The sequence below is a fragment of the Bos grunniens genome, chromosome 7, assembly GCF_055505025.1.
Source record: "Bos grunniens cultivar Pamir isolate PY7600 chromosome 7, Bosgru_T2T1.0, whole genome shotgun sequence".
Classification (NCBI taxonomy): Eukaryota; Metazoa; Chordata; class Mammalia; order Artiodactyla; family Bovidae; genus Bos; species Bos grunniens.
This window is the reverse complement of record NC_141171.1, coordinates 107,829,779-108,406,494: the sequence shown is the minus strand read 5'-3', so window position 1 is coordinate 108,406,494 and position 576,716 is coordinate 107,829,779. Positions and strand designations below refer to the sequence as shown.

Genomic DNA, 576,716 nt, shown 5'->3' with positions numbered 1-576,716 from the left:
CCGCAGCTGTGCCTTTCGTGTTTCAGGAGCTTCTGCACTGCACTCCACAGCGGCTGTACCAGCTTACGTTCCTACAAACAGCGTAAGAGGGTCACCTTGCTTCCTCTTCTCCACACCATCTCCAGCATTTGTCGTTCTTAAACTTTTTGATGATGGCCATTCCGACTGGTGTGAGGTGATATCTCTTTGTGGTTTTGATTTCATTTCACTTTCTTTTCATTTCTCTAAATGATTAGCGATGCTGAGCATCTTTTCATGTGCCTCCTGGCCATATGTCTCCTCTTTGGAGACATGTCTATTTAAGTCTTCTGCCCATTTTTTGATTGTTTGTTTATTTGATACTGAGTCACATGAGTTGTTTGTTACTTTGGAGATTAATCCTTTGTTGCTGGTATTATTTTCAAATATTTCCTCCCATTCTGTGTGTTGTCTTTTCATTCTGTTTATGGTTTCCTTTCCTGTGCAAAAGCTTTTGAGTTTATTGGGTCTCATTTGTTTATTTTTGCTTTTATTTCCATTACTCTAGGAGACGGGTGTTGTTTCAGAGGTTGATTGGGGGCTGTTACGGGACATGGTCAGAAAGGACTTTTGGACATTTCTGTTGAGACTAAGAAAAGAAACTTGTTTGTGAGGACTTGTGGGGCAAGGATTCTAGACAGAGGGAACGTTTGGAACAGCAGCCATGGTGGGGATTGCATAAGTGACTCAAAGACCAGAAGGAATGCTGCCGTGGCTGGAGCAGGGCGAGGAAAGGGCGGCTGGTCAGAGGCCCACGCAGCCGCGGGAGAGCTCAGCGCATGGCGTGAGCTCCAAGCACAGAGACGCGGCACCAGAGGGCTTTCACCAGGCGCCGCACAGACAGCACCTCCGCGTGCGAGTGCAAGAGACGCAGGCAGCTCATACTGTTCTCCAAGTCAAGCAGCTTCTTAAAACAGGGGAGCGGTTCTAGCTGCTAGTCATCTGAGAACACCCGGGGGTGTTATCAAGAGAAATGTTTAAACCCAGGTCAGACACCATTGCCAAATCCTTTTCTGTCATGAGTATTTAGGGTTAGCAGCTTAGAGTCTGATGTCAGAAACACTTGGCTTTGAATCCCAGCTTCTCTGGCATCGGATGTGTTATCTTAGGACATGCTACCTCTTGGAGTTTCATTTATCATCATCCATCAAGTGTGGAAAATAACATCCATCTCAGCAATGCCATCATAAGGCTTCAATGAGATATTATATGTAAAATGCCTGACCCAGTACAAGTACCCAATGAGCAGTATATGGATTTAGTTTTACATAGTCCTGGGACTCACTGAGACGCTACTCCCAAGGTGCTGAAGTGGAGACTGAGGGCTTCAGGACTACCCTTCCCCTGCCCAGCCCAAGTCCTGGTGTTGTTCAGTCACTTAGTCGTGTCCGACTCTGCGGCCCCATGGACTGCAGCCCAGCAGGTTCCTCTGTCCCTCACTATATCCCAGAGCTTGCTCAAACCTATGTCCATTGAGTCAGTGATGCCATCCAACCATCTCATCCTGTCATCCCCTTCTCCTCCCACCTTCAGTCTTTCCCAGCATCAGGGTCTTTTCCAGGGAGTCAGCTCTTCACATCAGGTGGCCAAAGTATTGGAGTTTTAGCTTCAGGATTAGTCCTTCCAATGAACACCCAGGACTGATCTCCTTTAGGATAGACTGGTTGGATCTCCTTGCAGTCCAAGGGACTCTCAAGAGTTTTCTCCAACACCACAATTCCAGAGCATCAGTTCTTCAGCACTCAGCCTTCTTTTTGGTCCAACTCTCACATCTGTACGTGACTACTGGAGAAGGCCTATTAAAACCCTCTTATCCTCCCACCCACGCCCTTCCCTCAGGGCCCATGCTGACCATCCCTCCTCTAACTCTTTTCAGTGTTACTGCTTGGAGCTGAGCTCCCTGAGAGAAGGAAGTATTTATCACTCTTCACCAGTGTTGCCGGGTGCTCGGGAATCTACAGAAGGTGCTTAACAATGCGTGCCTGATGAACGAGAGAGTGAACAGAGAGAAACCAGAGCCTTTGGTTGGTCACCTCTGCCTCTCTGATCCCCATTTCCTGCATTTCTTTCTTTTGCCCTGGAATCTCTTGTCCATCTTTCTCCAGCTTGAGATGTAGGAGGCTAAACCAACCGGGTCCCTTGTCATCTGGCTTCTGATGAGTTTAGCGGATGGGAGCCACTGGAGGAAAGGCAGTGAGGTCTGGACTAGGAAGTTCTTCCTGTACAGCTGCTCCTTCTGGGGCCCTGTGACTGCTGCATCCATCTAAGGCCTAGGAGTGCCTCCCTGCTCTTGCTGGTCCTGCAAATGTCTCTACTAGCTCCCATCACCCTGCCCACACCGTTGGGAGCAGTCCATTAAAAAAAAAAATACAAAAAAAAAAAAACCAAAAAACGCTCAAAGTATCCGCTCTGTATCTGCCATTTCTTCCCCAAGGACACTGATACCCTGCCAGATAGATCCAAATGTATCCTATTCTAGAGCAGGACTTGGGCCTTTTTGGTTTTGGGAATGCAGATCCTGTCACTCCCCTTGGTGAACCTCCGCTGTTTCACAATCACACCAAATGGCTCTGCGCCTGCTATAACTTGGGCAAACAAGTTACGATAAAGCTGTCCATTGTCTTGAAGAACTAAGCAGGTTGTTTAGAGAAGTTGCAGAGTTTAGCAGACATGAGCCATTGCTGACAGTTAAATGTTTTTAAGAAGAATAAAATAAAATGTCAATTCACGGAAGAAACTAAAAATACTTTTAAAGCATATATTGTACATGATTTCTTTCCTATTCCGAGTTGCCAGGCTGTGGGTGTTGAAAACTCTTCAGAAGATGTGGTGTGTCATGTTTAGGTGGTGGGTGGCAAAAGAAATTCTAGGTTAAAAAATTATAAGACATCCACCCCATTGTTTCTTGCTTAAGTGTGAATTGCTAACTGTCGGATCCAGATGCTATGAGCTGGTGGGGTCAAGGCCAGTTGGCAGCTCCCCAGGAGGCCACGTTACCTGCGGAACAGCCTGTCCAAACCACCCCCCTCCTGGCTTTCAGGAACCACCTTGCACTAACTCTCGTGAAGACAGGGTTTTCCCTATCGAATACAGCCCTAGAAATGGCCACGGTAGGCTTAATCAATCAGAACTCCTATAGGAAGGAGCAGGAAAATATTTTTCACTGATGTGTCCAAAGAGGAGAATGTTACCGATAAAAGAAAAGCAAAATGCGGAGATGAAAAGATCTCTTACTGGTTGCCCTGGGAAATGGTTTTCCACTGGCCCTAGCTCAGTGAACCCTTCCCTGATTCACAGCGTGGAGCCTCTCGGACACTCTGTGCAGAACCCAGGTATTTTTCATAGTGAACAGCCCTTCCTCACTTTGCACACGGCTCACGTTTCCCTGCCACCTTCCTGGCTTCCTGCAGGATGGTATCCAGTGTCCTTTGGCTAATGACCTCCACCAAGTGACCTCCCCCCAAGCAAGTACAGCTCACAGACCCCAGCTCTAAGGTGCTCCTCGCTCTGGGAGCGTCAGGGTCCCAGGGGGTCACTCCCCAGAGGGGAGGGGACCTTGCATTTGGCCAGGCCAACCTAGTGCAAGCCGAGTCTGTGCGGGTAAGTAAGAAGCACCCGTAAGTTGGCCGCTGATCTCCCAGCTTTCAAATGAATCATTTTGCTGATTTGCTCATTCAGCCAAGGTTCTAGGCATCGATGATAAGATCCTTGACCAATCAAACAAATTTAATTCTCTCATCATGAAAAAGAAAGTTAAGATAATAAATGAATAAACAAAGCAATTACAGAAGTCCAACACCTTCTTGTGCCCTGGTTTCAAAGAGAAACGTGCAAGTAAAGCTTGTGAAAATTAGAACCAGGCCCTGGGCCCTGCCACTGGTCACAGCCCCCCTCAGATGCAGACTCCCTTCTCCCGGAGAGACTCTGAAGCTATACCTGAGAAAGCAGCCAAAGCTGCAGGTGCATTGGGGGCTTAAAGGTAACACATGGCTTAGGGCTGCAAGAGCCTCTGACTGGTAAAGAAAACGCAGTCCTCTCGGGCACATAGGAACCCACATGTTTTCCAGAAATTCCTGCAAGGAATGTGTGTGCTCTCAGAAACATATTCCAGGTGTGAGGCCCTTCAGTGAAAAGGTGCTTGCCTTCATGTCTAAGGCAAACTTGTTCATCTTGCACTACTCTCAGGAGGAACTGAAGCCAGCTGTTTACCTTCATTAAGAAAATAAATTTTCAGATGACTGTAGGTTAACAGCACACAATTCCCTAAAAATACCTTCCTGCTTCATTTCATGCCTTTATTCATGTTATGGAAAATACAAGATTTTTTGGCAAATATTACTTCTGAGCATTTCTGGCAGGTATGGGATTTGATTCTAAATGCAATTTTGCCCCTCTTACCCTGATGCTGGGAGGGATTGGGGGCAGGAGGAGAAGGGGACGACAGAGGATGAGATGGTTGGATGGCATCACTGACTCGATGGACATGGGTTTGAGTGAACTCCGGGAGTTGGTGATGGACAGGGAGGCCTGGCGTGCTGCAGTTCGTGGGGTTGTGGAGAGTCGGACACGGCTGAGCGACTGCACTGAAGTCTTGCTTGGACGGGGCTTTGTGCACACTGTCAGTCTGCCTCCCCTTGGAGAGATCCTGAGTGGCCCAAGACCAAGGACAGCAAGGTTTAGGCAGGGAAGGAGATGCGGGTGCCCGATGACAAAGCCCTCCTTCTCATCGCTGCTGCCCTAGTGTTGTGGGTATTTGAGTAGAGGTTGGTTTGGAGTGGCGTCTTAGTGTCGTTACAAGTAGCTCCCAATGTTGGTTGCACATCTGACCCACCCGGGGAGTTTGTAAAAGAAATATTTAGGGCGTAGCCCTTGGGTATTCTGATCAGTAGGTCTCGTTTAGGACCCAGGAATCTTTGGTTTGAAAAAATGTCTTTAAATGACTCTAAAGTAGGGTCAGCACCAAGAACTGCTAAGCAGCAGAGAAGAGCATCTGGGGATCCCCTTGGAAATGTCAGTGCCGGGGAGCCCCCTCCGGAGGACAGGTCCAGGCCCAGGTTGCGTCCTAACGTCTGACAGCGAGCCTCAGCCCCGCCTGCCTCTCCCACTCTGATCCTGAGTCTGTTCCGGGGGCAGCACGAGACCAGTTTCCTTCCTCCTGTCCCACTGGCCATTGTGATGGGGCGGGGGGGCAGAGAGGGCCCCTCAGCACCTCCGTTAGTGTCACGTGCCAGGGTTTCTAGACTCTTCGGACACGGCCTGGGGTGGTGAGGGTGTTCAGAACGTGGTCCCCTGGGGGCCACGCTTGTGGGGCTGCAGTTTTCTTCTGTGATACTCCCGGTGACACGCACACCTCCGATGGCCTATGCTCCTTCACTCCTTCTCCTCTCCTGGAACGCGGTGCCTCCCTCTCCTCCAGGACACAGCGTTGGTTGGATTCATCATGCCGCAGGAACGGCTGTTCAAGACCCGCAGCACAAAGGGATTCAGCAAACGCGTAAAAGGTCAGACAAGGTGGAAGAGAAGCCGGGAGCGTCAGCCTTCACTGCAGGATGCACTACAGCTCATCAGCGGTGTTTATACTGAAAGGAAAATAAAAGTATGATTGCACATGAACAGAGAACCCTCGGCGTAAAAGCTAATGAGAGCTTTGGTGCTGCACGACGAGCCTGAATCCCGTAGCACATCGTAAGATGTTTCCTCTACAGTGTGCAGAGGCAAAGTTGTCAAACCAGGCCCGCGGACCTTCAGCAGTAGACATGCCCTGTGCTTCTGCCTGGGAGTGGTATTGAAGCAATTCAGCTTTTTAGCTTTGCTTCTCAACTAATTGAAAACACGCCAAGGACGTACTGTAAAAAGACAAAGATGTGTGTGAGTGCGGTTGAGCGGAGTTATGAAACAAGTGTGGAGACTGATTGAAGGCACACTGAAACGATTTCGCCTCCGGCCCTGGGACGGGTCTGGGAGCTTTGGCTACATATCTTTAGGAAAACGCAGTCTTAGCCACCTCCTGTGTGTTTGGGTACGATTAAGAATGAGGCATTTCTGCACATTCAAATTGGATTTTTGCCTCAAGTATTCGGTTCTGTGAATTTTAGGTATAAATCTTTAAGGAAAAGGCAATCTCAACATCCATGTGTGTGTGTGTCTGTGTGTCTGTGTGTGTGTGTGTGTGTGCACGCCTGAGCATGCCAACATGCACAGACACACAATTTTATTTTTAATTAAGAATGAAGGTATTTCTGCACATGTTTGTTAATCAAAATCTATAGACATTTAAAAAACAAAGATGCTCTTCAAGGCCAGACTGGTTTTCAGAGAAGACGGAACAAAAAAGTTAAGGAGGCCAAGCAAAGCTCCCATGCCTTTTCTATAGGCGAACTGGCTGTATCTCCCCAGACTCACATGTTGAAACCTCGTCCTCGCCTTGGTACCTGGAGATGGGGGCTTTGGGAGGTGCGGAGGCCAGGAGGTGGGGCCCTTGCAAGTGGAGTTGGTGCCCTTATAAAAGAAATCTCAACGAGCTCTCTTCCCTGCTTCCACTCCTTGAGGACACGGCGATACGAGGCTGTTTATGAGCCAGGAAATGGGATCCCTCCAGACTCAAATCTGCCAGAGGCCTGACCTCAGGCTTTCCAGCCTCCAGGAATGGTGAGAAGGACATTCCTCCTGTTTACACGCCACTGGCCTGTGGCATCCTGTTATAGCACCTGAAGTGATGAAGACAACCTTCCTGGCTTTACACCCAGCTGCACGGCGGGTGCCCTCAGGCGGTGTAGAAAGTCATCGTTGGCACTGTGCTCCGGCTCCTCCGAGAGCAGCCTCGGTCTACGGTGGTTGCTCAACAGGAGACAGTATAATCACAGAACAGCTAGATCCAATCTGTTAAATTTTTCCAGAAGCAGCAGAAACAGGAGCATCTGTCACACTGTCTGTTATTAATACCTGACGTACGTCGAGGCGTGGAGGTGCGTACAAACGGATGGGCATACCAACACGCGGCAGAAGACAGACGGCACGCTCCTTTCAGCCTGTTTTCTTGTCAACACGGGGAACAAATGCTTCTGCTATACTTTAATTTGTAAAGTATATATTTATCTTTAAAGTGAGAATGTCTACCACATTAAAAAAAAATTTAATAGTAGCTCAGTATTCCTTAGAAATGATTTATCTCTTGTGCAGTGCTTTCTGAGCCCAGTAACCAGTTTTATTTGGAAATTGAAAAATGACAACGAGTTATTTTTAAGCAGTTTTTCTACTCGTGCCCTGTAACCCCTGAAGAAGTCGGGCCCATGATGACATACACAGAGAGCCACAAAACCATCATCATCTAGATTTATTTCTTAAAGAGGACAGTCTAATCAGACACTCGATGATGCCTCTGTGACCAGGATTCTGAAATGGATGTGACTATTCCATCTTACTGCCTTTAGAAATATGATTTACAGCTCCCTTCTGCTTATTTTTCACTCTGTGTGTCTATTATGTTTCCTTTTAAAGGTTGTATTTAAAAAAAAAATCAACAATTTGACTTAATGTAAAGCCAGAAAAAGAAATTGGCAGGCTGGCAGAAACAACTTGAAGTAGAAAATCTATTTAGGGAAGATAAATTTCAGATCCATGAGGGCCATTTCTCCAGGACCTAGAGGTACTTCCTGCATCCTTGTGACCTGTGGCCTCCTGCCGCAGGGAGAGCGGGAGAAAGGCCCGGGCTTTGTGACCATGGGGCAGGGGGTGGTCTCCTGGGCTTCTGTGATGTTCCCTCCTGCCTTCTGATCTCTGTCATCTGTCCTGGTAGCTGGAGCCGGGAACAGTGCAGAATGGTGCAGCCTCCTTCCCAGCGGGTTCCCTTCCGTCTTCCTTCTCAGGATCTAAGGGAGGATGGCCTCTGTCCACTTAAACCCCTGCTAAGAAACAGCCTGTGACTTGTCATCGCTGCCGGAATAAAGCTCAGCCCTGAGACTGGACTCCGGATCTTCCCCAGTTTACACGTGACTTTCCTCCCTGCCCTGATTTCCCTGTTTTGTTCCTGAAGGATGCCACGTATTTTGCTGTGTGGAAAGTCTGCCTTAGTTTCCCTTGCCAGTGTCTCCTCTGCGGGAAGGGACTCCCCGGTGCCCGCTCCTGCCTCCTCTCCTGCTCTGGTAGTCCTTTCTCCCAGCTGGAGGCAGGCTCTGGGCGCTCAACCCGAGCCCTCCATCCCGTGTGGTGGACACCCCGCTGCTCCGCACACTCCTGTCCTCTCCCTCGGGGAGAAACACATGGAGGCAATTGCTGCGTCTCCTGTTTCCCACGACCCGACGCGGGCCTGGCACGGACGAGCCGCGGCGGGAAGGTTGGCCCACTCCCCGGCCCAGTGCGTTTGCTGCCCTCAGCCCCGGGCAGCTGAGACTGGGGCTCCAGCCCAGAGCACCGAGGGCCGAGCGCAGCCCTTGGATGAGCGCTTGTCGATACCGCAGCGCAGGCTCGCTTCCGTGGGGCGTGCCCTTCCCCGGACTGAGGGCGTTTACAAGGTCTCCTGGCCTTCCTGCTCACTCCGCGAGCGGGACTGAAGCCCACCGCAGCTCAAGGGAAACGCTGCAGCCCCAGAAAACGTCCCCGAGGGGGCCTTTCCAACAGGAAACCAAGGGTCCGTTTTGAACGGGTCACCTCCTGTGCGGGCCCTGCACCGTCTCCTGGCCCCCTACCCTCCCACTCCTCCTTCCCAAACCCACCACCACCCGCTCCTTTGTCAGCATTATGGCTTCTGGGTATCAAACCTCTTAAATCTCTTTTCTTTTTTTTTTAAGCCTGTTCTATACATCAGTGTCTCTTTTGCTGTCTCGTATACAGGGTTATCGTTACCATCTTTCTAAATTCCATATATATGCGTTAGTATACTGTATTGGTGTTTGTCCTTCTGGCTTACTTCACTCTGTATAATAGGCTCCAGTTTCATCCACCTCATTAGAACTGATTCAAATGTATTCTTTTTAATGGCTGAGTAGTACTCCATTGTGTATATGTACCACAGCTTTCTTATCCATTCATCTGCTGATGGACATCTAGGTTGCTTCCATGTCCTGGCTATTATAAACAGTGCTGCGATGAACATTGGGGTACACGTGTCTCTTTCCCTTCTGGTTTCCTCAGTGTGTATGCCCAGCAGTGGGATTGCTGGATCATAAGGCAGTTCTATTTCCAGTTTTTTAAGGAATCTCCACACTGTTCTCCATAGTGGCTGTACTAGTTTACATTCCCACCAACAGTGTAAGAGGGTTCCCTTTTCTCCACACCCTCTCCAGCATTTATTATTTGTAGACTTTTGGATCGCAGCCATTCTAAATTAAATCTCTTTTCTAAGGGCTAAGAAAAGCATGAAGATAGTAAATAGAGCTGTAGACATTTTCTCTGAAAAAGCAAAGACAACCAGCTGAAGCTTGCTGATGATTAATACATTTTTACTTCCTTATAATCACCTCACTTTCATTAATTTATTCATCCATATAATCAAGCTATGGTTTTTCCAGTGGTCATGTATGGATGTGAGAGTTGGACTATAAAGAAAGCTGAGCACCAAAGAATTGATGCTTTTGAACTGTGGTGTTGGAGGTGACTCTTAAGAGTCCCTTGGACTGCAGGGAGATCCAACCAGTCCATCCTAAAGGAGATCAGTCCTGGGTGTTCATTGGAAGGACTGATGTTGAAGCTGAAACTCCAATACTCTGGCCACTTCATGCGAAGAGTTGACTCACTGGAAAAGATTCTGATGCTGGGAGGGATTGGGGGCAGGAGGAGAAGGGGATGACAGAGGATGACATGGCCGGATGGCATCACTGACTCGTTGGATGTGAGTCTGAGTGAAGTCCGGGAGTTGGTGATGGACAGGGAGGCCTGGCATGCTGCGGTCCATGGGGTCGCAGAGTCGGACACGACTGAGCAACTAAACAACGACGTGCTTGGCATTTTCTCAGTAGTTGGAAGAGACATGAAGAGGGAAACACCCCTGCCCTCGTGGTGAGGCATGGGGGTTGATGGACAATAAGCCGTGAACTTAGTAAATAAGTAAATTACGCTGTTTGTGATGGACCAAAGGCTGGAGCAAGAATCCAGGGCATCAAGAGCCTGTGCCACCGTGTATGAGCAGTGTGGGCTCAGGCAGCGTCTGAGCAGATTGGCGGAGGTGATGGGGGCCCCGGGGGACACGGGGGGGGAATAGCGGTACAGGCGGGGGGGGGGGGGGGGGGAGGGGCGGGGGGGGGCGGTGAGATCAGAGGCGCCGGCGTCTTCGAGTGTCTGCGGAGCAGCAGGGGGGCGGTGAGCAGCGTGAAGAGCTGCAGGTCTGCACGGCGACAGCACTGTTGTAAAGACTTCGGGGTTTTTATTTTGATCAGAGTAAAAGCCATTTTCCTTTACTGTGAGAGAAGAGACTGGTGCTTTGAGGTGCCTGCCCGCACTGAAGGCAGGACATGTCTTCACTCACTGCAACAACCATCAAGGGGAACAATCAGCTCTGTAAACACGCCCTGCTCTAGCCCAGTCCGCAAATGTTCTCAGGTCAGCCCAGAGATAAGACACAGGAAAGAAGAAGGAACGTTACTGGAGGCGGAGAGAGACTGCAGCTCTAGCAAAGCACATCTTGAGCGCCACGATGTGCACAAGGGCTTTCTAGCAGAGAGAGCCGTTCAACAGGAGACGCTGCACAAAAAAGGCCGTCGCGAGATGGCTTAGGAGGGGATCGAAGGAGGCCGTGAAGGCCGACATTTATGGCCTCGTGTGTCCATGTGCTGTATAGGACATTAAACAACAAAAGCAAACTGTAAAGAAAACAAATTCATGACTGTCATTCCAGGTACTGCAGAAAGCTCCCTGGATAGAAGTCACGGCCACAGAGTCATGTGCAGACGATACATTGCAAGAGTGATGGTGTGGTTTGTAAATGAAGAAGTTGTGACTGTAGAAATTCATGAGGCCGACAGGGGGGTGAGTACAGGAAGGCCATGTGACGAAAGGTAAAAGGAGGGGCAAACACAGATGGCCGCTAACCTGCCCGGTTCCATCCGTTAAAAAGCAACAGTGGTTGGTCACACTCCAGCAGATTACGCTTGATAAACTAACCAGAAACTCAGAGAAAAGGCTGAGTTTTTGCATGTTGCTGGGAAACTGTCATCCTTACTCCAGTGGGTGAGTTTTAAGGAGGAAAGTGCTGCAAAGCCAGTCTCGCTTCTTCCACCTGCAGCAGGTAGCACGGGGCGCTGGGCCATTTCCAGCATCAGTGTGGGCAGAACCTGCAGCAGACAGCACAGGGTGCTGGGCCATTTCCAGCATCAGTGCGGGCGGAACCTGCAGCAGACAGCACAGGGTGCTGGGCCATTTCCAGCATCAGTGCGGGCGGAACCTGCAGCAGACAGCACAGGGTGCCAGGCCATTTCCAGCATCAGTGCGGGCGGAACCTGCAGCAGACAGCACAGGGTGCTGGGCCATTTCTAGCATCAGTGCGGGCGGAACTGTGAGGGGGCGATGCGTGTCCCGGACTCTGAACCCTGACGCTCCTAGTTCCCACTTCCCTCGCCCTCCCACCTCCTGTGATCCCACTTGGCATCGCAGGGTGCTGCCTCCTCGGTATGCCAGCCTCTGCTCCATCCTGGTGGAATCCCTGGGAGGACAACAGCAGGAGAAGTTGACGGAGGTCAAGGGAAACGTGGACTGAAAGGTGTCCACTGGACTCAATGATGAAGGGGCCATTCCTGATCTGGCAAGAGCAGTGTTCATAGAACTCATGTCTAGCTGCGTGTGGGTTGCAGAATGAGTGAGCGGTAAGGATCACAGCCGGTAGGTATAAGAAACCCGATTGTGCAAAGCAAGTGTAAGAGGAGGCATTTAAATTTTAAGATGAGGACAAATGGAACACGTTTCAGTGTCAGATGTTAATGGAAAGGAGCCAGTCGCAAGGACCAGTTGATGGCACAGGAGAGGAAGGGAACAGTCAGTAGCACAGGCCCTGAGCCCTGCTGGGGTGTTAAGACCATATGGTAAATGGTTCTGGCCTGTTGCTGAGGTCCAGCAAACAAGTGCAAGGAAAGGTTTCCGACTGCTCCATCTCATTCAAGAAGCTCAAGCATCACCTTTAAGTAGGACCTTGAACGCTGGAGCCATTAAACAAATCTGGGAGAAATGGCCCATGATCTGACATCATATGCGAGAAAAGATTCCCTCTGCTCTAACACATGTGTAACATTTTCTTAATGTTCTCAGAGGTTCTGTGAGTAATATTATGATAAACCACTCTAACCATTTCTGAAAGCCATTTCCACATTAGCATTATCCAATTGATTTTAATTATCCTGGGTACTTTTTATTTCTTCTAAAGATCTATTGCATCCACTCCGCCTTTAATCGTTTTAAAAACAAACCATCTCCAAGCAAGACATTTACAGAAACATAAATTAGTTTGACCCAATCTCAGAGCTCTGTGATTTCAGGAGAGCTCACTGCTGACCAATGAAGTCCTGAGCCTGAGCAAAATACAGGTCAGCATTGCTGTTAGTTACATCAGGGTTAACAGCTTAATTTTCAAAGAGAAGTGCAGAAAATACAGGTGGGACAGGATCTCCTGGAACCATCCACATCAGGGCTCTACTTAGTCCTGGGATTCATATTCCCGCGTGTTGTTTAAGTCTTGTGAGCTCTGGATGCTCCTTGCATGTGCGCATGTTAAGTCGCTTCAGTCGTGTCCAAACCTTTGCGGCCCCATGGACTGCAGCCCGCCAGGCTCCTCTGTCCATGGGACGTTCCAGGCAGGAATACTGGAGTGGGCGGCCATGCCCTCCTCCAGGGGGTCTTCCCCACCCAGGGATGGGCCTGCATGTCTTGCATCTGCTGCATTGACAAGCAGGTTCTTTACCACTAGCACCACGTTGGACGTGCCTCACCTCCCCACTAAGAGTAAGCGTGTGCAGTAAATAGCCTCCCTCCAAGCAGCCTGGGCCCTGCCCCACGTGTCAGCACGGTTCTCGCCACGCCGTGGGTGCGGCCGCCCTAGCTCTCCTGTCAGGGACTGGCTTCACGGATCGCATGCACAAGCTTCTGTCACTCGCATAGAACCTGCCTGCCTTCTCAGAGTGTCGTGTGTTCCACCAGACATTGATTTCCATTTTCCAAGAGCAGACTTTCCTCCTGAAGCTCAGCGAGGCTTTCCTAATTCTTTTAAGAACACTGTGTTTTTGTACCTACAACTAATGTCAGAGCTGGGTCCTGTTGCTTCATGGATTCAAACGTGACATAGGCCAGTAGAGAGGGCAGTTTCTCTGTATTGAAAGTGCCCTGAGCTCCTAAAGTGGATCCTTCAGAGTAAGTTTGGTCTGATACTAGACTGACTCTCATTGCAAGACTTCTAATTTTCTTAAGCATTCTGCCAGTCCGGTAGGTAAAATGCTCCCAGCGACTGGGTTTAGGAAGGTGCTTGGGTGAATTTGTGTAAACTGTTGCTTTGGTTTGCGCTGTGGTGAAGGTCGCTGATGGTTGGATCTAAATGTGGTCCGTCTGTAGCCTCTCAGGTTGGAGACTCAGAAGCTACCTGGCTTGGTGTGAACACGTCATACCAGACCCAGCGAATGCTCTCAAGTGCAATTATATTTAGCACTGAATTTTAGAAATAACTAGACCTGGAGTCTCCTGGAAATGTGGTGGATGAGAGAGTCCAGAGGGCTCGGAGTGGATGACTCGGAGGATCCTAATGCCGGGCTGCCAGAGTCTGTCTCATTGGTGTCAGCTGGGGCTTCCTCTGAGAAGGACTTGGCTTGCCCTCTAGACATACGGGCAGGGCTGTCCCAAAGAATGCAAAAAGAAAAGCTGTCTTCATTTGGGTTCCTCCTGTAGCTGACCCTGAGACAAACTTAAATGCAAGGAGGCTATCTGATGGCTGAGACAGGAGGCAGCAGGAAGTGGGGACATGCAAGGGAGGAGAAAGAGGCCTGAAGGGAGTGCAGCATGCCTGTTATCAGCGGGGGCCAAGGCTCAGCCCTGCCGGGTCCTGGGGACAGCGTGGCACACCCGTCAGCCGTTCGCCTCGGTGGAGGGCAGCGAGGGCGCCATGATGCCAGCCCATCAGCTCCCCATCTTTCCTGGTTGTGGCCGCTTCCTGCTGTTCAGGCACTGGCGGCAAGGAGAGGAAGTGCTCAGGCTGACAGAGGACAGCCGTGGTGTGCAGGGGAGATGCCAGCGGTGTGGACGGAGTGTGTCTGCATCTTGGGCCCCCAGAGTGATGGGAACCAGCTCCCCAAATGGAGAGAAAAGAGCCTGTCTTAGTCCATTCAGGCTGCTGTGACAAAATCACCGTACTCTGGGCAGCTTATGGGGCCTCCCTGGGGGCTCAGACAGTAAAGAATCTGCCTATGATGCGGGAGACCCGGGTTCAGTCTCTGGGTTGGGAAGGTCCCCTGGAGAAGAGAAAGGCAACCCACTCCAGTCTTCTTAGCTGGAGAATCCCATGGACACAGGAGCCTGATGGGCTACTGTCCATGGGGTCACAAAGCGTTGGGCATGAACCAGGTGGTTTATAAACACAAGCATTTATTTCCTGCAGTTTTGGAGGTCGGGGTTCCGAGATCGTGGCACCGACACACGGAGGTTCCGCTCACAGGCTGCAGATGGCCAACTTCTCACTGGGTCTCCAGGGCAGGGGGACGGCAGAGCTGTGTGGGGTCTCTTTTTTACAAGCACGATTTCCATTCCTGGGGGCTCTACCTGTCAATACCGCCTCCTAATACCACCAAACGGGGCACTAAGATTTCAGTATGTAGCCTGTGGGAGGACACAAACATGCAGCCCAGGGCACAGAGCCCCCGAGGAGGCTGCCTCAGCCGGAGGAAGCTAAGGAGGTGGTGTCTGTCCTCCCCACTTCTCTGTGCCACAGGACACACACTTACATGTCTAGACCTGTTTAAATGAACATACCTCGCTCTGGCAGCCATGTGACGTGACCAGGGCTCTTACGTTGCTGACAGGAACGCGAACTGGTCCAGCCGCTTCAGAAGCCAGTGAGCAAGTTTTTGCAAAATTAACGTACACTTAGCACATGACCCAGCAACTCTACTCCTGAGTTATTACCCAAGAGAAAGAGCTAAACACATGTGTCCCCCGAAAGACCGGCAAGGCAGCTTTAGTCACAATGGCCCCACGCTGGGAAGAACCAAACTGTTCATCAGCTGGAAACTCATAAACTGTGGAACGTCCACTCGGTGAAACTCGTCTCTGCAATCAGAAGACACAGAATGCTGACAAGCAGGACAGCATGGACGAGTCTTCCCAGCGTCCTTCAAGTGAAAGGACTCAGATACTAAGCAGCATTCTGAAAAAGGCAAAACCGTAGGAGCAGAAGACAGATCAGAACCTTGCAGGTGCTGGGGGTGGGCGTGGCGTGGGCTTTCCTGTGTGCAGATGAGACCTCGGTAACCTCGCCTTAACACACACTGAGGACTTAAGGGTGGTGCGAGGCGCAGACGGGGCGGGAGACTCATCAGGTCGGGTCCCGCCTCAGGGGAATCTGAGAGACGGTAAAGGGGCCCCTTTTCTAGAGTGGGTGTGGGGTCCTCTCTCCTCTGTCTCTGTCTGGACAGTCCCCACCTTACAGAGCCAGGACAGGAGTGCCCGCCGCTCGTGAGTGTCCTGAGGCCGTGTGTCCACAGAGCCTACGATGGGCAGCGGAACTGGTCTGCCCACCAGGGGCCCAGCGCCAGCTCTGCCCTCCCAACTGCCTCTCTGCTCACCCCTCGCCCTGGGAGCCCGCGTCCTTGTGGAGACACGCTCATTCAGTAATAGATGACATCTGTCAGGGTGATTCCAGATTGGCTGTGAGCAATGCGGAAACCAGCTTCCTTCAGGCTCTTTGCAGTGATTTCCACTCAAGGTCATTCATGGCATAGACTGAAAACTTTGGGAAAACAAGATGAATGGAAAGGGAGGTCTCTCGTCAAGAGTCCAGGGTCATTTTTTAGGGTCACGGATCATCTTAGGTTGCTGTGAGCCAGGAAACTCTGCTAGAAATTTCTGTCTTGACTGTGTCACTTGTCTGCAGCCTGCTTCTGACCTGGGCTTGAGTTGGGGGAGGAAATCGTGATGTTCTGTGACAGTGATTGCCAACAGGAAGCATCAGGGAGAGAAGGAGCTCGTGTAAACAGCAAGGCAATTTTCTTAGACAGGAGCCACTTTGGGAGAACTTGGTGGAATCCCCAAAGGCTGATGGGTGGGAGCCTGAGCGCAGCTCTGGGCGTCGCGTTTTTACCCGCACCTTCGTGTTGTCCCCTCACAACAAGCAGAGAATACAGCTGTGACCTCCTGATGAACGCGCGCTCCTCACGCACTGTGACCCCAGTTAGATGCTGCTTCTTATCCCTGGAACCTAAGTTCAGTTTTGCTGGTTATATGTGTAGGGGGCATGATTTTGAATGCAAAGAGGCCTTTCCAAATATATAACCCTGTACACTAGCTTTCTTTTGCTGCTTGAGTTAACAGAAAGGAGATCAGTCCTGGGTGTTCACTGGAAAGACTGATGCTGAAGCTGAAGCGCCAATATTTTGGCAACCTGATGCAAAGAGCTGACTCATTGGGAAAGACCCTGATGCTGGGAAAGACTGAAGGCAGGAGAAGGGGACAACAGAGGGTGAGATGGTTGGATGCCATCACCGACTCAATGGACACGAGTTTGGGTAAACTCTGGGAGCTGGTGATGGACAGTGAGGCCTGGCGTGCTGCAGTTCATGCGGTCACAGAGAGTCGGACACGACTGAGCACCTGAACTGAACTGCTTTGGCTTTCTGTCGGATTTGGGGTTTGCCCTGCTTTGCCTTCCTTTCTTCCAGGCCTTCGGAAGGCGAGGAAGAGCAGGTGTTTGAGGCGGTGTGCACTGAAGATCCAGGACCCTGGACTGACCGCTGCTCAGCCCACTGTGCTCTGTTCACGTGTTTGCAACCGTCTCCTTTTATGGATGCGAAGGGGGGGCTCATCCTTCTTAGCAAGCACCCCGTGAAACGTGGTCGGCAGAGGGGGTGCATCATCACCGGAGATGGGCAGGAGGCTTCTTGCAGAGGGGAGAGGAAAGACTTCCCACAGTGTGACAGAGGCTTGCTTTACAGGGAGTGGGGGAGGGGGAGAGAGAAGAGAGAGGAGACGGAAGAGCAGCCTTTGAGGGCGGCGAGGCCCGGACATCGGAGGTGCGTCCGCAAGTACAGCTGTGTGGGTTTCAGCTGCAGGAGCAGCCTTCTTGCCTTAGTCATCTGTGCTTGAGCGGTGAGGGCGTGCCGTCGTCTCTGACTCTTGGTGGCCCCATTCTGCAGGCAGGAACACTAGGGTGGGCTGCCATTCCCTTCTCCAGTGCCTGAGTATAATTACATAAAAATCTCCCTCTACGTATGTGTTAATTAAAAAACAAACAAAAAATCTCCCGATCTTACTCCTCATGGAACAGAGTGAACACGGTCTGTGTTCAGACCCACTGTGGCCAGTTCCTGCGGAGCAGAGAAGCACTGCCTTCAGGATCGGGGGCCAGAAATCGTCCCGGGAATAACGAGGCTGAGAGTGTAGCAGTGGGTGGAGCAGTGACAGCTGAGGGACTGGGGGAGACGAGCGCTCTGTCAGAAGGAGGAGGGTAAAGAAGACGGGGTTGTTCGCTTGCATTTTCTCTCCCTTCATAATGACAATCAACAGAGTCACTCCCAAGATAATGAGTCACTTCAAAGAAAGAAACAGATATCTGAGTTTGCAGCTGAATCACCAAAGACGGCAAAGAATCCTCAAAGAAGATGAAACAGTGCTGTATTCTCTGGAGAAGAAGGCCTCCTATTCTGGGGCATCGAGGTTGTCAGACTTTAAGGAAATGCTGCAATGTATGCAAAGAGTACACGGAGCAGACTTGTCTCAGCTGAGTGTCTCACTGTATTAAAAACACAAACACACTTTATCTTTGTTTCCATTTAAGTTTATTCGGTAGGGCCAGTTCCTTCCCTGGAGCAGGGCGTCACGTGACTTTCCTGGGCACGCTCATGTCAGACAACTCCCCCACATGGTCTGTTTCTGCACAGGAATTATGTAGAGACTATGGGCCCAGACCCTGAACAATTGAAACTATGACCTTGGTCTAAAATCGAGGCAGCCCCCCGAGAGGACTCTGCGAGCAGAGAGCAGCCAGGGTCGTGACCGGCCCCTCCCCGCTGAAGGTGCTCTTCTCTGCATTCCCCTCTCAGTAAGGAGAGGTCTCCCCTGTGGCTCTGTGATGAGGGCCACCGTCTCACAAGTGGCCCGGCGCGTATTACTGCTGACTCATGCAGGGGCTAGAGGCCTCCCTCCCGGACCCCTGCGTCTGAAACTGGCCCGCGCAGTCCCGGGAAGGTGGGTGACTTACTCTCATGATGTGTCTTGAACGTCAGTGGTTCCTGTGGTTTGCGTATCCCGAGGGAGCTCTGCCCCTCCAGTCCAGTTCAGTCAGTTCAGTCAGTCGTGTCCAACTCTCTGCGACCCCACGGACTGCAGCACGCCAGGCCTCCCGGAGTTTACTCACACTCGTGTCCATTGAGTGGGTGATGCCATCCAGCCATCTCATCCTCTGTCATCCCCTGCCTCTCCAGGTGGCCCTCTTGGGCAGGGCTGAAGGTGCCTCTGCCCATGAATCGCAGCTGGCCCCTGGGAGGTCGGGGGGCAGGCACCTTGGGGTTAGACCTTTCCTTTGCAGCTGCTCCTCCCTGCTCCTGCCCCCAGTGGAGAAGTCATATTTTGCCCTTTAAATGCAACAGGCAGACTTAGATGCCAGTCCACTGTGACTTCCTCCAGCCCCACACTGCAGGGGAAAGCATGACCCTCTCGGATGGAAGCCCAGTACCCTTGCTTTCAGTTGAGCAGGGAGTGAGAAGGAACCACCACCCCAGGCTCCTAGGGCTGAGCTGGGACTCAGAAGCTTCTTTCAAATCTTACCTCCAACAAAACGCTTCACATGTGCAGCTGCAAAAGCCTTTGCTTTTAAACCCATCCAGCTTTTCCAAGACAGTCTCCTTTACCAAAGTCAACTGATTGCAGAATTTAATTAAATCTCCAAATGTCTTCATAGCAGCACCTAGATTAGCGTTTGATTGTCTAATGCTTGACTGCAGCCTAGTCAGGTTCACACAGCACAAGTCCTTCCTTCACAGGTCATCGTGAAGCTGAAGTGGTGGCTGTAAATCACTGGAGAGTGTCTGGTGTGCGGGAGTCAAGCACTGACTATCATAAATGTTGCTTACCAGCTCTGTGGCTTTGGGCAAATCGTGTAATTTGTCTGAGCCTTGATTTCCTCATGGTAAAATGAAATCCCTGGAATAGAAAATCACAGATGTTTCTCTCTTTTTTTAAAAAACAAAAAGTTAATTGTTTTTAGTTGGAGGACATTTGCTGTACAGTGTTTGTTGGTTTCTGCCGCACATCGGATGAATCCGCCTTAGGTGTACGTGTCCCCTCGCTGGCGCCCCCTCCCACCCCGGGTTGTCACAGAGCGCTGCCGCGAGCTCCCACGTCGCACGGCAGCCCCGCAGGCTCTCTGTTGTGCGTATGTTAGTGTGTGAGCTTCCGTGCCACTGTCTCCTTTCACCCCGCCTTCTCCTTCCTGCCCCTCCCACGCCCACAAGTCTGATCTCTGTGTCTGCATCTCCACCGCTGCCCTGCACATAGGGTCATCAGAACCATCTTTCTAGATTCTGTATATATACGTGTTAATATGCAATATTTGTGTTTCTTTTTCTGGCTTACTTTACTATGTATAATAAGCCCCAGGTTCAAGCACCTCATTAGCACTGACTCAAATGCGTTCCTTTTTTATGGCTGAGTAATGTTCCACTGCGTACGTGTACCACAGCCTCTCTATGCATTCATCTGTCGATGGACATCTAGGTTGCTTCTCTGTCCTGGCTATTGTGGTAGTGCTGCACTGAACACTGGGGTACCTGTGTCTTTTTAAATTGTGCTTTTCTCAGAGTATATGTCCCATAGTGGGGTTGCTGGGTCGTATGGTCGTTTGTGGCTTCCCGGGTGGCTCTAGTGGTAAAGAACCCGCCCGCCAGTGCAGGAGACGTGAGACGCAGGTTCGATCCCCAGGTCAGGAAGATCCCCTGGAGGAGGGCGTGGCAACCCACTCCAGTATTCCTGCCTGGAGAATCTCATGGACAGAGGAGCCTGGCGGGCTACAGTCCATGGGGTCGCAAACAGTCGGACACGACTGAACTGACTTAGCACACACACAAGGTATTTTTTTAAGGAATCTCTGGACTGTTTCCCACAGTGGAGAGGCTGCCCTGGAGGCCTTGGGTCTGCCCCGGGGAGGACGGGGGTGGAGGCGGCACAGCTGTGTGGATTGCGTAGCTTTCCTCTTTCACCTTCATTAAGAGACTCTTTAATTCCTCTTCTCTTTCTGCCACATGGTCGGTGTCATCTGCATATCTGAGGTTATTGACATTTTGCGGGGAGCCGGCGGGAGGCACTCCACCCATGGCAAAGGTCATGAGGAAGGAGGCTCAACATACGCAAAGGCGGGATCGAGCCTCAGGAGTCCCCCTGGAAATCCTCAAGCATCTACCCCCATAACCAGAGCCTGCCTACTTTACTACTTTGTGCTCTCACCTACACCTCTGACTTTACGGGGGGCTGTCCCCCACCACCTCTTTCAGAGAAGGAGTTAACTTAGAGCTCTAGTTAATAATAATTCCTGGGTGTGATAGGAATGTTTCAACCTACAAACTCCTCTGAAGGTTCTCTAGCCTGCCTGACAGGCTTGTCCAGCCACATGTGATTGCTCACAGCCTTCCAACCTCATGGTTGGCATGAGATGCTTTAAACCTTCTAAAAACAGGTTCCTTAGAAAAGTTAGAAAACCATTAGTATAAGTATAGTGGGCTGATTAGAAATTGTATTGGTGAAGGGTTTTTCATTTGTTGAGCCAATGTTTGTTGCTAAGACTCCACATCCCCTGCCCTTACACACATTAATGAATATATAGAAGAAATAAGTAATAACCTTTGATATAAATCACATTAGACCTTAGGCTAAGTAAATTCTTTCCTTAACTAAAACCCACTACACCCTCACCCTATAGGAATGTAACTTTATTTGGGTGGCATCTGTTTTAAGAATAATCAGCCCTGGAGAAATAAGTGTTGACTGACCGCTGTCACAAGGAGAGGGTCGTAAATTGTCAGCAGGCCCCCCTGGCCAGAAGATGATGTAACACCCTAAGACCTCTGTATACATTTGTGTGAAGCACCTGACTTTAATAAAAGCCAGGACTGCTGTCCCCGCGTGACTTTTGTATAACATCTCAGTGTATAAAAACAGACTCTGGAAAATAAAGAATTGGGATCATTTCCTCGAAATACTGGTCTCCCCATGTCTCTCTCTCTCTCAAACTCTGGCTGAGTCTCCATCTGGAGCGCAGAGCCCGCCATGCTTATTAATTATGTCTGGGCTTCTAAGATCCGACTGGGGAGGCCTCAGTGTCTCCTCTCCTTCGGGGGAATGGAAGGACGCCTGCGGCCTACGTAAGTGGTGCAAGCTTCTTGTCTTGAAGTTTTATTGGTTTCCCGCGTAAACCAAGCTACTCAGCCTCTTTTCTCCACTGAATTTTCCTACTGAGCTATCCTCATTCTATTACTCTTTATATCTCTAATTAATATCTAATTGAAGCTATTGTATCCTGATCCTCGCTGACGCCGTCCCCGCTTCGAATACCCTGGATCAGCCGGGGCTGGACCCCGGCATGGCGCCATCCGAGGATATTCTTCATACCACGTCCAAGCAAGCCAGGGTGGATTTCTGATATTTGAAGAGTAGCTGCAAAAGTGTGTCAGTTCCAAGGTCTATTGTTTCAGGGTGGTTTATCTCAGAGCAGCATGACTGACTTAGGAAGGTAAAATCTAGAAATTCCACAATTTAGTTTCTCAGATATTCTTTTTATCTGTTGCCTTTATGGACTTCCTGGTGTCTCAGCTGGTAAAGAATCCACCTGCAATGCAGGAGACCTGGGTTCAGTCCCTGGGTTGAGGAGATTCCCTGGAGGAGGGCAAGGCAACCCACTCCGGTTTCCTGGGCTGGAGAAGCCCGTGGACAGAGGAGCCTGGCGGGCTGCAGCCAGGGGTCGCACGGAGTGGGCCACGGCGGGTGACTGAGCACACGGCCATTACACCTGCCTCTACTGTGCTGTGTGGTGCTGACTCGCAGAAAGAAAACTGTAATTGTTACTCAGTGTTTTGTAAAGAATATTGTAATAGTGTGATTTCATGAATATTCACTGTGTGTTGTTATTTGTGGTTTCAGATAAGGAAGTGCAGGCATTTCATCTGATTCCAACTCAGACGTTGCTTGAGAAGGACTGAAAGCGTGATTCCACAACAGTGGGCCTGATTCTCTGCTCTGGAGTAAGAGAGCAGACTTTAAGCGTGATTCCACAACAGTGGGCCTGATTCTCTGCTCTGGAGTAAGAGAGCAGACTGAAAGCGTGATTCCACAACAGTGAGCCTGATTCTCTGCTCTGGAGTAAGAGAGCAGACTTTAAGACATCTTGTTATATGTTTTACTATTTTGTATGTCAACGTTTTCAAGCACATATTTTGTATCTGAGCTCCCTTTGCACAGCTTCCTAGGTGGTTTATGTGGAGTCAAGGCGGAAATCCTGACACCAGCTCTCCCCCTTGGCTTCTAAAACGCCTCACGCTCAGTTATCTCCTTCCTTCTTTGCGTGGTCCTGGACGAGGAGCTCAGTGTTCCTCATTGCAAGTACAATGCAATCCATTTATAAATAATTCATATTTACATTGTACATCACTTACACACTATAAAATATTGGATATATTTTTGGCTTTCTACTTACAATTTCAGGATTCTTATTGCAAATGAATTAATTGCATTTTCTCCTTTTGCAAGGTTGAGGTGAAAACTAATGACAGAGATAACAGATTTTTTTTCCCTCTTGATAATTAGAAAGCCTTTAGCGTCATCATTTAATCCCCAAGGACAGGGAAAGTGATTACTCTCAATGAATGAATTGCAGTCTACAGTTCCATTTTAATTAAACATTTATTTTTTTTACAATATGAGAGATTCATTAAGTAAATTTTAGGAACATAAATGCTTGAAGACATAGGAATTGTTTTAAAGGTTCCTATAAAATTATTATGGAATCACATTGTGATTCCTAAGAAATTTACCGTTTATGAAGTCGATTTACAAAGGGAACTCAGGATTTTCCCACTGTTATTTTTTGGTGATATTTATATTCTAATTTTTGTTGTTGTTGTCCTGCAATCGACAAATCGTCAGATGTGTAAGGGACTACCCTTTTCACCTGAGAAGTGCACTTCTAGAAACGTTTCTCAAGGAGAGGAGGACCAGGAATTTGGTGTTTCTAGGACACATTTGTCCCGTCGTACATGTGGGCGTCTCTGAAGACTGGAGAGGACTTGTAGCGTCCGTTTCACCACGCAGGGCCTTGCTGCCGGCGTGCTGCGAGGGCCCTGAGGGCCTGTGCGCGGCTACGGCCCACCTGGCACAGCTTTGGCTGGGGCTGTCAATCACGGCAGGCCAGATTAAATCTGTTCTGCAAGAGCCCACAGGCCATCTTAATAGCTGCCACCTGATCAATGAAGCAAGCTGAATTGTTACAGAACGTGGAGGCTGTGATTAGAAGGCAGGTAATTGGGTAACTGTCCATTTTCAGGATAAGCTAGATCTGTATTGATCATGAAAGGAAAAAGTCTGACTTGATTAACAAATCTTCTCAGCATCCATAAGCTAATGGTAGGTTTTAAAATGTAATTTTGCTTCTGGTCCTCAGCAAGTGGCCAAAAGCAGCTAAGGGAGGGGCTACGGAGAAAGAGACAGTGTTTATAAATCCGGAGCTTCAGCCGTCATTTGGGGAAAGAGGCAGAATTTCTGCTTCGGGCAAAGGGTGCCTCTACCCTCTGAACTTTGTATGGCAGAATTCAACACCGTGTTACACTGAAGCCTTGGCGTCAGATACGTGGCTCCGTGTTCAGTTCTGAAGTGAGTCCTGCTGGAGGCAAGCGACTCAGGAAGAGGAAAACTTCCTTCTATGGAGAAACCTCTCGCTCCAATACATCACGTCCCACAGTCCCTCCCCGGGGACCTGAGGCGCCTCTTATGCTGCCAGGATTGACGCCCTGAGAACTGTCTCCTTCTTCTTGAAGCAAAGGAAACCCAGGCCTGTGCACCTCTTCCCTGGGGCAATGTTACTAGGTTGTTTCTCTGTGGGTTTCATTGCAACCACAACCAAACATATTGCACACAGTGTCCTTGGTTCAAAGGACCTCCTTATTTGAATGTAGCCAGAAGACAGGCTTGAAAATTCCTGGGCCAGAAAGTTCCGCATCTTCCTGAGTTCTGAGTCTGCAGTTACCTTCCCCCTCCCCCCAGCACCACTTGTCCTGTCTTCGCTGACCCCAGACATGCGGGGACCTCGCCTGAGCTTGGGGGGCATCCTCAGGCACCTACTGCATTTGCAGCTTTGCCCAGCACAGCCTGTGGGCACGTTTCTCTCTGAGGCCAGGACACAGCAGCCATGCCCCCTCCTCTGCTCTCCATGGCCACCACCCGAAAAGCTGCAGAGAGGGGTGAGACGCAGAAGAGCTAAGCGGTCACCTCCCAGATGCTGCTGTCTTCCAGCCTCCTTCAGCAATAAGCAGGAACCCTGAGGCATCTCCGCTGACCCCGAGGAGCCTGATGTGAGTCCCTGAGCCTTGTCAACTGTTTTTGGTGCCTCATGAAGGAGGCTCTGCCTTCTACAGGGTTAGCCTTCCCAGCCCATGACAACGAGCATATTGAATGAGCGTGTCCCAGCATGGAGTGTTAGCAGCAGCAAATGTGTGTCTGTCCCTTGTTTGGGTTGCTGCTGTTTTGCTTTTGGCATATTCAGGATTCTTGTAGTATGAGACAAAATTTTGTTGAAAGAATGTGTATAAAAAACAGGAAGATAAAAAAAAAACAAAAACAAAAACAGGGAGATGCAAGTTCTAAGTACAGATGGGTATTTTCACTCCAGCTCCCAATACCGGCATCGCCTCTGCTAAAACCTGGGACATCTCTATTGACGTGACTGTCCTTCCCCCCCGTAACAAGAGCCCCATGTGCTTCCTCCAGCTGTTGTCAGTAGGCAGGCAGCTGCGTTAGTACCTCTGCCGTGGGCTTGTGGAGACTGATGAGCTCTGTCACTCAGGAGACAGGCGTGAAAGGAAATGGACGGCTGGGCGCAGCAGAGGGGAGCCAGGGGCAGGAGCCAGCTCCGTGGACCGCTGGTGTTGAGCACACTCAGGCAGGCACGCCCTTGAAGAGAGGCTTCGACCTCCTAGAGGACTGAGGAAGCCCACCGGACCCGGGGCTGGGGTAGGGACGGGGTGACATCAGTCAGGACGCAGAACCAGAGGTGCTGACCCCAGAGAGCCCTCGGGAAGCTAGTCTGGCCGTCGGAGAACTAGAACTCTGTCTGCGAGAGGATGGAGAGGAAGGGAGGCAGCGATGGGGGCCTGGGGCACGTGTGGTGGGGCAGACTGGGCTGTCTGTCCAGACAAGGCTGGGAGTCAATTCCTAGGCAGGTTGATAGGGAGTCCGGGGTGCCCGAGGAGGAGAGAGAGGTCTGGGGCTCTCAAAGCGGAGGTAGGGGTCTGGAATTCTCAAGGGGGCGGAAAGCACAAACATCTTTTTCTTTCTCTACATTCCTTAGTCTTAGTCACATAAAATGTTTTTTTCTTTAGGCCCAGAACTGATGATTACACAATAAACAACTCAGTTTAAACTCTGTACTAAGGATTATATAACAACAATGTATCCTGCTTGAGGACAGTTTCTCCTTCCTGAAAACCTTCTGGCTAATCCTGTTTTCTAAAAATGTAAATTATGGGAGTGGGTCTGGTAGGATCTTTACAACCTTGAGACATTCTTTCAATTTATTACAATAGCTAATTTAAAAAGTATATAACTCCCTTGCTAACACTAGCAAGGGGGCACTCTCCTTCCCTCTTGTGATGTCTGCGTCAGAAGCTTCCTCTGTCCCTTTCCTTACTTTAAGAAAACTCTGCTACACAAAAGCTCCTGAGTGATCAAGTCGGGCCCCTGGTCCCGAAGGTCCATCCTCTTCAGGAATCACGCATCCGACACCGTTCACTGTAAGCTGTCAAGGCGACACTCGGGAGCTGGGAGCAGACCCCCCAGCGGTGGAGCGGGCCTGGAGCCTCGTGTCCGGTGGGCCTTGCTCAGCAGCTCCCCCATGGGAGACCCGCCTGGGCTCACCCTGCGCCCAGCTCTGGCAGAGCGGAAGGCGGAAGTCACACCCTCTCCCACGCTGACCGTGGAGCCGTGCAGCCAGCCCGCCGTGGGAAGGGGAGGGCTCTTAACATCCTCAGCTTTGCGTATCACCAGCTGCCTGGGGACGACTTGCAGCTCACCGACGGCCACCTTTCCCGGGGCGCACCTGCTCCCAGGTAGCCCAGGAGAGCCCACAGGAATGGCAGTGGTGGCCCTTGGGACCCTGACCCTCCCTCTGCCCCCGCCCCCATTCCCCTGGTGAGTGTTGGCAGCAGCCTTTGGAAGCCGTGTTGTTGGAGACGCCCCCTGGGAGAACTCGTCAGGGTGTGAGTGCTCTATTCTGCCCACAAGGAGGAGATGGTGCACAGAGGGGGTGGTCAAATCATACTGGCAGGGGTGAACGCTGCAAGCTTTCTTACAACTGCAGTAAGTGAGGAAAAGAGCCTTCTAAACGCTGGTAAAGCGTCTGCCTACAATGTGGGAGACCTGGGTTCGATCCCTGGGTCGGGAAGATCCCCTGGAGAAGGAAATGGCACCCCACTCCAGTACTCTTGCCTGGAAAATCCCATGGACTGAGGAGCTTGGTGGGCTACAGTCCATGGGGTCACAAAGAGTCAGACACGACTGAGCAACTTCACTTCACTTGAAACGCTATAGATCCACAGAAGTGAGGGAGAAAGAGCACAGGGCTTGGAGCTGGGACATACTTGCCGACATCAGGGCTATGAGTTAGTCACTTAACATCTTTACAGTTTTGAGGCTCAATTTATCCATCTAGAAACTGAGTGGAATAATGCTTATTCTCCTCTCATGTACTGAAAGTGAAAGTCACTAAGTTGTGTCCGACTCTTTGTAACCGCATGGACTCTATAGTCCATGGGATTCTCCAGGCCAGAATACTGAGTCGGTAGCCATTCCCTTCTCCAGGGGATCTTCCCAACCCAGGGATTGAACCCAGGTCTCCAACCCAGGTCTCCGAGTTGTGGGCAGATTCTTTACCAGCTGAGCCACCAGGGAAGCCCTTCTCCCACAGGATTATTCGAGTACTGAAGAACTTAGTGATGATGATGGTGTAGATGATGGTGGTGAAAATAAGTAATAGGTGTCACTTACAAGGGGCTTCGCTGGTGACTTAAATGGTAAAGAGTCCACGGGCGGTGCAGGAGGCCCGGCTTCGATCTCGTGTCGGGAAGGTGCCCTGGAGAAGGGAGTGGCTACGCACTCTAGCATTCTTCCCTGGAGAAGCCCAGGGACAGAGGAGCCTGGCGGGCACTTACGGGAGCACCTGCCACGCTCCAGGCAGCGCTGCGAGACAGCTATCAGTTCCTTTAGTCCTCACATCACGCCTATGAGGACGGCACCCAGGTTGTCCTCCTTTTACAGAAATAACGGGTCAAGGGACCGGCTTGCCCACAGCTGGCCAGTGACAGCAGCCAGTCAGAGCTGACGCCTGGGCAGACGGCCTCAGGGCCTCTGCCCATAACCTTAGGCGGTAACTTTTCTGAGACAATCGATGCGAAACTGGTTTAGAAATATCTTGGCTCCATAAGGCAGGCCTTAAGCATGGGTTTCCTGAAGGAAGATTTAAGGAATACATGAAGTGCTAACCACAGAAAAGCAGATACTGTCTCTATGAGGACTACAGGTCCGGCAGTTCTGATCCCTTAGAGGCAGAGATCTGAATTCTGCGAAGCCCCACACCCGTCAGGTGGGAGATGCGTGCCTGGAGGTGGGGGGCTGCAGCGCAGGCAGGGGTGTGGGAGAGGGGGTGGGGCCCGCCGCCCCCTGCGTGGTGGCCGCGGGGAGCCAGGAGGGCTCTCCCTTTAGCTCGGCTGGCTGGGAGGGGGATTGTTCATGCCAACGGGCCACTGTTCCTGACCGATGGAGAGCAGCTCCCGCTCGGAGAAGCCGACAAAGGCGACCTGCAAAGGCGCGAGAGGAGGAGGTGGGCGGTGCCGCCCGGCAGACCCATCTCAGCGTTTACTCTCGGGGGAGCCGCGGGGGTCATCCACCACCCCGGAAAGGCTCTGAGTTCGCAGGTCCAAATCCCGGCCCCGGCTCCACCGACGCCCCTGCCTTGCAGAGCCCCGATGGGCACGGGGTGCCCTGGGGAGGGGATGGGGTCCAGTCCCAGGTTGGGGACCTCGGCCAAAGGCTAGCGGCACCAATGCCTTCCCTGAACCGCAGGAATGGCTGCAGGGGAGCCAGCTCACTCTGCCAGGAGGCCTCTTTGGGGAGCTCGGTGCCTCCCAAGGACCCTCATCCCCACAGAGTTTGCAGCCTGTATGAGTCCACCCATCTCCTCACCCAGAAGCGGGCATCCCCACCTCGGTGCCTGAAAACGGGGAGTCAGCCTCGCCTCCCGCCCCCCGCCTCCCCCCCCCCCACCCGCCTCAGTCATCCCATCCCATCAGTCAGCAGATTCCGCAGGTCTTGCTCGTGCCCTGTGGTTTCAAACCCTCCTTGTAGCCGGAAAGAAGAAATACGTTGTGTGCGGCAGCTCAGCGCCCCAGGTAACGCAGTCTCACGCACGCGCACCAGAAGCAGCCATCTGAGGGAGTGGTACTGACCCTTCCTAGATGCAAAGTCCTCCGGTAGCTTTTGTTCGTATTTGTTTATCTGTTTGTTTACAGAGGCAAAAAACAAGTTTATTAAGATTTACTCCTCCTGGTTACATAGGAACTACCCAGGAACACGGAATAGACCTCCCCTCTGATAGACTTCAGAGAAGGCAACAGCACCCCACTCCAGTACTCTTGCCTGGAAAATCCCATGGACGGAGGATCCTGGTGGGCTGCAGTCCATGGGGTTGCTGAGGGTCGGACACGACTTAAGTGACTCAGCAGCAGCAGCAGCTGGTAGCCTTTACTTAGTTCTATTTCATGAAAACAATTCTAGTCGTGACTCACTATCACGACTTCCCTGGGTTGGGAAGTAAATTTATGCTCATTAATCAGTCAAGACCCACAGTTTGAAAAATGCCCTGCTAACAGTCTCTTGAGTCTATTTCTCTCCCCATGGCCAACACTAACTCCCAAGTCCAGTGTCCCATCATCTGTTGCACGAATGACCACAGCGTCCAGACTGTCTGACCCTTGACCATTCTTGCTCCTCTTCAGTCCACTCCCCATTTTGACACATAAACCAGAAAGAAATGTTCTGAATACAGAGAGTGATCGTGCTGTTTGCACGCTCAGCGCCCTTGCTGCTGTATAAAGCCCAGCTCCTCAACCACGCCCCCAGCCCCCAGCTCCCAGACGGCCTCACCTATGTCTCTAGCTTGCCTTAGCTCTTCCTCCTGCACTGTCTTCACACGAGTCACCAGAACTTCTTCCACCTCCTTGAACTTGCCATGCGCTCTGCTGGGCCTGAGTCCTTTCTACAGTCCTTTCCTCCCTCCCTTCCGGCCATTTAGTGTGGTGATCTAGGTCTACGGTAAGCAAAGGGGTGATGCCAGCAAATCTCGGGGTCGTGCAGAAGAAGGATTTCAAAGACCCGGGGAAGCGGGAGGAACTATTACAGTAACTCAAGCACATGGCACTGGTTTCCAGCAATTCTCGGGGTCGTGCAGAAGAAGGATTTCAAAGACTCGGGGAAGCGGGAGGAACTATTACAGTAACTCAAGCGTGTGGCACTGGTTTCCAGGAATTCTCGGGGTCGTGCAGAAGAAGGATTTCAAAGACTCGGGGAAGCGGGAGGAACTATTACAGTAACTCAAGCACGTGGCACTGGTTCCCTTGCCCCTGTGTTCCCTGAAGGATACAGAGGACACCTCCTTCACCACGGTGTTGAGCGAAATATGGGGAAAGGAATGATTGCGTGGTGGGTCCTGCTGGTGCCACATCCCCTCTGTCGCCAGCTGCTCTGAGCGCTGGCTACTGCCTTCTCCATAGAACCCCTTCCACAAAATGGAAGCCTCCTGTGGCTCAACTGGTAAAGAATCCGCCCAGTGCGGGAGAGCTGGGTTTGAGTCCTGGGTTGGGAAGGTCCCCTGGAGGAGGGAATGATCCCCACTCCAGTCTTCTGGCCTGGAGAATCCCATGGACTGTATAGACTCACAAAGAGTCAGACCCAACTGAGCGACTCTCACCCACTTGAAACAGAAGCCATTCAACTGAGAGACTACACCACTCCTGTTGCTCTCGTAAGCAGTCAGAGGCCAGAGGCTGACAGACACAAAAGATGGAAGCGGTCGCCTTGCCTCCGGCTCTGTGGTGCTGTCTGTGCTTTAGCCCTGGGCACCGGGCTGGACCCAGTGCCCATCAGGACCTCCTTGCTTAGCTTCCTTCCCAGCTCTGTCCTGCTTTTCTCACTTGCCTTCTCCTGAGGGCACTCACCAGTAGATTATTTTCATGGGTAAATGCCGGCCAGGCTCTGATTCTAGGTGACCTGAGCTGTGATGGCTCACGTCTCTGAAGAGTGCAGCAGTGGCTCTCCTCTGGGCTGGGACGAGGGTGGGGGATGCTGAAACCCCCTTGGTCTCGGTGTGGGGCAGCAGGTATCTGCCAGGGGCAAGCCTCCCGTGGTTTCTGTCATGGGCAAACGGCCAGGGGGCACGGCAGAACGGTTTGACTCTCAAGGAACTTCGTTGGTGACTGGTGGGTTACAGAGTCCCTGGAACGAGGCTGGGTGGGTGGCCCACTGAGGCACTCCTGGAGCTGTGTGTCTGAAGAGACTCTGTCCCTCAGAGTGAAGGCAGTGAGAATCACCACAGAGGGTCAGAGCCCCAGACTAGGCCACACGCCTGAGAGGGTCAATCACCACAGAGGGTCGGAGCCCTGGCCTAGAATCACTGCAGAGGGTTGGAGCCCCGGCCTAGTCCCCACACCTGAGAGAGTCAATCACCGCAGAGGATCAGAGCCCCAGCCTAGGCCCCACGCCTGAGAGGGTCTGCAGAGCTGAAGCTCTCTGAGGGAAATGTCGTGGTGTAACCTGGAGGAGGGGCCTGTGGTGGAACCACAGAAGCGTCCCTAACCCCCCCTTAGTCTGCGCTAAGGGACCTGCAGACTCCCACCAGAGGAGGAGAGTGCTCAGCCCTTTAGGGGACGGTGGGTGTTGGCTTTCAGGTGCCACTGTGGTCTTGTTGTTGTTTAGTCACTCAGTCGTGTCCGACTCTTTGTGACCCCATGGACTGTGGCACACCAGGCCTCCCTGTCCATCACCAGCTCCCGGAGTTTACTCAGACTCACGTCCATGGAGTCAGTGATGCCATCCAACCATCTCGTCCTCTGTCACGCCCTTCTCCTCCTGCCCTCAATCTTTCCCAGCATCAGGGTCTTTTCAAATGAGTCAGTACTTCGAATCAGGTGACCAAAGTATTGGAGTTTCAGCTTCATCATCAGTCTTTCCAATGAATATTCAGGACTGATATCCTTTAGGATGGACTGGTAGGATCTCCTTGCTGTCCAAGGGACTCTCAAGAGTCTTCTCCAACACCACAGTTCAAAAGCATCAATTCTTCAGCACTCAGCTTTCTTTATAGTCCAACTCTCACACCCTTACATGACCACTGGAAAAACCACAGCTTTGACTAGACAGACCTTTGTTGGCAAAGTAATGTGTCTGCTTTGTAATACACTGTCTAGGTTTTTTGTAACTTTTTTTTCTGAGAAGTGTCTTTTAATTTTATGGCTGCAGTCACCATCTGCAGTGATTTTGGAGCCCCCCAAAATGGTCTGTCTCTGTTTCCATTGTTTCCCCTCTTATTTGCCATGAAGTGATGGGACCAGATGCCATGATCTTTGTTTTTTGAATGTTGAGTTTTAAGCCAGCTTTTTCATGAACTTTCCTCTTTCACCTTCATTAAGAGACTCTTTAATTCCTCTTCTCTTTCTGCCACATGGTCGGTGTCATCTGCATATCTGAGGTTATTGACATTTTGCGGGGAGCAGGCGGGAGGCACTCCGCCCATGGCAAAGGTCATGAGGAAGGAGGCTCAACATACGCAAAGGCGGGATCGAGCCTCAGGAGTCCCCCTGGAAATCCTCGAGCATCTACCCCCATAACCAGAGCCTGCCTACTTTACTACTTTGTGCTCACCTACACCTCTGACTTTACGGGGGGCTGTCCCCCACCACCTCTTTCAGAGAAGGAGTTAACTTAGAGCTCCAGTTAATAAAAATTCCTGGGCGTGACAAGAGTGTTTCAACCTACAAACTCCTCTGAAGGTTCTCTAGCCTGCCTGACAGGCTTGTCTGGCCACATGTGATTGCTCACAGCCTCCCAACTGTGAGAGGCACGAGATGCTTTAAACCTTCTAAAAACAGGTTCCTTAGAAAAGTTAGAAAACCATTAGTATAAGTATAGTGGGCTGATTAGAAATTGTATTGGTGAAGGGTTTTTCATTTGTTGAGCCAATGTTTGTTGCTAAGACTCCACATGCCCTGCCCTTACACACATTAATGAATATATAGAAGAAATAAGTATTAACCTTGGATATTAATCATGTTAGACCTTAGGCTAAGTAAATTCTATCCTTAATTAAAACCCACTATACCCTCACCCTATAGGAATGTAACTTTATCTGGTACCTTCGGAAGGTGGAGTCTGTTTTGAGAATAATCACCCCTGGAGAAATAAGTGTCCTGGTTGACTGACTGCTGTCACAAGGAGAGGGTCGTAAATTGTCAGCAGGCCCCCCTGGCCAGAAGATGATGTAACACCCCTAAGACCTCTGTATACATTTGTGTGAAGCACCTGACTTTGATAAAAGTCAGGACTGCTGATCCCGCATGACTTTTGCATAACATCTCAGTGTATAAAAGTAGACCACGGAAAATAAAGAATTGGGATCAGTTCCTCGAAATACTGGTCTCCCCATGTCTCTCTCTCTCAAATTCTGACTGAGTCTCCATCTGGAGCGCAGAACCCGCCATGCTTACTAATTATGCCTGGGCTTCTAATATCTGACCGGGGAGGCCTCAGTGTCTCCTCTCCTTCGGGAGAATGGAAGGACGCCTGCGGCCTCTGTAAGTGGTGCAAACTTTTTGTCTTGAAGTTTTATTGGTCTCCCGCGTAAACCAAGCTACTCAGCCTCTTTTCTCCACTAAATTTTCCTACTGAGCTATCCTAATTCTATTACTCTTTATACCTCTAATTCATATCTAATTGAAGCTATTGTATCCTGATCCTCACCGACGCCGTCCCCACTTCAAACTCCCTGGATCAGCCAGGGCTGGACCCCGGCAACATTTCTCCGGGCAATCTTGATTCTAGCTTGTGCTTCATCCATCCTGGCATTCTGCATGATGTACTCTGCATATAATTTGAATAAACAGTCACAATATACAGCCTTGATGCACTCCCTTCCCAAGTTTAAGCCAGTCTGTTCCATGTTTGCTTCTGTTGCTTCCTGACCTGCATACAGGTTTCTTAAGAGGCAGGTAACGGGGTCTGCTATTCCCATCTCTTTAAGAATTTTCCACAGTTTGCTGTGATCCACACAATCAAAGGCTTTAGTGTAGTCAATGAAACAGAAGTAGATGTTTTTCTGGAACTCTCTGCTTCTTCTATCATCCAGTAGAGGTAGTAGTTTAGTTGCTAAGTTGTGTCTAACTCTTGCAACCCCATGGGCTGCAGCCTGCCAGCCTCCTCTGTCCATAGGACTTTCCAGGCAAGAGTACTGGAGTGGGTTGCCATTCCCTTCTCCAGGGGATCTTTCCCACCCAGGTATTGAACCCAGGTCTCCTGCATTGAGGCAGATTCCTTATTGAATAAGCTATGAGGGAAGCCCTATGATTTGATGGATGTTGGCAATTTGATCTGTGGTTCCTCTGCCTTTTCTAAATCCAGCTTGAACATCTGGAAGTTCACAGTTCACATACTGCTGAAGCCTGGCTTGGGGGATTTTGAGCATGACCTTGCTAGCATGTGAAATGAGTGCAATTGTGCAGTAGTTTGAATATTCTTTGGCATTGCCTTCTTTGGGTTTGGAATGAAAACTGGCCTTTCCAGTGTGGTCTACCAGTCAGAACGTGAGGTCAGGTGAAGTGGTGTTGGTACAAGTTCACGTTTTGGCACATGTCCACCTCCCAATGTATGTGATGGCTCCATCGTACTTCCAAAGTCCTTGGCGGGTATGATTAGAAAAGATGAAATTAGCAACTGGCAGTGTCTATCGGTTCTCTGTCCTGTGGAGCAAGGAGAGTAGGAGCCATTGAAATAGTTCCCATTGAACCAAAACAGAAAACCAGAAGCAAGAATTCTCAAAGGCCAGCTTAGGTACCTGCATCATCTTACCTATGTGCTGAGCACCCTGTGAGACTGGCATCATTAGATCATCTTCTGGGTGAGAGGTGAGCCACAGAGAAATTGAAGATCGTGTTCCTGGAAAAGTCTTCGGTTCTCAGTTCCAGGCCTTTGCTACCCTGGGTTGTGGTCTGGCCAACTGTGGCCCCCTTCCCCACTCCCTCCATATTATAAATGTTCGAGGTTCTGCATCTGCCTTTTGGAAGTGGTGGTGGCTTCGGGGCATGTGCTGGCCGCCTCTGCTCTCTGTTTCTGGAAAAAGACTAGCAAGGGGGCCTTGAAGCAAGATGGGATGCCTGGGTACCGTATCAACTACAGCCACGTGGGCTCTCACCTTCTGCTTCAGCTCAAGTAATCTCAGAAATGACACAGCCTCCAGAGAAAACTGCTTGTTTGCGTGTGGCAGGCTTCCTGCTATAGATGGAATCATGTCCCCAGCAAAATTCATAATTTGGAGCATTAACCCCAATGTAACGTAACAAAAGTAAGTCCTCTACGTACACACCTTCAAGTTGCCGACGTTCAAAGGTGTGAGCGTGTGATCCATCAGCGTCAGGAGTGGGTGAAACCCCAGCTCCCTCAGTCTTCTGGCGTTGATGATCCTTCGGCTCTTCTGTCGCTAGTCAGTAAGGCTTCTTGCCTCTTAGCTGGATGCCAGCCCTTCTGCACCAGCTCTTGTGCTGTGCTAACTGGACATTTCAGTCTTACTATACTGCAAGATTAAAAATATTTTTTGTGCTTGTTTTTTGTATTATGTGTATGAAAAGTATTATAAACCTATTACAGTATAGTACTATAAGATCTTCATGACCCAAATAATCACTATGATGTGATCACTCACCTAGAGCCAGACATCCTGGAATGTGAAATCAAGTGAGCCTTAGAAAGTATCACTACAAACAAAGCTAGTGGAGGTGATGGAATTCCAGTTGAGCTATTTCAAATCCTGAAAGATGATGCTGTGAAAGTGCTGCACTCAATATGTCAGCAAATTTGGAAAACTCAGCAGTGGCAACTGGACTGGAAAAGGTCAGTTTTCATTCCAATCCCAAAGAAACACAATGCCAAAGAATGTTCAAACTACCACACAACTGCACTCATCTCACACGCTAGTAAAGTAATGCTCAAAAATCTCCAAGCCAGGCTTCAGCAATATGTGAACCATGAACTTCCAGATGTTCAAGCTGGTTTTAGGAAAGGCAGAGGAACCAGAGATCAAATTGCCAACATCCGCTGGATCATCAAAAAAGCAAAAGAGTTCCAGAAAAACATCTATTTCTGCTTTATTGACTATGCCAAAGCCTTTGACTATGTGGATCACAATAAACTGTGGAAAATTCTGAAAGAGATGGGAATACGAAACCACCTGACCTGCCTCTTGAGAATCTTATATGCGGGTGAGGAAGCAACAGTTAGAACTGGACACGGAACAACAGACTGGTTCCAAATAGGAAAAGGAGTACGTCAAGGCTGTATATTGTCACCCTGCTTATTTAACTTCTATGCCGAGTACATCATGAGAAACACTGGGCTAGAAGATTGGAATCAAGATTGCTGGGAGAAATATCAATAACCTCAGATATGCAGAGGATACCACCCTTATGGCAGAAAGTGAAGAGGAACTAAAAAGTCTCTTGATGAAAGTGAAAGAGGAGAGTGAAAAAGTTGGCCTAAAGCGCAACATTCAGAAAATGAAGATCATGGCATCCAGTCCCATCACTTCATGGGAAATAGATGGGGAAACAATGGAAACAGTGTCAGACTTTATTTTTTTTGGCTCCAAAATCACTGCAGATGGTGATTGCAGCCATGAAATTAAAAGATGCTTACATCTTGGAAAGAAAGTTATGACCAATCTAAATAGCGTATTAAAAAGCAGAGACATTACTTTGCCAACAAAGGTCCGTCTAGTCAAAGCTATGGTTTTTCCAGTGGTCATGTATAGATGTGAGAGTTGGATAGTGAAGAAAGCTGAGCACTGAAGAATTGATGCTTTTGAACTGTGGTGTTGGAGAAGACTCTTGAGGGTCCCTTGGACTGCAAGGAGATCCAACCAGTCCATCCTTAAAGGAAATCAGTCCTGAATATTCATTGGAAGGACTGATGCTGAGGCTGAAACTCCAATACTTTGGCCACCTCATGCGAAGAGTTGACTCATTTGAAAAGACCCTGATGCTTGGAGGGATTGGGGGCAGGAGGTGAAGGGGACGACAGAGGATGAGATGGTTGGATGGCATCACTGACTCAATGCACATGAGTTTGGGTGAACTCCGAGAGTTGGTGATGGACAGGGAGGCCTGGCGTGCTGCGATTCATGGGGTCACAATGAGTGGGACATGACTGAGCGACTGAACTGAACTATACAGCTGATTGCATTAGTTGGATATCAAGGCTAACTTGGTTGGCAGGCATGCGTGCTAAGTGGCTTCAGTCGTGTCCGACTCTTTTCAACCCTGTAGACTGCAGGCCACCAGGCTCTTCTGTCCAAGGGATTCTCCAGGCAAGAATACTGGAATGGGTTACCATTTCCTCTTCTGGGGGATCTTCCCAACCCAGGGATTGAACCTGAGTCACTTACATGTCCTGCGCTGAACTTGGTTGGCCATTTCCTCCTCCAGGGGATCTTCCCAACTCAGGATTGAACCCAGGTCTCCCACATTGCAGGTGGATTCTTTACCAGCTGAGAGAAGCCCAAGAACACTGGAGTGGGTAGCCATTCCCTTCTCCAGTGGATCTTCCCAGCCCAGGAATCTAACTGGGGTCTCCTGCATCACAGGTGGATTCTTCACCAGCTGAGCTACTGGGGAAGTTCGAACTTGGTTGGACTCACAGACAAACTGTGAGCTGAGCTCCAGGGTGGGCCACAGGGCTCAGAGTGTGCTGGGGATGCAGAAACAAAGTCACAGAGGCCACCTGTTTTCCAAGCCCCCGGCCGACGGTGCATCAAGTACTTACTTCACTCTGGATTAGATTCCTAGCAAGAGCTGAGCTGAGGACTTTTCTTTAATATTATTATTATCATGAAAGATTATATTCTACACTTGCCTTCTGCTCGAAGATGGATTGTGGGGACCGCAATGCATTGTGGAATTATCTTCACTGCTTTTGAACTGTGGTGTTGGAGAAGACTCTTGAGAGTCCCTTGGACTGCAAGGAGATCCAACCAGTCCATTCTGAAGGAGATCAGCCCTGGGATTTCTTTGGAAGGAATGATGCTAAAGCTGAAACTCCAGTACTTTGGCCACCTCATGTGAAGAGTTGACTCATTGGAAAAGACTCTGATGCTGGGAGGGATTGGGGGCAGGAGGAGAAGGGGACGACAGAGGATGAGATGGCTGGATGGCATCACTGACTCGATGGACTTGAGTCTCAGTGAACTCCGGGAGTTGGTGATGGACAGGGAGGCCTGGCGTGCTGCGATTCATTGGGTTGCAAAGAGTCGACAGGACTGAGTGACTGAACTGAACTGAATGCATAATTAATACGCAGCGATTCAAATTGGTCAACTCCCCTCTCCCGTTTTTCTTGCTAAAATAGTTTACATTTATCTTAGAAAGGCAGGGCGTGTGCGAAAGGGAACAAAAATGCCCCCAATACTTTGGAGGTCCTTTCCTCTTTGTTTCATCAGATATGGTTTTTCTCGGGCCCCTGGCGTTTTTCAGCTCCGAAACAGCCCAGGGAGCAAGGAGAGGTCCGACCGCGGTGACTTCGCTAAGGGGTGCCTGTTCACAAGTCGGACGCCGGCCGTGCGCCTCCGTGCGCCCGCATCACGCGCACACGCCCGCGGCCCTCACCTCCTCTGCCTGAACGTCTGCGCTGTGACCTCGCTCCTCCGGCCCACCGCCGTCACCGGCCGGCCTGGGCGTGACGCGGCCCCTCGGGCCCTCTCTCCAGGTGCCGCCCCTCTGCGCGGTTGCCCGCTGCCGGCGCTCTGAAAGCCGGGCAGGCGTGCCCGGGAGAGGAGAGACGCCCTTCGCCTCTCCGCAGCGCCCACGTCCAGCCTCAGGGGCGGGCACAGCACCCGGGCCCACCCAGGAGGCCCCTCCCTGCTGGCCGCCTCCTGGGCGCCCCGCCAACCTCAGCAGGGCTGGTCCAGCCTCCTTCCCCTTCTCCCGCCCTGGCAACTTGGGACGCAGCGTCCCGAGGAGCCGGTCCCCTCCTCCCCGGCCTCCGCCTCTCTCTCCCCCATCTCATCCGAGCCCGCGGCTCTGCTTCAGGTGTTTCCCGGGCGCAGGGCTGGATTCCAGGCCTCCACGTGTTTGCGCTGCCGAAATTATGTAAAGCTAATTACTGGGCTTCCTGGTGGCTCAGACGGTAAAGCGTCGGGAGGCCTGGGTTCGATCCCTGGGCCAGGAAGATCCCCTTGAGGAGGGCATGTCAACCTACTCCAGTGTTCTGGCCTGGAGAATCCCACGGACAGAGGAGCCTAGTGGGCTGCCGTCTATGGGGTCGAAAAGTCGGACACGACTGAGAGACGGCACTTTCTCTCATTGTTCACCCTGCCAGGAGCACGGTCTCCCAGCCTCGGCCTGGCTTACCGCTCTGTCTTCTTTCAGACCCGGTTCAAGTACTACCCGAGCTCCCTGACCTCCTGCTGCCACTGCGGATGCAGCCCTCATCTGTGCTCCAACCCCATGCCTGGTTCTCCCATCACACTCATTCAGCGGGTCGAGGGCAGGGACGCTGTTAAACATCCCACAAAGTGTAGGGCAGCCCCACCACTTAGCATTATCGGACCCAAGATGTCAGCAGTGCTGAGGCTGAGAACTCCAGCTGAAAAGTGCGTTCCCAGGACCAAAGGGAAGAGTCTGAGTGTCATCCGAGTTTTCAGCACAATTGTGAGATCTGCCCTTCGGACTAGCTTCAGAGGGGTAGGGATCTAAAAGGAATTTAGTGCTAGAGCTCAGTTTCCAGCTAGACTGTCTGTCAGGGGTGTGTGTGTGTGGGGGGGGGGGGGGGTTGGAGTGCATTTTTTAACCTGAAGGCACTCGTAAAGTTTGCCTGCTCTCCCCCATACATTCATTTGAGAAAGTTATTTGAGGTAGCATTCCAGAAAAACGCAAGTCAGGAGTCCAGAAGATGAATGGCAAGACAAGAGACAGAGCTGAGTGTGAGCCAGAGGACGTGAAGAAAGCCAGAGAAAGTAAATAAAAATGAATCTGTTAGACCCTGATGCACACAGAAGCCTCGCTCAAGAGGACAAAAAAATTCAGGAGTCACCAGCTCCTAGGTATAAATATTTAAAGCCACATAAATATGGTTTAAAGTTGCGTTGGAAGGTCACCAGAAGAAAAACAACAGAAGCGCTGCCCTGGGGGCTGGACGAGTGCCCGGCAAGGGGAGAGACTGTTTAATGCCCAGCTCTCTGGTTAGCTTTTTTTTTTTTTTAATGCGGATTTGTTTTCTTTGTGTAATAAAACCTCACTAGTTTAAAAATATCTATTAAAAAATAAGATTCTGAATCCCCGTGACTCTGAATAGGGAATGAATCTTTTTAAGAGGTCTTACCATTTATTAGCTCATGGAAAGGAAGAGAGTTGTGTGCAACCTACATGCCCATGACAGGGAGAGGCTACATAAGTCATCTATCTATCTATCTATCTACTCTGTTATGTAGTTATTGAAATAATGGGCTTATTGGAAACTAAGGTAGAGACATGAAAAAGGTTAGGGAATAATGTCAAATAAAGATATATGTGTGTATTTTATAAAATTAGGCCCATTTGAAAAAAGGCTGGAAGGAAATGGCCCTGGCGACAGCAGAGCCTGTCCAGACTAATGAGGTTATAGATGATACATAGTGTTTCTTTTACTCGATTCCCCGTGTTCTATCTATAATGTTACTGCTATGATTAAAAGCAGCTCCCCCTGAAAGAGGATGAAAGTGTTGTTAGATGGTCTGAAGATATCAAGGCCATGGCTCTGGTGACTCCTGTTTGAAGGGAGACCCTCTGTCTCTTCTTAAGCAAGAGGTTAGAAAATCACCACCGTTTGGTTGCAAAAGAAAGCCACAGGAGTTCTATCAACACACAACATCTGTGGTTATAATGTCTTCCTGGATGAATGGAAAAATAAGAATTTAGGATCCTCTGCGTGTGTGCGTTTCTGCGGTGGGAATCAAAGTGTTAAGGCCGAGGATGCTAGTAGGATTGTCTGATTAAGGAAGGCCAGTGGGTTTTCAGTAGGAAATGCAAAGTAGCTGCTGGAGGACGTTTCAAGAGATTTTGATCCAAATTAGTTTAATGTTTTGGAGTCTGTTGGCAACCTCTGGGGTGGATTTGAGCGCAGAGTAAGACCAAAGAAGGGTTTCCTGGGTGGCTCAGTGGTCAAGAATCCGCCTGCAACGCAGGACATGCGGGAGATGTGAGTTTGCTCCCGGGTCGGGAAGATCCCCTGGAGAAGGAAATGGCAACCCACTCCAGGATTCTTGCCTGAGAAATCCCACGGACAGAGGAGCCTGGCCAGCTGTAGACCATGGGGCCACAAAGAGTCAGACTCAACTGAGCACGCACAGCAAGATTACAAATAATTTAATGTGGTAATGTAAAAATACGTGTGCTGAGGGGAACGGGACAGAGGCTGTGTGGCAGACCCTGCTGGCTGCTCTCAGAGTATCCATTCCTTTCTTCTATAATAATAGAAGCCTCATTTTGTAGCGAGGGAGGCATGGGGTTTCCAGAAACAATCCAAAAAGGACTGTGTGCCCTACCCTCTTGAAGGTGGTGTGAGACTGGGACAGCTGAAGTGGATGAGATGGGAGCAGAAACGGCATGTGGCACTTCTGAGAGGCACCTTTACAGGAAGAGTCTGCCCTCGTCCTCGCTTCCCTTCCTTCTCTCTGGCTGGAGGGTGACTGTGACAGCTGGAGCTAGGGCAGCCACCTCAGCCAGGAGGCGGCCTTGGGACAGGAGCTCCATGCAGCTGAGCCCTGTGATGCCCTCCCCCCCGCTGAGGCCTCATGCTGTCCACCTAGTTCTGGACGTACGTGCGGGAGAGAAATGGACTTCTGTCTTGCTGAAACCACTGCATCTGGGGCTTTTGAAGCTATATCTTAATCGTAATAAAGGAGATGACAGCATGAGACAGTACTGCTTTGGGGTGGTCATGGTCTGCCCGCTGCCAGGTACCTCTTTTACCAACAAAATCAGGAAGTTGCTTAAAAAAAAAAAGTAAAGGTCCCACCAAATCAAAAACCGAATACTCACATACAGTGTCAGGGCCACAGAGGGAGACACGGCACGGAGGCACAGGGTGTCTGGTCTCGCCTGTGTCCCTGGCAGGGCTCTTAGGGTTATGGAAACCTAAGAGTGTGTGGGGGCGGTGCAGAGCCTGCCTTGAAGTTGGCACTCGGGGGACTCACATGCATTCGGAGTCAGCGTGCATTTCGTGTTCGGCGGGGCGGGGGGCACCTGATGCAAAACCACATTGTTCTGGTAAATCTCAGTCCCAAGTCTGGGTGTAGGCCGTGTCTGCCTTCACGAAGCCTTGGATTATCACAGGTGCTCAGTGAGCCAGGCTAGCCAAAACGACTTGCCTTAGCAAATGCCAAATGCTTTACAAAATAAAGCTACTGATTATAAAGGCTCCCTAAATTCTCCTACTAAATCGAGGTGGTCAGAGCTTCTCCACAACTAAGGGGAAAATCAGTGCCAGACTTAGTGACGACCGCAGCATCCAGTCACCAGAGAAAATGCACCACGTTGCGGCATTCGTTTGTTCTTTTGATATCTTAACTCCTCAGAGAGTTAGCCTGACCCGAGCCTGGAAGAAGAGATGACAAGTGTTGAGAGAGAACAATCCCAGTGCCTAGAAGAGGCTCAGTCCATCCAGTGCAGACGCGTCACAGAAACCGAGGAAAGCTGTGGAGTCCAGCACAGCACCGCTGGGCCCCGAGGCCCCTTATTTTCCCTGACAAGTCCGCCTGGAGCAAGGGGGCTGGGTCTCCAAAGCCGATGGAAGGGAAAGGGCTGCTGGGGAAGAGGAGGAAGCGACAAAGAAGGTTCTAGCCCCTTCTGGAAGCTTCTAAGTGTGTCCTTTAGCCCCGTCTTCTAGGGGCTAAAGGAACCCAGAAAGTCTGGAATGAGACTGCAGGACTTACCAAGTAATTAGCAAGACTTAGGTAGGTTGGGCTCAGTTCCGTTAGCAACTGTAATTTTTATTTGAGTGAGAGGAACGAGTGTCCTCTCAGAATTGCCCGGCCCCTAGCTGACACGTGGTTCGTGGCTGTGGTTCCTCAAGGTGCTGGATCAGCTCCTGATCCAGGCCAGAGGCTGAGAGTAGGAGCAGACCCTCTGAGGGCTGTCTGCCCCCCGATCCTGCCCGCTGAGCATCCTACCCTGTCAACAGGAGCACCACAAGGGAGAGGGTGGTGGAGCAGGGAAGAAAAGGAGGCATGAAGCGACAAAATCCACGAGCGGGACCCTTAACCCCAGCAGAACGCTGGAGGCCTGGCTGGCCGCCATGGCTCCCAAGGAGGCTTGCTCACAGAAACCTTACGGCAGGCCTGGGGGGAATCTCCTTCATCCGACTGTCAGAGGAGACTTTGGGGTCCGAACTGAATGGGTGGAGTCTCCCGAGCTTCAGGATTGGCAGGCGTTCAGAAAAGTCAGGCCTTCGCTCCCTGAAGGTTCACCTGCCATCTCATCGCTCAACCGGTCAGAACCTTTCCTGAGCATTCTGAGAACCAGTTCCCTGAGTCCTGGTCTCCCCTCAATTAATTCCCAAGATCTAGTATCCTCAGTGGAAGGACTGATGTTGAAGCTGAAACTCCAATACTTTGGCCACCTGATGCGAAGATCTGACTCATTTGAAAAGACCCTGATGCTGGTAAAGACTGAGGGCAGGAAGAGAAGGGGACGACAGAGGATGAGATGGCTGGATGGCATCACTGACTCAATGGACGTGAGTTTGGGTGGACTCCGGGAGTTGGTGATGGACAGGGAGGCCTGGTGTGCTGTGATTCATGGGGTCTCGGAGAGTCAGACACGACTGAGCGACTGAACTGAACTGACTGAGTATCCTCAGTGCTCTTACACTTCATGGCCCCTGTCCTCCCCTGGTTCTTCAGTGTTTGTAAAACCCAGGGCAGGAGAAACGCTCGAAACCACTGGTTTACATGGGAGGCTTGGATAATTTGTGCCTTTCCCGAACCTCGTTTGGCTCTTGGAAATGGAAACCCCCTTCCCATTTGCAGCTTGTTTCTTCCCTGCTGGCTGTGCATTCACGGTCTCAGGCCAGGCACCCTGGCAGCTGGGGAAAGAAGCCTCAGCCTCCGCCTGCAGGACGGACGAGGACGCAGGGTCTCAGAGCACCTTTCGCCTCCATCCCCCTGAAACCTCGGGTGTATTTCCAGCTCCTCTCCTCCCGGCAGTTCTTGGGATGCCCACGCCCCTGCAAAGGGATGCAAGTGACTCTCCCTTTCCTGGCAGAGTGACTTGACTTTGGAAAAGAAAGCCTACATGTTGCTGGCTGCTGAGGTGAGGTGGCATTCCACAGCCATGCGAGTCCCCTGACACCTTTCTGGGCTGAGATTGTATTACCATTTCCCAAAGGACAAGGAGAATGGACTCCCATGAATGCTGTTGAGATCGCCTTGGGCAAGGCCACCCCAGTTAAGGCAGCTCAGCATTTCCAGAAGAGGCCTCCACAGTGGCGATCCAGCGCAAACTGTTAGTATAGGCCAGAGAACCTTTGAAGGCAGAGTGAGCGTGAGACCCTCCAAATCCTGGCCTGACTTGGAGCTGTCAGAGGAGAAATCCTACCCAGAGAGCTGACTGTGCGTGCATTCAACTAAGGTCGGTGGAGCACCTTCAGTTCAGTTCAGCTCAATTCAGTCACTCAGTCATGTCCAACTCTTTGCGACCCCATGGACTGCAGCACGCGGCCTCCCTGTCCATCACCAACTCCTGGAGTTCACTCAAACTCATGTCCATTGTGTCAGTGATGCCATCCAACCGTCTCATCCTCTGTCGTCCGCTTCTCCTCCTGCCTTCAATCTTTCCCAGCATCAGGGTATTTTCTAATGAGTCAGTTCTTCGAATCAGGTGGCCAAAGTATTAGAGTTTCAGCTTCAGCATCCTAGAGCAATCTGATCCACTGAGAGAAATCAAACTGTCTTTAAAAAGGTTAGTGTCTAAAAGGAGGCGGCAGCCTCAGACTCAAAGCCAATAAACTGGGCAAGGGGAGGAAGGGAGAGCCGCTGTGGTCAGCGCTTGTCTTATGTGTCCTGGGAGACTTCTGAGAGCCCGCGAAAGGGCTTCAAAATGCAGAAGGAAAACGGCCAGGCTGAGCTGAGCTGGAGGGAGACCCCTGTCCCGGGCGTGGCTGACACTGGATAACCCAGCGTACCTCTGGAGTCCTGACGCCTTCGAGGTCTGCAAGGCAAGGCCCAGGGCGGGGGCGCTCCTGGGTCAGGTGTGCGGATGGGCCGCTGGGTCCCCGAGCGATCCTCCCAGAGCTGTTTGCTGATGGGCAGGGTGTGAGTGGGCCCCTGCATCTAGCAAGCCCAGAATTTCAGGGCTTTCAGCATTCCTGAAAGCTGCCCTGGAGAAGGCGGCTGCTGCTGGATGCGGGCACGTGTTCCGGGGCCCAGCCTGACCGGCTGCATGTCCGTGACTCCCTTGGTGAGTGCCTGCTCGGGCCCCCTGCTCCCGGGCGCCTTCCCTGGTCCAGGGTCCGAGCCAGTGTGCTTGCGCTGGTGAACCCCCTGCAGGTGTTGGGAAGGACCCTGCTTGCCTCCCGGCCCCTCGTCTTCTCACTCACGGGCGCCCAGGGTGAGCGGAGGCGGGTGGCAGGGTCACCATCGTGTGGGCTCCAGGCAGCCCGGAAGGAAGGCCTGCTCCGCATGGGCTCCTGTCCACACGCTTGGGCTGTGGGTATGGATTTTTGTTTTTTTTTTTAATTGAAGGACAATTGCTTTACAATGTTGGTTTCTGTCATAGAGCCATTATCAGTTGTGTCCGTACGTTCATCCCCTCGCTCTTCAGCCTCCCTCCCACCCCACACTGGGGCTTTGGGCAAGGGAGGTGAAGTGAACATGCAAGGCGCTCAGTCCTGTCTGACTCTTTGCGACCCCGTGGGCTGCACAGGCCATGGGATTCTCCAGGCCGGAATACTGGAGTGGGCTGCCTTTCCCTCCTCCAGGGGATCTTCCCAACCCAGGGATCGAACCCAGGTCTCCCTCATTGTAGGCAGATTCTCTACCATCTGAGCCACCAGGGAAGCCCAGGCTGTTGGCTGACTGGTCTCAAGGCCACAGCGGGGGGAGTCAGGGGCTGACCTGACTAGCTCACCCTCTCGCAGCCTCGTGGGGGGTCGGGTCATCGCCGTCGGTGGGGTCAGGGTCAGGAGCCCAGCTCTGCACTCTGGGTAGTGGCTGCGCTAATAGCAGGACCTTGGCTTTGCCCCCAGCTCGGCACCAGAGCTCTGAACTAACGCCACAGACTAAAGCCACAAGACCAGTGCCACGGCGTAAGGGCGAGCCCTTCAGAAACTATAAAGCCGTGTGTAAACCTCGGGCTCCCTTCCTTCTCTCTCACTGTGGCCGCGTCTGCGGTGGCATCCTGTGCTCTCCAAGGCGGAGACAAATGCTCAGACTTTTCTCCCCTCCTGCTCCCACTTCCTGGGCACCTGGCTATTTCATCAGCTGGAAAATCATTCTCAGCTTAAAGGCCAGCTTGAACGAAGAGCTGAATATAGAGCAATCTTTGAATAATAATCTCCAAATAGATTAGACTCCAAATTTCAAACCTGTGCTGTATACCAACCTCAAGTCTCAGCATTTCAGAAAGGATGGAGAATTCTAAAGAGGAGGTATTGGACTCACGAATGAAGTGTTGGAGAAGTGGTTCTCTAGACGGAGCGGCCCGTGGCTTCTCACCGGGCAGGACCCGGACTGCCCTCCAGCTCCTGATTGAATTGTGGCCGGGATCCTTTATTCCTTAAGAAGTCAAATGACGTTAGGAGGCTGACACAGTCAGCAAAAGCAGTCATGTTTGATTCATCTTGAGATCAGTGTTTTCCCTCGGGGCATTGTTCAGATTTATTCAGGGGAGCCACATAAGAACTTGAGCCCCGAACTGAGTGATAATTACACCAGACGGATGGCCAAGCCAGAAACACCAGTGGCGGCAGCCGGCCCCATGGGGAGAAGCGTTTCCCGGCTGCTGTGTGTGTCTGTAAGCCCCTGTGCAGAACCCCCCGGGACCCCAGGGAGGGCAAGGCGGCAAAGAGGCACCTGGGGTAGGAGGCACACAGATGTGGGGAAGCAGGGAATGTCAGATCTGGAGAGCGAGTCACGGGCGCAGAGGCTGGGGCGCAGGGCTCCCGCGTCGCCGCGGCATCGTGCTCCGTGGGCTGGATGCTGTGGGGTACTGAGTGAAGTCATACAGTGAAGTGTCGCAAGGTCCTTCTCCCTCTCCTGTATTTCCTGTATCCCCCGTGTCCCCGTCCAGATGGCCGCTGGACCACTTGGGCGCCTTCTCCTCAGAGAAGGGGTTTTAACTGCAGAAGCACAGAAAAAGAAACTTCTTCATTTCAAAGAACTGGGCCCTGCAGGTAATCAAGAAATCTGCGACACGTGTGAGACTCTAGAACCCTCCTCTGGACTCTGAGCCACGTGGAGAGGCAGAGTCGGAAGTAGGGTGATTAGTGGGCAGATGCCGGCAGGAGCCCCGCCGTGTGTCCACTCCTCACGAGACCCGCGAGGACAGGAACCCGAACCGAGCAGAGGTGTTTGGGAGCCCAGGCCCCTTGCCCTCAGCAGCAGTAGTGGCCTCGTGTGTCTGAGCGGGCCAGTGAGGTGTGCAGAACAGCAGGCTGCGAGGGACACAGGCCTAGCATGGAGCATCACTAGGTCGGCAGGGTTACTGTGGACGAGGCGAGAGGAACCCAGGGCTTATCTCAGCATGCACCCCACATGAGTGGAGAGGAATTTCCAGGAAATTAGCCTACAAGGACTTATTGAAGCCTCAAATGAGAGCACTTTTGAGCAATAAAGTATTTTTTAATTAAGACTATGCCTTTCTTAGACATAATGGTGAAAGTGAAAGTGGCTCAGTTGTGTCTGAACCTTTGTGACCCCATGGACAGTCCACGGCATTCTCCAGGCCAGAATACTGGAGTGGGTAGCTGTTCCCTTCTCCAGGGGATCTTCCCAACCCAGGGATCGAATCCGCATGGAGCAGATTCTTTACCAGCTGAGCCACCAGGGAAGCCCGTCTCTTGCATTACAGGTTAATAAAGGTGGAGGCATTCCCCACCTCTCCTCAGAGCAGACTTGCTCACGTTCCAGGGTGATAGCCCTCTCAGGAAAGGTAGGGTGGGCAGGTATTCCAGAAGCACTTAGACGAGACTGGATGGTGCCCTACCCTGTGCAGCCCTTGGTCTGCCATGATGCTCTGTGGGAATCAGGATCTGGGAGCAGGCACGAGAGATCACTCTGCCCACTACTGCTGCTGTGAGCAGCAGGGAGGCACTGTTTGCTCTTGCATCTGAATCGAGCTGTAGCTGACCTGTCGCATCATATGAGTTTCGGGTGCACAGCATAACGTGTTGATATTTGCCCGAATCGCAAAATGACCACAGAAGTGTCGTGAGCAGCTGACGGTGCACACAGTTACAGGTGTTTGTTTCTTGGGAGAACTTTTAAGATTTACTCTCAGCAGCTTTCAAATACCCAAGCAGTGTAACCAGCTGGAGTCCCGCTGCTGCGCATGACACCCCTAGGACTTACGTGGGAGTTTGTTCCCTTTGACACCCATCCCCTGTTTCACCAAGACCCCCTCCCAAGCCCAGCTCAGCCTCTGGCGACCTCCTGTCTGTTTTACATAAGTTCAGTCTTTTGGCTCCTTCTGGCATTCCTTTCCACTTATGAGTGAGATCACGTAATATTTCTATCAGACTTACTTTACTGAGAATAGTGTCCTCGGATTCCATCCATGTTGTCACACATGCCAAGACTTCATTCTTTTTTATGGCTGACTAATTTTCCACTGTATTTAAACGCCACATTTTCTTTATCCACTCAGCTATAGTTTGGATACTTAGACTACCGCCCTGTCTTGTCAATTGTAAATAATGCTGCAGTGAACGTGGGGGTGCATACATCTTTTTGAGTTAATATTTTTTGTATTCTTTGGATAAATACACAGACGTGGAATTTCTGGTAGTTCTAGTTTTAATTTTTTGAGGAACCCCCATGCTTTTTTCCCCATAGTGGCTGAAGCAATTTACATTGCCAGCAGCAGTGCACACGTGTTTCCTTTTCTGCACATCCTTACCACCAGTTCTTTCTTTCTGATAACAGCGCTTCTGACAGATGCGAGGTGACAGCTCACTGTGGACTTCATTTGCGTTTCCCTGATGATTCGCAACGTCGAGCCCTTTTTCACACAGATGTTCGCCCTGTCTATGTCATCCTTGGAAAAATGTCTATTCAGATTCTCTGCCATTACTATTTGCTATTGAGTTGCATGAGCCCTGTCTATATTTTGGATATTATCCCCTTATCAGGTACATGATTTGCAAATATTTTCTACCATTCAGTATGTTGCCTTTTCATTTTCTTGATGGTTTCTTCTGCTTTGTAGAAGCTTTTCAGTTTGATATAACCTGTTTATTTTTGCTTTTGTTACTTGGCTTTGGTGTCAAATCCAAAAAATCATCACCATGACTTGTATCAAGGAGCTGACTGCCTGCGTTGTTTCCCAGGAGTTTTATGGCTTCATGTCTTCATGTAAGTCATTAGCCCATTTTGAATTCATTTTTGCACGCACATGTGGCTGTCCAGTTTTCCCACCAGCGTTTACTGAGGAGACTGTTCTTTCCTCATTGTATATTCTTGGCTCTGTTGTCATAAATTAATCTGGCATACACATGTGGGTTTATTTCCAGGCCCTCTATTCTGTCCCATTGATCTCTGTGTCTGTATTTATGCCAATACCATGCCCTTTTGATTACTGTAGCTTTGCAGTGAGTTTCAAATCTGAGAGCATGATGACTCTAGCTTTGTTCTTTCTCAAGATTGCTATGGATTCTTGGGATTTTTGTAGCTCCATACACATTTTAGGCTTGTTTGTGCTTCTGTGAAAAAATCTATTAGAATTTTGATAAAGATTGTATTGAATTTCTAGATTTCTTTGGGTAATAGGGACATTTTAATACTATCAATTCTTAAAATCCATGAGCATGGTTATCTTTCCATTTATTTGTGTCTGCTTCAGTTTTTTTCATCAATGTTTAATAGTTTTAGTGTACAAATCTTTGACCTCCTTGGTTAAATTTATTCCTAGATATTCTTTTTGATGTAACTGTAAATAGTATTGTTTTCTCCAGTTCTCTTTTGGATACTTTGTTAATTGGTATATAGAAGTGAAACAGATTTTTATATATTAATTTTGTATCCTGCAACTTTACTGACTTTTTTGATTAGTTCTAATTTTTCTTTTTTTGAGTCTTTAGGGTTTTCTATGTAAAATGTCATGTCATCTGCAAATATTGACAGTTTTACTTCTTTGTCTCTGATTTTAACGTCTTTGTTTTTCTTGTCTAATTGGTCTGGCAAGATTTCTAATATGTGGTAAGAGTGGGCATCCTTGTCTCATTTCTGATCTTAGAGGAAAAGGCTTTCAGCTTACAGTCACTGAGTATGTAGTTAGCTGTGGGTTTGTCATATCTGGCCTTTATTATGTTGAAGTACATTTCCTCTGTACCCACTTTGTTGAGAGTTTTTATCATAAAGTGTTAAATTTGGTCAAATGCTTTTTCTGCATCTGTTGAAATCATCACACGGTTTTTATCCTTCATTTTGTTAACACGATGAATCACATTGATTGGTTTGTAAATGTCAAACTATCTTTTTATCCCGGGAATAAATTCCACCTGATTATGATGTATGGTTCTTTTATAAGTGTCCTTTTTGACAGTCCTGCTGAATTTGGTTTGCTAATATTTTGCTGAGGATTTTTGCATCTCTTTTCATCAGCAATATTGGCCTATAATTTTGTGGTATCCTTGTCTGTTTTGGTATCAAAGTAATGCTGGCCTTGGGGTTGGCATTCTTTCTTTGCATTTTTCAGAGTTGTGTTTTATTTGGTGGGTAAGTTTTATGACTTCAAGCATGCAAGACAGTGTCTCAAGTAACCCTGAGAGTACTTCTCCAAGGAGGCAAGGAGAAGAGCTAGGTTATATAGACATTTGTTTGTTTGTTATTTTTTTCCAATTGCAGAGTAATTTCTTTGCATATTGTGTTGGTTTCTGCCATACAACCACGTGACTCGGCCATAAGCAAACATACATTCCCTCCCTCTCAACCATCCCACCCTATCCCACCCCTCTAAGTGGCTGTCTTAAAAAGAGACAAAGGCATATAAACTGTCCTCTCTGAATGGACTTTATCCGTTGGGAATCATTTGACTAACAGACGTCTGTGTGTCTGAAATGTCTCCAGTCTCCCATGCTGATCGTGACTCCTTGATCATCTGTCTAGCCACAGGCCCTCGAAGGTTGCAGTCTTCTGATTATCCCCAGGTAACAGAGGCCTGAGTCCTCCAGCAACATGGTTCCAACTGGAGCCTGTGTCTGCATCCTACACGTGTTTTAGACTGGAGCCGCCGCCCACCGCCCCCCCCTCCTTGCCACATGCAGATTAGGTGACTGAAATTTGGAGGGAAGTTTCAAGCATGCACGCATGCCTCGCTTACTCCTGGCCCCACAGCTGGACATGCTTTGTTTTCTCACGTGCCAGGTCAGCCTTCACCTGCTTTACTCCCCCCAGTGCCCATCAGCCAGCTCCACTGGGTCCTTTGAGAGGCCACTGCCTTTGTAATCAGCTGGGCACAGTAGCCCAAGATGGGTGAATCTGGGCTGATGAGATAATGAAAGGGAAGCAGTTTATAGCGAAGTGATTCTGTATTGGAGCAGAGTCAAATTTCTGGCCCAGAATTATATTCCCAATACCTTTCCATAGAGTTCAGTTCCAGTGAGCAATGATTTTCCTTTTCCCTGTCTTCCCTTTCAGATGCATCTTCTGGAAATCTACCCTTCTTCATCTCCAGGTCATCTATGCAGCCTAAATCTCAGTTTGTGCAAGTTCAACATCACAGAGTTAATAAGTTGCCAAAAGGGGGCCCAGAATGTGCCAGGGAGGGAGGCAGTGCCGGCCGGGTCCCTTCATTCAGCGACTGAACTTCTCAGCTTGCCTAGGACTGTCCTGTGGTCCCACTTGTTAAGAGAACCCCCTTTCACTGTCAGGATAATCTCAGACTTCATGGCTCCCAACCTCCGACCCTTCCGTCCCCCGCTTTGGCGTCTGTGGGTCAGTGATCTGAAGGCGTTGCTTTACCCTGTGGGCATGAGGGCCAGGGAATTCCTGTGAATTCTCTCCGTCCACACCCATCCTGGTAGATGCTCAAACACGAGAAATCCTTGAGAGTGTCCTGAACTAGAACTGTTTGATGAATGAGGCGGTCATAGGATAAGTCCTTGAAATTGAACTCGAGTTTTACTCATGTGAGAGATTCCAGTGGCTGTTATTGTCATACCTGACATAAAAGAGCTTTCATAAGGTGAATGAGTGAGTGAGTGAGTGAGTGAGAGTTGCTCAGTCGTGTCCGACTCTTTGCAACCCCATGGACTATACAGTCCATGGACTTCTCCAGGCCAGAATACCGGAGTGGGTAGCCTTTCCCTTCTCCAGGGGATCTTCCCAACCCAGGGATCAGACCCAGGTCTCCCACATTGAAGGCAGGTGAGCCAATAGGGAAGTCCAAGAATATTGGACTGGGTAGCCTATCCCTGCTCCAGCAGATCTTCCCGACCCAGGAATCGAACCAGGGTCTCCCACACTGCAGGTGGATTCTTGACCAACTGACCTATGAGGGAAGCCTTCATAATTTGGATGAATATATTCCCCCAAATTGCAACAGTAATATAAATTAACAGGCTCCCAAGGGGGGAGAAGGAAGGACATGGCAACCCACTCCAGTATTCTTGTCTAGAGAATCCTGTGGACAGAGGAGCGTGGTGTGCTGCTGTCCATAGGGCCATACAGAGTTGAACACGACTGAAGCGACTTAGCATGCATGCATGCATTGGAGAAGGAAATGGCAACCCACTCCAGTGTTCTTGCCTGGAGAATCCCAGGGACCGAGGAGCCTGGTGGGCTGCCGTCTATGGGGTTGCGCAGTCGGACACGACTGAAGCAACTTAGCAGCAGCAGCAGCAAGTGGCGGGGGGAAGTGTGTTAACATTTTCTCATCCACCTCCTCTCAGCTCTTGTAGAACAGTCCCTCTGTGAGCTGCGGTGGGCTTTCCTGGGCTTCTGGGCACCCGAGAGATACAGAGACCATTGCAAAGAAAGGATAGAGAGCCCAAGCACTGAGTCACATTAGGAGACAGGTAACGGAATCCAGGGCTGCTGCAGGGAGCTAAGAACTGGGTAACAGAGCTTAGAACGGCCGATGCTAGGGCAGAAGAGGACGGGTCGCTGCCCGCATGCACCCTCCGCCGGAAGAGGCAAAAGCCTTTAAACTCTCTCAGAAGGCTGAGCCAGAAGCTCTCCTGGCGCCGACCCTGTTTCCCTCAAACCAGAAGCCTGTGTTGCTCTGTACCGAGGGCGCGGGTGTGGAGTACAACCATCCCAAGCACCTTTCTCGGTGCTGGCTTTCGAGCACTGCAGACCTGCGCCCGCGCCCACTCCCGCCCGGGAGCAGGGCGGGGCCGGCTGTGGGCACGCGGCTCTTCTAGGCTCAGGGAAGGCTGCTGCTCCGCGCGCCCTGCTGTCGGGCCCGCTTCATTCTTCTTCTCTCGGGGAACTCTGAGGCCAGAAGGAAGGTTTCCTTCTTACCTCATCATCTGGGTTTCTTAAAAGCGTTTCCAAACCATTATAGATAGGGAGGAGGTATCCCATAAGAGATATAAAAATGCCAATTTCCTCCTTTTAAAAAATGTGCTCCCGAGAAACATAGGGAGCACAGATAAATCAAGAGTCTGCTCCTGGCTCTCTGCCCACAGTGCCGAGCTGATGGGGAGGGGGCCTGTGGACGACCCGAGACAGACCGACAGAGACCTCATTTAGCCTCCTGGTAATCTCCAGCGTCGGGCTCCAGCCTTAGCTGGCACTTTTTCACTGTCAGCTTCTTGCCAGGAAAAATGCTGGGGAGAAGAAAGAAGAAAGAAAAAGACTTTCAAAGCCGGCATCCTAACATGTCTCGCAGAGGAGGTCGGGGGAAGCATCAAGGCAACCCCGTTCTTGACGTGCTTCTGAGCGCAACAGCCTTGCGTTTGATCTTTAGTGAGAACTGCATCATTATTTTTTAAAGTCTCAGGACAAAAACATCCCTGACCATTGTCATGTTTTGCTTTTGCAGTCTGATATTTGACAGCAAATTATAGGGATGAAAAACGCAGGGCTCTTGTAAGAAAGCTGATGAGCGATTCAAAACACAGAAATCAAAGAGGTGGTTAGCTGGTCTGGCTATTCCGAGCCCTGCTTTCCTAGGGTGGCTAAAGGCCCAGTTCTTGTAGAACCGAAGAGCACCTGGGCGATCCTTCTGGGACGGCCGAAGGAAGGGGGAGGTGAGGCGTCCTTGGGGTGAGGGAAGCCACGGTTTCCCAGACGCCAGTCATCTGCACGCGACCCTCAGTGTTTCTGAGCCTTATTTACTCGGGACAGTTTTCACCCAGCTTATTTAAAATGGCTATTATCTCACTGGTTTGATGGACTAGTTTGAAGTTTTATTATTGCATATTAAAATAAATAGGTACCTATAAATATGACATACCACCTAAATCATCTGCAGGGTTAGCCAGTGGCTCACATACGTCTTGAGAAAATATCCAGACGGCTGGGCCCCTGCACGCACAGAGGCCACGTCGGCGGTACTGGGGGCCATGAGCATCTTTCACTTTCTAACGTCTTGCACCCGGTCGCATGCCCCGTGGCCACTGGGGTGGGCCAAAGCAGTCGCTTCTCAGTGTTTGGAGTGATAGCGACTCAAGTACAACACTGCTGATTTCATGGGAAAAATCGGTTGACTATGTTTTACTTGTGTAGCTGATTTGGGTAGACACAGCTTTTCAAAATGTCTATGCGGGGAGGATGAGGACAATGGGTTTTCAGTGTAGGAAGTCCAGCAGCCACCGGCTCAGATCACCCCCTCCTCTGTGGAGGAGCCGAGCTCCCAGGAACTCCTGCAATGAGCTCCTAGAGGCCGGAGTCAGACCCTGAGCCGGCCATGGTCTCCTCCCTCTGCGCCTCTCACGTCTCCACTTCTCTCTGTTCCTCGCCAGGGCCGGTAGCTTCTGACCAAGTCTGTGTCAAACGCATGACCACAGCTCTGACCAAGGAGTGGCAGCTCCCTGACCCCAGAGGCGTCACGAGGCTGGGAAAGGCGCTCAAGGTCAAGTTTGAGTGAATGTAAATGGTGTGGTCTGTGTCCAGGGTGGGTGGGGGGCCAGTGGTGGAGGAGACTGTGAGGCTCTCCCTTCATCCTCGTTCACACTTGGGGCCAAAGCAGGGCCTCCATCACAGACATGGTTCCCCCGAAACGGCTGAGTCAGTTAGTGGAAGCTGGGTGAGCTGAATGGGAACGGATGCGCCCCCACGTGTCACGCCTTCCGGTCCTCATGGGGCCCAGCCTGCTGCACAGCAAAGCCACGCTGCACCCCCGGCCCCCGTCTCCACCCGAGGCAGATGTCTGCTGCTGTCAGCAAGGGGGAAGAGGCTCAGGGGCCACCGCTGGCGCCCCTGCACATGTTTAGCCTGGAGAAGAGAGGAGGGCTGGACGCTGCTCCCAGGCCTGTGGCAGACTTAACCTAGGGAGGCCCGGTGAGTCCTGCCCTTCCGCAGTGACCGTCTGTGAGCCGGGGTGCAGCCTGGGGTGTCTTCTGCTGAGCGGAATGTGTGAGGCGAAGGTGAGGTCACTCCACACGGCAAACGCCACTCCCAAGGTTGGCTTTCATTATACAAGACTCTGAGGACGGGAAAGAGAGATGCTCCCACCGGCCTGGAACAAGCGAGCTGCTGCCATGTAGACTGCCTGCGAGGGGGCTTACATGACAGGAAGCTGAGGCAAGCCATAAAAAGGTAAAAGCGGTTCCTGACCAACGGCCAGTGATAAAACAGAGACGGGAATTCTGCCACCAGCCTGAGGGGGCTCGGAAGGGACTCTTTTCCCATTCGAGTCTCTGGTGATCCTGTGCCCTGGCCAACACCTGACTGCAGCCCGGTAGTCCCCTGGTACGAAGGGCCGAGCTCAGCCACGTCCCCTGATGGAAAACACGAGATGATGAATGTGTGTCGCTTAAAGCCTCTATGTTTACATAGTCATTTGTTATGTAGGAATAGAAGCCGAACACAGAAGACTTCTCTTTATCAAATCCTGCACTGGACATTTTAAATGTGTCACCTCGTTTGTTTACTTACTGCATGGGGTCTTAGTTGCAGCAGGCGGGGTCTTCGTGGGGTCACGGGCACCTTTTGTCGCGGTGCCTGGACTCTCGAGTCGTGACTCGTGGGCTCGGTTGTCGGGGCGTGCAGGCTTAGTCAGTCTGCTGCTTGTGGGATCTTAGTTCCCTGACCAGGGATTGAACCCACGTCCCCTGCATTGCAAGGTGAATTCTTAACCGCTGAACCACCAAGGAAGTCCCCTATCATCTCGTTTAATTTTCACAAGACCCAGAGGAAGTGGGCAGCATGCTTTTACAAATTTTATAGATGTGTAAACCGACAAGATTTGAACCCAGGTAGATTTCCAATAACTAGTTCCCAGCCAGGGTTCCCCCAGTGTGCACTGAAGCACTGCAAAGTACCATAGAAATGCGCAGGCATCCCACAGGATATGTTAAAAATTTGAAGGAACATCTGTTTACTCTCATGTAAATTACTAGCTCCATGTAGCTTGCATTTTCAACATTGGATCAGATTCGTCTATTTGATGATATCGTATCTTTGTGAAGCTGGACCTTCAGTTGCTCTTACTCAGTTGCTGAGTCGTGTCCGACCCCATGCCTTTGCGACCCGATGAACTGCAGCATGCCAGGCTTCCCTGTCCAGTGGAGTCCAGTGGATTTTCAGTGGTTGCTGCAGTGAAAAGCGAGTGCTAAATAAAAATCGGTTTGGAACAGGAAATGAGGGGTGGTTAAGTCCAGTCTAAGGTCTGAGAAGCTGTGCAATGCCCAACAGATGCAAATCCTATTAAAAAGTGATTGTGATTATTTAAGAACAAAGTCAAAATATTTTCACTTTCAGTATATGTGAGGTATTTTAAGCTGTTAGGGTATATTTATTAAGCCGTTTGGGAGTAACTCCTTATTTAATGGAACTTCTAGTATTTCTTTTGGCCTATGTGTGATGACTAAAGTCTCTGTGCCACCAAGGACACTGAAAATTGAGACCTTTGGGAAGCCTTCTATTCAACAATCCAGTCTTCTAGACACTTGGAACGTTAGTTTTATTTCACCTAGAGGTGAAGCAGAGTGCATAGTTATAGGAGGCTAATTTCAGACCACACAAGGATGGACTATCTGACCACAGGCGTGGTCTACACACACTTGGACCACACCTGTGTTAAAGGTGACCTCCTGAGGTGGGAGATCTGTCTTGGGTCATATCAATAGAAGCTGGATAAGAACTTGCAGGCCACACAGATGAGATTTCTGTACCTGCCTTCGGTGGGAAGGGAAGCCAGACTGTCTCTGAGGTCCCTCCCAAATCCTGGGCCTCCATCCACCTGATCGCTGACAATCTCTACTTTGAGCACAGCTCTAGCAGTCTCTGCTCTTCCCACAGCCAGGTATTTCTAGGGAACCTGGGAACTAGAGCATCTGGGGTGTGGAGGGAGAACAGTCAATTAGCCCAAAGGCAGGCTAAGCTGCCGTAATCAAGAAGCCCAAAATACCCAAAAGAGGCTTAGATAAGGGAGCAGTGTTTTTCTCCGTCAACTCCTGGGTACAGACGAGGGTGGTCTAGTGTTGCAGGAGAGGTTAGCTAACGCCTTCCAAGGAAGCTGCTCTGCTTGTGGCCATCTCCCCACCAGCAGAAAGAAAACAAAAGTGGAGGGCAAGCAGCTTTCACTCCAAAGTCAGGACCTGGAGGTTGCCACATCACTTCTCCTCACACCCCATTGGCTCAGTCTTAGTCACATGGCTCAGACTTGCTGCATGGGAGGCTGGGATGCATGGTCTCCAGCTGGTCAGCTACACGTTTAGCTAAAACTAAAGAAACTCTGTTTTTAAAATGAAGGAGGGGAGAATAGATATTGTATTAGTCTGCTAGGGCTGTCATGACAAAGCATCACAGATTGAGTGGCTTAAACGACAGAAATACAACAGATATGTATTTTCTCACAGTTCTGGAGGCTAGAAGCCCAAGATTTAAATGTTGACAGCCTGGGCTTCTTCTGAGTTCCGTTCATGTTCACAAGCATTCTCCCTCCAAGCATAGTTACATCAAGTTTTCCTCTTTCTATAAGGACACCAGTTCAGTTGGATTAGGGGTCACCCGAATAATCTCAGTTTAATTGCCTCTTTAAAAACACTTTCTCCAAATACAGTCATGTTTGGAGGGCCTGGGGGTTGGAAATTTGACATATGAGTTTGGGGGCTGGAATTCAGCCCATAACATATGTTGAAGGACAGTTCTCAGCCTTCCACAAAGGCCAAGGCACCCTGGCTATCTTGTTTCAAGCAAGATTTAAGATGAAGAAATGAGAGGCCGAGAATGTTCTGAGACCCCTTTGTGGGTGCCCTCTGCTCAGGGTAGTTAGATAAAGGAGCTTAAGAAAACGAGCTGCAGGAGACTTAAGGAGCACAGAGTCCACCAGAACTCATCCTGACGGAAGACGTTTTAAGATCTAGTTACAAAGCATCGGGTTTTTGCCTGAAAGTTTTTGTTATGTTTATGAGCATTTTGAAGTGCGGGTCTCTGGAGAACGCTGAGGAAAGGTGAAGAGAACACTTTAGGGAGCACTTCTCGGTAGTAAGCGCTACTTCAGACGCCTTTACACACACTGCTCCTAACTCAAGTGCACACTGATGGGGTGGGCACTGTCTTGATTTTGCAGGTGGATGACCCAGGGATCAAAGGGACTGTGTCACAGCATTGGTTTAGGGCATCACAGTGTGTGCTCGCATCGGGGATTGAACTCAGATCAACTGATGCCAAAGCTCGCGCACTTCTTAATAGACCCCACTGTCTCATTCACGTTGCGGTGAAAATAATTGAGAGCAGAACTTCCCTTAGTGAAGAGGCTGCCAAGATGAAGAAAGAGTCAGAGTGCCGGGCTTCTAGAGCCCAGGGCCAGGGTTCAGGGGAGCTAAAGACCGAGCGCCCTGCCGCCTCAGTCTTCCCCGTGATAATTTTCCCCAGAGCTGGCCGGCTAGGGAGGTGGGAAAGGAGGCTTCCCCAAGCAAGGCGAGGAGGGTTCTTCTGGCCTCTTCCACTCCTTTGTGTGATGTGCTGGCTATGTCACGGAGGTCCTGCGGCCACTTCCAAGGACAGCCTACAGCCTTGTCCTTGCCCAGAGCCGGATAAGGAATCACCCTCTGGGGCTGTCCCACTGCTGAGCCCCTCCGAACAGCGTCTCGCCAGTAGAGGCAAGGATGGATGTGTCTTCTCTTCTGGAGCACGTGGGCTCATTCCTGGTTCCCTAATGTAGGCGGAGGAGGGCCCCGCCGAGACCTTTTTGTGCTCCTTGAGAGCCAGGGCCTTGCCAGCCCCACCCAGGACAGGACTGTGGACCTTGCACAGAGAAGACCCAAATTGGGAGGGCGCGCTCTGCAGGGTGCGGGACGGGGTGGGGCACGTGCAGCCTGGCACTGCTCTGGGCAGCTTGTCCACAGAGCCCGAGGCCACCTTCTTTGTGTGCAAAGGGACTGCTTCCTTTGTTTGCCTTCTTTAATTCCTTCCTTCCCAGTGATTTCTCATCCCCAGGTTTACCCCTCAGGGTTCAGGCTCAGCTCCAGGAAGGGGACGCAGAAGCCCGGGTGGTTCCCGCAGGCCCACTGATTAATTTTGAACACCTCGTCTCCCCAGGACACACGGTTCCGTAGCCAGCCTCCTCTTGACGTGCCTTCTGTTTCTGTACTATCCTCCCAGCTTTCCGCCGAGACGCGGATTTCATTAGCGAAGGGAGCTGACAAAGACAGACAGCCCATGATTTAAAACTCGCTGCTCTAATTTGATCTCTCCTTTGATGTGTCTCCTTTCGAGCCACTATAATCAGTGGGGTTTTCTTGGCTGCTGTTCGTAGCTCTAATTTTTAGCTATGGGGTCAATGTATTTGCCCTTCCCTGGCCTTTCCTGAGAGTAATCAGTCTTAACAAGCATTTCACCTACCTGAGGAAAATGTTTTCTGTCTCATCTCTCCAAATATTCGACCCTCTCCTAAGTTCCTTACCCCTCCGGTTCAGTCGGCTGCCGGCATCTGGTAGACCAGGGCTCTGAGTGTGAGGCTGCCTGCGCAGGGGGTGTTTGCCCCTGAGTTGCTTGTCCTGCTGGTGGGTGCTCTGTCTTCTCTGTCTCTTTGGAACCAGCTGGGTAAGGCAGTTACATTTGGGGGTGGAGAGTGTGTGGCAGGATTCAGCTGAGCAGTGCCTCAGTTTAAGGGCCCTGTGCCTTAGGAAAGAGCTGGTAGGACCTGCGGATTCTCTTCCTCAGGGTCATGGTATCACGTCAGCTCAGTCACGTTTCTGAGCAAAACATCTCACAGCAGTACCTCTTAGCAGGGATCCCTCTCTAAGATCAAATTGCCAACATCCGCTGGATCATAGAAAAAGCAAGAGAGTTCCAGAAAAACATCTATGTCTGCTTTATTGACTATGCCAAAGCCTTTGACCATGTGGATCACAATAAACTGGAAAATTCTGAAACAGATGGGAATACCAGACCACCTGACCTGCCTCTTGAGAATCCTATATGCAAGTCAGGAAGCAACAGTTAGAACTGGACATGAAACAACAGTCTGGTTCCAAATAGGAAAAGGAGTACGTCAAGGCTGTATATTGTCACCCTGCTTATTTAACTTATTTGGAGTACATCATGAGAAACGCTGGGCTGGAAGAAGCACAAGATGGAATCAAGATTGCCGGGAGAAATATCAGTAACCTCAGATATGCAGATGACACCAACCTTATGGCAGAAAGTGAAGAGGAACTAAAAAGCCTCTTGATGAAAGTGAAAGAGGAGAGTGAAAAAGTTGACTTAAAGCTCAACATTCAGAAAACTAAGATCATGGCATCTGGTCCCATCTGGTCCCATTCATGGCAAATAGATGGGGAAACAGTGGAAACAGTGGCTAACTTTATTTTTATGGCCTCCAAAATCACTGCACATGATGATTGCAGCCATGAAATTAAAAGATGCTTACTCCTTGGAAGGAAAGTTATGATCAATCTGCTGCTGCTGCTAAGCCACTTCAGTCATGTCCGACTCTGTGCCACCCCATAGACAGCAGCCCACTAGGCTCCCCCATCCCTGGGATTCTCCAGGCAAGAACACTGGAGTGGGTTACCATTTCCTTCTCCAATGCATGAAAGTGAAAAGTGAAAGTGAAGTCGCTCAGTGTCCGACTTTTAGCGACCCCATGGACTGCAGCCCACCAGGCTCCTTTGTCCATGGGATTTTCCAGGCAAGGATACTGGAATGGGGTGCCATTGCCTTCTCTGATGACCAACCTAGACAGCATATTAAAAAGCAGAGACATTACTTTGCCAACAAAGGTCCATCTAGTCAAGGCTATGGTTTTTCCAGTAGTCATGTATGGATGTTGGAGTTAGACCATAAAGAAAGCTGAGTGCCGAAGAATTGATGCTTTTGAACTGTAGTGTTGGAGAAGACTCTTGAGAGTCCCTTGGACTGCAAGGAGATCCAACCAGTCCATCCTGAAGGAAATCAGTCGTGGGTGTTCGTTGGAAGGACTGATGCTGAAGCTGAAACTCCAATGCTTTGGCCACCTGACGTGAAGAACTGACCCTGTTGCTGGGAATGATTGCGCGCAGGAGGAGAAGGGGATGACAAGGATGAGATGGTTGGATGGTATCACCCAATGGACATGGGTTTGGGTGGACTCTGGGAGTTGGTGATGGACAGGGAGGCCTGGCGTGCTGCAGTCCATGGGGTCACAAAGAGCTGGACACGACTGAACTGAACTGAACTGCCTGAGAAACTGGATGAGGTGGTTTAGGAGGTGGCTGTTTCTTGAATCTGTGTCTTCCTCACCTTTGCCATCTGTACACTGGGCTGTAAAACTTCGCCCTGAGAAGAGGAGGCTAGTAGGGAAGGAGGAACTAGGGTGAGCAGGGAGGGGCTGCAGGGACACTGGAGATGCCTCCCTGGGGCTGTTGGGGCACACTTCTGTGTGAGCAGGTGAGTGTGCGTGAGTGTGTGTGTAGGGCAGGAGAGCGGGCAAAGGTGTAGCTAAGGCAGAAATCTCACCACTTCAGAGTTTCAAGGTGAACTTCCAGGAAGCTCAGCTGTCTGCCTTTTCTCTTTCAAAGACATCGGAATGAGCAAATTGTAAACATGGGAAGGCAGGAGAAATGAGGAACTGGTCAACCAGGTCCCCTGAGCCTTAATTCCTTCTATGGGCAAAGTGCCTTTTTAAAAATTTAGATAGATTGCAAATAGGTTGCATATTTACATGATTGAAAGAGTGAAACAATGTTTAAGGTATGCAGTGCCATGCTCCCATCAACCTTCTCATTTATCTTCCTTCCTAGAGTTTGTCTAGACAAACATAAGCAAATGAAGAAGATATATTCTTATTCCTTACTATTTCAGAAATAAAAGACCTCGTATTGTATCTAAAGTTATGCATCTTTAAAAAGAAAAGCATTTATTATGACAAACTTCAAACAAACAGCAAAGTTGGAAGATTTTTACCAATTGGAAGACCAACCAGTTCAGTTCAGTCGCTCAGTCGTATCCAACTCTTTGCGACCCCATGAATCGCAGCATGCCAGGCCTCCTTGTCCATCACCAACCCCCGGAGTTTACTCAGGCTCATGTCCATTGAGGTGGTGATGCCATCGGAAGACCAACCATATGCCTGTAAATTTATATTTTACAATTAATGCTTTCCTATACTTGTCTTTCCACATACCTATTCGTTTTCTTCATTACTCTACCCTTCAATTCATTCCTTTTTTTAAAAAACGTATTTCAAAATAAATCACAGACATCATCACTCCTATGTAGTTCAGCCTGAAGATATTAGAGTTCAGTATTTGTGTGCAGAAATCTTAAGTGTACATCTGCCAATTGTGGCAAATGCACGTCCCTGTGACAGCCGGCTCCTTACCGTGATGTAGAACAACGCGATTTCCCAGCGGTGTCCCCTCATGACTCTTAGTCAATCCTATTCCCACCCCAGAGGCAGCCACTGTTCTGATATTTTTTTTTTTTACCACAGAGCAGTTTCATTTAACATCACATAAATGGAATCATATAATTTATACTCCTTTATATAAGGCTTTTTTTCATGTAGTATAATGCTTTTAAGATTCATTATGTTGCATTGACATTGATACATTTTTTTTAATTGCTGAATAGGATGGTTTGTATTGGGATATCTTACCCCATAGACCAGTTTATTCATTCTCCTCTTGATAGACCCTAGTCTCTTTCTAATTTTTTGGCTGCTAACAGTCTATAAATGTTCTATTTTTTGTTACCATGTGATGCATGTTTTCATTTCTCTTGGGTGAATACTTAGGAGTAGAATTAGCAGGTTGTAGATAGGTGTCTTGGAGAAGGAAATGGCAACCCACTCCAGTACTCTTACCTGGAAAATCCCATGCGCAGAGGAGCTGGTGGGCTGCAGTCCATGGGGTCGCTAAGAGTCGGGCACGACTTGAGCAACTTCACTTTCACTTTTCACTTTCATGCATTGGAGAAAGAAATGGCAACCCACTCCAGTGTTCTTGCCTGGAGAATCCCAGGGACGGTGGAGCCTGGTGGGCTGCCATCTATGGGGTCGCACAGAGTCGGACACGACTGAAGTGACTTAGCAGCAATAGCATATACTTTTAGCCACTCTGGTGAATGTGTTCTGGTATTTAATGACGACTTTAGCTTGAGTTTCCCTGGCAGCTAATGATAATGGGTGCCTTCTCAGTGCCTATTCACCATTCACACATCTTTTGTGAATGGTCTTTCTCTCACCCATTTAAAAAAACTAGATGTTTTAAAATTTTAAAACGATCTTTTGTCCATTAAAAAAATTGAGTTGTTTATCTTTTATTATTGAGCTGTAGAAGTTCTCTCTTAGGTACGTGCTTTGTGATTATTTTCCCTTGGTTTGTGGCTTGCCTGTTCATTGTCCCTTTTGATGAGTATAAGTTTTAAAATTTTGAATTAGCTGTTTTTTTTAAGGTTTTTTGTTTTTTTCTGTCCTAGACACTTTTGACTGCCCCCTCACTGAGTCACAGACTCTTGCTCTTTCCTCTAAAATACTTATGACTTTAAATATTATTTGGGGCCCATGACTCATCTCAGGTTTTGAGTATCATCTGAGGTAGGAGTTAAAGTTCTTTTTTCCCCCATATCCCATCCATTATTTCAGGGTGACTTTTTGAGAACACTTTCTCTCTCCCATGGTATTACTTTGGTGCAATTGCGTGTATAATTTGAGTCAATTTACGGGCTCCATTATGTCCCACTTGTCCTTGTCAATCCTGTGCCAGAACTGCCTTCTTAGTATAAGTCCTCCTACTTTGTTTTATAACATTGCTTTGATATTCTGGCCCTTCAAACTTTCATGTATATTTTATAGTCTACCTGTTTGGTTTTTTAAAAAAAATTTTTAAGCTTTGAATTTTGCCAGTCTGAAAGGAAAGCAATGGTATTTCAGTGTTGTCTCTTCATTTTCATTTCTCTTATTGGTTGTGAGCTTGAGTATCACACAGACTTTCTAACAGGAGGAAGTGAGCTGGATCAGACCTACTGGGGACAGAGCACTCCTGGGAGGGCCAGCAGCAGCCCCACGTCCGCTCTCTTGCCTGGCCAGTCCCAGGGTCACGGCAGACATTTTCCTGAGTTTCATTCCTGCTTGCGCTGTCCCAGTCCACACTTGGGAAGCCTCTGATCTCTTCCACGGGGTGGAAGGTGCTATAGCACAGCTCAGCCAAGGAGCGACAGATTCTAGAGAATTCCGGCAGGAGACACAAGCCCAGATTTGGGGGCAGGGGACTTGAAGTGAAAGGAAAGCCCCATGCCGCAAGCTCTCTGCTGGCTGTCCAGGCCGGACGTCTGCTTGGCAGCCCCAGTGCTCTGCCTCCGCTCACGGGCTCCCGTGACCACGCTCATGTGAGTGGACCGGGACAGCCAAACACATTACAGCCTGAGCGCTGGGACTGACCTCAACAAAGTGGCACACTCAGCCCTCTGCATCTAGGTGTCTAAGCAAAGTGCTGGTCGTTACTGAGAGGAAACAAGACAATGGAATTAATTTCAAATTAGAGGACAATATTTTCAAGTGTCCTCTCTGCCCCCAAAACCTGCCAGGTAGAGATCACCTTCTTTAACATGGATGGAAATTTGAAGATTTCCTGATAGACATTTTTGGAACTAGAGCATGCCTTTTCATGGGTCTGCTGTCCTATTTAAGCAGAAAACTGCTATCTGCAGATCTGATACTTTTATTAGAGAAATAAGATATTACAAGCACTGTTTTCCTATAAGAAAAATATTAAACCAATAAATTTTATTATGTTATATACATACAGAAATACATAGGGTATGAGAAATTAAAGATAGTAATACAGATACAATGTAGAGATCACCCACCCTCAGAAACAGAGGATGAAGAAGCCTTTTAAAGACCTTATCTGCCTCCCCTGAGCCTATTCCTCTTCTTTTTCCCCAGTAGAAAGCCGCTGTATGGAATTTTGTGTTTATTATGTTACAGTGTTAACTACATGCTTCAGTGTTTTAAATTTATATAATTTTTTGATCTTTATGTAAATGGGCTCATACTATATGTACTCTATGATTTGCTTCCTTTTAATGTGGAAGCAAATCATAGAAGACATATAATACATTTAAATGCATAGAAATACATAGAGATTTTTAAAAGGTGGGTTCATTGAGGTATAAATTACATACAGTAAAACGCTCTTCTCAAAGTGTGCAGTTGAAATGTTGTGATGACTGCACACAGCTGCATAATAACCCCACGGTCAAGGTAGACAGTATTCCTGCCACTTCCCAAAGTTTCCTCACATCCCTAACGGCACTTCCTCCACCTGGCAACCAGATCTGTTTTCTGTCACTATGATCTTTTTCCTTTTCCAGAATATCAAAGAAATGAAATCTTACAATATGAAGGCTTTTTTCCAGTTTTATCCAGATATAATTGACATACAGCACTTAAGGTGAGCATTATAGTGATTTGACTCACGCTTACTGTGAAGTGACTACCACAATAAGTTTAGGTAAAATCTATCACCTCATAGATATGAAACCGTAAAGCAGATAATGTGTTTTTCCTTGTGGTAAGAACCCTTAGCCTTTATTCTCTTAGTAGTTCTCGTGTCATGTCCATCCGTGTTAGCTGTGGTTGTCGCATCGTACCTTTACATTCCTAGCACTTATTTATCTTACTACTGGAAGTTCGTGCTTTTTGATCGCCTTCATCTAATATCACCTTCCCACAATTCCCAGTTCTAACAATCACAATTCTGATATCTTTTTGTATGATTTTGTCCTTTCTCTATTTTTAAATATTTGAATTATTTGGGTTGTGGTTTTGCTATTGAGTTGCATGAGTTGATTGCATATTTGATACAGTAACTCATGATCAGATATATGATTTGCAGCTACTTTTTGGCATTCTGTAGGTTGTCTTTTGCGTTGATCATTTCTTTTGTGGTACAGAAACTTTTTAGTTTGGCGTAGTCAACTCACTCTTTTTTGTGTGTGTGGCTTGTGATTTAGGGGTTGTATCTCATATCCAAAAAATCATTCCCCAAAACTGTCAAGAAGCTTTTTCCCATGTTTTCTTCTAGGAGTTTTATGGTTTCCAGTCTTATATTTCAGTCTTTAATCCAACTCAAGTTAATTTTTGTGAGGTGTAAGACAGTCTAATTTCATTCTGTCACACGTGAATATTCAGTTTCCTAGCACCATTTATTGAAGAGACTTTTTCTTTTCTCTACTGAGTATTCTTGCCCCTTTGTCAAATATTAGTTGGCCTCGTCTGCACTGGTTTAATTCTGGGCCCTCAGTCTGTCCCGCTGGTCTGCGTGTTTGTTTTTATGCGAGTATCTTACTGTTTTGGTTACTAAGGCTTCATAATGTAGCTGGAAATCAGGAAGCATGGTGCCTCCTGGCTCCTGTTTTTCAAGTGGGGGTCTTTTGCGTCTCCATATGTATTTTAGGATGGTTTTATCTAGTTCTGTGATGCCACTAGGTAGTTCGGACATTTTAACTATTCTTCCTGTACGTGAACACAGGATAACTTTCCACTTATTTGTGTCTTCTTCAATTTCTTGCATCAGTGGCTTGTAGTTTTCAGTGCAGAGATCTTTTATCTTCCAGGTTAAGTTGATTCCTAGGTATTTTATGATTTTCCATGCAATTGTAAAAGGGATCGTTTTCATTATTTTCAGACAGTTCATGTTGATGTACAGAAGTGCTGCTGATTGTTTGAATGCTAACTCTGTATCCTGCAACTTTCCTGCATTCTCTGATTAGATCTAAAAGTTTTGGTGGAGAGTTTGGGTTTTTTATATACAAAACTGTATCATCTGAAAGTAGAGACTATTCTGCGTCTTCCTTTCCGATTCTGATACCTTTTGTTTATCTTTGCCTGGTCTGGTCGTCCTGACTAGGACTTCCAGTATGATGTTGAGGAGGGGTGAGATGGGGCGCCCCTGTTGTGCTCCCAGGCTTAGAGGAAAAGATTCTAACCTCTCACCATTAAATATGATGTTAGCTGTGGGCGTGTCATATGTGGCTTTTATTATGTTGAGGTACATTCCTTTTATGCCTACCTTGTTAAGGATTTATCATAAATGTTGAATTTGGTCAAATGCTTTTTCAGCATCTATTGAGATGATCGTATGTTTTTTCATTCTATTCATGTGATGCAGCACATTGCTTTTGTGAATATGGAACCATCTCTGCATCTGAAGGATAAGTCCCCTAAGATTGTGATGAATGGCCCTTTTAATATGCCACTGAATTCAGTTTGCTAGTACATTACTGAAAATTGTTACATTTATATTCATCAGGAATATTGGCTTGTAGTTTTCTTTTCTGCTGTCTCCTTTTCTGGCTTTGGCACCAGGGTAATGATGACCTTGTAAATTTAGGGAGCATTCCCTCCTCTGTGATTTTTTAAGAAAAGTTTGAAAAGGATTAGTATTAATTCTTTTTTAAATGTTTAGTAAAATTCGCCAGTGGAGCCATCTGGTACTAGGCTTTCCTCTAGTGGAAAATTTTTTATTATTAATCCAATCTCATTACTAGTAATTGGTCTGCTCAAATTTTCTTTCTTCCTGCAATCTTGGTGGGTTAAATATAATTTTTCCTTTTCTTCTGGGTCTTCAGTTTGTTGGTGAGTATTGTTCATGGTGGCTTCTTATGAGCCTGTGTAGCCGTGGTATTGGTTGTAATGTCTTCCTTTTCATAGAAAATAGTGTCAAGTTGGGTTTTCTCACTTTTTCCCCTGGTTTTTCAGTTCTGTCGTATTTTTGAGTTCTAGGGCATCTTTTTTTTTTTTTTTTATGGTTTCTATATTTTTTTTGTTGAACTTGTTTTGACAATTTATTTTCCCAATTCTGTTTAGTTGCCTATAGGAGTGTTCTTGTAGTTCAGTAAACTTCTCTAAGAGGATTATTCTGGTTCTTTGTCTAACAGTTCTGAGATCTCCATTTCCTTTGGGTCAGTTGTTGGAGCTTAATTACTTTCACTTGGTGGCATCATGCATGCCTAGTGTTTTGCGATTCTTTATTCCTTACTTTGGTGTGTTGGCACCGCACATTTGAATAAGCAGTGCCTTCTTCCAGACTTTACAGGCTCACGCTGGCAGAAGATGTCCTCCACCAAGTGCCTTCTCCCAGACTGTACAGGCTCACGCTGGCAGAGAACGTCCTCCACCAGTTGTCTCGGTCTGGGTTTCTGGACCCGTCTGCTAATAAAGTCCTCGGACAGTGGGGCTTGCTCTTAGGGTCTGTTTGAGGGAGAAGCCGCTGGTTGAGCGCTGAGATTGAGTAGGGGTAGGTGCTGCTGGCTGAGAACAGCTGGATAGGACGACTGGCTTGGTTCCCTGCCCTAGCGGGGCTGGAGGATGGGCTCCCCAGAGACCCCAGGTCCCTGGTCAAGCTTCCCAGATGCCTGGGACTGCATACTGTGCTCAGCAGTAGGTGAGGCTCTGGAAGCTTCCCTGCCCTTCAAGGCCAGCACAGCCAGCCCCAGGGCCTGCACAGCTCGTTGTCTGGGGACCCGGATCGCTAGGCTGTGCCCTGAATTCTTTGCGCAGATGGAGTCACTGGTCGTGCCTTGCAGAGGAGGAAAGCCGCGGGCTAGCCTCTCTGTTCAAACGCCTCTTTAAGCCAGCTCGTTGGATGGGTTCGGCAGCTCCTGTATGCTGTAGTTAGCTTCCCTGGTTGAGTGGGGTGAAGCAGTAGGCATGTCTATGAATGAGTTTTCCTACCAGAGTGCAGTGGGAGAACCAGCTCTAGGCACGGAAGGCTCTTTGCAGTCTTGAGTTGAGCCGTGCCCGAGTTCCTTGGCCGAGCAGTGCCAGGGGCTACACTCTGACGATCAGCCCTGTCTGCGGTACTCTCTGCTGGAGTGTTGTGGGCCCTGCACCTCGAGGTGTTCCCAGTCAGGGTTTCTGGCTGGGCGGAGCCGCACTCAGTGAGGGCCAGGCTCTGAATTAAGTCACGTGCCTTCCTGAAGCACAGGACTCTTCGAAGTCCATTAGGGCTCTCTGTGGTTTTGACTCAAGCTGACACACTCTCCAGTTTCCTGGCCCAGCTGAGCCACTGGTTTTGCTCTGCCCAAGGTCTGCTCCCCCACCTGAGTTCCATCCTGTGCCGGAGCGTCACGGGGCGCTGCAGCTTCCAGGTATCCAAGCGAGGCTCTCTGGCCAGTTGGGGCAGGGGCGATCACTCAGCCCTGGTTGTTGCCAGGCCCTTTCCTCTGCTTCAAAATCAGCTTCCTGGGGGTCCAGCCCCACGGCTGCCCCTGAAACCCCCGTGAGGCAAGACCAGATGGCATCGAGGCTCCCAAGAGGAGCTCCAGAGCCCGGGGGGAGCATGTCCACCGTGGGCTCCCTCTTCCCACTGGAGGCCCCCTTGGGCCCAGGGGTTGCATTGGCCCGGGGCAGGGGCAACCCCGCTAAATGCAAGTCTGTCTTGGCCCCCGGGGGGCAGAGGGGCGGCAGCCTCACCTTTGTCCTGGGAGAGTCCCGCGGTGTCTTGTCCGTGAGCGGTTGTTGGCTGTGCCTGTGGGGAGAGAAGGGCCAGGAACAGCCCAAGTCACCGTCTTGCTGACATCCATCCTTCACCGTCGTCTTTTGTGTTAGGCTCTCTCCCTGAGCATAAAGGCTTTTGCAAACAGAGTTTTGCAAGGTCTTTTGCTTTCGTTCTGTTGGGTGAACACCTACAGGTGGGTTTTCTGGACCCTATGATAGGCACATGTTTAAATTTGTAAGAAAAGGCCAGAGTGTTTTCTGTACCCTTTGGCCTCCCTGCCAGTAATATACGAGCTTTTCACACCCTCGCCACTGGTGGTAACGTCCGTCTTTATAGGCTTGGCCTTTCCGCAGCTCTGCAGTCGCATAGGTTTCCATTTGTATTTGCTTGATGGCAACACTGAGCATCTTTTTATGTGCTTATCGGTTATTTTCCACTTTTCTTTGTTCAAATGTTGGTTCAAACACTTTATTTTCACCAGTCTTTCAGCTGTCTTTTCATTTTAGTAAGGGCATCAAAGAACAAATCCTTTTAATTTTGAGGAAGTCCAATTTATCTTTTTTTTAATGGCTTTGCCTTTTATATTCTATTTAAAAATTCTTTGCCTTACTTTAGGTTATAAAACTTTTTTCCTGTGTTTTCTTTCAAAAGTTTTGTGATTTTACTTTTTACATTTAGGATCATGATCCATTTAGAGTTAATTTTTATATGTTGAGAGGAAATGGCAAAGGTTCTTTTCTTTCATGGAGATATTTAATATTCTGGTACTCTGAAAATCAATTGATTGTATATACCATGTATGGGTCTATTTTGGGATCAATTTGGTTTCTTTATTCTGTGTATTTTAATGCAGATACCATCTTGTTTGATTATTGAGTTTTATAGCGAATTAGGTGGTTTGTCTTCTTTCTCTTCCTTTTCAAAATGTTTGGCCTTTACACATAAAATATAGAATCCACTCAGCAGTATCTGAAAGTGGCCTGCTGGAATTTTGATTGGCTTTACTCAAATCTACACGTCATCTGGGGATAATGGAGAACTTAATACTGAGTTGTTCAACCCATGACCGTGTGTCTCTCTCCACTAATTTCTGTCATGTAAACAGTTGTGTGGAATTTCAGTTTTCAGTTGTTTGCTGTTATCAATAGTACATAGAATTGGGCTGATTTTATATGTTGACATTTTATCCTGTGACCTTGCTAAATAAACTCATTATTGAGTTCTAGTAGCTTTTTCTTGTAATTCCTTAGGATTCTTTACATGGAGGGTCATGTTGCTGCAAATGAAGATAATTTTACTTTGTTCTTCTCAGATTTTATTATTGTTTTCTTTTCCTTACATTAGTATACTTCTTGTGACCTCCAGGGCAGTGATGAATAAATATATTGAGAGTAGATATCCTTGACTTACTCTCAATTTTAGGGGAAAATTCATTTTTTTAAATCACTAAATATAATAACATCAATCAGTTCAGTTGCTCAGTCCTGTCCGACTCTTTGTGACCCCATGGACTCCCTGTCCATCACCAACTCCCAGAGTTTACTCAAACTCATGTCCATCAAGTTGGTGATGCCATCCAGCCATCTCATCCTCTGGCGTCCCCTTCTCCTCCTGCCCCCAGTCCCTCCCAGCATCAGGGTCTTTTCCAGTGAGTCAGCTCTTCGCATCTGGTGGCCAAAGTATTGGAGTTTCAGCTTCAGCATCAGTCCTTCCAAAGAACACCCAGGACTGATCTCCTTCAGAATGGACTAGGTGGATCTCCTTGCAGTCCAAGGGACTCTCAAGAGTCTTCTCTAACACCACAGTTCCAAAGCATCAATTCTTTGGTGCTCAGCTTTCTTTATGGTCCAACTCTCACATCCATACATGACCACTGAAGAAACCATAGCTTTGACTAGATGGGCCTTTGTTGGCAACGAACTGGGGTCTCCTGCATTGCAGGTGGATTCTTTACCAGCTGAGCTATGAGGAAACCCCAATAATGACTATAGACCTTTCATTTTTCTTGTAGTGTAGCTAATTTACAATGCGTTAGTTTCAGGTGTACAGAAAAGTTATTCAGTTATATGTGTAACTGAATAAATATTCTTTTTTGGATTCTTTGCCATTATAGGTTATTATAAGATATTGAGTATAATTCCCTGTGCTACACAGTATGCCCTTGTGTTTTATCTAGTCTATATATAATGATGTGTATATGTTAATCCCAAACTCCTAGCTATAGATCTTTTGCATATAACTTTATCATTTGAGGATATTCCTTTCTATTCCTATTGTGTTAGTGTCTATCAGAAGCCATAGATTTTGCCAGATGTTTTTCTGCATCCAATGAGATGATCATAAAGATTTTCTTTATTAGTCTATTGACATGATTCATTATTACTATTATTATTATTTTGATTATTAAACCAATCTTACAGTCCTGGATTAAAACCTATTTGTTCATACTTTATTTTCCTTTTTACATATTAGTAGGTTTGATTTCTTAATACTTTGTTACAGATTTTTAATGCCTATGATCTTGAGTAATATTGGTCTGGAGTTTTACAAGAAATCCTTGTGTAGTTTTGGTATTAGTGTGATGCTGGGCTCGTAAAATGACTTAAGAAGTATTTCCTCCTTTCTACATTCTAGAAGTGTGTGTAATACTGTTATTTCAACGACCACTATTTGGTAGAATTAATCAGTGGAATAATATGTTCCTGCAGTTTTCTTTGTGGTTTAGGTTTTTAACTACAAATTCACTGTATATTTAACAAATGCACAGTTGACCCTTGAACGACAGGTTTTAACGATGCAGGTCCACTTACGTGTGTGCTTAGTCACTCAGTCGTGTCTGACTTTGTGACCCCATGGACTGGAGTTCGCCAGGCTCCTCTGTCTGTGTGAATTCTCCAGGCAAGAACACTGGAGTGGGTTGCCATGCCCTCCTCCAGGGACTTTTCCCAACCCAGGGACTGACCCCAGGGCTCCCACACAGCAGGTGAATTCTTTACCATTTGAGTCACCAGAGAAGCCCAGGTCCACCTATAGCTGGGTTTTTTCATTAGTCCACACAATAGTTCTACGCCGGTTGGTTGAATCTACAGATGCAGAGCCGTGGATACAGAAGAACTGTGGATGGGGAGGAACCTTCTGTACAGAGGAGCAACTACATGTTATATGTAAATTTTCGACTGCAATGAGAGTCACCATCCCAGATCCCTACGTTGTTGCTCGAGGGTCAGCAGTTTTGCTATTCGGGTTATCTGTTTCTTCTTGGCTGAGTTTTTGTACTTTGTGTCTTTTGATTTTAGTAAGTTGGCCAACATACTGGCAAAGTTTTTAGTGGTATTTCCTTATTTTCCTTTTAATATGTGCAGTCAGTAAGATTGTTCCCCTATTTCATTCTTGATATTAGTCATGTGTATCTTCTTTCTTTCTTCTTCCCTTGATCAAGCTGGTAGAATTTTGCTGCTTTTATTGATTTTTTCAAGAAATTAGTATTTCATTTCAGTGACTTTTCTCTTTTGTTTTCCTGTGATCTGTTTCATTGAGTTCTGTTTTTTAATATTTCCTTCTATCTTTGTACCTTGGGTTTAATTTGTTTTTCTTTTTCTAACTTCTCTAGGTTATTAATAGAAACATTTCTTCTTTTTTAGTAAAAGCATTGACTGGATGATATAAATTTCCTTGTAAGCATTGTTTAGCTGTGTTCCAGAAAATTTATTATTTTGTTTTTCCATTTCCATTGAGTTTAGGAATGGGGTTTCTCGGTACTCCTTTCCCCACCCTGATGGCAGACCACAGTCCTCTGAAACAGGATAGGTTCCAGGGTTTAGGGGGTTTCCTGCCGCAGAGGCAGATGGTTTTGTTTCTTTTTTTAAAAGCCTTTTTTAAACATTTATTTTTGCGGTGCTAGGTCCTTGCTGTGTGTGGGCTCCTCTCTAGCTGCAGGACAGGGCTTCTCGGGGCTGTGGCTGCTCCTGCTGCAGAGCATGGGCTCCAGGCACGTGGTCTCAGAAGCTGTGGTGCTCGGACTTAGGCGCCCTGCGGCATGTGGACCTTCCTGAACCAGGACTGAACCCGTGTCCCCTGCATTGGCAGGTGGGTTCTTAACCACTGGACCACCGGGAAGCTCCTGCTTCTGTTTCTTAGCACAGACACGATTAGCCTCTAAGACACGGGCCGGTTTCTTGTTTGTTCTCGAGCAGCAGCCAGTGGTGACCCTGTGCCTCTGCTGGGCTGAGGCTGCAGATGAACTCCCCAGAGCAGTCACTCTCTGCTCTTGAATCTGGGCAGTTTCTTCATGCCTCAGCCACCAAGAATGACATTCTCAGGGGTCCCACCCTCATGAGCTTGTGGTGGAGGCCCACGCAGGAGAGGTGGCAAGTGGGTGCCATGCATCTCTGTTATACCAGCTCCCCCTTAGCCTTTAATCTGTTACAGTTTCGGTTGTTTTCTGTTCGACTGCGTCTGTGAGGCTGACTCTTCTTCCTGCGCTCAGCCCAAGGCGAATCAGTTTGTGTGCCCTGGTCTGCTCAAGGGCCTTGGCACTCCTGGCAGTTACTTCACGTGGATATCTTGTGACATCAGCTCTCTGAAAGTTAAAAGAATAGTGCTGTGTAGTTTTTTCTGTTGTTTCTCATTGTTCCGGGTGGGAGCGACATTTCGTGTGGCTTTCTACATCCTAAGCAGCAGCGTCCCAACTTCTGTGTCTGAGATCCATTCGTGCTGACGCTGGTGAAGGCAGCTCATCTATTTTGGCAGCTGCATGGTATTCACTATAAGCACTGCTCAAAACTCAGTTTCCACTTCCTGTTGATGAATGTTTCAGGTTTTTTTCTCTATTGCAAGCTATTCTACTATAATTGCTTTAAGAAATGTCTCCTGCTACACCTGTATTTCTCTCAGACATTCTAGGAAAGAAATTGCTGAGTCAGTGGGTAGATGCCATGACTCTACAGGTATTACTGTTTACATCTTCACCTATGCTTGGGAGTATCCATGCTTAAAATTTTGCAAATCTTGTAGATAGAAAGTTATATGTAATTGTAGTTTCAGTTTGCATTTCTCTGATTAGTAATGAGATTTTTTTCCCCATATGTTTATGGGTCATTCATCTTTCATCTTTTGTAAAATGATTCTTTTTTGGGGGATTCCATTTTTCTTTTGGGTTGTTCTTTCTTTTTACTCCATAGGAGTCATTTATATATTATTGATTATTGATGGTTGTCTGTTACATATATGATAAATATTGTCTTATATTTATAATTTGCTTTTTTATCTTTTCATGATGATCTTTGATGAATCGAAGTTTCCATTTTTCTTTAATTGGGCTACAGTTGCTTTACAATGTTGTGTTGTGTCTGCTGTACAGCAAAGGGGATCAACTGGATTTACACATGTACCCCCTCCCTCGTGGACTCCCCGCTGCACTGCAGAGCTCCGTCTAGGTCACCAGAGCGCACTGGCTGAGCTCCCTGCACACACCACCCCCGTCTAGGTCACCAGAGTGCACTGGCTGAGCTCCCTGTGCTGCAGAGAAGGTTCCCACCAGGTGTCTGTTTTACACATGGCGGGCACATGTCAAGCCCAGTCTCCTAGTTCATCCCAGGCCCCTCCCCTCCGTGTCCACACATCTGTTCTCTACCATTGCTTCTCTATTCCTGCCCTACAAATAGCTTCATCTATACCATTTTCCTAAATTTCACATATACATGTTCATATACAGTATTTTTCTGTGTGACTTCACTCTGTATGACTCTAGGTCCATTCACATTACTACAAAAGACCTAATATCATTCCTTTTTGTGGCTGAGTAATATTGCATTGTAGTGATGTATCACATCTTCTTTATCCATTCATCTGTTGATGGACACTTAGGTTGCTTCCATGTCTTGGCTATCGTACGTAGTGCTACAGTGAACACTGGGATGTATGTGTCTTTTTGAATTATGGTTTTCTGAAGGTATATGTCTACTACTGGAATTGCTTTCAAGATAGCTCAAATGGTAAGGAATCTACCTGCATGGCAGGTAGACCTGGGTTTGATCCCTGGTTGGGAAGATGGTGATGGCCATTTGGACCAGTGTGATGTGATATCTCATTGTAGTTTTGGTCTGCATTTCTGTAAGAATTAGTGATGGGCATCTTTGCATATTGTTGGCCATGTGTCTTCTTTGGAGACATGTCTATTTAGATCTTTCACCCATTTTTTGATTGTTTTTTTTTTTATATTGAGTTTCATAAGCTGGCTGTATATTTTGGAGTTTAATCCATTGTCAGTTGCTTCATTTACAAATACTTTCTTCCATTCTAAGGATTGTCTCATTTATGGCTTTTTTGCCATGCAAAAGCTTTAGTTAGGTTCTGTTTGTTTATTTTTGTTTTTAATTTTCATTACTTTAGAAGGTGGGTCAAAAAAGATCTTGTAGCAATTTATGTCAGAGTGTTGTGCCTATGTTTTCCTCTCAGAGTTTTATAGTGTCCGCTCTTCCATTCAGATCTTTAATCTATTTTGAGTTTATTGCTGTGTATTATGTTAGGGAGTGTTCTAATTTCATTATTTTACATGTAGCTGTCCTCGGAGAAGGCAATGGCACTGCACTCCAGTACTCTTGCCTGGCAAATCCCATGGATGGAGGAGCCTGGTGGGCTGCAGTCCATGGGGTCGCTAGGAGTCGGACACCACCGAGCGACTTCACTTTCACTTTTCACTTTCATGCATTGGAGAAGGAAATGGCAACCCACTCCAGTGTTCTTGCCTGGAGAATCCCAGGGACAGGGGAGCCTGGTGGGCTGCTGTCTATGGGGTCGCACAGAGTTGGACATGACTGAAGCGACTTAGCAGCAGCAGTAGCAGCAGCAGCAGTCCTGTTTTCCTAGCAGCACTTATTGAAGAGACTGTCTTTTCTCCACTGTATATTCTTGTCTCCTTTGTCATCAGTTAGGTGACCAGAGGAACATGGATTTATCTCTGGCCTTTCTATATTGTCAACTGGCCTGTATTTCTGTTTTTGTGCCAGTACCACACTGTCTTGATGACCATGGCTTTGTAGTATAGTCTGAAGTCAGGGAGCCTGATTCCTCCTGCTCTATTTTTCTTCCTCAAGATTACTTTGATTACTTATAGTCTTTGGACTTCCCTCAGAGCTCAGTTGGTAAAGAATCTGCCTGCAATGCAGGAGTCCCTGGTCTGACTCCTGGGTCAGGAAGATCCGCTGGAGAAGGGATAGGCTACCCACTGCAGTATTCTTGGGCTTCCCTGGTGGCTCAGCTGGTAAAGGATCCGCCTGCAATGTGGGAGACCCTGGTTCTATCCCTGGGTCAGGGAAACCCCTGGAGAAGGGAACGGCTACCCACTCCAGGATTCTGTATTCTGGCCTTGAGAATTCCTTGGACTATACAGTCAACGGGGTCCCAAAGAGTGGGACACAACTGAATGACTTTCACTTTCACTTGAAGTCTTTACTGGTTTCATACAAATTATAAGATTTTCTATTCTAGTTCTGTAAAAAAATGCCATTGGTGGTAATTTTATAAGGATTGCATTGAATCTGCAGATTCCTTTGGGTCATTTTAGTCATTTTGGCAACAATGCTTCTTGCAAACCAAGAACATGCTATATCTTTCCATCTGTTTGGGTCATCTTTGATTTCTTTCATCAGTGTTTCTGAGTAGAGGTCTTTTGCCTCTTTAGGTAGGTTTATTCCAAGATATTTTATTCTTTTTGTTGCAGTGGTAAATGGGATTGTTTCCTTCATTTCTGTTTATGATCTTTTGCTGCCAGTGAATGAGAGTGCAAGGGGCTTCTGTGCATTAACTTTGTATCCTGCAACTTTACCAAATTCATTGATTAGCTCTAATAAGTTTTCTCATAGCATTTTTAGGATTCTCTGTGTTTAGTATCATGTCACCTGCAAACAGAGACAGTTTTACCTCTTTTCCAACCTGAATTCCTTTTATATTTTTTTCTTATTTCTGTGGCTAGGCTTTCCAGCACTATTGAATAGGGATGAGAGCAGGCGCCCTTGTCTTGTTCCTGATTTTAGAGGAAACGCTTTCAGGTTTTCACCACTGAGAATGATGTTTGCTGTGGGCTTTGTCATATATGTCAGTTTTCATTCCAATCCCAAAGAAAGGCAATGCCAAAGAACGCTCAAACTACTGCACAACTGCACTCATCTCACACGCTAGCAAAGTAATGCTCAAAATTCTCCAAGCCAGGCTTCAACACTATGTGAACTGTGAGCTTCCAGATGTTCAAGCTGGATTTAGGAAAGGCAGAGGAACCAGAGATCAAATTGCCAACATCCGTTGGATCATCAAAAAAGCAAAAGAGTTCCAAAGAAACATATGCTGCTGCTGCTAAGTCACTTCAGTCGTGTCCAACTCTGTGCGACCCCATAGACGGCAGCCCACCAGGCTCCACCGTCCCTGGGATTCTCCAGGCAAGAACACTGGAGTGGGTTGCCATTTCCTTCTCCAATGCATGAAAGTGAAAAGTGAAAGTGAAGTTGGTCAGTCATGTCCGACTCTTCGTGATTCCCATGGACTGCAGGCCACCAGGCTCCTCCGTCCATGGGATTTTCCAGGCAAGAGTACTGGAGTGGGGTGCCATTGCCTTCTCCAAAGAAACATCTACTTCTGCTTTATTGACTATGCCAAAGCCTTTGAGTGGATAACAACAAACTGTGGAAAATCCTTAAAGAGATGGGAATACCAGACCACTTGACCTTGCTCCTGAGAAATCTGTATGCAGCTCAGGAAGCAACAGTTAGAACTGGACATAGAACAACAGACTGGTTCCAAATCGGGAAAGGAGTACATCAAGGCTGTATATTGTCACCTTGCTTATTTAACTTATATGCAGAGTACATCATGCAAAATGCTGGGCTGGATGAAGCACAAAATGGTATCAAGATTGCCAGGAGAAATATCAATAACCTCAGATATGCAGATGATATCACCCTTATGGCAGAAAGTGAAAAAGAACAAAAGAGCTTCTTGATGAAAATGAAAAAGGAGAGTGAAAAAGTTGGCTTAAAAACTCAACATTCAGAAAAGTAAGATCATGGCATCCAGTCCCATCACTTCATGGCAAATAGATGAAGAAACAGTGGAAACAGTGTCACACTTTATTTTTCTGGGCTCCAAAATCACTGCAGATAGTGACTGCAGCCATGAAATTAAAAGATGCTTGCTCCTTGGAAGAAAAGCTATGACCAACCTGCTGCTGCTGCTGCTAAGTCGTGTCAGTCGTGTCCGACTCTGTGCGACCCCATAGACGGTAGCCCACCAGGCTCCCCCATCCCTGGGATTCTCCAGGCAAGAACACTGGAGTGGGTTGCCATTTCCTTCTCCAATGCATGAAAGTGAAAAGTGAAAGTCAAGTCGCTCAGTCGTGTCCGACCCTTCGAGACCCCACAGACTGCAGCCTACCAGGCTCCTCTGCCCATGGGATTTTCCAGGCAAGAGTACTGGAGTGGGGTGCCATTGCCTTCTCCATGACCAACCTAGACAGCATATTAAAAAGCAGAGATATTACTTTGCCAAAAAAGGTCCGTCTAGTCAAAGCTATGGTTTTTCCAGTAGTCGTGTATGGATGCAAGAGTTGGACTATAAAGAAAGCTGAATGCCCAAGAATTGATGCTTTTGAACTGTGGTGTTGGAGAAGACTCTTGAGAGTCCTTTGGACTGCAAGGAGATCCAACCAGTCCATCCTAAAGGAGATCAATCCTGGGTGTTCATTGGAAGGACTGATGCTGAAGCTGAAACTCCAATACTTTGGCCACCTGATGTGAAGAACTGACTCATTGGAAAAGACCCTGATGCTGGGAAAGATTGAAGGCAGGAGGAGAAGGGGATGACAGGATGAAACGGTTGGATGGCATAAATGACTCGATGGACATGAGTCTGAGCAAGTTCTAGGAGTTGGTGATGGACAGGGAGGCCTGGTGTGCTGCAGTCCATGGGGTCACAAAGAGTTGGACATGACTGAGTGACTGAACTGAACTGATTGAGGTTCTCCTATGTTATGTGCATAAATATTTATAATTTTTGTCTTCTGGGATTGAGACCTTGATCATTATGTGTTGTCCTTCATTTCTTGTACCAGTCTTTATTTAAAGTCTAGTTAGTCCTATATGAGTATTGCTACTCCAGCTTTCTTTTAATTTCTATTTGCATGGAATGTCTTCCCATTCCCTCACTTTCAGTCGTAAGTGTCCTTGAGTGTGAAGTGGGCTCTTTTGACAGCATAGCTATGGGTCTTGTTTTGGTACCCATTCAGCCAGTCTGTGTCTTTTGGTTGATGCGCTTAATCCATTTAATTTGAGGTAATTATCAATATGTTTGATCTTATTACCATTGTCTTTATTGTTTTGGGTTTGTTTTTGCAGGTTTTCTTCTTCTTGTGTTTCTTGCCTGGAGAAGTTCCTTTAGCATTTGTTGTAAGGGTGGTTTAGTGGTGCTGAATTCTTGTAGCTTTTGCTTGTCCATAAAGTTTTTGATTTCTCTGTTGAATCTAAATGAGATACTTACTGGGTTGATTAATCTTGGTGGAAGGTTTTTCCATTTCATTGCTTTAAATATTTCCTGCCACTCCTTTCTGGTCTGCTGAGTTCCTGCTGAAAAATCAGCTGATAAGTTGTGATATAATTGCATTTAGTATTTTCTTTTTGTATCTTATTTAAGGATCATTTTCCTGCTCCAAACTTGTAACTGCATTTCTGATAAAGTTTTTGATGTTTTGCTTTTTACATTTACATTTTTAATCCACTTATCAGTTTTTAAGCTAAAAAATGTGTACATGGTATGAGAAGTAGGGACTCAAAGTCATTTCCTCCCATGTGGATAACCTAATCTCCATATTAATGAATGGTGTGTCTTTCCTGGACTCATCTGCAGTACCACCTTTGCAAAGTATCAGCTGTCTGTATTTGGGATTATTTTCAGTTTCTCTCTTTTGGTCTATTTTTCTGTTTATTTCTGTGCCAATACCACATTATAGCTTTATGATGCATGCATGCTAAGTCACTTCAGTTGCATCTGACTCTGCAACCTTATAGATTGTAGCCTGCCAGGCTCCTCTGTCCATGGAATTCTCCAGGCAAGAACACCGGAGTGGGTTGCTGTGCCCTCCTCCATGGGATCTTCCTGAGCCAGGGATCGAACCCGAATCTCTCAAGTCCTACACTGGCAATTGGGTTCTTTACCACTAGCACCACCTAGGAAGCCCAGTTTTATGATAAGTCTTGTCTAATGGGAGAAATCTCTATATCTTGTAATGTTTGATTTTAAGAATATCTTTGCTCTTCTTGACCCTTTTTTCATATACATTTAGAATAATTTTGTTAATTTCTATAAGAATCTCTATTGAATATTGAGTAAGAACTGCATTTTGTTTTAGTAAATAATTTAGAAAGTATAGATATTTTCACAATACCGAGTGTCTTGGTCATTAAAAGACATAAGATAAGATCAGATCAGATCAGTCGCTCAGTCGTGTCCGACTGTTTGCAACCCCATGAATTGCAGCACGCCAGGCCTCCCTGTCCATCACCAACTCCCGGAATTCACTGAGACCCACGTCCATGGAGTCAGTGATGCCATCCAGCCATCTCATCCTCTGTTGTCCCCTTCTCCTCCTGCCCCTAATCCCTCCCAGCATCAGAGTCTTTTCCAATGAGTCAACTCTTCGCATGAGGTGGCCAGAGTACTGGAGTTTCAGCTTAAGCATCATTCCTTCCAAAGAAATCTCAGGGCTGATCTCCTTCAGAATGGACTGGTTGGATCTCCTTAAGACATAGCTCTCCGTTTATTTAGTTATCTTCTTTAATGTTTTGAAAACTCCATGAAGGGCATGCATGTCTCTCATTAGTTTACTTCTAGGTATACAGTCAGCAAAAACAAGACTGGGAGCTGACTGTGGCTCAGATCATGAACTCCTTATTGCCAAATTCAGACTTAAATTGAAGAAAGTGGGGAAAACCACTAGCCCATTCAGGTATGACCTAAATAAAATCCCTTATGATTATACAGTGGAAGTGAGAAATAGATTTAAGGGCCTAGATCTGATAGATAGAGTGCCTGATGAACTATGGAATGAGGTTCATGACATTGTACAGGAGACAGGAATCAAGACCATCCCTATGGAAAAGAAATGCAAAAAAGCAAAATGGCTGTCTGGGGAGGCCTTACAAATAGCTGTGAAAAGAAGAGAAGCGAAAAGCAAAGGAGAAAAGGAAAGATATAAGCATCTGAATGCAGAGTTCCAAAGAATAGCAAGAAGAGATAAGAAAGCCTTCCTCAGTGATCAATGCAAAGAAATAGAGGAAAACAACAGAATGGGAAAGACTAGGGATCTCTTCAAGAAAATTAGACATACCAAGGGAACATTTCATGCAAAGATGGGCTCGAGAAAGGACAGAAATGGTATGGACCTAACAGAAGCAGAAGATATTAAGAAGAGATGGCAGGAATACACAGAAGAACTGTACAAAAAAAGAGCTTCATGACCCAGATAATCACGATAGTGTGATCACTCACCTAGAGCCAGACATCCTGGAATGTGAAGTCAAGTGGGTCTTAGAAAGCATCACTATGAACAAAGCTAGTGGAGGTGATGGAATTCCAGTTGAGCTATTTCAAATCCTGGAAGATGATGCTGTGAAAATGCTGCACTCAATATGCAAGCAAATTTGGAAAACTCAGCAGTGGTGACAGGACTGGAAAAGGTCAGTTTTCATTCCAATCCCAAAGAAAGGCAATGCCAAAGAATGCTCAAACTACCGCACAATTGCACTCATCTCACATGCTAGTAAAGTAATGCTCAAAATTCTCCAAGCCAGGCTTCAGCAATACGTGAACCGGGAACTTCCTGATGTTCAAGCTGGTTTTTGAAAAGGCAGAGGAAACCAGAGATCAAATTGCCAACATCCACTGGATCATGGAAAAAGCAAGAGAGTTCCAGAAAAACATCTATTTCTGCTTTATTGACTGTGTGGATCACAACAAACTGTGGAAAATTCTGAAAGAGATGGGAATACCAGACCATCTGACCTGCCTCTTGAGAAACCTATATACAGGTCAGGAAGCAACAGTTAGAATTGGACATGGAATAACAGACTGGTTCCAAATAGGAAAAGGAGGACGTTAAGGCTGTATATCATCACCCTGCTTATTTAACTTCTATGCAGAGTACATCATGAGAAACGCTGGGCTGGAAGAAGCACAAGCTGGAATCAAGATTCCCGGGAGAAATATCAATAACTTCAGATATGCAGCTGACACCACCCTTATGGCAGAAAGTGAAGAGGAACTAAAAAGCCTCTTGATGAAAGTGAAAGAGAAGACTGAAAAGGTTGGCTTAAAGCTCAACATTCAGAAAACGAAGATCATGGCATCCAGTCCCATCGCTTTATGGGAAATAGATGGGGAAACAGTGGAAACAGTGTCAGACTTTATTGTTTTGGGCTCCAAAATCACTGCAGATGGTGATTGCAGCCATGAAATTAAAAGATGCTTATTCCTTGGAAGGAAAGTTGTGACCAACCTATACAGCATATTTAAAAGCAGAGACATTACTTTGCCAAGAAAGGTCCATCTAGTCAAGGCTATGGTTTTTCCTGTGGTCACATATGGATGTGAGAGTTGGACTGTGAAGAAAACTGAGCACCGAAGAATTGATGCTTTTGAACTGTGGTGTTGGAGAAGACTCTTGAGAGTCTCTTGGACTGCAAGGAGGTCCAACCAGTCCATCCTAAAGGAGATCAGTCCTGGGTGTTCGTTGGAAGGACTGATGCTGAAGCTGAAACTCCAATACTTTGGCCACCTCATGTGAAGAACTGACTCATTTGAAAAGACCGTGATGCTGGGAGGAATTGGGGGCAGGAGGAGAAGGGGACGACAGAGGATGAGATGGCTGGATGGCATCACTGACTTGATGGACATGAGTTTGAGTGAACTCTGGGAGTTGGTGATGGACAGGGAGGCTTGGAGTGCTGAGATTCATGAGGTCACAAAGAGTTGGATACAATTGAGCGAGTGAACTGAACTGAACTGAGGTATTTTATAGTTTTTATCGCTACTACAATGGCATTTAAAATATAATTCTTTTTATTTTTTGGTGAATAAATGTAGTTGATTTTTTTCAAGTTTATATTATATCTAGAAATTTAGTTCTTTTATTCACACAAGATTGGTGAATGCTAAACATCATTTTGCTCCTTTATGTTGCTGAGTGGTGGTGTCTGGTGTGGGCATAGCGCAGATATTGCTACTGAAGAACACCTGGGCAGTTTCTAGTTTTAGGCTGTTATGACGAAAGATGCTATCAGATTAATTGTGCATGGTTAAAAGTCATTTTAAATGCTTCTGTGATCTTGCATGGTTAAAGTAAATAGTTTTAAAGATGTAATGATACCCTTTGCTAACATACTTAGGACATCTTTCTCCTAAGCCTAAGAACTTGACCCCTGAGTTTGTAACAGCCATGCAGTGAACCAAACCATATTGAAGGGTGTCATTATTAAATTTCTCCAGCTTCATTTAAAATAATAAAACAAACAGAAGAGGCTGCTATGAACATATGTATAAAAGTTTATGCATGAAATAAGCTTTCTGTTATCTTGGTTAAGAACTATTCTGAATGCTTACTTTTTCTTGAGAAAGCTTTGGCAATTAGTGTTACTAGGAATTCATCAATTTTGTTTAATTTTGGATGTTTTCAAATTTATTATCACAGAGTTCATGGTATTCACGTATTACCTTTTCAATCCCTGCTGCTTCTGTAGATATTTATGTCTACTTTTTCATTCCTAAGAGAGTTCATTCTTTTTCTTGGTGTATCTCATTGAAGAACCAACTCTTGGTTTTGCTTATATGTATGTTTGATATGTGTTGATTATGTCAAACATAACAGTGTAGGTGAAAAAAATTAAAAAGCAGTTTTATTTTCTGTCTTGCATTGTTCCTTTAAATTTTGTCCAGATAAAGAGAGCCGTCCACTTGCCCTGGGTGGAAATTGAGAGGCCGCATAGCTCAGGGCGTCTCACCTGCAGCACTAACGTTTGCAGCCAGGGAGCTCTTTGGTGTGAGGGTCTGTCCCGGGCGTGTAGGAAGGCTAGCAGCACCCTGGCCCCCACCTACGACGTGCTCGTGGCGCTCACAGCGTGAGAAACCCGGAGCACCCGAGGATGCTGTTAAATGTCCCCGGGGACAAAATGCTTCCGGTCGAGAGCCACTGCCGTGGCTTTTGTGTTCAGTCTTAGAAAACATCAAGTTCTAGAATGGCCTCATTTCTAATTTTTTTAAATTTACGTTTAATGGAAGGGTAATTGCTTTACATACCGTGTTGGTTTCCGCCGCATCGACGTGAACCAGCCATCGGCATACACGTGTCCTCTCCCCCTGAACTTCCCTCCGCCTCCCTCCCCATCCCCGTGGGTGTCCCAGAGCCCCGGGTTGAGCTCCCTGAGTCACACAGCAAACCCCACTGGCTGTCTGCTTCACGGATGGCGGTGTGTGTCTCCATGCCCCCCTCTCTGTTTGTCCCACTCTCTCCTCCCCCCACTCCCAGGTCCATAAGGCTGTTCTCTGAGTCTCCAAGGCTGCCCTGCAAATAGTACCATCTTTCTAGGTTCCCTATATACATAGCGTTAATACATGATATTTGTTTTTCTCTTTCTGACTTCACTCTGTATAACCAACTCAACCACCTCATTACACGGACTCAGATGCATTCCTTTCTATGGCGGAGTAATGTCCCATATGTACCACAACCTCCTTATCCATTCATCTGTCAATGGATATGTAGGTCAACTGTGTGTCCTGGCTGTTGTAAACAGCGCTGCAGTGAACACTGGGGTTCATGTGTCTCTTTCGTTATGTCTTTCTCAGGGAATGTGCCCAGTCCTGGGATTGCTGGGTCATATGGTAGTTTTATTCCTAGTTTTTAAAGAATTTTCATACTGTCTTCCATAGTGGCTGTATCAATTTACATTTCCATAGACAGTGCAGGAGTGTTCCCTTTTCTCCACATCCTCTCCAGCATGTGTTGTTTGTAGATTTTCTTGAGGATGACCGTTCTGACTGGTGTGAGTTGATAGCTCATTGTACTTCTGCTTTGCATTTCTCTAATAATGACTGATGTTGAGCATCTTTTCATGTGTTTATTAACCATCTGTATGTCTTCTTTGGAGAAATCTCTGTTTGGGTCTTTTGCCCACTTTTTGATTGGGTTGTTAATTTTTCTGGTATTGAGTTGCATGAGCTGCTTGTATATTTTGGAAATTAATTCTTTGTCAGTTTCACTTGCTATTATTTTCTCTCATTCTGAAGGTTGTCTTTTCACCTTGCTTATAGTTTCCTTGGCTTTGCGAAGTGTTGCACTCAATATGTCAGCAAATTTGGAAAATTCAGCAGTGGCCACAGGACTGGAAAAGGTCAGTTTTCATTCCAATCCCAAAGAAAGGCAATACCAAAGAATGCTCAAACTACCGCACAATTGCACTCATCTCACAGGCTAGTAAAGTAATGCTCAAAATTCTCCAAGCCAGGCTTCAGCAATACGTGAACCGGGAACTTCCTGATGTTCAAGCTGGTTTTTGAAAAGGCAGAGGAAACCAGAGATCAAATTGCCAACATCCACTGGATCATGGAAAAAGCAAGAGAGTTCCAGAAAAACATCTATTTCTGCTTTATTGACTATGCCAAAGCCTTTGACTGTGTGGATCACAATAAACTGTGGAAAATTCTGAAAGAGATGGGAATACCAGACCACCTGACCTGCCTCTTGAGAATCCTATATGCAGGTCAGGAACCAACAGTTAGAACTGGACATGGAACAACAGACTGGTTGCAAATAGGAAAAGGGGTACGTAAAGGCTGTATATTGTCACCCTGCTTATTTAACGTATATGCAGAATACATCATGAGAAAAGCTGGGCTGGATGAAACACAAGCTGGAATTAAGATTGCTGGGAGAAATATCAATAACGTCAGATATGCAGATGACACCACCCTTATGGCAGAAAGTGAAGCAGAACTAATGAAAGTGAAAGAGGAGAGTGAAAAAGTTGGCTTAAAGCTCAACATTCAGAAAACAAAGATCATGGCATCCAGTCCCATCACTTCCTGGGAAATAGATGGGGAAACACTGGAAACAGTGGCTGACTTTATTTTGGGGGGGCTCCAAAATCATTGCAGATGGTGATTGAAACCATGAAATTAAAAGATGCTTACTCCTTGGAAGGAAAGTTATGACCAACCTAGGTAGCATATTGAAAAGCAGAGACATTACTTTGTCAACAAAGGTCTGTCTAGTCAAGGCTATGGTTTTCCAGTAGTCATGTATGGATGTGAGAGTTGGACTATAAAGAAAGCTGAGTGCAGAAGAATTGATGCTTTTGAACTGTGGTATTGGAGAAGACTCTTGAGAGTCCCTTGGACAGCAAGGAGATCCAACCAGCCTATCCTAAAGGAGATCAGTCCTGGGTGTTCATTGGAAAGACTGATGTTGAAGCTGAAACTCCAATACTTTGGCCACCTGATGTGAAGAACTGACTCATTTGAAAAGACCCTGATGCTGGGAGGGATTGGGGGCAGGAGGAGAAGGGGATGATAGAGGATGAGATGGCTGGATGGCATCACCAACTCAATGGACAGGAGTTTGGGTATACTCCAGGAGTTGGTGATGGACAGGGAGGCCTGGTGTGCTGCGGTTCATGGAGTCACAAAGAGTTGGACACGACTGAGTGACTAAACTGAACTTGCTGTGCAAAAGCCTTTAAGTTTAATTTGGTTCCACTTGTTTTTTTTTTTTTAATTTCCATTACTCTAGGATATGGGTCATAGAGGATTTTGCTGTATTTATGTCACAGAGTGGTCTGCCTATGTTTTCCTCTAAGAGTTTTATAGTTTCTGGTCTTACCCTTGGATTTCATGGAGATCAAACCAGTCTATCCTAAAGGAAATCAGTCCTGAATATTCAGTGGAAGGACTGATGCTGAAGCTGAAGCTTCAATACTTTGGCCACTTGATGTGAAGAACTGACTCACTAGAAAAGACACTGATGCTGGGAAAGATTGAAGGTAGGAGGTGAAGGAGACAACAGAGGATGAGATGGTTGAATGGCATCACCAACTTCATGGACACGAGCTTGAGAAAGCTCAGGGAGTTGGTGATGGACAGGAAAGCCTAGCATGCTTCAGTCCATGGGGTTGCAAAGAGTCAGACATGACTGCTGAATTGACTGACTGACTGGTCTTGCGTTAGTGGCTTTATCCACTTTGAGTTTATCTTTGTATATCGTGTTTGAGAGTGCTCTAATTTGATTCTTTTACATGGAGCTGTCCAGTTTTCCCAGGGCCTCCTTTGTCAGAGTGAAGGTGCCTGTAGTTGTGTGAGCTTATCTCTGGGATTCCTGTCTTCTTCTTGGTTTATATTTCTGTTTTTGTGCCAATGCCATACTGTCTTGATGACTGTAGCTTTGTAGTATAGTCTGAAGTCAGGAAGGTTAATTCCTCCAGCTTCATTCTTCTTTCTCAAGACTGCTTTGGCTATTTGGGATCTTTCTTGTTTCCATATGAATTGATGAATTGTGAAATTTTTTGTTCTAATTCTGTGAAATATGCCATTGGTAATTTGATAGGGCTCACACTGAATCTGTAGATTGCATTTGGTAGTATAGTCATTTTCATAGTATTGATTCTTCCAACCCGGGAAACATAGAATATCTCTCCGTCTGTTTATATCATCTTTGATTGCTTTCATCATTTTCTGTATACAGAAAACAACAAGACAAAAACTTCTGTTTTTCTCTCCTTAGATAGGGTTATTCCCAGGTATTTTATTCTTCTTGCTATGGTAAATGGGGTTGATTTCTTAATTTCTCTTTCTGATTTTTTGTTGTTAGTGTATAGAAATGCAAGTGATTTCTGTGTATTGATTTTGTATCCTGTGACTTTACTAAATTCACTGATTAGCTCTAGTAGTTTCCTGATAGTATTTTTAGGTTTTTCTATGTATAGTATCATGTCATCTGCCAACAGTGAGAGTTTTACTTCTTTTCCAGTCTGGATTCCTTTTATTTCATTTTCTTCACTGATTGCCGTCACTAGGACTTCCAAAACTATGTTGAATGATACTTGTGAGAGTGGGCGTCCTTGTCTTGTTCCTGATATTAGAGGGAATGCTTTCAGTTTTTCACCATTGAGAATGATGTTTGCTGTCAGTTTATCATATATGGCCTTTATTATGCTGAGGTAGGTTGCTTCTACACCCATTTTTTGGAGAGTTTTTTTTGTCATAAATGGGTGCTGAATTTTGTTGAAAGCTTTTTCTGCATCTATTGAGATTATCATATGGTATTTATGTTTCCATTCGTTAATATGGTGTATCATATTGATTTGCGTATATGAAGAACCCTTGCATCCCTGGCATAAACCCTACTTGATCATGGAGTGTGAGCTTTTTAATGTGTTGCTGGATTCTGTTTGCTAGAATTTTGTTGAGAATTTTTACATCTATGTTCATTAGTGATATTGGCCTGTAGTTTTCTTTCTGTTGTGATGTATTTGTCTGGTTTTGGTGTCAGGATGATTGTTGCCTCACAGAATGAATTTGGAAGTATTGCTTCCTCTGCAATTTTTTGAAGAGTTTCAGAAGGATAGGCATTAGCTCGTCTCTAAATACTTGATAGAATTCACCTGTGAAGCCATCTGGCTCTGGGCTTTTTTTTTTTTTTGGCAGATTTTAATCACAGTTTCTATTTCAGTGTTTATAATTGGTTTGCTCATAATTTCTAATTCTTCTTGGTACAGTCTTGGAAGGTTGAACTTTTCTAAGCATCTATCCATTTCTTCCAAGTTGTCCATTTTATTGGCATATAGTTGCTCGTCATAGTCTTCTATGATCTTTTGTAATTCTGTGTTGTCTGTTGTGGCCTCTCCTTTTTCATTTCTAATTTTGTTGACTTGATTCTTCTCCCTTTTTTTTTCTTGATGAGCCTGGCTAATAGTTTGTTAATTTTGTTTATCTTCTCCAAGAATCAGCTTGTAGTTTTATTAATCTCTACTGTTGTTTCCTTCATTTCTTTTTCAATTATTTCTGCTTGGATCTTTATGACTTCTTTCCTTCTAGGAAACTTGGGTTTTTTGGTTCTTCTTTTTCCAGTTGTTTTAGGTGCAAAGTTAGGTTGTCTACTTGATGTTTTTCTTTTTCTTACGATAGGATTGTATTGCTAATAAACTTCCCTCTTAGAACTACTTTTGCTGCATCCCAAAAGTTTTGGGTCACCGTGTTTTCATGACAAATGATAAGTGCAAAAAGAAAGAAAGAAAAGGAAGCACAGAAGGATAGAAAATAGAAAAACAAAGTTACATAGAAGTATATAAAAAAGGTTTATATATATGTAAGAATAACTACAGCAGGAAAAGAATAAGAAAAACAAAAGGAAAAATAAAAAAGAAAGAAAAACCCCACAGAACTGCAAAAAGCCAACATAGAAGTATATGAAGGAAATAAAAAGTGTGATTTAAAAAGAAAGAGTTCTCAAAAGCTTAACTGGAAAGATAAAGATCGTGTATTAATGTGTCTGTATATATATGGAATCTAGAAAGATGGTACTGATGAATTTATTTGCAAGGCAGCAATGGAGAAACAGACATAGAGAACAGACTTGTGGACATGGGAGAGGGGAGGAGAGGGTGAGACTATGGGGAGAGTAACATGGAAACTTACATTACCATGTGTAACTGCTGCTGCTGCTAAGCCACTTCAGTTGTGTCCGACTCTGTGCGACCCCATAGACAGCAGCCAACCAGGCTCCCCTGTCCCTGGGATTCTCCAGGCAAGAACACCGGAGTGGGTTGCCATTTTCTTCTCCAATGCATGAAAGTGAAAAGTGAAAGTGAAGTCGCTCAGTCGTGTCCAACTCAGCGACCCCATAGACTGCGGCCCACCAGGGTCCTCCTTCCATGGGATTTTCCAGGCAAGAGTCCTGGATTGGGGTGCCATTGCCTTCTCCATACCTGTGTGAAGTAGATAGCTAATGGGAATTTGCTGTATGACTCAGGAAACTCACACAGGGGCTCTGTAACAACCTAGAGGGGTGGGATGAAGGGAGGTTCTAGAGGGAGCGGACATATGTACATCTGTGGTTGATTCATGTCGATATTTCGCAGAAAACAAAAAAATTCTGTAAAGCAATTATCCTTCAATTAAAAAAAAAAAAAGCTTCAGATCATCAGATCAGATCAGTCACTCAGTCGTGTCCGACTCTTTGCGACCCCATGAATCGCAGCACGCCAGGCCTCCCTGTCCATCACCAACTCCCAGAGTTCACTCATACTCATCTCCATTGAGTCAGTGATGCCATCCAGCCATCTCATCCTCTGTTGTCCCCTTCTCCTCCTGCCCCCAATCCCTCCCAGCATCAGAGTCTTTTCCAATGAGTCAACTCTTCACATGAGGTGGCCAAAGTACGGGAGTTTCAGCTTTAGCATCATTCCTTCCAAAGAAATCCCAGGGCTGATCTCCTTCAGGATGGACTGGTTGGATCTCCTTGCAATCCAAGGGACTCTCAAGAGTCTTCTCCAACACCACAGTTCAAAAGCATCAATTCTTTGGCGCTCGGCCTTCTTCACAGTCCAACTCTCACATCCATACATGACCACAGGAAAAACCATAGCCTTGACTAGACGGATCTTTGTTGGCAAAGTAATGTCTCTGCTTTTGAATATGCTATCTAGGTTGGTCATAACTTTCCTTCCAAGCAGTAAGCGTCTTTTAATTTCATGGCTGCAGTCACCATCTATAGTGATTTTGGAGCCCAGAAAAATAAAGTCTGACACTGTTTCCACTGTTTCCCCGTCTATTTCCCATGAAGTGATGGGACCAGATGCCATGATCTTCGTTTTCTGAATGTTGAACTTTAAGCCAACTTTTTCACTCTCCTCTTTCACCTTCATCAAGAGGCTCTTTAGTTCCTCTTCACTTTCTGCCATGAGTGGTGTCATCTGCATATCTGAAGTGATTGATATTTCTCCCGGCAATCTTGATTCCAGCTTGTGTTTCTTCCAGTCCAGCGTTTCTCATGATGTACTCTGCGTATAAGTTAAATAAACAGGGTGACAATATACAGCCTTGACGTACTCCTTTTCCCATTTGGAACCAGTCTGTTGTTCCATATCTAGTTCTAACTGTTGCTTCCTGACCTACATACAAATTTCTCAAGAGGCAGGTCAGGTGGTTTGGTATTCCCATCTCTTTCAGAATTTTCCACAGTTTATTGTGATCCACACAGTCAAAGGCTTTGGCATAGCCAATAAAGCAGAAATAGATGTTTTTATGGAACTCTCTTGCTTTTTTAATGATCCAGTAGATGTTGCCAATTTGATCTCTGGTTCCTCTGCCTTTTCTAGAACTAGCTTGAACATCTGGAAGTTCACGGTTCACGTATTGCTGAAGCCTGGCTTGGAGAGTTTTGAGCATTACTTTACTAGCGTGTGAGATGAGTGCAATTGTGCGGTGGTTTGAACATTCTTTGGCATTGCCTTTCTTTGGGATTGGAATGAAAACTGACCTTTTCCAGTCCTGTGGCCACTGCTGAGTTTTCCAAATTTGCTGGCATATTGAGTGCAGCACTTTCACAGCATCATCTTTCAGGATTTGAAACAGCTCAACTGGAATTCCATCACCTCCACTAGCTTTGTTCGTAGTGATGCTTTCTAAGGCCCACTTGACTTCACATTCCAGGATGTCTGGCTCTAAGTCAGTGATCACACCATTGTGATTATCTGGGTCGTGAAGCTCTTTTTTGTACAGTTCTTCTGTGTATTCTTGCCATCTCTTCTTAATATCTTCTGCTTCTGTTAGGTCCATACCATTTCTGTCCTTTATCAAGCCCATCTTTGCATAAAATGTTCCTTTGCTATCTCTGATTTTCTTGAAGAGATCTCTAGTCTTTCCCATTCTATTGTTTTCCTCCATTTCTTTGCACTGATCGCTGAAGAAGGCTTTCTTATCTCTTCTTGCTATTCTTTGTAACTCTGCATTCACATGTTTATATCTTTGCTTTTCTCCTTTGCTTTTTGCTTCTCTTCTTTTCACAGCTATTTGTAAGGCCTCCCCAGACAGCCATTTTGCTTTTTTGCATTTCTTTTCCATGCGGAAGGTCTTGATCCCTGTCTCCTGTACAATGTCATGAACCTTATTCCATAGTTCATCAGGCACTCTGTCTATCAGATCTAGGCCCTTAAATCTATTTCTCACTTCCACTGTATAATCATAAGGGATTTGATTTAGGTCATACCTGAATGGTCTCTTGGTTTTCCCTACTTTCTTCAATTTCAGTCTGAATTTGGCACTAAGGAGTTCATGGTCTGAGCCACAGTCAGCTCCTGGTCTTGTTTTTGCTGACTGTATAGAGCTTCTCCATATTTGACTGCAAAGAATATAATCAATCTGATTTCGGTGTGACCATCTGGTGATGTCTCTGTATAGAGTCTTCTCTTGTGTTGTTGGAAGAGGGTGTTTGTTATGACCAATGCATTTTCTTTGCAAAACTCTATTAGTCTTTGCCCTGCTTCATTCTGTACTCCAAGGCAAAATTTGCCTGTTACTCCAGGTGTTTCTTGACTTCCTACTTTTGCATTCCAGTCCCCTATAATGAAAAGGACATCTTTTTTGGGTGTTAGTTCTAAAAGGTCTTGTAGGTCTTCATAGAACCATTCAACTTCAGCTTCTTCAGCATTACTGGTTGGGGCATAGACTTGGATTACTGTGATATTGAATGGTTTGCCTTAGAAAGGAACAGAGATCATTCTGTCGTTTTTGAGATTGCATCCAAGTACTGCATTTGTTGACCATGATGGCTACTCCATTTCTTCTGAGGGATTCCTGCCCGCAGTAGTAGTTATAATGGTCATCTGAGTTAAATTCACCCATTCCAGTCCATTTCAGTTCGCTGATTCCCAGAATGTCGACATTCACTCTTGCCATCTCTTGTTTGACCACTTCCAATTTGCCTTGATTCATGGACCTGACATTCCAGGTTCCTATGCAATATTGCATCGGACCTTGCTTCTATCACCAGTCACATCCACAGCTGGGTATTCTTTTTGCTTTGGCTCTATCCCTTCATTCTTTCTGGAGTTATTTCTCCACTGATCTCCAGTAGCATATTGGGTACCTACTGACCTGGGGAGTTTCTCTTTCAGTATCCTATCATTTTGCCTTTTCATACTGTTCATGGGGTTCTCAAGGCAAGAATACTGAAGTGGTTTGCCATTCCCTTCTCCAGTGGACCACATTCTGTCAAATCTCTCCACCATGACCCGCCCGTCTTGGGTTGCCCCACGGGCATGGCTTAGTTTCTTTGAGTTAGACAAGGCTGTGGTCCTAGTGTGATTAGATTGACTAGTTTTCTGTGAGTATGGTTTCAGTGTGTTTGCCCTCTGATGCCCTCTTGCAACACCTACCGTCTTACTTGGGTTTCTCTTACGTTGGGCATGGGGTATCTCTTCACGGCTGCTCCAGCAAAGCGCAGCCACTGCTCCTTACCTTGGACGAGGGGTATCTCCTCACCGCCGCCCTTCCTGACCTTCAACGTGGGATAGCTCCCCTAGGCCCTCCTGCGCCCATGCAGCCACGGCTCCTTGTTTGTTATGACCAGTGCATTCTCTTGGCAACACTCTATTAGCCTTTGCCCTGCTTCATTCTGTATTCCAAGGCCAAATTTGCCTGTTCCTCCCGGTTTTTCTTGACTTCCTACTTTTGCATTCCAGACCCCTATATAGAGCCCCATATAGGGAACTGGAATGCAAAAAAAAAAAAAAAAAGCTTACACAGAGTTAATATTAATAATAAAATCAATAACCACAGCAAAAGAGGAAAAGAAAGAAAAACATACAGAACCACCTGCAGAACAAATCAGAATTTGAGAATAGTAAAAACATTTGCCTTGACTCCTGGCCGTTGGTGCTCCTCCCCTCACTGAGCGTCACGGTCCACCTCTGTCTCCTTACGACGCCCTCCAGTGCTAGGCTGGCTTCTGGGCCTGCTGCGGGGACAGCTCAGATTCTAATCTGCTCCCATTGCTGCGTATTCTTGCCTCCAGTGTCCGCAGGTGGCAGAGCTAGTGTGCTCTCTTTTATGGGAACTCTCATTGTCCTTTCAAATACCCCAGAGACACAGAGTCTGCCTAGTCGATCGTGTGGATTTAAGCTGCAGCTTGTACATCTGGTGGGGAGTTTTTCCATTGTCTTCCTTAGCCACACTGCCCCTGGATTTCAACTGCGCTTTTATCTCCACCCCTGCATGTGGACTGTCCACAGGAGTTTGCTCCTGAGGCTGCCCTGGGGGCTTTGCGTCTGCCCCCAGGGAGTCCTGGATGTGGAGGGGACACAGCCGCTTGGATCGCAGGGACCCTGGCAGGGCTACGTGTGCAGGGATGCTGGTCGCCTCAGCTGCAGGAGCTCTGCTTCTGGCAGAGTCTTTTTCTAGGCTCTGGCAGCTCGCATTCGAAGACCCTCTTTGGCTGGTCCTTCTCTGTGGCTCGACGCATTCAGGCACTTAGAGGGAGCCCCCCTGGCTGAAGTCCTCTATTTCTCACCGCATCGGTGGTGTAAGGGGTCACCCTCCCTGGGTGGGTCTTTCTCTACTGGCCAGTTGCCCGTGCAGAGAGGCTGCGGTGACGGCTCCACATTCTGGATGCGATTCAGCAGCATCGCTCTGCCTCCATGGCCACCCAGCTTCCCCCCAAAGGCGGATCGCCTCTCTCTTGTTCCCTGGGGCCATCATAGCAGACCTCGCCCTAGGACTGCTCTCCAGTCCCTACACTCCAGCTTCCAGCTGTCGCGTATTCCAGGGGACTTGTGTCCTTGTCCAGAGGACGTCGGGTGGTGGCAAGGATTACCTGTGTGGTTCTCATTCCTTTCAACCTGTCATATATCAGCTACTGTGCCCTCTGACAGCCTCAAATGCTTCCTCTCTGTCCCAAACCACTGCCCCATGTGGGGATCTGACCCCTGCTTCTGTCCCTCCCTCCCAGAGCAGGCCCAGTCCCGCTCACTCTCCTCTTCTTCCCCGCCTTCCTTCATCCCACCGGGTTTCGTGTGGGTCTATATACTCCTTCCCAGTGGTCAGGGACCAGAGCCTGCTCTCAGGTGGTCTTCTGCGAGAACTTCTGCCTCTGAAGATGTATTTCTGGTGCGTCCATGGAGAGATGCACTCCATGAACACCTGCTCCTCCACCATCTAGTCTCCTATTTCTAGTCTTTTATGTTGAATGCTTAGCACATGAAGTTTCAGCTATTTGGGTTTTTTTTGTGTGTTGATAAATTTAGTAAAGCGTGTTGTCTTGTTGTAATTGATGAATTTTAACAGTTTTTATTGGGCTCTAGTTGATTTACAGCGTTGTTAGTGTTAGTGGAAGAGAGTCTGGAGATACCTCTTGCTGTGGCCTTGGTTCCTGGTAAGGATGCAAAGAAGAGTCTGAGGGCTTACCTGTTGCAAGAGAGCTTATTGAAGATAAAGAAAGAAAAGAGACAACACCTCAAGAGAGTGGTGGGCCAGGCCAAGGAGGAAAACAGCCCTGGGGGCCAGGCTGTAGAGTTTTAAGACAAGTTTTTTTGCACAATCCCAGGGGTCATTGATTGATAGTCTTAATTGACAGTTGTAGGTTATATAATAAGAGGCTCTACTGAGCATGACCTTCCCATAATTCAGTCTGTTATAATTAGATGTATATATTCATAGGATACTTATGAACATTTAATGAGCCCAGAATATTTTTGGGCTCCAAAATCACTGCAGATGGTGATCGCAGCCATGAAATTAAAAGATGCTTGCTCGTTGGAAGGAAAGTTATGACCAACCTAGATAGCATATTCAAAAGCAGAGACATTACTTTGCCAACAAAGGTCCATCTAGTCAAGGCTATGGTTTTTCCAGTGGTCATGTATGGATGTGAGAGTTGGACTATAAAGAAAGCTGAGCACCAAAGAATCGATGCTTTTGAACTGTGGTGTTGGAGAAGACTCTTGAGAGTCCCTTGGACTGCAAGGTGATCCAACCAGTCCATCCTAAAGGAGATCAGTCCTGGGTGCTCATTGGAAGGACTGATGCTGAAGCTGAAACTCCAATACTTTGGCCACCTGATGTGAAGAACCAATTCATTTGAAAAGACCCTGATGCTGGGAAAGATTGAAGGTCGGAGGAGAAGGGGACAACAGAGGATGAGATGGCTGGATGGCATCACTGACTCAATAGACATGAGTTTGGGTGAACTCCGGGAGTTGGTGATGGACAGGGAGGCCTGGTGTGCTGCAGTCCATGGGGTTGCAAAGAGTTGGACACGACTGAGCACCTGAACTGAACTGAACTGAAATGAGCCCAGAGGCCACCAAAGTTTATCTGAGGACATGTAGCCCAAGGTGTGTGCATCTGCCAGAATGGGATAAGTCCCCCCAGTCAGCCAGTGAGGGACTTTTCCAGTCCTTTGACCATTTTGGAGTACTGATGGGGTTGGCAAATAGCTTGGTGGGATTAGGCAGCTATTGATCATTCAGCTGACAGGGCTGCCTCTCATTGCTCATGGCTAACTTCCTGCCTAACATTTCCCCCTCAAGGGCATGGACCCCAGTTCGTGGGGGAGATGGGCCTTTCTTCTAACTGCTTCCTGCTGCCCTGGGGGAAAGAGGGGCCTTGAGTGTCCATTACTTGCTAACTGTCAGCGAGAGTGGCTGGAAGTTGCTGTTGATGTCTAAGGGGGAGCAGTATGAGGAGGCTGTCGCAGAGGCTAAAGGCTGGTATCTTTTTTGCATCAGGAGTTGGGCTTGGATCTTATTAACCTGGAAGGAAACAAACTGGGATAGTAAGTTGAGAAAGCAAAGTGTAAACAATGGAATTAAGAAAATACATATAAGGGGGTAATTATGAGCCAAGAACCACTGCTGAAAGGTTTCTTTGACTGATTGGAGCCAGGACATCACTGTGGTTACCCTAGTTAAGATTTGATTTGTTTTGAGTATATTACTGGTGATTTTTCTCTGTTGATGTAGAAGTAGCATTCTTTTTCTAAGAAGGAACAGGAGCCACCTTTGACCTTGGTTTAAAGGTCAAATGCCTGCTGACTTTAGAGTGCCACAGCTTCCAATGAGTTTATTTGGGTGTGAAGTTCTCACAGGATGGTGGACGTTTTGGAGATGGCTGCGGTTAATTCAGTGAATATGAATGAGGTGGGCCTCCCGGTGGCTGGGTGGTAAAGAATCCACCTGCCAATGCAAGAGATGCAGGTTTGATTTCTGGTTCAGGAAGAGCCCCTGGAGAGGAGGAAAGAGCAACCCACTCCACTATTCTCGCCTGAAGAATTCCATGGACAGAGGAGCTTGGAGGGCTACAGTCCACAGGGTCACAAAAAGCCAGATATGACTGGGCACGAACACATGAACTGATCCCCTCTGTTGCCGTTTCGGTGATGCCTGTTAGGATAGCGGTGAGGGGAATGAGGTTAGGTGCCACTGATGTCCGCCGTGATCTAGTTTGGAGACGGACTCCTTTATGGGGCATTGGGGAGGGTCGTTGGCCCAGGTAACACTTGATATGATGTAACCGAACATTTTCCTTCCCACCTTGAGGGCAGGTGCATGGATGCTGAGGTCCCACGGATGAAAAAGAGGCCTTGAGACCAGGAAAAATTGGTTCCATGTGAGTAGGAGTAGAGTGTAGTTGGGGCATCCATGTTACTGCCATTGTGACTCCCAGCTGACCTCTGCAGGGAAACACAGTTGGAATTTGCTCGCGTGGATGCTGGAAGTGGGACAGAATTTTGAAAAGTGGGTTTGTTGCCTCCAGACCAGTAATTGTGTGTGAAGCGAGGGGTGACCAGAGGGATTTAGTGAGACCCATCCTAAGGAGACGAAAGGACTAACGGTGTCTGTGGGCAAGAGGGGCTTATTTGGCACCTGTACTGTGTCTTTTTTTAAAATTTATTTTCTAACTGGAGGAAAATCGCTTTATACTATTTTGTTGGTTTCTGCCATACAACAATGCGGATCAGTCATAATCAAATATATATATATATATATATCTCCCCCGCCCTTCCCCCCGCCCCCCGAGGCGTGACAGGGCGCCGGGCCGAGCCCCGTACTGCACGGCGCCTTCCCGCTAGTGGTCTGTCTCCCACAGGAGGGTCTTGGGCCAGTGCTCCCCTCTCCATCTGTCCCCACTCCTTCCCCCACCGCGTCCGCAGCTCTGCTCTCTGCAACCCCATCTCCATTCCTTCCCTGCACGGAGGTTCACCAGCACCACTTCTCTGAATTCCACATATATGAGCTTCCCCAAGAGCTCAGTTGGTAAAGGATCCGCCTGCAATGCAGGTGACCCTGGTTCGATTTCTGGGTCTGGAAGATCCTCTGGAGAAGGGATAGGCTACCCACTCCAGTGTTCTTGGGCTTCCCTGGAGAGGGGAAAGGCTACCCACACCAGTATTCTAGTCTGGAGAATTCCGTGGACTGTATAGTCTATGGGCTCACAAAGAGTCAAACACGACTGAGCAGCTTTCACTTTCACTTTATATATGTTAATACATAATATTTGTTTTTCTCTTTCTGACTTCACTCTAAGTTCGTTCACCTCATTATCACTGACTCAAATCTCTTCCTTTTCATGGCTGAGTAATATTCCATTGTATATATGTACCATATCTTCTTTATCCATTCATCTGTCGATGGACTTCTAGGCTGCTTCTGTGTCCTGGCTATTGTAAAAAGTGCTACAATGAACACTGGGATAACGTCTTTTAGAACTGTGTTTTTCTCAGGGTATATGCCCAGAAGTGGGATTGCTGGGTTATACGGTAGATTTATTTCTAGTTTTTTTTGTTTTTTTTTTTTAAGGACTCTTCACGCTGTTCTCCATAGTGGCTCTATAAATTTACATTCCCACCAACAGTGCGGGAGGGTTCCCTTTTCTCCACATCCTCTCAAGCATTTATTGTTTGTAGATTTTTGATGATGGCCATTCTGACTGGTTATAAAGTGACACCTTATTGTAATTTTGATTTGCATTTCTCTAATAATGAGCAGGGGAGGCCTAGCATGCTGCAGTCAGTGGGGTCACAAACAGTCTGACTCAGTGACTGAACACCAACAATGAACGATGTTGAGCGTTGCTTCATGTGCTGATTGGCCATCTGTATGGCTTCTTTGGAGAAATGTCTATTTAGGTCTTCTGCCCATTTTTTAATTGGGTTGTTTGTTTTTCTGATATTGAGCTGTATCAGCTGCTTATATATTTTTGGGATTAATCCTTTGTCAATTACTTCATTTGCAATTATCTTCTCCCATTTTGAGGGTTGTCTTTTCATCTTGTTTATAGTTTCCTTTGCTGTGCAAAAGCTTTTAAGTTTAATTAGGTTCCATTTGTTTTGTTTTTATTTCCATTACTGTAGGAGGTAGGGCTTCCCTGGTGGCTCAGACAGTAAAGAGTCCGCCTGCAATGCCGGAGACCTGGGTTTGACCCCTGGGTTGGGAAGATCCCCTTGGAGAAGGGAGTGGAAACCCAGTCCAGTATTCCGGCCTGGAGAATTCCATGGACAGAAGAGCCTGGCAGTTTACAGTCCATGGGGTCACAAAGAGTCAGACACGACTGAGTGGCTTTCACACAGGAGGTAGGTGATAGGGAATCTTGCTGTGACTTGTGCCTAAGAATGTTAAGAGTGTGCTGTGTATGTCTTCCTCTAAGAGCTTTATCGTTTCTGGCCTTACACTTAGGTCTTTATCACGTTTTGAGTTTATTTTTGTGGCACCTGTATTTTAGAGACCAAAGAGCTGTGGTATTCAGAAAGGCTTGTAGTTCTTATATGTTGTTCATCTGCTCCTCGGGTAGTTTGGTTGTGTTTGATGCTGTTCACTTATCGAGGGAGAGTCAGGATGAAAGTGTGGCTGCACTGTGTGGAGAGGTTACTGACAGGGAACCCCTGTGGGTGCCTCCTTTGAAAGCAGAGAGGGTATATGAGAGCCTCGGTTAGGTGTTAGGACACGTCTGGGTTGTGGTGTTGATAGACTGATAGGAATAAGGTTTAGGTGTTCTCATAGGACTTGAAGAAAGATATAGTCTATATGATCTGACCTAAAGCTTGTGGTTCTGGGATCGGGTTGAGCATCTGCGTAAGCTGAGACATTGGGCCAAGTTTCTATTGGCAAAGGTAACACTGTCTGAAGGCTAGAGCCGGAGATGCACAGCCATCAGGAGGATAGGCCGTGGGCGGTGGCTGGAGTCGTTAAATGGTCCTCTGTGTCTAAGACACGTTGAGAGAGTGTAGGTTGGATGATGGGCCAGGGGAGGGGTAAGATGAGTGTGTGAGTGAGTTTGGTGACCCGGAGTCGAGACTGATGCCTGGTGTAGGCCTCGGAAGGAAGGACAGCCCAGTTTGGGCACCAGAGCATGCAGTAGGATCACCCACGGGAGGACACAGGTTCAGGAGAGGAAAGGACAACGGGAGAGCAGGGCCATCATGTGGGGAGTTGGCCACGTGTTTAAAGCGTTGTCACTGAGATGGCTGGATGGCATCCCTGCCTCAAGGGACGTGAGTCTGAGCAAACTCCAGGAGACAGTGGAGGACAGAGGATCCTAGCACGCTGAAGTCCATGGGGCCTCAGAGTTGACACGACTTAGCATCTGAACCACAACAGCGACCACACTGTTTCTTAACTTTGGTCATTTTGAAAAGGAAACGAGGGTCTTCAAGTGCCTCATGGGTGTGGGATATTGCGGTGCCTGAGTCTTCAGAGGGCAGTTTCCAAGGCTTCACCCTGGAATGGTGAATCCAGCTGGAGAGTCTTGGAACCTTGATGGCTGTCGGTGAGGAAAGGAGGTCTGAAAGAGGCCCCTTCCAAATAGGGTCCAGCTGGGACTTGGAGACCCGTCAGTCCAGGTTCTACAAAGGACTTTTCCCCAGGTTGATACAGTATAGGTGACTGAGGGCTAGGAGGGTGAGGTTTTGGGCCAAATTCCCTACAGGTCTGTTGGAATACTGAGTTTGTTTCCATGAGATTGTATCCCTAGCATTTCCCTTCCAGAAGGAGGTTGGTGTTAGGAAAGGACATCTGTATAAGCCTTCATATGGACTCAGTCCGGGGGGATCCTTTGGAGTTATTCTGCTGTGGAGGATGGCAATGGGCCAGAGGGTTACTCAGAGAAGTTTCCTGAGTTAATTTTCTCAGGATGTTTTTAAGGAATTGATTGGCTCTTTCTGCCTTTTCTGAGGATTGGGCCTCCAGGAGCAATGCAGAGCAAGCCAGCCTTATGTTGAAGGCTTTGGCAATGGGTTGGGTTATCGTGGAAATAATGAGGACCCAATATCACTTTGATGGGAGCAAGGAAGGCCAAGCCAGGCAGTGACTTCTTATAGAAGTTTATTGTTAACTTCCAGGGCTTTTTCTCTAGCCCTGTAGGCCTCTAGCCATCCTGTGCATGTGTCTACAAAGACAGTAAATATCTGTAGTCCGGGGAAAGAGGCGCTGGGGTGACCACCTTCCAGTCTTCCCCAGGGTAAGTCCCATGTCATTGGACGGGCTGGACCAAGGAGGGACATTTATTTCCCTGGGGGTTATTGTAGGAACAGTCAGAAAAGAGCTGGATACCTGCTGGATTATGTAAGTCCTTTGTCTTTTAGGGCTCTAGATACTGAGACAGAGAGGGCACCTCTTCCCAGATGTGTGAATTCATGGTGGGTCTTAGTGAGTTTCCACTGGGGGCTTCAGGGACAAGAAGAGTCCCTTAGAGCTGGACCATCCGGATGAGTCCAGAGGGAAACCCTTCTGGGCTGCCATGTGCTTTCTTCCTTCATAGAAATAGGTAGAGGAAGTGACGTGGGGAGGGGTGAGAGCCCCTGTCTTGGGGCTTTAGAGGCAGCCTGCTTAGCTTGGTCCACCAACTGGCTCCCCTCTGTAATGTCAGGTGAGCCTCACCGATGGCCTTTGCAACAAGCAATGGCTACCTCTGTATGCAGGTGGATGGCCCAGAGGAGGTGGCCAACCTGAGGGCCATATTTAATGGGCTTGTTTTCTGGAGGCTGGATATCCTTTCTTTCCAGATGCCTGCATGGGGATGTAGGGTCAAGAAGCAGATTTAGAACCAGTGTAAACTGTGAGCCTTTTTCCTTTAGCCAATTCCAATTCTCGGCGCAGTGAGTTCGGTCAGTCATTTGGATGACCCTGAGGCTGAGCTCAGGCAGCATCAGTGATCCTGTGGGGAACACGATGGTGTATCCATCTGTGTTTTTCCCTCTGCTGTATTTTCCCTCTGCTGTATAACTGCTTTCATTGGCAAACTGACCCTTGTCAGCGTTGGCCAGAGTTTGCTCCCAGAGTTCTGGGGCCAGCAGTTAAGGAAATTGTCAAGACCTCGGAACAACTATGGCTAGGACTTTTCTCCTCTGGTATGGGCAATAGATTTGCTGGATTTAGAGTCTTGCAAACACCCAAGGATTTGATATCTGAGGATCCTGTTGTCTAAAAGCCAGGCCGAGGCCTGGTTGCTAAGTAAATCTGGTCCCTGATGGGCAGTTAGAACCAGAGTGGGTGCTCTCAGGGTGGACTTAAGCCCCTCCTCAGCTGGGAGGAATAGTGTCCCCTGGGCCCTAAGTCAGGGCCAGCCCTTAGCAGTGGAATTGAGCTGTTTGGAAAGATAGGCTACTGGCTGTGGAATTTCTCCTAGCTTTTGGGTGAGGACCCTTACCTCAACAGCCTCTTTTTTGTGGGTATAAATTTGGAATGGCTAGCTCTAGAGCTGGGAGCTCTGCAAAGGAGATTTTTTTAATGTTTCTATGACGCTTACTTCTTGGAAGGAAACTTATGACCAACCTAGATAGCATATTCAAAAGCAGAGACATTACTTTGCCAACAAAGGTTCATCTAGTCAAGGCTATGGTTTTTCCTGTGTTCATGTATGGATGTGAGAGTTGGACTGTGAAGAAAGCTGAGTGCTGAAGAATTGATGCTTTTGAACTGTGGTGTTGGAGAAGACTCTTGAGAGTCCCTTGGACTGCAAGGAGATCCAACCAGTCCATTCTAAAGGAGATCAGCCCTGGGATTTCTTTGGAAGGAATGATGCTAAAGCTGAAACTCCAATGCTTCGGCCACCTCATGCGAAGAGTTGACTCATTGGAAAAGACTCTGATGCTGGGAGGGATTGGGGGCAGGAGGAGAAGGGAACGACAGAAGATGAGATGGCTGGATGGCATCACCGACTCGATGGATGTCAGCGTGAGTGAACTCTGGGAGTTGGTGATGGACAGGGAGGCCTGGTGTGCTGGGATTCATGGGGTCACAAAGAGTCGGACACGACTGAGCGACTGAACTGATTGACTGACTGATGACCTTCTGTAGCCCCAACTCAAGGGGTATTTAATCACCTTGTAGGGCTTCATATAGAAGCTGTGAAATGAGACTGTAGTTGAGTGTCTAAATCCTACAGTACTGGGTTAGGCCCAGGAGTGCATGTAGCTGGGAGTTTGTGGGTTGGATTCAGTCTTTATGTGGTCTGCTAAAAGGCTACTCCTGCCAGGGACCTTATTTTTCTAGTTAGGAAACTTGTTTTATACTAGCTGAGCCTTAGATTTGGACACGATCCAGCAATCCCACTGCTGGGCATACACACTGAGGAAACCAGAAGGGAAAGAAACACGTGTACCCCAATGTTCATCGCAGCACTGTTTATAATAGCCAGGACATGGAAACAACCTAGATGTCCATCAGCAGATGAATGGATAAGAAAGCTGTGGTACATATACACAATGGAGTATTACTCAGCCATTAAAAAGAATACATTTGAATCAGTTCTAATGAGGTGGATGAAACTGGAGCCTGTTATACAGAGTGAAGTAAGCCAGAAGGAAAAACACCAATACAGTATACTAACGCATATATATGGAATTTAGAAAGATGATAACAATAACCCTGTGTACGAGACAGCAAAAGTGACGCTGATGTATGGAACAGTCTTATGGACTCTGTGGGAGAGGGAGAGGGTGGGAAGATTTGGGAGAATGGCATTGAAACATGTAAAATATCATGTATGAAACGAGATGCCAGTCCAGGTTCAATGCACGATACTGGATGCTTGGGGCTAGTGCACTGGGACGACCCAGAGGGATGGTATGGGGAGGGAGGAGGGAGGAGGGTTCAGGATGGGGAGCACATGTATACCTGTGGCGGATTCATTTTGATATTTGGCAAAACTAATACAATTATGTAAAGTTTAAAAATAAAATAAAATTAAAAAAAAAAAAAAGATTTGGACACCCTGTAACCCCATCTGGCCAGGAAATTTGATGACCTGAGTGGCATGTTGAATATGCTGGTGTTGAGTAGAGGAGCAAATCAAGAGGTCATCTGCATACTGTATGAACATTCCCCCTTTAAGTGTTAAATCTTATAAATCTTGGGCTAGCCCCTATCCAAAAAGGTGGGGGTATCCCTAAATCCCAAGGGTAGAATAGTTCATGTCTCTTGTTAAAGGGCCTGTAGTGCAGATTCCCATTCAAAAGTGAACAAGAATTGTGATTCTGGAGCCAGTGGGATGCAGAAGAAAGCATCTTTTAAATCTAGAACTGAGAACCAGCTGCTATCTGGGGGTACTTTTCACAAAAGTATGCACGGATCGGGGACCATCGGGTGTAGGGGAATTATTGCCTCGTTAATGATTTGTAAGTTCTGGCTGAGACAGTAGGTGTCGTCGTTTTTCTTGACTGCTAGTACTGGGGCATTGCAAGCTGCATTTGTGGGAATCCGGAGTTGGCAGGACAGAAGAGGCAGGGACGATGCAGGCCTGCTGAATGGCTTGTCTGAGGCCCCCACGCTGGTACAGGTCTGTTTGGAGAAGGGTTCGGAGAAGGACGTCAAGATGGAATGCGTAGTAGCAGGCAGTAAGAAGACAGACGACTCACCCACCGTGTCCGTTTGTGATGGGTATCCAGCCCAGTGATGTTGATCTGTTGGCTGAGGGCCGACTGGACGGGGCCTCCTGTCTTCAGTCATCTGTAGAGTGGCCCTCAGTCCTCGGTCCCTCTGGATTTTGGGGCAAAGGGCCGCCCAGCATCTTGATTGATGGCCTTTGTTGCAAGCAGTCTTAGGAGGTTTATCCTGATTGGGGCACTTCTGTGCCCAATAGATGTGACATCTGTCTTTTTTGGACTGTGAATCAGGGTACTGGGGGGCACTTGCATTGGACAGCACCCATCATTTGGGCACGGTGGAATTCCTTCCTTCTTCCCTCCTCCAGGGCCTTGGCCTCAGCCTTTTGGTGATAGAAGACCCAGGAGGCTATTCATCTAGGGCGACATTAGGTTCTTGAATTAGTTTTGTAATTTGTGTCCTAACTGGGTCCTCATTTGTGCCAGGGGCTGACTGAGTTAAAGATGTATCTTTAATTTATCACTCGCTCCTCATAAGCATCCGGATCCAGATTGGTGTATCTAATAATGCTTTCCTCAGCCTGTTAAGGAAAGCTCTTGGAATTCCCCAGCCTCCTGGCTGATTGCTGCGACTTGGGAGCCGTTTGTTGCTTTATGCTGGGCTGCCTTAAGGCCACTTTTGATACACATGATGAAATGAGTTCTTTCCCATTGATATTCTTTCTGATTGTAGTCCTACCTAGGATTGGTACTGGGGAATGCTGGTTCCCTGGTGGGGTTATTTAGTATCGGAAAGGTGGAGTCCATCAGCAATTTTATTTTTTGACTGTCTTTTAACTCTGTGTCAGTATCAGAGAGGGTCTGGTTTTGAGTTTTGGTGATATCTCTCTAGGTCATTTCATAAGCCATACAAAAATATTGGAATCCCTTGATATATTTAGTGAGATTATCTGAAAAGCTACCTTTGATCTGTTTTAGTTCTACTAATGAGAAGGGCTTATGGACTTAACTGTGGCCCAAATTCACCTCCTAGCACTTCCACCACGGGACGACTTGCACCGATGTGGGTAGTGGAGGTCCCATGTAAGGTGGTGGGGCAGAGCTAGATGGTGATGTGGCTGGTGAAATCGAGGGGTTTTCCTTAGGTAGCAGGGTGGAAATGGTGGGATGTTTATAGGTTGTGAGAAAGTCCCAGCTGTCCCACAGGAGGAAGGCAAGTTGTGAATGAGATATCAGACCATTTGCCCTGCAGTTTGCAAAACAGATCTAACTGGAGACTGGTGTTATAATTAATGGTCCCATTTAGGGGCCAGGATTCCCCATCCATGGGGTCACAGAGAGTCGGACATGACTAAGCGACTGAACTGAACTAAACTGAACTGAATTCCCCATCCAAAAGGCGCTATTGGGGCCAGACTGTATTACAAAAGAAGTGAGTCTCCTCCTTGGTGGCTCGGTGGGCTTGAATCTTGACCAGTTTTGAAGGATGTATCTCAAGGGTGTCCCCTCGTAGACAGACGGTTGGTTTCCCATCTGGAGAAGAAGTCAAAGAGCCTGGTGTCTCCGGGGCATAACTGGCGTCTGGCCTGTGGGCTGGGACTACCTGGGACTTGGGGAGGACGTCTCCTGCTTGGACCCAACTAAGAATGTCTGGGACACCTGGTGGCCAGGCTGGGCCTGGGCTGTCCCTCATCCTGGTAGGAGAGCAGGGGCTTGTCTCAGGCTCTGACGCTGGTCCCAAGAGGTAGGCTCCGGTGTGGACAGTGGTCAGATGGGCTGGGGTGTGGGAACAGGAGTCTGTTCTGACCCACAGAGAATTGAAAGAGAGAAGAGGAGTTGAGAACCGAGTAGTCTTTTGCGCCTGCACACTGAGAGAGAATGTCTCTTTCTTACAAAGATCTGAGTCATGGCACCAGAACGTTAATGGTATAGAGTATGGAGACCCCTTCTGTGGAACTTGCTTCCTGGTAAGGAGGCAAAGAAGAAACCGAGGGCTTACCCATTGAGAGAGAGTTTATCGAAGACAAGGAAAAAGTGAACAGAGAGAAGACCTCAAGAGAGAGGTGGGCCAGACCAAGGAAGGCAATGGCCCCGGAAGGCTGGGGTGTAGAATTTCTAAGGCAAAGTGTTTTGCATAATCCAGGAGGTCTTTGATTGACAGTCTTCATTGACAGCTGTAGGTTATATAAGGAGAGGCTCTACTGTGCATGTCCTACCCATAACTCAGTGTTATAATTATACATCTGCATTCATAGAATATTTACGAACATTTAATGAGCCAGTGGCCGCCAAAGGTTATCTAAGGACATGGTAGATAGGGGGGCTCATGTGCCAGAGTGGGGAAAATCCTGCCATTCAGCCAGAGGGGATTTGTCCAGTCCCCTGACCATTCTGGTGGAGAAGGCAATGGCACCCCACTCCAGTACTCTTGCTGGAAAATCCCATGGACAGAGGAGCCTGGTGGGCTGCAGTCCATGAGGTTGCTAAGAGTCGGACACGACTGAGTGACTTCACTTTCACTTTTCACTTTCATGCATTGGAGAAGGAAATAGAAACCCACTCCAGTGATCTTGACTGGAGAATCCCAGGGATGGGGGAGCCTGATGGGCTGCCGCCTATGGGGCTGCACAGAGTCAGACGCGACTGAAGTGACTTAGTAGCAGCAGCAGCAGCAGCCAAACTCCCCTCCCATCCAGGCTGCCACGTAACACTGAGCAGAGTTCCCTGTGCTCTACAGGAGGTCCTTGTTGGTTGCCCATTTTAAATGTAGCAGTGTGTACCTGTCTATCCCAAACTCCCCAACTATCCCTTCCCTCCATCAGCTGTAAGTTCGTTTTCAAAGTCTGTGAGTCTCTGTTTTGTAAGTAAGTTCATCTGTATCATTTCTTTGTAGACTCCACATATAAGGGATGCCATAAGGTATTTCTCCTCCTCTGAGTATGACCATCTCTAGGTCCGTCCACATTGCTGTGAATGGAGTTATTTCATTCTTTTTAATGGCTGAGTGATAGTCCATTATATATATACATGCATCACACCTTCTTTATCCACTCCTCTATAGATGGATGTTTAGGCTGCTTCCGTGTCTTGGCTATTGTGAACAGTGCTGCAATGAACACTGGGATGCCTGTACCCATTTGGACCATGTTTTTGTCCAGATATACCCAGGAGTGGGATTGCAGTGCCATTTGGTAGCTCTATTTCTGGTTTTCTAAGGAACCTACATACCACATATATATAGTGTGTGTGTGTGTTTACGTGTGTGTATAGTTTTTTAAGGAACCTATGTATAGACTGAAAAAGATATTGCTGAGATTTATGTCAGAGAGTGTTCTGCCTAGGTTTTCCTCTAGTGGAAAGTTTTATAGTGTCTGGTCTCACAGTTAGGTCTTAATCCATTTTGAGCTTATTTTTGTGTACAGTGTTAACAGATGATCTAATTTCATTTTTCCACATGTAGCTGTTCAGTTTTCCCAGCACCATTTGTTGAAGAGACTCTCCTTCCAAGACTGTGTGCCCTGGCCCCTTGTCGTGGATCAGTCGGCCGTACGTGCGTGGGTCTGTTTCTGCCCCACTGATCTGCGCTTCTTTCTCTGTGCTGGTGCTGCACTGTTTCGCTGACTGTGCTGACATCAGACTGCCTCACTACAGCTTCGATTCGCATTTCTCTGCGCGACGTTGAGCGTCTTTTCATGTGCCGTGTGGCCGTCTCTTATGTCTGTTTTGGATAAATGTCTATCTAGATTTTCTGCCCATTAAAAAAAATTTATTGGCGTATAGTTGATTTGCAGGGTTGTTAGATTCTCTGCCAGTTTTTGATTGGGCTGTTGCTTGTTTGACAACAGCTGCATGAGCTGTTTGTGTATTTTGGAGATTAAGTCCTTGTCGGTTTCTTCTATTAATGAATCTAGATATTTGCCTTCCTTTCTTTCTCTGCTCTTCATAATTGGACTTTTTAAATTTATAATTTTCCTTTTTTATGTTTAACCTTGTAGAGGACTCTGGTCTTCCCTAGTTAGTACTTGAGGAATATACTTTAATATACACCAATGATTGTTTTCCTGGAATGTCTGCTTTGGGGTAAACCGTGAGGGTATCTGATGCAGGACAGATTTCAAACCAAGCGGAAGGATGGGCAGGAGGGGGGAAAGCAGGAAGTCTGGGAGAGAGGTGAAGTGGAAGAGGGTGGATGCTTTTGTGAATTTGCTGGTCTCGCATTTCTAAGCTTCCATACGCATGAGGGCAATATAGGAGAGAGACTGGGATTTGATATAAAGAGAAATTTAGGAGTGAACCTGGCTGGGCAGATGGCTGCCTATCCCCTGATTTGATCGAGGTTAAGAGGCAGTAATTCAGACACAGCCAGTGAGACGCTCTGGTCTCTGATCGGCGTTCCCTGGAAGACTCGCGTGCAGTTCTGGGAGTGAGAACACCCGGATTCTGGGATGCGGCCGCTGCACCAGGCGCTCCAGTGAGGGGCGTGTGGGCAAACCCTCTGCCCTCTCCCACTCTTGCCCTTTCCCAAGGCACACTCACCCTCGCGGTGTTCCTTCGAGTCCCGCTGTGCCATTCACTGTCATACTTTCCCCTGAGGTTTGGCAGGGGACGAGATGGGGACTGCAGACGGGGGAAGGCTTGCAGGGGCTGCCTGGAAAGTTGGGGTTAAAGACCCAACAGGCTTCAATTACTCATTCACTTCCCAGGTCTACAGGGAAGTGTGTGGGGCCTGGATGTGTTTTCAGGAGGGGAAAGACCCTCTGCACCCTGAACAAGACCCAGCCCCAGTGGAAGGTGGGACGAGGCCACGGGAGAATAGCCTCTAAGGTGGTCAGTATCTCAGTTCCTGGTGACATTTATTTTTCTATTAATTCCAGGCATTAATATTGCTGTGATGGATCAATTAGCCTCTCACAACGTTCTAGTCCATTGACCTTATCACTTAACTATCCTATGGTGCCTCTGTCACCGCAGGGAGACTGCAAAAGAAACATTTATAATTTTGAATTACCTATGTCCAGGGCTGGGGAGATGTTAAAAGGCTCAGTTTGCATAATCAGCGCGTTGGATGGCTGAACCTTCAGGGACTCTTCCTTCCTCTCATCACTTCTGGACTCTGACAGCCACTCTATAAAAGCAAGAGAGCAGACTCGGCCTGGGACTCCACAGTGACCCCGTGAAGACTTGGGAGATCACAGGCTCTCAAAGCCAGAAGGGGCGTCCCTGTAGAGGTTCATTCTATCAGCCTGGATCTGGGGCTGCAGGCCACAGAGGTGCCCTCTGGGGAGCTTAGTGAGAGGAATGAGCTAGAAGGCCATCCGGAGGCCCCAAGGTGAACAGGAGGGTAGAGAATGAGCTTGGGAATGGGAGGAAACCGGGGCGCTCTGGGGCGCGTTTCCTAGAAGCAAGGTTTTCCCAGGAGCAGTGCCCTGCGGCAGCGCCTCCTGTCCTTCAAGACTCAGTCTGGGAGAAAGGCTCCAGCTGGGTTAATAGAGAAGGATTACGGATCAGCCCTGGGGCTTCCTTAGTGGAGCCACCAGAGACTGAAGAGGGAATCAGGATGCCTTCAGAGAAGCCAAATTAAAAAAAACAAAGTTTAATATTAGGTAATAATTTAGTCCTACCTGTTTTATAAGTGAGACTGTGGCCTACACAGTGATGCGGTTTGTTCAAGATCGCAGACTAGTGAGGGCCCAGCCAGGGATGAGAACAGGCCTCCCAGGCCCCCTGGTGTCCGCTTTGACTCTAGAAGCCTCTGCAGGAGCAGCAGCAGCCTGGCTGACGTGTATTCGAGTTGAGCCTGAGTGTGTTGGTCAGTCCAATCGCAGAAGATATGGGGAATTAAAAAACACACTTTATGGAGACTCAGCTTCTCACGGAAGGAACCATCACCGATACTTTTAATTAACAGAAACGAATTCTTCCATCCATGTTTTTTCACACATTACCACCATCTGAAGAAATCGTTATCCAGAGAGGGAGGTACGGTGAAGGGTAGGGTGTTAAGAAGTGCAGGGAATTTCAGAGACGCTGTCCATCTGAACTGGGAGTGGGGCTCCCGTCCTACAGCCGACATCCCCTGGTGACGGATGCACCTGGTCCTATTCAACTGAAGTCTAACAGCACAGGGTTGTCGGGTGTTGCGTCAGAAGTCAAACCTGCCGGAGAGGAGAATGCCATCGCAGACAGACGGTCAGGAGCTGCGGTGAAAGGATTCACCAGGGCCACAAACACGCAGAGTGTGGCGGGCGCAGACGGCTCGGAGCGGGCCGCGGGGCCTCTGTCGGCCCAAGAGGCTGGGGCGGCTGCACACCCCCACCTCCCCATCCCCGAGGGAAACATGGGTTTCTGAGAGGGCTGTGCTTGCCCTTCCCAATACAAGAGGAGGGGGCAGGGCCTGGTGTAACGCAGGGGAACCCGTGTAAATACCACAGCCTGCGTTTTAGAAAGATATCGATTTGCTGACTGAACGGGAAACAGAAGTCCAGAATATTGGCTCCGTGACCCGCTCAGCCCCGAACGCGAGCCGTCAAAGGTGCATCCGGGTAACCGCCATGCAGCAGTGGCGTGCACAGTCTCTTTCCAAACATCCCTCTCAGCCACCTTTCTCCCCTGAATCCTCGTTATGTCTAAACAAATCCTGCTACGACGCAACAGCTGCAGAAACCCTGGCAAACAGCCAGTCCGCACAGAGAAATGGGACCTGAACTTCAGTTTCGATTTCTAAACAGAGGAAGCAGTGATCAGACTGGAAGCAACACACGCCCATTGTCATCGGAACGCATAGTCTTCATTTCAGAGAAACTGAAAGCTAATAATTTCTTGAGCACTATTCGTCCCTAGGAGGCCAGTTACCATGGAAACCTCCCCTCCCTTTTCTTCTGCTTAGAGAATATTTATATGGAATAGGAACATAAACACGACGGAAAGATTAAACAAGACAAGGCACAGTTTGCTACAAATATTTTACATTTATTATAAGGATACAGTTTAAAAAAAAGTCCCACCGATCTATGAGCGGTAATTGGTCTATTGGAAAGGAAAAAGGGGCTATTCAAAAATGATCTACGTGTACAAAAACGATGAAATTATGTTTTAAAAAAGTAGAAAACAATTTAAAAACATCCTACAATGTTAGCCAAAGTGTATTTCTTCTGAATGTAAAACTAACAAATAAATAAGTGTTAAATACAGATCCGCATTAAACACGGTAAAAAACAAGACAGCTACCCACCCAGATATCCATCTTTCACTTTCAGACTTGTTTTACAAAGACAGACAAACTCACCAAAGGCCTTGCTTGTGTGTCTTACACTTGAGCTTTTAATGAGAGGCACCCTATTTCCAGTGTTTCTTTAATCTGCTTCACAAATATATTATTTTAAAATAACAACAGAAGATTACAGGTGCTTTAACTTGACAACATTGGCACTGAAAGGAAGCCGTAGCCCAGAGCACCCAGCTCAAAACGATGCTTCCCGGCGGGAGGCCCATCCCGTGGGGGGCCGAGGGCAGGCCCGTCCCCACCGCACCACCCCACCCTCGTCTTCTAACACAAGGGAGCGGAAGCAACCCAGAAAGGCACGTTTCTGCTGCACTCGCTGCAGCCCGCGCCAGGGGCTGTCCAGCTTGGGCCAGAGTGCCACCGCCCAACGGCCCAGAAAACATCTATACATTTTGTCTTTGCTTCCTGTGTGCTTGTGCTCCCTGAAGAAGTCAGGGCTGTTCCCGGGACTGTGACAACTTGACCTGATTCTCCTGTATTTATATGGCTTTTCTTAAACCTATGTGGTTGTATGGCTATGACTTCAGAGAGGTCCAATCTTCCAGGGCACCCACCAGACCAAACCAAGAGAAAACACCAAGAAACCATACTGTAAAGTCAACAGAACTCACACCACCACCAAGCCCTGCTGGATTCATGTTACTTAAGCAGGCTGTCTGCTTTAGTATATTTAGCATAAAGTAAACATAAAATCTATACGCCTCTGACTAGTGAAGCTGTTTCAGTAGGAAACCTCAATGCAGAAGGAAAACGGCCAGTGGTCCATGGTGAGAGTCTGGTTCTGTCGCAGGACGGCATGGGGTAACTGACACTTCATATGGTGAAATGGTCATCAAGCAAGAGGGAGTTTCATGTTTTCTGGCCACTTTGGTCATGAATCTGAAATAACCAAAACCCCTGTCTAGCAGTTCCCCTTTATCTTTGATTTTGATTTGATGCTCAAAACCTATAGCTGGGATTGGATTTAGAATCACAGGGGATTATAAAACATACTTGTTATGGGGAATCAGGTGAGCCTTCTGGAACCAATCTCTTTGACAGGAAAGTCAAAGACAGTGAATTCCATTAAAACATGTATATTTTCTGTGCATTTCAAGCGTGAAAGGCCTAGGATCAAAGGAGAAATCATGGCAAGTAAGTTCATTTCTGTTGGAATTGGTCTTCCACAAAGCAATCAGACCAGCAGGGAATGGGCCGCCATAGCATCTTGTCATCTAAATATAATACCTACTATGCTTTGGATTAGGGGAAAACATTCACAGTAGTAGTAAGCGTGGCTGTGGGCACCATGCCCTCTGCACTTATTTACAATAGTTGGGCATTTCTTAATGGCAGGCAAGGAAGTTTATTTCTACCAAGTCAAACTATTTGCCGAAGGAAAATTTCTAGGTAATAGTATTTTGCCCCCCACCCCCCACCCCACTGTCTTCATGTTTGAAAAAACAAAAACATGGATTAACAAGCTTGCAAAACTGCCAGGATGGTCCTCTTGCCTGGGATCTCAGTAATAACATTCCAGATTCCCTCTTAGCCCTTAAGTTTCTGAATCCAGGGCACTTAGAAATTTAAGTTCCTATCAGGGGTTGGAGGGAGGGGATTTAGTTTTTTGCTTCACAAATATCTTTCAGGTCACCCAAAAGATAACCCCCACCAAGGTTGTACAATTTGACATGAAGAAAATTAGTAAGTTTAGAAACAACTTCGATTTTCACCCTCAGATTTTTGCTGTTTTAATGTGGGAATTGGGATTTAGGGTTTTTAACGGCCATCTTATACTCATCCTGTGTTGCTCAGAACACTGCTATTTCCCACTGACATCCGTCCTATTCTTTCAAAATAAGACACTAACTGCTGCTAAGATGAACTGCCTGGATGGTTCCAGTTTTCTCATGGGTGTTTTAACTGAGAGTACAGAGAGATGAAAATAGTGTTTCTGTTATCACTTTAATTGTTGAAATCTTGTTTCTTAGTGTGTCATTTTAGAATCTGCTTTGGATAGATTCTGGAAGGTGCTCATTCTAAGATGTTATCGACAGCCAGGACAGTGATGTTTGGCTTTGGAGAAGAGTACTGCTCTGGGAGAACCTGGAAGGCAGAGCTTGGTTGCAACACTATGGCGCTTTGGGGTCTGAGTCTCTAGGTGGATGCCTTGTTTTAAACTGGAGTCTTCATACTTGCTACCCTCTTTCCTGAAGTGATGAAAAAACTCTTTGACATTGTACAACCGAAATACTTTCAGACATTTCCTGACAAGAGAGAGTGAAGGAAACAATGAAACTTCCTGGCAGAGAAGAGTGGAGTGGGGAGACTGAAACCCCCAGAGGTTGAAAACAGCCACTAGTGTTTTGAGTGGAGTGGGGAGACTGAAACCCCCAGAGGTTGAAAACAGCCACTAGTGTTTTGACATTTCTCGGGAGGTGTTAGGTCACCTAACGAGCTTCCTCGGCCAAGTCAGCAGGCTGCTTCCCAGGGCGCGTCTGCCTGGGGAAGGTGGTCCTTCTGTCCTGGGACCATCTCCCAAGAGCTGACAGTGGTCACGCACACACCACCCAGTCGTCCTGTGTCCTCCAGAGACCATGACATGGCCTCTCGGTGTTCCCAGCTGCATCTGCCCCGGGGCCTCTCGCAGAGCGTGTGCAGTCGGCCTGGTGGGTGGATGCCTGGGAGCTCCCTGGGAGGGACCCTGAGCACCAGAGCTCTTCGGTCTAAGCCGATGAAGACACTGTCTGATAAAAGCTGATGAGAGAAGGCTCTTCTGTTTCGTTAAAAAGATTAAGAAACTGAGTATGAGAGAAAAAAAATCAGTACCAACCAGAAAGAAAAAAAGAAAAGAAAGAAAACAGACAAACTAGCACCCAGCAGGGTTCCTTGAACCTGACGTGGCAGATACTGAGAAAAAGCTCCCGAATGGGTAAGGCTGCTACCTTATTACAAATTACAAATTGCTGCTGCCGGGGTCATTGCCATTACTGAGAACATTTCATTCCTCCGTAGAACACTCATATCTTCTGACTTCAGCGGTGACGTTTGGGAAGGTAATGTCTGAATTCAAGATGTGAATCTTTTTAGTGACTCCTAAACGTTCTTCTTTGGAAGCTCCTACAAGCCTGCTGGCAAGGAGGGAAGCGGAAATCTGTTTACATTGCAAGCAGGAGCCCCTCAGGAGGGATCTTTTCTTGCATAAAATACAACGTGGGCGCTCTTCTCCAGTGCTGATCCCCTCAGCCACACGTGCACCACCTTCAGCTCCTCGCTGCTTAAGAGGTGGGCTGAACCTCTCGTGTCTGCCGTCTTCCAGAAGAACCATGCAGCGGTTGCTTCCTCTTGAGTACAGGGAATGCAGAGAAAATCAGATCAACGGCTGACTCTGTCCTTTAAGAAATGTCGCAGGGAGTTGAGACCTACATGAGTTTAGTAACATACAGCGGGAAGCAGCTCAAAACTCCCCTTGAGGGCTGCCCTCCCTCACTGATGCTGCATGTATTTGCTGGCGGGTGAGCCCCTGAGTCACCGCGCTGCTTCTCTGTGATGGCTTTCTGCCCTTCGGTCTTCCTTCCCGGTGTCTCTGCTCTGCCTTCCGTGTCTGGCCTTGGCTGGCCAGGCTCTGCAGAGATGGGCTTTAGGACGGTGCCCCAGTTGCTCTCCCTCCCACGCCACCAGTGTAAAGACGAGGACCGCCGCTATTCAGTGGTCATCTTCCCCCTGCCCTGCTGGACCGCACGCTTTCCCAGAGTGGAGCTCACCCCCAGAAGGCGTCTCTGGGGTGCCTCTCGGGGCCCACGAGTTAACATTCGCCACAAGGTGAAGCAGCGTTGATCTCAGCATGCTCTCCCTTCTACCTGACCGGCCCCGCTGCAACCAGATTTCTAGTAAGGTGTTAATAATCAGAGATTGAGTTTACGAAACAAGATAAATAACACACACAGAGAGACTTTGATGAGTCTGAACACACGTGGCCAAATCTGCGAGCCGGCCAGACAGTGAGCGTGTGTCAGCCAGCACGGCATAGGCTCGCAACGAGGGACGGGAGACCGCTCCGGTGGACGGGAGAGGGGCTGGGTCGCCTGCACGAAGGCCCCACGCTGGCGGGTGACCTCTCTGCTTCTGCTAAACTTTGCGTAGGGAAGGCGCTGACCTGCTGGCCCTGCCTTCCTCAGGCCCCCCGGCGACACCGTCAGAGTCTTGGTTCCGCTTTAACTACCCGACAATCTCCGTAGGGGCTGCATCTTCCTGCTGCGGAAGAATCTTTCTCTTCCTCCTTTGCACACGCTCGCCTTGGCGCCTAATTAGCAGAGGCGCTGAAGCCTATGCTCATCACTTCTCCACAATTTAAAGTGATCAGGAATTTAGTACAGTAGGGTTTTCTTCCCAGCTAAGAATCTCAGTCCTTACTAGGCAGCTAAGTGAGTTTTAATGTCTACACTTAACAATTCAGAAGGTAACCTTTGAATCAGCATGAGGCAGTAGGATGGTTTCAAAGGGGTAATAAATATTTCCTTAAATCGAATTATGACTGAGACATATAGTTTACACACCTTCTGTATTATAGCATCGCCTTCTAAAGGAGAATTTTATGGGACTCTGCAACTGTACCAGTATCTCCTTCAAGTAGGTAATCATGGTACGTGAAATCCTGACTTTTAAATCAGTGTATTTTCTTTGGCAGAAATTAAGATGTGGTTTTGGATCCTCCCAAATAATACAGTATTCAGACTTGATATGAAACTCAAAAGAGAGAAAATAAATAAAACTAAAATATTTAATAAAAATTTTTCTGGTATTTATAAGCAAATCAGAGTAATAAAAGAGGTAACACTTTATTTTAATGGTAAACTTTCATGCTAACTTAATAGTATAATGGAAGTGTAATATAAACTCATTTTCATATAAAATCTTTTTCCTTTAATTAACATATGAACACACAAAGAAACCGTGTCTTTTGCAGTTATCTGCCCCTTTGTTGTCTTTTGTATTTTACATTTATTCTGTTTGAGTGAGGGCTGTGACCTTCTAAATACAAAAATTAGTCTCCATGTGACTCAGAACAGTGTTTACAGACAGTCAATTCTGTTGATAAGAAACATCTAAAATACCAATCTTGTGATGGGGGAGTGCGCATATGTAAAAGGAAGGTTAAGGCAAACAACTTAACCTTAAGTTAAGGGCACACTCAGGAAGGCTCTCAGGCCGCCCCGACTCACGGGAATAAACTAGGGGGCGGTGTGACCGAGGAGACTGAAGGACGGCCTCGACGGGACCTTCTGCGCTGCTGTTTCTGTTTACCCCACTGTAAGGTCCTCAGTGTGCGGCATGTAACTAAAACACTTCCTTCGTGACACGCGTCACACCGGAGTTGTGAAGCTATAGCTATGTTAGTGGTATCGGCCGAGCTTTATGTAAGACCATATGGCACAACTGAAACATGAGTTACACATACGCAAGAAAATCGTACTGTGGTTTAAAGGAAATGAAGACTGTTTCAATGACTGAACACTTTCTTTTCTTTGAAAAACGACCCTCAAATGAAAAAAGTTGTGAAATATGAAAACTGGCTGAAACAATCAGACTCATGTTCTACACTGATAATGCTAGTGAGAGGCTTCAATAATAGAGTATTTGTGATAGAATGGTGGATTATGGATGAAGAACTATATTGACTATTAAATTTGGGAGATAAAGAGAAAGTGACAGAATGGACTGAAATGAAACCTCCGGGTTTGAGCATCTAAACTAAGCCTATTCACACCCTTTATTATTATTTCCTAGAAGAGAAAGAGAATATCGGCTTTGGGAAGTAACCTTAGGTTACGTGGAACACAAAATAAGTTTAGGTTTCTAGTGTTGATAATAAATGCCTACCTGACAATAAAAGATTTCTTTCCTTGAAAAATGATGACCTACCTGTCTATTTCTCATACAGGTTCCTTGGTAACTCAAGACAGAAAAATGCAGGGGAGGATCCAGCTGCCCGGGCTCACCTGCCCCCTACTCTGTAGTCATAAATTTAAGGAATGACGACAGAAACGGAACAGGAGAAGAGATGCCACACTTGAAAAACCCATTCACAACACAAAGATTTGTGACCTGGCTGGATTACATTCAGACCAGTGGCAGTTTTGGTTACCACTGTTTTCTTACTAAACAAGTCTATTTTGTATGTTTCTGAAGCTTCTTTCCCTACATCAACTTGCAAATTCAGAGGAGTATTTGCATGTGAGCTTTCTGGGTATGGATTAGCCTCCTAAAGTACATAATTCCAATAATTATCAGTGACAGAAGGGATGAATAAATTATGCTTCAAGCACAACAAAATTAATGGTAAAAAAAAATGGTCTGCATAAGTTTTTCTTAATGCATGTGCCTATATTAAACTGAATAGTCTATACAACTGATATGACCCTGAAAGAAGTTATTAATCCTGAACTATACCACAGCCTGCTTTGGGACACAGAATAAGATAGAATTTAAATGCTGCAGATGTCATGATGTTACGAAAAGCTTCTTTAATTTAAGCATAGAGTTATGATGTGAATTGTAAATTCTAACGGCCTGGATGAGTGAAATATCAAAGCCGTGTTCGTTCTTTCCACCAGAATGCAAAGATTAAGCTTCAGGTCTTGTTCACAAAATTAAAGCCCAAACCTTCATTCTCTTTGCTGAGAGCTAAGCTTTGGGGCTGCTAAGTGATGGGAGGCTGTTTTGTTTTGTTTTGTTTTTAATAAAGAATGCTACAGAAGTGCACTTGGAAGCATTGGCAAAGGGCAGAAAGGTCCCTATTTTATTCTTGCTTTTGAAAGCTGGCAAGTGAGTGTAGAGCAGAGCTCTTAATCTTGAGTCTGTGCTGTGATCTACCGCAGTTTATGCCATCAAAAGAAGGTTTCACTTACTCGTCATATTTGACAGAAGGGAAACAAAGCTGCTTTTAAAAGAAGTTGCCTAGTATACTGCATTATTTTTGAGGGCAAGTTTATTATGCTTTCATTTTAGTCCGGATGTGGTAATCATGAAACATGTATGAAACTCGCACACACAGCCCCTTTTCTCTTCACCATTATTCCGTGTGCAGTGATATTCCCGGGCAGCAAGCGGGTGGATGGGGCAGGAGGCATTTCCATCCCATAAGCGCCTGCACTGAACGCAGACCAAATGATCACTGCTGTGCATCTGGACACAGGCTGGAGCACGCACTAAAAGCTCCCAGGCACATTTACCCCTGAGCGTGACCGTCTCTCACACACACGTGTTTCCTGAGGCAACTATATACAGAACATGGGATGGGGTAAGTTCCCTGGATGCGGCTAAGAGTCAGCTGAAGAGAATCCTAGTTTAAACTCAGCAGTGTTTCCCCATGACGCATCTCCACTGCGCTCACAGCTGTCAGCTAACGGTAAGAGTTCCCAGGTAGCCATGTGAGAGTAAATGAACAGAGAGTGGACAAAGCAGGGCCGCCTCTACAGCTTCCTCCTTGATAATGCTCATTGGACTTCAGAGCTGTTCGCTCCAAATTCACACCTGCCTGACTTCCTGGTATCATCTGTGTGTGTGTTGGGGGGGTGAGTGTGCACACGTGCCCATGGGTGCACACACAGGAATGTGTTTATGAACTAGGACCATTCAGTTCGGACAGCCCTGGAAAGTGGCGTGGATGAAAGGAACTGCATTCCGAGATGTCTCCTCTCAAATCAAGGCGCTTCAAAGGCGCTGTGACTTTTGTGGACTTGTGCTTTGGAGCTTCCCTAAACAATTTCTGGTTGCCGAGAAGGCTGTATCTAAGAGCTCCTGAAAGCATTTCTCAGAACCTTGCTCATGAATTCAGATCATAACGTGTGCATGTCTGTGTGTGTGTGTGTGAGTGTCTGTGTGTGTGTGGAGGCACGACTCTGCCACAGGTCACAGCCGTCCAAAACGGCCTCTAAAAGCCGCGGCCTCAACTGCCAGCTCTGTGAGGGGACTCCAGCCACCATCCCCGACAAAACAGGAGGGAAACCACAGCCTTACTCGGAGGAAGAAACGGGAGGGTTCTTATGCTTATTTCTGGCGAGAAAGGAGAGAAGACCCCGGGGAGGTCTGAACAGTTCTGTGTGAAGTGATATTTACCATCATGCTCCTGCCCTGGCGGCGCAGAAAGCTGACTTTGGTCGGGACGTGCCTCGCGGACACGGCGTGCCAGGCGGCGCACGCACGGACGGAGCGGGGTCCGCAGCCGGGGCGGCAGCGGGGAGCCAGGCCTGGAGGAAAGCGGCCCGTTAGGGCAGGACGGGTGGGCTCCGGCACGCTGGAGCCCGAGCCTGTCCACTCCCGCGGGGCTGAGCTAGGAGCGCCCATGCAAGGACTGCGCTTCAATGCCTTTGCCTTTTTTTTTTCCCCTTAAACAGTACATATTTTAAAAAAGTTAATAAAAAAGTAACCTTAGAAGACGGTTGCACACAACACGGTATACACTCATGGTTAACAAGGAGAACAGTATTACTCTGCGGGAGGAGAGGCCGCGTCCACGCTGCTCCGTCACTACGTGATCTTCTTCTTGATGACCGCGAGCTCTTTCTGAAGTTCACTGAACTTGGGGCGGTTTTCAGGTTTATAATCCCAACACTTCATCATGATTTTAAATATTTCCTCTGGACAGTGCTGAGGGGCTGACATCCGGTATCCTGAAGACACGAGAGAAGGACAGAGAATTTAGGACGGGGATAATCAGACACCACTGTTCACACAGGGCATCGCGCAGTTTGCAGTACCGTACGTTGTCGGTTAACAGAAACAAAAATGCCATTTTAGGGGAGGCTGATTTTTTTTTTTCTGTAAGTAACGCTGGTTTTAATATCATAGAGCAACATCATTACCTTCTAGTGCCACGAACCCATTTTGTGTTTGTGACAAATGAACAAAGCCTGATGTGAGAAACTCACATACAAATGCATGTTTTAGCTGCTCTAAGTGTTAGCTTGTAGATGCTACGGGCGGTTTTTTTTTTAATCACCTTTCAGCTCAGGTTTCTGAAGGTGAAGAGAGGATGAGGATTTAGAAACATTACCTCAAAAGTGAAACAAGCATGAATACAAGTCATATTGCTTTACAGCTGAGAAGAATCTTTAATTCAGAGTCACCAGGCAGTGTCCCAGCAGGCTGCTGGGTGGGATGTGTGTGCCTGTGCGCATGTCCTCAGCGTTAGGAAGGACGCTGGCAAGTCACCCTCCTGCCCCCAACCCTACAACCATGCCCCCGTGGGGGGCCTGAAGCTAGGGCGCTGGCATTTGTCGAAAGCCGTGGACACACAGGTCCACGCGAGGGTGTCAGCATCACATGCTCAGGCCTGCCTTTGGTCTGAGAATACCATGGGGTTCCTTTAGAACTGTTACAAGACTGTCAACTTCTTCCTGAAATCTAACTACCTTTCAATTAGTAGGGACATTAACAGTGTTTATTTGGCATAGAACAGGTACTGTTCCTGAGCCTCTTAACTGTTTCCCTGGAAGAGAGTGAATGGCACAGCCCTGCAGAGGTTGTGCTAGGCAAAGGCAGTGGAAGAAGAGCCTAGAGCCTTCTATTTCCAAGGCGCTGGATGTTTCAAAGGCTTTGTGGTTGGTTTCTGTCGTGTAAGATCCACACCATCCTTCAGGTTCAAAAGTAGATGTACCAACACCTTTTCGATTGGGCTTTGCTGATAGCTCGTGATAAAGAATCCACCTGCCAAGCAGGAGACCTGGCTTCGATGCCTGGAGAAGGAAACAGCAACCCAACCAGTATTCTTGCCTTTGAAATCCCATGCACAGAGGAGCCTGGTGGGCTACAGTCCATGGGGTCGCAGAGTCGGACATGTCTGAGTGACTAAACACGCACACACACTTGTGTCTATCACGCACCCAAACAGCACCACCTTCCTCTGCCCGGGAAATGCAGACGCAGCCTCAGCCTGCCCCGGTGTCGGCCGTGAACACTGCCACCCTGTGTCTTGAGCTCACCTCTTTCCACCTGTTCCCGGGCCTGCTGGTTTGTCATTCCGGGATAGGGGCAGACCCCCAGGCTGAAGGTCTCCCAGAGCAGGATGCCGAAGCTCCACACGTCACTCTCAGAACTGTATCTCCCTGCAGGGCGGACAAATCACAGCCAGCACACTGGGTAAGCAGGTGACAATTTCTGATTGTGTATGTCTGTGTCAGTCACAGGTTTAAACTTAACAGGGACTCAACAATTAGTGATATTATTCTGTTGCCTAGTTTTGCTTTCCAGGAGGAGTAATACACCAATTAAATGAACAGTCTTCAGGTTGTTAGTTTAACCAAACCACCTTCCAAATCACACTTCCCCCACCAAGAGCACATTCTCACTCAGTATGCACGCTTACTCTCTCTGTGGCCTCTAAATGAGCCGGATGGTTTATCTAAAAAAGATATAAATTTGTATACATCAATGCCTAGGAGATTAAATAAGCTGGGAGTTATGTAATTTTGTTTTCTGCCTGCATTCAATTTCTTTCTACTGAAATTACAAAGTTAGAGCAACAAGGAAAGTTTCTTAACTTCAGTTTTTTTACTCATCACTGTTTACAGATATTCTTACATGCCTAAAGGTCTCATTTTCTCCACTGACAGTTTCATTTATGAAAAATTCATTTTTCTGTGTTTTGAATAGAGTAGAAATTAACATAGCTCGCTGATAAAAACAACTTCTTTAAATTACATGGTACCTTGTTTTGTCAAAATATCTTGGTGCACCTGTTTTACTGCATTACATAAGCTAAGCTCTTGGTTTTGTTTTCTCCCCTTGGTAATCTTCTAGACAAACACAGAGATAAAAGCCAAACAAAGATACTTTCTGGAATGAATGTGACATCAAGGAGCGGAAGCAAAAAGGCTATGAATTTCCAAGATTTTCCAAAGTACTTCTGCCATTCCCGGATTTATAAATGCCTGGCCTCTAAAAAGGTCTTGTTAATTTGAGTAGGATGGCCTTTTCTCTTTCTTGCAAACAGTACAAGGAAATAGCACAATACTGCTATGCTAACTGCTCTGACGTCAGAGACTGGAGTGTTCTGGAGGATCATCGTCTCCAGCTGTGTGAATTAGTTTCCTTCTTACTAGACAGTAATTATGGACATTCACTATGCGAGTCAGTACCAAGATTAGTTGCCTTGTCTGTACATCAACTGTTTTCATGCCTGACATCCAATGAATTAAAGCTTTTTATGAAAATCATTCAATGGCCACAAGTTTAGACTAATTAGCTCTTCAAGGACATGTACAGCCAAGAGAACCCAATGCCCTTTTGTGAGATGATACCTGGGAAGAGGTCAAGAATGGCCACTTGTTCTGTAAACCAAGATCACACTCTGGAAGTGAAAGCTTATAACCTAACCCTGTGACCTGACTTTTGAATCTGGTTTTAACTGGATTATTTTAAGGAATTACTTAGTATTTCTTATTGAGGTATAATTGACATATAACATTATATGAGTTTCAGTTGTGAAGCATGATGATTCACTATTTGTATATATTACAGAATAATCACAGTAAGTCTAGTCAACACTATCATCCACTGTCACAAAAATTCTTTTTCTTGTGATGAGAACTCTAAGGATCTACTCTTCTAGCAACTTTCAGATATACAATATAGTATTAATTATAGCAGCCATGCTTTAAATTACATCTCCATGTAGAACAACAAGTAAGACTTTCGTAAGATATATTTTCTCTTGTTAAAAAATGCTAGGATTTAGAGCCAATCTTCAGTAATTTTATTCTGGGAGAACTAAAATGTTTCTCAGGTTTGCCGAGACATGCACACACACTCAGGAACTCCCTCACTGGATTGGGTAATAAATACTCCTGACTTCCTTCTCATCCTGTTAGACATCTCTCCCTCACCTAAACTGTTCTGCATTTAAAATTTTTTTATCAATATTTTTATTGAGGTATAGTTGACTTACAGTATTAATTTCTGCTGTACAGCAAGATGATTCAGTTACACATGTACATACATTTTTTAAAAATGTTCTTTTCCCTTATGGTTGATCATTGGACATTGAATATTCTCTGTATATAAACATATAAAGTGGGGCCCTGCTTCCCCATTCTGTGCATAAAAGCTCACAGCTGCTACCCCAGCCCTCCTGCCTGGCCACTGCCAGCTGCTCCCTACGTCTGCGCTGTTTGACAGACAGGTTCATGTGTGCCATGTTTCAGGTTCCGCATGTGAGGGCATCATACGGTGCCTGCCTGTCTTCCTCTTTCTTACTTCACTTGGCACGACAGTCTCCAGTCGCACCCATGTCATGAAAACAGCGTCATTCCATTCTCTCCCAGCCCACTGTGTGCGTGGGACGTGTCTTCCGTGTCCACCCGCCTGGGATGGGCTTAGGCTGCTTCCCTGTCCTGGCTGCTGTGATCACTGCTGCTGTGAGCGCAGGGGTGCGTGCGTCTTTCTGAGTTAGAGTGTGGTCTGGGTGTGTGCCCAGGAGTCGGCTGGCTAGATCACGTGGTGATGCTGCACTTGGTCTTCTGAGGGGCCCCTGTCTTGTTTTCCATGGTGGCTGCACCCAGCCACGTTCCCACCAACAGTGGCCTCCCCTGTCTCCACACCCTCTCCCACATTTACTTGTAGACTTCTTAATGATGGCCATTCTGACTGCTGTGAGGTGGTACCTCACTGCAGTTTTGATTTGCATTTCTTTGATAATTAGTGATGCTGAGCATCTTTTCATGTGCCTGTTGGTCATTTGTTTTCCTTCTTTGGAGAAGAAGGAAAGGGTTCTTTCCTTTGGGGGAAGAAGGAAGGAAGAAAAAGGTCTATTGGGTTGTTCATTTGTTGTTGAGTTGTATGAACCGCTTGCATACTTTGAAATGAAGCCTTTGTTAGTTGCATCACTTCTGAACATCCCCGCCATTCTGTAGGTTGTGTTCTCATGTCGTTTTTAGTTTCCTTCCCTGTGCAAAAGCCTGGAAGTTTGATTAGGTTTGTTTTTATTTCTATTGCCTTGGGAGACTGGCCTTAGAAAACACTGGTATGCCTTATGTCAGAGAATGTTTTTCCTATGATCTTTTCTAGGAGTTGTATGTTGTCTTAAAGACTTAGGTTTATGTCTTTAAGCCATTTCAGTTTGTGATGAGAGGGTGTGCTGTTCAGTATTTTATAAAAGTAACATGAACAAGCAGTCTGTCACTGCCCAGCAAAGACCTTCACGTGTGCTGCACCTGGTTGCTCGGCCACATCTGCCTCTCTGTGACCCTGTGGACTGCAGCCCACCAGGCTCCTCTGTCCATGGGGTTCTCCAGGCAAGAACACTCGAGTGGGTTGCCACACCCTCCTCCAGGGGATCTTCCCAACCCAGGCATCAAATCCAGGTCTCCAGCATCACACACAGATCTTTACCATCTGAGCCACCAGGGAAACGTGTCTTTATTCTATGACATGCTAAATTTAGATTTGGCTCTTACAGATATTGGAATTAGAATTCTGAATTAAAGTATTTGGTAAATACTTTAGTCAGCTTGAAATTCAACTAAAATACGCCCTGATTAAAAGGCTGAATTTTACTGGCATAATTGCTTAGCAGTAAGAGAGATTTTAAAGGCAATGTAATATAGAGAATCCGGCAGACAGGATTAAGAACACATTGTAGAGAGTGGATTTTACTGATAAGTATTTACGGCTCCCTAGTCCAGCACTGGCTCCCTTATAGGGCTGCTGTAAGAATCAACAAGAAGGTGCTTAGCAGTTTTCATTATCTAAGAAAATGTCTCCATTAAAAAAAAGATTACAGTCCTTTCTTTCGTCTTGTGATTGCTGTCGTTAGGAATATAGCCTCAGAATAATGACCACCCCAGAGAAGAATCAGTGTGGGAAACAGCAGGGCTGCCATGCTCTGTGGGTTTTGAGGAGTGGTGGGATTCCTCAAAGCTCACCAGCACTTCTCTCGCCAGCACACGGGAAGACAGACTAAGGGTGAGGCTTAGTGTCCCTGACGTGTTAGGTTAAAAAACTGCATTGTTGGAAACTAGAACAGCTTAGTCAACTTCTTACAATGACAGCTGCCTGCACATGTCTGTTCCATAGCATTGCTGACGTGCAAAATGCAAAGCTGGTTGTGGTGTCTGGATCCATCCCAACTGACTTCCAAAACAATCATATTCCAAAGCTTGATCTGGAAAACATTCAGTGGTTCCTCAAACACTTAAGCACAGAATTACCAGATTCCCTAGTGTGTACTCAGAATTAGTTGAAAACAGGTACACAAATAAACCCCAGTACACAGGTGTTTAGAGCAGCACTATTCACAACTGCCAAAAGGCAAACACCGCTCGAATACACATCAGTGGGTGAACGGATAAATAAACTGTGGCAGATACATACAACAGAATATTATTGAGCTACAAAAAGGAGTAAAATAATGATACATGCTATAACATGGTTGAACCTTGAAAACCTTACGCTAGATGAAAGAAGTCACATGCCAATGGTCACACATTATATGATTCCATTTATATGAAATAGGCAGAATAGGTATATACATAGCAACCAAAAGCAGGTCTGAGCCTGCCAGCGGTTGGGGGAGTGACTTCTTAATACGGGTGTAAGGCTTTATTCTGGAGTGAGGAAGATGCTTTAGAACCAGAGAGAGGCAGGATTTGTGCAGCGCTGTGAAGGTACTAAACGCCCCTGAACTGGTCACTTTACAACAGTCAGTTTTATGTCACATGAATTTTACCTCAAAGCTTTTTCTAAATTACCTGTCTTTAATTTAGGCATTAAGACTTTTGTAAATACTTTATATTAATTTTTCATGATGAAGTACTTTTCACTTTAACAAAGAATAATTTTATGATATGTTTTAAATTTTATTTTTATTTTACATTGGAGGGTAGTTGAGTCGAAATGTCCTCGCAAAGTGATTTAGATATGTACACACACATATTCCATCTCTCTCTTCCCAAAAGATTTATACAAGTTCCAGAGACTGAGATGCTAAGAAACCATGTCAGTTTTTCAGAGAGAAACTACAGACTCAGTATTTCAGGAACCTAACATCAGATGAGGTTATTGGACCAAATATAAGGCATTCAAAGGAAATGGTCCAGAGCCACACAACACTTTGACTCTGGGTTTAATCTGACTATTAAAATAGAAATAATCTTTTTCTGGGATCACGATAGAAACTTTCAGATGCACACTCACACTTACCAGTGCTTGTAACTCTATCCATCTTTTAAATCTAGCAATCTCACACAGAAATCTGATCAATAAAATCGCTGAATTAAGTCTGTCCTCAAGTGTGCAAAGTCTGAACACACACACCCCGTGTGCTGCCCCTCAGCTGATTCTCGCTTGTGCTCTGCTCTGCTCCGGGACTCTGCCCGTGACTGTTTCATGCTGACGGAGTCCGCTTTGACCACCAGAAAGGAAGGGTCCCTTCTTACCATAATTAAGCGCTTCTGGTGCCGTCCACTTAATGGGGATCTGCTTCAGGCCAGAAGATGAATACACACCACCGTCCTCTTGACGAGACATTCCAAAGTCACTGATTTTCAGCACGTTATTCTCACCAACCAGGCAGTTTCTTGCAGCAAGATCCCTAGGTCACAATAAGACACAGAAAACGCCGTTCACATGGATGGCTTCCACACTTTGCATTTTCACATCTGCAGTGTGCTCGTAATGAGGTTAAGAATGCATGTGAGTTTCCAGTCTTTCTCTCTGTCACAGGTAAAAATTACCATGATAACACATGTACATGTGACGGGCCACATGCTAATCCAGGCGCCACAGGCATCATTTCCACTGAAACAGAAAGCACTGATTCTAGGGTTAAGAGAGAAGCCACAGGAGAGACTAAGCAGGCTCCGTATTACTCCTCTCTTGACTGGCTATCCCAGAGCTGCACTAACAGAACTTTCTGGGACAAGGGTGTATGCGGCCCCGCGGGCCCTGTGTGTGCTGGCTGGTAGGCAGCACGGACCACGTGACTACTCAACACATGCAATGTGACGGGTGCGATGCGGAAACTGAACGTTTAAATTTTCTTTACTTTCAGTTACTTAAATAGCTGCGTGTGCCTTTGGCAGTGTATCCCTGGAATTTCCCAAAGGCTGGAGAATGGCTGAGATGCCAAAGAGGCTGGTGCCTTTCTCTCTCTTTTCCCTTTTTGCATCTGGGATATGCAAAACCCTCCCTGGTGAGCTGCCCTGCCTCTCTCACCTTGTTCTGCGTGTGTACTAAATTGACTAAGTTGTTTCATTCGTGTCTGATTCCTTGCGACCCCATGAACTTTAGCCCGCCAGGCTCCTCTGTCCATGGAATTTCCCAGGCAAGAATACTGGAGTGGGTTGCCATGCCCTCATCCAGGGGATCTTCCTGACCCAGGGATCGAACCTGAGTCTCTTTTGTCTCCTGCATTGGCAGGGGGTTCTTTACCACCAGCCCCACCTGGGAAGCCTCTATCGTGTTCCGGTATCTCCATAATTGCTTATTCCAGCCACACTCAACTTTGTTTTGTCCCCAAACATAGGACAAACCCCTTCTACATGACAAGCTTATTTCCACAGTAGGGCTTTGCACTTCGCTATTCCCTTTGCCTGGAGTGCTCGCCTTCTAGACTTTTGCATAGCTCACTCCTCTTCATTCATTCTTAGCTCAACTGAGACTTCTGTGAGACTTGCCAACCTCCCCTGCAGCTAGCTCCACACATAATCTAAATACTGGCCAATGAGATATAAGCAGAACTCTTTAGTTTCTTTAAAAGAAAAGGGAAGTACCCATTACATTTCTCTGTCAGAGAACTCTATCTTGACCTCCCTTAACTAATAGAAAGATGGTGGTTAACAAAACAGACCACGTCTGCACTCTAGTTCTAGTGGGAAGACGCTCAATAATCAGATTCATATATGTAATATAGATGTTTATATATAGACATATAAATAAAGCATATGAGCATGCACACACACAGAATAGCAGAAGAAAGGTCAGACAGTGTTGAGTGCTAAGAGGAAAAAGAGCTATATAAAGGGAAAAAGATTTCCAAGAGGGAATCCTATTTTAGATAGGCTGTTAGGAAAGATCTCTTTGATAATGTGATATTTGATCAAAGATCTGAAAGAAGCTAAGGAGCAAGCCATGGGGATCTCTAGGTGAAGAGCATTCAGGGTGGAAGGAATAGTATTTATAGATACAAAGGCCCTAAAATTGGCCCATACTTGGTATATTCAAGGAACATCAAGGAAGCCAGCAGAGCTGGAGTGGAATGAGTAAGCGAGAAGACAGATTTAATCAGAGTGAGCCAGGACCAAATGATGCATGGCCCTTTAATACTAAGCCCCTTGGGTTTTATCAGCTAGGAGGTAGGCGGGGTTCTGCACACAGGACTGACACAGTGTGACTTAGGTTTTGAAGGATGATATGCTACTGTGTGGAGAGTGGACTGGCAGAACCAGAGAGCCCAGTAAGCAGCTTATCTGCGAAGTCCAGAAGAGGCGATGACAGCCTGCACTATGCAAGTGAGGAGGTGGTCAGAGCTATCAGATTCAGGATCTATTCTGAAAGCACAATCAGGAGGATCTGCTGGTGGATTGGATGTAGACTGGGAGAGAAAAAGAGCCATGGCTGACCCAAGGCATTTGGCCTAAGCAACTGGGAGAATGTGGCTGACAAGGGAACGGGGAACTGGGGGAGAACCAGATTCAGAGCATGGCAGACACAGCTAGCTGCTCCCTACTGTCCATTTAATACTCTTTTTCACCTTCCCCCCTGCCCACCCCCCCCCCCATTTTTAGCTGAATATATTCTCATTGAGCTAAAAAATGCTATTCATCCCAACCTCCCCTGCAGCGAGATCTGGCCATGATATAAGTTCTGGCCAATGAGCTGCAAGCAGAAGAGTTGTCTAGGATTTCTAGTAAGTTTCTTTTAGAGGGGAAGGACCATTACATTTCTCTCTCCCACCAACGAAAAGAGGAAGCACACTAAAGCTGGAGAAGTAACGAGACAAGGGGCCCAGGTCCCTAATGACAAGTGTGCCCGCCATACACGATCTGGACTTTGTATGTCTAGATTTTTTCTTTTAAATGTGTGAGAGAAATTCCTATGTCATTTAAGCAATTTTTGTTTCTTAGATTTTTCTTTTTTTTGGATATATGTGTGTTTGTGTTCAGTTCAGTTCAGTCACTCAGTTGTGTCCAACTCTTTGCGATCCCATGAATCGCAGCATGCCAGGCCTCCCTGTCCATCACCAACTCCCAGAGTTCACTGAGACTCGCGTCCATTGAGTCAGTGATGCCATCCAGCCATCTCATCCTCTGTCGTCCCCTTCTCCTCCTGCCCCCAATCCCTCCCAGCATCAGAGTCTTTTCCAATGAGTCAACTCTTCGCATGAGGTGGCCAAAGTACTGGAGTTTCAGCTTCAGCATCATTCCCTCCAAAGAAATCCCAGGGCTGATCTCCTTCAGAATGGACTGGTTGGATCTCCTTGCAGTCCCAGGGACTCTCAAGAGTCTTCTCCAACACACAGTTCAAAAGCATCAATTCTTCGGCGCTCAGCTTTCTCCACAGTCCAACTCTCACATCCATACATGACCACTGGATAAACCATAGCCTTGACTAGACGGACCCATGCAGTCAAAACGCACTCAGTACTGTAGGTGGGGAGTCTGCTTTTGGACATACTGAGTCTGAGACGTTGGGTAGGCAGTTGGGTGTGTGAGTCTGGAGGTCAGAAGAGAGGGGATTCAAGGACTGCGCTCCAGAAACTCTGTGACTTAGAGAAGGACTGAAGAAAGAAGGCTGAGGAGGAGCAAGTGAGGCAGGGAGGGAACCAACAGAGGAGCTGGTGTCCTGGAAGCCAAGTGAGGAAGGCTTTTCGAGGAGCAATGAGACAGTAACTGTCAGCTACTACTAAGAGGACAAGCAAGATGAGGACGATGAGCTGGCCATTAGATTCAGCAATGTGGGATTTAATGAGACTGACAAGTGTAGTCTCAGGAGCGGTGGGTACGATGGTGTGACTGGTGCATGTTCAATGAGAATGAAAGAAAGAAGTGGAGACAGGGAGGTTTAGCCACCCTTGAGTAAGTTTTCTATAAAGGCGTATGGAGAAATGAGGAGGCGACTAGAGAGCCTTTCAGGTCAAAGGGTTTTTCCCTCTAACTTGTGCAGACAGTAATACTAGTGTAGAGAGGGTAAACTAATGCGGGAAGGGGGAGGTGGGCATTGCTGGGGTGAAGGCTTTGTGAAGAGGTGGTGTGCTGTTCTGAGCTATACCCCAGTGCCCAGAATAGCACCGGGCACTAGCAGGTGCTCAGCAGGAGCTTGCTGAATGCACACACACAGTTTTATTCTAGGAGTGATCCCTGCTGAAGGTGGGTTGTCTGTTCTGTGCTTTGCTTTGTAATTCTTTTCTCTTGAGGAACTATCAACAACCTGCTTGTCTTTCAGCTGAGATGGTTTTATATATTTATCTTTGGAATGCACTTCTACATATCCAACATGAGTCAAGACTTCTGAAAAACTGTAGTCTAATTTATACAGTTGGTCTTGTAACACAGGAAGTACCCTGAGCACTGACTTTAGCAACAGCTGACTGGCAATATGGCATTTCCTCGGGGAGCTAAATCAGCCTTGTACATCTTTGTAGTAAACTTGGCCAACAGCAGCTAAAGACATCAAGAAAGGAAAGTGACATCCTCTGCCTCACTAACCTGGTAAGACTAGCTTTATTCGTTAGGTCTAGTTTCACATGGAGAAGCTTAGAAGCCCAAGGTTAGAATTAAACCACCAACTCGCTTCCCAGCTCTGTGGAAGAGTGAGGGAGTCTGGTTTGCTGTTAGAGTGAGTGGTGGTGAAGTACTGGCTCATTCTAATGTGTAGGGAGGAACTTTTCTATAAAGGTGCATTCTGTGTGCTCAGGAATGCCACGTCCTACCTGTGGCCTAGATGGCCGGAATGAGTAACAGCTCTGTGACTTATTTGAGTGTCCTTGGGAAAAGAATCTAAAAAAGAGTAGATACATGTATATGTGTAACTGAACCACTTTGCTGTAAACCTGAAACTCACACAACATTATAAATCAACTATACTACAGTACATTTTTTTAAAAAAACTGGATCTGGAATTGCAAAGTTCTAGAATAATCCAAGCAATTTTAAGAAGCATAAAGTTGAAGGACTCACCTAACCTGATTCTAAATATCACTAGAAAGATATCATCATCAATACAGTTAAGTAGAACAGATATATTACAGATCACTGGAGCAGAATAGCAGGTCCTGAAATGTATCACTGACGTGTGGTCACCTGACTGGACAGAGGTACGGTGGACCGCAGGGCGCACCTCCCAGTCCTGGCCAGGGGGCCGGGTGATGCCCCTCAGGCCAAACGCCACTTCTCTTGGTCAGAGTGAGTGTTATTCAGTGTAGCTGTTTAGGCATTTACAGAATTTTGGTGTCAGACCTTTCCTCAGAGTAAGGCCTGTGCTGTGCAACGACTTACACCATCTTCACTGCAGCACCGGTGGGGTTTGTCCTCTGAAATGAGGATTTCAGTTCTATGAGGGATGAAGCTAAAACTAATTTAGAGATACCTTCAACTCAGTGTTGTGGGTTGCATGAAGTTCAAGTGCATGGAAATGGTATCTTTGGGCATACTCTATGAATTAAAATAAAACCTCAGGCCTTCAGGCAATAAGCATGCACTGCATACTCACCCTTTGCCTAATAGTCTAAAAAGTATTAAAGGAGATAGGAACCACAGATGCGGTCTCTGGGCTGAGAAGCTGACAATCTAATTTGGGAGATAAGGCAGACACACACCTCTGTCCCTTCTCCCCTCTCTGTTCATTTATTTAGCTCCCAGCTGCCTCGCCCCAAGTAAGTCACGGCAGGAGACTAATGCTCCCTGCCTCTCCGCACATGAAACTGCCAGAGAACAAGTCAACGTGAGCCAGTGTGCTACCGACTGCAAATCCTACAGGACTTCAGAGATGGGGAATCTCCTAACAGGCTGGCATGGTGTCACAGAAGGTAACTGTGATGCTGGGAAGACTGAAGGTGGGAGGAGAAGGGGACGACAGAGGATGAGATGGCTAGATGGCATCACTGACTCAATGGACATGAGTCTGAGTGAACTCTGGGAGTTGGTGATGGACAGGGAGGCCTGGCGTGCTGCAGTCCATGGGGTCACAAAGAGTCCGACACGACTGAGTGACTGAACTGAACTGATGGGAGATAACTTGATCTTACCAGGTGCAGAGGAACGGCGCAGTGAATGCTGCTGGCTGCCAAAAGGACATGGAGATGCTCCACTTAGGTCTGCTTCGTAATCTTATTTGAAGATTCAAACTTTTAACTGTATACCAAGGGTCTCTTACAAGTTGTACACAGTATGAGACAGGCTAATTAAGGATGAAACAAGCACAGAGAATATTTACGGGAAATCCAATGCCAGCAGGCACTGGAGACAGCACATTTTCTTTGCTCTCTCTGGAAATTACAACAGCGAGCAGCTTGCTCTGGAGCGATGCTGCCTCTCAGAGCAAATACTGTGATGAACCAGGGACAACCAGGAGGCTGGGCCAGTGTTCTCCTTTGCCGGTTGCTTTATCCCAAATGCCATTCACTGCTTGCAGCCAAGATTAATCCCTCAGTAGGAAAGGAGTTAAGAAATATTTGCTTCTTTTCCCACTGGGTCTGGATAATTGTTACTGTTTAGTCGCTAAGTCGTGTCCAGCTCTTTGCGACCGCAGGGACTATAGCCTGCCAGGCTCCTCTGTCCACAGGATTTCCCAGGCAAGAATATTGGAGTAGGTTGCCATTTCCTTCTCCAGAGGATCTTCCTGACCCAGGGACTGAACCCACGTCTCTTGCATTGGCCGGTTGATTCTTTACCACTGAGCCACCAGGGAAGGCCCCAGTCTGGATAAAACTGAGGCACAAATAACTGTCAGCACTTAGGAGAATACCTGAGAGCTCCTCATTCTAACACATGGAAGAAAGCCAATAACCCAGGGGTTGGGGATAAATGAAGCCAACTTCATTTGCCTTATTATGCTCTGCTAAAGAACAGAATTCTATCTTATTACTGCACAGCATATGTGTCAGTGATGGCTGCAAGCACACTCGGGGAGCATCACAGAGGAGTAGTTGAAAGCAGCAATTCTGAAACACTGCATCGATGATTCACTAGCTCTTGGACCTTTAGAAATTTACTTAGGCTTGGCCTCAGTTTTCTCATCTGTAAAGTAGGAAGTATCTGTTAAAGACTGTTGTGACAATTATGTAAACTGTTTAGCACAGCAATTGGAAAACAGCAGTAAAACTTGAATTTTAGTTACAGAAACTGTGTATTGGAGAATAACTGCCTTCTCCTCCCTTCTAATTGGAATAACTGCTTGACCACCTTTCTGTTTATATAAACACAGAAGCCATTCAATTTAGTTCTCCTAACAGCAACAATTTATGTGGCATTTGCTAAATGTCAGGGATTATATTAAGCTCCTTTCATGAAAGCCACTTAATTCTTCTAGTTACGGTACTGATGACCTCCATCTTTATACAGGAGATGAACCTGAAGGCCGGAGGGTGAAGTGACCGGCCTAGGGCTGCACGGTCAGTGGAGGGTACTGAGGTCCGGCCTCAGAGCCTGCCATGCTGGCCCCCTGCCATCATGCCTCTCAACACACCTCGCGCTTCTCTTCCAGAATGCAATCCCATTACACACCCCGTAATCCGCAGCCAGTGGCTACAACTTCCGAATTTTAAACAACCGGAGAGTTAAAAGTTGATTACCTTTAAGAAAGGAAGTGACACTCTACTCTCACCTCTGAAAAGTGGGGGGGACCTGAAAAAACTTTTTTTGGAAGAAGCTGAATGTCAGCAAATGGTTTGAAGTGACACATGTGTGTCCACTGGGAGAGGGAGGCGGGCAGCATGGAGTGGCCCCTCGGGGACCATGTCACGGCCGCCACTACTGAGCCAACAGAGATGGGACCAGAGATGAGGCAAAAAAGAAGTGACCGGCCACACCCTTCTGCAGACCCCACGGTGCGTCCTTCCACCTCTGAATCACCTTCTCTTCCTTTGAATAAAACCTGTGTCAAGGTGCAGATCTCTCTCCGCCTCACTTTCAGGCGCACCTGTGACTTCACTCCCGGGTCTCCACTCCCCACCTCGTTCCTCAGCCTCCCTTCCCCTCACAGCTTCCTGCACCACACTTCCCACTCTGCCTCGGTGAGCTCTGTGCCCCCACCACTAACCGGGCACTTAGTTCTAAAAGAAGAGGCCCCAAAGGAAGGCCCAGCTGCAGAACTGTGGACATTAGGCCCATTATTAAACTGTGCTTTTTCTGTTCCTTTGAGAAACTGTCGCGTGCCACACGCTTTGGGAGGCGGGCAGGAAGGCGCCGGTCCCGTGCGTGCAGACAGGTGAGAGGGAGAGGGTGTGCTGTGTGTCTCTGCTGAGGCCTGCCCCAGTGCCTGGCGGGCTGGTGCGTTGAGAGCCACCGGGCTCCTGAAACCCCTGGCCTGCTGCCTGTGGGACACTTCGAGGCCTAGGGATCTGAGGCGCTTCATTTGCTTAAAGCTGCTGCAGTAATGCAAACATGCTACCTGAGGGGAGGGAGGCACATGAGACTTTTTAATCACATTTTGGCATAAATTACTCCAGTAGATAATCGAACAGACGTCACACAGAATCTGTGTGGACAGAGGAGACTGGCAGGTGCGGTCCACGGGGGCACAGAGTCGGACAGGCCTGAGCACTTGGTGGCATGGCAAACAGAACCTCACGATGACGGCACAGACCTGCTCCAACAGTGGCACAGGCTGAGCACCTAGAGCGGGCCACGCGGAGGGCGGGCCACGGGGAGAGCCGGCCACGGGGAGAGGGCGGGCCACGGGGAGAGCTGGCCACGGGGAGGGCTGGCCACGCGGAGGGCGGGCCACGGGGAGAGCCGGCCACGGGGAGAGCCGGCCACGCGGAGGGCGGGCCACGGGGAGAGCCGGCCACGGGGAGAGGGCGGGCCACGGGGAGAGCCGGCCACGGGGAGGGCGGGCCACGGGGAGAGGGCGGGCCACGGGGAGAGGGCGGGCCACGGGGAGAGCCGGCCACGGGGAGAGCCGGCCACGCGGAGAGGGCGGGCCACGGGGAGAGGGCGGGCCACGCGGAGGGCGGGCCACGGGGAGAGCTGGCCACGGGGAGAGGGCGGGCCACGGGGAGAGGGCGGGCCACGGGGAGAGGGCGGGCCACGGGGAGGGCAGGCCACGCGGAGAGCCGGCCACGCGGAGGGCGGGCCACGGGGAGGGCCACGCGGAGGGCGGGCCACGGGGAGAGCCGGCCACGGAGAGCCGGCCCAGCCCGGGTGCAGTGGGCTCCCGGGGGCGGGCAGGCCTGGTGCTGGTGAGTATGAGTGTGTGGCAAACGTCAGCCTGCTGCTGCTGAGCCGCTCAGTCGTGTCCAACACTGTGCAACCCATGGACCGTAGCCCGCCAGGCTCCTCTGTCCACGGGATTCTCCAGCAGGAGCACTGGAGTGGGTGGCCAGGCCTCCTCCAGGGGACCTTCCCCCCCTGGGGGATGGAGCCCGCGTCTCTTACGTCTCCCGCACTGGCAGGCGGGTTCTTTACATGCACCCCTGGGAGTGCAGGCGCAGCTTCTAAAAAGCTGTCCAGGGCTTGCCCTAGGGAGTTTCTTCTAAACCAGGTGACCTTCTCTCAACAGCACAGCAGGGTCAGCCCTGAAGGCTGAGTTGCCTCCATCCAAGAGTCTGCGTGTGCTGGAGAAATGCGGCCCTGGGCTGTCCGTGGAGAGACAGAGGCTCTGTTGACTCCCCTAACGAGGCCACTGCGGGCGAGCTGGGCCCTGAAACTGCTCCCTGAGAGCTGGCTGCAGGAGAGCCACTCACGCTCACGGAGGCCCCAGAAGCCACCTGCCATCACCAAAATGGACGTGGGGGGCGCACATACCCGCGCTTACTCTGGCTCTTTGATCTCCTTTCCGTCAGCAACTTCCCTGTAAGAGAATCCTAGCTGGATATACGCAAGTATGGACTAGGCATATTCTTTCACTTAGCTTATAGATAGTTCCTAGATAATTAGAAAGGGAACTCATACCACAAATATGGATATTGAAAAAAACCCAGAACCACAAACACGCAGTGATAACACCTGCTTTAGTCCTCAATTTACCGGACAAACCCAAAGGGGAATTCCTTTGTCTTTAAGTACTGTGACTAATCTGGATGGTGTATCGTTATGAACCTCTGTCTATACAGTCAGAACTAAGCATCTCTTATTCACAACTTTCTACTATCACTTGAGGGCCACATGATGATGTTAGATATCAAATCTGTAGAGACTACTACAAATTATAAATCAATACTGATCTAAAGGTGAACCTATTAATAAAGACAGAGTCTGGTCAAGAAGAACTGGGGCATGGTGGGTAGTGGGGAAGACAAATGAAAAAACATTGATGGAAAGTAAATACTGAAATCTCTTTAGTTCACAGAAACATACCAAATCCCAGTGGGGAATTTAATAACAAAACAGAGCAGTCCTAAGCACGAGATACCTGCCCTCCACACTTAGTCTCAGTACTAATGGCAAGAGCCTCTGCTCCTAAGACTTCTGGAAGGGAGATTTTAAAAACACCCACCCACTCCTGTTCTGACAGTGGGAGAAAGAAGCCAGTTGCTTGAGTGACTGATGATAAACCTACAATGCTACACTTGGATGCAGCTAATTCCTCTGAGCAACAGACAGAAGAAAGTGACAGAATCACTCCTTACTGAACAGTCATCAAGACAACAGCAACCATATGTTGAATGTTTTATATCTGTCAGGTACTGTTTTAAATCTTTTTCAAACAGTTCATTTCCTGTCAATACTCAGCTTCATGAGTGCTGATCTGAACACGAAATACACTTCAGATTTTTCCAGGAGCAACAGTGGAGCTCCCCCTCTGCCCGGGGTTCTGGACCAGGAGTTGGAGACCTGGGTTATCACCAGGGTTTTCCTTAACAAGCCGAGTAAACGAGTACCCCAGGCATCATTTTCCTGGGCCTCGGGATGAGAGCACCAGTTCTTGACTGTCTTGAGCATAAGGTTTTCCACGTAATATGCAACCATGTAAACTCTCACTATTTGCAGATGACATGATCCTCTACATAGAAAACCCTAAAGACTCCACCAGAAAATTACTAGAACTAATCAATGATTATAGTAAAGTTGCAGGATATAAAATCAACACACAGAAATCCCTTGCATTCCTATACACTAATAATGAGAAAACAGAAAGAGAAATTAAGGAAACAATTCCATTCACCATTGCAACGAAGAGAATAAAATACTTAGGAATATATCTACCTAAAGAAACTAAAGACCTATATATAGAAAACTATAAAACACTGGTGAAAGAAATCAAAGAGGACACTAATAGATGGAGAAATATACCATGTTCATGGATTGGAAGAATCAATATAGTGAAAATGAGTATACTACCCAAAGCAATTTATAGATTCAATGCAATCCCTATCAAGCTACCAACAGTATTCTTCACAGAGCTAGAACAAATAATTTCACAATTCGTATGGAAATACAAAAAACCTCGAATAGCCAAAGCGATCTTGAGAAAGAAAAATGGAACTGGAGGAATCAACCTACCTGACTTCAGGCTTTACTACAAAGCCACAGTTATCAAGACAGTATGGTACTGGCAGAAAGACAGAAATATAGATCACTGGAACAAAATAGAAAGCCCAGAGATAAATCCACGCACATATGGACACCTTATCTTTGACAAAGGAGGCAAGAATATACAGTGGATTAAAGACAATCTCTTTAACAAGTGGTGCTGGGAAATCTGGTCAACCACTTGTAAAAGAATGAAACTAGAACACTTTCTAACACCATATACAAAAATAAACTCAAAATGGATTAAAGATCTCAACATAAGACCAGAAACTATAAAACTCCTAGAGGAGAACATAGGCAAAACACTCTCTGACATACATCACAGCAGGATCCTCTATGACCCACCTCCCAGAATATTGGAAATAAAAGCAAAAATAAACAAATGGGACCTAATTAAACTTAAAAGCTTCTGCACATCAAAGGAAACTATTAGCAAGGTGAAAAGACAGCCTTCAGAATGGGAGAAAATAATAGCAAATGAAGCAACCGACAAACAACTAATCTCAAAAATATACAAGCAACTCCTACAGCTCAACTCCAGAAAAATAAATGACCCAATCAAAAAATGGGCCAAAGATCTAAATAGACATTTCTCCAAAGAAGACATACAGATGGCTAACAAACACATGAAAAGATGCTCAACATCACTCTTTATCAGAGAAATGCAAATCAAAACCACTATGAGGTACCATTTCACACCAGTCAGAATGGCTGCGATCCAAAAGTCTACAAATAATAAATGCTGGAGAGGGTGTGGAGAAAAGGGAACCCTCTTACACTGTTGGTGGGAATGCAAATTAGTACAGCCACTATGGAGAACAGTGTGGAGATTCCTTAAAAAACTGGAAATAGAACTGCCTTATGATCCAGCAATCCCACTGCTGGGCATACACACTGAGGAAACCAGAAGGGAAAGAGACACGTGTACCCCAATGTTCATCGCAGCACTGTTTATAATAGCCAGGACATGGAAGCAACCTAGATGTCCATCAGCAGATGAATGGATAAGAAAGCTGTGGTACATATACACAATGGAGTATTACTCAGCCATTAAAAAGAATACATTTGAATCAGTTCTAATGAGGTGGATGAAACTGGAGACTATTATACAGAGTGAAGTAAGCCAGAAGGAAAAACATAAATACAGTATACTAACGCATGTATATGGAATTTAGAAAGATGGTAACGATAACCCTGTGTACGAGACAGCAAAAGAGACACTGATGTATAGAACAGTCTTATGGACTCTGTGGGAGAGGGTGGGAAGATTTGGGAGAATGTCATTGAAACATGTGAAATGTCATGTATGAAACGAGATGCCAGTCCAGGTTCAGTGCACGATGCTGGATGCTTGGGGCTGGTGCGCTGGGAAGGCCCAGGGGGATGGTATGGGGAGGTTGGGAGGGAGGAGGGTTCAGGATGGGGAGCATGTGATTTAAAAAAAAAAAAAAAAAATGCAACCATGTCATGGCTTGTTTGTACCACATTTACCCTGATGTGAGAGTTGTATTTTTACAATGGCTGACAAAGAAGATACAATATAATGAAAAAGCTCCTAAGGATTCAACAATGTTTTGAAACAAATTTGTATTCCATTAATCACAACAGTAAAATAGTACTGCATATGGACATATACAGATACATTATTCTGTCTCAAAGGAAGCTTGATGCGCCCTTGGACACTTGCAGTAGCTTGGAGGAGCCGGTGGTCCATGGTCCAGCATGCGGTAGCCAGCATATGACCCTTTCCACTCTAACATTCTGTAAGCTCTGGTTAAAGGCATTGTCCTCCTGTAACCGGCTGGATGAACTTGCCACACACGGATGCTCGATGGTCCTGGTGAAGGGTTTCCTACCTTTCCATCACAAGCGTGAACACCAACATTGATGAATGGAAGTAAAGCTGGGAGGGCTAGTTACAAGTTACATGCTTGAATCAAGAAAACACACTTCCTGACCCAGTAAGAATAATGAGTGACCACTTATTTAATACCTAGTATGTGACAGGCATGATACAAGGAGCTTAACCTATTATCCCTAACTGCTATTTAAATGTAGGTAGTTCAGTCAGTTCCAGAGAGGTCAATGGCACCCCACTCCAGTACTCTTGCCTGGAAAATCCCATGGATGGAGGAGCCTGGTAGGCTGCAGTTCATGGGGTCGCTACGAGTCGGACATGACTGAGCAACTTCACTTTCACTTTTCACTTTCATGCGTTGGAGAAGGAAATGGCAAGCCACTCCAGTGTTCTTGCCCAGAGAGTCCCAGGGACGGGGGAGCCTGGTGGGCTGCCGTCTGTGGGGTTGCACAGAGTCGGACACGACTGAAGTGACTTAGCAGCAGTTCAGTTCAGTTGCTCAGTCATGTCCGACTCTTTGCAATCCCATGAACCGCAGCACGCCAGGCCTCCCTGTCCATCACCAACTCCCAGAGTCCACACAAACCCATGTCCATTGAGTTGGTGATGCCATCCAACCATCTCATCCTCTGTCATCCCCTTTTCCTCTTGCCCTCAATCTTTCCCAGCATCAGGGTCTTTTCAAATGAGTCAGCTCTCCGCATCAGGTGGCCAAAGTATTGGAGTTTCAGCTTCTGCATCAGTCCCTCCAATGAACACCCAGGACTGATCTCCTTTAGGATGGGCTGGTGGGATCTCCTTGTAGGTATCTCTGTCTTAAATGTAGGCATCACCAGGACTTCCTGGTGGCTCAGGTGGTAAAGAATCCCCCTGCAATGTGGGAGACCTGAGTTCGATCCCTGAGCTGGGAAGATCCCCTGGAGAAGGGCATGGACAGAGGAGCCTTGTGGGCTGCAGTCCATGGGGTCGCACAGAGTCGGACACGACCGACACTACTGTACTGATAAAGAAACCGAGGTACACAGATTAAATAGCCTGCTCAAGGAGACACAGTGGGCAAGTAGCTGAGTGTGGAGTCTGTCTTGCTCCAAAGCTTGTGTGCTTCCAGTACTCTACAACGCTGGGCATCCTTTTGGTTCCTTTGAACGACTGTTTTTATAAGCTCAGTGGCCCCTGAGTAGACAGACTTCTGCCACCTTGCTCCTGAGACTTGATGAAATAGAGTCCTGCTCAGGGCTTAGGCTGCGGAATACCGACTATATTGGGAGGACTAAACATGCGCTACCTTGGCTGTTGTACTCTTCTGTCCTATTTAGAGGCACGTGACGATCATAAAGGCACAGGAGATTCCTCCCAAACCATTTGTCGTCGTTCACACTTTCACTGTGCGACACACGGACTCCCATTGGCACCCAAATTCAGACACCAAAGGCACGCAAAGAAGGAGAGCAACTGTCAAGGCCATTTGAATTTTTACAGTCTGCAAAATGTCCAGATACTAATGAACTCGCACACACGAAGCACGGTGGAACGCACCTCGATGCAGATACCGAACCATCCGCAGATGGTTAACGCTTTGCAGGACTATCTTCTCCGTGCAGGGAAGGCCACAGGCTTTGCACTTGGCCGAGACAGTCCATATGGACTGTGTCCCCCCAGTGCCCTGTCCCCACTTCTTCCACCAGACACAGCTGTCAGTCAGACCGCACAGCTGCTGAGGTCCGGTGATGTGTGGGAGCCTCTCAGGCCGCACTCTTGGTCGAGCAGGAGGCCGGCCGCACCTGGCATAGGAACACGGAGAGTCGCCCAACCACAGCCTGAGCCCGTGTGCAGAGGGGAAAGATCCCATCCCGTTCGCTGTGGCACCAGCCCCTTTAACGGAGAACACTTTTCAGTATTTATAGGAACTCAACAGAAGTAATGACTTCCTTTCATGTGTCTCAACAATTCTTTCCTTGCCTCCCATTTACATTCCTTTCAAATGCCGTTTTCATTATTCCCATTTCAATTTCTAATGTTGTTTTCTAGGTTTATGAAGTGATATCCCTGGTGACTTTTATTATAAACTTTCCTTCAGTCCTATCATTGCTTTCAGTATATGAAATCCAAATAAGGAGAGCCAAACTTATGAATAAGGTCTACTTTATAATAATTCATTTTTATCTTGAAACAAAGATCTGAAATTCAATTTCTTTTCTGTCTCTCTGTATTTTCTTTTCATAGTCAGGAGAGCTTGCTTTATCTTCACTCATTTTTAATTCTCTATTATGTTTGATAAGACTTCATTTTTATGGTATTATATTAAGACTTGTTTCATATATGTAACTATTTTTCTCGTATACTTCTACAAGGTAAAAGGTTTTTCAAATAGTCACAAAAATGTCCTCCTATGATTAATTATTATTTGTTCCATGATTCTTTGCAGTAATCCACACAAAATCTTCGTTTTGCATTCATGAAGGATTACTTGTCTGAGCAAATATTAGCGTTGCATACACACGCGTGCTTTTGGTCTCTTAATGAAATCTGCATTTACCAACTTGCACACCGCAGTTAAGCAAGTGTCTGAAAGACCCAAAGTGGACAAAATAATAATGTATATACATGTAAAGCCTGTCATGCCTAAAGGAGGCCACATGTTTTTACAAATTACAGTTCTCCCCAGGCTCTGAGAGGGAAATGTGACAGCTGCTTTGACAACATTCAGGATGGTGCGCAGAAAGGGGGCAAGTCAGGGCGGCTCTTGTTGAATCTTGGTGAAATTACATGGAAAACAGTCACCTATGAGGCAACTGAACTGGGACACAGGACTTATAAATTCCATGAGATACCAAATTGTTCTTTTAGTGCCATCAGTCAAATCTTAGCTGACATTAAGTAATAGTTGAGCCTTTTAGATTATTTAAAGTATTTCTAAAGCAAAGGAATTAGAGGCTGCATTTGCAAACAGACTGCCTTATTAAGATCTTGCTACTTTGGCACAAATGTTCACTAATCTGACACTAAATGCATGCCACAAGACTAATATATATTTTAAGACTATGACGCCCAACCTTTGTGATAACGATGGTACAGAAAAGAGAAGAAATGATCTCTGGTTATTTGATCTGGGAACTGATTAAGGAAACACTACTGAGTCTCTGTTACAGAGATGAGTTTCTAGGTTCTAACAACCCAGGATTCTATAGTTACTGCTTGATACGTACAAAAACTTCTTCTGCTCTATATCAAAAAGACACACTTCTACTTTACTTTGTACTTTTAAAATTACTATTCCACTTATCTTAGAATCTAGCTATAAAATGTACACAAAAGAGAGTATCCATCCATGCACTGTATGTACCTATCAACTAATGAGCTCACCAATGGTTCAGCTTCTCTTTGTTAAGGCATTAATAATTGCCAACATCCACTGGATCATGGAAAAAGCAAGAGAGTTCCAGAAAAACATCTATTTCTGCTTTACGGACTATGCCAAAGCCTTTGACTGTGTGGATCACAATAAACTGTGGAAAATTCTGAAAGACATGGGAATACCGGACCACCTGACCTGCCTCTTGAGAAACCTGTATGCAGGTCAGGAAGCAACAGTTAGAACTGGACATGGAACAACAGACTGGTTCCAAATAGGAAAAGGAGTTTGTTAAGGCTGTATATTGTCACCCTGCTTATTTAACTTATATGCAGAGTACGTCATGAGAAACGCTGGGCTGGAAGAAGCACAAGCTGGAATCAAACAACCTCAGATATGCAGATGACACCACCCTTATGGCAGAAGGTGAAGAAGAACTAAAGAGCCTCTTGATGAAAGTGAAAGAGGAGAGTGAAAATGTTGGCTTAAAGCTCAACATTCAGAAAACTAAGATCATGGCATCTGGTCCCATCACTTCATGGAAAATAGATGGGGAAACAGTGGCTGACTTTATTTTTCTGGGCTCCAAAATCACTGCAGATGGTGACTGCAGCTAAGAAATTAAAAGACGCTTACTCCTTGGAAGGAAAGTTATGACCAACCTATACAGCATATTAAAATGCAGAGATATTACTTTGCCAACAAAGGTTCATCTAGTCAAGGCTATGGTTTTTCCAGTGGTCATGTATGGATGTGAGAGTTGGACTATAAAGAAAGCTGAATGCTGAAGAATTGATGCTTTTGAACTGTGGTGTTGGAGAAGACTCTTGAGAGTCCCTTGGACTGCAAGGAGATCCAACCAGTCCACCCTAAAGGAGATCAGTCCTGGGTGTTCATTGGAAGGACTCATGTTGAAGCTGAAACTCCAATACTTTGGCCACCTGATGCGAAGAGCTAACTCACTGGAAAAGACCCTGATGCTGGGAAAGATTGAGGGCAGGAAGAGAAGGGGATGACAGAGGATGAGATGGTTGGATGGCATCACTGACTCGATGGACATGGGTTTCGGTGGACTCCGGGAGTTGGTGATGGACAGGGAGGCCTGGCGTGTTTCGGTTCATGGGGTTGCAAAGAGTCGGACACGACTGAGCGACTGAATTGAACTAAACTGAATAGGTACTGGGTCTTCTGCTGTGTGCTGCAGGTATAGATAGCCCAATCCCTTCTCTCAGGAAACTCAATGTTACAAGAAATAGCTATGCAAGTACACACATTACAATATTGGAGGTGACAAGTCTGAAAATTAGGAGTGGGCTCTCAGATGTATGAAATCATGGCCATAATATTTTGTTCTCCTCCATCCCTTGTATCTAGGCTAACTTGTGACTGTGACGAGCAGAACGTGCAGAAGTAGTAGTATGAAGTTCTGGAGTGTAAGCCTTAAGAGGCCTTGCAGCTGCCACTCTAGTTTTCCTGGAACACTCCAGACACTGTGGAAAAAAGCCTGGGCAGACGCCATCTAAAGAGAGAGGGGCACAGCCTCCAGTGGGCAAAGAGGCCCAGGCCGTGTGAGTGGGGCTGTGTTAACCCCCCAGTCCCAAACTGTTAGATGTCTGAGGCCACATGAGTGACCCCAGGGGAGAAACGCAGAAAGTCATTCGGCTGAGCCAGCCCAGACTACTGACCCGAACTGGTGAGACAAAAAAGTAAGAAATGCTGTTTTAAGCCACTGTGTTGGGATGGTATTTGATGAAGCATTAGACAATGGGAACAGCAGATTTATTAAGCATTTATTAGCACTGAGAATGAGGAGAGCTCAACAGCAAGGGAAGAGGGGAGGGCAGGGGACCGGAGAACAAGGCTCGCTGTTGAGGGAAGGCCTGCGGCCGCTCCTGCAGCTCCTCATCCACACCTAAAGGAGCACCGCAGGCATCTTCTTACTGGGGCAGCTGTTTCTCCGGGCTTGGCTCCTGATCCTCTGCTTTCAACTTGTTTTCTCATCTAGCTTTTTATGGGCCACAGAGCTTTTATGGGCTGAATTTTTCCCTTTCAAGCTTTCTCTTTGCGCTTATGATCACCAGGCTCTTTGATGAACGTCTCTTCCAGACGCGGCTGCTCTGTGTCCAGAAAATGACACTGCCAGAGGGCTCCACCTGGTCCCATCTCTTTACGACCAGTGACTTCCAACCGGGTATAACAGGAAAAAAATAGAGTATCTGGCAGGTGGAAGCTAGTTCACTTAGAGACACACTTCCCCGAGACACTTTCAGGGAGTTCTGCTCTCAGAATAGAACAAATCACAATGAGTGATATAGGTAATGATGCCCCTGAGTCATCAATAAAGGTGATAACTATGGGGAAAACTTGGTATCAGAAGGTAGGAAAATGTGACAGGCACTTTCTAACTATTTCCATGAAAGATTTAAAATTGACAAGGAGAAGGCCAAGTGATAAAATAAATTGACTTGTTTCCCTGAAAAAGTATGTAATTTGCACTTCCTATTTGCTGAGCACTCTTCTAGGCAAAACAGTGACAAGACACAAATTTATGTTCTTATGACACTTAGGTTCCTTTGGCACAAACTAGATAAATGATGCATTATCAAATAGGATACATCTAAAAGAATTACTCAACGACATATTTGACATAATGTAAAAAAGGGATCCATAAAAGAGGAAGATGCAGTGTGCAAAAAACAGCAGAAGCAAAGACATGAGTGATACAATTATGTCAATATAACTGTTGATCCATTCTGTTAAAAAAGGGTCCTAGACCTCTTCACCATTCTAAGTGGAAGGGAGGAGGTGGGGGTGGCACTGGCCTGCTCCCACGAGAGAAGGGGACTACGGTGTAAAACGCTCAGGGGTAAGAAGTGCAGGTGAACGTGAACTGAAGCGACAGTCGCTCAGTCGAGTCCGACTCTTTACGACCCCACAGACTATGCAGTCCACGGAATTCTCCAGGCCAGAATCCTGGAGCGGGTAACCTTTCCCCTCTCCAGGGGACCTTCCCAACCCAGGGATCAAACCAGGGTCTCCTGCATTGCAGGTGGATTCTTTACCAGCTGAGCCACAGGCAGTTGTGGCAGCACCGCCACCAGAAAGCAGAAAAAGAGCCTCAATAAGAATAAAAAGAACTGCATTTCTAAAAGAGTAGACTTCATCAAAATGACACATTACTGATCCTACAGGGGAAATGCATCAAAGAGTGAAAACAACAGGAAACCCACACGTGTTATGAGCAAAGGTACAAAACAAAAGCAGCACAATTCCACAGGAACGCAGGCCTGGCCTAGAGGGGGCGGCGTCTAAGGCTGCGGCAGGTGGAATGCCCGCGGAATCAGCAGAGAGGAGGAAGGGAGACGCGATCAGAGGCAGCTACCAGACAGCGAGCGGCGGACCTGCTTCCCAGGCAAACAAACAGCCGCTGAAACACGGGCAGAGGAAATGGAGGCCACCTCTGAGTACTTTAATAATTCTCTCACTAATGGGAGAGGGGGTATTCGGATTCAGTCCATGCGGGAACAATCAGAGTAATTACGGAATCCCACAATGTACCAGCGTGTGGTCTGACTATTAACCGGGAGTGATGTCATTCTGTGGAGAAGCTGGGTCTGTCTCACTCTCAGCCTACTGAAGCCGGCTGATCAGGGCCTCTGGGGGCACCTTATCAGGAACAAGTCTGTCTCTGAGAAAGAACTGGCAAACCTTCATGAGGCTTTTACAGCTGGAATCTCAGAACCAATTATCATGATTATTGTCAAAGCTATAATAAATAGCTTAGGTTTTCTGCAGTTTAGTTCTTTTGGTGACTGATTCTATTAATATAATAACAGGCAAATCTTAACTATTATGCAGACGGTTTTATTTTCTTAATGTTTCTGTAATCCATTGCATTAGCTGTAAAATAGACACGTAAATTTCATTAAATTGCCATGTGCTAAACAATAAAATGATTATCTAAAATCATACCAGGCAACCAAGCTATTCTATAAAGGTTTTATTACCCATATTCTTGATTATATTTATGTCAGATTATCAAAGAATATACTAAGTGGCAGCTATGTTTTCAAAAGAATATTTTCTTTAAAACTGAATTTTATATACTAAAAATAATTTTGTTCTTTTTTCTCATGGAAGAGTAGATGTTTATTTTTATACCAATATCCCCAAATTTTTTTCTGCAAAATTTGCCATACCAAAGTTCTCTCCAGCAATAACAAAAAGAATTCCTCTCATGCTGAACTTGGAGAAGGCACTGGCAACCCACTGCAGTACTCTTGCCTGGAGAGTCCCATGGATGGAGGACCCTGGTAGGTTGCAGTCCATGGGGTCGCTAAGAGTTGGGCACGACTGAGCGACTTCACTTTCACTTTTCACTTTCATGCATTGGAGAAGGAAATGGCAACCCACTCCAGTGTTCTTGCCTGGAGAATCCCAGGGATGGGGGAGCCTGATGGGCTGCTGTCTATGGGGTTGCACAAAGTCTGACATGACTGAAGTGAGTTGGCAGCAGCAGCAGCAGCAGCATGCTGAACTAATAATGGTTCAGGAAGATGATTCAAAGATAAAGTCTTCCTGGTCCAAAGGATATGTGGCATAAAGATAAAGGCCACACTCAAAGAAAGGACATTATTTACTAAAAACTCAGAAGTATCTATGTGGTTTAATAAAATGCCAATGGTGTACCAGAGAGTGCCAGTCAGTGGGTAAACATTTTAGTTGACTGTGTTATTGAGAAAACTAAGACAAGACTGGAGAAAGTGGGTCCAAATTATTTAACAGATGAAATAGCAGAATTTCTGTGCATAGGGATTTTTAGGATGTTAGCATAAAGGGAGATGATATGATTTGTTATCTTGGAATGTTAAAGGGGCAGATGACTAATGCAGCAAGCATTTCCTGGCACCAAATATGTGGCAAGTTCTGTGCAGCATCAGGAAGAAATAGGTTCTGTCCTCAAGGAGCTTATCAGTAACAAGCCATGCTGTCGGAGAGACAGCAGAGGGCTAGAGGGCAGGGTGGGTGCAGACAAGAAGACAGGGCACCCTGAAACGCTGTAGCCTTGAAGAGAGCCTCGCTAAGGGACTGCAGACTTGCCAGGGCAATTATCCAGACACAAAAACTATGTGTGACGTAAGCCGGGAAAGAACATCTCTCAATCTTATCCTCACACACAGGGTCAACTGAATCAGTCTCTCAGTGCTATCAAATCAGCATAATCGGGTTTTCTGAACTTTGCACTGAGTTCTAGTCAAGTTAAAATATTTGCTCACTGAAAACTTTAAAGGGTTATTTCAAGCCCTATGTACATCTGAACCTTTGCATTTCACCAGGCAAATAAAAATGTTTTGAGATTTTTTCCTAAAAGATGGCTTGAAAGAGCTATGTATAGGACACCTAAGGAAATATTGTTGGTACTGAAAAGTCACAGGAACGGGAAAAGGCAGACAATTAAAAAGGGATTTCTGTTGTATTTTGACCTCCAGGAAGGGATAGGACTGGAACTGGGAGTCCCCAGAAGATGACAGGATATGTTCTGACCAGGTGTGCAGAGCCAGAAACAGGCAGGTAAGCAGGTAAAGAACCCAAGGAGGAGGGTGAGAAAGCACAGACAAGAGGCAGGAATCGTGTGCGTCTCAGATCTGAAAACAAGAATTAAACCGCAAAATTTTTAAAAAGAAAAACATAGGAGAAAACCTTCACAACTCTGGTTACAAAGGAGTTCTTAGATATGCCACCATAAGCGTGATCCATAAAAGCAGAAATTGATGGACTAGATTTCATTAAAATTAGAAACATCTCTTGAAAAGAAAACCAAGCAAAGAGCAGGCCACACACTGAGAGAAAAAAAATTGTAAAATTTCTGATAAAGGAATTTCTTTCCAAAAAATAACAAACGCTTGTAACTTAAAGACAAAAGCTTGATTAAAGAAAAATGGGCAAAAGATTTGAACAGCCGCTTCACAGAAGACATACGAATGGCAAATAAGCACAAGAAAAGAGACTCAGTATCATTAGTCCTTAGGAAAGTAAAACAAAAATTAAACTCATAATGAGATAGCACTGCATTCCTACCAGAAAAATGATAAAAAGACTAACGGTAACCAGTGCTACTTGCTGTAGGGGTAAAGTGCAGCTGCCTTGCATAGTTGGTGAGCATGCAAAAGTAGAACGGAACTTGGAACAGTTTGACAGTTTCTCAGAATTTTTTCCATGCAACCCAGTCATTTAATTTCTAGATATTTACCCAAGAAAAGCAAAAACATATTCACACAAAGACGTATATGAATATTCATAGCACCTTTGTTTATAACAGCCCCCAAGTGGAAATAATCCATATATCATCAAACTGGAAACTGGAAAAACAAACTGTAACATAAAATGGAATGCTGCTGCTGCTGCTGCTGCTGAGTCGCTTCAGTCGTGTCCGACTCTGTGTGACCCCATAGACGGCAGCCCACCAGGCTCCCCCGTCCCTGGGATTCTCCAGGCAAGAACACCGGAGTGGGTTGCCATTTCCTTCTCCAATGCATGAAAGTGAAGAGTGAAAGTGAAGTCGCTCAGTGGTGTCCGACTCTTAGCGACCCCATGTACTGCAGCCCACCAGGCTCCCCCGTCCCTGGGATTCTCCAGGCAAGAACACTGGAGTGGGTTGCCATCTCCTTCTCCAATGCATGAAAGTGAAAACTGAAAGTGAAGCCGCTCAGTCGTGTCTGACACTTCGCAACCCCATGGACTGTAGCCTACCAGGCTCCTCCATCCATGGGATTTTCCAGGCAAGAGTAACCAAAAGGTCTTTATAATTTGGCAGCAACTGAAAGCTACTACAGGTTTTAGAGAGTAGTTTTTTAAAAGTTGAGAAAATAGAGGCAGGGGTCTCTTGAATAATCTGGATGCAGAATCACTGGAACTATGAAGGTGTGTAAAGATGTGAGGCCCGATTTTAAAAGCAGTAAATCTTGACGACAGGAGGAGGGTTGAAGGAGCTGGATTAACATAAGTTTAAGGTTATTAGCCTTTGGAGGAGCCATATGAAGACAGCAGCTGTCAAGCAAAGGGGAAATTGAGTCAAACTGAGGAGTTCTTGTGAAAATAATGACTTCTGAGAAACTAATTAGAAAAAATTACAACAGGGCTGGTAAGAAGGAACAGATAAGGGGACCAAAATGAATGTGCATATTTGGAGATGCATTGGTAAAAATAAATGCCAGAACTCCTAGGTGGTGTGTACTATGAAGAAGGAACAGGCCATGGGCAACAGGGGAGGAGGCTTCACTGGTGAGAGATGACTCAAGACCATTATCAAGGTTAACACGGATGAGTCCTTAACATGGAAGCCAGAAAGGACGGTATTCCGATGTGCGTCCCCCTGACTGTCAGTCATGGTTCCTCTGAGCTCACCCTGAATCCTCCCAGACTCAAGAGTTACCAAAGGCAGAAAAGATGTGTTCCTCCCATGAGTCCAGCTTTGAACCAATGTCTTCAGAGAGAGGAGAACAGGTTTCAAAATTCTGACCCTGGGAGCTAGAGTCAGATATGTAAATAGTCTCATTTACCTGAAGCTCTAGGAAAGGATGAGCTACAGAGAGAGACAGGATGAGCAGCTGTCAGGCTGGGGCAGGAGGAGGGGGCTGAGCCCAAGGGGCACAGCAGACCTCAGGGTGATGGGCTTGCTCTGCTGGCAGCCGGTCTGCACACACTGGGGGAGACTCGCCAAACTGTACCCTCAAAACTGGTGCTTTTTCTTGTCTTCACATCACCATAAAGATAATTAAAAATATGTAGGGCATCTTAAGATATTTACAGGCTATTTCATCATTTTAAAGTTAATGGCATTATTTTTAATAAAGAACTTGGGATAGCATGTTACTTTGGGATGTCTTTATATGAGATTTCAAAATAATTACGGGATCATACAGTCAAATAATTTATTTTTAAGTTAAACCAAGCAAATAAATGTATTAAAACATTGTCTCTCCTTAATCTGTGAAAATGCTTCTGAGGGTTAAGTGTTCTGCTTTCTTGACTATCTTGGTGAGATTTTGTTCAGTCACTTTCACAGGAACAGCATCAGTGTTTGCCCAGTATTTGTTAGTAAGGAGTAAGGCTTGGAGGAGAGTTTTGTGGCTCTTAAATGACTTTTTCTAATGCTGAGCAGCTAACTGGTCTTTATGTCACTTACAGTTTCTTTTATAAGAAGAAGTTTTCTTACAGGTCTTTTTTTTGGTAAAATAGTCAAATGAAAATTCAATAAACTATCTCTGTATTACTTTAAGGATTGTTGTTTAGTCGCTAAGTCATGTCTGACTGTTTTGCAACCCAATGGACTATAGCCTACCAGGCTCCTCTGTCCCTGGGATTTTTCAGGCAAAATCCTGGAGTGCGTTGCCATTTCCTCTTCCAGGGGATCTTTCCAACTTGGGGACCAAACCTGCATCTCCTGTATTGTGTCTCCTTTACTGTTGAGCAACCGGGGTAGCCTGTTTTAAGGATATTATCTCATAAAAATGGTGTCTACATTAATACCCAAATGAAAACCCTTTATTTTCCTTTAAGAGCTTAAAATGCCAAATTCTTACCAAATAAGCTAAAAACTAGAACTCTTATAGCTTAGATATTGCTATGCTGCTAAGTCACTTCAGTCATGTCTGACTCTGTGCGACCCCATAGATGGCAGCCCACCAGGCTCCCCTGTCCCTGGGATTCTCCAGGCAAGAACACTGGAGTGGGTTGCCATTTCCTTCTCCAATGCATGAAAGTGAAAAGTGAAAGTGACGTCGCTCAGTCGTGTCCGACTCTTAGCAACCCCATGGACTGCAGCTTACTAGGCTCCTCCATCCATGGGATTTTCCAGGCAAGAGTACTGGAGTGGGGTGCCATTGCCTTCTCCAGATATTGCTATACTACTAGGTATAACATAACTCATCATTTATATATTTTTTATTACTTCATATTTTTCAAAAGATACTAACAGTACAAAAACAACTTGAGAGCAAGGCATTTCTGAAAAAGTACAGACTTTTTTTAGACCATTGAAAATATTTAATAAATTCTTTTAATATTGTTATGGCCTCAAAATTAAAAAGTTTTAAAAAAGTATCCTAGAGAAAGTATTAGTAAATGATAATTAAACAAATAATGAACATTTTGCAAACACTGAAGCTGAAAGAGGAGTACATTCACCATATCAGTGTCATACTTTACATTAAGCAATTAGTCCTATTTTTAATCTTTTGCATTTACTTTGCTCCTGACTTCTGCACTTGATGTTTATGGATGACAGTCCCCTGAAAGCCTTTAGTGTACACTGAAGAGAAAGAATTTGAAAAAGGTAATCATGCCAAGAGTGGGGGAAAACAAAATAATACATCAAGGTGTGGTTTCCCCCCAAATTCCCATATGCTGCATCCATCAGCCTATGAGACTCCCAAGAGAGTTAAGGTGCTGAGGTCTACTTTTAGCTTAAATTCAGAATCTAGATAGAAACATTCTCACAGTGTTTTTATCGAGTCACACAACTGGTCTGGTCCCGAAGGTTTGTCTCTCCCTTCATCTGTGAGCCAGAGTCGACATCCTGCTTCCAAAAGGAGACACAGAAAAGCGCGTGGGATGCTGTCAAGGGCTGCCAAGCCGAGCCTACTCTTCATTTTAAAATGAGACAAAATAAAGGCGACAGAGATGAAAACAAAATACCAAGACAGGGAGGAGGAGGCGCTGCGAAATAGGATTCTGGTGAATTAATTTGCTTAGGACAGGGAACTGAAGTCTAACAGCTCTCGGTTATGAAGCAAGGAAGAAGATGTATATGATGGACTAGTGTCTTGCACAGCCAGTTATGACTGGAAGCTTCCACAATAGGACTTTCTTTCTCATGCACCATTTACAAAGACTCTTTGCAGTTATGTCTGTAATATTCCTTCTAGGGAAGTTATTAGAACACCAACGAGGAGAGGAGATGAGGGAAGACTGACTGAACCAGCTCTGCATTCAGAAAGCAGCAGGGCTACCCGGAGGCCAGCATTCTCAGCCCTGCCATCCGATTCTTCGCCACCTCCTCCCAAGAGGTCTGCAGACAGAACCATCAGGATCTCGGAGTCTGGTTTCTGACTGAATCCCTAAGAGACACCCGTCCAGCTCCACAGGCTAACTTTTAACTGTAGGGGGAGAAAGCTATATGAGATGCCGTATTTCTTACTGTATGATATCTGAAAACAGTAAGCATGAATAGCATTCCAACGTATCATCAAATATTTGAGACAGAAAGATGCCTTGAGTTCATTTTCTTTCCTCTTCAGCAGATGCTCTTATAAGATTCAAGTTGGGACCAAAAAAAAAGAAAAAAAGATGCAGTCCTTTTCTTTGTCACTTTAATAACCATTGCTAGCAAAATAGAATTTCAATAGGCAGGTAAATTAAAACTAGTCAATGGCCTGTTATCAGTGCAGATGATCTGCTTTGTAGATTACTGCAGTCACATTCTATTTTTGCTGGGAGCCAGTAGGACAGGCTTGGGGAGGGTGGGCTGGGGCTCTTTACAGACTCCAGTCCGTGACTCTGCATTCATATTTTGACCTTCAAATGTCACCAAAGCATGTTTCCAAATAAAAGTGCTTTCTCCTGGCACCTATCTCAGCTATAATCCCTGAATCTCATTTTGGCAAACAGGATTCTTTTGACACCTTATAAAAATCCCTCCATCACTGACTCCATCCCACATTCCACATTATATGCTTCTTGACAATTATTGCCCTTAGTGTCTTATAAACTAACTTATATTTTTCTTGACTATGTGTATCATCTCCCCAGTAAGATTTCATGTTCTGTATAGAAATTAATGGTCGTTGTTTGAATTCCCATAACCATTTGTTCATTCATTCAGCAAGTAGTCATCTCTGCTCATAATGCCAGTTGGTTACTATGGGACCTGCAGCACATAATTAAAACATAATATAGAATATGGTTTGTTATTATGTAAGAAGGTCAAAATGGTAGTAGAGAGAAGGTAAATATTATTTCTGATTGGTGGACCACAGAAGAATCTAAGATGGAAATAATGAGTTGAAACTCTTGAGGAAAGAGTAGGGTTTAAAAAACACTATTAAAAAAGCTGAAAATACCATCTATCACTTTCTTCCCTACTGTAAAAGCACCACCTATACTCTTATGAAAAAAATGGAAAATACAGACTGGACTGAAAAGGGGGAAAAAGCAGTCATTATCCAACAAGCCAGAGGCAGTGACTGTTCCCATCATGTTGATACACTGAAGTCCCCTGTTTTGCATGTTCATTTCTTAAAACTGTGATGAAACATACTGCAGTGTATCCTGTTTGTTTTATCCATTAATATATTAAATAACCTTTTCATACTATTCGTCCCACAGGATTATTTTTAATGACTTTATACTGCATGGATGTATCATTTTTTGAGATATTTTAACTTTCTAGGATGAAAAGGCTTCTGAAGGGAATGGACAGGGAAGGAAACGAAGGTTATTCTGAGCAGAAGGAACAATCTAAACAAGGACGCAGCCGTGGGAGAGCTCAGTGGCTGCAGGGGGCGGCGAGCCGTAGGAGAGCGCAGTGGCTGCAGGGGGCGGCGAGCCGTGGGAGAGCGCAGTGGCCGCAGGGGCGGCGAGCACTGGGGCTTCTGAAGAGGATCAGGGGGCCCAAAGCCCATGAAGACTAGTTCTCAACTGTGAACGTGATCCAAAGGCAGCGTTGAGACGCTAAAGATTTCCTCAAGGTATCATGGGCAGAGCTGGATTTTATGAGAATACTGAAGCAAGACTAGATGGAGGACTGAAGGAGAGAAGAGAGGCCATACCTCTAGGAGGAGATTAATTCTGAAGTGAAGCCTTCTCCCTGCCACCATTTTCCACTTCATTTATTTCACAGACTCTCAGATTCTTTCCACAAAATAGAGTACTTTTTAAAACAAGATTTTTTTCTTCCCTACTTGCTTCATCTAGCTAAATCCCACTCATTCTTCAAAATGTAATCAAGGACCATTACCTTTGAAAAGTCTTTGCTGATTGTGCACCGCAGCCCAGTTCACCGTGTGTCTCACTGAACGCTAACCACAGGTTTACTTGTCTGACTCTGCCGTAACGTCAGCTCTGTGCAGAGCCTCTGATGAGACCCTGGCACCTCCACACCCAGGTACATGCCACAGAGTTATCCTTGATGCGTGTCTGCTGAACTGATGCATGAAGATTCCCAAATCCCCAGGATTCAGATGGTACTTAAATTCGGAAGCTAAATTTAAACTAGTGGTAGGCAAACTAAAATCTACAACTTTACAAATGACGAACTTTCACAAAAATGGGGAATCACTAAAGAAAGTAAGTTGATTATTTTTGGAGCTTATCCTCATAACAGGAAGTCTATCAAAGATAACAGCACTGGAGTGCAGAGGCTGTCTCCCTAGGGAACCGCTTTTAATGCTCAGTATCAGAAAAAAATGTCAGAACTCATTGCCAGTAATCAAATAAGACCACTAGCAGTGTATACTCCTGCAGAAGAGTCCAACAAGAAGGTAAATGGTTTAAAAAATATATAGTCCAGGCTTGAGAGATGGAGGGGAACAGAATTTAGAACAGTGGAGATTTCACAGCCTTCCCCTGTGGCTGATGACAGCAGTAAACTGCATTTTAAAGCGTTTTCACAGAAAAGTCACTCAGAAAATCGGTTATAACACTGAACCGCCGGCAGACTTAAAAACACAACAGTGTCTCTCGGAAGATAATGAAGACTTGATTCAATCTAATTGTGTATATATTTTCAATTCACTGAAAAATATTAAGTCCACAGGCTCCAGTGGCTTGTAAAGGGAGTAAACAGCTACACCTGGCTTCCAAACAATGTAACCAGCATGAAATCTAGGTAACTTAGCAGTTTTCAACAGACAACATGATATTTTGGGTTAAATGGCCTCTGAGAAATAAGTGGCTGGGTCTGTTTAGTACACTGACATATTACTAGTCTGCCCTGCCTCCTCCTGTCTGACTCTTTCCATTAGCACCTGGATGCAGAGCCGTGCCCCCGCCCCTCAGCCCGCTGCAGTCCCCCTGTCCCCATGACCTCACCCCTCCCTGGGCCCGTGATGACCTGCGTTCGCCCTGTCGCCTTACTGCACACGCGCGAGCCCCGAGCCCTCAGCCCACTGCAGTCACCCCCCACTCCACCCTGCCCTGTCTCCACCACGTCACCCCTCTCTGGGCCCTCAAACCCTTCCGCATCACTGTCCCCAGTGTGGTCCCAGGAGCTTCCCTTCTAGTCCAGAGGCTGCCTCTGGACGGTCTCTACTGTTCCACCTCTGATCACCACCTCCAGACTTGTGACTCCTAAACCTGGGTCTCCACCCCGGAGCCTCCTCTGTTCCAGAGCTTCCCCACAGGCCTGCAGACATCCCCATTTTACTACCCTTCAGAAACCTAAGGTTCATCAGGACGCAAGTGCGTCCCTCCTGTGTCCCTCTGACAAAGAGTGGCGCCCACATCCACGCCACTCCAGTCACACTCGAGACCGCCACGTTCATGTTTCGCTGTGTTTCTGCCCTTACATTCTACTAATGAAAAACCCTGCCCATCCTGCCAACTTAAGGCCTTTAAACTCATCAACTGCTCACTCTCTAATTCCCTTAGTTCAGCTCAGCCCTCTGCCTTCTGCTCCTCTCTAGTATTAGTTCCTTTCAGCCTGTTCTCTACACTGCAGACACTGATACTTCCGTGAGGCAAACCTTACTTCCTGAACCCAAACTGCCCTCAAGAAAAGGTCTGAATCCCTTAAAATAGCTTATAAGGATTTTCATGATTTAGCTCTAGTTTATTTCTTTGGATTACTATTATTATTATTTTTACTTTCTCCTGTTACTTACTTGTTACAAATCTTAACTACATGATCAGTGAGAACTCTTCCTTATCTGCTCCACAGGAATATCATGAGGAACTTTGTCAGACATCTTGATGAGATCCACTTACAATCACAGTGCCCTTAGTCTACTGGCATATGGATACTCTCAAAAAATGAACAAAAAGACACGTTCTTGACGAGTTCATGCTGTTCCTCTTACCATCACTCTCCCTTCTGTGGTCTCACAATCTATTTAAGGGTCCATTTGAGGATTTCAAGAGGGCATCATTGAGCTTACTGGTACAAAATTCAAGTTTTCATTCATGTGAATAATCAAGACAGTCTTTGCAGATTGTATAGTGTTTCAGCTCATTATCTGTTCTCTGTGAGTTTTTATATCACCACCAACAGTTTCAGTTCAGTTCAGTCGCTCAGTTGTGTCCGACTCTTTGTGACCCCATGAACCACAGCACGCCAGGCCTCCCTGTCCATCACCATCTCCCAGAGTTCACTCAAACCCATGTCCATTGAGTCGGTGATGCCATCCAACCATGTCATCCTCTGTTGTTCCCTTTTCCTCCTGCCTTCAACCTTTCCCAGCATCAGGGTCTTTTCAAATGAGTCAGTTCTTCACATCCGGTGGCCAAAGTATTGGAGTTTCAGCTTCACCATCAGTCCTTCCAATTTAGTTATCTTATTGTTGGGTTTTCTTTGTACCCTGGGCTGCGATTCGCCTCAGCCAGAAAACTCATTCTAAGCAGTTATGTTGGTACTTTCTTATCACTGCTGAACTGGGAGGACCTCTTAACAATGTTGGTCCCTTTTCTGTTCTCTCCTAACTTGCCCTGTCACTTGCTAAAACGATCACATCTTACCCAAGAAGAACTGGCTCTATTCTCCCTGGTCTGAGCATTACTCTCCACCAGAAATCCAGGTTTTTATTTTGATTATGTTTCATATTTTCAACAGCTTCAGCTCATTTTAAGTTTTAACCTGCTGATGCTGTTTTTACAGAGTTTCTCACTAGAAAGTATCTTAGGCAGTAACATATCAGTTACTTAAGATATTAACACATCAGTATCTGGTTCTTTCATTCCGAACATGGGGAAGACTGCCTTCTTCGCCACATGACAAAGGAATGTGTGGCACACGTCACCTTTGGGCTCAGGGGGTAAAAAGCTCCCCTCCAGCCACCCAGCTCTCCTCTCGCCCTGGTGACCACGGCACACCCTGCAATGGCGGAGGCATAAGCTGAAACCGCCCTGATCCCCAGGTCACTGCTGGGAAGGGAGCTGCTCTACAGGTACGGGACTTATGACAGATGTCCCATTAGCAAGAAATACTCTTTTAGGCAGTAAGCCCTTGAGATGTAGTATTTCTGTATTACTGCAGCATAGTTTAACTTTTCCTAGCTAATACAGCATTTTTCATTTTTATTTCCAAATTTTAGTTTTGAAGGGCTCCTGATCCAATTGAGTCATTTTTTTCCCTTTAGGATTTTAAGATGCTAAAATAGGTTGAATAATTTAGTCATCTCTTATTCTCAAAGATATCCTTGTCCTAAACCCTGAAACCTGTGAATATGTTACCTTTCGTGGCAAAGGGATTTGAGATTTTGAGCTGGGGACGTAATCCCAGATTATCTGGTCAGGCTCAGTGTAATCGCAGCCTTATGAGAAGGAGGCAGTAAGGCCATTCAGAAAAAGGGAATATGATAAAACACTACAAGCAGAGTTGGAGTGATGCACTTTGAAGACTGAGAGAGGGGCCCTGAACTATTAATGCAGCGGCCTCAGGAGTCTGGCAAAGGCAAGGAGACAGACTCTCCCCTGGAACACCCCAGCAGGAGTGCAGCCCCGCTAACACCTTGCCTGCAGCCCTGCAAGACCCACTTTGAACTTCTAACCTTCAGAACTCTAAGAGAATACATTTGTGTTGCATTACATCAATACGTTTGTGGTGATGTTATAACAGCAACCGGAAAGTAATTCAGATGTTGAATAGTACTTTTCCTTTCTCTGAAAATTGTGGAAATGACTTTCTAAAGTCTGACGTAAACATGTCTAAGTAAGAATGACGTCTTAAACTACTCTTCTTCCCTTTCTTTTCCAAATATGAACAGTGTGTGTGTCAGTTGCTCAGTCGTGTCCGACTCTTTCGACCCCATGGACTGTAGCCCACCAGGTTCCTCTGTCTGTGGGGATGATCCAGGCAAGAATACTGGAGTGGGTTGCCATTTCCTCCTCCAGGGGAATCTTCCTGACCCAGAGATCGAACCTGGATCTCCTGCATTGCAGGCAGATTCTTTACTGTCTGAGGTATCAGGGAACCCTTAAATACGAATAGTAGGTGCTACTGGATATAAGTTTCTACTCCCTGTATTCTTAAACCTACTGATTTTACCATTTTCATCTTATGGACATGGGTTTTGCTTATTTTTTATTTACTATAAAAAGATTTCTCTCCTCCTTTTATTTTTGAATTATTTATTCTATCTTCCCCAGTCATATGGAACACAGAAATCAGTTCACAAGTGCTCACCTTATATACTGTAAAGATCACCTTGCGTGTAATAGTCCCCTCCAGCATGCAAGCATGATGATGCCCTCCAGCAGCAAAACAAATATGGTACAATCTTTGGAGGCTTTTTCCTATTCCTTCAGTTTTCATACCTCTGGTAAACGTTCAGAAATGTTATATAGACATCCCTGACACCTGATGAGAAGATGTATGATGACCAAACATCTGTTACACCTGTTTTCTGATTCCAAGTGGCAGACTTCTAAGAACTAAACTCTTAAGCAGGCTGGACCTACCTAACTTTCCAAGAGTCTGTGATTTTGCCACTTTCCACAAATATAAGTGTCAGTACCCTTGCTAGTTTCTGGAAACCTAGAGACCCTTAAATATAAAACAGTGACTAGAGGAAACATCTGTTGACGTCAGCAAGGAAGATCACTGAGAAGAGACTCATTCACTGCTCCTCTGCTAGCTGATGCTTTCTGCTGCTCCCAGTCAAACTGTACACAATACTTTGGGGCTGAGACCTTAATTTTTGAGGTTCTAATAGCTGAAGAGACTTTTCTAAGGTGAAAGATAGCACATTGGAACTAAACTCATGTGTTTAGCCCCTAGGATAAATGATCTTGACCATCTTCAACTATGGTTACTGCAAAATTTCAGAAAAGCTGTACAAACTGACAATCCTTATATTGATTTTCCCTCAGAACAGGAGATATCACAGTAAACCATACATTGGAAGATACTTTATAAGGAGCTAAAATAATGCAATCATTTGCTTTCTGATTTTAGAAATCAACTTGGGATGAGACCTGGAAAATCTTTCTGAATGTCTGTAAAACATGTCCATAGGACTGTCTCTGAAACATCAGAAATATGAACTCTGTTTTGAGATGATGTCAGATTATGCATTGACCACAGTTATTGTAACTTTTCTGACAGAAGATGACAGCTGTTAAAGTAATGACAACATAAATTTATAAAGGTTTCTTTGCTGGAGAAATTTCTTCCGGGGTCAAGTTCACTAATTTTGGCTACTGAAATGCCTTAATCCATCAATGAAGGAAAGTGTCTCCTATTAGTGAAAGCAAAACAGAAATTACACACCCTTGACATGTTTTATAACTTTGCATATTTTTTCATCTTTTACCTGGGTAAGTGTATGTCTGTAGCTCTGGCATTCTTGCCTCAAGAACCCCATGAACAGTGTGAAAGGCAAAACAACATGACAATAGAAGACGAGGCCCCAGGTCAGTAGGTGTCCAATGTGCTATGGGGAAGAGCAGAGAAATGGCTCTAGAGAGAATGGAGAGGCTGGGACAGAGTGGAAACCATGCCCCGTTGTGGATATGTCTGGTGGTGGAAGTAAAGCCCGATGCTGTGAAGAACAGGATTGCACAGGAACCTAGAATGTCAGGTCCATGAATCAAGGTAAACTGGATGTGGTCAAGCAGGAGATGGCAAGAGTGAACATCAACACCTTAGGAATCGGTGAACTAAAATGAACATGAATGGGTCAATTTAATTCAGATGACCATTACACCTACTACTGTGGGCAAGAATTCCTTAGAAGAAATGGAGTAGCCCTCATAGTCAACAAAAGAGTCCGAAATTCAGTACTTGGGTGCAATCTCAAAAATGACAGAATGATCTCGGTTTGTTTCCAAGGTAAACCGTTCAACATCACAGTAATCCAAGTCTACACCCCCTCACCAGTAATGCTGAAGAAGCTGAAACTGACCGGTTCTGTGAAGACTTACAAGACCTTCTAGAACTAAAACCAAAAAGAGATGTCCTTTTCACCATAGGGAATTGGAATACAATAGACAAGGGACATCCAGAGTAAAAGTAAAGTTTGGCCTTGAAGTACAAAATAAAGCAGGGCAAAGGTTAAGAGAGTTTTGCCAAGAAAACGCACTGGTCATAGCAAACACCCTCTTCCAACAACACAAGAGACGACTCTACACATGGACATCACCTGATGGTCAGTACTAAAATCAGATTGATTATATTATTTGCAGCCAAAGATGGAGAAGCTCTATACAGTCAGCAAAAACAGGACCGGGAGCCGATTGTGGCTCAGATCATGAGCTCCATATGGCAAAATTCAGGCTTAAATTGAAAAAAGCAGGGAAAAGCACTACCCCATTCAGGTGTGACCTAAATGGAGTCCCTCACGATTAAACAGCACAGTTGACAGACCAGGTAGACAAAGTGCCTGAAGAGCTGTGGATGGACGTTCGTAACACTGTACAGGTGACCAAAGCCATCCCAAAGGAAAAAAACACAAGAAGGCAAAATGGCTGTCTGAGGAGGCCTTACAAATAGCTGAGAAAGGAAGAAAAGTCAAAGGCAACGGAGAAAGGGAAAAATACCCAACTGAATGCAGAGTTCCAGAGAACAGCAAGGAGAGATAAGAAAGCCCTCTTCAGTGATCAATGTAAAGAAATAGAGGAAAACAACAGAACGAGAACAACTAGAGATCTCTTCAAGAAAACTGGAGATAACAAGGGAACATTTCATACAATGATGGGCACAATAAAGGACAGCAACAGCAAGGATCTAACAGAAGCAGAACAGATTAAAAAGAGGTGGCAAGGACACAGAAGAACTATACAAATAAGATCTTCAGGACCCAGATAATCATGATGTTGTAATCGCTCACCTACAGCCAGACATCCTGGAGTGGGAAGTCAAGTGGGCCTTAGGAAGCATTACTATGAACAAAGCTAGTGGAGGTGACGGAATTCCAGCTGAGCTATTTCAAATCCTAAAAGATGATGCTATGAAAGTGCTGCACTCAATGTGCCAGCAAATTTGGAAAACTCAGCAGTGACCACAGGACTGGAAAAGGTCATTTTTTTAATCCAATCTCAAAGAAAGGCAGTGTCAGATAATGTTCACACTACCATGCAGTTGCACTTATTTCACATGCTAGCAAGGTAATGTTCCAAATCCTTCAACCTAAGCTTCAACCATACATGAAGCAAGAGATTCCAGATGTACAAGCTGGGTTCAGAAAAGGCAGGGGGACCAGAGATCAGACTGCAAACACTCACTGGATCATGGAGAAAGCAAGGGAACTCCAGAAAAACATCTACTTCTGCTTCATTCACACAAGAAAGCCTTTGACTGTGTGGATCACAACAAACTGTGGAAAATTCTTAAAGAGACGGGAATACCAGACCACCTGACCTACCTCCTGAGAAACCGGTATGCAGGTCAAGAAGCAATAGTTAGAACTGGACACGGAACAATGGACTGGTTCAAAATTGAGAAAGGAGTATGTCAAAGCTGTATATTGTCACTCTGTTTGTTTAACTTCTACACAGAGTATATCATGAAACATGCCGGGCTGGATGAATCACGAGCTGGAATCAAGGTTACGGGAGAAGTATCAGCAACCTCAGTCATGCTGATGATACTTCTCTAATGGCAGAAAACAAAGAGGCCCTAAAGAGCCTCTTCATGAAGGTGAAAGAGGAGAGGGCAAAAGCTGGCTTAAAACTGAACATTCAAAAAACTAAGATCATGGCATCCAGTCCCATCACTTCATGGCAAATAGATGGGGAAAAATGAAAACCATGACAGATTTTATCTTCTTGGGCTCCAAAATCACTGTGGATTTGACTGCAGCCATGAAATTAAAAGATGCTTTCCTTAGAAGAAAAGCTATGAGGAACCTAGACAGTGTGTTGAAAAGCAGAGACATCTCTTTGCCAAAAAAGGTCCATATAGTCAAAGCTATGATTTTTCCAATAGTCATGTATGGATGTGAGAGTTGGACCATAAAGAAGGTTGAGTGCCAAAGAATTGATGCTTTCAAACTGTGGTGTTGGAGAAGACTCTTGAGAGTCCACTGGACTGCAAGGAGATCAAACCAATCAATTCTAAAGGAAATAAACCCTGAATATTCATTGAAATATTCATTGGAACTCTCTCTCTCCTGCATGCATAGGTTCTTTCTCTCTCGCTTTCTCTCTCTACCCACCGCCGCCCCCCATCCCCACCACGCACACAAGCTGGCACGTTCCTCCACTCTCTTCTCTTCTTCAGGGATGGATTCTCCCACTATCTTCTAAATAAAATAGAGCTGTAACACTGATTTGTCTAAGAGCTATGACACGGTTTGTTCAAGACCCAAGAGCTGTGATGCACCAAGGGCTTTAATGTCCGTTGCTCCAAACCGTCGTTGTGACGAGACAAGAACCGAAAACCATACACTCGCCTGACATCTCTGGTGCCCTGACTCGGATTTAACCTGACTGAAACAACCTCCGCACAGCCCCTGCAAGGAGGAAGCCAAGAACAGCAGGAGCCCAACTCAGCGCAGAATGCAAAGAAAACCCAGTGCAAGGGAACTGACAAGAGGCCTATCGTGCTGGAGACCAGGACAGCGAAAAACGAGCTCAGCAGAAAGCTCACACAGCTCTGACCTCCAGTTAAGGTCAACAAGCTACAAGATGTGGTCCCAGTTCAACAAAGATACAAAACTACAGCCTACCATGGAAAATACCACTCACCCTTAAATGGACACCGCTATGAGGACTCTGAGGCCTGAGACTAGCAAAAGGGGGAGGCCCAATACCCCTCGCCATCCCAGTTCAGCAGGAAGTAGTCAGAAAGACCTCAACGCCCCTATTCCCAAAGAATTGGGCCTCCCATCTCTTGAGGGGCGAATGTTAGGTAGTTAGAATAGGGCAACGGAGTTCAAAATGGCAGTGGCTAAAAGATAAGGATGGAGAAGGCAATGGCGCCCCACTCCAGTACTCTTGCCTGGAAAATCCCATGGATGGAGGAGTCTGGTAGTCTGCAGTCCACGGGGTCGCTAAGAGCTGGGCACGACTGAGTGACTTCACTTTCACTTTTCACTTTCATGCATTGGAGAAGGAAATGGCAACCCACTCCAGTGTTCTTGCCTGGAGAATCCCAGGGACAGAGGAGCCTAGTGGGCTGCCGTCTATGGGGTCGCACAGAATCGGACACGACTGAAGTGACTTAGCAGCAGCATTCATTGGAAGGACTGATGCTGAAGCTCCAACTCACTGGAAAAGACCCTGATGATGCGAAAGGCTGAAGGCAGGAGGAGAAGGGGACGACAGAGGATGAGATGGTTATATAGCATCAGTGGCTCAATGGACATGAGTTTGACTCCAGGAAATAGTGGAGGACAGAGGAGCCTGGCGTGCTGCAGCCCATGGGGTTGTAGAGTCAGACACGACTTGGTGACTGAAAACAACAGATAGCTTTTGTACCAGTTTGTAAATTTACCAATCCACATTTTTTTCTTCTGTTAAACAAGAGTCCTTATTATGGTCTTTGAAGTGATAATTCAGTATATTCTATGTAAAACAGACAACCTAATTTTAAAGTTGAACTTAGAAGTCTTACCATATATTCAGTTTGACCGAATTGAAACTTGCAATTCTAGTTCTTATGTCTCAATGTGGTCTTTGAAAAAAATATGACCACTAACGCTGAGATGCTCAGTTGTGTCCCTAAGGACTGCAGCCCACCAGGCTCCTCCCTCTGTCCATGGATCTACTAACATGCAAAAATAGAAAAAACAAATATAGACAATGTTCTTTAAAAAATTTTTGAAACCTCCATCAAAAATGTATAGCATAGCAGGAAAGTATCATTCAATGAATTATAACAATTTTCTGTCCAGCAGGGACATTTTAGACTAGTTTTCCATTTTCAAAGGGAAAAAAAAATAGTTGAAGATACAAGCTTTCCAAATACTTGTCTATAATTCATTATTTTATAGAGTCCATCACTTATTTCCAGTATAATAGCCACTTTGTAAAATGTCATTTTGATTATCTTGAACTATTTTAAACACCCTGTTAGATGATTCAGAGATAAGTATGAGAAATTCGCAGTGGGCTCTACTTCAAGGTGTAATGATTACGATGTCACAAATAGATTACAGATTGTTCTAATAATAACAAAAGAGCAAAGACACCCGAAACATCATTTTTACTAGCTTCTAGGTAAATTTATATGCATGGAGAGTACTAATGATAGTGATTAAAACAAGTATCACTTTAAAGATATATATAAGATATATTGCTGAAAGTAACACAACTATACTCCAACATAAAATACATATATTTTTTAAACTGTTAAAAAGTAAGAAGGTTTCTTCTCACTTGCTATCTGCTGCTTTGAGAATATTGATTCCTTCTTGTTCTATCTTGTCTGTTTTCTCAAAGTACCTGTTTCTTCTCTTCCTGGTCTACACTCTTGCCATGGTCTTTTCTAATTTGCTAATTCAACTTTGTGAGAACTTGAAAAACAAACTTAAGAGGCTTATGTTTGAGGTTAAAAATAAAGATGCTCCAAAGGAAAACTCCCATTTCAAAAGTGTGAGAGTTTCTATGCTGGGGATTTTATGCAATTTATTTAGACTTCAGAGTTCTTTCATGGAGTATTTCCCATTCTTAACTGTGCTGTGGATAGCTGGAGTTGCTGATTAATTGCATGTTAGGTAAATGAGCTATTGCAGATTCCGGCACTCAAGTGTATGTAAGAGGTGCCTCTACTCTGCTTAACCATATAAATGTGTATGACATCAAAAAAGTCTAATGTCAGCATTTGTGTTCCACTAATGAGCGCCGAAGAACTGATGCTTTTGAACTGTGGTGTTGGAGAAGACTCCTGAGAGTCCCTTGGACTGCAAGGAGATCCAACCAGTCCATTCTAAAGGAGATCAGCCCTGGGATTTCTTTGGAGGGAATGATGCTGAAGCTGAAACTCCAGTACTTTGGCCACCTCATGCGAAGAGTTGACTCATTGGAAAAGACTCTGATGCTGGGAGGGATTGGGGGCAAGAGGAGAAGGGGACAACGAAGGATGAGATGGCTGGATGGCATCACTGACTTGATGGACGTGAGTCTGAGTGAACTCCGGGAGTTGGTGATGGACAGGGAGGCCTGGCGTGCTGTGATTCATGGGGTTGCAAAGAGTCAGACACGACTGAACGACTGATCTGATCTGATCTGATCTGAATGGGCATAATTTGTAACTAACACTAAATCATTGGGCATTTTGGTTTATTTTCCCAGATCTTTCCATTCCTTGTTGGGCTATCATGAATAAGGCTGCAAGGAACGTGTGGTCACACACATCCTCTTGCTCTTCTGTAGCTGGTTTCACAGAGTATATTAATGGAAGTGGAATATCTGGGATGAAGCAAACAAACCTGCATGACTTCAGGGCCATATTCTAAAGTTATGGCCCAAAGAGGCTGTGCAATTGCACTCCCACCAGGGCCGTATGCATGTCTGTACATGGATTCACAGCATGCTTTTCAATTCTTTCCAATGTGCAAGAGAAAAATGATATTAATTTTTAACTTGCATTTTTTATGACTATGGGACTTTAACATTTTTTCAAATATGTTACAACTTTAAATATATTCATGTGTTAAATTCTCCTATTTTGGAGGGGCATTTGCATCATCATTTTTCTGTGAATAACCTTTTCGTCATTTTTCAATTGCCTTTTCATTGCTTTACCAATGTTTCCACTGAGTTGTTTACTTTTTATTCATTTATAAATAGTCTTTATGAGTAAAAGATATCATCTGTCTCATATATATTTTCCCAACACTTTGGTCTCAATTATATTCTCACTGTTTAAAACAAAACATCAATTGTCTCTTAATTGCTCCTTTATCACATTACTGAATCCTTTGATACATTTTCAAAGACTTCTCTCTGCTTTTTAAAACAGTCTCCTTTGCACTTCTTCCCAGCCCATCAGTTCTGAGATAATGACGCATGCAACATGGAGAGCTGAGCTGTGCCAATCAATGCCATACTCGCCATATGGAGCATCCTTTAAACGCTGCCGTTCACTCTGTCACTACTTCACCTGTGACATGTGGGTTGGGAAGGACTTTGTGTCTTTTTGAAGCACACATAATTATATATGATGCCTTACAAATCATAGGTACTTTGAACAGGTTGAATGCATGGATGAATGTCACAAAAACATAGTTTAGAAATTCTAACATATAAGTAAATGTTACCGCAGGTAGAAAGGTAAAAAAAAAAAAGCCAGGTAAAACAATTATGAAAATGAAAGAAGAGATATAGATAGATATGCTATAAGCATGAACAGATTAGTAGTCAATAACAGTACTCATGTCAGCAGCCTTGGAATACAGATACTTAATCTCTCTACTGACAGGTGGATGACATCAGGAGTTTTCTACTTTTGTTTCTGAGATGGGAAGGGGCTGGACCTAAGTCTCTACTTCATGGCTGAAAAATATTTTAAAACTCCTAGAAAAGTGCTGAAAACTAAAGATATTTTGGCTGAAAATATAAACCAGACTCCCTCTTTTGTTGTTTATTGTCATATAATTATGATGAAAAAGTGTTCTTAATTTTCCTGAGGAACATACCATACAGTTTGTCATTGCTTTCCTGGTATGTTACCTGTACATATATTAAAAAGTAAATACTGAGATGTAAATCACCTAAGTTTCTCTATCTCTCTGTTATTTATACAAAGTTCTGAGAGACTATTATTGTTTTTCTAAACATAATAATATACAGTTTATAAACTGTAAGGTCTGTTTTGCAGGCAGCCAAATAACTTCAGCCCATTTACTCAAGGCCTTAAAAAAAAGCAGGCAGAAACACATTAACATACATTTCCTGGGAAATGCAGTATCAATGGAACAATAATAAAGTTCCAGTAACAACAGTTTCTATGTATACAGCCTCTCTCGTCTACAAATCTCAAAAAAAACCCCAAAACCCAACCTCAGAATAATCTCAGAAAATGTTCTACCTCACTTGAATAAAGGTCCCCTGGAAAGCACTATTTTGCTTCTGAATGTTAGATGTTGCCAGCCCTCAGGATGGCCCCTGGGTCTGCCTCCATGGAAAGATACCAAGCACTGGCTGATGCCATGTATTGCAAAGCATAAATGAGTGATTTAAGGAGGGGTGAGGACCATCCTCATGGAAAAGAAATGCAAAAAAGCAAAATGGCTGTCTGGGAGGCCTTACAAATAGCTGTGAAAAGAAGAGAAGCAAAAAGCAAAGGAGAAAAGCAAAGATATAAACATCTGAATGCAGAGTTACAAAGAATAGCGAGAAGAGATAAGAAAGCCTTCTTCAGCGATCAATGCAAAGAAATAGAGGAAAACAACAGAATGGGAAAGACTAGAGATCTCTTCAAGAAAATCAGAGATACCAAGGGAACATTTCATGCAAAGATGGGCTCGATAAAGGACAGAAATGGTATGGACCTAACAGAAGCAGAAGATATTAAGAAGAGATGGCAAGAATACACAGAAGAACTGTACAAAAAAGATCTTCACGACCCAGATAATCACGATGGTGTGATCACTGACCTAGAGCCTGACGTCCTGGAATGTGAAGTCAAGTGGGCCTTAGAAAGCATCACTATGAATAAAGCTAGTGTAGGTGATGGAATTCCAGTTGAGCTATTCCAAATCCTGAAAGAGGATGCTGTGAAAGTGCTGCACTCAATATGCCAGCAAATTTGGAAAACTCAGCAGTGGCCAAGGGACTGGAAAAGGTCAGTTTTCATTCCAATCCCAAAGAAAGGCAATGTCAAAGAATGCTCAAACTACCGCACAATTGCACTCATCTCACATGCTAGTAAAGTAATGCTCAAAATTCTCCAAGCCAGGCTTCAGCAATATGTGAACCGTGAACTTCCAGATGTTCAAGCTGGTTTTAGAAAAGGCAGAGGAACCAGAGATCAAATTGCCAACATCTGCTGGATCATGGGAAAAGCAAGAGAGTTCCAGAAAAGCATCTATTTCTGCTTTATTGACTATGCCAAAGCCTTTGACTGTGTGGATCACAATAAACTGTGGAAAATTCTGAAAGAGATGGGAATACCAGACCACCTGATTTGCCTCTTGAGAAATCTGTATGCAGGTGAGGAAGCAACAGTTAGAACTGGACATGGAACAACAGACTGGTTCCAAATAGGAAAAGCAGTTCATCAAGGCTGTATATTGTCACCCTGTTTATTTAACTTATATGCAGAGTACATCATGAGAAACACTGGACTAGAAGAAACACAAGCTGGAATCAAGATTGCTGGGAGAAATCTCAATAACCCCAGATATGCAGATGACACCACCCTTATGGCAGAAAGTGAAGAGGAACTCAAAAGCCTCTTGATGAAACTGAAAGTGGAGAGTGAAAAAGTTGGCTTAAAGCTCAACATTCAGAAAACAAAGATCATGGCATCCGGTCCCATCACTTCATGGGAAATAGATGGGGAAACAGTGGAAACAGTGTCAGACTTTATTTTTCTGGGCTCCAAAATCACTGCAAATGGTGACTGCAGCCATGAAATTAAAAGACGCTTACTCCTTGGAAGGAAAGTTATGACCAACCTAGATAGCATATCTAAAAGCAGAGACATTACTTTGCCAACAAAGGTCCATCTAGTCAAGGCTATGGTTTTTCCTGTGGTCATGTATGGATGTGAGAGTTGGACTGTGAAGAAGGCTGAGCACCGAAGAATTGATGCTTTTGAACTGTGGTGTTGGAGAAGGCTCTTGAGAGTCCCCTGGACTGCAAGGAGATCCAACCAGTCCATTCTGAAGGAGATCAGCCCTGGGATTTCTTTGGAAGGAATGATGCTAAAGCTGAAACTCCAGTACTTTGGCCACCTCATGCGAAGAGTTGACTCACTGGAAAAGAGTCTGATGCTGGGAGGGATTGCGGGCAGGAGGAGAAGGGGACGACAGAGGATGAGATGGCTGGATGGCATCACGGACTCGACGGACGTAAGTCTGGGTGAACTCCGGGAGTTGTTGATGGACAGGGAGGCCTGGCGTGCTGCGATTCATGGGGTCGCAAAGAGTCGGACACGACTGAGTGACTGATCTGATCTGATCTGATCTGAGGAGAATGCTTAGAACTCAGGCAAGAACATATTTGTAAAGCAAACATAAAGCACTGAAGCACATTATTTGAAGGTAAACTTAGCTTCATAAAATCATATGAAAAATAATTTTACACATCTTGTTTCCTTATCAGGATGTTAAAAAAATTTTTTTTTTCATATAGTGACTCAGATAGTAAAAAAATCTTTCCTGCAGTGTGGGAGACATGGGTTCAATCCCTGGGTCGGGAAGATCCCCTGGAGAAGGGAATGGCAACCCACTCCAGTATTCTTGCCTGAAAAATTCCATGGACAGAGGAGTCTGGCGAGCTAAGGTCCATGGGAATGCAGAGCTGGACACGACTGAGCAACACTTTCACTTTTCCTTCTCTATGTCACTGCAGTAAAGCTCTATAAGGAGATGTCTGCTGGAGATTTCAAAGAGAACAATTCCTTTGGGGAGACAGTCCAGTTCCTCTTTTGACTGCGCAGGCTTGTGTGAGGGTCACCTTGTCTCGCTGGGTAGTTAGTGGTATGCGCATGTGCAACCCTGGAGCTATGAGAACGTTTACACTGCAGGGAGAAACCGCCTTTGGCCAGGCAGAGCTTTCTGTAGCTGCTCGCTGCACACTATGAACACAAACGTGCACTCCTGTCTATAAGAAACATGACAACAGAAGTTCAGTTAGGTTTTCAATCAATAAACAATCCTCCTCAGATTATCTGAGCTTCCTGAAAAAATAAACCAGGAAAAGGAGATCTTATGAATAAAAACAACAGACTTGTCTCTCCACAACTTGAAGATTACTCACGGAAGAATTAGAGAGACACTGTTACAAACTCAATATATTTATTCTCCTATTCTCCAGTTTTCTTAATGTGGAATTAGAATGAATACAAAAGGTATTCACATTTGTTTCCGTATTCGTTATACTTCCTCTCTTGATCTCCGGATGCAGTAAGCTCTTGAAACACTGTGTCCTTGTCGGGCCCAAACTACATTTAGCAGCAGCTCTCTGGCCTTTGTGATTCCAGGAATGCAGGGAAATGGACCAGGTCCTTAAAAGGCTTTCCTGGGAAATTCCCTGACAGCCCAGCAGTTAGGACTTGGCACCTACCCTGCTGGGGCCTGGGTTTGAGCCCTGGAAACCAAGATCTTTTAAGCCATGCAGTACTCGTCCCTCCAAAAAAACCCCACCGATAAACAACCTTCCTGTTCTGGCTAGATCAGCAGGAAGAACAAACCAAACTAAAACAAAGCCCCCAAATAATAAACAAATCTCATTTCTCAGATATTCCCACTTTTAGGGATATAACTGAGGTGAGAAAAGATCACCCAGATGGAGGTGATCACATACGATGCTACAGGGCGGAAGGCCCTGAAGAATTCCGTCCGGGTTCCTCACTGCACACAGAAGGCGCGAGTCTCTGACGAGGCCCACGGCTAGTCAGAGGCCCCACCGGCAGAGAAGGAATATTTGCCCATTTTTACAAAGGACCCCCCACAATCTCTGAGACACGGGGAACTATTCTGATGTTTAATTCTAAAATTAGCAATATTTTAATACTACTTACTCTCATAAAAACAATTATCAGTAAAAAATGGTAGAAGGAAAAGTATCGGGGGAAAAAAAAAGGGCAGAGAAGAGACTCAAGGCTTAGACAGCTCTCTACTTCATCTATATGAATCGCCTTCCCCAAGAAAACTATGTTTTCCTGTATCAGGCACTTATGGTGAGTAATGGCTTTGAAAATTCAACAAATATTTATTGAGATACAACAGTAAATAGGATGTATTCCTTTCCTCATGGAGCTTACAGATTAGTTTGACACACGGACAGTAAGCAAGTAATTAAGTAATACAGTTGCTGACAGCTGTGTCTGTTACTAGGGAAAAGGAGCTGGTAGGAATACAGAGTGTAAGGGGAGAGGAGGAGGTGATTTTAACAGGGTTGACAGGAAGGCCTCCAAGGAGGTGATGGCTGAGAAGGTGAGGAGATCTGGGAATTTTGAAGTGTAAGTGGCAGTCAGGCTGGTAGAAGGGTCTGAGATGAGAAATAAGTTAAAGGAAAGGGAAGTTGAAGGAAAGTTAAATAAAATAAGTTAAAGGGAAGTTAAATAAAATATGGTAAAGGAAAATTTATTCACACTGGACCTTAGCTGGGCTCTGATTTTCCCCAAAGGTTTTTGCTGATTCTTTCTTTCATTCAATACTCGGAAGACTGATGAGGCAATCTGTCTTTCAGGTTGGCAAGAAGACAACTTACAGTCAAGCATGTTATCGCACAGAACAAGCTCTTTGCTCTGCACCCCCGGTGGACGTGGTCCGAGCGGGGCGGTTCTCTGATACAGCCCTTCCCGACGTGCCCAGGAGTGCTGCAAATGCGGACGTGAACCGTCCGAGATACTAACCGGATGACAGAGCTGCTGCTGCTTCTCACCAACCCTGAACTCCTTCCTAATGAAACAGGAGCAGGTCACTCAGCGTAGCTGGGCCCTTGCCTAAATCAGAGAGGCCCGAAGTGATGCCCAGGTGCTGCTCTGTCCTCAAGTAACCACAGCCCACCTTTAGTGACAGAACAGCAACAACAACAAACTCCACTTTGGTTCTGTCTGCCCATCAGTCTCTCTAACACTGAAGAGGCAGAACAGCCTGGCTTCCTTAGTACTCACTGCTGGAACACATTCTGCAATTCTAATACGCTATGCTTCCCACATTTTCATACAAAACTCTAGATTTCACAGAAGAGGCCAAAATGAAGTGTAAAAGGTGCTCAGAGCTAATATATACTGAACAGTCTCTTAGAAGTCTGCTCTTAATTTCTCTGTATTCTCTAGTCCATCTTCAGCTGACAACTTTTATTAGCTGAATTTGCCTTCTGAAGCCTTTGAATAAATCTCCCTCCCCAGATCCCCCATTGATACCGTATGCTGGGAAAGGCTTTGAATGCCTTTCATGGGAAGATCATTTCTCACTCTTCTTTGGATCCCCGACACCTTGCACAGTCTGTACTATAGCACTTATTTAATAAATGCTTCACGAAGCCATGCCATTTTTTTTATTTCCCTTAAGTATAGTTCTTGTCATTTAAAAATTCCAAACCACTTTGTAGTCCCTAAAGATCTACCTCTTTTATGAAAACGTCCCGGACTGAAGCCTCCTTGTTTGTCTAATTCCCACACCTGCTCAGTGACTCACCATTAAACAAGATACCCACACTTGCCATGCATATAATCTAAATAATTAAAACGACTGAGAAGGGAGTTGGGGTCAGATTATTACAAGTCGAGCAAACAAAGAAGTGGAACTGAATTTTCAAATGCTCTACTGCGGTTCACTGACAACGCATTTAACGTTTTCAAAAACACAGGTAAAAAGCTGTTCCTAGTGAGAAAGCCCATTAAGTCCCTAACAGAAAGGAAACAGGTTCCTAGAGTAGCCTCTTGTGCCCTCCTTCTATTTTCAGTCTCCTGTCAGAGATGCTTGTTACTGCTTTTATTCCCTCGGCCTAAAGCTACTATGTGAAATCCATGGTCGAAGAGATACTTTTCATGGAAATTTCACTGGTGCTAACAAATTAGGACCAAAATAACCTTGGAAAACATGCTCTAGTAGCCATACTGGAGCGAGCACTCCATGAAGTCCAAGGCCTCGTCCACTTGATGTGTGTCTAGACTCCTAAGCTGGTGGCTTTTAAAACCACAATAAACCAAGCAAACTTTTCAGGCACCTACACTCCACTGGCACAGCAGGCAGAACCGCCAGTGCGCTTGCTGTGCTACTGTGCACGAATACACAGTGTTCCTCCCAGCAGGAGGGTTATACACGCCCACCACGTGGAGCTCACGCACTGCCCTGTGACTTGATGTAGTCAGTACATGTGAGAAGTGAAGACGGTTACGTCTAGGAACAACTTGAAGAGCCAGTCCACGACTTCGCAAGTTCCCTGCCCCTGCGACGGTAGAACCAGAGGCTCTGTCTCTGGGTGACGACTATGAGCAGAGCTCCTTTTCTGATCCGTGATGGACTGCATGAGAAATACATTCAGCTGCTTTAAGTCCCTAAGAGTCTCATGCTGTTTGTTACTGCAGCATAACCAAGCTTGCCCTAACTGATACAGGAGGTAAAACTTTCCTGTCCTTTGTGATGACTGGAGTATGGCTGATATTTGCAGTCAATCTGCAGGACCTCTGATGGCTTTCCGGCTTAGTGAAGCTTCTATCAAGTCCAATGCAGAGGAAAAAAATGTTATCTTTATCTGCAATTATGTTATGACCTGAAACTTCTGTGAATTTTTCTTATTTCTAATAAATACTTTAGATACTCATGATGAAACAGGATATCATCAACATGGCTTGTGTGAAAATGGAGAAAGGAAGTTTAATTTATACTTTCAAAATATGAGAAGTTCTCTTTTCTTTTTAATACTCATGAAATAGGTCCTCTCCAGTGCCACGGAGAACTCATATGCTGGGAACACAAGACAGGAGAGGCCCCTGTGCCCCCTGGGCTGCTGGCCCAGTGAGGCCTCCGTGCAGTCTTAGACTTTGGTGCAGGCCATTACAGGGACCACAGGGAGGCAGCTGCCAGCTCCTACAGACTTCTCCAAGTCTCTAAACACAACATGCTCAAGAGACGTGGAAGAGGAGGAGCTGTCACGGAGCACAGGGCCAGCGGATTCTGACGTGAGCCGAAGCGCAGAAACGAGCTATGAGAACGCTGCGCTCTCAAGTTCTCCACCTGGATGATAAGAAGGTCTATCTCCACCACGTAACACTCCTTTACCCCCAGTCCATCCCTAGGATCAGATGACTCAGATGATGAAAGGCGCTTTCTATGTATTCTTAATGTTTCTAGTTATAAGATAGAAGGCTTTAATCTTTTTCTAACATTAACAGGGGTGTTAAAGGAAAATGCATTTGAGGTATGAAACTTTCATAAGGGGCAGCATCAAACACCAAAATAATTTCAGTGGGTTTAGCATTTAGTCATTTTTCTCCCCTGCTCTCTCAAAAAAAAATCATCAATAGCTTTCTGATGATAATTTTTAAAAAGATGTATTTTCTAGTTCATAACACTGTTTTTCAATATTTCTGTGCCCCAATACCACTGATGATATGCATCTTACAAATGACAGCCAAACTCTTTCCCATGGGATTTATGTGAAAAATTTGGCCAATATGAGCATGAAATGAACCAACCTTATGATTAATGTGTGGTAAGCTGCCAGTTCAAGAAGCCTTTAATATTGCTTCAGAAAGGATATGTTTTGCACTATTTCTTCATTTGTGTCTGTGTAATTATCCAATATAGTGGAAAGGGAAATATAATTTTCTTATAGGTATAATTCTGCTCTACTTTAACCCATTTGTTTTCTATTTAAGGGCTTATATGAATCACTATTAAAAGCCACTAAAATAATGCCTTCCTTTTTTATGTAACGTGAATACAGTTTTTGTATTCACAGGATAAAAATAGTCTTAATCTGCTAACAGCAAAAAAAAAAAAAAAAGAAAACCTAAGCGCTTTCATTGTCTACAGCAATACTTCACATTACATAAGGCAGCACTGCTTTGCTTACTAGGCACTAAAGGTATTTGCAATTTGAGCTTTTCCGGGGAGTCAGAGAAAAAAGTTTTGTCCTTTATTTCTGCTACGATTCAATAACATACTCGAAAGTCAGCTTGGTAACGGATGGCAGTGTTCTCTCTGTGATTCATGCTTTTACTGCGATCCATCTAGCTCTGTGTAGACCCTGTCAGCTACCTGGCTGCCCATCCTTCTAACTGATACTTACCTCGCCACTGTAAAAGTGAGAAGTTTTCCATCAATTCTTGTTCCCGGGTCCATTTATCAAAATACCAAGCTTCAGAACATGTCAGCAAAATGTGTGTTCCCATATCTACACATCCTAGCCAGAAAAAAATGAAGGGAGGAGGGCTTGCTTTCATACCCAGGGCATATGTTACCAGGGCAATTTTTATATTGATTTAACCAGAAAACCTCTAAATCTTACTGGGAAGAAATGGGGAAAAAAGAAAAAAAAACCACTTCTGACATCTGAAGGGATGGTCAAACTTTGTTTCCTTAAAAATGCTCCCTTGGTAAAGTAGCGTTCAATAGGAACGTTCAGTTGTTCAATAGGAACAATTTTCCTGTCCTTTACTAGGTTCCCTAAGTTATGAGAAGACAGTGGCCCTGTCCTTTTGGGTACAGGGTGGGAGAGGGAATCTTTGGCATTGTTGGCAGCAAGACAGAGATTCAAGAAGGTGGCTGTGGGAGATGAGGAAGCTGCTGATTATTACAGAGAAGACCCAAGGCCCATCTATACCTCCCTTGACCCATCCGGGCCCCTTGTACTCTTCTGGAGTCTTTCAATGGCTCCTCTTCCTATGCTCAAACGTGGCTCTGGCCCAGACCTGTCTCTCTTCTCTCCCCTTGGGCTACCGTATTCTCCTTCACGGCTCTGTGTGACTGTGTGATTCCTATTCTCTTTCGTGGCCTTAATGACCACATAGTGGCATTAGTGGAGGCTGATGCCAGCATCCCAGTTTCACATTTCCCACTCCACTACTTCAGCAGAACTCTTCGAGATTCCTCTTCCTGGATGGCTACAGATATTTCAATCTCAAAAAACATCAGTCTTGACCACCCTCCCCCCAATCTTGGTTGATGGATTGCCATGGGCCCCCTACTCACATTAGAAACACATACTTGAAATCTTCTTTGACACTTCCCTTTCCTTCACTCTACACATCAATAATTTATCATTATTCTACATCTGGAAAAAACTCTCGAATTCAACACCCTTGGCAATCACACTACGTGTCATAGGACATGCCCTCATCGCTTGCTGAGACAACCAGCAGAGTCTCCTAACTGTTCAGAGATGGGAAGTGACTTCACAGCCCCCGGTCTGTGAAACATCAGATGGAAACTCAGGGAGAGCTAAGTGTATCCTAGAAGACTGGGAGGAATCGGAGAAACGAGGAGTTTTTGAGGTAGCGGCACTGCTTCAAACAAGAAAAACCGAAGTTCTGGAGACAGTAGCTAAGTCTAGTAAGGCTTTTAGTTAACATGGTCTCACAGAATCTCTCTTCCATTTACTGTCTCTACAAGAAATGCCCAACTACAGGAAACATGCAAGAAAATTCACAATGAATAGTATGAGTGATGAAACCTCTGAGGACCTGCAAGTATCCCATGGGCAATTTAGGGAGACGAAGTATTTCCCTCTTTCCTTAAACCAAGAGCAGGTGCTCTTTTCCCCACCCTCCTTTTCCTGAATATCCTTGCCCCAGCTCTACACGTGACATCCTCTCCTACACCCCCAAGGCAGAAGTCCCTCCGGTTTCAGTGTGAAAGGGAACCTCCTGGCCTGAGGTGGACTGCAGGGACCAGGAGAGGACATCGGTGCCTTGGTCCAGGGCTGGGCTGGGCGGAAGGCCTGTGATGTCTTCAGGATGACATTGCAGGAGGGCAGGACGTCCATCCCAAGTTACACATGTGGGGGCCGAGTTCCCGAGGAGAAGTGGAGGATTGGGCCTGACGGAAACTTTAGGCCCTAAGGACTGGAGTGGAATCGAAAATTGGTTTTGGTGTCCTTATTTGCTTCTTTGCTCACAGGGCTGAAGCCACTAGGGCGCTATAAAGAGCACCTTTCACCAAGCTCAGCCTCTTACCACCTCTGATTTTCCTATCCCTGTCTATGGCTCCTTGCCATCAGGGGTTAGCACTTCTGTTTATAGTACCTCTGGGTGAAAGTCTTGTTAGATCAGTGTGTGACTAACGAGATGGATTTTTGTTGAGATCCATTTAGAGACTAATCAGATGGAACACTGTCTTGGGTTCCCCCACGGCTCTGTTCCCTATCGCTGGAAGCTAGCCTTACCCTCCTCTTCTATTTCCCTGAATTCCTATAGGACAGACCAAGGTTAACGACTTCACAGAGGCTCCAGAGACACTTGAGCAGAGAAACAGAGGCCCGGCATGAGAGCCGGCCAGGTACAAGCATGGCAGAACTACCTGGGCTCGGCTCACCCTCGGGGGTCAGCGACAGTGTGGAGCGGGCAACCCCTGACTGGCCACTGTCAAGGAGAGCCGGGGCCTCTGATGCCACCCCCCACTCTCCTCCCCTGGAAGCCGTGAGCAGAGCTCTGAAGCCCTCAGGACTGGCTCTAGGTTGGAGGCTTCCTTCTCTATGCCCCCCTCTCTCACAGAGCCGACTGAACAGACCAGGTAGTTTATAAAAGCTACTGTTTCAGTTCAGTTCGGTCACTCAGTCGTGTCCAACTCTTTGTGACCTCACGGACTGCAGCATGCCAGGCCTCCCTGTCCATTACCAACTTCCGGAGTCCACCCAAACCCATGTCCACTGAGTCGGTGATGCCATCCAACCATCTCATCCTCTGTCGTCCCCTTCTCCTCCTGCCCTCAATCTTTCCCAGCATCAGGGTCTTTTCCAATGAGTCAGCTCTTTGCATCAGGTGGCCAAAGTATTGGAGCTTCACCATCAGTCCTTCCAATGAACACCCAGGACTGATCTACTTTAGGATGGACTGGTTGGATCTCCTTGCAGTCCAAGGGACTCTCAAGAGTCTTCTCCAATACCACAGCTCAAAAGCATCAATTCTTGAGCACTCAGCTTTCTTATAGTCCAACTCTCACATCCATACATGACCACTGGAAAGACCATAGCCTTGACTAGACAGACCTTTGTTGACAAATGTCTCTGCTTTATAATATGCAGTCTAGGTTGGTCATAACTTTTCTTCCAAGGAGTAAGCCTCTTTTAATTTCATGGCTGCAATCACCATCTGCAGTGATTTTGGAGCCCAGAAAAACCATTTCAATTAAGACACAATTCAAAAATACTTCCTCTCAAGGAAACCAACAGACTTTGGAAATTTTAAGCTACAGCATGAGATTGTACAGATAAATTGCAAAGCCTGTATTACCTGACTGGTATGTAAGGATGAGGCTTCTTCACTTCATATAGACAACATCAAAATTACTTTTATGACCATAAAAATACTACAGGTTGTCTTAGTAATAATCAGAGTTGAGAGGCTGTTTGCTTTATACAAACACAATAAAAGTAAGTTAACGTTCAGACTGGAGACTCAAGAGTTTGAACTATTATTCAGTTTTAATAAAACATTCTTTTGATGTATTAAATTTATCGATGTAAACAGATTTTGCAATGCAGGGATAAAAGGACGGACATGAAGGTTAGGAATCCTAGATGGAAGCTCTGAAAGCATACGAGTCCTCATTAAACCTCTGTTCTTTCACCTATAAAATGGTGATAATTACCTCCCTTGGTTTCTAAGAGGATCAAATGAGACTGTTTATAAGAGTAATTTGGAAGCTATAACAATCTAAATAAATGTAATTGCTATCATTACTCTCAAGATTGTCTTTCAAAAGAGTATGACTTAGAGAATAACTATGAGAAACATTTCAAAATTATTTTGTATGTGGTATGCACGTGCTATTCACACTTGCATGCTCAGTCGCTAAGTCATGTCTGACTCTCTGTGACCCCATGGACTGTGGCCCACCAGGCTCCTCTGTCCATGGGATTCAGGCAAGAATACTGGAGTGGGTTGCCATACACTCCTCCAGGCGATCTTCCCGACCTAGGGATCGAACTCAGGACTCCTCCATCTCCTGAACTGGCAGGCCGATTCTTTACCACTGAGCCACCTCGGAAGCCCATTCATACTTGAGGACACTTCAAAAACACAGAACAGGTCTTCCCTCGTGGGAGAGTGGATAAGAAGCCGCCTGCCAATGCAGGGGACATGGGTTCGACCCCTGGCCCAGGAGGATTCCACAGGCTGCGGGGCAGCCACGTCCAGGCTCCACAACTACTGAGCCCGAGTGCTGTGGCTCCTAAAGCCCACGTGCCTGCAGCCTGTGCTCCGCAACAAGAGAACCACCGCAGCAAGAAGCCGGTGCGCTGCCGTGAAGAGCAGCACCCGCTCGCTGCAAATGCAGAAAGCCCTCACCAACAGGGAAGACCCAGAGCAATCAAACAAAAATTTACAACAACAGAAAACACAGAGCCAAAAGACAGCCAGTGAAAACACCCTTCTAACATATGTATTCATTTTTCATCCCTATGCTTCTTGAGCTAGCTCATACCCAGTCTTGTATCAACATGCTTCATAAGTAAATGTGGGATGGCCCAGGCCAAGCGAAAGAAAGCACGGCTGTGAAGGAGAGCTTTACTGTAGTCTCTTTGCTTTCTTCTCTACTTTGGAGTGTTGGTTATTAGAACTCCAGCCTGCAGGGGCAGAAGTCATCAGAAGCAGCAAGGTGTCAGCAAAAGTCCAGGGGACAGTGAAGGCCCAAAGGGAAGGGATCAGCCCATTTACAAACAGATGGGGGTGAGTCAGGGCTGGAGAGAGTGGGCTGTGGGTAATTCTGGAGAATACTTCTGTTGTGTCCTACCTATAAACGTATGATGAACCAGAGTCTGTAGTTCAGTGTCCCCAATAAATTTCATCTTATTTCCCTGCTAAAAGCCCCTCAAACATTCCATCTATAATTACAATATCCGAATTCTTCTGCATGACAGGTTAGCCATTTGAAATCATGTTTCAATTTCCCAAGAAGACAACTACAGTAAACCTTTATTTTCCAAATGAGAGAAATGAGATACTCACAAGCTAATACACTTTCTTAAAAATAGAAAAGTTATTTATTTACCATAACAACTTAGGAAGGGAAAAATTACTTCTGATGTCTTAGTCTAATCTTTTAGCTATCATTATTAATTAAGGGTTAGCAAACACCCTCTTCTAACAACACAAAAGAAGACTCTACACATGGACATCACCAGATGGTCAACACCGAAATCAGATTGATTATATTCTTTGCAGCCAAAGATGGAGAAGCTCTATACAGTCAACAAAAATAAGACCAGGAGCTGACTGTGGCTCAGACCATGAACTCCTTATTAACAAATTCAGACTGAAATTGAAGAAAGTAGGGAAAACCACTAGACCATTCAGGTATGACCTAAATCAAACCTCTTATGATTATACAGTGGAAGTGAGAAATAGATTTAAGGGCCTAGATCTGATAGATAGAGCGCCTGATGAACTATGTAATAAGGTTCGTGACATTGTACAGGAGACACGGATCAAGACCATCCCCATGGAAAAGAAATGCAAAAAAGCAAAATGGCTGTCTAGGGAGGCCTTACAAATAGCTGTGAAAATAAGAGAAGTGAAAAGCAAAGGAGAAAAGGAAAGATATAAGCATCGGAATGCAGAGTTCCAAAGAATAGCAAGAAGAGATAAGAAAGCCTTCTTCAGCAATCAATGCAAAGAAATAGAGGAAAACAACAGAATGGGAAAGACTAGAGATCTCTTCAAGAAAATCAGAGATACCAAAGGAACATTTCATGCAAAGATGAGCTCGATAAAGGACAGAAATGGTATGGACCTAACAGAAGCAGAAGATATTAAGAAGAGATGGCAAGAATACACGGAAGAACTGTACAAAAGAGCTTCACGACCCAGATAATCACGATGGTGTGATCACTGACCTAGAGCCAGACATCCTGGAATGTGAAGTCAAGTGGGCCTTAGAAAGCATCACTACGAACAAAGCTAGTGGAGGTGATGGAATTCCAGTTGAGCTGTTTCAAATCCTGAAAGAGGATGCTGTGAAAGTGCTGCACTCAATATGCCAGCAAATTTGGAAAACTCAGCAGTGGCCACAGGACTGGAAAAGGTCAGTTTTCATTCCAATCCCAAAGAAAGGCAATGTCAAAGAATGCTCAAACTACTGCACAATTGCACTCATCTCACACGCTAGTAAGGCAATGCTCAAAATTCTCCAAGTCAGGCTTCAGCAATATGTGAACTGTGAACTTCCAGATGTTCAAGCTGGTTTTAGAAAAGGCAGAGGAACCAGAGATCAAATTGCCAACACCCACTGGATCATGGAAAAAGCAAGAGAGTTAAAGAAAAACATCTATTTCTGCTTTATTGACTTGCCAAAGCCTTTGACTGTGTGGATCACAATAAACTGTGGGAAATTCTTCAAGAGATGGGAATACCAGACCACCTGACCTGCCTCTTGAGAAATCTATATTCAGGTCAGGAAGCAACAGTTAGAACTGGACATGGAACAACAGACTGGTTCCAAATAGGAAAAGGAGTTTGGCAAGGCTGTATATTGTCACCCTGCTTCTTTAACTTATATGCAGAGTACATCATGAGAAACACTGGACTGGAAGAAACACAAGCTGGAATCAAGATTGCTGGGAGAAATCTCAATAACCTCAGATATGCAGATGACACCACCCTTATGGCAGAAAGTGAAGAGGAACTCAAAAGCCTCTTGAAACTGAAAGTGGAGAGTGAAAAAGTTGGCTTAAAGCTCAACATTCAGAAAATGAAGATCATGGCATCCGGTCCCATCACTTCATGGGAAATAGAAGGGGAAACAGTGGAAACAGTGTCAGACTTTATTTTTCTGGGCTCCAAAATCACTACAGATGGTGACTGCAGCCATGAAATTAAAGGATGCTTACTCCTTGGAAGGAAAGTTATGACCAACCTAGATAGCAATATTCAAAAGCAGAGACATTACTTTGCCAACAAAGGTTCATCTAGTCAAGGCTACGGTTTTTCCTGTGGTCATGTATGGATGTGAGAGTTGGACTGTGAAGAAGGCTGAGTGCCGAAGAATTGATGCTTTTGAACTGTGGTGTTGGACAAGGCTCTTGAGAGTCCCTTGGACTGCAAGGAGATCCAACCAGTCCATTCTGAAGATCAGCCCTGGGATTTCTTTGGAAGGAATGATGCTGAAGTTGAAACTCCAGTACTTTGGCCACCTCATGCGAAGAGTTGACTCATTGGAAAAGAGTCTGTTGCTGGGAGGGATTGGGGGCAGGAGGAGAAGGGGACAACAGAGGATGAGATGGCTGGATGGCATCACTGACTCGATGGACTTGAGTCTCAGTGAACTCCGGGAGTTGGTGATGGACAGGGAGGCCTGGCGTGCTGTGATTCATGGGGTCGCAAAGAGTCGGACACGACTGAGCAAGTGATCTGATGTGATCTGGGCAAGCCTTCCCCTCAAAACACACTGATCTTTTCTTTTTAATAAAACTTAAATTTCCAGTATGAATGATTTCCAACTCATATACTGTAAACATCTTCTGCAATGACTCATACATCATTTAGAAAACGCACAGGAGCAAACACGCTCTGGCGGCAGCAGCAAGCTTCTCTGCACACAGGCCTCCACTCTGCTCTCCCGGCCCTTCCGGCAGCTGCCGCAGTCAGGCTCCACCTGCTTGTGTTTTCATTTCCGCTAGCTACTCAGAGGAGCCTGGGGTCGATCTGACTTCCGCCAGCTGCGGCTCGGGCCCCAGCAGTCCACCCCTCACACCAGGAGCTGTCCTCTGGGCTTGCCTCTGAGCCGTGAGCGCTCTTTTCCAGGAAGGACAGCCCAGCCCCTCTCCACCTCCCCACTTGCACTGGATTCTCCACAGCCTGGTGCTCCTCATAGACCCACAGGGCTCCCGGGTACCAATTTCAACCTGAACTGGACTTCAGGGCACTAGGGTCCTCAGACACAGGTTCTGGAGTTTGGCCTGATGCCTTCTGTCTTGGGACACTGTAAGAGGCGACCTCCTTTCCTGGGCCACCCTCTTTCCAGCTTTACTCTTCTCTCAATGTGGCCTTATAGCAGAGTCTGTTAGGGTTAAGATTAAAGTATGAACTTCACTGGAAGCACTGGAAGGTGGGCATGTTTGTTTGGTTCTCTGACACTTCCCAAGCTCCTAGAATGGTGCCTGAGACATAATAAAGCACTCAATAGACTAAATGAATGAACAAATGAATGCCTTCCCGAGGTAGCAGTTTATCTGCATAGTACTTATTTTAGTTCTTTCAGGAATTTCCTTAGCTTGTTGCATCTTTTATATGAGGACAGACTGAGAGGTCAAAGTCCATATTCCAAATGTGCCATCTGGCTTAAAACCAGTTGCATATTTTGGTTTTATCTTCAGGTTATTGGTACTTTTTAAGTTTCTAAAGATAAACAGCATTTGTTTTTGAATATTGACAACAGCATGTTTTGTTGATTCTTCAAAGAAAACTTAGTAACAATATTAGTGATAATTATAATAGCAATTGATTATTTTATGTTGATGCTGACACGGCTCCACAATGATTCCCAGGCTCCTACCTAAAATAAAACAATTAGCTAAGAGCATGTCAGAAAAAAAATTTAAATTTTTGTCTTGCACTTAGCAACTAACACGACACTGGCATTTGATGGCTGCTCAGTTATTATTACTGACAAAGTAGAAGTATTCACTAGTGTCACTGTAATGTTAATTATGAGGGGAACGACCTCTCACAGACCCAATAAATAAACATATTATAATCTCATCTTTTATATTAGAAAAATATGCCTTAAAAATTCTATGATGTAAACTTCTAAAAATCAGTGTTTGATAACTGGGAAAAAGCTGAAGGAAAATACAATAAGTAATATTACTAGCGTGAAAGCTCACTATATGGTTAATCTGAGCAACTGCTGTCCATCTCCACTTAGGATCACAGGAGGAAGTCTTATGTTACTGCAAGAGATTATCAGGATTGACAGGGCAGCACCCTGCAGCTATAAAATTTAGTCAAATACAGGACAGAGCTATATCAAGGAAGGTTACTGAAGCTCTAACCGATAGGGATCTTAAAAAAGAAAATCAGCAATCAGCCGTTTTGGTGGCTTAATCATCTAAAGACCCAACAAATGAACAGTTGAGGTTGTTCAGTTTCTAGTGCTAAGTGCTTGGGTTTCCCTGGTGGCTCAGATGGTAGAGAATCCCCCTGCAATGCAGGAGACCTGGGTTCAATCCCTGGCTCAGGAAGATCCCCTGGAGAAGGGAATGGCAACACACTAGTAACAACACAGTACAACAGCAGCCTGGAGAATTCCATGGACAGAGGAGCCTGGCAGGTTGCAGTCCACGGGGCCACAAAGAGTTGGACGCGACTGAGCACCCTCCACTTTACTTTCAGTGCTAAGTGCTATGTAATTCTATCTGACCTTGTGAGATTTAACATATATTTCAAGAGAGTGAATTACTAGGTCTGAGCCACCAGGGAAGCCCCACCACAGAGGCAGGAATAGCAAAAAAAAAAACAAAAAAACACCCCCCAAAAACTCTGCAGAAGCTAGTTCAAATATTAAAAGTGCTTACTAAGTTCTAGACAGTTATTAGGCACTGGAGATACAATAATAAGAGAGACACTTGGTCCTCGGAGAGTCTGACAGTCTAATGAACAGTCTAATGCTGTGCTGGTCAGTAAGGCGGCTGCTAGCCACACGTGACATCTAAAACAGTCCAAACAGAGATGTGCTTTCACCGTAAAATACACACGGGATTCTGAAACTCTGCACAGCAGAAGAATGCAAAATAACTCAATGACAAGTTTCACATTAATTACATGTTAAAATGAAATGTTTTAATATGAGAAGTTAGTAAGCTATACTACTGAAAGCACCTTTTTCTTTTTAAATTTTTAGTGTTGCTACTAGAATATTTTAAATAACATTTTTTTTTAAGTCGCTCAGTAGTGTCTGACTCTTTGCAACCCCATGGACTGTATAGTCCATGGAATTCTCCAGCCCAGAATACTGGAGTGGGTAGCCTTTTCCTTCTCCAGGGGATCTTCCCTACCCAGGAATTAAACTGGGTTCTCCTGCATTGCAGGCAGATTCTTTACCAACTGAGCTATGAGGGAAGCCCTTTAAATAACACAGTGGTTGATATTATGTATTTATTGGACATGCTTAATAGAAGAAACAGATAAGTTAACAGAGGACTAACCAGTCCATTCTGAAGGAGATCAGCCCTGGGATTTCTTTGGAAGGAATGATGCTGAAGCTGAAACTCCAGTACTTTGGCCACCTCATGCGAAGAGCTGACTCATTGGAAAAGACTCTGATGCTGGGAGGGATTGGGGGCAGGAGGAGAAGGGGACAACAGAGGATGAGATGGCTGGATGGCATCACTGACTCGATGGACGTGAGTCTGAGTGAACTCCGGGAGTTGGTGATGGACAGGGAGGCCTGGCATGCTGCAATTCAAGGGGTCGCAAAGAGTCGGACACAACTGAGCGACTGATCTGATCTGATCTGATAGGTTGTCATCTTTGGTAAGTGCTAGGATAGTTCAGTAAAGAGAGGAAGGAGTATAAGAAAGCCTTCTCAGGAGAAAACTGATCTCTCTTAAGCAACAAAGTGTGAAAAAAACAAGAACAAAAACAATTAAAGATCACCAAATATATGTTCATATTAAATATCACATTTTTAAATGAGCAAATATATTTTAACTGTGTTATTTACTAAGGTATAAAGTCTTTAGTCATCTTCTTTATCATCTTTATAATATGAAGATGGCTTCTTTTCTTTTGCTGTAAAGTATGTCCACTCAGTCACTTTGAAAGCAGAGATAAAGCGTAAAAAAGAAAGGCTATCCAGAATCATTAATACATTGCTACACGTCCTAAAGTACTTGTATGTGAATGTGTGTGTGTTGGCATGAGTCCTCAGTCATTGCTGACTCTCTGTGACCCCAAGGATTGTAGCCTGCCAGGCTCCTCTGTCCACGGAATTTTCCAGGCAAGGATATGCAAAAATATGGAAATAAAAATTTATTTTTATAAAATTAAATCATACTTTATTTAGTATTGTGACTGTCTATTAGTAGTAAAAGAAGGGTCCCATTTATGTTGAGATTTAGAATGTTTCCTAAAATTTGCTGTTACATGCAATGACATAATAGCCAACCCAAAACATTATAGTTTTCAAAACTTTTTAAATGTCTTCTTTGATTACTGCTTTGAGGTAAATTCTTAAGAAATAAAAAGCTGTGTCAAAGGGTATGCATTTTTACAGATGTTTACTACATTTTAATAATTTGAATCTAAAAAACTTGCACAAATGTATACCTCTTCCATATGAGGATGTGTTTTTCTCTACTAATTTATAGTAGGAATGAAAGATTTAAAAAATCGTTACTAACTCGATAGCAGAAATGGTATTTCATTGTTTTAAATTTACATTTCATTTTCAAATGTTTATTAGAAATTAATGAACTTGTTCGTATTCTAAATTAACTGCCTGTTCATGCCCTCTCCTCAGTTCTCTATTTGCTTCTTTATTACTTTTTAAGATCTCTTTATACATTATGTAATATTCAGATTTAGTTTACCACATCTATTTCAACCCTTGTCTTCCAGGTTTCCATGTAACAGTGATTGGTTGATTGCTATGTGGAAGTACATAACAGAGGAATGAAGGGCAGAGAGTCTTGAAACTCAAGGAGGTCTTGATAAAATTACTAAATAATACAGGAATTTAATATATCCTTTTTCAGCATTAAACAGAACAAGCAAAAAATAAACAAGTTAGTATATATAGTTATGCACGTATGGATATGCATGTACAAATGTGAGAGTTGGACTGTGAAGAAAGCTGAGCGCTGAAGAATCGATGCTTTGGAACTGTGGTGTTGGAGAAGACTCTTGAGAGTCCCCACAAGGAGATTCAACCAGTCCATTCTAAAGGAGATCAGTCCTGGGTGTTCTTTGGAAGGAATGATGCTGAAGCTGAAACTCCAATACTTTGGCCACCTGATGTGAAGAGTTGACTCATTGGAAAAGACTCTGATGCTGGGAGGGATTGGGGGCAGGAGGAGAAGGGGACGACAGAGGATGAGATGGCTGGATAGCATCACCGACTCAGTGGACGTGAATTTGAGTGAACTCTGGGAGTTGGTGATGGACAGGGAGGCCTGGCGTGCTGTGATTCATGGAGTCGCAAAGAGTCGGACACAACTAAGAGACTGAACTGAACTGAACTGAATGAGAATGTTAAGGTACATATTTGGAGCATTAAATGTTTAAGTTACAAATTTTCTGTATTTCCAATTATAATTATTTAACCTTAGCAGAGTGTTCAGATTCTCCATCTGGAGCTGATTTTGTAATAAAATAAAGTGTAAGTATTCAACCTTAATCCTCATCCTCCGCTGTCATCATAGCCCTATCACTGATGGTTAGCTAATTGGTCCAGGACCATTGATTCAAATAAATGTTTTTCTACTAATTTACAATATCTCTTTTATTGTACTCTAAATCTCTATAGTTTATATTATAGTCTAATTCTTGACATTATATTCTATTTTCACCAATATTTTATATATACTTATGCCCACACTTACTGTTTTAATTATTATAGGTTTATAAAATATTTTAACACACAACTGGGAAACTTCATCCTTTTTGCTTGTACAATGCTTTCTTCATTAATTTTGCATATTTATCTTTCTATATATACTTTAGAGTCATTTTATATAAAGTTTTCAAACCAAAACACTCAATTTTAATATGAAGTACATTAAATGCAAGTTCCAGCTATGAAGATAAAAATTGCAACCCATTTTACTTGCACAATATGTGAATTTATTATTTTAACAGTTTGTTACCCGCATACTTCAGGCCTGTATGCCTGATCCACCTCGGGCACTGCTGGTGCAGTGTGGGCGTCACGGTCCCTGTGGTCAGCACTCTGCGCTGCTCCACTGCGGACCCCACACAGGATGCAGTGTGCACTGTTCAGCAGCGACACCCAGGTGATGGCCCACCACCCTAAACGCACCTGCCTGCTTTTCATCAAGGAACCCCCAAACATGAACTAGAAACATCATCAAATGATTAACTAGGCCAAAGAGAACAGTCCAAAAGCGCCTGTTGATACTAAACGTGCTTTCTGTGAATGCTTTATTAATATGAAGACCTTTATTTTATGCCCACAAAACTGACCACTCAAAGTGGTCACAGATGTTTACAATGTCATAGACATGCCAAAGTTCATAATTACATGTAAAAAAATGAACCTTGAGGATCTAGGAACTGAAAATATGCTACTTCATAATTAAGAAATAGTTTTTATTTCTCTCATGAAAAAACTTGTATATTTCAAAAAAGGTATGACAAGGATGTGTGTGCTCAATAATTGGGTAGAGAAGGAGGGGCTGAGGAAATATATGTCCTGTGTCCATGCTAGAACAAACTTCACCTTCAACACTGCTACCTGCAGCTGGCAAGCCCACTTTTATATTTTAAATATCAATTTAAATGCTAAATCAGAGGCTTATGTAATTTCTGATTTACAGCTTTCAATAAAACTGGCAAAAGCTAAAACCAAACATGGATGAAGCAGTATAGAAAAAAAAGATGAAATGCCTGGTATGCATAAGAACTGTTATTTCTTCCTGCTGGCAATGACCCTTCATAACATAGTGACATATAAGTGATAAAGTGATTAAAAATTTATGGCAACAGTCAATGCATGAACAATCTGCTTGTTTTGCAGTTACCTAATGTGAGTATATATATTCAGTGTACTCAAGGAAGTAACCCCAATACATTGGTATCATGCATGAATTATTTCAGTACCCAGCTGTTCCTCTGGCATGTAGCACAGCTCCTTGTACACAGTAGAGACTTATTTATTCAATGAATAATGAATGACTAACATGACATTTAATAGTTTCTGTATACTATAGGTAAAGAGCAAATGTTGAAAATGAGAGGAGGAGAAAAAAATTATCAAGAACTGAAATTAGCAGTTTAATACTATTATGAAATAATAATTGTTAGAGAATATATGTATTGATTTCAGGGGCCTACTTCTGAAAGTACTTGCTGATTCTGGGTCCCTAGTGAAATGTAAAAATTAACTTTGAACATAAAAACATGAAGGATATTTTCACTTTTATGACTTCCAATATAGTTAATTAGGAATATCTTTCTTAAAACAGCAATCTTTACAAACAAAAACTTTAGCTTTCATTTTTAACAGCATACTTTGTATGGATTAATATTAATACTTTTTGTATTAATAATTTATTATTATTTTAGGTACAATGAACACACATTATATACACAACTTTTCAAAATGTATTGTAATAAAGTAGTATCAGAGATAATCCCCAAAGGCAGATAATCTTAAAATGAAATTTTGTACTGGTACTCAATACAGATGTATGACAGAGCCTTCCTTATTTCCCCAAAGTGACTATATTGAAAGATAAATCAAGATTAGATGGAACCGCATATAATACATGCCAACAAATATTTAAAACACGGTAAAAAATAATCTTGGAATTTTGCCTGTTAACAGGTTCCTATGTGTTGGAAGTATGTGCAAGGGTTAGAGGCTACTGCAGTCTTTTCTGCGTGCTGGTGGACCCCCTAGTGACCTTCCAAGACAGAGCCTGGGAGCCGGTTCCCTGAGTCTTCACACTGCTAACTCCTTCGGTTTTCACCAGAGTGAAGAATTCTCAGTAGTCTTTCCCGATTTCCCATGTGAGAGGATTTTCCCATCCCACTTCTTACAATTCATTCTCATCATTGCCCCCTGTTTGCTTCCATCACAGCTTCTGTCACAACTAGTGAATACCTAATTAAGTGTTTACCTTTTTACTGCAATCCCTACCTGATTATAAAAAGGAGTTATACAGCTGGTACCTAATACAATGCTTTGCACAAAATGAATAGTCCAGTAAGTGTCTGCAAAATGAAAGAAAGTAGAGATTAGGCCCGAGGAGGTTTGCTCTAGTCGCTGTAAGTTCGTAGCTATGAATAGGCAATAAATTCTTATTCATTAATCAATCTTTTTATTGAAAATGAAAATTATCCAATTATGTTGACTTAGAAAATTTTCCTGGACCATGCTTGGGTTTTGATGGGTATACTGTTGAAATTAAGATCTCAACCTCTTTTTTTCAAGCACCTTCTGTGTAGTAGCTCCATATATAAGGAATAAGGTAAGTAAGCAGAGGATAAAAGCAAGGGAGCACCACTGCTGTTGCCCAGCCCTTCCGAGAGGAACAGAGGTTAGGCCTCCTCAAGATCTACCCAGTGGGGGACCTGCATGGCTCTGACCTCAGAGCGCACATGGAGGGGGCCCAGACGACCAGATAACTGGGTGAAGGCAGGGGGACAGCAAGTCCCCTCTGGACTTAATCAGCTATCCGAGGCCACACAGTGAATGTTTAGAGGCATTTTTCTGTGTTTTAAAGGTAACAACAGCAATTATTTCCAGGCACGTAACTGTAGTTGTCCATAGAGAATTCAATAAAGGTCAGGGAGTCTCTCAGACTGAAAGTATGGTTTCTGGAACTGAGTAAATTACTGGCTGCATCAGGATAAAAACAACAGCTGCAGATATGAGTCTTTGAGCACTAAGCAATGAATGAGCCCCCAGGGAGGTAGCAGTCTGAGCCCTCACTGTCTCGTCCTTTCCGGCAAGCCAGAAGAACAAGGAGTCCTGTAGATGCTGCCTAAAAAGAATTTCCAGTTTAGGAACAAGTATATTAAGGACAATGTGTGGGTGCTGCTCCCTAAAACTCCTACCTCTCAAGTGACAAAGCCTCCTAAGAGACAATTTATAATACAAAACAAATGAGAATATCAGATTTTTAGAAGTAGCACATCAAGAGGTAAAAGCAAAATACAGTTCTTCCGGTCTGCTACTGTAACATTTCAAAACTAATACTGTGACTACTAGCACTAACTCACATTGATGGAGTGATTAGAATATTCCAGGCACTGTGCTAAACACAAGTTTCACCCAAATCTTTTAAGTACTACGATCACCCCAATTTTACAGACTATATACAAGTTAAGTACTACGATCACCCCAATTTTACAGACTATATACAAGTTTGGAGCAGGTGTGTTATGCTATTTAAAAGATATGTCTGTGGTAGGAGGAGATAATGAACTTAATTGCAGATTTTTTACAATCTTTGAATATAATTCACCTCTAAGAAAAACTTGGTAAAGTGCTTCCATAAAATAATTTATATAACTTATGTTTAAATCCCTATTTTCACAGTGACTGTTACTTTATGGTTATATATTTATCCAAACAGTGGTTCACAAATCATTTGAATCCACTGTATTATATATATGCTTCTAATGTTTATAAGGGGAAGCATAGTCAATAATTCTAAATATTTATCTCCTGAATTATCAGGATCTTGAGGACAGTAAGTTTACTGAAAGAAAAACAAATTGCTTTAAGACCTTCCCTAGTGAGTGGTAGTCAACTTGTCTTAAAAGGAAAACTCACATTTCTTGTCTTATATTTTCTTTCTATTAAGTGCTTTTCTCTCACAAGTCACAGTTTCGAGATGTCAGCTGAAGGCTGCTGTCCATCAAGGAAGGTAGTAAAGAAAAACTACTAACAAAAATGTCTGTAAGAAAGGACAGACCAAATCTTACAGCTGACAGGTGTTATACTTCTCAGGACAAATGAGGCCTTTCTGAATACAGAGGAAGGGAGAAGAATACAGCACAGTGATTTCTCGGAACTTACACAGGCTTCTAATGAAAAACGTCTTCCATTTCACCAGAGCACAGAGCGCTCACACTCTGTATGAATTACTGGTCTTTGTACAAGCCACTGGGTGGAAAAATACTGCTAATAATTTCCCCCTGCATTTTGTTTCTCAAAGCTTTCAAACTGGTTATTGTAACAAGGATAAAGGAAACCGCCAAGCACCTAGTTTTCTGTTCCTTTGAAATGTTTCTGGCCAGTATCACTGCTAACATAAGCTCGTAAGAGTATTTCATAGACTTAAAGTGATACTGACTGAGATAGTCTGAGATGACTGGAAAATTAAAATATTCTGCAGCTAAAAGAAGCAATGATAAAAATGTAAATTAACCTTCTTCTGCCTAGCATTCACTGACCCAAGTTTTAAAACTTCAATATTTACATATGCTACAAAATGATTACTCAGCTTTTAATTTAAAAAGTAAATGTGAATGCAATGTTATTAAGCAAAGAAAATGAGAAAATATTTAAAAGATATTTCTCATGGGTTTAAGAACTATGTCAGGTATACTTGGGTATATATACTCCACAAGGAATACATAATACTTTTTTTTTTTTCCAACAAAATAGCTTCTAGGTCTGATCCTATGTAATAAAAATAATAATGTTACCTATTTGTATAGTTTACCATCTACAAATAACTTTTATTTACATGATCACATTATCATTCAGTCAGTAAACATTTGGTGACTACGACTTGATGCAAAGTCCCCTGCTAAATGACCGAGGGGCAGAACCATCATTACATTTCACTACTGAGGAAGGACATCAGAAAAATTCGTAGCTAATTACCACAAGAATTCAGGCGTCCTACGCCCGGGAACCCCATCTTCATGTGGTTTACCATCACTGACATTTTAAATTCACAAAATGATCAATGTAAAGTTACCCCTACCTGAGTATGTAACAATATCCATATGATTTATAAGAGCTTGATATTCACTGCTTGGCGTGAACTTATGGCATTATAAGGTATACATTAAAAGCATGCAGAATTTCATACAGTGATCTCACCTGTGTACAGAGAAACGAGCTTAGCATTTAATGGATGACCTTTACCATTCTAGAAGTTATCCTGGAGCGAAAAACTTCTCTGTACTTGTAACATGATAAGCATAATGGAGTTAATGCATTACACCTGAGAAAGAATCAATACTATCAACAAAGTTCCTTAAAACAAAAGTAAAATCCCAGATGGTAGATGAAATGGAAACCTAAACGCTTGGACAAACTGTCTCACAGTAGGTTCTCATCCAAGAGTTCTGACATATACTGGCAAAAGGTAGCTAAATCTTTTATTATAAACCTGAACATTCCATTCATCTTCTGTTATGACATTTTTAAATGCACGACCACATACAGATGTACTTTTTCATTATTTACTTCACTAAGCTCTTCCTCTAAACTGCTAGATAATTTTCATTCATAGAAGAGGAAGACGTGGAACATGATATTATGCTTAAAATGCCATTTATCTTCACTCAAACTATGCGTTTGTCTTTCTTACAGAGTGACATCCCAAAGACAAAATGCAATGCAAATGTTCTGTGTCAGTGAAGACCGGCTGCATCAGAAATAACCATCAGGAAACGCGGTGGCAGCCTACAGTCAAGGACACCAGCACAAGGAGAGCGTGGATATCCGTTTGTTTCTCAGAATAAGGCAGAGCTGCAACATTTTAAACAAGTAACTTGGTCCAGATTTTATCTAATTCATCGGATATGCCATAGAACTGGAAGAGTGATTTAATGTCTTCCCATTTTACCCCAATGAACTGTCAAATTGTCCCTGCAAACAGAAATAAAGTCATTTGTTGTTGACACTGTTGTTTTGCTTCTGATCATCTGACAGAGCATTCTCCTCGCAAATGGAAAAGAGAAAACCTACAAAGGAATGGGGCTCCCCTGGTGGCTCAGCTGGTAAAGAATCTGCCTGCAGGGAGGGAGACCTGGGTTGGATCCCTGGGTTGGGAGATCTCCTGGAGAAGGGAAAGGCTACCCACTCCAGTATTCTGGCCTGGAGAATTCCATGAACCGTAAAGTCAATGGGGTTGCAAAGGGTTGGACACAACTGAGCAACTTTTACAGCAGTGAAGAAACGGGAGCAGTCAGTGCTTCTACCAAAGCTAAAAGTACAGTTCCACTAGAGCCGATATCTATAGTCGGCAGTATTACACTGTTTGTCAACATCTATCAGCAAAGAAAACTGGGTAAAAACCCATATTTCATGGGTATCCATCTCTCTAAGTGTAGGTCAAGCATTTTTGGGAGTGTGGTGACCCACTTCGGGACATCAGTACCATCAGTCTGAGACCAGTAACACACAGGGCCCGCACACATTCTCTCCTGCTCAATCATCTGACCTAACGAAAGTCACATTTCCCCAATTCAGAGTCCTTATCTGACTTTTGTAGCTCATCATTTTCCATGTCATTGTCTGGTTGTGTATGTATGTCTTTTGTGTTCTTTAATGTGAAAAACTCCTTCTAAGAGAGTTTCTTCCTCATTTGAGAATTCCCAACAGAACCAGCAGAGTATGATGTGTGCAGAGTACACCAACAGGGCTTGAAAAAGGGAGGAGAAGAAAGAAAAGGAGAAGAATTGATAGTCATATTTTACATGGTATAGTCTTAGCATTTTGAGGTATAAAGAAAAAGCCTCTAACTACAAAACCTAATAAAAATATCACAAAGTGCAAGAAGTCAGCAGAAGCTGAAAATACTAATCGTTCCAAAAGAACAGTGGAGTCTTTCTTGGCAAAAGCCCCTATAAAATCTGTCTGGTGGAATACTAACAAGCCTTATTTACTGAGGGGTCTAAAAATAACTTGGAGTGTTTTCACAATCTTAGGTGAAAAACCTGAAGATAAGAAAACCATTATTATAAGTGAATCTCACAAAACTCCAAGTTGTAGAGATAGTGAAGTGAAAGTCGCTCAGTTGTGTCTGACTCTTTGCGACCCCATGGACTATAGTCCATGGAATTCTCCAGGCCAGAATATTGGAGTGGGCAGCCTTTCCCTTCTCCAGGGGATCTTCCCAACCCAGGGGTCAAACCCAGGTCTCCCCCACTGCAGGCGGATTCTTTACTGGCTGAGCTACAAGATGTGGAGATGCTGTGCCACTTATTCTCTATGCGTGTGTAAGACGTTTTCCACTCATGACTGCCCAGGTTAGTTAGTATCATGATAGTATTATTTGGAAAACATATGTATTCAATTTGGGAATGAGATCATTGACTCCTGTCAATAAATCATAAATCGTGTTTAATTTTTCATTTTTTCCGTATCTACTACAGTACGAAAGTGAAAGTGTTACTCGCTCAGTCGTGTCTGACTCTGAGACCCCACAGACTATAGCCTGCCTGGTTCCTCTGTCCATGGAATTTTCCAGGCAAGAATACTGGAGTGGGTTGCTATTCCCTTCTGCAGGGGATCTTCCCAACCCAGGGATTGAACCCGGGTCTCCTGCATTGCAGGTGGATTCTTTACCATCTGACCCACCAGGGAGGCCCCAGCAGTTTGGGCCTTTCTAATATTTTGACTAATTAGTCTCCCTAGTCTTATATGTTAAGAGCATAATTTATTGAATCTGTTAGAGAAAAATGTAAGATCTTCATTAGCAACAAACAAGCACCGAGTGGTTATTAGGGCCTGAGACATTAAAATAAAATAATTACTTCTGCAGTGTCTTTTATAATGATAGCTCCGAGTTAAACTCACTTTTCACAACAAATATCTACTGGCTCATCTATTAAGAACTGAAGTGGCAGAAGGAGAAAGGATGGCAAGAAGGGAAGGAGTTGAGAAGGAAGGAAGGGAACAACCAAATAGCTAACAATGTAGCTGGAGAGGCAAGACGCTCCTTTTGGAAGACAACAGCATACAGAATAGCCGCCAGGGACACAGAGAAGCAGGAGAAGCTGACGGGGGAGGAGGGTTTGAGCCTGGTCTCCGAGGGAACAAACAGAAAGGCTGGGAAGAGTGACAAAGCCCTTTTTAAATGTTTCATCCACAAGCCAAAGTTTTACTGAAATCGTCACACCGGTTTGTCTATGTATTTTCCGTAGCTGCTTTTGCGCTCTCACAGCAGAGCTGAGCAGCTGGGGTGGAGATGACCCAGAAAGACTAGAGTACGATCCGGCCTAAAGAAATAGTTCCAGAGCGAGGATTCATACTAGCCTGTCTAATGCTTTTATTATTCCCCAAAATTTCAATTTACAATCCTGTGCACAGTACTACAGACACTTTTATAGGCAATGAGGTCTGGATATCAGCATATATAAAACAAGGAAGGTTAGACCAGTCACAGAAAATCACTTTCACAAAGCTTAGCTTATTTCTGTGGGCTTCCCTGGTGGCTCAGCTGGTAAAGAATCTGCCTGCAATGCAGGAGCCCTGGGTCTCATCCTTGGGTTGGGAACATCCCTTAGTGGAGGGCATGGCCACCCACCCCAGTATTCTTGCCTGGAGAATCCCATGGACACAGGAGCCTGGTGGGCTACAGTCCATGGGGTCGTAAAGAGTAGGACATGACTAAGCGATGTTAAGCACAGTGTTGTACAACTTGAAAGTGGCAAATGAAAAATTAGTAATTGACTGTTACTGGGAACCTTAAAAGAAATTGCTGATATTGAACTTAGTCCTGGGTGAGCCATGGTCACCATCTGTATTCACGGTAAGTTACGAAAGGCATGGTTTATGGAATCTATCCTATCTCAAGGCCTTGTCCTACGAGGGAGGAACATGAAAGCAGTGAGAGGGAGGTGAGCACTCAGCACCACCTCTAAACGCCTGTGTGCACAGTCTTTCATTTGAAGAGTGTCCTTCAGCACGAAATATCACCACCACAGGCACTGAGCGCACACAAGGGCAACACTGCCTTAGTCGCGCCATTCTTACGACTCTGACTATATCCTTTTCTAAGCAGATGTCTCGCTTTACCCATTATTTATTTCCCATGGCTTTTCTCTTGCATATTAAATAATTAGCATAGATAACATTTTGAGTATACTATGAGGGAAATTTACTTTATCATTATAAAATAGTATTTTAAAAAATTGAATAATTTTGTGGTGCAAAAAATTTAAGATTCTTGGCTAATAAGCTACATTAGATTCTTTAATACACACAGTACTCAGCTGTCCTGCGTGCCTGGCACTGTGCTCCTGTTGGAAGTCAGGCCTTAACATGAATGGAGCCCGGCTTCATCCTCAGGACAGTCACAGTCCGCTGTGCATGTGCCTAAGTTTAAAGCAACCATATTTAAACAACTTCGGATGAAGAACTGAGTAATTCCAAGAGAAGAGCTTCAAAATAAAAAATTTAAGTGAACTTCTGATGCCCAATAAGTAAAAAGAGATTTCCTGCGACAGATACTGTTTGAAAGCAGTGGTTCTCAAACCCTCTCATCTTGTAATAGAAGAAGTTTCCTGGGACTTCCCTGGTGGCTCAGTGGTAAAGAATCCACCTGCCAATGCAGGAGTGAAGTCAAAGTCGCTCAGTCGTGTCTGACTCTTTGCGACCCCATGGACTGTAGCCTGCCAGGCTCCTCTGTCCATAGAACTCTCCAGGCCAGTATACTGGAGTGGGTAGAGCCTTTCGCTTCTCCAGGGGATCGTCCTAACCCAGGGATCAAACCCAGGTCTCCTTTCGTTTATCCTGTTTGGGACTCTCTGGGTTTCTTGGACTTGAGTGATTATTTCCTTCCCCATTTTAGGGAAGTTTTCAACTATTATCTCCTCAAGTATTTTCTCATGGTCTTTCTTTTTGTCTTCTTCTTCTGGGACCCCTATGATTCGAATGTTGTAGCGTTTAATATTGTCCTGGAGGTCTCTGAGATTGTCCTCATTTCTTTTAATTCATTTTTCTTTTATCCTCTCTGATTCTTTTATTTCTACCATTCTATCTTCTAATTCACTAATCCTATCTTCTGCCTCTATTATTCTACTATTTGTTGCCTCCAGAGTGTTTTTAATTTCATTTATTGCATTATTCATTTTATATTGACTCTCTTTTATTTCTTCTAGGTCCTTGTTAAACCTTTCTTGCATCTTCTCAATCTTTGTCTCCAAGCTATTTATCTGTGATTCCATTTTGATTTCAAGATTTTGGATCAATTTCACTATCATTATTCGGAATTCTTTATCAGGTAGATTCCCTATCTCTTCCTCTTTGGTTTGGTTTGGTGGGCATTTATCCTGTTCCTTTATCTGCTGGGTATTCCTCTGTCTCTTCATCTTGTTTAAATTGCTGAGTTTGGGGTGTCCTTTCTGTATTCTGGCAGTTTGTGGAGTTCTATTTATTGTGGCGTTTCTTCACTCTGTGTGGGTTTGTACAGGTGGCTTGTCAAGGTTTCTTGGTTAGGGAAGCTTGTGTCGGTGTTCTGGTGAGTGGAGCTGTATTTCTTCTCTCTGGAGTGCAATAAAATGTCCAGTAATGAGTTATGGGATGTCTAAGGTTTTGGGGTGACTTTGGGCTGCCTGTATCTTGGAGCTCAGGGCTAAAACACTCTCCGACATACATCACAGCAGGATCCTCTATGACCCACCTCCCAGAATATTGGAAATAAAAGCAAAAATAAACAAATGGGACCTAATTAAACTTAAAAGCTTCTGCACATCAAAGGAAACTATTAGCAAGGTGAAAAGGCAGCCTTCAGAATGGGAGAAAATAATAGCAAATGAAGCAACTGACAAATAACTAATCTCAAAAATATACAAGCAACTCCTACAGCTCAACTCTGGAAAAATAAATGACCCAATCAAAAAATGGGCCAAAGAACTAAATAGACATTTCTCCAAAGAAGACATACAGATGGCTAACAAACACATGAAAAGATGCTCAACATCACTCATTATCAGAGAAATGCAAATCAAAACCACTATGAGGTACCATTTCACGCCAGTCAGAATGGCTGTGATCCATAAGTCTACAAGCAATAAATGCTGGAGAGGGTGTGGAGAGAAGGGAACTCTCTTGCACTGTTGGTGGGAATGAAAACTAGTACAGCCACTATGGAGAACAGTGTGGAGATTCCTTAAAAAACTGGAAATAGAACTGCCTTATGATCCAGCAATCCCACTGCTGGGCATACACACTGAGGAAACCAGAAGGGAAAGAGACACGTGTACCCCAATGTTCATCACAGCACTGTTTATAATAGCCAGGACATGGAAGCAACCTAGATGCCCATCAGCAGATGAATGGATAAGAAAGCTGTGGTACATATACACAATGGAGTATTACTCAGCCATTAAAAAGAATACATTTGAATCAGTTCTAATGAGATGGATGAAACTGGAACCTATTATACAGAGTGAAGTAAGCCAGAAAGAAAAACACCAATACAGTATACTAACGCATATATATGGAATTTAGAAAGATGGTAACGATAATCCTGTATACGAGACAGCAAAAGAGACACTGATGTATAGAACAGGCTTATGGACTCTGTGGGAGAGGGAGAGGGTGGGAAGATTTGGGAGAATGGCATTGAAACATGTGAAATGTCATGTATGAAACGAGATGCCAGTCCAGGTTCAATGCACGATGCTGGATGCTTGGGGCTGGTGCACTGGGACGACCCAGAGGGATGGTATGGGGAGGGAGGAGGGAGGAGGGAGGAGGGTTCAGAATGGGGAACGCGGGTATACCTGTGGCGGATTCATTTCGATATTTGGCAAAACTAATACAATATTGTAAAGTTTAAAAAAAAAAAAAACCCAGGTCTCCTGCATTGCAGGCGGATTCTTTACCATCTGATATACCAGGGAAGCCCAAGAATACTGGAATGGGTAGGCTTTCCCTTTTCTAGGGAAGCCCAAGAATACTGGAGAGGGTAGCCTATCCCTTCTCCAGCAGATCTTCCAGACTCAGGAATCCAACCAGGATCTCCTGCATTGCAGGCAGATTCTTCACCAGCTGAACTACCAGGGAAGCCCCCTGCGGAAGTCAATGCCGGAGACAGGCGTTCAATCCCTGGTCCAGGAAGATCCCACATGCCTTGAAGCAACTAAACCCCCACACCACACTTACTGAGCCAGTGCTCTAGAGCCTGGGACCGCAGTTACCGAGGGCCTTGCGCCCTAGGGCCTGCGCTCTCCAGCTAGAGAAGGCACTGCAGTGGGAAGCCTACACACCACATCTAGAGCAGCACTCGCTCTCAGCAGCTGGAAAAAGGGCCTGCGCTTTTCCTCTTCAACAATGAAGACCCAGAACGGCTAAAAATAACTAGCTAAATAAAAATTACGTTAGAAGTCTTTAAAAGAAAGCTTCCTGAAATTTCCTGTTTCATGAGAAAAAGATGTAAAATACATTTTTGGGTGGGGCGGGGAGGGGGAGTTCCCTTTCCTCCTGCAGTTGAGGACTTCTGGTATTGGTACGTCTAAGTCAGAGGTACACAGGCAGAAGAAGCTAGATCAGACCGAGCTCCGGCAGGCAAGAGTAAACCACTTTTTCGTCCAGCAATGACAATAAAAGGCCCCGCCCCTGCCCCAGGATTAATCCTGCAACTGTGAACAAGGATCCCGGGAGACGCAATGCGCTCCAGTGCTGCCGGGTTGGCTTTCGGTTCAGCAGCAACAGAAATCTGTTCTTATTTCTTTTCAAAATCTAGTGATTCTAGAGCACGACCACAGTTTCTGGCACTGGAAAAGACAGTTGGACAGGCAGATGGATTGGGAAAGAAAGGCAGATGAATGAAATGGGCACAGATCTCTGCGAAAATGTGCAGGTTTCATGCTGTGGAGGGGAAGCAGCGTATCTGAGACGTTGGATAGGAGAGCTGCCTGTCACTCCCCCGGCCGGGCACAGACGGTGCGGGGACGGACAGGAGGAGCGCGAGCCGGGCCCTGCTGCAGGGACGGTCCTTTTTAAGCAATACCCATATACTGGATATTAGGATTGGAATGGCTTCAATTCAGCTCTAGAACAGGGAGCTATGAAACGTAACGGGGGAAAAGCTAGTTCCTCTCTTTTGTAATGAAAACTAACAGCTATCACATAAAACCTTTTTTTTCCTGTTTTAGTATTTTTCTTCTAAATAAATAAAGCCTTGAAAAAAGTAAATATGAAAATCTGCAGTCAAACACCTCTGACCAGTGACCTCGCTCAGCAGTCAGTTTGGAGCGGCCCATGGGAGACCCACCGAGGAGGCCACTGCCAACAGGAAACTTGACCTCTGAGCACCATGGCTGAGGACTGCATCTTTGTCCTTGACTGCGGCTACACGGAGACCACGCTCCAAACGCAGAATAGGCTCACCGTCTGCTTTCACCTCGCTCAAACCTTTCTGCTGACAATTTTAACCCATCTATTTTGTTCATCCATCTTTGTTTTCTTTCATTTTCTAAAGAGACTTGGTGAACAACTCAGTCTTCCTCTGGAACTGGACAGTCATTTTCCACTATGTATCATTTGAATTGTCACTTAGTTTACTCAAAGGCTTTCTTATCTCTTAATTTAACCTTATGGTGCTGACTGTGAAGTAGGTATTAACCCTCCCTTAACAGAGGGAGGAAATCTAGATATAATACACCTTTTTCAGAAGATAATTTCTCTTTAAATTTATTATTATTTTTTTTAGTCATAGAAAAACTAGGGAAATGTCTTTATTTTAGGTAAACCAATATACATGCCTTCAGATGTGAAAATAACAAGAGACAGTTTCTGTGTTGCCATTGTTAAGTCCCAGTCATTTAAGACTAGTACAAAGCTTCCCTGGTGGCTCAGCTGGTAAAGAATCTGCCTGCAATGCGGGAGACCTGGGTTCGATCCCTGAGTTGGGAAGATCCCCTGGAGAAGGGAAAAGCTGCCCACTCCAGTATTCCGGCCTGGAGAATCCCATGGACTGTAGAGTCCATGGGGTCACAAAGAGTCGGACACAACTGACCGACTTTCACTTTCACAAAGCTGTAATCTGTGTTCACATTGCTCACTGTTGCATTATTTCAAACGTTACAGCGAGCTCTACTGGCCAGATAACTGGACTCCCAAGAAGCAAAGTCAGTTATGCTCCTGGTTTTCTTCCCAGAGGAAAAAACTCTCCAAAGGAAATAAGTTTCTTTCTATGAACGGTGCTTTTATAAAAATCTTTTGACTGATAGTTCGTTTGTATAGCATTAGGGACATTTCTGAACACAATGAAAATATGTTTCCCACTTCACATTTTCCAGTTGTCACTGTTATTTGTGGTACTATGAAGTTATCCAAGATGAAATAAATGCATATTAAGATTTTTAAAGGAAACACTTAACTCTCAAAGTGAATCTTTAAGTAAGCAAATAAGCTAAATAAAGAAACATTATTCTAGAGTTATTTTTATTGTCAAACTAGATTAATAGTACTAGAAATGACAAACATTGGATACTACCATCAAAAGTCAAAAGTAATATTGAAATTGCCTCATTTAATAATAAAAAAGCTAGGGGGACTTTCCTGTCAGTACAACGGATAAGAATCCTCCTGCCAATCCACGTCCCCCCAGGGGACGTGGCTTTGATCCCTGATCGGGGAAGCTTCCACGTGCTGTGGAGCAGCTGAGCACATTCGCCACAGCTAGCGCAGCCCAGAGCCCGCGGCCCACAGTACGAGAGGCCGCCACGGCATTGGAGGGGGGCCCACTCACTGCAACCAGACAGCCCCTGCACAGCAATAAGGACCGCGCATGGCCAAAATAAATAAAATTATCACTGAACTTAAAAAACATACAGGCAAAATGACCTGATAGCTTATATATATATATTACAAATATATAGTTTAAAAAGTCAGGTATATTCTTATACACAAATATTTCTTTCACTCATTCATGAGTAACTCAAAGTTTCACTGATTCTCAAATCCATTTAATTCATTCATTTTGCTTTCATCATTTCCGCATTGTTAGCTCCACATCAGACCTTTCTCTTCAGTTCTACTTTTAAACACTCACCTGCCTTTTCAGCGGCTTCACAAATACCTCACAGGCACACACATGCCTCAAAATAAACTCCCTTTGTCATCCACAATCCCGGCCCTTCCCTCCTCCCCCAAACCCCCAACCAAGCAAACCAAAAAACCCTGCTCATCTTCCAGGATTTTGAGAAGAGAGACCTGTCATCCACCCGGACAAGCAAGAAACATGGAAGACACCCTGATGCTGGCTTCCTTGAAAGCGTCCCTTCCCTCCACTGACTCTCCACACCACAGCCAGAGCACCCTGCGTGGAACATGCGTGGGGTCCCTCCCACTGAACACCCCACGGTGGCTTCCCCTGCTCTCAGACTCTGCACAAGCCTCCCTGTGAGGACCCGCCTCCCAGGGTCAGCCCCTGCCACCGCTCCAGTCTTATCTCAACCTGGAGTTTCACCTACTCACAGTCTGGCTGCCTCTCACTGCCCCGAAAGGCCTTTTTGCTTCCAGCCTCCAAGCCACTCTCCCCCAGTTGCCTATTTCTTCTCTTCTCCCCATCTTCCTTTAGTTATTCACCTTTCAGGCCAAACGTCATTTCTTCCAAGATGCCTTCCTTGGCCCCAGGATAGGATCATATCCCACTTTAAATGCATTCTTACATGACTATCTGTTAATGCATTCTTACATGACTATCTGCATTGTTACATGACTATCTACTCATTCATTAGATTTTAAGCTCCTGGAGGACAAAGACCCTATCTGATTGGCTCAACTTATGTATTCCAAACACCAACAATGTGCTTACACATAGAAAGTACTTAAGTAAACATGTGATGACTTCAGTTGAACGAACATTGTGGAACACTTGCCCCATGCCTGCTTTTCAATACCCAGATACTTACAAAGTAAGTGGATAAAGTATTCTTCAATTAATTTGGGTAGGGGGGAGTGAATCATTTCTAAGTTCTGCTAAATATGGTCAAAATTCAGTTTGCAAATCTCTTTGGAATTAAGCTAATTTTTAATACACCTGGTCACATAAAAGAAATTCAATAATTTACCCCAATATTTATTGGGTGGCTCTTGCAATTTAGACCTCTATATGCTATTTTCTAAATCCTACTATAAAAGGTCTTTAGAAATCCTATTATTGTGTCTTGTCCACTCCCTTCCCCCAATGCACTTTTTCAAATTATCAAATATCTTTAATTTTCTCATTTTCCTTCAGAGTAGGGAGCATGATTAAACAGAAAACTTATACAAAGAAGGTATTCAATACAGGGTTTTTGATTAATTTAGTGTGTGGATATAGAGAGGCTTTAGAAATTATGAATAAATTGAGGAATTTCACCAGGCATGTTTACATGATATCATAAAGCAAAAATATAGGAACCCCAATAATTGTTTCTACTAGGACACACATTTAAGTATAAATAGGATATGAAAATTATAATTTTCTTTCCTTTAGATAATATATATTTGAAAAAACAGTCTTAAATATTTATAATATGGCACAACATAATAAAAAATAAAATTTTAAATTACATACTAATTATGCTTTCATTTGGTTACAAAGAGGTTTACAGATTCTTTGTGTATCATGCCATATGTTTATGTCCTGCCTTGGGTTTTAAAACATCTCAAATAGCAGACATAATTATTTCAATTTTATTCCGTCATTACTTTATGTGTAAATAGACTCCTAATTTTAAAGCAGCATAATGGGAATTTTAAGGATGAAGGGAGAAATACTGGTCCCTGAGAATTAAAGTTACTCATTATAAACAGGCTTAAACGGCAAGGAACTACCTGCTCAGCACTATTTTGGCTGCCCCATTCCCATTCTCCCATGATTTACACAGTGAATGGGCAGAGAGCGCCTAAGGGAGAGAGGCTGAAAGGAACACAGGCCTGACGACCCTCACACATAACAACACATCTGATGTTTGCTGCCCTATTATTCTGAAGCACATTGTTAAAAATTAATACTTTCCAGCATGTTATAAACTACTGCTGCTTTCTTAAGTCCTGATCATTGTCTGCAACAGGACAGAATCAATATAACAAATAATTACTGTTAAGAGGAAAGTGGATTGAAACAGGATAGTAGTCACCTTCTGTGCCTCTTGGAGGATGACAATATCCAGAAAAGAGCACTGACACCGTCTCACTAAATTTCTGAGACAGTCACATTCACACAATTCAAGAAAACGCTCTCAGCATCCTAAAACCTTCATTCTGACTTCACAGCAGAAAAGGAATTTTGGTCTGTTTGCATGACACATACTGGTTCGTATCACAATAATTACTTCTTCATTTATGCCATTTAAAGAAATCAATCAGTGGAAAATAAAAATAGAAGATTAACATTTAAGGGTGAAACAATTCAGGATTATTTTCCCAGAAAATCCTTAGTCATCTAATGGCATTTGATCAGTACTTTGTACAGTTGATTAGAGGCCTATTTCATTTATTCATTAATTTATCCACATATTCATTCATTCATACAGCAGATATTTATCACACTTCTACCATTTGAAAAGCACCCTGTGAAAAATGTGCACAGAAAATTTGCACTATTTCCTTCCCTACAAAAAAAGGAAATCAAACTATGCAATAAAAAATGTCCAGTATTAAAGAGTCAGTTTGAGAACACAGAATAGGCACATGTTTCTATTCTATAGTAATAAGAATATCTATTCATACAAAGTATAAGTAAGTGTATGAGTGTGTCTGTTAAGTCACTTCAGTTCAGTTCAGTTCAGTCGCTCAGTCGTGTCCAACTTTGCGACCCCATGAATTGCAGCATGCCAGGCCTCCCTGTCCATCACCAACTCCCGGAGTTCACTCACACTGACATCCATCGAGTCGGTGATGCCATCCAGCCATCTCATCTTCTGTCGTTCCCTTCTCCTCCTGTCCCCAATCCCTCCCAGCATCAGAGTCTTTTCCAATGAGTCAACTCTTCGCATGAGGTGGCCAAAGTACTGGAGTTTCAGCTTTAGCATTATTCCTTCCAAAGAACACCCAGGACTGATCTCCTTAAGAATGGACTGGTTGGATCTCCTTGCAGTCCAAAGGAGTCTCAAGATTGTCTTCTCCAACACCACAGTTCAAAAGCATCTAAGTCACTTCAGTCATGTCCAATTCTTTGTGACCCTATGGACTGTAGCCCGCTGGGCTTCTCTGTCCATAGGCCACAAATAGATACTACTGTCTCTAAGCTATTTCATGAAAACGTAATATTAATTCCAATAGAAGTCACAACCTTGCATTAGAAGGAATGACCTCTGTTTACTAAAGAAATAGCAAGTGAATGACACCTTTGCCCCATGTCACTGCAGTTCTACAGATGACAACAGACCTCCAAGAATCAGACACAAACCACTGGCATCATTAATGAGCAACATTACCTAGTTATTAGGTTCGGTAAATAACAATTATTTTCATTTACAAGTCATAAAATCAGAAACCTGGGTGAAAATGTAACCCTGTATAAAGTTTGCATACATTTAATTTTAATTATCTCTAAATCAGTGGGTCTGTGACATAGGATACTATCTGACGTAGGATACCCTTCTTAAAGATCTGCATCTTATTTGGAAAACATACGTCCAATTAAATGGAAAAACTGCAGATGAGCTCTTGAGGCTACATTCCTCTATTTTCTTTCATCAGAAGAAATATGAAGTCAGTGTGGGAAAGTGAGGATGCCAGGAGTGGCGCTCTGCATCCTCTCGGCTCCGTCACTGGCACAGCTCTCAGTATTTAGGAAGCTCCCAGTAGAGAAAAAACTACGAACTGTGTGTTTATTTGGCTCATTATAGTTTGAAAGATTCATATTTGAATTTCTGGAATTACAGGAAATAAAGCATTGGAGAGTGTCTTACAGGCACCTGAATTTATGAGGAAGATAATACAGGTGGATCACCGTTTGATGTCTGTAAAGACATGAAGTCATCTGTCACTCTGTTTCACTTACATGTAATGTCTAATATGTGCTGTGTGCTTAGTCGTGTCCGACTCTTTGTGACCCCATGGAGTGTCACATGACAGCTCCTCTGTCCACAGGATTCTCCCGGCAAGAATACTGGAGTGGGTTACCATGCCCTCCTCCAGGGGATCTCCCCCACCCAGGGATCGAACCCAGGTCTCCCACTTTGCAGGCAGACTCTTTACTGTCTGAACCACCAGGAAAGGCCAAGCAAACTGGAGTGGGTAGCCTATCCCCTATTCAGGGGATCTTCCCAACCTAGGAACTGAACTGGGTCTCCTGCATCACAGACAAGTTCTTTCCCAGCTGAGCTACCAGGGAAGCCGATGTCTAATACAAGCAGCAAATCCTGCCGGTTCTGCCTTCACCATTCCCCCAGAAGGGGCCACGCCTCTTGCTCTCCACCACTACCTTCCCCAGTGTCTCTAATTTCCATTACTGCAACAGCTCTCTCATGTGTCTTCTCGTTTCTGCACTTGTTCCCTGAGAGTTTATTTCTGAAACAGAATTCTAACTAATCCTTCCAAAACCTGAGACAGACCAAGTCAGTCCTCAACGGCCCCCATCTCATGCAGACTAAAGGCAAAGCGTTTCAGTGATTTACAAGAGCTGCCTGATGGGGCTGCAGTGCCCTCTAACCTCACTTCCTGTCTCCCTCGTTGGACTTCTTTGGACGCACCTGTGCACGCCTGTCTCAGAGCCGTTTGTACCTGCTTCATCCACAACTAGGGAAGTTCTCCTCGCTGATATTCACAGGGCTCACCCCTCTCTCTCTTCTGGGTCTTCTCTTACAGACTGTGAAACAGTGCCTGCCCCGCCTTCCCATTCCCTTTTATCCTATTTTATGACTCCCTATAACATTTATCAGCTTGTGGAATATTGTGTATTCACTTGCTTATTCTTTTTCAAATGCGTTTATTACCTGCTTCCCCTCACTTTTGTGAGCTCCATAAACGGAGAGTTTTGTTTATTCACCACTGAAGGGAGCAAAATTTGCCACCCCAAAATATGCCTTTTACACTGTAAGATTATTTTGAGCTGATTATTTGAGCAGACACAGAAGAAGCTCTGAAAACTACGTAGTTACCATTTTGTAAGAGGCATTTACATCTAGAAGGAAATTTCCATTTGTAAGGGTTCCTCTCAGTTTTCCTGGTGGCTCACCTGACAAAGAATCTGCCTGCAATGTGGGAGACCTGGGTTTGATCCCTGGGTTGGGAAGATCCCCTGCAGAAGGGAACAGCTACCCACTGCAGTATTCTGGCCTGGAGAACTCCATGGACTGTATAGTTCACGGGGTCGCAAAGAGTCGGACACGACCAAGGAAAGTTCACTTCACTTCACTTCTCCCTGTCTGTACCAGGAAGACAGGAAGAACTAAATCTCTGAAAACTCTTACCAATGGAGAAGACGGATTTTAAAAAGTCTGCATAGCTGCCTTACCCTTGTTGACTGTGCTTTCCCTGGTTACTTTACGTAACTGGTCTCCCTTCATTCCAATATCTTCCTTTTGTCTTTAGCTGGTGATGGTATTTAAGGTGGTGGCTTGGGCTATTTGGGGGAGTTACTCAGTTTTCCTGTGTATCTCCCACACATACAGGAGGTGGACTTGTTATTAAACCTCAGTTATTCTCCTGTTAATGTGTCTTCCATTACAGGGAGCTCTCAGTCAAGAATCTAGGAGAGGAGAGGGAAAACTATCATCCTCGGCTATACTGCACTAGCCATAGCATCCAGACAAGTGTCTGGCACAAACACATCCAGGTTGGAAACACATAGCTAACAGGTAATGAGAGCAAGGCAGCAAATTGTGGAGAAAAGGGCTGGAGACAGAGGCACCTGACTGGAGATACCCAGGCTTTCATTTCGTTTTTTCTTCAGGGTGAGGATGTAGCCTGTTACAACAACAAGAACCAATGGAGCCCAATGTTTAAAACATCACATTAAGCAAAATCACACAGATGTATAAGTATTCCGTGAATGGTGTCATAAGCTCCACACCACGGCATTAGCAAGATGAGCTGCTCAGATTCAGTAAGGCCCTACCCTGTGTAGGCTGTGTCATCATTAGAGACTCTGGAAACCACGGTGAGGTGAACTGAGATATTCTGCATTTCTATGTCGTCTGTGTTCTAATGGACTCCTCAAAGGCCAGAATTTCTACTTGACCAGAATAATTAGGAAAAGCTAGCTGCTGTAGTGTAAACAAGGTTTTACTTTGGAACATTAATTCGACCAATGATTACCCAAATTCCTGGGGTAATCATGAACCCAATTGCATAGTTCTGGGCTTAATCTCCTGTCTGTTGTATGGATGTATTGTGAGCTAGGATTCAAGAAGACTGCATGGACCTTCTGCAGGAAGGAGTGAACCCACCAGCCCTGCACCATGGAACGTGTGGGGATGAACCATTCCAGGAAAAGACGGAGCGAAGACTTATAAAGGAGTCTCTCATCCCTATAGCGAGGCTTTCTCTAAATCCCGTTTATTAAATGGTTTCCTTCTGAGAGGTGCCCGCATGGCTGATCATATTCACAAAAGGGAAGAAACAGGAAATCACAGCTAGCACGGGGCTGAAGTGTTCTGCTTAGTTTCCCAGGCTTTGTCACCTACCTGATCCAGACTCAGACCTTCCACTCATCAGGTGTATGACATTGGACAACATACTTATTATACTTTGATGCCTCAATTTTTTCTACTCTAAAGTAGAGATAAATGGCCATAGAAGTATGAGGACTAAATAAGATAATGAATGTACTTGCCAAATAGGAAGCACTCAATGAATGCATGGCAGCCATTCTTTTTGGAAGCCTGCTTAGTCCAAGCTCCATCCTCTGAGTATTATACCATCCTAAGTGGCTCAGACGGTAAAGAATCTGCCTGCAATGTGGGAGAACCAGGTTCACTTCCTGGGCTGGGAAGATCCCCAGGAGAAGGAAACAGCTACCCACTCCAGAATTCTTGCCTGGAAAATTCCATGGACAGAGAACAACACAGTAATCAGCTCCTGTAAATCTATGTAAACATCATCCTGCCTACTTTTCTCTGTCTAGCCATGTTATTGATTAAAAACAGGATAAACACTAAATATAGGCTTCCCTGGTGGCTCAGGTGGTAATGAATCCACCTGCAATGTGGGAGACCTGGGTTTGATCCCTGGGTGGGAGAGATCCCCTGGAGGAGGGCATGGCAGCCCACTCCAGTGTCCTTGCCTGGAGAATCCCCATGGACATAGGAGCCTGGTGGGCTACAGTCCATGGGGTCGGGAAGAGTCGGACACGACTAAGCGACTAAGCACAGCACAAACACTTAATATAAGCTGGGTCAGTCAATTCTTACTGCCAAGAATCTGAAACCAGACCTCAAAGACTAATTCAGTATCCGCACATGTGGGGCTTGGAAGGTGGTAACCTGGATGTCACCAGAACGACCTCTGAAGATAGGACAGAGGAACATAGTCTTCAGAGCAAGAGGGAAATGAAGCAGCAACACAGCAAGGGCAAACAACGGAAGACCGAGTGAACAGAGAGAGTAGCAGAGAGAGAATGCGCTCCGGCTCCTGACTGCTTCCCAGGTCCTAACTGCAGTGACGCCCAGAGCTGGCTGAATTCCTGTCGTTTCCGTTTCATGGGATTACTATTTTCTTCAAATACACTTCCTATTGTTTAGCTTCAGCAGTTTCTGTTCTTCATAATCAGAAAGGCCATAAGAGAAAATGGTGACCCACCTATTTGCATTTGTTTAAAGTAAAGGACCCTGATGCTGGGAAAGATGAAGGCAGGAGGAGAAGGGGATGACAGAGGACGAGATGGATGGATGGCATCACTGACTCAATGGACATGAGTCTGAGTGAACTCCAGGAGTTGGTGATGGACAGGGAGGCCTGGTGTGCTGCAGTCCATGGGTTCACAAAGAGTCGGACACGACTGAGCGACTGAACTGAAAGTAAAAGATCACTTTAGACATTCTGAACCAGGAATGTACTTAATGCAATTAAGTGAATAAAAATCAGAAATAACAGAGAATGAGGTATAGGCCAATTTCCTTCTACCATTTCTATGTAACACAAGACAAGACTAGCCCTCACTAAACCAGGAAACCACTCACGTACTCCTCTGCTTCCTCTCGAGGACTTTTATTCTGTTCATTGGATTGAGCAGAATTCCTGAATAGTATCCTACATATGGTACATCTTTCCTACTAGTAACCATAAATCAAAACTCATTTTTCCTGTGACCTGCTATCTCAAATCCCCCATTTCTGTTTTTCCAGAAGGCAGATGGATACTCTTGAGTATCCATGAGTACATTAACTCAAGCCAATTTGTTAATTGATTCCAGTATAATAGAAGGTCTTTTTCATTCCTGGAAACATACATGTGACTTAAGGTAAAAAAATCCCTTAATGAAAATGAATGAAACTAGCAATAGGAAATTCTGACATTGAATAAAGTAGCAGGATAAGTAATTTTTAGAAAGGTGTTCTTGTGAATACCAAGCCACACTAGATTAAAAAAAAAGGTTAAAGTAGAGAGGACTATATATTTTTGAGACATTTAAAATTACTGAGCATTCCTTTTTGTACTGTAGCAAAATGGTTTTAGAAGCTAAAAATAAAAGTACAGCTTAATATATTCAAAATTGTAATCAGATGTTAGAACAAGAAAATCAGTCATAAATGCTTAGTCAACTGAGATGATCACATTTCTATGCTAATCTTGTGTTTTTAATTAACAGATAAAGCAGAAGGGGGTATCTAAACAATAGTGTATAAAAATGAAAAAAACAAATTTTCAAGCTCTAATTAAATGGAGAAGCAATAACAAAATACTGCTGCATTTCAGCAACTGTTCATTAAAAAAAACAACAGAAAAATCTTGTTATCTCTTTCTAAAATTACGTTTCACAGGCTTCAGCATCCTCTTCTGTTTTTACTTGTGATCATAAAGAAACCAGATGTTGATCATAAGCTGAGCCATCACACCAAACACCACCTTCTGCCCTGAATTTCCTGATTGGTCAGAAGACGCATGGCTTGTGCAGAGCAGGTGAGTCTAGGGTAGATTCAGAGTTGGGGCTCTCAAACCTGATTCCCAGGGTCCACATCCCGGATCCACCACGTTCTTCTCATATGATCTTAGGCAAGATACTCAACCTTCCCAACCATAATTCTCCTCATGTTACAACGGGCCCAACACAGTACCTACTGTTGCCTTGAGGACTCCCTCATTCTCCTTTAAGTGCCAAGCACTGTACTAGCCTTTTGGAATCCAAGAGCAAATAATATAACTGAAAATTACTGCCCTCCTGAAGTTTATGTTCTATATATTGCATCTAAAGCACCTGATTAGCATAATACCTAGTATTCAGTAATCAGTAAACGTCAGTTGTTAGGATCGTGAATAGCTGATTGAGCAGAACACTGGAATAGCAATGTGTCAGGATGCGGTCACACATTTGCTTCATCTTTCTGAGCCTCAATTACTTAATCTGAAAAGTGATCTTAAGATTGTTCCTATTAAATATATGGCAGATCATGAGACATAGAAGAGATTAAAGAAAATATGAAGATGAATTATACACAAGAATGCTTTTCCAGTACCTTAAAACCTTAGAAAAAACTCAGATTTTAGGTATTCAGTCGCATTTTTAAAAAATAAAGAAAAATTCTCAAGAAAGGGAAAAACATAAATGATCACTATCATACCAAATCTTCATAAAACATGAAATCACAAAACCCAAAAATAAGTGACATCTTACATTTATCTTAAAAAGTATACATGGCTACCCTATCAGAAATCATTAGATGAAATAATCTCCTTCTAGAACATACAAGAGAAATGTAATATGTTCCTTTCTAGCAATCTTAGCTTTCCTTATTTTGTTTTTCCATTGAAACTTAAAAATAAAATTGGTCTCATACCCACACCTTTTCACAAGATTATATGTTTTTCAAGGTTTTGTAAGTTCTTTTGAAATTACTTTCCTTTTTCAGTTAAAAACCGTAGACTTTTAACCATCTTAAAATTATCTGAACACAGGGCTAGACATTCCCAGGTTTAGCCAAATTAAATGGCATCACATGGCCCTGGGTAAGAAAGGCCCTGTTTATCTGGCCCAGCACAATGCTCCCTGGACGTCCCATTTTGATAGTATTGAACTCTCTGTACTTCAGGATTAAATCACGCCTTCTCATGAAATACAAAACTTTGTTTTCAACTTTCCTTCAGCGAGAACATTCTTTCCCCTTGTATTCAGTGATAAACCCATCCATCAAGTATCACTCAACAATAACCTCCACAAAACTTTCCACTTGCTCCCCACCACAGCTCCCATAATGACACATCATATTAGACCTTCTTGATATTATTCCTATGGTGCTTTGTACATGTTGTCACTAAACTGAGTACCTCTTTGCACTATTTTCTGTTACATCCATCTGAAGGCAGGGACCATAATTCTCATGTTGTTATCACCCTGGTACAGAATAGGCTACTGTCCATGTTTATGAAGTACCAGAAACATCACTGTTCTCAATGGACAAGCAAAACCTTTACTAAACAATAAAATATTTTTGTCTTATATACTTTAATTTGTAGAGTTGTTAATCTTACTTCATAACAAAAAAGCATCATTGTGGTAGAGTAATCGAAAATGAAGAGGAATAAGTGTTAAGACTTAAAATAGAAAAAGAAATCACATTCTACAGTAGTCTCCCAAAACACCTTTTCTGGCGTTGACAATGACATACAATACAATGACATACAGGAAATTAAGAAATGCTTCCAACACTTCCAACAGAGTATGGTCTTTTACTCAAATACATGGCATTCAAGAATTTATCCTCCTTTACTTTTCATTGACAAAGAACACAGCTCAAAACCAGTTCTTAAAAATAAACCCAAATAAAAATAAATCTTGCAGTAGAACTCATCAGCAATAAAACCATAAATGCCATTACCATTTAAATCTACTATAAGGTCAACCCTCAACCCACTTAACATTCAGAATACTCAGGTTTAATACTTTTTAGAGTGATACCTAGCAATCTAATGCCATTGTAAGTAACATCCCCTCTCAAAGTTTGTCAGTGTACTTCAAACATTTATATGAAAAAGGAGAAAGAAAAAATTCACATTGGCTTACTGAATAATTATAAAGTAAATGGGGTTGCTTTCACATAAACTGAAACACAAAATATCCAACACTCTAAGCAGAAATGGTTTCAATTAGAAACTTAGTGTATCAAGAGAGTGCTTCTGGAAGTGAAATGGAAATTACAAGAACATTTTCCAAAAGCAGGCCATTTCTTTATGCAATTACTTGTTTCCAGTTTATAGGTCACACGTTTTTATCTATAATGAAACACTGCTCTGCTTTTCTAATGGTAATCAAAACAAAACAAAGCTAAAGTAAAGAAATGCATCCCCCACCAAAGTGAAGATACTTTTTTGGGGAAACACAATTAAAAATATTTTGAGGTTCTGAATTCCAGTGACCTCTAATCAGTGAACAGTTATAAATTTATAACTTCATATAAAATTTAAAGCATATTTAATATTTTGCTTTGATTTGTAGGACAAACACTTTAGAATTCATGGACATGTATTATATATTTTTTGGGATGTCAAGATTGGAGCTTGGTGTCTTTCTTCATTTCTTCAAAAACTGAAAGGAAACTTTCAATTACACTTTAGAAATTTTAATTGAATTTTGAAATACCTCACTAAAATTTCTCCAATGAGGAAAAATACTCTTCACTGTAGTATATACTATATATGTTATTTTTATATATTTATGCTATATTTATACTACATAAATATATATATTTCTTAGAAAAAAATGCATGTCTTGAGTATATCTATTAAATGTAAATCAATTAAAACTCCACTGCAATTACTACTGCTACCACAGAATTAGACAAAGGAAACTATTAGCAAGGTGAAAAGGCAGCCTTCAGAATGGGAGAAAATAATAGCAAATGAAGCAACTGACAAACAACTAATCTCAAAAATATACAAGCAACTCCTACAGCTCAACTCCAGAAAAATAAATGACCCAATCAAAAAATGGGCCAAAGATCTAAATAGACATTTCTCCAAAGAAGACATACAGATGGCTAACAAACACATGAAAAGATGCTCAACATCACTCATTATCAGAGAAATGCAAATCAAAACCACTATGAGATACCATTTCACACCAGTCAGAATGGCTGCGATCCAAAAGTCTACAAATAATAAATGCTGGAGAGGGTGTGGAGAAAAGGGAACCCTCTTACACTGTTGGTGGGAATGCAAACTAGTACAGCCACTATGGAGAACAGTGTGGAGATTCCTTAAAAAACTGGAAATAGAACTGCCTTATGATCCAGCAATCCCACTGCTGGGCATACACACTGAGGAAACCAGAAGGGAAAGAGACACGTGTACCCCAAAGTTCATCGCAGCACTGTTTATAATAGCCAGGACATGGAAGCAACCTAGATGTCCATCAGCAGATGAATGGATAAGAAAGCTGTGGTACATATACACAATGGAGTATTACTCAGCCATTAAAAAGAATACATTTGAATCAGTTCTAATGAGGTGGATGAAACTGGAGCCTATTATACAGAGTGAAGTAAGCCAGAAAGAAAAACACCAATACAGTATACTAACGCATATATATGGAATTTAGAAAGATGGTAACGATAATCCTGTATACGAGACAGCAAAAGAGACACTGATGTATAGAACAGGCTTATGGACTCTGTGGGAGAGGGAGAGGGTGGGAAGATTTGGGAGAATGGCATTGAAACATGTGAAATGTCATGTATGAAACGAGATGCCAGTCCAGGTTCAATGCACGATGCTGGATGCTTGGGGCTGGTGCACTGGGACGACCCAGAGGGATGGTATGGGGAGGGAGGAGGGTTCACGATGGGGAACACATGAGAAATAAAGGAATAAAAAATTAAAAAAAAATAAAAATAAAAAAATAAAAAAGGAACACAGTTCCATATAGCACAAGTCACTTCCATGAAAAATTCAGCAGAAAGAATGATTTACTTTCTCAATATAGCGTCATGTATTGGTGAGATGAACAAAAAAATACTGAATTCATCCAAAAGATCATTTACGTAAGTGTGAAGAGAAACAAAAGACCACTGGCTAGAGATACCATAAAATTTATCCAGTAATCATGATTAACGAGAAAAAAAACAGTAGATAGTTTAGAAGGTTATCAGTGAAAGTGAGTACAGAAAAATACTACATGTTGCTATAATACAGCTAGTAAAATATCATATCCAAAATGTATTTATGAAACTAAAGACAAAGACATTCTATGTGACAGGTGACAAATCTGGGGGTTTTATGTTAATGCTGGTGAGCACCCTCACAGATGTGACTCATCAATCACGGGCTCTGTCACTGGCCCTGGAATCCTTCTCGATGAGCCATGCAGACAGCCGCGACCAGTCGCCGAGGCCTGTCTGTCAAACCTGCTCTCAGCACCGCCGCTCAAGACGTGCAGTCAGGAGCCTTCCTCACAGGCAAGTGGCACAGGACTAGGGACAGTCTTCTAAGCTAGGTGTTCAAGCGTGGGCTGACTTTCAAAAATTTGTAAACGCATGAACATTTTTAAGCAAAAGGAGAAAATAAAAATTATAGCAGATAATGTTGTGATTTTGTAAGTGGGATAAATTTTTAAAAGTTAACTGCCATCAGCAACTTGGAATGGTTTCAATTCTGATGATAGAAGCACTTAAAAAAAAATACAGTCATCCATCTGCAAGAAAAGCCATCACTAAAAAGCAGCAAGAAATTGAATCAGCAGTTCCCTCAACCACAACACACCAGCAATTAAAGAGTGTTATTGGTAACTGACAATACAACAGTTTCAAGAATGGGTATTTATTATGGTTTAAAGTCATTGATAGTCTACCAGTTTTAAAAAAATCTGAGACAGAATAAAAAACTACAGTAGAGCATTTGATACCCAAAGTAACTTTAACACCTGAACAATCAAAATTACAGGTTTTCTCTAAGTAAAGGGCAATCCTTTCCTGTTACTTTTAACATAAAGTAACAAAGTCATTACACAATTCCTGTCCCAAACCAATTTTTTAGAGTCTTTTCAAATATCTATTACATTGTAATTCAATCTACATTTATCGAAAGTAAATACAACAGTCACTATTGATAGAAAGTAAAACAGGAATATGGTAGTGACTTAGTTTTCATTGTCTTAATTTCCAGAAATATAATATCCCTATGAGATGGTTGGATGGCATCACTGACTCAATAGACATGAATTTGAGTAAACTCCGGGAGTTGGTTGGTGATGGATGAGGTCTGGCGTGCTGCAGTCCATGGGGTCGCAAAGAGTCGGACATGACTGAGTGACTGAACTGAATATCCCTACTGAAATGTATTTTAAAACACATGTGATTGTTGAATCATATTTGAAACATAAGCTATAATTTTAGTTTCAGAATAAAACTGAATATTAAGCAAAACTGGGGGGGGCATTAAGCAAAAAATGTTCATTGAGATCAAATAAATGTATATTTCAGGTGAATATAACTTTGTTCTGCTGCAACTCTACATTGTACAACCTCATCAGAATATTAGGTCAAAGGCTACATAGTGAAACACATGAGGAAAAAATGTATCTCAATAACCAACCAGCTTAAAGTACATAATGGTTTCATCTGACAATGAACCCTCCCCACATTAAACAGTATCATGTGCTGCTTCCAGCAGATAAAAACTGTATCAAATCCTAAACCTTATTTCATGTATATACACAGCCATATTTAGGCTCTGACATGAATCCTGCAAGAGATCTTAATTTTTATTCACATTTAGCAAAAAAAAAAAAAAAAAAAAATACTTTCAGCTATGAGCAACTAAAACCACAGTCTATAAGGCAGTAAGACCAAGTTGCTGGTCTTAATATAATTAGAGCAAGTTTGCTAAAATCTCCTTTGAAATAACTAGTATGCTAAAATCTTTTTACCCTTGGCCACATACACAGTCATGAATTATTTTACTATTAAGATTTCCCATAACTTTATAAGTAATTTCTTTAAAAAGGGGGAAGAACACATGAAACAATATTATTCAGTTATAAGATTATAGCTGCTTATATGATTAGCTTGAGGCACATCTTATCACTATGCTATTCATGATTATAATAAATTTTTAATTAGTAAATAATTGTCTACTAAGGAGTTACCTCAGGAAGGCAGACAACAAGTGTTTCTATAAAATGTCAAAGAATGCTTTCACATAAAATATGAAAACCAATAAGAAATACATGTTGTGAGAGAAAATTCATTGCTTTATGATAGCAAATACATCAGTTTTCTAATATCCTATTAACAGAACTGGAAAATGTTTTAAAAATATTCTCCTTACCTGTGTATACAGTTTTTACTCTCGAGATAGGCCATACCAGAAGCAACATCTAATGAAAATTTCACTAATTGTTTGAGTTTTATATCGTCCTTCCTCTTTCTCAGAAACGTGAGGAAATCACCTCCTAGAAGAATCAACAACAAGAGAAGATCACGATGAAAGTCATATTTATCACCTATTAGATACACCTTCCAGAACAAAAAGCATTACACATTTAACCTTACTTTCTGCTCATTTAAGAGGAGGATAAAAGAAAACATGAAAAGAACACATCTTATTAGAAAGCAGACACCATGAATTCTCTTAGATGCAGTGTAAGTACTTCAAGGGCTTCACACTGTATATTACTCAACACATAACAATATTCAGTCATACTTTTTCCTCAGTCATAATTTCTCACCAATCTGCCTGGCTAAAATTTTCTATGAAATCCTTTTGTCTCTAATACCAGATAAAAGATTATAATTATTATGAGTTAAATAAAAAAGTAAGTTATATTGAATTGGTTACCAGATTCAGTGACTGCTTAAAAAACTGAGATTACTAACACCATGATAAATAGAGTAACACCATGAAAAAAAAAGGCTATGAGTTTGATAAGATTTAGCTGCTGAGCCAGATTGCATTTTCATACATCAAATGGATTTCAGTGATATCTGAGAGAAACTCCTCAAACCAGCATGTTCCAAAAGAAGTGTAATGCAAGCCACTTAGAAATTTCAAATATACTGGTAGCCACATTTTTAAAAGTAACAACAATGAAAAGGTGAAAGTGACTGAAGTAATACATTTTTCTTTAGTTCCATTATGTATAAAATATTATTAAATCAACATGCACTATTATAAAATTATGGTGAAAATATTTTACATTTCATCATCTTAACTCTTTAAAACATGTTGTGCATTTTACATTTATGGAACATCTCAATTTAGATGCAAATTTCCATCAGAAATATTTGATCTGTATTTAGATTTCATCAAATTCATGGTTAAAAAACATACCTAGGTTGTTCCAAAAATATTATACTTAAATTTTTCCAATAACTGAATCATAGTACTGGAAATGAAATTTTTAAATTTAAATCATATAAAATTGAGTGAAACTCACACTTCATCTTTTAGAAGCACACATGTCAAAACTCAAGAGCTCAGGAGCTACATATGGCCAGTGACTACCAGACTAAACAGGACAGCCTTAGGCCACAGGCACTAACAGCATGGCGTTAACGGTTAAAGCTCGGTCACTTCTCCTTGCTAACGCACATTATAATGCACTGCATTAGTCAACAAAGTAAAACAAAACCTAGTCAAAATATATTGAATGAACGTTCTCTAAAAACAGTCATTCCTACTTTTTCTATTAGAACCTCAGACATTAAGCCAGAGTTTTGCAAGAGGGATTAGCATTTTAATTGTCATTTCCTGATGTTTTTGATACTCTTCACCAGGGATCCAGCCTCCTTAAATAGAACAACTCTAGAGGTGAAGATTAAATGGCTTTTTCTTTAATGAGAGTCTCAAGAAAACAAACACCAGCCTAACTCTCCTTAGAAAGTTCTTTTTCTAATCTCTTTCCCCTATTCATAAATCAAGCATTATACAAATTTAGGTGGACTATTTACGAAATCAATAAGCTATATGCTTCAAAAGTAATCTTAATGGTGTCTGATTATTTACTTTTTTCTGTTCTTCCAAAGAGAATATCAAACTTATTGCTAAGAACATTACTGAAATAGCTTCTATCAAGCTTGACTTAATTTTCTTTAAAAAAAAAAAAAAAAAAACAAAACCTAAATGCAACAGTAAACAGCAAAATTAACCACTAATTTTTCAACTTTAATAGGCAAAAAATGTCTATTAAAATGGACTTGAAATCAATATTTAGTTCAAGTTATTTCCTGGGCCAATATTCCCATATACTGTTAGATACATTTATTGATACACTGGCCTAGTTTAGAAGAAGTGCACCCTTCTAATTTTGAAACCATACAGCATTTTGGGAATAACTTTCAACTGAAAGAAATCTTTCCTGCAATCTGATTAAAGCAGCATATGACATAACCTCAGTGTTCTGTGGAATCCTAATATTTCTTCTTTCCAAAATTAGCTCACATTCAGCACTTTTCCTCTGCCTCCTGCTCTGTTTAAATTTAGACTTTCACCTACTCCTCCTCAACCCCCAGCCCAGCCTGTAAACCAGTGAGGAGAACTGCACCTCTAGTCAGTAGGCTAATTTCAGCAACCACCACAGGATGTCTAGAATGTCATAATACTTCAATAAGCATTTTTGGATGAATGAGTAAATAATGTAAAAAACAATCTCTTCCATGTAGCTTATAAGCTACCCATGAAGACATCTACATATGAAATTTTTTATTAATTTTAGTCATTTCTTCCTTAGCTCCTCTCCAATGGTTGGAACTATGCTTTTCAAGTACTTGCTCAAAATTAATGTTTAGAAAAGGATAACACTGCATCACTGGCACCTGACAGAGACCATAAAAGTCTTTAGATTCCAAAATAAAACTTAGTACACTTAAAACTCTGAGCTCACCTTGATAAGATGCTTCTGTAACACCGCTGCCTTACAAACTGCATCACTTTAAAAACTAATTTGCAAAGGAGCAATTCTTAATAGACAAGACTGTAGGCCAACAGAGGCTTCCCAGGTGGTGCCAGTGGTAAGGAACCGCCTGCCAGTGCAAGAGCGTACGAGGTGCAGGTTTGACCCCCGGGCTGGGAAGCTTCCTTGGCGGGGAGCATGGCAACCCGCTCCAGCATTCCTGTCTGGAGAATCTTCTGTCATTTTCACTGTGCCACTTTAAAGAACCTCTTTGAACGTGTGATCTACCTAATAATCATATATGCAGCACATGTGCATACATGTTTGCATATGTGTGTATGCATGTAGCCTAGAGTACCCCACCTGACCACTGCAGTAAGATGGTGGTACTCAAAAATGTGTAAAACGAGATAATAACGCCTCATTTGTAACTCTGTCTTACCAAGGCTTATTTCTGTATGGATATACTGCATACTAAGCCAAGACAGGATGGATTACTTTCTAGATTTCTTCAGTGATGAATTTCTAAGACAATTCTTAGAATGTTTTTATAAACAACTTCTACTTTACTAATGATACAGCATCACATGGTGAAAAGAGTATGGATAGTTAGGCCTCAGCAATCTAGGTCTGATCAGCGGTAAACTGTTCAATCTCTCTAACCTTCCCTACAACATAAGGATTAGTGCCTTTTATTTCTCAAGGCGGTTTTGAAGACCAAAACGTATCTAAACCACAAAGCAAATGTCTACCTAGCATGTGGTGCACCCAATAAACAGTAGTGTAACTTACTATTTCTGTTGAAGTTATTTTGCATATAAAACCAGGAACAGCTGCAGCAAGGACTGGTTGTCACACAACAGTAGTTTTTCCTCACTCACCTCACTGCCTTTTTCCCACTTTGGAGAGTATTTATCTCGTCTCAGCACTAAAGGCAATCCTAGGTTTGCTTAACCCAATTATCAATGGAGTCGCATTTTCAAGTGATGGATTCAGGGATGTGCGCTCGGTCGCTCAGTCATGTCCGAAGCTGGGACCTCAAGGACTGTAGGCGGCCAGGCTCCTCTGTCCATGGGATTCTCCAGGTAAGAATACCAGAGTGGGTTGCCATGCCCTTTTCCAGGGGATCTTCCCAACCCAGGGATCGAACTCAGGTCTCCCACACTGCAGGCAGATTCTTTACCATCTGAGCCACCAGGGAAGCCAGACTCAGGGGTAGGTACACTGTTTAATTCAGGCCACTGAGATACAAGAGATAACTTTTAAAGGATGAATGAAAGAAACTTTTTAAGACAAGTACCAGGAAAGGAGCTTCCCTGCAAGTGGAAGTATGCAGGGCAGCATGTGCTCCACAAAGACTGGCAGCCTTGGGATGAAGCTGTCGCCATGGAGAAGCTTCACCAGGAAGAGTGAAGGAAAGAATAGTTTTTGGTGGCATCTCTGAGACACTGGATCAAACGCTGCCTCAAGAATGACTTTCTTCTAGATTTTTGAGTTGAATGAACAAATAAAAGCTCTATAATTTTTTTTATATAACTCCCATACTAGCCACTCAAAGATTCTTTATGGATAAAATAATAACTGCATTAGAAGATACTGAGAATTAAAAAGATACTATATACTGATATATTAAATGTCTAGAACAAGTAGGAAATAATAAATAGAAGTGCTTTATTCTGTTTACAGCCAACATTTAGTAAGAGAATAGAAGACTGTTTTATTCTTAACAGCTCTTTCTCAAAGGTTTCTTAATCTGTGCTATGAAAATCTGATCCTATCTGTTCTTTCTGTATTAATGGGACTCTGAGGAACTGATCATATTAAACAAACTCGTAGAGATTATTATGTAAACAAGAACACGAATTTATCAATTTGTCATTAGGGAAAAGGGATCATCAAGGCTATACCACTAATGACTTTCTGTCACTGAATCATGTAGAGATCTTAATTTATCTTCAAATAAATTTAAAGGTTATTAAATTAAGAGATACCAGTCCCTAGTGATATATAAAATGCATAATTCATTACCCTTGTTTTTTAGGATATCAATTTACTCCAGAGAAGTTTGGTTTAGTTGTGTTCACGTACACATTTAAAATAGGCTCATAATCAAAGCAAGTATTAAATTATAGAGAGCTATTATAGAGGACCCATTTATGTCATTGTTCAGAGTTGTTACTAAAAAATAAAACTTTTCATCTTTTCTTCTCTTTTATTAGACTTCTGGCTGTGGGCCAGCCCATCAAAACTCAGGCGGGTACACATTTATATGACAATCATAACAACGAGTGCTGACTTAATTTGTGCTCTGTGAGACACAGAATAGATTCTGTGTAATAGGAGGTAAGTTAAAACACGTTCCAGAAGAAAAGGATCGATGCAGACACTGACTGCGCCAATACTGACTGCTACACGCAGGGCACACGTAGGAAAGGCAGCTTTCACAGAAAGGGAGATTGGACAGGAGAATGCACTGGCTGTTAACCAAGGTGATGAGGGCTTCTTCCAAGAACCATCACACACACTCACTCACACACACACACACACACACACACACACACACAGACCACAGCACTAGATCTGAAAGACTCGGTAATGAGCTGGACATGGGTCAGTCTGTGAGGAAAGATGAGAAACATGCAACACAGAAAAGCCGAAAATGACTCCAAGGACACACTGGCTTTTCTGATGCCACGCTCTTCTTTCTAAAGCAGTTGCGTGCTGAAGAGCTTGCTCCCTGTGCAGTTCAGCTGAGCCAAAGGCAGCGCTGAGAGGATGGTTTTCCCAGTTTAGATTAATGCACGACATTCGTCTTTTCAGATGAGGCTCCTTAATGACCACGCTCTGCCAGCACTGCACGGTACCGGGGCCTTTGGCATTTCTCCTTTGCAGATGATCTCTAACAACGTAACTCTCTAATGGTCGTAAAACCAGTTCTCTGCAATAAAAGAGTGCCTTTCACAGTACTTTTTAACTTGCCGGTTCAAGGGGCAGCAGCTATAATCTTGCTAGACATTATGTGACCTGCCAGGACAGATGCAGAGTCAGGTTTCACAGACCTTCAGAACACTGGCTTCCAGAAAGCACTCTGGAGATAATCCGCTTTATTACATGGTGGAGGAGAGAGCTGAACTCACCTGATTTTTACTTTTAAGGTGGTAATTTTGGTGATACAACTGAAATTCTAAGGCATATGCCTGCAAACTATGGCCTGAAGAGGCCAAAATCAGCCCCATGCCTGCTTTTGTAAATAAAGTTTTACTGGAAACTTTAAACTCATTCCTTTACATGCTGTTTACAGATGCTTTCGAGCTATGATGGTGGAGCTGAGGATGGCCAGACTGGACAGCCCTCAACACCTAACCATCTTACTACCTGGTCCTTTACAGAAAAAGCTCACTGCCTCTTGCTTTGAGGTATTACTCAGTATTTCATACCGCTACAGTCCCTCTATTTAAAGGTTCTCATGATCGCCTTGGTTACTTTCAACCAAGATCTTACTGTTCACTGTGCTTTCTTTTTTGCATGAGGGCTCAATAGTGCCATTTTTTTAATGTTCAAGGAGGAAGCTAGAAAGGTAAATTCACCAATTAATTTTAAATCCTAAGGCTGACAAACATATTCACACAGAAAAAAACATATGAAGAGTGAGATCATAAACCCCTGGTATCCTCCCCATCCACAACCCACCATCTGCCACCAAGACAAAGAAATTTCACTGTCTCTCCCTGCTCTCATTCCAAACAACCTACTTTTCTATTTTGTGGCCTGTTATGCCCCTGAAAGCTGCCTTTGATATAAAGATAAGAATGGACAGGACGATCAGATGTATAAAGAGGTTCGTTCCTGGAATACCCTTTAAATACTTAGATGCTACAAAGACATTTTTTTCTAAATAAAAAATTCAAAAGAATGCTTATTTTGATGTATCTATCTACTACAGGAAAACCTGCAGAGAAAAAAGAAAGAGGCATCAATTCAAGTTTCCTTAGATTTTTTAAAGAGATGTGGGATCAAAAGACCAACTCAAAAGTACATTTAAATTTCATAAGAGAAAAAATGTTTATAAAAGCTAACAATATTTTTAGAAATTGAATTTATCATAGGCTACATATTTTAGAGACATTAAGTCCCTGAAAGCAATAAAATCAGTGACTACTTTATAAAAACTATTATATAATCTTATTCTCTAAAGTAATTAGAAACATATTTATATCTTCATGTTTACCCATTTCTGTTGGATATGGTCAGAATTTAATTTATGCAAAGGTTTTAATCATAAACACATTTACAAACTATGAAACTTTCTATCAAAATTAATTAAAAAGTATTACTTTATAATTTTAAAGAACACAGTGCAGCAAAGAGCTTGGAATGTCAGTATTGAGGGAAAAAAAAAAAACAGGAGCATGTTTTTTCACTTTTTAAAAAGTTGTGGTAAAAACACTTATAAATTTTTCCTCTTAATTTTAAGTGTAATACTGTTAATTATATTGACAATGTTGTACAAATGATCCAGGTGAGCCACAGAATTGACTTTTTAACTTAGAAACCATTTTCGTTATGGTAAAAAAAAGCATAAATTTTAGCATCTTTACTACTTTTAAGTATATAGTTCAATAGTGTCTCCCTCTGAGATAAAGGTTTGATTCCATTTATACAAAGTCCAAAACCAGCCCAAACGAATCTATTTTATAAGTCCAGAAAATGGTAACCACGGGTGTGTATACTTTTTGATAATCCTGGAGAGTCCCAGGGACGGGGGAGCCTGGTGGGCTGCCGTCTGTGGGGTTGCACAGAGTCGGTCACGACTGAAGCGACGCAGCAGCAGCAGCAGCACACTTATAATTAGTGTACTCTTCTGTATGTGTTGTATTTTGTTTGATCTAGTATTTCACCCTATATATAAACTAATAAGTTAAATTATTTTTTCATGGGTCAGAGATAAATAACTTCAGTAGTCACAGCACAGCAGGGGGCTGTCGTGGGTTAAGCATATACGGATCCTTGAACACAAAGTAGGATGTGTTTTGGGAGAGGAATGACGAGTTTCAAAAAGCTGCTGTTTTTTAGCAGGCAGTAAGCAAGCCAACAGAGTGCATCATGGGAAATGCCAGGCTGGATGAATCACCAGCTGGAACCAAGATTGCCTGGAGAAATATCAACCATCTCAGATATGAACATGATGCCACCCTAATGGCAGAAACCAAAGAGCCTCTTGATGAGGGTGAAAGAGGAGAGTGCAAAAGATGGCTTAAAACTCAACATTCAGAAAACTAAGATCATGGCATCTGGTTCCATCACTTCAAGGCAAACAGATGAGGAAACAATGGAAACAGCAACAGATCTTCTTTTCTTGGGCTCCAAAAAATGACTGTGGATGGTGACTGCAGCCATGCAATTAAAAGATGCTTGTTCTTTGGAAGAAAAGCTATGCAAACCTAGATAGCATATTAAAAAGAAGAGACATTACTTTGCCGACAAAGGTCCGTCTAGTCAAAGCTATGGTTTTCCCAGTAGTCATGTATGGATGTGAGAGTTGGACTATAAAGAAAGCTGAGCACAGAAGAATTGATGCTCTTGAACTGTGGTGTTAGAGGACTCTCAAGAGTCCTTTGGACAGCAAGGAGATCAAACAAGTCAATTCCAATGGAAATCAACTCTGATTATTCATTGTAAGGACTGATGCTGATGCTGAAGCTCCAGTACTCTGACCACCAGATGCAAACAGTCAACTCATTGGCAAAGACCCTGTGGATGGGAAAGACCAGGGGCAGGAGGAAAAGGGGGCGGTAGAGGTGAGATGGTTGGATGGCATCACCGACTCAATGGACATGAGCTTGAGCAAACTCAGAGAGAGTGAAGGACAGGGAAGCCTGGCGTGCTGCAGTTCAAGGGCTCAGAGACAGTCAGACATGACTCAGTGACTGAACAACAACAAATGGTGTTTGGGGGTTCACAGGTGGCGCAAGTGGTAAAGAACCTGCGTGCCGATGCAGGTGACGTGAGAGAGGCAGGTTTGATCCTTGGGTCGGGAGAAACCCCTGAAGTAGGAAATGGCAACTCATTCATCCTTGCCTGGAGAATCCCAAGGACACAGGAGACGGGCAAGCTACAGGCCAAGCGGTCACAGAGTCAGACACAACTGAAATGACTTAGCATGTGCACAGATGGTAAAATGTCAAAGGTGGGAGGAGAAGGGGACAACGGAGGATGAGACAGCTAACAGCATCGCCGATTCAACAGATACGAATTTAAGCAAACTCCGGGAGATAATGAAGGACAGAGGAGCCTGATGTGCTGCAGTCCATGGGGTCATAGAGAGTCGGACATGACTTAGTGATTGAACAGTAACAATAACAAAGCAAGACTGCTCTTTGTCTGAAAGGGAGACATTACCTTGTCCCTAGAAGCTGTTCATTACAAACATACCCCAGAGAAATGGCCCAGATAAAGATCAGTCAGGGCCTTGTATTCTTGGCATACCCAGTAAGGTGAGTAGGAATGCAAGAAATCAATGCAAGAGTATCTTGTAACATACCTTAATAATAAGCTTACTAGATTTCTAATACTATAAAAAAGTAGATCAGAGGAAAGTCATAAACATAATGCAACAATATTTCTGCAAGCCATTTGCATCAAAAAAGTGAAGTGAAAGTCAGTCAGTCGTGTCCGACTCTTTGTGACCCGAGGTGACATCAAAGCTGATTTCAAATATATAAAGAGCTTTTTTTAAAAAAAAAAAAAAAGAAATAAGAACTTTATTTCTCATTTAACTTCAGGTTTCAAGTAAGGGTGATATTTTGTGTGCCAGGATATCCTGTCTAAATTATTTCTTTAAAAATAGTAAGAGAAATGCTTGTGTGTGAGCTAACATTGTCTTTTCCACCTTCAAATATCTGCATCAGGAAAATTTATCTCCCTTTTTGCTTAGAACAGAAAAGCTATGTTGCTTACCATTTAGGATTAAAAAAAAATACAAAGTGAGTAACTGTGATGAGTGTGACATACTTCTACAATGATGAGTAGTCAATGATAAAAAAAGATGATTACTCATATTGGACAAGAGATTTTAGAGGTATCAAAATTTCCTAGGATGGATGACTTTCTAGCAGATTAAGTTGGCTTAACTTGATCTGTCTTAGGTAAACATATAGAATAAGACTGTTGACATTCTAACGTTGTTGTTCAGTAGCTAAGTTGTGTCCGACTCTCTGCAACCCTATGGACTGCAGCACACCAGGCTCCTCGGTCCTCCACTATCTCCCAGAGTTTGCTCAAACTCATGTCCACTGAGATGGTGATGCCATCCAACCATCTCATCCTCTGTCACCCCATTTTTCCTCCTGCCTTCAATTTTTCCAGCATCAGGGTCTTTTCCAGTGAGTTGGCTCTTCGAAGTAGGTGGCCAAAGTATTGGAGCTTCAGCATTAGTCCTTCTAATGCATATTCACGGTTGAGCTCCTTTAGGTTGGACTGGTTGGATCTCCTTGCTGTCTGTCTTCCACAGGTGAAGGGGCAGCAGGGGCTTCCTGGTGGGCCTCTCAGGACACAGACAAAGACTCGTGCAGCCACCCCACAGAAGGTCTCTTGACACATCAGGAAAGGATACAGGGAACAGCAGTATTCAAAGAACTTTAAGGCCTACTAAAGATTAATGGATACTCCTTCTTACAGCCGTTCTCAATCTAATAAGGAAGACCAAAAAATTAGGGGAAAAAAAACTATATTAAAAGACACAGTTGGGACTTCTCTGGCGGTCCAGTGGCTAAGACTCTGTGTTCTCAATACAAGGGGCCTGCGTTTTCTCCCTGGTCTGGGAGCTAGATTCCACATGCCACAATTACCAACCAAGAGTTATCATTCCATAACCAGATCCTACAGGCAAGGAAGATTTAAGATCCTGAGTGTGGCAACTAAGACCCGGAGCAGACCAAGAGGGAAAATAAAAGAGAAGGTGAAATAGCAGTTAAATACATACACAAGTAATATGTAGTGATGGTTCAGAAATGCACAGTGAGATCTGACTTCTGGGACCAGAGAAAGATTCAGAAAGTCAGTAACACTGTGAAAGATGCAGCGGGGTTCCAAGGAGGGGAAAACACAGAAGAACCAGTTGAACTTATGTTAGAAAGGAAAAACAGAAATTGAAACGAAGGGCTCACGAGAAGTAAACAGCCACAGAACCAAGACTCCCATTTCTGTATGAGTTCATTCTATTTTTGTTGCTGAATATTTTGCACTAAACTGGCACGACTGATGATGAATAATTGAAGCTTTCTCCTGGGTAACTGCTGAGGGGGAAAAACTAAATTGGATTCACTCTAATGTCAAAAATATTGATCATCTTTTTTCTTTAAGCTTGATTTTGGATATAAAAATAAACATTAATTCCTTCTTTGGAGTTTTTCTAGTAGAATGTTACTCTGTGCTAGAAATAATTATCATTCTCTAGAAGCACAAGGATGTTTGGCCATAAACCGATATTCCTCCTAATTCAGATCATCATGAAATGGGTTCTCAATTACACTGAATGTTCTCAAATCTAAGTGGGTAAAAAAAAGATATATTAAGGTTATTTGACTTAAATATTTCTCTTACGATAAGTACTTTCAGGAAGGAGAGAAGAACCATGCATGCAGTAAAATTCTAGTCATCTAACGAAAAAGGAAAACAGTTGTTATACATCTTTAAGATTAACTTTAATAGAGTTTTACTCCATAAGTTTGCAGACTGTCTTCTCATTCCAACTTTGTAATTAGTTGTAGGAACTTAGGCAAGCTGCTTGATTTTTTTTGGTTCCATCTATTACATAAAGGGCTTTGGGTTAGATGGACCTCAAAATTCCAATCTAGACCCCAAAGTTCAGTGGAATAGAAAGCGGGGATATGCAGGCACCACCTCTGGGTTCCCTGTCTTAAGCCGCCCTGCTCTGGACACGCTGCCTGCAGTCCTATCTTCCTTGCACGGCAGCCGTCCACTCTCCCCGCTGGGCCAGGGCTGGGGCCCTGTCATCTGTGTGCGTGGCCTTCCGACGAGGTTGGAGCTCTCCAGACGCCCTCCCACTCCTGACACTCCCCATCCCAGGCATCACTGCCATCACTTCTCCGGAATCTAGTCCAAGCATCCAAGAATAACTGCTTCCTTGCCTGCATACTTCACTCAGCACACCCAGTGTATAATCCACTTCCGCACCTCTATCATTTAACCTCTAGTGTTAGTGCTTTACACAAGCACTTAGCTGTTCACTTTGGAATTAGTGAGAACTTTGGTTTTTTTGATATCGAATTCTGGCAAGGAAATGGAATCATCCTGCCTTATTCTTTCCCAGCTAATTCGCTCACATGATTCAGATGTAAAATCCTTAAGCATCTTCCTTATTCAACAAAAGTTGACCTTTACCAGTGTCACTAGTTTAAAATGAATAACACAGCCTCTATTCCTTCGTAATCCATATAACTTCACTTTTACAAACAGCAAATATTTCATTAATTTTAAATAGATCTTTTGTTAAGTTATTATCTATGTGACCTTTTCGCAACTACTCACATGAAGTTTTCCAGGGCTTTTATCATCAACTCCCAGAAGGCACATCCCAGTAGGTAACTCACTTAGTACAACATGGTGTGCAAATAGGCAATTAAAACTATTTTCATTAAAGTGATAGGTTAAATGTCACAGAGAAACCAACAAAAGATTTAGACACATGAGTATTTTCTTCCAGTTACTGCTGGTCATTTCTTATTGGATATTATTTTCATTTATGACATGAATAAAAGCTCAGTGAGCAACATGGCAGAGGGAAAATGCCATGTACAACTTGGGGGTTCTTTTTCACTTTGGTTTATGCTCTTAAAATGTATTTGGGAATAAAAAACAATGGCTATTTATCAAAAAAGACAGGTTTATTAAACTACCAAATGCATAACCATAAACATGACCACAGTGAGATCATAATCCAAACAATGTAGATACACCAACAAAAGGAAACGAGCTCCTTTAAGTTAATTCCCACATTGCCAGAAATGGCTTCAAGAGCACAGGCTGGCATTGAGTCCAGGAATGGGGTCAAGAGGACAGAGGGGGCTGTCCAGCTGCCACTGGCTGAGCTATTGTACAGGAGGCCATGATCACAGCCATCCCAAGAAAAAGAAATGCAAAAAAGCAAAATGGTTGTCTGAGGAGGCCTTAAATAGCTGAAAAAAGAAGAGAAGTGAAAAGCAAAGGAGAAAAGGAAAGATATATGCATCTGAATGCAGAGTTCGAAAGAATAGCAAGGAGAGATAAGAAAGCCTCCTTCAGTGATCAGTGCAAAGAAACAGAGGAAAACAATAGAATGGGAAAGACTAGAGATCTCTTCAAAAAAATTAGAGATACCAAGGGAACTTTTCATGCAAAGATGGGCACAATAAAGGACAGATATGGTACGGACCTAACAGAAGCAGAAGATATTAAGAAGAAGTGGCAAGAATACAAAGAAAGGAGATCAGCCCTGGGATTTCTTTGGAAGGAATGATGCTAAAGCTGAAACTCCAGTACTTTGGCCACCTCATGCGAAGAGTTGACTCATTGGAAAAGACTCTGATGCTGGGAGGGATTGGGGGCAGGAGAAGAAGGGGACAACAGAGGATGAAATGGCTGGATGGCATCATTGACTCAATGGACGTGAGTCTGAGTGAACTCTGGGAGTTGGTGATGGACAGGGAGGCCTGGTGTGCTGTGATTCATGGGGTTGCAAAGAGTCGGACATGACTGAGTGACTGAACTGAACTGATACCAAAAAGATCTTCATGACCCAGATAACCATGATGGTGTGATCACTCACCTAGAGCCAGACATCCTGGAACGCTAAGTCAAGCGGGCTTTACAAAGTATCACTACGAACAAAGCTAGTGGAGGTGATGGAATTCCAGTGGAGCTATTTCAAATCCTAAAAGATGATGTTGTGAAAGTGCTGCACTCAATATGCCAGCAAATTTTTGAAAACTCAGCAGTGGCCACAGGACTGGAAAAAGTCGCTTTTCATTCCAATCCCAAAGAAAGGCAATGCCAAGGCTAATTCATGTCAATGTATGGCAAAAACCACCACATTATTGTAAAGTAATTAGGTTCCAATTAAAATAAATAAAATGATTCAAAAAAGAAAATAAAGGTAATGCCTAAGAACACTCAAACTACTGCACAATTGCACTCATCTCACACACTAGCAAAGTAACGCTCAAAATTCTCTAAGCTAGGCTTCAACAGTACATGAACTGAGAATTTTCAGATGTTCAAGTTGGATTTAGAACAGACAGAGGAACCAGAGATCAAATTGCCGTCATATACTGGATCATAGAAAAGGGAAGGGAAAGAATCTGCTTTCAATGTGGGAGACCTGGGTTCAATCCCTGGGTCAGGAAGATCCCCTGGAGAAGGAAAAGGCTACCCACTCCAGTATTAATGCGTGGAAAATTCCATGGAGAGAGGAGCCTGGAAGGCTACAGTCCATGGGGTCACACAGAGTCAGACACGACTGAGCACGCACGCACAGCATTTCATTTAATCGGTCATGTAATAGGTCTGAAAAATAGTTTGTCAATGAGTGCAATTGACACTCAACAGGAAAGCACACAAACCCCAAGGTTTATTAATATTGTCAATTTTACTGTAAAAAGTTTTGGAAGCATATTCTTGGACTTGTTCAATAGTATATACCTGCCTATGGATTATATAAAATAACTTCAATGTTAATTCAACAATGAAAATTTTAGTTGCCTAAAAAATGAAGTAAAATAGGTCAAATATTTAATTCTTCACAGTAAAAACTTTTTATTTCCTTAGCAACCTAGATTGTTATTCAAATAGAAAAACCCATATGGCTTATCTTTATGAGATGGGTATCATGCATATCTCAACACTGCTTTGGAAATCCAAGAACATTTTGAAAGATCCTTGACACCAATATCATCTTTCCTTTTGGCAAAAACCTTGTCATTTTCCCTGGGATACTGCCAGAACATATCCTAACTTGGACTTAAAGAAACTACTCTTCATAGCTTGATCATTTCCCACCTCAACTATTAAAATTACACTCTTCATAAATCTGTCTTCAGTACACTCAGGGGGTGCAGACAGCTCAGCCAAATTGTCTCATCATCTAACCTTGTCTTATATACTCTGGTCTTCTATACATCCAGCACGTCTGAGAAACTGTTATTCTGTTCACTGCTCCCCACCTCTGACAGGTTTTGAGCTCTCCAAAGGTTACTTGTCCTCCAAGCCACCTCCTGCGTCTCCACTAGTCTTCCAACCCGGATGAGTCTATCTCTCGTTATGAATTTCTGAGTTTGTGAACTGTGACTCTGCTTGAACCGCACTTAAAACTCTTTCCTATGACAAATGCTTCATATTTTATCTCAGAATTCATATTTCCTTCTTTATTTATGGGTGACTTTAGACAAAATGTGTGGTCTACTGCTATTTGAAATTCTGTTTGCATGTTTTCCAAAAATCTAAAGGTTTTATGTGTTAAAAATCAAGAGAGAACTTACTGACCTACACACTGAGAGCACTCTTTTCTATTAAATTAGAACTCAGTTGTCACCCCATCCTGTTCCTGTTTCCAGACCGTCCACATCACAACCAGGAGGTGGTGGTGGTTCAGTCGTTCAGTCACGTCCTACTCTGTGTGACCTCAGGGACTGCAGCCCGCCAGGCTCCTCCGTCCATGGGGTTTCCCAGGCAAGAGTACTGGAGCGGGTCGCCCTTCCTTTCTCCAGGGGATCTTCCTAACCAAAGGATTGAATCCATGTCTCCTGCACTGCAGGCAGATTCTTTACTGCTAAGCTGCCAGGGAACACTCTAGTAGGAAGACAAAGAAACACATGCCTCAGATTAATTTTTAATTAATTAACATTTTGATTGAACAATCTAGGCCAAAATAGATAACTACTCATGCTTTAAAACTACTGACGGTTTTCTAAGGCTGGATATTTTTATTTTGAGTAGCGGGGCCTAATAGTAATCTGATAGCTCACTGAACTGAAAATCTAATCTACACTTCATGTTGCTCCTCAGCTCAGATTACTTTAGTAGCAACTAATATTTATTAGCTTGGACTCCTTGGACTGCAAGGAGATCAAACCAGTCAATCCTAAAGGAAGTCAGTCCTGAATATTCATTGGAAGGACTGATGCTGAAGCTGAAACTCCAATACTTTGGGCACCTGATGTGAAGAACTGACTTGCTAGAAAAAGACCCTGACACTGGGAAAGACTGAAGGCGGGAGGAGAAGGGGATGAAAGAGGACGAGATGCTTGGATGGTATCACCAACTCAATGAACTTGAGTTTGAGTAAACTCCAGGAGTTGGTGATGGGCAGGGAGGCCTGGTGTGTTGCAGTCCATGGGGTCGCAGAGTCAGACATGACTGAGCAACTGCAGTGAACTGAATATTTATTAAACACTCAGAATGTGTTAAGAACGGTACCATGTTCTTTTTTAAAATTAACTTTTATTATAGTTGCTTTATGATGTTGCATTCGTTTCTGCTGTGCAGCAAAGTGAATCAGTGATACACACACACACACACACACCTCTTGTGTGGATTTCCTTCCCATTTAGCTCATCACAGAGCACTGAGTAGACTCCCCTGAGCTGTGCAACAGGCTCTCATTACTCGTCTATGTCATACACAGCAGTGAAATAGACTCTTCCGATTCACTCCATCCTCCTTCCCCTCCTGCTATACGTATGTTTGTTCTCTACGTCTGTGTCATTCATCTGCATTATTTTTCTAGATTCCACATGTAAGAATTCCAAAGGGAAAGGGGAGTCAGGGACAGAAAAATGGTTTTTTATTGCATTTCCGATGTACTTTTTGAAAGTAAAACTTTTTTTAAAAGTCAGATGCCTGAATCATAATTATGTTGGAAATAAAAGCTGATCCCCCTGACCATGAGACCCTTCGTCACTTCGTCTCTCCTGTCTTTCCAACCTCACCTTAGCCCCTCTCCCGGGCTACATGCCCAGGTCACAGCGTGCTTCTTCCCCTTCCTCAGACACAGAAGCCCCGCCCACACACAGCTCTGCATTGGCAGTTCTCTGTGCTTTTATTTTAGCCCTTGGCTAAAGGGAGATGAGTTTCAATCTTTCATCTAGACACAAAAGCCACCTTCCGGAAATGTTTCCTAAGACTCTAAAATAAGTTAGGTGCTACCTGTGACTCTCTCTCTGAGCAACACTCTTAATAGTAAAGTTTGCAATAATAAATTTATTTGAGATTCCTGTTTAAACATATGTCTCTCCCACTACACTGAATTTCATGACAGAAGAGATCATAGTTATATTTTCCACCAATGTATATGGTATATGGAACGCAACTGATGCTAAGTATTAATCAAATAAAGTAATTAACCCAAATCTCACAACAATAAGTTTAAAAAGAATGCAAAGAAAGAAATATACCTCTTTTAAAAAGGGGTGTATTTCTAAGTTTTGAAGTCACTTAAGAACAGGGTGATATGTGCTTCAAAAAAAATAGTTATTTCTGTATTTATTTTTTATCAAAATTGGTTATAATATTTTTGACAGAATAATAAAACTCCTTCAAATTATAGCTTCATTAGCTTATAAATTCAACTCTAAAAAGAACTGAATAATATAAATATGACTCTTAGAAGTAATATCAATTCTTCAACACTTACAAATTTTTAATATATGATTACCTATCCTTATTTTTAAAAAGCACTTTTTAAAAAATGTTTTAAAAAAACGCAAAGATAGATATCCAAGACTTTTATTTTATTCAACAAATGACAGATGTTAAACATAGAAAGGAGTTTTTCCTTAATTTTAGTAGCCAAGATGGGAAATAATGAATACCACCTGCTGGTAGCAAGTAATATCTTAGAAGATAAATTCATTTGAAAGTCTTATCAAAGATCTTCAATATACTAATCTGAATACTAATCCACAGACTAACATATAAGAGAAAGAAAAAAAAGACAAAAACATATCTTAAAAAACAGAAAATATGGAATACATGTACTCCTGTAAGAAACAAAATTATTAAAGATGCTATAAAGTCACTTTCTAAATCTCTCCCGGGTTGCTATATAAAGCCTTTCATTTTGAATGCAGATAATGTCAAATGTGATACTGTTTTGTCAAGTTTGACACAGAATTTAGGCAAATTTTTTTTTCTATTAAGTGCTCAGTCTGAAGCACAGCTGTATCAGGTACTAAATAATATTCTTTCTGGAATTGAAATTCATGCCCATAAACAGGCACCAATGACAATCAACTTCAGTTTTACAGAAAAGGAAAAATGAAGCCAAGTGAAGAGCCAAGAAGTCCCATACACACAAAACCTGATTATAATGACAGCTCCTAATATTACTTTCACATTTTAAATGACAAGAAGCTATGCAACACTTAATATAACGTGCAATCCCTCCAGACGTATCTGTGAAAAAGAGTTATGTTATACAGCAACTGAAAATCTAAAAACAGAAAAAAGAGTGTCTAAGTGAAAAGAGAGACATTAAATATGACCAGCAGACTAGTGAAGAAATGAAAAAATTTTTAAATGCATAACAGATTTTCATAAGTAATTAACATGGCTGGTCATAAAATCAGCATTTAGCAAGTATAAGATTGATTTAAATCCTCAAAAATTTACTCAAATTTATGAAGGAAATGTGAGGAAAAGGCAAAAAGATAATACATTCCTGTCCACTGGAGACAACATCACCCAGACTCTTGGGTCTTGAGAGCCTAAAAGACACTCAGTGTCTCCCAAGGAACTGGCTGTAAAGACGAAGCTCTCTCAAGGGTATTTACCTTGAAAGCTGGGAAGGACAGCAAGAGCACAGAGCATGTCTAGGTGAGGGCAATCGCTGCCAGGTGGCTCCTTAAGATGAAATAATTCATTCTTCTCATCTACGAGGCCTTGCACATCTTGAACTCCGTCCCTTCCCTGACCTCATCTCCTGACACCCCCTCACCCTGACTTCATCCACCCTGCTCTTTCTGCATCTCCATGAAGCCTGGAGGCTCATCTTCCAGGCGTCGACACAGCGTGTTCCCTCACTTCCACCAGGCACTTCACTCATCTTATTCTACTCCTGTTGAGGCTTTCCCTGGCCAAACACTCACCCTGTGCCCGTACCAACAGTTTTATCCCTCTTCCCTCTATGTTTTGTTTTTATATACCATTTAACACACTATATACACTTTACTCATATAACACATTTCTTCCCCCTCCAAAACACAGGGTGCAGGAAAGCTGGAGGTTTTGTTTTTTGTGGGGTCTTTTGTATGTGGCACACATGGGAGGCACTCAGTAACTGTTTAAGCAAATGACTGAATAATCTAACAGAATATCTAGCCTTAAATACTTTTTAAGTAATATTCTACTTAAAATATACTGGTATGTCTGAGTAGCATGGCATACCTTCTCAAGTATTAATGGATAAAGTTTTCATTTCATCCACAAATTTAGGAAGAGTCCAGAGTTTGTGCATAATTTCTGAATACACATGTAATTTACAACTAAAGAGTCGGACACGACTGAGCGACTGATCTGATCTGATCTGAGAAAGGGGTAAACTTTATACATAAAAAAAAGAAGTGAACATTACAGTATCTTTGGCTGATGTTGACAAGAGAAGTTTAGCTTTTACATAAAATAGCTTGAACATTTATGGCACTGCAATACAAAGAAAAATTCCCACATGTTAAGTGTTCAACTTCCATCACAAGTAAAATAAGTATTTTTAAAGAACTTTGATTCAACTGATTTTCAGTTGTCTTTTAATCTTGGAAATATCCTGTGTTCCCCATTGTTTTAATATCTATTCTCCTAATAATTCTGATAATATGAAAATTCCAAGCTCATAGGCACTGTCAGAGTCATAAACCTGGGTAGAAAACTGAGGAAAACCTATTTATCAAAACCCAAAACATTATATGTAAAAATTTTTATTTCAGCTAAATTCACTACAGTTTAACTAGCCCTGTTCATACTTCTAAGATTTGCAACAAATACAGTAAGCTTTCAGCAAAAAAGAAAATTTTATCATGTATAATATTACTTTAAACTTTCTTAGCAAGTTTTTTAAGACTTTCCCATGTACAGTAACAAAAACTTAAAAACAACAACAAAACTAAAACTCATCAGTACTTTATACATGTGGAAGAATGCATATATGTTCGTAGCTCTTGTTTTAATTCATTATGGAACTTTAATTATCATACAGATGTTTTCAAAACAGGATCTAAAAGTGAAAATACGGTTCCGAACATGCTTTGTCCTGCTCACTAAGCTTTTTGCCTCCGTGCAGGAGATACTTTACAGGTATAAGTGCCTTCAGATACTCAGAACATAAAAAAAGTGAGTCATACTGCTCAGATATAGACAATGCATCAGTGGCTCAAATGCACCATGGAAACTTAGTATTTGTTAAAACGCACCAACCTTTGCTCATTGTAGAAAAGACAATCCCTATACACTACTTTACAACCACTCAAGAGGGGCCGCAGTAACAACTGTTATATTTTAGATTTCATTTCTCATAGCTTTCCTTTGGGTTACTGTTTCCAGCGTTCAGCTCAACCTCTGAGAAAGAATATGCACTGTTAGAAGGGCGTGGTCTACCCCCCAAAAAAAGCAAACAGAAAACTGCTAATATCACATATATGGAGTACCACCAGGTTATCCATTTAAGTTGTGCATAAATTATTATTATTTTTTTTGCAAGTATTTATGCAAGTGCATAAATTAAATAAAGTAACTAACTTAAAAATATATTAGTGTCTTTAGTGTCTGGAGAAATGGCCAGTTTAAACTAGCCCATCTGCATTTGCTTTGGGATATTAGGCAGCAAATGAAACATTAGGGCAACCTAATATATCATTTGGCTGAGAAAGAAATATCAATTTAAAGAGGCTATCTTTTTAAAATGTTGTTTTGGAAATATTTTACATTATACCAAAAATATTATCTGTGATAGAAAATGTCAGTTAAATGCATTTATTTTGCTTTTCATTAATGCAAAGGACTTGAATTATAAAGACCAATATTTCAGTTTAGACATTATAATATTGGTTAACATAGAAAAGTTACCCATTCTTCAAAATGGAGACTTACAACATGCTAATTTATAATAACTCATTTAGAATCATACAAAATCTGTTTTAAAATGGTTTTCTATAAACATCTCCAAAAAACAAAGTGATAAAACCCATAAAGTTAGTAATTTATTGGCAACATAAAAGACAGCCACTGAGTTGACGTATCTTATCATCTTTAGCACAAAATATTAATCTGAGAATTATTGTTTGTCCTTTTCCTTGAACTCAAATTTACTGCTATGAAGTGATATTGTTATATAACCAGCAATGGATTGTATGATGGGGGATAGGTTAAATCTATGTAAGGTTAGGTGCCAATTCAGATTTTGAGGGCTCTTTTATACTGCGTGGAAACAGTGGCTGACTTTATTTTTGGGGGCTCCAAAATCACTGCAGATGGTGATTGCAGCCATGAAATTAAAAGACGCTTACTCCTTGGAAGGAAAGTTATGACCAACCTAGATAGCATATTCAAAAGCAGAGACATTACTTTGTCAACAAAGGACCATCTAGTCAAGGCTGTGGTTTTTCCAGTGGTCATGTATGGATGTGAGAATTGGACTATAAAGAAAGCTGAGCGCCGAAGAATTGATGCTTTTGAACTGTGGTGTTGGAGAAGACTCTTGAGAGTCCCTTGGACTGCAAGGAGATCCAACCAGTCCATCCTAAAGGAAATCAGTCCTGGGTGTTCATTGGAAGGACTGATGCTGAAGCTGAAACTCCAGTACTCTGGCCACCTCATGCGAAGAGCTGACTCATTGGAAAAGACCTTGATGCTGGGAGGGATTGGGGCCAGGAGGAGAAGGGGACGACCAACGATGAGATGGTTGGATGGCATCACCAACTCAATGGACATGGGTTTGGGTAAACTCTGGGAGTTGGTGATGGACAGGGAGGCCTGGCATGCTGCGGTCCATGGGATCGCAAAGAGTCGGACACGACTGAGCGACTGAACTGAACTGAACTTACTGTGTGCCAGGAGCCATGTTCCTTAATTTTTTGTTGGCAGAATGTACCCTTTCTATATTTATAATGAGGGAAAGAAACAAATGTCAGACAAAGATCTAGAGCCAAAATATTGGGACTTGTTATCAAAGGAACTGTTGTTTCCAGTGACTACCATAATAACCTTCTATAGTCGTGATGTCATGTATCAAACTGATTCTGTTAGAATCACATAAAAATATTTATAAAACTTCAATACGAATTGGAAGGAAAAATAATTATTTTTTAAAAGAAGTTAACCTTCTGGCTAAAATTAGCAAACTTACCCTAGAAATTACAAATGAAATGAGTAATTAATAGAAAAAAATATGATAATGGAAAGATTTCCACTGAAAGGCTTAAAGACATTTATGAGAACAACGTAAATAATGATGTCCAAATTTCTAAGCTAGAATCTCTAGACAATATAAACTACATGAGCTCAATTTTTTTTCAAACTTGTTATAGAGGTGAGATATTTTGATGATGCATAAAACTCAGTAAAAATCCCTCAGTAACTCTAAAAACTCCAAGCCATAAATCATTTTAAAATACAGATAAGTCTGAGGACTACGAAAGGGCATGGATCTGTATGACCTGAGGAATGGACCAGAAAATATAACATTCAATTAGTCCAGGAACTTCTCAACTCAGAATATCCCGAAAGAAGGAGAAGTTAGCAAGGTCTAGTACAAGCCTGGAGACTGATGCTCAGTTCCGTCCAGTCCAGTCGCTAGTCTTGCTGAAATTAACTACCTCCACCCGGGATATAGACCTAACACTGTAATTAGAGGTTAAGGTGTTTGGTTTCTTATTCATCAAGGTATCTTACAGCAGCCCTAATATAACTACAGATGTGAAAAGAAATGACAGCTGCCTAGACCACAAACATTCCTTAAGTTACGCCTTGTCATTAAAAAAAAAGTCCTCTCATCCTTTTCTTCACTTGGGGCACTAAGTAAAAAACAACTTGTTTGCAAAATAAAGTCGGATCATCTTTTAGCACATTAGTTTGTTTTGTTTTCAGTATTTCCCAGCATCATTTAGAATTGTCTTTTGTTTGATTTTATTTACCCAGCAACCTATAAGCAAGCAAGAAATATTGTGTTTGTAATTCAAGAGATGATTCAAATGAAGACAGGATAATCTTGGAGTATTCACTCTAAACCTGAATTTTCAAATGCTTATAATCTCCTCAAACATTACTTTGGTTGAAATGTATTTCAGATTTATGTTTCCAAAGGGCTCAGTTATCTGACGAGAACAGGAGCATATTAAATCTCTGCATAATACATTTCTGAAATGGCTTGTATCTAAGACACCAAGCAGTTATTAAATCTTGCTTTTAACCTACCAGTCCTCTAAATCTTCTCTCCACAGCTTGATTCCCAGTAGAGAAAAAAGTAACTCAAACAAAAATCTTCCTGTTTACTGTAATAAGCTATTTACTTATCTGTGCACAAGGTTGAGAAATTATGGAATAGGGATTCATGTATTTGCCCAGAGAGTATCTTGCATAGACATTTTGTTTAAATTTTCATTTATATTTTCAATTCATAAAAGGATTATATACTTTGACCCACTTATAAGGAGAGAAAATAGAGCACTATTTTCCCACTTGCTATTTACTGAGGTTGACAAGTCACTCTAAGCCCTCTGAACCTCATTTAGTTTATTTGTAAATGGAGATAACAACACTGCCTGGTAGAGCAAATGATATGATGTTAATTAAAGTGCTTTGACAACTATAAATATTATGTAAATATAAAATACTGTGTATTGTTATGCTACTTTAATAAGAATGAAAACTAGTTGGTTATTTCCCCATTATGCCTTTTGTAAAATAAGGATAGGACAGAAAGACACTATTTTGAATAATCTAATTGTTATGAGAAGTCTCAAATAAAAAATTTCTTAATTAAAATATTATAGATCAGAGCTAAAATTTAGAAGCCATTTAACCCAGCAACTTTAGTTTTAGATATAAGGAAAGAAAGACCCATGAAGGTAAATACTAAAAACATACACACTTACGTTGGGGTGGAAAGTCACGGTGGTGGAAAGGGGAGAATTAAACACAAACGTTACGTTTCCCAATTTGCTGTCATGTCACACTTGACTGAAGAAATCTAGGGTTAGGGTTAGAGGGCAGGGCAGGGCAAGTTCCAAGGCTGAGTTAAAGTTCTGCCAGATTATAGGAGTCATTTTAATTGGTCACTTTATTTTATTGGCCAATTATAAAATAGTAACAATAAAAATTATAACATGATGATGAGAATACACAGAGTAGTTATAATGGTTAAGCAACTCACTCCAATATTCTTGCCAGGAAAATCCCATGGACAGAGGAGCCTGGTGGAGTCCATGGAGTCACAAAGAGTCGGATACGACTGAGCAACTAACACAACCATTCTAAGACTATATAGAGGCAGCGTGAGTTGCTCGGTCGTGTCTGACTCTCTGCAACTCCACAGACTGTAGTCCCCCAGGCTCCCCTGCCCATGGGTTGCCATGGGCTTTTCTAGGGGATCTACCCAATCCAGGGATCAAACCCACATCTCCCACACTGCAGTCAGAGTCTTCGCCGTTTGAGCCGCCAGGGAGTCCTGAATTATGTAGTAATGTCTCAAGATTATATATATAAATATAAATTATGTGTATATATGTATGTATATAAGGGCTTCCTAGGTGGCACAAGTGGTCAAGAATCTGCCTACCAGTGCAGCAGATGCAGCCAGGAGACACAGGTTTAATCCTTGCGTTGGGAAGATACCCTGGAGGAGGAAACGACAACCCACTCCAGTGTTTTTGCCTGGAGAATCCCACAGACAGAGGAACCTGGTGGGCTACAGTTTGTGGGGTTGCAAAGAGTTGGACACGACTGAGTGACTAAGCAAAGTCACTTAATTTCAGCAAATGTTTCTGGAAAAGGAGTACATCAAGGCTGTATACTGTCACCCTACTTATTTAACTTATATGTAGAGTACATCATGAGAAATGCTGGGCTGGAGGAAGCACAAGCTGGAATCAAGATTGCCAGGATAAATATCAATAACCTCAGATATGCAGATAACACAACCTTTCTGGCAGTAAGCAAAGAAGAACTAAAGAGCCTCTTAATGAAAGTGAAAGAGGAGAGTGAAAAAGTTGGCTTAAAGCTCAACATTCAGAAAACGAAGATCATGGCATCCGGTCCCACCACTTCATGGCAAATAGATGAGGAAACTGTGGAAACAGTGACAGACTTTATTTTGGGGGGCTTCGAAATCATTGCAGATGGTGATTACAGCCATGAAAATAAAAGACGCTTACTCCTTGGAAGAAAATCTATGACCAACCGAGACAGCATATTAAAAAGCAGAGACATTAATTTGCCAAGAAAGATCCATCTAGTCAAAGCTTTGGTTTTTCCAGTGGTCATGTATGGATGTGAGAGTTGGACCATAAAGAAAGCTGAGCACCAAAGAATTGATGCTTTTGAACTGTGGTGTTGGAGAAGACTCTTGAGAGTCCCTTGGACTGCAAGGGCATCCAACCAGTGCCTCCTAAAGGAAATCAGTCCTGGATATTCACTGGAAGGACTGATGTTGAAGCTCAAACTCCAATACTTTGGCCACCTGATGTGAGGAACTGACTCATTTGAAAAGACCCTGATGCTGGGAAAGATTGAAGGCAGGAGGAGAAGGGGACGACAGAGGATGAGATGGTTGGATGGCATCACCAACTCAATGGACGTGAGTTTGAGTAAATTCCGTGACTTGGTGATGGACAGGAAGGCCTGGTGCACTGCATTCCACGGGGTCACAAAGAGTTGGACTGACTGAGTGACTGAACTGAACAAGAGAGCGCCTCCTGTATTATCAAATCCCTTGCTATAATTTGTTACAACTGATGAACCTATACTGACATCATTATCACCCAAAGTCCATAATTTACATCAGGATTCATTCTTGGTAATGTATGTTCTTTCTGTTTGGAGAAATATAAAATGACATGTATCTACTATTATGTCATACGTGGTAGCGTAAATAGTCTACAAAAATCCTCAGTGCTATGCCTGTTCATACCTCTCTCTTCTGCAATCCTCAGCTGAAATTTGTTTAAACACTCTCCATAGTTTTCCCTTTCCCAAAATACCACAGAGTTGGAATCATAAAGTATATAGCCTTTTCAGACTGGCTTCCTTTATGTAGTAATGTAAGTTCCCTCTAGGAATTTTCATGGCTTGCTATTTCTTTCATGCTCTGATTTATATTCCAATGTTCGGATGTACCCTAGGTTACCCACTCACCTAGTGCAGAGCATCTTGGCTGCTTCCAAGATTTGACATTATGAATGAAACTACTATAAACATCTTTGTGCATGTTTTTGTGTGGATATAAGTTTTAAACTCCTTTATGTAAATTCTAAAGAATGTGATTGATGGACTGCATGGTAAAAGTATGTTTACTTTTATAAGAAACCACCAAACTGTCTTCTGCAAACAAAGTCTTATTTCTTCCTTCCCCATCGGTATAATTTTCGTTTCCTTTTGTCTTTTTTTCTTTTACTGAAGGATAACTGTTTTACAGAAGTTTGCTGTTTTCTGTCAAACCTCAACATGAATCAGCCATAGGTACACATATATCCCCTCCCTTTTGAACCCCCCTCCCATCTCCCCTCCCCATCCCTCCCCTCTAGGTTGATACAGAGCCCGTTGAGTCCTTTTGTCTTATATTAGCCAGGAGTTTGAGTAAGATGTTGGAAAGGAATGGTCAGAGAGGCATCCATGGGAGAGCTTCAAGTCTCTCACCATTAAGTATAATGTTAGCTGTAGGGTTTTTATAGATTAAAAAAAAAAAAAAACTGAGCAAGATCCTTAAGTTTACTGACTTTTAAAAATCTTTATCATAAATGAGTGTTAAATTTTGTTAAAAGCTTTGTCTGCATCTATCTATATATATGATCACTTGATTTTTCTTCTAGCCTACTGTGATGAATTACTTTAATGAATTCTCAAATGTTGAAACTAGCTTGCATACCTGGGACAAATCTTTCCTAAGCTTTTTATAACCATGTATTTATCAGCTTTTCATCTTATAGTGGAAATATTTTTTACAAGGAATTTTATGGTATTTGCCTTTATATTCTGTATGTAAACGTGTTCACTGATGAGAAAGGAAAAGATGCCTAAAAGACTTAAACAAAATCTATAGAGACAATGCGAAGTTTCTTACCAAGCCTTAACTTGAAGCCTGAAAATGTCAAAATTATGAGCTTATTGTTTTGAACTTGCTATTCTGGCCCAAGTTTCATGACATTATAATGTTAGATTATAACTGGCTCAATACAAGAGATTTCAAAGCAGTGTCTAAAGAGAAAAACCACTAAGATGATTTATATTACTTTTAAAATGTTTAAAATAAAAAAAAAATCATTTATTTTTAAGTGCTGTAGTGGGAGAAGGCAATGGCACCCCACTCCAGTACTCTTGCCTGGAAAATCCCATGGATGGAGGAGCCTGGTAGGCTGCAGTCCATGGGGTCGCTAAGAGTCGGACACGACTGAGTGACTTCACTTTCACTTTCATGCATTGGAGAAGGAAATGGCAACTCACTCCAGTGTTCTTGCCTGGAGAATCCCATGGACAGAGAAGCCTGGTGGGCTGCTGTCTATGGGGTCACAGAGTCGGACACGACTGAAGCGACTTAGCAGTAGCAGCAGTGGTTTTACCATAGAATTCTATAATGTCTTTTATATTAGCATAGTAGGCAGCATTTTAATTTCAAACACTGACAAAGAAATACTGTGGCAGAGGTGAAAAATACCATAAACATATTAAAAGATGATTTTTACTTTTTTTGCTTTATTTTTTGCTGTATTGTCCTGGAAGCTAGAATACTGAGAATACAATGTTTAAGTGGTAAATGTAGGCAAATCTGTCTTATTTCTGATATAAATGAGCAAAGCATTCAGATATTTGCCATTAAGGACAATGTTATCTGTAGGACTTTCTCAGGAGTCACTCATGGTGAAGACATTCTCTTTTATTCCTCATTTTCAGACAATTCTTATCAGGAATGAACGATGGATTTTCTCAAGTGATTTTTCTTCATTTACTGATTGTATAATTTTAAATGATATTAATCTGAATTATATTGATTGCTATTTGAAGGTTAAATCAGCTGCTAGTCCTAGGATAAACTCCACTTGATCATGATGTATTTGTCTATGGCTTAATTTGCTTCATTAAAATTGTGCTCAGAATATAAAATATGTAATAATGACATATAGTCCGTGGTTTTCTTTTCCTGTAATATTTTTGTCTAGTTATAGAATCAGGTAGCAATGACCTCAATGAGTTGAGAAGTAGTTCTCTCCTTTTCATTTCTAAGAATTTGTGTAGACCTGGTGCTTCTTCTTACAACTTTGGTATAATTCACCAGTGACGTGATACAGGCCTGGAGTTTTCTTAGAAGGATGGTTTCTTAGTGACCAATTCTATAAAAGATATGGGGTTATGAAGGTTGAATAAAATTTGGCAGTTTTTTTCTCTCAGAAAATTTTTCCATTTCATCTAAGCCGTTGAATTTCTTTATACAGTGATTAAGAAATTATTATGGATATCTTTTAAATTATGTAGAACCTGTAATGAGGTCACCTCTCTCATTCTTGATATTGATAATTTGTGTCTTTTTTCTGAAGAGTTTATGTAGAGGTTTTATTAATTTTATTAATCTCAAGGGGTTCTACTGATTCCTTTTCCTGTTATATTTTTCCTTCCTTTTATATAAACATTTTGAGTTAGTTTGAATGTAAGGTAGAGGTCATGATGATAACTCTGAGTTCTCCCTTCTTTTCTAGTCCATGTATTCAGTGCTAGATGTACGTCCCCAAGCACTGTCTAATGGGCACCATATACATCATATACATATTGAGGTATTTTTCTCACTTAGTTCAAAGTACTTTCTAAGCTCCCCTCTGACTCACTGGTCACTCAGCTATGCATTGCTTACTTTCCAGATATTTAGACATTTTTCAGAAATTGTTCTGTCCTTGAGTTCCACTTTATTTCTGTTGTGTTCATAGAACTTGTGTGTGTGTGTGTTAGTTGCTCAGTGGTGTCCGACTCTGCACCCCCAGGGACTGTGGCTCACTAGACTCCTCTGTCCATGGAATTCTCTCCAGGAGATACTGGAGTGGGTTGCCCTTCCCTTCTCCAAGGGATCTTCCCAGCCCAGGCATCAAGCCTGCATCTCTTATGTCTCCTACACTGGCAGGTGGGCAACACTAGCACCACCTGGGAAGCCAACAGAGCTTAAACTCATGTAAATTTACTGAGCTTTGTTTCATGGCCCAGGATACGGTCTATCTTGGTAAACATTCTCTATATAGTTGAAAAGAATGTATATCTTGGTGATGTTGTGTAGAGTGTCCTATAAAGGTCAATACATCAAACTGACAGTGTTATTCACATATATATTATGACTTCCATAGTGGATTTATTTATTTTTTAAAAAATCATTTACAACAGCATCTCAGAAAACCAAATACTCAGAAGTCTGACAAAAGATGGAAAGTCCTATATAACTAAACTCTATAGAACCTTTCAGGGGGAAATTAAAGATCTATCTTACTAGAAAGATATACCATGTAGAAGAGTCAGAAGACTCAATATTGTTAAGAGGCCTATTCACCCCAAACTGATCTATAGATTCAATTTAACCCTAAACTAAATCTTAGCAACCCTTTATATAGAAACTGAAAAACTAACCATAAAATTGATAGTGAAATGCAAAGGACCTCTAACAGCCAAAACAATTCTAAAAAAGAACAAAGCTAGACAACTAACATCACCTGTGATATTGGCATTACAACAAACAGAAGGACTGACAGAAATTAGAGTCCAGAAATATGCGTGCATGTTAGTCCCTCAGTCCTATGTCTGACTCTTTGGGATCCCAGGGACTGTAGCCCGCCCAGCTCCTCTGTCCATGGAATTCTCCAGGCAAGAATACTGAAGTGGGCTTGCATTCCCTTCTCCAAGGGATCTTCCTGCCCCAGGGACTAAACCCGTGCTTCCTGCACTGCAGGCAGCTTCTTCACTATCTGAGCCACCAGGGAAGCCCAGAATCCAGAAATATAATTCCACATAAATGTGTTTTAAAAGGAAGGTAAAAAATCAGGAGAGAAAGAAGAATCACGATGCTGGGACAACTGGATATCTATATGCCAAAAATACGAACTTCAAACCATTCCTCATGACCATATGAAACAAACCATAGACTGAACTATACGTTCTAAATTCTAAAACTATGAAAACTGTATAAGTAAACATAGGAGAAAAAGTTTGTAATCTGGGATTCAAAGATTTCTTAGATTTACCATTAAAAACATGACCTGTAAAGAAAAAAAATAATTTAAACTTTGCAATTAAAAAAAAAATCTGCTTTTTAAAAGACACAGTTAAGAGAATGAAGAGACAAGTCAGACTGAAAGGAAATATTTGATAATTATACATCTGACAAAGGACTTGCATCCAGAAGATATAAAGGACCAAGACTCAACGGCAATGTGCTTGTGTGCTGATGGCGTCCGTGTGCTAAACCTGCCCACTCGTGTCTGACTCTCTGCTGCCACTGTTTAGTCGCTAAGCTGTGCCCCACTCTTTTGTGACCCCACAGACTATAGCTCGCCAGGCTCCTCTGTCCTTGGGGATTCTCCAGGCAGGAATACTGGAGTAGGTTGCCACGCCCTCCTCCAGGGGATCTTCCCCACCCAGGGATTGAACCTGCAGCTCCTGTGATGGCAGACAGGTTCTTTACCACTATCGCCACCTGGGAGGCCCCTGTTACAACAACCCATTTTTTTTAAAGTGGGCAAATTATTTAAATAGATACTTCAAAGAAGATTATAAATGGCAAATTAGCACATGACAAGATGCTCATATCATTAGTCAGTTGGGAAAGCAAATTAAAAACACAGTAAGGCACTTCAACATAAAATTATAATGTCTAAAGATTGAGCGTACAAAGTGTTGATGAAAATGTAGAGAAACTGCAGTTAGGAATGTCAACTAGTATAAAGACTTTAGAAAGCAATTTAATAACTTCTTAAAATTTTAAAGTTGTACACTCTAATTCACTTATTCCATTCCTAGGTAGATTTTCAGCAGAAAAATGAAAAATGAAGGCGCGTGTCAGTACAAAAAAAGACTTGTACGTAAGTGTTCATAGCAGCTTACTTTGCAGTAGCCCTAAACAGGAAACAATCCAAAAGTCTGTCAATAATTGATAACAAATGTGACATATTCATATAATGCAGTTCTACTCAGCAATAAAAAGGTGAACTTCTGAAAACCATTACAACATGGACAGATCTAAAAATTATGCTGAATGAAACAAACTAGACCCAAACAAGAAAAGAGAAGTACAGACTGTGTGGTTCCATTTATATTAAATTTTACGAAGTGCCAACTAACATACAGTCACAGAAGGTAGATCAGTGCTGGACTGGGACAGGAGGTGAGAGCGGGAGGAGGAAGGGACGAAAAAGGCATGAGAAAGATCTGAGGATGAGAGGTGTGTTCATTACTTTGTGGTAACTGTTTCACAAGTGTATACATATGTCAGTATTTTATATATACATATATATAGTATACGGCAATTACATGTCAATAAATATGTTTTCAAAAAGATTGAAAAATTATGGCTATTAAATATTAGACATTTGACATTCTCTCAAGACTGAGTGAAGTCTGAGACTTCAAGGCAAAAAAACGGACAGTTTTTGCTGCCAGGGACAACATTCCAGTTTTCCAATGCAAATTAAAATTTTGGAAAACACATACTTGCTGTCAAGAGATTGACACTTGCTATTATTTTTCCAGTGAGATTAGGGATGGCATTAATGAATGTGATCTTTTGATAGTGCATAATGAATTATGTCACTGTTCGGTCACTTGATATTTTCCAAATGAGAAATGACAAAGCATGATGCTACAAAAATCACGCATTCATCTTACAAGATCAACCAACTGAATTAATGTGACAGAGTATGAAAAGTTCAGTGTGGTTTCACATCCCACACGGCAATGAACCTTCAAGAAAATTTAGCTAAGTCTACTGTGGTAGGCAGAATGTGAAGATGGCATCCCAGTCATGTCCCACCCTAATCCCTGGAACATGTTTAGATGTGTGAACATGGTTAGAGGCCACTCCCACGATTATATTTTGTCATGCAGCACAGCTGCCCTAAAGGCAGGCAGCTTGGCCAGGTGAGCCTGTTCTAATCACAGAACCTTTCAAAACAGCAGAGTATTCTCTCAGCTTTTTTGAAAAACAAAATAGAATGAACCAAAAACCTAAGAGCAAGTTAGAGAAATTCAGAGCATCTGAAAGATGTGACACACCAGGTCTGAAGATCAAAGAGTGTGGAAACCTGTGAAGAGCTGGGAGATGCCCTTGGCTCACAGCAAGAAAAGAAAGAGAACCTCGGGCCACTTCTCACCTGCAAGAGATGAGATTCTGCCACCACCCAGGAGGAGTTTGGTAGTGATTCTTCCCCAGTGCCTCCAGACAAGAACTCAGATATACTGATTTTTGGCTTTGTGAGACCCTGAGCAGAGAACTCAGTCAAGCCTGCCTGGACTTCTACCCTACACAACCGCGAGATGATAAACGGATGTTATGGAAAGCTGCTAAGTTATGATCATTTGTTGTGCATAAGCAGAAAGCGAATACACTTTCCATAAATCAAAATGCACATAAACTCAGACCCATGTTGAACATTGTTTAAAAAAGAAAAAAAAAGGAATAAAATTGGAAACAACCAAAGTGTCCATAAACAGAAGGCCAAATTAAATTATATAAAACCAAATAATGGAACATTCTGCAGCCAGTATAAGGAAAGGTAGAACTATATGGATGAATAGGAAACAATGAAACCATGTTATATTAGAGAAAAAAGAAGGTTTTATGATTTTAAATAATTAAAAGATTTGCATAAAATCATGGTATTCTATATTAAATATTTTCTTGGGAGGGGGGAACCACAAAAAACTAAATAGTTCACTTTGGATTAAGATTAGATTGTTGAGTAGGAGGTTTTTATTTTTAATTTTCTGCCTTCATTACAGTTTGAATTTTCTAATGAAATTTATTATTCTTAATCATTAAAAAAATATCAATAAAGGTTACTATTTAATGTCTAGATAAACACTTTCCTGGCTCTCTTTCAAAGCTATCTTTTGTTTTATTCAATTTGGACCTCCATCTGGAATTTGTTATCATGCTCCTTTAGTCAGTTACAGTAACACCAAATTACTTTTCCTCATCAAGTCTGCCCCACCTCTCAAATCTAACTTTTTCAGTGACATCCCTTATTATCTGGGGGCATCATCTGGATTATGTAAATGTTTTATGTATTCATAATACCTAAACATACTATTTTAGGTAAAATCAGAGGCTATTCAACTGTTTTTAAAATTTTAGACTATAGTCTATTTTTCATAACTGTATGAAAGCTACTTTGAGATTTAATCACAAGTAGTGTAAATCATGCAAATATATATTGCCATCTTGAGAACGAAAATGATTATAATCTAGGAATTTTGCAGTTACATGGTGATAAAGAAATATTCCAATAGCAATCAAACCAGCATGGTAAAATTGGACCAACTGTCCTTAAATTATGAAAGGATTATGTGAAAAGTTTTCAGTGGGCAATCAGCAATACCAGGTTTATGTGATACATATTCAAAGTTAGAAATATTTTTCATATTCCTTTAAGTTTCTTCTTTTAAAATGAGTAAACAGTTAAGGTAACAAAGCAAATGCTTATCAGTTATTAAATATTGTATTTGTAAATCTTATAAAGATCATATTTTGCCTCTGATTACATTTTCTGCAACAGAAAGACGCATCAATATAATAAAAATAAAGATATACGCTATCAGTTTGATGTTATCCTTGTTTGTTGGCAAAAGTAGTTAACCAAAATATCTGGCAGTTTTAAAAGTCACCAGAAAAAAATACAAGGATAAATTCCAAGAGAGATTACCTTTTTTTTGTCCACAAGTTAAAGAAGTTCGAAGCATCTGTGACCCAAAGCATTATGGTCTTATTATGTACAACTAACAAGAGGAGGTGTGGTAATGTACTTGTAAAAGGACATGAATGAACTAAATTCTTAGTACTACCATTACTATAAAGTCCAACTAGGCAGACAACTTTTCTAAATAGTTTTTCTCACAGAAACATTATATATAACTAAATTCCATGTGTAACTGCAATGTAATAATATATTTCCTTTTAAAAAGGTTGGTTGACATTTTCTAGAAAACAGCAAGTATTAGAGACTATAAAAACAATGAGTACATGTACAAGCTCTTCATCATGAGGAAAATGTTAAAGAAGTCACTGGAAACTTCACAAGGAGAAATCAAAGAGACAATATATAAAAGCAATAGAAAGACATTAAAATGCCATCGAGGAAACTGCTAAAACGGTATTACCTGGAACCAGTTCCATAATGATGTAGATAGGCTGTCTCTGTGTGCAGACTCCTATAAGTTTGACAATATTGGGGTGATCATACTGCTTGAGAATTCTGGATGAGAGAAATATAAGAATAGTCACCATTTAAGTAGTAAGCATTGATTTATGATCATGTGTAGTGTGCACAAGTAGAATACACAATTTTTAAAACGTAAGTACGAACACAAATTATGATAAATGGGATGCATGTAAGTTTTGATAAATCTTGGAAAAATAAATGAGTCAGCTTTTAATTAAATATTCATATAAAAATTAGTATCCACTCTGAATAACTAACAACCATGCTAAATCTGAATAACTTACTCAGTCCAAAATATGTGGAACTCTTTTCAAAGCATCTGCTTTTCGATGCCCTCACAAAAGCTGAAGAGTATTAGTGGACCAAAAACTGTAAGCTGTTAGGGCAGCATCTTTTTGTTTAGTTTTGTTTTATGTACACAATTCATTTAAAATTTAAGAACAATTCATATTGGTAAATGCTATAGAGTAATCACTTCATATTTAGATTTCATAATACCTACTTGACAATCATGGTCAATTTCAAATAGTATAAACTCAAAAGTTTTGAGAAGCCTGGCAGAAAGTTTAAACAATAAGTAATATTAGATTTAAGTCAAAGCAAGGAAGTTTTGGTTTGGATAAAGGTAGAATTTCAGAGGGCTATAAAAGTAGCAAAGACTCATCTACAGGACTCCAAGCATGAGTTAAAAATAGATTAGATGCCCTCACAGGTCTGTTTGCCCTGATGATTCCTGTTATCAAATGATATTCCATATTATCCTGTTGACACAGTTATAAACTCACTCATATTTGAAAAAACACAGGTTCCTTCCTAGGAGAATGAAAAAAATAACTTCATTTGGAGAAAGATGAAATAGTTTATATATGTGCTGTACATGTACAACTAAAGCAGAGATAGCTCTAAGAAAAATGTCATAAATTGAAAATGTTCAATGTTTATTAACAAATGAAGACAGACTAGGAAGAATTCTAGAGATTAAAAAAAAATACTGTTAATAACAGAGTTTGCAGTTTCTATGATTAATTAGAAAGGGAGTTCTAGAATGATTGACTTTAATCCAAAATGTCATTTCTTAGGTTGAAAACTACTTAATAAAGAAATTCTACAAAACAGCCAGGATGAACCCAAATAACATTAAATATTTAAATATATAGATCTATCTTCTAATTAAAAGATACTTGAGAGCTTGCAAGGATATCACTGTAATTTTTAACAGAAAATTTCATAGTTTCACATTAGAAGAAGAAATTAAACTCTATTTTTCAATAAACATTCACAAATTAGAAAGCAAGATACTTTAAGATATCTATGAATAACTAAAATGATGAGCCTATGAATTTCAGTTCCAATAGGATGCTTTTAAATTCATTATAGAGTATTTTTTCTGATTTGCTGGTGATATATATGAAAAATGCTTGCAATTTTATTCCATAGATATTTAATAAATGTACCCAACTAGCTTAATACATTGCTATAAATATCTATTGTTTACATGGAGAAATGACATCAAGATGCTCCACTCCACAGGATTTAGTTCTCTCATTGCATGTCCTCTGTTATTCCAGGGCACTTTACGGAGCTTTGTTTTCATATACAATGCCGTGAAAGAGGTAACACGCCCCCCACCCCGCTGCCCACACACACACACACATTTTAGGAAAGCTTTGCTTTTATATACAATGCCATGTAGCAGGTAACAGGCCCTCACACACACCTCTTTTCCTTCTTCCCTTTACACCAATCTATGATCTATACACCCTTCTTCTCTCCCTCCCAACCACCCAACCACTCATCTGTACAGCTCCCATTCATATGTCCATTCTCTATCCAAAGCCCCTTTCCATTTGTTTTGTGTTTTGTTGTATATACTAGATTTTACCACTAACTACTTGCAATATAGAGCTGGGAAGTTGCAACATTAAATTTTAGCTAAAACATATAAGGGAAGACAATCATTCTAGGAGATCAATTAGAAAACAAACAATGCAAATTTTGGAACAATGTCAGACACTGAGCTGAAGAGGAACTCTGAGATTCTCAGAAAAGAACAGTGACAGCTGGGAACAAACAATCAAGCCATAACATCTAAGGAGAGTAAAGAAAATGTCATTAAATTCTCAAGGTATATTTACAGTAAGTATTTTATTTGGAGAATACAGACTATTTTTATTATAAGGTCAATCACAACACTACATATATACATATGTGTATATGCATGTGATAGAAGCAAGAAATACTACAATGTTTTTTTTAATGACTTGAAGAATATTCACTGTTCTTAGCATCTGGCTCTTTTGACTGTAACTGCTAATTGACCTAGAGTCTCACTTCAAAAGAGAATCTTTCTGTTTTCAGACTGCCTACTTTTGAAGTGTCTACTTTTGAAGACTCTGAAAGTACCTATTTCTAATTCATCAAATCATAATTTAAGATATATTCAAACTTACATTTTAATGAATCACTTTTAAGTAGTACATATTAACATTATTTTAAAGAACTCACTTGGCTTCTTGTAAGAATTTTATTTTCAGTTCCTGAGGAAGATCTTCTTTACACGTTTTAACAGCAACAGCAGTTTTATCCTTTAATACGCCCTTAAATACTTCACCAAAATTTCCCTGAAAATACAAACATATTTATCATTTGGTGTGTAAGACAGTCACATAAGTCTTTGCAAAATTCCAGGCAAGCATGTAATGATGAGTTTTGAGTTAGAGTACTCTGTTGGCTTTATTCAATTTCAAGTATAGATAAAGACTTGGCATGCTGCTCTTTCCAATTCTCCAACTTTAAATATACTATTCAACACTCCAGCCATTCAGGAGACTGAGGCTTGAGGGGAATGGGAAAGGAAATGGGAAAAAACTGTAGTAGTGTAAAAGGAAAGACTAACACTGTCAGAAGTACCTAAATTTCACTCCGCCTAGTCTTTACCTTCAAGCTCTACATTTTGGTATCAGTGTATTAAAAAAGTCCCCATTAACGCTTACAGGTAAAGCCACGGTGCTGTAAGGTGATTAGGGGCACTGATGCACACGGCCAGGACTGAGTGGAGAAGAGTGAGAGAGGCAGAGCCGTCAGCGGTCTCTGGAAGGCGCCAGGGAAGGGGGGGCTTGCCCAAACGCAAGCACCACGGCGAGTTCATCTCTGCCAGATGTCTGAGCTCCAAGCCTTACTCTATGGCTTGAACATACTCTGATTTAAAATGCCTTATTTCTAGTTTGAAGTTGCTTTTATGATAAGTATGAAAAAAATAAGAGAAGATCTGGAAAGCCAACATGACAGCTGTCTTTAGGTGTTCTAAGTCCTCCGTACGCATGTGCACTCTTAGCTGTAACTGTAATAAGCAACATCATAAATAGCTTTAATGCTACCACTGTTGAGCAAGAAGTAACTCAACGAGGGGTCTGAAAATCCATGAGTATGAGTTCTAAGATCAACATAATTCTTAACAGTCCACGGTATATAAATTTTAACTGTTCTTAATAATTGAAAATTACTAAAATGCTGATTTTAATAAACTCATTATTTATTAGCTAATTGCTCTTTGCTTAAAATAACATTGATTTTACTTATATTAAGCATACTTTGGTATTTAAGTAATGAATAGTATTACTATTAAATCTAATATTCAACTCAAATATTTATTGAAAACGATGACTGATTACATGAAAAGTAAACATCCAATAAATTCAACAGAGTACACATTCATCATTAGCTAGAAACAGAAAAAGTTGAGCTTTATATCCTTCCGTGTTATTCAAGGGTTTTTTCCTTCCCACAATCATCACATCATTTATTATATCAGAAATAGACCCAGTAAAGGTGTTAGTATACATGATTACTGCTAGACCGTTATTTACCTGAATGATTCTGAAGCACTTAAAATTCATTAACATTTAACTCACTGGAAGACACTTGCTGACTAAATTAGCAGGACCATTGTTCTCTCTGCAAGCGTTCAGATCCCCCTCTAGAAACTGCTGTCTTCCTCTTCACATCTCAGACAGCTGCTCTCATTTTTCTCACCTCAGCTGATCTCACCATCAGTTCTTCAGGCCTTCAACCCACACACCACAGCACTGCCAGATTAACTGCTGCAAGAAACACTCCTGCCTTCTTCAACATCTAGCCTTCCACAGCCATTACTCTCTCAGCCTCTGTCTAGCTCCCTCTTGCTACATGTATCCTAAATTCAGACAGGGATTTCAAAATATGTGCTCTGCCTTCTACATACTTCCCCTCTACTTCCAATCAAAGAACAAGCTGACTACTCCGGAAGTGCATTTCTGCCCCTCCTGTATGAAGAGATTCCTGATCTTCCCCAGATTATTTCTGTCCTTCCTGAACACTTGTCATCCCATTGGCCCCTTGGTTCATTTTTACTGGTCTCTGCCCTATACAGACCTATAGGTCCTGGCTCATAGGAAGCATTTTAAAACTTTAAACATTTATTTAACAGTCTTCACTCAGAAGACGTCAACTCTATTAACAGTGATCAAGGGAGGAATCTGAAACACGGAGAAAAAGACTCTGCTTCACAGACCACCTCTTCTTCATCCAAACAGGTCAGGAAAAAGGATAGGCCACCCACTGCTCCCTACCACCTAGCAGGCACAGCTTCATCTCCATTGCTGGCTCCACATCCATGAGGCTAAGCTTAATGGTGTCTCTTGTCTTGTTTATGTCTGTCCCCACAGAAGGTCCTGGCGGTCCATCCCCACTCTTTGGTTCTGATCAGGCAGGGCGGACTCCTGCTGTCTCCAACTATTTCTCTTCTATCCCCAGCCTCCACTGTGTCTTTGGGAACTTCCGGTCTATCATTAAAATTTTATCTTGATCTATTCTTTGGTCATGCTCTTCACCTTCTTGCTCTAATAGAAACCTCACTCTCACTTGAGAACACTCAAATGGTGGGTGAGTTTCTTTTGGCTTCTAAAATTGTGATTTCCTTTCAGTCCCCTATACACATACACCAGGCCTTCTCCCAGTGCCCTGGAGACAGAATAAAGGATTCCACTAGCTGTCTGTCACTGCTTTTAAAATGTTCTCTCTACTGCCTTCCTAAAAACCCCTAGCTTTGAAACTTTATCATTTGATTACATACCCAATACCCTGGCTAGCAGCTACTGCATTTGAAAATATTTTCCCTCATTTGTTGACTATTTGAGCTCCTGAATCACTGCACCAGGTGTTACTCCTGTCTTATACTTGGAAATTTCAAGAGACAATTAAGGATCCTTCCAACACTTCAAACTGTTTTGTGATCATCTCTCCTCCAATGATCTGCATTCCAAGTTATTTTCTAGGTTCAGATCTTAAACTCTGCCATCACCAATAATGCCACTCCTCGATAACATCTATTTCATTTATCTCATCTTCTGGCTGGCTTTCATTTTTCTAGCTTACTTCCTCTAGTACCCAGACTGAAAATTCCTTGACCCTATAAGTTCAGTTCAGTTTAGTCACTCAGTCGTGTCCAACTCTTTGTGACCCCATGAACCACAGCATGCCAGGCCTTCCTGTCCATCACCAACTCCTGGAGTTTATCCAAACTCATGTCCATTAAGTCAATGATGCCATCCAACCATCTCATCCTCTGTCGTCCCCTTCTCCTCCCACCCTCAATCTTTCCCAGCATCAGGGTCTTTTCAAATGAGTCAGCTCTTCGCATCAGGTGGCCAAAGTATTGGAGTTTGAGCTTTAACATCAGTCCTTCCAGTGAATATTCAGGACTGATTTCCTTTAGGATGGACTGGTTGGATCTCCTTGATGTCCAAGAGACTCTCAAGAGTCTTCTCCAACACCACAGTTCAAAAGCATCAATTCTTCGGCGCCCAGCTTTCTTCAGAGTCCAACTCTCACATCCATACACGACCACTGGAAAAACCATAGCCTTGCCTAGACAGACTTTTGGTGACAAAGTAATGTCTTTGCTTTTTAATATACTGTCTAGGTTGGTCATAACTTTCCTTCCAAGGAGTTCAGTTCAGTTCAGTCGCTCAGTCGTGTCCGACTCTTTGCGACCCCATGAATCGCAGCACGGGGCTGTGATTCATCATCACCAGGCCTCCCTGTCCATCACCAACTCCCAGAGTTCACTCAGATTCACACCCATCAAGTCAGTGATGCCATCCAGCCATCTCATCCTCTGTCGTCCCCTTCTCCTCCTGCCCCCAATCCCTCCCAGCATCAGAGTCTTTTCCAATGAGTCAACTCTTCGCATGAGGTGGCCAAAGTACTGGAGTTTCAGCTTTAGCATCATTCCCTCCAAAGAAATCCCAGGACTGATCTCCTTTAGAATGGGTAAGTGTCTTTTAATTTCATGGCTGCAGTCACCATCTGCAGTGATTCTGGAGCCCAGAAAAATAAAGTCAGCCACTGTTTCCACTGTTTCCCCATCTATTTCCCATGAAGTGATGGGACCAGATGCCATGATGTTAGTTTTCTGAATGTTGAGCTTTAAGCCAACTTTTTTACTCTCCTCTTTCACTTTCATCAAGAGGCTCTTTAGTTCTTCTTCACTTTCTGCCAGAAGGGTGGTGTCATCTGTGTATCTGAGGTTATTGATATTTCTCCCAGCAATCTTGATTCCAGCTTGTGCTTCCTCCAGCCCAGTGCTTCTCATGATATGAACCTCCAAATCTTTAGATCCTATTACTTTTTATTGTCCATTACACCCTTAACAGCCTTGGTTTCTTCCTTATTCAGCTTAAACTCCATGGCTCGTAATTACTGTCTACCGAACACGCCCAGCTTCTTTATTCCTCTTAATTTACAGAACCCCCTTGTCAAATCCACAACCCAGACCAAATGCAGCATGGCCTTCTGGGCTGATACAGTTCAGTGTGGATGGAGAAAGTCCACACCAGTGTTGACTAGTTTCACTTTAAGAACACACACCTCTAGGGGGTCCTTAATACTGTTCAGTAATTATTATACAATTCCCTAGAACATGAACACTCTCATTCTAATTAACTTTTCCTCACCCTTCAGCTCCCTTCTTAAAGATCCCGTACCTCCCCTACAACCTCATTCTCAGCTAATAATCTTGCTTCCTGATTTACTGAGAAAACTGAAGCAATTTCCGACTCTCAGGTCCACACTGACCCTCCTACCAATTTTCCTTGCTGTTACAAGATGAACTGTGCTTCTATTAAAGTCAATCCTCCATTGTAAACTAAATTCCATTCCCTCTTGTCTACTCAATGATATTATTTCAGCAATTCTCATCTCCTTTAAAAATCATGAGTTTTCACGACATCATTCCCAGCTTCAAACCAGCATGCTGCTTTTCTCGGGTTAACCAACAGCACACAAATCATTTCTTCTGAAACCGCCACCGTCTGTGCTTCCTTTCACAGCAAAGCTTCAGAGTTGCATCCTTGCCATCCCTATTTCCTCTCCTCCCATTCTCCCTAATATATATTCCAGCTTGGTTTTCACATAAAACATGCTAAAGAAAGTGCTCAGTCAAGTCACCAGGAGTCTCTCCATTGCTAAATTCAGTGATTCTCCGTCATCATCTCATTTGACCTCTCATCAGTGGATGCCACCACCGATCACTCCTTCAAATACTTTTTTCTCTTGGCATCTAAGGCATCCTGTCTCCCAGTTTTCTGCCTTTCTGGAGATTTCTCTTTCTCAGCCTCAATCTTCTTGCTTCTCTTCTCTGCAGCCTCTTGATTTTGAAGTGATCAGAGCTCAAGCTCTCTCTCCTCTTACCTAGACTCACTCCATTGTTGAACTCATCGAAGGAAACCATCAAGTAAGCGACAACTACCGATTCTGTAATTTGATCCACGCCTCTTTTCTAAACTTCAGACTTAATACCCAACTGTTTTCTCAGCATCTCCACTGGGAAGTCTAGCAGACAAACCTTAATATTTACATGCAAAACCCCTAATCTCAGTCCCCAAAACCTGGTATACCTAAGCCGACCTCCTCCATGTCTCACGCCCCAGTTGGGTCAACCATAACAACAAATGCAGAACCCACCACATTCCCCCATCTCCACTGCCACTTCTGTGATCTGACCAGCAACCATCATCATTAGTTAGGTAAAGACAAGAGCTTCCAAACCTTCCCAGCCTATTCTCAACACGGGAGCCCGAGTGAACTCTGTAGAGGGTATGATCATCTCACTCCTCCAGGCAAAGTCATCCCGCAGCTTACCCTTTCACACATATTCAAAGCCAAAGTAACTACATTGACCAGCACGGCTTGACATCGTCTGTGCCACCTCAGCCACTTGTAGTCTGAGTCTGTTCCTTCTTGCCTACTCAACTACAACAAACTGCCTCTCCAGCTCATCAAATGTAATTTGCATTGATACTCCCTCTGCCTAAAATCCTTTTCCTCATTTGACCACGTGGCTAAACCCCTTCTTGCCAGGTTTTTATTGGAAAGTAACAATTTTGATAAGGCTTACCTGGATTCCCCTATTAAAAATCGCAACTCCAACCAACAGCACTCTAAATTCCTCATGTTTTCACAGGATTAGCACCTTTAACATTATGAAGTTTACCTATTTATTGTTTATTGTTTGTCTGTCTTTCCCTGCTAGATAGAATATGAGCTTTACAAGGGCGAGGACATTTGTCTACTTTGGTCATGGATGTATTCCGAGTTCCTTGGGGAGTGCCTGGCATACAGTAGGCATTCAATAAATATTTGAGGAATTAATATTTTTGATTACCAGCTATCAAGCACAGTATGAAGAAATACGGTGCTCAGTAAAAGTTACAGTTACCACATCAACTTTATGTTACTACTAAATCCCAAAGTATGTAAGTATAGGTTAATCCTCTTTTTTTCTCATGCATTTTCAAGCAGTATATGATAAACACTCAGAACAGGTAATGAAAATATTAAATGACAATTTTCAACTCAGAAATATTTGCTGAAACTAAGCTATGTGCTTAGTCACTCAGTCATGTCCAACTCTTTGCAACCCCACAAACTGCAGCCCACCAGGCTCCTCTGTCCATGGGGATTCTCCAGGCAATACTGAGGTGGGTTGCCCTATCCTCCTTCAGAGGATCTTCCCAAACCAGGAATCGAACCCAGGTCTCCAGCATTGCTGGCAGATTCTTTGCCGTCTGAGCTACCAGGAAGCCTGAAATTAAGCCATACATGTCTCTAAAGTTGAAGTGTTTGTTTTATTAAAATGATTAAATTTATTAAAACGGGTATATGCTACTGCCTTGTCATTGAAAATAATTATTCTTTCAAATAACCTTACCAAGTAAGGACCTAATGGGTAAAATTCCTAATATGTGAAGTATCGTGTATCACATATTAAACTAAACATAAAAATAACTGAAATATCTCTCTTTAACTGAAAACTTTTTTTTACTTAGTACTGAAAAATCTGCCCTTCTCAACACACTTTTTCAGTAACTGGTTTAATCTTATAACTTTATATTTAATTGTATTTTCATAGAAATTACTTTATTTCTTTGTAATAATTTTTAGCCCAATAACTGATACCGAGTTACTTAAAGTAATGAAAAAGTATAATATTTCCTTAAGAATTATGGTTACAATAGAGGAAATAAACATAATAGCTACTGTAGCTTGAAATTCTTTAGAATTTACTTACTAAATAAGTATTAGCAATCAATAGAAACTGTTTTCTAATAGCAATTTAATGCTCCTATTTGGAAAAATATTTTTAAAATAATAAGGATTCTGCAAAATAGATTGTTTCAACAGGGATTCACTTTCTTAACACATAGCGAGGCTAAAAAATAGGGGAAATCTGTCAATTCATCAAGTTTACATTTGAATCAAGATAAGTAATGGATAATCATTTATTTCTTTACTTGAAATGCTGAGCCTTAAATTCTAGTACTGATCACTCAGAAGTATACGAGTAACAGTTTTCCCTACCTGGATTTTACACTATTTTTTCCCTTGTATTATGAACCCCAACTCAATTCAAACTTCACTAATTAAGCCATCGATAAAGACGTTAATGCTTATCTATTGGAACTCAATTATAAATCAACATGTCCAAATAACCCATTTGATTATAGATATAATATACTTTCATATTGCCTTTGAGTTGGAAATTTCCAACCAGTTTGAAGGAAAGTGACTTTACCGTATATATAGCTACTTCCTGTGGCCATGAGCAGAGCCAGCTACAGAATGGGTGCATTGAGACATGTGTCCTGCCCACATCGCTTTCAGATTGAAATAACACGGCCCATGTTGCCACAGACTGTGATTCTATGCACGTCCTGAGATCCCTGAGAGCAGGCCTGCATGTTTTCTGACCATGTGAACCAGACACACATGGACTAAGCCCACTGGTGTACACATTCTTATTACCTCACAGCTCCTCTCCAAATCTCAGCTCACTAGTTTTGGTTTTACTACAATGTAATAAAAATTATTGTGGCTTTTAATCCTTTCAGAGGAAAATTTACATTATTTTTTTAAAAGTCAAGGTAATCCTTAAACTTTTAAAAGATTTTCATACTTCTTTTACCACGAACTCCACAGTTTGTAACAGATACGGCACCGTGTTCTTCTAGGTTCACGTGTGAATGTACCCTGCTGTGTGCAGGAATATTAGAAAGGCTTTGAAGAAACAAAGAATCACAGAGTTCAAAATCACTATCAAGACTTCTGGTCATTCAGCTCAGTGGATTACATACCTTGCCCAGTAATTCTCCTAATGTGACATCTTCATGATTGAGAATCCACTTCTTATCCTATGGCAAAAAGAAAGAATGGTTTTTTAGCTTAGGTGAGAAACGCAATTGCTCTAAGATGCATTTGAGGCCGTGGCATATAGACCTAAGGGATATTTCATTCATACCATTCAATCAACAGCACACGAAGAAGCTGTAACCTCAAGAGGTTATAAAACAGATTTAAGAAGTGTTACTACACAACAGAACTTTAAGATCTACATTATAGCAAACTTTTATCAGAGTTCTCAGACTTCAAAATGATGGTATCCCTATAACTAGAACACAGCATACACTTTCCTCCCACCATAAAGCTTAGGCTACGCTGTTATTTGTCATTTCAGAATGTTGTGTCATCAGTACATGAGGAAATTTCATTTTGCAATGTTAAATTTCCAGTCCTCACTTCATCATACAGAATTATTTTTCTATCCAAACCACATTCCTAAGATCTAATTTTTCCACAGCTGGTCATGAGTTATGGCTGCCTATTAGAGTGAATATAGACCCACATCTTTCCCAAGTAATTTCCTATAGCATAATAAAGCAACAAACATCAATTACAGTATCATCAAGGCACACACAACCAATGATGCAAACATGCATTATAAAAGAACACTCCATTATCTGACCTCAGGAACTAATCACTACTTAGGGAATATTTTATCATCTAAAAAGTCTCAGCTATGAGAGTACACAATGCTGTAACAGCAGAAAGACATATAAATTAAAGAAGGAAGAAACGAGGTAGGAGACAGACCGGAGAAAGGAGGGGAGGGAAAATGAGGCGAAGAAAGAAAAATCCTAGAGTGGTATGTTTTATTCTTTATGTAAAAGAATTTGCATTAAAGCATAGTATTCCCCCACTACATAGACTGAAATATAACTGTGATCTGTCGGACCAATTGCGACACATAGTCAAACATCTTGAAGTAAAAACTCACCTCAACCACAGCTTTAAAATGTCCTGGACAGCCATTTTGAATTAGTTTACCTTCTGAAACACTCTGTACCCAGCCACCACCCTCTGATAGGTCAACAAAAGGAACAACAATGATTGTTTTGAAAGAACACTTTACATGTATGATCTGCAGGGGTTCCTAACAGGCCTCCTCAAACGTGCTACGTTGGCATTTGGATTACTCTGGACTAAAGGCAATGGAGACCCTGCGGACTCAAGGGAAATTTTTACCTCCCTCTTAAGAATTGAAATATGGTGATCTGCCCACAGTAACAGTCATTACCAGAAATAACTTTTCATGACCTATCTGAATGACAGGGCAAACATCCAATTACTAACACCTGCTCTTCTTTTCTGAGAATTACCCTCCTCTCTGAAGCCTCTGGCTCCTATACATCCCTTAGCTCAGGAGGGCATATATATCTTTTAGATTCCTAACTCTAAACTTCTCATGTCTATGTACATGTACAAAATTAGATTTGATTTTTTTCTCCTGTTAATCTGTCTTGTGTCAATTTAAATGTTAGACTAGTCAGAGAATCTAGAAGGACAGAGGAAAGTTTTCTGCCTCCATGACAAGTCTTTCAACCCAAGTATAAAAGAAGAACTATAAAGGTCCTGGAAGAAAACACAGGAGAATATCTTCATGACCAAGCGTGTAAGCAAAGATTTCTTAGGAGACAAAAAGCACACACACACACACACACACAAACCTGGAATTCATCAAATTAAAAACATGCATTTCCCCAAAATCTCGTTAAAAAAAACGAAAAGTCCAACTACTATCTGGAAGAATATTTTTGAAACATATATAAATGACAAATCATTTCTATGTAACACAGAGAACACACACCTCAAAAACAAGATGACTAACAACTCAATTTTAAGAATTAGGTAGAATACTTAACAAAAGAGGATGGACAAATAGACAATAAGCACATCGAAACATGTTTAACATCATCAGTCAGTAACATACAAAAACAAACCACAGTAAGATGCCACTTCATATCATCAGAATGAAGCGCCTTCTGTTTACAAAAGCCAAGACACAGAGACAACCCACACGCCATGGGCAGGTGAATGGATAGAGGTGATGTGGTATGTGTACACACACACACACACTCATACACACACACAGACTCACACACACATTCACACAGACTCACACACACAACACACACTCATACAACACACACTCATACACACATTCACACAGACACACACACTCATACTCAATGGGTTATCACTCAGCCATAAGAAAAAATGAAATAAAGCCATTTGCTGCAACACAGATAAGCCTAGAAATTATCATATGAAGTGAAGTAAGTCAGAGAAAGACAAATATATGATATCACCTATATGTGGAATCTTAAAAAATGATGCAAATGAACTCATTTACAAAACAGAAACAGATTCACAGATACAGAAAACAAACTCATGGTTATCAAAGAGGTAGGGAGGGATGAATTAATTAGGAGTATGGAATCAGTAAATATAAATTATTATACACCCGAAACCAACACACCATTGTAAATTTACTATACATCAATCAGAAAAAAGAAATGCCTTGAAGAGCCTCTGTCTGGGAAAGGGTCCCTAAGTCTGAAATTTAAATAATGGCTATGGTGGCTCAGATGGTAAAGAGAAGGAAATGGCAACCCACGCCAGTAATTTTGCCTGGAAAACCCCATGGATGGAAGAGCCAGGCAGGTACAGGCCATGGAGTCACAGAGAGTTGGACATGACTGAGTGACTTCACTTTCACTTTCATGGTGTTACCTGGGGTTAAAGATGAGGGTGCTACTGTCGTCTCTAGGGCTGTAACAGCAGAAAGGGGTATTATGGCCAGAATGGCTGTTATCTAGAGGGTCACTCCTGGTTTGAAGTCATGAAAATCACCTTTCTACTGATGGGCAGAAAAGCACATTAGTTGGGAAGAAGACTAACTGGATAAGCAAATCACTGCAATTGAGGAGGAGTCCGTTAAGAGTAAGATTACTCTTAATCTGTTTTAGCTAAAAACGAAGGTCAGAAGGAAGGAGCCTAGAGCCTCAGAATTTAGATTTTTGAGTCTGTCTGTAAGAGGAAGGGACAAAATACCCAAAGGGAATCCAGTGACAATTTGATAGCTGCAATTTAGCAGAAATATGGACAGAGGGGCAAACTCCAATCTGTCAAACTGGAAAAACGCAGCAGCACTTGACACATCCCTGAAGAGGGGAACGATCCAACTCCTCCCTTACAAAATAAATGAAATACTCCTACCGGGGCTGCTGGTTGAGAAAGGCAAGCAACTTGAGACACACGATGACACTAAAGCTTCACTGAACACTACGCCTCTGACCCAGGTCATGATGAATATGGTAACAAAGGAGGTTTCCTATAACTTTATCCTTGGGGAAAACAGAAAGTAAATAGGCAGAAACTCCTCAGAAGAAAATTCCAAGGTAAGGCAGGGAACAGAGACACTGAGTCACATGGAGTCTGGAGAATGGAGCGCTGCTGAAGGAGACTGGATCCTTGACTTGCCCATCATCTTTACTGACCTCTCTTCTCCCCTTAGCACACAGGAAAGAAAAGCCACACTCAGAAGGACTGCCAGAAACAGCTGCAGCTCACTCATCAACAACTGTCCCAGGCCTGGTATGTTCTACAGAGATTACAGGGCTTCCCTGGTGGTTGAGAGGCAAAGAATCCGCCTGCAATGCGGGGATGTGGGTTCGATCCCTGGGCTGGGATGATTTCCTGGAGAAAGGCATGGCACCCACTCCAGTCTTCTTTCTGGAAAAAGCCATGGACAGAGGAGCCTGGTGGGCTGCAGTCTACGGGATCATAAAGAGCCAGGTGCGACTGAGCGCACATGGAGATTATACCTAATATTCTTATCTTTATCTTTGCTCTGCTCTCTATAGAGGGGAAGTAGACTTGTGCAACCTTCTTGAATGTGGAGAAGAATCAAGAGGAATGGATGCAGACTGCCTGCAAGAAACATGAGTAGCAGTGTCTTCCCTAGTTTTGCAGATTTACTAGTACTGCATGAAAACGAAAGCTGCACCAAAGTATAAGTCAATAGAAATAAAAGACATAAAACTATGAATCAAAATTGTAATGAATAGAGTTAACAGTTTTGTTTCATCTGCTTGCTAGTGATTTATCACCATTATATCTACAAACGGAGAAGGCAATGGCACATCACTCCAGTACTCTTGCCTAGAAAATCCCACGGACAGAGGAGCCTGGTAGGCTGCAGTCCATGGGGTCGACGGGAGTCGGACATGACTGAGTGACTTCACTTTCACTTTCATGCATTGGAGAAGGAAATGGCAACCCACTCCAGTGTTCTTGCCTGGAGAATCCCAGGGACGGGGGAGCCTGGTGGGCTGCCATCTATGGGGTCGCACAGAGTCGGACACGACTGAAGTGACTTAGCAGCAGCAGCAGCAGCATATCTACAAACCTACATTCAAAACTAATGATTAAATTTCCCTGATGCAAAAGCTATAAAATACTTGATTTAGACTATTCAAATATTCTTGACCTTAGGGTTTTATGATTTAATTCATAAGTATTAACATTTCATTACTATGATGAAAGAAACTTATACTTTTTCCATTTATCAGTTACCTGTGAAAATGAAAAAAAAATTTTTTGAAACATCAAATTATTTGGTCTAAATTGGACAACTCATTTTGAAAGGGGGGAATGGAAGGAAACTCTAAGACCTGAATACATTTTCTAAACTATGAATTTCTGGGGAATTCCCTGGTGATCTAGTGGGTAGGACTCGGTGATTTCACTGTCAAGGTCCCAGCTTTGATCCCCTGTCAGAAACTAAGATCCCACAAGCCTTGTGGCACGCCCCCGCCCCCAAAAAAGAATTTCTGGGTTTTGTCAACTGATCAGAATATTCTTTAAAACTGCCTAAGAGCAGACTTAGAGCCAGCCCACAGTACAGGCAAGGGGGCTTCCCAGGTGGCACCAGTGGTGAAGAGCCCACCTACCAACAAGAGACACAGGATCCCTGGGTCAGGAAGATTCCCCTGGAGGAGGAAATAGCAACTCACTCCAGTGTTTCTGCCTGGAGAACCCCGTGGACAGAGGAGCCTGGCAGGCTACAGTCCACGGGGTCGCATAGAGTCACACACGACTGAGCAACTGAGCACGCAGTCACACACAGTACAAGCAAAGCCACGTAAGTATTACCGCTTGTCTGAAAACCAAACTTTTATAAAGAAAAGCTAGGGACACATTTTTAACATGTTCCCAGACACGCTTGCTTGCTGAATCTCAGAAGAACCTCCATTAAATTGAATGTATCATCTCCACTTCACACTGAAAACCGAAGCCTTGAGAAGATAAAATTCTGACTGTGATCACACAGGTACTAAGTTTGAGAGTTAAGAACTTCAGTCTTCTGTCTTTTGGCCTACTGTTCCAACATATTCTGTTTTGATTTCACTAGTCTCTTCAGTGTGGTAAAGAACATTACATTAAAATAAAACTCAGTAGTATAATACTTATCTGACTCTAAATAATACATATATCATATCATGTAATTAAAAAGAGTCAAATGAAGAACATACTATCTATAACACGAATCAGTTCAGCTCAGTCGTGTCCGACTCTCTGAGACCCCATGAATCGCAGCACGCCAGGCCTCCCTGTCCATCACCAACTCCCGGAGTTCACTCAAACTCACGTCCATCGAGTCGGTGATACCATCCAGCCATCTCATCCTCTGCCGTCCCCTTCTCCTCCTGTCCCCAATCCCTCCCAGCATCAGAGTCTTTTCCAATGAGTCAACTCTTCGCATGAGGTGGCCAAAGTGTGCCATTAATTTTTAAAATCTTAAATATTTATCTACTGTATATGATAAATGAATGTTATGTTATCAAAGAGCCAATTCATGCCACATTGTGGAACTACCCTAGAGGTAAAAATTTTCAGAAAGTCTGAGACCTTTAACGGTTATATTTAATATAATCAATTCCAAAAAGTTTTTCATTTGATTTGTAGAACAGGAAGGTCAATGAAGCAGTTTTGACAACTGAATCACTGAGGCAACTGAGCTAAGAGATATGAGAATTCTCCCTAAAGCACACCTTGCATAAAATTTACACACCTCCTCTATGGCAATAAGATTGATTGCAGCTCCCAGAATTTCAACCTAATTTCTAGTTCAATTATAAGTTGTTGTCCAAGTGCCAAATTAGAAGTCTACATTGAGAGTGTAACTCATCATTTATTTTCATGGGTAAACTTAAGTACAGTTTTAAAAGATGATTGTCATAGCAACATTTCTCAAAGTTTTAGGATGTGTCAAGATTATTTGTATTCTGTCCCTTTAATCTTGTGGTCCCCAAAATTGTGTTAGCAAATAATGCCAAGTTCCAATTTACAACTATTTCTTAATGATAAAAAAAAAATAAACCACGGGTAAACTTCATGAACGCAGCTTATCATAATAAAGAGCTTACTCCAGTGTTCTTGCCTGGAGAATCCCAGGCACGGGGGAGCCTGGTGGGCTGCCGTCTATGGGGGCGCACAGAGTCAGACACGACTGAAGTGGCTTAGCAGCAGCAGGACTATTAATATTAAGCATGCGTTGCATAATTATTACTCTAACGATATATCAGTGCTTTGGTGGCATATTAAAAAAAAAATCAGTAAATCACTGCATTACAAGTAGATACAAGACTAGAATGTAAGAAATAAAAGTGTAGAATAATTTTTTCTATCGGTTGCTTATCTTTTAATTATTATTTTCATTTTTGTAGTATCAAATATTTATATCGAAATTCCTCTCTGACACAGGAGAGCAAACATGCTCCTAAACTATACCGGTAAATGAGCCTAGCACTGGATTTTTTTATTGAAATATAGTTATTTGCAATACTGTGTTAGTTGCAGGTATACAGCACAGTGCAGATTATACAGAGAAACACTGGGTATACTCCCTAGTGCTACACAGTAAAGCCTTGCTGCTTATCTGTTAATGCATCCCCTTCCGGCCCCCAAACTTTGGTAATGTAAACTCACTGTCTGTCTGGGAGTCAGTTTCCGTTTTGTGTTCACGTTCATTTGTGTACTTTTTCTAGGTTTCACATGTAAGTGATACCATGTGATATTTATCTTTCTCTGAGCTATTTCACTAAGCATAATATTCTGTGTTCACCAACACTGCAGCAAAGGATAATATTTCTGTCTTTTTATGACTAATATCCTGTTGTGTATATAAACCACTTCTTATGCCAATCATCTGTTGATGAGCACCTGAATTGTTTGCATGTCCTGGCTATTGTAAACAGTGCTGTTATGAACACTGAGGTGCATGTATTTTTTTTGAATTAGAGTTTTTGTTTTTTCAGGATATATGCTTAGGAGTGGAACTTCTGGATCATATGGTAACTCTTAAGTTTTTAAGGTCTTTCATACTGTTGTCCATAATGGCAGCACCAATTTACATTCCAACCAACAATGTACAAGGGTTCCTGTTTTCCACATCGTCTCCAGCATTTGTTATTTGTAGACTTTTTGACAACAGCCATTCTAACTGGGGTGAGATGCCACCTCATTGCTGTTTTGATTTGTATTTTGCTCATAACTGGAGAAGTCAAGGATCTTTTCATGTGCCCGTGTCTTCATTGGAAAAAAAAGTCTATTTAGCTCTTCTGCCCATTTTCTGATTGGCCTGCTTGCATTTTTGATAGTGAGTTTATGAGTGGTCTATATTTTAGATATTAACCCTCTGTGGGTGGAATTATTTACAAATAATGTCTCCCATTCCATAGGCTGTCTTTTGGCTTTGTTAATGATTTCCTTTGTTGAGCAAAAGCTTTTAAGTTTCATTAGGGTCCATTTATTTGGTTTTGCTTTTATTTCTTTTGCCTTGACAGAATGAACTAAATATTCCTACAATTTGTGTCAAAGAGTATTTGGTCCATGTTCTCTTCTGTGAACAGGAGTTCTGTGGTGCCACGTCTTACCTTTAGGTCTTTACTTTTGTGAGTGAATGGTCTAATTTCATTGTTTTGTACGTAACTGTCCAGCTTTCCCAGCACTACATACTGGGATTTTAATATTTCACGAGCTCCCCAGTTTTCATACCCTTGAACAGAAGGCGCCCAAGAGAAAAAGTCCTGCAGTGGATTTCAAGGCTCCATGAACAAGGTTCGCACGAGACAAGCCCTGCACTTCAGCACCACATCACCGCGTGTCCTGCTCTTCCCAGAGGCTCCCATCCTAAAGGACGCCTCTCCTCCAGAGCCTCCTGCCCTCCTATCCGCGCCAAATCCAGCTTTAACAGAGTACAGAGCTGTTACTCTGTCTTTAAATCTCCCCCACATATATATTTGTTCACAAAGTCTAAACTACTCACTGAATGTAAAAACACATTTGTTTACATTTCAAAAGGTAACACCAGTTATACCTACTTTATTAAAGACAAAAAAGAAATGGGCAATTCTAAGTTATCAGCTAAGCTAAACAACTAGATGACTGAGGTAAGCTAGACAAATATTCAATATAGTTAACAGGTTATTAACATTGGGGTTTTACCTTAATACTTAGTTATTACATTAATATAATATTCAGTACCTTTTTAGTGACCTCATTTTGAACCTTTTTGTAACACAGTACACACCTGTGACTCCAAGGTCTCCACTAGGAGACTTCTGACACTAGGAGGTTTTTCCCTGGAGATTTATGACACAACAAGCATCCGGAATTCACCCTCATTACCAAGAGAGGAGGCGTTTCACCACTTGGGAGAAGAAAACATTCCAATGGGCTCTGGCAGTAATACCCGTAGTCTTCATATTGTTTAAGATAGTATAATCAGCATATAATGAATCCCCCCCCCCCAAACCCATTGGAATGCACCTAATACTTCTATATTTCTAAATAGATAATTTAAGTCTATTGCTTCCCTGGTGGCTCAGACAGTAAAGCGTCTGCCTGCAGTGCGGGAGACCTGGGTTCAATCCCTGGGTTGGAAAGATCCCCTGGAGAAGGAAATGGCAACCCACTCCAGTACTTTTGCCTGGAAAATTCCATGGATGGAGGAGCCTGGTGGGCTACAGTCCATGGGGTCGCAAAGAGTCAGACACAACTGAGCGACTTCACTTTTTACTTTAAGTCTTATCAAAGAGACATAGTAATTACAATGACAAATATTGCTAGAAAACACTACTGATATCTAAAAAAAATCTTCCAAGAATAATTTTTAACACTGAATTGTTTAAATACTTAGGACACTTAAAGTTGTCTAAAAATAAACTGAAATTTGAAAAACTATATATTCTAATGTCATATTCTTAGGAATGATGTATCTTGAGGCCAAATTTCTTATCTGTGAATGTGATCAATCCTTGTAAATCACATGCTTCTAGGGAAAATGGTAATTCTGTAAGAAAATGTGAATAATTCATATGTAAAATCAGTTGTAAGAAATGAATTTAACTAACCAGGCTTATTGTCCATGTTTTACACAGTATTTCAAAGTAAATATAAGAATAAAATTTAAGTAAAGCAACAGAGATTAAAAGGTCCATTAAGAGTTAATCCAATTTTAGCACCATATTCTAAAAACAGAATACCATGACCATTCTATTTGGTAATTCAAACCTTATTTCTTATTTCTCGTAAAACCTTTGGCTTTCAGAAATAAATTAGTAAATACAGATAAAAGTAGAAGCAGATGCTGAAACATAAAATAGCAATATTGATTAAAATGCTTCACAGAGTGAATTAAAGGTAAATGTTTTCTCTGAAACAAGGTTAAAATTCATAGCTAAGCCATCAGGTAATTTCTAAATTTATTCCTTATATTAGAGTGAATTTTTATATGTCAATCTTTCTTACAATGAAACATTTCACAATAAATACCAGAGAAAGCATTTAAATCACAGAAATTCGTATAAAAGGAATGTGGAAGTTTATTCAATAGATTCTTTATAGACTAACTTCTACCTTTATCCATTCTAGTCCCAGAATTGCAAAAAGAAAATTAATTGTCTTGAGATTCATTTTTTTTTTTTTTTTTGCTTTCCTTTCCTGAAAGGAATGCAAATAAATGAGGCACAGAAGAGTGAAGAGTAGAATGCACCTGCCACTACCATGGTAAAATAACAACAAAAGGTAATTATACTCTTTTGGAAGAAAGCAGGACTTCTAAATTAGGCAGTCAAAAGGTCTGGTCTATTTCATATAATACATATGAATGGACTCCATACAGTCAAAGAGACTACTAGGAAAGATTTTTCCAGGACTCACTTTGAGACACAATATAATACACAAGAAGATACAGAACAGTCTGGAATACACCAGGCTATGGCAGGTTACTAAAACAAAGCCAAACAGTGAAACAGCATGTTGGGGAAACAATGGAAGCTGAGATACAACTCAGCCTGGCTCTGAATCCATCCTGATTTTATATTTATACACACACACACACACACACACACACACACACACACACACTGAGTTGCACTAGAAATTCCAAGATACGTGGATTCAAAGGTAAGTTAAACACGGTTCCTGTTCTCAAAGGCTTTAATATAAGCATATGAGAATAGAGAGTCAGAAGAGCTAGAACACTGAGATACATGTGGTCTATATAAAGACGCATAAAAAGCCTTCCCAGAAGAGGTAGAAAGGTTTCTCAGATTTCTCAGAGTAACTTTTTGTTAACCTCCCACAAGCTACTAAACTATGAAAACCATAAAGTTCCTGCTTTAGGTGTTCAGAAGTTGCTTACAGTGCTTGCTACTCCCTACGATCCTTAAAAAGATAAAGGTTAAATGGAAGCTATTTGGGGTGAAAAAGAAAAGCACAAGAGGTATGCGTACCTTTGTAGGAGTGAAACACAGGGGTTGGTCAGGGATCCCAAAGTTTCTTTATCTGTAGCTGATGATTGTCATCATTCCACTGATACTAACTTTCTTCTTCTAGAAACTAGATGGTCTGTTTTCTAATTCCATTCCCCAAAAAATTTCTCCTAGTAGACCAGGCAGTAGTCTCTGATATAAGCCATAAAAGTCATCACTTCATGGAACTCAATGTTACAACTACACTGGAGGGGAAAAGATGAAACGCTAGGGAAATACACAGTTCTGGAATTTCAAGACAGACTCAAAACATAAGGGTATATTCTATTAGACACTTATGACAAAGTGGTTACAACCCAAACATTAAATACATGAGCAATAAATTTAAGAATCCAAATGTCATTGCAAGCACTGCCTAAGAAAGTTCATCTCCAAAGAATAAACTTTTAGAGTGCACTCTGTTCAAAATGTTAAAGCGTCACATGAGTGATAGATGTTAAAAGTCAGAAAAAGTAATCCATATTGTATTTGAGAACTTAGGAAAAAAAATTCATGAAAGAAGTAAAAAAGAAAACTCTTGAACAGGGTTATAATTCTGATACACTAAAAGGAGAAAATAACTTCAGTAAATACACAGGAAAAAGTACAGATTGTCTAAAAAGAGTGAATACACCAATCTTGTGTTGTTTAGTCACTAAGTCATGTCCAACCCTTTTGAGACCCCCTGGACTATAGCCCACCAGGCTCCTCTGTCCATGGTATCTTCCAGGAAAGAGTACTGGAATGGGTTGCCATTTCCTTCTCCAGGGAATCTTCCCAACTCGTGTGTCCTGCATTGGCAGGCTGATTCTTTACCACTGAACCACCAGGGAAGCCCTCACACCAATATTGTAGACCCCTAAGTTTTTAAAGGCAGTAGTATTGGGTATGGCAAATAGATGGGGAAACAGTGGAAACAGTGAGAGACTTTACTTTTTTGAGCTCCAAAATCACTGCAGATGCTGACTGCAGCCATGAAATTAAAAGATGCTTACTCCTTGGAAGGAAAATTATGACTAGCCTAGACAGCATATTACAAAGCAGAGACATTACTTTGCCGACAAAGGTCCATCTAGTCAAGGCTATGGTTTTTCCAGTAGTCATGTATGGATGTGAGAGTTGGACCATAAAGAAAGCTGAGCGCTGAAGAATTGATGCTTTTGAACTGTGGTGTTGGAGAAGACTCTTGAGAGTCCCTTGGACTGGAAGGAGACCAAACCAGTCCATTCTAAAGGAAATCAGTCCTGGGTGTTCACTGGAAGGACTGATGTTGAAGTTGAAACTCCAATACTTTGGCCACCTGATGCAAAGAGCTGACTTACTTGAAAAGACCCTGATGCTGGGAAAGATTGAAGGTGGGAGGAAAAGAGGGCAGAGGATGAGATGGTTGGATGGCATCACCAACTCAGTGGGAATGGGTTTGGGTGGACTCCGGAAGTTGGTGATGGACAGGGAGGCCTGGCGTGCTGTAGTTCATGGGGTCACAAAGAGTCGGACATGACTGAGCGTCTGAACTGAACGGGTAGAAAAACTAGAGATATACTTTCTGACCAAAACATGGAGAGCTTTAAGTACCAAGCAATCTAGTATTCACTGAATCTTATACCCAACTGTCTCTAAACTTTTATCACTCATTTTTTTTTAATGTGATGTAGTCCCTGGGCAAATGGTGTAAATACATTTGTCCCTGCTGCTTTTCATTAAGCACAACTATAAACCAGGAAATGATGAAGAGACGATGAAAGAACTCTGAATGGAGATAAGAGGAAGGTGAGCTGCGTGGGACCCCAGGGATGGGGACACGGTTGCAGCAGGATGTCCCCCAAATGACAAAGGAGGCTTAACTCTCAGAGTGGCAACAGAAGACAGCCCGGGGGGCCCATTCCCCTCCAGGATCACACGTCTGTCCTGCCCAGCATCAGATAAACCCAGCACCACCTGCAAGGGGCCGGCGGGGAGCTCGGCAGATACAAGCAGTCAGGGCCAACCTGCTCTTTCCCACCGGGGCTGAGACTCCCTGCCCTGCCAAGAAGTATGGAGACAGCTCCGAAAACAAGGGCAGGAGGGATCCCAGAACAACAGTGGCCAAGACTGGGAAGTCCTTGGTCCCAGAGACCTGATCCAGACCAAGAATTACCAAAGTAGTTAGGCTGCTGGTGAGGGAAATGCTGCCAGACAAAAACAGACTCGCCTGGGAAGCCTCTGTCCCCACAGAGCTAAGACTCCCATCTCCTTCCCAGACAGGGGCAGCTGGCGCTGGAAGGGAACTGACAGAACCCGACCACAGGCAGCCAGCCCGTGAAGGGCTCTCTGTTCTTACGGGCAGCAGAGTTCAGCCAAATAAGCACCAGGCAGCCTACATGCCTGACACTGCGGCCCACCACAGGGAGAGGAGCAGGTGGAAACCAGGTAAACCAGCAAAGCAGAGTCACACCACAAAGGCTCCAAAAAGCAAATGGTCGCTTAAACCACAACCTGCAAAAGCAAGCCAGGTCTTACAAGCCAAACCTAAACCAGGTGACCGCCTGTAAAAACAGAAGATTTAAATAGGACCCAGAGTCTCCCAACAAAATAAAATGTTCAGAGTACAGCACAGAATCATCCATCAAACCCACAGCCAAGGAAATCACAACCTGAATGAGAAAAGACAGTCAACTGACATGAAAACTGGGACAGATCAGATGTCGGGATCATCTTGCAAGAATTTCAAAGCAGCTACAAGAATACTTCTACAATCAAACTCTCTCGAAATAAAAACAGATTAACTCAGCAATGGAAACAGAAGTTATAAACCAGAAAAGTGAAAATCATAATACTAAAAAAATTCAGTAACAAAAATAAATTGACGGAATGAGGAATTCAGTAAAATGAAGATGACAGAAGATAGAATCACTGGACTTGGCCACAGACCAATAGAATCTACTCACTTTAAACAAAGAAAAAAGTTTTTAAAAAGGAACAGAGCCTTGGTGACGCATGGGACAAGAGAAAAGGCCCAACCTTTGTATAAGTCTCAGAAGGAGGGGAGAGACAGAGTGTGTATAATGCTGCAAAAGCACTGAAACAAGTAACGGTTGAAAATTTTCCAAATTTGCTCAAAGACACAAATCTACAAATTCAAGAAGCTGAAACAAATTTACATAGGATAAACCCAAAAAAATCAGTTCAACTGAGACATAAAATTACGCTCTGAAAATTAAGGACAAAGAAAAAGTCTGGATTCAAAGGCAGATTTCTCCCTCTGAAGCTATGGAGTTCAGAAGGAGGTAGCAGTTTTCAAATGTTGACAAATGTTGAAAGAAAAGAACTGTCCATCACCACCACAGGTGACAAAACTGTCTTTTAAGAGCAAAGAAAAACAGACATTCTTGGATGAAGGAAAACCAAAAGGATGTGATCAAGAATAAATATAAACAGAGTTGCAATATTTTCTCTCTACTCCTCGATGAATAGTTTTGTGTACCCCAGATACTACAGACAGCAGAATGTTAGTTAGGATAGGCGAGACATAGAAAAAGTAACTCATGGGACAATTCCCCTTCAAATTTCATTTAATTCCATGCGAGGAAAGAGTTAACATGCATGTTAACTTTAGCATGTTAGTTTTAGCATGTCAGTTTCACCCAGCTCCTGCTTATCTAGATAGCATACTCTTAAAGCTGAGAACTTCTGCAATGTTCAGATGTTAATGAGTAATGTTAGTCTACATGCCTGAAACGGCGGGTCAAGACAAACACGCTGTTGGCTTGTTTAAAATAAACCTGGAGTCGCTCTGTGCATCTGGTGTGGCTTGAGGTCCTCACCATGGCTGGTCATGAAGCAGGTATGTGGTCCATTCCCTTGGAGAATTCTGGACTTCAAGACTCAGAGTATATCTCTGAGTATGTCTCTTCCTGAGTATATCTCTGCAGTTTGTAGGTGGAAAGACATGCCCATAAATAGAGCAAGAAATCCTGAGCTTGACCGCTCCTTTGCCATTCCTGCCGTCTCACTTGTACACTCTGCTATAATAAATCTTGGCCTTGAGTATAACTCCCTATTAAGTCATGTAACACTTTCCAGTGAAAGCATGAACTCGCGGGTGGTAGCCGAGCTATCAAGACACCCTGGGGGCTTGCAGGTTCTGAGAGCTAGATTCCTCAGGTAGCAAGTGGCAGAAACACTGTTTGAACCCACAACTTTCTGACTCTGCAGGCTATGTCCTTTCTAACAAACCATGCTGCCATCCAAGATAGAGTAATATATTGAAAGCAATGCATAGACTCTTTAAACTTCAGAGATTGACTATCATGCAATGTAAGTCACTCAGTTGTGTTCGACTCTTTGTGACCCCATGAACTAACTAGTCCATGGAATTCTCCAGGCCAGAATATTGGAATGGGTAGCTGTTCCCTTCTCCAGGGCATCTTCCCAACCCAGGAATCGAAACCAGGTCTCCCTGAAGGCAGATTCTTTACCAGCTGAGCTACCAGGGAAGCCCATCATGCAATTATCAGTTTTAATTAACTGAAACACAATGGGTTGTATGTTCTATTTCAAATTCTAGTTCTAAAAGATTTCTGACTTATGTTTCATATACTTGTTTTCAGCAAACAATGCCTATGTAATCCAACCATAGATTGCTCTTCATTCATTGAACTGACTACATTATATCTAATTTAAAGCCTTACATTTTGCATATTCACAGTTTGGGGATCAAAAAATAAGGCCACTATAAAAATTTTAAGTTGCAATTAAGTAAAACGACACCACATAGCTGACAAAATTATGAATCAATTTTGTAAAATTTTTGTATAAGCTATAATAATGACTTCAGTCTTCAGACCACTTATTCCGACTAGATGAGATATGACAAAAGTTCCATTTTCTCATGGTAACTCTATCAATTTTTCTATAACGTTTAAAGAAATAAAAAACAAGAAAAAATTAAGTCATACCAATAATATTTTCCACTTTCAGGAAAACTCTAGGCTTTTGTAATCCTTCATCTTTGCACATGAATAGGTATAATAGAAGGCATAAGCTATAAAAATAGCTGCAAATAATAAACAATGACAGCTTGAAAACGTTAAAACCCGAATTGGAGAGAATTACTGTGGCTTCACAAAGTAGCTATTTTAAATGACCTGAGCAAGGTAGGGAATAAGCAACTTCCCCTTTGCTCTCCTGTGGAGGATCACCAGCCGCCGCCTGCCTGGGCCACAGGGGCCTAATTGGGCTTCCTGGTGGCCTGCCACAGGCTGCAGATGGTCCTTACTTGCTATGCCAATTAATCCCCGCCAAACTGCTCTGTGATGGCTGTACATCTCTTCCTACAGTTATCCTTTTAAAGAGCTTTACAGGGATACAGGGACCTATCTGAAATTAGATTAAGCAGATAACTCAGTGATTAAGAGCATGCTTTAAATGAATAGTCAGTTCTCCAGGATGAAAACCCACCTAAAATATAACCAGGGATACCACAAACAATCTTAGCTATTACCATATCCTTCCCATATTCAAAATTCAATAAAAGGAGTTCTTCCATAGGGTGGAGAAGAGATAAATTTTAAAGTTATATTTTCAATTTTTTTTTTAGTAATGACTTCTACCTTAACCAATTACAGGACAACTCACTAATACAGTAATACAACCTATTCCCAAGCAAGAGCCAAGTAATACAGGTCCAACTTAAGAAGTTAGTTACCCAAAACAGTGAAAACATAAGCTTTATCCATCCATGGTCAAGTGGATGGAAATAACCATCCAGGATAATGGATTTTTTTTTAAGGCAAAAAACACAGACTTTAAGAAGAAAACTAACTACAATTTAGATTCACAATTTACAACTGAACACCTAAAGCAGATAAATTTCTGAACATATTGACAACATGAGCTTTTATTTTGAAGCCACAAGCCCAACTATGATCTTTAGGAGGAATAATTAACAGAATGCCACAATACAGGACATAAAATGATTGTCAGAGTCTGTAATTTTTCTGCTGTTCATACTGAGAAGTAATTGTTCTCTCTACTTTTCTCTTCGACACAGCTTTTCAGTCCGTCTGCTTCATTACCTGCTCGGCCTGCTTAGCACATTTGTTCCACTCAAGGTCACAGCCACGGCGTATTTTTAGAGTCTAAGGATTACTCAGAATTTGATCAGCTTTGTCATTAAAGTTATCAGGGTTGCTTTAGAATAAAAATCCTCGTTGACAAGTATGCAAAGAAGTCTGCCACTATGGACTCCGCTTGAATAGCTTTTAGTAATTGAATACCTGTTTAAATACTCTACAAATTAATGCTAAATAATGCAAAAGTTCTTTGCTCCCAATGGTTATTTGGGAAAGACTTCTATTTGTCACCTTAGCAAATATTTCATTATTATATCTGCAGGTTTCATAAAATACTTTCGTGTATGGTATACTTTTGTCTTTCAAAGGGAAACAATTCTTATTTTTAATTCATGTCTACTCAAATCCCCTACTTATAAACTTCTGTTCCTATTAGTATACTATTAATTGAAAAAAGGTTGTATAACTTTCTGTAGACATTAACATCTTCCAATTCATTTTTCATCTGAACCTTAGAACATCTCATTTTTCTTGACGAAAACTCACAGCCAAGTCACCCTCCAAAGGGATACATGCAGCTGGAACAAGTAAAGAAACATGCTGATACAGACCCTTTTCACGTTCTGGAAACTAAACGACCAAAAATAGCCAGCTAGAACAATATGCAGGTTCAACGTGGTCTATCAAATTCCTGCAAGACACACCTTGTTCTTCATCCATTCATACCACCATTATGTCATGGATAATTATCCCTTTTGCTGACGGAACTGAGTTTAGCAAACACACTGTGAAAGGGCAGGGGTGCATTAAAACAACAGCAGAGTATAGATTCTGCTCTTGGAGCTTGTAATCCAGTGAGAACAGGAGAAACAGACTGTGTGGTACCTTTATCCCTAGAGAACGAGAGAGAAAACTTCTAGCTTTTTCTGTCTAGTCTTAGCCCCTACCCGTGCTTCTCCCTACCCCACACCCTGGCCACTGAGCTGAGTCCCTCTCAGGAGAGTTTGGCTCTCTCCCCAGTGCCCCCTGAGCAGGAAGAGGTGTGTCTGAGAGGAGTGGGTCGGAGCCTGCCCTCTGGGCCCCGTGTCCAGTCTGCATGGAGGGCGGCAGCCTCACGGGCAAGACATGCAAGGGGTGCCTCTCGCCCTCTTCTCAGGGTGATGGGGACGGGGGTCAGTGGAGTGACTTCTGATCCAGATACTGGTGAAGGGGGACTGAGTGGGGCTGAGGACAATTCAATGGAATTGATCAGAACTTTCCTCAATGGGTCCAAAGGCTCCAGAAACGCAGTGACCTAAGTCACTGCAGCACGAGCCCCCTGTGCTCTGCAGTGGTGGAGCCAAACTGCGTGGGCTTTACCCAAGGCTGTGCAGTACTACACCAGCGACCTCCCCTCTCGAAGCCCCATCTCCTACCTTACAGTGAAGGCAAGAACAGCAGCTACCGTACAGAGTGGCTCCAAATACTAATGAGATTTTTAAAGAGCTCAGCACAGTGCTTGACACACAGGAAGCGTTTACCGAACACTAAGCATTCTCCTTGCTCAGAATCCCTCAAACATCTGGGAAAAGGGCAGTCCGTCATCTCTCACACTCATCTACCTCCAGCGCCTCGACTACCCTCTGAAGCAAACCATGATCCTGTTTGGACCTTCCTTCCCTCAACGAGCATTTATCAAGTATCTGTTGAGTGACCATCACTGTGCTGGGCATTGGCTAAAGAAGGTGACAGAAGCCAGCCCCTCTTCTTGAGAGCAGGACGAAGTGAAACACATTTGCAAATTACTAAGTAAATTAAAAAGCGCCAACAATACTGAGATAATGAATAAAGTGGAGATAGCTATTTAAATAGACTGGCATTTAAACTGAGTCTGGGACCAGGCAGAGACAAGGAAACGATATTCCAGACAGAAGGCACAGCTGGAACAAAGGCTCTAAGTCATGGGGAGAGCGCGGTATGTCCAAGAAACAGAGTCCATGTTGACCCTTTGGGTTCTCCACGTGGACATACAATTATATATTTGACATCTGTATCTGAACGTGTGATCCTATCTCAAACTAACCATGTTCATAGCAGAACTCTACTCTTCTCTCCAAAAACTGTGTTCTCACAGTGTTCCCCATCTCAGTGTTGATGAGCTAACCAGTTCCTCAAACCAAAAATCTTAAGAGTTGTTCTGGACTCTATTCTCTGCCTCGTCTCCCATAGACAACCCACCAGGACATGTTGAGTCTACTTCCAAAAGGTAACACATCTACCTTCTGTCCGTCTCAAGTCCCACCACTGAAGACCAAGTAAACATCATTTCTCCCCGAGAGCACTGTAAGAGTCCTTTAGCCTGATTTCTTGCTTCTATCCTTACCTCATAAATATTCTGAATGCAGGAGAGAGTTGCAAATAATCTTTTAAAAAATGTAATTAAGAACTGCCTTCCCTTTTATTAAAAATATCCAATAACATTACACTGGTCTTAGAATGAAATGCAGACTCTCTCCCGCAGCACAGCAGGACAAGACCTGGGTCCCACAGTTCTTACACTGATCTTATCCCACTCCCCGTTTTGAGGGCTTTCTTACATTCTTTATACAGACTACGTCTCTGGTTATTGTTGATTTTGAACTCTGTACTGTGAAGTCACTCTACCTAGAACTTACTCATCAATGTAACTTTAACCATAGTTAATGCATTTCATGTTCCAGGTCTTTGAGTCAAACTGTATCTTTTCAAAGAAACTGTATCTGACCATCCAATCTAAAATGGACTCCAAATGACAGTATACTATTTCTCTATTATGTCATTGACATTTGAGGACCCAGTATCACTTATCCAAACATGTAAAAGTTATTTATTTATTCTATTAACAGACTGTTACATAAAACACATTCTATTATATTCCACTGACAAATGTGCCTCCCCCAATATGTGGAACGTGGTAAAAAGATGCCCATTAAAAAGGCTTACTCTAAGGAGAAAACATTCGATGCTGTAAGAATGTTTTATAGTCTTATTCTCTAAGTTTGCTGCGTCTGTTCCCACTAGTGATCCCACTGCACTTCTCAAGGACCTGGCATGTACACACCTGTGGACACCCCCTTCTGAGCATCCAAGCTGCTCCTGTGTGTGCCATCAACAGGCACCTGTCGGTCACTCTTCAGACGGTCTATCCTTGAGAGCGTGGGCCTGGATGGGCCATGGAGGCTGGTTCAGGGGCAGTGGGGTTGGGTATCTGAAGCCCTCCAGGCCCTGAAAGGGAATCGACCAACTCTGTGTGGTCCCACAGTCCACATTCCGGGGACTACGAGTGCCTCGACTGCAGGCAGAGCACAACTGGCGGAGTGCCAGTGCAGAGCCACAGAAGGAGCTGTGTAAAGTCTTCCTGGGTCTAAGGATCTCACCAGTTCACCTGTTTCCTTTTTAGCAACATTAAGCTATAATTCTTTTAACTCATCTGTTTACTTTTATGTATGCATGTGTGCATGCGTGCTAAGTCATTTCAGTCACTCTTTGCGACCCCATGGACTGCGGCCCACCAGGCCTCTCTATTCGAGAGATTCTCCAGGCAGGAAGACTGGAGTGGGCTGCCATGACCTTCTCCAGGGGATCATTCCAACCCAGGGATAGCACTCACGACGTCTCCTGTGTCTCCTGCACTGGTGCCACCTTGGGAAGCCTACTTTTCTATATCTCCTCCCTCTAAAAGGTTAGCTGCCTGCTTACAGGAGCTTTGTCTGGCTGGTAATGTCTGACACATACATCACTGCTATTTCATAACTATTTGCTGGATTATAGTTCTTACAATGATAACAGGAAAATGCAACAACTTTTAGAAAAAATGTTTCAAAAGGTCATGTTTGCAAATAAATACTGACCAAATCTGGACTTCCCTGGTGGCTCAGGGGTAGAGAATCTGCCTGCCAATTCAAGAAATGTGGGTTTGATCCCTGGGCTGGGAAGAAGGAAATAGTAACCCACTCCGGGATTCTTGCTGGGAATCCCATGGACAGAGGAGCCTGTGGGCTACAGCCCATGGGGTTGCAGAGAGTCACACGTAACTTGGTGACTAAACAACGACAAACAACTTACCGAATCTAAGAAAAGCAAGTGCTGCCTTTCAACTAATCTTAACTGTGTAAGATTCACAGTTTAGTAAAAGTTATCTATTACTGTTTTATAAGATGGCATATATGTTATCCTAAAGCCTTAGGAATTTTATAAAAAATTGAGATAAATACCAAGAAATCTCTCATTATAAACTAAAGACTAATGGAAAGGTGGACGACAGAGGATGAGATGGTTGAATGGCATCACCAACTCAACGAACGTAAGTTTGAGCAGACTCTGGGAGATTATGAAGGACAGGGAAGCCTGGCATGTTGCAGTTCATGGGGTCGCAAAGCATCGAACATGCCTTAGCAACTGAACAACATCAATAGGTAGGAAGAAACTGGCCAATAAAAAAGTTTACTTTAATATTCTATTTTACCCTCAGCATATGCAGAATCGTTCTTCCAGTAAATCATTAGAAACTAAAAATGAAAAGCAATTTCTGCTTGTGAGTCAAATTTTCCTTAAATGACTTGTTAATTACTTAAACATACCACTATACTATGCATTTTGTATTAAATTGTATATCTTCACAGAAACTAAGTTACTTGATTTCAAGATGAAAGATTCAAGAAAATTCCACAACAGAGAATCCAATATTAAAGCCCCTGATATTACTGTTATTCACATCAAAGAAAACTTTAAAAAGGCAGATGGTTTGCCAAAATTCAATTTTACAGTGCTCCTGCATACCACCTAAAAACCTAAGTTTGTTAATTATAATGGTAATAAACAGCACTGGGTAGAACAAAAAGTCATTTGTTTCTTTGAATCTAATCATGAGGTGGGTGTGAAATATTTTGGCATGTATGACACAGACATATTAAAGTAGCTACACTACAATCATTTTACTCAATATGTGAAGCAAAATACTGAAAATAATTCGAATTGAAAAAAACTCAACAGATTGGAAGGAAAGAAGCTAATCAATAGAAGCTATCTCTAGGGTTTGAGTAGTAATAATTTTCTTCTTTAAATTTCACTTTGACTATAGACTGCCCATATTATCAGAAAAATCAAGTGATTTCTTATGAAAGAAATAGAGTGAATGAAACTGGTAGTTGGAATTAATGCAGTTCAAATTATGTTAATTTCTTTGAGTAAACTGAATAAATTTATGGTAAAGAAAAAAAGGAAAATAAAGGTAGAATATTCCAGGCTACAGGTATACTGAGACCACGACAGTCTGTATGTTATGAAGGTACTAAAAATGCCATTTGACTCAAGAGTATTCCTACACTGTGGCAGAGACCAGAGACACGACCAAATATGCACTCTATTATTTATGACTGTAAAGCAATATCACTGATTCTAAAAACACAGTTTCTAAGTAAACCTACTCCAAAAACACTGCTCTTGGTGAAAACAACTCTGGCAATCCATTTTAAAAACTGCCTTCAGAACTTAAGAATGTATCCAACGTTAGCAGATACCAACCTATGGAAATGGAATTTGTAAAGACAGTAATTAAGAGCCAAATCTGGTGGATGTGGTAGGTGGTAGGTAGGCCAAACCTGCTAAAAAACAACTTGACTGCCAAGTAGTGAGACCCATTTTGTATTGGTCGAAACGTTACCTTTAAGTCAAACCCCAAAGAAATAATTTTTTAAAATATTTTATTTGGCTGTGCTGAGTCTTAGTTGCAGCATACAGAATCTATTCCCCGACCAGGGATAGAACCCAGGTCCTCTGCGTTGGGAGCACAGAGTCGTAACCACTGGACCACCAGGGAAGTCCCCAAATAAACAAACTTTAAAGCATTTTTAGGAAAGCAGCACAGCGGTTAGAAATTTTTGTTCTCCAAAATTATCTTGATGAAAAGCGTAAATCATTATCAGAATTCTTTACATTGGTCTTAGAAATTTACAGAAGCAGCTTTATAGCTGTATTTATATGTATAGGTATAAGCTAACAGTGGAAACAGTGTCAGACTTTATTTTTCTGGGCTCCAAAATCACTGCAGATGGTGACTGCAGCCATGAAATTAAGACGCTTACTCCTTGGAAGGAAAGTTATGACCAACCTAGATAGCATATTCAAAAGCAGAGACATTACTTTGCCAACAAAGGTCCGTCTAGTCAAGGCTATGGTTTTTCCTGTGGTCATGTATGGATGTGAGAGTTGGACTGTGAAGAAGGCTGAGCACTGAAGAATTGATGCTTTTGAAATGTGGTATTGGAAAAGACTCTTGAGAGTCCCTTGGACTGCAAGGAGATCCAACCAGTCCATTCTAAAGGAGATGAGCCCTGGGATTTCTTTGGAAGGAATGATGCTAAAGCTGAAACTCCAGTACTTTGGCCACCTCGTGCGAAGAGTTGACTCATTGGAAAAGACTCTGATGCTGGGAGGGATTGGGGGCAGGAGGAGAAGGGAACGACAGAGGATGAGATGGCTGGACGGCATCACTGACTCGATGGACGCGAGTCTGACTGAACTCCGGGAGTTGGTGATGGACAGGGAGGCCTGGCGTGCTGCAATTCATGGGGTCACAGAGAGTCGGACACGACTGAGCGACTGATCTGATCTGATCTGAAGCTTGGGAAGGAAAGAGTTATCAGCTTTGTGACTCACATCTTTCCTGGCACTACAGGAAGAATGCCAGGAGGAATGAATGACCTCCACCAGACGTCCTGGTAAAGTTATGGACAGATTGGTCTTCAAACCTCAGCCTGCATCAAAATCATGTGGAGGACTTGGTAAGATTGACAGTTCTCACCCCCAGACTCTCTCGTCAGTAGATCTGGTGAAGGACCCAAGAATTTGTATATCTACTAAGTTTCCAGGTGGATTTGATGCTGCTGGTCTATTATATTATTATATAATAATATTATTATTAATAATAATAATACTTTGGTATAAACCCAGGACGACAGAGGATGAGATGGTTGAACGGCGTCACCGACACAATGGACACGAGTTTGAGTAAACTCCGGGAGTTGGTGATGGACAGGGAGGCCTTGTGTGCTGCGGTCCATGGGGTCACAAAGAGTGGGACACGACTGAGTAAGTGAACTGAACTAAAAGGATAAACCTAGGAGAAAGTTACCAGGGCGGGCTTACCTATAAAGTTAAGGTCTTTACCTGGTCTTCTAGATACATTTATCTACAATAACCAATAATTATGAGTACATGACAAGAGAATAGGAAAATGGCAATCCACTCCAGGACTATTGCCTGGAAAATCCCATGGACAGAGGAGCCTGGTAGGCTACAGCCCATGGGGTCACAAAGAGTCGGACACAACGGAGTGACTTCAGTTTCATGTAAGAATTTTTGTGTGTGGAATTAATGGACTGAAAGACAGAATCCCCAAACCATACACTGCTTGAAACTTTTGATTCTGTTAATCAAAAACTTACCCTCCTGTGATGAAAGGGAAGCTTTTGAAAGCTATACATCACGGACACAAGCCCCAAGGGGAGAAAGAACACTACTTTTGTGCCTGATTTTTGCTTTGGGCTTTCGTGGTGGCTCAGATGGTAAAGAATTCACCTGCAATGCAGGAGACCTGGATTTGATCCCTGTGTTGGGAAGATCCTCTGGAGAAGGGAATGGATACCTACTCTAGTATTCTCGCCTGCAACATTTCGTGGACGGAGGAGCCTGACAGGCTACAGTCCATGGGGTTACAAAAGAGTTTGACATGACCGAGTGTCTAACACTTATCTTTTGAATTATTATAATACTTCGGTGTTGGAAGACAGCTGTGATTTGCATAAACCAGGGATGCCATTTCAGCCTTTTGTGTTAAGACAAGCAGTTTCTCAAAGTCCCATGGTTTAAAGTACATGCCTGTTAAGTTGCTTCAGTCATGTCCGACCCACTCCGACAGTATATACTGTAGCCCTCCAGGTTCCTCTGTCCGTGGGATTCTTCAGGCGAGAACACTGGAGTGGGCTGCCATGCCCTCGTCCAGGGGATCTCCGCACCCAGGGACTGGACCCTCATCTCTTAGTCTCCTGGCACTGGCAGGCAGGTTCTTTACCACTAGCACCACCTGGGAAGCCCATGATTTAACGGTGGTATTACCCAACTGGTTATCAAACTTTCACATTTTTGTTTTGCATTTTTCCTTACAGTTTATCCAGTCAAGGGGTTGGTAAAGATGATCGGAAAACAGTGTGACAGAAACGCAGCTCTGCAACTTGAGCCCTTCGAAAGGCTTGCATTTTGCTAGGAGAACATAGTGAGTCCTTTAAAATGCTGTGGGAATTAGCTGACATTTTAAAAGATTACTTTATGCCAGACACTGTAATTTTTACATGTATATGATTTATATGATAATACACATATGGCATCTATTTAAATCTGTAAAACCTAACAAGCAGTCATAAATTCCGTTTATAGATGAGGAAACTTAAGCTTTCATTGATAAACTGACCCATCCTACATATCTGAAACATTAGGATTCAGGTATTGGATACTCACGTCTATATTCTTCACTGCTGAACTATACTGAAAATTGTAAAAGGGCAAAAAGATAATGGGGAAAGGGGGTATAAAAACCTTGGTTATCTAGAGTTCTCTGTATGTATAATTCCAATGATATGGTATTATTTTAACTGTATCATCATAAAAAATTGATTATCTGGATATAGGTATATGTATGGCTGAGTCCCTTTTCTCTTTACCTGAAACTAGCACAACATTGTTAATAGGCTCAACCCCAAAACAAAATAAAAAGTTAAAACTGATTATCAGTCCTAAATCTTTAGATGCTCAATATGAAGACAAGTATGCTTTTAAATGGGCAGGATAAAGCAGAAGTATTACCTTTAATGATTCTTACTGCCGCTTTCTAGTCAGTACAAATAATTCCTGTGGGTCCTCTGAGTTTTTGGATAAGACAACCAAAAGCACAGGTAGTAAAAGCCAAAACAACAAGTGGGACTACATCAAACTAAAAATTTTCTCCACAACAAAATAAATTTAAGAAAATAAAAAGGCAACCTGTGAAATGGGAAAAAAAATTGCAGACCATATATTAGATAAGGGGTTTAATATCCAAAATATATAAAGAATTACTAAAACTCAGTCACAAAAAATCCAAAGAATTTCAATTTTAAAAAATGGGCAGAGGAGCTAAGAGGACTTTTTTCCAAAGAAGATATCCATGCAGCCCACAGGCGAAACGGATCCTCTGCATCTCACCAGGGAAATGCAAACAAAACCACAACAGATATCCCTTCACACCCATTAGAATGACCATCATAAAGAAGACAAGACGCAACAAGTGTTGGTAGGATGCGGAGACAAGGAAACTCTTATATATTGTTAGTAGAAATGTAAAATGATTCAGTCACTAAGGAGAACAGAATGGAGGTTCCTTAAATTAAAAACAGAATATGATACAACCCAGCAATCCTACTTCTGGGTATAATATCTGCGTGAAGGAAATAAAATCACTATCTCGAGAAGGTACAAGTGACCCACTATTGACAGCAGCATTGTTTACAATGGACAACTCACTAGAACAACTCAGGTGGCCACTGAGGGTGAGGGGAAGAAGCTGTCCAGTCATAAGAAAGGAGGAGATCTTCCCGTTTCCCAACAAGATAAGTGGACTCTGCGGGCATTATACTGAGACAAGTTAGAGAACGACAAACACTAAACAATGACAAATACTGTTTGTTGTCATTTATATGTGAAATCTGAAAAAGCCAAACTCAAAAAGACAGAGAAGGCCAGTGGGTGCCTTGTTTAAGGGTAAATATTGGAACCAGCAGATCAGTCAGTCCTGGGGGCTATGCACAGAACAGTGACTACAGTCAACAATACTCTTTCATACAAACGCCAAAGCTGCTAAGAAACCAGACCTTAATTGTTCCCCCACAAGAAAAGGGAGTTACAATTATGTGATGTGATAGGCATCCACTGCTACAGTGGTGATCATACTGCAATATATAAACGCATCAAAGCAACACACTGCACACCCAAAACTCACACAATGTTATATGTCACTACATTTCAATTAAAAGATCTATTCACTGCAAAAAGGACATATTTTAACTTAGATAAAATACCCATAGAAAAGTTAAGGTTAGTAACATAATATATTCCTCCAGAATTAGTCAACAGAATAAAAGATAAATGAATTTTTTTTGGACCAAGCTAAAAGAATTAAAATGAATATTGTATGGAGATAAGTTTTGTATTTTCATGTGAATTGCTATTGCAGAGGATCCAGAAATGAGTAATATTATGTGTGAATATATAACATTTATTAATACAGCATGAAAATCTTACTATGTCCTTTGTCTCAGCAGTCACAGGAAACTGATTCAGCCCAGTTTTAAAAGGCTTGAATAGCAAAAACTTTAAATGGAAATGATGATTCCACTGTGATGACTGCAAAAGGGGCCAGCAGATGTTGCTTTGATAAAAACGCTGCCTTGCTCTGTGTTAGAACCAGGGAGCTTATGAAATCACACACACACACACGAGTCAAAATTCATGCAACTGTCAAACGCAAGAACAACTTTTTCTGATAACTAGATTGAGTCCGACATTATTTCTGGAAACATAAATATCATACTTTCACGTTAACGCCTACAGAGACATTTAGAACAAAATGTTCTCTAAAAATCAACATTTAGAAAGATTACTTTAAAAACAAGGATAACACTAAAGTCAGAAAATGCACCTAGGACTCCCCGTTTCTAGTAGCAGGTAATCCCACTCTGCACGCCCAGCGACGCGAGCAGTCAGTGAGCTAAGCGCCCAAGGAGCGTCTGTCGCTGCTGTCCTTCGCTTTCATCACCTCACACCTGAAACAAGAGTTGGGCGGTTTTCACTTTTCATTATTTATCATATTCTCCTAGACTTTAGAGCATTTGCCTTTATTTTTTCCCTCTCCATTCTGACAAAAGCAAGGGAAGAAAATAACCCATAATTTAAAGGAAATTGTTGCATTTATTATTATCCACACATTTACATTTAATGTCCCATGAGACATAAATGTATCTCTTTGAACAAATCTTTCCAATTTCAAGCTCTATACAAACTGATAATATGCCATCATAGTAACATCACACAGAAACACCACACAGGTCTCAAAGAAGGCAAATTTTGGAATCCCTTTCTGGAAATCACACTACATGAAGCAAAGTTATTGCTTTAAAAAAAAAGCTCTTTGAAAGAAATGGAAAAAAAAAAAAAGGGTACAAAACTGGAACTAGCAGATAAATCAGTCCTGGGGAGCTAGAACAGTGACTATAGTCAACAATACTGTTTCATATAAATGCCAAAGTTGCTAAGAAACTAGACCTTAATCATTCCCAGGAGTTACAATTATGTGATAGGCATCCAGTGCTACAGTGGTAATCATACTGCAATATATAAATGCATCAAATCCACCTGCCAAGGCAGGAGACTCAGGAGACAAGGCTCGATCTCTGGGTTGAGAAGATCTCCTGGAGAAGGAAATAGCAACCTTTTCCGGTATTCTTGCCTGGGAAATCCCATGGACAGGGAAGCCTGGTGGGCTACAGTTCACAGGGTCACAGGCACGACTTAGCAACTGAACAGCAACATAACGTGACAGGCATATATCAACATACGGTCTCCACGTTCGAGCAGCTCACCATCACAGACATCATCACAATACTAAAGTCAAGAAAGTGTAATATTGACATTACGAACCAAGTGTCAAGGACGTAAGAAAAAGAGAAGTTTCGCATGTCCATCTCTCTCATTTTTCAAAATAAATTCATTTCATTTGTGCCAAAACCCAAATGTTCAAAACTCCAAAACATTGTAAAAATAATAGTCAAGTAAAAGGAATACTTTATATCCTCTTGATACATGAATCTTAATAGCTTGTTGTAAGTAATCAGCTGTTTAAACTTACAGTCAGCAGAACTACATGAGCAGCTCTGTTTGGGAGATAAGGGGAGACAATCCCCAAACCTAGAAAGCTTATCTGCACAGATGGTAACTCTATGGGTCACGGTGACAACATAAAATCAGGAAAAGAGACAAAAGCATAGGATCAGGAGTGAAAATAATGAATTCCCTTTTGTACCGTTTTAATCTGGAACACCCAAATTCAGGTGTTCCTCCTTGGAGACAATTCTAACTACTGGTCAAAAGTTCACGAGACTTGTAAGAGAGGAGAAGCACAGAACATCTCAAGAGGAAAAGAAAAGGACAGTTAAAGAGAAAACAGCAAGATTCAAAAGTCAAGAACTGTAGAAGACTGCTTCATAACCACACACATGTATATATATGCCATTTTGAAGAGTGAGTACTTTTCTTCCCCTCCAGACATGGAGTTTCTTCCTCACCTTGAATCCTGGCCCGCTTTATTACTTACTTAGAACAACAGATTGTGACAGAAGTGGTTCTGGGCAAATTACAATGTCTAGACCTCAAGAAGCCTTAAAGCTTTTGTGTTTACTATCTTCAAACAGTATGCCAAGATCGTGATGATATTATAGGAAGAAGCCTGGCATTAAAGACCAGTCACTGAAGCTGTCAGCTGGGCCCAGCCCTTACCTTGTCAGCCGAGCGCAAACCAACGAGTGCACCCAGCTTAAACCAGCAAAACTGTCCAGAATCATGAGAAATAACAAAACATGATTTAAGATACTAAGTTTTGGGATAGTGTTTTATATAATTAACTGAAATTGAGAACCAACAGAGAGCTGCATCCAGAAAGAAGCAAAAAGCAAAGGCAGAAGACAGTTTCTACTAAAAGAATTTTCACAAAGTAGCAGAGATTTTTAAACAGGCTGGGGGCTAAGAGGAGGTCACTGAAGCAAGTGAAGAGAACTCATCCCAGATACTTGAGAGTTCAGTGTCAGTCAGGTGGAAGGGGTAGAAGGTTTTCTCAGAAGATTCCAAATGAGCAGCTGAGGAGCAAGACTGACGGAAAATTGGATTACTCTTGTAAGTTACTTTATAAGAAAGACAGGAACTATTTTATAAGACTGAAGAGCAAGACTGGTTGAATGGAAGCTGGTGTTCACAATGGTTTAAGATAAGGATGCAGCTGCAAAAGAAATGAAAAATACTTTGTTTTTTGTTTTCTTTTTTAAATAGAGAAAACCAATGTATCAAAGGCCCAAGGGAGGTGCAAAGACTCGGGACGAAGGTGAGCAGTATCTTAGTTGAGGCTGCTCTAACAATATACCGCAGACTAGGTGGTTTAAACAGCAAACAGCTATTTCTTTCTCACCATTTTTGGAGGCTAAGAAGTTGGAAGATCGAGGCACCAGCAGGTACAGAACACCCCTCCTGGTTTGCAGACAAACCTCTTCTCCCAGCTCCTCTCTTTACCAAGACACTGATCCCATGGCAGAGGCTCCACCCTCGTGACTTCATCTAACCCTGCCTCCTCCACAGACACCCTCACCTCTTAATATCCTCCACATGGGGTGACAGGTTTCAACGTGTGAATTGAGGGAGGGGAGGCACGAACATGCAGTCCAGAACAATTGAGTTAACCAGAGGAAAGTGAAAAGAAAAAAAGCTAGGTGAACTGGTAACAGCTGGGATAAGACAGCAAACCAGGTTAGGATGGCTGAAAATAATCCTTGGTAGAGTGTGCAGGATTTTCTTACCCAGGCTCTTAGGAAAAAAGAAGAAAGCAAGATCACTTGCTAAGACTGAAGGAGCAGAAACTGTTTCAAGAGCATGAGAAAAACAGTCAAGTTTGGAAACAGCCATGGGGAATGGGGAGAAGAAACAATTCAACAGGGGAACTATTATGTCAAGTAACAGCTGACATCCTGACAAGCAAGGCGGCAGCCAGCATCTGTGAGGACAGCTGTGGTTAGGAAGAAGAATTACTATGTTGCTATTTAAATAAATAATAAGATAGTATTTTTACTCAATCCCATGTATGAATAAACACAGTAATACAATGTTTAAAGAGGAGCACACTTTATTTCCTCCACGAGTGCAGGATTATCATTTTAATACAAGGGTTTCTGTATTACATGGTTGTCAATTCCCACCAAAGAAGATACATGGATCACAGATAAGCACTTGAAATTACACTTGACATCATTATCATTGTTGTTGTTTAGTTGCTAAGTCACGTCCAACTCTGTGTGACCCCATGGGCTGTATGTAGCCTACCAGGCTCCTCTGTCCCTGAGATTCTCCAGACAAGAATATTGGAATAGGTTGCCATGCCCTCCTCCAGGGGATCTTCCTGATCCAGGGACAGAACCAAAGTCTCCTGCATTGCAGGCAGATTCATTACCACTGAGCCAGTTAAGGAAATGCAAATTAACAACACAATAAGATAACTATATACCTATGAGATTGACCAAAAATAATACTTAATTTTTTTTAAGTGATAAAACCAAGTACTGACAAGAAGGTAGAGTGACCAAAATTCTCCAGGATCATTAGTGGGAATGCAAAATGGCACACTTTGGAAAACAGTTTGGCAGTTTCTTATAAACATACATTTATCAGAAAAACCACCACTCCCATTCACAGGCATACACTCGAGAAATGAAACCTTACGTTCATACAAAAACCTGAATATGAATGCTTACAGCAATTAGGTTAATAATAGTCAAAATACTGGAAATACCTTTCAACTGAAGAATGGAAAAACAGACTGTGGTATGGCCATAGAACAGACTGCTGCTCACTTACAAACAGGAGAACACGTCTGGTCTGTGTGACAATGCGGAGGAAACGCGTTCGCCCTCTGCTCAGTGAAGATCAAACTTAGAGGATATATATTGTATGATTCCTTTCATATGATATTCTTAGTAAATTTTAAAGGGCTAGGTTGACTAGAAAAGAAGACAGGAGAATTCTGGAGGGTGTTGGAATTTGATTGTGGGTGAAGTTATATAACTACACACTTGTCTAAATCATTAGAATGCATACTGCTGCTGCTGCATTGCTTCAGTCGTGTCCGACTCTGTGCGACCCCATAGATGGCAGCCCACCAGGCTCCCCCGTCCCTGGGATTCTCCAGGTATGAACACTGGAGTGGGTTGCCATTTCCTTCTCCAGTGCATGAAAGTGGAAAGTGAAAGTGAAGTCGCTCAGTCGTGTCCAACTCTTAGTGACCCCATGGACTGCAGCCAACCAGGCTCCTCCATCCATGGGATTTTCCAGGCAAGAGTACTGGAGTGGGGTGCCATTGCCTTCTCCGAGAATGCATACTAAAAAGGATTAATTTCTCTGTTTATAAAGTATCTCTCCATAGGAATGATTAAAACAATGTAAAGGGCCTTTGCAAGATGAAATGACACTGCAAAGACTGCCGACTCTTACTATTTTGAATGAAAACACAACAGGATTACTATACTAATATAATGTCAATAACAGCTCAAGCATTTTAGAATGTCAAGTGTTACTTTACAACTCCATTGAACGAATATCAGTAGACCATGTAATTAAAACCACCTTTTAAATGCTAAATAAAAAGAAATTAAATATCATTTCTCAATTTTCCAAATAACCTATTATAGAAAACAAAACTGTTAACTATACCTTTTCCAATAATAATGACATCTGCTAAGCACATCAGAATATACAAAGGATAGATTCCATAGTACTTTAATTTTATGCAGTACCTAAGTTAAGTAAACTTTTAAAACAAATAACTGAAAAAAAATTTTACCAAAGTTTTTTCTGTACAAAGTGACTCTCAGAATTAATACACTGCTTTAATAATCTTAATAAGTAAGGTGAGGTAGGTAAGATTTTGCCACCATATAAAACATAACAATCACTTTCTTTAGGCTATATAATTATTAGAAAATAATATAAAAGTAGATTTATTCAAGAACACAATAGAGTATTACTCAGCCATTAAAAAGAATACATTTGAATCAATTCTAATGAGGTGGATGAAACTGGAGCCTATTACACAGAGTGAAGTAAGCCAGAAAGAAAAACACCAATACAGTATACTAACGCATATATATGGAATTTAGAAAGATGGTAACGATAACCCTGTAAGCAAGACAGCGAAAGAGACACAGATGTATAGAACAGTCTTTTGCACACTGTGGGAGAAGGCGAGGGTGGGATGATTTGGGAGAATGGCATTGAAACATATAATATCATATGTGAAACGAATCGCCAGTTCAGGTTCGATGCATGATACAGGATGCTCGAGGCTGGTGCACTGGGATGACCCAGAGGGATGGTACGGGGAGGGAAGTGGGAGGTGGGTCCAGGATGGGGAACACGTATACACCTGTGGCGATTTCATGTTGATGTATGGCAAAACCAATACAATATTGTAAAGTAATTAGCCTCCAATTAAAATAAATAAATTTATATTTTAAAAAATAGAAAAAAAAGAAGAAACTTAAAATTATAATTTTTTACTCATCTTTACAAAGATGTATCACCTACACATATACAGTGTGATACTTAAACATAAATATACCAACTAACACTAAACTTCACATGAAACTAACCACCTAAAATGACTACAATTACCAACTGCTTCATAAGGCTCAAAACCAGACATATCCCAAACCAACGTACTTTTGATTTTTGAAGTTTTGTAATGATGAAAGTAATACATGAGTGGGCTTGTGTGTCAGATAGAAAATATTACCAAAAATTTGCAACACTACCATGGACTTCTCTGCTGGCTCAGACGGTAAAGTGTCTTGCTTACAATGTGGGAGACCTGGGTTCGACCCCTGGGGTGGGAAGATCCTCTGGAGAAGGAAATGGCAACCCACTCCAGTACTCTTGCCTGGAAAATCCCATGGACAGAGGAGCGTGGTGGGCTACAGTCCACGGGGTCACAAAGAGTCAGACACGACTGAGCGACTTCACTTTCACTTTCACCATGATATTGCTATAAACAATGTCTGTTGCCTATTTGTTCAGTTAACAATATATTACGAGCACATTTCCATGACATTTAACAAATGCAAAAACATAGTTTAACAGGCTTTATAATATCCTCATACATGGATTTATAATCATTTAACTTTTCCTTTTTGCAGACATTTGAATTATTTCCAAAATTTTACTACTGTTTTTCAGTGCTTTGATGACGATCCTTAAACTTCCAATAGTTCTTTAGACTACATCCCTAGAAGTAGGAGTAGGGCTATGGGGGTAAAAGGATGGGAATATTTTGAAAGTTATGGTAAGTGACATTCAATAAAACATCCTGTGATTATGGAGACTCTGTGTCTGCTGTGTGCAGTATGAAGCCACTTGATGTCTGGGCTTCCCTGGTGGCTCACTGGTAAAGAAGCCGCCTGCCAAGGTAGCTGACACCAGTCAATCCTGGTTCAGGAAGATCCTTTGGAGAAGGAAATGGTACCCACTCCAGTATTCTTGTCTGGGAAAGCCTATGGACAGGGAAGTCTGGTGGATGACAGTCCATGGGGTTGCAAGACTTGGACATGACTTATCGACTAAACAACAGTAAGCTGTAAGTCCATTAAGCACTTGAAATGTGGTGAGTTATACTGAAGAAATAAACATTTGACTTAAACAGCCAACGTGGCTACTGGCTGTGTAGTACTGCGCAGCACAGCATTAGATACAGAATGTCCAAATGTCACCTAGAAAAAGCACAATTTACATTTTCATCAGCAGAGAATGAGTGTTCATTTCCTCATACATTCATTAGCTATGACATCTTTTATTTTCTATTATTTGTCAATTTCCTAGGCAATAGAGGGAATTGTTTCTTAATATATATTTCTTTAAATGCATGGGTTAAACATTTTTTCATGTTTTCTTGTGTGAGTGTCTGTGAACTATTCTTTTCCTTTGTCAATTTTTCTACTAGAGGGAGTATTTGCTTTTCTTAGAATAAATGGTCTCTATATATTAAATGAATTCTTGCTCATATCTGTTTCAAATAATTTTCCAATTCTATTATGCTTTTGGATACACAGAAGATTATATTTTAATTTACATTTATTGATCTTAGGCTTGTGTTTTCATCTCAAGCCAATTTAGAGAAAATGTCAACTTATACAGTTTATTCACCACTTTTATGAAAATAAAAAGGGTCAAGATGAAACAGTGAATTCATACTTTAAAACATGACCCCTGCCTTAACACACACAAATGACAGGTAAAATGTAAAAATAGTCAAAAAGGCTGTGCTGGACTCAGAAACAAAATAAATACTTTCAACTTGCACAGACACAAAGCAGTAAGTGGAGTTAATGCTGCACCTGCTGCATTTCTGTGTTTTGTGTCTGGAATTAGTTATACTAAAGTAACTTTCTTCTCCTTAGTGAAAAGAACTAAGAATAGATCCAGGCTCTCAGCTTGAAACAGCAAATGTACAGTTCACAAAAGTGGAAACCAGAACAGACAATACACACAGAAAAAGATTTTCAATCTCTCTAGTGATGGTGGGATATAATTGAGATTATATCTATCAGAATCAGTTCAGTCGCTCAGTCATGTCTGACTCTTTGCAACCCCATGGACTGCAGCAAGCCAGCCTTCCTGGTCCATCACCAACTCCCGGAGAACAGCAAAATATATGTATCAGAATATATCTATCAGAATACCAAAAAATAATAAGCGTGGCAGAGATGCGGGGAAATGAAAACACATTTACTCTATTGATAGGACTATAAATTGGTACAAACACATCAGGAAGCAATTCAGCAACATAAAACAAAATTAGAGACGTGCATACCCTTTCATCTTGCTACTTCACTTTTTAGGTATAAATAATAAGAGAAGAAAAATAGATGCTTTTGAACTGTGGTGTTGGAGAAGACTCTTGAGAGTCCCTTGGACTGCAAGGAGATCCAACCAGTCCATCCTAAAGGAGATCAGTCTTGAATATTCATTGGAAGGACTGATGCTGAAGCTGAAACTCCAATACTTTGGCCACCTCATGCAAAGAACAGACTTATCTGAAAAGATCCTGATGCTGGGAAATATTGAAGGCAGGAGGAGAAGGGGACGACAGAGGATGAGATGGTTGGATGGCATCACTGGCTCAATGGACATGAGTTTGGGTAAACTCCAGGAGTTGGTGATGAACAGGGAGGGAGGCCTGGTGTGCTGCGGTTCATGGGGTCGCAAAGAGTCAGACAGGACTGAGCAACTGAACTAAACTGAACTGAATCAGAGAAACTCACACACATACCTCACGTCTACATAAAGGATGTTCTTTATTCATTATTTGTGTCAGTAATAACTAAAAACAAATTTTAAAAAATAGAATATTTATTAACAAGAAAATACATGAATTGCATTATATCCCTAAAATTTTGAACTGATTAAAAAATTAAAACCAGTTAAAATAAATAAACCTGAGCTAAACTATTAATGGGCTTCCCAGGTGGTTTAGAGGTAAAGAACCCACCTGCCAATGCAGGAAACGTGGATTAGATCCCTGGGTTGGGAAAATCACTTGGAGAAGGAAATGGCAACCCACTTCAGTATTCCTGCCTGCAAAATCTCACGAACAGGGAGCCTGGCACGCTACAGCGCATGGGGTCACAAAAGAGTTGGACGTGGCTTAGTGACTAAACAATAACAGTATTAATATGGCAAATATAACGTTTTAAAATGTTTAGTATAGAAAGCAAGTTGCAGAATGATACAGCTTTATAAATTTTGAAAAACATGCAACAAATGCAAAACAAAAAAAAATATAAGGAAGGATGGATTAAGTAGGGAGCAAGGAGACTAAAAAGTAGCAGAATTAAGGAGGGCTTCACATTTATCCATGTTGTTTCAATTCTTAAAAATTAAGTATGGTAAAATGTCAGAAAAAATTGTAAATGAGTTTGGATATGGGTACATACTATTTTATTCTCTGTAGTTTTTCATGTTTGAAATAATGCATATTACCAAACTAATAAAAAAAAACCTACAAAGAATTCTCTAGAATCTTTTTCAAAAATAAAATGTATATAAATCAATTAAAAAGCAATCTGAGTAGAGACTTCCAATAACAAATAAGATGACGCAATCTCACTCCGATCTATTTCTTCCACCGCTTACAACAAAAACTCTGGACCAAATACGTAAACCAATTATCTGAGGACTGAAAAGTTACCAATGGCAGGCAGACTGGGAAGAGATGCAAAACATAAAAATTCATAGCGAGGATGCATTTCCTGGTTAATTCTGTGTGTGTGTGCCCTGACTTGGACCCACAAGGGAATTCACAGAGAAAATGTGTTAATAGGAAAAGGTATAAAAAAAAAGAGAGAAAGAAACCCTGCCTTTATGGCCAGGGGACCTTTCACTAACTCTGTTGCTTTTTATTTACAGAGACCAGATTCTACTTCTTAAGGATTCTGGTATCTGTTGCAGATCTGTAAGCCTCTTTCTGGGTATAGCTTTACCTCAATTCATATTATTCATCTTATTTGTTATCACTATTGATCAACATTCATCAAGCATCCCCAGCATGCAGGCGGCACAGAATGATGATTAAATGTTAAATACAAGCTCAAAGTTCCTATCCTTTCATTCACCTTCAAAACTGGTCTCAAGTTTGACATTAAGCTTTCAATACAAAGACAGATAAGGATGAACTGGTGGGACAATATATGTCATTCAACTATTCAATATCAGAAGAACATCCTCATCTCGAATTTGAGATACATGGCAGGGAAAAAGAACTAGACGAGCCAAAGGAAGAGAAAACTTTGAGATGATTTAATGTATTTCTGTGGCTGAGCCATATAGCTTGAGGGCTTGAAACTGCTTAAAGAGAGCTTTTCCTCAGTAAAATAGCAAGTGCTAAAAAAAAGAGAAATCAGCACTTAATAAAAATATTGAATAAAAATGAGTAAAGGAGGAGATCTCGAGGTACAAAAAAATTGTTCATCTGTTTGAATGGCAAATTTTGCAAAAATGTGGTATAAATGACAATCCTAAGAACCATATATATCTCTTAAAAAATAAGATATCAAAGTTGGTCCATCTATTTGAAAAGTGTTTTATTTCGATTAAATCTGTATCTTTTCATTAAATTTTATAGTCATATATAGATAACAAAATCAATAATTTTTCAAGTTTTTTGTTTTGTAGGAAACATGATAACTCATTATTTATAATCATTGAGGATTAAAAAATATGCCTATACTTTTTTCATTTACCTTGCTAGTAACTAGAACAATTAAACTATGTAATAATCCAATCAGCTCTTTCAATGATAAACTAGAATCCAGGTGAAATACAGGTGAGTGTGTATGTGTGTGTACACGGGCATGCAACCTGGGTGCTGAGTGTCAACACTGACATTTTCACCAGTACACTGTATTGCTGATAGCACTCCTTCTGTCTCATTATAAATAAGAGTACCACTGTACAAGATATATCTTTTAGTATATATGTATATACCTATGCATGTGTGAAAGTAAAGGAAATGGAACCTTCTCCAGTGTTCTTGCCTGGAGAATCCCAGGGACGGGGGAGCTTGGTGGGCTGCCGTCTACGGGGTCGCACAGAGTCGGACACGACTGAAGCGACTTAGCAGCAGCATGCATGTGTGAATACATTTTCAAACAGCTTTATTTCATGCCACATAAGTTCGGTACTTATTTGGTACATATTTTAATGTTAAGTGTAGCGTACTGAGACTATTTCAGTAGTTATCAGTATGACAAATCATGAATGTCTGTCTAAAATGTCTGCAGTATACTTGGTAAAGGGTTTCTGTATTGCCCGGTTTTATTTAAGCTTTATTTCACAGACGCTAAAGAAAATGACTCAGCTCTCGACTTCACTGAGTAATACCTCTCATCATTTCTCCCTTATTTCTGGCCTTATAAAGATGCATTCTCCATGGCTCTGCTGACTCTAGTACCCACGATGCCTCTTTCAAACACCAAAAATATTGACACCTCTAAAACACTCATAAAGTATTGACTTACTTTCTCTTATCCTCGCCTCCATTTCTTTCATTCTCTCTTCATTTGCAATATTTTTTCAAATCTCCATCCTTTTTTGTTTGTTTCTCTAACTGTAAGTGGACAGGCAGGATGCAGGTACCTATATGTACATACACGCGTACCCTAATACTGTAACAAGCATCACCACGATTTTCTAAGTTGAAATACATTACTATGTATAAATCAAGATGCCATTTAGAACACTTTTTACAGAATTTAATTCTGGCATTTTGAAACTTCATCAAAACATTTATCAACCATGCTTTTTACATTGTGATTATAATATTTATCTATACAAGTGGAATATAAATGAGAAGTACCAGGTTAAAGTAGGCTAGTAAAATCATAAGCTTTTCTTCTAATATTGCTTGACGTGACTAACCACAAAAAGAATCTTATAAGTATTAGTGTGGTTTCAGATTCAGCAATGTTTTATTTCATGACTTAGCTAATTTTTTAAAAAAATATATTTTTTGGCTTTTACTGACATAGATTACTGTTAAGCAGCAGCTTACTTTGTATGTTTTCAGTAGAAAAAAATTAAGTGGATTGTATCTGTGGTGTGGCCCAAATTACCTAATGAATTCTTAAAAGAAACATGTATTGAGCCCTTAGCAAGTACAAGGCACTTTAAGAATACAAAATCATTCCGATATACATCTTGTCCAAGACTGACTACAAAGACAATATGAGTGTTTGCAAATAACTGAAACAAACACTGGCGAATAGAGTACAAATCTTCTTATTCAAACGAACAGAAACGTATTAAATGTCTACCTGTTGCGTGCATGCTAAGTCGCTTCAGTCGTGTGTGACTCTGCAACCCCAGGGACTGCAGCCCACCAGGCTCCGCCGTCCATGGGATTCTCCAGGCAGGAATACTGGAGTGGGTTGCCATTCCCTTTTCCAGGGGATCTTCCTGACCCAGGGGTCAAACCCGCTTCTTTTGTGTCTTCTGCATTGGCAGGCACTGCTAGTACCACCATAGAAGCCCAAATGTCTCCCTATATCATGTTAAACTCCTTCGTATTAATAGTTTTATATTCCCATGCTTATCCCACATACAATTCAATAATGGAAATACTACTGATATAATAATTATATTCACATAATTTTTTCTTGAACATTCTTCAAAGGCTTATACTATTCATCACAGTGAAAGAAACAGTCTTATACAAGAATGAAAAAAAAAATGTAAAAATCCTAATCTGATCAAGTAAAGAAAAATACACACATGCAGCTTAGTTAAGTTTGTGATTTGTTCTTTTATCTGACACTTTTTTTCTTTTAAAATTTAAGATTAGTTTATTGTTAGATAATCAAAATTGGTCACATTATCCTTATTAATTTTCTATACATTTTCTAATCTTTGAAGGTTTCATCTCCATCTCTAGAAGTTTATAAATATTAAATTCTATTTTCTCTTTTATTATGATTTAATTTTTATATGTAATTCTGCCTGCACGTGCATGCTCAGTCTTGTCTGACTCTTTGTGACCCCATGGACAGTAGCCCACCAGGCTCGTCTGTCCACGGAATTTCCCAGGCTAGAATACTGGAGTGGATTGCCAGTTCCTTCTCCGGACGATCTTCCCAAGGCAGGAACTGAACCTGTGTCTCTGTGTCTCCTGTATTGGCAGGCAGGTTCTTTACCACTGGCACTACCTGGGAATGCCTATAGGTAATTCTAACTAATTCTAAATATACAATATTGTAACAAGCAGTGTCTAACTTGTTGCTTTAGTAAACTAACTAGTCTATCACACTACCATTGATTGAGAGAAAATCCCCTTTCCAACTGATTTTAGACACATTCTTTATCATATTTTCCCATATACTTTTATATAAAGAGTAACTGGTTACATCTGTATAAGAAAAGACATGAGCATTATACTCAATGAAATCTAACTATGAAGAATGTAGAGAAATAACTACTGACTGGCATTTATTCACTGCACAGCATAATGTCTTCATTTAAGAACAATTTCAACTTCCAGATTTTTTTTCTATATTTTCAAATATGCTTAGTTAATCCTTCATTTTATACTTTTATACTTTTTTTTATACTTTTTAAGACACTGATGAAAGAAACTGAAGGACTGATGGAAAGATATACCATGTTCTTGGATTGGAACTATTAATATTGCTATAATGACCAAAGGCAATTTACAGATTCAAATGCAATCCTTATCTCTGGAATCTTTAAGTAGTATTTTTCACAGAACTAGAACAAATAATTTTAAAATGTGTCTGAAAACTCAAAAAACCCAACTGCCAAAACAATCTTGAAAGAAAAGGAACAGAGCTAGAAGGCTCATGCTCCTTGGCTTCAGAATACTACAAACCTTCAGTCTTCAAAACAATACAGGGCCGCCAAAATAGTAGAGTGCCGCCAAAACAACAGAGGGCCATCAAAACAATACAGTACTGTCAAAACAACACAGGACTGGCACAAAACACACACACAGATCAATAAAACAGAACAGAGAGCCCAGAAATAAACCAATACACTTCAAGTCAATTAATCTATGACAAAGGAGGGAATAATATACAACAGAGAAAATTCAGTTTCTTCAATAAGTGGTGCTGGGAAAACTGGATAGCTACAGGGAGAAGAATGAAATTAGAACATTGTCTAATACCATATATAAAAAATAACTCAAAATAGATTAAATACCTATATGTAATAAGACTGGAAAACATAAAACTCCTAGATGAAAGCATAGGTAGAACACTCTTTGACATAAATCACAGCAATATTTTTTGAACTGTACCCTAGAGCAAAGAAAATAAAAGCAAGACAAACAAACACATTTAATCAAACTTAAAAGCTTTTGCATACAAACAAAAACCATCAGCAAAATGAAAAGACAACCTACTGTCTATGATAGAAAATGTTTGCAAAAGATATGACTGACAAGGGGTTAATATCCAAAATATATAAACAGCTCATATAAAAAAAAAACAATAAAAAATTGGGCAGAAAACCTGAGTAGATAATTTTCCCAAGAGGACATTCAGATGGCAAACAGGCACTTGAAAATGTGTTCAACATCACTAATCATCAGGGAAACACAAGTCAAAGCCCTGATGAGATAACACCTCACACCTGTCATCGTGTCTGTTATCAAAAGGAACACAAATAACTATGTTGGCAAGGACGTGGGGAAAAGGAAGCCCTGGAGCACTACTGATGGGAATGTCAGCTGGTGCACCCTTTGTAGAAAAGAAAAAGCAGGTTTCCCAAAAACTGAAAACTAAAGGCAGGGACTCTGCTGGTGGTGCAGTGGCTAAGACTCTGAACTCCCAATGCAGGGGGCCTGGGTTCAGTCGCTGGTCAGGGACTATACCCCACATGCCTCAGCTAGAGATCCCACTTGCTGCAACCAAGATCTGGTGCAGACAAACGAACAGAGAGCAGAATGACCACATGACCCCGCAATTCCACTCCTGAGTATACATATATATGAAAGAAAAACAGTAATTCGAAAAGACACATGCACTCTGATGTTCACAGCAGCATGATTTACAGTTCTCAAGATATGGAAGCAACCTAAGTGTCCATTTGCACATAAACAGACAAAGAAGACGTGTGTACACACACAAGGCAACACCACTCAGTCACACACACAAAAAAGAAATTCCACCATTTGCAACAACATGGGTGGGCTTGGAGGGTATTATACTGTGAAATAAATCAAACAGAGAAAAACGATGCTGTAAGATATCACTCCAACGTGGACCCTAAAAGGTACAACAAACTAAAAGAACATAACAAAAAAGAAAGAAACATACATATATTAAGAACAAACTTGTGGTTATCAGTAAGGAGCAGCAAGGGAGAAGGGGCGATATACAGGAGGGGTACTAAGAGGTACAAACTGTTAGAAAAGTAAGTACAAGGTACATAGTCCAACGGTGAATACAGCCAATGTTTTATAGTAACTATAAATGGAGTGTAATGTTTTAAAAGTTGAGTCATACTGAATACCTGTAAGTATTGTATTCAGCAAGTATACCTCAATAAAAATTTTATTTTGACTTTTAATTTTTATTGAAGGATAGTTAATATGCAATGTTGCATTAGTGTTCAGCTACAGCAAAATGGATCGGTTATACATACACCTACTCGTTAAGATTCATTTCGCATCCAGGTCATTACCGAGTATTGAGGAGTAGATCCCTGTGTCATACAGCAGGTCCCTCTTACTTCCCTGGTTTACATGTAGCAGTGTACGTATGTCAGTCCCAACCTCCCAGTTTGTCCCACCCTCCCCGGTGATCATAAGTTTGTTTTCTACGTTTGTGATTCTGTTTCTGCTTCGTAAGTTAGCTCGTTTATACCATTTTCTTCACATACAAGGGGTATCATATGGCATTTGTCTTTCTCTGACTTACTCACTCAGTATGACCGTCTCTAGGTCCATCCACAGTGTTGCAAATGGCATGATAACATTCTTTTACTCTGGAGGATTAATATTCCACTATACATGTGTACACCACATCTTCCTTATCTGTTTCTCTGTCAATGAACACCTAATATTTTTCAGTTTTAAACCCTAAAGATACACCTGTGTATATCATTAGCTGGTTTGGGTGGGACATTTTATTCAATTTTTTTATTTCTACACGTTTGAGCAAATTCCAGGAAAAGGTGAAGGACAGGGAAGCCTGGCATGCTGCAGCCATGGGGATGCAGAGTCAAGACTGGACTTAGCAAGTGAACAACAACAACCAAGTTATTTTTAACTCGACTAAGTGAGTAGTTTCTGGAAACCTGGTGAGTATATTCCCAATCCCTTTTCTCACATGCCTCTAGATCTTTGCCTTCATTAACTTTAATTCTCCACAAAGAGAAGTTTAAGACATAAGAAAGGTAAGATGCAGAGTTCTAGGAAGTCTTTCAGGAGTTTTTCACTTCTGCAACAGTATTCAGAAAGGAAGGCAAGCAACGGAGAAGACAGAAAAGTGCCAGTAGGATTAGGTGGTTAAGGGGATCTTCTTGAGCAATCATGTAACAGACAGCACACACTTCAAGAGAGCAGGCACCACGTCTCTCGCGTTCTCCACTGCAATGCCAGCACCAGCTGCACAGAGGGTGCTCAGTGAATAATGCTGATCGCGTGAAAGAGACGGAGAGAGCAGAGAGAGGAGGAGAAGAGGCGACAGAGAGAGGGATGAAAGAGACCGAGAGAGCAGAGAGAGGAGGAGAAGAGGTGACAGAGAAAGGGGGAGCACACGTGAGTGTGTGTGTGTGCCTGGCTAGCAAGCCTGAGCAGGATTCTCGAACTGTCTCACAGTTCTCTCCTTTCTTGGAAGAAGGACCAGGGTGAGACACTCTACCTGATCTAGGACTTGTAATTTTTTAAAGCACCATTTATCTTCTGACTGTTCTTAAATTCTGCTGATTCTTTTGCTCCTCTGTGACCTCGATGCTACAAATAAAATTCTGAAGTGCCTAAAATCAAATTTTATGGACAGTCTCCTGATGAGTAACACCACTGTTTCCTCTGCTCTGATGGCTTAGAAACACCATTCATCTGCCCCATGTGCCGATAAAACTGCTAACATGACTGCCCTGTCAGAAATTTCACTGTCATGAGAGGCCAAAAGTTAATTTACTACTTTGCATATGTTTCATATTTATGAATAAAGTAGATATGATAAGAATATGATGAAAATATCAAGAATACTATGAATTGGCTGTCCAGATTTCTTCCAAAAACCAACTCAATTTCAAAACATCATTAGATTTCAACTTGGTTTAGACTGAAAGCATCAAGATATTTTAAGCAAGCAGAGAATAAAGTAAGAGAATAGGGGTTTTGAGGAAGCAGAAAAGCAGTAAGACAGGGAGAATGTGCTATGTCATTGCCTACCTATAAGTCTTGGTTAGAGATGCTATCAGTCTTAAAATTTTGTGCCCATGACTCCTTCACCAGAAATGCTAAGCACGAGGCTCAGCGATCTCTGAAACCGTTACTGGTGCTGTACGTCGCCTCACGCTGCCACGGCCTCTCATAGAGTCAGAGTCACTCATTCCATCAACCCACTCAACGAACACTTGATAATTAAAAAGTGCTACAGGACACAGTGGCACATGCCCTCGTGGGGCTTACTGGGTGGTAGTACTACTATACTAGTAGTATTAAACAAATGACTATGAAACAACTACACGTTTTCCAAGCATGTTATCTCATTTGAGATAACAGAACCAGTAAGGTAAGAATATTACCATTTTATGGGTAAGGGAATGAGGCTTAAACAGGGTCACCCTAGTAAATGCATAATTACAAAAAACGGAAAATGTTGAGGAGGAAATTTAAAATGTGTAGCAGGGTATCTGATTTTCCTAGAGGTCAAAGGACATTGCTCTGAAAAAATAATTGTTACAGTTTAGCTTTATTCACCACATTACAATTAACAAAACACAGGGTTAAAAATTATAATTTAAGTAGAGGAACTTTATCATTTTCTGTCTTAGAATCACTTCAGAATTACAGTGAATATATAGCTCATAAAAAGAAGACCAAAAAAATACAGTGTTCATGAAGAATATCATTTTAGATATCTTTCTTGTGAATTCTGATGAGACTGCGAAAATCAATTTTGGAACATCAACTTCTCCAAAAAGTCATAAAATAGGCATTTCTGCTTCACTGATTCTTGATCACTAGGATATTTTAAGATGATTAAAGTTTAAAGAGGTCATTGCTTATACCTCAAATAATTATCAGCCTATTACTTGATTAATGTGATTTCTTCTCTTATTTCCAAAGGCAGAATACACATATCATTATTTCAAATTCCTCCCATATTCTCCCTGTCTAAGTTACAGACATAAGGTAATTAAGAGAACTTCCCGGTTCAGGATAGCTCTTTTTAACTCATCTAAATCAACGGTGCTTATACTTTGGGGAGCATCAGAATCACCTAAAGTGAAAGTGAAAGTGTTGGTTGCTCAGTCATGTCTGACTCTTTGCGACCCCACGGACTGTAGCTCCTCTGTCCATGGGATTCTCCAGGCAAGAATACTGGAGTGGGTTGCCATTCTCTTTGCCAGGGGATCTTCCTGACCCAGAGATCAAATCCAAGTCTCCTGCACTGCAGGCAGATTTTTTACCATCTGAGCAACCTGGGAAGCCCTACAGGACTTGTTAAAGCAGAGCCTGGTCCCACTCCAGACTTCTTGAGTCCGTAGGTCTGGGATGACACCAGGAAATTTGCATTTCTAACAAGTTCCCAGGGAATGTTGATGCTACTGACCCAGAGAATGCACTTTCAAAACCACAGGTGTAGGGGGTAAACTTCAGGGAGCTCTACAACTAAGAGTGGAAAGTCCTGACATTTCTTAAAGTAACTCAGTTTCACTGGTCCGTAATTAGCATCACTGACAGCTGTAATGAGAACAATCACACAAGTCAGTATACTCACTACAAAGATGGCATTACAGGTACTGTCCTCTGCATGCTCTTGGAAAGGCAGTACAGCATAGTGTTTAAGAGCAAATGCTGGGAGGGCAAACTGCTTGCGTTGGAATCCAGGATCTATTTTCCTCTTAACAGCTAAGCATGCTTGAGAAAATTACCTAACTTCTCAGGGCTTCACTTCCCTCATCTACAGAAGTGGGAAAATAATAATACCGCCTCAGAGGGGTTTTCTGATATTTAAATAAGGAAAGCACTTAGACCAACACCGGAGTTAGAGTATACCTAAGTATTAATACAAAGTATATATCAGTATGAAGAGCTAACTCGTTGGAAGAGACCCCGCTGCTGGGAGAGACTGAGGGCAGGAGAAGGGGGAGGCGGAGGGTGAGATGGTGAGACAGCATCTGACACAATGGACATGAGTGTGAGCAGATTCTGGGAGTTGGTGAAGGACAGAGGAGCCTGGCGTGCTGCAGGCCATGGGGTCACAAAGAGTTGGACACAACCAAGCGACTGGACAACAGCACTTCCTCAGTGAAGACTTTCCAGGGGCTTTTTCTCAGATTTCAGAACTATGGGTTTTTGTTCTTATGAGTAGCTTCCTTTTTTCCTACTTTTATTTATTAACTCACAAAGTCTCATAAACATTGCTATATAACAATTATTTCCTGATTAAACATGTTAATTATGCTTTTTTCTCTTCACTCTAGTGTCATCATCAGCTAATTATTAGTCTGTTGTATTAACCGTATATTTGCAAGAGTCTCCAAATGAAGTATGCTATGCATAAATAAGCCAATAAATATTAAAGCTCTTTTTAATGTTTACCATAATTATTAAACAATGAAAGTAAACTAAAACAAATTAAGCTTCATGAACAAAAAAAACTACTTCAGCTACTCTTTAGTGCCTTTGACAAAATGATGAAGTATAACAGGCTATTTTATCCATCTACTTCAAATCATGACCTAAATCCCTTCTAGAAAAACTTCTCTAAAAACCCTACCCAATAGAAACAAATATCCAGTTTTCACTAAAGTGTGAACAAATGGCAAGAGACTTTATTAGGGTACATGTTTCTGCAACAAAATGTGAGGCCAGCATTCACTGGTTTCTTTGCCTCTTCATATCATTCAGGAGGACCCACTGTGGGTATTGAACGACCACCTGAGGACTAAGGGAATCTGATGACAATAATAAGTATGCTCAACTTGGGTGTTTGGAAATTCACATTTTCTTATTAGTCCAAACCCTCAGGCACAGCTTTTTCACTGGACTTCTAGGTATATCCTATGTTCTTGCCAAAATGCCTAAATAATCAACCAATTTGAAAACAACTTCAAATACATTAGTTCTTGACACAGGAATCTGGGATGGAGTTGCACACTTTTATATATTTCAGGTGGAAAAGCATCAGAGAAATAGCATTACAAGTATTTCAGCTTGAATGGCTTCTATCAGACAGAGGAACTGGAACACAGACGTTATCAAAACAGGATATAATAGTTTTCAAGGCCACTTAGTTGACATAGCAAAATTAGCCTGTGGTATGAATTATTTTTTAAAAGTAACGGAGGGAAGTAATATTGCATAATATCCAGTATTAAGAGAATTAGGATTTTTACACCACAGTTAGTGATATATTTAGATAAGAAAGGGATATTACAACATAGATTACTTTTAAAAATAATTTTTAAAAATTATGTCCTCTTCACTCAAGGTAATATTATATAACATTTCTTGACTCTTCAATATTTGACAATATATAGTATTTGACTAAATACATATGTGAAATATACCTTAATACATAAATATGAAATATTCCACCTATAAATTAAACACAGCCTTTATAAATTCATTTTTGAATTATTGTTCCACCTTTCCATTTTAATAACTTTGAATTTCATGTGTTTCTTCACTATTGTCTTTTAGGTTATTAAATGAGAGACCTCCCCATTGAAATATACCTAGTTACCTTTCTCTTTTCAGAATGCATTCAGTATAACTCATTACTTCAATCTATTACCCACACAATAATAGTCTTTCCTGTCTTTTGTCCCAGATTGCAAGGATATCTGTTTAGTATCTAGGTCAAACTTACATTGTAATAGGAACCTAATGAATATTAAGGAAGTGTACATTATAATGAAAATGATTACCAGTAGCCAGATATCCTGATTTTTTAAAAGCTCTGAAAGCTTAAAGGATAGAACATTTTCCCAAGTCTATGGATACTAAACCTTCCAACCTAGCTAGCCATAGTTTCATTGCGTACTATATGAAATGTGGCTTTTAAAGAACCTGAGAACTCACAAAGAGCTCTCACCACTGTGTCTTTACAGCGGCACTGCGCAGCAGGCACAGAACACAGACTGGGCCTCAAAGAGATCAAGTGTGCTGTCTCAACCGTTTGAAGAAAAAGAATCAGTGAACATACATTTGATGGAGCAGGTGTCAACCTGAATCAGCCTCTGAACAGCCTTTCTTGCCTAATCAGCTCCAGGAAATAATCAGGAAAAATCTTAAAGGGACGAGTACTGCTTTATTGCCTCTAACTCCAAACTAGAATTTTTGAGGGGTTAATAAGAAAATACAACTTGCCATCAATTAAATCAGTGGTGTGGGCTTCTGCAAAATACCTAAGAAAATATTTTGATTCACATGACCTGTGGTAGCTGGGAATAATTTGCACACTCTTTGAACAGCCTAGAAATTTACTCCATTATCCATAAGTATGTCCTGAGAGGATGATACACGTAAGAAACCACTGAAACACTTAACAGTAACTCTTTCCTTAATTACTGGTAGTTGTGTAGCACTTCCACCATTGTAGTAATGCCTACAATTCTCCCAGTCTGGGCCCTTTCTAGTTGCATTGCCTCTTTCTTGGAGGTGGCTACTAGTATTATAGTCTAAGTCATCTAGGTACTACTACAGACAATGACAAGGGCCAGACTATCACCCGGTTTATTCATTGTAACACTCCTATTAATACCTAGATATTTTTGGACATCTTGTATACAACAGCATCTATAAGTTCATGCTATCCTATATTCTTTATTCTTTCAATTCATATTTATTTAGGGTCTTTTATACGCCACCATTAAACAAGGCTCAAGGAAGACAAAAAGGAATCAGTATAGTCCGTGACTTCATAGATCCACTACTTGAAGTACGTAAAAATTAAAATAATTGAAATACTACAAAATAAGTGCTATTATCATGGCTTGTGCAGAATTCTGTGGAAGCACAAGGAAAGGAGAACCTAATTTGAACTGGTCGGGTGAAGAAAGGCTTCAAAAGAAAATGACACTCAAAATGTGTGCCAGGTACAAAGATGGAAAGGTGGGGAGCAGCAAATCCCATTCTGAGAAGTGACGGGGATTCCAGACCCATGAAGGACTGGCACCCTTCTCTGTCTGTCTCTGACTCACCTGCTCCCTCTCTCCCTTAGAAGAATCTGTGATTACATCAGGCCCACCTGGATAAAACACAATAATTTCTTCATCTCCAGATGCTGGACATCATCATATCTGCAAAGTCCCTTCTGCTACGTGACAGAACACACCCACAGGTTCTGAGGACCAGGACACAGACACACGTGGGAGGCATTACTTTGCCTACCATATTTATTCTGCCCTCCTCCCTGACTGCTGGGACACTCTCCATTCCAGGTGTATAAAGTGGAGTTCTTCTATCTTCAGCTGTTGCACAGAATCTCTCACTCCAAGATCAGCTGCTTTGTTTCAAACACTATGATCTGCAGGCTCCTCACAGCACACTCTGTCATCCTGCACAACTCTTGGAAGCATTCCCTGGACTGTCAAGGTAAGAGGCCCTTCTTATGTCCTCTAAAAAGACCATAAATTTTCTCTAGAATAAGGTTTAGCACCTCAAGCATAATTCTTACTTACTTGTCTGTCTTCCCAACCAGACTCTAATTTCTTTGGGGATAAACCAGTAGCGAATATAATTTCTATTTTAATATAGATATAATATACATTTACTGAATGCTAATTAAAGAGACATGCTTAAAACCTACAAATTCCTAGAAAAGTTTGACCTATTTACTTTAGATGAACATTGATGACCTTCCAGAAACCCTACTTTCAAGATGGCAAGAGGAATAGAGGAGTTTTTTTTTAGAAGTTATTTCTAGAGAAGACTTTTAAAACTCTATTGACTCTCTCACAGTCCAGTGTTATAGACATTAAAAAATTACTCTTTTAGTCACCATCTGAAATTATTCTAGGGGCAAAAAAAGACACACATTTATTATTTAAAAGAGAACATAGCATTACTAGAAAGCATTAGTAAAATCATACCTCTTGAATTCACCATTACAAAATATTTCTAATAATAAAACAATGAGGTCCATGAATTGAACATGATGGTCTTTTATTAAAAAGAGAGATAGATATTATCACTGATCTTTGTTATAACTTATAAAAGTTATAACTGATCTTTGTATTATATTTTGTATATACTTGTAATATTATATGTATTATATCTTATAAGTTATAACTTATAAATTATAACTGATCTTTGTTGATCTTAAGTCTATTTCTCATGAAATAGTTATCAGTCAAGATTCAAGGATGTCCACTAGATTATTATTTCCAAGCATGGGTATTTCTTTTATAAGACCTTAATTTTTGGTATAGTTTTAATGTATGCCAGTTGTTAATATAAGTAACAGAAAGAAAACCTTACAGTTTCATTTTCTCTAAGGCTTATATATGAACAATCATTTAAAAAATCACTTGAAAACATCTTTTTAACGTCCTTGTCTTTCTAATTTAAATCCTATTATTTTGAAGTCATTAAGATTCTTGGCATGCATACTTAGTCACTGCAAAGTAGGGCGTGGGGCAAGTCTTTTGTGGCGCAATTAAATTGTTCCCCTCAAGGACAACGCAGCAGAAGGGAGCACTAATTTAGCTAATATGGTAAAGAATGATAAGTGGTTCTTTAAAAAAGTGAAAATAAGCAATGTCAATTCTTGTATTTCATCTCCACTTCTGAAATGGGTTAATACAGGACAATAATTTGCAAGCAAGAAATATTAAATATTATACAAGACTGCTTCACTATTTTAAAGTTAATATCAGAGAGAAATCTCATTAAGGTGTCAAATGGATTTTATGGAACCAATCATATACAGTTTACAGTAGTATAAAATACATATAAGCTAAATAAGAGAACATTAAAAATACTTCCTATCTGTACTTAAAAGTACTTATGAAATTTACAAGAGAAAAATAACTACCTAAAAAAGCAACTTCTAATATAAAGCAATATAAGAAGGAAATGAAAAATATAATGAAAAAGCTATTATACAAAAAGAACTGAAATGAAGTGTGTCAATTCCAAAGGAATCTCATTTATAAATCTACTAAACCTATTATACAGAGTGAAGTAAGCCAGAAGGAAAAACATAAATACAGTATACTAACGCATATATATGGAATTTAGAAAGATGGTAACAATAACCCGGTGTACGAGACAGCAAAAGAGACACTGATGTATAGAACAGTCTAATGGACTCTGTGGGAGAGGGAGAGGGTGGGAAGATTTGGGAGAATGACATTGAAACATGTAAAATATCATGTAAGAAACGAGTTGCCAGTCCAGGTTCGATACACGATACTGGATGCTTGGGGCTAGTGCACTGGGACGACCCAGAGGGATGGTATGGGGAGGGAGGAGGGAGGAGGGTTCAGGATGGGGAACACATGTATACCTGTGGCGGATTCATTTTGATATTTGGCAAAACTAATACAAGTATGTAAAGTTTAAAAATAAAATAAAATTTAAAAAAACAAAACACAAAAAAAATAAATCTAAACCATGCTAATATTTTTATATTTACTATAAAAAGAGAATATTATACATGTTTCAGTGCCGTTCCCCCAAATCACCCTCTCCCACAGAGTCATGTATAATATCATATAAGAAACGAATTGCCAGTCCAGGTTCGATACAGGATGCTTGGGGCTGGTGCACTGGGATGACCCGGAGGGATGGTACGGGGAAGGTGGTGGGAGGGGGGTTCAGGATGGGGAACACACGTATGCCCGTGGCGGATTCATGTTGATGTGTGGCAGAACCAATATTGTAAAGTAAAAATAAATAAATAAAAATTAAAAAAAAATAAAAAGAGAGTATTAATATCTTTAAGTTATAAAATTTTTTCAAATATTTATCAAGCATTTATTAACTTGATAATAAATTATCAAGTCCAGAATAAATAATAAATAATAATAAATAATAAATGTTATTTCTCAAAAATAACAACAAATATTTAGTGAATGATGTATCAGGTGGTGTAAGATACATAAAGAACAAGTAAAACCATCCTCCTTGCTCTCATGGAGCTTATTATCGCGTGGGGACATCAGACTACAGATGCGCAGTAACAGCAGAAGGTACGTAAGCATCATGACTACTGCACAGTGAGGGGCGAGCCCGGAGGAGGAGGAGGAGGACATGTTCGTGGACCAGTGAAGGGAAGGGAGAGTCGCTCAGGCGTGTCCGACTCTTTGCGACCCCATGGCCTATCCAGTGCATAGGATTCTCCAGGCCAGAGGACTGGAGTGGGGAGCCCTTCCCTTCTCCAGGGGGATCTTCCTAACCCAGGGATTGAACCCAGGTCTCCCGCATTGCAGGCGGATTCTTTACCAGCTGAGCCACCAAGGATGCCCTCATTTTACTTATAAAGGAGCAGTTATGGATGGAATAGTAAATACATATATTAACTAAAACTGACTAACAGTAAAATGAAAATGACACACCATCATCAGAGGTTTTCTCTCTCAGAAGTTTCTGTGGGCTACAGGCTCCAGAGGCACAGGGCAGAGAGTGTTTATAGGGAAAAGGGAGTATGTGACTCAAGAGACTAATCCGGCTCAGAGGCAGAGTGGGCCCTGCCTGTTCTCTCTGCCACAGTCTCCTTACCAGCTCACCTCCCTCACTCCTGACCACCTCATCCGTCCCACCTACCCTGCTGACAAGTCCCAACGTTAAGAACAGTTCTGCATCGAGACACAGATGTAAAGAACAGACTTTTGGACTCAGTGGGAGAAGGCGAGGGTGGGATGATTTGAGAGAATAGAGCTGAAACATGTATATTACCATATATGAAAGAGACAGCCAGTGCAAGTCCCATGCAAGAAGCAGGGCACCCAAAGCTGGTGCTGGGACAACCCAGCGGGGTGGGGTGCGGAGGGAGGTGGGAAGGGGACAGTGTACACCGGTGGCCGATTCATGCTGACCCATGGCAAAGACCATCACAATACTGCAGAGTAACTGTCCTCCAATTAAAATAAAACCGCATCAGAATGCCTTTGTCTTCTTCTTGGTACAGACCTACCTTGCTTTCCAGATCTCACTAACTTAAATCCATTGTATTCTGAGATTTCAGAACAGTTAAATATATTCTCAGTGTCTAAGTTCAAGATTTGAAAAGTAAGACAGTAAAAGACATAATAATATCCATTAAATTATCCAGAAAAGATAATTTACAAAAATTTGAATGATCAATTATTGACAACATAATCAGGGCTTTTTTTTTTTTTTTTTTCCCCATTAAGGGCAAAGTATGAATGAAAACAACACTTCAACAATACCTCATTCCATGTTAAGATATTTTGCACTCAGTCTGTGGATCTTCTACCAACTTGGCTAAATTTAAATTGTTCAGGTATATAATTAAGAGATTTGTAAATATCATACATGTGATCTTCTGGTATTCTGGTACTTGTTTAAATTTCTACTGTATTTAATGATAAGGTTATTACTATTTTGACTATAAATCTGGATCCTAGAATTCTATTATTCTATTCAGCAAAAATTGGAAACAGACGAAAAATTTCAACACAGAATGTGTTTCATTACATTGTATAAAAAAAACAACTTAATATTATGCCCTTGGCTATTATGAAAGGACATGAAAAGCAACAATCTATGAAATCTGCCCTTAAACTTTTGCAGAAGCGTTTTTAAGGACACTGCTATATCCAAAATCCCAAGGGAGAAATTTCCTTTAGAACTTACTGGTAGTAAAACTTTGCTTTAAATAAATTAATATCCTTCCTCCTCTCTAACCATGACACTAGCTAACTTTTTCTACAATGACTTACAGCTAAATTTCAAGCTCAACACGGAAATTATTATAGGTCTTTAAGAAACTACATTTTGCTTGTTAGTTAAAAACCATATATTTTATTAAAATACCTAAAATATCCTCTTTTCTTAATTCAAGTTATTTTATCTCAAGCATCAACAACTATAACAATTTAAGATTAAACTTCTAGTCAGACAAAACCACATTCAAATCACCTATTATTTACTAGATATTTGATTTGAGCAAGTAGCGTAACACATGTAAATCTTAACTATTTTAAACAAATATAGACAATTAATTGTTGGTATTTTCTAAAATGAAGTTAAAATTTTATTGTACGGTTTAGGTGATACGCTCTGTGTACAATAAAACAGATCAATAAATATGAAGTTAATTCCTTTCATCCTTTCATGTAATAATTTGTGAACAAGTAATTTTCTTCCTCGACTGACCATCCTATTAATAATTTCATTAATCATGTCTGTTTCAAATATTTGTTCTTCCAGAGACTGTAACTGTTGTTTTGCTTATGTATTCTAATTTTGAAAATTTAAATTTGTGGTTACATATGCCAGCTTTCTGTGAGCTGGATACAAGCTAAACTATATGTTCTTTCAAATAAAATGTACAATGATGAGACCAACAACATGCAATTTAATAAGAAATATATTTTTACTGAAAGGAACCTGGAAATCTGACTTTAATGTTTAGTTATTCTGTGACTTTGAGCATGAGCCTCTTGCCTTAGAGATTATTACCTCATTTGTAAAGTAACAGGGAATGAACCGTCTAATCTTGAAATTTCACCTAGTTCTTTTATTCTTTGATTTTAGCGAACTACTCTAACAAGAGTCTCTGGGTTTTTATATTTAATAACAAAACAAAACTGCATTTTGTATTTTATTTACCGCTGTTAAATTTCCACTATTTATTTTTTCCTGGTATTGATATTTTTTCTATATATATTTTGACATTATTCACTGAAATATAATTTGGATATGGCTATACAAGTTCTTTGTGAAGCATAGTAAAATCAAAATTGATTTGTTTTATAAATGTGCCAATAAATAATTTAAAAGGCTGGATGAGTGATAGTTACTCAGACATGCCTGACTGTTCACGATCCCATGGACTATAGCCCACCAGGCTCCTCTGTTCATAGAATTCTCCAGGCAAGAATACTGGAGTGGGTTGCCATTTCCTTCTCCAAAAGGGTGGTCAGGCTTCAGTATTTTCGTAAGGTATCACTAGCTACACTTTAGATGTGTTTAGTTCACATCCCACCCTTGCTTATAAACCTGCAATGGAATGGCATTTCCACAGAGAAATCCTAATTGTGGTATTCAAAGCTCTCAAAACTGAACTTTCAGATTACTCATTTTTTTAAATCATCTGCTTCTGTCAAGGCAACTGATCTTGCCTTCCTTAAAACAAGTCTAGGAATTTCCCATGTTTTAGAGACTTCCCTTACCATGAGTGCATGTGTGCGTGCGTGCTCGGTTGCTTCAGTCGTGTCTGACTCTGTGCGACCCCATGGACCATGGCCCACCAGGCTCCTCTTTCCACGGGGTGCTCCAGACAGGAATCCTGGAATGGGCTGCCACATCCTCCTCCAGTCCCTTACCATAACCCCAAACAACTTCCCTAGTCTTTTGGCCTATCCTTGAGACTTACTTCAAGTCCACATTTCTCTGTGAATTATTCCTAGGCCGTATGTTCTTCTTCTAAATTCACACACTGTTACTTTAAAAATCCTTTATAAAATATTTTTCAAACTGACATTCATAAAATCAACTTTTTGGATGTCGAGTTTTTGGATGCATTCTTAATAGAACACATCACATTAAGAAATATAAAAAGTTCCATAAAATCTCTCTCAATTATGAACACATATCCACACCAACATTTCCAATTCGGTATGTCCTGCGACTCAATATAATATGCAATTTCTATGCATTATGGGAAAAAAGAGTTTTAGAAACACTGCTTCTGTATCTTGGAACTCTCTCCAACCAGAACATAGATGCTTTCTCATTCACGGTATTACACTGGATGGGGTACAATAATTTAACCAGACTCCTATTAAAGAACATTTGAGTTATTTCAATTTCCTGATATTATAAATGCTGCAGTGAATAACCTTATACTGAGATCATTTCATACATACACAGATATAATTAAAGGATAAGTTGCAGAAGTCATATTGCTAAGTCACAGTAAATGTATCTACATTTTATCATTTTTATAGATGGTGCCACATTGCCTTCTACAATGTGTGCGCTGAGTCGTGTCCAACTCTTTGGGACCCCGTGGACTGTAGCCCACCAGGCTCCTCTGTCCAAGAGGGTTCTCCAGGCCAGAATACTGGAGTGGGGAGCCTTTCCCTTCTCCAGGGGTTCTTCCCGACCCAGGGATCAAACCCAGGTCTCCCCCATTGCAGGCAGATTCTTTACCAGCTGAGCCACTAGGGAAGCCCAACAGAGGTTTTTCTAATTTATATCCCCAGCACCAAATTGTCCAAGGGTTTTTATCTGTACATCTTTGCCAAGAAAGTAAATTATCAAACTGAGTTTATGCCAGTCTGCTAGGTAAAAACATGATATCTCATCCTAGTTTTAATACTCCTTTATTCTGAGTGATATAATCATCTGACATATTTTAAAAGCCATTTGTATTTTCATTTTTTGAACTATCCATTCATGCCCATTGCTAATTTTCCTTTTTGATTGTCTTTATCTGACAGACTGCAGCCCACCAGGCTTCTCTGTCCATGGAATTCTCCAGACAAGAATACTAGAGTGGGTTGCCATTTCCTTTTCCAGGGGATCTTCCCAATCCAGGAATCAAACCCAGGTCTCCTGCACTGCAGGCAGATTCTTTTCCGTCTGAGCAACCAGGGCAGCATTAATTTCTAGAGATTCTTTATATATTAGATATTAGCCCTGTGTGGTATGTGTTTTCTTGAATAAATTAGCAAGTATTTTAATTTTCTTTTGATCTTATAAAAAGCAGTTATTATATATATATTTTGTTTTTTATTTTTTATATTTTGTTTTAAGTTATTCCTTTTACTTTTTTTGAAAGGATTAAAATATTTTATTAAATTTTCATACAAGTTAAATTTGATTTTAAGGAAATAAAACATAAAAGCTAATTGCTGTTTTATAGTATATTGATTAAATGTATGCTGGTGTTTAGCAAGCTTCATAGCTCATTTTCAAAATTCAAATCATAGAAATTTCAAGAAACCTTAGACTAGTTTTTTCTTCTTTAGTCACGATGTGCACCTGAATCACTTGGGGATCTTATTAAAAAGTAGATGTCATATCCTTCAATTGAAAATAAACACATTTTTTAAAAAGTAGGATGGCTAATTTAGTGAGTCTGAGGCAGGTCCATGACTGCATTTCAACAACCTCCCAGAAAATATCTTTCTAACAGGCTGCCAAGCGCTGCATTTTTAAAGAAGCATTGCTGCTGCTGCTGCTAAGTCACTTCGGTCGTGCCCGACTCTTGGCGACCCCATGGACTGCAGCCTACCAGGCTCCTCCACCCATGGGATTTTCCAGGCAAGAGTACTGGAGTGGGATGCCATTGCCTTCTCCAGTCCTTTTATCTTTCTTAATTTCTTTCTTTTGCTTTCCTTTTAATTGTGGTGTTTTTTCCTCTTAATTTTTTGAATTAGATGTTTAACTCATTCATTTCATTCTTTTTGTTTAATCAATGTTAAGTTTTTAAGGTACTGAATTTTCCTCCAAGTGCAGTTTTGTCTGTATCACTTAGCTATATGAAAATTTTTATTTTCCCCACACATGTCTTGCATTCTTTGATGCAAGCAAAGAATACAGAAATTTAGAGTTCTTTCCTTTCAACATGTATTTTTGCTAGAGGTTAATAAGACCTAGAGCAACTTGGTTCTTTGATCATCTCTTCTCTTTGTGCTACACAACTTTTGCCAAAGCAAAGGAGCTTTTGGCTACCTAAACATGTACTTTTTAAGTCTGTGGATAATATATAGCTCCTAGTTTCGTGAAAAATGAAGTTTATACTTTTTTATTTTATTGTTATTATTCTATGGTTTCCACAGGTAACAGGGACAAACTGTTGTTACGTAACCATGTTCATACTAGAAATCCTTTTATACATTTTCTGTGTACATTTCTATGTGCTTCTTGGGCTTCTCTAGTGGTTCAGACAATCAAGAATCCATCTGCAATGCAGGAGCCCTGGGGTTGATCTCTGGATCAGGAAGAACCCCTGGAGAAAGGAATGGCTACCCATTCCAGTACTCTTGCCTGGACAATTCCACGGATAAAGGAGTCTGGCGTGCTACAGTCCACAGGGTCGCACATCAGACATGACTGAGCAACTAACACTTTCCCTTTCCCAGGGTCCATATGCACAGACTTTGTAAATATTTTAAAATGATGAAATGATATACTCCGGGCAATGTTTGTGCTGTAAATACCAAATCCTATCCTTTAATCTACATTAAAAAAACTTTAATGATTTTTCCTTTCACCTTTCAGCCCCCATCTGACTATTTTATCACCCTTCCATCTATTTATATGGTAGATAAAAAGAATACTCTTATCTATCAAAAAACCTTGCTCCTCAGACTAAAAATATGATATTTAAGACAGTCTGAGGCAGACATATACATGAAATTCCTTTGAGACATCACATAAGAAATCATTAGTGGCCTCCAAGGTCTATTAATTTTTGAGTCCAACGTTGCTCTTCCTCACAATACCTGCTGGTAAACTTTAAGACAGAAAGCTGAAAGTCAGTCTATGTGTTATATGTTCGATGACTATGTTATGTTATTTCATTAAATGGAACAAACCTAAAATCCAAACTTAATTTGACTTTACAAACTATGCAAAATGAAGGGTAAACATTCAGATATTATCTGTATTTCCCTGAATACAACATGTTATTATAGTTCTTGTTAGACTAATTTTCATATGAGATGGGACTGTAACTGTCAAGTTCACTGGTACATACTACTGGTAGAATACTGAACTACGGAAAGAATTTCTTCTTTAACTATTGACATTACAAAGACTATACATTATAATTTATGCTAGCTAGGGTTGTAGTAAAAAATGATGAATAGAACAGAATCATTTTCATGTTACCACTCTGAAATTTATGAGAAATGTGGTTTTAGATATTTCTGAGTTTCCTCATCTAATAATGGGGATAATACTAACACTCAGTTCACAGTTGTTGAAAATATTTAATAAAATAATAGAACTGGAGTGTTATCAACAGACTATCAGATCAGATTATATCAGTCACTCAGTCGTGTCCAGCTCTTTGCGACCCCATGAATCACAGCACTCCAGGCCTCCCTGTCCATCACCAGCTCCCGGAGTTCACTGAGACTCACATCCATCGAGTCAGTGATGCCATCCAGCCATCTCATCCCCTGTCATCCCCTTCTCCTCCTGCCCCCAATCCCTCCCAGCATCAGAGTCTTTTCCAATGAGTCAACGCTTCGCACGAGGTGGCCAAAGTACTGGAGTTTCAGCTTTAGCATCATTCCCTCCAAAGAAATCCCAGGGATGATCTCCTTCAGAATGGACTGGTTGGATCTCCTTGCAGTCCAAGGGACTCTCAAGAGTCTTCTCCAACACCACAGTTCAAAAGCATCAATTCTTCGGTGCTCAGCCTTCTTCACAGTCCAACTCTCACATCCATACATGACCACAGGAAAAACCATAGCCTTGACTGGACGAACCTTTGTTGGTAAAGTAATGTCTCTGCTTTTGAATACGCTATCTAGGTTGGTCATAACTTTCCTTCCAAGGAGGAAGCGTCTTTTAATTTCATGGCTGCAGTCACCATCTGCAGTGATTTTGGAGCCCAGAAAAATAAAGTCTGACACTGTTTCCACTGTTTCCCCATCTATTTCCCATGAAGTTGTGGGACCAGATGCCATGATCTTTGTTTTCTGAATGTTGAGCTTTAAGCCAACTTTTTCACTCTTCACTTTCACTTTCATCAAGAGGCTTTTGAGTTCCTCTTCACTTTCTGCCATAAGGGTGGTGTCATCTGCATATCTGAGGTTATTGATATTTCTCCCGGCAATCTTAATTCCAGCTTGTGTTTCTTCCAGTCCAGCGTTTCTCATGATGTACTCTGCATATAAGTTAAATAAACAGGGTGACAATATACAGCCTTGACGAACTCCTTTTCCTATTTGCAACCAGTCTGTTGTTCCATGTCCAGTTCTAACTCTTGCTTCCTGACCTGCATAAAAACTTCTCAAGAGGCAGATCAGGTGGTCTGGTATTCCCATCTCTTGAAGAATTTTCCACAGTTTATTGTGATCCACATAGTCAAAGGCTTTGGCATAGTCAATAAAGCAGAAATAGATGTTTTTCTGGAACTCTTTTGCTTTTTCTATGATCCAGCGGATGTTGGCAATTTGATCTCTGGTTCCTCTGCCTTTTCTAAAACCAGCTTGAACATCTGGAAGTTCACGGTTCACATATTGCCAAAGCCTGGCTTGGAGAATTTTGAGCATTACTTTACTAGCGTGTGAGATGAGTGCAATTGTGTGGTAGTTTGAGCATTTTTGGCATTGCCTTTCTTTGGGATTGGAATGAAAACTGACCTTTTCCAGTCCTGTGGCCACTGCTGAGTTTTCCAAATTTGCTGGCATATTGAGTGCAGCACTTTCACAGCATCATCTTTCAGGATTTGGAGTAGCTCAACTGGAATTCCATCACCTCCACTAGCTTTGTTCGTAGTGATGCTTTCTAAGGCCCACTTGACTTCACATTCCAGGATGTCTGGCTCTAGGTCAGTGATCACACCATCGTGATTATCTGGGTCGTGAAGCTCTTTTGTACAGTTCTTCCGTGTATTCTTGCCATCTCTTCTTAATATCTTCTGCTTCTGTTAGGTCCATACCATTTCTGTCCTTTATCGAGCTCATCTTTGCATGAAATGTTCCTTTGGTATCTCTGATTTTCTTGAAGAGATCTCTAGTCTTTCCCATTCTGTTGTTTTCCTCTATTTCTTTGCATTGATCGCCGAAGAAGGCTTTCTTATCTCTTCTTGCTATTCTTTGGAACTCTGCATTCAGATGTTTATATCTTTCCTTTTCTCCTTTGCTTTTCGCTTCTCTTCTTTTCACAGCTATTTGTAAGGCCTCCCCAGACAGCCATTTTGCTTTTTTGCATTTCTTTTCCATGGGGATGGTCTTGATCCTTGTTTCCTGTACAATGTCACGAACCTCATTCCATAGTTCATCAGGCACTCTATCTATCAGATCTAGGCCCTTAAATCTATTTCTCACTTCCACTGTATAATCATAAGGGATTTGATTTAGGTCATACCTGAATGGTCTAGTGGTTTTCCCTACTTTCTTCAATTTCAGTCTGAATTTGGCAAGAAGGAGTTCATGGTCTGAGCCACAGTCAGCTCCTGGTCTTGTTTTTGCTGACTGTAGAGCTTCTCCATCTTTGGCTGCAAAGAATATAATCAATCTGATTTCGGTGTTGACCACCTGGTGATGTCCATGTATAGGGTCTTCTCTTGTGTTGTTGGAAAAGGGTGTTTGTTATGACCAGTGCATTTTCTACAGACTATACACTCTATGAATACATTTTTTCCTTCACAATTTAAAATCTTCCAAATTTTCCTTCTGTTCTATTTGTCCTGTTAAAGAAAGTTTTTGAACAGGAAAGTATATATATTTTATAGTTTTCAAAATCTACAGAGAAAAATTGACTTTTCTTGAGTTGTGTCTTTTTATAATAAATAAGGTATCTGGTAAGTAGTGACTATGTGACTCAAGTATAAGGTAAAGTGAACAGTCTTCAGTGGTCTGAAGCCTCACAGTATGAACAGAGCACCTCAATGAAAAGCAGCGCTCTCCTCTCTGCCCTTCGTGTGCATGTGTCTGTCGAAGAAGCTGTCACCGGAAATTGGCCACCTCAGGACATGTTAATTTCAGCCACAGGTTTACTCTCTCCACAAAAATCTGCTTCTAATATTCTGGCATACTATACAAATTCTGATTAAAAAGCCAGAATTACTCGATTTAAGCTGACAGGCAAGTCATTTACCTAAAGGTTCAACTTAACGGCTCACTGCCTAACTTTCCTGAATTTAAATCATGAACTTTAACTTCCATTCAGAAAGAAAAAAATTTTTTAAGAGCTAAATCTAAAGAAATATTAAGCTTCACAAGCCAGACTTTCAAATGTTAAAGGTGAACTAGATGTCTTCCTTACCTACATCTTACAACATCCTCTACTATACCTTAAATTACAACTCTGTCACCCAATATTACAGTCTAATATTTTTCCTTCTATAGAGACCTATAGTTTTTGCTATGGTAAAGATTTTCTCCATTTACTGTTTTGTGCAATCAAAGGTACTTCCTTTCCATTAAACTCATACACATGTCCCATAAAATAAACATTTTATTCCCTACAGCCTCTAAAATTTAGACTCTACAGTCTAGACAGATAGCAGTTAAGAACATGGGTTGAATATCTCAACTCTGCCAACAGCTGTGTTGTTTTGTGAAAGTAATTTACCACTGTAAACTTCAGTTCCAGGTTCATAATTGTATGGGGTTAGTAACAATATTTATTTCATGGCAATATATACAGTTAAGGCATGTAAGAAGCTTGGAAGTACCTGGCTTCTAGCAATTGCCCAGTGAATTCAATTCTTCAACAGATATTTACTGAACACCTACTAGCTAGCTGGAGGAAGAAATGGCAACCCACTCCAGTACTCCTGCCTGGAGAATCCCATGGACAGAGAAGCTGGGTGGCCTACAGTCCACGGGGTCGTAAAGAGTTGGACACGACTGAAGCAACTGAGCACACAGTAGCTAGCACTGTTTTAGGTACTGGCTGGACTGATTATTAAATGCAATGCTGGCCCTTATAGAACTTACATTTCTCTTGTGGGAGATAGACAACCAAAAATACATCCTATAGTATGATGTCAGGTAAACAGAACTGTAACAAAGAGAAATTGAGGACAAGAGAGAGATATAAGGGGGTAAGGTGTTATTTCACAGGCAGCAGTCAGAAAAGACCTCCCCGATGAAGTGACATTGGAACAGAGTCTGAGCTGAGGAAAGAACAGGCCCTGTGCGTCCCACCGTGCTGCTAGGATGATGAAGATCATGATCAGTAACCTGTGTGGGACACCTCTCTCATTCCCATACCTTCCCACAGGCTCTGGGAGGCAGAGGAGGAAACGTCAGCCAGGGCAGAGGGAGGGATGGGTGGGTGGAACATCAGTTCGCTTCATCATCATGAGAAAGTCAATTTCTCTAACTCAGGCTGTCTAGTTTCATGTGCCTCTGGGAATAAGAGAGAAATTACCCTGGTCGCCACGTCCTCTACTCTGACATATGATATACACGTATATTCTCATGAGTAAGAGGGAAACAAATGCAGAGAGGCGTGAGGTACTATAAACAGAAATTATACTGAGACCAAAATAGCATTCTTTATGTAGGCTAAAAATGAAGTCTGGCAAGATGGAAATTAGATGTTTTATAGCACATTATATGGTCAAAGACATTAACTTCCTACACAAATTAAATCAGGAAAGAGATTCCATTTATAAGACGACAAATAACTTTCCAAGAGAAGACACGTAACAGATAAAACTAGCATAAGAAAATTGTTCCCCACTCATGATTGAAAATTACCTCCTCTCATAACCCTGTTTTGTGATTTTCTTTTAAAAGAGTGATATGATTCTTTAAATCAAGTGCATAATAATATTTACCATAAATTGAGATAATAACTTGCATATTTCAAATATCAGTACTTTAGATCAAGTTAACAGTCAACTAGATTAACTTCAAATTTCTACCTCATAAAACAATCATATGTAGCCACTTAATCTTTTATAGCTTTCAGTGTAGTTATTTTCATAACTAAGGCTATAAAATGCTGGGATAATCGGCTCCACAGCCAGAGTTGGGGGTTTGAGAGGAAAAGAATAACTGGCCATGTTAAAAGTCCAGGGCATCTACTCCATTTCTCTATGATCATTTCACGGAATATTTCATATTATGAGGGATATAGCTTTACTTATATATTCATATCCAAGGCCAGACAAGCACTTTTTTGTGCCTCTTTTAGGGCTCTGATCTCTCAACTTAGACTTGGCTAAGCAAGTAGACAACGCAAACACTAGGTTGGCTTGTGAAATGAGTCAAAATCATTTGACAGTATCTCTGAAAATCCAAGCATCTCTCATTAACCTAACATGGTCAAACTGTGGTACCTTCACCGCATTGAACTTTACTTCATATTGGGATATACTAGAATTGAGTTCATACTTTCACATGTACAACTGAGTATACAAAACTCCTGGCACTTGAAGTGCTTAGGCAGGGCAGTGGTAAAGAGCTGTCAAAGGACCCCTAGATTTATAGTTTGAGCAGCTGGGTATTTGGTGATACCATTTACTATAAAGGAAGAACAAATTTTGTAGTTAAATGTGATGAATTCAGTATTAGGTGAAAAGTAGAAAATTTTTAGATTTGGGAAAGATATATATCTGAGCTGGAAATATAAATTTGCAAGTCACTTATGTTTTAATAGTAAATAAAGTAAACAGAACAGACAGCAGTTATTCCTCGATGAAAGAAGAAACATTAATAGACCTTTTTTTAACTAGAGAAAAAAAAATGACAACCTGTTCCAGACTAAAGGAGAATTTTTATAGGGTTTTCTGCAATTAAAATATAAAACAAAAGTGAATGGAAAAACACTAACAAAGAATGAGCCAAACTCATAATTCTAGAAAATTATGCAAAAAGGACAATTCTTTAGCCACCGAATTAATGTTTAGTAACTGACTGCTGAAATCTTCTGTGGGTGGAATGTAAAAATAAAGAGTGAGTAATAAATACATAATACAAGTACAAACACAGACACCATGCTCCAGGCTAACAAAGGGAAATATAACAACTGCTTTCTAAATTTTTAAAATTTCAGGTGAATTTAGATTATATACTAGCATTCTTGGGAATAATACTTGCTTCATATTATAAGTCATCCCTGGATATGTAAACCTCCAATCAGCAAATATTAACCTCCCAGGTTTTATGACTTCCCTGTTTCTACACTGTTCCTCATGTGAGATGGCGCCCTAAGGAAAGGGGCTCCTGTTGACCCCCACTCAATTCCGGGACCATTAGAAGTGCCCAGAAGCTAGGCCAGCTCCACTGTTCCCCCTAGTCCAGGTGCCACAGGTTTCACCTTAAAAACACAAGCCTTCCTCAACCCACTTACTACCTCACAGACCACTTAAAGCACATAAATGCAGTCTGCGCTGTGATAGATCTTAGAGGTAACACTGACCTAGAACAATCTCTCACCCAGCTGGCTGACTCTACAGTGAAGCTATCATTTACTGCCCTTGAGAAGAGTAGTGCAGTTTTTTAAAATTCCAGTATCTTACAATATATCATACACTTAACACCAAAAAGTAAAATTCTAATGAACTCTTAATTGCTGGACATTTTCTTGAACATCTACATCTCAGAATCTTTTATAAACTAAACCTTTTAAAATCTGAACCTTACAGTGTGAAGGAAAGCCTCAAGTCTTTCAAAACTTGAAAGGAAAAAGAAAAACAACAGGCCATTTGTAACCTAGCAAACACTGAATAAAAAGACAACTCATCTGCCATCTAAGTAAAACCAAGGAAATTTCATGCTTTAACTATATTTGTTTCCAAAATTATAAATTACCTAAGGACTTTATTTAGTGTGTGACATAACTCACGAAGCAGTCCTTTCTTTTTCCTTTTGTTAAAAAAAAGTAAACGTAAGCACGTACCTTAGGAATAGGATTCAGCAGAATTACACCTGACTTCTTCGTGATGACCTGTTTTGTTGTATAGTGATGATCTATAAGTTGAGGAATATTTGAAAACCCAGTGCCTTCAAAACGATACATATTCTGGAGAAAGAACAATAAAGTAGAATAATCATGAAAACATTGCTTAAGCAACACTTCATCCATCAATAAAGTTCCATTTAAGAAAATCTATTGTTGTACAACCATGTGAAGATACTTAACACTACTGAATTATAATATACTTAAAAACGGTTAAGACGGTAAAAATAAAGATAAATGATATTGCAACAAGCTAAAAAATAATCTTTGCATCAAAAAACTAATTTTCATAAATGACTAAAAGTAATTCAGATTGTAAAAAGAAAAAAAAACCCAGAAGAAAAGAATAATTTACAGACCTGGAATGCACTTTGCTAAAATAATAACCAAAGGAAATAAAATACAGGATACATTTAAGCAACAGAAATATGTATACATACGTTACCATATGTGTTTCATTTGAAAAAGCTTTCAAGATCAAAAATAATGTCAAAAGTCTGCAGAAGTATATCCAATATAATAATATTTTAAGAATACCTCTGATGACCATATATTCCCTTTCATCAATACAGTATGAATTGATTTTTCTGTACTTGGGTTCAGTTCAGTTCAGTTTAGTTGCTCAGTCGTGTCCGACTCTTTGCGACCCCATGAATCGCAGCACGCCAGGCCTCCCTGTCCATCACCATCTCCTGGAGTTCACTCAAACTCACATCCATTGAGTCGGTGATGCCATCCAGCCATCTCATCCTCTGTCGTCCCCTTCTCCTCCTGCCCTCAATCCCTCCCAGCATCAGAGTCTTTTCCAACGAGTCAACTCTTCACATGAGGTGGCCAAAGTACTGGAGTTTCAGCTTCAGCATCATTGTTATTCATGTATTATTCTCTCATCAAACCACACAGTCAAAAAAACAAAACAAAACTATACAGTCATTCACATACGCTTGATAGAGAAAATGCAGCAGAGACAAATCTGTGCACATCAGCACAGTCACACCTTCACACTTGTGATTCCAACACATGAAGTTAGTAACATGTTCCCAAACTCTGTCAAAACCGCTTTCCTCTGACTTCAAAAAGGCACATCCGTTGGTAATCTTATGAAAGAACCAATGGCAATAAATTTAGCAATGAAAAACATCTTATTGAGGCTATTTTTCAATGAAAGGAGCATTACGGTACAGTGTTGTGTAACAAAGGCTCCCATCTGATTATTCACAAATAGCTCCATGTACATGTGTATGAATACAGATACAAATGTGTTCCGTTTTAAGAAAATCCTATGGTAAGAAACCAGAGAAGGCAATGGCAACCCACTCCAGTACTCTTGCCTGGAGAATCCCAGGGATAGGGGAGCCTGGTGGGCTGCCGTCTATGGGGTCGCAGAGTCGGACACGACTGAGCGACTTAGCAGCAGCAGCAGCAGCATGGTAAGAAACAAGAAATTTCCGAACTCTCCAAATTTGGATATTACTTACATTACTGGAAGATATTTTCCCAGATAAAGGATAAAAAAACTCAAACTCTATTTGTGCAATATAAAATTCAGGCAGTTCAGTTGCTGAGTCATGTCCAACTCTGCGACCCCATGAACCGCAGCAAGCCAGGCCTCCCTGTCCATCACCAACTCCTGGACTTTACTCAAACTCATGTCCATTGAGTTGGTGATGCCATCCAACCATCTCATCCTCTGTTGTCTCCTTCTACTCCCACTTTCAATCTTTCCCAGCATCAGGGTTTTTTCCAACAAGTCAGTTCTTCGCATCAGGTGACCAAAGAATTGGAGTTTCAGTTCCAGCATCAGTCCTTCCAAAGAATATTCAGGACTGATTTCCTTTAGGATGGATTGGTTGAATCTCCTTGCAGTCCAAGGGAGTCTCAAGAGTCTTCTCCAACACCACAGTTCAAAGGCATCAATTCTTGGGCGCTCAGCTTTCTTTATACTCCAACTCTCACATCCATACATGACTACTGGAAAAACCATAGCCTTGACTAGATGGACCTTTGTTGGCAAAATAATATCTCAGCTTTTTAATATGCTGTCCAAGTTGGTCATAACACTTCTACAAAGGCTCAAGCATCTGTCAATTTCATGGCTGCAGTCACCATCTGCAGTGATTTTAGAGCCCCCAGAATAAAGTCTGACACTGTTTTCCCATCTATCTGCCATGAAGTGATGGGACCAGATGCCATGATCTTAATTTTCTGGATGTTGAGCTTTAAGCCAACTATTTCACTCTCCTCTTTACTTTCATCACGAGGATCTTTAGTTCTTTGCTTTCTGCCATAAACGTGGTGTCAACTACATATCTGAGTATTGATATTTTTCCGGGAAATCTTGATTCCAGCTTATGCTTCATCCAGCCCAGCATTTCTCAAGATGTACTTTGCATATAAGTTACATAAGCAGGGTGACAATACACACAGCCTTGACATACTCTTTTTCCTATTTGGAACCAGTCTGTTGTTCCATGTCCAGTTCTAACTGTTGCTTCCTGATCCGCATACAGGTTTCTCAAGAAGCAGGTCAGGTGGTCTGGTATTCCCATCTCTTTCAGAATTTTCCACAGTTTATTGTGATACACACAGTCAAAGGTTTTGGCATAGTCAATAAAGCAGAAGTAAATGTTTTCCTGGAACTCTCTTGCTTTTTCAATGATCCAACAGATGATGGCAATTTGATCTCTGGTCAATTTGATCTCTGGTCCCTCTGCCTTTTCTAAAACCAGCTTGAACATCAGGAAGTTCACAGTTCACGATTTGCTGAGGCCTGGCTTGGAGAATTTTGAGTACTACTTTGCTAGCGTGTGTGATGAGTGCAATTATGCAGCAGTTTAAGCATTGTTTGGCATTGCCTTTCTTTGGGATTGGAATGAAAACTGACCTTTTCCAGTCCTGTGGCCACTGCTGAGTTTTCCAAATTTGCTGGCATATTGAGCCCAGCATTTTCACAGCATCATCTTTTAGGATTTGAAATAGCTCAATTGGAATTCCATCACCTCCACTAGCTTTGTTCGTAGTGATACTTCCTGAGGCCTACTTGACTTTGCATTCCAGGATGTCTGGCTCTAGGTGAGTGATCAATCACACCATAGTGATTATCTGAGTCATGAAGATCTTTCTTGTTCAGTTCTTCTGTGTATTCTTGCCACCTCTTCTTAATATCTTCTGCTTCTGTTAGGTTCATACCATTTCTATCCTTTATTGAGCCCATCTTTGCATGAAATGTTCCCTTGGTATCTCTAATTTTCTTGAAGAGATCTCTAGTCTTTCCCATTCTATTGTTTTCCTCTATTTCTTTGCACTGATCACTGAGGAAGGCTTTCTTATCTCTCCTTGCTGTTCTTTGAAACTCTGCACTCAAATGGGTATATCTTTCCTTTCCCCCTTTGCCTTTCACTTCTCTTCTTTTCACAGCTATTTGTAAGGCCTCCTCAGACAACCATTTTGCTTTTTGCATTTCTTTTTTTTGAGGATGGTCTTGATCACTGACTCTTGTACAATGTCATGAATCTCCGTCCATAGTTCATCATGCACTCTATCTACCAGATCTAATCCATTGAATCTATTTGTCACTTCCACTGTATAACAGTAAAGGATTTGATTTACGTCATACCTGAATGGTCTACTGGTTTTCCCCACTTTCTTCAATTTAAGTCTGAATTTGGCAATAAGGAGTTCATGATCTGAGCCACAGTTAGGTCCCAGTCTTGTTTTTGCTGACTGTCTAGAGTTTCTCCATCTTTGGCTGCAAAGAATATAATCAATCTGATTCCAGTGTTAACCATCTGGTGATGTCCATGTGTAGAGTCTTCTCTTGTGTTTTGGAAGAGGGTGTTTGCTATGACCACCAGTGCATTTTCTTGGCAGACCTCTATTAGCCTTTGCCCTGCTTCATTCTGTACTCCAAGGCCAAATTTGCCTGTTCCTCCAGGTGTTTCTTGACTTCCAACTTTTGCATTCCAGTCTCCTATAATGAAAAGGACATCTTTTTTTGGGTGTTAGTTCTATAAGGTCTTGTAGGTCTTCTTAGAATCGTTCAGCATCTTCAGCATTACTGGTCGGGGCATAGACTTGAATTACTGTGAGACTGAATGGTTTGCCTTGGAAATGAACAGAGATCATTTTGTCATTTTTGAGACTGCATTCAAGTACTGCATTTTGAACTCTTTTGTTGACTATTAGGGCTACTCCATTTCTTCTAAGGGATTCTTGCCCACAGTAGTAGATATAATGGTCATCTGAGTTAAATTCACTCATTCCAGTCCATCTTAGTTTGCTGATTCCTAACATGTTGACATACACTCTTGCCATCTCCTGTTTGACCACTTCCACTTTGCCTTGATTCATGGATCTAACATTCCAGGTCATGGTGGAGAGTTCGGACAAAACATGGTCCACTGGAGAAAGGAATGGCAAACCACTTCACCATTTTTGCCTTGAGAACCCCATGAACAGTATGGCAAAAAGACAGGACACTGAAAGATGAACTCCCTAGGCTGGTAGGTGCCCAGTACGCTACTGGAGATCAATGGAGAAATAACTCCAGAAAGAATGAAGAGATGCAGCTAAAGCAAAAACAACACCCAGTTGTGGATGTGACTGGTGAGAGAAGCGAAGTCCAATCCAGTAAAGAGCAATATTGCATAAGAACCTGGAATGTTAGGTCCCTGAATCAAGGCAAATTGGTTTGTGAATGTTAAGGTTTAAGTCAGCTTTTCACTTTTCTCTTTCACCCTCATCAAGAGGCTCTTTAGTTCCTCTTCACTATCTGCCATTAGAATGGTATCAACTACGTATCTGAAGTTGTTGATATTTTCCCAGCAATCTTGATTCCAATTTCTGATTCATCGAGCCTGGCACTTCTCATCATGTGCTCTGCACAGAAGTTAAATAAGCAGGGTGACAATATACAGCCTTGAGGTACTCTGTTCCCAGTGGAATCAGTCTGTTGTTCCATGTTCAGTTCTAATTGTTGCTTCTTGACCTGCAAACAGGTTTCGCAGGAGGCAGGTAACGGGGTCTGGTATTCCCATCTCTTTAAGAATTTTCCACAGTTTGTTGTGATCCACATAGTCAAAGGCTTTCTTGTAGTGAATGAAGCAAAAGTAGATGTTTTTCTGGAATTCCTTTGTTTTCTATATGATCCAATGAATTTTAGCAATTTGATCTCTGGTTTCTCTGCCTTTTGTAAATGCAGCTTCTACATCTGAAAGTTCTTGGTTCATGCACTAGTGAAGCCTATCTTGAAGGATCTGGTGCATAACCTTAATACAATGTGAAATGAGCACAATTATATGGTAGTCTGAGCATTCTTTGGCATTCCCCTTCTTTGGGATAGGAATGAAAATTGACTGCTTCCAGGGCTGTGGTCATTGCTAAGCTTTCCAAATTTGATAACATATTAGGTGCAGTACTTTAACATCATCATCTTTTAGGATTTTAAGTCACTCAACCTGAATTCCATCACCTCCACTAGCTTTGTTCATACTAGTGCTTCCTAAGGCCACTTGACTTCATACTCCAGGATGTCTGGCTCTAGGTGAGTGACCACACCATCTTGGTTATCTGGGTCATTAAAGACCTTTCTTCGATAGTTCTTCTGTGTATTTTTGCCACATCTTCTTAATCTCTTCTGCTTCTGTTAGATCCTTACCATTTTTGTTCTTTATCATGTCCATCCTTGCATGAAATGTTCCCTTGATATCTCCAATTTTCTTGAAGAGATGTCCAATCTTTTCCATTCTGTTGTTCTCCTTTCCTTCTTTACACTGTTCATTTAAAAGGTCTTCTTCTTTGTCCTTGCTATCTCTGGAACTCTGCATTCAAATGGGTATATCTTTCCCTTTCTCCCTTGCCTTTCGCTTCTCTTCTCTTCTCAGCTATTTGTAAGGCCTGCTCAGACAACCACTTTGCCCTCTTGCATTTCTTTTTTCTTGGGGATAGTTTTGATCACCACCTCCTGTACAATGTTATGAACTTCCATTCAGAGTTCTTCAGGCACTCTGTCAATCAGATCTAACCCCTTGAATCTATTTGTCACTTCCACTGTATAACCATAAGGGATTAGATTTAGTAATACCTGAATGGCCTATGGTTTCCATACTTTCTTCAATTTAAGTCTGATTGTATAATAAAGAGATCATGATCACAGCCACACTCAGCTCCAGATCTTGTTTTTCCTGCTGTATGGAGCTTCTCCATCTTCGACTGCAAAGAATATAATCATCCTGATTTCCGTATTGACCATCTGGTGATGTCCACGTGTAGAGTTGTCTCTACTGTTTTTGGAGGAGGGTCTTTGCTATGACCAGTGTGTTCTCCTGGCAAAACTCTGTTAACTTTTGCCCTGCTTAATTTTGTTATCCAAGGCCAAACTTGCCTGTTACTCCAGGTGTCTCTTGACTTCCTACTTTTGCATTCCAGTCCCCTATGATGAAAAGGACATCTATTTTTTTTGGCTAGTTCTAGAAGGTCTGTAGGTCTTCTAGGAACCAGTCAACTTCAGCCTCTTCAGCATCAGTGGTCGGGGCCTATGACTACTGTGATGTTGGATGGTTTGCCTTGGAAGCGAACTGAGATCATTCTGTGGTTTCTGAGCCTGCACCTAGACACTGCATGTTGGCCTCCCATTTACTGTGAAGGCTACTCCATTTCTTCTAAGGAACTGTTGCCCACAGTGGCCATCTGAATTAAATTGGCTCATTCCCATCCATTTTAGTTCACTGATTCCTAAGACATCAATGTTCAGTAAAGATGTGACACCAGAAGATGAGCCCCAAGTCGGAAGGTGTCCAATATGCTGGGGAAGAGCAGAGGGCAATGACTAATAGCTCCAGAAAGAACCAAGTGACTGGGCCAGAGCAGAAACGACGCTCAGTTGTGGACGTATCTGGTGGTGAAAGTAAAGTCCAGTGCGGTAAAGAACAATATTTCACAGAAACCTAGAATGTTAGGTCCATGAATCAAGGTGAACTAGATGTAGTCAAACAGGAGAGTGTTTAATAAAATGTAATAATGAGATGAAGCTGACAGAGAAAATGAAATTTCAAATTAGCCACTAGTGTCCTAAGATCTTGTATAAATTTCTAATGTATCTCTTCTAACTAGAGAAATTGTGAATAAAATAATGGGAATTTTCAGTTTCCAATTCTAAAGAACATATCTAGTTTTTAATCTGAAGGTGGCTTTCTGCCACTGACACAGCAATCATGATGGAGTAATACAGAGAGTAACACAAGCAGCGGTACCCCCTTCATGGGCTGAAAGGAGAAACTGACTTCTGGCAATTACTTGTTTAAAGCAATCCTTCTGACATCAGGGACATCCTGAGTCCTAACACAGTGCAAAACCCATCAACTCCCTTTCTTAAAGATGAAGATAAAGAATCTAAAAATAATGCCAAGGCCGGTTGCTCATAAAGTTCATCTAAACAACTACGGTGAAGAACAGCACATTCACAGAACCCTCACGTGCTGTCAGTGGGACTGTAAATTGGTGCAGTCACTACAGAAAACAGTATAACACTTCCTCAAAAGACTGAAACTCGAACTGCAATATGTGTGTGCTCAGGAATGTCTGACTTTGTGCAACCCCATGGACTGCAGCCCGCCAGGCTCCTCTGTCTATGAGATTCTCCAGGCAAGAATACTGGAGTGGGTTGCCATGCCCTCCTCCAGGGGATCTTCCCGACCCAGGGATCAAACCCTTGTCTGTCTCCTGCATTGGTAGGCGCGTTCCTTACCACTAGTGCCACCTAGGAAGAAGTATAATATGATCCAGCAATTCCTCAATGTGGTATTTTTCCAAAGAAAATAAAAACTACTTAGAAAAGATATATGCATCCCTATGTTTATTACAGCATCATTTACAATAGCCAAGATATCAAATCAACCTAATTATCCATCAATAGATGAATGGAAAGGAAATAAGATATATACACACACACACACATTGGAACATTAATTGGACATAAAGAAGAATGAAACCTTACCATCTGTGACAACATGGATGGACCTAGAAGATTCCATGCTAAGTGAAATAAGTCAGAGAAAGACAAATATTATGTATGGAATCTAAAAAACAAAACTAACAAAATAGAAACAGACTCATAGATACAGAGCACAAAGTGGTCTTTGCTAGAGGGGAAGAGGGTAGAGGGATGAAAGAAACAGGTAGGGGAGATTAAGAGGTACAAACTTCTAGCTATACAACACAGACGTCATGGGACATACTGCATAGCACAGGGAACACAGTCAATAGAGGGTAATGACGCTATAGTGACAGATCATCACTAGACTATCACGGTGATCATTGTGCACTGCGTAAAAATATCAAATCACTATGATGTACACCTGAAACAAACGCAACATTGGAAGACGATTTATACTTCTATTTAAAAAAACTAAAAAGTACATTCAAAAAACGTTGAAGACTTGTTTCTTGATACACTCAAAATTCCAAATATTACATTTGACCTTGTACAAATCTGTGCAAATGTATTATAATTCAGCTAAGAGGTTGGGTTCACATATAGATAGGCTCTTTTAAAGTTTCTCTACTTTAATAATAATGTGACTATTAATGTGGCTTTAATGATAATGTGACTGAGAGAATTCATATTCATTTTAAATAAGAGATTTCTTTTTGGAGCTACTAATGATTTCTATGTGAATTTCAAAAGAAGCAATAAAAACAGTAGTAGACAATAAATTTCCACAAATTCTGACAAAATTGTGTTGACTGTCATTTGTATTACATTTTTAAAAATCAAGTAACATATTAAAAAATAAGTATAAATAAAAATATGCTAGGGCTCAATTTTATAAAATAAGAATTACATAGATACATACTATTAGATATTTTTTAAATCTCAAAGAATATTCCCTGAGTCTATAAGGGGGTGTTACTGTGAAGCACACATTCTGTGATACATATTTCTGAATTTTCACTAAGAGTATGCATTACTTTTGTAATGTAATGCTACATTAAAACATTCACAATATCCAGAATTCATTCCTGATTTATCACTGTGCAACTTAAGAATCAATCATGCATACTGATGAAAAACACATAAAAAGCAGAATCAGATTTTGTTGCTACACATATTTCCAGAAGACTATTATTATGCAAGAAAGTCAGACAGAACAGCATAAGCACATAAAAATGAGAAGGGGATTCAATGAATGTTAATTTGAAATATTATGCCTGAGGAGATCTGAAAAAAAAAGAAATTGAGGATAAGCATGCTTCAGAAAAAAATAAAAAGGAAAAAAGGAAAATCATTTCTGAAGGAGGCCAAGATGAATAAGCTGAATAAAAGCAAAATGCTAAAACACTCCTTTCTGGGGTAATACCCAAATCTAAAAATGTAAAACAAATTTTAGCTTTCTCAAATAAAAACAGCACATTGACTAGTTGTAACATATTACCAGTTAAACCAGTAAACAGAAAAGGTTGTTGGGGAACCTGAGGAATAATATTAAAATGATCCTGGCATGGCATCTCCTAGTTAACTTTTATTCATTCCTCAGATGTTGTCTCAAACATTAACTTCCTTAAGTTTTCCAGTTAAAAGCTTTCAGAGCACTGTGTATCTTTATAGCATTTACTATGGTTTATAAATTCATATATTGTATGCGATTTATAAATGACCGCGAATTCTCCCCACCATGTAAGCTCCATCATGATATGTCTGGGCCTCAAAAGCACTCACTCAATTAGTATTTCCTGGAAATTAATTAATCAGCGTTTGGAATGGATTTGTTTTATTGTTAAGAAGGAAGTCTCCTAAGTCCCTGTTTATGTGCCTGGGGCACAGAAAATGATATCTCATGATGGTTTCATTTTGACTTCAAGGTATATATACTGCCTTCTCTTGAATCCTTGAATGGCTGGGTAGTGAAACAGTTAAAAGAATCTTAAGCATACAAGGACAAGGCTACAAACTTGGAATTGACTGTCATACAAACAAACTGTGGATCTGTATATACTTTCACTCAGTCTGTCTGAAGACCCATAGTATGGGTTTAAAAGGTAGTTCAAAGAGCCTAGAGACTGTGGCAACAAAACAAAGCAAACCTGTCTGGTACATTCAGAGATTAATCCATCAGCTCAAAGCGGAACTTAGCACATGACAGACATCCAGTAAGTACCTGCTGAATGAACTGATGATACAACATGCTGAGATACCTAATTTCACATACTTACTACTCATGGCCTCCACTTTTGTGTTATTTTTGATTGGCCCACATCCCAGGGTCCTACAGAATACTTGCTCAACTAGTACTTCTTAATTGAAATGAATGAAGAAATAAAAAATGATGATATGCAATTATACAGAGGACTTTCCCCCAAGTTTTATTTTAAAATATTTACTATGTTGCTATTTTTCAATTCATTATCAGATGTTAATTCAAATGTTTGGTTCAGTCATCTCTAATTCTGCATCTTTAATGTTTCTCTGTTCATAAATTCTACTAATGTCTCACCTACCAGGTATTAAGCTCACCAAGCAGTAGGCCATGCATTTTTAATTTCACCTTCCTACCTTGCCAACATGGATACTTCCTACCCTCCCAACATGAATAAAATGATACTTTACCAAAATGTGTTTTTAGCAAATGTGTCAGATAAATAAATCAGAGAAATATGAATTGGTACTTTCCTATTAATAACAGCATAAAAGTTTCCTCTGAAATACTTTATCACATATTTTTGTTTATCTTATACAAAAGCAAGGATTTGATTATACATTAACATATGAAATCTAAAGATGCTATTTGAATCTATGAAAATCTACCAATATTTATGACACAAGATAAATAGTTTTAGGTACAAACTCTAACTGTGACTTTACAATATGCACCATAAGCAGGTTAATAACTATGGAATAGTCAGTAAGTAACACTAGAATTACACTGAGATTCAGATACTTAGATATGCTTAATACATTAACATCCAATAAAAAGTACAGTTGTCCCTGCTTGAACTAGCTAAAACAACAGACATTCTCTGCTAGCATAGTAAGAAAGGTGAAAACTGAAAGTATCTGCATCCATGCAGGTCAGCCATAATGTTCACAGCACGTGGCCTCATACCATGTTGTAAAATAACTGATAGGCACACAAAAATAAAGCTTCAAACTAGCTGCCAAACTAGACTCTAGCTGGCAGAGACAACGTTACTAAAAACAACATTATTTGTGATCAATGAATGCCTCAAACTTAAATACATGATTTTCAAAATAACATTTCTACCATTATTTAAATTTCACAAATAAATCTCAACAGGAACCAGAAAGAATTTTTAAATTCTCCAATTACATTGATATTCCATACAAAGTACGTTTGTATGTTTTCTCAAATAAAGTGTTCAAACAATGGTAAAAATGCCTAATGATCTGCACAGCACTTAATAAGAATATATTCACTCTCCGACTCTCACAAGCACTGTATTGGCTATTACCCCCATTACATCCCAAACCACAGAGCTTATCAAGTACATATCTGAGCTTGAAACCCAAGTTTCCATTGGTCTACTACTTGACATTTTTTCCATTTTCTAAAATCCTATATGTCTTTATATCTTCCTCTCTGAGGACACCCGTCCCCTCACTTATGTACAGCTTTTATAATCTAGTAATGGATTAAAAAGTCATTGATCGGAATAAAATTTCAATAGGCAACATAACAAATATCTGGTAATGACTTCCCCATTTATAAAACCCTTCCAGACAACAGGTATATGACGAAGGAAATGCAATAAATTTAGATCAAGTAAGAATCACCTACATAAAAAGAAAAAGAATTAAAATTTTTCCCAGTAGTCTATTTCACCTCAAAACTCTTATGATTGAAGAACTCAACATTATATAAGGAGGGCAAATTAAATAAAATTAGGCAGCGGAAAACTGGAGGCATTTACAGAAACATAGGCACTCTCAAAGATCTCTGCAAAATTTCAATGTCAGAGGAAGCCAAATAAAATCTTTAAATGTGAACTTGTAACAATGTCTCATTTTTTGAATATATAATGCTGTTCACTTTAGTTACTTAAAACAAAATGGAAATATAAAGACAGGTGATAATTTCCAAGTGGACCCTTTCCATTTTGTTTCTAAAAAAACTAATTTAAATTCCTGAGGTTACATTTTAAACTATAATAGGTAATAAAAGAAATATTTCAGTCTTACTGTATGAAACATTTCAAAATAGTAACTTTTAGAGCTTAGAAAATAGAAGGAAACATTCATATAAGTTGTAGTTAGTTCATACTTTACCTACCCTCTTTCCTTCTAAATTCTCACACCATTTTACAAATATTGCCAACATGGCTACAGGTTGTAATAAGGAAGGGTATCTATCAATACACCCATAATTTAAAGATAGATGCAAATTATAAAACAGTTTGCCAAGGAAATAAGGAATGATATACTATTAGAAACAGTAAGTTTGATGTATGAGAGTAAACAATTATAATCATCAAGTTGAGATCTGAATACTATACAAAATTAACATAATATACACTTTAAATGGCTTATCTTAACCCATCTGATCAGCATCTATTTTCCTTTAAATATAATTCTTAAATGTGACTACACTAAATGCCACTTTTAAATGGTTATTTTTATGATATGTGAATTTCAGCTCAGAACTATATCTATGTAACACATAGATAAAATGTAATGTATTATCATTAGATGAATTTATATGTTATATGAACTATGTATGAACTGGAACATATATGTTCCTAAAACCTTCTGAAATTCATCTAATGATAATGGTTCAATCTTCTTGTAAGTACTTAGTGTTGCTATAGTGCCTGGACATTTACTGAAATCCTATAGGCAGCCAGCTTGAAAATGCATGCTGTTTGAAATGATGAGGTTAAAAAATGACAAACAGAAGCATTAATTCCTTCCTATGCCAAAAAGTTTAAAATTTCTCAGTGGATAAAATTAAAGAATTTTGAAACACTCTTCATCTGTTTAGTGGTTAATAAAGAATGCAACACAAAAGGAAACAGCTTACAATACTTAAACTTCAATAAATAAATCAGTATAACAAGCAATGTGACTTGATCACTTTTAAAATTCTTCCTAAATTCCTATTTACTGTTCATTAACACCAACAAATAAAAGCTTATACTTAAATGGAAAAAAACCCATTAATCCTCAGTGAATCATAAAACCAATTCAACTATCACCATCTCATTCATTAAGGTACTTCATTATTATTATTTAATAAAATACTTCTTAAAAATCTTGTGGCGACATTTTTGTGCAATTTCAAGGTCCAATTTTAAGAGCATAAAAATCATAATTAAGTTTCTCTAGAAAAAAATTGTAATAATCACATATTTCATTTTTAATTTAAAGGATCATAAACAAAGTTAACTTAAAATATTAAATATTAATGCATTTAAATTTAATGCAAATTGTAACTATTTTTAACTTAATATTTTAAAATGCATATTTCCTTTAAAAGATGAAAATTTCAGTGCATTTTGGAGCACTAAAGTTAAGGAATTTAAAAAAACATTAAGTGCTAAAGTTACTGTTATAGGCATTTACCACAAATCATTCATCATTTTATTACAAGTATACCTCAATTAACTACATCAAAATATACATATAAACTAAAGTGGAAACGTACATCAACATATTGTATGATAAAGTGTCTCCTTTGTCCATCAGAAAATACAGAAAGGACATATTCACCAGGTTTCCCATGACTCTCTCGCACCAAGAAGTCTCCTTGTTGTTTTAACAGGTCTTGCGCTTCTATTCTGGGAATTGCACCGTGGTACCAGTCCTGTTCTGCCAGAGGTTTCTCAAGTACAGGGATCGTATCACAGAACTTAAGCAAATATTGAAAAAAAACACATTAAGTTAGAGAAGATAGCAATTTTTTTCTGGTAGGACTAATAGCAATTATAAATACTTCTTACCTATGTTCCTCCCTTTAATTGACCAATTAAACGTTATCTGAAAAATCTGAAATGTTCATAATCTTTTAATACCTCCTGGAGCACTGATGCTGAAGTGTAATACATACCCTTAAATACTGCAAGATTATTTGTTTTTTCTATCAGACATAGGTACACACAATATTAGCATTTAGAGTTAGCACTGTAGTCTGAGTCACCATATTATAAAATACATATATTTAAAAATCTTCAATCAGAGGCTTATGATGAAATGAGAGTATTATCAGGGACACTTTTCATAAACAACTTCATTTTCAAAGAAGTAAAAGTTGAATTATATGTTTTTATGGCATTAACTCTTGATCACATGGCTGCCCCCGTCATGGGTTCCAGAAGCACTATGGCTTCCTCTTGCTGCGCCTGCTCATCCTTGCTCCTCCGACTTCCTTAACCATTACCTCTGCCACAGGGCTGGTCCTGATCCTACACAGCAACAACAGACAAAGGCTCAGCTGAAACAGCATCCCTGAAACCACCAAGGTGCAATGGCAAACATGCGACAAAAACAAGGCGGGGGGGATACAAGCCATGAGCGCAGCAGGAAGCAAGTCATCCGTTATTTTAGGAGGCCAAATGCTAACAACAAATAGAGGTAACTCAGAGCTGGTTATGTTTCTTTGAAATGTTTCTAATTAATATGTTGATGTATGGCAAAACCAATATAATATTATAAAGTAATTAGCCTCCAATTAAAATAAATAAATTTATATTAAAAAAATAATAGATGAAAGCATACATCTTATGGTTACAAGTAAAAAGTTGTTTGTTTGTTTCTGTTTATCACCCACAGAAACTGAACTGCCCCAGGTCATAGGAACTCTTCATAGGTAAGGCACAGGCACCTTTCTGGTAAATGAGAACTAGCTTGAAGAGAGCCTGCACTGTTTCTGTCACTTAGTGGTTTACTCGCCAAGTCGTGTCTGACTCTTGCAACCCCACGGACTGTAGCCCACCAGGCTCCTTTGTCCATGGGATTTTCCAGGCAAGAATCAGTTCAGTTAAGTTCAGTCGCTCAGTCGTACCCAACTCTTTGTGACCCCATGAATCGCAGCACGCCAGGCCTCCCTGTCCATCACCAACTCCCGGAGTTCACTCAGACTCATGTCCATTGAGTCGGTGATGCCATCCAGCCATCTCATCCTCTGTCGTCCCCTTCTCCTCCCACCTTCAATCTTTCCCAGCATCAGGGTCTTTTCAAATGAGCCAGCTCTTCACATCAGGTGGCCGAAGTACTGGAGTGGACTGCCATTTCCTTCTCCAGGGGATCTTCCCAATCCAGGAATCGAACTCAGGTCTCCTGCATTGCACGCAGATTCCTTACTGACTGAGCTATGAGGGAAGCCCTCAAGTTTTATCACTTGAAGAGGCCTAAAATTTACTGGTCAAAGTTCCATTTTATATTAGCCAAAGCCCATCCTACTGACTTAAAAAACTGAGAAATCCCAAACAGAATTCAAAGAAGAGTACACAGTTTGGTTTCTACTTCTACCACCATGTGAGTGCGAATGTTAGTCGCTCAGTCGTGTCCAACTCTTTGTGACCTCATGGACAGCAGCCCACTAGGCTCCTCTGTCCATGGGGTTCTCCAGGCAAGAATACTGGAGTGGGTTGCTATTTCCTTTTCCAGGGGATCTTCCCAACCCAGGGAATGAACCCAGGTCTTCCGCATTGCGGGCAGAGTCTTTACCATCCAAGCCACCAAGGAAGCCCTGCCACTGTGAGATTAATTCTTTAAATACATATATGATGCATCTGTACATGGAAATTGTTTATAAGCTGAATAAGCCTTTTCTTTTGTTAGAATTATGACAAATACTTTACTTTCAAAACAATTTACATTGTATTCCCAAAATGGGTTTACAATTGAATTATATAAAGAACTAGCCACAACTATGAGAAAAAAAAAATAATTATTTTTTTAAAACAAATGCATAATCCATATGAAATTAATTTTTGTGTATACTGATACTAACAGTTTATAAAGTAGGTGGTCAGAATGATTAAATATTTCTTCTTTAAAATTTTGTCACAATGGATTTCAATATAGAAAACACTAAAATTTTTACTGTTATAGAAATATTTTCAAGTCTCGCCAATGGGGAGTGTTTTATTGATTTTTTTCCTCTGAGAAGAATCAATATAGAAAGAAATTCAGTGTCACTTTTAGGCAAAAAAAAACTTTTTATTATTATCTCTTTTTTAAAAGGTCTACATAATAGAAAAGCATCACAAACAAGGATATCATGTGCTTGATTTCCTCTCCTATCAGCCTATCCTCCAAAAGGTTGATTTATTTAGAAGTGGGACAACAAGGACCCTGGGGAATTCATTAAGTCAGAAGGGCATTGGAAATACAAAAGCTCAGCTAACACAGAAATTCATTTAAGCATCTGAAGGTGAGGAATACATTTTGGGGGAAAAAAATCATTCTGAAACATCTAAGTTTGTTTGTTTGTTTTAAAAAGAGAAATAAACGGGAAGGAACTTACAATGGTATTTCATAGGGATTATACTTCTGTTTTTTTGTTTCATAAGGTCTTTTGGGTAGGAAGGAAAACTTCGCCATCTGCCGTTCCTGGCCCTAGACAATACCGTCATGGAACGCAGGCTAAAGTCACTATGGGTATATGTGTGTGTACATGTGAGACATGCATACACAGGAAAAGGCTGTACACAGCCCCTGACTGCATCTACCAAGGTCTTTCAGGAATTTCCCTGGAAACACTGGAAAAAAACATTTTATTAACGTGCTTTCAACTAAATTCTAATACAGCTTTGCAAGCCTGACAGTAACAGAATGAAGGTCGTGCCAGCAATGGAATCCAGCATTCCAAAGGCTTTCATAATGACATCAAAAATGAAAGGAAGCTTTTTACTTCAAACATCACAACTTTCTCAGCCTAAGTGGGGAAAGATTTTTCCTTGTTATCTAAAATTTTTGTCAAAGACATGGGGAAGATGAAGTTTCCATTTTCATATGTGCAGTAACATAATTAACAAGTTACACAATAATAAGACAAGCTTTCCTGATTGACTAGACTAGCTATCTACCTTTTTCCCCAGACCTTATTCTTAAAGAATATGTCAGAAAAAACATACTGAACTTAGTTTGATAAAAAGATGGTTTAAATGAAGAGGCAATGAGGAATCAGCCCAAGAAAATGAAAATTTTTTTCCAGACTTAAGAATGAGGTTATTTTTTTGTCTTAGTCTAATTAAGACTAATTACCAAGAATTTAATGAATATTTGTATGCTTTTATCTCAAACATTTGAGCACAAGATTAGCTCCTTATGAGAAGCAAAGACAACAATGTTTTTTAAAAAAATCAATGTCTGGATTTTACTCAAATTAAGCACCCAAATAAGGAACCATTAAAAAAAAAAAAACTAAAATATAACAGCATCGAAAATATGCAAGTACACCTCTCAGTGAGTTTGAAACAAGCTAAATAAAATTTCAACACTAACATATGAGTTTTTATGAATTTTTAATAAACATAAAGTGAACATAATTCTCTTCTAAATCCTTATATAAATTTAGTTATTAGTTTAACAATTGAAGTAAAGAATTATTTCAAACCGAGTGTAATAATATACTATAGTGTCTACAAGTAACTCATAGGATTTTAAACATTTCTAAAAAATTCCATAATGACCCCGTTAATTTTAAAGCTATATATCACTGAGAGATTTTAGGGGCGATTAAGAATCAAATGTCATACAAACAGAAGAAAATCACCAAACACTTGCAAAAGGTGGGAAATACTGGCCTACTGAGTAGGAATCTGAGTTACGCAGGAAAGGCGACTTTCTATGAAAGGGCCAGGTAAACACTCTGGATATTTCACCTTCATGACTGTGTGCATTCCTGCTGGACAAACAGGATGTAAAGCAGTGCTTCCATCTTCAACAGGCACAAAGGCCTATCTGTAAATTGACAAATCCTATTTTTTTAGCAATAAAGTAGAATTGATCTTTTTTTCATGCATTGATATCTTATTTTTATCAAAAGCATACTTTACCTAATGTTCACTTTATACTATGAAACTAGAAGCAAAACTCTTATTAACAAATTCCTTAATTAACAATTTTTGTACTTTTTGAGACTTTGAGTTTGTTCAGTCGTTAGGTAATAATACAACTATGATTACCATAATGATTAGGCAGAATTACATGCTGATCAGATTCACATTCTTCTACAATTCTTCCCCAAACAATATTAATGTCACTCTTCCCCAAAGATATACAACTTAATCAAACTTGAACATCACCTGACTTCCATGACTTTCCACTTCCTTGACTGCCTGTTTGTGTACCTTCCAGGATGTCTAATAAGAGACCCTATCTCTAGCAAAATATATTTTTTAAAGGTCATTCATTTTTGGTCTCATACTTCTCCAATACCTTCTGATTTCTCCTGACTTTGCTTTCTTCCCTGCTTCTTTAGTTCCTTTACTCAACTTCTTTTTATGAGTAATCGTTCTTTTTTCTCATTATTTTTATCCATTTACTTTTTCCAGCTGTGCCTGTGACTCTCATTCATTCTCTTTCATCTCATCACATTGCTGCCATTTTTTCTACAGCTTTATTTTTTCCAAATCAAACATCCTGACCTGAAGCTCATACAATGTTGCAGAGAAAATGTACCACTGCATCAATAATAACATTTTAGTCCATTAACTGTCTTCAGTGCAAGTGCTATACTACACATCTCAACTAAAACTATTACCAGATCATTCTGATGAATTAGTATGAAATCACAGCTCGGTACATTTGAAAATTTATCATCAAGTTGGGATTGCCTGTACAGAACACAGTGTCATTCTGACATGATCTGGGTCAAATGCTGTAAGCATCTGAGCAAACACATAAAAGAAGAGGCTTACTCTCTGTGTGGCTTCCTAAGTGGCACTAGCGGTGAAGAATCCACCTGCCGGTACAAGCGACATAAGAGACTTGGGTTCCATCCCTAGTTCAGGAAGCTCCCCTGCAGGAGGGCATGGCAACCCACTCCAGTGTTCTGGCCTGGAGAATCCCATGGACAGAGGAGCCTCGTGGGCTACAGTCCATAGGATCGCAAAGAGTGGGACATGACTGAAGTGACTTAGCACACACACTCTATGTACTGAAATAATAGAAAATAAAGCTTGATAAGAGAGAGTGAAAAAGTTGGCTTAAAGCTCAACATTCAGAAAACTAAGATCATGGTATCTGTTCCCATCACTTCATGGGAAATAGATGGGGAAACAGTGTCAGACTTTATTTTTTTGGGCTCCAATATCACTGCAGATGGTGACTGCAGCCATGAAATTAAAAGACGCTTACTCCTTGGAAGGAAAGTTATGACCAACCTAGATAGCATATTCAAAAGCAGACATTACTTTGCCAACAAAGGTCCGTCTAGTCAAGGCTATGGTTTTTCCAGCGGTCATGTATGGATGTGAGAGTTGGACTGTGAAGAAAGCTGAGCGCCGAAGAATTGATGCTTTGGAACTGTGTTGGAGAAGACTCTTGAGAGTCCCTTGACTGCAAGGAGATCCAACCAGTCCATTTTGAAGGAGATCAGCCCTGGGATTTCTTTGGAGGGAATGATGCTAAAGCTGAAACTCCAGTACTTTGGCCACCTCAAGTTAAGAGTTGACTCATTGGAAAAGACCCTGATGCTGGGAGGGATGGGAGGCAGGAGGAGAAGGGGACGACAGAGGATGAGATGGCTGGATGGCATCACTGACTCGGTGGATGTGAGTCTGAGTGAACTCCGGGAGTTGGTGATGGACAGGGAGGCCTGGCGTGCTGCGATTCATGGGGTCATAAAGAGTCGGACAGGACTGAGTGACTGAACTGACTGAACTGAAAGCTTGATAAGCTCTTCTTAAAAATTATGTATAATACTAGGGATTCAAAACATGTAATTCTGAGAATATTATTTAGTTTTTCTTAGACATGACTAGCTACATGGAGAATTCAATCTATTTATGGCAGTGATATGATGTAAGAAGTTTAATTTTTATTTTTCCTATTTCTCATTTTTCTACATGTTACTGTCTGGGATAAATAAATAACTATTAAATCCTTAAGGATAAAGGAAGACAACCAAGGTTTAAAATACATAATATCTAAGTTGAACTTAACAACATCCCTTGTCAGAGGAAGTACAAGGTTGCTCTGTTGGACTTAAAGAAAGACACTAAAAAACATGAGCAGTTTTTTATGTTATGAATGAAAATAACTATATTCCCTTATGCCAAAGGTGAAAGCCCAGCATTATAATACCAACATGATAATCAATGTACAACAAACACAACTGAACCATAATTTGCTTATTTTCTAAACAGAAGCAAACAAGCAAATCTTACTTAGTATATAATTATTTATTATGGATGCACATCATTATTTTTGAATATTTTTATTTTCAATCAAGTTCAAAGTAATTCAAAAATTTTTAAAAACCTAGATCCAGAAAAATGTTAATTTTAAGGCGACAGAAGAATAATTTAATAATTCTTCTGACATCTAAAGAACAATTATCTGGACCAAAGTGTGCTTTATTTTTATTTTAAATAACGTTTTTCAAAGAGTGCTACTATTATAAATGTGTTCTGTACTCCACTCATCAGTGAACAACAACTAGTACTCAGAAGGGGCTGTAAGACAGAAGAGATTGTTAAGCCACTTATAACAAAAATTCTGCAGTAAAAAAATGGCTCTGGAGAAAGGGCAGTATTCTTGATATGACTAGAACAGATCTCATCGAATATAATGTGGTTTGAAAGACTTTCAATGGAAATGGACCCTCATGATCGCCTGTAGGCTTTCAGATTATACAACGAACCCTGTCTAACACCCCTGGCCTTGATTTCAGAAGCAATCTATGAGAAATAGTCCTCAATGCAAATTCATAACCGCCTGAAGCACGAAAGATGCAGGATATGAAGCAGACCTCAGCGCCTGGAGGGACTCAGGATAGGCTATTTAACTCCTTTAGTGCAGTAGAAAAAAAGAAACACCTGCTTGGAGCTGATACAGCGTATTAAAATACTAATCTCACCATAACAGTAAATATTAAACATCTATCATCAGATATTATAGTCTGTTAAAGTCAAATTCACCTATGAGCTAATTATCTGACATTCTTCCTTCCAGCAACATTTCTGATTAAAGTGCTCCATCAGACTGTCTTCACAGAGAGATCTACATTTTAGCCACAGTGTAAAAAATGGCAAAATAAGTAGCTATGAGAAGTTCAATGGGAATACTATCATGATTAATCCATTTCCTTTTGTATAATGCAATTAACAGTTTTATCTAAAATTATGCTCTAAGCTCCCAATTTTATATGTTTGAGTAAAAAACCAGCGATTTCATAGTTGTTGCTTTTAGATTTTAAATTAAATATGCTTCCACACTTTAAAAAATAATTTGAATATATACCTCATACCATATGCAAATATTAACTTGCAGTGGATCAAAGACCTATATGTAAAACTACAGAACTCTAGAAGGAAACACAGGTGAGGGTTTGCATGACTTTGCACTAGACAATTTTTTTAGATACAGCACCAAAAGTATGTGCAATGAAAGAAAATTAGATAAATGGACTTTCTCAAAATTAAAAACTTTTGTGTGTCAAGACAATTCCAAGAATGACGGAAAAAAATTTTTAAATTATGTATCTGATAAGGGGCTTGTATTCAGAATATATAAAGAACTCATAACTCAACAATGAAGGAAAATCACCAATTAAAACATATACAGTGGATATGAATAGTCATATCTCCAAAGAATACATACAAGTGACAACAAATCACATTAAAAGATACTTAACATCATCAATTGTCAGGAAAATGCAAATAAAACTACAATAAGATATCATTTCATACCCACTGGGATGCCCATAATTTTAAAAAAATGGAAAAATAAAAAGTGTTGAGATTGTAGAGAACTGGAACACTCAAATAATACGCTTTGCTGGTGCGAATGCAAAATGCTGTGAACACTGTGGAAAACAGTTTGGTAGTTCCTCAGAAATTAAACACAGAATTACCACATGACCCAGCAATTCCCTGGTATATAACTGAAAGAACTGAAAACATACATTCACATAAAAACTTGTATTTGAATGTTCCCTGCAGCTTTATTCATAATAGCCCAAAAGTAGAACAACCTAAATGTCAGCTGATGGATAGGTAAACAATGTCAGATAAACCCACACAAGGAAACACTATTCTCTCATAGAGAGCAATGAAGTTCCAATAAATGCTACACCATGGATGAATCAAGAAGACATTACACGAAGTGAAAGAAACCAGGCAGGAGAAGGCCACATAGCGTGTGACTCCATTTATGGGAAATGTCCAGAAAAGGCAAATCCATAGGATCAAGAATAGATGAGTGATTACCAGAAAATTGAAAAGGGGGGAAATTAAGACCAATTGCTAACAGGAGTTTCTAATTAGGGAGACTGAAAGGCTCTGTATGTATATGATGGTGATGGTTCCACAACAATGAATATGCTAAAACCACTGCGTGTATATGCTGAAATGGTCAGTTTCGCATTGTGTGACGTATATCACAAAAAAATAAACTAATTGGCTTAAGTTTGCCATTTTGGCAGGGTTCTTAAAAAGTTTTAAAGAAAAACTCGTTTAGAGTAATTAAAAATTTTCCTTCTTTTACACTACCTTTACCAGACTAGAATACTCAAAAATACTAAACTATGTCAGAAAAAAATTTTAATTATAATTAAATAGCCTCTAAAGTTTATCTTAGACTATCATACTACTTGAAACCTTCACATTCACAGTAAGACAGTAAGACTCAAGACCTCAGTTACCTGTGTAGTTGAGGGGAAAAATCTTCTTCAAGTAAACAGGATATTTAACACCTTACAGAAGTAGTTCTGTACCTTTACTCACAGTGTACCAGTGTCATAAAGTGCACACTATTTCAGTCTTCTTAGTTCATAAGATTTCTGAATAAACCAGGGAATGTCAAAGGGCTCTTAAGTGATGGATATAATGACTGCCTTAATCATGAAGATAAAAACGTGATCAAATGCAAGACAACGTACAGATTCACTAGAATTCTTGATTACAAAGGGAAATTTTCTTAAATGAAACAGGCATTTCATAGCTTCAAGGATGTTGATAAGGTTATTTAAATGTATATATGAATGAGGTACATGCTTTGTGGGAATGGCACTTCATTTCAGATAAAAGCAGTCAGTAAACACCAAATTTAACCTATATCAATCACTGCCAATTTAGTAATTTTACTTAAGAATAAGGTAAATACCACTTTTAAGTGGAGACAAAACATGTAAATATCTTAAGGCATTTAAAAAGTTATGATTTATATCAACTAATTATGAAGATTGTGTACAGTATATCTGACGTACTTTTGGAGTGCTAACCCCATACAACTTCATCTTAATGAACAAACAGGATTTCTCCTTTGTTTCTAGATGTAAATCAATGTGTCTTAAAGGAAAAGAAAAACCTCTTTCATCCTCTGTTTAAAAAATACTTTAAATATTTCCTTGTAAGAACTGTTTCTTTTTCTTCTAATGTGCTGTGCTTAGTCGCTCAGTCATGCCCGACTCTCTGTGACCCCATGGACTGTAGCCCACCAGGCTCCTTTATCCATGGGGTTCTCCAGGCAAGAATCCTGGAGTGGGTTGCCATGCCCTCTTCCAGAGGATCTTCCCAACCCACGGATTGAATCGAGGTCTCCTGCATTACAAGCAGATTCTTTATCATCTGAGCCACCAGGGAAGCCCTTTTCTTCTAATAAAAATTATCAAAAAAACTCTCCTCATAGAGTCTCTGAAACTTCTCATGAATTCTTAATCAAGTCTCCTATGCCTTACTTTGACTGTCAAATCATAATAAACCAAGTCTTATAAACTACTATTTATCTGTAGAGTTGTAAATTTATGAAAATAAGAGCAGGAGATAAGGCTTGAAAGAGAAGTACTCTGTCATGTGGCTCCTGCACACAATTTTAATTTTCATTTGCTACTTAATGCCACATAAGACGGTCTGCATTAGTTTTCTCCTGTGGATACTTCTGAACGCTGAAAGTGACAATGGCAGCATCAAAGGTTAAAAGATAAGTTGAAAATCTTTTACGCAAAATATATTTTTCTTCCTTTTTTTAAATTAAAATACCTGATGCCTTGCCACAGTTGTGTATAAAAGATTGTTGCTTGAGTGGAATAAATATGGGAATATGTCTAACATATTAAAAAGCGTGCATGCTCAATCGTTAGATCATGTCCAACTCTTTGCGGCCCCGTGGAATTCAGCCCACCAGGCTCCTCTGTCCATGGGATTTCCCAGGCAGAAATACTGGAGTGGGTTGTCATTTCCTCCTCCAGGGGATCTTCCCAACCCAGGGATCAAACCTGTGTCTCCTGCTTGGCAGATGGATTCTTCACCACTGAGGCACCAGGAAAGCCACATATTGAAAAGGAACTATAGCAAATATATCCAAAATGAACAGTGAACTAATCTAAGGTTAGGAAGCACTTTTTTTTTAAATATATGAGTAGGTCACATTGTTTTAGCTAAACTTTTAAAGAACAAGAAATAATATTAAGATATTATGTTGTAGAAACTTGGCAAGATGGGGGGGAAGCATGTAATTAGTTTGTACTGAATATTGTTTCAACCATCATTCAATAAAATACTATAAAGCTCTATACTGAGAGTGAGGCATGGCTAGAATAAAAAGCTTGATGACTTAGTATTATAGGTAATGAAGCAAAAAAATACTTTATACTTTTATATATAAATGGAATAAGAATATTTTTTTTATCTTGCTTGGCTATAGCTGCTATTACTAGGAGTAGTGAATATTCTATACATTACCATGTGCCACGCACAAATTTCAAATGGACTTTAATTTTCCAATTAACACATTCTTAAAAATATGAACACATATAAAATGATACATTTTTAAAATACATATATAATAATCCCTATTATAAAAATGTTTCACTGTAAAATAATTATATTTATAGTTTTCCTCAATGTTACAAAGTACATAAAATACTGTAAGTACTTATACGCAGTACAGAAAGTCTACAAATCAAATTTATTTCTTTCTTCCTTATTTCACTGTTACATGGGTCTTACTATACACATATCATTAATATACACACAGATTCACATGCACACATAAAGTTAAATTGTCTACTTACCTTTCCATTGATAAATACAAATTTACATGACATTCACTGATACATCAGAAGAAAGCTAGACAATGACTATTTTCAGTAATGTATAGAGTTCATCGTACTTACTGAAGAGCCCAGTGCAGATTTTGGAGATCTAATGATTCCAGCAATTGAGTGACGAATAGACTCAAATCTGGACAGCCTCTCCTTCCTTTCCTGGAGAGATGCAGAAAGAAGCTGTTAGCAGTAGTAAACTGTCGGGTACATACACAGCTACACTAGGCAATCAGGCATTTATCCGCAGCTTAAGTCCATTCACTCTGTCTTGCAAGTAAATAAAATGCAAGTTTCCTAACATTCCAAGTGATAAGTAATCAAATGCACATGAACTCTGCAGCATTTTATTTGCCTGTTTGCTCAATAAATATCATGATTTGGGAAAAAATAAGAAATAGAAATTCATGAGATAAGAGAAAACAAGGAATGCAAAGAAAACCCACAGAAACATAAGCATTAGCACAAGGCGGGGCAGGAGAGACACAAACTAGAAGGAATCAGTCTAACAGAAAATTTCTGACGGTTGTGAGGGATTTTCAAGGAAAAAACGGGAGTAGAGGGGGCAGGAGGAGAATTGTACGGAATGTATTTCTAAACAGCGAATTTCACTTGAGCAGTGTGGAGGTTTCCCAGAGACTGACGTGATGATGAGAACGATGGCAACGGAAAGGACAAGGCAAACCAAGCAGGCAGGGGCGGCAGCTCTGCCACTAAGGGAGCGCGTCCAGGCTACTATTTGCTACGGGATGCATTTCTGCAGGTCACATACCACAACGGAAGGAAACTCTTCCTTAAAATTTCAAATCCTTAGATCCGTTCTACAGACACAGGTGATGGGAGAGGTAAGAGAGGTTAGGAAAGAAGAGCAGGAAGGAAAGCAACGCTGAGAGCCTGGAGGTGAGAACGACAGCAAAGCGCGTGTGAGGGTAGTAAAAGCACTGACTAATGGTCCCATAGCGACTCCAGTTCCACTGCTGGCAGCAGACAAAGAACAAGGCATCACAGCGCCAAGCTCTGTACTTCCATGTCTCCCAACAGCAGTGATACTCGACTCGACTCGCTGTGGAAAAATAACCAGAGCAGGCCACAAGCAGCATCTTCCGTTTCCTCTCATAGATAAACACTGTTTCCTGCCACGTCAGTAAACACAGGATGTCACGGCATCGCACCATCAGCCTCTGCGGCTGCCTCAGCTGTCCAGCCTGAGAGGATGGAGAAGAAAGTGGACACTGGCCCTCGATACCAGAGGTGCACGTCAAAGGGACGACTTCAGTGAGCCAGGCTCCTGCACCTTCCCACACGCAGAAAAGGACTACACTTATTAACATGAGACGTCTACCTTACTTTAATCAGCAGTAATGTACTGATGTTCCAACTACCTGGCTGGTTGCAAAAATTCCTGTCTGTTATGACTCCTCCCTCACCTCTTCAGTGCAATCTCTCGAGACCTATCTGAGGGGCTGTGTCCTGGGCTTAAGTCCTCAACAAGCCCATCGATAAAACCTAATTCCCAAGCTTTAGGTTGTGTGTTTTTGTTTTTCAATTGACACTGTGTCTCCAATACCTATAGTATGTCTCTTTATATAGTAAATATTTTTCGTCACATGCTACCTGGTAAACATCATGTTTCCTGGAATTTAACCTTTGTCTCTCCACTTGCTTATTGCCAGGTTATTTGCTGTTATTCTACGAGTTGTGGTACTGTTAGTTTTTATTATTCTACAAACATATGCCTACTAATACTTTAAAATAATCTTAGGAGATCAATTGAGTCAATGCTCTTAAAATATTAAAGAGAGTAGAATCCCTATGTAGGAGTAGTATGAGAACAGAACCGAAAATTACAGGGAGGTTATGCAGAAAACTAGAATATTCAATGGAGAGATTTAAGTGTTAGAATGTATTTTACTTGCATATGTTTACAGCAATATTCACTGTCATGGTAAAAATAACTCTCCTCAAGCTACATCTTGGGCATCGAACCCTATGAAAGTAAAGAGAACAATTTCTCCCCAAGCCTCTTACTAATGCTAAAGAGAAACATTTTCTTAAAAACCTATTACTAGAACTGATTCAAATGTATTCTTTTTAATGGCTGAGTAATACTCCATTGTGTATATGTACCACAGCTTTCTTATCTATTCATCTGCTGATGGACATCTAGGTTGCTTCCATGTCCTGGCTATTATAAACAGTGCTGCGATGAACAGTGAGGTACACATGTCTCTTTCAATTCTGGTTTCCTCAGTGTGTATGCCCAGCAGTGGGATTGCTGGGTCATAAGGTAGTTCTAATGAGGTGGATGAAACTGGAGCCTATTATACAGAGCAAAGTAAGCCAGAAAGAAAAGCACCAATACAGTATACTAACGCATATATATGGAATTTAGAAAGATGGTAACAATAACCCTGTATACGAGACAGCAAAAGAGACACTGATGTATAGAACAGTCTTTTGGACTCTATGGGAGAGGGAGAGGGTGGGATGATTTGGGAGAATGGCATTGAAATATGTATAATATCATATATGAAACGAGTCGCCAGTCCAGGTTTGATGCATGATACTGGATGCTTGGGGCTGGTGCACTGGGATGACCCAGAGGGACGGTATGGGGAGGGAGGAGGGCGGAGGGTTCAGGATGGGGAACACGTGTATACCTGTGGCAGATTCATTTTGATATATGGCAAAACCAATACAATAGTGTAAAGTTAAATAAAATAAAATAAAATAAAAAAAAGCTATTACCAACTAGGTAAGACTAGTAGATAGGTCTAGGTGTGGAATAAAAAAATTGCTTCCCTTATATTAAGTTACACAGCATAATATTGTCTGTATTCAAAGGAATATGATCAGTGAAAGAACCTTTCATTTAAAGATACTCTTCAAATAATGTGGTCTTAAAAAAATGTATTATTAGAAGCAATAAATAGACTAAGTTTTACAAGGAATAATCAAACACGATTCAGTTCAGTCGCTCAGTCATGTCTGACTCTTTGTGACCCCATGAATGGCAGCACGCCAGGCCTCCCTGTCCATTACCAACTCCCGGAGTTCACTCAGACTCACATCCATTGAGTCAGTGATGCCATCCAGCCATCTCATCCTCTGTCGTCCCCTTCTCCTCCTGCCCCCAATCCCTCCCAGCATCAGGGTCTTTTCCAATGAGTCAACTCTTCGTATGAGGTGGCCAAATAATTTGGTGTTCCTTCCAAAGAACACCCAGGGCTGATCTCCTTTAGAATGGACTGGTTGGATCTCCTTGCAGTCCAACGGACTCTCAAGAGTCTTCTCCAACACCACAGTTCAAAAGCATCAATTCTTCGGCACTCAACTTTCTTCACAGTCCAACTCTCACATCCATACATGACCACAGGAAAAACCATAGCCTTGACTAGAAGGACCTTTGTTGGCAAAGTAATGTCTCTGCTTTTGAATATGCTATCTAGGTTGGTCATAACTTTCCTTCCAAGGAGTAAGCGTCTTTTAATTTCATGGCTGCAGTCACCATCTGCAGTGATTTTGGAGCTCAGAAAAATAAAGTGTGACACTGTTTCCACTGTTTCCCCATCTATTTCCCATGAAGTGATGGGACTGGATGCCATGATCTTCGTTTTCAAAATGTTGAGCGTTAAGTCAACTTTTTCACTCTCCACTTTCACTTTCATCAAGAGGCTTTAGTTCCTCTTCACTTTCTGCCATAAGGGTGGTGTCATCTGCATATCTGAGGTTATTGAGATTTCTCCCGGCAATCCTGATTCTAGCTTGTGCTTCATCCAGCCCAGCGTTTCTCATGATGTACTCTGCACATAAGTTAAATAAGCAGGGTGACAATATACAACCTTTACGTACTCCTTTTCCTATTTGGAACTAGTCTGTCGTTCCATGTCCAGTTCTAACTGTCGCTTCCTGACCTGCATATAGGTTTCTCAAGAGGCAGATCAGGTGGTCTGGTATTCCCATCTCTTTAAGAATTTTCCACAGTTTATTGTGATCCACATAGTCAAAGGCTTTGGCATAGTCAATAAAGCAGAAATAGATGTTTTTCTGGAACTCTCTTGCTTTTTCCATGATCCAGTGGATGTTGGCAATTTGATCTCTGGTTCCTCTGCCTTTTCTAAAACCAGCTTGAACATCAGGAAGTTCAGGGTTCACATATTGCTGAAGCCTGGCTTGGAGAATTCTGAGTATTACTTTACTAGCATGTGAGATAAGTGCAATTGTGCGGTAGTTTGAGCATTCTTTGGCATTGCTTTTCTTTGGGATTGGAATGAAAACTGATCTTTTCCAGTCCTGTGGCTTAGAGTTTATAAAACATTTTAACCAGTGTCAGCTCACTTGGTGCCCAGATTTCCACAAATTAACGTGAAATTATTTTACCAAAAGAATTTCTGGTCAGTGTAGCATTACATATCAAGTTTAAATAATCCACCTAACAATACATCAAATTATGCTGATTATTGTATTAATGAATTAAATGGCTACTTTAACAATTAAAATTAAAAAGCTTCTCTTCAGTTACCACGGACAAAGCGTCTAATTTTGCCTGTAGGCCTGCTAAGGCTGGTGATGATTTAACAAGGTAAAGAGATTTCTCCAGATAAACAGGGATCAGTTCTAGCTAAAAGTCCCTCAAAGTGGAGACAGCTGTGGGCCAGTGAAGGAGGGAAAGGAGAGGCAATGTGATGAAGTAATATATGATGTTATCAAATAATATTATGATGAGTAGCCTATAAAAATTCCATAAAGGTATCTAGAAAGAACAGATGCAGTATCAGTTTCACATCTCATTTAAGAACAGCTTTTCATTCCATTAAAATTAAAGCAGAGCTTCTCAATATCCCTCTCAATATATATATACATATATATATAATAACTAAGAGACTTCCATAATAATTAAAAGCCTATCTATGATAACTCTTTCAAAATATTCTGAAAGAAATAATATCTTAATTACAGTTCAAGTAAAACCAAACCTATCCAGTTTCCAAATCACTCTTCACTGAAATTCTCAAATTATAGTAAAATAGGCTCTCAAGTTACCTTCATCTCCTGTCCAAAGGCAAAGATATAAAAGGCAAGTATTGAGGTTTTGCTAAAAATGAACCCCTCTTCCAAACGACAGTCTATATAGATGCTGAAGTAAATTACAAACTAACGACTTGAACCAAAAAGCACGTGCTGCTGCTGCTGCTAAGTCACTTCAGTCGTGTCCGACTCTGTGTGATCCCACAGACGGCAGCTACCAGGCTCCTCTGTCCCTGGGATTCTCCAGGCAAGAACACTGGAGTGGGTTGCCATTTCCTTCTCCAATGCATGAAAGTGAAAAGTGAAAGGGAAGTCTCTCAGTCGTGTCCGACTCTTAGCAACCTCATGGACTGCAGCCTACCAGGCTCCTCCGTCCATGGGATTTTCCAGGCAAGAGTACTGGAGTGGGGTGCCATTGCCTTCTCCGAAAAAGCACGTAACAGGTCTCAAAGCAAGGCCCTTAAAGAAGGCACTACTGGGGGCAGGAGGAGAAGGGAAGAACAGAGGATGAGATGGCTGGATGGCATCACCGACTCGATGGACATGAGTTTGAGTGAACTCCGGGAGTTGGTGATGGACAGGGAGGCCTGGCGTGCTGCGACTTATGGGGTTGCAAAGAGTTGGACACTAATGAGCGACTGAACTGAACTGAAGGAAGAAGGAATAAGATTCTTGATGTCAGAAGAGAAATTTGGGCAAACCATTTAACTACTCTGGCTCTTAGGTTTCCATATCAGCAAATAGAAGAACACTGGACTAGACAAAAATATTCATCTTGAAAATTCTGTGACCATTGCTCGACTCCCCAGTCATCTGTACCGCGCTGATCACTAAGGATGCTCTCATGGAAGAGTTGCACTGGATCAGGCTGGCAATCAGAGTTACTCCCCCTGGGGGACTCAGTCACACCTGACAGACGGTGCCCCCAGAACTTGTCCTCAGGAAGAGGGAAAGAACTATGGAGAGAGGTGACACCAGAACACTCTTTGGTTAGTAACTGCACATTCATTGAGGCAGTAACCATGTATTGTTTCCCATAGACGTCTGTAAATAAACTCAATCAAATAACATTCTTAGAAGGAACAATGAAAGGGATTATTCATCCCTGCAGGAACAGTCAGATGTTTATTCAAATCAGCAGGCGGTAAGATTCAAGAAAAAGATAATATTCACAATATTCACTCTCAACCTCCAGGCTGTGTGCCAAATATCTTTGGGACTTCTTATGCAAAGCAGCCATGAAATTTGGAGTGATTTTGTGAGGAATAGCTGCAGGGAAATTACAATGCTAGAGAAGACTGTCTCTCAAAAAAAAATTCTAAACAGTTGATAACTCCATAATGTAAATGAAACACTGCAAATATCAATAAGTCCTTCATAAAAGGAATGGATTTATAAATAAACAAATACCTTAGTCTTTTGCAGATGTTGATCTGCTGGAGAGAATGAAGGACACACAGTTTCTACTCCCATCACAGTACAGAATTTAAGCATTAAAACAGTTTCTAAATGATTTATTCTAGCAATTGGGTTCTTACTGAAGACAAATCATTTTAGAAGTATTTACTGCCTGGGAAACTTGTTCGTCATACTGTTTTTCTTGGATGCTTGCATAATAAGAATATTTATTAAAGTAAAGACAGCAATAGTGAAATTTGCTCAGTTATGTCCGACTTTTTGTGACCTCGTGGACTATACAGTCCATGGAATTCTCCAGACCAGATTACTGGAGTGGGTAGTCTTTCCCTTCTCCAAGGGATCTTCCCAACCCAGGGATCAAACCCAGGACTCCCGTATTGCAGGCGGATTCTTTATCAACTGAGCCATCAGGAAGGCCCAAGAATACTGGAGTGGGTAGCCTTTCCCTTCTCCAGGGGATCTTCCCAACCCAGGGATCCAACTTAGGTCTCCCGCATTGCAGGTGGATTCCTTACCAGCTGAACCACGGTTCAGTTCAGTTCAGTTCAGTCGCTCAGTCATGTCCGACTCTTTGCGACCCCACGAATCGCAGCATGCCAGGCCTCCCTGTCCATCACCAACTCCAGGAGTTCACCCAAACTCATGTGCATCGAGTCGGTGATGCCATCCAGCCATCTCATCCTCTGTTGTCCCCTTCTCCTCCTGCCCCCAATCCCTCCAAGTATCAGGGTCTTTTCCAATGAGTTAACTCTTCACATGAGATGACCAAAGTACTGGAGTTTCAGTCTCAGCATCAGTCCTTCCAATGAACACCCAGGACTGATCTCCTTTAGAATGGACTGGTTGGATCTCCTTGCAGTCCAAGGGACTCGCAAGAGTCTTCTCCAGCACCACAGTTCAAAAGCATCAATTCTTCGGCACTCAACTTTCTTCACAGTCCAACTCTCACATCCATACATGACCACTGGAAAAACCATAGCCTTGACTAGACGAACCTTGTTGGCAAAGTAATGTCTTTGCTTTTGAATATGCTATCTAGGTTGGTTATAACTTTCCTTCCAAGGAGTAAGAGTCTTTTAATTTCATGGCTGCAGTCACCATCTGCAGTGATTTTGGAGCCCAAAAAAATAAAGTCTGATATTGTTTCCACTGTTTCCCCATTTATTTCCCTTGAAGTGATGGGACCAGATGCCATGATCTTTGTTTTCTGAATGTTGAGCTTTAAGCCAACTTTTTCACTCTCCACTTTCACTTTCATCAAGAGGCTTTTTAGTTCCTCTTCACTTTCTGCCATAAGGGTGGTGTCATCTGTGTATCTGAGGTTACTGATATTTCTCCAGGCAATCTACAAGGGTAGCCCAAAAAAAGAGAAAGACAACCCCCTTGCTAAGTGAAGCATTTTCACTTTTTGAAATAATGAAATAGGAAACTAAATGCACAAAAGGAATGCTTGAATGATTAAGATTTTGTCTTAAAATAACAATGCTGAAGAAATCTATGGTATAATAGAATGGGGTTCAGCGAAAACCAGGCTGTAAAGCTCCCCAGCATACTGTCTGCTTTCCTGACTCTGTATCCTCTTAAATAAGGTGATTTCTCCTCTAGGGAAACAAATCCCAAGCGTCAGGCTATAATCAGCTCCCTTCCTGTTCAATATCTAAACATAATTTGTGTTCCATGGAGCTTTCCTCAAGTGTAGGAACAAATATCCATTATAGTTTTTTTATAAAGTACCCAGAAGTGCAAGATGCACACCAACCAGTTTCCTTTTGAGGACCTCACTGACTCAATTTACATACAGATAGATTTTGCTCAGTAAGCAATTGTGCATTTCAGTAACTTAAAAAAGTACACTATTATGAATTAAATTATTAAGACATCTTAACTGAAATTCTGCTATTAAAATAAGGGACATAATAATAAGATCATACATTTATTCCCTTTGCTTAAACTAACAAATTATGAAACATATATGTTACAATGTATAGACTATATAGAGAATGAAAGTGTTACTTCATTTGAGGTCCCTATGTCTAGTAATCAAGGCAGTTTACCAACTTCAGCCTCACCCTCACTAACTCCCAAGCTCATTATTATATTTAACAAACTGCTTTGATCAGGCCAAAACCATCCCTTTGTCACTAACTGTGTAAGCGGCACGTGCCTCTCCCAGCGGCTTCCTTCTCTCTCTTCCTCTTCCCTCTCTGTCTCCCATTTCCCTTCTTTCCTCCCATCTGTCTCCCAGGTCACAGTGAGAGCTTATAAACTTTAGTCATCATTATTTGGGTTTTACTAATACTAACAAGGACATGTGGGCAGTTCCCATCTTTTGGCTGTTGTGAATAGTGCTGTAATGAACATTCATACAAACATACTTGAGTATCTGTTTTCAACTCTTTTAGGGATTTATACAGGAATGGAATTGCTGGGTCATATGGCAGATCCAACCAGTCAATCCTAAAGGAGATCAGTCCTGAATATTCATTGGTCGCTGAAGTCACGTGATGTGAAGAACTGGCTCATTTGAAAAGACCCTGATGCTGGGAAAGATTGAAGGTGGGAGGAGAAGGGGACGACAGAGGATGAGATGGGTGGATGGCATCACCCACTCAATGGCATGAGTTTGAGTGAACTCCGGGAGTTAGTGGTGGACAGGGAGGCCTGGCGTGCTGCAGTCCATGGGGTCGCAAAGAGTCAGACACAACTGAACAACTGAACTGACTGAACTGAATCTGCCTGCAGTGCAGGAGACCTGGGTTCAATCCCTGGGTTAGGAAGATCCCCTGGAGGAAGGAAAGGTTACCCACTCCAGTATTCTGGCTTAGAGAATTCCAAGGATGGTATAGTCCATGGGATCGCAGAGTCGTACATGACTGAGTGACTTTCACTTCCATGTCCTATGCATTGTTCTATCTGTGGAAGTTACAATGGCTAATGGAGCTTATATTTTAATGCTTTTGAGTTGAGAACGTTTACACGTAATATCATCACCACTATAGCCATTCTAAAAACAGATATGCTTATTTTTCTTGAGTAAACTCAAGAAATTGACTCCGTTAATTTTACTCAGTCAACAAAAATTGTAATGTCATTTTGGCCTTTCAGAACACATACTCCTGATTTTAGGTTGGTCATAGGAAAAAATAAAGGGAGACAGCCTGGTGGCAATTCTATATTTTAACTTTCAGAGGAACTGCCAAACTGGTTGACCCATTTTACACTCCCACCAACAATGTATGAGGCTTCTAAATTTTTCACATCCTCGCCAACACTTGTTATTTCTGTTTTTCTGATTATAAACATCCCAGTGATTGTAAAGTGCTGCTTGCCTTCATTTTTTTAAGGACACTTTCACTGAAGATAGAAGTCAAAGCTGAGGCTTTTTTTTCCTTTTGTTCCAGCGCTTTGCGTTCTGGTCTCCATTGTTCCTCGTATGAAGTCAGCAAGAATTCATGTCATTATTCCCCTGTACATAATGCTTATTTTTTATCTGATTGCGTTGTAATCAACTAGGATATAAGTACATGTAAATTTTTCTTTTAACTATTCTTTTTGGGGTCTGTTAAATATCCTGGACTTCTGGATTGAAAGTGTTAGAAAACACAACCATGTCTGTTCAAATACATTTCTACTCCCATCTCTCTCTCCTTTCTTAAATTCTAATTATTAAACATGTATGTTAGTCCTTTTGATATTACCCCATGATCTCAAATACTCAGTTGTCTATTTTTATCTTTTTGCTTCATTCTAAATGCTCTCTATCACCTGTCTTCACAGCTCACTGTAATTGTCCTGTGTCTAGTCTACTGACAAGTCCAGCTAATGAATTTCTCAGTTCTGATAAATTTTTCATTCTAGAATTTCCATGTTTATAGCATCTACACTGCTGCTGAACTGCTCCATACACACTGTATACCTTTTCACACACATTGTATATCTTTTCTTAGACCCCTAAGCATTTTCATAAGCTATCCTAAAAGACACTAACAATACAGTGCCATCCCTAAGTCTGCTTATTTTCTGAGCTGTAGGCCACATTTCTTACTTTTTAGTGGCCATACAATGTTTAACAGATGGTTTCTACTAAAAAAAAAAAAAAAGCAGAATCTGAATTCTATATGTTTACCTCAAGAAAGAGGCACACATACTCTTTTTTCCTTTCAGGATGCTAGAATTGGGGCTGTAGTTAATAAGCTGGGCTTGTCCTCTGCTACTGCTTTGGTTTGAATTAATCCATCACCAGCTTCAAATATTTGGGGCTAGATCAAGTTTTTCTTCCAGAGAAGGCAATGGCACCCCACTCTAGTACTCTTGCCTGGAAACTCCCATGGACGGAGGAGCCTGGTAGGCTGCAGTCCGTGGGGTCGCACAGAGTCGTACACGACTGAGTGACTTCACTTTCACTTTTCACTTCCATACATTGGAGAAGGAAATGGCAACCCACTCCAGTGTTCTTGCCTGGAGAATCCCAAGGACAGGGGAGCCTGGTGGGCTGCCGTCTATGGGGTCACACAGAGTCCGGCATGACTGAAGCGACTTAGCAGGAGCAGCAGCAAGTTTTTCTTCAGCTACGGATGGAATCTGAACTGTGGCCAGATTCCAGCAGGCTCTTTGGCAGGGGTGAGGGGGGCAGAAGGCAGGCTCTGGGGAGCTCTCTTTCCTCCCCAGGCTCACCCGCTACATTACATCTAAGATAACTTTCTACCTTCTCTAGCCTTTAGAAGGCCACTGCTCCCAACTCTGTGAAGACCCACAAGTCCCTGCAGAGAATCCATCTGAGAGAGGGTTCCAACATTCTTTTGTCAGTAAAAACCCAGAGGGCTCGGTCCTCCTGCCTCTAACCTCAAACAGCCACCCCACGCCCCCCAGACAATACTGCAACACTTTTTACATGTGAGGAGGATGTCACTCGGGATATCTTTCTCAAGCGTTCATCTCTGATTCCCTGCTGAACTCAGCGAAGACGTGAGCAGATCAGAAGCGGCCTCATTCTGTGGGGAGGGCTCCCCCAGATTCTAATCTGTCCCGCCAGCCTACGCTGCTATCACCAGTTTGGTTAAAGCTTGTTCAGTTGATTTCTCCTTATTCCTTTCAGTGGAACTTTCTTCTTATCACACAGCTCCACCCAGGATGGAGGAAATCATAGGTCTTTTTTTTTTTTTTCCCCCCTAAGAAAGCTTGTCACTTTCTGGATTTTGGTTCATTTAGGTTTCTTTCTGTCCTCAGATCTCTGATGAGTCTTTTTTTTTTAACTATTCTTTTGTACCGTATTCTCCGATAAGTAACCTACTAGTCATCATTTATCTTTATTCACAAATTAAGAAAATAAAAAGACATACTTTAAGGGTCTTCAGTAAGAAGTCATTAATTTATCAAAAGTTACAGACTTGAATTTAACTACTATTTTCTAAAGCAGTCAATTATCACAGAAGGCCTTTAAAGATTACATTTCTCAGAAAACTATTTAAAGGGTTAACGTCCAGACTTCTCAGAAATTTTGATTGCTATTCTGTTTTGGTTTTCTTTTGTTGATTGCTTTTGGGAGGTAAGGGAGATGAAGTTTATTGGCCTTGTATTTGCTGCAGACCTCACAAGGATACTATAAAGACTACTGTGCAACATATTTCATTTCTTGTAAAAGGCTTTAAGTTTCCAACTTTATCTGAGAAGTTTCATGAATGGAAACATACTGTTTGATAGTCTCATACTGCACATGTATCAATAATCCTCTTATCTGTTCAGAGCTCCTTTTGTAACTAGAACTGAGAACATTTCAAGTTTCAAGGCCTCAGTCAAGACTTTATTAGAATGGAATCAGAAACAGCAGGACTCAAAAGAGAATCCTGACTTAAAAAAGAGAAAATCATAAATTTTAAAGAAAGGAAATGTGGTATGTATAATGTTACCCTTGCATTATCAGCAAATAAAATACAACCAGGAAACCTGTTTTAGAAGGAAGCAAACTAGGTTCTAAGCGTCTGTCTCAGCCTCAGCCCTCCTGAGATAATACCACACTGCAGCATCGTGGCACCACCACGGGGAGTGAAGTCGATACGATAACAGGCACAACTAAGAAACCAGGGCACATGCCTGACGACACAATTCGGAATCTCTGGACATATCCAGAAATCTGAGGAGAAAAATGCTCTATTTTGCCTTAACTAATCTGCCACAGTTGACTGCTATTATGGAATGAATACAGTAGGCTTTCTTAGAATATCCATGAATAATTAAAGATTACTAATCAATAATTACAACTATCACAAATGTCACTAACAAAATAACGCACTAACATTTTTAACGTTTTGGACATATGTTAACTTCTAACAGGAAAATGAATATTTTAGTATTGAAATGCATCAACATAAATGTCAAAATTCTTTGCAAAATAAACATTTACTATGTTGTGGTGCTCCTTCTTACTGATTCCCATTAGTTGAACAGTTTCAGCACATGACACACGAAATACCTGCCCAATGTGTTGGTGAAAACCCCAGTGTAGATGGTTATTAATAGATATTATATTGCAAAAGGTTTAGTAACTGCACAGATTTTAGAACTGCTCAGTTAAACAAATATTTAAGCAGATTTCTTAATGCAACATGTCTCAGAGCCTCAGTAATGTACTTTTTTGGGGGGAAATATTATTCAACAAAATTCACCTCAAGAAATGATGTCATGAGGATTTCATTAAAGGTAGTAGGAGAGAAAACATTCTCTTCCACTTTACATTAGTCACGGCTTTTTTTCCTGGACATTATCCTCACATGTAACAGGTCCAAATTAACGAATTTCAGTTTGTCTCTTTCTGGCCACAAGCACCTACCCCACTGGTGTGCTTTTAACTAGATCCACTAAAACCATGTTTCAACTTCACTGAAGCCCTAAGGCTTTGAGTCTCCGAATTTCTTCCACTCCATCACCTTCTCTTTTGTTCTCTTCCTCACTGAGATGACCATGATGCCTCACTCCACTGACACTCGCCATATTCTCAATTCCCTTGCTCTCCGGTCTCTTAGTTGTCCCCACACAGCAAACCCCAACCATGGACAAATCCAACTTTCTGCTCTCTCTGAGCTAACATTTGGCAACCCACCACTGTTCAGAGAGTCACATGATGATTGCTTCAAATGGGCCCTAAATATCTGACATACGATGGCATTTCGCTGGTCAACTCACTTCTTAACGCTCCCACTTCCACTGTCCACCCTTTTCTACTTTCTGTGTCTAAACCACCTTGATCTACCCTCCCCTGCCTCTTTAGAAAGAAACTAAAAGGCAGAAACCCCTTCAGCATCCCTTTTCACGCCCACAAACGTATCCCTTCCCCTCCCATTCTAATCCCGTCCCCATGTGGACACATGGAGCTGTCTCTCTCCCACCAAGGATGACCACTCTACTTGTACTTCCTGCCTTTCTGCCCTCCCAAGGACTTTACACCTTTAAACACCTAACAGACGTCTCTGTGATGCACTGTCCCACTGACTTTCATATTTAAGTTGCTCTCATAGGGAAACAAGAAGAGTTAGGAGGAGAGAAAGGAGGAAGAGAGCAATGAAGAGAGGAGACGATGAACCTTTCCCTTAACCACATACTCTGCTCCATTTATTGTGTGCTCTTCACAAAAGGGAAAAAAAAAATCCCTAGAAGAGTTACCTATGTCAGCTAGAAATCTTGGGACCAAGTCTCTGTTTCTAAGTAACAGGTATTAATCTGTTTAAATTAATAAAGCACTCATTATATTTACTGGTATTTTCAGAAATTCATTCACTGTTTCACCACCCGGCAACAGGCAGAGAAGAATCAATAAGAAAAAAGAGACACCAAACTACTAGCCTAGAATACTCAATGTGCAGCTCCAAATATCATACTTGTAAATCAGGAAGCACTCTGATTAGGTATCACCATACAAGCCACAGATCTCATTTGAAAAATAAGAGTGGGTATTCACTAACTAACCGTACCAATGGTCTCACAAAGTTATTAAAGTATAATGGTATATATGAACACAATGTACATAATGGTATAATAATTCTAAATAATTAAAATTATATTTTTATTAAGCAAAATTATTACATTGGAGAAAAAGTTTAGAGATACGAGAATCTGAACATCCCGTAATCCCCTTATTCCTACTGAGTTCTCCATGGATTTTATAATTAGCATTGTCTATTTCTGTCTTTATAGAGGATACCTTAATTTATACCTATTGGAAATGCTCATAGACAAGATTATGACAAAGAAAGTATAGTCCAGAACTACTAGCAGCTTGAGGAAAAAACACTATACCGCTGAATACAGAGTTGACTAAGCCCTTAAATAAAAAAGCCTCTCCAAGAAGGTTTCCTGTAGTTACCTCATGCAGAGCAAAACTTCATGAAGATTCTAATAAAAGTACCTGAAAAGTTATGAATGGTCTTTAAATTTTTATTCCTGATGACAACATTCCCCACAGCATTCTTTTGGCTGTGATTACATTCTACCTATCTCAATATACAACTAGAGGCAAAAAGTGATTGGTTCAATTGGAAGTGGCGGCCCTAAAAGTTAAGAGGCTGTATTTTTTTAAATCATAGCCAAAGTGAACATCAACTGTCTTGACTAAACTTCCCTAGGTTTGCATGACCTACATATCTTAGAAAGCACGGCTTTTAAAGGCACCTTGATTGTTCTACACTATCTTCATTTCTTAGTCAAACTGGCATTCCTATTTCAAGATATATATTCAAACCATTTTCTCCTTGCCAAGCATTAACTTCCTACCTTATAAGTAGCTTCAGTGTGTTTTATCTGAGATTCAAAATAGTTTATAGAGAAGAAAATTTTCCTATAAAACGGGAGGAAAGCTGATACAAATACATATAAAGGCTGGTAGTACTTAGATGAATTCACAACTTCTCAGGATGGGTAAGAAAAAGAGGAAGTGGTTTACAGTCTATCTAGGTCTAATTTAACATGAATAGCTATGCTCAAAGGCACATCGGGAGGAAAGCTGATACAAATACATATAAAGGCTGGTAGTACTTAGATGAATTCACAACTTCTCAGGATGGGTAAGAAAAAGAGGAAGTGGTTTACAGTCTATCTAGGTCTAATTTAACATGAATAGCTATGCTCAAAGGCACATATCAAGCTCAGCAGAAATATATATACATATATATATATGTATGTATGTATGTATGTATGTATGTATGTATGCTGCTACTGCTGCTAAGGCAAGAGTACTGGAGTGGGTTGCCATTTCTTTCTCCAATGCATGAAAGTGAAAAGTCAAAGTGAAGTCGCTCAGTCGTGTCCAACTCTTAGCAACCCCATGGACTGTAGCCCACCAGGCTCCTCCGCCCATGGGATTTTCCAGGCAAGAGTACTGGAGTGGGGTGCCACTGCCTTCTATGTGTGTGTGTGTGTGTATATATATATATATATATATGTATGTGTGTGTATATACACTCAAGAGAACAAGAATAATACTGTATAGATGTGTTTAATTCTAATCATATTTTCATGGCCTTAGACACGGCAAAAATTTTTCCAGAGCCTCAAAATGCCATTTAGCCATATTCAAATAAGCTTCTCAGAAGACAAAATTTATCCCTCAGAAAGCATTTTAAACCCGCTTAGTTCATGATAAGCTCACAATTCACATTTAAAATTCAAAGAGCATAAAGAACTTTATCTCTAACAGATATGAACCTGAAAGAAGACAGGTACGGCTTTTTCTAATCTTCAATATAAGATTAAAATATCAATGATTTCCTTGGCCATAGAAGTAACTGAAACTGCACAATTAATTTGCATTATTTCTAATTCAGAATACTTTTGCATAGCTATACTTTATTCCAATCAAAAACCCAATTTTTATCAGTACTACTCAATAATATCTATAGAACTGACTGACAGAAACATAATATTTTCATTTGAAATAATACCAAGAAAAATAACTCAATAAAGGATGAATCTTAATTAAACAATAATCCTCTTTATCAAAGGATAAAGAAAAAAGATTATCTTACTAAAAACTTTTTTTTTTAATTCTAAAATGGAGTTTGGAATTTTCCTCTCATTAAAAAATAAAATACAAGCAATGAAATAACCGACCAGAAGCCATATGAAAGCATTATGAAAAGTACCCTAGCCTATGTTCTTTTTGCTTCATGTGATAAAACAGATGACTTAATGGAGGAAAATTGTATAAGGACAGCAGATAATCAGGAAGCACTCTGTCAATGGAGGAAAGACCAGAAACACCCACAATGATCAACCTCAACACTGGGATAGCGGTACAACTAAAACACTCTTATTCTCCACAGATCACCATGCTATGTTTTCCTTCCTTCTGAAACTTATCCACCTGAGAGTTGGATATAAAAAGGGAAAAAGTCAACCACGTGCCCATGTGCCCCTGTCCCTTGTTGTCTACTTGCCCCGCACATCACTGACCTTTGACCCGCCCCCACACGACCTCAGCGCTGCTAGACTTGCGGGCACTGCGGCACTCCCTTCTGACGACGCCCATCTCTCCCTGCTTCAGTGACATCGTCGCCTCTTGATTTTCTCCATCTGTCAGCTTGATGCACCTCATTCGTGTGTGTGTCTGTGTGTGTGTCTGTCTGACATGTGCTCAGTCACGTCTGACTCCCTGAGACCCCACGGACTGTATAGCCTACCAGGTTACTCTGTCTGGTTGATCCACCTCATTCCCGTGTGTGTGTGTGTGCATGTCTGTGTGTGTCTGTGTGTCTGTCTGTGTGCGTGCTCAATCAACGTCTGACTCCTTGCAACCCCACGGACTGTAGCCTGCCAGGTTACTCTGTCTGGTTGATCCACCTCATTCCTGTGTGTGTGTGTGTGCACGTCTGTGTGTGTCTGTGTGTGTGTGTCTGTGTGTCGTGTGTGTGTTCGGTCACGTCTGACTCCCTGTGACCCACGGACTGTGCCAGGTTACTCTGTCTGGTTGATCCACCTCATTCCTGTGTGTGTGTGTCTGTGTGTGCTCAGTCACGTCTGACTCCTTGCGACCCCATGGATGGTAGCCCGCCAGGCTCCTGGGTTCATGCAGTGTCCCAGGCACATACCCTGGAGTGGCTCGCCGTCCCCTACACAGGGGATCTTCCCAGCCCTCCCTGATGTGTCTCCTGCACGGCAGGCAGCTTCTTCCCCAGTGCGCCACCCGGAAAGCCCTTATTACCCATCCCTTGTCTCCGCCTGGCCCTCAACACCAGTCACTCAACATTCCCCTCTGTGGCCCTCCTCTCCTGCCCCACAGTCAAACACAGTTATCTCCATCACTTCACTTATAAACTGCGTGCTGAGGATTCCCAACAGCCACATTTGCAGCCTGACCACCCACTAGCACTCGCCATCCCTCACCCAGTCCAATCTGTCGTCCTTCTGTCCCGACGACCCTCGTCTTCTGCGGCGAGCACCACCACCGACAGAACTCCCAAGGCGGAACTCTGGAGGGCACTCTTGGTACTGCTGCTCCCTCGTATCCATCTCCGATCAGTTACCAAATTCCGAAGTCTGCATCTATAAAATACCTCCAAAACTGGTCCCAGGAACTCCCTGGCAGTCCAGGGGTTACAATTCCACGCCTCCACTGCAGGGGACACAGGTTCAATCCCCTGGTCGAGAAACTAAGATCCTGCACACGGCGCAGCACAGACAAAAAACAAAGACAGATTTAAACATCAGCCCCTTTCTTTCGGTACTCCCTGATTCGATTTAGTTCAGCACCAGCCTTCCTGGCCTGGATAGTTCTTTGCTCCTGTTCGCTACGAAACCCCGGAGTCCTCTTTGTGAAAAGGTAAGCCAGATCGATTCACTCTGCAGCTTACTGTCTTGAATGGCTCCTGCACTGTGGTCACCATAAAACCCCAGTTCACACACAAAGGTTTTTCCATAGTTTAAGCTCCGACATAATATCCAATATCATTTCTCTCCACTTAACTTTTCATACCCATAATGTGGTCATATATAAATACTGAAGATTTAGAACACACCATATTTTCTCTTACCCGAGTAATACATGATGCCTCTCCCTTTTCCTGAAAAACTATTCCAGTTTTCTGTCTTCTGGCCTGTCCAGCCCCGTGTCTTCTTCAAACACAAAGCAGACCTTCACCTGGAGGACTGAAGCTCTAAATCTAGGACATCGTCTTATGTTCTCTGATGGGACCCAGGCTTAACCCTCATCAAATTCCCCATACTCTTGTCATAATGATCTGCTAACCTGTCTTTTGCTCAACTCTGAGCTCCTTGCAGACAAAGACTTAACCTCACTCAGCTTTGTATTCAAAGGTGAGACAGTGCGTATGGCATATGAACTTCCCCAAATGGCCTCAATAGTACCTCCATCACACGCACCCTTCTTACCATAAAGACTCTGACTCCACTTTCTTGGGAAGTGGGGCATATGTCCTCTCCTCGAGATTCTGGGTGAGTACATGACTATGGTGAAGGAACACGACGTGACGGCTGAGCCCAGGTCCCACAACCAGCTTCCTTCTGGTTTTCTCAGAACACATACTCTGGAACTTAGCCACCTCAAGCTGTAACAAACCTCAAGCAACCCACAGACAGACCCACAGGAGATAAACAGAGCTCAGTTGAGCCTGGAGCCAGCAGTACCCAAACTGTAAATCATGGGACTGAACCACTTAGGAGGTGGAGCTGAAGGCGTCTAGTCTAAGTGTTCCAGTTATGGCACATGGAAGAGAGATAAGCCTTCTGCACTGAATTCTTCCCAAACAGAGATTCATGAACAAATAAAATGACTGGGTGTTTCAAGCCTTTAAGCTTTGCAGTGATCTGTTACATAGGAACAGAAAATCAGAATAGTGCCTGCCAGAGTACACACACACACACACACACACACACACACATATGAGTTTACACATGAACAGCACATAGTCACACACATACATAAAATCTGGTGAATCAGTAAATATGTTCTCTATCAATTTTACTACGTAAGTTAGATTTGGTGGATAGAGGAGAGAATTTCCAAGTATTTTAATTGGACAATTAAACTATCTCAGCTTTTTTTACCATTAAAAAACTGACAATCAAACACAAGGAATATATATGCCCTTGTAACCATCCCCCAAGTCAAGAAATAGAGCCCTGCTAAATACTGCAGGCGGCTTCCATTCGACGCGCCCCAGGCGCAACCACCACCCGCATGCCTCCCTCCGAGGTTACCACTATCCTGCTGTCCATAACAAATCACTCACCTGCATGATTGTTAGTCTTTGGTGTGCATCCCTAGAAAAGATAGTTTTGGCTTGGGGCATTTTTTAAATTTTATTTAAGGTACCTTTAAGCACCTTTTAATCGATAGGTTCCCTCTCTGTCCCTATATTTTACTTACAATTTAGCTGTTTAAAGACCCAGCCATAGGATTCAGGGTTCACAGCATGGGATTGCATGATTCTACACTCCAGGGGCAGTCTGGCATGTCCTCTGTCCTCTTTTCTACAAATTAGCAGCTGGGATCAGAGGCTAAATCAGACTTGGGTTTAACATCTTCAGTGAAAGCATGGTGGTATGTACCAGGAAATAATGTCTGGTTCTCTCTTGCTGTGATGTCAGCAGGGACTGATGCTCAGCGTTTACGTTTACCAGTTCACAGGGTGGTAAATGGTGGTGTTCAAATCCTATCATTCATTTCCCATTTATTAGTTGGAATACGTCTATAAAAAGATGCATCCCCTCATCAAACATTTGGTTAACCATTATTATTATGTGATAACAGTTCATACTTACTTACTCCTTGGAAAGAAAGTTATGACCAACCTAGACAGCATAATAAAAAGCAGAGACATTACTTTGCCAACAAAGGTCCGTCTAGCCAAGGCTACGGTTTTTCCAGTGGTCATGTATGGATGTGAGAGTTGGACTGTGAAGAAGGCTGAGTGCCGAAGAATTGATGCTTTTAACTGTGGTGTTGGAGAAGACTCTTGAGAGTCCCTTGGACTGCAAGGAGATCCAACCAGTCCATCCTAAAGGAAATCAGTCCTGGGTGTTCATTGGAGGGACTGATGTTGAAGCTGAAACTCCAATACTTTGGCCACCTGATACGAAGAACTGACTCACTGGAAAAGACCCTGATGCTAGGAAAGATTGAAGGCAGGAGGAGGAGGGGACGACAGAGGATGAGATGGCTGGATGGCATCACCGACTCAATGGACACGAGTTTGAGTAAACTCCGGGAGTTTGTGATGGACAGGGAGGCCTGGCATGCTGCAGTCCATGGGGTTGCAAAGAGTCGGACACGACTGAGAGACTGAACTAAACTGAACTGAATAACTATACTATTATAAAGATAAACTATAATGATTATTTTGTAAAGGTTAACATGAGAAATTGTCTCTAAAATCTTTCATGGAAATATGTTTTCTAATGGTCTTCTGAGATAGAAAATTCCAAAGCTATTACATAAAGTAATAATCCCTGTACCAGAAGAAGGTGTTTTAACTCGGTCCCTACAATTTAATGTACACAGATATTCGTTCTACCATTTACTTATGTTTACTTGTAAAAATTATTCTTCAGAAGTCCATTCCTTTGAATTACAAAAATACAATAGTCTGAAAAAGCTTGTAAAGAATAATCAAAATACATAAGTTCAAGACTGGCTGGCACATTATACATATTTCTCATTATTTTAAAGCTTTTACACAAGAGTGAACAAGTAGAAAGTATAATAAAAACTACATCAGCCAATGAACACAATACAACCAGCAAAGTACTCAAGCACACTGAATCATCTTATGGGAATAGATTCTTAAAAAACTAAATTTAAATAAAACTGTATTTTGAAAGATTCAAATCTGCTATAAATAACTTTGATTATAGAGTTTATCCTGAAATTCTTATAACTTTAACAAAAAGCAATACTACTCAGATAATATCAGGTGTAAAAAATCAACAAGAACTCATGATTTTGAAATGCATGATGAAGAGAGATTAATGAAACAAAATGGGTTACACAGATGTAACTCTAATCATTTGGCCTAATACTAACCAGAATACTTAAGAGTGTAAAGACAATTCTTTCTTAACCAGTTTTGCTTTTATATAAATAATGCTTATATAAATGCTTATATAAAACTGTTGTTTTATATAAACAATGCTTATATAATCCACGTACAAGTACATGGATTAAATTTCATGTGGCGATCTGGATGACAACTATTACAATTCCATACTTCTGCCTTCAACAGGCAGGTACCAGCTCATGAGGAATCATCTAATAGATACAAACAAGAATGTAATTTCACCAGAATTGCAACATATAGTTCTCTTAAATAAGACATTTGGTATAGATTTAAATAGAAATCTGTATGGGATACCTACTCTTGATGAGCTAACTGGACTATTCAAGTACATTTATTACATTTAAGCAAATAGAAGTTTCACTTGAGATTTAAACACTATTTTCACTTTCTTCATACTAAGCATAAACTAGGTATACCAGTGAAGAATGTGAATCTTCTCAAACTCCTGGAGTGAGATGCCATTCCCTTTTCCAGAGGATCTTCCTGATGCAGGGATCAAACCCAGGTCTCCTGCATTGCAGGCAGATTATTTTCCATCTAAGCCACCAGGGAAGCCCTCTGTGCTAGAGGGGAAGTGCTTCTCAAATATAAATAATTAAATACAAATCATGAAAATAAGAAGGGATATTCTACGACATGCAATTACCTCAGGTATAAAAATATTTACTATAATTTTAGACATTGCATTATGAAGTGGACATAATATTCTATGACGATTTACAAACTATTAGTAATAAGCCTACAAATATATTTTTACATACAATTCCCAATTATATGATTTCCTAAATATTAATCGGGGCTTCCCAGGTGGTGCAAGTGCTAAAGAACCTGCCTGCTAATTCAAGAGACCTAAGAGATGTGGGTTCCATCCCTGGGTCAGCAAGATCCCCTGGAGGAGGACATGGCAATCCACTTCAGTATTCTTGCCTGGAGAAGCCCATGGACAAAGGGGCCTGGCAGGCTACAGTCCATACACCTGCGCACAGACTTGACTGAGGCAACTTAGCATGCAAATATTCACTACCATTGCCCCACTACTGATGAATATTTATTATGGCATATAATATTAAAAATAAATGTCAAAAATCTAAAACTTTACTTAGAAACTGCCTTTTTGAAAAAGAAACCTAAAAAGAAGTTCTTAATATTTTTGCCATAAAAACAATAAAAGGGTAAAAATAATAATTATCAGAGATACTACATTGGCTGGCACGTTTTTCTGTAAAGGGCTAGACAGGAGATATTTTAGGTTCCTGGCCCATATGTATCGGTCATCACTACCCAACAAGGCCAATGTTTGTAGCGCTGTATTATGAAAGCTGCTACAGACAATATGCCAAAAAAATTTAGCAAGCCTGTGTTCAATTAAAACTTTATTTATAGACACTGATACCTGATTTCATATAAATTTTACATATCATGAAGTAGTCCTTCTTTTGAAATTTTTTCAATCATTTTGGAGGAGAAGAGGGAGAAGGTGAGAGGAATGGAGAGAGTGGCATGGAAGCATATACGCTAACATACGTTAACAAGCAGCCAAGGAGGGTGTGCTGTGAGACCAGTAGACTCAAACTCAAACTCTGGAATAACCCAGAGGGGTGGGAATGGGCAGGGGGTGGGAAGGGACATACGTACACCTATGGTTCATTTATGCTGATGTATGACAGAAACCAAACCAATACTGTAAACCAACGATCAATCAATGAAAAATAAATAAAAATATAAAAACAAGGCTTAGCTCACAAGCCACCCAAATAGACATAGCAGGCCAGATATGACCCCATGGGCCATAATGTGCAACTCCTATTACATCACTTAAATTACAGAAGCTACACAACAGAGGTGATATAAGCAGATGTTAAGAGGACAGGTTCCACAGTCTTGAATGGGGTTGACATGTGACCTCCCTACTCCCAATCTACAGGACTTTGGACGAGTTGCCTAACTCTTCATCAGTTTCCTTCTCTATAAGCTGAGAATAATAATAGTACTGCCTATTAGGAATAATAGGAGCTATCCCACATTGAAGGTCAGGGAGGGCGGCAGTGAGGAGATACCCCTCGTTCAAGGTAAGGAGCAATGGCTGCGCTTTGCTGGAGCAGCCGTGAAGAGATGCCCCACGCCCAAGGTAAGAGAAACCCAAGTAAGACGGTAGGTGTTGCATGAGGGCATCAGAGGGCAAACACACTGAAACCATACTCACAGAAAACTAGTCAATCTAATCACACTAGGACCACAGCCTTGTCTAACTCAATGAAACTAAGCCATGCCCATGGGGCAACCCAAGACGGGCGGGTCATGGTGGAGAGATTTGACAGAATGTGGTTCACTGGAGAAGGGAATGGCAAACCACTTCAGTATTCTTGCCTTGAGAACCCCATGAACACTATGAAAAGGCAAAATGATAGGATACTGAAAGAGGAACTCCCCAGGTCAGTAGGTGCCCAATATGCTACTGGAGATCAGTGGAGAAATAACTCCAGAAACAATGAAGGGATGGAGCCAAAACAAAAAGAATACCCAGCTGTGGATGTGACTGGTGATAGAAGCAAGGTCAGATGCTGTAAAGAGCAATATTGCATAGGAACCTGGAATGTCAGGTCCATGAATCAAGGCAAATTGGAAGTGGTCAAACAAGACATGGCAAGAGTGAATGTCGACATTCTAGCAATCAGCGAACTGAAATGGACTGGAATGGGTGAATTTAACTCTGATGACCATTATATCTACTACTGTGAGCAGGAATTCCTCAGAAGAAATGGAGTGGCCATCATGGTCAACAAAAGAGTCCGAAATGCAGCACTTGGACGCAATCTCAAAAATGACAGAATGATCTCTGTTGGTTTCCAAGGAAAACCATTCAATATCACAGTAATACAAGTCTATGCCTCAACCAGTAACGCTGAAGAAGCTGAAGTTGAATGGTTCTATGAAGACCTACAAGACCTTTTAGAACTAACACCCAAAAAAGATGTCCTTTTCATTATAGGGGACTAGAATGCAAAAGTAGGAAGTCAAGAAACACCTGGAGTAACAGGCAAATTTGGCCTTGGAATACGGAATGAAGCAGGGCAAAGACTAATAGAGTTTTGCCAAGAAAATGCACTGGTCATAACAAACACGCTCTTCCAACAACACAAGAGAACACTCTATACATGGACATCACCAGATGGTCAACACCGAAATCAGACTGATTATATTCTTTGCAGCCAAAGATGGAGAAGCTCTATACAGTCAGCAAAAACAAGACCAGGAGCTGACTGTGGCTCAGACCATGAACTCCTTAGTGCCAAATTCAGACTTAAATTGAAGAAAGTAGAGAAAACCACTAGACCATTCAGGTATGACCTAAATCAAATCCCTTATGATTATACAGTGGAAGTGAGAAATGGATTTAAGGGCCTAGATCTGATAGATAACGTGCCTGATGAACTACGGAATGAGGTTCGTGACACTATACAGGAGACAGGGATCAAGACCATTCCCATAGAAAAGAAACGCAAAAAAGCAAAATGGCTGTCTGGGGAGGCCTTACAAATAGCTGTGAAAAGAAGAGAAGCGAAAAGCAAAGAAGAAAAGGAAAGATATAAACATTTGAATGCAGAGTTCCAAAGAATAGCAAGAAGAGATAAGAAAGACGTCCTCAGCGATCAATGCAAAGAAATAGAGGAAAACAACAGAATGGGAAGACTAGGGATCTCTTCAAGAAAATCAGAGATACCAAAGGAACATTTCATGCACAGATGAGCTCGATAAAGGACAGAAATGGTATGGACCTAACAGAAGCAGAAGATATTAAGAAGAGATGGCAAGAATATACAGAAGAACTGCACAAAAAAGATCTTCACGACCCAGATAATCACGATGGTGTGATCACTCACCTAGAGCCAGACATCCTGGAATGTGAAGTCAAGTGGGCCGTAGAAAGCATCACTAAGAACAAAGCTAGTGGAGGTGATGGAATTCCAGTTGAGCTATTCCAAATCCTGAAAGATGATGCTGTGAAAGTGCTGCACTCAATATGCCAGCAAATTTGAAAACTCAGCAGTGGCCACAGGACTGGAAACGGTCAGTTTTCATTCCAATCCCAAAGAAAGGCAATGCCAAAGAATGCTCAAACTACCGCACAATTGCACTCATCTCACACGCTAGTAAAGTAATGCTCAAAACTCTCCAAGCCAGGCTTTGGCAATATGTGAACCGTGAACTTCCTGATGTTCAAGCTGGTTTTAGAAAAGGCAGAGGAACCAGAGATCAAATTGCCAACATCTGCTGGATCATGGAAAAAGCAAGAGAGTTCCATAAAAACATCTATTTCTGCTTTATTGACTATGCCAAAGCCCTTGACTGTGTGGGTCACAATAAACTGTGGAAAATTCTGAAAGAGATGAGAATACCAGACCACCTTGATCTGCCTCTTGAGAAATCTGTATGCAGGTCAGGAAGCAACACTTAGAACTGGACATGGAACAACAGACTGGTTCCAAATAGGAAAAGGAGTTCATCAAGGCTGTATATTGTCACCCCATTTATTTAACTTATATGCAGAGTACATCATGAGAAACGCTGGACTGGAAGAAACACAAGCTAGAATAAAGATTGCCGGGAGAAATATCAATAACCTCAGATATGCAGATGACACCACCCTTATGGCAGAAAGTGAAGAGGAACTCAAAAGCCTCTTGACGAAAGTGAAAGAGGAGAGTGAAAAAGCTGGCTTAAAGCTCAACATTCAGAAAACGAAGATCATGGCATCCAGTCCCACCACTTCATGGGAAATAGATGGGGAAACAGTGGAAACAGTGTCAGACTTTATTTTTCTGGGCTCCAAAATCACTACAGATGGTAACTGCAGCCATGAAATTAAAAGATGCTTCCTCCTTGGGAGGAAAGTTATGACCAATCTAGATAGCATATTCAAAAGCAGAGACATTATTTTGCCAACAAAGGTCCGTCTAATCAAGGCTATGGTTTTTCCTGTGGTCATGTATGGGTGTGAGAGTTGGACTGTGAAGAAGGCTGAGCACTGAAGAATTGATGCTTTTGAACTGTGGTGTTGGAGAAGACTCTTGAGAGTCCCTTGGACTGCAAGGAGATCCAACCAGTCCATTCTGAAGGAGATCAGCCCTGGGATTTCTTTGGAAGGAATGATGCTAAAGCTGAAACTCCAGTACTTTGGCCACCTCATGTGAAGAGTTGACTCATTGGAAAAGACCCTGATGCTGGGAGGGATTGGGGGCAGGAGGAGAAGGGGATGACAGAGGACGAGATGGCTGGATGGCATCATTGACTCGATGGATGTGAGTCTCAGTGAACTCCGGGAGTTGGTGATGGACAGGGGGGCCTGGTGTGCTGCAATTCATGGGGTCGCAAAGAGTCGGATACGACTGAGTGACTGATCTGATCTGATCTGATTAGGAATAATAATAGTTCATGTAACAGCATTACTTTCACAGCATCATCTTTCAGGATTTGGAATAGCTCAACTGGAATTCCATCACCTCCACTAGCTTTGTTCGTAGTGATGTGTTCTAAGACCCACTTGACTTCACATTCCAGGATGTCTGGCTCTAGGTGAGTGATCAGACCATCGTGATTATCTGGGTCGTGAAGCTCTTTTTTGTACAGTTCTCCTGTGTATTCTTGCCACCTGTTCTTAACATCTTCTGCTTCTGTTAGGTCCATACCATTTCTGTCCTTTATCGAGCTCATCTTTGCATGCAATGTTTCCTTGGTATCTCTAATTTTCTTGAAGAGATCTCTAGTTTTTCCCATTCTGTTGTTTTCCTCTACTTCTTTGCATTGATCTCTGAGGAAAGCTTTCTTATCTCTTCTTGCTATTCTTTGGAACTCTGCATTCAGATGCTTATATCTTTCCTTTTCTCCTTTGCTTTTCGCTTCTCTTCCTTTCACAGCTATTTGTAAGGCCTCCTCAGACAGCCATTTTGCTTTTTTGCATTTCTTTTCCATGGAGATGGTCTTGATCCCTTTCTGTATAGTGTCACGAACCTCCATCCATAGTTCATCAGGCACTCTGTCTATCAGATCCAGTCCCTTAAATATATTTCTCATTTCCACTGTATAATCATAAGGGATTTGATTTAGGTCATACCTGAATGGGCTAGTGGTTTTCCCTACTTTCTTCAATTTCAGTCTGAATTTGGCAATAAGGAGTTCATGATCTGACAGTCAGCTCCCAGTCTTGTTTTTGCTGACTATATAGAGCTTCTCCATCTTTGGCTGTGAAGAATATAATCAATCTTATTTTGGTGTTGACCACCTGGTGATGTCCTTGTGTAGAGTGTTCTCTTGTGTTGTTGGAAGAGGGTGTCTGCTATGACCAGTGTGTTCTCTTGGCAACACTCTATTAGCCTTTGCCCTGCTTCATTCCGTACTCCAAGGCCAAATTTGCCTGCTACTCCAGGTGTTTTCTGACTTCCTACATTTGCATTCCAGTCCCCTATAATGAAAAGGACATGTTTTTTGGGTATTAGTTCTAAAAGGTCTTGTAGGTCTTCATAGAACGGTTCAGCTTCTTCAGTATTACTGATTGGGGCATAGGCTTGGATTATTGTGATATTGAATGGTTTTCCTTGGAATCGAACACAAATGATGCTGTGAAAGTGCTGCACTCAATATGCCAGCAAATTTGAAAACTCAGCAGTAGCCACAGGACTGGAAAAGGTCACTTTTCATTCTAATCCCAAAGAAAGGCAATGCCAAAGAATGCTCAAACTACCGCACAATTGCACTTATCTCACACGCTAGTAAAGTAATGCTCAAAATTCTCCAAGCCAGGCTTCAGCAATATGTGAACCGTGAACTTCCTGATGTTCAAGCTGGTTTTAGAAAAAGCAGAGGAACCAGAGACCAAATTGCCAACATCCACTGGATCATGGAAAAAGCAAGAGTGCCAGAAAAACATCTATTTCTGCTTTATTGACTATGCCAAAGCCTTTGACTGTGTGGATCACAAGAAACTGTGGGAAATTCTTTAAGAGATGGGAATACCAGACCACCTGATCTGCCTCTTGAGAAATCTGTATGCAGGTCAGGAAGCAACAGTTAGAACTGGACATGGAACAACAGACTGGCTCCAAATAGAAAAAGGAGTACATCAAGGCTGTATATTATCAATCTGCTTGTTTAACTTATACACAGAGTACATCATGAGGAATGCTGGGCTGGAAGAAGTACAAGCTGGAATCAAGATTGCCGGGAGAAATATCAATAACCTCAGATATGCAGACGACACCACCCTTATGGCAGAAAGTGAAGAGGAACTAAAGAGCCTCTTGATGCAAATGAAAGAGGAGAGTGACAAAGCTGGCTTAAAGCTCAACGTTCAGAAAACGAAGATTATGGCATCTGGTCCCATCACTTCATGGCAAATAGATGGGGAAACAGTGGAAACAGTGTCACACTTTATTTTTGGGGCCTCCAAAGTCACTGCAGATGGTGACTGCAGCCATGAAATAAAAGACGCTTACTCCTTGGAAGGAAAGTTATGACCAATCTAGATAGCATATTCAAAAGCAGAGACACTACTTTGCCAACAAAGGTCCGTCTAGTCAAGGCTATGGTTTTTCCAATGGTCATGTATGGAGGTGAGAGTTGGACTGTGAAGAAGGCTGAGCACTGAAGAATTGATGCTTTTGAACTGTCGTGTTGGAGAAGACTCTTGAGAGTCCCTTGGACTGAAAGGTGATCCAACCAGTCCACTCTAAAGGAAATCAGTCCTGGGTGTTCATTGGAAGGACTGATGCTAAAGCTGAAACTCCAGTACTTTGGCCACCTCATGCGAAGAGTTGACTCATTGGAAAAGACTCTGATGCTGGGAGGGATGGGGGCAGGAAAAGAAGGGGACGACAGAGGATGAGATGGTTGGATGGCATCACCGATTCAATGGACATGAGTTTGAGTGAACTCAGAGAGTTGGTAATGGACAGGGAGGCCTAGTGTGCTGCGATTCATGGGGTCACAAAGAGTCAGACACAACTGAGCGACTGGACTGAACTGAACTGAATAGGGCTACTATAAGGATGAAATGTGGCACAGAAGGGACTAAGCAAAGTTCCTAGCATCCAATAATGAGTCAAATAAATATGCTGTTGCTATCATAATCAAAACACAGGAAAAGTTCTATCTCATAATAATACACATTCTGATATGCAAAGGCATTCTACTTCCGAATGTCTACAGGCATAATTAGAGAAAAATCTTTTTAAAAACAGCCATAACATTTCCCAACTGGGAGATACCATAAAAGTAATTTTGTTTCACCAGAAGCTCAAGGATGTTTCTGGTTCAAGTCTGAGTTAAAGTCAAAACCAGAACTAGAATCAAGTGTCTTCATCTGTATTTTCAGGCCAGAAAATCCTCTGTTTATTCTATCTTTGTAGCAATTTAGTAGACATTTATTGACCAAAATTTAGACAACATTCCTTTTTGAGGGATTTGGAAAAGAGTTCTTGGGAAGCATGAGGTCAGAGGCTGGCAAAGACTACTCCACACAGACATAACAGCACAGTGATTAAGAGCAAAAAATCAGTATCAAAGCGGGATTAACATTTCAGCTACTCGACCACATGACCTTGGGTAATTTATTTAATATTTCTGGGGCTCACAGAATAGGTACTCAAAAAATATTTGAATAAAAGGTCAAAAGAACCAGGTTCTCTCAAAGTTAAAGGTCTTGCTCACAACCAAAGTTTCAACTTTTGAAAAATTTGACAATTAAAGAGAAAACATACACAGCTATAATGGGCTGGATGTGAGCCCCCGCCAAAGGTATATCCACCCAGAACCTATAAATGGGACCCTTCTTGGAAAAGGAGTTTATAATTAAGGAGTTTATAATCAAGGATCTCAAAACGAAATCGACCTGGATTGTCCGTGCGGGTCCCGAATCCAAAGATAAGCTTCCATACAAGAAGACAAACAGGAGAGGAAAACACACAGAAGAAAAGGTGGTGTGAAGAAAGGGGACATAGGCTGGCATGACGTGCCCACAGGTCAAGAAATGCCAGGGTTTGCCAGCAGCTACCTGCCAGAAGCTTGGAGGGAGGCTTTCTCACTCAGAAGGAACCAACTCTGGGGGCACCTTGATTTTTAACTTCTGGCCTCTAGAACTACGAGAGAATAAATCTATGTTGTTTTTAAGCCACCAGGTTTGTGGTCATTTGTGTCAGCAGTCCTAGGAAACTGATGCACAGCTGACAAAGAGTCGCTGAATATTTACCTCGTAACGTGATCATCAGCTGCCCTAAGCGTCAAAAACAAAACAAAAAAAACCAAGCTTACGTGAGTTCTATTAATCAGGAAAACTGGTCCAAAAATTGCATTATTCTCATAAATTGTATACAGTGAGATTAAAATGTACATACATGCATTTTTATTGTTCACTCTTACCACTCCAGGTTTTAGACACTTATCTCAGGCCAAAACAACACCGTGCCCTCAAATGCACTATCAGAAGTATAGCTGCAGTCTCAAAGACAGTTTTTCCCAACAGGAACCCTGATTACTCCAGAAACTATACAGCAATACGCACAGCTCAGCAGCAGCAAGGTCACAGGACCTTTTTATTCATTTACAGTGCAGCAGCTGGAACAGTAGCTAACTTTTTATTTGCTTTGCTAGCATCTATTTTCACAATAATTAGCACACGTGGTTTTCACATTTTTGGATACAGTATTGTTTCCAATTATAAGGCGCCAGCAAAGAAAAGAGGAATTTCAAAGGCAATCAACCACTAATCAAAAACATAAGTTGATATAAGTTTATACATATAGAGCATGTAGTAAAAAGATTAACACTGGAAATAAGTATAAAATTACTGGGCCATAGTCTATTCTATCAGATCTTTTTCATGGTTTATATAGAAATGGTATTAGAAGGACTTTTCCAAGCTAGCTATTTTTCTACTTCAAACTTTTCACTTCACGTAGTTGAGAAAAATGGAGATCAGCAGTGAGATGACTCAACTCATGACACATGTATGATGACAAAGCCAACTCCCTTTTCTACTGTAACCCCTGGCTTAGATTACATCCACAAAGTCAACCAATGCTGGGCACTGGTCACTCATTCAGAAATTTAGTGTGAGGTGAGGAGAAAATGCTCTAATGACATTAAAGTAGAAATGTTACATAGAAACAATGACTGCATTCAAATTTAGAACACTTACTGTAAAAACTGTTGTTCATTTACACCCCCAAAAGATGGACTATTTTGAATACCATATCTCAAAAATGTAATAAAAACATAAAAAGACCAGTAAAAATTTTAAATAATTATAAGACTAAAGAATGCTGCTAATAAGAACATACACTCAAGCACACACACACACACACACACACACACACAGGCACTGGGGACTGGAATGGCAAAATGTTAGACATGACTGAAAACTACGAAACATCAGACAGATAAAATTATTTTTTTCTATTAAAGATAAAAACTAAGATAGGGGAGAGCCCTTTGAATACAGATACAGGAAAGGCTGGATCCACATGTCAGAAATGCTTCATTCAGTACCTATAAATTCCGTTACATTTCAAAGTAGTTCAGTGAGAAGCCATATGATTTTAAGTACTGTCAAATACTTAAATAAAACTGAGAATAACATCACTACTACTAAAACTTTAGGGGCTCTGTTAAAGACGACAGCCACAATACACTGCTTGAGGTCACTGTGGAGAAAATAGGGACATGCTCTGAAAACGGCTCTGACAGTAGCTGACATTTGCTGAGCACGAACTATGTGCCAAGCACCATGCAGCCTGTCCACGCAGTCTTCTGCACATCTAGTCATCTCTAACACTACGTAGCAGGCCCTCTTAGCCTCACCTCATATATTAAAAAGCTGAAGTTTGCAGTGGTTAGGTAACTTTTGCAAGGGCAATAGTAAGTTCTCATCCAGAGTACTAATTCTTACATTCAATCTTGTAATCGCAATCACATCACTTGATCTCTTCCCTACAATGATTGGGTAGGAACAAGATAATCTACAGAACCAAAAGATTAATGTCTAGAATTTTTAAAAAACCAGCTTCAGGGCTCTAAGAATCATACAAAGTTTCAAAAGATTATCCACAAATTGTCTTAAGTCTTAAAAGGTACAAAATAAAATCAAACAGCGAATTACGGTATCTTTAAACTTCAGTAGAAATTAAGAATTTTTAAAAGAATAACTTACTTTAGAACTAAATGGCACTAATGAGATGCCTCATTAGACCATATTTTGAAAAAAAGACTATCTTCACAAAACAAATTTATATTTCTGTGTTACTATCAATAATACATGGTTCAAAATGAACATAATCTTACTTTGCTAAGTCAAAACTACAAGGTAACTGTTTCAGATTTTCTTCCATCTGAATTTCAGGCCTTTCCCCGCCCTCCAGATTCCTCCAGTGATGTTAAAATACGGGTCATCACTTCTTGCCACTGACAATGCCCGATTCTGCTCCTCCCCCAGTCCCTTGCCACTCCACGCCTGCACTCGGTATATTTACCATTTGCTCTTTCTAATCTACAATACTTTGCGAAATCATGAAAATAACTTCTTTACAACTGCTTCTAAACAAGAGTAGAAAGAACATTTGATCTTTATTATGTGAACTTACATTCATCTGTGAAATCCAAATAGAATATTTTTTCTCCTACTTCTTGTTTCAGAGTAGAAGTCACAGAGACAATGATCCACGGAGAAACTGGATGTTTTCCTACTTGCTTTTAAGCGTGAAACTATGTCTGTTAAGTCGCTTCAGTCATGTCTGATTCTGTGACCCTACGGACTGCAGCCAGCCAGGCTCCTCTGTCCATGGGATTCTCTAGGCAAGAATGCTGGAGTGGGCTGCCATTTTCTCCTCCACAGGATCTTCCTGACCGAGGGATCAAACCCGCGTCTCTATGTCTCCAGCATTGACTAGGAAGTTCTTTACCACTAGTGCCACCACCTGGATGCCTTACTTGCATGCCTTAAATTAGGATAGTCTTTCCAGGTTTTCACTACCATCCTGGAAAAAGGTATTGCCATATCTCCTGTTCTCTCTTCAGCTTTCATTTTACTTGAGCTCTGGGGAAGGCAGATTTCTCAAACGGTCTCTACAGTTCCCACCCCTTGGTGTGTTCATCCCGCATGATCACTGGGACAGTGAACGTGGTGGAGTTTCTTCTACGATTAGGTTATGTGCATGTGACACAGTTGCTTTTTAAATAGGGAGAATATTCTGAATGTGCCTGACCCAATCAGGTGAGCTCTTGAAAGAGACTGGCGTCTCCCTGAAGGCAGAGATTTAAAGCTTAACAGAGATTCAGTGTGAAGAACGTCCTCCACTGCCGGAGGGGATCATACAGCAAAGTATCCTGGTGACCTCCAGGTGAAAGCCAGCATGCAAATGAGGGCCTCAATCCTCAAATGCAAGGAACTGACTCTTGCCACAACTTCAGGAGCTTGAGGCAGACCCGCAAGCTGCACGTGAGAAGACAGCCAGCAAACAACCTGACTTTAATTGGGATCCTGAGCAAGGAGTCGGGCCAGGCCTGGACTTCTGACCCACAGGAGCTAAATCCAGGGCTTTTTTTGAAGCCAGTAAAAAAAAATGGTGGTTGGCAACATAGCACAGAAAAGGAAAGTAAGATCGCTCAGCCTCTGCATCTCACTGATGGCTCCTTTCTTGAAATGCTTCTTTGGGTGACTCTCGTTTCCTCTTGTCATTCCTGTCTCCACTGTGAGCCTTATTTTCCCCATCCTCCTCAGGTTCCCCAAGCTTCTGGTCTGAGCCTTTTCCTCAAACTCTACCATCTTCCTGTGTGATTTCTCTCCTTTTTAAGATAATGTTTGTTGACCAACTACAACGTTCCAGATAGTAATGCAAGCTCTAGGGAGCTATCAGTGAGGTGAGGGGGGAAAAAAAAAAAAACAACTTCTGCTCCTGTGGAAGGTTCACTGGTTCTGTTGTAATCAAGGCAAAACTGTCTCCTGTGTTCCAGATTCAAATCGCCAACCTTTTTTAGGAAACTCAGACTCAGGGAGGTAAAGTGGAAGTCGCTCAATCATGTCCGATTCTCTGCAACCCCATGGACTGTGGCCTGCCAGACTGCTTTGTCCATAGGATTCTCCAGACAAGAACACTGGAGTGGGTTGCCATTTGCCTCTCCAGGGGAATCTTCTCAACCCAGGGATCAAACCCAGGTCTCCAGCACTGCAGGTGGATTCTTTACTGTCTGAGCAACCAGGGAAGCCCAAGTAAGTGTCTAAAGTCCCTCAGTCTGAATCCAATCTGGAATACATCTTATCCTTCAATATTCTGAAACCATTTGCTCAGCTGAAACCCCACCTCTTCACCCATTCACTCCTGTGTTACTGCAACCCGACCTTCTCCCTGCGCACTCCACAGCACGTATGTTCCCTCTGAGCTCACTGAGAACCTCTAAAGCTGCCAAAGCCACAGAAAGCTTTTCAGCCTTGTGTCTCTCCACTGAACTGTCTACTCCTTTGTTCTTCTATCTTTCAAATTACCCTACTTTCTTCATTTTTTTTTTCTCTTCCTCTTTAATTACACTGGCCACTTCCAAGTCTTCATCTCCAGCTTCAGAAGGACATCCTAAACTGTGGCTACTCATCTCAACAAGAAGTTCAGGACACCTCAGGCTGTGAATATCCCACACTGAATTCAGTCCTCCCACGGCCTGGTGGTCCCCCTGCTCGGGGCACTAGGTGGATGGAGCCAGTACAACCCCCGTCACCTGTCAGTGGCCATCCTCCACCCCACCTTTCTCTCTCCCTGTCACTCATGCCACAGAGCTGGTCAGTCATCTTCCTGCCCACTGATGCTACTGCTACTGCTGCTAAGTCACTTCAGTCGTGTCCAACTCTGTGCAACCCCATAGACAGCAACCCACCAGCTCCCCCGTCCCTAGGATTCTCCAGGCAAGAGTGCTGGAGTGGGCTGCCACTGCCTTCTCCGTCCTGCCCACTGAGCACCCCCTAAAAATCATACTTGCTTCTCTGCCTTAGACAGAAAAGTCTGTAATAATTGATAAAATATAAACATTAACATCTATTTAAAATCTGTTCGATGTTAATGCTTATATGAACAGTCAACTAAGTGTGGAGCTCAAAATTTTTATGTTTATAATAAGCATTCTATGTTTATTTCAAAGACGAATAATAGCAGAGATTTGTGATTAAGTAGCAAATCATAATTTTAAAATAAGTAGTAGTTTTCCTACCACTTTCTACTGCTATTCTTTACTCTATTGCTGTTCCCCCCATTGATAGAGAGCCAGTAATAAGCAAGTCATAAGAGTCTTCATTTCTCTCTGGCCAGCCATTCTTGGTGACCTTCCCTTTAGTTTTAAAAAAAAAAAAAGCAGCTATAATCTTTACAAGCTCAATTCCATAAGACGCCTGTGTATCTTATTTCTGTTAATATAAATGAAACACAAAAGCTAAACTTCCATTGGTGAATAATGCAGTAGATAAACCACATAACCAAGGATTTCTGGAATTCCAGTAAATAGTAGTTCAAATGATATCTAGATTCTACCTAGAAACTTCTGGTTATGACAAGAATTGACTTATAAGACTTTAGCTTTATTTGATGAAATATGTTCTCTTGGTCCCATCAGCACTTAGATTGATCAGTGCAACATATCCTAGAACAGAGCAATCTACTTTTGTGTGCTTTCTTAATTCAAGATTTGGGCGGGGGGAGTACAGGGAGAGGAAGAGGCTTTAAGGTAGCCAATGCTTCCTTGCTACCACAAACAAAACAACAGATGTGGACTTTACTAATTACTGAAGGATATATACCTTTATAAAATTAGAAATGTAGAAATACTTTACCTGCTGTGATTGAGTAAAAGAAGCTAAAAAACATCTCATGCCATTTCTCTTTCATCTGTAACCTCTGGGTTCCTAGAGTACTTTGGGATGAATTTTCAACATATATCCAATGTTCTCAGATATCTATAGGTATGCTTCTTAATCAGAATAAAGTTTTATATAAATAATGTTTTTAGTACATAGAAAAGCACTGTAAAGAGTAAACTGTAAAGAGTCTAGGGATTATCTGGCTGAATGACTGGCTACAGAGTCTAGAGTATTCGTCTATCATTCTTCCTTTTGGCTTTTTTTACAGTTTTGACCATACCTGCTACCACTGCCACCCTCTCTCATCCTCTTAAGAAACAAGCAAAACTAGTCTTAGTAGATGTATACTTTCAAGGCAGATGCCATAAAAATCACATCATTCATACATGGAATAAATCTTATTCAGAAATTAATTAGAAATTGAGAATATAAAGCAATAACCTAAAACTATAAAATAAGCAAGGACAATCTGAAATATGTACAATGACCCTGTTTTCCCTTAATATATGTAAAAGCCCATAAACTCTTTAAATCTTTGCTTTTGTCCTCATGAAAAAGATTAAGTCCTACAATAAATCTCAAGAACTCACCAAATTAACTACTTTCATTCATATTATCATATCACCAAACACTGAAATACGTATATAACTTTAAAACAGCATGTAATATGCTGTAAAGCTACAGAGGCAATTAAGTCTCCCTAATAATTCAACCAAAAACTAGGGAGGTGGGAGCGAGGTAGATTACCATGCTTTCAAAATAGAGGTATTTATGAAAACAAAACGTGATAGCCAGATTCTTTAATATTAGAATCAATAACACCTATTGATGCATTGAAATTCTTCCACTTTAATAATCTCAGTGCCACAAAAGCTCCCGTGGAAGCTAGCACCTTCTCAAACATACAAATATATAAACAAATAATAACAATAAAAACAGCAGCTTTGTGCTGTGCTACATTTTCTATTTTCACTAAAACTTTACTTAATCTTCCACTCGGAACTGCATTCAAAAACACATCTAAACCTAACCAAATCAGGTTTTGTGTTTCTTATAAAACAAGAAGTCTATAAAGTAAGCAGCCCAGAGTTGATGCCAGAAACTCAAGAGGAACAAGGGTCAAGGAGTCCTCTTCCATCTTTAAGAAAAAGACTCTTGACCTAAACTTGCTTACCAGCTATCAGACCTCAATCAGTACTATTTTTAGATTGATGAATATAGAAACTACAATTTTGGATGGGACTTACACATGAATGCTAAAGTCATCCCAAATGGCTAGAGGTAGAAAAAGAGACAATGAACCACAGAACACTTATTCTTTGATAAATGAATAGGAATAACCAGAAACATAAAAGAACTCATGAAAAAATGAAAAAATTACTTCAGAGAAGAAGTAAATATATAGTACAACCAAACCCCAAAAGCCTTGACAGCATAGAGGCTTTCACATAAAGTGAAAGAATAAAAAAGGTAGTACTTGTGAACATTTCTTAACACTGAGTTATACTGATATGAGAGGATGAATCTCTTGAGAAGGAAGCGCACTTAGCAGAATGAAATTCCAGGGGGTACAGTAAAGAAGTGTCAGAAAGTGCAGAGCTGTCTGGGGATGCTTTGGGGAAGTGAAACTAAGGTAAAGAATGAACGTGCCATATATAACACAGAATGAATATCACACACTAACTGACAGAGGAAGAAGATGGCTAGAGAAAGCAGCATGGCCGCAAAGCTCAGCAAAAGAAGACGAAGCAGGCTTGCATCTGTCACCAGAGCCCGAGCTTCCAGTAAAAAGAATGGCCCCGGCCTAAAATTAGCCCTCATTACTCAGTATATATCTTATGGTGATAAGGATTCACCGAAAACATCATAAAATAATAACAGAGAGTAAAAATGAAAGAGGTCAGAACATCCCTATGAAATGAGGATAAACAGTGACTCCATGGGCCTCCTGGTAGCTCAGCTGGTAAAGATCTACCTGCAATGCAAGAGACCCTGGTTCGATTCCTGGGTTGGAAAGATCCCCTGAATAACAGGCTACCCACTCCAGTTTACTTGGCCCTTCCTGGTGGTTCAGACAGTGAAGAATCCACCTGCAATGTGGGAAACCTGGGTTCTATCCCTGGGTAGGGAAGATCCCCTGGAGGAGGGCATGGCAACCCACTCCAGTATTCTTGCCTGGCAGACAAGGACATGGACAGAGGAGCCTGGCGGGCTACAGTCCATGGGGTCAAAAAGAGTCAGACATGACCGAGTGACTAAGCACAGCACACAGTGACTTCATAAGAATACAGAACCCTCCTTTGATCAATTCAGGTATGGATCATCACATAAGCTAATATAAATGAATCTGAATATGTGTGTTTCTGAGTGGATATAGTAACATCCGACTAAACAAGACTGACAATAAATGTTTAAGCGCTTAAAAGTATATTTACAGATTTATCATAAGCTAAAAAGTCCCATTATATTTAGGCCAGCATTGGCTAATAACCAAAAACAAATAATCATAGTTATAGATGGACATTCACAGGTATGAGAGTTCAATAAATATCTATTTGAAGACAGTGTGCATATCTATACATAATATCTACCTGAGGATGGTGCCTGATAGCCATCAAGACAAAAACTCTTATTCTATGTGCCCTAAGATAATGTAGGAGTAATGCAGAATGATGTAGAAATTTATATAATAGCTAATAATAAAACTTTAATCTTTTCCATTTTATTTTGAAAACATGAAGCAGAGTTGACACAAAAGAAAAAGATAAAAATTAAGAGGATTAAACACAATTTCAAGAACAAGAAATTCAGAGCATGTCTGTTTTGCAAAAACAGTAATGAGATACACAAAAAGTAGAAGTACAGAAAAACATCAAATAAGGATCATAAAATATATCAGGAAGAGAAAAGTGAAAAGGAAGCAAGACTTTATTTTAAAGCTACAGAAAATTACAGTTGTACAAGTCACTAGCTAGCTACATGAGTCACTAATTATCTCGGTCTTCAGAGACATTGTTATATATAAAATGACAGATTAGACAGGATGACACCAATAGATTCTACATCCTCTAACATTTTTATGACTCCTTAAATCAAGGTAACATAAAACTTACAAATATAAGAAATGATTCTTATAAATGGTACTTACCCAATGACTCTACGACACTAGTATTTAGAACACCATAACTACGAATTTTTGTAACATTAAAACAGAAATTATGTCTATTAAATTCTCTTCAAATATAAAATAAAAAATATATGAAGCTACAAAATCATTGAATGTTCCTTTTGGACATTTTCCATTCTTATCTGAAGGCCAGAATTTACTTTTCTTAATGTAGCGAATCTGGAAGAATGACAGCCTAAAATACAGGGTCATTAACTGAGCAACTTACGGGAGGCAGGCAATTAAATTTAAACTGCAAAAGAGCATGTCAACATATGCGTTAACTAACAAACTTAAGATGGAACCCCATTCTTACATAGAAATGACAGGCACTAAAATCCTAAAATACTACTGTGTTCCAGATAACTGAATTAAAACACAAGAACTGATGGTAAAAGTAGTACTGAACTATACAGTTACACATCACAGTGAAAAGCTTCACCAGGCATCATTACTGATTAATTAATACCATCCGAGAAAAATATTATTTCCCTTTGCTGACAGAAATTGAAACTAAGAGGGTCAAACTGGGCTCACCAGCCAATAAAGAAACTGAAATCTGTAGATAAAGAAACCATAACCCCGCCACAGAGGTTAAACCGCGCACTGCTTCTCCTCAGAGGGCTGCAGAGCGGCCCTCCTCTTCCCAGGGCGCCTGCCTCTGCCCTCCCCTCAGTTACTCTCCTCAGACGGCTGCAGAGCGGCCCTCTCCCTCCCAGGGCGCCCGCCTCTGCCCTCCGCGCGGTGATTCTCCTCAGACGGCTGACAGAGCGGCCCTCTCCTTCCCAGGGCGCCTGCCTCTGCCCTCCCCTCAGTTACTCTCCTCAGACGGCTGCAGAGCGGCCCTCTCCCTCCCAGGGCGCCCGCCTCTGCCCTCCGCGCGGTGATTCTCCTCAGACGTGATTCTCAGACGGCCAGAGCGGCCCTCCCCTTCCCCAGGGCGCCTGCCTCTGCCCTCCCCTCAGTTACTCTCCTCAGATGGCTGCAGAGCGGCCCTCTCCCTCCCAGGACGCCTGCCTCTGCCCTCCGCTCGGTGATTCTCCTCAGACGTGATTCTCAGACCGCCAGAGCGGCCTTCCCCTTCCCCAGGGCGCCTGCCTCTGCCCTCCGCGCGGTGACTCTCCTCAGACGTGATTCTCCTCAGAGGGCTGCAGAGCGGTCCTCCCCTTCCCAGGGCGCCTGCCTCTCCGTCCGCACCCCCGGGGTGGGAGGACGCCCCGGGCCGCCTTACCTGCTCCCTCCTGACCTCCGAGGTGGACGGGCAGGAGGCCTCGGAGCTGTCCCCGGGCCCGTAGGACTCAGAGGGCTGTGGGTCACAGGCAGCCTCCGGCGCGCCCTCACCCTGAGAGCCCCGATGGCTCCTCTCCATGGCGGGCCTCCGCCGAGGGCCGGGCGAGGGCTCGCAGGAGGCACCTTCTCTCGGCCTCCCTGGAGCCGGCAGCCAGGGCAGGAACACGGGCTCTGCCGCTGGGCACTGTCTCCCCCTGTCGGCACGAAGTCTGACACTCAGCTCCCGGAGGAGAAGGACTCACACACGCCCCGAAGGGAACGGGTGTACTGGGCCACAGACTGTGAAGACCCACCATTTCAGAAACAAACCCACGCTGCAACTGACCTTTTTAAATAAAAATACCTTGTCTCCTCTCTATACAACCGGTAGAAGTCATCTGCTTTAGAAACTTGGATCTTGAGATCTCCAAGAACAGACCAAACTTTCAAGCACTTCTTGAAACAAAAATCTTGCAAAAAGCCTTCTTAAAAAGCCTTTCTCAACCCAGTATATTTTAATTGATTTCAAGAAGGGATAATTCTCCAATGCTTTATAATTCACCTGATTCAAAGAGAAAGAATCTAAATTATACACAAAAATAATCTTTAAGGTCTAAATAAAAACTAAAGATATCTGTACAGAAATGTGTTGAGCTTAACAATGTACAATGAGGGGAAAGGGCTGGAGAAGCAGTATCATGCTCAGGATACTTAACATCACAAATGTTTAATTTGAAAATAAGGCTCCTGTTTTGTTACTCTGTTTTATACTAATTTGTTCACTGCTACATAAACCCTTGTTCTATTCATTCATTTCTTTAGAAGAAGGCACTGTGCTTCTACTAGATGCCATATACCATATTCAGATACTGTGCTGAACATTCTTTAAAACGGGCCAAACTCCAAGAAACTTTTTTTTTAAAACAAGTAAGAAAAAAAAGGAGAAAAGCAAGAGAAACCAATTACACAAAAGTCTTACTCAATAAAACTTTCCTAGCTCACAATTTTGACATAAAGTCTCTTTCTTTAAATCCTTTGCTTCCTTTTTCAATTCCATGCACTTAAAAAAAAAAAAAAAGAGGTATCTCCTGTATAATTTCCTCTACTTCTCAGTCTAAACACATACACATTTTGATTTTGCTGTTACAACATTCATTTTTATATCATGTCCATTAGGGAAAAGCCTCATTTTATATTTTGAGAATAACTTAATAAAATGTTAGAATTAATGAATAATAATAATAGACAACATAGGATGGGGAGCCTTTTATGAGCCAGACCTTCTTTAAAACATCTAGGTAGATTATCTCAGCACAAGCTGGAATCAAGATTGCCAGGAGAAATATCAATAACCTCAGATACACAGATGACACCACCCTTATGGCAAAAAGCAAAGAGGAACTGAAGAGCATCTTGATGAGAGTAAAACAGGAAGAATGAAAATGCTGGCTTTAATCTCAATATTCAAAAAACTAAGATCATGGCATCCGGTCCCATCACTTCATGGCAAATAGATGGGAAACAGTGGAAAAAGTGACCAAATTTATTTTCTTGGGCTCCAAAATCACTGCAGATGGTGACTGCAGCCAGGAATTTAAAAGACGCTTGCTCCTTGGAAGAAAAGCTATGACTAACCTAGACAGCATATTAAAAAGCAGAGACACTGCTTTGCCAACAAAGGTCCATCTAGTCAGTTCAGTTCAGTCGCTCAGTCATGTCTGACTCTTTGCGACTCCATGAACCGCAGCACGCCAGGCCTCCCTGCGTAGAGTTCACCCAAACTCATGTCCATCAAGTCAGTGATACCATCCAGCCATCTCATCCTCTGTCATCCCCTTCTCCTCCTGCCCCCAATCCCTCCCAGCATCAGGGTCTTTTCCAATGAGTCAACTCTTCGCATGAGGTGGCCAGAGTACTAGAGTTTCAGCTTTAGCATCATTCCTTCCAAAGAACACCCAGGGCTGATCTCCTTTAGAATGGACTGGTTGGATCTCCTTGCAGTCCAAGGGACTCTCAAGAGTCTTCTCCAACACCACAGTTCAAAAGCATCAATTCTTTGGTGCTCAGCTTTCTTCACAGTCCAACTCTCACATACATACATTACCACAGGAAAAACCATAGCCTTGACTAGACGAACCTTTGTTGGCAAAGTAATGTCTCTGCTTTTGAATATGCTATCTAGGTTGGTCATAACTTTCCTTCCAAGGAGTAAGCGTCTTTTAATTTCATGGCTGCTTTCACCATCTGCAGTGATTTTGGAGCCCAAAAAAAGTCTGACACTGTTTCCACTGTTTCCCCATCTATTTCCCATGAAGTGATGGGACCGGATGCCATGATCTTCGTTTTCTGAATGCTGAGCTTTAAGCCAACTTTTTCACTCTCCTCTTTCACTTTCATCAAGAGGCTTTTTAGTTCCTCTTCACTTTCTGCCATAAGGGTGGTGTCATCTGCATATCTGAGGTTATTGAGATTTCTCCCAGCAATCTTGATTCCCAGTTTGTGCTTCTTCCAGCCCAGCATTTCTCATGATGTACTCTGCATATAAGTTAAATAAACAGGGTGACAATATACAGCCTTGACACACTCCTTTTCCTAGTATGGTTTTTCCAGTAGTCATGTATGGATGTGAGAGTTAGATTATAAAGAAAGTTGAGTGCCGAAGAATTGACGCCTTTGAACTGTGGTGTTGGAGTAGACTCTTGAGAGTACCTTGGACTGCAAAGATATCTAATCAGTCCATCCTAAAGGAGATCGGTCCTGGGTGGTCATTGGAAGGACTGATGCTGAAGCTGAAACTCCAATACTTTGGCCACCTGATACGAAGAACTGACTCATTTGAAAAGACCCTGATGCTGGGAAAGATTGAGGGCAGGAAGAGAAGGGGACAACAGAGGATGAGATGGTTGGATGGCATCACAGACTCGATGGACATGAGTTTGGATGGACTCCGGGAGCTGGTGATGGACAGGGAGCCCTGGCGTGCTGCGATTCATGGGGTCGCAAAGAGTCAGACACAACTGAGTGACTGAACTAAACGGAAAGCTCACTTAATACCCCACGATAACGTTATGAGACAGGTTCTATCACAAACTTTAGGTTATAGAAGAGAAAACTGAGGCATAGAAGTCATACAGCCTATATGGCTTGCCCTAAGTCATACAGCCAATATGCGGGTAACTCAGAATTCAAGTCCAAGCAACTCTACTTCAAAAATCTATAGAATTAACTTATACTCCACTTCTCAGGTTAAATCTCTACTCCAGCTCACTGAAAGTATTCTGTTGCCAAAACAGAGCCTCAAAGGGTGTATTAGCAATTTATTAATTTTTTTTCTATATGCTGACACACTCAAGAAACAATGAATTTTGATTCTCAATTTTCTTTCCTTTGCCTCACGTTTTCCCTAGACCATTTTAAAAATATAATTTGTAGTTTTACACCTACAAAGATTTACTTGTATTTTCCTACCTTTCTTTATTTCCTGTAGGTTTTATTTATTGTTTCAATATTCACGGAGCATTTACAAGACGCTTGGCATATAAATTCACAGGCTCATAAAATCACAAAACTTTAAATCTTAAAACAATCTTGGAGATAAAATAAATCAAAATTAATGTTCACAGTCAAGGAATATAAAGTCTAGAGAAGCTAGATTTCTTGCCTCTTGGTCTAGCACAGAAAAAAAGCTAATTCAGTTATTTCTCCTGTGATCATCTGTACCCATTACTTTTCATCTTCACAATTAGAAAAATTTTATGTCATCTAGATACTTCACTGGGCATCCCTGGTAGCTCAGCAGTAAAGAATCCCGCCTATCAATGCAGGAGACACAGGAGATGTGGGTTCAACCCCTGGGTCACGAAGATCCCCTGGAGAAGGAAAAGGCAACCCACTCCAGTACTCTTGCCTGGGAAATCCCATGGACAGAGGAGCCTGGAGGGCTACAGTCCATGGGGTCTCAAAAGAGTCAGACACGACTTAGCTGCCTAAACAACCACAACAAGAAGCCTCACTAGGTAGTCCTTCAGGTCACTTCTAAAGATAACAAGCACAACGGATGCTGTATCAGTGTCCGAGGTCTGCTGTTAACAAAGCACCGCACACCGGGCGGCTTAAAGGGAAAGAAATCTATTTCCTCACAATTCTAGAGGCTGTAAGTCTGAAATCAAGGTTCTGACAAGATCATGCTCCGCAAAACCTCCAAGGAAGTAGCCTTCCTTGCTCTTGCTACGCTCTTGTAGCAGCGTAACTCCTACGTCTGCCCCCATCCTCACGTGACTACATGTCCTGTATGTCAGTCTATCTGCTCTCAAGGGCGCCAGTCATACTGAATCAGAGCCTACTCCAATAACCTCATCTTAACTTGAGTACATCTACAGACACTATCGGAGAAGGCAATGGCACCCCACTCCAGTATTCTTGCTTGGAAAATCCCATTGACGGAGGAGCCCGGTAGGCTGCAGTCCATGGGGTCACTAAGAATCAGACACGACTGAGCGACTTCACTTTCACCTTTTACTTTCATGCACTGGAGAAGGAAATGGCAACCCACTCCCGTGTTCTTGCCTGGAGAATCCCATGGATGGCTGAGCCTGGGGGGCTGCCGTCTATGGGGTCGCACAGAGTCGGACACGACTGAAGCGACTTAGCAGCAGCAGCAACAGACACTATTTCCAATTAAAGCTATATTCACAAGAACCGGGTGTTGGGATTTCAACGTATCTTTTTGAGGAAACAATTCAACCTGTAACAGGTAGGATTCTTAATAGCTATGTACGTTGATACCATTCTAATGGCAGAAAGTGAAGAGGAACTAAAGAGCTTCCTGATGAGGGTGAAAGATGAGAGTGAGAAAGCTGGCTTAAAACTCAACATTCAAAAAACTAAGATCATGACAGCCAGTCCTGGAAGCAATGATAGATTTTATTTCCCTTGGCTCCAAAATCACTGCAGATGGTGACTTCAGCCAGGAAATTATAAGACACTTGCTCCTTGGAAGAAAATCTATGACAAACCTCGACAGCGTATTTAAAAAACAGAGATATCACTTTGCCGACAAAGGTCTGTATGGTCAAAGTCACAGTTTTTCCAGTGGTCATGTATGGATGTGAGAGTTAGACCATAATTCTTCAGTTGAAGCTGGAGAATTCATGCTTTTGAACTGTGGTGCTGGAGAAGATTCTTGACAGTCCCTTGGACTGCAAGGAGATCCAACCAGTTAATCTTAACAGAAATCAACCCTGAATATTCACTGGAAGGCTTGATGCTAAAGCTGAAGCTCTAATGCTTTTGGCTAACTGATGCAAAGAGCTGACTCATTGGAAAAAGACTCTGACACTGAGAAAGACTGAGGGCAGGAGGAAAAGGGGATGGCAGAGGATGAGATGGTTAAACAGCATCACCAACTAAATGGACATGAATTTGAGCAAACCCTGGGAGATAGTGAGGGACACGGAAGCCTGGCATGCTGCAGTCCATAGCGTCACAGAGTTGGACATGACTGAACAACTGAACAACACCTTAATTTTTACATTTTCCAGTTAAAGAAATACCTATTTATTCCTACCTTCTGATTTCTGAGTTTAAACCTTTTGTTGGGCCAATGCTAAAAGTATATTTCCTACCCAGTGGTGACTTAATATGTAGTAATCTTTAGTAAAGAACATTGCCAAGTCTTTCCTAAAACCTAAGTAGATGATTTTCTGTTCTCTATTACTTTCATAAAAAAGAACTCTAAGAATTATCAGTTAGGCATGATTCCTTCCTTAGAAACTATTCCCTTTCCCCTAGAATATTTTTTTACTTAAATATTTGATGATTCTATTTATTATTATGAATTCTAACAACCTGCCCAATATTCAAAAAATATTTACTAAGTCTCCTCTATTTGCCAAGTACTGCTCAAGGCCATGGAATTCACAGTAACAAATTCAGTAACAATTCACAGTAAACAAAACGAAAGTGCCTATCTTTGTGGAGCTACAGTTTGGGGGTCTAGCAGGGACTAGAGGGAAGACAACAGACACCGAAATCAGAGATTCGTATATAATGAAATTCCATGGCTAAATGAATTAGCTATTTAACATATAAATACACATTTTAAAGTATTTAATGCATAGAAAGGCAAAGAAGAAACCTATGCGTGCATGCTAAGTCACTTCAGTCATGCCTGACTCTCTGCGTTACAGCCCTCCAGGCTCCTCTGTCCATGGGATTCTCCAGGCAAGAATACTGGAGTGGATCACCATGCCCTCCTCCAGGGGATCTTCCTGACCCAGGAATCAAACCTGACTCTCTTATGTCTCCTGCACTGGCAGGCGGTCTCTTTACCACTAGTGCCATCTGGGGGCTTCCCTGGTGGCTCAGCTGGTAAAGAATCCGCCTGCAAGGCGGGAGACCTGGGTTCGATCCCTGGGATGCAAAGATCCCCTGGAGAAGGGAAAGGCAACCCATTCCAGCATTCTGACTGGAGGATCCCATGGACTGTAGAGTCCATGGGGTCCCAAAGAGTTGGACACAACTGAATGTCACCTGGAAAGCCCTAGAAAAAACCTACCATATAGTAAACATTAGCCAACACAATAGTAGTAGCAGCAGCAAAGATACTAGAAGTGCCACGTAAGAAATGGAAAAGCATGACAAGATAATCACGGCAAGGTGCAGCGAGGCCGTCAAAGAGCCTATTATACCTAGAGTAGTCAGAGCGCTGTCTCAGAATGACATTTGAGTTGAAATGATGAAAAGAGTTCTTCCTCTAAAGAGGGAGGAAACAGAAAGACCCTGAGATGGGAGGCAGCGTGACCTGATCAAAGGACAAATAAAATCGGGAAGGCCAGACAGCAGGGGGTGAGAAGGCGTGGGCAGCTCTGCTCAGCAGAGGTAGGCAGGGACGTGCTCGGGCAGTTTCAGCTGTGCTGAGAAGCCTTGTTCTAATTACACTAGGGTGCCCCTGGAGCATATACGCAGGAGAGACACAAGACCACAAGGAGGGTGCTCAGCCACACCATGGGAAACAGAAGTGTGGGAGGCAAGGACACGGGAGCAGGCCAGGCTGCAACTTACAGAGTGCTTTCTCAAGGTGACCACAGGGAAGGAGCTGACGAGACGTCAGATCTGGGGTGTATTTTGGAGGCAACACCATGAGAACTTACAGACGGAATGGATATGAGATTTCTGAAAGTGTGAACACAAGGGTGATGCCCACGATTTTTTGCTTTAGCAGCTGATTAAAGGTGACACCATTTACTAAGAAGTGGAATACTGTGAGAGTGGCAGGTTTGAGGGTTTTGACCAATAAAATATGACATTATCAGTCCAAATATGAATGAAATGATCAAATTCTAAGTCAGTCTCTTAAACAAAGTTCACTTTAAGTACGTCTTCTTTAGGCAAATAACTGTCACCCATTATATAATACCAGAAATAACAAAGAATTTTAAATGATATGAATAACCAAAGCACTATTTTCACATATTCAAGAACCAGCTGGCAGGGTGATGACTTTTGGTAGGCATGCTAAAAATAGAAAACCTTCACATATAAATTTCAAAACCGTATGCATTTATATTATTTTTAAAACGTAAGGTTAAAAAATAGCTCAATTTCAGAAATTTGGTTTCTCTGACACTGAGCTCCACCTGCTGGTAACTTATCTTTAGGTATTACACTACAAAAAAAATTTTTTTTAAGTTTATGTAGAATATAGCTTCCAACATGAATAAACTGAAAAATCACATTTAGAATACATCAGTTCAGTTCAGTCGCTCAGTCGTGTCCGACTCTACGACCCTGTGAATCGCAGCACGCCAGGCCTCCCTGTCCATCACCAACTCCTGGAGTTCACTCAGACTCATGTACATGGAGTCAGTGATGCCATCCAGCCATCTCGTCCTCTGTCATCCCCTTTTTCTCCTGCCCCCAATCCCTCCCAGCATCAGGGTCTTTTCCAATGAGTCAACTCTTCGCATGAGGTGGCCAAAGTACTGGAGTTTCAGCTTTAGCATCATTCCTTCCAAAGAAATCCCAGGGCTGAACTTCAGAATGGACTGGTTGGATTTCCTTGCAGTCCAAGGGACTCTCAAGAGTCTTCTCCAACACCACAGTTCAAAAGCATCAATTCTTTGGCGCTCAGCCTTCTTCACAGTCCAACTCTCACATCCATACGTGACCACTGGAAAAACCATAGCCTTGACTAGACAGATGTTTGTTGGCAAAGTAATGTCTCTGCTTTTGAATATGCTATCTAGGTTGGTCATAACTTTCCTTCCAAGGAGTAAGCGTCTTTTAATTTCATGGCTGCAGTCACCATCTGCAGTGATTTTGGAACCCAAAAAATAAAGTCTGACACTGTTTCCACTGTTTCCCCATCTATTTCCCTTAGAATACATCATGGTAACTTTTTCTCTCTTTATAGCTACCTTTTATTAGCTATATGCCATGTACTGTGCTAAACATTTTTTAAAACATTACCTCATTAATTTTCAAAACAATCCTATGAGATTTCTATGACTTGGTACATTTTACAAGTAAGAATATTTACCTCAGAAAGGCTGTGTGACTTCGCATATGGTCATATCTTTAACAGCATAGACAGGATCTGAACTAAATTCTCTCTGACTACAAGTCTGCTGGCTTTGTAAACCGGCGACAATGCTGAGAATTTAGACAGAAAATTCTGAGCTTGAATCTGCCACTTTGATTCTGATCAAATTCCTTAATCTCTCCAAGTTACAATGTTCTCATCTGTAAGGCAGGAATCACTGCTTCCTTGGAGGTTGCTTGCCAGTGACAATATTTTATGTCTAGCATGCAGTTTCTTTTGGTAATTCTACTGAACGAACATATTAGAGCAACCTAATGTACGAGGCTTTAATTGGCCAAATGTCAATGAGTCAAATCCACTGTCTCTAAAAGAATAATCTTTTAGGAAATTTTAAATTTTGAATTGTAATAGACAGTGAAAAAATCTGTTCAGAAAAATCCTCCAAAATGGAACATTTTAAATAACAGCAAGATTTTCAGAATTCTTTACTTATCTTTAAAATCTATAGAGTGATTATACATAAAGCCAATAAAAAAAATCTACCAAGTTAAATTAAGAATGATCACCTTGTAAACAGTGAGATAAACAGTGAGACATCAATTTATCTTGAACATTGCAAGTAAAAATTGAAGTTTAACATTGACAATTTCCTTTTAAATCATTAGTAATAGTTTCTAGCCCTTGAAGGACAAGCTTTAGATAATTTTATGGGAGCTTTGTTTTCACAAACATATCAAAATTATTTTAAACATATAAAATATTTCCAATAACTTTCAAAGAATATATAGGTCTTCAACAATTTTTAAACATAAGCTAATTTACTAGTAAACCCTTCTAACCTTGCAGATCTACCTGCAAACAAGTATAGGATACCTGCAGTTGAAAACTTTTTCCAGGGAAAATAATCACTCACTGCATAAGCTAACTGCAGCTGAGAAAAATGGTACTAAGAATCATCAGAAGTACATACAGCTCATGAATTATTCTAAACCGAGATTATATTCCTGGATAGACTCAATTTACAGACAGCTGTATTTTTAGACATCCATGGACTGATTCTGATGTTATGGCCTCCACTTCCATGAGGGATTCTAGATTCTGAAAGAGATGGCCTTATGAATCTCTTTCCAGTGTGAGCTGCAGTGATATCGTCAAGGGCACTGTCACGGCAGAAGTCAATGTTAAAGCCTCCAGAAGAAATTCTATTACAGCTAAATACAGCAAAAAGCTCTGCTTCTCTTGCAATGTGACATGCTTTCTTTTATGTAACAGTAACTACCAACTTTATCTTCTTTTCCATTTTGGCCTTTGGGAAGCTTAGAGACAAAATAATAGCTCTACTGTAGTAACCAAGCATGTTATAAGCTACATAGTGTTTCCTCCAGTCTTCATACCGCTGTTACAGCCTCCCTTTTTTCTGGTTCTGGTTTTATTTTTTATTTATATTTTTCTGAGTATCATTATCACTAGCTACCTCCGATACTCTGAGGACTAGGCAGGAAGTAAGTGAGAGGTGACACAAGTGTATAAACGAGTAAATCTGAAATGTAGACGAAAAGCCTGGAATGTGAAGATTATAAATTCCCAAAGCTCACAGTCTTTTTGGTAAACAACTTAAAACAAAACCTGGTTATCTAATGTTGGTGACATCACTGTCTCTGCAATTTTCAGACCCCTAGACACGGCCATTCTACCAGGCTGCCGTTTTTAGAAGTGACACAGCTGGAGCTTCCAGCAACGGCTCTTTTTCACTTCCTGTCAATCGGCTGAGGAACTCTGCGGAAACAGGAGAGGACACAGGAAGATTTCCTCGTGTTCTTTGCTTTTCAGCATTCTAATCCCCAGTCACACTGTACAGCCACCGAGCAAGAAGTCAAGCTGTCTCTGACTCTGACGCTGCGAGACAGGAAAGAGGCAACATCCCTAAAAACCATCCAAGAAGTTCTACAAGGAATGGCAAACAAAAGCTAAATTAGGCTTTCAAATTCCTATGGAAAACAACAGACCAGCGTTCTCTTCACAGCATGGCTAGGCCATGCTTGTTTTACTCCTCACATACCAAGTATCTTAAGTATCTACACAAATTATTTCATCACTTTAAAAGCACGGTCTGTATTTCAAAATAGATATAATTTAATTCCTCAGCACAATTTTCAAATTATAACATGCAACCACTAAATTGAGACCTCTAAATTGGATGCTGTCGTGAAACGCTAGGAAGTACAAAGGCACTTTGCCTTGGTGAGTTGAACAGTGGAGACAAGAATCAACGTGCTCGTGCCGACAGCATATCTACATCTCTAGGTACATCAGTAAAAAAACAAGAAACCTCAAGGGTCTTCATTATTACCAAAAGAGCCTGGCAAAGAACCCTTCTAATTAAATACATTTTTAATATACTAAGACAATTATACAAATAAAAGGTGATATAAAATACTCACGGCATCATATCAGAAAACACTGCCTGATCAACATGTAGGGTCCCATGATCAATTTGTTTTTATTAGTTGTAAACTCAGGAATTAAATTATTGAAAGCATGATAAAATGTGATATAAACTATGGCTACAGAAAAAGTCTATGCATTTTCTATTATGCACAAACGGAGGACAACAAAGGATCTCAGTGAGAATTCTCACATTGATTTGAATTTCCTCTTATGTCATCCAACCATGAGTGAACATAAAGACTTATCCCACAGTCTTCTTTGCTAATAATTTACCTGCATTGGAGACTAATACACGCAAAGACTATAACTATTTTATAAATAACAAAAATGAAAAAGGCTCACAATATCAAAAGTATAGGTATCTGTAACAACTACACACTATTAACATAAGCTATCTCAAATACCCATGATATAAGAAATAGCAAATCAAAGCAGCCATAGGTATAATGGAACTCTATTCTCACTCATACCCTGTACCAATAAATTACATATTTCTCTATGGGGGAACTAATTATTTGGAACTAAATTATTTCTGTTTGTGGGTAAACGTTAAAATTTTCCATTTTATTTTTTCTTATTAAATACCATCCAATAAAAACCTTTGGGAATCACTCATTATAATTTGGCTCTTGACGTAAAACTTGAAAATGTAAGAATGAATATTGGAACCACAAATTGTATCCATATATTAGATATTTCTGAACTACAAAGTAAAAATTTTGACACCCTTAGCTTGGTTCAATAAATATTTTTGTTTTATTTTCAATTAGTGCACGGTCCTCTGCCATCTCCTTTTTCCGAGTCCCCTTCTAGTCTTTCCTTTAGTTACCTCTTATTTCTGTATTATTTCCCTCCTGTTCTTTACCTGCCATCTTCTTTGCCCTTCTTGTCTTCTTTCCCTCACCAACCTGATCCTGTTTGACCAACCCTGCTCTTAGTCCTTCGCTCACTGGCCTCTGAACCCGCCGCCGCTCGCCTTTCTGGCCCACCTACCCCACGTGCTCCTTGCTCTCGCTAAGCCCATGTGTTTCCACCTGCAGCCCTCTACCATTTCTGGTTATATCACAGAAAAAGAGGTCAGTTCTCCTTTCCAAAATTTTAAGACCTTTTCCTTTAGCTTTCTCCTCTATCCTAATTTTTTCCCCACCTTTCTCAACCTAAATTACTTCTGAAAAAGGAAAGGGACAGGCCTAAGGACAAAATTATGAAAGAAACTAAATTCATCTCCAGCAATATCTGAGTTTCCTTTCTAACACCAACACCCACTCTCTAGCTTAGCTATCTATATTAGGACTTCATTCAAAGGGTCTTTTTCCATGCTAGCACTGCCCACATTGAGGGTGACTGCCACTCTGTTTAGTCCCCCAAGCCTTGATTTGAGGTACATTTTATTATCTCACAATGCTTAATATGCTACTTTCACAAGGGGCATTCAGAACTTTAAAAGAGCTCTATATGGACTCTGTGGGAGAGGGAGAGGGTGGGAAGATCTGGGAGAATGTCATTGAAACATGTAAAATATCATGTATGAAACGAGATGCCAGTCCAGGTTCGATGCACGATACTGGATGCTTGGGGCTAGTGCACTGGGACGACCCAGAGGGATGGTATGGGGAGGGAGGAGGGAGGAGGGTTCAGGATGGGGAACACATGTATACCTGTGGTGGATTCATTTTGATATTTGGCAAAACTAATACAATTATGTAAAGTTTAAAAATAAAATAAAATTAAAAAAAATTTTTAAAAAAGAGCTCTATAAGACAAAATTCTTTGCCCAATAGTCCTCAAACTTTTTTCAACCCCAAAACACTCTGAAGGATGCAACACTCTCACAGCAAGCACTATAGTTAATTATGGCTTGTTTGCAAAAGAGAAAGGAAGGGAGAAATGTTGTCCATGAAAGAAACACTCAAGTTTCAAAATGAAGGCAGATGAAAGGATCTGAATTTGTTTATCTTCTCCTGTAGCCCCTGTAACATCTGCTGCTGCTGCCAAGTCGCTTCAGTCATGTCCGACTCTGTGCGACCCCATAGACGGCAGCCCACCAGGCTCCTCCATCCCTGGGATTCTCCAGGCAAGAACACTGGAGTGGGTTGCCATTTCCTTCTCCAACGCATGAAAGTGAAAAGTGAAAGTGAAGTTGCTCAGTCGTGTCCGACTCTGTGCGACCCCATGGACTGCAGCCCACCAGGCTCCTCCACCCATGGGATTTTCCAGGCAAGAGTACTGGAGTGGGGTGCCGTTGCCTTCTCCGCCTCTAACATTTACCACACAGTAAATACACAGCAGGAGTATAAATGATTCTTTCTGATAGTTCTCTCTCCTTCCAAGGATTAAATGATTTTTAAGCAATTCTGAGAATGTATCTGCAAGAATTAGACTCTACTCTAAAAGATCTCTAGATATATTCTGACAGAGAAAATCTTCCTTAGTTCAAGATTTTATCATTTGCCTGGAATTTGCAATAAAACAATGATTTTAAAAATGAACACTTGAATCTTAATCTTTTAAATATTAATACTAAGAAATAATTTTCTACAGAATACTATAACAAAAGAGAAAATTTATTAGGATTTAAAATTCTATCATTAGGTACCAAATGAAGCAATCAATCATAATATTCACATGTCGTCTTTATTAAACCTTTCAATTAAATTAATTAATATGTCATAAAATAATTTTCAAAATTTAAGATGTAAGGCTTTGGAGATAAAAATATATGAATTCCTTACCACATGCAAGGTCAACTGTCTGCCTATAATTCAAATCAAAAGATGATATATTCTCAGATGAATTTCAAGACAAATACTATTCAACTTAATACAGGAATTAGCAAATAAGTTGTAGAGACGGAAATAACTTTTTTCAGGTTGAGGAAATTAGATAATTTTTAAAATTTAAAAGAATGTCCTAAACATGACATGTAAAAGTTCATATGCCAAGTAGTTGCTTTTGACTGACCTATTTTTAATGGGTGCAAAAAAACACAAGACCATTAATGTATTATGGAAAAAATACATAATGTATTATGTATTCATATCAATAGAAACTATTAGCAATTTTATTATTCACAATTATTACAACAAATTAGTCATGTACTTAAAAGTCTTTTTTGTTCTTCATATGATGAGATCTCTCCTCTGTCTTTACAATTAATGTATCTGTATTAAACTACCATAAGATAGTTTAGTTTTAATTTTAAATAACAGAGAATGTCAGTTAACACTACTTCTGTAAGTAAACAGTCCAAAAAATACACAAAAATGAAATCTAATTAGTGTATGAATAATGAAATTGTCAATAAATTAAAATCTGTATTAATTTAACCTTTTTGTGTGAATCTGCATATTGCACTTAACTTCTCTGCTTTTATTTTTTATCTTTGTCTTGAGTAATATTTCAGTATTCCTAATTTCCTTGGACAAGTAGATATGGGGGTCATAAGTTAACGTTTAAATCACGACAGAAGGAAAAAAAACCCACAGATAACATAACTACAAAGAACAGAAGGCCTTGGGGTAAAGGCAAAAATCTGAGGAATATTAACGACCAGTTTCATCATAGCCCTTAACTCTGATGTTTTCTTGTTAATCAGTTATTCATTACAACTTTCTGCCTGCTGAATGTAGATTTTTCAGTACGGAGACTTTGTTTTACTTTAGGATGTCTCCATCCATGGCACACAATAAATACTCATGCAAGTTGTTTGACTGTGTTTACTAAGAAGGCAAAGGCAGGAAGAGGAGAAACAGGGACAAAAGTGCAAGACACAGAAGAAAAGAGGAAAACGAGAAAGGGAGGGAAGAAGGAAAAGAAAGGGGACAAAAACCGACTGTGCGCTAAACACCTTCCTTCCTAACTCCATCCAGAGCTCTATAAAGTGCCTTTGCCTTTGCCGACAGTCCTATGAAGGGCATGTTACTAACCGCATTTTACAGATGAAATTGACCTAAGGTGGGGGGAGGCAGAAATCTACTTAAACACAATGAAGATCATGCCAGTTTGACTCAAGTTTCCACATCTTTCTCTGCCCTTTGTGCTACATGGAAAGTCGCTCAGTCGTGCCCGACTCTGTGCAACCCCATGGACTGCAGCCCGCCAGGCTCCTCCATCCATGGGATTTTCCAGGCAAGGATACTGGAGTGGGGTGCCATGCCCTTCTCCAGGGGATCTTCCCAACCCAGGGATTGAGCCTCTGTCTCCTGCAGCAGCAGGCGGATTCTATACCACTCGTGCCACCTGGGAAGCTGCTGGGAAAATGGGGTGCAGACTACCTTTCCAAGTTAGTGTTTTCATGTCCTTTGGAATAAACACACAGAAATGGAATTACTGAATTATGTGGCAGTTCTATTTTTAATTTTTTGAGGAACCTCCATACCGTTATCCACAGGGGCTGAACCAATTAATATTCCCACCCACAGTGCCAAAGCATTCCTGCCCATTCACATCCTTGCCAAACACTGTTATCTACTGTTCTTTTGATAAGGGCCATTCTGATCAGAGTAAGGTAATATATCACTGTGGTATTGATTGGTGGTTCCCCTGTGGTTAGAATGTTAAGGAATCTTGACCTGAATCATTTGGAAAAATCAACAAATTTTTTATAATGTAATCATTATCACCTCCTAACATCTTTGTTTTATAAATTAAAAATCTGTCCATCAATTACATAAAGCATGTATCTCTAAATACTCTTTAAGTATCAGATCCACTGGAGAATCTAATAATTTAATAAACTAGAGAGCTACTAAAAGATGAGCATGATAAAAATCTATGCCAAAGGGAAGCTGAAAGCAAGAATGTATTCACCTATAAGACTGAAACACTAATGTCAATATTAATATAGTAATTAATATCCATAACTTACATTGTTTTCAGATTAAGAAACTTTTAAATTATTTTAAAGTAAAATCTAAACCTATATAAACTGCACAAAACCCTCTAAAATGGATCTTACATATAATCTCCATTTATATACATAGAAAAAGTATAGGATTTCACCAAAACTGTCTTAATAACAAAATATTATAAACCATGTACACATGTCATTCTTTGCTCAGAATCTTATGTCCCTGAGTCAGCATCACAGTGCTCACCATGGTCTGCGCGGCTGTGTGATCTGAACACTGGCCGTTTCCCCGACCCTCCCCTGCTTCATCCGGCTCCAAGCGCACGGCCGTCCTGGGTGCTCCACCAACACAAGAAGCAAACTCCTGCCCCAGAGCCTTCCCGCGGCTTTTCCCACCGCCTGAAATATCCTCACCCCAGGCAATCCCACCGTTTACTCCTTCGTCATGTCAGATCTCTGTGTAAACACCACTTGATCAGTGAAGCCATATTCAACCACCATCCATATAAAACACCTCCCAGCACCCTCTTCTTCCTTCCCGCTTCATTTTTCTCCAAAGAACTTACCACCACCTGACTACATGTGTGTGTGTGTGTGTGTGTGTGTGTGTGTATACACACACATATAGAAATATAAATTTACTGTCTGTCTGCTTCAGTTAAGAGTGCAAGGTCCATGAGAACAAAAAAAAGTTTATTTTGTTCACTACTGCATCCTCAGAACTTAGAGTGGTAACTGATAGCTGACATGAAATAAATACTTATTTGTTGAACAAATAAATGAAAAAAAGAAGTATATATTCACTGTTGTAAATGATACTTAAAATATATTAAGCAGAAAAGTAAACAGTATTGTTATATGCTTTACCATTTATGTCAAAAGAGCAGAAAACATGTGGTATAAATTCATGTTTATATCTGCATACAATGCTTCTGGAAAGTTACCTCTGAGGTAGGGAACTGAGGACTCACAAAAGGACACTTAGACCCCTGTGCGCGCATATGTTCTACATATTCAGAGAAATTAATTACAATGTTTGCCTTCATAAATAAGAAATACAAACGATAATCCAACAGAAATATCTATAATTCATAATTAAGAACTCAGTAAGTATCTAACAAATTAATTTAAATGTGAACTAAGGTACATTATTAGAAAAAGAAATGAAGTAGAAACGTGTTTTAACAGTATTTCATAAAACATAAAATACATAATCTCATTTCAGTGTCACAGAAATCCTGGCAGACAAGTTGGGTACACATTTGCTCCTTCTATGGGAAGAAAAAACCAACTCAGAAAGGTTAAGTAACCTCCCAAGAGCCCCACAGCAGAGGCAAAGCTCAGCTCAGGTCTCCTGGTCTCAGTCTGGCACTTTGCTCAGCACGTTTGACAGTAAAGCTTGGAATTAACATTTAACTTCTATGTTTAACGAAAGAAAATGTACCTGATGATGAAAACAGATAAAGCTTCAATAATGTTGTCAATATGAAATCTCAATTGACAGCATTCCAATTCAGGGACTAACTATAAAAACTGGAAATACATTGAACACTGTGGTAAAACGAATTATCACTGAATCGTAACGGCAGATAATATTTAGTCAACAAACAAGATATTTTGTTGGTTGAAACGTAACAAAACAGGATTTTACTGACAGTGCTGTTCAATTAAGCATAAATCAATAAAATACATAGAGAAGATAAATTTATATTGTGCATTACGCTAGTAAAAGGGCTTAAAGTGTACAACTTCAGAAACATCAAAGTAAAGGCAATTATCTTACAGTATAGCTAAAAACATTTAAAAAGAACTCATTCCATGGTGCGATCAATTCTAGCTATATTTGACATATAAAGGAGATTGAACAAAAATCATTATATTTGGCCTAATGTACACACTGCTATAAAGTAAGATAATTAGATTACTCTGGAATAAAAAGGAAGTGCAATTCCTCAATTCAACAGACACTGGTTGAAAATTTATCATGTTTTACAACTAGAGAGCTAAAAACAATCATGTAATACTTTTTAACAGATTGAGAGAGAGAAAGCAAGAGAGTAAAGTCAGGCAATATTTAGTCAGGGACTAGAAATCTTGGTATTGCCATCATTATCCAAGGGCAGCCAACAAAGAGTTTACCCTTCTACTCTGCCCCAAAAGGCAGATTCTTCTGCCTGCAGAGCTAAAATTGAAGAATAAGATAAAATAATCCTTGGGTCCATAGAACATTGAAACAACACAAAATGCCTTTAGCATTAACAGCACATTTAATCAATCAATAACTCAATTAGATAAGAAAGGATTTGTCTTCTAATTCACTTCTCAAAGTACAGTTTCCATTGCACAGTGGTCCCTTCAGGACACTCTGAAAAAGGATTGAGAAAGGATGGGACCAGTATTTCCAGAGAGAGAGCATTCTGTGCTATAGTTCTCTTGGCCATTTGATACAGAAAGTTCAGCAAAGTCCTGCAGTCAAATCAGGAAGTGCCCTAACCTGGCAGGTCCAAAACCACAGAACTCGTTTCTCCTTGGAGCGTGTTTTGAGGACACCGAACTCTCTCGACTTTCTGCCCCCTCACTGGGCACTCCTCCTCAGTTTATGCCGACTCCTCATTGTCCGGACCTAACGTGCAGCGCCCCAGAGAGCAGCCCTTGCTTCCCTTTTCTTCTCTGCCTCCTTCACTTGGTAACCTTCTATGGTCAAATAGTTTTAAACACCATTTGATGCCTGCAACTCTCAAATGTATATCTCCAGTCCAAAACATGCTCTGGAACTACCAAATTTCCACACTGGTTGGGTGTTTCTTTTATTTTTCTCTCTTTTTTTGGAAAGACAAACAGAACCCTTGCTCTTCCTCATCAAGGCCACTCTGTGCAGTCCTACCCCACACTTGAAACAAACACTGTTCCTCTAGAGCTCCTCCTCAAACCTGAAAACTGTTCTCGAATCTTCTCTCTCATACCCCAGACTAAACCCACAGGAAATCTCATGGGCTTCCCTGGTGGCTCAGCTGGTAAAACTGTCTGCTAGCAATGCAGGAGGCCCGGGTTTGATCCCTGGGTCGGGAAGATCCCCTGGAGAAATGGCAACCCACTCCAGTATTCTTGCCTGGGAAATTCCATGGACAGAGGAGCCTCGTGGGCTATAATATAGTCCATGGGGTCGCAAAGAGTCAGACACGAGTGAGCAACTTCACTTTCACTTTCAGTCATCAAACCACACTCAGAAACGAATCACCTCTCACGGCCTCCCATGACGCCACCCTCAGTGTGTCATCGTCTATCTCCCAGGTGTGGCAAAAGCCCTGTTCTTCCAACCTTATCACCTTTAAGTATATTATCGACACAGCGATCACTGAAATCACAAGTCACAGTATGTCCATCTTCTGTTATAACCTCCTCATCCAGTGGCTTCCCTTTCATTCAGAGAAAACGCATGACCCTTCATTATGCTGGAGAAGGCAATGGCACCCACTCCAGTGCTCTTGCCTGGAGAGTCCCAGGGATAGGGGAGCCTGGTGGGCTGCCATCCATGGGGTCGCACAGAGTCGGACACGACTGAGCGACTTAGCAGCAGCAGCATCTTCATTATGCTCCCGGGACCTGAGACCTGCTCTCATCGCTTCTCACTCTCATTCCCTCTCCTCTTACCTTGCCCCTGCTCAGAGCTCCTCACTATACCCTGGACAGTCCAGATAGGTCCCTGCCTTTGTCTTTGACATAAACACATCCTCTGACTAGAATGTTCTTCTCCTGGAAATTAAGCAGTTTACTAGCTTCCCAGTTCAAGGTTTGGTTCAAATGTCACTTTCTTGTGTAAAAATTGATCACTGGATGCCTTTGAACGCTAAGCAGGACTATGAGGTATTTTATTTTATCTACTATTTTTATTTTATGCAGTAGGAATATATTGTATTTATTTAATAACACTCACACATTTGTAGTTATTAAAGCAGCATATGTTGTTTTCAGAAATCTTGAAAATTAAGAAAAATAATAGAAAAAAATTTCCACCAAGCAGAGATTCTGTGATGACTATTTACCTATTATTTCATTTTTTTCATTAAAAAGAACATTGTTAATATTAAAATGTCACTTTCTCAAAGGTGCTTATCTTTATTTCCATTTAAAATTGTATCCCAAAAAACAAAATTGTATCTCAACCTCTGAGCCACTGGGCCCCCGACCCCCTACCCTGCTTTGTCTTTATACCCTGGCATTTAGCATCTTCCAATATGATATATAGACTTCTCCGGTGGCTCAGACGGTAAAGCGTGTGTCTACAATTCGGAAGACTCGGGTTTAATCCCTGGATAGGGAAGATCCCCTGGAGAAGGAAATGGCAACCCACTCCAGTACTATTGCCTGGAAAATCCCATGGACGGAGGAGCCTGGTACTCCATGGGGTCACAAAGAGTCGGACAGGACTGAGCATTCATTCAATTACAATTACAATATAATATACAGTTTATTTATTAAGTGCCACTCACCACAGAATGTAACTCCTAAGAGTCATTAGTTTTATGCACTGATATATTACAAGCATATAAAAATATCTTTGACACATAGTAGGTGATCAATAAATACTGCTTTAAATGTATAAATGAAACACACGTGTCCACAAATAATAGGTAATTACTGTGCAGTGTTGTTTTTGTTGTCTGTTAGTTGCTCAGTCGTGTAGATTCTTTGTGACTCCATGGACTGCAGCCTGCAAGTCTCCTCTGTCCAAGAAATTCTCTAGGCAAGAATACTGTAGTGGGTAGCTATTTCTTTTTCCAGGAATAGAACTCATGTCTCCTGCTTTGCAGGCAGAGTCTCTACTGTCTGAGCTACTAAAGAAGCCCTTACTTTTCAATACTTAATATTTATCATTTCCTCCTTGGTATTTTGGCCAAAATTAGACTTAGGTGAAAAAGACAACATTAGAGGATCAGCTTCCCTGGTGACTCAGACGGCAAAGAATCTGCCCGCAATGAAGGGGAATCGGGTTCAACCCCTGGCTCGGGAAGATCCCCTAGAAGAGGGAATGGCTACCCACTCCAGTGTTCTTGCCTGGAAAATTACATGGACAGAGGAGCGGGGTCACGAAGAGGTAGACACAACTGAGCGACTTTCATTCTTGCTTTCCTGGCAAAGATGTTTATATTACTTGCCTACACAATTCTTTAGATCTGTTTATTCTCATAAAATTACAAAGTTGAAATAAATGTCAATACATCTAACAGCCTAACGAGACTTCTAACCATGATTATCTGAATCACCTTGGAATTTTTTAAGAATATACAATCCATGGCCCATCTCAGCAGTACAGTTCCTTAAGGACGCTCTTTCACAGAAGCAATCACCACTGAGGAGTCTGTATTTTGGTTAACATTGCCATTAACTAGGAAATGTAGAATAGTTAATAGTTTATTAGCTCAGCTAATAAAGAATCCACCTGCAATGCAGGAGACCCCGGTTCAATTCCTGGGTTGGGAAGATCCTCTGGAGAAGGGACAGGCTATTCACTCCAGTATTCTTGGGCTTCCCTGGTGACTCAGATGGTAAAGAATCAACCTGCAATGCGGGAGACGTGGGTTTGATCCCTGGGTTGAGAAGATTCCCTGGAGGAGGGCATGGCAACCCACTCTGGTTTTCTTGTCTGCAGAATCCCATGGACAGAGGAGCCTGGCAAGTTACAGTCCATGGGGTCACAAACAGTCAGACACAACTGAGAGACTAAGTACAGCACAGAATAGTTAATAACTTGCTCTTAAATAATATTTAGGCCAAGCTTCACTATTTTTCACTATATTATGGTTTAATTTTTAGTTCTTCCAATTCTTCCAATACTCAACTAAATTTCCCTTATTGAAATACAAAGATATCATTTGTAAAGATAGAATTTATAAACAGGAAAAACCAATGGGCCTGCTTACCTGAATTTCAAGCATTTTGGTAAAATTACTCATAATGCTTAAACAGACGTTTGGGGAAAAACGATTTATAGTTTTAATATTTTGGCTTTTTGAATAAAATGAAAAGTTATATTCTAATTATTACTGAAAGGCTGAATTATGCAAAGATTTCATTGGTATATGTGGGAGTATTACTTAGTTGTAAGAACTACTAACTGAAAATAGTTTTTACTTGTTTATAAAACATACTGTAGAATCTCATCAACTGGCATCAATTGGTGGAATGTCCTGTTTGATATATAAAATGTTACTTTATTACCTTAAACTACACACAGCATTTCTTTGTAAATTCCTTAAAGACTTACTAAAGGCATTACTTCAGTGAATAGATAAGATGTGTAGAAACACACAGCATTTCAGCTATTTAAAATAAATTGAATAAAATGAGACACCTGATATCACTTTCTAAACATTCATAAGATATTATCATCATTTAATAAATGGGTACAGGAGAAGGTCTGAAAGTACCAGAAAGCAGTTTAGTCTCTTAAACTGTATTATGTTGTATTTCAGTTGGGTCCAATTCTTTGCGACCCTATGGACCATTGCCAGTCAGGCTCCTCTGTCCAAGGGATTCTCCAGGCAAGGATACTGGAGTGGGTTTCCATGCCCTCTTCTAGGGGACCTTCCCAACCCAGGGATCAAACCAGATCTCTTGTTTCTCCTGTACTGGCAGGAGGGTTTTTACCACTAATGCCACTTGGGATCACAGTATTATATATACTCTTTAAAACACTATTTATTCATTTATTGAAAAACCTCTTCTTCAATGATTATCAAAGATAAAACTCTAAAGGATTATGAGTTCTTAATGAAATACTTAATGAACTATTATATTTTAAATTGCAAACTCTAGATTCTAGTTGTAGTTATAAAATGGGGATACGTTACCATTTAGTGACAATCTACCACTAAATCAGGCTATGAAGGAACCACTCCCACAGCCACATGGGGACAAGGAAATATTATAAACCATACTCAGAGAATAAAAGCTTTACTAAGGTTTGAAAGCCAAGCAAAAGAATGACCTTCAGAAGTTTCTCTGAAAAAAAAAAAAAAAGACATATACCAGATAGTTACCAAAAATCATGAAATAAGAAAATTAACCTAGTAGGGGCCTTGGTCTATATAATAAGATCCTTATTATCTGGCAGGACAATAAGGAGAGCAAAGAATTATACTTCACAATGTATTGCATAGATCACTATGGCTCAATTAATTTAAAAACTGCAATAATCACAATAACTTAAACACTTCATATTCATATCCAGATTTATCTGGAATTGGAAATTTCAAATGCAATCTTTTTTCCTATGGAGACATTTCCTATGAATTCATTTAACAGCTAAATGGTACTATTTAGAATAACATGAACTAAAAATTATTCAAATACATCTATAGCATCATTAACTGTAACAGTTCTACTCATGGACTGCATCCAGTTACTCAGTTACTCACAGAGAAAACCAAGGACACAGCTCAGTCCTTTTCAGCCCTGGCACTGTTAATATGTGAGGCTGAGTATTTTTTTGTTGGGAATAAGAAGAGAGGGGCTGTGATGGGCATTGTGTGATATTTAGCAGCATCACTGGCCTCTATCAACTAGATACCAAAAGCATCCACCAGCTGGGAAAATCAAACATGTCTGAAGATATTTCCAAATGACCAGTGGGTGTCAAAATTGTCTGTTGATAGAAACAATCAACATAAGAGGAAAGAAGGAGGAAAGGAAGGGGAAGAGAGAAAAAGTACTTACACTAAGCATTCTTAAACAGTTAATAAATCTATATAAAATAAAGTTGAATTACTAGTTGCTAGATTTAAATGTGTTTATTGTAGTTAAAAGATATTTATAAGAAAAAATCTTTATAAGCAAAATCAATGTTTTGTATTGTGAAAACAGCAAAAACATCATCAATCTCAGATAAACTTCTACTGTTCTTAATAAGAAAAAATCAATAAATATCTTTTTCTTATTTCTACCTTAAGAATAACACCCTACCTTCCTGCTGTATCCCAGGAATAAAAACAATTGCAGTCTTTGTTTTCAGATTTAAAGGCAAGAGAAGAGCTTTTTCCTCTGACTCTACAGGTGGTTTCTGAAAGTGTTCTCCAGGTGACCTGAGGTGACCGACAAGTTTATTTTGCATTTACACACAAGTTTAATAGGACCTGCATATTAACAAGAGTAATAACTTGTTATAGCAACCAAAAATAATTTTTGTATTCACTTATTACCTGTATACAACTCTTTCAACTTTCTCATCTGTTTATGCTTTGGCTTACCATAGATGTAACTGATCGTGCGTCTTCTTCATAATTGACTACTGGAGGTGGCTCTTTCCCATCATTTTCTTGCACTTTTTGCTCCAGCAATTCTTTCTGTGCTGTAAACTTTGCCTCGGTGCATCTCAGCTGCTGGACTGACTGTTTCAGCTCTTCAAGTGTCTGTTTTTGGCTTAGCAGAAGTACAATACTAAAAGAGAACACATTTAATATAAATTATTTCAACTACTCTAAGAAATAAAGACTGTGAAGGAAATCATATCCTGTATATGTGTAGATTATGTTCCTTTCTTCATTTTCCTCTTTATAAGAGTCTTTCAGAACTATAAGAATTATGAAACTAAACGGATTTTGAGTCATCACAGTAGTTGTTAAACATTAGCATTTACAAAATTAAAGGAAGTTTTTGGAAGCAAAAACCAAATTCAAAATGCTTTCAAATTATTACGATCCATGGCACTCATTTTATTTTACAGTAAACCGTCCACCTCACAAAGTACAGACATGTCGGTCCAGAAATGCAGAGCCTAAAATGAATTAACATGACTGAAGCAGAATCTTAATTTATTTTAAATCTCAAACGGAATATAGCTAAAATCAGATTTCTGCCTAGAGAATAAATCAAATCAAGGTGACAGCTGGAAGCAAGCTGTGTGCCTATTGTGAGGATCGTGTGCTCTAGGGAAAGTTTTCTGACAAGGACTACCGAATACGTGTAAGCCCTCAAATCTTCCAATATACACCATTAGAAAGATAGTAGACCTCTTCATTCCTCCTTTAGAGTTTTACCCTTCAAGGCTGTCCCTAATAGGAATTTCAAATTAATTTGCCCATCTTAAAGCCACAAGAAAACAGGTAGCAGCGGTGAGAAACATCTTGAAGATGCTGTCATATTTAGTATATTAGTATCTGAAAGAACTGTGCCACGCACTGTTGAAAGCAAGTTAATAATAGATTACAGACAGTTTGGAAAAAGACAGTCTCTTTAGCAAATGCTTCTGGGAAAGCTGGACAGTGCATGTAAATCGATGAAGTTACAACACACTCACCACACACAAAATAAACTTAAAATGGCCTAAAGACTTAAATGTAAAACCAGATGCCTAAAAATCATAGAAGCGATCATAGGCAACGTGGTCCTACTGCATAACATAGAGAACTATATTCAGTACTCTGACAAACCACCATGGTTTGTCAGAAGAGAGCATTTTTTAAAAGTATATTCGTGTATAACTAAAGCACTTTGCTGTATAGGAGAAGTTAATACAACACTGTAAATCAATTATACATCAATTTAAAAAAATTGATCAAATACATGAGAAGATAAGCCACAGACTAGGAGAAAAGATATACAAATGACACATCTGATAAAGGACTGTTATCCAACATATACGAAGATCTCTTAAATATCAGTAATAAGAAAATAAGCAAACTTCTTTAAAAATGAGCCAAAGACCTTAACAGATACCTTACAGATATACAGATGACAAATAAGCATATGAGAAAGTGCTTCACATTCTATACTATCAGGAAAATGGAAGCTGAAACAACAATGAGACAGTATTAGACGTTTACGAGGAAGGCCAAACCCCAGAACACTGCCACCCCCACCTGCTGGCGAGGGTGTGGCCTGGAATTACTGACGGGCACGCACAATGGGCAGCCACTCTGGAAGACAGGCTGGCAGTTCCCTGCAAACTAAGCATACTTTTACCATGGGATCCAGCAATCCTATTCCTTGGTATTTACCCAAAGGAGTTGAAAACTTACGCTCACATAAAAGCCCACACATGGATATTTACAGCAGCTTTATTCATAACTGTCAAAACTGGGAAGCAACCAATATGTCAGTCATCAGAAGAAAGGATAACTGTACAAGAGAATACGTTTCAGAACTCAAAACAAGCCACTAGACCACTGAAGACATGGAGGACTCTTAAAAGTACATCATTAATCGAGAGAAGCCAGTCTGAAAGGCTGCATAACGCACGATTCCAACCACGTGACACTCTGTACCAGGCAAAACTATATAAAGAGACAGTAAAAGGACCACGGCCACCAACAGCTGGGGCTGGGGGATGCACTAATGTGTGGAGCACAGAATATCTTAGTAAAAAATGCCATATATGATGCCATAATGATGGGCATAGGTCATTATACACTAATTCAAACCCACAGAATGCACACCACCAAGAGTGAAGCCCAATGCAGACTACGGACTTAGAATGATACTGATGGGTCATTCCAGATTCGTCAGTTGTAACAAATCTGATGCTCTGGTGGGCAGTGCTGATAATGTGGGAGACTATGTATTGTGGGAGAAGTGTATCGGAAATCTCTGTAACTTCCCCTCAGTTTTGCTGTGAAATTTAAACTCCTCAAAAAAAGTCTTAAATTTTAAAAATGATGTATCTGTACAGATTTAATAGAATGGCTCGGATAAAAAGTAATGACAAGATCAAATGCTGGTGAAGATGAGGCGAGATTATCACTAATACATTGCTAGTGGTAATGGCATGTGCATGCATGCTAAGCCGCTAAGCCAATTCAGTCGCATCTGACTCTTTGTGACCCTAGGGACTGTAGCCTGCCAGACTCCTCTGGCCATGGGGTTCTCCAGGCAAGAATACTGGAGTGGGTTGCTCCTTCAGGGGACCTTCCCGACCCATGGATCAAAGCTGTGTCTCTTATGTCTCCTGCATTGGCCTAGGGTTTAATGGGATCTTTCTGCATTAATTATTCCAACTACATGAGTGACAGTTGCTCAGTCATATCCGACTTTCTGCAAACCTATGGACTATAGCCCACCAGGCTTCTCTGTCCGTGGGATTCTCTAGGCAAGAATACTGGAGTAGGTTGCCATTTCCTTCTCCAATGGTAATTATCTCCATTAAAAACTAATTTAAAAATATGTATCGCTGGGAGCTCCCTGCAAGTCTAGTGGTCAGGATTCAGCACTTTCACCGAGGCAGCCCAGGTTCAATCCCCGGCTGGAGAATTGACATGCCACAAGCTACACGATGCGAGCAAACAGAGAAAAGGAAGTTTCACTACTACTGGTGCTTCCTGTTGTACTGTGAGGATTTTATTATCTCATATACCTTGGGTTCTTAAGTAATCTCTTTTAAAACAGGCCTTTGAAAATTTTTCTTCAGGAGTTCTAAATATCTATTGCGTCATATAAGAAATCACTTGTGAACATTTTGAGACACTATCCTAACGCCAAGAATAGGAAATACATAAAATGGAATACTACGCAGCATGAAAAGAATGAAATGCTGCCATTTGCAGCAACACAGTCGGACCTAACGAGGATCATACTAAGGGAAACGAGTCAGAATGTAGACAGATACCACACGATGTCACCTACATATAGAATCTAAACAAGTCAGAATGTAGACAGATACCACACGATGTCACCTACATACAGAATCTAAACAAGTCAGAATGTAGACAGATACCACACGATGTCACCTACATACAGAATCTAAACAAGTCAGAATGTAGACAGATACCACACGATGTCACCTACATACAGAATCTAAACAAGTCAGAATGTAGACAGATACCACACGATGTCACCTACATACAGAATCTAAAAAAGAAATGATAGAAACTAACTTATTTACAAAACAGAAAACGACTCACAGATGTAGAAAACAAACTTAATGATCACCAAAGAAGAAAGGTGGCAGAGAGGGATAAATTAGGAGTTTGGGATTCAAATATATACACACTACTATAAATAAATTACATAATCAGCAAGGACCTACTGTATAGCACAGGGAACTCTACTCAATATTCTGTAATAACATACATAAGAAAATAATATGAAACGGAATGGATATATATACACAGATAAACGAATCATTTTGCTGTACACCTGAGATTAACACATTATAAATCAACTATATTTCAATATAAAATAAAAATTTAATAAATAAGTAAATAGATAAGCATCCTGGCTTTTAATTTAGTTGTTTTTAAGAACAATGAGATTTGGGGGAGGTAGATGCCCTATTATATAGCTCTAGTCCAAATGTTTTCTAGTTAATACATCTGATCAGCAAATTAAGGAGCAATATTACCTTCATCCAATTAAGTTCACTGAGCTCTACGTATAATGACCATTTCAAATACATTATCATCTTATTATTGTTTAATAATTACTTTAAAAAAATATTGCTGTAATCACTATATAATTATTTTACATGCTTACAATACCATTCAGCAAACGAGCTATACATATTTCAATAAGAAGTTAATTATAATAAATGCATGATTGTATAAAACAAGATGCACAGGAAGCTATAAGTAAATCTGAAACATGCAAGGGATCAGGATTTATGCATGTGCTATTTCCTCCCTATTTCTGACTACTCTTTCTACGCACTCTTCACCTGGTGAAAACTGATAGTGTTAGATGCTCAGTGGTGTCCAACTCTTCACGATCCCATGGACTGTAGCCCACAAGGCTCCTCTGTCCATGGGATTGTCCAGGCAAGAATACTGGAGCGCGTAGCCATTTCCTTCTCCAGGGGATATTCCTGAGCCAGAAATCAAACCTAGGTCTCCCACACTGTGGGCAGATTCTTCACCATCTGAGCCACCAGGGAAGCCCTTCTACCCTTAGGTCTCAGCAAAAATGCCATTTCCTAGAAGACCCCTGATCACCCACATTAAGCGAGTGCTCCTCCGTCATTCTTCTACCTGACCTTGTTCCATAGCCACTATCACACCTGTTACTATCTCATTTTGTGTTGGCCAACTCCACAAAAGCACAAGCTTCATGAGCCACGTGCCCACGTGTGTCTTACGTTTCACTGCAGTCATAGCACCTAGTAGATATAACTGAAACATTCTGAGACAAAAATAAAAAACAGATACCTGAATTTGCAAACCAGAACAATACTCCAGATGGTTCAAGCATCACCTTCACTATAAGCTGGATGTGAATCTTCTCAAGTCTCTGAAAATTTCTGGCCCTCAGATACCACATAATTTGCAAGATTAGATGATCAAATTGATTTCTCTAGATTCCACATGGCTCTAAAAGTTATGCTTTTATAATGTGTAAAGTATTTTTAAGTACCAGGTGATAATGGTACATAACTATACAAAACTGAATTATCATTCACTCTCTGGAGTCAAATCAAGCATTAAAATGAGTAGCAACATTACCAGTTCTTTATGCCAATGAGTCATAAGTGACATATGCCTGGTATATTTTCCCATAAACTATTTTCTAATACAGCAGTCAAGGATCATATATCAGGAAAAAATGGATACTACTTCCAGTTGAATAAGCATGTTTTGAAGTAATAAGTAACGATATGTATAACAGAGTGACACTTTGTGTTGTGTTAAATTATACCACTTCAAAAAGTTGGTTTTATTTCTTTCACCTTATTTCTTAAAATAAAAATTTGCAATAGCTATATTTCAACTAAGACCTGCATTATTTATATAAGCCAAAAATCTGTGCTTCTTGGTGTGAATTTCATGTCACATAAAAACCATTCTTTAAGTTCATTTTTCATTTTATATAATTCATTTATAAGAATCAAAGGTATCAGATGATTTTTCATGTAGTTTTATTTTTTCACTGTATTATGTTTTGGAGAAACCTAAGCCAAATCTAAATTCAAAGGTTTTAACATTAGTCTCTCATATGTTATACTTTTCATAAGAACATGAGTGCTATTTATAATAAGTAAAAATTCACATAATTTCATTAATTTAGAGATCATTTAAGAAAGGCAAATATATAGGATATTTTTAGTCTTGGGGGAAATGTAGTTTTGTTTCATTGTTTTATTACTTTTAACTAACATGATATTTAAAGCTAAAAAAGTTCTGGAGTAAAAATAAATCTTTGAAATTAGATGAAAATTGCTTTTAATCATATATTTAAATAAGTATCTGTAGACATATATACAGGGCTTCCCTGGTGGCTCAGTGGTAAAGAATCCGACTGCAATGCAGGAGAGGCAGGTTTGAGCCTTGGGTCTAAAAGATCCCCTGGAGAAGGAAATGGCAACCCACTCCAGTATTCTTGCCTGGAAATTTCCATGGATAGAGGAACCTGGCAGGTACAGTCCATGGGGGTCACAAAAGAGTCGGACACGACTTAGTGGCTAAACAGCAACAGATTTTATATATATATATATATACACACACACACACACACACACATACATATATATATGTGTATATATAGAGAGATGTTTAAGAAATATTCAGAAGATGAAATGCAAACATTTACCCTAGAATTCATTTCAGACTGTTTGTTTTGCAAATTATTTTAACATATAGTTCAAAGACAAACTTAAACCTACCAATGTCTAAATTAATGAGATTTCACAATGACTACTTAGTTATATAAATATACTTAACATTTTCAAAATTATGCCCTGAAGTTAACAATAAAAACTCCATGATAACAGAGTGCAAACAGAATTTGGGTTAAATCAGACTCATTTGCTGAATTGCCAGACACACTTATCCCTTCTAACTTACTCTCCTAAGAACACTACTAAAATCATGAGATCAAGCAATTGCTGTGATCAGACAGAAACTTCGGAGTCAAGAACTCATGAGTTTTCTATCCCTTCCTAGGTGTGATTTTAAGTTATCTAAATTCTCTAAGTCTTAAAGGTAAAATGCTCATAATTACACGGAGAGCATAGTAAAGATAACATTAAAGTGAATTAATATATATAAAATATCCAGCATAATATGTGGAAATGAGTAAGAACTCAAGAGGTGTTGATTCCCATATATCCATCATGTTTTAAGCCTCCTCTCCTCTCATCCCATTCTTATCTCCTGATAAATATAAACAGGTGGAGAAATGTGGATCACCCTGATTATGCAGATGAAGCGAGAACTGAAGATATGAGTCAAGAAAACATACCAAAAAAATCAAAGAACTTACAAATTCTAGGTTAAGATAACCCTTAAAGACTGTCTCCTTCAACAATATATAACCAGACATGCTGGTGAGAGGGTCCTACTGTATTTCTTTATATCTAACAAATTTTAAAACAAAAGTCATTTACAATGTGTACATTTACAAAACTATAAAAAGTAGAACTACTTAGTCATCTGTAAACATGTGCAGAGATTTAGTTGCAAATAAAGAAAAACAAAAGATAATTATATTTTTACTTTTATATGTGCAATGGTTGATAAAATTTATCTTTATAATCCAAAGAAAATCTAATCCTGATTCAATACTGAAAATTTTCAGATTTATTAAAGGAATATCCAGAGTAACTCATATTTTCCTGTTCTCACCTTTAAAAGGCTCAGCAATTTCAATATGACATATAATACCAAGTTGTAATAAGAGCCATAGTATTAAGTGGGAGTGGAGAAGGAAATGGCAACCCACTCTGGTACTCTTGCCTGGAAAATCCCATGGACAGAGGAGCCTGGTGGGCTACAGTCCACGGCATTGCAAAGAGTCAGACACAACTGAGCAACTTCACTTTCACTTTCCTTAAGTGGGAGAGGTAGGCTCCTACTAACCTGAGTTGCATACAAGAATAGATGGTGCTGCCATTCACTGAAACTGAGAGGAAAAAAAAAACTAAAAGTGAACTAGGTTGGGCTGGTTGGATTGTATTTAGGGGGTTTTTAATTCAGTCTTAGATGTGAGAAATGTAGGGTACTACTAAGACATCCAAAGAGGCATGTCAAGTAAGCAACCGACTACATGGGCATGGAGTTCCCAGAGGACATCTGAGCTAGAGTAATAAGCATGAGTCATCTTCAGGGGGTCACCCAAGGACAGAGTGCAGGAAGAAGACTGCACAGCCTAGGACCATGCCATGGGTAACTCCAAAATACACTGGCCAAGCGGGGAAGAATGAGTTTACAAAGAAGGAGTGGTCAGAAAGGGAGAAGCAAGATCTGGTATCTTGGTTCGCAAAGGCCAAGGGAAAGGAAGTCAACAAAGATACTTTGAGGAGGTCAAATAAGATAGTTGCAAAATTTAGAAACATATATATTGTCATTGAGTATTGTGTTCTTGCCTGGAGAATCCCAGGGATGGGGGAGCCTGGTGGGCTGCCATCTATGGGGTCGCACAGAGCCGGACATGACTGAAGCGACTTAGCAGCAGCAGCAGCAGCTTTTACCTTGTACGCTGGAAAGGCTGTATATAGTCACCCTGCTTATTTAACTTCTATGCAGAGTACATCGTGAGAACGCTGGGCTGGAGCAAGCACAAGCTAGAGTCAAGACTGCCGGGAGAAATACCAATACCCTTAGATATGCAGATGACACCATGCTTATGGCCAAAAGAGTAGAGGAACTATGCTTTCCTCTAAAAGAGGACGCTGAAAAAGCTGGCTTAAAAAACAGCATTCAAAAAATAAAGATCATGCCATCTGGTCCCATCACTTCATGGGAAATAGGTGGGGAAACAATGGAAACAGTGACAGACTTTATTTTCTTGGGCTACAAAATCACTGTAGATGGTGTCTGCAGTCATGAAATTAAAAGAGGCTTGCTCCTTGGAAGAAAAGCTATGACCAACCTGGACAGCATTACTTTGGCAACAAAGGTCCGTCTAGTCAAAGCTATGGTTTTTCCAGTAGTGCTGTATGGATGCAAGAGCTGGACCACACAGAGGGCTGGGTTTGGAAGGACTGATACTTTTGAACCATGGTGCTAGAAAAGACTCTTGAGAGTCCCTTGGACAGCAAGGAGACCAAACCAGTCAATTCTAAAGGAAATCAGTCCTGAATATTCATTGGAAACACTGATACTGAACCTGAAACTCTAATACTTTGGCCACCTGATGCGAAGAACTGACTCACTAGAAAAGACTCTGATGCTAGGAAAGATTGAGGGCAGGAGGAGAAGGGGACGACAGATGAGATGGTTGGATGGCATCTCCGACTCAGTGGGCATGAGTTTGAGCAAGCTCTGGAAGTTGGTGATGGACAGGGAAGCCTGGCATGCTGCAGTCCATGGGATCGCAAAGAGTTGGACATCACTGAATGACTAAACAACAAAAAAGTCATTGAGAATCTTACAGATACCTACTTCAGTAATGCTGGGGCAGAAACTAGGGATCCGTGGGTTAAGTACTAAGTAAGAGTCAAGGTACTGAGTGCACATTAGCACTCTTAGAACAAGTCTGACTAAGAAAACAGAAGGCAAAGCCAGTAACTGAGAGAGAATACTGAGATTAAAGAAGGGTTATCTAGGGTGGGCAGAGAGGTAGAGGTTACTTTTAGGAGTCGGGACTTACAAATGTTTAAAAAGTGAGCACAGGACACAGTTGAGAAGAAAAGGTAACCATAACATATAAAACAATGTAAAGTTTCAGGGAAAGTAAGAAATGATGAGATATAAAGCAGGGACAAGAAACAGGACAAGGAACAGACCCTTTATGAAAGTAAGGAAAGAGAATGAGTACAAATGTGGCGAATTTAGACATGTAATGGCAAAAAATGAGGCATTTGCCACCTGGTGATTTTCATTTTTTCTGTAATGTAGGAGACATCCGTTTGTCGACTCTGATTAGGCATATAACACGATCAGAGATTTGAGAGACTTGGGAAATATCTGAAAAGTTGCACAGAAAGTACGAGCAAGTAGTAGAGACCAGAGAAATGTCACACATACAATTTCCTTGGAAGTCTTGACAAATCAAGCCAATTGTAAAAGTACCAGAGCAAGAAATATATATGTTCTAGTCAGGGGTTAGAGAAACCACAGAAAAGTAATCCTCGTTGAAGATGCAAACAGTGACCAAAGTCAGACCAGAAATTTTAAATTTCAGATCAAAATGGAAACCTGAAAACAAGAGAAAACGTAAGTATTGAAATCAGTAAACACAAGAGTACAGCAAAACGAGTCAGAGGATCCATGAGCGTGTTTGCTGATTCAGACACCAAGACGAAAGGCAGTCGTAAGACGACAGCACGGCGAATCTCAGGATGCGTGAGGCAGACTACTCCTTTTTCATGTTCACTTGCTTCCTCCTGACACAGCAGAGGCCAGTTTCCTGATTACACTGGTCTAACACTCTTTTAGGGGCTTCCCTGGTGTCCCAAATGGTAAAAGACAAGGAATTCACAGAGAATATGCTGGACTTTGATTTGTGCTGTGCCAAGGCGCTTCAGTCATATCTGACTCTTTGTGACCCTATGGACAGGAGCCAGCCAGGTTGCTCTGTCCATGGGATTCTCCAGCCCAGAATACTGGAATGGGTCACCATTTAAGGCAGAGTAAAGACAGGTTTTAATGGGGCTTTTCAGAAAATAATTCAAACCACTAAAACACTGAGACAAATGATAGGTAACATTACACGGATAAAAACACAAAATCATTCCTCTATAGTCCTCGAAAGTAACTCAACCATACACAGTTTCATACTTTTATACATGAAATTTCAACTTTTGGAAATTTTATGTCTCTAATTCCATGTAAAATGAAGTATTTCTGTAAAATTACATCAATTAAACTTTCTTTCCTCAAATAACCCCTTTGGTACTCACTCAGACTTCTTTTCACAGGTCTTGGCAGCCTCCTCGATCCTCTTCTCTAGCTCCAGGACGGCTTCCTCCTTGTTCACAAGCATCTGCTGTGTCTGCATTAGTTCCTCTGCCAAAGTCCGCAACCTAGGAGGAGGTTTCCTCATTGTCAGTCAGCACACGAATCACGCTCACTTTACACAGACCAAAAAAGAACCACACACCTAAGGCCGCAAAGGCCAACACAGGAGCCACAGCACTTTAATTCAAATTAAATACGAGTAAAATTTCAACTCCTCAGTTGCATCAGCCACGTTTCAAGCTGAGCAGACACACACGGCTAACGGCTACCACTCTGGACAGAGAAAAGAACATTTCAATAATCACAGTGAGTTCTCTGGGCAGTCTGTTTTAAAGGGTTTTATTCATCAAACAGCAAAAGAGAAAAAGAAACAGGAAATGGAGAAAGAGAAAAGAACCAAAGAACCTGTGGTGGATTCATTTCGATATTTGGCAAAACTAATACGATATTGTAAAGTTTAAAAATAAAATAAAAGTTAAAAAAAATCATAAAATCAAAAAAATAAAAAAGAAAAAAAAAAAAAAGAAAAAAGTACCTGTAGTTCTCCCAGGAAGAGTGTATGGTGAAATAACCATGATTTTTGTTTCAGACTAACATGTATGTATATTCTAGCTTTACCATTTTTTATCTGAGATCCTATGAAACTTGCTTCAGCTCACTGACTCTATTTTCCTACTCATATTTTGGATACTGTAACACCTGCTTCAGTGCATTGTTTTGAAGATGAAATACACTTATGTATAAATAATGAATGGTACTTGATAGGCATTTGAGTAAATAACATCTAGTATTATCTGCATATGTTATCTCATTTAATTCTCACAACAAGCTATGAGATATATATTGTTATCCTCAAAGACAGTAAGGCTCAGTCACACGGTAATTTAAATTAATATAAGCTATTTCTGTTTTCACATGTTGCAGTAATGTTTTGGAGGTACAGTCTATATAGATTTGAAATTAGTATGTATAAAATTAGTCTGTACCCATAGATCAGACATTTTTTGATTACATAAAATGCATCCAGCCCTGAATAGAAATATTTCTATCACAAAAACACACAACTAGAATCTAAAAAATAATACAAATGAACTTATTTTTCAATACAGAAACAGACTGACAGACACAGAAAAGGAATTTATGCTTATCAAACGTGACAGAGAGGGAGAAACAAATTAGGAGAATAGCATTAACAGATACACATCACTGTATGTAAAACAGATAAACAACAAGGATTTCCTGTATGGCACAGACAATTGTATTTAATATCCTATAATAATATACATTGGAAACAAATCTGAAAAAGGATAAATACATATGTCTAACTGAATCACTTTGCTATATACCTGAAACTAACACAGTATCTTGAATCAACTGTAGCTTAATTAAAAAAACAAAAAATAAAATTGCTATAATCATAAAATATACACACACACACCTATCATATCACATTAAAATTTTTATTCTGTTTCAGCCTTTTAAAGCAAGACAGGAAATCCAAACTACACAAAATACTAAATAACCCAAGTATATGAAAATTTAAATTTAACTTAAAGAGATGATAAAATCAAAAGTCAAAAGTCAAACCTCGAAGAAATATTTGCAATGGAAGTTACAAGCAAAAGCTCATGTAGAAAAACTCTTAGAAAAAAGTCAACCTACAATGAAAATGAACAAAAAACACAACTGGAACTCCAAGAAAACTTCAAATGATCAATAAGCACACGGAGATATTTACAACCTGAGCCACAATTTAAAATCTTCAGATTAAATAATCAGTAAATTATTTTTCACCTACTAAAATTGACAAGCATGAAAACAAGTGATAATACACAGTATTCTCAAAACTGTAGCAAGAATGAGAGGGGAAGGAAGGAAGGAAGGAGAGAGGAAACTTGGAACTGTCTCTCAAACCTCAAATTAGAATCTCCTTTGACCATCTAAAAATCTGTCTTATCAATATACTTTACACATGCTCACAATCCGTCCATATGGAGATGTTTGTACTACAGTGTTTATAAAACTAGAAAGTATTTAATTGTTCATCAACAGGGGAATAGCTGAATAAATTTTGGTCTGATTTGAGAGAGTAACGATGATATATACACACTGCTATCTGTAAAACAGCCAGCCAGTGAGAATTTGCCGCATGACACAGAGAAGCCCAGGCTGGGGCTCTGTGACAGCCTAAGAGGGGTGGCTGGAAGGGAGGGGCAGGTGGGAGGGAGGGGCCTGTGCACACTCCAGGCTGATTCGTGCTGACGTCCGGCAGGAATCATCACGACACTGCAATTATCCTCCAATTAAAAGAAAAATAAAAAATTTAAAGAAACAGAATAGTCATTAAAAAGAATGAGGTTCTTCCAAAGCATGGTTCTTCCAACACATAAAAGGTTCTTCCAAGGCATTTACTTAAAAGGCATGAGGCAGAGAAGTACATATAGCCTGGCTCCATTTATAGTGAAATCAATGTATGTGTATACACATACTACTGACTGAACTGTATTCCCTCAAAATTCATATCTTGAAATTCTAACCCCCAAAGTGATGATATTTGGAGAGGGGGACTTTGAGAAGTAACTAGGTTTAGATGAGCTCGTGAAGGTAGAACCTCATGATGGGATTAAGGTCCTCAGAGGAGATACCGAGAGTTTTGCTCTCTCTCCCCAGGCCTAGATGAAGCAGAGGTCATGTGAGTACATGAGAAGGCAGCAGTCTACAAGCAGGAAAAGACTCTCACCAGGACCCAAACTGGCCGTCACCTTGATATGGAACTTGTAACACCCAAAACAATGAGAAATAAATTGCTATTGTTTAATCCACTCATTCATGGTATTTTATCATAGCAGCCATAGCAGAGTAATACACTATTATATATTTATGTGTAGAGAAGAACCAGATTACTAAAAACCAAACTTGCATCATCACTCTGACAGGTATGGGATTAGAGTAGGGGTGATTTAAGGACAAAAGGGTTTCCCTAGTAGCTCAGTTGGTAAAGAATCCGCCTGTAATGCAGGAGCCCCCAGTGTAACTCCTGGGTTGAGTAGATCCGCTGGGGAAGGGATAGGTTACCCACTCCAATTTTCTTGGGCTTCCCTGGTGGCTCAGCTGACAAAGAATCAGCCTGCAATGCAGGAGACCTAGGTTCGATCCCTAGATTGGGAAGATCCCCTGGAGAAGGGAAAGGCTACGCATTCCTGTATTCTGGCCTGGAGAATTCCATGGACTATATAACCATGGGGTCACAGAGAGTCGGACACGACTGAGTGACTTTCACTTTTGGACAAAAAAGTCTCTCATATTTTACTCTGTATTAATCTATATTATATTTAAATCTTATAACAAAAATGAATTTGAATTTAAGCTATTAAATAATAGGTAATGGAGACAGAAAAGGCAGAAAAACCATGAAACATGATAAAACTCAAAATATAGTAATCCAGGTTTTCTCATCCATGTTTAGAGTTAAGCAATATAATAAACCTCAACAGGTTTCTGAGGGCATTATTATACAAAACATAATCAATGATGCTTACAATAATGATCCAGAATTGTAAAAGAAAAATTAAAGTATTTTTCATTAAGAATATACATATATTTATGAGACATACATCAAATCTAGTAAAATTATTTTGTTGAACTCGATAGCAAAACAATGTTGGGTTAAATGCACTTCTGTGGAATAGTTCATACCCAGACTACTAGACACACAAAGTTACTATATTAAAATCTGAGGTCATTCTCAAGAAATCTACACTTCAACTTCTGGCTTCAAGTTACTTATTACCAACTACAAATGATACAAATTAGTAACATGCATAATGCTTCGCTCGTAAAGACATAAAACTCTGCCGTATATGTGGTCTCATCTCACCCTCATGGCAGTCTGGAACACTTGCCCCACCTCTGTGCCTGTCCCCACCCCAGCCTGGGGGGCATAAGGACCAGCTTCTCCCACGCTGCCCTGGCCATGCTGCACCAGAGATGAACTGGAAAGAAAGCTCCCGTCTCTGAGCACTCCCCTCCTCTCTGGTCGTTTACTTCGCTCTCCTACGCCTTTCCCAAAGCTCTTCCTGCTCAGTTTTCCACTCACCCCTCTTTTCAGTTCCTCGCTCATTCACTTAAACCAGGTGTTCACTAAGGCCATTCCCTGTGACAGGCACACTGTTAGACACTCGGGATAAACAGTAAACAAGCTTGGCTTCAGGAAACGTAGATGCTAGCATAAGAAACGGGGTCCGCCTTTTCCCTCCGACCCTCCCTTTTCTTCTCCTCCTTTCCTCTCTCCGTTATGCTTTCTGTCCCAGTTTCTTCTCAGTTCTCGCTGCACCGCATTCTGCTCCACCCTGAAATAAACACATAACCCCACCGACCTGTAAGACGCAGGCAGCACGGCCTCCGCTTCACTGCTCAGCCCTCACACCTAGCTCTGTGTCTTTCGCACGGTAGATGCCCAACTCGGTTCTGCATGTCCTGTTTGTCTCAATAGAACCTCACACATTAAGCTTTTTCTGCAATTTCCTAATAACTCCCAAGGCTCTCCTGATTCCTATAGTTCTGAATTATCTAGAAAGAGAAACCAAAGAGCTACCTCAATATGGGAACAGCACAGTTTACGACTTCCCCCACCACGACAGCTAAACTGATGCATGAACCACACCCCAGTGAAGGAAGCTTTAGTTCTCTACACAGACGTCATTAATACAGGACTGATGCTTTTCAAGTAAACATTTTGACATCAAGCTAATCACCTTACCTTCCACCTCAGAGTAAGAAAATTATTAGTGTTTGCAACTCTACACGTCTCTGCTGCATTTTGTAAAGCTCCTTACCCTGGTGAAAGAGACCAGGTCTAGAAGCAGACACCTTAGGGTTCAATGTTTACTTGGCTTTTCTAGACTTCCATTTTCTCCTCTAACAAAATGGAAACTAATTTAATATCTAACTTAAAGGGTTCATGTAACTATGATACATATTTTTAAAGTTTCTAGAGTACATCATGAGAAATGCTGGGCTGGAAGAAGCACAAGCTGGAATGAAGATTGCCGGGAGAAATATCAATAACCTCAGATATGCAGATGACACCACCCTTATGGCAGAAAGTGAAGAGGAACTAAACAGCCTCTTGATGAAAGTGAAAGTGGAGAGTGAAAAAGTTGGCTTAAAGCTCAACATTCAGAAAACGAATATCATGGCATCTGGTCCCATCACTTCATGGGAATTAGATGGGGAAACAGTGGAAACAGTGTCAGACTTTATTTTTGGGGGGCTCCAAAATCACTGCAGATGGTGACTGCAGCCATGAAATTAAAAGATGCTTTCTCCTTGGAAGAAAATGACCAAGGTTATGACCAACCTAGACAGCATATTGAAAACATATTGAAAAGCAGAGACATTACTTTGCCAACAAATTAGAGGAGAAAACTAGTCAAGGCTATGGTTTTCCCAGTAGTCATGTATGGATGTGAGAGTTGGACTGTGAGCACCAAAGAATTGATGCTTTTGAACTGTGGTGTTGGAGAAGACTCTTGAGAGTCCCTTGGACTGCAAGGAGATCCAACCAGTCCATTCTAAAGGAGATCAGCACTGGGATTTCTTTGGAAGGAATGATGCTAAAGCTGAAACTCCAGTACTTTGGCCATCTCATGCGAAGAGTTGACTCATTGTAAAAGACTCCGATGCTGGGAGGGATTGGGGTCAGGAGGAGAAGGGGACGACAGAGGATGAGATGGCTGGATGGCATCACTGACTCGAAGGACATGAGTCTGAGTGAACTCCGGGAGATGGTGATGGACAGGGAGGCCTGGCGTGCTGCAATTCATGGGGTCACAAAGAGTCGGACACGACTGAGCGACTGAACTGAACTGAGTATGGATTTTTAAGCATAGAATATTCCCTATAAATGTAACTATATATTATTAACCAATTTTACTACTGATATCAAGAAACATTTTTCTGAAAATTAACTAAATTTTGATTTCTACCTTTTTTAAAGACTGTTTTATTAACACTGGATGCAAAAATAAACACTGCCCCCACGGCAGGGTTGGCCTGAAGGTATTTTAAATAAAACTTAAAAGTGGGTTATACTATTTATACATTTTTCCCAGTTAAGGACAAGTAAAGAAATATTGTAAGAATTTTGTATTAAAAGTATATGAGTTACTCATAATTCAAAGTTGTTTTTCCCTTTACAACAATGTCATTTCCAAGAACATTCACGTTTTAGAAATGTGGAAAATTTCAGTTCAAGAGAAATTAATGTAAGCTTGCGTGTCATTGCTATCCTTGACACAAAATAATAAAAAATCTCTACACACACACATACGCCCTGATTTGATGTGACATAATGGTAACAATATCACAACAAGTCAAAAACTGAGGAGATTTGCTACTGATTTCTTCACATATATGATTGAGAAAAATTCAAGGGAAGACATCTGATTGTGTTGGATATCATGTTTACCCTAGCTAATTGGAGTACAGCCCTCTTTTTACTTTGAAACAGGGTAAGAAGGGAGGAATGAGGTGAAAGCCAGAGAGTCCTGATCCACTGTTTATGCCACCTGATACATCCTAATTCTATTTATCAGAGCTCAATGGCACATGTGAATTCTAACAAAGGATATTAAAATCCCATACTTTCACTTCCTTTAGCAAGCATTCAGCCTTCTGAAAAATATCCCTTAGGCTTTCAGTGAGGAATTAGATTTGAAGTTTTGTATATGCTCAACTTTTGGAGTACATGTGTACGCTCATTTGTGAGAACAATGAGGTGGTACTCACGATTATTTCTCTTTCAAACATCTGATCTGTGCTAAAACTTTAACCCAGAAAGAAAAAGAAAACTGCTGTTGCTGTTGTTGTTCAGTCGCCAAGTCTTTGCAACCCCATGGACTGCAGCATGCCAACCTCCCTGTCCCTCACTATCTCCCAGACTCTGCCCAAGTTCATGTCCATTGAGTCAGTAATGCCATCCAACCATCTCATCCTCTGTCATCCCCTTCTCCTCCTGCCCTCAATCCTTCCCAGCATCAGGGTCTTTTCAAATGAGTCAGCTCTTCGCATCAGGTGGAGTTTCAGTATTGGAGTTTCAGTATTGGAGTTTCAGCTTCAGCATCAGTCCTTCCAATGAATATTCAGGACTGATTTCCTTTAGGATGGACTGATTTGAACTCCCTGCTGTCCAAGGGACTCTCAAGAGTCTTCTCCAGCACCACAGTTTGAAAGAGTCCTACCACCAGTGTATTAGATTCTCTAAGGAGTTGGAAACTCTAGAAGTTAAACAAAGGCCTAGAAGAGCTAACAACACTTCTGTTCTCTGGCAGATCTGTTGTGTTACCTACAATTTACTACCTGTTTTGCTAAGCAATGAAGGTTGGAAAAAGAAAGGAGATAAGAATAAGAAAAGGGAGATCAGAGGAAAAGGAATGATAATATTAGCTAACTTTCCTTTTTCTAGCTCTTGATCATATAAAGAAAATAGTGGCGCTTCTTGAGGCCTTAATCTTTTACAGCCTTGGCACGAACAAAACATGCCAAAGCTTTATGCAAAATTGTCTTTAAAAAAAGAATCGAGCAAAGATAACCCTTTGTGTCAAAACTTCTTAATATTTCTCAGTCTCTATAGATCCATGGCTGTAAATCCAAAGTAGAAAAGACAAATGATTTAGAAGAACAGAATTATATAGGGAAAGGATTTTGCCTTTTTCCAACTTGCAGTAGAATGGATTAAGAGAAAAAACATTCTAGTATATACAGGTTATATATAGATGATTTTTAAAGATTTAGTTGTATTTAAAGATTGTTGTTCAGTCGCTAAGATCTATCTGACTCTTTCAATCCCATGGACTGCAGCACGCCAGGCCTCCCTGTCCATCACCAACTCCCGGAGTTCACCCAAACCCATGTCCATCGAGTCGGTGATGCCATCCAACCATCTCATCCTCTGTCGTCCCCTTCTCCTCCTGCCCTCAATCTTTCCCAGCATCAGGGTCTTTTCAAATGAGTCAGCTCTTCGCATCAGGTGGCCAAAGTACTGGAGCTTCAGCTTCAGCATCAGTCCTTCCAATGAACACCCAGGACTGATTTCCTTTAGGATTGACTGGTTTGATCTCCTTGTTGTCCAAGGGACTCTGAAGAGTCTTCTCCAGCACCACAACTCAAAAGCATCAATTCCTCAGTGCTCAGCCTTTTTTATGATCCAACTCTCACACGATTACCAGAAAAATCATAGCATTGACTATATGGACCTTTGTCCACAAAGTGGTATCTCTGCTTTACAATATGCACTCTAGGTTTGTCACAGCTTTCCTTCCAAGGAGCAAGAATTTTTTCATTTCATGGCTGCAGTCACTGTCCTCAGTGATTTTGGAAACCAAGAAAATAAAATCTGCCACTGTTTCTACTTTTTACCCATCTATTTGCCATGAAGTATTGGGACTGGATGTCATTATCTCCATTTTTTGAATGCTGAGTTTTAAGCCAGCTTTTTCACTCTCTGCTTTCACCCTCATCAAGAGGTTCTTTGGTTCCTTTCCACTTTCTGCCATGAGAGTGGTATTATCTGCATATCTGAGGTTTTTGATATTTCTCCCTGCAATTTTGATTCCAGCTTGCAACTCATCCAGCCTGGCACTTCACACAGTGTATTCTACATAGAAGTTAAATAAGCAGGGTGACAATATACAGCCTTGACAAACTCCTTCCCAATTTTGAACTAGTCTGTTGTTCCATGTCTGATTCTAAATGTTGCTTCTTCACCCGCATACAGGTTTCTCAGGACACAGGTAAAGTCTCATCTCTTTAAGAATTTTCAACAGTTTGTTGTGATCCACACAGTCAAGGCTTTAGTGTAATCAATGAAACAGAAGTAGATGTTTTTCTGGAATTCCTTGCTTGTTCTGTGATCCAGTGGAGGCTGGCAATTTGATCTCAGGTTCCTCTGTCTTTTCTAAACCCAGCCTGTACTTCTGGAAGTTCTTGGTCACGCACTGTTGAAGCTAGCTTAAAGCATTTTGAGCATTATCTTGCTAGCATGTGAAATGAGTGCAATTGTATGGTAGTTTGAACATCCTTTCCTTGCAATTAGAATGAAAATTGACCTTCTCCAGGCCTATGGCCACTACTGAGTTTTCCAAATTTTGGAATTTTGCTGACATATTGAGTGTAGCACTTTCACAGCATCATCTTTTAGGATTTGAAATAGCTCAGCTGGAATTCCATCACCTTAACTGGCTTTGTTCTTAGTGATGCTTCCTAAGGCCCACTTGACTTTACACCCCAGGATGTCTGGCTCTAGGTGAATGACCACACCATCGTGGTTGTCTTGGTCATTGAGATCTTTTTTGTATAGTTCTTATGTGTATTCTTGCCACGCTAAGTCGCTTCAGTCATGTCCGACACTTTGCAACCCTTTGGACAGTAGCCCGCCAGACTCCTCTGTCCATGGGATTCTCCAGGCAAGAATATTGGAGCAGATTGCCATTTTCTCCTCCAGGGGATCTTTCCTGGTAGCTCAGATGGTATTCTTCCCACCTCTTCTTAATCTCTTCTGCTTCTGTTAGGTCCTTGCCTTTTCTGTCCTTATTGAGTTCATCTTTGCATGAATATTCCGTTGGTGTCTCCAATTTTCTTGAGGAGATCTCTAGTTTTTCCCATTCTTGTTTTCCTCTATTTCTTTGCACTGTTGACTTAAGAAGGCTTTCTTATATCTCCTTGCTATTCTATGGAACTCTGCATTCAGTTGGGTATATCTTTCCCTTTCTCCTTGCCTTTCACTTCTCTTCTTTTCTTAGCTATTTGTCAGGCCTCCTCATACAACTACTATGTATATTTAAAGATACAAAAGCCTAAAGCAACTATTGTGGATGATAACAAATTTTCAGTACTCATGACAATACTTTTTATATTCTCAAACCATTTTCTACCATTATTTAAATCTCTGAGCACTTCTAAAGAGATCCAACTTCCTAAAAAAATATAAATTAAAAATTCCTAATACTGTCTCATTAATTGTGACATTTGGGTTAATAAAAACCCAAATGCAAAAAAGGTTACAGTTGCCTGATATAACTTTTTTGAGAGTCCTTATTCGCTATTCTTGTTCAGTTGCCCAGTCATGTCCAATTCTTTGTGACCCCATGGACTGCAGCACACCAGGCCTTCCTGTCCCTCACCATCTCCCAAAGTCTGCCCAAGTTCATGTCCACTGTATCGGTGATGCCATCAGCCATCACATCCTCTCATACCCTCTTCTCCTTCTGCCCTCAGTCTTTCCCAGCATCAGGGTCTTATCCAATGAGTCACTGTTTGCATCAGGTGACCAAAACACTGGGGCTTCAGCATCAGTCCTTCCAATGAGTTTTCAGGGTTGACTTCCCTTAAGATTGACTGGATTGATCTCCTTGCTGTCCAAGGGATTCTCAGGAGTCTTCTCCAACACTACAGTTTGAAGGCTTCAGTTTTTTAGTGCTCTGCCTTGTTAACCATCCAGCTTTCACAACCGTGCGTGACCACTGGGAAGACCACAGCCTTGACTACACGGACCTCTGCTGGCAGAGCGACATCTCTGCTTCTCAACACGCTGTCTAGGTTTGTCATTTGCTTTGTGGGAAGCAACTGTCTTCAGACTTCATGGCCGCAGTCACCATCCGCATTGATTTCAGAGCCCAAGACGAGGAAATCTGTCGCTACTTCTCCCGTTTCCCCTTCTATTTGCCGTGAAGAAATGGGGCCAAATGCCATGATCTCCATTTTTTAAATTCAGTTTAAGCCAGCTCTTTCACTCTCCTCCTTCACCCTCAGCAAGAGGATCTTTAGTTCCACGTCACTTCCTGCCGTTAGAGTGGTAACATCCACATATCCACATGTCGATGTTTCTCCAGACTGTCTTGATTCCTGCTTGTAAGTCATCCAGCCCGGCATTTCTCATGATGTGCTCAGGGCACAGGTTAAATAAGCAGGGTGACAGCAGACCGCCGGGTCGAACTTCTTTCTCAATCCTGAACCCGTCAGTTTTTCCGTTCAGGGTTCTAACTGCTGCTTCTTGACCCGCATACAGGTCTTTGTTCAACTAAACCTCTTTTTGATCCACGTATGTTCTTAACACCATCAGTTGTAATACAGCGTAACAGATTCCACTTCAGTCTGTACTGGGTTAGCCTTTTCTCAACTTCATTGAAAATACTAATTGTAGGTGACCCACACACAACATTCACTGAAAGTAATTCTTCAATCGCTTCAAACCTGGTTTGACTTCTCAAGTAAACAACTGAGTAGTTTGGATCATATCTGCTGACTCGTCAAGAGCCAGGGAAAACCACTTTGAATAATTTGTCATGTTTTTTATTAATTAACTAATGACGCAGCTCCCAAAGCTCTCAACCCCTCAAGCAAATGTCCTTCCTGACAATGTAGTGGTCATAAACAAACTTACTTCCTCTGAACATATTTCCTCAGTTATTCTTTAAAACACTATTTAATTAAATTACCACTGATAAATGGGCTTTGCCTGCTTGGCTAACAAATAAGTCACCCAGAAACTTATTTTCATTTGGTTTTATCCTCATTCATATTTTATTTTTCTGAAAAAAGTCTGCTGTGATGAAGCATTTCAGTTTAACTTTAATAATATTTCTTGACTCTTGCTGCCCTGTGTGTCAGTAACACTGAGAAGAGTGTTGAATCTGGTAATGTCAACAGACATTATTTTAGCACAGCTACAGTGCCCATGCATGACAAACACAATGCTGTGCCATCTAACTCAACAACAAAATAATCTGCATCTACTGTGTCTTAAAGTGTGACAACCAAAAGCCATTTTCTCTTCTCTTCTTGACATGACATGCATGCACTGATAATAAAAAGGAAGTAAATGCTGTAGTCCAGTGATGTGTGTGGCATTCAAAACAGTGCTGAGTTACAACCATGGCGCTGCGGTCTGTAGTGCACCAAGCAGCAGTGTGAAGTGATGGGAATGCCACACGTGGTCTCTGCCTCAACGGCTCGCTCTGCCCTGCAGCAGGAACCCACCCACAGACAGCAGGTGAAGGGCGAGCACGGCTGCGTTCCAATGTAACTCATGTCCTCTGACGTTTACGCTGCATGTAACTTTCATATTCACAAAATATACTTCTGCTTTTGACTTTTTTAACCGTTAGAAAATGTAAAAAGCAGTGTTAGCTCATAGACTGCACGAGATAAGGTGGCTAGCAGGATGTGACCTATAAGCTATAGATTGCTCATTCACAGCTCAAAAATCCAAAACAATCACTTTCCCATGTAGAGAATTATCATTCTTCAATTAAGAGATCTTATTTATATTTCACTGTAAAGCTAAACACATTTTGACCCTAAATTTTGTTAAATGATCTGGGAAACATGAGACCTGAGATTGGGTTTTACTTTAGAATATACAACTAGACATTTAACACAGTCTTCTGGAACTCAAATCTATTTCCTACTGCTAGGCAGAAACAACTCATTATTAAGAGACCTCACCTGAAACTGGAAAACTGATCCCACAAAAAGACGGAGGCCCTTTGCTCTCCACCATTCCAGTAAAATTAATAAAAATTCCTCTTTTGGCAGACATGTTACTGTTCATATTTTGGAACAACTTGCTATCTGTAACCTGCCTGGCTTAAACTATGGATTCATAACTCCATTTACTCTGCTTTATGTTTGCACCGGATCACAAATCAATGCCTCATCGATCCAAAATGCAAAAGTCCACACAACAGATACTTAAATATGTTCTTCTAATGTTCAACAGACTTGACTTTTTCAAGTTATTTTGATAAACTAAACCAATCCCAAATTCGTCAATTAAATAGTGATTGGATGAGAGGAAATATTTACATATATAATCTTAAACAAAAAGTTTAGTATTCTCTCTCAGTCTTTGGCCAAGAAAGGAGATCCAAAAATGAGGTAGATGTGAAAGTGGTGATGGAAGGGAAGCAAAGAGGCTGCAGACGACAGAGACAAAGGGATCAGTCTCAGACTCAAGCCTCAAGGTGACGCAACCTGAACACACGTGTGGAGGCGTGTGCGTGATCAGGCGCCAGAATTTATCAGAGGCTGAGAAACAGCTCTTTCCCACACCATAATCTACCATTCAAAAACATTTCCAATATACAAGAGATAAACAATTTACAAATAGCTGACATGAATTCCTCTCTCTGCATATATGCTGGGGTGGGGCGGGCAGCGGTGATATTATACTCAGTCAAATCCAACTCTTCACAACCCTATGTTCTGTGGCCCACCAGGCTCCTCTGTCCATGGGATTTTCCTGACAAGAATACGGCAGTGGTATGACCTTTATAATTACGGTTAATAGACAAATAATGAGAGTACGATAAAAATGTTTTGTGGCACATATTTACATGGATAAATGCAGTAACTTTGTCATTTAGTATTATATCATTAGATTTCTATCAGATCTGAAAAGAGGCAAGGAGTAACATTGTATAATCTTGTTCTGGATGTAAATAGTAATTGTGTAATAATCTCAGAATCCCATACATTTATTTGAGAAACCTCTACATGATACACCAAAGAGCAACCTAAACTATTAAATTTATGAGTGTGGTTAATGAAAACAACAATTTTCAGGTTATATTTAGGAATACAAAATAAGAAAACTTAACGGGTGTCTTTTTATGACTAGCAAAGTGAAAAAGATAACCTCAGGAAAAGAGGATCTCTTTAAATTTCAAATACTTTACCAGTCAAGACTAGACCAGAAGTATGGCAGATCAAAAGAAGAAAAAGAGTCAAAAAGAAATTCCCTGAGTCACATTGTTGTATGAAAGACACCAACACAACACTGTAAAGCTATTATCCTATTAAACTTAAAATTCCAGTTAGACCACTATAAAAAATGCTAATTTTTGCCAATACTACTATAAATTTGAGAAATATAGCTTCACTAGAAAAGTTTAACAAAAAAGACACCTTTAAATATGACAGATATTCAAGTAGAGCAGTCCTCAGGCATTTTGGGTTGAGAAACCCTCTGAAAACCTGCACACACCCTCCCCACAGAAAGTAAAACATGTATTTCTACAAACACTTTTAGTGGGCTTATGGCAGATTTTCAATCCTTTCTACACACTAAAATCATCTGGGAAGTTTACAAAAAATTCCAATGCCTGGATAAAACCCTCAGAAAATCTGATTTAACTGGTTTGGGTCCGATTCCAGACATCAGCATTTTTTGAAGGCTCCCTCAGTGATCCTAATATGAAGCCACAGACGAGACCCACTACTGAGAAACTCCCCAAAATCTCCATAAAATATCTCCATTCACTCACTCATTCAACAAAGATGTTCATAAATCATCTGCAACATCTGACATCTAGCCAAGAATTCTGAAAAATCCAAAAGAAACGCAGCCCAAGTTTTTCTTTGTTTCATAGTCAAGACTAACCAGCAGTCTGACAGATTGCCAGTATGATCCCTATTTATAGAAAAACTCCAGAAGTCAAAAATTAATGATTCTCACTTCCAAACGAATATAACCTTTCACAAAGGATAGGGTCACAGATCATTTAAACATAAAGGAATGCAAAACAAAAGGAAAAATATTTCTGAAGTCTTCTTTAATACCATCCCTTAGTAACGTGTTAAAAGTTCACATGGGACGAGAAAAAAGCAGAACACAAGGAAACACAGGCCATTGGACATTAGCACTTTCTTTCTTTCCAGTGTTACAGCTCCATTTTATTTAGAAGATAGCAGCAGAGAGAGAGGGTGAGAGAGAGAGAGAGAGGAAGAAAAGAGCGCACGCACGCACGCGGGAGAGAGGCGGAGAGAAAGCGCTTTGGCTCCTCCTTTTATGTTTTTTCCTCCACCTGGGCCTGCCCTATGCAAATTGGGCTTAGCCAGGAGTGCTGTTTGTTCTGCCTGAAGTCTGCACCCTGGTCCTCGGACCTTCCTTTGACCTTCCTTGTCTTTTAAAAGAGCTTTGAGAGTGCTCTATTATAAAACTATATAAAGCAATGTTGCGTTGTTATTTAGTCACTAAATCATGTCACGCCCTGTGGACTGTAGCCCACCAGGCTTCTCTGTCCATGGGATTTTCTGGGCAAGAATACTGGAGTGAGTTGCCATTTCCTTCTCCAGGGGGATCCTCCCAAACCAGGGATCAAACCCACATCTCCTGCTTGGCAGGTGGATTATCTACCACTGAGCCTCCAGGGAAGCCCTAAAGCAATCTTACTAATGAACAAATGCTTAGTGAAAGGATAAGAACTGACATAATAGGAAGGAAAATATTTAGCTTATATTCTGGAGAACTAACATAAGCTTTCAAATAATACTGCAAAAAGATGTGAAATAATACTGTATTTATTTTAAATTATCATGAATATGGGCCCCAACATGCTTCCTTATAAAACCCATCAATTCATCTCCATTCCAAAATAGTTTCTATGTATATACAAACCTATATGGATTTTATTTATTAATAGACTCATTACATAAATATTATTCTATAGCTTATCTTTGCTCTCTATCATATTCTCTGGTGATCTTTCCATACAAGCATATATAAAAGCCTATCTTATTCTATTTAAAGCCTGAATAATATGGAAAAACTGTGGGATTAGTATAGACCTACTATAATTCATTTAACCAATTCCTTATTGATGAATATTTATGGTATTCCCAGTATTTTGCCAAAATGAAAGGACTACTTAGAGACCTTTACAATACTTGGCCTCTATCCAAAGTGTGTGTGTGTGTATGTATACACACCATCATTTATACACATATATTAAAAAGTGAGAAAGTTTAACCTACAAATTGTTTGAAATGTTTTGGTGTATACCAAATTTAATAATTAATGACAGTGATATTATGCTTTACAACAGTTTTCTTGTCATATTTTGGAACAAACAAAAATTTTTCAGATGTCAAGTATTTCCAAAAGTCCCTGAAAAACCTAAGAATTGTGCTCAGAGTGCTTATCATTCCAAGCATTAAAAACTAAAAGAAAAACCAATACAGATAAACATATAAGAGCCCCAAATAGACTTAAAAAAAAAAAAACAGAGCTGGAGGAATCAAGCCTTCTGACCTTAGACTACCCTACAAAGCTACAGCAATGAAAACAGAATGGTACTGTTCCAAAAATAGACTCATACATCAATGGAAAGGAACAGACAGCCTAGAAATAAAGCCACACACCTAGGGTCAGTTAATTTGTGACAAAGATGCAAGAATACACATGGTGAAAAGACAAACTGTTCAACTGGTACTGAGTAAACACCAATTTTTTGTGTATAGCCTCTTGATGAAAGTGAAAGAGGACAGTGAAAAAGTTGGCTTAAAATTCAACATTCAGAAAACTAAGATCATGGCATCTGGTCCCATCACTTCATGGCAAATAGATGGGGAGACATTGGAAACAGTGGCTGACTTTATTTTTTTGGGCTCCAAAATCACTGCAGGTGGTGACTGTAGCCATGAAATTAAAAGACGCTTACCCTTGGAAGGAAAGTTATGACCAACCTAGATAGCATATTCAAAAGCAGAGATATTGCTTTGCCAACAAAGGTCCATCTACTCAACGCTATGGCTTTTCCAGTAGTCATGTATGGATATGAGAGTTGGACTGTGAAGAAAGCTGAGCACTGAAGAACTGATGCTTTTGCGGTGCCAGAGAAGACTCTTGCGAGTCCCTTGGACTGCAAGGAGATCCAACCAGTCCATCCTAAACGAGATCAGTCCTGGGTGTTCATTGGAAGGACTGATGCTGAAGCTGAAACTCCAATACTTAGGCCACCTCATGCAAAGAGTTGACTCATTGGAAAAGACCCTGATGCTGGGAGGGTTTGGGGGCAGGAGGAGAAAGGGACGACAGAGGATGAGATGGCTGGATGGCATCACTGACTTGATGGACATGAGTTGAGCGAACTCCAGGAGTTGGTGATGGACAAGGAGGCCTGGCGTGCTGTTATTTATGGGGTCTCAAGGAGTTGGACATGACTGAGCAACTGAACTGAACTAAGATGAGTTCAATTGTATAGTTGTTTGAATATTCTTTGGCACTGCCTTTCTTTGGGACTGAAATGAAAACTGACCTTTTCCAGTCCTGTGGCCATTGCTGAGTTTTCCAAATTTGCTGGCATATTGAGTGTAGCACTTTCACAGCATCATCTTTTAAGATTTGAAATAGCTCAACTGAAATTCCATCACGTCCATTCGCTTTGTTCGTAGTGATGCTTCCTAAGGCCCACTTGACTTCACACTCCAGGATGTCTGGCTCTAGGTGAGTGATCACACCATCATGGCTATCTGGGTCATGATGATCTTTTTTGTACACTTCTTCTGCATATTCTTGCCACCTCTTCTTAGTATCTTCTGCTTTTGGTAGGTCCCTGGTGGACTTCCCTGGTGGCTCTGATGGTAAAGCATCTGCCTACAGTGTAGGAGACCTGGGTTCAATCCCTGGTTCAGGAAGATCTCCTGGAGAAGGAAATGGAAACCCACTCCAGTACTCTTGCCTGGAAAATCCCACGGAGAGAGGAGCCTGGTGGGCAACAGTCCACGGGGTCACAAAGACTCAGACACGACTGAGCGACTTCTTTTTACTTTTACTTTTCTGTTAGGTCCATACCATTTCTGTCCTTTATCGAGCTCATCTTTGCATGAAATGTTCCCTTGGTATCTCTAACTTTCATGAAGAGATCTCTAGTCTTTCCCATTCTATTGTTTTCCTCTAATTCTTTGCATTGATCACTGAGGAAGGCTTTCTTATCTCTCCTTGCTATTCTTTGGAACTCTGCATTTAGATGCTTCTATCTTTCCTTTCTCCTTTGCTTTTTGCTTTTCTTCTTTTCACAGCTATTTGTAAGGCCTCCTCAGACAACCATTTTGCTTTTTTGCATTTCTTTTTCTTGGGGATGGTCTTGATCCCTGCCTCCTGTACAATGTCATGAACTTCCATCCACAGTTCAGCAGGCACTCTATCAGATCTAGTCCCTTAAATCTACTTCTCACTTCCACTGTATAATCGTTAGGAATTTGATTTAGGTCATACCTGAATGGTCTAGTGGTTTTCCCGACTTTCTTCAATTTAAGTCTGAATTTGGCAGTAAGGAATTCATGATCTGAGCCACAGTCAACTCCCGGTTTTGTTTTTGCTGACTGTATAGAGTTCTCCATCTTTGGCTGCAAAGAATATAATCAATCTGATTTCAGTGTTGACTGTCTGGTGATGTCTATGTGTAGAGTCTTCTCTTGTGTGGTTATAAGAGGATGTTTGCTATGACTAGTGTATTCTCTTGGCAAAACTCTATTAGCCTTTGTCCTGCTTCATTCTGTACTCCAAGGTCAAATTTGCCTGTTACTCCAAATGATTCTTGACTTCCTACTTTTGCATTTCAGTCCCCTATAATGAAAAGGACATCTTTTTTGAGTGTTAGTTCTAGAAGGTCTTGTCCGTCTTCAGAGAATCGTTCAACTTCAGCTTATTCAGTATTTCTGTTTAGGGCACAGACTTGGATTACCATGATAGCGAATGGCTTGCCTTGGAAACAAACAGAGATCCTTCTGTCATTTTTGAGATTGCATCCAAGTACTGCATTTCGGACTCTTTTGTTGACCATGATGGCTACTCCATTCCTCCTAAGGGATTCTTGCCCACAGTAGTAGATATAAATGGTCATCTGAGTTAAATTCACCCATTCCAGTCCATTTTAGTTCGCTGAGTCCTAGAGTGTTGATGTTCACTCTTACCAGCTCCTGTTTGACCACTTCCAATTTGCCTTGATTCATGCACCTAACATCCCAGGTTCCTATGCAATACTGCTTTACAGCACTGGACTTTACTCCCATCACCAGTCACATCCACAGCTGGGTGTTGTTTTTGCTTTGGCTCTGTCTCTTCATTCTCTCTGGAGTTATTTCTCCACTGATCTCCAGTAGCAACCGACCTGGCATGCTCATCTTTCAGTGTCCTATCTTTTTGCCTTTTCATACTGTTCATGGGGTTCTCAAGGTAAGAATACTGAAGTAGCTTGCCAGTCCCTTCTCCAGTGGACCACATTTTGTCAGAACTCTCCACACGACCCATCTGTCATGGGTGGCCCTACACGGCATGGTCATAGTTTCATTGAGCTAGACAAGGCTGTGGTCCATGTGAATAGATTGGTTAGTTTTTTGTGATTGTGGTTTTCAGTCTGTCTGCCCTCTGATGAAGAAGGATAAGAGGCTTATGGAAGCTTCCTGATGGGAGAGACTGACTGAGGGGGAAACTGGGTCTTGTTCCAATTGGCAGGGCCATGCTCAGTAAATCCTTAATAATTCTTTCATCTTGTATTACATTACAATATATACATATATACACACATATACATTCATATATATTTTTTAATGGAATTGAATTATTTTAACAGTGCCTAGAGATACACTGAATAACTCATTCTTGGAATAAACTTCTTGAGGATAGTCTAATCCTAAGCTCATAACCTGAATTTAGACACTGTTCATTGAAATGTAGCTAAAGCTTTACCTCAGTAAGATGTAAGCAATTAAATCTTCCATCACATTATCAAAGACTTATTATCTCTAATTTATTGAATTTTTATTCACTGCTTCATCACCATAATTAAGAAATAATGATTTATGAGTATAACTAGCTTTAGCTCTAATTATACCCTAAAAAGCAATAAAACAAATTCTTCTTTGGCCACAAAATCTCTTACCTTATATATGCTTATAACAGTTAGCAATTTTTAGTTTTACCACATAACACTCCAATGTCTATATGCTCATCCTTTCTTGGTGTATTAAAATAAATTGATCAATTATAGCCTAAACTCCTTGAGAGTATTAAACCTTGCAACCTTAGACACACAGTAAATATATCTTGATGGGGCAATATTATGGTTTAAAAAAACAAGAGTAATTTATATCATGTTCCTTCACCAAGCAGCTCAGGAATTAAGGCATGGAATTTATTACTGCACAAGAATTGAAAAACTCTACCATCCATTTCATGACAGGCAGTCAACTCTATTGTCACAAGCACAGTTCCTCAACCTCAGCATTACTGACATTTTTGCCAGAAAACTCCTTGCTGCAGGAGGCTGTCCTGTGAACTGTAGGATGATTAGCAGCATGCATGGTCTTTACCTTACCATCTGATAAATGAAAATGTCTCAGACATTGTCAAATGTCCCTTGAGAAGAACTGCCCAGGTGAGAACCGCTGATTTAGAGATAGCTGGCACCGTAACACAAAGTCAAAGTGAGTCTCCTGTGAAGGGTATCAAACCTGGAAGAACAGATTCTTCAAGAATCATATCACGCCTTCTTGGAAAGACCCACTAGTGCAGGATACACCCAATGCACCATTCCTCTCGTCGATGGTCAGTCCACCATAACTGTTAAGCCTTCAGCTTGAACAAGGTAACTCAACAAGTACTTGGTAGTTTCTTCAACCCCGTGTGAGCAACTTGAAAGACGTTAACCCTTACCTAGAGCTAGTCCCAGGACACTACCACATAGTTAATTATTTGTAAATGCTACATTACTCAACAGTAGAAGAGAGACTCTTTGATTATATTACACAGGGGTTTTTTGCTGAATCTTTTGAGATAAAATTTCATTAAGTCAGATGATATAACATGTGCAAAACTGAAGAGAAACGGAGAAAACGTCCAGCTGTATTTTTCACACAGGGATAGGTACATACAACACTTACCAACAAATTTTAGTTTCTTTCTGTCATTCCTGAAAAAAACCAGGAGACAGCTTCAATATCTTTGTTGTTGCTGTTGTTCAGTCACCAAGTCATGTCTGACTCTTCGCAACCCCATGGATTGAAGCCTGCCAGGCTTCTTTGTCCATGGGATTTTCCAGGTAAGAATAAAGGAGTAGACTGCCATTTCCTTTTCAACGGGATCTTTCTGACCCAGTAACTGAACCCATGTCTCCTGCATTGGCAGGCAGATTCTTTACAAGAAGCCACCAGGGAAGTCCTAAATTTACTTTAAAAGAATGCCTTAATTATGTTTTCTAATGTTTGAAAAGAAAAAAAATTAAGATTTCTCAAAACCCTTTTAAAATTTTATGCAGTAGTAACAAAAAGTGGAAAAGAAACTGATATAATAGTCTGTAAGTTCAGTTCAGTCACTCAGTCACGTCTGACTCTTTGCGACTTTAACCCGATGGATTGCGGCACACCAGGCCTCCCTGTCCATCACCAACTCCCGGAGCCTACTCAAACTCAAGTCCATTGAGTCAGTGATGCCATGCAACCATCTCATCCTCTGTCATCCCCTTTTCTTCACGCCTTCAATCCTTCCCAGCATCAGGGTCTTTTCCAATGAGTCAGCTCTTCACATCAGGTGGCCAAAGTACTGGAGGTTCAGCTTCAACATGAGTCCCTCCAATGAACACCCAGGACTGATCTCCTTTAGGATGGACTGGTTGGATCTCCTTGCAGTCCAAGGGACTCTCAAGAGTCTTCTCCAACACCACAGTTCAAAAGCATCAATTCTTCAGCGCTCAGCTTTCTTCACAGTCCAACTCTCACATCCATACATGACCACAGGAAAAACCATAGCCTTGACTAGACGGACACAGTAATGTCCCTGCTTTTAATATGCTGTCTAGGTCGGTCATAACTTTTCTTCCAAGGAGCAAGCGTCTATTAATTTCATGACTGCAGTCACCATCTGCAGTGATTTTGGAGCCCAGAAAAATAAAGTCAGCCACTGTTTCCATTGTTTCCCCATCTATTTGCCATGAAGTGATGGGACTGGATGCCATGTTCTTAGTTTTCAAAATGTTGAGTTTTAAGCCAATGTTTTCACTCTCCTCTTTCACTTTCATCAAGAGGCTCTTTAGTTCCTCTTCACTTTCTGCCATAAGGGTGGTGTCATCTGCATATCTGAGGTTATTGATATTTCTCCCAGCAATCTTGATTCCAGCTTGTGCTTCATCCAGCCCAGTGCTTCTCATGATGCACTCTGCATAAAAGTTAAATAAGCAGGGTGACAACATACAGCCTTTACGTACTCCTTTCCCAAATTGGAACCAGTCTGTTGTTCCATGTCCAGTTCTAATTGTTGCTTCCTGACCTGCATACAGGTTTCTTAAGAGGCAGGTCAGGTGGTCTGGTATTCCCATCTCTTGAAGAATTTTCCACAATTTATTATGATCCACACAGTCAAAGGCTTTGGCGTAGTCAATAAAGCAGAAATAGATGTTTTTCTGGAACTCTCTTGCTTTTTCCATGACCCAGCAGATGTTGGCAATTTGATCTCTGGTTCCTCTGCCTTTTCTAAAACCAGCTTGAACATCAGGAAGTTCACAGTTCACATATTGCTGAAGCCTGGCTTGGAGAATTTTGAGCATTACTTTACTAGTGTGTGAGATGAGTGCAATTGTGCGGTAGTTTGAGCATTCTTTGGCATTGCCTTTCTTTGGGGTCGGAATGAAAACTGACCTTTTCCAGTCCTGTGGCCACTGCTGAGTCTTCCAAATTTGCTGGCATATTGAGTGCAGCACTTTCACAGCATCATCTTTCAGGATTTGGAATAGCTCAACTGGGATTCCATCACCTCCACTAGCTTTGTTCATCATGATGCTTCCTAAGGCCGACTTGACTTTACATTCCAGGATGTCTGGCTCTAGGTCAGTGATCACATCATTGTGATTATTTGGATCGTGAAGATCTTTTTTGTACAGTTCTTCTGTGTATTATTGCCACCTCTTCTTAATATCTTCTGCTTCTGTTAGGTCCATACCATTTCTTTCGTTTATTGAGCCCATCTTTGCATGAAATGTTCCCTTGGTATCTCTAATTTTCTTGAAGAGATCTCTTGACTTCCCCATTCTATTGTTTTCCTCTATTTCTCTGCACTGGGCACTGAGGAAGGCTTTCTTATCTCTTCTTGCTATTCTTTGGAATTCTGCATTCAAATGGATATATCTTTCCCTTCTGCTTTGCCTTTAGCTTCTCTTCTTTTCACAGCTATTTGTAAGGCCTCCTCAGACAACTATTTTGCCTTTTTGCATTTCTTTTTCTTGGAGATGGTCTTGATCCCTGGCTCCTGTACAAGGTCACGAATCCCCGTCCATAGTTATTCATGCACTCTATCAGATCTAATCCGTTGAATCTATTTGTCACTTCCACTGTTAAATCGTAAGGGATTTGACTTAGGTTATACCTGAATGGTCTCATGGTTTTCCCTACTTTCTTCAATTTAAGTCTGAATTTGGCAATACAGAATTCATGATCTGAGCCACAGTCAGCTTCCAGTCTTGTTTTTGCTGACTGTATAGTTTCTCCATCTTTAGCTGCAAAGGATATAATCAATCTGATTTTGGTGACCATCGGGTAATGTCCATGTATAGAGTCTTCTCTTGTGTTGTTGGAAGAGGGTGTTTGCTATGACCAGTGCGTTCTCTTGGCAAAAGTCTTATTAGCCTTTGCCCCACTTCATTCTGTACTCCAAGGCCAAATGATAGTCTATAACAGTTATAATAGTCTATAAGTGTTATAACAATCTATAACAGAAGACATTTCTGCTTAAAGAGAAAACTGAAAAGTCAAATTTTTATAATAAATGCTTTTGACATCTGCAAGTCTCTTTTTATCTCTAATACTCATTGTCCTCATTTCCAAATATCTCTGCCATTTAAAGCATGAAATGGGGTTAAAAAATTATATAAATTTTGGAAAAAATAAAACGTTATTCTAATATTCTTATGTCATTAATAATTGGGCTAATGAATGTAACATCACACAGAATTTTTATTCTCAGAATTACCAAAATTAGTGATGATAATAGGTAAAGTTAACATATTTCTCACAACATTTTACTTTGACCAAACAAAAAGCAGTTCATTTTTAATTACTTTTCATTACTTTCAAGAAAACAAAAATTGGAATTTTAATCTGATAAAGTTAAACTATAAATAGTAACACTAATATTTAAGCTTCAGATTTTATAAATACTTACATTACTTGCAAACTTTCTGCTGTTAAATTATTCCACATAATCTCATTTGCCTGTAGATTTTCATTTTCTTCTAGTAAGGACGTATCAAACTCAATTTCTTGCTCCTTAGCAGCCGTTGTTCTAGTAAAGCATGCCAAACAATTTTGATCAATATGAATATCCTATCATAATATGTCTTAGTATACACTAAAGGCAGAATATTTGTTCTTATTTAAAATTATGTTAAGAAAGTAGAGCAAAAATAAATAGTATAAATCAAACTAAACCTTAGGCCTCAAAGATCTAGTCAAGTAATTTCAGCTTAGTTTCCTCATTTGTAGAATACAGGTATTAATCTGCTTTATTCCTTCTTTGATGATAATTAATTTAAAATAAGATGATGCATACATGAAAACATAATAAATGTAGTATCACTGTAAAATTTAACACAAACAGAAAACAATAGGTTTATTATTATTACATAATTGTTAAAAAGAAAATATTACTTCATGAATTAAATATGGGTTTAAGCAATGATGTAGTAACAACTGAAAAACTTTTAAAGATCATTATATAAATTAAATATCAAAAGTTATAATCACTGAGAAAGGACTTTGAAAATAATTAAAAACAGACTAATATGAAACAGCCTATGTCCTAACAAAGTTCGTCAATATTTCTTATTTTAATTCATTAAATAACACATGGCAAAAAATAATACTGTCAAAAATACTGAAAGAAGAATGAAAGTATCTATACATACCTATGAACATCTATGAAATTGTTGTATTCTGTGCTAGGGTCTATCTGTTCAACCGACATTTGAATCTCTTTATGAACGTTCACTATTTCCTCTGTAACAAGACTAGTTATCTGGCTGTATTCATCAAATATACCTTTTCTGAAAAGAAGAAAGTTTTACAACATTTTAAAGTTTTATCAGGGAAACACAGGCCCAGAAAGGATTTAGAACAATAGAACGATAAAAATAGAACAATAAAAAAGAAATGTAACGCCAGTTTTTACAGACGGTGGCTCCATGCACCACCTTATTTCCTTTACCTGGATAGTGAAGTAAACGGAGTATAAAAATGTATGCATTAACAATTTACATTTGATAGAACAGAATAATTGCAAATGATCTACAACATTATATTTTTCAACATCTATCTAACATACAAAAATGTAAGCCTGAACTGATCACTTGCTACTTGTAAACAGTACCACAGACAGGCTGATCCCGTCACATGACCTGTGGGTCAGATCCTGTGTCCAGAATGTTACTTTCACTGTGTGCGGCTTCCTCACAAGCCCTACCTCCTGGGTCTTCTCTTGCTCCTCAGCCTCTGTTCTTTTCCATATTATACTCAGAGTTTATCTGGCTTATATCTCCAATGACTTTTCAATCTCTTCTGACCACCAGTCAGTAGCAAAAACGATCGTAACAGTTATTACCCTAATGTAATAAGTGCAAAAAGAAAACTATTCTGTTGCAAAGACCCTAATCCTCAACTTGATAATGCTATGCTATAAAAATACACAACTGCTCATTTAGTAGCCTTAAAAAGTGTGGACAGACATGTTTATCCTGCATGTACCCAAATAAATATAAGACTCTGATTTTCTTTTCCAAAATCTTCAGTCACAAAAAGGAATCCTTACAAAATCTCTCGTATTTTGAAGAATTCTTTTACTTTATTTTGAATAGTGAAATACTATTTGGGTAAAAAAACAAAAAAATTAAATTCAAACTGCTTCAGGCAATGCTAATTTTGAATGATTACAGAAATCACCTGATAGATACAATTGAAAGAAAAGAGCTAGGTAGAAAAATTTAATTCAGATTTAGTAAATATCCTTGGAGCCTCACAGCTGGAAGTACTGGATGATATGAATGCAAAAGAGCCTCTCTAGACAATTCTTATAAAGCAATACAGTAAGTGGTTATAATGCTAACACTCATCTTTAAGACAAATTGGGGGAAAAAAGAAGTCTCCTAATGTTATATGAATGAGTGTGACAAAGGATTTAATTTTAGTGATATTATATTTTTAAATGCTAGATCTAAAAAAATTTACTAGACAGTAAAGATAATACACTTGTAAAATTATTAAATGTCTCTAAAGGATGTTCTCACAATGGTAAAGATACTGTTACTGAACATTCATATGGGGAGTTTGAGAAAACATTGATTCATAAAATGAAAGTAGGAAAGGAAATATAAATTTATAAGTCAATAATATGTAATTTAAAGAAGACATAACTAATTAAATACTTTAAGTAGGCATCTCACTGTTTTATCAATACCCTTAAATGCTGACATATTCAAGTTGACTAAAATCACTTTATCCTTTACTGGAAAAATGGGGACTCACCAGCATTAATAATGAGATGAAGTCTACCAGAGGGTGGTGTACGGAATTGATATGTATGGTACACATGTATGCATGTGAATTACTAACCAACACTGTTAGTTCCCTGAAGGCAAAAACTGTGCCCTACTCATCTCTACATCCCCAAGCACCAGTGTGCTTTGCATACAGACAATTCCAATAAACATGTGTTCACTGTAATCTCATACAACTAGAAGCAGGCAAATAAATGAATAAATAAATAATTTCCTTTGGGCTTATCAGATGCTCGAAATTTAAACATTCAGTGGTCTACAGATAGATATGCCATTTCCTTCTCCATCCACTTCTCAATGCTTATCAAAACAATGATTTTTTTTTTTCATTTAAATTTCCAGCTAACTGGAGCAAAACAAAAATATACAAAAAGAAGAGTGAGTGAGCATAAGATGAAGGGATACCAGACAGGAAAATCAAGAAGGACCGAGGGAGAAAAGGTCTGAAACACCCTCTGAGCTAGTCCAGTGACACAGCTTACAAAACAAAGACAAATTTTATACAAAACTTTTAACTAGGAGGAAAAAGCAATGCTACAATCACTTCAGGAAGGACGTTTATATCAAATGGGAAATGCAGCTTACAGTGCTTTTATCATTTCTTCTTGCATCTTTTGTAAGGAATCGAGAAGCAGAGGAAGCGTAGTGTCATAATACTGATTCTGATGAAGCTGTGCCCCTTTCAGTGCCAAAACATACTGATTATGCAACATATGGAGTTTCATTGTGGCTTTGTCGTAACGTTCCTTAGCCTTTTCAGTTTCTTTCCCTGAAAAAAAAAAAAAGTTGAATAAAGTTAAGAGATAATTTAAAAGTTCTATCTTCACTATATGCAAACTGAGTTACCACTAATTCATGTTATCTCACCCATTTTATGAATAATCAAAAGGCTACTGAACACATATTATGTTTATTTGTCAGTACTTTGTACAAAGGATGCTCTGAAGCCAGTGTACCCTGCAGGAGCTGTTTGATGAATAAAGGTCAATATACAATTTTTTTTGAAAAAGTGTACAGATATACGCTCCTTCTCATCTTCAAGGAGCTTACACCAAATGGAATGACAGTGCACGTGAAACTGCATAGCCAAGAGAACAAGAAAGTTTGTAAAAATGTTAAATTTGAAGGTCTACTTTTGAGATGTAAGTCAAGACCAGGGAAGTCAGAGGAGACTGTGGAGAAAACAGACCTTAAAAGATAAGGCAAGTCTGGAAAGGTATAAGAAAGACAGGAGAGACAATAATAGTTCCTTCACCTCACTCTCTTTCTCCATTTCTTCCTTCGTTTCATTCAATAAATATCATTACCTGCTCATCCCCAGGAACTGTGCTAGACATTGGGAATTCAGCATTTGGCAAAACAGAGTCTTTGACAATAGCCCATGGTCTGGTGATTTGGAATATTGAGTGAAAACATGGAGAGAATAAGCAATGTTACATAGGCAAGCAAATCAATAGCTCAAAGATAGCAAGTTTTGAGGAAACGAAGGAAATAAGCTGCATAGCTCAGATAGTTTTAGGTTGTGAATGACTTGAAGATCAAGCAGAGAAATTTAGACTTGATACAGAACAAGTCTAGAAGATGACAAAGTAATAAGAAATTTCTATGATTCCCTTACTAAAATCATTCAGAAAATATTTACAGGTTGACAATATAAATGAATGATGATACAAACAAATAAAAATTGTAAGCAGATCTTCAATTTTTGAAGCAAACGGAAAAAATATTTCTTGTCAATTATCTAGACTTCATAAAAAGTTTTTGCCCTCTATCCAAGGAGAGCTCACCAAATGAATCCTTCCCCCCAAATAAATCTTATGTTGAGAATTCTTGATGCAAGAGGTTTTTCTCTGCTTCCACTCTGTTTAGACTCAGCACCCATTTGGGTATTCCCTATAGACAGGAGTCTGAAAAGCATCTCCTGTTGGAGACAGCAATCCTACTGCTGGGCATACACACCGAGGAAACCAGAACTGAAAGAGACACGTGTACCCCAATGTTCATCGCAGCACTGTTTATAATAGCCAGGACATGGAAGCAACCTAGATGTCCATCAGCAGATGAATGGATAAGAAAGCTGTGGCACATATACACATTGGAGTATTACTCAGCCATTAAAAAGAATACATTTGAATCAGTTCTAATGAGGTAGATGAAACTGGAGCCGATTATACAGAGTGAAGTAAGCCAGAAAGAAAAACACCAATACAGTATACTAATGCGTATATAGGGAATTTAGAAAAATGGTAACAATAATCCTATATGCGAGACAGCAAAAGAGACACAGATGTATAGAACAGTCTTTTGGACTCTGTGGGAGAGGGAGAGGGTGGGATGATTTGGGAGAATGGCATTGAAACATGTATAATATCATGTAAGAAACGAGTCACCAGTCCAGGTTCGATGCAGGATACAGGATCCTTGGGGCTGGTGCACTTGGATGACCCAGAGGGATGGTATGGAGAGGAAGGTGGGAGGTGGGTTCAGGATGGGGAACACGTGTATACCCATGACGGATTCATGTTTATGTATGGCAAAACCAATCTAATATTGTAAAGTAATTAGCCTCCAGTTAAAATAAATAAATTTATATATTAAAAAAATATTTTCAAGTGAAAATTAAAAAAAAAAAAATCCCCAGCCCAGGGCCAAAAACAGAGAACCCAGAGTTTTTGCAAAGAGAGGAGGCATCAGACTTCCTCAGGCAGACCAACAGAATTGGAACAATTTTGTCTTTCTCATCACTCTGCTAATTCTGAAGAAAAGGAACCACATTCAGCTGGTGAAAAAGTGAACAAATCCTTCCAGCAAACTGGCATGTCTCTATTACCAACAAATTCTAGTGTTTCCAAACACTAGAACCATCACTGACTCCTCCAGGGAAGCTGCAGTGCGGCTTGACTTCTCCAGTTACAGACATTAGCTTGTTCGTGCACATGAGGATATTTTAATAATTATCCAAACTATTCATAAAATATTGCCCTGGATAACCTATTTCACTTTATAACATAAAGAACTCATTGATGAGAAAATAATTTAATCACTAGAGTGTCTTTCCTAAGCCCTTTCATAGCTGACTGGAAAGAAGTCCTAATACTACAGTAGGAGCAAATATATTAATTCAGTTCTGATCTGAAGGGATCAGAAAAAGGTAACACTAGCTATCAAAGAAGTAGGTTTTCTCACTTTCTGATTGCAACACACACAGTCCTGGAGTGGACTGCCATTCCCTTCTCCAGGGGATCTTCCCGACCCAGGGATCAAACCCAGGTCTCCCGCGTTGTAGACAGACGCTTTACCGTCTAAGCCACCAGGGAAGTCCATATTATTATATGCCACGAACTAGTAAATAATCATATAAAATTTTAAATATATAACTGAAATAAATTCATTTAAAACTTCTTATCCTTATTAAGAGAAGGATGCTGTGATTTTTTTAAAAAAAATTCTATCATCTGAATTTTTAATTTTTAAAAATGTTCATTCAGAAACCAATATATTTTTGTCCTCTGTTAATATAAATTCCTAAAGTGGTTGTAACTTACTTTGCATGACATGAAGGCTAATTTTTTAACTTAGCAATTAATAAGACACTTCAATAATAATAATCACAAATGATTTTAAACATTCTTAGGAACACATCTGCTTACAGGTTCAGTTACTTTAATCATTTCTTCATCGAATACTCTGTAAAAATAATTTGCCCATAAACATTGCTACTTAACATCCTTCTTGCAGAAATACATTTCCAAAAAAATCTCCAAAAGGCAGTACAATTGATACATCTATGATCAGTCCCGCAGCCTTCCTCTAAAAGAACAATCCCCTTTTCTACCAACCCACACAACTCAGGCAGAGACTCCCATATGAAGCTGTCACCTGAGATCCAAACTGTATACCCAATCAAACAGGAACAAATCTTTCAGCTGGGAGCTAAGTCACACTAATGCCTGAACACCTGCTGCAGTCAAAGTCCATGAAAATTTGCTGCAGAAATTGCCAGAGCAGCCCTTTCTAAGGTCCTTTTCTTAGAGCTGGTTCTGTTTGGGTTGGGTTTGGTTTCATCATTTTTAAGCAGATTTATGGTGCTCTTGCTTGATATTCAACAAATTCTGACAACAGATATGTCAAAATTTCACATACAATTAGGCAGTTAAATCAACTCCAAGTAATAAAGAAGTCTTTTAGAGTCCACATGGCCATAATCAGAAAACAAGGCAGCACTCTTTGGGGACTGTATTCTAACTGCATTCTAATTGTTTATTTTTATTGTAAGCTTCAAATTATAACTAGCAAATTCAATGAATTCCACATTTTTCCCCCTCCTTAAAAAATATTGCTTTCTTTGTATAAACTCTATTACTCCCAATTAATTACTTAGATATTTTTAGTATAATTTCAGGAGTTAAGCTTTTCACACAAACATTTTCATGGAGACATTTAAACCATTTAAACCACCCATCTGTCTTCCTATTTGTACAGATTTCTAAGCTGTACACGACCCATCTGTCTTTCTAGCTGGTATAGAAATGACTCACGAAATATGCCACACTTGGCTAAAATTTTATAATCCAAAATAATATTAGAAAACTTAAGAACCTCCCAGCTAATTCTTTTTTTTTTATCAGATATCCCTGGAGAAGGAAATGGCAACCCACTCCAGTACTCTTGCCTGGAAAATCCCATGGACGGAGGAGCCTGGTGGACTACAGTCCATGCGGTCATAAAGAGTCGGACACGACTGGGTGACGACACGGTTTATCAGATACAGTGTACGACCAACAATGTGAAGAAGGCTGTCATAGCAAAGTCTATGAACAGCTTACCAGTGGTCGTCTGCAAATGTAGAAAACAATTAAAAGCCTTTAAAAACATCCAAGGCAGAATCCATTATATTAAAATAATAATAATAATACATAAGATGAAAATTTCTTTTAAAATAGCTCTGGGTCTAACACTGAAACACACCAGGGGAACGTCTCGTGCAGCTTGCTGTCCCCCAGGCTCACAGACACCGTGCACTTGGCTATACGTGTGCACGCGCCCGGTACATCCTCCCTTGGAGACATTCACAAACGTTTCAAAAGCATCAAAAACATGCCGTCATTTGAAAAGAGAGTCTAGTGTACTTTTACTTGACTTGTTTTTAAAAATATTTAGGGTTCCAAAGAGACTATTTAAGTAAATTCAAGAAATAGTAATACTGTGTGAAAACCAGTTATAACTAAATTTTTTAAAATTCTATTCACTTAACAAAATATATTACAAAAAAACTATGTACCATGATTCCTGCTGCACAGCATTTTAGTTCAGGATATCTCAGATCAACATTATACTTTCCTAACTTTTAAATAACCATACCTTAGCTTAAAATTAATGTGGACTACACACAGTAAATAAATTCTCATGACAGACACAGAATCACACCTCTGGTGATGTATGCTTTTATTTTTTTTAACGACAACCAGCACTGAAGCAGGGCATGGACTCATTCTACGTGTCAATTATCAGGGAGAAAAACATCCAATTTTTCTTCCTCCACATAACAAAATTCACAAACAGACTAAATCACAATTCTTTTTCCTCCACTTGTTGACAAACCCATTTAATGTTTGTAATAACAGAGTGTGTAGACAACATGTCATGCCACAAACAATATTATGAAGCTAGCAAAACTCAATTATGGATGTTTGACATTTACAGGAGACAGGCTAGACTAGTCATTAAGTTAGTCTAGAAAGTCAAGTATTTTTTATTAAAAACCTCTGAAGCATTTACCATTTGTTAAATATTATGGTGAAAAGCCTCTGGGTAACAAATGAGAAGTGATTATTTTCCAAAAGTAAAGTGCCCGCAAGTAGTCTCTGCTTTGATGTGGATAAATAAATGTTTTATCACCTTACATTTTTCCTTTCTTTCAAAACATTCCTCAACTATACAATACTCATTACTCTGAGTAAGAGGAACATGAACAAGAATTCATCTTAACTTACAAGTCACTCCGCCCAAACGTCTGCACGTGTCTTTTTCTCATGGAAGCTAAAGTGGAAACAAGTATCTATGTGGGAACCATGAATAAGCTATCTATTTTACTCAGTGATGTTCTGACAACAACAAAGTTAAGAAGTCACTTTTCATCTCGGTTTCTCCTTTGATTAGCTGTACAATCCAAGCATGTCATTTAATATAAACTTCAGCTTTTAATTTTTAATCCTGGGAGTTAAATTGTCTGCCCTTCTCAATCCACTGGGTTGTGATGGAAATTAAATGGCAGAAAACTGTCAAACGCACAGTTAATAACAAAGAAGACAGAATTCGGGCAGCGGAAAACAACCTTTTTGATTGTATGTTCCTGTAAGGTATTAAAAAATATGAGATGCATCCATACTAGTACAACAGAACTTTATGTATCAATCAAGAAATATTTATTGAAATGCATTACAGGTTTTAGACTGTTCAAAGAACTAAAATAGTGATATTTTAAAATTCAATATAAAATAGCTTTAAAAAGCAAGCTCCCTAGCTCTGTGCAATGTCATTTCCTTGTACAGAGTGACTGCTAGATTCAATTGACCCTCAGTCTTTTAATAACCTACAAACTGAATGATATTTCATGGTCAAATCTATATTCCTAATAACAACGCTATGAATGGGGGATTCTGAGCAGCTACAATAGGGGCAGCTGCATAATTCTGAATCTCCCACATATTATCTAAGAATATAACAAAGAACAAAGAGAAAAACAAATGAAACCTGCACCCTCAGTACAACAGAGAATGTTCAAAGTTTAAATCTGCAGCGACTAGAAAAATAAACATCAAATCTTTTAAAATGATCTTGCATCCTCCCACTGCAAGCCTTCATGGGCACCAAAGACTGTTCTGGGGGGGAAAAAGGGAAAAGAAAAATGCACGGAAGAGAAAAGAGAGACATACAAGAGCTAGCAGTATGCCTAAGACTCATCTAAAACCACCATCAGAATATGGAGGTCTACCCTACATGTGAAAATACTGAAAAAGTGTAATGGCTGATCACAGAACTGACCTCGAGACAGGGACTTTAAAATGCACGTGAAAGACAAGAGACGTAGTCTTAGAAAGGTGATTCTTTAGAGGGAGGAATGGTAACACGAAGGAACTGTGAAAAGGGAGAAAGGAAAAAATCCTACAGAAAAGCAAACAAAAATGTAAGGAAGCATATTTCTGTCACAAAAGTGAAAGGCATGAGACTGTACCCTACTCAGCAAGCTAAAAAGTTGGGTTGCCTCAATTTCATGGATGCGGGCAAAAGACACAAGACTCGGGACAGAGACAAAGAATAGTTTACTTCTCAGTTTATTTATGAGTAGCTACAATATCACTGGGAGAAGGCAATGGCACCCCATCCAGTACTCTTGCCTGGAAAATCCCATGCATGGAGGAGCCTGGTAGGCTGCAGTCCATGCGGTCGCTAAGAGTCGGACACGACTGAGCAACTTCACTTTCACTTTTCACTTTCATGCACTGGAGGAGGAAATGGCAACCCACTCCCGTGTTCTTGCCTGGAGAATCCCAGGGAATCCCAGAGAATCCCCGTCTATGGGGTCGCACAGAGTCGGACACGACTGAAGTGACTTAGCAGCAGCAGCAGCAGAATATCATCATTTGTGGAAAAAAAGACTATAAACAAAGTCAAACAACAACCAACAGACTCACAGAAAATTTGTGTCCCATGTATAACAGAAAAGGGACTATTCACTGTAATATATCTTTAAATTCTTTAAATTATAGGGAAAAAAATTGAACTTCAATTTTAAAAAATGGGCAAAAGAATTCACTAAAAATTACTTTTAAATGGCCTTTAAAGATATGAAAAGATGTTCAACCTCACTCATAGTAGAAGAAATGTAAATTAAAATTACCTACCAAATTAACAAACACTGTTCTGACAATGATGTGGAGAAATCAATACTCTTATACATAGTTGGTGGGAATGTAAATTGGTATAATTTTTATAGAAGGAAATCTGGCAATATCTAACAAAACTACACACACATTTATATTGTTACCCTACATTCACACTTTTAGAAATTTATACTTAAGGTACTGCTTCATAAATAAAGATATTGCTTCAACAATTAAAGAAAAAACTTTATGTACAAGTTTACTCATGGTAGTAGTGTAAATAATTTAAAAAAACTGAAACATGCCCATGCATAAAAAAGTGCTTGAATAACTTATAATAAAGTGCTACACAGCAGTTAAAAAGAATAACAAAGAAATCTACAAACTGAAATATTGTGATCTTTCGGGACACAATGTCAGGTGGGAAAACAAAATGAAAAAGCATATCATAATATTACGATTTTTATATAAGAAATAAAGAGAAATGATGGAGATATTCTCTAAGAATATAGTTCTATACAGTTCTGACTTTTGGAACCATTAATGTCTAACCATGGAACAACAGACTGGTCCCAAATAGGAAGAGAAGTATGTCAAGGCTGTATATTGTCACCCTGCTGATTTAACTTATATGCAGAGTACATCATGAGAAATGCTGGGCTGGATGAAGCACACACTGGAATCAAGATTGGAGGGGAGAAATATCAATAAACTCAGATATGCAGATGACACCACCCGTATGTATGGCAGAAAGTGAAGAAAAACTAAAGAGCCTCTTGAGGAAAGTGAAAGGGGAAAGTGAAAAAGTTGGCTTAAAGCTCAACATTCAGAAAATGAAGATCATGGCATCTGGTCCCATCACTTCATGGCAAATAGATGGGGAAACAGTGGCTGACTTTTTTTTTTTTTGGCTTCAAAATCACTGCAGATGGTGACTGCAGCCATGAAATTTAAAAGACACTTAGTCCTTGGTAGGAAAGTTATGACCAACCTAGACAGCATATTAAAAAGCAGAGACATTACTTTGCCAACAAGGGTCTGTCTAGTCAAGGCTATGTTTTTCCTGTAGTCATGTACGGATGTGAGAGTTGGACTATAAAGAAAGCTGAGCGCCAAACTGTGGTGTTGGAGAAGACTCTTGAGAGTCCCTTGGACTTCAAGGAGATCCAACCAGTCCACCCTAAAGGAAATCAGTTCTGAATATTCATTTGAAGGACTGATGCTGAAGCTGAAACTCCAGTACTTTGGCCACCTGATGTGAAGAAATGACTCATTTGAAAAAACCCTGATGTTGGGAAAGATTGAGGGCAGGAGGAGAAGGAGACAACAAAGTATGAGATGGTTGGATGGCATCACCAACTCAATGGACATGAGTTTGACTAAACTCTGGGAGTTGGTGATGGACAGGGAAGCCTGGCATGCTGCAGTTCATGGGGTTGCAAAAAGTTGGACACGACTGAGCAACTGAACTGAACTGAACTGAATGTTTAATCATTAACAAAATAAATTAAGTCAACTAGGGTAAGAGAGGAAATGCAACTTAAAATGGGAGACAATAGAAACAAAAGTGGTGCCAGAGAAGACTCCTGAGAGCCCCTTGGCTTTGGTGCCAGAGAAGACTCCTGAGAGCCCCTTGGCTTTGGTGCCAGAGAAGACTCCTGAGAGCCCCTTGGCTTTGGTGCCAGAGAAGACTCCTGAGAGCCCCTTGGCTTTGGTGCCAGAGAAGACTCCTGAGAGCCCCTTGGCTTTGGTGCCAGAGAAGACTCCTGAGAGCCCCTTGGCTTGCAAGATCAAACCAATCAATCCTAAAGGAGATCAACCCTGAGTATTCTTTGGAGGGACAGATCCTGACGCCCTAATACTTCAGCCACCTGATGTGAAGGGCAAACTCATTGGAAAAAGACCCTGATGCTGAGAAAGATTGAGGGCAGGAGGAAAAGGGAGAAGGGGAAGACAGAGGATGAGATGTTGGGTGGCATCACCGATTCAATGGACATGAGTTTGAGCAAGCTCCAGGAGTAGGAAAGCACAGAGAAGCCTGGCGTGCTGCAGCGCACAGAGTTGCAAAGAGTCAGAATGACTGAGCAACTGGACAACAAGAAACAAGAACCAAACTGTTTTCCCCAGTTTGTAATGTAAATAGTGGGGGGAAAAAATTAATCCAAGTAATCTGGCAAACAATATCTGACCACAGTGGAAGACAAAAGGCAAAAAGCTCTAAACAAATACTGAACTACAGTAGGCAGATTTCTTTTTTTCAGAGGCATAAGTTAGCAATTCTGAAATCACCTTTTAGGACTGAACAGGTAAGTAGACTGTAAATAATAGCAGCCAGGTTTCTCACTGTCAAAGAAGGAGATTACAAATATGTAAATTGGAAAAGACAGAATGAACTGTTTGGTGTTTGAGTAGAATTAGAAGTATCAATGTGAATACTTCAGTATCAATATAGACAGAGCAACAGACACAGACACAGGCACAGAGGTATGCGTGTGTGTGTGTGTGCACTTGCTGATTTCCTATCTCCGTCTACTGAAAGGACTGAGAACAAAGACATCCCAGCAGCGATGAGCACACCCAGTGCCAAATACTGGTTTTTAACTATCATCTTCCACTAAGTGAAAGCTACAGATCCTTAGAGAAATGAAGCAAAACCCAGGACAGGAAAAGTATAACATGAGCCAGAAAATAAGTGTTCAATAAATAACAGGAACATGCCAAAAAGACAGAGGAACCAGTTTTCAGCTTCCTTCTCATGTACAGAGAAAACGATAAAGTTGTAAAACATTAATATTTGTAGAACATGGCTGAAGTATATATGAGAATTCTTTGTATTAATCTTCCAAAATTTCTGTTGTTCCAAAATAATGTCAAAATTAAAAATAGAAAGTTGTAAAAACTCATTAAAGCTCATAAGTATCTAAATGTTCATTATATCTAAAAATTCAGTTATTTAGCCTAGAGATAAAAAGTCTCAGTGACAGGAAAAAAACTTGGTTTTAATATGTATGTTTCACAGCAGGTATACTTACACAATAAGAAAAATTAATAAAGACGGCAGAAACACTTTTTTATGATCCTTTTGTTGGTAGTTCTGCTGTTTAAAGCGATCCCCAGCGCTGTGCCGAAGTGCCGCCTGGTGCTTTTGTGCTCAGGAAGCCTGTGATGTCTTACGGAGCAAATGTGTGTCAGACAGCCCTGCTGAGCCATGAATCACAACACTGCTAGCTGTGAGTTTAATATCGATGAGTAAACAATATACATTGAAGAAGGTGTCTTTAAACAGAAGCACACAAAAAATGAAGTGGTGTATTGATCAACTGTCAAAAATGCTGGGACCCTGCTTGCTGTTGCTGCTAAGTCGCTTCAGTCGTGTCCGACTCTGTGTGACCCCACGGACTGCAGCCCACCAGGCTCCCCCGTCCCTGGGATTCTCCAGGTAAGAACAGCGGAGTGGGTTGCCATTTCCTTCTCCAATGCATGAAAGTGAAAAGTGAAGGTGAAGTCGCTCAGTCGTGTCGGACTCTTCGTGACCCCACGGACTGCAGCCCACCAGGCTCCTCCATCCATGGGATTTTCCAGGCAAGAACACTGGAGTGGGGTGCCAGTGACCCTGCTTAAAGAGATCCAATTTCTTATGTTATCCTCACCCAAGGCAATGATTCAGTAATCAGCTAATGCTAATTTAGTATTCACATTGATTTCATAGAATGTAACTACCACAAATAACAAGAATCAATGGTGTATATATACCCAGAATTTGACCACTTCTCATCACCTCTGCTGCTGCCAGCCAGGTCCAAGAAAGCACTGAGCCCTTTCCTGGATCACTCCAGTAGCCTAGAAGTAATCGTACCTCCATCCCTCCCCAACCACTCATATTATTCTCAACAAAGCTGCCAGAATTCTACTCCTAAAACTTAAGTTCATGTCGTTCCTTTGCTCAAACCCTCCAATGGCTTTCCACTAGCAAAGTGAAAGTCCCTCAGTCGTGTCCGACTCTTTGTGACTCCACGGACTATACAGTCCATGGAATTCTCCAGGCCAGAATACTGGAATGGGTAGCCTTTCCCTTCTCCAGGGGATCTTCCCAACCCAGGTCTCCCACATTACAGGTGGATTCTTTACCAGTTGAGCCACCAGGGAAGCCCAAGAACATTGGAGTGGAAGCCTATCCCTTCTCCAGTGGATCTTCCTGACCCAGGAATCGAACCGGGGTCTCCTGCATTGCAGGCAGATTCTTTACCAACTGAGCTACAGGGAAGCCCCAGCAAGACCCCACATAACCTGTGCCTCCCTTCCACCCACCACCGTTCCGCCTCTCCATTCTCATCTCGTACCTCCACACCTTTCCTTTACCAGCCCCTCAGTTCCAGCCACACAGGCATCTATGCTCCTCAGAGGCTCCAGACACGATCCCATCTCAGGGGCTGTGCTTCCACATGTCCCTCTGGAGTACAGATAAGCACATGTTCACTCCCTCACTTGCAACCTTCATTTAAATGTTTTTCTTTGTGACACCTAAGTTGATCATCCTCTACATCCTATCTACCTACCAGGTTTCCTCCATCACATCTTTCATCACCTGACACACTGTATGTTTCATTTCCTTATTTTCTCATTAGCTAGCTTCTGCTCTAAAACACAAGCTCCAAGAGGCAGGGATTTCCTGTGCTCTGTTATCTACAATATCACTTATACAAATAACAGTGCCTGGTAAATAACAAGAAAATGTACAAATTGATATAGTTGTTATTTTCTTTAAGTAAACTTAAATAATTTTTTAAATTAAAAGTTATAGAAAGATTACAGTTTTACCTTCTGCATCTGTTTATATCATCTTTCTAGTAATCAAGTCCAAAACTAATATTGTTAAGGAGCTCACCTACAAAATATAGAGGAAAATCAGCAAAAGAATATAACTTCTCTTAATCTTGTTGTATATGAAACTTAGCTTTATTTACTTAATAAAACTAAGCAAAGTAGGGACAAATCAAATTATTGTTCTTTCATATTATTTTTAGGAAGTTATCTGCAGAATATAAATGAATCACGTAGCATATCCTATCCCACATAATATTTCAGCATCTGATGCAAATATTATAACTGTCATTCCAATTTATACAGCTTTAACCCAATGTAAATTAGATTAATAATTAAGAGTGCCATTATTCCTTATGACTTTGTAAAAGTCCTATCATATTAAGTTCCATACACTGAAAAACATTCATGCCATAAGTTAGCTGTTGATATATATAAATAAGTAGATCCAAAAAAAGAGAAAAACCACCCACTTTCAGTTCATTTCAATAGACCAATAACCAACAAAGATAGCCTGAACTCTATTTTGGTCTTTAGTAAATTCTGTATTCAAAACACATTTCTTCCATATGTTGAACTGAGAGGTAATTTGAATTTCAGAGTATTTTCCTAGAGGACCTCCATACATCATTCATACATGATTCTGAATTTTTTAAATCCCCAATATTTAGAGGTTATCAAATAAGAAAGCCAATTGCCATTCTTAGTAGACTCAAGGAAATCAACTAAAAGAGCTTTTCCTAAGTTTCATTCATTTTTAAGATTTAGATTTGTTTAAACACAAATTCAACCATCTGTCTCAAGTCTGGGCTCATTTCAAACTGGTTTTCATAATTAAAGTACTCCAGAGAGACAACTCAATGGATCTAATCACTTTTAATTGGCTATAATATATCACAGAACCATTCGTAATGCATGAAGAGGCAATTTAAGAAAATCTACTTTCCCATTACAGAAAATTTTACTTTTGAATGAGACTTACAAGTAATCCCCCACAGCTCAAGCAATAGACAGGCTCGTACTCTGTCTGCTTTGGGTAAGTGAGGGCTTGTTGATAATCAGGCATTTTACCAATGCTTTAGTTTTCCTCTCTGTTTCTCATAGAGAAGAAAATAATTTGAAAAAGAGTTTGTTTCCTCTCTCTTGTTATAAAAGCTGATGAAGAATGTTCCTCACAAGCTTCTCCAGACTGACTGGTAAGGGCATGTATAGTGTGGAAGAGTTCGTCCTGTCTTTTCTGAATATGATATGCACAAAGCAGACACACTGAGACTCCCACCCATGTACGAGAAGCCCCACAAATGTCTTTGTGGGTATTCTGAGGCTTAGTAAATATAAAACCATTAGTGTAATTCTAGCTATAAGAATACACAGCTGTGAAGCAGTTGTTCTGAATATCTTTTCCGATATTTCAATATATCTTTGAGCAAACTATAGAACTTCAAAGGAGAATCATATTTAAATTCACTTAATTCAATACTATATAGCATTCCTTATATTTTATAAAACTAGCATGCATTTACTCTTTAGAAGTATTTTTTAACTTTGAAAAAGGTACTAACATGGCGTACAAACAAGGCTGTGCATGTAAGTATGCAGATAAAGATGACACATATTTTCTACAATATTAACAAGATGACAGTGAAACAAACAAAATCTGGGAATGAAGAAACTCATTCAACTTTACCAACATATGAGACAGAATGATAAAGTCCACTAAGACTCTAAAACTTAGGTGAATGTGCCAAGTAGATATATGGAAGATTGAAGAAAAGACCCAAATCATAATTATTCAGGCAAATCTCTAATACCTGAGATGAAAAATACAGTGCATGAAGTTAAAAGCAGGTTAGACACTGCAGAAGACAAGATTAGTAGAACTGTAGACATAACCATACAAGCTAACCAACATGAAAGAGAAATAATACAGAACAAGGGGGAAAGTAAACAGACCATCAGAAGGCTGTAAGCAAATACAAACTGCATAACGCACACGTACTGCAGTCGCTGAAGGAAACGAGACAGAAACGTAGACAGAAAATATACATGAAGAAATAATGGCTGAAAGTGTCCCAAAGTTGATAAAATTTATAAACTTTCAGATATAAGAAGCTCAAAACCCATAAATACAAAAAAATCACATAAAGGAATATCAGAATAAAATTCCTCAAAATCAATAATAAATAAAAGGAAATCCTAAAAGCTGCCAAAGAAATACAAACCATGTACAGCCACAAAGAAAATGATTAGAATAGATTTCTCCTTCAGAGCAACAAAGGGCAACATCCTTAAAGACCTAACAAGAAAAAAAAAAAAACCTGCCAAGAAAAATTCTATACCCAACAAAATATATTTCCAAAAAAAAAGGTGAAATGAAATCTTTTTTAGATGTACAAAAGCTGAATTTACCACTTGTAGACTTTGTTGTTGTTCAGTTGCTAAGTAGTATCCGACTCTCTGCAACCCTATGAACTGCAGCACACCAGGCTTTTCTGTCCTTCACTATCTCCCAGAGTCTGGCTCAGCTCATGCTCATTGAGTCGGTGATGCCATCCAACCACCTCATCCTCTCTCGCCCCCTTCTCCTTCTGTCCTCAATCTTTCCCAACAACAAGGTCTTTTCCAGTGAGTTGGCACTTTGCATCAGGTGGCCAAAGTATCAAAGTTTCAGCTTCACTATCAGTCCTTCCAATGAATATTCACTGTTGATTTCCTTTAGAATGGACTGGTTTGATCTTGCTGCTGTCCAAGGGACTCTCAAAAGTCTTCTCCAACACCACAGTTCAAAAGCATCACTTCTTTGGTGCTCAGCTTTCTTTATGGTCCAACTATCACATCCATACATGACTACTAAAAAACCATAGCTTTGACTATACGGATCTTTGTTGGCAAAGTGTTATCTCTGCTTTTTAATACATTGTCTAGGTTGGTCATAGTTTTTCTGCCAAGATGGAAGTGTCATAATTTCATAAGATCCATATAGTCAAAGCTATGGTTTTTCCAGTAGTCATATATAGATGTGAGAGTTGGACCATAAAGCAAGCTAAGCACCAAATAAGTGATGCTTTTGAACTGTAGTGTTGGAGAAGACCCTTGAGAGTCCTTTGGACAGCAAGAAGATCAAACCATAATTTCAAGGCTTCGGTCACCATCCACAGTGATTTTGGAGCCCAAGAAAATAAAATCTGCCACCGTTTCTACTTTTTCCCCATCTATTTGCCACAAAGTGATGGGACTGGTTGCCATGATCTTCAGCTTTTGAATGTTGAGTTTTAAGCCAGCTTTGTCACTTTCCTCTTTCACCTTCATCAAGAGGCTCTTTAGTTACTCTTTGCTTTCTGCCAATATAGTGGCCTCATCTGCATATCTGAGGTTGACAGTTCTCCCAGTAGTCTTGATTCCAGCTGTGCTTCATCCAGCCCGGCACTTCACATGCTGTACTCTGTGTAGAAGTTAAATGGGCAAGGTGACAATATACAGCCTCGACATACTCTTTTCCCATTTGGAACCAGTCAACTGTTCTAAAACCAGTCAACCAGTTCTAACTGTTGCTTCTTGACCCACATACAGGTTTCTCAAGAGACAGGGAAGACAGTCTGGTACTCCCATCTTTTTAAGAATCTTCCACAGTTTGTCATGATCCACACGGTCAAAAGCTTTAGTGTAGTCAATCAAGCAGATGTTTTTCTGGAATTCCCTTGCTCTCTCTATGATCCAATGAATGTTTGCAATTTGATCTCAGCTTGTACATCTGGAAGTTCTCGGTTCACATACTGCTGAAGCCTAGCTTGAAGGATTTTGAGCATTACCTTGCTAGCATGTGAAAAGAGCACAGTTTGTGGTAGTTTGAGCATTCTTTGGCATTGTCTTTCTTTGAAACTGTAATGAAAACTGACCTTTTCCAACCCTGTGGCCACTGCTGAGTTTTCCAAATTTGATGACATGTTGAGTGCAGCACTTTAACAGCATCATCATTTAGGATTTGAAATAGCTCAGCTGGAATTTTATCACCTCCACTAGCTTTGTTGGTAGTAATGCTTCCTAAGGCCGACTTGACTTCATGTTCTAGGATGTCTGGCTCTAGGTGAGTGACCACACCATCGTGGTTGCCTCAGTCAGTAAGACCTTTTTTGTATAGTTCCGCATAGTCTTGCTACCTCCTCTTAATCTCTCCAGCTTCTGTTAGGTCCTTGCTGTTTCTGTCCTTCCTCATGTCCATCTTTCCATGAAATGTTCCCTTGGTATCTCCAATTTTCTTGAAGGGATCTCTAGTCTTTCCCATTCTACTGTTTTCCTCTACTTCTTTGCAATGTTCATTTAAGAAGGCCTTCTCATCTCTCCTTGCTGTTCTCTGGAGCTCTGCATTCAGTTGGGTATAATCAATTGATTATATATTCTTTGCAGCCGAAGATGGAGAAGCTCTATACAGTCAGCAAAAACAAGACCAGGAGCTGACTGTGGCCCAGATCATGAACTCCTTATTGCCAAATTCAGGCCAAATTGAAGTAGAGAAAACCACTAGCCCATTCAGGCATGACCTGAGTCAAATCTCTTATGATTATAGAAGGGAGGTGATGAATAGATTTAAGGGTTTAGATCTGGTAGACAGACTGTCTGGCAAACTATGGACAGAGATTCGTAACACTGCAGAGGAGGCAATAACCAAAACTATCACGAAGAAAACAAAATGCAAGAAGGAAAACGGGTTTATCTGAGAAGGCTTTACAAATAGCTGAGAAAAGAAGAGAAGTAAAAGGCAAGGGAGTAAGGGAAAGATATACTCAACTGAATGTAGAGTTCCAGAGAAAAGCAAGGAGAGAAAAGAAGGCCTTCTTAAATGAACAAGTAAAATGATACCAGATGGAATAAAGAATTCTATGAAAGATGACTACATGGATAAATATATAAGATGCTTTAATATAATTTTAAAGATATCTGACTAAACAAAAACAGAAATATTAACAATATAGTATAAAGTTAAAAACATATGCAAAAGTAAAATACATCACAACAATAGCACAAACACAGGAATCATACCAGTGTCAGGATTCCTTGTTGTACAAGGTGATACACTGCCACTTGAAGGTATACTATGGTAAAATAAACATAAAATACCAAAACGGTTATAGCTAATGAGACAACAAAGGAGATATGACAACAAAGAGAATCTTAGGAAATTTTTTCAATTAATTCAGAAGAAGGAAGAAAAAAGGAAAAGTACAAGGAAGAACAATGGAACAAGGGGAAAGAAATTGCAAGATGACAAATTTAAACCTAACACTGTCAAAATCAATCCCATTGTAGTCTAACCATCCCAATTAAAAGGTAGAGACTATCAAGATAAAATAGCAAGACCTCATTATATGTGCTTATCAGCAACGTAGGTCAACTATAAAGACTAAAAAATGCTGAAGTGAAAGGATTAAAAAAATACCATGTAAACATTAATCAAAATATCTAATATTAATATCAGAACAAATAACACAGTAAAGAATAATACCAGGGATAATAAAGGTCATTTCATATGAGAGAAAGGTCAGAGCATTAGGAGGGAACAACAATCATGACGGCTGCTTACACTCAATAGCAAGTTTCAAAACTCATTAAGCAAAAAACTGACAAAACTTCGAGAAGAGACAAACACAACCACACTGGGAGATTTCAGTCGCCCTCTCTCAATAATCGAGAGAGCAGGTAAACGAGTATCAGTGAGAACATAGCTTTTAATAATACTGTCAACCACCTGGCCCACGCCAACAGTATAGACCACTGCAAGCAGCAACAGCAGAATACACGTTCTTATAAAGTGCACACGAAGCATTTACCAAGATAAACCAACTGTGGACCTTATAAAATATATTCATAAGTGTAAAAGGAATAAAATCATAAAAAAATTCTCAGAACAAGTGAAATTAAATTATTAATCAAAAATAGAGACTTTTTTAAATGTCAAAACTTAGGAAACAGTACATTTCTAAATAACCTGTGGATGAAAGGGAAAAAAAACAAAAACAAAAGAAATATTTGAAGTATTTTGAACTAAACAAAAATGACGGCATAATACATACAAATTTATGGAATGTTGTTAAAACACTACTTAGGGAAATTCATAGCACTAAATGCCTATATTAGAAAAGAAGACAATTCTCAAATCAATGATCTTTGTTTCCACATTAAAAAAAAAAACAGACAAACTGGTGCAAATAAAGCCTAAAGCAAGCACAAGGAAGGAAAGAAACAAAGATCAGAGTATAAATCAATTAAAAAGAAAGCAGAAAAACAGAAACAAAACAAAGCCTAAAGCCGACCTGTGAGAAGATTAATGAAGCCAATAAACCTCTAGCCAGAATGATTAGGTAAAAAAGACAAGACAGAAAGTGTCAATAACAAAAATGAGAAAGAAAATATCACTGCAGATTCTGTAAAAGGGTGAAAAAGGAAGTATTCTGAACAACTTAGTACCAATAAACTTAACAAACGAACAATTCCTTGAAAGATACAACCTACTAAAACTCAAAGAAAAAGATAAACAAATAGCTGGTATCACCTAAAGAAACTGAATTTATCGTTTAAAAATTTTAGCTGAAAAGAAAAAAATAAAGCAAGCAGACCCACATGGCTTCACAAGTGAATTCTACCAATATTTAAGAAATACTATGAATTGAACACAAGGATCTCTACAAAATTAAAGAGGGGGAAAATCAAGCAGAGGAAAAGTGTTAAAATTATACCAAAATGAGACTAGCTATTAAAAGAAACAAAGACAAATATGAAAATTCATAAAAACTTAGCCAATCATATCAAATAACATCAAAAATAATAATACATCATAGCCAAGAGGAGTTTATCCCCCGGATGTGAGGTTGGTATAATATTTGAAAAATGTGAAAATCAATCAGAACAACTTACTGTATCAAACTAAAAGAAGAAGAAATACACATCTCCACAGATACAGAAAAATCATTTGACAAAACCTAATTTCCATTACTAAGCAGGAATAAAAGTGGACTTACTCAAGCCAACAGAAAGAAAAATCTTTGAGAAACTATAGTTAACTTCATCCTTACGATGAAAGTCTTCCCCGCTAAGATCAGCAGCAAGGCAAACATGCTTGCTCTTTCTTCTTCTATTCAAGACTATATTGGAGATACTAGCTAGGGAAGTTAGGCGAGGAAAAAGAAAAAAAAAAAACCCTCTAGACTAAAAAGGAAAACTGTCTTTATCCGCAGCTAATACGATCCTGTGGGAGTCCTCCTGAGTAGTTATTGACTCTCTATAAGGAAGATGTGACCACCTGAAAATATCATTACATAGTTAACTGGCTCTACTCCAATATAAAAAAGAAATTCAAAATATTAAAAAAGATTAATATAAAAAATATTTTAAAAAGAGAGGATACAACAGCAAATTTTTCCACTTAACAACCATTATGTCAGAACCTTAATTTGGATACAAGCTTTATGGACTCACAAAATTGTTTTATGGCAAACCTAACCATGTATTTAATCAACTAAAAGTATTCAGAATAATATGCAATAGGAAAGGAAAACCTGTGTATTTTGCATTCAAGAACTTACTATTCCATGCTATCAAGAAACATTCTAAATTATTAACTTCAGTTCATAATTTGGTTGTTCTCAGCATACATGTTATAAGTAAAAACCAACAGACTACTGTCCAAATTAGTCCAAGTTAATTTAAGACAAATATTTGTTCCTGCAACACAGACGAGAACAAAATGAGTTTGATATTTAGGATATATTGCAAAATAAAAAAAGTTTAACTAAAATGAAAGTGAAAGGCGCTCAGTCATGTCCGACTCTTTGCAACTCCATGGCCAGAATACTGGAATTCTCTAGGCCAGAATACTGGAGTGGATAGCTTTCCCTTCTCCAGGGGATCTTCCCAACCCAGGGATCAAACCCAGGTCTCCCACATTGCAGGTGGATTCTTTACCAACTGAGCTATCAGGGAAGCCCAGCAAAAATGATGCTCTACTAATATTACAAATGAATGCTATCCTTTACATTCGATAACATAAATCAGTGTTTCTTTGATATAAATTCTAACATTGAAAACTGAAAGTAAATCAGTGTTTCTTTGATATAAATTCTAACATTGAAAACTGAAAGTATTTTGTGTAATCCATACAGCAGGGGTCAGGAGTCTGGAACGTCAGTATGAACCCAGGCTGCCTATTGATCTACTACTGTGGCTGAACCTCCAGTTGCAGTCACTGAACCTGGATTCTAAGCCAGTTCTCCATCAAATCCAGAATTTAACTCTGACTCACTACAGGAACTGCTGCCAGGTGCTATATCCTCCAGAGCCTTGTCTTCTCAGGGTGGATCCCATGTGTTGGACTGAGTTTTCAAATAGCTTTCCCAAGACCTCCCAATTCCTAAAGTAAAGACTCTAAACACCAGACCCATGGTTTGGCTCTCCACCGCCAGTGCCCCAGCAGCTCCTAGAGCCCATTCCAGAAATGGCCTGGTGGGGCCTCCCCAGATAAACTACGGTTCTGACATAAAACCTGTAAATGCTGCAAGAATCTGCCCACACATCATGCTTATAAAGAGTAAACAACTTCACACACACACAAACAACCCCTATTTCCATGATAAATGTAGAAGCAGTTTGAAAACCAGGTTTTCAGAAGTACAGGTTTATACTTTTTCATATAAACAGGAGTATAAGGATAGCTATGATTATAAAAGGGAAATTTCCGTGTGTCTCATGCATTTACATAGTTACATAAGAACTTATTTTACAAGTACATCCTCTACACATTATAAATTGATTTAATGAGAGGAATTAAATTCTTGAAAACAGGAACACACTATCACTAACACCTTTAGAAAGGAAATGCATTAATAAATAAGCTCACATATTTTAACAGGAGACTCAGTCAAATAATATGGTTCTTAAGATCAATTAAAGCTATAGTCTTCAGATTTTCTAGTTTCCTTCTTATTACTAACACAGCAATAAATGGTGTTTTATCTCTGCTGCTGCTGCTAAGTCACTTCAGTCATGTCCGACTCTCTACAACCCCAGAGATGGCAGCCCAACAGGCTCCCTCATCCCTGGGATTCTCCAGACAAGAACACTGGAGTGGGTTGCCATTTCCTTCTCCAATGCATGAAAGTGAAAAGTGAAAGTGAAGTCACTCAGTCCTGTCTGACTCCTAGCGACCCCATGGACTGCAGCCTACCAGGCTCCTCTGTCCATGGGATTTGCCAGGCAAAAGTATTAGAGTGGGTTACCATTGCCTTCTCCAGTTTTATCTCTACCAAAAGTAATAAAGAACAATTATTACCTGTGAATAATCTTTGATAATATAAACATTAGGTACAAGAACTATTTAAAATTTATGATACCAGAATTAGATTTCATGTTTTAATCAAAAATAAACTATCATTAAAAGTAGGTATCAAAGACTTGGGAGTAATAGTGTATTTCTTTTCCTAACTAATCATTCTCCAACAGATGTAGACCTACTGTGAAATACTTCACATAGATGGATTACAATATAAATGAATTAAGTCATCACTTGCTCTGGGTGAATTCAAATATGGATATTTATACTACAGGAAATTTGAGAATGCTAGCCAAGCATTAGGTAATGAACTTTATAAAACTTACTCTTTGACAGACTGAGTAGTAATGCTCAATGTACAAAACTGTTTTTAAATTACTCTTGATGGCTTAGCAAAGGCTAAATTTTGAAACAGGAGACTTGAAGTTTCCAAGTTAGAACATCAACTAGCAATGGGTAAGTTCCTTGAATGTTTGAACCTCAACAACTTAAAGATAGCAAATAATACTCAGTAAATATTTCTTGATTATATAAAGCACTCTTTAAGACAAAAAAGGAATAATACTTAGGTATATGAAATTTGAAAATTACGAAATAATCATACAACATTGGAACTTACATCCAAGACTGACTCCAAAGTCTGACTTTGCACTTTTATTCTTTTCTTCACTTAAATAACTTACATAACTTAACTACAAAGGCATTTTAAAAGATAAATTTGCATTAAAAAGAGATCAGGGTCTCAAAATGTTGGTTGAGGCACAAGAAAAAATAAGTAAAAATAAGCAAACTGTGAATATTAATTCATCTTCCCTAAAAAAGCAGCAGAAACCCTGCAAGAAACAGAAACAGGAATAACAATGTGGGAGGGGTAGAGACAGGGTGAGAGACAGACGCCAAGGACACGCTTTAGGGAGTCCTGGGAGGGAGAGCCGGGGCAGAAGGGAGGGAGGCAGGGGAGGGCGGGGAGGGAAGCAGGGGAGGGGCAGGGAGGGAGCAGAGGGGAAGGCTGGAAAGGGCAGCAGGAGGAGGCAGGGAAGCGGGGCAGAAAGGCCGGGCGGAGAAGAGAGAGCGGAACACAGCTTCCAAATCCCTCTCTTCTAGTCTACTGGGACTAACAAGAACACCGCGTGTTTGGATATGTTGTGCAAAACATATCCAAACACGGGAGCTGTTTATCTACCTCAACAACACAACAGAAGAATATGCAACCAGAAGACAAAGAGAGAATACAGTAATAAAAGAGGAAGGTAAGTTAAATGATACAACTTTTTCAGAGCTGCTCGTTGTTGAGCAGCTCGTTGCACGTGACTGGAGCACACAAGGACTGGGGCCCCAGGCTCCTCCGTCCACAGAATCGTCCAGGCAAGAATGCGGGAGTTGGTTCCATTTCCATCCCCAACAGAGCTGCTAATAATGTTTATATATGACCAAGAAAAAAAAAACTTTTATAATTAACAAAATCTAAATATGAAGACTATTTAGTCACATTTACAACTATAACCAGAAATCTCTGTTAAAAACATAATGTTTCTCTTTCCATTTATTTCCAAAGCGTATTATGAAAATTTTAGGACAATAAAATTGAGCTATAAAAGCAAAACTAAGCTATAAAATGACTTGTGATTTTAATGGTACTTAAATACAGGTAAAAAGAGGATCAATAAAGACTTCTAAACAAATATGATTTTATTTTTCTTATTTAATATTAATTCAATAAGTAAATCTGAAGGCTGAGGGAAAATTTTAAACATTCTTTGCACCCTATCACAAGTACTACATAATTCTATTTAGTGTGAACTACTCAAAAATAGTTTCTACCTCAAAAAGAAAAAATTATTCCGTTTGATAATTTGTCTGTTTAGGCTTATTTTAATAAACCTATATGTTAATCAGTCTAAGTGGATTCACTCCACCACTTATAAAGATACCTTTCAAATGATAAAAATAAAAGTCACTACAATAAACATTATTCCTAATTGTGCCATACCTTTAGCTACAGCTTCTTTATATTTCTCTTTGGCGGAATTCATTTCTTTTATTAATTGTCTATAGCTGGTTTTTAATTTCTCTAATTCTGTCTTTGTAACCTGTCAAAAAAAAGAAATGCAAAAAGATTTTTAAAAGCTTAAATTTACATCTGGCAAGAACTTAAATTTCAAAGCATTAACTGATGCATCTTTTACTGCTTATGAGTCAGAAGTGCTCTTTAATATATAATTATAAACAATAAACTAAAATTAGCTTAGAAACTGGTGATAAATTCAAAGCATATGAAAAAAAGAAAAACATTTCTTAAAAAGAAGAGCAAATCATAAACTAGTGCTGTCATTACCTAAAATTGAAAGGCCAATAATTTATTGCTATTTACAGAAATATTTTCTCTAATAAAAAAACTAATTTAAAATTCTTATTTTAATCATACAGAATAATTCTGAGTGGTCATAATTCACCATTTCTAATATGAATTTTTTTTTTTACACTGTAACATCTCTGAAAAGATGCATCCAATTAATGTTGACCAGGCAGCATTCATGACAGTGGTCACAGCATGCACACATTAACTTGGTTATTATTTCTGCAGAAAGGCTTGACAAATCCAAGTCCTTGACTCTGTAGTCAGCCATAAAAAGCGTTCAAGAAAAAACTGAGAATCTTAGATGGTATCTGAAAAACATCTACTAAGACTTCTGAGAAGAGTTAAGAAATCAGCACCATTAAAAACTTGCTAAAGGGACATAAGCAACTTGGAAGCAAGTCCCAGAGCCTACTTTAAACAAATTCTGCATCACCAAGGCTCTTGACAGCATGGAAGACAGCACTGTGTAAGTGAACAAAAATGTCAACAACTATGATAGATATGTGCTAAGTCGCTTCAGTCGTGTCCACATCCTTGCAACTCTATGAATTGTAGCCCACCAGGCGCCTCTGTCCATGGAATTCTCCAGGCAACAATATTACAGTGGGTTGCCATGCCTCTTCCAGGGGATCTTCGCAACCCAGGGGTCGAACCCACATCTCTTATATCTCCTGCATTGCAGGGAGGTTCTTTACCACTAGCGCCACCTGGGAAGCCCCATGATATATAGATACCGTTCATCATTTAGTCAATAAGTCATGTCCGACTCTTGCAACCCCATGGACTGCAGCCCACGCGGTTTCTCTGGCCATGGGATTCTCCAGGCAAGAATACTGTAGTGGGTCACCATTTCCTTCTCCAGGGGATCTTCCCGACCCAGGGATCGAACCTGCATCTTCTGCATTGCAGGCGGATTCTTTACAGACTGAGCCACCAGGGAAGCCCATGATACAGATATAGATAGAAATGACTTCAAATCATTTCCTTTTAAAAGAAAACCTCAGTGGTTAACATGTTTTAACGGACTTTACCTTTTAGAGCAGTTTTAGTATCACAGCAAAACTGAGCACAAAGTACAGAGATTTCCCATTTGCCCCTCATCCCTACTCGTGCATGGCCTCACTGATCAACATGCTCCACTCGAGTTTGTCTGTACGTTTGTTACAACTGATGAACCTATAAGAACATATCATTCTCGCACAAGTACACAGGTTACATTAAGTTCCACTCGTGGAGTGTATTTTATGGTTTTGAACAAATATACCGTGACATGTATCCCACCACTACAGGACCACACACAGATGTTTCACCGTCTAAGACCCTCCGTGCTCCACTTGTTCACAAACCCCTAGCAACCGATGATCTTTTTACTACCTTCACAGCTCTGACTTCTCGAGAATACCATATAGGTAGAATCATATATATTTTTCAGATTGGCTTCTTTCACTTAGTGGGCCTCCCTGGTGGCTCAGATGGTAAACAATTTGCCTACGTTGTGGGAGGCCTGGGTTCAATCCCTGGGTCGGGAAGATCCCCTGGAGAAGGGAATGGCAATGCACTCCAGCATTCCTGCCTGGAGAATCCCATGGACAGAGGAGCCTGGCGGGCACCAGTCAGTCAGACACAACTGAGCAACGAACACTTTCCCTTCCTTTCACTTGGTAATATACATTTAAGGGTCCTGCATATCTTTCTTGGTAGCTCATTTCCTTTGAGCACTGAATAATATTCCATTGTCTGGATGCACCACAGTTTATCCATTCATTACTAAAAGACATCTTGGTGGTGTCTATGTTTTGACAATTATGAATAAAGCTGTTATAAACTGCTATGTGTGGGCTTTAGTGTAGACATATGTTCTCAACTTCTTTGGATAAATACCAAGGAGCTCAATTTTTGGAACCTACGGTGAAACTATTTTTATTTTTGTAAAACACAACCAAACTGTCTTCAAAGTGGCTGAATTATTATGTAATCCCACCAGCAATGAATGAGAGTTCCTGTTGCTCCATAACCTCACCAGTATTTGATGTCATCAGTGTTCTGGATTTGGGACATTCTAATGTGGGGCAGTGGTATCTCATTGTTCCTTTAGTTTGCATTTCCCTGATGGCATAAAATTTGAGCAAATTTTTATCTGCTTATTTGCCATCGGTGTATCTTCTTTGGTGACGTGTTTATTTTTTCATAAGGTTGCTTCTTGTCTTAACGGACTTAGAGTTCTTTCTGTGTTTTAGATAACAGTCTTTTATCAAATGTCCTTACAAACTTTTTCTCCCAGTTTACAGTTCATCTTCTCATTCCTTTGATATTGTATTTTGTAGAAGTGTGGTTTTTGGTTTTTTTGAGGAGACTGTGTGTGTGTATGTGTGTGTATAAATATATATTTGCAGTAGGCAAGAAATATGGACACTTCCATCTGCATGACTGCCCATCACAGTTTACTGCTCTGGTCTCAGGGAACTGAACATTTTTCAATTGGGCACACCTTTAAACTGATGTATCCCATTCATGTCTGTTGTTGAAACCTGTCTGAAAATTTTCCCAATCTGATTCATTTTATCTTGTGTATCAGGCTGCTTTCAGCTCATTGTTCTTTTAAATTTGTGAAGTCATTATATAGCTTATACTTGCTTACAGACGACCCAGAGTGTGCTTGAGACTCTACTGCATCTGACTTTCAACGCTCTTCAGTTCAGTTCAGTTCAGTTGCTCAGTTGTGTTTGACTCTTTGTGGACTGCAGCACGCCGGGCCTCCCTGCCCATCACCAACTGCCAGAGTTTACTCAAACTCATGTCCAGTGAGTCGGTGATGCCACCCAACCATCTCATCCTCTGTCATCCCCTTCTCCTGCCTTCAATCTTTCCCAGCATGAGGGTCTTTTCTAATAAATCAGTTCTTCACATCAGGTGGCCAAAGGATTGGAGTTTCAGCTTCAGCATCAGTCTTTGCAATGAACACTCAGGACAGATTTCCTTTAGGATGGACTGGTTGGATCTCCTTGCAGTCCAAGGGACTAACAAGAGTCTTCTCCAACACCACAGTTCAAAAGCATCAATTCTTCGGTGCTCAGCTTTCTTCACAGTCCAACTCTCACATCCATACATGACCACTGGAAAAACCATAGCCTTGACTAGATGAACCTTTGTTGACAAAGTAATGTCTCTGCTTTTGAATATGCTATCTAGGTTGGTCATAACTTTCCTTCCAAGCAGTAAGCGTCTTTTAATTTCATTGCTGCAGTCACCTGCAATGATTCTGGACCCCAAAGAAATAAAGTCTGCCACCGTTTCCCCATCTATTTGCCATGAATCTGATGGGACCAGATGCCATGATCTTCGTTTTCTGCATGTTGAGCTTTAAGCCAGCTTTTTCACTCTCCTCTTTCACTTTCATCAAGAGGCTCTTTAGTTCCTCTTCACTTTCTGCCATAAGGGTGGTGTCATCTGCATATCTGAGGTTATTGATATTTCTCCCAGCAATCTTGATTTCAGCTTGTGCTTCTTCCAGCCCAGGGTTTCTCATGATGTACTCTGCATAGAAGTTAAATAAGCAGGGTGACAATATACAGCCTTGATGTACTCCTTTTCCTATTTGGAACCAGTCTGTTGTTCCATGTCCAGTTCTAACTGTTGCTTCTTGACCCGTATACAGGTTTCTCGAGAGGCAGGTCAGGTGGTCTGGTATTCCCATCTCTTGAAGAATTTTCCACAGTTTGTTGTGATCCACACAGTCAATTCCCTTACCTTCCTCTAAATTCTGTAATAAAGATGCCACACCCTTGGAGACTAGAGTCACAGCTTTGTACTTTGACTCACATCCAACGTAAGTAAAATTTCTCGGAATGAAGACTCACGATGTCCTTTGCTGTATGCCACACATGTCACACACATTTCTGCAGAGCTATAATTTTTTAAAAAAGAGAGAAAGGAGGGAATCCCCTGGCAGTCCTGTGGTTAGGACTCTGTGCTTTCACTGCTGAGGGTCTGGGTTCAATCCCTGGTCGGGGAACTAACATTCTACAAGCCGTATGGTACAGCCAAAAATGAACATTTTTTTAAAGAAAGAGAGACAAAAAGGAAGGGCAGAAAAGAGAACAGAAGTCTTACATTTTTATGAATTCCAGCTTATCAATGATTTCTCCATGGATCATTTTGGTGTTCTATCTAAAAAATCATCTCCATATCTAAGGTTATCTAGGTTTTCTATTTATCTTCTAGGTGTTTTACAGTTTTGAATTTTACATTTCAGTCTGTGATCCATTTTGAGTTAATTTTTGTGACTGGTGTAAAATCTGTGTAAGGATTCATTATTTGCACATTTTTTTTGTCCCTGTTCCAGTGCCATTTGTTGAAAATATTAACTGTTCTCCCCTGTGCTGACTTTGCCCCTTTCTTCCAAAGATCAGTCAACTATATCTATATGAATCTACTTCTGGACTCTATATTCCGTTTCACTGATCTATTTGTTTATCTGTTTATTTTCTTTCACAAACGCCAAACTCTCTTGATCAGTGTCTTTATAATAAATCTGAAAGTCACATAATGTTGGTCTTCCAATTTTGTTCTCCAATGTTCTGTCGCCTACTCTGGGTCTTTTGCTACTCCACATGAATTTTAGAATCAGTTCGGCATTTGCTGGGATTGTGATTGGGATCTGTATTAAATCTATAGTGCAAAATGGGAAAAACTGATATCTTGACAATATTGAGGACACAGGATAACAATTATTTCTCCACTGATTTCTCTCATCAGTTCAGCATCAGTTCAGTTCAGTTCAGTTCAGTTGCTCAGTCGTATCCAACTCTTTGCGACCCCATGAACCGCAGCACGCCAGGCCTCCCTGTCCATCACCAACTCCCGAAGTTTACTCAAACCCATGTCCATTGAGTCTGTGATGCCATCCAGCCATCTCATCCTATGTCATCCCCTTTTCCTCCTGCCCCCAATCCCTCCCAGCATCAGAGTCTTTTCAAATGAGTCAGCTCTTTGCATCAGGTGGCCAAAGTATTGGAGCCTCAGCCTCACCATCAGCCCTTCCAATCAACACCCAGGACTGATTTCCTTTAGGATGAACTGTTTGGATCTCCTTGCAGTCCAAGGAACTCTCAAGAGTCTTCTCCAACACCACAGTTCAAAAGCATCAATTCTTCGGCGGTCAGCTTTCTTCACAGTCCAATTCTCACATCCATACATGACCACTGGAAAAACCATAGCCTTGACTAGATGGACCTTTGTTGGCAAAGTAATGTCTCTGCTTTTGAATATGCTATCTAGGTTGGTCATAACTTCCCTTCCAAGGAGTAAGCGTCTTTTAATTTCATGGCTGCAGTCACCATCTGCAGTGATTTTAGAGCCCACAAAAATAAAGTCAGCCACTGTTTCCACTGTTTCCCCATCTATTTGCCATGAAGTGATGGGACCGGATGCCATGATCTTAGTTTTCTGAATGTTGAGCTTTAAGCCAACTTTTTTACTCTCCTCTTTCACTTTCATCAAGAGGCTCTTTAGTTCTTCTTCATTCTGTCATTGTTCTCCTATAGATCTTGTACATACACTTTGTTAGATTTATACCTAAGTATTTCATTTTTTGAGGTTCTAATGTAGATGGTATTGTGCTTTTAATTTCATATTCTACCTGTTCATTGTTAATACATAGGGAAGTGATTGATTTTTGTATGCTAACACTGTATCCTGCAAAGTGAAATCAGTCAGTTGTGTCTGACTCTTTGCAACCTCATGGACTGTGGCCCTCCTGGCTCTGTCCAAGGGATTTTCCAGGCATGAATACTGGAGTGGGTTGCCATTTCCTGCAAACTTGCTATAACTGATTGTTTGTTTCAAGAGTTTTTGGTTTATTCTCTCAGATTATCTACATAAACAACCATGTCATTTGTAAATAATGACATTCCCAATCTGTATACATTTTATTTCTTGTCCTGGTCTTGTTTCATTAGTTAAGATTGACAGGATTTTTTTAACAAGCAGTGGCAAGCGGGGGACATCCATGTCTTGCTCTGATCTTAATGGGAAAGTTACATGTTTCTCACATTTATGTATGATGTTAGCTGGAAGTTTTTTGCAGATATTCTTTATCAAGTTGAGGAAGTTCACCTTTATTCCTAGTTTACTGAGAGTTTTTAATCACGAATTGGTGGTAGATTTTGTCAGATGCTTTCTCTCCATCTATTCATATGCTCATGTAATTTTTCTTTTTAGTTTGTTGATATAATGGACTCCATTAATTGATTTTCAAATATTGAACCAAACTTTCACAACTGAAATAAATTCCACTTGTCAAGGTGCATAAATTCTTTTTCTACACTGTTGGATTTTATTTCTCAATAGTTCAAAGACGTTTGCATCTATGTTCATGAGAGACATTGGTTTATAGCTTCCTAATATCTTTGTCTGCTTTTGGTGTTTGATAATACTAGCATCCTAGAATGGGATTGGTAAGCTTCTCTCTGTTTCTTTTTCTGAGGTAAGTCTGTAGAAAAGTGGTGCAATTTCTTCCTTGAATGTTTGATAGAATTCACCAGTGAAGGCATCTGAGCTTGAAGCCTTCTGAGCCTGGTGCCTTCTGTTTTGGAAGGTTATTAATGATCGATTCAATTACTTTAATAGATATCTGCCTGTTCAGACTGTCCATGTCATCTTATGTGAGTTTCAGCAGATTGTGTCATTCAAGGCATGCTCCCATTTCTCCCAGCTTATCAAATTTATGGACACAGGGTTGATTAAAGAGTATTCCTTCATTATCCTTTTAATAGCCATGGGATACATAGTCATGTCTCCTCTTTCACTTCTGATATTAGTCATTTGTACCCACACTGGTTTTTTTGTTAGCCTGGCTAGAGACTTGTTGATTTCATTTACCTTCTCGAAAATCAGATTTTGGTTTTGCTGACTTTTCTTAATTAGTTTCCTGTTTTCCTTTTCACTGAGTTCTACTCTAATTTTCATTAGTTCTTTTCTTCTGTGTACTTTGGATTCAATCTGTTCTTCTTTTTCTACCATTTCTTCTAAGGTAGAAGCAAAGATGATTGATTTTAGATCTTTCTTTCTTTCTAACAAATGCAGTCCATGCTATAAATTTCCCTCTAAGCACTGCTTTTGCTATATCCCACACATTTTGATAAGTTTTCTTTTCAGTTTCATTTAGTTCAACATATCTTTATATTTTTCTTGAGATTTCTTCCTTGGTCCATGGGTTATTTAGAAGTGTGTTGTTTAATCTCCAAGTATTTGGGGATTTTCTAGCTATCATACTGTATCAATTCCACTCTTTTAAATATATTTTGATGTAGCTTATAACCTGAATGTGGAACATCTTGCTGAATTGTGCAATATAAGCTTGAGAAGAATGTGTATTCCCCTGTTTGTGCATGAAGTAGTCAATAGTGTCCATCACATCTGGCTGACTAATGACATTATTGAGTTCACTCTGTCCTTACTCACTTTCTGTCTGCTGCATCTGTCCATTTCAGATGGGGGTGGGGGAAAGGTACCGAAATCTCCAACTGTAATGGAGGTCCACTCATTTCTCCCTACAATTTTAACAGTTTCGCAGTCCTACCAATATTTTGATGCTATGCTGTTAAGCACATGTACATTAAGGATTGTACTCTCTTCCTGGAGAACAGACCCCTTCAACATTCTGTAACTCTCCTCTTTATCCCTGATAAATGTCCTTGCTTTGAAGTCTGTCTTATCTGAAATTAATATAGCTACTCCCACTTTCTTTGTATTAGGGTCAGTACATCTTTCTCCATCCATTTACTATTAATCTGTATGTGTCTTTATATATAAAGTGGGTTTCTTATAGACAACATATAGTTGTTGCCCTTTCCTCAGATCAGCCAGGCTCCAGCTCAACAGCTTCTTCTGAGGATAGACCTTGGTAGGAACAGAATGCTCTAACCTATGTCAGAATGGTTCCCTTTCTCTTCCACTGCCAAGATCATGAGTTTTTTTTTTTTCCCCCTATATTCACTGTGAGTACCTCACAGAGATTCAGGAGGTAAAAGTCACAAGTGTGAAGACCCCTCAATGAGTGGGTCCTCCTGGAGTTTTCAACCATCAGAGCGTCCAGAATTTGTCAGTTATAGTTCGGGTTTTTCTACACCTAACACTTGTTCTTTCTTATCTCTCCTTGCTATTCTTTGGAACTCTGCATTCAGATGCTTATATCTTTCCTTTTCTCCTTTGCTTTTCGCTTCTTTTCACAGATGGCTGGATGGCATCACTGACTCTATGGACATGAGTTTGGGTGAATTCCGGGAGTTGGTGATGGACAGGGAGGCCTGGCGTGCTGGATTCATGGGGTTGCAAAGAGTTGGACACGACTGAGCGACTGAACTGAGCTGAACACTTGTTCTCAAGTCTGATGCTGCTCTGGTTAGTTGTGATTCTCTATTTTCACTTGTCCAGTTTGGGGGACAGTCATTTTGCTCTGTGACCTATCTTCTCTAATGGATCTAAGAAGAGTTGCTGATTTTTCAATTTGTTCCAATTTTTATTTGCTGTTAGGATGGAGTGACAATTCCAAGCTTCTAACATGCTGGATTGGAAAATGGAAGTCTTAACTTCTGAAGTTGCTAAAGAACCAATTCACTGTTCGTAAACTGGCAAATTAATGTCTAAAAGCAAGTATTTGTCTTACCTTTCTTGCATGATCTATACCTCATGGCAACCAGATAGCTGATACAGGAAAAACTTTTACTGAAAATTCCAGCTAACAATTGCATCAGGAATGACAGAAGTAAAATATTGTCGTTTTACAACCTCCACTGAACTAATGGATCTGAGCAGTGGACATCAAGTGCTTCATTAGGTGAAAGGCTGAAGAGAAAATTTTTAATAGATTGACAAGGCTGGCAGCACTGGTACCTGTTAGCAGATAATATATACCTCTTGTTATGAAACAACAGGAAATCTATACCAGCCCGAAATAAACAGCAAGAGTATTGTCAAGCCTCTAGATCTAACTTCCAGTTTGCTGGAAAACTGAAGGATAAAGGAATACATGAAACTGCATTACAAGATACTAACAGCAAAATCCAAAATGAAAGAATTCAATTCTATTGAGTAAGTTACCCAGTTTCTTTAAATGCACAGCATTTTAAAACTGGGGTGGCAAGGAGAGCCTACAGATTAAAAGAGATTATTAAAAGGCAATGTATAAGCCAGGTTTGGATCATGATTCAAATGAACCAACTGCAAAAATAACATTTAACAATTATTTGACCACAATCAGGATAATTAATAATATTAAGGAATTATCTTTATTTTTAGGTGAGTTCGTAACATAGTTTTCTTGAAGAGTAATTATTTAGCAATAAATAATATTTACAGATAAAAGTAAAAAACTGGAATTTTCTATAAAATTATCCAATGTAGAAGAAAGGTAGGTGAGAGTACAGATGAAAAAAACAAACCAAAATATTGACTAGGTGGATGGACAGGTCAATGGGAGTTCATTTAATTATTCTCTCTTCTTCTGTACACTTGAAAATTTTCACAATTAAAACCACTGTAAAAAGTTAGGCAGAAGGGACAGACACCAGTTGTGAAGAAAATTTAGAAGTATCCCAACTAATTTATTTTGGCAGCATTTCTTTCGTGTGAATATATAATCACATATCTTATAATCAATCATGTTTTATATTCAATAAAAATAAGATACTACTTATTAGAGACATTGAAATCTATTTCTTACCAGAAAATAGTGACTAAACACTTTTTAAAGTCAAACAGGATATAGCATCTCAGTGAATCTAAAACTCACACTAAAGAAAGAATCCCAGAGTGGGAAGACGAACCTTAATCATCTCTGCCTCGATCTGCTGATGGACGCCTATGTAACTCTTCTTCACCTGCTGCTTATCTTTGATCATCATGGTGAGCCTGTGTAAGGGCCCGGAATTCAGGTCCTCCGCATGTGTCTTCATGATCCTGCTGAGCTGTTCCGTCTGCTGAATCATAAGTAGCCAAGACTTTTTAAAAAATAAGAAACAAAATTAGCATTTGTATTAGAGGCTTCCATTTCACTGTGTTCAGGAACCTTAAACATTTAGTTTTACACAAATTATTACACTAATATAAAAATAACAGGTTTCTGGCAATTATGCAATAAGCTATATGAATGTTTTGTATACAACATCTTTAAATTCAAGCACAAACGCTTCAAAATTCAGTAAGCAGAGAGTGTGCATGACAGCAGGACAGGCCTGAGGGCTCATGGAGAGCCCACTCCTGCAGCCTCACTGCACCACTCCTCGTCCGCCTTCCAACACGGATGGATTGCTTCTGCCCACACTCTTCCGTTGTCTCAGTAAGGAGACCACTTCCCAACAGTCACATGCAACAGAAGCTCACCCATCTTCACTGTAACCTGGCTCTCTGCGGCATCTGATCCCACCGACTCACACTTCCCGAAACTCTCGTTGCTGGTTTCTACGGCCTCTTTTCTTCCAACATAATGACCTGCCTTCCTCCCTTTCTACAAATTCCTTCTCAATCTTTATACCTGCTCTCCTTTTGCTGCCTATGTCTTAAATACTTGAATTCTCTAGATTTCTATCTTTTGTCTTCTCTTAATAAATGACTTAGAAACCATTCGTTGTTCTAGCTTAACATGTTGCTTCAACAGCAGACACACATCATGCTGGGTTTGGGACAAGTGGGCACATAGATACAGCTGAATCCTATTCAGAAACAAGTTTAGTTTGGTCAGAGAGGATCCATATTAAAGATATACACACAAAAAATAGACAAGGCATGTTTGGATATTTCTCAAAAGTAATTTTTCTACACTATTACTTTTGATCTGTGAATGAACAGAATTAATTTCATTACTGTTAGTATTCCAAGGTAATCCTAAAACAAAATTTAGTAAGTATCTAAATCATAGGCTAGCCTAAAGGAAGCAAAAAATTCGTGGTCACAGTCAGAACTCTCCAGGGTCTAACTGGGTATTCTTGTGTTTGATACACTGCAGTATATGTTCTTTTTAAAAAAGTAATCTTTGAGGACATTTCTTTAGGGAAAAAGGTCATTTTAGTTGTAAAATTTCAGTTGCTTTTAAAAACACAAGACAGGTAGCCTACGAACTCATCATATTTACTTTCAAATTCAAAACCCTGAGTACTAAGATGCTCTTGATACCATAAAGCCATTTAAAACTGACGTAGCTCTTCCATTAAAATATAAAATTTAAGGAAGACGAAAACAAAAAACTATACAAATGTGGATTTAAAATATAATCTAGACTGCCCTAGTAACTGCCGTAGCTCTGCCTTTTTCATGATATTTTCACTCTAAGAAATAGAGGGTTAGGAAAACATTCTATATAGCATGTGCAGAATGTTAAGGCTACCAAAAATAAAGTGAGAAGAATCAATTTCTTTCTCAAAAAATAAATATCCTCTATCTTCAAAAAACAAATATTCTCCAAGTGCTTTGTAGCAAAAATTTTTTGTGTTTCTATGTAGGAGTCCTTGCAGCCTAGGGAGAAGTCTTCTTAGAAGCTAAGGTTAAAGGTCATACAAGTAGGTCAGATTACCCTCCACCTCGCAGGACAGCACATCTCATCCTCTCTAATAGCCCTGTTCACTGTAGTTACTGTGGAAAAGTCAAAACCTCCCGAGGAATATATTATCACCACGACTGTCAAAGCCAGAGTGACCTCAATATTTCCCATTTTGACCCAGGGCACAATCTATAGAATCCTGTACTGTCAAAAACTCCTGCTCTGTGATTAGAAAACTCCTTATGCTTTTTATCAGAACTTTCCATTTATCTTTAACAAAAATCTGCTCGATCCCACTTCACTCAGTCGTGTCCGACTCTTTTCGACCCCATGGACACCAGGCTCCTCTGTGAGATTTTCTAGGCAAGAGTACTGGAGTGGGTTGCCATTTCCTTCTCCAGGGAACTTCCTGACCCAGGGATCGAACCCAGGTCTCCCACATTGTAGACAGACGCTTTACTGTCTAAGCCACCAGGGAAGTCCTACTAACAACCTAATAAGGCTAATAAATACTCCTTCTCTTCTGAAGCTGAAGCAACCCTTGAACATGAACAATCCATCAGCAAGTCCTTCTGATTCTCCCTCCAAAGGCTACCACAGATCTACCCACTTCTCTTCATAGTCACCGCCACCCCTTTTGGAAGTTTTGATTGTCTCTGATTTAGACCTAATTGGTGTCCTCTCTTCTGCTGATGCTCCTTTCCACACCATTCCCCTTAACGTAGCAAAAGAAACTGCCATCCTCCTGCAAAAAACCATATACAGGCTTTCCTTTACATTTAAAGAAAAATCCAAACTTCCTTCTAAGACCTAAAGTGTCTCAAATTACGTATCCGCTATAAAAGGCCTCTTGATGAAAATGAAAGTGGAGAGTGAAAAAGTTGGCTTAAAGCTCAACATTCAGAAAACTAAGATCATGGCATCCGGTCCCATCACTTCATGGGAAATAGATGGGGAAACAGTGGAAACAGTGTCAGACTTTATTTTTCTGGGCTCCAAAGTCACTACAGATGGTGACTGCAGCCATGAAATTAAAAAACACTTGCTCCTTGGAAGAAAAGTTATGACCAACCTAGATAGCATATTCAAAAGCAGAGACATTACTTTGCCAACAAAGGTCCGTCTAGTCAAGGCTATGGTTTTTCCTGTGGTCATGTATGGATGTGAGAGTTGGACTGTGAAGAAGGCTGAGTGCCGAAGAGTTGATGCTTTTGAACTGTCGTGTTGGAGAAGACTCTTGAGAGTCCCTTGGACTACAAGGAGATCCAACCAGTCCATTCTAAAGGAGATCAGCCCTGGGATTTCTTTGGAAGGAATGATGCTAAAGCTGAAACTCCAGTACTTTGGCCACCTCATGCGAACAGCTGACTCCTTGGAAAAGACCCTGACGCTGGGAGGGATTGGGGGCAGGAGGAGAAGGGGATGACACAGGATGAGATGGCTGGATGGCATCACCAACTCGATGGACAAGAGTTTGAGTGAACTCCAGGAGTTGGTGATGGACAGGGAGGCCTGGCGTGCTGCGATTCATGGGGTCGCAAAGAGTCGGACACGACTGAGCGACTGATCTGAGCTGATCTATCCATTCAGCTTCTGTTTTGCCATCTTCTACCCAGCTGAATAAATTCCAGGAGTGCTGGTCTTTAGTTTCCTGAACATTCTCTCTTCCTGGGGGCTTATCCTCTCTTTCATATGGCAAGATCCGTCTCTTCCATTAGGAACCAGCTAAATCTCATGCAGGTCTCATCCTTGCTATTCTCTATCTGAGCACTTAAAATAATTATTTATTTGTGTGTATATCTGGTTTGTTTTTTTTTTAAGATCTCCCCAACTACAATGGAAGCTCCATGAGGGTTAGTACTGTGTCTCCTTGTTCACTATTTTATGTATTAATGGTGATATAAAACCATGAAGTGAAAATATGCCACTAAAAGATTTTTTTAAATTGTTTCAAACTGGAATTCGACAGCATGAGTGAGTGAGTGAAAGTCGCTCAATCGTGTCCTACTCTGAGACTCCATGGATTATATGGTCCATGGAACTCTCTAGGCCAGAATGCTGGAGTGGGGTGGGAGACCTGGGTCTGATCCCTGGGTTAGACAGCATGAGCAGTGCCAATTACGATGGGGAAGGAAAACTTAACGGGTCTATCTTCAACTGATAAAACAAGCGAGGGATCAGAGCAGCACATAATGCAGTAAGAAGTACTGGCCTAAAAGGAATGAGTTAGTGGGCAAGAAAGTGTTCGGGTGGTGTGTAACGAGAATTAGACACGTGGCTGGAACGTCTGTTATATAGAGATATGAGTAAAATGGTAACAGATGCTTGATAAAGAAACAAACAAAAAAGGATGCGTTTCAACATTTATAGTAAAACTGATACAGCACTTTGCAGATATGGCTCTTTAGTTCTGGCACAGCACTGGTCAAAGCATAAAATATTTGTTGATTATGATAATTTCTGGAAGATAATTCCTTATAACCTAATAAACAAAATAATCATCTCATCTGCAGGCCATCTGCAGACATTCAAATTGCTTTATTATACAGAATCCTGTTTAAATGATTAATAATGTTCCTCATAATGAAATTTTACCAGCAGTCAGAGTCACTGATGCTGAAAGCCACAGATAGAGTAAGAAATAAAAAAAAAAAAAAAAAGTAAAAATAACTGGTTTAATTTTACAAAAATCTAATCACAGGCAAAGAATAATAGAACTTGAAAATAAAACCACTGTGGTTAAGTTTACAGAATAGAATATAAGTATATTAACTTTTCAGAGAAGAGCTACAAAATATGAAAGTAGGAATAACTTAACTATAATAAACTAGACAGAAATCCCAAAGGATACTGACAAAAATCAAGGGTGAGAGACTGATAAGAAGTATATTCATTCCTTAACCTCCATACATAAGTCAATAGGCAGGATTACCTAGAATATTCATTTCTTAACCTCCATACATAAGTCAATAGGCAGCATTACCTAGAATATTCATTCCTTAACCTCCATACATAAGTCAATAGGCAGCATTGACTAGAAAGTTTACAAATAAAGAGATACAGATTTAAGCTTATAATTCTTAAGCTTCAAAAATTAAACAAGTGAATGTTTAAAAAGGCAGACTTTGCAGGCTTCCTCTGTCACAAAAATAATTTTTAAAGAAAGATAACATTGTCCACTAAAAAAGGAAAGAAAATTTAAAAATGTTAAATGATTCAAAATAAAAATAAGCTGCAAAATAAAAATAACAACATCTGTTAAGCAGTACATAAAAATATTACCTGTTAAACATCTACAAGAAGGAAAATTATTATCAAATCAGGGGGGAAAGACTTCATTGTGCACTATAAATAACAAATATCAGTAAAGTAAAAAAACATGTAACATCAACAAAAAATGGTAGGGGACATCACTCCAGAAAAACATGAACAATAAAATTCAACAGTCATTATACGCAAATGACCTAAAACTGAATGTTAGACACAAAATATAAAACAAGGAAGGGCAAAGTATGATGCCAAAGAGTATCACTCACAGTAACACATAACCGTTGTGATTCTTCTCATCCTAGAAATCAATGCATCCAAACAAAAAGCAAAAATGAGGGAACGCGATGGTAAATCAAAAGTGGTGAGAGAATTGAATATACTCGTCTCTACCTATGATAGACTAAATCAAAAAAATTCATAATACAGAGTATCTGAACAAGAAATTTAGTAATTAATATGTTTGATCTATCATCATATATAAGACTCTATATACTATAGATCTAGAAAACATCTATTTTTATAAGAATATTGTTAAAAATTAGATAATAGTGGGCTATAAAAATTTGTATAAATTTTCTGAAAAATAGAAATAGGGCATACTAATTCCAGTATCTAGCTTCTTTCAATTAAAAAAAAAATCAGAATTTTTTAAAGGAAAAAATCAAATCATTTCTACAAAATGCACAGGCCAAAACAAATTTTTAATCTAAAAGAATTCCTGGAAATAACAGTCAGTAAAATACTATCAAGATCCATGATACATAGCTCAATTTGCTCAAAGATTTACTTCTATTTCTAAGTAAAAAAAAGTTTAAAAATGTTTATTAAAATTCAAGTTTAGAAGTTAGAAAACAGAGAACAATGTAAAACTAAGGAAAGTACACAGGAGAAACTGAAAAGAAAAAATTTAAAATATTTATGAATTAGATAAATTAAAAATAGAAAAAATAATGTTGATAGCATTAAAAAGGAGAGCTTAGCAATGACAAAGGAAATAATAAAAGAAATAAAGTACATAAGATCTATAATTAGAAAAGAGAAATCACCATAAGTTAAGATGAAATTGATCTGAAAATAAATGAAGTGGCTCCTTTATTTCTTTTAAAGATAAACTCAAATTAGTAAAACTGACATTTCAATAGATAGCACATAGATCATCCCACTTTCTGCTCACAGGCACATTCTCAGTCCTTTACCAGCTAGAACCTGATCTCTGCAAACTGTATTTCCCAGGCGTCCTCCTGCTAACTGGCTTTTGGTTTTGTTGTGCAACTGGAGGTCCTGGCACAAGACAGAGAGGCGGGAAGAAGGGAGAAACCTGGATGTATACCTCTCTCCGCTCAGATTTCTTCCTCTGTCTGTCTCTCTTGCTGACTGTAATGAGCCTGCCTCAGCCCTTTGGGGCTTCCAGACGGCAGAGGCTCCATGGAGTTACTAATCTCTGAATTGCCTCACCTTCCTCTGTTCGCTCCTAGACCTTCAAAAACCTTTGAACATATTTCCCCCAATTAAACCCTATTTATTGAAGTACCTGGTATAAGTTTTGTTTTCCTGACTGAATCCTAACCTTTACAGATAAAAAATTCAAAGAGGCCAATAACCATGTAATACATGGTTATTATTAGCCAATTATCAATAAAATACCTCTAAAAAAGTATGGGGCTTCCCTCATAGCTCAGCTGGTAAAAAATCCATCTGCAATTTAGGAGACCCTGGTTCGATTCCTGGGTCAGGAAGATCTGCTGGAGAAGGGATAAGCTACCGACTCCAGTATTCTCAGGCTTCCCTTGTGGCTCAGCTGGTAAAGAATCTGCCTGCAATGTGGGAGACCTGGGTTCAATCCCTGAGTTGGAAAGATCCCCTGGAGAAGGGAAAGGCTATCTACTCCAATATTATGGCCGTGCTCATTTAACTTCTATGCAGAGTACATCATGCGAAATGCTGGGCTGGATGAATTATGAGTTGGAATCAAGATGGCCAAGAGAAATATCAATAACCTCAGAGATACAGAGATACCACTCTAATGGCAGAAAGAAAAGAGGAACTAAAGAGACTCTTGATGAGGGTGAAAGAGGAGAGTGAAAGAGCTAGTTTAAAATTCAACATTCAAAAAGTAAGATCATGGCATCTGGTCCCATCACTCCATGGCAAATAGAAGGGGAAAAAGAGGAAGCAGTGACAGATTTTATTTTCTCGGGCTCCAAAAACACGGGCGATGGTGGCTGCAGCCGTGAGATTAAAAGATGCTCGCTTCCTGGAAGGAAAGCCATGACAAACCTAGACGGCGTTATAAAAAGCAGACACATCACTTTGCTGACAAAGGTCCGTCTAGTCAAAGCTATGGTTTTACCACTAGTCATATATGGATGTGAGAAAGAAGAAAGACAGCGCTAAGTCGTGTCCAGCTCTTTGCGATCCCATGGCTCCTCTGTACATGGGATTCTCTGGGCAAGAATCCTGGAACGGGTTGCCATTTCCTTCCCCTGGGGATCTTCCCAACCCAGGAATTGAACCCAGGTCTCTCGCATTACAGGCGTATGCTTTACCGACTGACCTACAAAGGAAGCCCCAAAGAAAGCTGAGCATTGAAGAACTGATGCTTTTGAACTGTGGTGTTAGAGAAGACTCTCAAGAGTCCCTTGGACTGCAAGGAGATCAAACCAGTCAATCCTAAAGGAAATCAGTACTAAATATTCATTGGAAGGACTGATGCTGAAGATGAAGCTCCAATACTTTGGCCACTGATACGAAAAGCTGCCTCATTGGAAGACCCTGATGCTGGGAAAGATTGAAGGCAGGAGGAGAAGGGGACAACAGAGGATGAGATGGTCGGATAGCATCACCGACTCAATGGACATGAGTTTTAGCAAGCTCCAGGTGTTGGTGATGGACAGGGAGGCCTGATGTGCTGTAGTTCATGCAGTCACAGAGTCGGACACGACTGAGCAACTGAACTGACTGATCTTATAATCAGTTTTGGAAATTTCAAAAATGAGTATTTAATAGTGAAATATAGAAGTATTCCCACATAAGTCAAATGCAAACCAGGCTGTTTAATATCAACAATGCTATTTAACACTGTTTCTCAGTTCAGTTCAGTTCAGTCGCTCAGTTGTGTCTGACTCTTTGTGACCCCATGAATCGCAGCACTCCAGGCCTCCCTGTCCATCACCAACTCCCAGAGGTTACTCAAACTCACGTCCATCGAGTCAGTGATACCATCCAGCCATCTCATCCTCTGTCGTCCCCTTCTCCTCCTGCCCCCAATCCCTCCCAGCATCAGGGTCTTTTCCAATGAGTCAAGTCTTCACATGAGGTGGCCAAAGTATTAGAGTTTCAGCTTTAGCATCAGTCCTTCCAAAGAACACCCATGACCAATCTCCTTTAGGATGGACTGGTTGGATCTCCTTGTAGTCCAAGGGACTCTCAAGAGTCTTCTCCAACACCACAGTTCAAAAGCATCAATTCTTCGGCGCTCAGCCTTCTTCACAGTCCAACTCTCACATCCATACATGACCACTGGAAAAAACATAGCCTTAACTAGACAAACCTTTGTTGGCAAAGTAATGTCTCTACTTTTTAATATGCTATCTAGGTTGGTCATAACTTTTCTTCCAAGGAGTAAGTGTCTTTTAATTTCATGGCTGCAATCACCATCTGCAGTGATTTTGGAGCCCAAAAAAATAGTCTGACACTGTTTCCACTGTTTCCCCATCTATTTCCCATGAAGTGATGAGACCAGATGCCATGATCTTAGTTTTCTGAATGTTGAGCTTTAAGCCAACTTTTTCACTCTCCTCTTTTACTTTCATCAAGAGGCTTTTTAGTTCCTCTTCACTTTGTTACAAGGCCTTAAATGAAGCACTGAACAGCGCTAAGCATTTACCTAATGTTAGATGTTAAAATATTAACAACTTTCACCTACAGAATATGTTAAAAAAAAATTTTTTTTAATGGATAACCCAACCAGAAGCTGACTGTGACTCATATCATGAGCAACTTATTGCAAAATCCAGGCTCAAATTGAAAAAAGTAGCGAAAACCACTGGCCATTCAGGTATGACCTAAATCAAATCCCTTATGATGATAAAGTGGATATGACAAATGGATTCAACAGATTAGATCAGGTAGACAGTGCCTGAAGAACTATGGACAGAGGTTCACAACATTGCACAGGGGGCCGTGATCAAAACTCCAAAAGAAAAATAAATGCAAGAAGACAAAGCGGTTGTCTGAGGAGGCCTTACAAATAGCTGAGAAAAGAGGAAACGGGAAAGAGAAACATATATGCAACTGGACACAGAGTTCCAGAGAACAGCAAGGAGAGACGAGAAAGTGTACTTAAGCGAACAACGCAAAGAAAGAGGAATGCAACAGAATGGGAAAGACTAGAGATCTCTTCAAGAAAACTGGGGATACCAAGGACTATCTCATGCAAAGATGGGCACAATAAAGGGCAGAAATGGCAAAGACCTAAGAGAAGTTGAAGATATCAGGAAGAGGTGGCAAGACTACAAAGAAGAACTATACAAAAAAGGACTTAATGCCCCAGATAACGATGATGGTGTACTCACTCACCTGGAGCCATATATCCTGGAATGTGAAGTCAAGTGGGTCTTAGGAAGCATCACTACAAACAAAGCTAGTGTAGCTGATGGAATTCCAGTTGAGCTATTTCAAATCCTGAAAGATGATGCTGTGGAAGTGCTGTACTCAATATGCCAGCAAATTTGAAAAACTCAGCAGTGGCCACAGGACTGGAAAGGTCAGTTTGCACTCCATCCCAAAGAAAGGCAACGCCAAAGAATGTTCAAACTATAGTACAATTGCATTCATTTCACATGCTAGCAAGATTATGCTCAAAATCCTTCAAGCTAGGCTTTAACAGTATGTGAACTGAGAACTAAGCTAGGTGGAGAAAGGTAGAGGAACTGGATATCAAATTGCCAACACCCACTGGATCACAGAAAAAGCAAGGGAATTCCAAAAACATCTACTTCTGCTTAATTAACTACGCTAAAGTCTTTGACTCTGTGGATCAAAATAAACTGTGGAAAATTCTTAAAGAGATGGGAATACCAGGCCACCTTACCTGTCTCCTGAGAAACCTGTATGCAGGTCATGAAGCACCAGTTAGAACTGGACATGGAACAATGGACTGGTTCAAAATAGGGAAAGGAGTACATCAAGGCTGTATATTGTCACCCTGCTGATTTAATTTATATGCAGAGTACATCATGTGAAATGCCAGGCTAGATGAAGCACAAACTGGAATCAAGATTGCCGGGAGAAATATCAACAACCTCAGATATGCAGATGATACCACTCTGATGACAGAAAGTGAAGAGGAATTAAAACGTCTTGATGAGGGTAAAAGAGGAGCATGAAAAGGCTGGCATAAAACATAGCATTCAAAAAACCAAGATCAAGGCAGCCCGTCCCATTATTTCATGGCAAACAGATGGGGAAACAATGGAAACCATGACAGATTTTATTTTCTTGGGCTCAAAAATCACTGCGGATAGTGACTGCAGCGTTGAAATTAAAATATGCTTGCTCCTTGAAGGAAAGCTATGACAAACCTACACAGTGTATTAAAAAGCAGAAACATCACTTTTCCAACAAAGGTCCATATAGTCAAAGCGGGAGGAGAAGGGGACGACAGAGGATGAGATGGTTGGATGGCATCACCGACTCAGTGGACATGAGTTTGGGTGAACTCCGGGAGTTGGTGATGGACAGGGAGGCCTTGTGTGCTGCAGTCCATGGAGTCACAAAGGGTTGGACACGACTGAGCAACTGAACTGAACTGAACTAAACTGATGGTATTTCCAGTAGTCATGTATGGATGTGAGAATAAGACTGTAAAGAAGGCTAAGCACTGAAGAATTGATGCTTTTGAACTGTGGTGTTGGAGAAGATCCTTGTGAGTCCCCTGGCCAGCAAGGAGATCCAATCAGTCCATCATAAAGGAAATCAACCTTGAATATTCACTGGAAGGACTTATGCTGGAGCTGAAGCTCCAATACTTTGGCCACCTGATTTGAAGAACTGACTCACTGGAAAAGACCCTGATGCTGGGAAAGACTGAGGGCAGGAGGAGAAGGAGACGACAGAGGATGAGATGTTTGCATGGTATCACCGACTCAATGGACCTGAGTTTGAGCAAACCGCAGGAGATAGTGAAGGACCCTGTCCAGCCCCGTGTGCTGCAGTCCTTGGGTCACAAAGAATCAAACACGACTTAGTGTAGGAACAACAACAATCAGAACCATATCGGAGTCAGCAGTCTTGGGACATTCAAACGTTTTATAATGACTGCAATAATTTTCATAAACTGATTACACATATGAAACCATCAACTGTGTAATTTATTTTGATGAGTTTCTGGATATCTTTTTTTCTTACAGCATTTAAAGTTTCTTTCCCTGTAAACAGAGCAGGTATTGACTAGTCTCCTTCTCTTCATGGTTTATATCCCAGTATCCAGAAATGTCTACAGATATGATCTCATCTGATGGATATTTTTAAAGAACCAAAGGACTGAGTTTACTTAATGAGTCAGCAAGAAATGGGTCATCTGAGTTAAATACATCCTTTAACATCAGGGGAATTTCAGCTTCTCTCTTTAATAGGTGGTGGTTTAGTCGCTAAGTCATGTCCGACTCTTGAGACCCCATGGACTGTAGCCTGCCAGGTTTCTCTCTCCATGGGACTCTCCAGGAAAGAATCCTGGAGTGGGTTACCGTTTCCTTCTCCAGGGATCTTCCTGACCCAGGGATTGAACCTGGGTCTCCTGCATTGCAGGCAGATTCTTTACTGACTGAGCTACAAAGGGAACCCCACCTTTATAACAACGGAAGGGCTGAAACTTTGAAGACCCTGTTACTCAAGTAGTATAAATTCTAAGATTATCAAACACTTAACATAATAAAAACAAATCCTGAATAAAAACACTAGGTAGGCAAAACAATTATCAAACACTTTAAAATAAAATAGAATCAAAATAATCAACACAATCAAAGTCAGTATCTGGGTTCTAAAGACTGGTCCCAAATATGCTGACCCACGTCAGCTCACTCGTCTCCGCAGTAAGGAAACCACAGCACTACTAGAATACTGCTACTACCACTGAAAAAGAGCAAGTCTAGACATCTAAGCAGGGGCTACCTGAGTCCAGTGATCACGACTCCGAGCTCCCATCGCAGAGGGCAGGGTTCAGGGAACTAGGAACTGATGGAACTAAGACCCCGCCTGCCACTGGCACAGCTTTAAAAAAGTGTGTAAGCACAGATGCAGGCTACAAAGGACACCGCATTACCTTTTCTTTCTAATACTTCGTCCAGTTTCTAGACTCAGCGCCCCTCAATTCCTTTTGTTCTTCTTGGACTTAAAGGTCACTCTCGTTGTTCTTCTGAGGAACAGAGATAACTAGCTGGCCAGAGTCACCTTGTCCTTTAGAAGCAAATTGCATCAGCTCAGCAGTCTGTCCTACCAAAAGTTAGGGGCTGGATTCCAGATCCCCGCAGTCCCTTCCAGCTCCAACACCCAGGGACCGTTCTCTGCTCAGCTACCTCCCTCGTCAACCTTACAAACTCCCTGCGGCTCACACCCACAGGACTCCTTTGCTGACCCAGCTCTAGCGGGTCCTTGTTAACACAGGGATGGCCTGTTGGGAAGTTTTAGAGAAAGCAGTAAGTTACAGTACGGAGATGCGTGCCTACGGCCCTGCAGTTTCTGTGTTAACATTCCTGTCCTCCGCCCTGCTGCACCCCACGCCCATTCCCCGTTCCCCGGCCATGTCCCAGGGGTAGTTCTGTCCTTCCCTAGTTCCTGCATCCTCAAAGTTTCCTCGAATGGCTTTCAGTTCAAAATATTTTATGAAAACAACTCTTTACTTCCTCAGTCCAACCAGTTCTTCCAGCTACTGCTCAATCTAATCTTGTTTAAAACCCCTGAAATAGAGGGGTTAAAGAAAAAATTAAAACTCTGCATTAGTTCCCAGGTGGCATGAATCAGGCTGTATACTTAGGATACTCCCTTTCTCCGAAGCTCTATCGAATAAATGCTGTTTTCTTTTCTTGCATTCTCTGTAATAAAGACCCAAGCGGTGAGTTTTATGTTCTCCATTACTTCTCCCCAACTCCACCCCTATTAAAGCTGACCTTGCTTGTCTAGACAGCCTTTTCCTCCTCCTCTTTAACATTATCTACCTGTGATATATCCATAGATTGTCTCTTACTTACCCCTTGTACCAATAATCTGAAACACATATCTTCATCTTATAAGTGGTATCAGAGAGATTAAGTAATCTTAATTACTTAAGATCATACAGCTAACGAATGGAGGAGTTCAACTTCAACCCAAACCCACCTCTTAGTGAGCTGGACCTAATACAACCTCAGATGTCTGGAGGACACAGAAGGGTTGGACCCTAACGACTCTGGCATCAAAGTAATAAAAATTACTTTGAGAATAACTACCTACGATAAACTGATGAGAGGACCTTACAAACTGGTTACATATTACATTAATCTGTATTTAGCACTTTATCATGAAATTACAAGCTTAAGAGCCAGAGGGAAAAGCCATCGACTCCCTGCAGACCACCTGCCTTGCAGCATGAGTCACAAACAGCTAAAGTGAAGACGTCCTCGCAGGCCAAGATCAGTGAGTCATTCTTGGTGTGACACACTCTGTTAGAAGAAACGAAGATGGAAACGGAAGAGGACTCTCACTTCATTTAAGTTTCTAACGAACCTATTTAAGAGTAACGAGCCACACTTCAAATCTCCCTAAGCAAAATCATTAAGAAATCATTATTTTACCTAACCAACCCCAGTACCACACTGAATAATTAGAAAAGCACCAGTTTAAGATGGACACACTTGTAGTATACATTTCTTTATGCTCCAGGAAAACAAAATGACTGGTTTGGGACTTTCAATTTCTAGAACATTTTTCAGAATATCGATTCATATATTAAAGAACACTAATATTATCTCATAAAATACTGTTTTTTACATGCATGCGTGCTAAGTTGCTTCAGTCGTGTCCAACTTTTTGTGACTCTATCGATCACAGCTCACCAGGCTCCTCTGTCCATGGGATTCTCCAGGCAAGAATCCTGGGGTGGGTTGCCATGCCCTCCTCCAGGGGATCTTCCCAACCCAGGGATTGAACCAGAGTCATAATAGACTATTATGTCTCCTGAACTGACAGGCAGGTTCTTTACCACTAGCACCACTAGGGAAATGCATTATTTCAAAAGATTTTCTGAATTTCTAAATGTTATTATTTTATATTTATATTTCGTCACATTGTTTTGTGATCAAAAATAATTCCTAGAAATATATGCATCTCTTATTTCACAGTAAAAAAGACAAATAATGATTCAATTTACACAAATTTTAATCTCTTGTACATCCCCTCCCCTCCCAAAAGGAGACCAGTTGCATACATTAGATATCATCCCAGCTTTCTAAATCAATGAGCATAACTCCTAAAATGTCCATTTCCCTCTTGGGAAGCCAACAGAGGTAAACATTATTGGTGATACTAGAATGAATGCACAATATAAAAAAGTAAACACTGTGCTCAATGTTTTGAAAACAGAAAACTACGTATAGGGAAATTTTTTCTGTCTTTTAGAAAAGCACCTTTAGAAAAGCATGCTTGAACTAACAGATACGTGGTGAGATAAATGAGTATCTCAAACAGGTAGTAATTCAAGTGTTTTGAGTTTGTTATACCAAAAAACACTTATTCTGGGACATTGAGTCAAAGAACAAACTACTACGAGAGCTATAATTACAGTAAAGCATTGAAAACAATCAACAAAGTGACTCAAGCTTGAAAAATACCTAAATAACGGTTGTCGTAAATAGCTTTTCTCTACAAACTGTATCTTCCAACTACTTGCTTGCCTTCTTCTTGGTTGAACACTTTTAAATACAACATAAAAATACATAAAGAGGAAAGTACAGTTTCTGTGCACAATAATTCAAAACAAATGTTTCTCTGAAACAACACTTTTTGTTCAGAGTTTGCCCATTACAAAATAAGGATGTTTCTGAAATCTCTGAATTCTTGTGTGATACAGAAATTTAGAAGACAAGCCATTAAATTTCCCTAAAACTGAGCTTTTCAAAGACTGAACTGCAAGTGCAAGGGAAACCTTAGGCAGTTTCCATTCTGAAGAGCCTACCTTTCTGCATTTTTAAGTTTCCCAGTTTTCCCAGGCCAGTTCTACAATAAGCTCTACAGTAAGAATCATGCAGCAGCCTTTTAAAAATACCAATTCTTGAATCCCATGACCAGAGACTCTGATTTAATAGGTTTGGAATGGGGTCTCGCGTCAGTATTTTAAAGCTCTCCAAGTAACTCTAATGTGTAAGTTCTGCTATAACAAAACATTTGTGTCTCTAAATCACTGTGACATGCAAAATCACACAGTAAAAACCAAAGACCTTATGGGAAACCAGTGTTAAAGGTACAATGCTCAAAAGCGTCTTCAGGGATATTAATTGACTATAACTTTTTTAAGATTAAAGAAAACAAAGATAGAACAATAAAAACTTTACATGATCTTGCTTGCACTAAATAAGTGAGATGTAAAGTCGGTACTCCATATGGCGGGTTCCACATCCCCAGATTCAATCAACCTCAGATCAAAAATACTCCAAAAAAAAATTCCACAAAGTCCCAAAAAGCAAAACTTCAATGTACTGTACACCAGCAATTGTTTAAACAGCATTTATATTACATTAGGTATTAGAAGTAATCTGGAGATGATTTAAAGTAAACAGGAGGATACACAGTAGGTTATATACAAACACTATACCATTTGATAAAAGAACTCGGGTATCCTTGGATTTTGGTCTCCTCAAGAGTGGCTGTGCTGTGTGCTTAGTCATGTCCCACTCTTTGCAACCCCATGGACTGTAGCCCACCAGGCTTCTCTGTCCACAGGAATTCTCCAGGCCAGAATACTGGAGTGGGTAGCTTATCCCTTCTCCAGGGGATCTTCCCAACCCAGGGATCGAACCCAGGTCTCCCACGTTACAGGCAGATTATTTACCATCTGAGCCACCAGGGAAGCCCAAGAACACTGCAGTGGGTAGCCTATCCCTTCTCCGGGGGATCTTCCCAACCCAGGAATCAAACTGGGGTCTCCAGCATTGCAGACGGATTCTTTACCAGCTGAGCTACCAGGGAAGCTCCAACGTCGAGGGTGACGTGACATTACCTTGAAAAGAAGCTTGTTCATCAAAGCAGGTTTCACAAGGGTTGCAGCTTGTCAGTTATCATAAAGTGATAGAAAGAGCTATCTGATTTGACAGAAAGTTGCAGTATCACATGTAAGTGGATATTCCTCATAACGCAAGGGGTAAACAAGGTAGCCTGTAGATGAGGGAAGCGAGTGTGTGTGTGTGTGTGTGTGTGTGTGTGTGTGCGTGCGTGTGTGCGTGTGCGCGTGCGCACGCACGTGTGTTTTATATATTCCTAAGCAGATCAGTTCAGAGATGCAGTTTGCAGCAGTCTTCCAGGTTTGTGCATAAGCAACTGTAAACCCATTATGCTCTAATTGCTCCCTGATATGTCCACTGCACAGGAACAAATTCATGTTCTTAAATCCAGTGTTACAGCAGAACTGACTCTACACTTAGGCTTAAGACTTACTGCCTTAAGATACAAAGGAAGTTGGAACTCTAGTTATGTAAGTTACTTGAATTCTTGAACAACTTGCAGGTTGAGGGCACCAACCCACCACCTATTTCCACGCAGAAAACGTCCATGTAACTTTACAGTCGGCCCTCACCATGTGAGCTCCAAATCCTCAGATGTAACCGACCTTGGACAGTGCAGCGCTGTAGCAGGCATCTGCTCCTAAGTGTGACTGTGAGTAATAAGGCTGGCTTATTACCAGCCCCTCGAAGAGCATCTTTAATTACTTCTAACGCCCACACAGTACATGGAACATTGTCAATATTTCAAGCCATTTCATGTTTAAAAGGTAAGCTTAATATCTCCCTTCAAATATGTTATGTTATTTGGTAATTAATCTGTATTGCTATACTATTTCACAAGAAAGTTGACTATATTCTACAGATATACTTTGATTTTTACTTATTTTTTCAGCTTTATTGAGACATTAGTAACCTATAACATACGCAACTTTGAGGTAGAAAACATGATAATTAGTCACACACACATATTGTAAATTGATTACCACAATAAGGTCAGTTAAATACTTCTATCCTCTTACGTAATTACTTTTTTTCCTGCAGTGATAATTTAAGATCGACTCTTTCAACAACTTTCAAGCAATACAACACTGTTAATTACAGTCACCACGCTATACATATCCTAGAGCTGGAAGTTTACAGTCTTTGATCAACATCTGCTCATTTCTTCTATACCCACCCCAGCTCGTCGCAACTACTGTTCTGTTCTCTATTTCCATGGGTTTGGGTTTTAGTTTTCACATGTAACTGAGAACATGTATTATTTGTCTTTGACTTATTTCACCTAGTGTAATGACCTCAAGAAATACGTTGTCACAAAAGGCCGGATTTCCCTCTTTTCTGCGACTGAATAGTACTATATCGTGTCCGTACGGGACATATACCGTATTCTCGTCACCCACGCGTCCACTGATGGAGGCTGAGGTTACTCCCGTGTCTTGGCTGTCATAAACAGCGCAGTGAGCCTGAGGGCACACGTCTCTCTCCTAGACAGTGATTTCATTTCTCGCAGACATACACTCAGACGTGGAACTGCTGGATTATACGGTTCTATTTTAATTTTCTGAGGAACCTACACACTGTTCTCCAAAGTAAGAGCACCACTTTACGACTTCTGTACGTCTTCTTTAGAAAAATGTTTATTCAAATACTGTGCCCATTGCTTAGATGGATTGTTTGATTATCTGCTTTTGAGTTTTAAGTTCCTTTTTTTTTTTTTTGCTGGTTTATAACATTATATAAGTTTCATGTATACAATATTCTGGGCTTCCCTTGTGGCTCAGTTGGTAAAGAATCCACCTGCAATGCGGGAGACCTGGGTTCGATTCCCGGGTTAGGAAGATCACCTGGAGAAGGGATGGGCTACCCACTGCAGTATTCTGGCCTGGAGAATTCCATGGACTCTACAGTCCATGGGGTCGCAAGGGGTCGGACACAACTGAGCGACTTTCACTTTCACTTCATACAATATTCTATTTCTATATTCTCTGCAGTGTGCTCACCAACAAAGGTTTGCTTTCCGTCTGTCACCATACAGTCACTGCCCTTCACCCAGGTCAACCTCGTCCCAGCCCCTTCCCTCCGATAACCACTACTCTCTTCTCTGTATTTATGTGTTAGCTTTTGTTACATTTAGTTTCCTCATTTACTTGGGGTTTTTCTTTTTTTTTAAAGTATTCCATTTAAGAGTAAAATCATTTATTTTTCTTCAACTGACTTATTTCACTTGCTGTTGAGTTGTATGAGTACTTCATATATTTTGGATATTAGTCTCTCAACAGATACATGATTTGCAAACATCTTCTCCCAGTTGGTAGCCTCTCTTTTCATTTTGCTGATGGGGACAGAAAGTGTTTAATTTGATATAGTCTCATGTGGGTTTTGTTGTTGATTTGGTTTTTTGAAAGATATTGCTACGACTGATAAAAAGGATACTATGTCTTCTACAAATTTTACAGTTTCAGGTCTTATATTCAAGTCTTTAATAGAGTTTGAGTTGATTCTTTTATACAACATAGGACAGTGACCTAGTTTCATTCTTTTGCATGTGACTATCCATTTTCCCAACACAATTTATTGAGAATATTCTTTCTGCATTGTATGTTCTTTGCTCTTCTGTCATAAATTAATTATATATACATATTTGTGTGGATTTCTGGGCTCACAATTCTTTTCACTGGTCTACGTGTCCAATTTTCTGCCAATACAATGCTGTTTTAATTATAATAGATTTGTGATACAACTTGAAGTCAGGGAGTGTGATGCCTCCAGTTTTGCCCTCTCTTCTCAGGATTATTCTAGTTATTCAGGGTGGTCTTTTTGGTTCCATACAAATTATAAGATTTTTGTTCTATTTCTGTGAAAAACATCCTTGGGATTTTGATTTGTTGTTGTTGTTTAGTTGCTAAGCCAAGTCCAACTCCCTTGTGACCCCATGGAGTGGAGCCCACCAGCCGCCTCTGTTTGTGGGATTTCCAGGCCAGAATCCTGGAGTAGATTGCCATTTCCTTCTCCAAGGGCTCTTCCCAGTCAGGGGTTGAGCCCACATCTCCTGCACCAGCAGGTAGGTTCTCTACCACTGAGCCACCAGGGAAGCCCCGGGATGTTCACAGGTATTACACTGAATCCACACATCATTTTATGTAATAGGAACATTTTAACAGCCTTAATTTTTCCACTCCATGAGCACAGAATATCTTTCCATTTCTCTGTGTCATCTTTAATTTTTTCCCATAACATCTTACAGTTTTCAGTGTACGTGTCTTTCACATCCTAGAATAAATTTACTCCTCAGTATTCTGTTTGTTTCAATTGTAAATGGGACTCTTAACTTCTTATCCTGCGAGTTAGTTGTTAGCATATAGGAACACACACAAAAAATGTGTTTTACATTGACTTTGTACCCAGAAACTTTATTGTATTCATTAATTATTTCTAACAGGTTTTTCTAATGGAGTCTTTAGGGTTTTCTATACATAACACCACGGGATTCACAAATGGTGATGGATTTACTTCTTCCTTTCTAATTTGGATGCTTTTTATTTCTTGTTCTTGACTGATGGCTGTGGTTTGGACTTCCAATACTTTGTTGAATAAAAGTGTGAGAGTGGACATCATCATCTAGTTCCTGATCTTAGAGATCTTTTTCACCTTGGAGTATAAGCTGTGCATTTGTCATGAAAGTGAAAGTCACGCAGTCGTGTCCAACTCTTTGCAACCCCATAGAATTCTCTAGGCCAGAATACTGGAGTAGGTAGCCTTTCCCATCTCCAGGGATGGAACCCAGGTCTCCCATAGTGCAGGCGGATTCTTTACCAGACTTTGTTTTTTGGAATTTTTTTATCACTGTCTCAATCTTCTTCCTGTTGATCTGTTCATGCAGATTTGCTTTTTCTCTGTGATTCACCCTTGGAAGGTTGTATGGTGTGACTGAAAAAACTGTGCACTGCTTCCAGGTGTCCAATCTGTTGGTGGATAGCAGTTCATAAAATCCTCTTACACTCCATTGTATTTCCGTGGCACCCACTGCCATTTCTCTTCTTTCATTTCCAACTTTTACTACCAGAGTTTTCTCTTTTTTCCTACTGAGTCTAGCCAAAGGGTTGTCAATACTGAGTACTGCCATCCTTTGTTTTCTGGTTGTTCTGTATCTCCACTGTTTCTTTTTCCTTGTTTTTCTGTCTGCCATTTTACTTTGGTGATTTTCCATGAGATTTTTGTTTCCTTTTTAAAATAAAAAAAATTCTTTTTCTCATGTCTCTGCTCTAAATTTGTTTTGTGTTTACCACGAGGTTTGCATGAAATATCTCACAGATAAAAGAGTTCTCTTTTCTGCTGGACGGTTTTCATTTGCTTACATGGGTTGCTTCCTTTCCTTCTTCCACTTCTGTATCTGATTGTCTCAAATTATCTGTTTTATATTGTGTTTATCACCAAGTTGAAGTAGCCATAGTTTTATTTTGTTTCTTACTGTTCCCCCCGCCAACCTTTATCCAATAATTAAATGTTTAACAACTTATTTTCATAGGGTTGCAATTTCCTGATTCTTTTCTATCACCTTAGTCATACTTTTGTGCATTCTGCCTTTTTGTTTTAGGAGAAGAGCTCCTTTCAACATTTCTTATAAAGCACGTTTAGTGGTAATGAACTCTAGGAAAGACTTTTTTTCTCCTTCATATCTGAAGAATAACTCTGCTGAATGTAGTATTATTGGCTGACACTTTTCATATTTCAGTATTTTGAGTATGTCACCCCGTTTTCTCCAGGCACATAGAGTTTCTGCTGAGAAATCTGCTGATGGTCGAATGTGGGCTCTTTTGAAGGTTACCATCCTTTTTTTCCCTGGATGCCTTTAACATTGTTGGTGGTGGTGTGGTGTTTTTGTTTTTTGTTTGTTTGTTTGTTTTGCATTTACTTTGGAGAATTTTAATACAATGGGTCTTCTGTTCAGTTCAGTCGTGTCTGACTCTTTGCGACCCCATGGACTGCAGCACGCCAGGCCTCCCTGTCCATCACCAACTCCGGGGGTCTACTCAAACTCATGTCCATTGAGTCGGTGATGCCATCCAACCATCTCATCCTCTGTCGTTCCCATCACCTCCTGCCCCCAACCCCTCCCAGCATCAGGTCTTTTCTAGTGAGTCAGTTCTTTGCATGAAGTGACCAAAGTATTGGAGTTTCAGTTTCAGCATCAGTCCTTCCAACGAATATTCAGGACTGATTTCCTTTAGGATGGACTGGTTGGATCTCCGTGCACTCCAAGGGACTCTCAAGAGTCTTCTCCAACACCACAGTTCAAAAGCATCAATAACGTGTCTTGGAGAAGGTCATTTTACATTGAGGTTATAAGGAGTTCTCTTAGCGTCGTGTAACCAGTTCTTTCCCCAGGTCTGGGGAGTTCTCAGTTGTTATTTCTTTATTTAAAGTCTCTGCTCCCATTCCCCTCTCGTCTCCATGCAGGATATCCACTATTCTAATGTTAACCTTTCTAATAGAAATGGGTATTTCTCACAGAATTTCTTTTAAGATCTTAATGCTCTCTCTTCTAACTGTACCATTTCTAGATTTCTGTCTTTGGACTAGCTAGCTCTCTCTTCCATACAGTCTGCTCAACTTCCAATTCTTTCGAGAGAATTCTTCATCTCCTTTATTGATGTAACTTCAGAACTTGTTTGGTTCTTTTTGAGAGTTTCAATCTCTCTGGTAAAGTATTGCCTCTGTTCTTTCATTTTATTCCTGAGCTCACAGAACTGCCTCTCTGAGTTTCCTTGTAGCTCCCCACCTTTCTTCATGACAGCTGTTTTACAGTAGGGGGCACAAGAGCACAAGTTTCTGGCTTGTCCCACCTGAGCTGCCTCTGGTGAATTTGAGAGTTGACACTTTCACTTGCCACCACCCACTGACAGGTACCACCCAGTCCCCTAGATGTCACTGTGCCTGCAGGGTTACTGATGCCTTACTACTGCTGGAGTCAACAGGGTCATCCCCTGGGAAACCAGGATGTCAGGTGCCTCTGGCACTTTCAGAGTCTCCCGGGTGGCAGGGTCTGCTGCCATTGGTGGGGGTGGGAGTGTGTGGAGGAGGTCAGGGTCACAGGTGTCTCTACTGTGACCGGGCTGTAAGGTGCCCAGGTCCTGCCACTGTGGGCACAGGGCGGAGTGCTGGGCACTTTTGAAGCTGCACAGATACAGCTGCGGGCTCCACGGTCCCTGCTGCTGTCGCTGGGAGCTGGGGACAGCTCTGCGGCCAGGGAGCTGCTGCTGCCTCTGCCGAGCCTGATGCCACCAGGCTCTCTGGGGCTGCAGCTCAGATGGCGGCCAGGGCTCTGGGGTCGCAGCACTGCCTACTGCATTCTCCAGCAGCCTCCTCTGTGTGTTCCCAGACGCCCACCTTCAGATGGACAGACACGAGCGATTCTCCAGCATTGAAGTGCTTTGCACAGAGGCACGTCTGCTGAGTTACAGATTTTACAACTTGTAGATTAAAAGGGAGAGACAAAGGGAGTATCTCATGTGGACATGATGATTTTTTAACTGGATGACTTGATTTTTGCTCTTGAGTAAAATGAGTTATTTATATATTAACTCCTTACCAAATAGACGTTTTGTAAATATTTTCTCCCATTTGGTGGGCAGCCTGTTCATTCTGCTGTTAATTTCTTGCTACACAGAAGCTTTTCATAAATGCTTTTGTTGTTGATTTATTTTTTGCTTTTTGCTGCTTGAGTTTTTGTGTCTTTTTCAAAAACCACTGTGAAGAACAATATCAAGGAGTTTTTTTTTAATTCCTATGTTTTCTTCTAGCAGCTTTACAGTTTCACGTCTTACATTTAAGCTTTTTGTCCATTCCAGTTAAATTTTTATGAGTGGTGTGAGTCATGCTTCATCCTTTTGCAAAAGGCCATTCTTGGCTTCCTTGTCAAGTTTTAGTTGACCATATCATGGGTTTATTTCTGGGCTATCAGTTCTGCTCCATTGACCTAGGCCTCTGGTTCTAAGCCAGGACCATGCTGTTTTGATGATCGCACCTTTGCAAACATGCTAAAATGAGGGAGTGTGACGCATCTAGATTTAGTCCACTTTCTCAGAATTGTTTTGGCCATTTGGGAGTCTTCGTGATTCCATATGAATTTTAGGACTGTTTTTCTGTGTCTGTGAAAATGCCATTGTAATTTTGATAGAAATTGCATTAAATTAATAGATGGCTTTTGGCAGTAAGGACATGTTAAAAATGCTAACTATCCCATTTCATTAGCACAGAATGTCTTTCCATTTTTGTGTCTTCCTGAGTTCCTCTCATTAGTCTTATAATTTTCAGTGTACAGGGCTTTCCCTTTTTGGTCACATTTGTTATTAAGGATTTTAACTTTTATGATATTGTACATAGGATTACTGTCTTTCTTTTTCAAATAGTTCATCATCAGTGTATAGAAACAAAATATGTTTTACTGAATTCGCCTATTAGTTCTATTAGTTTCTTGGTACTACTTTTATTATTCTCTATATATAATATCATATACTCCACAAACAGAGGCAACTTGACTTTCTCCTTCCCCATTTGGATGCCTTTTATTTCTGGCAGGTGTAATTTTATGTAAATAAAGAAACACAAAGTAAAATTCACATTAGCATAGAATAAAACACATATTCAAACTAAAACAGCTGTCAAAATAACAAGAGATGTTCACTTTCGTGCATAATTAGAGAAATAAAAATTTAAGCTATACTAGCTATCATTTCTACCTACCAGATTAATAAAAATTCATAAGTTTGACAACATAATCTCTTGCCTAGATCAAGTAGAAGCTGGCAGTTTCATGTATTCCTGCTAGATACACAAAATGGTGCAATGGCCACAAAGGAAATTTATATTTATAGAGACAATATAGCAACACTACAAAGACATTTACACTTTGACCTAGAAATGACCTAGAAATTTCCAGGAATGTGGGCAGTACCGAAGAATATGCTAACCATCAGACAACTGGACTCATCTCCCATTCTGGTTTACTTCAGTTCAGTTCAGTCATTCAGTCATGTCCGACTCTTTGCCATCCCATGGACTGCAGCACACCAGGCCTCCCTGCCCATCACCAACTCCCAGAGTTTACTCAAACTCATGTCAACTGAGTCAGTGATGCCATTCAACCATCTCATCCTTGGTTCTCCCTTCTCCTCCTGCCCTCAATCTTTCCCAGCATCAGGGTCTTTTCCAGTGAGTCAGTTCTTCACATGAGGTGGCCAAAGTACTGGAGTTTCAGCTTTAGCATCCAATGAATATTCAGGACTGATATCCTTTACGATGGACTGGTTTGATCTCCTTGCTATACAAGGGACTCTCAAGAGTCTTCTCCAACACCAAAAGCTATGGTTTCTTCTAGCAGTCAGATAAAGATGTGAAAGTTGGACCATAAAGAAGGCTGAGTGCTGAAGAATTGATGCTTTTGAATTATGGTGCTGGAGAAGATTCCTGGGAGTCTTTTGGACTTCAAGGAGACCAAACCAGTGAATCTCAAAGGAAATCAATGCTTTGGAAGGACTGATGCTGAAGCTGAAGCTCCAATACTTCTGCCACCTGATGGGAAGAGTCAACTCACTGGAAAAGACCCTGATTCTGGGCAAGATGAAGGCAGGAGGAGAAGCAGGCAGCAGGAGATAAGATGGTTAGATAGCACCATCGACTCAATGGACATGAATCTGTGCAAACTCCAGGAGATAGTGAAGGACAGGGGAGTCTGGTGTGCTACAGTACAGGGGGTCACAAAAGAGTTGGACACAACTTACTGACTGAATAACAACAACAAAATAAATAAATTTTTTTTAAAAAAAGGAATCAGGATCCCTTGGGGAAAGGGTTTACTGAAGGACTGAAAAAGGAACATTCAAAAGATGAGCCTGGAACATTTTAGTATGCCAGGAAATAGAGAGTACTCAAAGAATCTAGGAAAACACTCCAGGTAACTGAAAGAAAATATGCCTACCTAGGCTCCTATCACCCAATATTTTTCCAAAAGCAATACAATGAAAACATAAAAATCAAAAAAAAAAAAAAACACAAAACCATGCCCTCAGGATTAAAGACGGAATGTACACACTTCAAAATAAATTTAAGAAAAAGCACCAAAGCACAGAGTGTGACTTCTCACCGACATGTTCCAGATTACAGGAACTGAGGAACCTAACAACTAAATGCAATGAGTGATTCCCAATTAGATACTGAACCAGGATAAAAAAGAATTCTCTGCCAAAAGCGGACCGTATTGGAAAAGCTGACAGAAGCTAGATATGCAACATAATTTTGATGATAGCATGGTAATAATGCTATACTTCCCAAATCCCAAATCATTACACTGTGAATATGCTCTTAGAAAAAAACACGTTTAAGTATTTAAAAATAAAGAGGCATGATGTCTTCAACCAACCTGCCAATCATTCCGAAAAATGTACATATATATATATATAAAACACAAATTATATACAGAGAGAAAGGGAACTGCAGAGCAAATATGGCAAAATGCTAGCAATTAATAAACAGAGTAGAGTTCATAGGGGAATCTTTGTTCTATTCTTGAAACGTTGTTGCACATTTTAATGTTTTCAAGTAAAGACATAAAAATTACTACCTACAAGATTTCTGCTTCTGTCAAGATAGGGGAACAAGCAAGGGGAACAAGAGGAACTTATCCTCTTGGATAAAACAACTAAAAGTTGGACAAAAGTATAAGAAATAGCATTCAAGTCACTGGACGTCAAGCAAGTAAGGGCAGTGAACTCTGAGAGACTATAAATAAATGAACTGAACTGTAAGGTTATCCTAGTTTACTGAACGCTGAGAATGTCCATGATACAGCTCGAGGAAGAAGAGCCAAGTAGAACTTAGCAATCTCCACGACTTAGATGGTTCCGAGCACAGAGAGGCCAATGCAGTCAGCGTACTGGTGAAGAGACAAGGACAGAGATGAGAGAAAAGAGAGCGGTAGGAAGAGAAAACTCAGATCTGCAGAGACTCACCCATGATTTGTTTTAGCTAAGTAGTGATCAGGTCAGGGCATGAGGAAACGACTCTATGCCAAGGAAATAATCCACCCACAAGGATTATGACAGGAAATGCTACGCAGGGCTCACGTGGAATGGTACCAGGTCCCAACAGCCAGAATTTAAAACCTCATAATATAGGGAGCATCCTTTGCATATTAAGAATGATCCTGCCTCAGTAGAGGAGATAAATCCACCCAAGACTACACACACACTGCTGGTCCACCACACAAATGTAAAAAGCAAGAGCCAAAAACATCACGCTGAGCCCAAGTAACTTCATCATATCTCAAAGCTCAAGAATATTTAAAGGTAAAACTATTCAGTACCTAAAAAGGTAAAATTGATAATGCCCCATATCAAGGGAATGCAGATGCAGGAAAATACAACCCAAAATGAGGAGAGAAATCAGTCAATCAGCTGCTCCAGAAACAACAGCAAATAATAGAAGATAGGGAAAATAAGAGTCACTATGATGGCGTTCCATAGGCTCCTAAAATTAAAAGAAAGAACACATACGTTAAGTAGAGACATGGAAATTTTAAAGGATTCAAACTGAACTAGTACAGATGATTCATGAATGACTTGCTCATTTTCAACATGCAAATCACTCAAGCACTTCCTTTCTCTTTTCTTCTCTCCAAATCTTCCATCTTAAACACAGGTGTGGGGTAAAAGCACGATGTGAGTTTCGAAAGGTATGAAAAGATGAAGGATTGGCATACAGGGGCATATTTAAATTGAAATACTGGTGAGACAAGAAGTGGCACTGCCAGAGGAAGAAGGAAAGAGGCAATGATATTGTTGGAACAGAAGAGGTCTAGGAGGGTGATTTAACTCACTGATACAATTATTACAGAGCCAGAGGGGGAGGCCAGTCCAAAACAGTGGCACAGGAAGACCCTTAACATACCTCCCCGCTTGATATTTCAAATCTACAACCACACATGTGATCCGTTCAGTTCAGTCACTCACTCGTGTCCAGCTCCCTGCGACCCCATGGACTGCAGCACGCCAGTCCTCCCTGTCCATCACCAACTCCCAGAGTCTACTCATACTCATGTCCATTGAGTCGGTGATGCCATCCAGCCATCTCATCCTCTCTTGTCCCCTTCTCCTCCTGCCCCCAATCCCTCCCAGCATCAGGGTCTTTTCCAAGGAGTCAGTTCTTCACATCAGGTGGCCAAAGGATTGGAGTTTCAGTTTCAGCATCAGTCCTTCCAATGAGTATTCAGGACGGATTTCCTTTAGGATGGACTGTTTGGATCTCCTTGCAGTCCAAGGGACTCTCAAGAGTCTTCTCCAACACCACAGTTCAAAAGCATCAATTCTTCGGCACTCAGCCTTCTTTATAGTCCAACTCTCACATCCATACATGACCACTGGAAAAACCATAGCTTTGACTAAATGGAACTTTGTTGGCAAAGTAATGTCTCTGCTCTTTAAGACGCTGTCTAGGTTGGTTATAACTTTTCTTCCAAGGAGCAGGCATCTTTTAATCTCACAGCTGCAGTCACCATCTGCAGTGATTTTGAAGCCCCCAAAAATAACGTCTGACACTGTTTCCACTGTTTTCCCATCTATTTGCCATGAAGTGATGGGACCAGATGCCATGATCTTACTTTTCCCAATGTTGAGTTTTAGGCCAATGTTTTCACTCTCCTCTTTCACTTTCATCAAGAGGCTTTTGAGTTCCTCTTCACTTTCTGCCATAAGGGTGGTGTCATCTGCATATCTGAGGTTACTGATATTGCTCCTAGCAATCTTGATTCCAGCTTGTGCTTCATCCAGCCTAGCATTTCTCATGATGTACTCTGCATATAAGTTAAATAAGCAGGGTGACAATATACAGCCTTGACGTATTCCTTTCCTGATTTGGAACCAGTCTGTTCTTCCAAGTCCAATTCTAACTGTTATTTCTTGACCTGTATACAGATTTCTCAGGAGGCAGGTCAGGTGGTCTGGTATTCCCATCTCTAAGAATTCTCCACAGTTTGTGGTGATCCACACAGTCAAAGGCTTTGGCATAGTCAATAAAGAGAAGTAGATGCTTTTGTGGAACTCTCGTACTTTTTCAATGATCCAATGAAGTTGGCAATTAGATCTCCAATTCCTCTGCCTTTCCTAAATCCAGTTTGAACATCTGGAAGTTCACGGTTCATATACTGTTGAAGACTGGGTTGGAAGATTTTGAGCATTACTTTGCTAGCATGTGAGATGAGTGCAATTGTGTAGTAGTTTGAGCATTCTTTGGCATTGCCTTTCTTTGGGATTGGAATGAAAACCGACCTTTTCCAGTCCTGTGGCCACTGCTGAGTTTTCCAAATTTGCTGGCATACTGAGTGCACTTTCACAGCATCATCTTTTAGGATCTCAAATAGCTCAACTGGAATTCCATCACCTCCACTAACTTTGTTCGTAGTGATGCTTCCTAAGGCCCACTTGACTTCATATTCCAGGATGTCTGGCTCTAGGTGAGTGATCACACCATCGTGATTATCTGGGTCGTGAAGATCTATTCTGTATAGTTCTTCTGTGCATTCTCGTCACTTCTTCTTAATATCTTCTGCTTCTCTTAGGTCCATACCATTTCTGTCCTTTACTGTGCCCATCTTTGCATGAAATGTTCCCTTGGTATCTCTATTTTTCCTGAAGAGATTTCTAGTCTTTCCCATTCTATTCTTTTCCTCTATTTCTTTGCACTGATCACTGAGGAAGGCTTTCTTATCTCTCCTTGCTATTCTTTGGAACTCTGCATTCAGATGCTTATATCTTTCCTTTTCTCCTTTGCCTTTCACTTGTCTTCTTTACACAGCTATTTGTAAGGCCTCCTCAGACAACCTTTTTGTATTTCTTTTTCTTGGGGATGGTCTTGATCACTGCCTTCTGTACAATGTCACAAACCTACATCCATAGTTCATCAGGCATTCTGTCTACCATATCTAGTCTCTTCCATTTTGTCTACCATATCTTGTCACTTCCACTGTATAATCATAAGGGGTTTGATTTTGGTCATGCCTGAGTGGTCTAGTGGTTTTCCCTACTGTCTTCAATTTAAGTCTTAATTTGGCAACATATAACACACGTAATTGTAGCCATGAAATTAAAAGACGCTTACTCCTTAGAAGGAAAGTTATGACCAACGTAGATAGCATATTAAAAAGCAGAGATATTACTTTGCCAACAAAGGTCTGTCTAGTCAAGGCTATGACTTTTCCAGTGGTCGTGTATGGATATGAGAGTTGGACTATAAAGAAAGCTGAGCACCAAAGAATTGATGCTTTTGAACTGTGGTGTTGGAGAAGACTCTTGAGAGTCCCTTGGACTGTAAGGAGATCCAACCAGTCCATCCTAAAGGAGATCAGTCCTGTGTGTTCATTGGAAGGAGTGATGCTGAGACTGAAACTGCAATACTTTGACCACCTCATGCGATGAGTTGACTCACTGGAAAAGACCCTGATGCTGGGAGGGATTGGGGGCAGGAGGAGAAGGGGACGACAGAGGATGAGATGGCTGGATGGCATCACTGACTCGATGGACATGAGTTTGGGTGAACTCCGGGAGTTGGTGATGGACAGGGAGGCCTGGCGTGCTGCGGTTCACGGGTCGCAAAGAGTCGGACATGACTGAGTGACTGAACTGAACTGAACTGAACACATGTAATAGTTCCAAGTAAAAAAGAACTGTAAACTAGTTGAATGGGCTGCTCCACAATAAGGGATAAAGAGACCACAGCAAGATGCACGGTGACTCTGAAACCCGTCCCCCAGTGTAGTGGCACACAGCTGGGAGGCATCTCATGAGCCCAGAGTCTGTCTTTAAGGATCAAAGGGTCTGTGCCCCACGTTGGGCACCCCAACCCTTGGGACCTGCGCCAGAGAGACAAGGCCCGCAGATATCTGGCTTTAGAAACCAACGGGGCTTACAGCCAGGGTGGGCTGTGTGGACCTGAGATCCTCCTATGAAGGGGTTCAGGTGCGGACTCACTGGTTCCAGGAACCAGCACAGAGGCCAGCTTGGAAAGTAACTGGATTGTACCTGAAGGAGATGTGGCTGCTCGTCTGCTGGAGGGACAGATTACCTGGGATTTTTCCTCCTGGGTTTCTGCACTCTGACCCCACCTTGTTGTTGCAAGGGGGAGAGCACACCATCCATCTAGAGCCAAGAGCCTGCCCCACCCACAGTGCTCACCACAGGCATGCCCCATTCCCACCACTCCACCCCCATGATGGGGAACACCACAGGTGTGCCCCTCCCCAGCACTCTCTCTTTCCCTGCGTCCCTATATCAGGGGCAAGCCCCGTCCCAGCACTCCCCCCAACACCCCCCCCCATTATGGGGAACACCGCAGGCGTGCCCCTCCCCAGCACTCTCTGCTTCCCGCCTCCCTAAATCGGGGGCAAGCCCCGTCCCAGCAGTCTCGCACAGCCGCACTAACGCTCTTGAAGAACAGCCTACACAAGGAGCCCTCCTGACTGCCCGGTTCTGGGGGCCAGAGGAGCTTTCGCTCCTGGCCCCACGGGACTCGAACAGTCAGAAAGACAGTTCTGGGCAGAATACCACACCCAGGACACTACATAAAGAGCAAAGGGAAACACCCCTGGTCTGCATATGAAAAAGGCCCCATTAATCGTCCCCATTAATCGTCCCGGACTTCAACCTGAACAGGAGGTTTCATGTCTGCAATACACCTAAAGGCTATAAGGCTTCTCTTTGGGAGCATAAGCAAGGAAACACCATCTGCGCACCATCGCATCCTCGTGACAGAACGCTGGTACCTCCCAGAAAGAAGCACGTGCACTCATCTGAAGCCCCAATTCTTCCAACAGCTACCAAGGGGACACCTCTGGAACTTGACCTGGATGTCAGCAGGGTATACAATCCTTGTGCTGTAAGACTTCATGTATCTATCCAATTATTTCAAAAGTTATTGTCTGAGAAACAGGCTTCCAATCAGCCTGAACCTGGGTGCTGACTGAGATCACTCCCTTTAGAACTCTTGGCACACCCTGGACAAGTGAGAGCTATCAAGAATAAATCAGACTACTTAGAGCACATAGGACCCAGAGACAATCAAGAGCTAAGCATGGCTGAATGAGCACAGCCCTCTCTTACATAAGGCCTGGTTCTTCAAGACTGGGAGAGGGAGCTTTTTTATCAAATACATAGAAACAATTACACGGAGTCAAGCAAAGAAAAAAAAAAAAAACAGGAATATATTCCAACCAAAAGAGTAAGATGAAACCTCAGAGAAAGACCTTAATATAACAGATATAAGTAAAATGCATGACACAGAGGTAAAGAGATGCTTACTGAACTCCAAAGAAGAATGGATGAATACTGTGAGAGCTATAATGGACGGACAGAAAGTATTTTAAAACATTACATGGATGCCACAGAACCAAAGAACACAATAACTGAACTGAAAACTACACTAGAGGGTTCAAGAGCTGACCAGATAAACTAGAGTAACCAAGCAGCAACCTGGAAGGGCAGCTGGACTCACCCAGACAAGCAGCGAAAAGAAGCAAGAGTTGTCAAAAGGGAAGATAACGAGGCCTATGAGACTACATCAAGCAGAGCAACATTCACATTATAGGGCCCAGAAGGAGAAGAGAGAAGGGGGGCAGAAAAAACGGTGACCGTAAACTCCCACAACCTGGGGAAGAAACCATTCAGATCCAGGAAGCAAAGAAAGTGCCAAGTAAGATGAACACAATAAATCAAAACATCAAAAAAGGTAAAGATAAAGAGAGAATCTTAAAAGCTGCAAGAGAAAAACAACTTGTTGTATAAACAGGAACTCCCACAAGACCATCTGCTGATTTTCCAGGAGAAATTCTGCAAGTCAAAAGGGAATAACACAACATACTTAAAGTGACGACGGGGAAAACCCACAACCAAGAGCACTCTATCATTCAGAACCAAAGGGGAGATTTAAAAAAAAGGCTTCTAAATAAGCAAAAGCTAAAGTAGTTCATCAGGCTTCCCCTGTGGGTCAGTGGTAAAGAACGCATCGCCAATGCAGGAGATGCGGGTTCAAAAAGAGTCAGGAAGATCCCCTGAAGGAGGAAATGGAAACCCACTCCAGTATTCTTGCCAGGGAAATCCCATTGACAGAGGAGCCTGACGGGCTGCAGTCCACAGGGCTGCAGAAGAGTCGGACACGACTTAGTGACTAAACAACAATGAAAAAGAGTTCATCACCACTTAACAGCACTCACAGGAAATGTTAATGGGTCTTCTCTAAGCTGAAAGGAACCGGCACTAACCAATGAAAAATATATGAGAGCAAAAACCTCACGGGTAAGAGCAAATATACGGTAAAGGTAGTAGATTAACCACAACTACTGGTAAGAAGGGTAAAAGACAAAGTAGCAAAATTAATTAAAACTACATAATTAGTTACAGGATTAGTTACCTTTAACTACATAATTAGTTAAAGGATACACAAAAAGATGTAAAATATGTCATCAAGAACATAAAACATGACTGAGGGGAATAAAAATGCAAGTTTTCAGAATGTGTTCAAATTTAAGTTGCTACCAACTTAAACTAGACTGCTATATATATAGATCATTATATGTAAACCTCATGGTAACCACAAAAAATATATATATATATACAGTAGATACACAAAAGATGAGAATGGAATCTAAACATAACACTAAAGAAATTCATCAAACCACAAGAGAAACAAGCAAGAGATGAAGAAAGGAACAGACAGAAATTACAAAAAGAGCCAGAAAACAAGCAACAGAATGACATAAGTACACACCTATTAATATTTATTTTCAATGTAATTGGACCAAATTATCTGGTTAAAAGATACAGGTTGGCTGAATGGATAAATTTTTTAAAATTAAAAAATAAAAGACTAACTTATATGTTGCCGAAAAGAGACTTAGTTCAGGTTTAAGGACGCAAAGACTGAAAGCAGAGGGATGGAAAAACATATTCCATGCAAAGAGAAATGGAAAGAAAGCTGGTGTAGCTATACTTAACATTAGACACAACAGACTTTAAAACAAAGACCATAATAGAAGACAAGGAAAAGCATTATATAATGTAAAGGGGTCAATTCAACAAGAGGATGTAACATTTATAAATCTCTACACACCTAACATCAGATCAGATCAGTCGCTCAGTCGTGTCCGACTCTTTGCGACCCCATGAATCGCAGCATGCCAGGCCTCCCTGTCCATCACCAACTCCCAGAGTTCACTTAGACTCACGTCCATCGAGTCAGTGATGCCATCATCCATCTCATCCTCTGTCGTCCCCTTCTCCTCCTGCCCCCAATCCCTCCCAGCATCAGGGTCTTTTCCAATGAGTCAACTCTTCGCATGACATAGGGACACTTAAATATATAAGGCAACTATCAACAGATCTAAATGGAAAATTTGACAGCAATACAGTAATTGTTGGAGACTACCCCATTTACATCAATGGATAAATATCCACACAGAAAATCAACAGGGAAATAACAGCTTGAAATGAATCATTAGACCTGACTGGTTTGAGAGAAATACTGACTGGTTTGAGAGAATATTCTACCGCAAAGCAGCAGAACACACATTCTCTTCAAGGGCGTGTGGAGCATTCTCAAGATTCGGCCACATGCTGGACCACAAAACAAGTCTCAATAAATTGCCTGAAATAATATCACACAATTTCTATCAAAATTCTAATGGCATTTTGCACAGACTAGAGTAACTCTAAAATCTGTATGGTATCAAAGTCCCCAAATAGCTAAAGCAACCTTGAGGAAGAAAAGAAGGGGGGAATGAACAAAGCTGTGGGCATCATGCTCCCTGATTCCAGACCATGCTGATGGAAACAGGGCGATGCTGGCATGAGACACACAGATCAATGGAACAGAAGAGAGAGCTGGGAAACAAACCCACAGGCAAATGGACAACTGATTTACGACAAGATTGCCAGGAAAAACATCAATAGCCTCAGAGATGCAGATGACACCACCCTTATGGGAGAAAGTGAAGAGGAATTAAAGAGCCTCTTGATGAAAGTGAAAGAGAGTGAAAAAGTTGGCTTAAAGCTCAACATTCAGAAAACTAAAATCATGGCATCCAGTCCCATCACTTCATGGGAAATAAATGGGGAAACAGAGGAAAGAGTGACAGACTATTTTTCTGGGCTCCAAAATCACTGCAGATGGTGACTGCAGCCATGAAATTAAAAGACGCTTACTCCTTGGAAGGAAAGTAATGACCAAACTAGACAGCATATTAAAAAGCAGAGACATTATTTTGCCAACAAAGGTCCATTTAGTCAAAGCTATGGTTTTTCCAGTGGTCATGTATGCATGTGAGAGTTGGACTGTGAAGAAAGCTGAGCACTAAAGAATTGATGCTTTTGAACTGTGGTGCTGAAGAAGGCTCTTGAGAGTCCCTTGGACTGCAAGGAGATCCAACCAGTCCATCCTAAAGGAAATCAGTCCTGAATGTTAATTGGAAGGACTGAAGCTAAAGATGAAACTCCAATACTTTGGCCACCTGATGTGAAAAACTGTCTCATTAGAAAAGACCCTGATGCTGGGAAAGATTGAAGGCAGGAGGAGAAGGGGATTGGCAGAGGATCAGATGGTTGGATGGCATCACCAACTCGATGGACATGAGTTTGAGTAAGCTCCAGGAGTTGGCAATGGACAGGGATGCGATGGATAGGGAGGGTTGCAAAGAGTCAGACACAACTGAGCGACTGAACTAAACTGAATTTACAACAAAGGAGGCAAGAATATGCAATGTGAAAGGGCAATCTCTTTGATAAATAGTACTGGGAAAACCGAACAGTCACATGCAAGAGAATAAAACTGGATTACTATCTTACACCATACACAAAAATCCACTCAAAATGGATTGAAAACTTGAATGTAAGATCAGAAACCATAAAACTCCTAGAGGAACACACAGTCACCATGCTCCTTTTCATCACTCAGAGATAGTATTGGGTCTGATTCAAAGGTAACGGCAAGGAAAGCAAAAATAAACAAGGCTACATCAAAGAGCTTCGGTACAGCAAAGGAAACCATCAACCAAACCAAAAGTCAACCTCCAGAATAGAAGATACTGGCGAACCATACAGCCAATAAAGCACGAATATCTAGATCATATAAAGAATTCATACAACTAAACAAGAGCAACAAAACCCAACTCTAAAGTAGGCAAAGGTGCATAAAAAGCTGCTCATCACCACCAACTATCAGGGAAACGCAAATCAAACCACAATGAGATATCATCACTTACGTGTCAGAATGGCTTTTACCAAAAGGACAAGTACTGGAAATTTTTAAGAGAAAAAGGAACCCTTACATACTGTGAGTTAGAATGTAATTTAGTGCAGCCACTGTATAAAACAATATGACAGTTCCTCCAATGATTAATAACATACCTCATACGGTACTAGAACTGTATGATCTAGTTATTCCACTTCTGCATATTTATCTACAGTAAACAAAAACACCAACTGAAGGAGATAGATGCCTCCTTATGTTCACTGTAACACTGTTTAAAACAGTCAGACATGGAAATCACCTAAGTGTCCATCAGGGGACGAAGAGATAAAGATGTGTACATATACACGACAGAGTACTTCTCAGTCAGAGGAAAGAAGGAAATGCTGCCGTTTATGACAGCATGGATGGGCTGTGGGGCTACTATGCAAAGTGAAGTCAGTCAGTCAGAGAAAGACCAACAGCGTACGATTTCACTTAAATGCAGAATCTAAAAAACAAAACAAATGAACAAAGAAAACAAAACCCGCAGGAACAGACTGGTGGTTGTCAAAGGGAAAGCAGGCTCGGGCGTTAGTGAAAGGGTGAAGGGGCCAATTATATGCTGACAGATGATAACGAGACGCTGTAATGAGCACTCTACAGTGTACACCAGTTTTACTGGAATTAAAACAAACAAACCAAAAAACTATCCTAACAAGAAAAAGAGGTAGGAAGGAAGGAAGGGAAAAAGGTTAATTCATTTGTCAAAAAGGGAGAACAAGTCTAAATAACTATGTACTTTGTAACAGAGATTCAAAAGATATGAAATAAAAAATGACCAAACCTCAGGGAGAAACAGACAGAGTCACAATTATAATCAGAGGTTTCAACACCCCTCCCAATGACTGATTGCTAGGGAGACAGAAACGAGTAAAGACGCTACTATCGACCGTCGTGACCCGTCCTGTACAGCAGTGCAAACAACAAGCGCAGAGCACAGCGTGCACGTGAAGAGCCACCTGGACGGAGCACACGCTGCATCATGAGACGAGCTGTGAATTTAAGAGGCTTCAAGTCACGTAAGATTAGATCCTGGAAGACAATGGCACTAAATTTGAAATCAATATCAAAAATATCTCTTAAAAGAAAAAACTTCTTGGAAACTAAATAATAGACTTTAAAAGACTACATGGGTCAAGGGAGAAATCAAAAGTGAAACTAAAATGTATTCTGAACTGAAAAAAATGAAAATAAGCATCAGAGAGTTTTTTGAAATGCAGCAAAAACATTACTCGGAGAAAACTGAGAACACTACAGAAGAAGATGGTCTTAATCTCAATTTCTACTTTATTAATTCAGAGAAGAAAAAGAGTAAATGAAGCCCAGGTTAAATGGGAAAAAATTAACTGATTGCAGAGCAGAAGTCAATGCAACAGAAAACAGAATATCAATAGAGACAGTGAATGAAATAAAAGACTGGTTCCCAGATAACATCAGTAAAGCTGAGAAATCTCTAGCCAATCTGATCAGGGGAAAAAAAAGACATAAATTACCAATGTCAGGCATGAAAGAGATAAGACCACTACAGATTCTCCAAATAGGAAAAAGACAATAAGGCAAAATAATAAACAACACTAAAAATTAATGGACAACTTAGAAAAAAATGAACAAATTCCCAAAAGGCGCCAAAGTTCACTCAAGAAGAAAAAGATAATCTGAATAGCTCTCTATTTTAAAAATTAAATTTATAACTAAAAACCTTCTCCCAAAGAAAACTCTAGACCAAGATTATTTCACTGGTGAATTCTATCAAACATCTAAATCTAAGCAAGAAATAAAACCAATTCTACATAAACTTCTTCAGAAAATTGAAGAAGAGAAAATACTTCCCAACTTGTATAATGAAGCCAGCATAACTCTGATACCAAAACCAGACAATATTAAAACAAAAGGGACTCTAGATCAAAATCCTCCAGCAACACTGATAAAAAAAATTCTCCAAAAACTAATTTTTAGCAAATTGAATCCAGTGATATAAAAAAGGGATAATACAAAAAAAGATGAAGTGGGATTTAATGCAGGAATACAAGTCGCATTTTGTTGTTCTTTTTTTTTTTTTTTTTTTTTAGCAATCATCAAATGTTTCAAACACCTGAAAATCAATGAGCACATTTCAACATATTATTAAACTGAGAAGAAAAACAACATAATCATCTAAGCAGAAGAAGATAGACCAGTTGACAAAATCCAATGTTAATGAACAAAGTCTTAGCTAGGCAGGAATAGAAGGGAATTTTCACAAGCGTATAGAAGACATCTACCAAAGTTAACATCATAACAAATACTGAAAGACAATGCTTTTCCCCTAAAATCAGGAACAAGACATAGATGTCTGCTGTCAATACTTTTATTGAATTTTGCACTGGGGGTTTTAGCTATTGTTAGAAGGCAAGAAAAATAAATAAAAGGCATCCAAATTGGAAAAGAAGAACTAAAATTCTCTTTGTTTACAGATAATATAATCATCTGTGTAGAAAAGTCAATGGAATCTACAAGGAAACGGCAAATAAGTATGTTTTGCCAAGTTTACGTTATGAGATTGACATATATAATAACAATGAACAGTGGAAAATGGAAAATTAGGAAAAATGCTACTTATAAGAACATCCAAAAATATGAAATACACATAAATCTGAAAGGTCTATACACTGACAACTGTAAGATTATTCAGAAAAAGAAGATACACCATGTTTATGGTGTGTATATAAAGTTCCAATATAATATGGTGTATTGTAAAGCTCCAATACTGTTACAATATACATTTTCCTGAAATTTACCTATATATATATATATTTAATGCATTCCAATAAAAATTCAGTAACCTCTTTTAAAAAAATTGATGAGTTGTTCTAAAACACATATGGAAATGCACAGGAATTAAAATAGTCAAAACAATTTTGGGGAAAAAGAGCACAAAGAGAAATTACACTATATAACTTTGAGATTACTAGAAAGTCACAGTAATCAAAATAGTGTTACTGGTGTCATGGTAGATAAAGAAATGAATGGAACAGATCAAGTGTGTAGAAACAGACTTACTCATTATGGTCAACTGATTTTCAACAAAATGAAACAGTAATTCAATAAAGAAAGCTTAATCCTTTCTAAAAATGTTGATGGAATAAATGGATATCCATTAACAACAACAACAAAAAAAACTGACTTTAATCTATAACTTGTCCCATATACAAAAATTAACTAAAAATGGGTCATAGACATAAATATAAAAGTATAAAACTTCCAGATGCAAACACAGGTGAAAACACCTTTGGATCAGGCAGATTTTTTTTTAGATATAACGTGAAAAACCTAATGAGCTAAAGAAAAAATTGATATATTGAACTTTACTTTTAGGTAGAATAAATGATGCATTTTCAGCATTAAGAGGAAAAGCTGACATACTCCTTGTTTTTCTTTGGGTTTCCTACCATTGTTCAACCGTTATCTCTCAAGCATTCCTCTTTGAAAAGCAACACTACCCACTTAGACCACTTCCTCTCAATCTATCACCCTTCCCTAGCCCCCTTTTCCATGCCCCACATTCTACTGCCTTTTTTAATCATCTTAGCATTTGTCTCCATCTATGGACTCTGGGAGTTGGTGATGGACAGGGAGCCCTGGCGTGCTGCGGTTCATGGGTCACAAAGAGTCGGACACAACTGAGTGACTGAACTGAGCTGATTCCTCACCTTAATACCTGACACTTCAATGCACACGTTGATGATTCCTCCTTTGTCCTGACCTCACAAATCCTGTATCTTCTTACCCATTAATCCTATCTCTTGTTCCTTCCAGTACCTTACTTTCCTAAGGAGTATAATTCCAGTTAAACATAGTCAATAAAACAGATGGCTATTTTTCCACTCCTTTCCAAAATCCCACTGAAATACAAGATAAAGTATAAATTTACAATCACAAAGAAGATAGAAAAGGCAACAATCACAGATAAGACATGCCAATAAAAATGTTAGAAAATATTATAAAAGCAGGAAGGGGTAACTGAGTAGCATCAGGAAAAGCTGAAACACAAGTGTTCTACAAAGTCGAGGTCAAGAAGAGAAGGCCTTGTGACAGGAGGGGGAACTGGAGGAAAACGCGTGAAGAGGCCAAGCTTCCAGTAATAGGACAAGTAAGCGCCAGGGATGGCACAGCACGGTGGCCGTGGGTCACACTGACGTATGAGATGGGACAGCTGTTAAGTGAGTCCATTCCGAGAGTTCTTATCCAAAGGAGAAACTTTTTCTACCATTTTTAATGGGGCTTTCCTCGTGGCTCAGCAGGTAAAGAATCTGCCTGCAATGTGGGAGACCTGGGTTCCATCCCTGGCTTGGGAAGATCCCCTGGAGAAGAGGAAGGCTCCCCGCTCCAGTATTCTGGCCTGGGGAATTCTCCATGGAGCTGTATTAGTTCATGGGGTTGCAAAGAGTTACAATCTATTGCAGTAATCATTTCACAACAGACATAAACCATCACGCTATATACCTTAAATCTATACAGCGATGTATGTCAATGATATCTCAATAAGACTCTGGGGGGCAGGGAGAAGAAAAGACCCACCTACAGGGCCAGATAACTCCAGGAAAGCCCGGGAACTGGAGAAAGCTAAATGAAGGAAAAGGAGAGGGCGCTGAAACAGGAGGATCGGTTCAGGCTGCATAAGGAACAGCCAGAATTCTAGGGCCTATTGCTCAGCCCACAGACAGGCAACTATTCCTCCCCCAGAGCAGACAGAAACAAGCAGAAAAAATTAACCAGAGAGACTCTGGATGCAGAGACACCAGGCAGCTTACCAAACCAGGAGGATTAACTAAAACATGACTCTCTGAACACCCAATCTACTTTCTCTACATATTCCCGTAACAGAGTAGTCTAACAAAATACAGGACACCAGGTAAATTTGAATAGCGGACAAAAAATAGTCTTTAGTGTATGCATCCCTGGAGGAGGAAATGGCAGCCCACTCCAGTATTCATGCCTGGAGAATCCCACGGACAGAGGAGCCTGGCGGGCTACAGTCCATGGGGTCACAAAGAGTGGGACACGACTGAGAGACTGAGCACTCCGAGGCTATGCATTTCTCATTGTTGCCTGCAGATTTAACTGGTGATCTATATTTTAATTTGCTACATAAAGCAACCCTACCTTCAGACTAGAACCTAGAGAAATGTTCTTCAGGGAAACTCACTGGCCCAGGAAAGGAAGTTAAAGATATTCACATTAGGAGTTCTCAGCGAAATCAAAGGTCCTTCCCAGATCACACACCACACACACAATCCCCATAAGAAACAGAGCTTCCTCTACAATCTACTCAAATCTTAAGACCCGTGAGTGCAAGAAACACACTAATTCTAACTTTCTGAAGTAAAATAAAATTTTCTTAACTTTGAATACATACAGTGAAATGTGAAGACAATGGAAATAGCAAAAATCCAAGACTATTAAGGTGTGTAATATTTCATCTTTTATGCCTTCAAAGGATAATGAGCAGTACAATATGGACCTTTATTTTTATAGCCCTTAATTTTTAATTTTATATATTTTATAAAATGAATAATAATAATATAATCTTTAAGTTAAAAAACCATATTGTTTATTCAAAGAATTTTACGTGTCATTAAATCATCAGTATATTAGCATTTTAGTAATGAAATGGTAGCAAAAAACACCTACACATTACAATATTCCATGGGACTATACTAATGACTCACAGAAGAATTCAAGGAAGGTGCGTTATAAAGAAAGTTTGTGCCAAAAGGATAAAACAGCAGGGCGCAAGGGACCCAAGGAAGTAGGGTACTTAGGAAAATAAAATTTTAAGAAGGGTTCTCAAAGCTGACTAATCATTAGAATAATCTGGACACCTATTGGGGAAAAAAAAGATTTCAAAGCTCAAAAATTTCAGACCTAATGACCCAGAATATTGGGAGATGGACCCAAATCTCACAGTTTCTGAAACTTTCCCCATGTGATTCTGATGGTCAGCAGGAGTTTAGAACCACTGCTTTAGAATGCTGACTTCGGTGTGCTTATTCAATAGTATGGCACCCCACTCCAGTACTCTTGTCTGGAGAATCCCATGGATGGAGGAGCCTGGTAGGCTGCAGTCCATGGGGCCGCTAAGAGTCGGACACGACTCAGTGACTTCACTTTCACTTTTCACTTTCATGCTTTGGAGAAGGAAATGGCAACCCACTCCAGTATTCTTGCCTGGAGAATCCCAGGGATGGGAGAGCCTGTTGGGCTGCCGTCTATGGGGTCACACAGAGTCAGACACAACTGAAGCAACTTAGCAGCAGCAGTAGCAGCAGGAGCTTTCAATAGTATTATCTATTTGCTTTAAGGACAATTACGAAGCTACAGACGAAAAATGATGAAATTATTCTTCTTACCTTGGATACATTGCTGACATAATTCATTTGGATAGTACTTTCCTTATCAACTTGATTACAAAGGTTCTGTAAAGTAGATGCATATTCTTTATCACTTTTTATTCTCAGGGCCATGAATTTCTTCACTGTTTCCAGTAACCGTAATTCCCAGTCTTGCAATTTTAACACAGCTTCGTGTGAATTCTTCAGGTCACTCCCAAACCCCATCTTTGTAAGGCACTGTCTTATCCTCCACACTGCACAACTGAGCCTTCTAATCAGCACATATCTGTGTATGTAAACAAAAGGAAAAGAATCTTAAATCAAAAGCAAATTAATCTTCAAAGCAAAGTTATGGCCCATTTTTTTAGAGTGAAAAAAAAATCACTATAACTGAATGTTTTCCCCCAAAGATCAGGAACAAGATGAGGATGTCCAGTCTCAGCACTTCAACTCAACCTGTTCTAGTCAGTACAATGAAGGAAATGAAACAATTTCCATTGACACTGGGAAGGAAGAAATGAAACTATATTTATTTACAGATGATATGACACTGTATCTAGAAAATCCTAAGAAGTACAATTTTACGAGTATTAGAACTAATAAATGAGCTCGGTAACATTACAGGGTACAAGATCAATAAACAAATAGCAACTGTATTTCTATATTCTAGCAATGACCAATCTGAAAATAAAATTTAAAAACAATTCCATTTACAACAGCATCAAAAAGAATAAAATATTTAGGAATAAATTTTGCAAAATAAACACAAAACTTTACTCTTAAAATTATAAAACACTGTTGAAAAATGCAAAGAAAACCTAAATAAATGGAAAGACTCATGTTAATGGATCCAAAAGACTTAATATTGTTAAACAGGCAATCCTGTTCAATTTGATCTACCAATTTAACTCAATCCACAATAAAATCTAAGCTAGCTTTTTTCTTTTTTTTTTTTTTGCAGAAATTGATAAACTAATCTTAAAATTTACTTAGATATGCAAGGGAGCCAGAACAGTCGACCAAACAAAAAACCAAAACACCATGAAGAAAAAGAACAGAGTTGAAGGACTCAGAATTCAGTGCCATGTCTATTCAACAAAGGAAAAAAAGTCTTCTCTACTACAGATGCTGGGACGATTGAATTCCACATGCAAAAGACTGTGGAATGCAGTCTGCCTTAGACCATATACAAAAAAATTAACTCGAAAGAAATCACAGATTCAAATAGAGCTAAAACTGTAAAACTCTCAGAAGAAAATAAAGCAGTATTTATTTTCTTGGCTGACCTTGGCTCAGACAATGGCTTCTAGATATGACACCAAAAGTACAAGAAACAAAATAAAAATATATAAATTTGGTTTCATCAAAATTAAAAACTTCTGTACTTCAAAGGCCAACATCAAGTAAGTGATAATGCCACAGAACGGGAGAAAATATTTACAAATTATGTATCTGATAAGCAGCATCTACCTGGATTATACAAAGATTTCTTAACATCAGTAACAACATAACAAACTAATTAACATGGGCAAAAGACAGATATGACTAGATATTTCTCCAAATAAAATTTATAGATGCCCACTGCTGCTGCTGCTGCTAAGTCGCTTCAGTCGTGTCGGACTCTGTACGACCCCAGACGGCAGCCCAGCAGGCTCGCCCGTCCCTGGGACTCTCCAGGCAGGAACACTGGCGTGGGTGCCATTTCCTCCTCCCACATGAGAAGATGTTCAGTCTCACTGGCCATTAGGAAAATGCCGACCAAAACCACAGTGAGACATCATTCCGTATCACTAAGATGTCTATAACAAAAGGATAGATAATAGCAAATGTTGGAGACTGTGAAGAAATCAGAACCATCATATGTTGCTGGTATAAATTTAAAATAGGCAGTTCCTCAAAAATTAAACACAGAGTTATCATATATGACCAAGAAATTTCACTCTTAGGCATATACTCAAGAGAAATAAAAACATATGCCCACACAAAAACTTGTATATGAATATCTGCCAAACAGTCATCAACTGATGAATGGATAAATGAAGTATAACGATACAAGGAAACATGATTCGACAATGAAAAGGGATTGATACAAGGTACGGCACGGATAAACCTCGCTAACATTCTACGTGAAGACGTCGAACACAGAAGACTGACACGCTGTCCTGTCTTCTTACATGGAATGTCCGAAATCTACCTTCAGAGACATAAATCAGACTAGTATTTGACTAAAGCTGGCAAATGCGGGAAGAAATGAAGGGCGACTGCTAACGGGTAATGGATTTCCTTTTGCGGTGAGGAGAGTGCTCCGAAATTGATTGTGGCAATGGCTGCACAACTCTGTGAACACTAAATTGTACAATTTAAATGGGTGAATTATTCAGCATGTGAGTTATATCTCAAAGTTGTTTAAAAAATCACTAGAGCATAACTTATTATCATCTGAAGGTCAGTGGGGCTTCCCTGATGGCTTAAGGACACTCCTTAAGGACGCTCTTCCACAGAAGCAATCACCACTGAGGAGTCTGTGTCTTGGTTAACACCACCATTAATTAGGAAATGCAGAATAGTTAATGGGCTTCCCTGGTGGCTCAGCTAGTAAAGAATCCGCCTGCAATGCAGGAGACCCTGGTTCAATTCCCGGGTCAGGAAGATCCCCTGGAGAAAAGATAGGCTACCCACTCCATTTTCTTGGGCTTTCCTGGTGTCCAGATGGCAAAGAATCCGCCTGCAAGTGGGAGGCTTGGGTTCAATCCCTGGGTTGGGAAGATCCCCTGGAGGAGGGCATGGCAACCCACTCCAGTATTCTTGCCTGGAGAATCCCCATGGACAAAGGGGCCTGGCAGGTTACAGTCCATGGGGTCACAAAGAGTCAGACACAACTGACTGACTAAGCCCAAAGGTCAATTATCAGAAAATTACCCCAAATCTATTCCTACTTGTTTGATATAAATCCCAAGAACTATGATAGAATTTATTTTCCCCTCCAGCCTCCTAGAATTTCAGGCAGTGAATGTTTCAGGGTCAGCTGTAAGAAAGAAACAAAACACATCTTTAATTTTTAGGTCTGGCTCACATCAGAAGTCAATTTAATTGAGCTGAAATCCTCTAGGCTAATCAAAAAAAAAGAGATTTTTCGCTCTCACCTCAGTGAAACACATTTAAAATGATAAAACTGTGACTTTTCCAAATAGGAAGCAAATTTCAATCTTCTCCCAACTGAAAACTGTTCAGTTTTATACTCAAACAAGTCGGCAGGGGTGGGCGGGTAGGAGGGAAAGATGGTGGGAAAATATACTTCATCAAAGTTTCCAAAGTAGCAACCAGGACACTAAATGGACCTTAACATAAATAAGCCAATACAAGTAACTGACTTATCCACTTTAATATCAGGTAGGAGAATTCCAGGGGCTTCCCTGGTAGCTCAGTTGGTAAAGAATCTGCCTGCAATGCAGGAGATCCCAGTTCGATTCCTGGGATGGGAAGATCTCCTGGAGAAGGGATAAGCTACCCAATTCAGTATTCATGGGCTTCCCTGGTGGCTCAGAGAGTAAAGAATCCGTTTGCAATGTGGGAGACATGGGTTCGATCCCTGGGTTTGGAAGATCCCCTGGAGGAGGGCATGGCAACCCACACCAGTATTCTTGCCTGGAGAATCTCATGGACAGAGGAGCCTGGCGGGCTACAGTCCGTGGGGTCACAAAGAGTCGGACACGACTGAGCGACTAAGCACAGCACAGGATAATTCCAGTCTTTTCACTTTGTACGCAGTACTTTGATAAACTGTATCAAAAAATTTTTTTGATAAAAAAGAAAAATTTTCCATTATTTTACGTATAGCTCAACTAAATCTCAGTGAAGACAGTCTATCTCATACCACATTTTCCATGGAAGAATAAGAAACATTTTTTCCAGACAAAGAAAGATGAAACATTTTGCTTTATAAGAAACTATTTCTGAGACTGTGGTTCATTTTATTCTGTAACTTAGAATAAATATCACTTCTGCTTCTAAATGCATCTAGCTGTGGTCTCAGCTTTGACAATAATTTTTTTCTCTCATTATTAGGAATTTCAAAAGAAAGATGAAGAGCTTAGATGAATAAAAACGGAAACAGAATCTGGCAGCTGAGACACACTCCAGCCCACACTGAGGGCTTGCTTATCTACACCAACATTCTAGGTCAGGGCAAATATAAAAGGATTCAAAGTATGGTACCATTCCTTGAAGAATGACAAGTAAAGAATTTTTTAAACAACTCCATAATTAACTGATTATGTCTAATTATTAAATTAGTAGAGATGATAAACGGTTTAGGAATTAAAGGAAATGGTATCCGACAGATAATTATTCCATAGATGTCAAACAATGTATGTAAGACTATTCAGTTCAGTAGTGTTTAGAATTTTTTTAAAAACTGTAAATATTCATTAAAAGGAATTGACTACATAAATTACAATCAAAGCTACTACATTTGACTGTAACTGAGAAACCGTTTGAAGGGAGTACCATTCAAATCTAGTCTATGTGAGTTTGCTCAGGACTCAGTCTTCACAATGTACGCGGTGGACGTGATCGTGGCACACAAACCCAGTGGAGTGCCATTCAGCCCTAACACAAAAACGAGAAAATCCGCGAGTGGATCTGGAGCCATCATCAAGAGCTATTACCAGAAAAAAGTAAGATACAGAACTAGGTTTGTTTACATTGTACAAAAAGAAAGCAGAAAAATAGAAATTAAATGTACTTGTAAGTGCACAAAATATTTCTAGAAGAACACACAGCGGCTGGGACACAGGAATGAGAGGAGACTTTCATCATATGCCCTTCTGAACGTTTGAAGTTTGTTTTAAGTGAACATACTGATACACAAAGATTAATGAATTAAAGAATTTTTGCAAGAATCCTTCAAGCTAGGTGTCAACAGTACAAGAACCAAGAACTTCCAAATGTACAAGGTAGGTTTAGAAAAGGCAAGGGAAACAGAGATCAAACTGCCAACATCCAGTAGATCATAGAAAAGGCAAGAGAATTCCAAAAAAACTTCTGTTTCATTGACTACACTAAAGCCTTTGACAGCGTAGATCACAACAAACTGAAAAATTCATAAAAGTGATGCGATTACCAGACCACCTTACATGCCTCCTGAGAAACCTGTATGCAGGTCAAGAAGCAACAGTTAGAACCGGACATACAACAATGGATTGGTTCCAAATTGGGATAGGAGTGTGTCAAGGCTGTATATTGTCACCCTGCTTATTTAACTTGTATGCAGAGTACATCATGAGAAATGCTGGGCTAGATGAAGTACAAGCTGGAATCAAGACTGCTGTGAGAAATATCAATAACCTCAAATATGCAGATAACACTACCCTAATGACAGAAAGTGAAGACGAATTAAAGAGTATCTTGACAAGGGTGAAAGAGGAGAGCGAAAAAGTTGGCTTAAAACTCAACATTCAAAAAACTAAGATCATGGTAAGTGGTCCCATCACTTCATGGCAAAGATGGGGAAAAAATAAAAACAGTGACAGACTTCATATGTTGGGCTCCAAAATCACTACAGATGGTGACCAGCCACGAAATTAAAAGACGCTTGCTCCTTGGATAAAAAACTATGACAAACCTACACAGCATATTACAAAGCAGAGACATCACTTTGTCAACAAATTTCCATACAATTAAAGCTATGCTTTTTGCAGTAGTTGTGTACAGATGTGAGAATTGGATCATAAAGAAGGCTGAGCACTGAAGAATTGATGCTTTTGAACTGTGGTGTTGGAGAAGACTCTTGAGAGTCCCTTTGACTGCAAGAAGATCCAACCAGTCCATCCTAAAGGAAATCAACCCTGAATAGTCATTGCAAGGACTGATGCCGAAGCTGAAACTCCAATACTTTGGCCACCTGATGCGAAGAACTGACTAATTTGAAAAGACCCTGATGCTGGGAAAGATTGAAGGCGGGAGGAGAGGGGGATGACAGAGGATGAGATGGTTGGGTGGCGTCACCGACTCGATGGACATGGGTTTGAGCTTAATGTGGGAGACAGTAGAGGACAGGGAGGCCTGGTGTGCTGCAGCCATGGGGTGGCAAAGAGCAGGACACAACTGAGTGACTGAACAACAACCCAAAAAGGTTTGATGAGAAAGAGAAAAAAACTAATGAAAGCTGGAGTAACCCAGGAAAGTTTCCTAGAAATGGCAAGATATGAGCTAAGATTTGAATAATCATGATTTAGATTATAAAAGATCAAAAAGGAAATGTATTTCAGGAAGCAATATAGAGAAAATAAGTGAATAAGGGGTAAAGTAAGAAAGAAATGTCTCCAAAATCGAGCTGAATGTTGCAAACAGTGGCATGCCGATTGATCTCTTGCTCTTCTAAAGTTAAGGAGACTAATAAGGCTCCAACCCCTTAGTCACTGGTGTTAAGGCCAAACGACAAAGTCATGAACGTGAGTATTAAATGATTACCTTGCTGGTGCTAGTTATACAAGTGTGTTCGGTTTGAAAAATTTCCTAAAGCTCAGCATCCGTGATTTGTGTACTTTTCTATATGTATGTTACAGTTAATTAAAAGAGAGAAATATAGATTTTAATATGGAAGCTAGGTATAAAATAGGTTGATGAGAGCAAAAATATAAAAAAAGACATAAGAAGGAAAATTAATAAGTCATTATAGCTATACAGCTTGAGAAATGAGGATCTATCATTGACAATGTCAGTGAGAGGTAAAAAGGTACCAGGCTTGACCTGATAAATGGATTTAAGGAAGAGACAGATGATACAGGACAAGTTTAAGACTTTTATAAGAAATGAAGATAATATCAAAAGAAATGGAAGAATGACAATATGGAGCTACTTTAAAGAAAATACCTTCATTTCAGCAGGAAATAAATGCTTAGGTAAAGCATCAAGGCTAGAAGACACAAGTCTGAGAGTCAAGTGCTTAAAAGTGATCAAACTAAGACTGAGTGTTGACAGAAAAGCAGATCATTAAGGACAAAGCCCATGAGAATCTGTCAGTGGAGGAACTGGAGGAAAAAAGCCAAAGGGTAGAAATTAGGTAGGCAGAAGAATAAAAGAGGTTTGACAGTTACAGACACTGAGATTTAAAAAAAGAAGTTGTTAGCAATGTCAAATGTCAGAGAGAGATACGAAAACTGCAGAAAGTCATTATTAGAATATTCAGGTAAAGCCATCATAGTAAAAGAAGTACTTCAGAAGCTCCTACCGCCAATAACAAACAAAAAGAACAAAAGATCGTTAAGGAAAAAAACAAAAATTTAAACACACCATCAGCAAGTAAAGGAGTACAACTTCAGGCCACAAGCTTCACTACACAGTTTCAAAGGGAAAAAAAGGGAAAGTCCTGGCACTCTAGGCAGCATGCAAATGTGCCCCAAAACTACCCAACTTCTAGAAGAAATCCTGAGGAGTCACACTGGATACCCCAACATGAAAAGAGGCAGCAGAGACCAAATAGGCCCACCAAGGGAAAAATCAAGAGAACAAAGAAGCAAGCTTCTCTGGACCAAGACAGGACCTCAGAAAAAATGCGAGGGCAGCCTTGCCTTGCCATTTTCCAGGGCCCCGTGAAGAACTGGTGGATGAGGTGAAACCCAGGAGTGCAGGGTGGTTAGTGGACTCTCAGGAGACAGAGAGTCTCTCAGGGCTCCAGACAAGGCCAAACTCAGTCCCAGCCCATACCACCCCAGCCCTCGGTCACCAGGCTTACATCACAAATAAGCCAAAGTCAAAAGTAAGACCTTTTCATCTCATGGACAGAGGAGTATAGTGCGCTACAGACCACGGGCTGCAAAGAGCTGAACACAACTGAGCGACTGAGCACGCAAAAGGAAAGCCTGGCTTCTGATCCAGGTAACGTGGCAGAGGCCATCTTTCCCAGATCCGCCCCACCGAACACAGCTGTCAACACTGGGAATAGCAAAAGGGACAACCAAAGAAGAACTCTGAAAAGTCGAGGGAAAGGAGGTAGAGTCCTTTGGCCCCAGGCCTGGGAGAACGACAGAGGCAGAGGCAGGGTATCCTGGGCTCCCTCACCCAACAGGAGAAGGTGGTCTGTCCCTGGCTGCCCACCTGCTCGTCTGGGAACAAAAGGCCGTCGGTGAAGGCCAGCTCCCCAGGGATGCTACGGGGGTCCCTCTGGCAACATGGGGCCAGCCAGCACCAGCAAGACAGACAGACGGCGAGCCTCCTCAAAAATGAACAGCCAAGAGAGACAGTCTCCTTCCCATCAGGGCCCAAGAATCCCCCTTTTGGCCAAGAGAAAGGGAACACGGCAGGAAGAACCAGTGATGGGGACCCGGCCACAGCAAGAGCCCACAGCAGTCCTCTCCGCCCCACAGGCCCCAGGTTCTCCTGCCCCCAGAAACTCCGGAGCTGGTGCAGGGAACTGGCCAGAGGGCTGAGCTGCAGTAGGAGGTCCCGTCCAGGAAGCCCCTGCTCCCTGCGAGGCTAGGGTGCTCCTCTCCTGCCCAGAGGTGGCAGGGCAGCAAGGGGCACAGGGAGGAAACCTGATCTCACTCCTTCCCTAACCAACCAACAGCCAGCAGCTCAGCCCAAGAAGAACGTCCTCTACTCCCTCAAGCAGCACCAGCAAGGACCAGCGGGAGCCCTCGTGACACCAGATCAAGCAAACAGAAGTAACAGCATGAAGACCCTGAAAACGAGCTGTCGCTGGAACCACAGCCCACGAGAACAGGCCAACGACTGCACGCTAAATCTAAACACCGATGGACTGCCTGTAAAAATAAAAGATTGAAATAGGCCCCAGAGTCTCCTAACCTAACAGACAAAACATTGAGGCTTCAGTTGAAACTCACGTGTCATATCAAGAACCAAGAAAAAAAAATTACAGTTGAAACAAGATAAACAACTAATACCAACATCAAGATGAATCAGATGTCAGAATTATCAGAAGAGGATTTTTAAATCCAACACCATAAGAAACTCTTCCACAATCAGTTATAAATTCTCTTAAAACAAATGCAAAACAATAGTTATAAATTCCCTTAAAACAACTGTAAAAATAGGAAATCTAAGCAAAAAAATAGAAGAAATTTTTTCAATATATGGACATTATAGAAACTAAAAATGCAATAATGGGAATAAAAAACCTCACTAGATGGGCTCAGGAGTAGACAACAGAGGATACAGTGAATGTAAGAATACAGGAATAGAATTCAATCAATCCAAACAGAAAGAGAAAACAAACAGAAAATAAGAATAGTAATAAAGCCTTGGGGACCTGTGGTACAATAACAAAGACCCAACATTTGGGGACCTTCCCTGGCATTGACATGGCTAAGACTCCACACTTCCACCATAGGGGGTGAGGGTTCAATTTCTGGTGGGAGAATAAGATCCCATATGCCATGCAGCCAAAAAATAAATAATATTCTAAAGTCTTAAAAAAATGACCCAACATTTGTATCATCTTGAGTTCCAAAAGAAGAGGAGGCAGTACGGCTGAAAAGAGTATTCAGAAAAATATGTGATTCTTCACAAGTCAGAAATCAAGACAGTGTTTTATCAGTAGAGGACAGACAACAGATCAAGAGGAGAGAGGAGAGAACCCACAAACCGACCCACACAAACATGTTCAACTGTTCTTAGACAAAGGTCCAGAAGCAAGTCAGCAAAGAAAACAAGCCTTTTAATAACGACACTGAAGTGACTAGGTAACTATAGGCTAAATAAAAGGGAACAAAATGAACCCTGACCTAACACTGTACACAAAAATTAATTCAAAAGAATCATAAACTTAAACATAAAACTGGAAAACTTTCAGAAAAAAGAAAACAGAAGCAAAATCTTCAGGATCTTAACCTAGGCAGAGTTCTTAGACTTCAAACAAAACACACAATCCAAAAAAGGAAAAAATTGATAAACTGGGCTCATCAAAAGTAAAAAGGTTGCCCTGTGAAAGTACATGTGAAGATGAGAAAAAGGCAAGCCATAGACTGGGAGAAAATTGTGCAAACCACGTATCTGACAGAGAACTAGTACCTAGAATTCATAATCTCTCTCAAAATTCAACATTTAAAAACAACAATCCAACCACAAAATGAGAAGATGACAGACATTTCACAGAAGAGGGTATAAAAATGGCAAATGAACACATGAAAGGGTGTTCAACATAAGCCAGCCCCTGGGGAAACGCAGTCAAACCACAGTGGGATACACTTCACACCTATCAGAATGGCTAAATAAAACACGGCAAGACCAAATGCCTGTATGGATATGGAAAAACTGGGTTGCTGATTTGCTACTGGTCAGCAGACAAGAAGTGGTACAGCCACTCCAGTTTCTCATCAAACTTTAATTCAACACCGTATGACCCAGCCATTGCACTCTTGGGCATTTATGCATAGAAATGAAAACACATCCACAAAAAACCTGTACCCAAGTGTTCACAGCAGCTCCATCTGGAAAAGCCAAAAGCTGGAATCGGCACAGAGACCCTTCAACTGGTGAATGCATACAGTGGAATACTACCCACGTTAAAGGAGAGCAATCTCTTGACACAGACAGCAACTTGGATGAATCTCTAGGAATCCTGGTGAACAAAAAAGTCAACCCGACAGTTATATACTCTATGATTCCATTTATATAACATTCTTGAAGTAAAAAATCTTTGGAAAACAACAGATTAGGGGTTTAGAGTTTATGCCATGGTTTAGGGTTTAGAGTAAGCGTGGTTATAGAAGGAGAATACCAAGGATACCAGAAGTAGTGCTGGAACTGTTCAGTATCTTGGTGGTAGTGCCGGATAGGTCAATCTAGACTGGTAATAAAACACTATAGAGCTTAAGAGACACACAGCAAAGGAGTGCAATTACAACTGGAGAAATATATGAATAAGGTCAGTGGATTATGTCAATGTTAATACGCTGGTTGTCATAGTTTTACTAAATTTTACTAAGAGGGGAAATGGGACCAAATATAAAAGGATTATTATTTCATATGATTGCATATTAATCTACAATTACCTTCAAAGTTTTTAAAAAAGTAATGCCGGACCTCAAACTATCGGTTGGGGGAAGAATAATAACGTGGAGAGCATGTCACAAACTTAGGTACTTTCTTCCACAAGTCATAGGGCAGAGATGCCTATGTCAACCACAAAGAAGGCGAAAAAAGAAAAATATAAGGAAATTATACAGTCATGTTGCAGACAAAAATTACGAAGAAAGACATAGCGCAGGTGGGGGGTATAATACAGACTTCTTTGTAATCTAAGTTCCAACTAGGCAAGGAATAACTCTGCTCTCTTCCCTCACTAAGCTCTTCAGTGCTTGAAACTGTGCCTTGCATGCTGCTGCTGCTAAGTCACTTCAGTCATGTCCAACTCTGTGTGACCCCATAGACGGCAGCCCACCAGGCTCCCTCGTCCCTGGGATTCTCCAGGCAAGAACACTGGAGTGGGTTGCCATTTCCTTCTCCAATGCATGAAAGGGAAAAGTGAAAGTGAAGTCGCTCAGTCGTGTCCAACTCTTAGCGGCCCCGTGGACTGCAGCCTACCAGGCTCCTCCACCCATGGGATTTTCCAGGCAAGAGTGCTGGAGTGGGGTGCCAATGCCTTGCATAGTACACAATAAAAATCTGGTACATGAACTAACTGGTTGCATCTCCCCTGCCTTATACACACATCTCCATATGCCCTACAATCCACACTTAGCCCTCTTAATTCTTTAGGATACTCAATGATTCTAGATATTAATTCTATCATTACTTGTAATACTAAGTATTACGTTTACAACCCTGATCTATACTATAGGTTAGAATTCAAATCCCTTTGCCTGGTAATCCAAGATGGTCTCAGATCGCCTTCCACCCTCAAAAGCAGCACCACAACTTACTACCTATGGTCTCTGACTGTCTCACAATCATACCTCTCTGCCTTTGGAGATGTTCTTCCTTCAGTCTAAATGTTTTTGTCCCTTGTCCACCTGGAGAATTACCAACAACTAAATTGTAAAGCCATTTTTCTCTATGAAACCTTCTCTGACCATCCTTACAATCATCACTACCCAGGACAATTTAGGTGTTCCTTTTTCTCAGCTCTCAGGGATCATGTATGCACATGTGATTAATATAACACTTCTCACAGTATAATTATTTATTCAGGTGTATCTCTCCCATCATACTATGATCTACATGAAAATAAGAATATTACATATTTTCATCTTTCTATCACGGGGGCTAATATTACTATTCATATGCAATAGGCATTCAATTTATCAAATAATTGCAAGAGCGAATTCATTTTTTAAAAAGATTTATAAATGAGATTTTAAAACAAAAATTCCTATAATTTAGTGGATACTAAGCACAAATCGGGGCTTCCCTGGTTGTTAAGTCATGAAAGAATCTACCTGCAAAGCAGAAGACTCAAGTTTGATACCTGAGTTGGGAAGATCCCATGAAGAAGGAAATGGCAACCCACTCCAGTATTCATGCCTGGAGAATCCCATGGACAGAGGAGCCTGGTGGGCTGCAGGCAGGGTGTCACAAGAGTTGGACACGACTTAGCAACTACACCACCACCAACTACAAGGCAGGCAGAAAGAGAGTAATATACAAAAGGACATGCATGTTATTAGCAAAGATGTTCATTTTAAAATACCATCTTTTTAAAAGGTAAAACTAATAAAAATCCTAAAAAACTACTGACTTTTAGACTTATTTAAATCTTTCTTATTTAATGGTATTCAGTTTGGTATTTAGGATAGAGTAAGTTATCTCGAATTTTCAATTCACCATAAATAGTGATTAAAGACTTTAAAAGAACCATTAAAAGTTGCCATATTTTCAAAAATTAGAATTTCATTCTGTATAAAATACATCTATAAATATATACTGCTTAGACAAAAACTGACATTATTAAACAGCAAACTATGAAATACCTAGTTTCTTTGGGAGGACAATGGAATTCCAATGGCATATTTTATAAGGATGTGTGTAAGTATCTAAAATGCCTCCTGATTTTCAACTTTTGGATTCACAACTGGCAATGTTTTTTTTTTACATCCTCTAAATACACAGATGAAAATAATGTTTTTATATAGCATAAGGAAATTTTAATCTGTATTTAATACTTCCTTTGAAGTAAGGGGAATTTATTTTAACACAGATGGTATATTGTAGTCAAAAATATTTCCTTAAATATTCCCTTTCTTAACACTGAAAAAAAATCAAATATACCATGGAAGATATGCTTATTTAGAAAAATCAAAAGATAAGTGAATAAAAGCTGTGTAAAGAATCAGGAAGCCTTTCATTCTTCACCCAAGACAGATGTTCACAAGCTAGAAGAAATTTAACAGAGTTTGAATCTATAATCCTTAATCAATAAAACCCATCAAATCAGTTTATGGTTCAAGTTACTTTATCAGAAAATGTTTGCTCATTGATAAAGACTATAAAACCATTAACCAAAGAACAAAAATAATTACTTAACGGTATTTCTTACCTTTCATATGCTTCAATACTGACAGAAGTCAGACTATCTGAGCAGAATTTTAAGCTGCTTGCAGTAAGACAGAAAAAAAGTCACAAAAAGCCACCGAGTGTGCAAGTAAGAACCACAGTCACAAACCAAAAGCTGACCTCACGTGAATACAGAACAGGGTGCTTCTTCAGAAGCAGTTAAGCAGGCAGAAATGAATGATCACCAGAGTTTAACTACAAAGACAACATCATTCATTACCAGTTAATATATACTGACCTTGACTGCCTTTCAGATATGGATCCTAAAACTTCTCCCACACTTTCCTTATTTCAAAGTGTCGCTTTAGATTAATTCAAAATAAACGGTGCTTTTATCTTGCTGGCTTTTAAACTTGTATACCTGTGATGGATTCATTTTGATATTTGGCAAAACTAATACAATTATGTAAAGTTTAAAAATAAAATAAAATTAATTAAAATAAAATAAAATAAAATTTAATTGTTTCCTGGTTTTTTAATTGCAGTATAACTGCTTTACAATGTTGTTAGTTTTTGCTGTACAAGGTGAATCAGCTATGTACAGCCCCTCCCTCTGAGCCTCCTCCCACTCCACCCAACCCTTAGGTCACCACAGAGCAGGCGCTGAGCTCCCCGTGTTACACAGCAGCTTTCCACTAGCCATCTATTTTACACACCGTACTGTACACATGTCAGTGCATCCAACTGAAACTGCAGGAGATTATCAGACCGCCTGCTGGAACAGCGTTAACAGACAAGGATGTTTCATTGAGAGAGAATACTGAATAAATTTCTGTTTATTGATTATGCCAAAGCCTTTGACTGTGTAGATCACAATAAACTGTGGAAAATTCTGTAAGAGACGGGAATACCAGACCACCTGACCTGCCTCTTGAGAAACCTATATGCAGGTCAGGAAGCAACAGTTAGAACTGGACATGGAACAACAGACTGGTTCCAAGTAGAAAAAGGAGTACGTCAAGGCTATACATTATCACCATGCTTATTTAATTTATATGCAGAGTACATCATGAGAAACGCTGGGCTGGAAGCAGCACAAGCTAGAATCAAGATTGCCGGGAGAAATATCAATAACCTCAGATATGCAGATGACGCCACCCTTATGGCAGAAAGTGAAGAGGAACAAAAGAGCCTCTTGATGAAAACGAAAGAGGAAAGTGAAAAAGTTGGCTTAAAGCTCAATATTCAGAAAACGAAGATCATGGCATCCGGTCCCATCACTTCATGGGAAATAGATGGGGAAACAGTGGAAACAGTGTCAGACTTTATTTTTCTGGGCTCCAAAATCACTGCAGATGGTGACTGCAGCCATGAAATTAAAAGACGCCTACTCTTTGGAAGGAAAGTTATGACCAACCTAGATAGCATATTCAAAAGCAGAGACATTACTTTGCCAACAAAGGTCTGTCTAGTCAAGGCTATGGTTTTTCCAGTGGTCATGTATGGATGTGAGAGCTGGACTGTGAAGAAAGCTGAGCGCCGAAGAATTGATGCTTTTGAACTGTGGTGTTGGAGAAGACTCTTGAGAGTCCCTTGGACTGCAAGGAGATCCAACCAGTCCATTCTAAAGGAGACCGGTCCTGGGTGTTGTTTGGAAGGAATGATGCTAAAGCTGAAACTCCAGTACTTTGGCCACCTCATGGGAAAAGTTGACTCACTGGAAAAGACTCTGATGCTGGGAGGGATAGGGGGCAGGAAGAGAAGGGGACGACAAAGGATGAGATGGTTGGACGGCATTACTGACTCGATGGACATGAGTTTGGGTAAACTCTGGGAGTTGGTGATGGACAGGGAGGCCTGGTGTGCTGCGATTCATGGAATCTCAAAGAGTCGGACACGACTGAGCAACTGAACTGAACTGAATAAATTCTGTGTGAGGTTGAACAAAATGTTCGCTTTGAAATTAACTTTTTTTTTTTCATTTTAAAAATGTATTTGAAATACTGATATTTAAAATTATTTGGGCAGAGCAGGATTATTAACAGATTTTTTTGTGTGTTTTAAGCTAACCCAACAAGTATTTATTGAGTAATCATGGGAGTGATACTGTTAGGGATGCAAAGATAAATAAAATCCTGGATTACTGGCCTTCAAACAAGTTACGATGTATTAAGAACAAATGCAAGGAAGCCTGGCTCTGTGGTAAAGAATCCACCCTCCAGGCAGGATGCAGGTTCAATCCCTGGGTTGGGAAGATCCCCTGGAGAAGGAAATGGAAACCCACGCCAGTATTCTTGCCTGGAAAATCCCATGGACAGAGGAGGCTGGAGGGCTACAGTCCAAGGGGTTGAAAAAGAGCTGAACCTATTTGCCAGCATATTCCTCAGTGCCGGGAATACCAAAATGCATAAAATTACAGCCCCTAGTCTCAAGAAGCTCACCACCTACTAGGTGTAACAAACAGGGAAACAAACAAATGCCATACAGGATTAAACCGGTTCACAAACACAGGTCGGTTATAAGCTCAGTGGGGATACATCCAGAGACCATCAGCGAAGCCTTCACAGAATATGAAAGCCTGAGGTACAAAGTACCTGAGGTACAGCTGAGCAGAGCACTCAAAAAAAAACATCATTTCACAATCATAGGTGTGTCATGCTGTACACCTTAAACTCATACAATGCTGCATATCAATTATATCTCATTAAAGCTAGAAAAACTATCGTTAATTTAAAAAAAGAAAATCCCTGGCAAGCCTTGAGGAATAGTCATGAAAGAAGCGCAAGTACACGCACGTCTCTCTGCAAAGGTGTGCGTAGGAGGAGGCTTTGGAAACACTCCTGGGTTGAAATCCTAACTTAACAGGTCATAGCTGAGTAACTGTGCATTTTAATTAACCTCCTAAAAGATCTTATCTTTAAAATAGGGACAGTAATACTGAGTTTGCAGGGTTGTTGTGAAGATCAGAAGAGATGTATTTAATATGCAAGGCTTTGGAGAGATATTAAGAAGCAGTCATTGCTAAGAAATCATGAGAGACAAAGCTACACAAAGAACATGGAAGAGCAGGTGATGGAAGAGGGCTCCTTTCTAAACACAAGTCTGAACACAAGCAAAGACAGCAGGTGGGAAAGTGGAGACCACGTGTGTGAACCACGGCTACTCTGAAGGAAAATGGGAACAAAAGGTTAAAAGGATCAAGTATGGCCCCACAGCATACAAATCAGTATGTCCCAACTTATGAAAATATAAGTTATCTAGGTTCAGTTCAGTTCAGTCGCTCAGTCGTGTCCGACTCTTTGTGACCCCATGGACCGCAGCACGCCAGGCCGCCTTGTCCATCACCAACTCCCAGAGTTTACTCAAACCCATGTCCATTGAGTTGGTGATGCCATCCAACCATCTCATCCTCTGTCGTCCCCTTCTCCTCCTGCCCTCAATCTTTCCCAGCATCAGGGTCTTTTCAAATGTCAGTTCTTCTCATCAGGTGGCCAAAGTATTGGAGTTTCAGCTTCAGCATCAGTCCTTCCAGTGAATATCCAGGACTGATTTGCTTTAGGATGGACTGGCTGGATCTCCTTGCAGTCCAGGGGACTCTCAAGAGTCTTCTCCAACACCACAGTTCAAAAGCATCAATTCTTCGGCACTCAGCTTTCTTTATGGTCCAACTCTCACATCCATACATGACTACTGGAAAAACCATAGCCTTGACTAGTTATCTAGGTACCTCTTGACTTTTAACTCTTCCTATATGATCAACTATTATAAAAGAGTTCAATTTTCAAATTAAGGCCAATTTTTTTTTTCCTTTCAAAGAGAGTTACAATGTAGGGAGAAATAAAAAATAATTTCTCTCACAGAACGTTTCCGGTTTCCACTGAACAATTTAATCCCTGTTCCATATCCCAGACTCTTGAACCAAAAGTCTCACCCTTCTCTGGTCCCTTATTTTTTTCAGGTTTTATCTGAACCAATTCTAGCTCTAATTTCAACACCTCAACAATACACTGGTCTAAACTGCAGGTCGAATCATTACCGTGGTTGCCTAGGGAAGGTATCTGTCTTTTTGCTCAGGGTCTCAATGAAAGACTTTCATCCATTCATTTATTCATCCAATAAGTACTTCTAAAAAATCTACAATACGCCAGACGCTGAGTGAGGTCCTGAGCAGGGAGATAAGAAAAGTTCTGGCCACAGCCTCGGGAAGTTTACAAGAAGAAAGGAAGAGCTCTAACATCAAACAGTGACTGCTCTGAGGAATCCCTGTACCAAGTGCAATAAAAACACAGACGCACCACAGAGTCCTGGCTGAAGTAAAAGGAAGGAAAAGCCTTCACAGACAGCCCCAGGACATTCAGAGCAGTGCTTTCCTCATTGCCACTTTCTTCCTTTCCTCCAACCAAAATATGACTCTCCCCACCTGGAAAATATTGCTAAAATCTTACCTCCTACTTTCTCCCCGCAAATCTCCACTTGTTCCTAAATGCCGTGTAATGCTTAAAGAAAACCAACCAAATCTGTGAAACGCAAAAGCCAGCAAGGAAGGAAGGAAGACAACAGCGACTGCAGGCCAGTCCTACGCAAGCACCAGAGGGAGCAGGTACCGAGGTCTCTTCTCGTGCTTAGCTCTGCTGGCCTCTACGCACTTGCTTGTGTGTCACCAGCATTTCAGTCTACTTCCCCCTTGAAACTGTGCATTTTTCAAAGATGAAAACATAGGCTGCTACAGCCTTATAATGCCCACAGCAATTATATACACCTTCCTAAGGAAAAACAACTGGTTATGAGCTGGGAGTGGGCCATGGTGGATGGGGGAGTAATTCCTGCAGATTTCTGTTGTTTTAAGCAAACTTTAATTGCCAGCTGGTGCCTACCTGCCAATGCAGGAGATGTAAGAGACACAGGTTTGATCCCTGGGTCCAGAAGATCCCCTGGAGGAGGGCATGGCAACCCACTCCAGTATTCTTGTCTGGGAAATCACACAGACAAAGGAGCCTGCCGAGCTACAGTCAATGGGGCCACCATGAGTCAGACACGACTGAAGCTACTTAGCACACACACACGTACACCAGTGGGTTGAATACAGCATAAATCTCCTAGCTCTTTTTTTTTTACCTTTAACTTAATGCAACCAAATGTAAAAACTTCAGCAAATGTGTATTTAAAGCTGGAATGATTAAAAAAATAAAAACTCAGAATAAACAATTTTATCTCCAGCAACTTTAGAGAACTGAAAGGAAAAAGTAAATTGCAAATAAACTTTGAATGAATAATGTTCCATGAAACCAGGGAAGTCTCAAGAAAGGTATTAAACATACATAAACTACATATTGTAAAAGAAAATATAGATAAATCATGAAAAACAAAAAAGGTGGGGACTGTTCAAGATTAAGAGAATAAAGATTTAAGACTCAAATGCAATGTATGAAACCCAATTGAATCTTGAATCCAAAAAACTAAAAAAAAAAAAAATGTTCAGGGACAACTCGGGATATACGTATATGAAACATTACATTAGACATATTCTTAAACTAATGTTAATTTTCTTAAATACTGACATCACAATCATGCAAAAAATTATCCATATTCTTAGGAAATACATGCTTAATTGTACATACTGTAATATAATGTAAGAGATATATGTAATATATTTTCAAGTGGTTTTTAGAATATATAAATGCATAAAGAGAGAACATGTAGCAGCATGCTGGGGTGAGCAGACGCAGATGAATGCAGTGTGGGTGCTCACCGCCCTGCACGGTCACTTTCCTCCGCAGCACTGAGCACTTTCAGAATGAAATCCTGAGGGGGTGACAGCACGCAGGGCTGCCGGCTGAACACACGCGCCAGAGGTAAAGGCAGCGCTAGTATCCGCCAACGGTAAACCCGGCACGGTGATCCTGGGCAGCTCAGGGGCCCGCCGTAGGTCTCAGCTAAGCTAAAAGGGGAGGAAGTGGATGACCTCTAAGGTAACCTTCCAGCTAAAAGCCCCATCACTCCACTACTTCTTCTCAGGTCTAAAATTCAAAAGATAACCAGATATGAAGACACAGGACTGTCAAAAAAAACATTTAAAACAGCTAGCCAAATGCCTAGCACATAGAACACAGACAATAAGTATTAACTCCTCTCTTTTGAAAATATTGTAAAACTTCTTCAGCAAAAAAAAAAAAGATAGATATGACTAATTAACTTATAAAATAAGTAACACAAAATTCGAACGATCTACTTTAATATCTATTCAATTTCTACTGAATTAAAAACTGTCAATGTGAGCCACAAATAAAGCAAAACAAAGTATTAACTAGTACATGTAACAAATTTGTCAGATGCTTTTATTTCCAGCACTAATGCTATTTGTAGCATTATAATTACTTTCCCTTTTGGAAAAACAACCAATCCTTGAGGTAACGGGAAAGATAATAAACTAAAAAGATTCTGTACCTGATGCTAGCATCCACAGTTGTTCAAAACCCAAAAATCATCCTTGAGTGTGTTGTCTCTTTCCACACCAAAAATACCCATAGATTTTTTTTTAAAAGGAATCTCAAATTCATCCATCTCCCTCTTGTTGCCAGCATCTTATTAGGGCACCGCTCTCTCTCACCTTAGCTCCTAAAATTGTCAGCTTTTACCTTCAGCCCACTCAGTCCATTCCTCACATAGTAGCTAGAATGATGATATCGTTTAAGGACAAAACAAACGACATGCCAAACCCTTCAAAACTCTGAATATTTCTGTAACCTCTTCCTACCTATCTTGGTCTCTCCCACTATGTCAGCCACACTGAAGTTTTTTCTGTTCCTCAAATTCACCAAGCTCTTTCTTCCAAAGTTTGTGTACCCTCTATTCCTTTTTTTTCTTTTTTTCCACTCAGCTTTATTGAAATATTATTGGCATCCAACATACGTAAGTGTGACTTCTACACTGTGACGATTAGATGCACGCATACACTGTGAGGACTGTCACAAGGCCGGTTAACACAGAGATACCTTCACATAATAACAGCTGTGTTTGTGTAGCGGGGGTCATATTTCAAAACTACTCTCTTGAAAATTTTCAAGCATACAACATTTTTAATTAAAGTCGCCATGTTCTACATGAGATCTTACTCATACAGAACAATACAGAACTTACTCATCTTATAACTAGCAGTCTGTACTCTGACCAGCATCTCCCTATTTCCCCTACTTCTCAGCCTCTGGCAACTACAATTCCACTCTATTTCTATGCGTCTGGCGTTTTAAAATTCCGCAGAAAAAAGCAAGCGCGCACAGCATCGCTCTGTCTGACTTACTTCACCCTTCTACTCCTTCTAATGAGAACGCTTCCACCACCAAAACCATCACCACCGCCGCCCTCCCACACAGCCTCCAGGAAACAGCTCCTTCTCATACACAGGTTTCCCCTTCAATACCAACTCCTCAGAGGAGCTTTTTGTGACTCTGCTATCTGAAGTGGCTCCTGAGACCATATCTCCAAGTCATTTGCTTCCCTTCAAAAAATATTTACTGCAATTCATAATTATTTTGCCAGTTTATTTTTTTTTACCTGTCCCAATTTCTAGAATACGGGCTTCCCTGGTGTCTCAGCAGCAAAGAATCTGCCTACAATGCAGGAGACCTGGGTTTGATCCCTGGGTTGGGAGGATCCCCTGGAGGAGGGCATGGCAACCCATTCCAGTATCCTTGCCTGGAGAATCCCATGGACAGAAGAGCCTGGCGGGCTGCAGCACATGGGGTCACAAGAGTCTGACACGACTTAGTGACTAAACCACCACCACCACCACCAATAACCTCAAGAATATAAGCTATAAAGACAGGATATCCAATTTATCCATCATTATATCCCCAGAATCAAGAAATTCTCTGATCCTTAAACAGAAGTCTATTACTGTACATTAAATGAATAAATAAAACAGTAAATGAATATAGGACTATGTTAAAATAATGGACTACTAATGCTATTACTAGAAATACAAAAACCAGAAGGAGAAATAAGTGTTTGAGAAGAAAAATAAAATACATGGAGTTTGGTGCCACAGAGTTGAAAATAAGGGACAGATGAGCACCCAGGTCAGGGAAGAGATACAGACTGGGCTTCTGCTGATTGTGTTAGCTGAAAAAAAAAGAGTAATTACATCACAGATATTAATAGAATTCAGGATAAATGCCAAGCAAAAAAATTAGTAACAAATATAAAATGATCGCAGCTTGCCTAGGCAGGAGAACAATCTAACATAAAGAACACTATGAAATTAAGACAAGCCAAAACTGCTTCAGTTTGAGAGAGAAAAAAAAAAAAATATATATACATATATACACACACACATACATGTGTACACATGTATGTGTGTGTGTATATATGTATATATATATTTAGTAATTTACTAAGAAGAGTACAGTAATCCTACCTTACTACTATTCGTTGCTGGTCATATCTTAGCTAAAGTAGCAGATCCATGTTGAAGGACAATGCATTAGGGGTGAGGAAGACACTTGAAAAAACGAGCAGTGAAGTCTCAACGGGGAACCACCATAGGTCTATGCAGAAAACATGAGCTGCAAGAAGAGATTCAACGAGTCAGAACTGTTCCCTACGGACAGAAAGCTAAAAAATGGACACAAGGAGTATGGTGGGCTCCTACAGTTCACCAGGCTCACCACATTGAAAACCAGGATCTTCTGCTTACCTAGCTTGTCCATTCTCTGCTTCCTCTCTTCCCTTTCTTTCCATAACTTTCCCCGTGAGTAAAGCATTTTATCTTCTCCCCAACCTGTATCTTCAGTTTTGAAAAGGTAATTCATGTTTTTCCTCCATTTTCACAGCATGAAACCAATTTCAAGTTTGAAACATATTAGAAGAAGCAAAATTTTAAATATTTATATGTAATATGCTAAGAGATTACATCCTAAGAAATAACTATGTAAGAAAAACTTAGTCAAAGGCTGAGAAGGTTTGGGAAGGATGCTCCTGGCAGGCACCTACTTTCCCTGTCTAATGAGCTCCAGCATGGCTGTTCTCTCAATCCTTGAAGCTAGGAGAATCTCTAAGATGTTCCTTGGCCGCTGACTCTCTTCTCTGTCGCTGATGTTGAAATCTGAGGTTTACACCCCCATCACAGTTTCTGACTTTTTGTCTCATGCCTCCGTATTTCTAACTTTGACTTCTTGGTTTATAACCAACTCTTTTCTTTCAAGCTTCTCTTTTTTGTTTGCCTATTCTATATATCCTGTCATCTCCCCTGCCTCCTTCACCTTCACATGAATCACGTGAAACATACAGATGTTACCAATAAACATCTCCAACTTTGGCTCAGATGGTAAAGAGCCTGACTCAGTAGAGCAGACCCGGGTTCAATCCCTGGGTCGGGAAGATCCCCTGGAGAAGGGAATGGCAACCCACTGCAGAATCCTTGCCTGGAGAATCCCATGGACAGAGGAGCCTGGAAGGCTCATGGAAGTCCATGAGGTGGCAAAGAGTCAGACACAACTGATTGACTAACATACATACTTCAACCGATAAATAACATTACTCCTTTCTTCCTGGTCAGGAAACTAACCAAACACAGTACATCAGGAATATCTTCCAAGTCCCCTACTCATCTAAGCTCTTGACCCGTTTCCAAAAGCATCCCTTCTTTGCCCCTAGATAAGCATTTCACTCCCAGATGTGGCAAGGGTCTCAATGCTCGAATGGGTTGGACATCTACATACAATCAAAGTATTATTATAATTCCTCTTCTTCCACTAAACTGTGACAAAATTAAAGACAGGGATTATTATCAGCATCTCACACATACAGTCAGCACCCTACACACACAGACAGCATCCCACATATACAGTCAGCACCCTACACATACAGTCAGCATCCCACACATAAGTCAGCATCCCAAACATACAGTCAGCACCCTACACACAGACAGCATCCTACACATACAGTCAGCACCCTACACATACAGTCAGCACCCTACACACAGACAGCATCCCACACATACAGTCAGCACCCTACACACACAGACAGCATCCCACACATACAGTCAGCACCCTACACACACAGACAGCATCCCACACATACAGTCAGCACCCTACACATACAGTCAGCACCCTACACACAGACAGCATCCCACACATACAGTCAGCACCCTACACACACAGACAGCATCCCACACATACAGTCCGCACCCTACACATACAGTCAGCATCCCACACATAAGTCAGCGTCCCAAACATACAATCAGCACCCTACACACAGACAGCATCCTACACATAGTCACCATCGCACACAGTCAGCATCCCACACATACAGTCAGCACCCTACACATACAGTCAGCACCCTACACATACAGTCAGCACCCTACACACACAGACATCATCCCACACATACAGTCAGCACCCTACACACACAGACATCATCCCACACATACAGTCAGCACCCTACACATACAGTCAGCACCCTACACACACAGACAGCATCCCACACATACAGTCAGCACCCTACACACACAGACAGCATCCCACACATACAGTCAGCACCCTACACACACAGACAGCATCCCACACATACAGTCAGCACCCTACACATACAGTCAGCACCCTACACACACAGCATCCCACACATACAGTCAGCACCCTACACATACAGTCAGCACCCTACACACACAGACAGCATCCCACACATACAGTCAGCACCCTACACACACAGACAGCATCCCACACATACAGTCAGCACCCTACACACACAGACAGCATCCCACACATACAGTCAGCACCCTACACACACAGACAGCATCCCACATATACAGTCAGCACCCTACACATACAGTCAGCACCCTACACACACAGACAGCATCCCACATATACAGTCAGCACCCTACACATACAGTCAGCATCCCACACGTAAGTCAGCGTCCCAAACATATAGTCAGCACCCTACACACACAGACAGCATCCCACACATACAGTCAGCACCCTACACACACAGACAGCATCCCACACATACAGTCAGCACCCTACACAAACAGCATCCTACACATACAGTCAGCATCGCACACATAGTCATCACCCTACACATACAGTCAGCATCCTACACATACAGTCAGTACCCTACACACACATTCAGCATCCTACACATACAGTCAGTACCCTACATATACAGTCAGCATCCTATACATACAGTCAGCACCCTACATACACAGACAGCATCCTACACATACAGTCAGCATCACACACATACAGTCAGTATCCCACATAAACAGACAGCTTCCTACACATACAGTCAGCACCCTACAGACTATAGTCAGCATCCCATATATACAGTCAGCATCCCACACATACAGTCAGCAAACTACACAGTCAGCACCCTACACATAGAATCAGCATCGCACACTTACAGTCAGCATTCTACACATACAGTCAGCACCCTACACATACAGCACCCTACAGAGTCAGCATCGCACACTTACAGTCAGCATTCTACACATACAGCCAGCAAACTACACATACAGTCAGCACCCTAAACATAGAGTCAGCATCGCACACTTACAGTCAGCATTCTACACACACAGACAGCACCCTACACATAGAGTCAGCGTCGCACACTTACAGTCAGCACCCTACACACACTCAGCAAACTACCCATTCAGTCAGCACCCTACACATACAGTCAGCAAACTACACATACAGTCAGCACCCTACATATACATTCAGCAAACTATACATACAGTCAGCACCCTACATATACAGTCAGCATCCCACACATACAGTCAGCACCCTACACACACAGACAGCACCCTACACATACAGTCAGTAACCTACATATACAGTCAGCGTCGCACACATACAGTCAGCGTCGCACACATACAGTCAGCACCCTACACACACAGACAGCACCCTACACATACAGTCAGCATAGCACACATACAGTCACCATCCCACACATACAGTCAGCATCCCACACAATACCTATAACATTACAGCCACCAAACAAGTGACTACCGAATGGTTAAATTCCAAGGTGAATATGACTTCCTCTGATTTGTACACTTGGTGTAAAGTAAGGCTTTAACAAGATTTGTAACAGTAAATGATAAAATCAATACTTGGTATTGATTAAGATAGTATTTTAGTATGAAAATTTTAATCATGACTTCTCTCTTAAACTGCTTTCAATAGAGTATCTTCAGTCTAGCCTTCAATATTATAGTAAACAGTATTACTTATGGATTTCCAAGAAACAAAACTATAGTGAATGTGTCCCTAAGTGTACACATTACATATATCATCTAATTCCACTCAAACACAGACTTCAAAATTACTGGACAATTCATTTAATTAAAAGTTTTTTCAGCTTCTTGATCAGCAAAGGAACTTGAGAACTGTCTAGAATTCCATATTCTAGTCTCTCACTTTGACAAAGAAACATGACTTTCAAAGACCTAAGAACACAAAAGACAACTATTCAACTGGGACTTCATATCTGACATTGAGAAGTAGCAAACGTCTCACTTAAGGAAGTTAGTGAAAGTACCCATTTGTTACTTATGCGTCACTCTCTTAACTCAAGTCTTTTCTATAATCTTTACTGTTTAATAAAAATTCAATATTATTCAATGAAAAAGTCATATTTTCCACTTGAAATAGTTTGGGTTAAAAATAAGTAACAGCTTTCAGGGTAGTAGCTCTAAATGGAACATTTCCTTGTTCAAACAAACCCATGAATAAAACTTATATTCCTTGTATTACTTCAAAGGTATTATTATCCTTGCCAGAGCCCAGCAAAGGTTTCTACAGGCAAGTGAAAATGTGTAATAATTACTTTCTAGTTCACCTTAATCATCCCCACCAACTTGGTCAACTGCACAGGCTACCATCTCTAACTCACACTCATAACCAAACACAGTTCCTATTCCCTGAAGGTGCTTCCCTTTGTGAGAGGACTAGGCTGACACGGGAGACAGACCCGGGGTGCAAAATAGAGACACACTCATTCTCAGGGCCACGGAAGTGTCTCCCTGCAGCTGCACGACCCTAAAAGTGAGCAGCGACGTAGGCTGTGTGTCCCAGTCTCTCTCTCGCCTCACCCTCGTCCTGGCCCTACTTCTCTTCTAAGCTTTACTTCTCCTGCTTCTCTAATCAGGGATGTCCCAATTCTGATAAACCAAAATCTAATTCTGACAAACCAAACATCTGAAATTAGGCAATGAATTCAGATTTCATTTTATATTCATTTAAAATCATGTTTTCAAAGAAAATTTCTTGTCCATGACGTCAGGTGAAAAATAGATTAGGTAGGAATAATCTATATACAATATATTATTATACAATATAATAATATACAATAAGGGCCTAAGTCTTAAAAAAAAAAAAAAGGAAGTTGCAGACTTCCCTGGTGGCTCAATGGTTAAGAATCCACCTGCCAATGCAGCAGACACAGGTTCAATCCTGGTCCAAGAAGATCCCATGTATCACGCAGCACCTGGCCCGGTGTTTCACAGCTACTGAGCCTGTGCTCCAGAGCCCAGGAGCTGAAGCCACCGGGCCTGTGTGCTGCGAATGCTGAGCCCGTGCACTCCAGGGCCCACGCTGCACAACAGGAGAAGCCACCGCAGTGAGAAGCCCAAGCGACGCAGTGAAGAGTAGTCCCACCGCCCAATGAGAAAAGCCCCGCGGCAACCAAGACCCCACGCAGCCAAAAGCAAATACATGTATTTCTTAAAGACGAAAACTGCATGTGTATGAGATTGACCTGTGTTGTCCTCACTTCCAAGGAAATGGCAACCCACTCCAGTGTTCTTGCCTGGAGAATCCCAGGGACGGGGGAGCCTGGTGGGCTGCCGTCTATGGGGTCGCACAGAGTCGGACACGACTGAAGCGACTTAGCAGCAGCACGGGGCTCGGCTGTGTCCAGCTCTTTGCAGCCCGCCAGGCTCCTCCATCCATGGAATTTCCCAGGGAAGAATACTGGAGCAGACTGTCATCTCCAGGGGATCTTCCCGACCCAGGGGTTGAACCCGCGTCTCTTGCGTTTCCTGCGCTGGCAGGTGTATTCTTTACCACTAGCGCCACCTAGGAAGCCCCCTTTCTTTGGGCAGCAGCGTTTCAGTTTCCTTCTGCTGAACTACCCCTCTCGGTTGTCAATCTCTATAGTATGGGTGGCACCAATCATTTCCCACTCTTAAGTTCCTGGAAGAGGTGCAGGTAGACCAGGCATCCTGGTCTGGACCATCAGCATATTCCCTGCCCCAAGCAGTAGTTCAGGCATGAGCATGTGACCCAACTGAACCAATAAGACTCAATCGAAAAATTCTATAGGAACTAACCGGAAAGACAACTTCCAGCCGAGACTGCTCAACTAAAAGAACACAGTAAGTTCCTACTTGACAGTGAGCCAACCCAAAGAAGCACCAGGAGATGACAAGAAGAAAGAAAACTCTGAAAACATTCTGTCTCTAGCTTTAATCACACCTTTAGTTCAGGGGAGTTCAGATGCAGCTGCCAGAATTCGGAGTTACTGCAGGGAAACGATTCTCTCTGCATTTCTCAAGTCCCTGCCCAGTCAGAGTCTCCTAAGGAAAAGGTCTACAAGGATACCTTTGTACCAGACAGACTCAGAAATGCAAAGAGTAACTCCCTGAAGACAGGGACCTCCAACGAGCTTCAGAGAAATTAAGTCCTTTCCTTCCCTTCCCGGGTAGACATTCACTTACATTCTTTTCTTAATACATTTCTTATGGTACATCATACTTTTTACTCATATTGACCAATATTCTAGGTTAATAAATCTAAAGACACGTTACCTTTCTCCCCTCAGATCCGCTCAGTGAGTAATCTCTCTCCCTCTGCAGGGTGTTCTCAGCCCCATTAGTGTTTTGCACTTAGTAACATGAGGCAATAAACTGCTTCTGGTGGCTCAGTCGCTAAGTCGTGTCTGACTCTTGCGACCCCATGGACAGAGGAGCCTGGCAGCCCAAGGTCCATGGGATTCTCCAGGCAAGAAAACTGGAATGGGTTGCCATTTCCTTCTCCTGCATTTTAGGCAGATTCTTTACCAACTGAGCTACAAGGCTTACTTATTATTTTATGCAACAAACATTTGCTGGGAGGCTCCTAAGCTGTGTGTCACGCATTTTTCCACACACACAAAACAGAGAGGTACACTCTAATATAGGGTAAGAAGTGACTGATCCATAATCAGCAAAACATCTAGTAAACTCACAGCTCTTGAAAATCAGACTGCTTGCCTACTAAGAACGGAACAGGAGGACACTTAGTAAAAATGCCAGGATGTTGGTACATTGCCTACTATGCCACAGTCTTCAGTAAGGCCCTTCAAAAACACGGCACACTTTGAGTCAAGTCTTAATAAATGGAAAACCTTTTCAGTCTTTTACCGCAAATCCAAGATGGCTGATAATCTTGCAAATTACAATGCTGAAAATCAAATATCCCTAAACTAAAATCCGGCTTTTAACCACACAAAATAAAAGGTCAATAAAACACAAGCATCCTAGAGAAAGATGTATCAACACCCTCGGAGCAGGGACAGATGAGTGCGCGCTGTTACTTCCAAGAAGTTGCTCAGAACGGCCCAGAGATGGGGGCCAAGATGAAGGCTGAGAAGCCTAGGACTTGCTTGATTTCAGATCTCATTACTACTGACACACTCAACTGGGAAATTCTTTGTTGTGGGAGACTGTTCTTTGCATGGCAGGATATATATCAGCACCCTGGGGCACTACCTCTCCATGCCAGCAGTACCTGCCTACTCACCCCTCAACCCCCTATTGTGACAATAATAATGTCTGCAGACATCACTAAAGGCCCCTGAAGGGTTAAAAAAAAAAAAAAAAGCCGCCTGTTGGAGACCCACTCACTGGGTTAGGGTGGCAGAGTTGTTTAGAGACATACCAGGCAACAGTTTGATCCAAAGACCAGGATTTGGGCTTTGGGAACCTGGGAGAAGTTAATCAAATACAAATAAATCAAAAACTTACTAAGTTCATAAGAAAGCTGTATTGCCAAAGAAACTCCCAACAAAGCTTTGTTACTGCCCAACCCTCAAAATATCTCCCTGGACTCCAACCTCTCATCAACAGTGAAGCGGCTCCTGAGGCCACGCAGCCCCCAGTAAGGGCATTCTTCTCAACACCCATCTTGGCCGTGACCAGGAGGAAACACGACAACGACCTTCTCAGGGGGAGAAAATGGACAGACGCATTGGCTAACCAAAAATCTGATTCCATTGCCAAGGCGAAGAGTTCGTGCCACCCCTGACCAATGAAATATGTACACAGTGCGAACTGGAAAATCTCCATGGGTTTCTTCCCCTTTCTCTTTTCCGATTCAGAGTTTCTATTGTCCTTAGATTCTTCTTCTTCTATCACTGAGCGCTGGCTTTATTATAATCAGTTATATTTATGACTGAACCGTAAGATCCTTGACCCTAAGGCTGTCTTTTCAAACAGAATTGAGAGAAATCACCCAGTGATCCTAGACTTAGGCAGTAATTAAACAAGTCTCTGAGCTGTCTTCCTCTGTTGGGCTCAAGTGGTACATGCATTGGAAGCTGCATCTTGTTAGGGGAGGGCATTTTTTCAAGGGTTTCTATGTAAGGGAGGACACAGAGGCAAGCTGGGAAGATTGAGGTGAAAGCCTGTTCATCATGCTGGTCTAGCATCCACTCCCTCTCCCCACAGTCACAGGACCTTCCTCCTGCTTCAGTGAACTCCCACCTGGACTCTCTGTCTACCTGGCTCCCACCACAGGACTGACCATGCTTCCTAGTCTCAGCTCCAGTAGTTCATACCTGATTCAGATCTGGGCTATCATCATATGCTAATTGCCCGGACCACAGGATCAAGGATGAAAACATGACCCAACTCCTTCAATGAAATGCAACCCCAGGGCCTTTGCTAAAATTACGAGTAGGAAAAGGGTTGTCTGGGCTGGGCTTGCTAACCTGAAACAGTGTTAGGCCAACAGGGAGCGCCACAGGAAAAATTCTACCTGAAAGCACATCTAACACGAGAGAGCCACCGAGGTTGCTGAGGTCGTCGTTTGAGCCCCTCAGTCCATCCACACCTGAAGAGAGTACACCCCTCTTGGTCCCAGTGCCCTGAGACACTGTGAATGGGGTTTTGGTCTCATGCAACTGAAAGATATTGAAAAATCTAATATCAGTTACCACTTATCAGACAAAAGCTGTGTTAGTTTTCAAACCAAAAATAAAACAAACAACCTGAAGCGATGTGAATTAAATTCAGTTCAGTTGCTCAGTTGTGTCCGACTCTGCGACCCCGTGGACTGCAGCACGCCAGGCCTCCCTGTCCATCACCAACTCCCGGAGTCTACCCAAACTCACATCCATTGAGTCGGTGATGCCATCCAACCATCTCATCCTCTGTTGTCCCCTTCTCCTCCTGCCTTCAATCTTTCCCAGCATCAGGGTCTTTTCAAATGAGTCAGCTCTTTGCATCAGGTGACCAAAGTACTGGAGTTTCAGCTTCAGCATCAGTCCTTCCAATGAAAATTCAGGACTGATTTCCTTTAAGATGGACTGGTTGGATCTCCTTGCTGTCCAAGAATTAAAATTATTTGCTAAATTCATACACCTAATCGCTGGTAGCACAGATCCAACCCTAAGTGGGTCTAGTTCTAATGCTCTTTGCACAACATCTACTCTTCCTCAAGAAAACAGTGTGAAACTTCTCTGTGTTTTAAAATCCCCTGTAGCCAAAAAGTAAGACCTTACCTGAGGTGAATATAGCATTTGTTAAACCACCAAAAAAGGAAGAATCCCACAACTTCCTGCTTTCTGTCCCATTCCTGCAACAACTTGCCTCCTGAATAACACAGAACATTTCTGCCTTATTTTTATAATGTAAGCCACTGTAAAGACATGTAATAGCAAGTGTCTCTAAGCAAAGCCACTTCAATCTTAGGGTAAATCAGATCCAAAATAATAATAGAACATCAGAACCTTAGAAAAAGGCCATCACCACAGACTAGTGACTATTCTGTTATAATTAATTGTAAAACTCAGAAAAGGACACCCAAATCATAAGTGAGAATGCTATTATTTATGTTAGTATTTTAAGATATTTGTCAGAATGACATTAACTTGTAAACAGGAGCAGCTACTTAGAGTGAAATCTCTTTCAATATTATTGTTAAGTGTGAGAGAGAAGGGAAATGGGTTAGAAATTATGAATATAAGACCCCTGACATTTTCAAAAAATCTAAAAACTATGAGAATTTTTGACAGAGCTTGAACATAAAATAATGATGTTTCACAAGTCAACTTTTGTTTCCCTAGAAGTACACTGATTCACATCCAGATTCATGCGACTCACCATTCCATTTTAAACATATTGAAAAATGTCTATCCTCTGGCTACGATCTACCACTTTCTTATGCCTCTACTTTTCCTTCACTTCTAGCAGTTGCGCTCCTTTTCAATAAATTTTTTTTTACAAAGCAGCAACATTTTATCACTTGACAAAAGTTATTATACAGGATACCTTCAAACTGAGAACATAGTCAAGGTGACATGTGGACACTGGGCAGCTGGGTGGGGTCATGAATATCTCAGGATCTCACTTCCAATAAGAGGAAATTATTTCAGTAACACTTCAGATATTTCAACATGAACTCTAAGTCACTCCCAAGTGGATGAAATTGATGTTAAATCCAGGACTTCTAATGGTTCACTATATTTTAACATTTATCATTTATATGAAAGACCTAAATTCAAATCCCAGGTATCACTTTATTGCAGAATCTCCTTGGATATGACCTAAGATTGGTTCCAGATCACAAAATGAAAATACAAGTTATCCAATCTACAAGGTTGTGATGAAAATCAAAACTAATGCATAGAAAAGTCTAACATTTTTAGCGAGTACTAAAGAAATGCCAATGCCCCTCGCTCATAACAATATCTGAATCCATGCAATGTACTCAAAAACTTTTACAGACAGAAATTGCTTCTTACTTTGAGGTTAAAATGTTGAGGAGGGGATAAAGGGTTACGCATAAAAAGAATTATAATACAATATGTATGTGTGTGTGAGCACATACTCGGTTGCTTCAGTCGTGTCCAACTCTCTGTAAGCCTATGGACTGTAGCCCGCCAGGCAGGCTCCTCAGTCCATGGACAGGCAAGAATACTCCAGGCAAGAATAACCGAGTGGGCTGCCACTTCCTCCTCCAGAGGATCTTCCCGACCCAGAGCTCAAACTCATGTCTCCTGTATCTCCTGCATTGCAGGCAGATTCTTTACCCACTGAGCTAACCGGGAAGCCCATATACGTACATATACATACATACATACATACATGTACATAACTACTGGTAAGAGAAAGCAATCAGTCTCCTGCTTTGTAAAAAGCTATATTATATATAAGTCTAGATGAAAATTCTTATACTTTGTCCAACATAATCATTTATAAATAATCGGGATAATGATTTATCAAGTTATTTGTCGTTAAAAATTACCTGAGACGACAGCATTGTTCCGTTCCCTTTAATTCCTCTTCTACTGGCAATTTATTCAATATATAGAAAGCAAAGAGGCTTGACAAAGTGATGGTACTTAGTCAGAATATATGAATTTGGAACAAATTCAGGATGGATTAAAAAAAAATACAACAGTGACTGGATGAGAATCATTAGAAATTCCACCAGACACCACAAACTCTACACTAAAACAGACAAAAAGGTAGCGCTTACCATGTTTCTTTTGCTCCTACCAAAGCAAAATTTTCAATCCTCAATGACAGTTAAAACAATGGCTAATCTGTATAAGAATGTATGTAGAAAGCATGTGATTCTGAAGCAAATATAATTCAAGAGAAAGTCCGAATACTGTATAAACATTCTCATGAAGTAATCGTGTGGCTGCTAGGTGGCTACCGATGCATCTGTTGCCAAAACTGAATATTGGTAGAAGAGTCAAATGCATTTTTGTTTGCAGAATGCGAAATTAACAAAAAGCCTGAACGACTGACGGGAAAAGCTTGGGAAACCCTCCCAAGCTGAAGACATCCAGAGAACAGAAGGGACACAAACTCCTGAGAGTCCGACTGCTGTCAAATATCACCAAGAAACAGCAGCAAGCAGCAAGCACCGCAGTGACCAAGGACGAACTCTTCAACTTTGTGGCAGTGCAGCAAGCTTTGCGATCAAGCCAGAAACACTCTTCCAGTCCACAAACCCACAGACAAGAAAAGCCAAGTAGAAGAAACTTCGTATGTACACTAATAATGTAATGTAAAGTCATCCAGCCTTCATTTCAGAAGCAAAAAAAAAAAAAAATTGTTTAACAACTTTGAGGACTGGAGTTCTGTTTACAGAATTATTAAGGGTCTGAAGGGATCACCTGAATTTTTCAATTAAATCTGACTGCATTTTATGAAGGTAATTATATCCTAGGTCTGCAAAGATTTCAAGAAATACCACTTGCTAATGCCAAGGGTATAATGAATATAATTTTTCTAAATCTTACTTCAACTTATATATTACATATATTACTTCTACATAGGATGAACTATTTAAGAGCAATTTCATCCACAAAATGTAATTTTAAAGAAATTTCTTCTGATTGAGAGAATGTAAAGAACATCATTTATACTAAACACCTAGAATATAAATATTCTATTAAGAGTTTCCCCTTTTCCTAAAACTGTTTGTCCCACTCTGGAAATACATTTTCTGTAAGCAAAATAACTTATATTGGAAAACCAATTTCAATTTTTCTGTAGTAATATTATTTACTATAAAGACCATGGTGCTATTAGTCAAATATTTTTAAACATTCATCAGTTACTCTTAAAAATGTAAGGCTCTTCAGTGTCAATTACATAAAATTAGTAATCTCTTCTGTAGCATTACAAGACTGACATGGAAAAGTGAAGAGTACTCATTTCAGGAAAAGGCAAAAATAACTTGGGCCTCAATGACAGTACTACAAGGTGTGTCTCAAGGCTTTGTTACTGATAACAGCTATTTGGCTTTTTTAATGACCCACTTTCCTCAATAAGAGTAAATTCAAGTTTATCCCTATCGCAGTGTCATTCTCCATCACAAGATGGAATTACAGAGGACATACTAGCAAACTACGTGTTAGAATATGTCACACGTGTACATATCTTGTACTGGGGTGGGGAGAAAACATTGAGAATCACTGACTTAAACCACAAAATCTTTGTTTTCCTGCTGATGAGACAGTAAGGACTATTTAGTTCAAATCTTATCTCAATTCAGAGTTTGTCACAACACCCAAAAACTACAGGATGGTCTGTGTATTTAATTATAATTGTATTATTTAAGAATCAAAATCCCACACTTTGAACACACATTTTGAAACAGGGATATATTGCTCCCTAAAAAATAATCCTATAGGAAATTGGAGGAGACATTTCTGTAGGAGACAGAAAACACTCAAGAGTTTTGTGTATAATAATACACAAAGTTTTAAACAAATTTTAAATTTTAAACAAAGTTTTAAACAGATTAAGTAAATGTAGTTTAAAGTGGTGGGGTGCATTAGTTAGAGATTTAAGAAGGTAACATTTTTCTGTACCACTTTTAGGCAAATATTTGTGGTTGAAAGGAATGTAGGGAAACCATCCAACAACAGATGATAATCTAATATGAAAGAAAAATAATTCAGGAATTCAGACGAACTGGACATATTTTGAGGTAAAAATCATTTAAGGTCAATTTCTGATTATCACTACTGAGATACAATAAGCCAAGAACTATTACAAAAAAAAAAAAAAACAGCTAATCTGAGATACTTCTATTATTTGGTTAGTACAAATGTAAATGTCTTTCAATTTCAGTCCATCTAATGTACATTATTTTAATTTCCAAAGTCTAAAACTTACGGGCTTTTAGGATGGCAGAATAAACACAGTAACACCTGAAGAGGCAAAATGAAAACTACAGGGAAAGGGACTGAATGTAAGAGCTGCGTGCTCCCTAAATGTAAGCACTTTACCTCGACTGTCTCATTTCTTCTTCATAACAACCTTATGAGGCAACTTTATTAATATCATCCCCATTTTACAGATTAAGAAACTATGACTTACAACAAGGACTTTTGTATAGTACACGGAACTCTGTTCACTGTTACGCGGCAGCCTGGATGAAGGGGACTTTGGGGGAGAATGGATACATGTATATACATGACTGAGTTCCTTTAGGGTCACTGAACTCACAACATTGCTGATCAGCAATATCCCAATACAGAACCAAAAAGTTTAAAAAAAAAAAAAGAAACTATGGTTTAAAGAGGTTTTTAAAAACTTGCTCAAGATCCCACAAAAGAAAATCCTAATTTCTGACTGAAACCCAGATTATCTGGCTCCAAAATAAAAAGAATTTTCTTTTCACTATACCTTACAATCTCACAAGAAACACATACATTGAACTTTACAGTTTTTTAATCAAAACCTTCTGAAGGAGGAGGCAATATTAAGCTTATAGTGAGCAGTGGTAACTTATAAGGCTAAAAATTAGTCATAGTTTGTATAAATTAATATTTAGGAAATAAATTAATAAATTAATATTTAGGAAATAATTCCAAGTTATGCATGACATTAAATTTTTAAAAGCTGAACATGAAGTATCTCTCCAAAATAGAAAAAATCCAAAAATTTCTGTAGACAGGCAGCAAGTAAATATCATCTTACTTGGACATTCTAAATCCCAAAGAAAAAACGTGAAAGGCTTCATACTTTGTCAGTTATACAGCAGTCTCATAAGGTTAACTAGGACTGTATTTATACTTAAGAAAAAAGAAAAAGTGGGTAATTGCTTGGGTCTGATTCTTTTCTTCTGACTCTATTCTGTTCTCTATTGATTCTTTTCCATTTTTCCTCCAGATCTTGGAGCCCTCTTCTAATTTAGGCTAACTGAGTCTCAAGTTCAGGAACTCCTCCAAGTTTAGATGTAAGTGCTGACATACTGCAATGAAGACCATAAAACTGCAAAGATTGCTAGAGTGTTACAGAAGAAACAAGAGCTTCAGTTCTTTTCCAAAACATTAACTATCGTGGAGTTACTTTTCTTCTGTAGTTTTCTGATTTGATTTTAAAGCACTTAACTTTCATAATAAAAAAATGGGTGAAGGAGATGGAAGGGAAGACTTGGAGCTTTGATTAAAAAACATCTATTTTATTCTTTCCAAAGTTCCAGAACTATGCCCTGCTTGTTCCATTTCCCAATGGCATGGTATGAAAAATTAACCATACGTAAGCATGCCAACTGGTTCCAAATAGGAAAAGGAGGATGTCGAGGCTGTATATTGTCACCCTGCTTATTTAACTTATATGCAGAGTACATCATCAGAAACGCTGGGCTGGAAGAAGCACAAGCTGGAAATCAAGATTGCCAGGAGAAATATCAATAACCTCAGATATGCAGATGACACCACCCTTACGGCAGAAAGTGAAGAGGAACTTTAGGCTCTTGATGAAAGTAAAAGAGGAGAGTGAAAAAGTTGGCTTAAAGCTCAACATTCAGAAAATGAAGATCATGGCATCTGGTCCCATCACTTCATGGGAAATAGATGGGTAAACAGTGGAAACAGTGTCAGACTTTATTTTTCTGGGCTCCAAAATCACTTCAGATGGTGATAGCAGCCATGAAATTAAAAGTCACTTACTCCTTGGAAGCAAAGTTATGACCAACCTAGATAGCATATTCAAAAGCAGAGACATTACTTTGCCAACAAAGGTCCGTCTAGTCAAGGCTATGGTTTTTCCAGTGGTCATGTATGGATGTGAGAGTTGGACTGTGAAGAAAGCTGAGTGCCGAAGAATTAAGCTTTTGAACTGTGGTGTTGGAGAAGACTCTTGCGAGTCCCTTGGACTGCAAGGAGATCCAACCAGTCCATTCTAAAGGAGATCGGTCCTGGGCGTTCATTGGAAGAACTGATGCTAAAGCTGAAACTCCATTACTTTGGCCACCTCATGTGAAGAGCTGACTCATTGGAAAAGACCCTGGGAGGGATTAGGGGCAGGAGGAGAAGGGGAAGACAGAGGATGAGATGGCTGGATGGCATCACTGACTCGATGGACATGAGTTGGGTGAACTCCAGGAGTTGGTGATGGACAGGGAGGCCTGGCGTGCTGCGATTCATGGGGTCACAAAGAGTCGGACATGACTGAGCCACTGAACTGAACTGAAGCATGCCAAAGTCAAATGAGATATGAAAAAATAATGAGGCAATCCAAAGATCTATACATTCTGAAGCACAGCTCAATTTCAATATTTAAGAATGAAATATTGTTAAGTATGAAAAACAGATTTTGGGCATACCAAAATTGAAATACTTTAGCCATGTGATGTGAACAACCGAGTCACTGGAACAGACCCTGATGCTGGGAAAGACTGAAGGCAAAAGGAGAAGGTGGCAGAGGATGAGATGTCTGGTTAGCATCACAAATTCAATGATCACAAACTTCAGCAAACTCTAGGAGACAGTGAGGGACAAGGAAGCCTGGTGTGCTGCAGTCCATGGGGTTGCAAAGAGGGGTCAGGCACAACTTAGCAACTTCACAACAACAACAAAAAAAACTGAAAAGCAGGATTCACATACTTAAAGAACAGCAGGAATTTCCTAAGTATGGGAAAATTATAAATATAATATACATGAATTTATACCCATTTCTTATTTTTTATCATAAATTGAAGTCTTGTATTAAAATATTCCTTTAGCATCACCATGAAATAACACGCAAGACAGCTTTGACTCCTACCAAAATTAACTTCAATCTCTCTAAATTCCATGGAAAAGTTATATTTAAAAAGTTCATGTTCGTAAGCTTTCTTTTTCCACTACAAAAACATTCTTATTCCAAAACAACATACATAAGGTTGATTCAATTTATTAAGTGTTACCAAAACAGTGCATAAATGATAGTCCCTTCGACTCATCTGCAAAACATACTCATTTAAAAATCAAGTACAAAAGTATAATCTATTAACACAAGTCCAATTTCAAAACAAAACTTTTATTTGTATAACAAGTTCATTAGATTTCCTTTTTTTTCTGATTACCAAAACACAATTAACTTAAGGCCCTGATTTACAATGATGACTGCTTTATAATAGTCTCACAGAATTCAATTACTATGGTTTTTATAAACACTATTTCCATCTACAAACGGAAATAAGCACTTGACAATATTTTGGTATAATACATATTTATTCTGGTTTTCAAAGTTGATCATTTCAGTTCTTCTGTTCCTTAGCATATACCATGTAACAGCTGTTCCTATTATTGTTGTGTAGTTGGTGAGTATTCACCAGCAACTGAACTTGCCTGTATTGTTTGAAATTTTTCAACGTGAAATATTGGAGGGGGAAAAAGGCAAACGTGAAATGTTCACAGACCAGAGTTATAGCTACATTAATAGTTGAAGATGAAATGAAAAGGGCAGGTCTACCAAAAGCCTGACTTATTTCTTCAACTACTTACATCAAACTTTGAAATAGTGCAGAAGCTGCATTAACCCGACCCCAAATAATTTTACATGGTGTATATTTAATGAAGAGAAACAGATCTTCTGCAAAGGACTTTCATGGAAGAAACTGGAAAAAGGTTTCCAAGTATGCCTATGTACTCCCTTTGAAAACAGTTCTCTTGGCTCAAGAGAACTAGCAGAAACGAGGACCCAGATGACAAAGCACAGTCTTCCTTTGCGTTGACTGACAAAACGCTTGGCTCTTCACGTGTCTGTTTTCCTAAAGCCCACATAGGTGGATACAGCAGGACTGCAACACTGCTCAGTCCAAGAACTACACTTTGCAAAATTCAAGTCCCCATTCATTAAGTTGAAACATACTTTCTAGTCTTTAATCACTGAAACAGTTTTGGTCTATTCTTACTGATTTTTCTATTACACTTTTTACATCGCTGACTCCATTTGCCAATTTTGTGTTTTAAAACATCTGGAGAAAGAGAAAAAAAATAGCACCACACCTTTAGAGTAATTTATGTCAAACCGATAGTGGGGCCGCTACGAATATATATACAGTGGCTTCCGAATTTAAAAGATTAAGGATTTTTAACCCTAAGGCAAACGAAAACGAAAGTGCCAGCCTTATGAAATTAACACACGGTGGGCTGCACTGCACTGCCTATCAAAATCATAAATGCACAAAAGTAAAAAGCCACGGCTTCACAGTTAATTTGTGCAAAACGTAGCACCCTACCAACACCAACCCAGGTAGCGTGTTTCGGAAGGTGGAACCTGAATGTGGGAGACGAAGCATAGAGCTGGCCCCAGGTGCCTCCAGACACCTCCCCAGCCCTAATCGGCAAGGAGGGAGCGGACCCGGCGGAGCCAGCTTCGCACCTCGTCCGCCCCTCGAGGGTCACTGCGGGCCGCGGCGGGAGGGGCGCGGACGCTGGGGGTCAGGGGTGACAGGGGCGAGCTGGGGGCGGGCGGAGCGGCTCTGAGAAGCCGCGACGCCAGGACGGGCCGAAGGTTCCGCGGAGACCAGGGGGTGCGGGCGCGATGGGCGGCGCCCGCGCTGCCCCGGCACCGCCCCGCACCGCGCAGCCCCCGCACCCGGCGAGCGGGCGGGGCCGCCGGGCCGCCTCACCCCGCCGCCTCAGCCCCGCGGCGCAGGCACGCGCCCCCTCAGCGTCCAGTCGCGGGCGGTGAGGAGCGCGGGCCTCGCCCAGTCAGGCGGGCCGCCGGCCCGAGCCCCGAGCAGGGGCGCGCCGCCGCGGGCGCGGGACGCCGCGGAGACCCCGCCGCCGGGAGCGGGAGGAGGCGGCGGCTGAGGGCGGGGACGGAGCCCCGGGCGCCCCTCGGCGGGCGCGGAGCGTGACCCCGGCTCTCTGCCGGCCTCCCCCGCTCCCCACCCCACTTCCCCGCGTTGCCCTAGGCAACAGCGCCCGCCGCGGGCGGCGCGGAACTCACCTACCTAGAACCTGACAAGCGGGAGCCCCTCGGACGCGGGAGCCCGTCGCCACCCCGCGTCACGGGGCCGCCCCAGCCAATGGGCGCAGCCGTCACGGGCCCTCGCGGCCAATCCGGCGGCGCTCCGGTCTCCGGGCGCCCGCGAGCTGCCGGCCAATGGGCGCCGGCCGGGGGCGGGCGCTGCCGTCCGACCCCGGCCCTCCCCCACCAGCTCCCGGGGGGCGGGGCGCGGCCCGGGCTCCAGGCCCGCCAGGCGGGCTGCGGGCGGCGGCCGGCGGCCGGCGTCGTCACAGGAAGCTTGGGGAGGCTCGCCCGCCCGCGGCCGGGAAGCGGCCGGGCCGGGGGCGATAAGCCGGGGCCGCCTAGAAGGGCCTGCCTAACGGCTCGACGGCCGGGAGGGAATTCAGGGCGTGGTGGCGGGGGCGTGACTAAAACGCTAAGGGCGCCCGCGGGCGACGCCGGGCACTGAAGTCGGCTTTGGGGGCGCGGACCCTCCACCCGGAGTGCGTGCGTGTCACTCCTTCTTCTCTTCGTGTATCTTACATGCAGCTGTTGTAGCCTTCATTCTCTTCAACTAGCTTTCGGCTGGAATTGCCATAAAGACGGGAGCTCCTTCTCATTCCTGTAATTCCCAGTACCTGAGACCCTCTTTTTAAAAGGGCAAGACACGAGGTGCTATAGTTGTGACCAGTTCAGTCAGTTCAGCTCAATTCAGTCGCTCAGTAGTGTCCGACTCTTTGCGACACCGTGGACCGCAGCACACCAGGCCGCCCTGTCCATCACCAACTCCCGGAGTTTACTCAAACTCATGTCCATCGAGTCAGTGATGCCATCCAACCATCTCAT

At 41.4% G+C, this 576,716-nt stretch overlaps 1 protein-coding gene across 21 annotated transcripts; it reads right to left on the bottom strand.

Moving 5' to 3' along the window:
- Positions 1-117,916: 117,916 nt before the first annotated feature.
- Positions 117,917-575,939, bottom strand: FER (FER tyrosine kinase). Of its 21 annotated transcripts, none has more exons than XR_015168399.1 (20): positions 575,875-575,939; positions 535,496-535,763; positions 493,553-493,726; positions 483,360-483,459; positions 459,932-460,115; positions 457,703-457,840; positions 456,961-457,080; positions 432,914-433,036; positions 422,397-422,586; positions 422,113-422,231; positions 357,556-357,645; positions 345,916-346,119; positions 332,201-332,323; positions 265,943-265,999; positions 257,778-257,893; positions 255,211-255,305; positions 221,055-221,178; positions 128,585-128,739; positions 123,134-123,256; positions 117,917-121,822 (listed from the first exon to the last, which is right to left on the bottom strand). XR_015168399.1 is itself a non-coding variant. In XM_086413354.1 (20 exons), exons 3-20 carry the CDS (start codon positions 535,700-535,702, stop codon positions 121,680-121,682), a joined length of 2,466 nt encoding a protein of 821 aa, XP_086269480.1. In that variant the 5' UTR covers positions 535,703-535,763; positions 557,343-557,490; positions 575,875-575,939; the 3' UTR covers positions 117,917-121,679. The 21 variants fall into 21 exon arrangements, 15 of the variants coding, with proteins under 15 accessions (XP_086269480.1, XP_086269479.1, XP_086269478.1 ...); XR_015168396.1 differs by lacking the exon at positions 575,875-575,939 and adding an exon at positions 566,291-566,502; XM_086413354.1 differs by lacking the exon at positions 422,113-422,231 and adding an exon at positions 557,343-557,490.
- Between the last annotated feature and the right edge of the window lie 777 nt (positions 575,940-576,716).

Bases quoted from the DNA above. Each gene is read 5' to 3' on its own strand.
- FER (XM_086413352.1), bottom strand. From the start codon at position 566,313: ATGGCATCACCGACTCAATGGAT. The intron at 493,727-535,495 runs GTAAGAAGAATA...TTTTTTAAAAAG, and splicing joins ATGTCAGCAATGTATCCAAG to TCTTGGCTACTTATGATTCA. The intron at 332,324-345,915 runs GTACGTTTCCAC...TTCTTTCTCCAG, and splicing joins TTATCATACAATATGTTGAT to AATATGTATCGTTTTGAAGG.